Source organism: Elephas maximus, chromosome 19, assembly GCF_024166365.1.
Source record: "Elephas maximus indicus isolate mEleMax1 chromosome 19, mEleMax1 primary haplotype, whole genome shotgun sequence".
In the NCBI taxonomy this organism is placed as follows: Eukaryota; Metazoa; Chordata; class Mammalia; order Proboscidea; family Elephantidae; genus Elephas; species Elephas maximus.
The window spans coordinates 45,005,453-45,582,168 of record NC_064837.1 but is presented as its reverse complement, the minus strand read 5'-3'; the positions used below and the strand labels follow the sequence as shown (position 1 = coordinate 45,582,168).

The window sequence follows — 576,716 nt, the reverse complement described above, 5'->3', positions numbered from 1 at the left end:
CTAGAAAGTTTAGCGTGTTGGCCAGCTTAAAAGCTGAGAGACACTGTGAAGGCAATGATGGTAGGTAGAGTCCAGACCATAGGAGTTAATTTTGATTAGTAATACAAAGAAACCCATTGACTGCAATAATACATATAACAGAAGTATCTTGTTTTGTTTTAAATTCTTGTGTGTGATAAAGGGGGTGAATTTGTCAGGCAGCCTATCAATTGGGCTGATGATGTCAGATGTTCCAGTGGCTTCTAACAGGCATTAAGACCTGTTGGAAATGGATTCTTATTGGCTGGGGCAATTGGTAAGTTTTCCAATTCTAGTTCCTCCACTTGGTTTTGCAGAGGCTTATCCTCTTTGTTTAAAAGCAACAAGAAATAAAAAGTAAAAAGGTCTGACATAGTTATCAGCCCCCCGAGCTAGGCTGCCAAAGACACAGACTCTGCCTAGAGGAACCAAATAGTGCTAGTTCATTAGTGTATCTAACCTGACTGCCTGAAGAGATTGGAATCACTGTTGGCAGCACATAGACTGGCCACCTTTCTCCTCTCAGATGCTACTACAGTTCGGGCCTCTTGAGGCCTGTCGGAGGAGAGAAGAAGCATAGGAAGGTCTTGGCAAATGTCTGGGTATAGAATATAGAAGACTCATGGCATTCTAGCAGGTGGGGTGGTTCATTTTGATATCTTAACCTTGAACTTCTTAGTTCTGGTGATTAATAGCAGCCGCTATGAGTCGGAATCGACTCAACGGCATTTTTTTTTTTTTTCTTGGAGAAGTTGCAGAGTCCCTTGTAGCATGAACAGCGCCTTGCCATAAGTATGTGACAGTTTCTCCGCTTGACTTAGGGAAGTATTTACTACCCAACCAGGGCTCTTATGAAGACATTCGAAGCTTGTTGCAGCCAAACAGTAGGCCCTAGTTTTGGTTAGAACTCAGCAGTCTTTCCAACTTGCCCACCCCCATTTCTGTCATAGAAATATGGCATGTTCTTTTTCTAAGATTTATCTTTGCCTCATCTGTTCTCTGTATGCACACAAATTGGAAGCTCCACACTATATATATCTTGAAAAATTTAGGAATTATTTTGGAAGGGGTGAGCAATGGCCACAGAACGAAAGACAGAGAAACACTGCCTTAAAGCAGGGCTTTGAATCAGTATATCTGGGGTAGAAGTGCAAATTCTCAGCAGGGAACTTGTTAGCAATGCAGATTCTCAGCAGGGGTTTGAACCAGAAGGAACCTGTTCAAAGCCCTTTTAAAAACTGTAATATAGAATATTAGAAAGTTTAGGGACATGGTGGTGTGAATATGTCTGAATTTCCATGGTACACTGTTAAACCTTGTGAGTTGCAGACTTGGAATAAAGTCTTTTTGGAGAAGCTCAGATACTTTTTTATGAGTTTATTGGATGGTATGTCTGGGGTGTCCCTTTGGGCAGCTTAACTGGATTTGTGAGATTCTTCCCAGCAAGTTCTGAACCATGAACACTTGGCTTACAGACTGGACCAAAGCAGCGTAGGCTGGGCTGACAAATGGACATCATTATGAAATTCATTTGTTGATATTTTTGCTTGTTTGTTTTTGCTTCGATTTTGTTTTGAATGTGCTTGTAAAACCCCAAGTGAGACTTCTAGACCTCTTGTAGGAGGGAAAAAAGCTCTTTTTCTTTATTTCTTCCCTCATAGAGCCAGCACTTAGATCTATAAAATGTAATTGGAAGTCTTTCTCTCTTTCTCTTAAGGTACTCTTCCTCTACGATTTCTGGCTAGCAGCATTCTCTTAGAAGACCTCAAGTGGGGGAGGTCAGTCACTTTGCTATCAGGGATCTAGTGGAGCAGGTGGAAGGATGAGTGCCCAGTGTAAAGACCTGGGACATTTCCAACTCAAGGGCATTGCCAGCCTAAGTAGGAAAGGGACTGGAGATTGTCCTTGAGGAGATGCTCCTGGGTGGTACTGGTGGATTTGTTCCGGTTGACAGGATTCTGGAATGGAAAAGTGATCTTTCCACTTGCCTCATGGGATCCTGAAAAAAAGAACCCCCGAGCCAGCTCAGCGTCAGCACTAGCGGCTCAGGGGAAGCCACAGCTTCCACTGTGTGTCTAGAAGTATTCTTTCAGGATGCTTGGAGGCTGCCACTAACACAGGGGGTTACTGTGCTGCTCCTCAGGGTGGACTTTAGGCTGGCATGATCTTGGGAGATGAGTTCTGCTCTGGAGCAAAGAGTATGAGCAGGCTAAGTGTCCGGTTTAGATAATTCTCAGTTTACTCCCAGTGAGCAGTGTTGAGATGTCAGGACTGTTTGTGACGCTGGAAAAACATGCTTGTCGACACAACGGTTTGAATCCTTCCATTGGGCATCTCAGTCCCGTAGTCGCAGTTTGTTCCAGCCCTGGAATTGCTTGCTATACCTCGCCAGAAGCACCACCACCTTGCAATGCAGAGGGTTAGCATGGGTGACTGTTGTTGCTTTTGATGCTGAGGGCTCTGAGGTGTCAGCCCTTCTTCCCTATGTAGCAACTTAGACTGTTAGGTGGCCTCTCATCTCAGACACAGGGTGAAAGTGGCTCAGGATATAAGAAGCACAGACCTGCATGTTTCCAAATATCCTCTTTCTTTCTAAGCCCCCTCTTTAGGGTTATTTGTCACTTCTGTGGGGTTTGGTGGAATCACAGAGTGGCGTCCAAAAGAGTGTGAATAGGAAATAAGAGCTGGCAGGCAGGGCTGTGTGACTGAAAGTGGAATATTCTGCCCCCGGTCAATGTCTAATTGGAAATCTTCTCAGACCAGCCTTGAAAAAATAGACCAAGATGTTCCCCAGACTTCTGAAACATAAATGGTAAGGCAGCCCTGGCCTAGCAGAGGAAATGAAGTCACAACTCATATTGCAGAAGCCAATCCCGAACCTCAGTGAATGTGGGGAGTGACTCATAAATAAATGTGCTGAAGCAGAGAAAGCAGTGTGTTCACTATACATAATGATATTTATTCATTAGGGGGAAAAACCTGTGTCTCGATTTCTTTTTCTCCTACTCTTTAAGACAGAATTCTGAGGCCTAGTATTCTCTGACAAGAATCCTTTGCACCGTTTCCTGGGACTGCTTCTGTCAGAGTGAAGAGTTCTAACCAACCCCTGCTCCCTCTCTCCAGAATCCTTCCAGTACAGTGGGGTGTGACTCAGGCAGGATTCAAACTAGCAAATGACACAGTCACATTTTGGGTAGAGGAATTCAGGGTGGAGGCTTACAAGAGGTATTCATATGGCAGCTACTGTCATTACCTTAACTCAGAAAAGAACTTTTCCTCAATTTATGTTACTTCAAAGAAACTTTGAAATGTTGTGCCGTGCCTGGTATGTGGTGGTGAGGTGTCTGCTTTGGAGGTATGTGAGAGGTGGGCGTTACATAGGGTGGTCAGGAAGGGTCTCACTAAGAAGGTGACCTTTGAGTAAAACCCTGAAGGAAGTGAAGGATTGAGCCATGCAGCCATCTAGCGGTGGGGGTGGGAAGAGGGTGAGAACTCAAGCAGAAGGAACCCCAAGTGCAAAGGCCCTGACATGGGGTCTTGCCTGGCATGTTCAGAAACAGCAGGGTAGCAGTGTGGCTGAAGCAGAGCGAGTGAGGGAGTGGCAGGAGGGGAGGTAGGAGAGGTCACAGGAGTCAGGTCACATAGGGCCTTATGTGTCACGGTGGGAACTTTGGTTCTTTGGGAGATGGGAAGTTATTGGGGCTCTGAGCTAAGAAGTAACATGACTTAAGGTCAGTGGGTCTCACTCTGGATGCGGTTGGGAACAGACCAATGGGGGACAAGGTCAGAGCCCAGCTAGGAGGATTTTGCAGTCATCCAGGTGGCAGGTGCCGTTGCCTAGACCTGGGTCATAACAGAGGAACTGGTGAAAAGTGGTCAGATTTTGAATACATTGTGAAAGTAGAGTCAGAAGTTTTTGATGTCTTTGTGGGTGTAGAAGAAAGAGGCATCAAGAATGACTCCCAGGGTTTTAGGACTGAGCAGCTGGAAGGATGGAGCTGCCATTCACTGCAGTGGGGAACATTGAAGGAGGTGCAGAATTCAGGAGCTATCCATCAGGAGCCCTGTTTGGGGCTAGTTAGATGTGAGATGCCAATTAATACATCCAAGTGGAGATATCAGTAGCCAGTTGGGTATACAAGTCTGGAGATATAAATTTGGGGTTGTTATACAAATCTATATATTAGTGGTTTTTAAAGCCCTGAGAATGGATGAAATCACCCAGCATGTAGGTGTACACAGTAGGCCCAGACTGAGCTCTAGGGCAGCCCAACAGTTGAGAATTTGAGGAGGGGAGGAACCAACAAAGGAGACATAGAACTAGCCAGAGAAGTAGGAGGCCAAGCTGGCAAAGGTGTCCTGGAAAACAAGTGAAGAAACTGATCAACGAGGAAGAGGGTTCAAATGTCAGATCAACACAGACGTCTAAGAATTAACTATTAGATTTAGCAACATGGAGGTTGCTGGTGGCCTGAGTAGTTTTGGTGACATGTAGGGCATGTACAGCCTGGTTGGAGCAGGTTCAGGAGAGACTGGGAGGAGAGAAATTAGGGACAGCAAGCGTCGGCAACTCTTGCAAGGAGTTTTGCTTGAAGGAAATGAGAGAAATGATCTTAGCTGGTGGAGGAATTTTAAATTCTTGATGAAATTGTGGACACACATAAGGGTCATGGGCTGGAGCTAGGGAAGAAGACAGGCTAGTTCAGCTAGGTGTCTGGGTAGAGACGAGATCTTTCCTTATTGACCTTTCTCTTTTGGCCTGTGGCAATAGCGATCTACTGCCCAGAGTTGTTTGTGTTTAATGAAAGTTAGTGAAACTCATTTTACTGTTGTTGAGCTCTTTTATGTGGTTATTGTGATTGCTGGAGTTTTGCTTCTCAAAGGAATGTTCTAGCTATTTCAGGAGTCTTTTACCAGCAGTGTGGCTGCTCCCCCCAGCCAAAGCGGATTCGGTTGGGCTGTTTGTCAGCTCCCTTTGAGGTCCGACTTTGTTCTCTAAAGCCAGCCTTGGCTTGGTTTTCCCTCACCAGCTAGTTCTGACTTCTTCCAGGCCAGGCAACTGGGAAAGACTGGGCTTAGTAACTGCTTTGTTGGCTTCAGGCCCAGCTGAGCTGACCAAAATAGCCAGCAGAACTGTTTGAGCTGAGTAAAATTCCTCCAGGGGAAATACCATAGCAGATGCTGGGTAATGCTATAGCCAGGAGAGTAGGAACCCTTTTGAGGCAAGAGCCACTAGTACCCTAAGGCCTGATTTTGGAGTTTGACCCAGGTTCTCTGCCAGAGGGAACAAAAGCCTCCTAAAGTCTACTGTTGTGGTATTTCTTTGGGCTCCTTCTCTCTCACATTTGTGTCTCAAGAATAGTGCTCTAAAATAAAAGACCAGTAGACCCACCCTTAGCCTGATGTCCAAAGCTTAGGGTTTCTCTCTGAGGTCTCTTCCTGTTACAGATGCTCCCAATCAGCCTTTGAAAGGACCCCTAGGATGTGCACTTTCAGTTAATTTATGGAGGGACTGGGGATACGCTTCCCTGCAAAAAAAAAAAAAAAAAACCCACTGCCATCAAGTCGATTCCAACTCACAGGGTCTCCAACTCACAGGGTCGCTGTGAGTAGGAATAGACTCAACAGCAGTCTGTTTTTTTTTGGGGGGGGGGGTGGATACCGCAGCATATAGTAGAGACACAACCCTGCCCCAGACATTTTGGGAGAGGGTCAGGAAAGACTTTCCTGGAGTAAGCGGATTATAAATGAGTTCTGAGGAACAGGAGTTGGCTAGACAAAAAAGAGCTCGCTTCAGGCTTCAAATCAGACAGCGTGGCACGTTTTAACTCCAGAAATGAAAAACTCAAGTGCAGTGCAGTGCGAGGAGTGTTATAAGGGCAAGAGAGAAAGTTGACGAGGCAGATGGGGGAGGGGCAGGAAAGGAGCTGATCTGGCCTCTATAAATTTATAAGATCATCTGGAAGCTATTGAGAGGTTTAATCAGGGGTGTGGTTGGATGGAATTTGCATTTAAAAAAGATTCTTCTGACTGGATTACAGAGGCAGAATTAGAGGGGCAAAGACTGGGCGGCCATTTTGGAGGCTATGGGCAGTATTTCATGTGGAGCTGACCCTGGTTTGTGCTGGGAAAATGGTGATGGGGTGGAGAGGAATGGGTAGATATGGAGAGAGTTTACATTTAGGGGGTAGAATCACCAGGACTTGTTGACTGATTGTCGATAAGGATGATGCTCAAGTTTCTAATTTAGGTTGGAAGATGGTGCCATTCACTGTAATTGGAAATACAAGAAGAAACGATTAGTTAGCCAGTAGGTGCTTAAGTGTTACCAAGGAGGTGACTGGGTGTTGAAGGGAGTCTGGGAAGGCTTTTCTGAGGAATTACATGCCAGCCACACAGTGGGCTCTCAATAAATTTAGCTGGAATAAAACGGACCGAGACCTGAAGAGTTACTAGGTGTTAGTTAGGTGAAGAGAGGAGAAGGAGCTCCAACAAGGATAGCGCAGCGGCAGACATGAGGGCATTTCGAGGAACTGGAAGAAGGCCTGTGGTGTCTGAGGATGGGAAAGCTGGGGAGAGAATGGGCAGATGTATAGCTCAGAGTCTGAAGTGTCTGTGGCCAGCCCAGGTGGAGGCCCACAGAGGGCTGGATGTACTGGTGACTTACAGAGGAGAGACCTGAGCCAGACAGTGACTTGGGAGTCGACAGCCTGTGGAAGGTTCCTAAAGCCATGTGAGTGGGTACGGTCACCCACGGAATGGACAGGTGGCAAGGATCATCGATATTTAAGGGTGGCAAAGGAAGAGGAGCCCACAAGGGGAGGAGGTGGCCAGAGAAGTGGGAGAAAAAAATCATGGGAATTTTGAGGAGGAGGGAATGATCAAAGGGTCAAGAATTGCTGAAGAGGGACTCTGGATTTAGGAGGTCATTCGTGACTTTGGCAAGAGCAGTTTCAGCAGAGTGCCAGGGTTGAAGTCCTGATGCAGCTGCCTGGGAAATGACCAAGTGGGGAAGGAGGGAGAAGGGAAGGCTGGAGCTGGAGGGGGCGGGAGGTAGAGGGATGGATAATCAGGACATCAAGCGCTGGAGACTCCATACTTTTCTGCTGCTTTTAGAATTAAACTGGCTTCCAGTGTGCGGGATCGGGTGTGGTCCCATTGGGCAGGCGCTTGTACCCAGCCACCCGCACCCCCAGCCTTCAGTGCTGCCTTGAAGCCTCATGTGATGCCTTTGGAAGTTTTTCCTTGGAGCCTAAGAGGGACTAGTGCTTGTTGAGTAAATTGCTGTAAAACTTTGCCAGTTTAGGGACTGCTGGAAAAGTTTTAGGCAACCTGAATTAATGACAACTCTGATAGAACTTTGAAAGAAACGTGGCTTTTTCTTTCAAGCACATGCAGTAATCCCACTTACCAATATTGCTAAATGTAGGTTTCGGTGACTGGATGTAAACTGCTGTTAAAAGCAAATTATACTATGAAAATGGCGGAAGTGGTCTGAAATAGTTACATAACTATGCCTAAGAGTCCCTTTGCAATCTCCATACACTATTTAACCTCTCTTTGAATAGTATAAGGAAAAGTTAAGCACAATTTATGTCCCAGTTGTACATTTTAAATATAAGGTTACAAATTAATGAGGTTCTAAAGTACCTTTGATCATAGTCTTGCAGTTCCCTACCTAAGCTATCTCTCCATAACCACTTTAGGCTTAGAAACACCGACTGCAGATACTTCTCTTTTCCCTTTCATGGTTAATTGCAGGATATAATTCTGCAGTGGCAGGGAGAGCTTACTCTGTTTTGGTTGCCCAGGTCTGCAGCCTAGGGCCTGAAAAGCCCTGAGGGACACTAGGAGAAATAGTTAACAAACATGGTTTGAGATCTGGGTGAGTGTTTCAAAAGCTAGCTGGGGAGGAAAATGAAACCAAATTGAACCGGTACAACGTCAGGCGCCAGCAGTCTGCGTCTTGCTCCATTAGATTCCTCTTTAACACCCTAACTCTGAAGAATCGCTCAGAGCCTGGCCGGGTCTCCATACAGTTTGAGTCCAGGATGATAATGACTGCAGAGGGAGCAAGGGAGATGTGAAAGAGATGATAAAGGATGTGCTGGGCCTGTTTTCGTTTCATTTCGTCCACACTCTATCCCTTTCCACTGTTTTTCTTTTTCATAATAGGATGTCCGGGGGAGAGTCATTCACTGATTTTAGCTAAGAGAGCCTGAGCCCAGGGGAGCTCTGAAAAGACCCCCCCCCGACCCCCGCCTTCCCTTCCCTGCCCTGCCAGAAACTAATCCTGTGTTTTTATCAGCAACATGGTCTGAGAATTATAAAAACCTTAAAAAGATGATTTAGTCCAACTTCCCACCCCATACAGACATCTTGTTTCCAGCTGAGAGGTTCCAGGGAAGGGAGACCATGACCACAAAAGGCAACAGATTCTATCTTTTGAAAGTTCTCCCTCACATTAAACTGAAATCTGCCTCTTGAAATTTCTATCCAGAAGTCTTGGTCCTACCCTTTGGGCCCACATGTGGACTAAATATCCTGGTGTATACCCTCACTCGGGCATCCTGGTCACAGCCATCGTCACTCTTCTCTGAACAAGCGTCTGTGGAAAGTCTACCCTCTCATAGTGATCCTCAGGACAGAATCTGACACTCCAAAGGTAGTCCAAGCATGCTGAATACACTCGGACTATTATTTTTCTTGTTCTATGATTGAACTTTTAGGAACGCAGCCCAAGATTGCAATAGCTTTTTTGGCAACCACGTGTAGACTCTATTGGCTCCCGTTTAGCTGAGTCAGAAAACCACTGGGGCTTTTTCACATGAGAACCAATATTAGGCCCTGTCTTCCTATATCATGCGCATGTGTTTTCCTTTTTTTCTTTTAAACGTAAGTGCGGGATTTCCTAAACCTTAAACTTTAAAACCACCATTTATTGGTTACCTGCTATATGCCAGGTCTTGTGCTTGATGCTTTTCATATACATTATTGAAGTCTCACAGAAATGCTATGAGGACAGGACTCTTTCCAGATGGTGTGATGAGGCTGAGAGAAGGATGCCCCAGCCACCCAGCGGATGACCGCCACAGTCAGGAGCCTCAGGACTGTAGCCTCCTGCTCTTAAACACTGCACCTACCAGTTTTAGAAGATCTCTTTGAACTCTAATAGCTACACTCATTGTATTTGTGACACCTGCAAGTTTCACATGCCCTCTGGGTCTTTGAACTGTTTCCTAAACGTGGGTAGTGGATCTACCACTACTAGATTGTTGTTGTTAGGTACCATCGAGTCGGTTCCGACTCACGGCCATCCTACGCACAACAGAACGAAACACTGTCTGGTCCTGCGCCATCCTCACAATCGTTGTTATGCTTGAGCTCATTGTTGCAGCCACTGTGTCAGTCCACCTCGTTGAGGGTCTTCCTCTTTTCTGCTGACCCTGTACTCTGCCAAGCATGATGTCCTTCTCCAGGGACTGATCCCTCCTGACAACATGTCCAGAGTATGTAAGACGCAGTCTTGCCATCCTTGCCTCTAAGGAGCATTCTGCCTGCACTTCTTCCAAGACAGATTTGTTCTTTTGGCAGTCCATGGTATATTCAATATTCTTTGCCAACACCACAATTCAAAGGCTTCAACTCTTCTTCTGTCTTCCTTATTCAATGTCCAGCTTTCACATGCATATGATTTGATTGAAAATACCATGGCTTGGGTCAGGCGTACCTTAGTCTTCAGAGTGACATCTTTGCTCTTCAACACTTTGAAGAGGTCCTTTGCAGCAGAGTTGCCCAATGCAATGCGTCTTTTGATTTCTTGACTGCTGTTTCCATGGCTGTTGATTGTGGATCCAAGTAAAATGAAATCCTTGACAACTTCAATCTTTTCTCCGTTTATCATGATGTTGCTCACTGGTCCAGTTGACTAGTGTAAAGGCACATTTTCCAGGCTGTAGGTCATAAAATCAATGTAGTGGGTCACAAAATTTAAGAAAGTGAAGTAGAATAAAAAAGTAGCAAAGTATATCACAGAGTAGAACTGCCCCATAGAGTTTCCAGGGAGCGCCTTGGTGGATTCGAACTGCCCACCTTTTGGTTAGCACTAGCATTTAACCACTACACCACCAGGGTTTCCATATATTACACACACACAAAAAAAAAAACCAAACCCAGTGCCGTCGAGTTGATTCCGATTCATAGCGACCCTATAGGATAGAGTAGAACTGCCCCATAGAGCTTCCAAGGAGCACCTGGCGGATTCGAACTGCTGACCCTTTGGTTAGCAGCCGTAGCACTTAACCACTACGCCACCAGGGTTTCCATATATCACACACAGTAAGGGTAACTTCTGTTCCAAGAAACTTATTGCTTAAGCACAGGACAAGGAAGTTCGTAGTGTGTGTATGTGGGGGAGGGTCTTAATGTAATGTTTTTTATAACTGGTTCATGTTCAAAATAGTTTGAACACCACTGCTGTAAAAGACAAATGTTTTGGGGTTGACTTGGATTGTTTTCGTTATAATGCTACAATGTTAGTTATGTGTAAACATAAATCTGTGTATCAGTTCATAGATGTAGTTCCTATGGAATTAACAAATAATGACCAAAAGCCAGTACAATTCAAACCACCATCATCACTGTAGGGAGGATGATGCTTTACTGAGCCTGAATCACTGCTTTCAGCGTAAGCATGACACAGACTTGACACTCCGGGGTCTCCTGCATTTCACAAGCCCACCCCACAGGGTGTGCTAGTACCCTACACTGCAGTCCTCACAGGACTTCTGACTCTGCACAGATATGCCGTGGGTCAGAATTAACTTGGCTGAATTAGCGCATGTAGTAAACAGAAACACAGGCCTGAGATGCAGTAGGACTTCGTTTAGCAGCAGTCACCCAGTGACCTGTAGTGTAATGTTCATTTTTAAAAAGCTGATCATCAAAATGAAAAATAAGGCCTGGTAGAGAAAGCACAAGCCTTTGAGGAGAAGCCTGTGGACCCTGGTCCGGGGGCCCGCTGGTCCGGGGACCCACCTGTTGGGTGACACACAGTGGTTGACACTGCAGCAGCAGACTCCTGGACAGCTGACCTCACCACTTAGCAAAGGTATGCTCAGCTTAGCCCCCCAGTGGGACTGTCATCCTGTCCATATTTTGTTACCTTCTTGTTGACAAGAATATTAGGAAAAGTTCAGTCAGATGCCTTGTGGAATAAAATGCATGGTGTGTACAAACTGAGGTTTGTTGAATATGACTTGTTTTTCGCGAACCCTGTACTTAATCCTTGTGATTACTTCTTCCTTTCCGAAGTAATTGCGGTGCTGTTCGGTCATTTGTTCTTCAATTTTGCCAGGGATCTGCATATTTCAGAATCTACACAGAAGATTTGGCCCAGAGCTGCCCTCTGGCTCCTCACATAGTTGCAAGCGCGTCTGTGAAGTCTCTCTTACTCTGGAGCACAGTGTGTTGGGGCTCAGAGCCTGGAGATCCTTTAAGGCATTGGCGTGTCCTTGTACCAGCCCATCACCTGTCCTGACTTCAGTTCCCCCTAAACCATCTTTTCTTTCCCTTCTACCATTCAAGAAATCACTCTCCCGGAGAAGCCAGAGGCCAGCCAAAATGTGAATGGTTCCGCTTTCTCTTCTCACCAAATGTCCAGCAGGGGCTCACCCCTTCCTGGTTCTTCCTGAGTCAAGTGTAGTTTTTTAGTTAAAGGTTCCTTCGGTGATCTTTAGTATTTGTCAAAGTCCTTTTCTAGGTGTCAGTTCTCCTGGCCTGGGCCACCTTGGTTCTTTTACACATGACCTAATAAAATCAAGTCTGTAGTCCCAATTGGGCCTCCTGCTCATTTCCTCTGCAGCCTGATGCCACACAAAATGGGGGCAGAGAAGCATCACATTAAAAGTGATTGAAATCAGAGCCCATTTGTTTATGTAGCTGCTGCTTCCTCATATTGAATGTAGGGATGATTTGTGATTTTTATTTAAGAAGTTCTTTTTCTTGAGCTGTTTTGTCTCTGAGTGCCTGAGGTCCCACTGCTCTTGTTTCTGTACTTCCCAAAGTCTACTTCCCAAAGGCCTAGCATACAGGTGCCCAGCATCCTTTTCCTTGGGGATTGGTGTACTGTCAGATGGTGAAGATGCTTCCTCCCCAAATTCTCATGACTCCCATTTTACTCACCTCATCTTTCTTTTCGATCAGACTTAAGTACAGAGATTTCTTTCATTATTTCCTCGTCTTTGTTTTCCTTTATTGAAAAATAAAAGTACACTAGAGTATGTTCATTGTGGGAAAATGAGAAAATACAGAAAAACAAGGAGAAAAACGTTTAAGTCAAGCAAAATTCTTCCACCCAGAGGTAATGGTTTTTTAACATTTTAGCATTCTTTTTTAGACTTTTTAATCCTATTCAGCTATATTCTTGTATAGAAATATATACATTAAAGCAAAAGATTGAATTTACTATATTTTCATCCTTCTAGTTATATTTGGTCACTGACCTTACCTAGTCTTGATGCTACCTATGAGGCCATGTACCTTTTGTCCTATGTAAAAGTTTAAATTCATTTAAAGAAATTACCCATGTGCTATATAGTGATACTTGGGGCCACTGTGCCTTTGTGGTGAAGGTTGAGCACAAAACACCCAGGACATCCGAATGGAGCATTTGGTCCGCTTAGGAATCCTGGCCGAGCAGTGCTTCTCTCCCAGGCTGGCTTGGCAGCTGGCCTATAGCAGGAGTGGGCAGGAAGCTTGAGGTGGGGCTAGAGGATGAGCTGGGGGCTCCCCCTGCCCACTATAAAGGCGTTTTGATCTAGCTAGGGAGAGTCGGCAGTGCCTTGCAGAGAGAGGGCTCTGTTAGGTGGCATAGCTTAGTTACTGAAGACAGTCTTGGTATCTTCATGTTATCCTAGAATTTATGATGGCTGGAGGGGACAGTCCGGTGGAGGCAGGACCACCTGTCCTCATGACCGCAGATGGCTGAGTCTGAAGAGAAGAGACGGTCACCTCCTGGGATAGACATAGGTCTGGGGATATATGGGGAAAGGGTCATTAACCTCTCCTGGAGAAAAGGAGAAGAAGCAGGAAATAGTGCCCAAAAGAAAATCTGAGGCAAGGGGGCTCGAGTCTTTGAGCATCTTGTGCATTACTCTGTCTCTTCCAACAGATCCACAGACCAGCATGGCTGCCACTGCTGCTGTCAGCCCCAGTGACTACCTGCAGCCCGCTGCCTCCACCACCCAGGTGAGTGGGCAGGGGCTCTAAGAGCTGGGGGCTGCATCCACCTGGAAGGACTCAACTGGGGCTCAGGTTAAACCACAACTGAAAACGCTTTCTCTGCACTGTCTGTCCCCTGCACAGTCTCACTATAGATACCCTAGGACATGAGCCCAGGGAAGCTTCAGCTATCTACATTTTCCGAACTAAGAAACCATGGCCATTTAGCTAAGATGCCACAGCTGAGTCAGGGGATAAACCAGGATGAAACCCAAGGTTCCTTCCACCAGACCCCACTGCCCATAAAAGGAAAATAGAGGCTCTATGCCCTAACACCAGAGGTCCTTTCATTGGGGCCTGGAAAGAGCACCCCTCCCCAGTCTCTAAACTCTCACAGACCAAGCAGTAGAAAACACTTTACTGAAGTGTTTATCCCTCCTGTTGCTTCTCCCTTTCTCCTTTCTTCCCCAATCCCTGTGGTAGCCTGATGGAGGTCCATCTAAGAAAGCTCCAGACCTGAGGAGGATTCCATGCTCCTGTTAGGAACCAGGCCCATGGGGAGTAAGTGGTCATTTCAGGCTGTTCAGAAGCACCCTGCCCACGGGGTGCTGCTGGGGAGTTCCTTCCTGAGAAAGACATTCCCTACCCTTTCTCCCTCACTTAATGGAGAAGCCAGCAGGGAAGGGGAGACAGGAGCCAGCACAGGGAGGATACCAGCAACGTGCCTACCACAGAGGCAGGAAAGAGCCACATGGGGAGCGGCCAAGAGGAGAGGGTCAAAGGGAAGAAGCATGGCTGGAGCAATAGGCCCTCGTGTTTCACTCCTTTTCCCTGCTCGGTTTTTTGCAGGACTCCCAACCGTCTCCCTTAGCTCTGCTTGCTGCGACATGTAGCAAAATTGGCCCCCCAGCTGTGGAAGCTGCTGTGACACCTCCTGCTCCCCCCCAGCCCACACCACGGAAACTCGTCCCTATCAAACCTGCCCCTCTCCCTCTTAGTCCTGGCAAAAATAGCTTTGGAATCTTGTCCTCCAAAGGAAACATACTTCAGATTCAGGGGTCACAACTGAGCACGTCCTATCCTGGAGGGCAGCTGGTGTTCGCTATCCAGAATCCCACCGTGATCAACAAAGGGAGCCGATCAAATGCCAATATCCAGTACCAGGCCGTCCCGCAGATTCAGGCGAGCAGTTCGCAGACCATCCAAGTGCAGCCCGGTCTCACCAACCAGATCCAGATCATTCCTGGCACCAACCAAGCCATCATCACCCCCTCACCATCCAGCCATAAGCCTGTCCCCATCAAGCCTGCCCCTGTCCAGAAATCAAGTATGACCACCACCCCCGTGCAGAGCGGGGCCAATGTGGTAAAGCTGACGGGTGGGGGTGGCAACGTGACACTCACTCTGCCTGTCAACAACCTCGTGAACACCAGCGACACCGGAGCCACGGCGCAGCTCCTCACTGAAAGCCCCCCAACCCCACTGTCCAAGACTAACAAAAAAGCGAGGAAGAAAAGCCTTTCTGCCTCCCAGCCCCCCATGGCCATGGCGGAGCAGGTGGAGACGGTGCTGATCGAGACCACCGCAGACAACATCATCCAGGCGGGAAACAACCTGCTCATTGTTCAGAGCCCCGGTGGGGGCCAGCCGGCTGTGGTCCAGCAGGTCCAGGTGGTGCCCCCCAAGGCTGAGCAGCAGCAGGTGGTGCAGATCCCCCAGCAGGCCCTGCGGGTGGTGCAGGCGGCGTCTGCCACCCTCCCCACCGTCCCCCAGAAGCCCTCCCAGAACTTTCAGATCCAGGCGGCTGAGCAGACGCCTACTCAGGTACCACGCACACACTCAGCACCTGCCTCCTCTCCTCCTCAGCATTAAATGGCTTATGCCTGGTTAGCCCTCGACTTGCTTTTTAAGACGATGCTGATACATCCCTTGATTTGATCTGTGATTACCGTCAGTATTGTTTGGGGTGGGCAGTAAGTGGACATTTCTGCCTGACAGATGGGCTCTCTTCAGTTCAGAGGGCCAAGTACAGCTTATCTTTAGAAATCAGATGAAACACAGGTATATTTTGGTTGGCTTTTTCTTTATGGGAGTCTTTTTTGAGGGGTGGGTAGGGGCAGATACATATATTTTTAAAAATAGAGTTTATTTTACATACTCCAAAACAGTAGCAAAAATGAAAAAATCCAAGTCAGAACCACGGAATTCGGTATAAAGTAAGAAAATGAATGAAGAATAAGCTGAGCCTTGGCAATGATGAGAAGAAATAGAGGCAGCCCAGCTTTGCAGCAGGAATGTTTAGGTTGGATCCATCTGATATGCTAGATCCAACAAGGATGTTCTTATTTTTGGCATTTACGAAGGTACTGTAATGCTCCGGAATCACTTTGGCTCTGTGAGGCAGGTTTAGTCTTTGTGCATGCCTGCTGGAGCCCAGGGACTGTGCCCATGTGACAGATGGAGACACCGGAGTCTTCATTATCTCATAGGGTATAAATGACAAACACCAGGATTGAACTCACATTTCTGACTTCAAACCCTGCACTTTTTTCATTTTTCTACCTTGACTCTATGTCCTATGTGTGGCAGGTACTGCAGGGGAAATGGCACAGAGATTACGTATATATGCACACCATTGAGGAATTTATCATCCAGCTGTCTATAGAGAGCCTAGTTGTCTAGACAGAGAAGCGTCACGAGTAAGGGCGGGACGTTGTGCATCTCCTGGGTGGAGAAGACGTGCCTTTGAATTTGGGCCATAGGAGCAGAAATCGAGCAGGAGGAAGTCTGAAGCCTGTCCTAGGATAACTGCTCCTTCCTTGTGGCACTTTACATATTACGAAGTGATTTTCTACATATTACTTAATTTCTCTGTCACAGTATCTGTGAGGTTCCATTATCAGGCCTACCTTAAAGGTGAAGAGCTAAGGTGATAAGTGCATAGGTGCGCACATCTCCGGCAAACGCCTCCCCTTCCCTGAGATCCCACGTCTTGAGATTGATGGAGGCAGGACTGAGCCCAGGTCTTCCTAAGGAAATAAGCATATATGTGCAGAAACACTTACTTACACATTATTTTTTAATGACTACATAGTTTTCCTGAGGTACATTATCCTTAAAAAAAATTGCTGTTGAGTCAATTCTGACTCATAGCAATCCTAAAGGACAGAGTAGAACTGTCCCATAGGGCTTCCATGGCTGTAAATCTTCATGGAAGCAGATTGCCACATCTTTCTCCTTTGGAGTGGCTGGTGGGTTGAAACTGCTGACCTTTCTGTTAGCAGCTGAGCACTTAACCACTGCGCTACCAGGGTTCCTGCATTCTTAGGTATTATTATTTATACAACTAGTACCCTATTAACTGTACATTTAGGCTATTTCCAGTCTTCTAGCTAAATAAATTCCTAAAAGTGGGTCAAAGGATATGCATAGTTTAAAAAATGTACTCTACATCAGAGGTTGGTAAACTATAGCCCACAGGTCAAATCTGGCCCACAGCCCATTTTTGTAAATAAAGTTTTATTGGAACACAGCCATGCCATATTTGTTTATATATTGTCTGTGGATGCTTTTGCATTGCAGTGGCAGAATTGAGTTGTTATAACAGAGACCATACAGTCTGCAAAGCCTAAAATATTTACTATATGGCCCTTTACCCAAGTTTGTCAACCCCTGCTCTATATTATGAACAAAAAATGTTCTCATAACAGAAACTTCAGATACACAGAAAATAGCAACAATTTGCAGAAGGGGCACATACTAGAAAACTGAGAATGAGATTTGTCCATTTACTAAGAGGTGACATGAGGTTTTGTTGTTTCTAACTGAGAAATGCAGTCAGTCCTAAATAATCCAAGACTTGAAAATAACCCCAATCAAAATCACAGCAGTATTTTTTGTTGTTGTTTACAAAGAACTTTTCCCCCTGAATCATTTGAGCACTTGCAAATGCTTTATAGAATGTGTGTAATTCCTACACGCAAGGACATTCTACATAAGCACAACACAACCATCACCACCAGCAAATCAGCAATGAAACAGAAGACCCTTTTTCAGGTTTCTTCACCTGCCCCGACACGCCTTTATAGCCCAAGTCTCTGATCCAGGATCACACATCGCATTTAGTTGTCCTGTTTCCTTTGATCTGGAACAGTTTCTCAGTCTTTATTTGACTTTCGTGACTTGTTACTTTTGAAGATTAAAGGCCAGTTATTTTGTAGAATGTTCCACAACGTAGGTTTGTCTCGTACCTCGTGCTTAACGTAGGTTATGCATTTTTTGCAGAGACGACACAAAGTGATGCTGTTCTCACTGCACCCTAAAGAATGGTGCATGATTTCAGTTTGTCCCATTACTGGTGATGATTAAGGTGCTGTCTGGCAAGTTTCTGTACTATAAGGTTACTTTATTTCTCTTTGTAATAAGTATTTTCTGCAGAGATACTTTGAGACTCTGTAAATACCCCATTCCTAGCAGGCTTTCACCTACTTGTTTTAGTATCTAACTTTTACTATGATTAAAAGAAAAAAAAAACTGTTGGCCATCAGTTCTATTCTGACTCATAGCAACCTTTATAGTACACAGTAGAACTGCCCCATAGGGTTTCCAAGGAGCGGCTGGTGGATTCAAACTGCTGACCTTTTGGTTAGCAGCCAAGGTCTTAACCACTGTGCAGCCAGGGCTCCTTTATTATGATAGCGCTTAGCTATTAACTGAAAGATTGGTGGTTCAGAGCCACCCAGAGGTGCCTTGGAAGAAAAGCCTGGCAGTCTGCTTCCGAAAGATCACAGCCGTTGAAAACCCTGTGGAGTGCAGCTCTACCCTGAAACACCTGGGGCCGCAGTGAGTTCAGAATTGACTCAACAGCAACTGGTTTTTTACTATGGTAGAAACTTTGTCAATTAACTTCTTGTTTTAGGATAATTTTAGATTTCCAGAAAAGTTGCAAAGGTAGTATAGTTTCCCTGTACCTCTCACCTTGTTTCCCCGTTAGCAGACATCTTACATTGCCATGGTGAGTGTGTCAAAACTAAGAGACTAACATTGATGCACGATCATTAACCCAACCCCAGGCGTTATTTGGATTTCATCAGCTTGTGTCAGGGTCCGATCCAGTGTACCGCATTTAGTTGTCATGTCTCCCCAGTTTCCTCTGGTCTGTGATAGTTTCTTTTTTTTTTCATTGTATTTTCATGATCCTGACATTCTTGAGGTGTACTGACCAGGTACCCCGTAGAATGTTCTTCAATCTGGATTTTTCTGATGTTTTCCTTGGGATTAGACTGGTGGTATAGGTTTTTGGAAAGAATACCACAGAGGTGAAGTGGCCTTCTCATCACTTTTTTTATTGGGGTACATGATATCCCTTGTGAAGTTAACCTTTATCACTTGGCTAAGGTAGTATTTTGCCAGGTTTCTCCACTGTAAAGTTACTATTTTTCCCTTTTCCCTACTCTGTTCTTTGGAAGCAAGTCATCAAGCCTGGCCCACTTTCAGGGGTTGGGGTGGGGGTGGGAATTAAGCCCAAGTCCTGGTGGCACAGTGGTTAAGAGCTCGGCTGCTAACCAGAAGATCAGTAGTTCAAATTCACTGGCCACTCTTTGGAAACTCTAAGGGGCAGTTCTCCTCTCTCTTACAGGGACGCTGTGAGTTAGAATCAACTTGACAGCAAAAGGTTTTTGGTCCTGGAAGGGGGAGTAGCTATATATATTATTTGGAATTCTTCTATAAGGAAGATTTGTCTCTTTTCCCTTCATCTGTATATTTAGTCAATCATTTATTTATATCTGTATGGACTCGTGTATTTATTTTATATTTTGGGTTATTAATCTAAAGCTACATTATTTATTTTATTGCTTAAATTATTCCACCTTTGACCATTGGGAACTTTCAGGTTGGCTCTTCTGTCTCTTTAACACATTCCCATCCTTTTTTGGTTGTTGTTTTGTTTTATGTTTATAGTAATGGTTTTTGATTTTAGCCATCCTGGTGGATATGAAGCAGTATCTCACTGTAATTTTTATTTGCATTTTCTTAATGACTAATGCTGTTGAGCATCTTCTTATGTACTTATTGGCCATTTGTGTATCTTTTTTGGAGAAATTTCTACTCAGATCCATTGTCCATTTTTTAGTTTGGTTATTTGTCTTTTTATTGCTGAGTTACAAGCATTCTTTGTATATTCTGGATACAAGTCCCTTGTCAGATATATGATTTGCAAGTATTCTGTGGGCTGTTTTCTTACTTTTTTGATGGTGTCCTTTGAAGCACAAAAGTTTTAAATTTTGATTAAGTCTAATTTATCTCTTTTTTTTGTTGTTGCTTGTGTTTTTCGTGTCATAGCTAAGAATCCTTTGCCAAATCCAAAGTTATGAAGATTTGTATGTATGTCTTCTTCTAAGAGTTTCATAGTTCCTACACTGAGGTGTTTGCCAGCATGAATTGGGGAAGGTTGTTTCTCATTGATTTGTAGCTCTTTAAGGATGAATACAACTGAGTCTGTGTTCATTGTTTGATGGTCATTCACGCTGCATCTTCTGTGAGGGTAATCGTTAAGTTGCATTCTAATTCTCTACTTCTGAGATTTGGCGATTTTAATTTTTCCATACCAAGTAAATGAAACGTTTGGTTAAAAATCTACAGTCAGTATTTACCATCTTAGTACCGGTACACCATCAGCCCTGTGTTGAACATCCACAGTGAATAAATACAGGTTTAAGCTAGTTGAAGAAGAGATGTGGGCTGACAAACAGGCACCCCAGTTCTCAGGTGGGCAGGGAAGGACTCCCTGACTGGTGCAGGGACCCAGGCTCTGTCAGCACTGACTGTTCTCTCTGGCTTCTCCCAGGTCTACATCCGCACGCCTTCTGGTGAGGTGCAGACGGTCCTTGTCCAGGACAGCCCCCCAGCAACAGCTGTGACCGCCTCTACCACCACCTGTAGCAGTCCTGCGACCCGGGCTTCCCATGTCAGCGGGACCAGCAAAAAGCATTCAGCCGCAATCCTCCGAAAAGAGCGTCCCCTGCCAAAGATTGCCCCCGCCGGGAGCATCATCAGCCTGAATGCAGCCCAGCTGGCGGCAGCTGCCCAGGCCATGCAGACCATCAACATCAACGGTGTCCAGGTCCAGGGCGTGCCCGTCACCATCACCAACACTGGCGGTGAGGGGGAGCCCCGGCTACCAAGTGTTGATGGTGGTGCCTGCACATGGGACTATGGCTTCCCAGTAACAATAGCGATGATACCTCCCATCATTTGCTTAGTCACTTCCAGCTTAAAAGCACATCTGTGTGTCTTTTCTCATTTGGTCCTTACAGGAGCCCTGTGAGATAGTTTAAGACACATAGTTCCCATCTTACAGCTGAAGGCCTTGAGTGTGACGGAGAAAATAAGATGTACCCAGGAAAACCTTCCACCTAACACAGAAATGCTGAAATTAGTTTGGTACAGACCAAGGACACATGTTTAGGGGATACGGTCTCCAAGAGCTTCGAGAAAGGCTTCTTGGAGGAAGAAGCTTTGAGTTAAGGTTGGAAGACGAGGAGGGAGCCTTTCACAATGGGGATGGCTTGTGCTGCACTTCAGTTCAGTGGAGAGACTGACACTGTCAAAGCAGCCTTGCAAATAATCAAAGGCAGAGTTACAACCACCTAGCAAAAATGGTTCCTTGCATCCGTCACCTGAGTGAGAGGCAGTGGTCAAAGTAGTGGTTCCGAGCCTCCTCTCTTCACCCTTAATGCGTTTACTGCACTTCATCCATTAGGTCTTCCCACTTGAGGCGACCCCAAGGCAGGGGAGGACAAGGCTCCTCTTCTTTTGTAGGGAACTCAAGGAACTCAGTTGCATGAAGGGACCCTCTCAGAGGGACACAGCATCAGGTCAGGGATGCATCCTTGCTTTGAATGATGGCCTTACACACAGGTGTCACCCTAAAGAACGCAGGTTTTTTCCAAAGTCCGTAGAACTGTTTTCTCTTTTTAATCAACAAAAATCCCTGGAGACTTTCCAGAAAGCAGAGTTGGCATCTCCCAAGGACCTGAGTTTGGAAGAGATTCTGGAAGAAACACTCTAAGACAACCCAATACAACACCCTTCCCAACTGAAATTGTGTGGGCAACATCTTAAAATGAATTCTGCCTGTGTAGTATAGAGGTTCTGGGCATTGATGCTGAAGTCGACTGCCTGGATTTAGGTCCCAGTTCTACCACTTACTAGCTGTGTGACTGATACGTTACTGAGCCTCCATTTCTCCGTCTGTAAAATGAAGACAATAGCACCTATCTCCCAGGGCTGTTACGAAGATTAAATGAGTTAATACATACGAAGTCCCTAGGATGGTGTCTGGCACGTAACAGGCTCTCGAAAATATCAACTGCTACTATCATCATACGTTATCATGTGCAGAAGGGTCCGTCCGAGGTGTCAGGCTCTCTCCTCTGCCCCGTTAGGCTTTCTTACCCTGACTGTGCCTTCCCCATCCCCACAGGGCAGCAGCAGCTGACAGTGCAGAATGTTTCTGGGAACAACCTGACCATCAGTGGGCTGAGCCCCACCCAGATCCAGCTGCAGATGGAGCAGGCCCTGGCCGGAGAGACCCCTCCCGGGGAGAAGCGTCGTCGCATGGCCTGCACGTGCCCCAACTGCAAAGACGGGGAGAAGAGGTGACTGGAGGAGGGGGGCCAAACCACCAGCCTGTACATGCTGGGCACCCTGACCCCCTCCCTGGGACAGTTGCCAGGGCTGAGAGCCAGCACAGACCAGAGGGGAGGTGGCCACTTGGGCCCAGGCGGGCCTCATGCCACCATGCCTTTTCACCTTACTGTGTTTTCTGACCTAACCTCATGTCCTCTCTCCATCCTGGTCCTGTCCCCAACTTCTACCTCTTCCCTCTTCCATCCCCTCCACCCCATTCTCAACCTGATTCCCAGGTCTGGAGAGCAGGGCAAGAAGAAGCACGTGTGCCATATCCCTGACTGTGGCAAGACTTTCCGGAAGACGTCCTTGCTGCGGGCCCATGTGCGTCTGCACACCGGCGAGCGGCCCTTTGTCTGCAACTGGTTCTTCTGTGGAAAAAGGTTCACACGGAGTGACGAGCTCCAGAGGCATGCTCGCACCCACACAGGTCTGTCCACACACGCCCTTCCTCGTCCCCACACAGGCCTGCTCCTCACCTCACCGCCCCATGACACGGAGGACTCCTACAGCTGGGTGGTTCCTACCCTGCCAAGGAACTGCCACACTAAGCAAGAGCCACACACTGCCTTCTCAGGGGTCCAGGGACGACACAGGAAATTCCTTCAAGTCATTCTCTTATCACAGCGTTTCCCAAAGTAATGTCATTGCATTACATAACCCTGAAGACTTCTGCCATATCTGCATAGTTATTTATTTAATAAGCACTGACCTAGTGTGCTGGCCATTGTTCTATGTATGCACTTTGCAAAGTAACTAATCTTTATAACCACTCTATGGAGAGGGTTCCTGGATTAGCCCCATTAGGCTGAGGCATGGAGAGGTAAAGTCACGTGCACAAGGTCACACAGCTAGTGACGGTGAAGCTGGACCACCATCCACTCCCACTGCCTCTCCTACTATGATTTACCTTAAATTGTCTCACTGTTTTTACTCATTTATGTCCTGGTGACACAGTGGTTAAAGCAATCAACTGCTAACCGAAAGGTCGGTGGTTCAAAACCACCAGTGGCTCTGCAGGAGAAAGATGTGGCAGGCAGTCTGCTTCCATGGAGATTTACCGCCTTGGAAACCCTATGAGTCAGGATGGACTTGATGGCAGTGGGGTTGGTTGGTACGTCCTGTGTGATACTACCTTTGACATCACAGGTGCAATATCGTGGTTATACTTTTTAACACACTGGCAAATAAATACAAAACTATTAAAATGAAAAAAAATGTTCATCTACCACCTAAACTTGTCTCGGGTATCCCCATTGGTCCCCAGCACCTACTTTGAGAAACGCTGCTGTAGTGAAGCCCCCTGGGAAGCAGACCCCTGTCCTGGGATTGGGGGGGGGGGGCAGATGCCAGAGCTCTGGCTCCTGGCCAGTGTGGTGAGATGGGTCACACCACCCCTCAAAGGCCGAAAAGTAAACACTGCACAGAACAGCAGCTGACCCAGGCCAGGCCAGTATGTTCAGACAACCAAGTGCTCGGGTTGGTGAGGGCAGAGTGGCCTGGAGTTTTCCTGTGAGGAGGAAGATGTTGAGCCAGGTTCAGAAGACAGAGGGACAAAGATCAGAAGAAAGCAAGAGGACATCCCTATGTGGGAAGGGTTCCATAGGGCAGAGGCAAAAGTGTAAGTGTCTTGGGCAAGGGACAGGGAATGGGACAAAATGAAACAGAGAGGTTAAATGGAGAGAGAGCAGTGAGGACTGGTAAGAGGGTTTCACTCAGTAGAGGACAGGGAGCAAACGGGATGCAGGCAGGAAGTGGGCAGAACACGAAGGGTGGTGTCAGCTCTGCCCGGTGCCCCTTGCACGTGCCCCTCCCTTTCGGGGCCTAGGACAGTGCTGTACATGAACTCTGAGTGACGGGCATCTCCTCTTCCAGGGGACAAACGCTTTGAGTGTGCCCAGTGTCAGAAGCGCTTCATGAGGAGTGACCACCTCACCAAGCATTATAAGACCCACCTGGTCACGAAGAACTTGTAAGGCCAGCTGAGGTGGCAGACCCCGAAGATGCAGTCCCCCGTCCGTGTCCTTCCTGGGACCCTGGGGAAGGAGGCCCATGGCCGCCCTGGACCCGCCTTCAGCCCTCTCTCCTCTTCTGCGACTGTGTCCCCACAGGAAGGGGCCCTGCTGCCCCCTACTCCTCCTCCTCAAGCCCCATGGCTCTGCCCCAGCCCCTTCCCTCTCACCAGGAGCTCCCGGCCTGCCCAGACCGTGGACACTGGCCGTGCCCAATGAGACGTTCTAAACCAGGACGAGTGGGAACCCTTATTTCCAAAGGAAAAACGTGAATTTCACTCCATCGAGGAGCAAAGTGAGCCCTGCCCCGCCCACTCCCCTCCCCCAACACTGTAGCAACCTAGAGCCTGACCAGTCCGAGTGGCATAGTGCCATGCCCCCACCCCTCTCCTGCTCCTCCCTGGCCCCACCAGACACAGCGGTCACCCAGGGGCCCTGCACCCTGGGCTTCCCCTCTGGGGAGGCTCAGGAGGCTGCCTCCACTCCACAGGCCCCCAGCTCCTGCCAGGACTCTCCAGCACATTCCAACTTTCTATTTAAAAAAGTAAAGAGACCCACGGACTCCTCCCGATCCCCCGGTTTTTCTATGGAGAACGTTGCCTTATACTCTACTTCAGATGATGAACACTGTGTACTGTGCGTGCTTTAAAGAAGTTTTATTTAATTGCTCCTGTCTTCTTTTCCTTGTCACTCACCTCCCCCATATGCCTGCTTTCGGTTGAGGGTTTTGGGGGCAATGATGAGCATACGAATTTTTTTCTCACTAGCAATTCTCATTTCTAAATGACACAGCATTTCAATTCATATCTGGATTCAGATAAAAACGCCTTCATGTCCTGAACCCCTTCCCTTTTCCCCTCATCTCCCCTGGCCCGGCCCAAGCTCTGCCCATGTACAGTGTATATTGTATAATAGACAACTGTGTCTACTACATGTTTAAAAACATATTGCTTGTTATTTTTGAGGCTTTTAAATTAAACAAAAATCCAACTTTATTTTTAGTTGTAACTGCTTGAGGTATGTTTTATGAATTAAGTGACAGATTTGTTATCCTTTATTAACGATGTACTTTGTTGGTCAGCGCTGAGCTGACAAAAAATTTTTTCTTGCTAATAAATTTAGTTGCCTGAGGCAAAATCTGCAACTTGGCAATGCGGCCTCCTTTGTCTTTTACCTTGGAGAGCTCGGAGAGGGGACTTCAGAGGAGGCAGCCGTGGTTTCTCAGAGTGATCCACGTGGAAGAAGGTAGGACCGTGCCCTCCTGACCCTCAGCAAATCCTGCCACCAGTGGCCAGGCCACAGCCCGAGAGGAGCCACAGCTACATGGACCTTATGGCATTGGCACAAGCCCCCAGAGTGCCTGTTTGGGACCTTCAGAGGCAGGGCCTAGCACAGGGTTCCTGGCTTTTTCTCCTCGAAGCCAGTTTGGCCTGGAGCAGAGTGGATACCACAGAGGCAAGGAGAGCAATGACTTCCTCTGCCAGCAAGCTAATTCCTTCACTCATCGCCCCAACCTCTCTGCCCTTTAGGAAGAAGTCTGGGACAGAAAAGCCAAAGGAGTCTTGGCTCAGTTACTTCTGGAAGGCTACAGAGTCTGGAGAAAAGGCAGTGCCCCAGAAATGTGGAGGTCCAGGCAGGTTCCTGGGAGGGCCTGGCAGCTAGAGGCCTGGGAGCCCAGCTCTACCCAGGAGAGGGCCCTGGCCACAGAATCTGTTTTTCTTCTACCCCCCGCCACCCCAGCACCCCAGGGAGGAGGGCAGTGGGTCAGCTGGAGCCTGATGGTTTTAGTACGTGCTGCAGATCTCAAATTTTGGTGGGGATTTTTTCTTTTTCTCTTTGGCAGATCTATTAGGAAGTCAGGAGTCCCTGGGTGGCACAAATGTCTACGCGCTCGACTATGAAACAAAAGGTTGGCAGTTCAAACCTACCACCAGGAGGTGGCTTGGAAGAAAGACCTGGCAAACTGCTTCTGAAAGATCACAGCCTTGAAAACCCTATAGAGCAGTTCTACCCTGCACACGTGGGGGTACCATGAATGGACTCCACAGCAGCTGGTTTGATTTCGGATTAGGAAGTCAGGGTTGTGCTGTTACGCAGCGGGGACTGGCACTAGCTCGCTGCCCGTATTTAAGCCCTGCAGGGCCTGAAAGCATCAGGGCTGAAGGGAGAAGCGAGTCAGTCTCAAGCATATAGAGACCCATATATGCTTCCCTTATAATGACCCTCAAAGACACAGCCAGGTCACTTCTGTGAAGTGGCTGTCCTTTCCCTTAATCTGTCTCCTTTGTCACCAGCAGCCTGTATTTGCAAGGAAACAGCTTTTCCATAGAGCCAGTCAGCCCTCAAGTAGACTGAAGGCAGAAAAAGGAGAGGCTGTGTTGCCCTCGTCTCAGATGGATCCCAGGATCTCTGCCCTTGATCACTGCTTGGTTACGAGGCGGGGAGACCCGTCCTCCTGGTACCTGATCTCTTCGGACTGTACTAGACCAACGGCTGCCTTCTCATCAGCCCCTGGGCCCCTCATCTCATTGCTCCACTGGTAGGAAGACAGGAGGTATATTGATCTATTTCTCATGCACAGATTGGATGACTGGAAAACGGCCCTGCTGTGCAGTTGTTTTTAATAATTGATATCTGTTGTTGTTGACAATATACACAGCAAAAACATACAGCAATTCAAGTTTCTACATGTACATTTTAGTGACACTGATTACATTCTCCCAGTCGTGCAACTATTCTCACCCTCCTTTTCTGAGTTGTGCCTCTCCCATTAACATACATTCACTTCCCCCTAAGGTTCCTATCTAATCTTACGAGTTGTTGTTGTCAGTTTGATCCCATATAGATAGGTCTTTTTTTTCCCCCTGGTCTTTTTTTTGTTTGTTTGTTTGTTTTTATTGTACTTTAGATGATGGTTTACAGAGCAAACTAGTTTCTCATTAAACAGTTAGTACACATACTGTTTTATGACATTGGTAAACAACCCCACGACATGTCAACACCCTCCCTTCTTGACCCTGGGTTCCCTATTACCAGCTTTCCTGTCCCCTCCTGCCTTCTAGTCCTGGCCCCTGGGCTGTTGTGCCCCTTTAGTCTCATTTTGCTTTATGGACCTGTCTAATCTTTGGCTGAAGGGTGAACCTCTGGAGTGACTTCATTACTGAGCTAAAAGGGTGTCTGGTCTCTGTCAGGCCAGTAAGTCTGATATTTTTTTGTGTGTTAGAATTTTGTTCTACATTTTTCTCCAGCTCTGTCCAGGACCCTCTATTGTAATCCCTGTCAGAGCAATCAGAGGTGGTAGCCGAGCATCATCTAGTTGTACTGGTAGAGGCCGTGGTAGATGTGGTCCATTAGTCCTAGATAGATCTTAAAAGAGCACACTGCTCAAGGTAGGCATTCTTTATTAGTTAAGCTAAATTATTGCTTGGTTTTAAGAGACTTAGTTAAAAGGGGTATTTTTGGTTTAAGGTTTAAAGATTATCTTAGGGCAATAGTTTTGGGGGTTTATCCAGCTCCATGGCTCCAGAAAGTCTGGTGTCCATGAGAATTTGAAATTCTGTTCTCCATTTTCCCCCTTTTGATCAGGATTCTTCTATAGACTCTTTGATTAAAATGTTCAGTAATGGTTGGCCTTGATGTGTTCTGAGTAAGGAGATTGGCAGAGAGAAGGGAAATATTAACAAGCTGACCTGTTTCTGCCACATGTTCCCCTTGGCTTTGCTCTCAGGCTTCAAGAATCTTCCTTTCCTGGGAGCTGATTCCAACTATTGCGCTTCATGTTGCAAGTGTGGAAACTGACCTCAGCATGGTCTGGACGTGAAGGGCCAGCTGCAAGCTGTCAAACTGGGCAAGCTGGCATACCAGGATCCCCCTTCTCCAGTGGGACACACGGGCTCAAAAGGGACTGCCTGACCATCTCTGTGTCGGAGGAGCCTGAGATAGAAAGGGGATGAGAGAATGTATTCTACCTAGCACAGTGAAGGCACCAGGAAGGAATGGGAAGACCTTGTAGCAAGTTAGCCCTCATCCAGCTTTAATCTACCTTTTATGTGAGAATTGCAGGGGGCTCCAAACCAGACTTTGGGGGAGCAGGGGAGGCAGTGGGGAGACTGTCGAGGGTGGGATGCAGCCCAAGCTTGCCCTAGGCACCTGGCCGGACCCTTGGTCCTCCTAGCTCCTGGCTTTTAAAGGACACACGGATGAAAATCTGGGGCAGGCCACATGCAGCAGCTCAGGGGTGGGGCCACACAGCCTGTGTTTCCCCCTCTGCTCCGCCTTCCTGCTCAGGGTCACCAGCACCAAAGGCTATCCCTCCCCACCCCTCCTCTCTGCCCAGCTGATGCTAAACACTGAGCTCTCCTCATTAATCCTAGATGCTGAGATTATAGGCCTGAAAAAAAGAGGGCTAGGGAAGGATTACCTCTCCTGAAGTCAAATCCAGGCAAAGTACTTTTTTTTTTTTTTCAAACCAAACCAGTAAATAGGGCTCAGCCTTTCTTCAAGCCACTTGGTCCATCTTTACAATCATCTTTTGACTGCCCTTGCAAGGCTCTACACCTGAGGTCAATGACAGTGCTGACAGTACAGCCAGCCACATACATTCTGGCATATTTTAAGGAAGGCAGAATGGGTCCAGAGAACAGTTCAGACCCAGCCCCAAGCTCAGGGTGGGTGGGTTGGGTCCCTGAGCAGTTGCAGCCCTGATCTGAATGGCAGAGAATGGGGCCTTTTTGAACCCCATTATTTCCATTTCCCAAACAAACGTGAATCCCCTTTGAAGCCACCTCTGCCACACCCAGAACTCAGGCTGAAAAAGTTAAGCTGTGGATTATTTAGATTCTGAATAATAATGAAGCCATCTTTCCTCTGTCTCCTAAACCCCATCTCTAAACCCTGGTCTGTTCTCAGTACTTCACAATAGAACCCTCCTTAGCAATGGTCTGGGGCCGTTCCCCCTCCTGTGACCCCGTTCGGGACATCAGGAGTCCCTTCTTCCTTCCCTTCTTTGAGGGCTGACCCCTCCTTCCCTCTGCATTTCAGAGCCCTCCTAGTCAGCCCTTCTTCCTGGGGCTCGCCTCGGTGCCCCACTGCCACCAGGGGCCACCAGCGCCCCTTCTTCCTCTCTGGCTCTCACCCATGTTGATTAAACACTAGCCCAGTTCAAACTCAGATGCCTCAGGGGCTGGGAGGGAAACGGTTCTCAACTATAAAGGAAAGAGCTAGCCTTAGGGCTGAAAATATGGGGGTAGCGGGGAGTGTGGGACTGCCAAACTAGGGTGCACAGCTCCCATCAAACGAGTGCCCCCACTCAGCTTTGGCCAGTTGGTGCTATGCAAGAATGCCAGATCTGACTTTTGTGAGAGAAGCCAAAAATGTGGAGTTTTATGTGAAATCTCTCAGTCTTTAAATGCTGACTCAAAATTGTATAAAAACATACAGGACCGTTTTCACCCCTCAGACCAGCAGTTTATGACTTCTGCATTAACCATCCCCTTCCCTGACCAGTGAAGTCTCTGAGTGGTGCAAACAGTTAAGCACTTGCCTACTAACCAAAAGGCTGGAGGTTCAAGTCCATCCAGAGACACCTTGGAAGAAGCCTGAAGACCTACTTCTGAAAAATCAGCCACTGAAAACCCTACGGAGCACAGTTCTACTCTGACACACACTGGCGTTGCCACTGACTTGATGGCAACTGGTACTGGCATTTCACCAGTGTCATTGCCACTTTCCTGGACCTCTCCCTTCCCCACTATCATCCTTAACTCCCCCAGGCTCTCTTCCCTTCTCAGACATTCATTCTCACCCTCCCTCATTGGAGGCTCATGATACCTAAATCAGTATCACCAGCAGGAACCCCGCCCCTAACCTCCAGACTTCATTATCCATCCTGACCAAGTGTGGATGTCCCATAAACCCTCACAATCAAGAGGTCCGATAATGACTTCAGCTTTTTTCTCCAAACCCCCTCCTCCAGCATGCCCCACTTCAATGAACAGCATCATCCATGACACCTAAAGCCAACCCTGGGTGAGCCAATTCCCTCCTCTCCATACCTCCTCCTCATCCCCATGCCCATACACCAGCCCCCCGCCCCTGCCCAGCTTCCACATAAATAAACACTGCAGTGTCTCCCAACACCCCCAGCACGAACCTTGCCTTTTTCCTTTAGCCCATCATCCACTTGGTCACCAGTGCCAGGTCCCAAAACACAAGTCTAATTACTAAAATATATGACTGAAATATTTAATTAGATAAAAGCTGGTTTAAGACCATAAATGCAAATGCATTAGAAGAAAACAGGCAAGGTTTAATCCCCAAACCCACAGGCAGTCTTTCTGTTTCATATTGACAAACCATCTGTGTACAATATAATATAGCAATGTAGTTTCTATTCATTCAAGATGCCTTCTCAAGAAAATGTCAATAATTTCGTAAAGTTGATGGGAAGCTGGCAAAGCGTTGAAGGAAAAGCAGAAGCAGGGAAAAATTCATTTCTTCCACTCAGATAAAGCCCTCGGTGAGGCTACATCAGGGGCAACAGCAGCCATTGGCCTGTTCCCCCTCTGGTTATACACTGTGGGGTCGCTCTGTGATCCAGACACCAAATCTGACTAGGCAGAAAAGCACAACATATGCCTACTTCATAGCTTCAAGACAGATGTCCTCACTAATCATCAAGGAAGGGAGAGGCTGTCAGAATCTAGTATTTTTCCCCTCCATCTGAGTCTTTAAAAAACAAGACACTCTGTTCAACACTCTGGTTCAACAATTAAAAAACAAAACAAACCCATTGCCATGAAGTCAGTTCCAACTCATGGCAACTCCGTGTGGTACAGAGTAGAACTGCTCCACAGGGTTTTCTGGGCTGTAATCTTTATGAAAGCAGATCGCTAGGCCTTTCTTCCATGGCCCCACTGGGTGAGTTTGAACCACCAACCTTTAGGTTAGCAGCTGATCACAAACCAGGGACTCTATGGTTCAATAATATCATGGGATAAAAAAATTTTAGGATCTTTGTGCCTAAAAGTCTGGTCTTGGCTACCTGCGTGATAACTCTTCAGCAAGGCACACCAGGCCCCTGCCTACTTGTCCAGCCCATTTACTCACCACTTCGCACCAGTCGTATCACAACACTCAAAGTTTCCCAAATGCACTCAGCCTTTCCTCATGTTCTTCCCACCTCCTGGAATGCCTATTCTATTGTCCATCTAGCAAACACTTACTCAAGACAAGTCAAATGTCCACTCCTTTTACAAAGCCTTTTCTGCTTGACCCCAGAGACCACTTCCCTCCTTTTGCTCCCCTCTACCCTATAGAAACCCTGGTGTCATAGTGGTTAAGAGCTTTGGCTGCTAACCAAAAGGTTGACAGTTTGAATTCACCAGACGCTCCTTGGAAACCCTATGGGGCACTTCTGCTCTGTCCTGTAGGGTGACTGTGAGTTGGAATTCACTCAACAGCAAGGGGTTTTTACTCTATAAAAAAAATTTTCTACTAAAGTACCTGCAACTCTTTAGCTTACAGATAGGCCTCCCCTTATAGACTGCAATCCTCTTGTGGGCAGAAACTGCCATCTTCATCTGGTATTCTCAGACCTACCTCAGTGCCTGGTCCGTAAGAAGTCTTTAACAAATGTCTACCAAGTGAATAACTATCTACGCCATCATATGGAGCTCTTGCCTTTTCAGCAAACTTAGGCTCCTATTCAGATGACCGTAGTCTTGGTTCCCTAGAATCCAGGGTCCAGGGTAGCAGTAGTCCAGGAATGCTAAAAGAAGCTGCCCTATGGACAAAATAGTCTGAGTTGAAGAGTACTGATTCCTGCTTAAATGGGTGCAAGTGCAGAAATGAAGGTTGGGGGGACAGCAATGTTTGTATGTGGAAAAACACCCTCAACAAGAAAGTAAGTCCAATCAACTCTCTCTCATTCATGCAGATGGAGGCAAATGATGGCAGCACAAAAAGTTCCAACCAGTCGATAATCCATAGATCAATATCATTAAGCTTTGAAACCTATATAATTTCTTTGCAGCAAATTTGTCTTCCAGGTTCCATTTGGCTCAATCTTTGACCACATAACAGAGGATGATATGTATCTAATGTGGGGCTTTAAGAAGGTTAGCTACAATGCAGACACCTGGGCAGGGCAGGGCAGAAAGTTCCCCTTACCTGGCACAGTCCTGGGGTGCCTGCCTAGATGGCTCTTGCAGCTCCCCTTCCTGATGTTGGTGGAAACTGAGGCTATAGAGAAGGCCAAAACCCAAGGTCCAGCCAAGTCAAAGATGGAATGTTCACTGTCAGGTTTCCCATCTCTCAGCCCTGCGTTCACAGCCTGGAAGTGGCTTTGTGCAGGCACCTGCTACCCTGTGCCCTCAGCTATTGCTGGCATTGATGGACTTTCCTAGACAGCTAGGAAAAGGGGGCAACTCAGCAAAGTCAAGGGAGACCTGCAGGAGGTGGGGCAGTGGCAACTTTTCCAGAACACTGGCTAGTGTCAGCTCCATGGCACTGTGAAAGGGGAAACAGGGAGCAAAGCATGCCCTGACCCCAGCTAGAAGGTGAGCCTGGAGAGAGGGCTCAGGGCTGGAGGAGGAAGATGGCTCCGGTCTGGGATGTCTAGACCTCAAATTTCCCTCTTCCCCCTTCCCACTCAGCTGTCTTCCTTCTCACCCGGGTCTTCCCAGATCCCAGAGTACCCATACCTGCCACCAACTAAACAGTACTCATTTAGTGTGCTCCACAAGTCTCTCCCACTTTCAAGCCCCAATTTCTTCTCCCAACCTTTCTCTGTGTCTCCCCATCGCCTTGCTTGGAGGATTGCCCCCTACTATATCCATTTCCTGGATTTCCTCTGCCAGCCCACCAGTCTCCTCTCCCAGGGAGTACTTCCAGCAGTAAATTAGCCTTCAGGCACTTACTATATGTCAGCCACTTAATACTGACCATTCGCCTCAAGCCTTCAGTGGCTCAGCCCCCGCGCCTGGCCTAGCCTTCTGCAGTCCCTATACCTTTAACAAACCTCCACGTGCGTGTTAACGGCGGCGACCGCATTTCCTTGTCTCTCTGCTCCCGCCCCCAGAGGCGCTGCCCATTGGCCGCTGGTTTCCTCTCTTCTCGCTCTAATTGGCCTTGCTCCCCAAAACTCCAACCAATGACCCCTCCGCGCCTGTCTCTCTCCTCTGATCCTGGCCTCTCATTGGCTCGAGGACTTAGGACCTGTTGTCTGGGTTTGGCAACTGGCAAATTCTTCCTTCCCTGATAGACGCTGGAGCTGAGACATTGGTTCCCAACCTAACCGAACCTGGCGCGGAGCGACGCTGGGTCACGTGGCTGGCGGCCCTCATGACGTGTGGGTTACCGGGCGTCGCCGTGACGTTCGGCCGTCGCCGTGACGTTCGGGCGACGGGGCCGAGTGGCTGGGCTACCTCCGTCGCCTGTGCAGTTGTGGTGCTGTCATGGACCTGGGACCGATGCGCAAGAATTACCGCGGGGACCGAGAGGTGCGGTCATCGGGGCGGGGGCCTTAGAGGAGGTCCCAGAGTCATCTACCGGGATACGCGCAGTTTTGGAGGAACCTCACGGGGTTTCTGGGATCACCCCGTCGGGGCAAAGAGATTTGGGGGTCGCCCCGGTGGATCATGAGGGTTTAAAAAGCAGTGGTGAGGAGGTTCTGGGGAAACGTGGATGCAGGTGGGCTCAAGAGGCAGCATGACATAGTGGATAAGGGCACGAACTCTGGAGCCTGTCTGGGTTTGAACCTTGGTGTCACCTTGAACAATTTATTTAACTTCTCTGAGCCTCAGTTTCGTTATCTGTAAAATGGTACGTACCTCATAGGGTTGTTATGTACTTAGATATGTGTAAAGTGCTTTGAGCCGTGTTAAGCACTTTATAAATATTTGATAAATAAAATAAGTAGAATATGGGGGAGGGGGAATAACTTCATTAGGAGGAGAGGAGAAAGCTCTTAGCTGTTACTGCCTTCAGGTCCTTCTGCATACCACTTGGAGAAGTTCTTTTACACTTCCCTCCTCAAGACAGGAACCAAGAGAACTGTTTTGGGCTTAGAGCCCAGAACCAGGGTGACTAAATCTGACTAGGTTGTTAGTACCTCCTGAAATCCTTCTTAAAAATGCGGTTTTTCAATAAACCTCAAGCCTGCTGAATGAGAGTCTATGGGGGTGGAGCCCAGGAATCTCTTTTATTTTTTGAGGCTCCCCAGGTGATTCTGATAGACAGATAACCATGAGATGAAACCCTGATTCATCTCTCACTAGCTGTATGACCAGACATGTTATTGGATCTCTCTCTGCCTCAGTTACCTCACCTGTAAAATGGGGCTGTTTTTTTGTTATGAGGACTAAGTAAGTTAATATTTGAAAAGTGCTTACAACAGTGCCAGGAACTCAGCAAGTGCTATAAGTGTTTGTTAAATGAAATAAGAATAAAAATCTCCACCTCAGGCATTTGAGGAGGTTCACCTGACCTCCCTGGACCCCATGAAGCAGTTTGCTGCCTGGTTCCAGGAGGCCGTTCAGTGCCCTGACATAGGAGAAGCCAATGCCATGTGTCTGGCCACCTGCACCAGGTAGGTGTGCCCCAGGTCCTTCTGTGGGTGAGTGTAGATGAAGTAGGGAATTTATGAAGCTCTCAAGTTGATGAATGCCAACTTCATGGTGCCAGCTCAGTTGCTCACATGCTGTGTGACCTCAGACAAGCCACTTGTCCTCTCTGGGCCTCAGTGTTCTTACCTCTAAACTGAAGACGGTTGTTTTTAGGTTGTGGTTTTAGGTGTTTCAACTCAGCAACCCATGTGACAGAATAGAACTGCCCCATAAGGTTTTCTAGGCTGTAATCTTTATGGGAACAGATCGCCAGATCTTTTCTCTCACGGAGACACTGGGTGGGTTCAAACCGCCAACCTTTTGGTTAGTAGCCAAACATAACCGTTATGCACCCAGGGCACTAAATTCCATTTCAGTGCTTTGCTCATTTCTGCCCTTGATACTCCCCACCCCCCAAACACCCCTGCCTCCGTCATCTACCCACCTACTCAATTCCCATCTGTCCTTCAAGATCTACTCCTGAGTCCTCTCCATGAAGCTCTCTCCCTCCCTTGAAACTTGACAGAGTGCCGCAGTGCATGCCATGTAATTAATTCGTCAACCCCTTGAGACATCTCAGGCATTAGCCTCTTTTGTGCCTGCCTCACGAAAGGGTAAGGCCTTTGCAGACAAGGAACTTATACTATATCCCTGGGTGATCCCAGAGGTTTGCATAGAGGACCTGATGTGACTACACCTTCCCTGATCAAAAACTGTGAGCTGATTGCATTATTGTTGCTCCCTGCCCTTAGGGACCCAGGAAGTAGTGGCATACTTGTACCTTTAGGACAATTTCCCAGGGACAAGTGGGGTGGGTAGAGCTGACTGAAAGCCTGAGTGCCCAGACAGTGCAAAATAAGCAGGATATAGCTGTAGGGGATGCTCAGACATCCTGTCCAGGGTGAAAGCAGTAGTGAGAGCATTGAAATAGTGCTTTGCTCTGTACCTCTAGGGATGGAAAGCCCTCTGCCCGCATGCTGCTGCTGAAGGGTTTTGGCAAGGATGGCTTCCACTTCTTCACCAACTATGAGAGTCGAAAAGGAAAAGAGCTGGTAAATCCTTGCCAAGGTCTGCATGGTCCGGTCCTTGCCTCCTCAACAGCCACCCATCCTCTCGACCCCCATTTGCTTCCAGTGCTTCAGACTCCTTCCTTCCCGCCTCAGGGCCTTTGCACTTGCTGTTCTCTTTGCCATAAATGAATTCTCTTTCTAATCATTCCTACCCTCCTCCTCTTTTATCTGTTTACCTTATTAACTCCTTGATTCCTACACTGAATCAGTCCCTCATGCTGTTTGCTGTCCATTGTAACTTGTAACTTTCTGTTTTCATGGTTTGTAACTGTACATTTATTTACGTGATTATGGTTCATGTTTGTCCCCCCTGGTAAAAAGTAAGCCCTGTAGGTGCAGAGGCTGCACGGGTCTTATCTCTGCTGTATCCTTAACATGTATCCTGATATCGGGCACAGAGTTGGCCCTTAGTATGCATTCAGTGACTGAATCCAAAATTAGAAGTCCTCCCAGAGGCCATGCCAGCCAAACAGGTGTTCCTCAGGACTCATATACCCAAGGGTGAGAGAAATGGCAAAGCCTCACTTTGGAGCCAGGCTGGCTTGAGTTTTAAACCCAGCTCTACCACTTGCTCTGTGAACTTGGGCACGTTATATACTCTCTCTGAGCCTGTCTCCACATCTGTAAAAGTAGGCCTGCTCTGAGGGTTTAAATGAGATGCTACAGTAAATGAACCTGCTGTGGGCCTGCACCCTGCAGATTCCTACCTTCTGCCCTGCATGCCAGAGTTGTCTTCCTCCTGTCCTGATAACTGTCTATGGCTTCTCTTCCATTTCCAGGACTCTAATCCCTTTGCTTCCCTTGTCTTCTACTGGGAGCCTCTTAACCGTCAGGTGAGTGAGTGCTTTCCTGGACAGCCTGGGGTGGGCTGGGTAAGGAGGGGCCTGAGTTTATGGATGAGCCCAGTGAGGGGTCCCAGGATGGGCAAGCATCTTGCCTAGGCCTGGGGCACTCGGCCTGTCAGAACACCAGTTAAGCATTTGCAGTTGATGCCGACTCCTGCGGCCCCATGTGTGTCAGGGTAGAACTGTGCTCGGTAGGGTTTTCGATGGCTGATTTTTTGGAAGTAGGTTGCCAGGCCTTTTTTCCAAGGCATCTCTAGATAAACTCAAACCTCCAAACTTTGTGTTAGCAGCTGAGCACATTAACTGTTTGCATCACCCAGGGACTCCCTGCCTCCCAGAAGCAGCTCTCAGTCACTGGTCTGGGTGGAGCCAGGAGGAGAAGGGCAGTTGATAAGAAGAACAGAGAGGCATGGGGCATGTGTTGGCAGGGAGGGCAGGCGACACTGAACCCCATCTAGCTAGGATCATCCCTGAGCAGGTGCGAGTGGAGGGACCTGTGAAAAAGCTGCCCGAGGAGGAGGCCGAGCGCTACTTCCACTCCCGCCCCAAGAGCAGCCAGATTGGGGCTGTGGTCAGCCACCAGAGCTCTGTGATCCCCGATAGGGAGGTAAGTGGGGCTCATCCACAGTCCTCCAGGGGCGGGGGGCTAGGGCCTTGGCTCCTCCCCCAGTGACTGCTGGAGGCCTGTCTCTCCAGCAAAGAGAAAAGGATGATCTCCCTGGGGGAGGTGGGGTAGAGAAATAAGCTTCCATTACTGTCTGACCTCCCGTTGGACTGTGTGCTCCGGGAGGCCAGTCGGTCTTGCTCACCTATGTCCCCAGCTCCTGGTCAACACCTGGCCCAGGGCACATGCTCAGTAAGTGGTCATTCAATGGCTCATTGACTGGAGCTGGCCCTTCCCCCATCTCCTCCTCCTGGTTAGTATCTGAGAAAGAAGAATGAGGAACTAGAGCGGCTCTACCAGGAACAAGAGGTGCCTAAGCCAAAGTACTGGTGAGTGATGCCTTGGGATCATCTGGAAAGGACCACCAGGACCGCCCCCCACCCCCCACACCCACCCAATTTGCTTGAAGCTGCCCTGTCCAAGGAATTACAAATCAGTCCCCCACTGCAACCCTGGTCAAAGGCATTCCAGCAACTTCCCTCAAGGGGCCCTGGGGTGGAAGGGGGAGAGTGACCTGACTAGAAAAATCCTCAGAGACTGAAACCTCTATTCTTCCTTATAGGGGTGGCTACGTCCTGTGCCCGCAGGTGATGGAGTTCTGGCAAGGCCAAACCAACCGCCTGCACGACAGGATTGTCTTCCGGCGACTACCGGCAGGAGATTGCCCTTTGGGATCCATGACCCACCGTGGGGAGGAGGATTGGCTGTATGAGAGACTTGCACCTTGACTCCGGAGTCTGCCTGCACGGCTGGAACTGGGGCAAGGTGCTACAAGACAGTGTGGGATAGGGAGCCAGCCACCTCTAAAGTCAACCCATTTCCCTCCCCACCTTTGTATTAGGGCTCTCCAGAGTTTGTCCTCCCAGTTCTCTCAATTACCTGGCCAGTAGAGTGTAACAGTGGCATAGAAAATCACAAATGGGAAATAATCCCATAATTACTTTTCTTCACCTTGATGAGGATTTATTCTAATAGCTCCCTCTTGGGGTAACAGGTGGTATGATTCGCTTCTCTGGTGACACCTGGTGGGCCCCCAGCAGCCCTGCCTGTTACCATGTGATGGGTCATACTAGCCAGAGCTGATTGGTTCCAGTGTAGGCACCTGAGCCAATCTCACCAGTCAGATTTTCTTGTCAACAATTTGAAATTTGGAATGGAGAGGCCCAGAGGACAGGAGTCTTCATAGTCAATCCATTGACGGCAGCCAAGAAGCAACAGGTCTCTGGTTGTAGCTGTTGGGATTCCCCCAAGATGCCCTAGCCCCCTGCTTCCCAGGTCTGGGCTGTACAGTTTCTCCTTCTGCCTCACAGCGCCACACTATCCCTCATATTCGGTTTTTGGCTTAAGAAAGCTGGAATTGATTTCTGTTGCTTGCAGCTAAAAGCCTTAACTAATACATTGACTGATAGGATATTTTAGTGGCATGTGCCCTATGATTACTGCCTTCCATTATTTGAAGCACAGATTAATTTTTTAATCCAGAGGCTCCATGAATGGAAGTTGCAGGGAAGCTGGTTTCATCTCAATATGGGGGCAGATTTTAAACAATCAGAGTGCCCAAGAGGGAGTGAGCTGCTTGTTAGGTGATAAGTTTCTTGTAACTAGGAGTATGCAATCCCAGTTAGCAATTGGTAGCAGGGATTCATGTGCTGGGTGCTCTGCAGGCTGAGAAGATTTTAATCAATCTTCATTTTTCCTGTTTGTTTATAAAATCTGTATATATGTGGGTTTGTTTTTTTTTTTTTGACACATACATACATCATTTTCCTGTTGTTAGATGCTGTCGAGTCAATTCCGACTTGCAGTGACCCCATGTGGCAGAGTAGAACTGCCTCATAGGGTCTTCTAGGCTGTAATCTTTATGGAAGCAGATTGCCAGGTCTTTCTCCTGTGGAGCAGCTGGTGGGCTCAAACCCCTGACTTTTCGGTTAGCAGCTGAGTGCTTAACCGTTGCGCCACCAGGGCTCCTTTTCCTAGCATAAAATTAAATTATTGTAGAAATTATGCCTTTCAGACTACTCACAACCCCCCTTCCCCCACTCCCCACTTCTACCCATGCTGACCACCTAGACCTGTGGTTTTCAACCACAATGGACTCACCTGGGGAGCCTTAAAAGTCCTGCTGCCTGGTTCCCCCCTTCAGAAATGTTTTAACTAGCCTGGTCTACCGCATGGGTGCATTCCAGACTAGAATCCCCAAGGAGTTCTTGTGGAGCCAAGATTGAGACCCGTGGTCTAGATCCTTGCTAGTCACAGTGTGGGCCACGGGCCAACAGCACCAGCATTCCCCAGAACCAGTTAGAGGTGTAGACCCTCGGGCTCACCCCAGACTCCCTGAACTCTGTTCTCCATTTCCACAAGGCCCCCAGGTGACCGTCTGCACTGGCCTCAGCCTCTAGACAACAACCTCCCCCATCACAGCCTGTGAGTCTTTAATAACCTGGGCTGAGGCCTCTGCTGAAATGTATTTGCTTTCCTTGAGCACACACCTGGTGACCAGGGACAGCCTGGAGGAGAGGTGTGCTGCTGTGGAGAGGAGCCAGGCTGGCAAATGTTTGCTGTGACTAAGCCGGGATCAGAGAACTGACTAGTATTTGCACTTTTTGGCAGTGAACTTGCTACTCTGTCAACTGTACTTCATTTGACTGTAATGGGCGTGGGGTTTAGCATCTCTTACTGACTGGGTTCCTCCAAGGGCAGCCTCTCCTGTGTTGATCCCCCCTAAACCTGAGTGCAGGGAGGCACAACATTAACCTCGTGGCCACCTTCAGGAGAGGGTGCCAGGATGCCCTTCACTGCCTTGTCCTTTGTGTCCTTGTGCCATAAGTTTTAGGAGTCCATGTATGCGTGTGTGTGCGGCGCGCACACGCTTGGAGAAGTTCAGCACCCTACCTGTGTTCTTGGGGGCTGTGTATCCCCCCCAGCTTTGATCCTGGTCTCAGCTGCACCTTTCAGATTTTCCAGCAAATAGTCAATCCCGAATATGTAATAAAAGCCTGTCAACTGTGCGTGATTTTAACACTGAGCCTGTCCTGGTCTTGCCGGAAGGAGGGGAATTGGGGAATGTGAGTCTCCTCCCACTTCCCCTTTCCTCCCGGGGAAGGTTGGGCCTCCAGCAGGGGGAGCTAGCCGCCCAGGGTTTGTCCCTTCTGGGCCACAAAGGCCAGTTCTGGCGGCAGCCTGCTCCCCCTTCCCCCCACCTTGGGCCGCGTCCCAGTGAAACTGTGGTCGATAACCTGTAGCCTCTCCCAGCTCCTGCACATATTTGCACTCTCAGTTCCTCCTCCTCCTGAAATCCTGCAGCTGCCTCACTCTGACTCCTCAGGCAGCCAGACCTCCTTTGGCTTTTAGTAGCCTCCCCACTCCGCTGCCCTCAGCTTAGGGATTTAAGTGGAGTTTCCCTTGGAGATTTCTGTGGAGATCACTTTGGGGCTGTTGAGGGGCCATGGACCCTGTCACCTAAGAGGAGCAATGGTGTCCGTGATATCACAGGGACAGGTGGCAATGCTGGTGGCCCCGGGCCTATCCTCTTTCCCCACCTCCCAGTGCCAGAGAACCACAAGGTGGGTTGAAGTTGGAGGTTCCCACAGGCTGGAGTCTCAGGACACCCAGCCCTGAAGCTGGTTGGCTTTTCCCATTGGTTCCAGAATCTACACAGCGCCCTCCAGTGGCCCAGACATTGCCCTCATTCCCACCTCCCCTTCTGCAAGAGACCACTGTGTTCCTTTGTTCTGAGCTTCAGTTTCCCTTCCCCTGAGCAGACAAAAATCAAGAGTGAGAAGGGACTGTGTGGTATAGTGGTTACCTGTGCAGATCAGCTCTGGCTTCAGTCACAGCTGTCACTGTGAGCACCTGACCTGGGGCAAGTGACTTAACCTTCCTGAGCCTCAGCTAACTTTTCTGGGAAATAGGGATAATGGTAACACCTGTCTCAGGGGTGGTGCAGGGATTAAAAGAGGAACCTTATGAACTGCTTGCCACAGGGCTTGGCCCATCGTAAGTGCTCTCTAGATGTTAACTGTTAACGTAGGCCAGGGCTGTGGGGAAAGCCTGAGCTCCAAGGATTGGTAATGTAGGTCCCTAGGAAGTTCCAGGTGGTGGGGAAGGATGAGGGAAGAGGCCTTGGGGAAGGCAGCAGACCTAATCCTGCCTTCCCTCCCTTCCCCTCCTGGACTCCCTAACTCATCCTCAGAGTTCCCCTTGGCCTGGGTGACACTACCTAACAAAGACCCCTTGTATAGTTCTGTTTGTTTTGGTAATTTCTGAGCAACAGCTCTCTGGGGTGGGGTGGGGTGGCCCAGCAGCATGCAAAGAGCTGACCTGGAAGCTACAGGACCACATTGCTTAGCTGGCCACCTTGGTCTCTCCCTGTTCCTGTCACAAACTCCTGAGATTTGGACAATTTTTTTCCAATTGCAGCTGCTGTGGATTAAGAAAAAACTGGACCTTGGAAGAAAGGCCTGGCAATTTACTTCTGAAAACCAGCCAATGAAAAGTCCTGTGGATCACAACTGTCTGATCTGCAGCCGATCATGGGAATAATGCAGAAATGGGCAGCATTTGGTTCCGTAGTGCATGGGGTCGCCCTGAGTCAGGGGCTGACTTGACAGCAGCTGATGACATCGTAGAGAAAGCTCTCTTCTTAAACTGAAGCTATGGGGTATGCTGGAGTGTCTTAATAAAGGAAGGAGAAAGGAAATCTATATTTAACTGAGCACTTATGTTTGGGCCAGTGGCTTATTACTGACGCCTCCTTGTGAAGTAGGTATTATTGCAGCCCCCTTTTAAGGGAGACCTGGTGGCACAGTGGTTAAAGTGTTTGGCTGCTAACGAAAAGGTCGGCGGTTCAAACCTAAAAGTCACTCTGTGGGAAAAAGATGTGGCAGCCTCTTCTGTAAATATTTATAGCCATGGAAACTCTAGGGGCAGTGCCACTCCGTCCTTTAGGGTTCCTATGAGTCGGAATCGACTCAAGGTAGGAGAGGGTTTAAGGAAGAATCCAAGACTCAGAGGAAATTTTTAAAAAATATTCTCAAGATTGCTCAGGTACTAAGGAGTGGAATGAGAACATGAATCCTAATCCCAAGCCAAACTTTGAGGTCAGTCACCAAAGGCCTGCCCCACTCTTTTGGGCCCCCTGCTCGCCTCTCTGTGGCAAGAAGGAAGTGACCACTGAAGTGTGACTAGCTCTTTCCTCTGCTCTCCCTCAGCTCAGCCCCGGGATGCTAAGGCTGGCTTGAGGGGGAACCAGGGACTCAGTTCCTACATTCTCACACCCTTCCTGGTGCCTGCAAGGAAGAGCTTCAGCACAAAGTTCCACGTTTACATGAAGGGAGATAAAGACATGAAAACCAGTCACCTCGGTAAATGCAGGACAAGAGCACACACGTTCCCTGCTTTTGTAGCATTGTTTATTACAAAGACCTATGATGAATTTTTTAAACAAAATTCACAGCTCCAGGACTCGTCTCTGGTGCTGATCTGTCTTAAATACTAGTAGGGGTCCAAGAGGCGAAAATGGGCAGCTTTTAGCTCTCCTGCTGCCTCCCCCATTAGGACCCTTGGTCCAGTGGGACCTCCCTTTGAGGGCAGGTAGCTTGGCACCTGCATAAGTGGTGGCCAAAGCAGGAATTCATAGAGTCAACTAATCTGGCCTTCTGTGGCCCCATAGAGTGCCAGGGTCATCTTCCCCCTCCACACCTGGCAGCAAAGTTCCAGGAAGTTTACCACTTGTGTTGGGAGGTGAGCTCAAGTTCAGTATCTCAGTCTCCGCCTCTGGTTCCAAGGAAACCAACTCCCCATCACGTGGCTTCTGGAAAATGTGCTCTCCTCAGAGTCGTTCCAAGGTGGAGAAAGAAACTCACATTTGACCCTGGGCCTGGGGGGTGGGTGTAGGGGTCGGGGGTCTGTCTGGCCTTCTCTCTCAGTTCTTTGACATGCCACCTGCCCGCTGGCACCACCGGGGCTTTGTGGCAGACTGTCTTTCCAGGGTGGAAGTTTCTATCCTTGAACCGGAGTGCCTTCTGTATGTGACTGGAGGAGAATGGGAGGACTTTGAGGTCCCCAGGGCCTTAAATAAAGCTGGATACATAAATATAAACCTAAAGCCAGACATTTTCTCACCAGTGGCCATCATTTGGAAACCCTGGTGGTGTAGTGGTTAAGTGCTACGGCTGCTAACCAAAGGGTCAGCAGTTCGAATCCACCAGGCGCTCCTTGGAAACTCTATGGGGCAGTTCCACTCTGTCCTGTAGGGTCGCTATGAGTCGGAATCGACTCGACAGCACTGGGTTTGGTTTTGGGTTGGCCATCAATTACATTACCCCACGGTGTCCGCTGTGGCCAAAGAGACCAGCGTGGCCTGCTCTGGTCCCTGACCCTGCTGATGTCAGGGAGCGAGGGCACTAGCATCCTCCGCGGTCCCCTTCACTGTCCTTCGTCCTCCCTGTCATCAAAGAGGTCGGGGTTCTCTGCCAGGGTGGCGCGAACTTTTTTCTTCTCCTTGAACCGGCCTGAGTTGGAGACTTTGACATGCTTGCCTTTTGTGCTCTTGTCCACAATCTTCTCAAGGCGGGTGTTAAAGTCGCTGGTGGGGCTGCCGCCCTCGGGCCTTGGGGGCTCCGTGCCCCCGTCCGTTTGGGCATAGGTGTCTGGGATCGCATACAGCACCTTGGGAGTGGATTTCTTTTTTCGGAGGAAGGTCAGCTTCCACCAACCAACTTCAGTCATGGCGATCCCCGATCCGAAGATAGGGCTTTCTGCTGGAGCAGGGTGGGGGAGAGATGGAGGTCAGTGAGGAGAAGGGGGTGGGTGCCCAGGGCCCAACACTCTCTGGACTCCTAATCATGGGTGATTTTAATAGCTTGGACCTGAAAGACTTGAAGATAGGGCCAAATGAACCAAGGATTCAGGTAGGTGGTGTGATGTGATGCTTTTGGAGAGTATAAGAGAGAAGAGCCTGGTGAGGGGTCAGCCAAAACCAACATAGGCAAGGAAGTCAGTGGAGCCAGACAGAGGGGACAGGGTGACAATCACACAGCGCTGCCAGGCAGGCTTGAAGGAAGCTTTAAGATCATTGATTCCAGGCCCCTCAGAGTAGTGCAAATAGTTTACGCTCAACTACTAACCTAAAGGCTAATGGTTTGAACCCTCCCCAGCAGTGCCTTGGAAGAAAGGCCTGGTGATCTGCTCCAAGAAAACTCTATGGAGCACAGTTCTACTGTGTAATACACAGGACATCATGGGTCAACTGACTTGACTGCCATGGGTTTGGTTTGGTTTTCAGGGTCACAGGAAAGGGAAGAGCTTGCTTGAGTCACTCAGTATCCAGACATTTAACACCTTCCCATGCTTTTCCCACTCCATGCCAGGCCCTGCTGCCAGGAGATGGGCAGATGGACAACTGGTATCAGATGGACTGAAATGCTCTGCACATTTTGCTTGGAATTCATTACAAAATCAAACAGAATTTGTAATAATCTGAGTAATTCAGGCTTCCCACTGGTGACCAACAGGCTAAAGAAGCTGCTGACCTTTGTCCAAGGGGGAAGAACCTTGGGGTGGCAGTGAGCAAGAAGTCTTGGGACTGTTCTAGCCTCCTGACCTCTGGCCGGTTACTTCTCTGGGCCTCAGTTTCATCATCTGTCCCTTCCAGCCCTTACCTTTGGCTCTGACGTTAATCCCTGCCACAGAGGTAGACATGCTTTGCAAAGTAAAACTTATGCTAATATTAATAATTACTAAAGGATGGCTCTCTTTCCCCACCCAGCTTCCATGAGAACAGAAACTTGAAAGAGTTTGGAAGGAGATTTGGTGTCAAGAGGTACATGTGAGATATGGCCATCACAGGTTGTACCTGTACACAGGCTCCTCATAGACATGGGATGTGGGGGCTGAGATCCAGGCTTCTCCACTCACAAGCTGTGTGCCCTTCCACAGAGAAGCCTTCCCCAGGGACCTCACCTTTTGCTAATTTGCACAAAGGAACTGTATGAGTTAGTGGGGTTCTAGGTTATGAAGATGCCTGGACATCATTAGTACCTGAGGCATGTAGGATGGGAGAAGGGGATAATAGACTACAGGAATTCAGATCAGTGAAAGAACAGGCAGAGTGATGAGAAATATAGTCATCGCTGGGCCTGGAGAGGCTGGTGGTCTGGCTCTTAGGACTCCTGAATGTGGGCTGAGAAACCTCCTGAAGATACAGTAGTCCTCATTGTTAACTGCTATGGAGTCAGCCCCCACTCATGGTGACCCATGCACAACAGGCTAAGACCACTGTGATCCACTGGGTCTGCACTGGCTGATTTTTGGAAGTAGATCCACAGGACTTTCTTCCTACTCTTAGCTTGGACACTCCATTAAAACCTGTTCAGCATCATAGCAACATGCAAGCCTCTACTGACAAATGAGTGGTGGCTGTGCTTGAGGTGCATTGGCTGGAAATCAAACTGAGGTCTCCTGCATAGGAGGCAAGAACTCTACCACTGAACCACCACTGCCCCCACAGTAGCCATAGAATAGACCAGAAAGCTAGCTGATCAGCTGACTTCATTTTAAAAACTGATTGCCTTATCTAAAATACAGCTATTGGTCTCTACTTGTCTGTAGCTAAAGAGAAAGAAGGAAACCAAAGACTCAGAGAAGAAACTAGTCTGCAGAACCAATAGTCTACATGAACAGTGACATCACCTACCTTGAGACCTGAAGAACTAGATGGTGCCCAGCTACCACTACTGATGGTTCCAACCAGGTTCTCAATAGATGGTGCTGGATAGAATGGAAGAAATATGTAGAACAAAACTCAAAATCCTAAAAAAAGGCTTACTGGATCGGTAGAGACTAGATGAACACCTGAGACTATTGCCCTGAGATACTCTTTAAACTTAGAACTCAAACCACTCCCAGAGGTCATCTTTCAGCCAAGTGACAGATTGGCCCATAAAATAAATCCTGTCACCTATGAGTACTGTGCTCCTCAAAATAATCATCTAGATAAAACCAAATGGTTAACATTTACCCTAGGCCAAAAGTGAGAAGGCAAGAGGGGACAGAGAAGCTAGATTAATGGGAACAGAACAACCAAAATGGAAATAATGAGAATGCTGATATATTGTGAAGAATGTAACCAATGTCACTGAACAATATGTATAGAAATTGTTAAATGAGAACCTAATTTTTTGTGTAAGCTTTCACCAAAAACACAATAAAATATTTAAAAACAACAACAAAAAACTGATGGCCTTAACTATATTTTCTAAAAAGATCAGGAAAAAAATATGCCAAACTATTAATAGTGTGGTTTTTTATATAGAAGAAATAGGAGATACTTTCTCCCTCTACTTTTCTGATTTCCAGATTTTCCATAATGAGTATGGATTATGTTATAAAGGGAGGAACCTATCGAATTAGGGAAAATAGAAAACAGAATGCTGGCTTAGGCTTGGAATGAGTTGTGTGCCTGCAGCCATTGCTCCTTGCTGCTGCTATTTTCCACCCCTCCACATACCCACCCCTTTGCCCAGAGCACATACTCAGTGGATTCCTTCCCACCTCATTGTCCAGGAAGCAAACCCCACAGTGCTAGCTCTGGCTCTGTCGCTGAGCTCAAGTAGCCAGAGAAGCCAAGGGGAGATCTTACACAGCTCCTACTTGGAATATGAAGGAGCGGGTAAGAGTGGCAGACACATGCTTTCAGGGCACCCTGGAGAGGTGAGCGCACAAAGGGGACAGCCCGAGAGGTTTATTTTGGCAGCCTGCCCCCCCCCCCGCCACCTTTCCCTACCTGGGCTTAGCACAGCCTTGCACAGAACTTGGTGTTCCAGAATGGGCTTCTAGAAGGAGTTGGGGGCAAGGCAAGGAAGGAGAGACAGGGCACTTGCTTGCACTGTGCTTGCCCCAGTCACTGACTTGTCTGGGACAAGGCCCACAGCCCTACCATTGACCATCAGGCCTGTCAAAGAATTTGGGGAGTAGAGGAACAGAAGATCCAGCTCCTGGACTCACTTTAACCACCAGACCACCTAGGTCCATGAGAGGAAGTGCCCGCTAAAATATATCCACTTTAATGGGTTTTATGAGTTGCCATTCGTGGGCTTTACTCTCAGAGTAAAAGGAGCCACAGATTACCAGGAACTTCTTATCAGAAAGCCATAAAAAAACCAAAACCAAACTCCTTGCTGTCTAGTTGATCCCAACTCCTAGTGACTCTATAGAACAGAGTAGAACTGCCTTAAGGGGTTTCCAAGAAGTTGATGGTGGATCTGAACTCCCGACATTTTGGTTAGCAGCTCTTAACCACTGCACCACCAGGGCTCCAGAAAGCCATAAGAAACAAGAATAGCCCACGGACCTGCCCTAGGGCCTCATATCCTGGTGGTGTATCCTGGTCTCTCTGGGAGGTCCTTTGCTAGGCCTCCAGTCCCTTCTGTCCAGGAAGGAGATGTGAGCACCAGTGAGCAGGTGTTTACCACTTTAGGCAAGCCTGACATACGGAAATCTGAATTTGCAAAACATAAATTAAGGCGCTTCTTTGCTTTACAAAATAACCCAGCTACAAGATTCTTTTAGTGTGAGCTACCCCAAGATAGTGTTAAATCTGATTTGAGACATGATATTGAAACTTCCCAGATATCCAAACTGGGAAGATACCTACCAAAGATACCTACAGCTAAATGCCCAGCCTAATCACAGAAGGTCTGGGACGGGGGTGTCTTTTGGGATTTCAAATGGGTCCAGCATTTGGTGGAAGTTGGTGACCCTGCAGTTGGCCTTGTGCAGGGCCCTGAACTGGCCGAGACAGGGCTGGGCCCTTGCCCTGGGGCCTTACAATCTATAGGGAGTTGGAATCAGCCCCTGAGGATGCCGGCTCCACCTCCGCTGTCTGCACAGCTTTGGAGCCCACAAAGGGTCTGGACGGATGCCTGCTACCTCTGCCTTTGGTGGCCAGCACCATAGCATGCATGTGTGTGCCCCAGGACAACCCCACCACCCCAGCTGGGTTCGTGAGCTTCTCTGAGGGCTTTGCCCAGATTGGGCCTGGCCTTTTCCTAAACTGGGGTGGGTTAACAATTGACTAAGGGAGAGGCAGAGCAAGGCAGCTTCTAGGTTGTTTGAGAAGACTCAGAACCCTCTCCCCCAGGGTCCCTAATGGCACTTCTGACTCTGGATGAGGTTAAGGTGCCCTGGACAGAACAGGGAGGTACTCCTGCTTGACAGCAAGAAATATCTTCCACGCTGAGTTTGGGGTTGGGGGGGGCAGGGTAAGGTGGATAAAGGGAGCTCTAGTTCAGCAAGGGTTAATAGAGAACCGCTCTGGAGTGAAACTTTCCCAGAAGGAGCTCTGCTGGAGGCCTGGATTAACTCCAAGATGCCAGTGGGATGAGTCCAGAGTCCTGCCTGCCCACCTACAGAGAGGTGGGAGATGGCATGCCTGGGTTCTTTTCCCAGTAGGCTTTGTCAGCTATGGAGGCAGAACAGGGTGCCCTGACTGGGGACTGTGCCTCAGACTCCCTACCCACCTGCCCTCTGCCTGTACCTGTAATCCTGCCTTCTCCGGGCTGGAGGCGAGACCTTCCCCAGAGAAGGAACGAGTGTAGGAGCTGCCCAGGAGGGTGAGACTGGAGAAGGTAGGGGTGTCTCCAGGGTGCCACTCCAGGCAGGAGGGGTGGGTAGGAGCAGCTGTAGGTCAGGTGCAAGAGAAACAGGTGTAGGAGCAGGTAACTGCTCCCGCTGTGGCTCCTGGAGTCAAGGTGAACCTGAAACCCAGCCCCTCCCAGCTAAGTAAACAGAAGCAAAGGCCGGCTCAGGCTGATGAATATTCATCACCCCAGAAACCCAATCCCAGTGCCCCTGCACCCACCCGGAAGCCAGGGTTCTCCAGGGACCACCAAGCCAGACGAGGGAATTCCACAGGGTGTCTGGGGTGGGGGTGGGGGCATGGAAGTCTCTCTCCTCAGTTTCCCCACCCTTGGGCTGCCCGGTGGTGCACCCCAGCTATAGTCAAGGTCACCCCCTCCCATTCTATCCCTGGAAGAGGCTCAGATCCTTCTCCAACGTGAACTATCACTTGGACATTGCCTCAGGTACAACCGGGAAAGGGTTAAGGGCCGCTGTTCCGTTGGTGCACAGCGGCAGGACCGCACAGCGGCAGGACGGGGTGCACCCCAGCTGCCTTTGAACTCCTTGAGTCGAAACTAGTCCCTGGTTAAACTGGTTGGCAGACCGGTTCCCAGACTGTCTGCTCCCCTGCAAAAGCCTCAGTGCTCCTCAGGTGGGGTGGGGGAGCAGTGGAGGAGTGCTATGGGTCCCTCCTGACCTGAAGGCCCCTCCTCAGGATCTTCCTGAGGTGGAAGAGAAGGTGGCACTGGCCCTTCCATGGGCCAGGCTCTCCAGATCTGCCACAATCTCAAACATTCTCATTCCCTGGCCCCCAGCTTAGAGGAGGGCTTCAGGGGTCTTGAATCCCACGCGAAACTCCACGCGTGAGGAAAGAGGGGCATTGCTTTTTCTATTACAGGATCCAAAGCTTTCACAGACTCTCAAAGAGAACTGTGACTGCCTCCCCACACCCAAGTGCCACTTCCTTCAACTTCCCACAAACTCCCAGCAGTCATTTGGAAGGCTCTACTGAGATTCTGAAGGTGGCAAAACCCCAAGCAAGCTTACAGGGAAAGAGGGGGAGATGAGAGAAACCCATAAGGTGGGGGGACTGGGAGCAGAGTGTGCACGAAGGGGGTGTCTCCTCGCCAAGCCGCAGCTGCACTTCCTCCTGGAAACCTCCCCATGTTACCCCTCCCACCACAGCCCAGCCAAGCCCTGCTGCTCCTGGAGCTGGCTCCGGGCTTTGGAGAACGTTGTTTTGCAGTCCCCCTGAGGTGGTGGATTGCATTTGTATTTGTTTCTCCCCTCTGATGGGCATCACTGAGTGGGCAACATCTGCTGCACGTTCAGTTCCTGGCGCCCTGTGCTGCCCAGCTTAGATGCTCAATCCATCAGCCCACCTACCTTCCCGCATGTACTGAGTATTCCTTATGAGCCAGGCACTGAGCTAGGCGCTAGGTAGGGAAAAAGCATGAAGTTCCCCCTTTCCCCTGTCTCCCCCCATCTAAGTTACATTTTAAATCCTAACATACCAACTCTCAAGCCTGTCCCATCCTGTCACAAGCCTTACTTCCACGCGGTTCAGCTTCTCATGGCCTCTTCATTTGGTATTCCCCTCCATTCTCCATAGTTCCCCTGGCCCTGGTCTCTCGAGTCGACAGTTCTTCAAAAGGTCCCCATGGCCCATGGTGGAACCCACGTGGCTTGGCCCTTCTAAGACGGAGCCTCTGCAGACTTCTATCCCTGCCCACCACTCCCAACTCTCTCTGAATACACACACAAGGTCCTTTCTCTGCCTACCTTCCTGGGCACAGAGGCTACCTAAGAGGGTAAGATTAGGCATGCATGCTGTGTCCTTGGCCAGGAATGGCCCCCCACCCCCTTTGCAACCCAAGACAAACTCCTATTCATCCCTCGAGACCTGGATAAATTATTATGCTTCCCCTCCCCACCAGGAAGTTTCTTGTCCCTCCTTCTGCATTCCCACAGAGCTGGCTCATTTATTTCAATTTCACATGAATGTATACCATGATTGATTATATGTATATATGCTATATATATAATTATATATATTCTATCTATTGTATAAGGGAGGCAGGCACAAGAATAGGTAATTGCAGTACTATATACGTATATAGCATAGCAACAATTGTGAGGATGGCACAGGACCACAGCACCGGGCAATGTTTTGTTCTGTTATACGTAAGGTTGCTATGAGTTGGAACTGACTTGGCACTTAACAACAACATACGTGTGTGTGTGTTTGTGTGTTTTCAAGCCTTGAGTTGCAATACTGAAGGATTCTACGGGCAAAATATTGAATAATACAGGAAGCATCAAAAGAAGATGGTAGGAATACACAGAGTCACTATATCAAAAAGAATTGGTTGACGTTCATCCATTTCAGGATGTAACATATGATCAAGAAGTGATGGTGTTGAAAGAAGAAGTCCCAATTGCACTGAAGGCACTGGCAAAAAAACAAGCCTCCAGGAACTGATGGTATAACAGTAGAGGTGTTTCAACAAACAGAAGCATCACTGGAGGTGCTCACTCATCTATGCCAAGAAATTTGGAAGACAGCTTCCTGGCCAACCAACCGGGAGAGATCCATATTTGTGCCTATTCCAAAGAAAGATGATCCAACAGAACGTGGAAATTATCGAAAAATACTCATTCACACTGAAGTAAAATTTTGTTGAAGATCATTCAGAAGCGGTTGCAACAGTACAGTCACAGGGAACTGCCAGAAATTCAAGCTGGATTCCGAATAAGATGTGGAATGAGGGATATCACTGCTGACGTCAGAGGGATCTTGGCTGAAAGCAGAGAATACCAGAAAGATGTTTACCTGTGTTTCATTGACTATGCAAAGGCATTTGACAGTGTGGATCATAACAAATTATGGATAATATTTCCTAGAATGGGAATTCCAGAACACTTAATTGTGCTCATGAGGAAGCTGTACACAGACCAAGAGGCAGTCGTTCAAACAGAACGAGGGAATACGAAGTATGGAGAAGAATGGGGCATCAGGACTGGAGAAAGACTTATTAACAACCTAGGACATGCTCAACAACCTGGGATATGCTTGCTGAAAGTGAAGAGGATTTGAGGCACTTACTGACGAAGGTCAAAGGCCATAGCCTTCAGTATGGATTACACCTCAACATAAAGAAAACAAAAATCCTCACAACTGGACCAATAAGCAATATCATGATAAACAGAAAAGATTGAAGTTATCAAGGATTTCATTTTACCTGGGTCCACAATCAATGCCCCTGGGAGCAGCAGTCAAGAAATCAAACGACATATTGCATTGGGCAAATTTGCTGCAAAAGACCTCTTTATGATGTTAAAAAGCAAAGATGTCACTTTGAGGACTAAGGTACCCTTCCATGGTATTTTTTGATCGCCTCATATGAATGTGAAAGCTAGAGGATGAATAAGAAAGACTGAAGAAGAATCTATGCCTTTGAATTTTGATGTTGGTGAAGAATATTGAATTTACTATGGACTGACAGAAGAATGAACAAATCTGTCTTGGAAGAAATGCAGCCAGAATGCTCCTTACAAGTTAGGATGGTGAGACTTCATCTAATGTACCTAGGATATGTTATTAGGAGGGACCAGTGTCCGGAGAAGGACATCATGCTTGGTAAAGCAGAGGATCAGTGAAAGAGAGAAAGACCCTCAACGAGATGGATTGACACTGTGACTGCAATAACGGGCTTAAGCATAGCAACAATTGTGAGGATGGTACAGGACTGGGCGGTGTTTCTTCTGTTGTACACACGGTTGCTATGAGTTGGAACCAATTCCATGGTACCTAACAACAACAACAAATATATATATGTATATATACGTTGTTGTGTGGTTGTGTGAATTGATTCCAACTCATAGTGAACCTATAGGACAGAGTAGAACTGCCCTGTAGGGTTTCCTAGGCTGTAATCTTTAGGGGAGAGATAGCCAGGTCTTTTCTCCTGCTTCTGGGTTTAAACTATTGACCTATTGCTTACCAGCCAACTGCTTAACATTTGTGCCACCATGGCACCATATATGTAATTATCTATTCATGTGTTTTCTTCCTTTAGAGGATTTCAGCTCTTTGAGCCCAGAATTATCTATCACTGATACAGGCCTGACATGTCATAGGTACTTAATACCAGCTTATAAATGTGAATGAGAAGTGGAAGCATTGTCTTTGCCCTCAAGAAGCAATGTAGCCAATTGCCTTTGTCCCACTTTCCCTGGTGTGGGCGAAGGTGAGAGAAAACCCATTTATTTGACCTCCTGTGGTTCCAGCTACAGCAGGCTTGCTGTTACATCATCAGCTCCAAGTGGTTTACGTGAATCGGAGGATATTATTTTGCACGATTTCCCCCTGCCTCTAGTGTGAAATGTCCCGGGAAGCTGCTCACAGTTTTCTACATCTGCTGCTTTCTCTGAAAGTCTAGTCCGCTCAGAGAGTGGAGGTCAGGGCCAGAAGGCACCAGAGTAGGCTAAAAGCTCATCCCAGCTCAGGTACTGGGAAAAGACAGGAAGGATGGTGCAAGGAGCCTGGGGCCTGGGAGACACGGCCTTGTTTCCCATCTGAACAGGAAGGGGCTGGTAGTGGGACACACTCGTTTCATCCACCTCAGAAATCCAGGCTGCCCTGAGGTCTGAGACGCAGCGCTTCTTCTTCTCTCAGGAGAAAGAGCCCCAGTGAGCCCCAAGGAGCTCACCTGTGCCTGCCCTTCCAAGGGCACCACCGGGACCAGATGCGGGATATGGAGGCCCTAGCCCACACCCCTAACTCCATCCCCGACCTCCTTGGGAGGGATCCACTTGGGAGGCCAGGCCCAACCCTTGGCCTTCAGGGGATTTATTTCTGGAAGGAGCAGGGTGGGGAGGGGAGTTTGAGATAAGGCGAACTTAGCTCCCATAAACAGATAACACACACAGGCTGCTTCATTGCTTTATAAAATTTTTGTCACCTTTAAGTGCACCTTCCTGAAAGCAGGTTAAGTGTGATATTCTGTATACGAACATGCGATTTGCGTGTTTTCAGAAACTTGTCCTTGTTGGGTAAAGCAAGTTAAATACATCTGAGGGAGCCCCGAGGACCTTGGTGCCCTGATTGAGGCGCACAGCCATAGGACCAGAGAGGGTGTTGGGGGCGGTTACTGGGTTACAAATTTAATCTGGCCTGACATATCATTTCCATTTCCTGATCCCTGCCCAGGGAGTAAAATGTCCCTGGGTGGCATAAATGCTGTGCGCTCAATTACTAACATAAAGGTTACTGGTTTTAACTCACCCAGTAACCCACGGAAGACAGGACTGGGGATGTGCTTCCATAAAGATTGTTGTTGTTGTTGGGTGCCATCCGGTCGGTTCTGACTCACAGTGACCCTATGGTACAATAGAACAAAACACTGCCTGGTCCTGTACCATTCTCACAATTGTTGCTATGCTTGAGCCCATCATTGTGGCTTAACCACTGTACCACCAGGGCTCTGCCTAGAATATAGTAAACAAACAAACAAACAAAAAAATCAGTTGCCATTGAGTCGATTCTGAATCATGGAGACCTCTTGTGTTTCAGAGCAGAACTGTACTCTACAGGGTTTTCAATGGTTGTCACCTTTTGGAAGTGGATTGCCAGGCCTTTCTTTAGAGATGCTTCTGGGTGGATGCCAGCCACCAACCTTTTAGTTAGTATCCAAGTACTTAACTGTTTGCATCACCCAGGGCCTCTCTCCTTCTGCCTGTCTACTCTCCTTCTGCCTGTCTACTCAACTTCTGCCTGTCTACTCTCCTTCTGCCTGTCTACTCTCTTTCTGCCTTTCTTCTTTTTTTCCATTAGATAAACAGCTTTATTTGAGAGATGAGAAGAGCTGGCCCTTCCTCCCCACCACAGTCCTAGCGGTGTTGCCTACAGGCTCAGGGCATGAGGGCATCCTGACAGCATGGACGGGTGCCACGCCGGCCGCTGCCACCACAGAGCACAGGCCTGAGGGGCTCTACCTTTCTTTCATAAGGATATTTGCAGTAGCATTTAGGGTCTACCTGGATTCTCCAGGATTAAACCATCTCAAGGTTCTTAAATTAATCACATCCACAAAGACCCTTTTTCCAAATGAGGTAACATTCACAGGTTTCAGGGATTTTACATGGATATCTTTTCGAGGGCTATTTTTCGGTCTACCACACTGCTCATTCTTACTAACTCTGATGGTCAGACTGTGGTAGACAACAAGATGTGCTGCCCAGATTCCCTTTCAGGAAGGACCTTCTGCCCAGTTGTGGGAGTGTCAGCACTTGGCCTCCAACTGTCAGCTCCTTCAGGGTCTGCCTCAGTGGCAGAAACTCACCTCACAAGAAGGTGCACTCTTCTTGGGGCAGCCTACATCTGGGGACATAATAGTCCAGCCATTTAAGGCCTCCGAAAGACACTCCGAGGGACACTATTCACTCCAGAGAACCCCACCAAGTTGACCGAGGCAGTTGGACTTCTCCCTCTCCCCAATCTTACTTCCTACTGGTTCCTCTCACAGGTATTAATCCTTCATAAACATCTTGCCCCCCACACTCCACCTGCTTCTAGAGAACGCAACTCGTGACACAGACATTTTAATTTGTTGCCAGTAGGATGGAAGTGGTAGATCATTGTGTCTCTTATGTTTGCACCTCCCTCATTTATGGTGAGCTGGAGCATCTTTTCATATGTTTATTTGTCATTTGTATTTCATGTTCTCTGAAAAGGGTTTCAAGTTTTCAAAGCAGAAAATCTTGCCCACCTCCCCATATGATAGTTGTCCTTCTAGTATCTGCTGACTAAAAAAATACAAGTGCCTTTATGGATTCCTGCATCCTTTCATAATTCCACAGTCTTACAGGGGTCTGCTACCCACTGCCTGGGAACCCTGGTCTATAGGACTAAATTTAAACCCTTTATCATGAACTAGAGGGCTCTTCATGGTCTCCCCTTGCAACCTCTCTGGGATGGTGAGTTTTATGTGTCAGCCTGGCTAAGGTAATAGGACCCAGTTATCTAATCCAACACTAATCTAGGTATTGCTGTAAATGTGTTGTGTAGATACGTTTAACATCTACAATCAGTTGAATTTAAGTGAAGTAGGTTACTCTCTATTATACGGATGGGCCTCATCCAATCAGTTGGAAGTCCCTAAGAGCAAAACAACTGAGGTTTCTGGGAGACGTCCTGCCTCAAACTGTATCGTCAACGCCTGATTGAGTTTCCAGCCTGCTGGCCTGCCCTACAAATTTTGAACTTGCCAGCCACCACAATTGCATAAGCCAATTCCTTAAAATGAATCTCCAGATAGATAGATGGATATAAAGGTATATAAATATGCATGTATCTATCTATCTATCTGTCTGTCTGTCTATCTAAGGAGCCCTGGTGGTGCAATGGTTAAGTGCTCAGCTGCTAACCAAAAGGTTGGCAGTTTGAACCCATCCAGCTGCTCCACAGGAGAAAGACCTGGCAATCTGCCCCTGTAAAGTTTTCAGCCTAGGAAACCCTACGAGGCAGTTTTACTCCATCACATTGGGTTGCTAACAACAACGGCAACATCTACCTATTTATCTATCAAAATATCTATCTATTTATCTGTCTACCTATATACAATACAGCTAAATCTAGATGGATAGATAGACAGACAGGTAGATACAGGGGGAGTCCCTGAATGGTATAAACAGTTAACATGCTCAGCTGCTAACCAAAAGGTTGGATGTTCAAGTCCACCTAGAGGAGCCTTGGAAGAAAGGCCTGATGATCTACTTCCTAAAAAATCAGCCATTGAAAACCCTGTGGAGCACAGGTCTACTCTGACACACATGGGATCACCATGGGTTGGAATCAGCTCCATGGTAACGGTTTTATAGATACGAAAAACCAAACCAAACCCAGTCCTGTCGAGTCAATTCCGACTCATAGTGACCCTATAGGACAGAGTAGAACTGTCCCACAGAGTTTCTAAGGAGCACCTGGTGGATTTGAACTGCCGACATTTTGGTTAGCAGCCATAGCACTTAACCGCTACGCCACTAGTGTTTCCTTTATACGTATAGATATCCTATTTAGAACCCTGATAGACACACTCTTCACAATAAATTCTCTCCAATCTCCCCTTAAGCATCCTGTGTTCCCAGAATAAACTTCTTCAGGAATAGCCATGCTCTCACTTATCTCTATGCTTTATACATTTTATTCCCTCTTCTCAGAATGATGACCATTATTCATCCCCTGCACCCCCCCCCCCTTGCTCCTCTCCCTTCTACCACAATTCATACCATTCCTGCAAGATGCAATCCAAGTGCTACTTCTCCCAGGAGGTAGCTCTGATGTTTTTCCACCCCCATCCCATGCCTTTACCTCCAGTTTGAGTCAGAAACTCCTCCTTTCAGCTCCCTGAGCATCTGAGTATATCACTTTTTTGGTTTGTATGGAATTTTTTTTAAATCACCTACCATGTATGAACATAGTGCTGGGCTCTGGGGCTGCTGTCATGGTGGTATCTTCACACATCATACTTCCCTTAATGACAGGGACTATGTCTTCTTGTTAAGGTCTCCAGCACCCTGGAAGACAGTGCTTGGCAAATAGAGGGTACACAACATTGAACTGCATAGAAAGAAGGCAGATAGATGGGTCATTTGGCCACGGACTTGGTTTTCCTTCTCCTGGAAGAGCAGATCCCCTCACCCACTGTGACAAGGATGATGAGAGAATGAAATGCAGTGTCTCCTTCGAAGATGGCACATCTGATCCATTTCATGAGGCCACCCAGTGAGCTGTTACTCCCCAGAAGACTAACAATGCTGAAAGGACCTGGAAGGCATGGCTGGCCAGGGAGAAGGGAGCATTCAGTGGCCCTGGAGCACAACCCAGCTGACTGGCCTCAAATAGGCCTTCACTGGTGTGTGCTTAACTCAAGCCAGCCAGGTCTGATTTCTTCCCTTTGGTCCCAAGAGGCTCAGGGAGGAAAGGGGCTGGGGAACTTCCCCCCGACCCCCAGCCCATGCCCAGACCTTCCAGTCCAAATCATCATGGTCCCCATTCATCATGACCACGACCATCATTAAATGCCTCCCTGCTCACGGCTGCACCTTTTCCTGCTCCTTTCTTTAAAAGCATCCACTAAGCATCACTCAACTTCAGGTATCACGCAGGGGCTGGGGTTACAGAGATGAGCAAAACCGAACGCCCTGCCACAAGTGGTTCACAGACTAGGTGGGAAGATAGAATGAGGGAAAAAAAAAAAAAAAAAAAAACCCACACACAGAGAGATTACACTTCAAACAACAAGAAATCCAGACTAGGCTGTTGTGTTTCCGGGGCTTCTAGCCCATCAGGCAGATAAATACACACACACACATACATACAGCCCATGTGGCCACAAGCAGACACGCAGGAGACATACAGACCATAAAATACTATATATATCACGGACAAAAGAAGTGGCTTATTTGTATGTCAAAGGTAAGCCCTCTCTTTATGGATCTTGCATGAGGATAAGTAATGATCGCCCAGGATCAGGTGTGGTAAGAAAGGACTTTGGAAAAAGGGGCAGAGACTGTTGGGTAGGGGGACGGTTTCCAAGTGTCTGGTACAACTGGGGAGAAAGTGGGACTCAGGGCAAAGGCCAAGAGGGGAGAACTGGGACTGTTGTGGCTAACAGAGTGAATGGGGCAGGATAAACAAAGGCTCATTTCAGGGAGCAAGAATGCAGGCTGGGAAGACAGACAGGCCTGAGTCTGAATCCCAGCCCCACCAATTACCAGCGATATGACCTTGGACAAATTACTTAACTAGCCAAGCTTTGGCTTTCTTGCCTTTAAAATCTGGCTAATAACAGTATCCACATTACAAGTGTGTTGGAAGGATCAAATTAGATAAGGCTTGTAAAAGTAGTTAGCTCTACACCAGTACGTGGTTATCACTTAATAAGGAAGCTTCCTGGGGCTCTGTGCTTCCCATCCAAAGCTGGCACAGCCCTGGTTATGTCCTTCCCCACCTCCCTACAGGGCTGCCCCTCCCCAGACAGCAGCCCTGGGCCTTCTCCGCCCACAAGCTCCTGGAATTCCCTGTGGCCTTGGAAAAAGAAAGCCCAAAGCCCATGCTCCTGTGCTCTCTGGGGCTGCCTCCCTGAGGCTGACAGCTGAGAACTGCTCTGGAACATCATTCTGCCCCATGTGAGTCACCTGGGGAGACTGTGGGTTGGGGTGAAGTGCCAACAGTCTCTGCCTCCACCGCCTCACCAGGGTGGGTCTAGAAGACCCACCCTGCCCGGCTCTGCCCAGTCTGTTGGTTCAAGGAGGAAAGACGCGCTTTGAGGGTGGGGCGGTGTCATGCTCCTTGGGTTGTCCCAGAGAGCCCAGAACACACAGCTGGAGCCAAGTGTTTGTTGAATCATGCGGGAGCCCAAGCAATTCCTATAGCCTGAGTCAGGACTCTGAGAACGGAGCTAAAGTCCATGAGAGAACCCTGAAGAGGCCTTCCTTCTGCCCTGTGAGCCTTCTTCAGGGAAGCTGGGGATAGGGAATCACTGTCTGTCAGCCCATTCTACAATAATAATTATATGTATAATGTTTTTTATATATGTACACACACATATACATATAGTTTACAAAGCATGAGAAACTCTGTCTAAAGTATATTGTGAACTGCAAAGAATTATGTACATCTAATGTATTTCTTTCTTTAAGCCAATAAAGAGAAATACCCTGAGATAGTCAGGATAGGTGCTATTGCCAAGCTGCAGTTGAGGAGATGGTGGTTATCTGAGAGGTTTTGGAAGTGGTCCAGGATCTCACTGGGCAGGAACCCATCAAGGACATGGTGAAACCCATGTGAAATTGTTCACCACAGGTTAGTAAGTAAACACAATTAAGTTTGTGTGTACCTTGCTTACTGTGGCCAGTGTGTATCTTGCTTACTGGTTAATTTGCCCCTGCGAGCATCAGTGACTCCAGACCTGTAAACCCAACTGCCTTCTGCACACTTTCCACTTGGTGGTCTCCCAACACCACCAACCCTGCAAGTTCAAAGCTGAGATTCCCTCCTCTCCAACACCTGCTCTGCATCCTGCATCCCTATCACAAGAGGTGGCACTCCCGCTCCACCCAAAGTGTCATCTTTGGTGTCTCTCTCTCCCACTCTACCCCTAGCCTATCAATTGCCAAGCTGGTGTCCGTTTTCCTCCTAAACATCTCTCACATCCAGCACTTCTCCTCCTCCCCATGGCTCTGGCCGAGTTTGGGCCCTAACCTCTAGATAACCTCCTGACAGTCTCCCTGTCTCCAGACATGTCTCCCAGGAATTACTCCTCCTTGCCGCCATTAGAGAGATCTATCAAGAATGCCAATCTGTGTAGGTCCCTCTGCCTGGAACCCTTAAAGCCCTTCCGTGTTTCCTCTCTGACTGCAGGGGGTGAAGTCCAAGTTCCTTAACAAGGTTTCTCTATGATTTGACCCTTCCACCTTTACAGTCTTATCTCAGGCCTCGCCCTACCTCTAACTTTTTTACTGCAGGGAGGCTGGCTTCACCGGAAGGGCACTCATGTAGTCACACAGAGTCCTGCACTCAGTTTAATGCTCTGCTTGGTTCTTAATAATTGTTGAACAAGGGGCTTTGCACTGGGCCCCCCAAATTATGTTGCAGATCATGCCATGTGTTGTTCCTTGCACCCCTCTTGCAGTCTCTGGCTCCAAAGCTTTGTCTGTGCAGTCTCCTCACCCTAGACAACCCTTCCTATGAACCGCCTATTCTGCAGCTCTTCCTTTAAGACTCAGTTTAGTTGTTATCTTTGAGATGCTCCCCCTAACCCTCCTCTCTCCCTCTTCTCAGCCTTCATCGCCCAACACACATAGCCAGAGTTAAACATCTCTATTAGATAAACTGAATGGAAAGACAAATGTGACAAGTGCCACAGGAGATGTTCATACTACTATAGACAGTAAAGCAAGGCAAGGTGGGGGGAAGAGAATTAGTGGGACCGGTCGGTCGGCGCTAGGACCTCGAGTACCGACTTATTAATTCCTGCGAAAACATCTCAGCGCCCTCCTCAGGTGGAAGCGGCCGGGGTCGGCTCTCGGACGCCGCCTGTCGCAATCGTGCAGCCGCTGCAGCCCTTTTCAGGCTCCCCGCCCCGCCCCGGTCCTGAGCCCGCCTCGCGTCTCCCATTGGCTGCTTCCCGTTCTCCCGCCCCTCTCGGGCTCAGCCATTTGGAGTCTGCCGGGGGGTGGGGCTTGGGGCCAGGGGTGGAGCATGCGCCCCGATTGGTTCTGCGGAAGGCGGTGACGTGGCCGAAGGAGGCCTGTTTGTGCCAACACCGAGGATCAGGCACACCGCCACAGGATTGGTGGTGGGGCGTGGCTGGCTTGGGTCTCCTGGCCGGAAGCGGAAGTGGCGGAGAGATGCAGGTGGCGGTACGGTTGATGGGGGAGTGAGGGTCTGGCCTGGGACCCCTCGACGGTGTCCGTCCCCGACCCGCTCCCCCGGCCTCGTCCCCGGGCGCGACCCTCCCTGGCCCATTGTTCCAGTCCTGCAGGGTCCTGCAGGGTGGCGGTTGGAACCGTGAAATGAGCGCGCGAGTGGCGTGTCCCCTCTCGGCACTTACGCCCCCCTCCCCGCTGTGTTTCCCGTTAGGAACATCAGCACGTGCCCATCGACATCCAGACCAGCAAGCTGCTCGGTAGGAGGGAGTGCTTCCGCGCAGCCGGCTGTCGGGGGCGGGGAGGCCCGGTTCTTTGCCCCCAGTCGCCGCCAACAGCCAGGAGTCCTGACTCCTGATGGTTGAGGCACTGACCACTAGCCAAGCCAGCTTCTGTGCGTCACCTATGATCATACCTGCCTCGCTAAGAGGAATGGGAAGGAACCAAACGTAGAGTCCAGCACTTGACTTGCGTTTTCTGTTTTAACATATGTCATCAAAACGTATCATTTCGGTACAGAGAGGGTAAACGTCTTGCCTTAAAGACATCCGTCTACTAAGTGGCAGACCCGAAGTTGGCACTTCAATCTGTCTGGCCCTGATGACCATGCATTGTTATATTATGCCAGAAGAAAGCTTTCCCTCCTTTCTTCTTACAAGCTTCCATCTCCCCTTGATTTTATGCATCGAGGGGCGTAAGACCCAGTTGGAAATAAGACCTTGTAGTGGCTAGGCCATCTCTCCGCTGTCTGTATGTGGTCCACATGCCTCCTCCCAGTTCAGAGCAGGGGAAGGACCTCTTCCTTCTGTTCCAAGCCTTTGCTCAGCTGTTGCCATTTTTAAATGTTTATTGGATTGATAGATTTGATGCCAGTCTTGTCCTTAAGAGGGTGTCTGACTATCTCAACCATTTGATTCTAGTCCTGTGACATCTGTAGAATTATTCTTTCTGGAAACTTGAGAAATACAGGAGAGGAAATATAACTCATACTAGAATGGGACTCCAGTGTTTGACCAGTGGCTGATTTAGTTAACAGTTCCGGGCCAGCATCTGGGATTCAACACTATACGTGCCCTTTAGTTTGTCCTGTGCAGTGGTCTTTAGCTTCGTTTCACATTTGTCGCAGCTCTTCAGCACGTGTGTACCTTGGTGTATGAGCTTACTGTTGGTTATGAAATGGACCAATAAAACAGCCGCCATTCATTGAGGTTTTGTTCTATGCCAGGCACTGTTTTAGGTACTTGACATTATAAAAATGAGGATCACTAAGATTTCTTGAGTCCTTGCCGTGTGCTAGGCATAAGGGTGAGTGTTTTACCTACATGACTCCTTGTATTCAGTATCTCATTATCCCCATTTTCCATGTGGGGAAACTGAGGCACAGAGAGGTTTGAGAGGCTTGCCCAAGAAATTAGAGAATTAGAGTCTAGGACCATCTCACCACAATAGCTGTCTCCTATTTAGGAAACGTGTACATGACTCTCGGTCCACCCATATTCTTGTTAGGTACCCTTGAGTTGGTTCCAACTCATAGTAGTCCCATGTGACAGAGTAGAACTGCCCCATAGGGTTTTCTTGGCTGTAATCTTTATGGAAGCAGATTACCGGGTCTTTCCCACATAGCCACTAGGTGGGTTCGAACCACCAAGCTTTTGGTTAGTAGCCAAGTGCTTAGCAGTTGTGCCACCAGGACTCCTTGATCCACCCGTACCTTCCACTAAAAATACAAATCTGGGCTCAAACTCCGGGAGGCCAGTCACGTTGGTATTCTCATGTGCAGGGTGGCACTTCACTGTTAAGCATAGATGAGTGTTACCTAGTCCTTGGGGCGCTAGAGGTATTAGGGGCTTTACAGTTGTTCATTCATCCGGTAGTTAGCATAACCGTCTTGTATTTTCCATTGTCATGGTTAATCCCAGCCCTGAGGAAGTGGAAGTTGAACAGCATCCTCTTTTAGCAAGAAAGATATAATTACCCATAGAAGCAAAAATATTATGAAGACTTTAGAGTGTCAGAAATGGCACTTTCATGTCAGGATCAATTTAAAGTTTTGGTTTTTATTTTTTAATCCCTGTGTCAAGGCAGTTCCTCTATAAAAATCACCCTGAGGATGAAGTCAGGTTGCTGGAGTCTATTCAGCCCCAAGCATCCCTTTGGGTTTGTCTTGACTCTCATTCTCCCATGACCCCTATAGCTTAACCAGTATGAAGAAAACCCGCACCCAGTGCCTCAGCCTGTTCCACTTGGATTAGTGATGGGTTTTGGTGGTGGGAGTGGGAATGCTGTGATTTGGGTGTTTTTCGTATAGACTGGCTGGTGGACAGAAGGCACTGCAACCTGAAATGGCAAGGTCTGGTGCTGACAATCCGAGAGAAGATCAATGCTGCCATCCAGGACATGCCAGAGAACGAAGAGATCGCCCAGCTACTCTCAGGATCCTGTGAGTGCTTTGGGGCTACATTGCTGGAGTCCCTGCTTCCCAGAACAGTATGTGTCAGCTGAGCTGCTCCCCTGTTCTTAAGCACTGGGCTGACCCCCAGAAAGATTTTTGTTTGGGGTATAAATGATGGTTTCTTCCAACACAAAATAGTAAAAAGGGAGAGCTGTGCATGTTCATCATTAACTGGCAGTTCACATGAATCAGCCACACGCCATGTTGTTGTCAGAGCAGGTGGGAAGTTCTTAAATTGGAATTCTCAAAGTTGTCACTCTTCTTTGCTTCCCAGACATTCACTACTTCCACTGCCTGAGAATTGTGGACCTTCTTAAGGGCACTGAGGCTTCCACGAAAAATATTTTTGGCCGGTATTCTTCACAACGAATGAAGGCGAGTGTGGGCTGAGGGCTGGGAACGGGCAGCTAGTGACCTCCAGCCTATGGATTTAGAGCCTCTCTAGTTTTTCTGAGGATCTGGTGGGAGACTCTGATTTAGAATATTTCCTCAACTATCCCTGTGTCCCCATAGCTCATGCCAAAAGTAGATCCTACCCCCTGGGTTGACATTTTCAGACCTGCCACTTTGGGGATCACTTGTTGGCACCATGCTCTTAAAGTGGGTGGTCCAGCCAGCGTTTTAGGAGTTGAAGGAGGACAAGGAGTTTATGTTTGATGTGAAGACTGGGAGGGCTTCCCCTGCTGAGGGATTGAGCTGGGATATGACTGCAGAGTGCTTTTCTGGCTCACTTCCTGTTTCTCTTCCTACTCAGGATTGGCAGGAGATTGTAGCCCTGTATGAGAAGGACAACACTTACTTAGGTAAAGTGGCCCAGTCCTGGTGACTGGGGGGAAACCCACCCACTCCAAGGGTTCTGGGACACCAGGTTTATAGAAGGCACAGCTGGTGTCTGGGAAGAGGCAGGGGTGTAGATGTTGCCTCTTGGGGGCAGGGGAGGAAAAGGAAGCAGAGTAGGTAGGCCTGAGTAGGGGTGTGAGATAGAGTGGAGTGCCCCCATCCCTGTCCTGTGGGAAGAAGAGTCATGCGCCATCTTGGGGACCACCATCTCGCACCTGACAGGGAGCAATAAAGGGCTGATTGTGGTTCGGCTTATGTTTTGTAATAGTATAAGTAATAACAATAATAGCAGCCAATATTTTACTGAGCACCCATTATATGTAAGGAGTTGTGCTTGGTATTTTGCATGGATTTCCTTTTTTACTCCTCACGATAGGTATTATGGGTCTTGTAATATTAATGTCCCTGTTTTACAGATGAGGAATGGACCAGAGAGGTTAAATGACTGGTTTTAGGTTCCACAGCTAGGAAGGCAGCAGCTGGGAAGGCAGCCCCATGCCCTTCACCACCACGAGGGCATTTGTGTGTCCTGGGGCATGCTGGCCTTTTGGTGTGGTTGGCCTGAGGTGTATTTCCTGGGCCCTTCTTAGTGGAACTCTCTAGCCTCCTGGTTCGGAATGTCAACTATGAGATCCCCTCACTGAAGAAGCAGATTGCCAAGTGCCAGCAGCTACAGCAGGAGTACAACCGCAAGGAGGAGGAGGGCCAGGCGGGGGCCGCCGAGATGCGGGAGCAGTTCTACCACTCCTGTAAGCAGTACGGCATCACGGTGAGCAAGCCAGAGGGTCTCGTTGGGGTATGGAGCACCCGGGCTGTCTGCCTTCCTGGGACCAGTCTAGTCTAAGAGGCCCCAGCTCCTTAACTGCTGGGAAGAACTCCCTTCTCAGCTCAAGTTGTGCTCTTCTTGGGCTACTATCTGGCCTGTTGCTGTCTTTTGATGTTTCCTTTGATCTCTTGGACTCTACCTTCTACCACTCTGCCACGGCCCGACTCTTCTGCCCCCTTTAGGGAGACAATGTCCGAAGAGAACTGCTGGCCCTGGTGAAGGACCTGCCGAGTCAGCTGGCTGACATTGGAGCAGCGGCTCAGTCTCTGGGGGAAGCCATCGACTTGTACCAGGCCTGCGTGGGCTTTGTGTGTGAATGGTAATGAGGGCCTCAATTTCCCTCTAGCAGGAGGGGCAGTTTACCTGTTTTCCCGGCCATTCTCTCTTCCCCACTTGTATTTTTCCCAGGTGACATTTGAGCTTTATTTTACACACTTAAATTCAGTGAGAGTCTTGCCCATTTGACCACATAGCCCAGGTCAAAGCCCAGTGTTGGCTTCATGCATGGTCAGCAGGAGGGTCTGTTATGTGATCTCTTGAAGCCCCACAGAGCAGGTATTGCCAATGCTGAGATACGTGCAGAAGCGAGGAAACTCAACAGTGTATGAATGGAGAACGGGGACAGAGCCCTCTGTGGTGGAGCGGCCACACCTTGAGGCACCTCCTGAGCAGGTGGAAGAAGACGCGGTAAGACAAGCCTTGTTAGGAGGCACCTGCCTTATAGATGTGAGTGCAAGTATGGCTGCCTCCTCCCCACACATTCAGCCCAAATCCCTATGACCTGAATCCAGACTCCCAGAAGGAAGAAAGGGGGATTTGTGTGAGAGAGGCTATAGGTGGAAGGGCCCAGAGAGCCTACTCCTTTTTTTTTCTGACCTTCTTGAGACCTGAGTATGGACGTGGCTCAGCAAGCTGGAACCAGGAGCTCTTCGGTCACACAAGCTCTCTGAAGACAGGCTTTCTCTTGGGGAGCTTGGGGGCCATTGGATTTCAACATAGTCCCAGCAATCCTAACAAGCAGCCGAGGGCTGTGGGAAGACAGGCCCCTTTTTTCCCACCCACCTTCCAGGAACTTATATTTCTTCTCCCCCTTCTAGATTGACTGGGGCAACTTTGGGGCAGAGGCGACTTCTGAAGGGATTGACTATGGCATCTCTGCCGAGGCTGCAGGAATTGACTGGGGCATCTCACTGGACTCGGACTCAAAGGTTAGGATGCACAGAAAGTCTCTGAGGACTTTCTGCGGTCACTGCTTCAGTAATAAGAGAAGTATCGTCTGTGTCTGTAAAGGTATCACTGAGGTTCGTAGCTCTAAGACCAAGTGCAGTCAGAATTTCAAAAGGGACATATCCAAATTTTGACTTCTTTTTTCCTGTGTTTGGGGCAAGGCGTGGGAGTGTAGGAAGGTGATAACTCTACAAAGCATAGCCGAGGGTAGCAACATGTAAGTGGACCCACACCTCGATCTTGGCCACCTACATCAGGGCTGCAAGTCTTTATGACGCTTGGAATGTGCAGCCGTTGAACTTATCAGGGGCTCTGGCCTGTCCCAGCTCTCTGCTGGGGAAAATTCTCTGATACCTTAGGCACTGTTTGCTCTCCATCCAGGAAGCTGGGAGTGACGAGCTAGACTGGGGAGATGATGCTGCTGTTTCGCAGATCACAGTGCTGGAAGCCGGAACCGAGGGTGAGTGCACAGCCCCGCAGCCCTGGCAGAAGTGGCCTGCTCAAGGCCCTGCGTCTTGAGAAGCAAACAAAAATGCACTACCAAGATTAGGCTTCTTGTACATTTAGTTGTTTTCTCAAAATTTTGACGATAATGTGAGTAGAGGGATCCAGGTTGAGGTTCTTCAGATTAAGTCTAGAAACTCTCAATTTTTTGGAGAATGAATATGGGCCATCCATCCCGGTAGGGTTCCAGGAGTGTCTGTGGGCTCCAAAGTCTGACCTGACCCTCTCCTCCACCAACACAGGCTGTGGCAATGATCTGAGCCACTAGAGGGCAGTGCAGGATGAAACTTGACCTCCCACCACCAAGCAGAATGGAAAGACGGCCTTTCTACTCTGAACCCAGCTCTGTGGTCCTCCTTGCACACCAAGGGCTGGCAGGAGCGCCTGATTAGGGCTGAGAGTTGTGGGAAAGGGTAATAACCCTTCCCCCTTTGTTTTGGACAAGAAGTGGCTTTAGTGCGATGAATCTGTGCCCATATTAACCCCCTAGGGCTTCTCAAACTTGGGGTCTGTTCCTTCTCCAGTCCTGAGATCCTATCCTTTACCACCGCTCTGTCTCTCTTCCTGGCAGCTCCAGAAGGTGTGGCTAGGGGCCCGGACGCTCTGACTCTCCTTGAGTACCCTGAGACCCGGAATCAGTTCATCGATGAGCTCATGGAGGTACTGCTGTCCCCTGGGAGGTGCGGGTGGGGCCTGGTCCAGCACAGGTGGCATCCCTCGCCAACACCTGGCCCGACCCTCCCTGTGTACATGTGAAGGGCGCCGAGAGCTTACTGTGTTCTGGAGCAGAGGGCTCATGTATTAGGATGCCCCCTCATTCACTCAGCAAGTGTTTATCACCCACCTCCAGCGCGCCTGGCTGTCTTAGGCACCAGCGATCAGCAGTGAATGAGACAAAGTCCTTGGCTCCATGGAGCTTATAGTCTAGTGGCGAAGGCAAACAAGAAGCAAGATAAGTGAATACACAGGATGTGCCATGGAGAAAATAAAGCAGGGGAGGGAGATGGAGATTGTTGGAAAGGGTAGTGAGTGGTCAGGGAAGACATCGTGAGCAGGTGACCTCTAAGCCGAGACCTGTAGGAGGTGTGGAAAGAGCCATGCAGCTACCCGGAAGAAGAGCTTTCCAGGCTGAGAAGCTACCTCTGCGAAAGCCTCAAGGTTGGGGGGGATGCCCTGCAGCTTGAGGAACGAGGAGGCCAGTGTGGCTGAGCAGAGGGAGCTGGGGCTAAGGAGAAAAGAAGCTCAGGGGGCGAAGAGAGTCAGAACTTTGACTTTGACTGAGGGATGCCAGAAGCCGGTAGAGGTTACTGAGCAGAAAAGCAATGTGATCTCCCTAGTGTTTAAATACTACCCCTGTGGCTGTGATGCTCAGCAGCCTGGTAAGGAGCCAGTGTTCTAGGACCTGTGTTGTGGGATTGGGAAGATGGGGGCCCCTCTTCCTTAATCTCTGGCCCTGTTCCTTACCAGTCTCCTGGTGATTGGGAGGGCCTCACGAAAGCTCGCAGGTACTTTTTCAGCTGAGAGAGGCCCCTCCTAGCCTAAGGGGAGAGGAAGAGGACAAAAGTCATCAAGTTTTTGTGGTAGAATAAGATTGACAAGATACGCAGCTGCTTGTCCAACTCTTTGCAGCCTTAATCTAGGACGTCTCAAACATGGATCCCTAGTCCCTGAATCTCCTTCCTCCCGAGGAGAGAAACTATCTTCCCTGGGGCAAGAGAACCCTTTGAATCTCTGCATTCTTAGTTATCTGATCCGCAGGCCTGGGAGGAAGCCCAGAGTGGCAACACCCTACGTCAGCCTGAGGCAGGGCATGGGGGCGCAAGAGTGACAGCAGAGGCTGCCCCAAGCTCTCACCTGGTATTTGGTGAGTTTCTGGCAATAAAATCGGTCAAGAGGAAATACCACCTCCTCAGCCAGGATCTAACCCACCCATCTCATTCCTCCATTTTGAGCAGTTGGAGAAAATGGCTTCTGAGTTCTTTTCTCAGTTTGAACCAAATCCCCTTCTGTCCTCAGCTTGAGATCTTCTTGTCCCAGAGAGCAGTGGAGATGAGTGAGGAGGCAGACATCCTGTCAGTGAGCCAGTTCCAACTGGCTCCAGCCACCCTGCAGGGCCAGACCAAGGGGAAGATGGTCACCATGGTGTCCGTGTTGCAGGATCTGATTGGCCGGCTCACCAATCTTCGAATGCAGCACCTGTTTATGATACTAGCCTCACCAAGGTCTGCTTTCCCCTGGACATTGGGCTGGTTGGGAGCATCCACCGTCTGTAGCAGCTCTGACCTCTGTGTATTCCTCTTCCTCTTTCATGGCCCCTTGTACCTCTCTCCTGCCTCACGTAACGTCACTTTCTGTACTGAGGGCTAGGGGTCCTCTTTTGGGCAGTATAGGGTGTTTTGATGTACGTAATCAGAATCTTACTTCTCAAGCAGGACTGGGGAACCGCGAGTGAATATTCCTTAAACAAAAAAGGATTTAGGGATGTGGAGGCTGAGAACCAATGAGGGGTTCAGTTTCCTGAGCCTCACCTTTGCCAGCAGCTGTATGGGAATGCGTAGGGTGCACAGCTACACCATATGCTCATCTGAGTGCTCTGCACAGGTATGTGGACCGGGTGACTGAATTCCTCCAGCAGAAGCTGAAGCAATCCCAGCTGCTGGCCTTGAAGAAAGAGCTGATGGTACAGAAGCAGCAGGAAGCGCTTCAGGAGCAGGCAGCCCTGGAGCCCAAGCTGGACCTGCTGCTGGAGAAGACCAGGGAGCTGCAGAAGCTGGTGAGCCAGAGATGGGGAGCCCGTCAAACTGGAGGACCCCAGTTTCTGCCAAATGAGGCCCCCTCCCCTCTCTGCTCCCTGCCCACTTGATATTGCTGACTTTCAGATCGAAGCTGACATCTCCAAGAGGTACAACGGGCGTCCCGTGAACCTGATGGGAACCTCTCTGTGACACCCCTCCACGGTCTTGCCCACCCATCTTTTCAGCCTTCAGGATGGAGGGACCCTCCACCAAAAGCTGATGTTACAGGCCCCTTCCCAGCAAGAGACCAGGCAGACTGGAAGGCAGAAAGCCATGTGAGAGAACTGTCACCCAGGTGGAAGAAGTAGAGGCTGTCACCTCGGCACTCACTATAGGAAGCTGTCTTGATTGGCCCTGTGGCCCAGTCAGTCTGAAACCACAGCTTCTGCTCGGTGTGGTTAGTCTAGTTGGGTTTAATAAAAGAGAAAAGACTCTACTGGTCATTGTTTATTCTGCTTCTCTAAGTCTGGGGTTGAGGCTGTGATTTTGTGGGGTTCTTGATCCAGATGGGCTCCCTGGGCTGTTGGAGCCCCAGGTTAAGGACTTTTCCAATTGGCCTCTGGCCCTAGATACCCAGCTTACCAGCTACAAATGGTCAGCAAGGGGTTGTGGGATAGCTGAGTTGGCTGGGCTCCTTTCTTTCCACAACCAGGCCCAGACTGACCCATTCTGGCCAGCAGCCCAGGAGGGGCAGTTGAGCGGCAGCCTTGTTGGAGCCAGCAAAGCTGTATTTTCCTTTTAATCACAGCTTACCTCCAGGCAGAGGGAAACTGCAGTTTGGAGAGGAAGGGTCTGATAAACAAGGTGGAGACAAGAGTTGTCACCTTCACTAGCTGCCTGTCCACTTCCTACCCATAACTGCCTGCTCTGTCATTGGTAGAGCCCACCCCAGGATAGCACCCCTCTCCCAAGCCACCTACCCATCCCCATTTCCCAGGAAGGGTAGGGGCTGGGGGTGGCCGGCAATTCGATTTTAATTTCATAGCAGAGCAGTTGATTCATGGCTCTTTGTCGCTGGCGTTGACTCCCGTAATGACTTTCCATCAAAATGAAAAGTGGAGTGACACCACTCATTATTCCTGCTGCTTGTTATCTCAGTTCTGGGGAGGGCCACCCCCTCCCTGCTGCCTTTCAGCCGTCCTGGACAGTGAGTGATGGCCCCTATTAATCACCGACCCCGCGGACTCTGGCGGACACGCGCTATCCAGAGGAGAGGCAGATAAGGCAGCATGAACTGCTCGAAGCCGCTCCTATCAATTAATGTCAGCCCATCGCTGCCCCCCAATCCTTGCCTGGTCACCTCCTTTTAGGGGAATTGGGGGCTGAAATACAAAGTCTAGGTGTTGAAAAAGGAAAGATAGTGGTGTTGAATGTTGAGGTAAAACTGTCCTCAGAATGGAAGGGTGGAAAGGGCCCGGAAGGGCTACATTCTGCCCTCAGCTGCTGTGTGGACTCTCTTGGCCGAGGAAGCTATCTGTTTCTCTTGGTCTCTTTCCCTTTGAGAGAATGTCTGCTCCCTCATGCCCCACCTGTTCAGCTGCTGGCTCCATTGGCCTGGCCAGCGCACTGAGGCATGCCACCCATGCCCTCACTCTGTCCCCCGTCCAATAGCCAGCTATTAATACAGACTCTGTTGCCTTGAGGAGCAGAGCTTCCAGGAGAAGCCCTGTGGGCTGTGTGACCATGGCAGGCGGGGTTCAGGCCCTGGAAGCTTGTGCTCCTGCTCTTCTGCGGGAGCTCCTGGCCTACCCTCCCTGCCCTGCACCTCCTTCCCTCCCATGCCCGGGCAGTGGGGAAAGTAGTACTTGCTGAGGTTTAGCCATTTTCAAAGTTTCCAGCAAGAAGAGAAGTGAGCTTAGAGGGAGAGGGTTTGCTCAGAATTTGGAGCAGCTTGGTGCAGTGTGGTCAGGGGACTATTCTCTCTCTGCCCACTCTCCTGCTTAGCTGGTAAAGACCCACCCTGACCCCTAGGCTGATGTAAACATTTCTTAAAAGCATTTAATCCCGTAATAGTTGTGTGTGTTCTTCAGAACCTTTTGCCTCATTTGCTTTGGGCCAGTGCTGCCTGGGTCTTTTCCTGACCACTCTTTTTTTAAAATAATTTTTATTGTGCTTTAAGTGAAAGTTTACAAATCAAGTCAGTCTGTCACACAAAACCCATATACACCTTGCTACACACTCCCATTTACTCTCCCCCTAATGAGACAGGCTGCTCTCACCCTCCACTCTCTCTTTTCATGTCCTTTTCGCCAGCTTCTAACCCCCTCCATCCTCTCATCTCCCTCCAGGCAGGAGATGCCAACATAGTCTCAAGTGTCCACCTGATCCAAGAAGCTCACTCTTCACCAGCATCCCTCTCTAACCCATTGTCCAGTCCAATCCATGTCTGAAGAGTTGGCTTCGGGAATGGTTCCTGTCCTGGGGCAACAGAAGGTCTGGGGGCCATGACCACTGGGGTCCTTCCAGTCTCAGTCAGACCATTAAGTCTGGTCTTATGAGAATTTGGGGTCCGCATCCCACTGCTCTCCTGTTCCCTCAGGGGTTCTCTGTTTTGTTCCCTGTCAGGGCAGTCATCGGTTGTAGCCGGGCACCGTCTAGTTCTTCTGGTCTCAGGATGATGTAGTCGCTGGTTTCTGACCACTCTTAAGACACTGAAGATGCCTGCTGGGCTGTTTCACCTCACGAAAGGGACCGTTCTGTGCCTTTCAGATCTGCATCCAGATTTCCTTCTGCTTTTGATTACATTTAGCTTCCTGCTTGTAAATTTTTTTTTTTTTTTCAGAAGTGCCTCAGAAGTTGTCGTGAGGACTAAAATTTTTTTTTTTTTTTCAGAAGTGCCTCAGAAGTTGTTGTGAGGACTAAATGAGCTCTTAGAACACCACCTGGCAGAGTAAGCCCTTGCTGGTGAAATATGGGAGGAAGCCTGCTGGCGCAGTGGTTAAGCGCTCAGAGGCTAACCCAAGGGTCCGTGGTTCAAACACACAAGCTGCTCCACTGAAGAAAGTTGTGGCAGTCTGCTCCATAAAGATTTACAGCCTTGGAAACTTTATGAGGCAGTTTTATTTTGTCCTATAGGGTCACTTTGAGTCAGAATTGACTCGACAGCAATGGGTTTGGTTTGTTTTTGGGTGAAATACAAGCTCTTATTTTTTTATTGTGCTTTGAGTGAAACTTTACAGTTCAAGTCACGTTCTCATACAAAAATTGGTACACATATTGTTATGTGATCCTAATTGCTCTCCCTGTAATGCGACAGCACGCTTCTCTCTTCCACCGTATATTTCCTGTATCCATTCATCCAGCTCCTGTCCCTGTCTGCCTTCTCATCTCACACAAGCTCTTATTTTTAACTTTCATATTTAACTTATTTTTTAAACTATCAAGAAGTTTGGGAAACAATGGTAAGCACTCTCCATCCTGGCTTAACTTGAGTTCTTGGAAGGGAGAGGTGAGGGGTTCTTTGAAGACCAAGTTCTGAGGAGTCAGGTTTCCAGGGATGGAAAAAAAAAATGGTGAGGAGAGATGGGCCAAGATTACACCCCTGGCATCTTTAGTTTGGTCTGAACTGTATTGCCAAAATGCACTATATTTTCATGTTCACTTTTACCCCACCCCTTTCTAAAAAGGATTTAAGGCAACAACTCTACTTCCTAAGACTAGTCTCCCTGCTTCAGCCTATCCAAAACCTCATCACCCTGCTAAATCCACCACTGCTGCAACACCACTCCGGGTCTTTGGAGGAAGCCTGGCTTTCTGCATCAACCACTGCGTCCATTCAAAGCATGGTTCTCTTTACAGTCACCAAAAGTAGAATCCCTTTCCACTGCAGCCTGTGGTGGCTGACTACATTCAGCTGAGAAGAGGTTGACCATGACCGTGGGCTACACAGAAGCTGATGATGGAAGGCCAGGTAGTCCTCCACCCATGCCCCATTCAGGACTAGCCAGAAAGCTGTGGAGTCCTACACAGTTGGGACCAGGGCCCATTGCCAGTGTGGGGGCAGTGTGCATCACTCAGACCAAAAACTCACCCAACTAAAGAAGGACCTGCTCCAGAGAAGAACCAGCCTAGAGCTGAGGACCAAAGAAAAGCGCTTCACCTGCTGTCAGGAGCTAATTGTGGCTAAGGCTGTAGACCCCCCCACTTGTCCTCTCCTTAATCCCCCTGAGGTTGAACACACAGTTTCTCCCATAGAAACACAGGGCCCAGGGGAGAGTGTTGACGCCTCAAGGGGTTGGCAACCAATGTCACAAAACATTTTGTGTATTAATTATTTAATGAGAAACTAATTTGCTCCGTAAACTTTCACCTAAAGCACAATTAAGAAAAAAAAAAAAAACAGGGCCTGTGGCTCCTCTTTGCCTTTTCACACCCACCTACCTGTCTGGTGCCTAGTTTTTATTCTTCTTTTAATTGCCACTTGTATATTCTCCTCCTCTCCTCCTACTCCCATATATGCACATGTTGTTGTTAGCTGTCTTTGAGTTGGTCCTGGACTCATTGGTGACCCCATGCACATCGGGCAAAATGCTGCCTGGTCCTGCACCATCCCTGTGACCCGCTGCAAATCAGACCAGTGTGATCCACAGGGTTTTCACTGGCTGATTTTCAGAAGTAGATTGCAGGCCTTTCTTCCTAGTCTGTCTTAATCTTGAAACCACTGAAACCTGTTCAGCATCATAGCAACATGCAAGCCACCACAGACTAGTGGTGACTGCACAGGAGGCACATGGCTGGGAATTGGCTGGGTCTCCTGAATGGAAGGTGAGAATTCTCCCATTGACCCACCAGTGACCTGTTATATGCACATACAAAGTCCAGCAAAATAGGAAGTCGAACAGGCAATGCAATGTGGTGGCAATCAGCACGTGCTCTCCACCTGGACTGCCTGGGTCCAATCCTGGCTCTGTTCATACAACCTGTATGACCTTGGGCAAGTCCCTGGGCCTCTCTCAGCCTCATTTCCCTCACCTATAAAATGAGGACACAGGACACAGGGTATTACCTACATCAGGGTAGGTAGCTGTGAGGAGCGTGTAAAACACTTTGAACAGAGAGGTACAGCAAATACAGTAGACAGACATTAGCTGTCATGAGAGAGTAGTGGCGTGGAAATAGCTTTAGACTGAAGTTAGAAGCTTGAGTTCTGTCCTGGCTCCATAGTCTCAGATATCCCAATGTTCCATACTAAGTCCATTATCATCCCCGCTCCACACTTGGTCTCTTTCTGATATTTCCTGTCTTCCTTTTTGCCATCGATGGTCTCCCAGTCTCTGCTGGCTCTCCTCTCTAGTCCATCTTTTCCATGTTGCTACAGTCATTTTTGCCCTAAACATTCCCCTGCTTAGAAATACCGATGCCCTCAGATCTCCCAAATTCCTGGTGTAGCAGGCCAGCCCCCACCTACCTTTCCAGCCTGGGGTCCCCACCTAAGACACCAAACGCACATGTGTCTTCAAACTCCTGACTCCTTTCTTGGCTCCTTCCTGACCTTCATGATGCAGTTTCTCAGAAGAGGCCCAAAGGTCATCTCAGTGGACCTTTCTGCCCACCTCCACCCTCAAAGAATTCACTCCTCCTGCGCGGCATCCCCAAACATCTAGTGTAAATGCCCTTAGAAGAGGGCTCATCTATTGCATTGTAAGGCCTTCTCAAGGTGCCTGTCATCCCCAACTGAGCTTCTGGAGGACAGAGACTGTGCCTTGCTCACTTGTGTGTCTCCCTTGCAGTCTCAACTTCTCTGAACTTCAAAAAGAAAGAAAAAAACAAACCCATTGCCCTTGAGTCTAATCTGACTCATGGCTATCCCATGTGTTACAGAGTAGAACTGCTCCATAATGTTTTCCTGACTGTAGTCTTTACAGAAGCAGATTGCCAGGTCACCAGGCCTTTCTTCCACAGCAATGCTGGGTGGGTTTGAACCACCAGCCTATAAGTTACTACCCATAAAACCTGATCACAAATCCCTGTGCCACCCAGGGTCCCCTGAACTTCAGTGATCTCTAAAGTGACTTTGACTTCTAAGCTACTATGACCATATGGGAAACCCTGGTGGCATAGTGGTTAAGTGCTATGGCTGCTAACCAAGGGGTCAGCAGTTTGAATTGGCCAGGTGCTCCTTGAAAACTCTATGGGGCAGTTCTACTCTGTCCTATAGGGTCACTATGAGTTGGCATCGATTCGACCGCACTGGGTTTGGTTTTTTGGATGAGCGTATGACTCCCAAATTTGCAAGAAGTTAGAGTCCCACAAAGCGCTAGAAGTTTGGAAAGAAAACTGGATTTAGGTAGGCTTTTAAGATAAACCGACAAAACCCAAAAAACAAACCCGTTGCTGTCGAGTCAATTCCAGCTCAGTGATCCTGTAAATCTTTTTTCTTCTGCAGAGCAGCTGGTGGGCTCAAACCAGTGATCTTTCGGTTAGCAGCCAAGCTCTTAACTGCTGCGCCACCAGGGTTCTGATAGACTGATGGTTAGGCCAAAATACCTCCCACAGACCACCCAGGGAGAGCACCCACTCTGAAGCTCTTCTCTTCCCTTTCCCGTCCGGTCAAGGGTTCTTCTGGGTGAAATTGGAGAGCACGGGGCTGTCATCCCGCCCTCTTGGGCATGTCATTGCTTCATAGACCCAGGTTTGCTACCAAATTGGGACCTCAGCCCCATTTATTGTGTGCCGCCCACATATTGGACTTCACATAAGCTGTTCTGCACCCCTATATTCAGACCCCAGGAGGGGCCTCCGGGCTGGCTGTCCTGCCTGGCAGACCAAGGGCCCAGCAGGAAGGTACCAGGCCTGTTCCAGAAGCCAGAAGCGTGGAGCCTGAACCCCCCGGGAGAACCACCTGACCGCTGAGCTGCCTGTGCCCTCCAGATGCCCTTCCTCTCAGCTGACGGGCAGGGCCTCCGCAAGTCATTGGCCCTGAGTAAACTCTCACTTAGCCAGCCTGCCAGCCTCCTCTTACTCCCCAGGCTTCAAAGAAAACCAGTTTGAATATTTAAACTTCTCTTGTGTGTCTAATAAAAAGTTCTGCACTATTTTAACGCCCCAGCTATCCATTACTGTCGGGAGCTGCCCCCTCCCTCCCAGTACCCCCTCCCTCCCTCTCGCCCAAACCACGCGCGCGCGGCAAAGCCATTTGTCAAAGTGCTCCCGCCGCCGGCTGCGCTTGGCTGTGTCTGAAAGGACAAGCCGCCCCAGAGGGAAAGGTGGGAATGAATAAAGGGGCTATGCAAATTGCTGCTTAATCTGCAGAGAAACACCCAGGCTTTGGGGAGACGCTCATTACTTCTTTTAACTGTGATTAACGGGCAAATTAAACCCAAGCCCTTAACTCTCTCCTGGCAGGGGACTTGAACGCAGAACTCTGGGCTGGTGAGGGTGGAGGGAAGCTTCACTCCTGTGGATGTGTCCACAGGCCCCGGGGGCAAAGAGCATCAGTTTCCCCTTAACCCTCCTTATAGACAGGGTAGGAGGGAGGAGAGCCCCGAATCAAGGCCGGCAGACCCAGCACAACTAAACTTAACACGCCGGGAAGGAAGAACGAGCTCTCTCTTCTGGGTTTCTTTCAGCTACTCGGGAACAAAGTCCATGGTTATTGGGTTGGCTTCCCCCACGGAAAAAGCAGGAGAATCCCTTAGGCCTCACCCACCCCATACCCCCCAACATGCTGAGGGTGTGAAAAGTGGCTTTACCCACAAACTGAATTCCTGGTGGAATCAGCCTCAAATATGGGGCTTGAAAAGTAAGTATGAGGAGCCTTCAGATGGCCACCCCCAAAAAACAACCTTAAGGCCTGTAAGCTAAGGAGGTGAGGAAGGGGCAAAGAAGCAGGCGGGAGGGGTTGAGTATAAAGGCACTGGAGGAACCCTGGTGGTACAGAGGTTAAAACACTTGGATGCGAACCGAAAGGTCGGTGGTTTGAACACACTAGCCGCTCAAGGGGAAAGATGGGCAGGAGAAAGACATGTCAGTCTGCTTCTGTAAAGATTACACCCTTGGAAACCTTGTGGGGCAGTTCTACTCTGTCCCACAGGGCCGCTATGAGGTGGAATCAACTCGACGGCAGTGGTTTGGTTTTGGTTGGTTATAGACACTGGAGTCCCTGGGTGGTGCAAGCTTGGCAGCTAACCAAAAGTTTGGAGGTTCAAGTCCACCCAGAGGCACCTCAGAAGAATGGCCTGGTGATCTACTTCCAAAACATCAGCAGCTGAAAACCATACAGAGCACAGTTCTACTCTGACACACGTGGGGTCGCCATGAGTTAGAACCGACTCCCCGGCAACTGGTTCTGGTTCAAGACACTGGGAATACACTGTCGAACATACAAATTTGGAGGGATCAGAGATCCAAAATACTGTCTCTCTCTCCGTTCCTTACTCCATCTGTTTTTACAGAATATCGAATGGCCCTGTATAACCTACAATCACCTCTAACAAACGGCAGCAACTGAAGTGGGCTCTGTAGGTAGAAGAGCTCTGTTTGAAATCCAGAAAACCAGAGAACTCCAGCTGGAGCACTGGGGGGGGGGGGGTTGACATGGTGGCCTGACGTTCTGGAGGCGGGTTTGCGTAGAAATCCTGTAGGGACTCCCTGTTAAACACCGATTTCCCCTAAGCCTGAGTGATTAGGAGGTGAAAGATGACATACAATGGTGACAGACTGTCTGTCAACCTGATGGGGCCGAGGAGAGACACGGCCCTGTATTTTATTTTGTCATGGAGTCGATCAGAAGGTCTGTCATAGAAACCAGGCCTGACAGCTCGCTCAGCGACTCAGCTCTCTTTTCTTAACTCCCACAGCCCAGCTCCACCATCTATTAAAACATTCTGGGCTGTCAGGGATATTAAAAGGCTCTGTCACTCCTTCTTAAAACAGTCATAAATACAATCTGGACGCAGCATTTGGGCAGGAGCCCGGTATTGAATGGAAAGAGACGACAGCAGGTATGCCTGCCTTTCTGGACGCCTGGGCTTTGGCACTGTTCAGAGAGGGAGTGTGAACTTCTCTCTCCTTTTTCTCTCTAGATACAAGAATTGAGTGTGAGCTGTCCCTGTCGGCTCCCAACTTCTGCTGGATTCCTGGCATTTTGAAACAACTGTTTTGGGCATAGGATATAGCCTTCATTAGTGCAACCACACAATTCAGCTTATATCTGGCACCTGGCACACATAAGCCACACCTGTTCCAAATGTCTTACCTATGGAGTCTGGTCCTTAGGCCACTCCGGGGCATGGGAGTGAGGGGAGGTACATACAAAAAGGTAACAGGAGCTCTCATTTTTTCCTCCACCATAAAATTTGCCTCCTCTCCCTCTTCTGCCCTTCCTGCTCCATGCAACCTGGTAACTGACCACCATGGTAAGAACAGCCTTCTAAGGGGCCAGAAACTGACCAGAAGCTTCCCAGGTGGGCTCCCCAGAGCTCAGGCTAGAGCTTGTAATCTTGTCAATGGGAGGACCTGGTCAACTCTGAATCTTTGGATCTCCCCAAAGGACGAAATCACAAATCTTCCAGCCCCCAAAGAGGGGGACCCCTTCCTTTTCACGACTTGGATAAGAACACATGGCCTCTTGCTCCTTCCAGGAGCTGGCCCCTCTTTTCTTAAATTTTTTAATTTTTTTTTTTTGGCCCCTCTTTTTAAGAGCCTCCCATTTGGGATGAAGTACATTTCACCAGCTTGCAGCAGGGATCCCAAGGCGTAGAGCCAGCCACAATCCCCTACAAACTGTAACTCTGGGTTTCCTCTCTGTCCTTTGGGGTGGGTATTCACCAAATGCCCCGTTTGCTGAAACACAAACACAACAAAGGCCCCAAGCTTGACCTTCTGTATTAACATCAGGGCAATACTCAGGACTCTGGCATCTTGGGATATCCTGTTTTCTGCACACCCCGTGTTCAGTAGCTAGAATACTTCCCATCCTAGTACTTTCACTTAACTTTGGGTATTTTTTAACAGATTTAAAAAAAAAATTTTTTTTTAAATAACAAAATTACCTTATTAGTAACTTTCTTCAGATAGTTCACATCAAAAATTTTATTCTTTCTCAAGTATTTATTAAATACCTACTGTATTCCACTATGGAGCCCTGGTGGCGCAGTGGTTAAAGCGATCAACTACTAACCAGAAGGTTGGTGGTTCAAAACCACCAGAGGTTCCACTGGAGAAAGATGGGGCGGTCTGCTTCCATAGAGATTTACAAACTTGGAAACCCCATGGGGTCACTATGAGTGGGAATCGACTTGATGGCAGTGGGTTTGGTTGGTGGGTGGGTGTTCCACTATGCAGCCCCCGAGGGAGACAGATTTCAACCTAAGAGTAGGGAGCCCCTTCTGACAACCAAAGGTGCCCCACAAGGACACAGGTGGGAAAGTCACCATCTCTGAAGATCTTAGGCTGACATTGGATGGATGTCTGGTGGTGACGCTGCAGAGGATGGAAGGGTGGGTCAGATGAATCTGAGAGTCAATGATTTGGGGCACTTGGTATACCCAGAAGCTGGACAAGGCCCAGCAGCTGTTCACCAGCTGCCTTCCATGTGGCCATCTTGCAATTTAATCCCAGATGGTGGGACCCGTCACCCTCAAAGGTCAAGGGGCCAGCTGCAGGGTAGTGGGTAAGCCCTTCTTTGCCTGGGCAGCCCCCAGGCAGTGTCTGTGACCAGAGGCAGGGTGTGGAGAGAGGACACTGAGAGGTCTTACCAGCCACTCTGGTAGAGAAAGGTAGGCTCAGAGCCCCTCTCCTCTGTTCATCTTGCTGGCTTCCACTCTCCCTCCCTCCATCTCCTCTCCTGTTTCACCTGCTTTGCATTCTTTCTCTCTTTTGCTCTCTTCATTCCCCTCCCTCTCCCCCCAGCCTCCCTCATCTCCATGGCAATAAAAGGGGGGTTGGGGTGGGCCATGCCCTGTATTTTTAGTCGCTCCATAATAGCCCCTTTCTCTGGAGACACAGGGGCTGCCTGTGGAACTAATCTCCCCCTGCCTGTCAGCTCACAAAGGGCCGGGGAAGCCCCTCCCTCCGCCTGGGCCGCCCTCGGTGACCCCGGCCTGTTTCCGGGTGCGCTTCCAGCCCTCCAGGGCCTGCAGCTGGGCCTCTCTCACGGGATCCTGCACACAGGCAGGGTCACCCCAGTTGACCTCCCCCGAGGACAGAGGTCAAGCCCCCTCTGGGGTCTCTGATGTGATTGGAAGGGAGTTGAGGCGGGAGAGGAGGCTGGGGGGCATGGGGGAGGGGAGCTTCTCTTTTAATGTAGAATTAAAAGACTCCCTGTACCTCCCTGTCTGTGCCTGTCTCAGGCTGGGTTGCCCTGCCTAGGATCTCATCCTTGGGAATCCAGGCATCTTAGAAAAGGGGTAAGAGCCCTGCAATGGGGCTTCGTCAAACCTGAGCCTGGGGTAGTAGAATCATAACATCTGGCACAAGAAATGGGAGAAGCTAAAGAGGGCAGCAGAGCCTATGGAGCCAGCCCTGGCTTTGAATCTGGTATTTTATACGGTGTGTGCTCTTACACATCTCTGGGCCTCAGTATGCTCATCTGCAAAGTGGGGATGATCATAGTACCAACCTCATACGGTTATTGTAAGAACTAGTGAGATCGTGCACATAACAGGTTTCTTAGCACAGTGCCTCATGTATAGGTATGCATGATATGACAACTTCTGCTAGGTAGGAAGGGGTTGTCAGACTTCAGGAATCATCTACTTAGCTCAGGCCTAGCACCCCCATCTCAGACAGTTAAAGATGGCTGGAGAAAGCACTATATTCAGAGAATATCTGAGGCAGAGCAGTGCAGAGGACAGGAAAGCAGGCTGCCTGGGATGGAATCCCTCTTCCACTCATTGCAAGACCCCAGTTCCCTCATGCACGGGATAGGAACCATAATGGAACCTGCTGCAGAGGATTTTATGAAGATGAAATGTGTTAACACATGTAGAATGTTCAGAAGAGAACCTGGCCCTCATCCACACTATAAAAATGTTAGTTAATATTGTTGATATTACTATCATTGGGTCTCTATGGACCTGCTTTTCCAGAACAGTGCTTATTTCAAATATTCAAAGCATTTTTCATGACAAGCCTCCTCTTTTCCATGTCACACTCCATGTTTCCGACTTTGTGGCGAGGAATGATATGTGACCACTCCTGCTTGCTTGGCTGATGAAAAAACACACATTTTGCCCATGTAGATAGCAGCTCTAAGCAAGGGGCGCAGCTAACCCAGAAGGGAGTAGTTGGCCCCACATAAAACAAGCCCATGTGGAAGACAGGAGTTAGGAAAGGCCACGGGAGGTTGGGCGGGAGCTGCTGACAGCTCTTCTAACCTGTCCTACTCATGACGGGAATCATTTTAAGAGATGGTTTAATGTTCTCCCTCTGTGACCCTGTTTGCTCCTGAAGGGGAAAAAAATAAATAAACAAGCCTAACCAACACATGCTTTATGAGAACATCACTTGCTTGTTTTTAACGGCGCAGTTATTAATACAGCTGTCCTGGCACCTCCCTTACATCTGATCACTGGTGAGTTATGGGCCTTGAATTTCGATTGCTGTTCCCATTATCACAAACACTTCCACACAGTCCTGACAGAGTGAGAAGCAAGCAGCCTTTCAAATGCAAGAGGACTCAGAGGTTGGAGGACTCAGAGGCCTGCCCTCCCCAGCCCCCACCCCCACACCCCAAATCTGGGAGTAAGCAGAATTAGGGGGGCGAGGCTAAGGGTTGGAGCAGAAGGATGAGAAGGAAGTAACTGGGGTGGGAACGGTGCTTGTAAGCTGTGGCGGTGGAGAGAGCTTTGGACTTAGAGTTCAGATACCTCACCTCAGCAGTCTCTCACACTGGCTAGTTCTATGGTCCAGCCCAAACCTCTTTTCTTATGTATAAAGTAGGAATTCATAATTTTTTTTTCCCTTTGCCATTTTTAAGTACTTATAATGTGCTAGGCACTGCCCTAAATGCTTTACAGTAGCATTGTTGTTGTTGTTAGTTGCCATCGAGTCAATTCCAATTCATAGCTACCCCATGTGTGCAGAGGAGAACTGCTCCATGGGGTTCTTGAGGTTATGTGTGACCTCTCAGAAGCTGATGGCCAGGCCTGTCCTCTGAGGAGCCTCTGGGAGGGTTCGAGCTGGCAATCTCTCAGCTAGTAGTCGAGCGCTTAACCGTCTGCACCACCCAGGGACTCCTATAGTAGTGTTATCTCATTTAATTCTCATAACCACTGTATACGCTGGTACCTTCATCCCCATTTAGTAGCTAAGGAAACTTGAGATCTGAGAAATAAAGAAATTTGTCCAGGGTCACACATCTGGTAAGCAGGGGAGCTGGTGTACAATCTCAATTTCTCTGAGGACAGGGCCCAAGCCCCTAACTACTAGCCAACACTGCCTTCTGGAGACGGTGACTCCTGTGCCACATACCGGCAGGATGAGGTGCTGCAGGTGAGCCCACTGAAGTGAAAAAGGGCCCTGCCAACTGCAATGCAGGATAACAGAGAAGGCAGTATTAACAGCTCACCCAGCAGAAGACAAACGAGGAGGCTGGAGTCTGATGAACTGAGAGGGAGGGATGAAGGACCAGAACTAGCAGGGGAAAGGCAGCAACATCCCGAACCAAAACCAAACTGGTTACTTCATGTTGTCTTTGACTCGTGGCTACCCCATGTGTGTCAGAGCAGAACTGTGCTCCGTAGGGTTTTCAATGGCTGATTTTTCGGAAGTAGATCGCCAGGCCTTTCTTCTGAGGCACCTCTGGGTAGACTCGAATCGCCAACCTTTTGTTAGTAGCTGAGTGCTTAATTATTTGGACTCCAGAAACATACCAAAGGAGATGAAATCTAGCAATGAGCAGGCCCTGTCATAGCAAACTCACTTTAGAAGAACACTTTATAGTTTAGTTCATTTGACAAATGTGGATAGACAGTGAAAGGGAAGAACATTGTGGTGTTGAGTCTTCCCACCCCCATCAGGGGTGTTTTCATTCTGACCTTGCGGGATCATCCTCAGAAGCTCTGTCGGAGCAGGGCTCTGGTCCAGCCAAGTGGGGAGAATGGTGCTATTTCACAAGCCCCAGGACCCTGGCACCGCAGAGCTGGCAGCAGTGGAAGGGTGAGACCCCAGACAGAAGCCCCCCTGAGGCCCTGGGAGTTTGACGACAGTAGGAGCTGGTGGAGCTGGCAAGAGGGCATGGAGGTGGCTGGGGCTGTGGAGGGCAGGGACAGGCCCCTTAGCTTTCCCAGGCCCCTGTTTGCTGGCAGTGAGGGGCAGCCTCAAGCCTGCGGTGTCCCAGCAGGCTGCTTGGTATTCCACTCAGGCGCCACTGCGTCCTGCCTCTGGCTCCCCTGCCGACGGGGCCGCCTCCCCCAGCCCGGCCTGGCCATGCATTATCCTCGCAAGATTGAGGAGCTAATGGAGGTGATCAGCACCCCTGGGAAGAGCCGCTCCACTCCCTAGACCCCTGGGCTTGGGAAGGAGGCAGAGCAGTGCTAGTTGGCTCCTCTGCCCACCCTGAGATGGGGTGTGCTTGAGGGGTCCCCGGAACTGAAGAGGGGCTCCTGGGGTCCCCTTTGGAAGGGCTCTGGACCACCTCAGTCCAGGAAGCGACATTGCAACAATCCCCCTCCTTCTCCCCATGGGATCCCCCACCCCCCGCCCCCGACACCCAGGGTCCTGTGGGGAGACCTCAGCCACTCCCAGTTCTCTTGAAGAAGCCTCTGCTTGCTTTGGGGAGAGGGCCGCTCCCACCTCTATCCCCCTCCTCGCCTGACTGCCAGCTGGCCAGCGCTGGAGCCCGCCCTCCACTGCCCATTGTTTCTCAGCTCTCCTCCCACGGTGGGGGCCTGAGACTCGCCCCCCCCAGGTCAGGAGCTCAGGGCAGCCCCTCCTTTCCCTGGGCCTCAAAGGGCGACAAACCCTTGCCACAGTGGGGCCTCCCTTCTGGGGGCGGCGAGGGCGGCAGCTGCCCCTGAAGCGGCATTCAGCACCTCCCTGGGAATGAGTAGAGCAGGCCAGGAGGTGATTCTGGGCATATAAGAGGTCAGATGGGAGGTTCAGAAGCAGGAGGCCTGGGAAAAGCCTGGCCACAGGCGAGACACAGCCAAGGTGGTAGTAATAATGACAACCCCCACACCACTACCAATACCAGCTACCAGTTGCCGTGAAGTTGCTTCTGACTCATGGCGACCCCATGTGTGCTCCATAGGGTTTCCAGTGGCTGATTTTTCGTAAGTAGATCGCCAGGCCTCTCCTCTGGGTGGACTAGAACTTCCAACCTTTTGGTTAGCAGCCAAGTGCATTAGCCATTTGAACACCCAGGTACCCCTACTACTACCAAATTGGCTAATATTTAGTGAGCACTCACTATGTACCAGGTGCTGTGCTTCAAATACATTGTCACTTCATCCTCACAGGAGCTGGGTACATTGCACAGATGGAGAAAATAAGGCTCAGAGAGGTGAAGTCACTTACTCAGGGTCACACAGAGATGTCTGAACAGGATTTGGACCCACATGATTTGACTCTGGAGCCTTGCTTCTAACCTCAGTCCCAGGCCTGGCCACTCCCCTTATGGGCACGGATCTCCAAAACTCTCATCCAACTCCATACACATCTACAAAAGATGTGTTTATCGCCAAAGAGCCTCAGGGATCCAAGAGGCAATTTTTTACCTGAGCCTACAAATAGAGGGATGTTTTTTCTCTGTCTTTTCAGTCCTTCTCACCCTTTCAAGCTTCTTGATTCCTCCTCTTTCCAGGCTCACATTCTTGCCTCCTCCCACCATCTGCTCCCAAGATGGCCGATACAGCCCACCTTGCTTCCCTGGGGTTGCATGGGCCCAGGACTCATCCCTTCCCCAGGTGCTGTAATTTGAGGGGCTGCCCAACTGGAATGGACCAGAGCCTTCCCAGGCTGCCCTCCCACCACTGTGAGTTGGCTGGCCTCTGGCCTCTGCCCTCTTCTGCCATTAACCCTGTCACCTGCCGGACATCAGCCCTCGGGCCCAGTCTGTCATCCGTGGCCAAAGATGGATGGGGGGCGGCTGGGAAGCATAAGCAGCGACCCCTTAATGAGATCTGGTGGGGGAGGGCTGGGCTCTATCAGGCAGTAGCAGGGCCAGGTTGGCGATAACGGGCCCTTGTTGAGTGTGACCCGGTTTCCTTCTGTGGAGGCTAGACAGAGGAGAGTGAGAAGCTGCAGGACAGGCTTGGGGGTCACAGGATTCTTGCCAATCATCCTTACCCTCCCTACCCTCCCTTCCCTGCATGGGCAAACCAATTGGGGGGGATAGGCAGAGGCTGCCCCATCTTTCATTCCTTTTCCTTGGCACTGTGACCCCAGATGGCAGGAAGAAACACAGACACAAAGAATCACTAGGGAACAGGAGACAAGCTGCCTGGCTGAGGCAGTCCCAAGTCAGGCCAGGGAGTCTTCATGTCTCCGACTCAAGACAGACGTTCTGAGAAAGTGGGGGGAGAGAGCCTTTGCAGGGTGTTGTCTATAGAGTGGGTAGCACCTTCAGAGGTGCAAGGAAAGGGTGCTTACTGAAGCAGGCAAGAGTCGGCTGCTGGAGAGGGCGTAAAGAAACATAATTGGGTCATATCACTACCCTCTTCCCCCATGGTGATTCTCCACTACGGAATTTTAAAAGGATGAGATGCTAGGAAGCACCAATTTGAAACTTTCATTGTACAGATGGGGAAACCGAAGCCTTAAGAGGGGAAGAGATTCAGCCAAATCAGTAGCAGCCCAGAACTAGAAGCCAGAGGTCTAGAAGATCAAGGCCCTGTACTTAGCATTGCACTACACTGTCTCCTTGCTCCTTACCCAGAAAGAAAACATAACAGCTGCTAAAATTATTATTCCTAGGCTTGTCTGAAAAGGCCAGTTCATCCTCTCCCCGCCAGTCCCCCAACACACTTATACTGCCTTGCCCAGGGACTTTTAGCAGGTTTGGGAGGTAGGCTAGGGAGAGGAGGGGTGAAGGTGCTTCCTGTTTCAGTCTAGCTGGGAGTAAGGAAGAATTCACTTCTCAAGGACATGAATGAGGCTGGTTGAAAATGGGGCTCTTTTAAGTTTGGAGCTTTTTTGCCCCCATGAAGAGTAAGGAGAAGAACCAAGTAGGTCCCCAGCAAAGGTTGACTGCAAGATTCATGGGCTACTTATTTTTACACTGTCCACTGCCAGTCCATCCCCAGAGCACCTGTCTTGGTGCTGCCTGCAATGATTTGTGTTTTCCCTCCCAGCTGCATCTTAGAGCTAAGCAGGATCATATAGTATGGCACTGGGGGTTTGGGGGTAGGAGGTTTGGAGTCTGGTCCCACTTCTACCTCCAGTTAGCTCCAGTGGCCCTCAGCAACACTTTTCATCTCTCTGGGCCTCAGTTGCCTCATCTCTAAAAGGTTGTACTAGACTATGGTCTTCACACTTCTTTTAAAAGGAAGGATCAGAACCAGCGTTGTGCTATAGCGATTTGTGCTGGCTCCCAAGAGCTCCCCAAAGCTGGCTGTGAGCATTTCTTCTCAACTTTGGGTTTGTAACTTCTGGTTGGTAATTTGATTACTTGTTGACCTTTTGGTCTCATAGTGATGGTTTTTAAGTAGGGGACTGATCTTACAGGTAATACCCTTTATTTTATGTGCCACTCAAAAGCAAAGACGATAAGGGGACAGGGAAACTAGAGTACTTGAAATGAAAAAACCAGAACACAATTAAAGAGAATGTCGACACATGGTAATAAAGGTATCTAATGTCACTGAACAATTTGTGTGGAAATTGTCAAATGGAAACCTAACTTGCTGTGTAAACTTTCACCAAAAACTCAATAAAACATTGTTTTAAAAATTTATTATATGGTGGGGACAATCACAACCAGAAAACATAGAGACCAGGACTAAAATGCAAGACTCAGTTCTTAGCTTCAGCAAATTCTTGACAGTTTGTTATTTCAGTACCATTTTGTGGGATTAAAACAAAACAAAACAAAACCAATTCCCATTGAATTGATTCCAACTCATGGCAACCCCATGTGTGTCAGAGTAGAACTGTGTTCTATAGGGTTTCAGTGGCTTTTTTTTTTTCTTCAGACATAGATTGCCAGGCCTTTCTTCTGAGGTGCTTCTGGGTGGACTCAAACCTTCAAGTTAGCAGCCAAGCATGTTAACCGTTTGCACTACCCAAGGACTTCGTTTTGTGGATGGGGTTGCTAAAACAAACAAACAAACAAACAAACCAGGGTTAAAATCATATTCATTTTAAATTCAATCTTTTCAAAGGGGAAGGGAGGTGAGCACAGATAAAGGGGTCACCAGAGACGATAACCTCACTCAGCATGTAGTGAAAGGGCTCACTTAACAGGCATCTTTCATGCCAACATTTGCCTAGGTTCTGTGGCGGATACAGAATTCAATATTCCCAAAGCTTGCTTTCTTCCGGGCCTATTAGAACCAGCCCGACTGATTTGTCCTTGCTGGGAGGAAAAAAAGGGAGTAAGAAAAAAGCAAAGCAAAGCAAATGTTTGTAGCTGAAAGAGCTGTTGTTAAGTGCCATTGAGTCAATTTTGACTCATAGTTTTCCCATGCGACAGAGTAGAACTGCCTTACAGGATTTTTTTGGCTATAATCTTTACAGAAGCAGATCGCCAGGTCTTTCTCCCGCAGAGCTGCTGGGTGGGTTCAAAGCAGAGCTTCCAACCATTGGAAGCGATTCAGTCATGGCAGTGGGAAAACAAGGGCCCTGTACTGCACTGCACAGCAACCAAATATCTCGCTGCCTAGGCTTTTGATCCAAGTAGGAAACAGGAAGCGGTGCCCCGCTCAAAGATGGCAGCGGACTTCGCCTCTTCATGTGTTGCTCTCCATAGCCCTGCCAGTAATCAAATCTCCCGCATCCGGAAGTTTTCAGGAGCCTGACGCAGGAGATTGGATTACTGGCCGGGCTTGTGGCGAGGGACACACATTTAGAACGGTGCGGTCGGCCGCCATCTTTGAGCAGGGCACTGATGCCTGTTTCCTATTTGGCTCGAAAGCCTAGGCACAAGAGATTTGATTGCTATGCAATGCAGTTCACTGTCCTTGTTTCCATCAGCCTGACTGAACCGTTTAGAACCTGGTTGGGAGACCAGCCTTGTTGCCGTCATCCATGACTGAATTGTTTAGAACCGGTTTTGAAGCTCTGGTTGAAAAGGCCAACTTTTTGGTTAGCAGTCTAGCACTTAATCATTGCACCACCACCTGGGCTCCTAGCTGAAAGAGATCCAACGTTTGATAAAGTGGTTTCTAAATCTGTCAGTCATCAGAGTCACAAGAGGAAGATTTTTTAAAATACAGATTCTTGCCCCTGCCCCCAGATTTACTGATTAAAAATCCCCAGTAGTAATGGTTGCACAGCATGGTGAATGTAATTAATGCTACTGAGTGGTGCGTGTAGAAATGGTTGAAACGGCAAATATTTTACTACAATTAAAAAAATTTCTTTTTCTTTTAATCCCTAGTTGGGAGGGGGCGTCTGCTGTTTAAGAACCATTAAATTCACTCTCTTTGCTGCCTGTAGTGAAGGCTGCAGGCTACAGTCAGTGCGGACCATAATCAAGACTTTAGCCTCTTTCTGTTTTTAAAATTGACTTCCTCCTTAAACATGCAAACAAAAAAAACATTACTGTTGAGTCTATTCCGACTCTTGGTGACCCCGCGTGTTACAGAGTAGAACTGCTACATAGGGTTTTCTTGGTTGTAATCTTTATGGAAGCAGATTGCCTGGCCTTTCTTCTGTGGTGCAGCTGGGTGGGTTCAAACCACCAACCTAACCTTTAGGTTAGTAGTCAACATAAACCATTTGCCCCACACAGGGACCTGATGTCCCCATTATCCCTTAGCAAATATAGAAAGAATTAAAAAAAAAATTCTTCCCCACAGCTAACCTAAATCTCTGCTGCATGTCTGGCTCCCCTCATCTGTATAATAACTTCACTGATGACTTCTGGAGTTTCCTCTTCTTCAGCCTGAATCATCTGGGCTTATTTCTTCATTCAGCAGAAATTAATTCAGCACCTACTGTTTGCCTGGTCCTGTGTTAGGTGTTGAGGAGATGAGGGTGAACAGATAAACGTGGTCCTTGCCCATGGGAGCTTATAGCCTTGTTAGGGGTGGGACAATTAAACTAGCAAGTAGGACAAAGCACTAAGACAGGTGAAGCGCAGGCTGCTGGGATGCAGGCGGTTGGGGAAGGGATAGTGTCCTGAAGAAATGAGGCCTAGGTGGCATTGGTTAGTCCAAGAAAGGGGCATGGGGGAAGCACAGTTCCTGGCAGAGAAAGCAGCATGTGTGGGGCTGAAAGTAAGGCAGCAGAGAGGCCCAACACACTGATCCAAATCCCATATAGCTGGGCATTGTACCCCATGAGACTTTCTGTCATTTCTCTGGCCCTTCCAGAAATCTCTCAGCTCCCCATAACTCTCTGGGCTCCATGGAGCCCCAAGCACGACAAAGAGCTTCTGTCTGATCAGCTGAGATCTAATGAGAGAGTGATCCCAGCTTCCTTACTTAGGCGTCCAACGTGGCGCTTGTTTTAGCAAGGACAGCACTGTGTTGCTGACTCATATGTAGCTGTGCATTTGACCACAATTCCAATGTCTGTCCTGGACTTTATTTCTGCCTAACTTCCCTTTCACCTTTCTTTTTAAAAGCTCTGCCTCTTTGCTCTCTTTTTACTTATCTCTTTCTTTGAAGTGGAACATGTCAAGAATTTGTGGGTTTCGGGGAAATCTGCACCACCCCCCGCAGCTCCTACCCAGGGCCCTTCACCACTGAAATGCAGGTCAGATGAGATGTGGAGTTGAAAGCTGATTATTCTAGTCTAAATGCCCACATCTTAGAGAGTCGAACCAACCTGCGCATCAAGGCTACTGATCCCATCCCTGCCTTATTTGGGGCTGCGGGGTGGGGAGCAGGGGGAAGGAGAGGAGGATGGAAGCCGAGTCAGCCCTAGAGAGTGATGTGCCAGGCAGAATAGACTCTCCCCACCATGTCTCTTGGAAGGGAGAGCAGCCAGGAGGGGGCAGATGCTGATGGGAGCCATGCCAACAGATGAGTCGACTTGCATTCTGGACCAAACCAAATAATGCTTCCCAAGCTGATCTGCCAGGCTGGAGCCCATTATTCTACACTGGGAGTCCAAGGGAAGCAACAGGGGCCACGTAGGAGTTCATTGGTCAATTTGGTGGGTGGGAGTTGGGGGGTCAGGGAGGAGGAAGCATAGAGTAGGTTTGCTTGGAACCGCCCATGGGAGCTGAGCCAGCCCTGGTAGGGTCGGAGGGTTCTTTGGCATTTGCCTGCGGTTACCAGGCCTCCCCGCTTGCCAGGCGGCTGGTGTGCAGAGCCCAGCCCCCTCCCCAAAGAGCCCCTCAGAGAGGCCGGGTGTGGGGGGAAGGCCACCCGTGGCCTGGTGAGGCTGAAGCACAAGCTCCTTCCTCAGCTGCCAGGGAAGAATTTAATTACCAATTAAAGCCCCCTCCATCTGTTTCGGGCCTGCCAGAGAGCTCTCTCTACCCTTTAATTACATCTCTGACAACAATTTAACTCAATTAGCTGGTAAACACAGCAGAATGCAGGCAACCCAGGGCACCCTCTTGTCCCCGCCATCTGTCTGTCTGTCTTCTGCTTTCCTCACTCACTCTCAGTATGTCTGTCCTGCCCCTGCTCCCCCATCTCATTTTGACTTCCCCCTCAGCTTCTCCTTTCTGTCTTCTGCAGCACTCTTGTCTGTCTCACCCCAGCTGGATTTCTTCCCTGATCTTTGTTATTCTGTCTTCCCTTCCCATCTGCTGTTTGTCCGGCTGCTCATCCTTTCCCCTGCTCTGTCTCATTCTGTCCATTCCAACTTTCTCTTCTCCTGCAGGGCAGTCTTTAATGAGCCCTCCTTTTCTTTTCCATTTCTAGTCTTTCTCCGTTTTATCATCCCTCCTGCATTTAACCAAATCCATCCCTTTCAGCAACTCTTCTTTGAGTCTCCTTGTGGCTTTGTTTGCCTAACCTTTACTATCTCCTTCTGCTTTGTCCACTTAGCAGTGACAAACATGAGCCCTCTGAGTAAAATGTGCAGTATTTTAAGCACTTATTTTGCCACTCATGGGGCTAAGAACTTTATCTACATTATTTCATTGAATCTTTCCAAAAAGTAACTATAAGTATTCCCATTTTACAAGTGGAATAATTGACATTCTGAGAATTTTGCAGCTTGCCCAAGGGCACAGAGCTTGTAACTGATAGAGCTGGGATTCAGACCCAGGTCTGTTGACTCCAAGGCTGAATAATCAAGACAGCCCTGGTGAAGGAGGCAGCTTCACGGATGCCAGAGAGGGCCTGAATACTTGAGAAAAGGCTGTGTGCTGCTGAAACGAAGGGCCAAGAAATTGGGTTCCCAGTTAACATTGGGAGGGGGGAGAGAATGATCAAAATTAGGGATGATTTCTGAGAATCTACCTCACTCTCTCTGCTGAAGGGAACCTTCCATATCCTAGTTTACCAGTGTTGAAGAAGTTTCTCAGTCCCCTGAGGAAGTAAAAAAATTTCTAGGACCTGAAAGAGTGGGGGAGAGAGAGAGAGAGAGAAACAAGTAGACTGTAATTATCCTAGCAACCCTCTCCTGGAATGAGGTGGGGGGCTCCATGGAAGAGCCGCCTGATCTGTCTTGTGGACAGGCAGGGACATGATGGAGACCCTAGGTCAGCCAGGTAGTCACATGGCTGTGGCTCAGGCAGACCCTAGCTAGATAAATCTCATCTGCTTTCTTCCCCCATTCTTTCTCGGTTGACTAATCATTCTTTCTGTGATTAAAACAGGAAAGAATTGGGGAAACAGTACAGGAAAGAAAGGGAGCCTGTTTCTTATCTCTGTTTTCTGCCTTCCTTTGGTCTTGAGAGCTGCAGTCCATCCCAAGGGGTTAGTTTCCTTTGGGGCTTATAACCCACGCTGCCCCCTCACACATATCACTGTCGCACATTCTACTTGGCTTTCTGTGCCTTAAGCAAGAGGACCAGGATCCCAGCTGAATTCCTGAAATGCAACAACTGTGCTCTGAAAGCAGATGCCAAATATAGGTTAGAGTCGGCTTCGGGAGGAAGACTGGTACAACACCTAGAATTTTCAATATTACACCTCTCTCAAGGGAGCTCTCATCTGCATGCAGACACAGAAATGTCCTGGGTAGAGGGAACCAAGGGGCAGTTGGGAGACTGGAAAAGAGACAGGGGGTGGGAAGCAGAGAGAAGTCAAAATGAAGAGGCTCTCCTTCTGGCTTCCCCAGTCTTACATAAGCAGTGGTTTTGTGGGCGGTTTCTGTAAACAGCATAATAAAGACCACAGAATAATGAGACTGGTGGGTTGTTTCTTTCTAAACAGACACATGATTACTTAGAATTTCAGAGTTCAAGGGACCAGAGAGATCCATCTAACCCAGGGTCTATCCTGTTATGAAAATTCTTATAATACCCCTGATAATATTCTTTGAATACTTCCAGTGACAGGGAACTCACTACCTCACTGGGTAACATTTTTCCTTTTTTGGATTTTTTTAAAAATAATTTTTATTGTGCTTTAAGTGAAAGTTTACAAATCAAGTCAGTCTCTCACACAAAAACCCATATACACCTTGCTACACACTCCCGATTACTCTCCCCCTAATGAGACTTTTTTTTTTTTTAATGAGACAGCCTGCTCTCTCCCTCCACTCTCTCTTTTCATGTCCTTTTTGCCAGCTTCTAACCCCCTCCACCCTCTCATCTCCCCTCCAGGCAGGAGATGTTTGGATTTTTTTTTTTTCCAGAATGCTTCTTTATTAGACTTTTTAACACTGAAAGCAGTCAGAGAAGCTTCAGAAGTTAGTCAAGTACAACTTAGGAGACTCTTTGGAAGCCTGCTACTTCAGCAAGTACGTTAAGGCCCTCGGGCCTCTGCCCTAACATTAAATCCTAGATATTGTACATAACACAGGCACCAAGTGCACTGGCATTTAGTGGAGACTCTAGATTAAAGCCAGTCAAGGTCTGAATTCTTCTATTGTGTTTCTCCTGCTCTGCTCGAGAACCTTTGTTCTTTCCTACTATCCCAACCAACCCTTAGATTTTGTCCCTCCTTTCCAGGACCCTGAAGGCCATTTAAGGAACTTGAAGCGGTTCAGCAGTGACCAGTGAGTCTTGCATGTCTTGGCATTTTGTAAAGTGAATCAATTTCTATTCCAAGCTATTAACTTTGTTAGTTTCTCAAAATACACATTTGAATTCTTCTTTTATCTCATTGGTGCAGCTGAGAACTTAACTGAATCTTCCCCACTGCTTCAATATTGCTGTGAAAACCGAGCATTTGCTGAGGGACAGTACATACTCACTAGGTATGAATTAAACCCTACAGATGCAGCAGCCACCAATCTGCCACAGAGGGTCGGCAGTCTACAGATCCTTCCTCCCCCCAGCCCTGTCCTTAATGCTGTAACTTGAGGTGATGGTGTTAAGATCTCCCACATGGGGGTGGGGGCAGGGAAAAAAAACAGCTACTATGTCATGGTAAAAGAGGCAAGACAATCTTTGCAGGCCACATTACCAAACAGTGGAAAGATCAACAGCAGCAAAGAATTTAGGTTTTTATTGAACACATTACAAAGGGGTTTAGTCAAAAAGACCAAAGCCCATGTCATCATCAGACTCTTCAGATTCCTCTTTGTTTGCTTCTACTTTCTTCTCCTCAGCTGGGGCAGCAGCTGTGGAGGGGGCAGGTCCTCCAGCTGGTGCAGGGCCAGCTGCTCTGGCAGGTCCACCAGCCCCTACGTTGCAGATCAGGCTCCCAACGTTGACATTAGCCAGGGCCTTTGCAAGCAAGCCAGGCCAGAAAGATTCCACGTTTACACCGGCTGCTTTAATGAGGGTATTGATCTTAACCTCCGTCAGGGTCACCTCGTCGTCCTACAGAATGAGGGCGGAGCAGAGGCAGGCGAGCTCGTAGACGTAGGCCATGGCGCCACAGTGCTGGGCTGGCGGGTGCCCGGCGCAGTGCTAGTCGCCGGATGAAGTGAGGGCTTCACCCCAATGTGGCCTTAGCTTCCTTGGAAGAACCAAGCACCTTAGCGGCAGCTGAGGAAAAGCGGATTGTTTTAATGTTTAGAAAATTCTTCCTCATATTAAGCTAAACACTGCCTTCCTGTAATTTCAACCCTTCTGTCCTATTCTGATCTTGTGAAGCTATGGCAAATGTCATTCGTTCAGGTCCAGCTGTCAATCAAACGTCTAAAAGACAGCCGATGAGACCCCCTGAGACTTTTCTCCTTCAGCTTAATCAACCCTAGTTGCTTCAGCTATTCCTCAAATGTTCTCACTTCAGATTCTCACTATTCTTTCTCTCTATATCAGTTTTCATTAGCAGTCCCTTTATTTATAAATGGTACCCCAGACCTACATGAAATGCTCTAGATTAAGTTCTCTTCGACACAGGATAGAGAAAGACTATCACCTCCCTTGTTCTGGAGACAGTATTTCTTTTAATGCAGCTCAGAATCTATTAATTTCTATGGCAGCCACAGATCATAGTAGCTCCTTTATCATATCAGCATTTTGAGGTTACAGTTAACCGAACTTATTGTTGTTTTTGGTATATGCCACCCTTAAGCCGTATCTTCCCTCATTCTCCTGGAGTTAACTCTTTGGGTGATGAGTATAAATCTTAGCACTTAACTCTTAAATTCGTTTCGTTCAATTCAACTAACACTGATGGAGCACCTGCCATGTTTAACTGTGGTCAATTTGATCCAATGTCCTCATCCCACTAAGATCTTCTGAAATTACCAGACTGTCACCCAAAATATTAATTCTCTCCTCCAGCTCTGTGTCATCCACAAATCTGATGGGTTTGTCTTCCATGTTTTCATCCGATCCCAGATAAAACTGTTAAAGAGTATTGTGCCTCCCAAGAGAACTATTTTGAAAGAAGGAATATCTAAATGATGTCTCTCTTCAAATGGAGGTTATAACTGGGTTTTTGTTTTACTTTGTTTTTGGTAACTTTTTATTTTGATACAATTTCAAACTTACCAAAGAATATTAATAATAGTGCCAAGTACCCCTGTATGCTCTTTACCCATTTGATGAAACACATTTTCATCAAATGTTTACCTTTAGCCCTACTTGCTTTATTCTATCTGTACACTTATATACATGCATATTTTTTCCTGAACTCTTCAAGAGTGAGTTGAAGACACCAGGTCCCTGTTCCCCCAATAAATAGACACTTTAGTGTGTATTTCCTAAGGACGAGGGCATTCCCTTACACAACCACAGTACAGTTGTAAAATCAAGACATATAACATTGGTACTATGATTATATTATATTAATATTATTATTATAATGTCCCTTATAGCTATCCTCATCCCTGTACCCCCTCCCCTTCAGTCCAAGATCCAATCAGGATCATACATGGCATTCAGTTGTCATGATACTTTAGCAGGAGGCTATGGTTTTAATACTTTTGCCTTTGCTAAAAACAGTTTGGAACCTATTGAAAAATGCCAACCTAAGAAAAACGGTTTAACGTCCTACCTTCAAAGGATGAAGATTTGGAACCTCTGAGGATAGCAAAACAGATGTGCCATGGACTCTGAAAGTAATTCCTATGAAGCTTTCCCAAATATTTTAAGCAATGGAAGCCCTTGGGACAAGTGCCGCCTTCTGGTGAGATTACTTTGAAGGGAATATCCTCAAAGACAGAATGACTCCTAGGGCATTTGCTTATAAATTTGCCTCATTACTTCATAGTCAAGCTACACACCATCTTAGAGTTTCTGCTCCCAGAGAACAGGGCCTATGTGACAGACATGTTCTTCCTGGCTCGTTGGTTAAAGTCTTGGGCTAATGGAGCTGAACCTCAGGTTTAGCCCGCCAAAAAGGGTATTTATACTTGCCATAGGCTGAACCCTTAACTCATTGGTCATGAGGGAGGCAAGAAGACAAATGAAGGTGTACAGGGTCATCAATTACCAACAACTCAAATACATGATGGAGTGATGGAAGGGGGATAATGTGGACTTCCCACCATACCCATACCATAATGGAAACCTAATAAACAGGAAACTACATCAACAAGTACCTGGCAGCAGGCTGTATGGTGTTCTGCCAAACTAAAGCAACCTGGACTCCAATCAGAACTCAAGTTCATGTTGACCAAATTACGTTTCTGTAGATTTCTTCCCCATCATTCAGGTTCAAAGCCTTAGAGCTTAGTGCTTAATCCCTCTCCTTCTCCCTCTCTTCCTAACAATCAGTCAGTTACCAAACTTTTTCGTTTCATCACATGTATTCTTTCCTCTCCGTTCTGAGCCAGGTCCTCCTCATCCAGTCTCCTTACTGGTTTCCTGGTCTCCAGTTTCTCTCCTAACCAATTCATTCTATATACTACCACTAGGTAAATCTTCCCTTAAAAAAAAAAATATATATATATATTACACTCTTATATATATATATATATATATATATATATATATATATATATATATATATATAATTTTACACTCTCATTCTCATACTTTCAATAGCTCCCTAAAAGACACAAGATAAAATCCAAATGCCTGGGACCTGTGTTTAAGTCTCTCCTTGTGTTTCCATTTCAGATCCAGCCAAACTCACTCATGCATGAGCAAGCCATCTTCTTGGGCTTTGCTGATGCCATTCCCCGCCCTGTTCCACTCAACTCCACCCTCACTTCCTTAAATACCTGGGCTCCATGGCTGCTTTTGGGAGGACCCCTTCCTCCAAGTCCTGCAACCCTTCCCTGGGACCTGAGTGTTGAAAGCATTTGGCATCTGTATCATGTATTTGATGCTTGGTGCATGGCTCCTGTGTGATTGGTAATTTGAAATGCATCTACTCTTCCTCATCAGAAAGACTGCCAGCCCTTCAAGACCAGGGCCATGTTTTATCTCTCTTCCCATCTTATGTTTAATGTAATGCCATTTATATAAAAAAAATAGCTGGAACATAATGTATGTTCAGTGCTGTTGATCATAGAATTTATTTGAAAAGGGTCTATAATATTAACAGCCAAAGTATATTGAGCACATAATAACCATCACAGTTCCAAATACTTTATATGGATTATCTCATTTACTCCTTCCACAACCTGGTGATCTTGGTACAATTAAAATCCCCATTTTACTGATGAGAAAAGCTGAGGCTTAGAGAGGTTAGGTAATTGCCACATGGTCACCCAGCTAGTGAGTGGAAAAACCAGTGTTCGACCCAGATAGTTCCATTCCAGAGCTCACACTCTTCCTAACCACTGTGTTATGCTACATTTGAAGAGGACAGCTCTCCCTCTCCCCCACTTAAAAGATGTTAAATAATAATAGTTGTGATGTTGATGATAATAGATGAAAATCAACCAGGGAAAGTAGGGCTCTGATCTGCCCAAGCCATCTTCTTTAGAGTCTAATAACTTTACTGTCGCAAAGCTCTTCTCATGTATAGATTCTGTCCCTTCTTGTAAGAGAAGGTAAAATCAGCTTCAAAGTCATGTTAAGAATTTGGCCTGGCCTGAGGGTTTTTTTTTTTTAAGGGTTACTTTCTTCTTATTTCATTTTTTGGTAAACAATAGCACAGAGGAAGCCTCTAATCTCAGGGGAATCTAAGTTTTACAGACCCTTGCCTTTGTTTCTGAATCCCAGGCCAAGCCAGAAATTTGTAAATTTTTCAGTTTCCACCCCACATTTCTGGGGGCCTGGGACTGAGAAGGATTTTCTGGGAGGGCAAAAGAGGAGTGAGGCTGTGTTTTCTCACCATTTGGGTCAAGTTAGGGGTTCCACTGGGGCTCTCCATTTCCCTATTACTCCAGAAAAGAAAAGACAGAAAATAAGAAACATTATGTGTGTTCAGACTGTGTTCACAGAAGACATCTCAGCAAGGCAGTCCCTTTTGAAGCCAGCTGATGTCACCAAGACAGGGCGGGAAGATGGAAGAAAGAAACAATAGAAGAAGAGACAAAGAGGAGTAAAGATGGAGCAAAAAATGAAAATGGAAAACATTGCAGATGGGTGAGAGGAAAGAAAAGAGAACAATGGAGGAAAGAGGAAGGAGAATTCTAAGCCGTAGTCTTCTGTGCATCTGCCTTCTCTCACCCCTAACCCTGGGGTGAAAGTTTCAGGCCCCTCCTTGTAATGCTAGAGGCTACAAATACCCTTACCCTCCAACCCCCGTGCTGGCTCCGGGCGCCCAGAGGTTGCAAACACGGTAGGAGGGGCGGCTTGTAAACAGTTTGTGCAATTTTCCTCAGGCGGTGCCCGTTTTCTGGTGCCATTTCTTTCCTTTCAGCCCTCCGGGAGTTCCCCCTCCACAGACCCCAGCCAGGCTCCAGTGGCCCCCCTCTCCCTCCATTCCCCCATCTCTCCGAAGGGGCTCGCATCTCCCTGATGCGCTCCGGTCTCTGTCTGAGCCATCAATCAAGGGTGGCAGGCTGGGGGAAACATGAAAAAGAGCCTATTTGGCTATTAACATCCCCTCCCGCTTTGTTGTCTCTCTCCTCCCCACTCCCCGACCAGCCCCCCAAGCAGCCCCTCCCTTTCCCCCTTTTGCAGGAGACAAAACCAGACTGACAAGCTGAAGACTCAAACATTAATCAAACTGCGCTCCGGAACAACCTTTCCCTCGCATTAATAAATACATTTGCGGCCCCTCATTGGACAGTTGGCCTAATTTGTTTCTGTTTTGCGGGGTGGGGGGAACGGCCGCGCCCGCGCCCCCCGGCTCCCAGCAGCCCGGTGCAAAGCAGATGTTCCGCCGCGGACGCGGAGCTGCGCCGAGCCGCGCGCCCCGGAGGCCGCGGTTGCCATGGCGACGGCCGGGCCGCCTGCTGTCGCCGAGCCCGCTGTCTCGCCCGCTCAGTGATTACCTCCATCTCCGCCGCGTTCGCCATACGGCCCGGATTTTAATCAGTTCCCCTCCCCCTTCTCTCTCCCCTTGGCCTGGCCGAGCCCACCCTCCTCTGCCCAGCCCACAACCTCTCCAGCGCCCACATCTCTGGGACTCGTTAAGAACGACTCGCACATCCGTGATGGTGCTGAGGAAGGCAGAGTGCAAGCGAGGCTCTGCACACCCGCCCAGGGTTTGGGAATGACTGGCCCAAGTTCCGAAAAGGTTCTGTGCACCCGAGGCCATCCTTGATGGCACTGGACCTCTGAGGTCCGGCTCCCAGCACAGTCTCTAGAAGAGTACTATCCTCCCCTCCCCTTTTTGATTATGTTGAGGCAGGTCACCTGCGGTCCCCAAGAGAGGTGAGGCAGGCAACCATAGTTCCCTTTCCCTTCCTCTGTACCGGACTCTTGGATTCCGAAAGTGCTAGAAATGATTTATTCTGCACTGACTGGAGGTGGGGAGGGTTTCTGGGGGGTCAACTCCCAAGCTATGTGTGGGAGCTAAAGCCCGTGGTTTCTCATACTGAGGGGGGGAGTGGTGAGGCACAGGCCTGGTACTCAAATGTTGGAGGCCTGGCCTGAGTTAGGCCAATGGTTACTTTAGCCCCTTTCCCAGCACACATAGACACACAGACACACACAGACACACTGCTTCCCATGATGCTCCCAGGTTCAGTGTGGCTTGTTTATAGGTGGTCTCAGATGCCTTCCCAATAAGCAGCCTTGCCAGTGATACTCTGTGTCCCTTCTCCAGGCTTGGTAGTGGGGAGGGTGTGGTTCTTCAGTGAGGCATGCAGGGCCCTGGGGAACCTACTAGGCTTTCTGTTGGGGAGCAGCGTCCCGTCTCTGAGACTCTGAGGCTTCATTACAAGATTCTAACCAAAGGCACCCTTTCCCAACATCCCTGACATCAGGGCGGGGTAATAACAGAGGCCTATGTGTCAGAATCAACTCCACAGCAGTGGGTTTTATTTTTATTTTTTATCATAGGCAAGGAAGGAGCCCTGGTGGTGCAGTGGTTAAAGTGCTAGGTGGCTAACCAAAAGGTCTGTGGTTCCAATCCATCAGCTGCTCCACTCATGGGGAGAATGATTTAGCAGTCTGCTCCCATAAAGATTACAGCCTTGGAAACCCTATGGGAGAGTTCTACTCTGTCCTATAGTGTTGCTATGAGTCAGAATCGACTTGACAGCTCACAACAGCAACAACAACAATGTAGTCAAGGGACGCTTAGGAGGACAGAGGGGCTGGGAGTGAGGGCAGCATGGAAGCAGGACAAAACATTCAGGAGAGGAGGATTAGATTCTGGGTACAGATCCCACATTCCAAACTAAATCACAAGCAAGGAAGCCCAAGGTGGATGGAGTAAAAAATAATTTCACTTATGGGGAGCGACCCCCTTGGAGTGGTGAGAAATGGAACCACACTTGTTCCAGAAGAGCTATCAGTGCCAGGGAAAGCTTGCTTAAACACTCCCACGACATTCCATATGCCAGCCTTGGGCCCAGTGTTTGCTGCAAAGTCCTGAGCAGTAGCAGCGAATGAGAAGAAATGCTACTCTGGGCTCCTGTTCCTCTGAGTTGACTAAGTATCCTCATACTAGAGCTAGAAGGGCCTTTAGAGATCTAGAATAATCCTTCATTTCACAGACGAGAAAACTGAGACCCAGAGAGGGACTATAATTTGTCCAAAGATCCCAAAGCTAGCGAACGGTGGAATCACGTTGCATTTTCTGTTATGGAGGCTGCTGACCCCCCTCCCTCTTCTCTCTCAGAGGCAACCGGCTGGGAACCCCTGGTTTCCAAGAGGCACAAGCAGAATCCCAAATATCTCAAGTCTTTCCAAGCCCCTAGTCACCCTGTCTCCTAAAGGCCTTTCACCTGAAGACAGCTCCACTGGGATGACAGCTCCCATTGGACCTGGCTGGCCCAGGGCCTCTCTCAGGGGGTAGTGGGTGGGGAGGGAGCTTTTGTGGGGCCTCCCTCAGTGGATTGTCTGCAGCTCTGTCTTTGTCTGTCTGTCACTCAGAAGTGAACCATGGGGGAGAGGTCAGGCTGGCTGGTGGAAAGGGAGAAAGAGGCTTGTCCCTGTCAGAGAGGGGTAGAGAAGAAGGCAGGCGGGGGCCACAGCTCCTTCAGCCTCCTCATCCCCCTCTCCTCTCCCACCTCCTCAGCTTCCTTAGGGAATTCCAGACTTAGGCTCAGGAAGGAGCAGACCTAGGTAATGGACACCTACTTGTCTTAGGACCAGGGCAGCAACTGCCCACAAAGACCTTTCTTCTTGTCTTGCCCTGTGAAATCATGGGTCTGCTTTGGAGATCTGTTCCCTTGCCCTGCCTGTCTGGATGAAGAGGCTGCACAGGGGTGTAACTCAAGCCTGCTGGGAAGGGGTTCCATTGGGCTCCCCATTCCATATAACCACCACTCTGGCTTCATGCCTGTGCTTGCCTGTCTCCCCTGCATCCCACCTGCCTCATCCGATTCCCCAGGCTCCCCTTCTTCCCACCGCAATCCCAAACAGGCCCATCCCCTGAGAGACCCTGTTTTCAGGCTGCCCAGCTTCCTCTGTACTCTGATGCATTTCCCCAGATTGTGTAGTTTCCAATCTCTCCTTGTTTCCCCTGCACACGAATCTACCTCCCCAGATTCAACTGTTTTCAGGCTTCTCTATCTCTCTCTCTGCCTCCTGTACACAAGCTGTCTCCCTAGATCCTGCTGTTTCCAGGTTCCCCCTTGTTTCTCCGGTACACAAATTGGCCTCTCTGGGTTCGGCAGTTTCCAGGACCCCTTTGCTCTCTCACTAGGCTGTTCCATCTCCCCAGATTCAGCTGTTTCCAGGCTCCCCTCATTTGCCCTGTACACGGATACCTCTCCCAGGCTCTGCTGTTTCTAGGCTCCCGTTTCCCTTGTACACGGATCAGTCTCTAGCTTATGTTGATCCCAGCTGCCTAAGGGATTCAGCAGGTTTAAGGAAAGTGGAAGAAAAAAAAAGATAGAAAGAGGAGGAGAAAGATTGTCACCAAAGAAGCTTCTTATTTCTCTTGTGACCCAGAGCCCTACTAAGCAGCTTGCATACAGCAGCCTCAGGGCCTTTGACACTACAAATAGGTCCCTTAAGTCGATCTGCCCTGGGGACACCCCAGGATCTGAGCTTTAAGCTGAACATCCTTTGGAGCGGCCCAGGCTTGGAGTGGGGTGTGTGTGTGTGTGCTTTCGTGCACATGCACTCCCAGTGGGACAGGCAAGAAAGAGACTTATCAAGCCCTGAGCCATCTCTCAGACCCCAGCCTTACTTGCCTCTCTTCTGCTATTTCCTCCTTGCCTTCCCACCCCTATTTGCCTCTTTCCTACCTGGTGCTGCACCCTAGTTTCTCTTCATTTATTCAGATAGAACCTAAAAAAAAAAGGATACCCCAAATGCACCCCCAGAACAAAATGGATACAGAGCTAGAGGCCCACACATTTGTTCTTCAGGTTTTCAGGATGTCATAGTATGCATCTCAGTCCCTGGAAACTCTACACCTGGCCTAGCATCCTGGCCTGTTCTCCAGCCTTCAGAATGCATTGTTTCGTCTTTGATGCATAAAAGCAGACTTCCTGCATCCTGATTCTTGGATCCAGGTGTATTCTGTCAAATTTTCCAGGATTCTTACCTTCTCTGATTCTTTCACTACTGCCCTCAAAGTTTCTGCTGGAATCTGAGGAAGTGCATCTGATTTCCCATCTCCTTCCTCTCCTCACACCACTACCCACCCAGTAGTCCAATCTCAGCCATTTTGTCAGCCAAGATGGGGCAGCGCATAGCAGGGGCAGGCCCTCGGGGCCCAGGGCAGTGCCCGAACAGAAGAGAAGCCTTTCTTCAAAGGCAAGCCCACACTCGGACTCAGACCTCACTGCTCCTGGGACCAGAGAGCAGCCTCCTGCTCAGCTGAGCCTCAGTTTCCCCACCTGTCGAGTAGCGATGACAATACCTGCCAACCTCATAGAGGCAGGCAGTGCAAATCAAATTATGTATGTGGAGGAAACATTTCTTTTAAAGCGCACTTGACAAATGTGAACTTTTTACATGAATCATATTAAAAGAAACCTGTGTGTGAAGCTATTTGGTACATAAATTCTTTCTTTGTCTGAAAATAAATGCAGTGGATGGTAGGCATTTATTAATTATCGAAAACATACTATTGGAGTTGGTTTTCCTAGAAACTGTACACAATATCTGTATACGGTTGTCAATATTCATTGAACTGTAGACTTAAAATGGATGCATTTTAATGTATGTAAATTATACTCAATAAAGCTGATTAAAAACATGCAAAGAAAATTGTGAATTGGGGTTTTGAGTCAAAAGCTCTGCTATTTTTCTTTCATTGCCCAGGAAGGCACTCTTTGTCAAGGAAATTATATTTCTGAATGTTAGATTCTGATGCTGTGTAGAAAGCATGCAGTGGGGCAGAGAGGATGAGCAGGGTTTCAGGAAACGTTCATTCCTGCCCTGGCTCTGCCACTTGTTAGTTGTGTGACATTGAGCAAGTCATCCACTGAGCTTTAATTTCCTCATCTGAGGGTCTACTCCAGCTTGCTTTCCCAGAACCAACAAACTTCTTCTTTCTCCCTCAGAGTATAAGATTTATTTAATGCCCAAGCCCCTCAACATCCTTCCTCAACCTCCCAGCTACCCTGGGGTCATTCAGAAGAGTTGGAGGGGGTCTGGTTTTCTTGACAGCTTATTCCTTGGAGGCCCTGTTTCCTCAGTGCAATTGCTGTGGGGGGCTCCCAGAGTCTCTTGCCCTCACCGTTACGATTCTCCTCTGTGGTCTAGGGGATCGAGCTCTAGGAATAGACTCCGATGCTCAGGGCTCTGTAGGATAACTGCCACCAGGTAGGAAGCAGATGCCCTCTAGATACAGTTCTTCCAGATCTTTCCACTGTCCAATCTTTGATCCCAGTCCCTCTAAGAAGGATGGAAGTGGGTCTTGCCTTATAGCGCCATCTTCTGGGCAGAGCTGTGAGAGCAGCTTCTTCTTGAGGCCATCCACAGAGCCTGTGAGATATTTTTTGGTCTGTTTTTATCTCCTATCTTCCCCCGTACCAAGTTCTGAATTCTGTACTTTTTCCAGCCCCCCCCCCCCGGAAGGAATGTTCCAGGAACTCTCCAACTTCTGAACACAGGGCCGTCACTCTGGAGTGGTAGGAGGGTCCCCAACCCAATGAGACCCAGAAGCAGTTGAAGCCAGCTTCTACCAATCATTCCACTACTGAAGCCAAATCTCCACAGTTCCCAACATACCCATCCCAGGAACCCTATCAGTCACAAAGAAGTTGCCTGGAGGCAGGAGTATAGACGTCATGACTTCCAGGATCTTCTTCTATCCTTAAGTTCTTCTAGATAAGACTTCATTGGCAGCCATGAGAATAAGATACATATTTTCAATGCCTTAAAAATCACGTATCTAGATAAAGAGAAATTGTGGATCTATTCAAATGGAATCAGATCTCTCCTGCCACTTTTTCTGTCATTTGGTCTGGGGTGTGTGTGGGGGTGGGTGGGTGTGTATCTATTTTCAGAGTAGGAGTTGGTAGGGATGATAAGAGAGCACCAAATACATCAGTTACAAAGTGGATTTATTATTATTTAACATATTTTTCAGAATCTAAATGTCCAAATGAAGACATTTAGAAGACTTCTTTCAGCATGATTGCCTGAAATTAGCTGAGCCAATTCAAAAGCTCTGAGAATGGACTTGATTTTTTTCAAACTGCTTGGTGAAAAGGATCAATGATCAAGCTGGGTGGCACTGTTTTAGATAAAGAATGAGAAGTGACTAATGAAAATAATTTCCTTCTGTGGGTCATAAAATGACCCTATTCCCTTCTTCAATTCATATCTCATGTTGCTGGCAGAATTTTGCTCTCAAAGCACAGACCTGATACCATTTAACCACTTGAAAATCTTCAATGGCTCCCTATTAACTTCAGAATACAAGCCAAGCTCTTTAGCTCTGCGTTTGGCAAGAAGAGCACTGGATAATGGAGTAAGTCGGGAATGGGTTTAAATCTCACCTCTGTGTCCTAGACAAATTATTTAAGCTCTTAGGCCTTCAGTTTCTTCATTTGTAAAATAGGACTCACAACAACTACTTCCTTAGGTTGTTTTGAGGATAATAGTATTTTTTTACAGAGTAGGAAACTCAGTAAATGGTAGTTATTTTTTAGCATGGCATTTCTTGCCCTCTGTGATCCAGTTGTGACCTGTCTAGGGAGAAGCTTCATGTCTCAATACATCCCAGTTATCCAGCCATGCCCCCTTCATCCTCCATTTGGGTGACATTTGCCTACTTGTTTAATCCCTTAAACAAGATAGGGCTTCTACACATCTTAGCTTTGCTTATATTATTGCTCCCTTTTAGTGTCTCTTTTCCCATCTTCTTTCTGTCAAATACTGTGTAATACACCATCTCCTCTGTGAACCTAGTCTATGAATGTTTATAATTTCATTATCTGCATACACAAGTTTGTTCCCAGACAAGCTGTAATCTCCTTGAATCAGGAACTGTCTTCCAATTCATTTTAGAAGCTCCCACCAACTCCCAGCAAGGTGCCTGCCTCAGAAAAGCCACTGAGGAAATGTCTGTTGAAAGAATTCATTCCAAAAAAGAATTTAATTTTACTACTTTTTTTTTTTGTAACACTGCTTTTCTTTCCAAAGAGACCATTTTAAGGGATGGCACTCATCTACATGTACAGTATAAATTCCACATTTGTTTCACAACCACTGCCATTTCATTGAGATTATTTTCCATTTTTTGTTGGCAGAGATGAATAGGGAACAGTTTAGGACCATACAAATGGTGATAGAATGATAGTTTGGTAGCCATTTGATTAATTTTTTTTCCTTATTTAAGTATGACTCACCTAGAGCAAAGAGCACAAATCTTAAACATAGTGCTGCGAATTTTTACCACTACTCAGATCAAGCTATAGAACATCATTTGAGTTTTAAAGGTATTTCTACCTTGAAATCTCTCTCAAATCCCTTCCCTCTTTTCAATCCCCCACCTTCACCCCATTGTCCTGTTGGCCCCAATCGCTTCCCAATCAGTCTCCCTCCCTTTCTTCTTCCCTTTCTCTGGTTCGTGATAAACACTCAAATATTGAAATGAATGGATGCATACTGTTGAAAGGATGAGACACAGGTTTGGGGGGGGGAAAGGTGGCCTCGTAGGGTTGTACCCAATCTGCTTTGGGTAAATTATTTGCCTACCTCGGGTTCCGGAGTTAATGGGTAGCTATTGGGACTTCTGAGGTAAGATTTTTTTCCTCCTAAAAATATAGTAGAGTTTCAAAAGGAGCTTGAGGGAGCAGAAAGTTTGAGCCTCAGGCAGGTCCCCAGTCACCGCCCCCCCCCTCCACCCGGAGTCCCACCCCTACTCCCTTGGCCTGGCTGCCCCCGCCTCCGCCAATCCGCGCCCACAGGCAGTGACACCCGCCAGGCCGCAGTCCAATCAGCGGGGAGCCATCCATCACTGTCTGAATACAGGCCAATCCGACAAGCCCTACCTTCCTGCCAATGACAGGAAAGCAGGGAGCGCGCGGAGCCCGAGAGGGGGCGACTGGTTCTTGGCAATATAAAGGGGGCCCGAGCGCCGGGCGGCGTATCCTCTGTGCCCCTAACTGGATGTGGGTATGGCTAACGTCCCCTCCCGCACCAGAGCCCCTGGGTCAGTGTTTCTGTGCCCGCCCTGAGGCTCGGCCCACACTCCTGGGATCTGGGTTTCAGACGTACCCCGATGCCAATTCAACGAGAGGAAAGGGGGCGCCCTGAGCCTCCTTCCTCACACACACTCGGGACCCTCTGCGTCGCCCACAAGCGGGAGGCGGGAGGATACAGAATGACGGGGAGGGACCGTGGGGATGCGAGGAGACGGGAAGGCAGACCCAGGCAGCTCCCGCCCGGAACCGCAGACCGCCCTTCCCGAAACCCGCAGATGGCGCCTTGCCCGCCCAGTCCTCCCCCCCCGCCGGCTTGGGCCCGAGATAGCCGCTAATGAGCCGTCTGGGGAGAGCCAGTGTCAGCCGGGAGAGCTCTGGGCCGACGGCCAGGCCCGCCGTCCTGGCGGCTTTGCCGGGCTGCGGGCGCCGAGAGCCGGCCGGAGGGCAGCAGCCGGCCGTCCCTCCTGCCCTAGCGAGGTCTCGCATCGGCCCCCAGAAGACCGGCCTGCAAACTCGGGCGCCTCGGGGAGGAGCAGAGCCCCCTCCCTACAGGCCTTCCCCGGGTCCTCCTGTCACACTGCGCTACCCTCCAGGCTCGCCGTCTCCCCTCCCATAGTCCTTTAGCCACAGCGAGCGAGGAAACTTTGGTCGCCTCTCTGCCATTACCGTGCCTCCTCGGCTCTCTCCTCTTAACCCAGTACAGACCCTGTGTGGGCGAGGGGGTCTGACGTCCCTGGGGCAGGGGGGCGCTCTGGGAAGCCACCTCTCCCCCAGCAGCTCCCTCTCGGAAGCCGGGCTCTGCGAAAATTGCTGCAAACATTTAACCTTTCAGAGCCTCAGTGTTCCCTTCAGTACAATGGGGATAGCATCGCGTAGCTCACAGGATTCAGTGAGCCCCAGTACGTGTGATGCACCAGGCTCCTGCCTGTCTGCCCTCATTCCGGTCCCAGCACAATTGGAATTGGTGGGCCAAGGCGTGAGTGACTGGGTTGCTAGGAAGCGATTTCGCCCCTCCCGGCCTTGCGGTTGCTTAGGGGCGGTGGCCGGAGCCGGGCACCGGGTGTGGTCGCATATTTGCCAAAGTATTTCTGGAGAATTTCTCATTTCCCGTCTCCACGCTGGTCCCTGAACTCTATGGTATTTAATTGCATACTCTTTTCCCTCCTTCAGAGATGCTTTTTGAACTGTTTACTGGAATGAGTGGTACACATAATGTTTACAGTGTGTATGTTTACATAATTATACTTCTATCATTTTTCTCTAATTACTAAAGTAGTCATGCCCTATGAAAGTATTTAATTCTTGCAGGGTTTTATAATGTAGGTCGCGATAACCCGCAGGGACAGGCCCTATTAACACCCCAGGCTTGCCGCTTTCTTATTTATAGTGGCTAGTGGAAATTGGTGTGCCCACGCTGGCGAGGGACTCGCAGGGAGGGCACACAGGCTGGTTGCTAAGCAACGCGCGGGCGCCAGCGTTGGAGACCAGCCAGGAGCTCAGAAGAGCAGTGATTGGTCCCGCCCTGGGGGCGGAGTTAATCAGGGGCGCGCGACCCGGAGGGAGAGAGTTTCCCGCAGTTCCCTCCAAGTGGCGCTGCAGGATCGCGGATGCTGTCCAGGGGCGGGGTTTCCTGTCGCGCTCGGTGCCCTCGAGGGGCGGGGCGGGGCGGGGCGGGACTTGAACTGACAGCTGCAGTCTGCAAGGGATTAGAGGGAAGCGAGCTGCGCCGGAACGGAACGTTAGACACGCTAGGAGACAAACGTACAGAGAAGCAGAAAGTGTATACGTCAGGGAAAGCGAGAAACAGGAGGTTCTGGGGCAGAGGGAGAAAAGGACTCGCGTTCCACAGAAATGCATCTCCATCCTTCGCGTCTTGTCCCTGGGATGCTCTTCCGCCCTTCTTTCCCTCCGGACCTGCAATCCTTCACACCCAATGGAGCGCAGCGGGTACACTGGACACATGCGTAGTGGGGGCTGACCGATGCTTCCCCGCCCGCAGCACCCAGTCGGAGCCAGGGCAAGCTTGTAGGGCTCGAGTGCCCAGGGTATGTGCCAGTATAGGAATTCTGCGGTCCCAGGCATGCCAAGAAAAATAGTCACGCTGTTCCTCAGTTTGTCCGGAAGAAGCCGTACTCCCTTCCCTTCCAGAGGCTGGGAATGGAAAAAGTGACTCAAAGAGTCCCCAGCAGGGCCACCAAGTGTGTACTGCACACACAAAATCCGGTGTCATCTATTACTCTCCCTTTCCAGGAAGTACGCACTGTTCTTCCCATTGTTACTCTTTTACTATGTCTCACAATCCTACACAGCCCATCCCACGACACATGGGGCCACGTGGTATCAGTGTTACACTCTTCATTACCTTGAACAGTTCCCTTCCCCTTGACTAACCCCCCTCCACAACCACAAGGATAACACCTTGGTACTGGGACTCCCTGAAGACGAGCCACAGAAGTAAATGAGTCTTGGATCTGGGACACACACACACTCACACTCTCCAGGCCAGCAAACAAAAGCAGGTTTATTAGGGCTCTGGGGCCAGGAATGCCTAAGGTCTGAGTTAAAGCAGCTCAACTGGTTCTCATGCCCTAGTGGGCAGGCCAGGGCATGGGAAGGGATGACTCAGTGCTGGGGCCAAACCTTTGCATTTCAGAGTCCCTGGCAGGGACCTCAGAAGTCAATTCCAGGAGGAGTCTGGGGACGCAGAGGAGTTTCTCCTGTCCTCTGGGGTCTTTGGACTTTTTCCAGGATTGGGGAAATTTTCCAGGGGTAGGGAGGCTTACATCCACAGCCTTCATTTCAGTAATGACCATCTAATTTGTTCCTTGGCAGACTGAAGAACCTGAGGGTTGGCCGAAAAGTTGAGAGAAAGAATTGGTGGGAATGTCAAGGACCTTTTTACCTAAACACTGCACAGAGGGGAAAGTCTACGACCCATCTTCCCTAAGCATCCCTGCAACTCCTGCTCACTAGGTGGCAGCAGCCCATCTCTGCCTGGCTTAGGTGGTGATGGCAGCCTAAACTGGCTTCAGCCAGCTCCCACTCCAGGCCAGAGCCTGCCCAGCCACCCAGTTCCTGCACCTGCACCCTGTAGGTGTGGTAGTGGCTCCCATCTCCCCTATGCCATTCCAGCCCCCACCCACAGTGTCACGTCCAGGCGGAGACTGGGCCCACGCTGGGTACTTCCTGTGCTCAGAAGCCTCAGCAAACGCCTAGCTCTGGCCTTGGTTGGCACCCCATGTCCACTTGCTGCTGATGTGGCATAGCTGGCAAAGAGTGGCTGGTCAGTCCCTGCCCTGGGACACCTGCGCCCACATGTGTGCACTCTCACCCTGCTGAGGTGTCTCAGCCCAGTGTCTGCGCAAATCCATACCCCGTGCACATACAATGCCAACACAGCTGGGGCCCCAGCTATGTGTATACCAGTCCTAAAGCCATGCCTTTGACCATTGAGCCTCATTCCTTCCCAAAAAGGTTCTATCCCACCCTGTGTATGTCCCCCTCTTCTACACAACCTCCCTCTGTTCCTGGGGACAGCCTGGCCCTGAGGTCTTCCCAGAACCTAGCTGCAATCTAACTTTCTCCTCTTTTATCTTTCATTCGTTTTCTGCAGCTTCTTGCCTTTTATCCAAGATTCTACCCACTAAGTGTGCTATGTCTTTATTCTTTTCTTCTCTGGAAAAATAGTAACGGTTACACACTTACTGAACATGTCTAACTTGCTGTGCTAAGTGCTCTCATGCATTAGCTCATCTAATCTTCATAACAACTCTATGAGGAGGGTCCTATTCATCTGTAAAGCCCAGAGAGATTGAATAACTTGCCCTAGGTCACACGGCTCATAGATGGTAAGGTGGAATATAGATCCTAGAGTGCCTTACAATAGAACCTGTGTTCTTATTTGCTCTACACATCGCCTCCTTAACTTCTTTCCGCCCTGAAAATCCCCATGTGGCTGCTTTCATTCCAGCAGGGTCTAAGGAAGCACGGAGAATCAGGAGAAGGGAGAGTCAGGATGAGTGCCAAGGGCAGTGACAGGAAAGTAGGCACCACACCTGGGACTCCACACGAAATGGCACAGACCCATCTTGGCCCGGGGCCACATAGTGGAGGTAGTTAGTGCCAGGGCAGGAAGATCCATAAAAGCAGGATTAGTCTGGGCAGAAAGACCTGCAGACAGATAGAATGGAGGTCAAGACAACCTGACAAGCAGGGCATTTGCACAGGTGGGAGACCAGTAAGTCCATGGACACAGGCAACCCCCACCCCAACCATACACTGCCAGATAGGCCCATGCAGAGGGTGTGGCAGAGTGCACATTTCCATGTCCAGCTCACTCAGGGGCAAGGTGGTAAGTGGGGAGTGGGGATAGTTAGATCTGTCATGGGTTTAAGAGTTCTTTAACAATCCTAGGGTGCACCCTAAGTGCCTAGGGGTGAGGGTTTGGAAGCAAACTCATATTTTGGTATCATTTCCAAGTTGCAGGGGAGCATCACGGGCCTGTCTCCAGATTGACTTTGGGGACAAGTGACCCAGCCAACTCCAGGGTGCAGATTATCCTGTGTTTCAACCCAACTAAATCAAGCAAGGAGATGAGGTTGGCTGCTGGTGACACATCCATCCACATGTGAATACCCAACTCCCCGCCACCTTAGAGACCCTGGAAACCTCCATCAACTCTCTCCAAGAGATGGCCTATCACTGCCTCTGCCCCTTTCTCCTGCACCCTGATTTCTCAGCCTTTATCACCTCCCTGGGCCCCCCTGGGGTGCTCTGCTCTCCTTGGCCTCTAGCCCATTTCTGGCCAGGGCCTACCTGGGCCACGCTCTGTTCAGTCAAGCCGCCATCATCTGCCTGCAGAGAAACAGTCAGAGGGTGGTGTCAGGTCAGGGTGAGGGTATCAGGTCAGAGGGGTGAAGGAGAGGGCCTTGGGAGTGGGGTGGTGCAGTGGTTGGGGGTAATCTAGTTGAAGTCCTGCATCTTTCATTTGGAAGCCAGGACACCTGGGGCCCTTCTATAGTGCATAGGGGTTAAGGTGTGAGGGGAAACAAAGAAGAGAGGAAAGGTCTCATCTAGGCCTGAGAAAGCCAAACTAGGCAGGGTGATTCCTATCCATATCTCCCACCGCATAACCTCAAGGCCAAGAAAACCACCTGGTGTCTCTTTGAGGATTTATGTCCCAGTGTCTGTACTTCCCACTGGAGTCCCTGGGTGGTGCAAATGGTTAACGCGCTCACTGTTAACCGAAAGGCTGGAGGTTCGAGTCTACTCAGAGGCACCTTGGAAGAAAGGTCTAAGGAACCACTATCAAAAAATCAGCCACTCAAAAGTTGTGTGACAGACATACTTACAACAATGACAACAACGAAAAGAGTAGCTGCTGAGGCCGCTTATGTACAGTCAAAAACCTCATGGGATTTGGTTTGTTGGTTCGGAGGTTTAGGATCATGGTTTCATGGGACATCTCAGTTAATTGGCCTAATAATGTCTTTAGTGCTTCTGTTCTGCCTCCTAGTTTGTTGTGTAGTGCCTGGGGTCCTGGGGTCTTAAAAGCTTGCAAGCTGCCATCCAAGGCACAACAATTGGTCCCAATTTGCCTGGAGTAATAGAGGAAGAAGGAGAGACAGGAATAGGACGAGGAAATGGAATGTGTGGCTAATTGCCTCCATGAACAACTGCTTCCTTTGCCATGAGACCAGAAGAAATGGATGGTGCCCAGCTACTGTTACTGAACATTTTTATCAAAGATTCTATAGAAGAATCTTTGATCAAAAGGAGGAAAATGGAGAACAGAATTTCAAATTCTCATCGACTCCAGGCTTTCTGGAGCCATGGAAGCTAGATGAACCCCTGAAACTATTGCCCTGAGATAACCTTTAAACTGAAACCAAAAACATCCTCTGAAGTCTTCTTAAAAGTCTTCTTAAACAACAACAAAAAAATAGTTTAGCTTAACTAGCAAAAAAAGGCCTGCCTTGAGCATTATGCTCTTTTAAGAACTATTTATATGAGATCAAATTAACAACCACAACTTGAAAGATTAGATAGGAACCTTAGAGGACAGTGAATTTATGTTCATGGGGGAGGAACAACTCAGAAGAGGATGAGAATGGTTGCACAACTCGAAGAACGTAATCGATGTCACTGAATTGTACATGTAGAAACTGTTGAACTAGTGTATGTTTTGCTGTGTGTATTCTCAACAACAATCAGCCACTGAAAACCATACAGAGCCCATTTCTCCTCTGACATACATGTGCACACGGGGTTACCACGTGTCAGACTCCCACTAGGGAGATAGGGGCCTGGTGATCCCAGAGGGGGAGGGGAGGGGACAGGACTACGTCTTTTTTTTTAACTGGCTCCCTCAACTGCCGCCCCCAGCAAATGTTATCATTCATTGCAGTGGTTGGTTCTGCAGAGGAGCTTGGGTACCCACCATCCTGGCCCTGACAGCGCCCCACACAGGGAAGACAGAAGGGGTGGATTGCCCAGCCTGGAGGAGATGGGAGTGATGGGGGTATGCAGGAAGACTCTTACCCGAAAATTCACTTTCTGGATCACTTGCTGGGGGTCACTCTCTAGAATCACGCTACAAGATGAGAGAAAAACCAGGAAGAAAATTGGTGCCATGATTCTCCCCTCTGCCTCCTCTCCCTGCCAAGCCTCTTCCCTCTCAAGGCATACTGCAACCAACTTCGCCCACCCCCCTCCCCCCAGGTCTCTTCTCACTGATATGCTCAAAGCAAAACTCCCTCAGCTGTGATTCTTCTACATTTCAAACCCATTTGGTCATCACTGAGCAAAAACATTGAAATCAGGCGAGAGGCAGTCCAGTCTAGAGTGACCAGGTTATCAGAAGCAGGGGCTCGCAAAACTCTGAGCTCTTCAAAGTTCACTTCACCTTCTGGGTCCAGGGATGGATTACTCTCTATAATAAGACTCAGAGTGGTGAGGGAAGGGAAGCCTCCTAGGGTTCTTATCTTGTTTCACTATTGTTTTACGCCTTAGGGCCATGCGGTACAGAAAAAAAAAAAAAAGAGGCACTCCAAAAGTCAAAATTTATCTTCCCCTCTTTTTTCTTTTTAAATTGTGGTAAAATATACATAATGTGAAGTTTGCCATTTTAACCATTTTTAAGTGTACAATTCAATAGCATTAATTATATTCGCAAGGTTGTACAACCATCACCGCTATTTATCTCTAAAACTTTTACATCACCCCAAACAGAAGCTCTACCCATTAAATAATAATTCCCCATTTCCCACTCCCTCCAGCCCCTGGTAACCTCTAAACTACTTTCTGCCTCTATGAATTTGCCTCTTCCAGATTATTTCATATTAGTGAAATCATATAATATTTGTCCTTTTATGTCTGGCTTCTTTCACACTTAGCATGCTTTCAAGGTTCACCTATATATTGTAGCATGTACCAGAACTTCATTCCTTTTTAAAACTGAGCAATATTCCATTGTATGTTTATATTACACTTTATGCATTCAACCCAAGTAATGGATCCTTGGGTTATTTTCACCTTTTGGCTATTGTGAATAATACTGCAATGAACACTGATATACAAAGTATCTGTTTGAGTCCCTGCTTTCAAGTCTTTTGGGTATATACAGGTAGCAGTGGAATTGCTGGGTTATATGCTAATTCCATATTTAACTTTTTGAGGAGCCATCTAACTATCTTCCCTTTTGATAGACCCAAATGTATCGAGGCTTTTCTCAGGTAATGGGCACTCTTACGATGCACTGGGGGCACTATGGAGCCTTTTGTGGGTGTGTGCAGATATCACTGTGGGAGGGTGGGGTGGTACCACCTCCGTCAGAGATGACAGAAACTGGGTTTTCCTTCTCATCCTGTGAGGATCCCTGAGGGTAGAAGCTTAGTTTTCTTCTTCTTTTGTACCAGTCAAAGAGAAGTGAGCATACATTTGAGAGCCTTTTCCAGTTCCCCACCTGGGCTGTGCATCCCAGCCCCAGGCTCCCTAACCAGAGGCTGTTTGATTCATAAAGACAGAGGCATACTAGGCCAAAGCTCCAGTTTGCATGTTGCCTCCCTACTGGCACTTCCCATCGTGGGAAACTGGGCTTTCAAAAGAAGCAGAGGCCCAGAAGCTTATAAAACTTATACTTCAGGTGTCCTCCCTTATATAGTCACTTCTAAGGCCCCACATTTCATTTTGTATTTGTAATGTTGTAGGGTTTTTTTTTCTTAAAGGTTCCCCTAAATTATATACATTTCCAGCTCTGCAAAACTTAATCTTACTCCACTCACTGGATCCCAGTAACTAACACAGGCTTAGCAGTAGGAGACAGTCAATAATTATAGAGGGAGGAGGGAAAGAATTCTGCAGGACCTATTTCCCAGAGCCCTCCTCCCCCACTCTGTGCAGTGGTATACCATGTAATGGAAAGAACACAACCTCTGGAACCATGCACGTGGTTTTAGACCTTGGTCTTGCACTCTTAAGCTGTGTGACCTTGGGCAAGTCACTTCAATCTTTGAGCCTCTGTTTTATCTATAAAATGGATGTAATTATAGAGGCATGTAGATGTTTTTAAAGTGCTGAAGAAGTTTCTCTTATCCTTTTGCCCCAAAGCTGGAACTTCTTTTTCTCCCTGAATATTGCCCCACGAGGAAATTCACCAGCCAAATCCTTTTCATAAGGACTCCTCGCTTCTTAAGACTATAATAGCATGTGAAGAGGAGACAACCTTTATTAAACAAGTACTATGAGTTTCAAATGCATCACCTCATTTAATTCCCACCATCCCTATTTTAAAGACGGAGAACCTAAGGCTTAGGGAGAACAGGTAACCGACCCCAGGTATAGGAGTTGAGCTCTAAGAGTAGAAGGTGTGAAGCTAGTAGGACTTTCCCTGATGAAGTCCTTCCAGGGAGGGGCAAATTGTCTATGCTGCCTGCTTCTCCTGGGCACTGGAGATCAAATTAGAATTCCCCTGAATCCTGCCTATTCAACGTTCTACCATTTTTTGACATCAGGTACTTTTGTTTGGGTTTGGATTTGGCTAATACTGAAATCCATTTCCAACCCCATGGTCAGGATCGGGGTAGGGATAAAAGGTAGAATGGAATAACTGGGAATATGCGGTGGAAGAGAGGGAGAAGTTGGCCAGAGAGCCAACAATGTGCATGATGTAATCTAGAGCTGATGATCCTTCAAAGAACCCTCTTGCTTTGAGTGTCCCTGACCATTCCCTCTTCTCTCCATCCCTTCCTCACCCGCCATCCACAATTTCATCCAGCACCAGGAAGGCTCCGTCCATGTTCTCCAGCAGCCAGCGCTTCTCCACATTCTTCCTGAAGGCAGACATAAGCTCTTGAGCCTCCCAGTGGCCAGGGGGAACAGGGACCCTGCCTAGGTGAGGCAGATACTCCCTCTCCAAAGACTGCCTCATTCTCCATCCACCTCCAACAATGGACTGGGAGGGAGCATGTAAAAAGCAATGAGGGCAGGGGTTGGGCAAGGGGTTCCTGAGCACAGGGCAGGTCTGCTTTCTTGAGCCCCACCTTGCCCAACTTCCCACACTTTGGGCACTGACACTACATCATCCATGGACCCAGAGTCCACCTGGCTGTATCGTCCTGCCTGGCTCTGCTTGGATGACCCCAAGGAAGTCAGGTAAAGGGCAGGAGGGGTCTTGGGGGAGGTTGCTCAGGTTCCAGTCTCAGTCTTGCAGGGACTTCAGGAGAAAAACAGGGAGGAAGGGCCCTGGATCTGTGATGCATCGAGGTCTGGGGGCCTGGGGGTCTTGGAGGGCAGAAAGTCTTACCTTAACATGTGGTTCAGAGACTCAAACAGGCAAGTGAGAACAGCCATGAGCATCAGCTGGGGATGGGAGGTAAGGGGAAGAAAACAAGAGCTTGAGGTTGAGACGACCTCAGCACCTGCCTGGGCAGTTCTCCCTCTTCCAAAAGGTCTGGGCTGGAGCTGTAGCAGCAGACTGACTGCGATGTGACCTTAGAGGGGACTTCCTGTGTCTGGGTTGGGAAACACAGGAGTGTTCCACTAAAGGACACTGAATGTATCCTTATGTTTAAGAAAGAAACAAAGGCTCCCTGCACAGAGAGTGCTGACCTCATTTCTGGTTCTCAGGGAATCTAAACGGCATCATGGATATATATTGTCCCAAACAGAACCATTCTGGGTGTCCCCCATCCAGGAGCCTGGAAGAAGAGGTACCAATGGTGACCTCTCCAGAATTCAGTCTCTATCCCATATTCTGAGGCATTTCCCGCTGACAGACCCTCTCTGCCACCCTGGCCTCCTGAATTTACCTCATTCTCATGGGATGAGCCCACCACATACAAGAAGAGGTCGATGCTGCTCTTGTAGACAATGGTCATGCCCCCAAAAAATGCAATCTCGCCTAGAAGTAGAAAGGGCTTTCAGTCCTGGCCACCTCTGCCTGGCCCCAGCCTGGCCTCTCTTCCCCATCTCCAGCTTTGTGCGTCTCCCTGTATTTCCTTCTTCCTTTTCCAAGGAACCCTTGGAAAGACCAGTAATAGGGATATAATCATAAGACTCATTATGACCTTCCCCTGCCCTCTACTCCATTTCTAGGGACTGCCTCATTTTGAGGAGCCAACAAACCAAGTTCAGGATCAAACTCGTGCCCAAACCCCACATGCATAGTTCTCTTTGGTGAAATTCAGGCAGAGTGTGTGTCGGGGGGGACCCACAACACAGTTGGCCTCTTTGGCTGAGAGAGAGGTCTAGTAGTGGTGGTGGGGAGGAGTCCGAAGAGGGGCGGAATGCAAAGCAATACGGAATGAAGGTCCCTGGAGGAAGACAGTGGAGAACAGCTGGGAAGGAGAGGAGAGCCTCTGAAGAAAAGGGAATGGCCCGTGGGTATATAAAGGCCGGCAGGGACAGATGTGTCCAGATGGAGAAGATCACGGTGTGCAACTGAGAGTTCTGGTGGAGGAAAAGGCAGACACTTACTGTCGGTCCGGCTGGTCTTGTTGAAGACATTTTTCTCAAAGACCATCTGCTCCTTCGTGGAGGGGAATGTGTCGTCATAATACTATGAGAAGGGGAAGGAGAAGGGGTGATACCTGTCCCACAGAGCCTGGCTCCTCCCAGGCTGTGTGGCAGGAGATGGTGGGTGCTGGCCAAGGGAGACCCCGCCATGATGGCCTGCCTCCCCTTTATTGCCCTCCAGGCCTGCCTGCTCACTAAACCAAACCCATTGCCATCCAGTCAATTCCGACTTACAGAGACACTATATGACAGGGTAGAACTGCCCCATAGGGTTTCCGAGACTGTTATCTTTATGGAAGCAGACTGTCACATCTTTTCCTCGTGAAGCAGCTGGTGAGTTATTTCCCCATAAACACAAATTCTAAGCAAAGAATGTCATAAAATGTAGAGGAGATTTGAGGTCTGATTTTGGAGTTCCCTCTTGGTTTCCTAGAGGTTCTCGTACCCTCGGTGGATGCACCGTGTGTTCAGGATCAGGGTCGTCACCAGCCACTCTATTTCTACACTGACCTGAGCTTACGGGAAAGATGGCAGTGCCAGGAGTCCTTACAGCAGTAACCATAACAACGGCTACCAATTACAGAAAACTTACCACCCCATTAAATAGCTGAGGTAAAGTAGGGTATGAAGAAGCCAGGTAGCTTCCTTAACATCTCACAGCCTGAACGGGGCAGAGCTGGGATTCAACACCAAGGAGAGTCTGACTCCAGACAGGATTATGGTGAGTATCAAATAGCTAGAGACAAGTTCCCAGCACATATTGCAGAATTTAAGTCATTCTTTTTTCTCTTGAGTTTAGTGAGCCTCTCTCTGACTCAGTTTCTCAAGTTGTAAAATGGATGAGCCCTGCGAGGAGAGGCTTTGCCCCTGATCCACCTCAGACCATCTGCTGGGGTGAGGTGTGATCACCTCTCAATTTTGTGAGTGTGGATGTTACCTTTTAGTACCTGATCTGTTGGCAAATTAGCGATCTCCCTGGTGGCCCCTGCTGTGGGGGAACAAGCTCTTTAGGATGTTGTGAGAACAAAAAAAAAGAATTTGGAAGACATCTTCAGCCCCAAACAAAAAAAAGGACAAAAATCTATACTTCATTTCATAGCTAGTTTAGATGCTATAGCCCTGCTGATACAGCTCATTTTGTCAACTATGGAAATTTATTTTTGGATTTTCCTAGTTTGGTTAACTCAGGCCATGTTCACTATGATGGATATTAGATCATTGAATGGCGGTGTAGTGAAAACCACCCTGAGCTACAAGTTAAAAAACTTGAGTTCATGTCTCCTGATATTTACAGCTTGTGACCTCAGGCAACTCATTCAGCTTCCCTAGGCCTTATTTTTTTCACCTGTGAAATTAGAGCGTTGGATTATAAGGTCTCTAAAATCTAGTTCTAAATTCTTAGGCTCCTGCAACTGTGTTTATGAAGCTGTAGGAGAAAAGTAGAAGTGGCTTCTTCAGAATTTGGGGACCAGGACTTCTGGGTCCCAGGCTCTACTCCATTGACCCCTTAGGGGGTCCCTTCCCACACCCAGGGTCCAGCTGGCCAGTGAGAGGGATAACAAAAAGACATTTCAAGGAACAAGAGTAGAAAAAGAGGAGACCCTCTGTCCTGCTTCAGGGCCAACAGCCTGACAGGCAGAGGGATGGCCAGGATGACCTCTGGAGAGATCTAAGCTGAGTTGTTCCACATTACAGACCACAGTGAGTCTCTTCTGAGAGGGGAGAGTCAGCTGGGTGGGGACCTCTGCTCCTGGGGCTGCACCATTGTGTGGCTTCAGGCCCCTCTAGTGTCCACTATGTGGATTAGGGTGGGGGGTTACCTTGGCCAGCAGCCGGCGCCCATCATTATCCAGGATGAAAACAGCCTTGATGGTGTAGAGGGAAGGTTCCTGCAACTGACACAGGGGAGGAGAGCTCCTTTGGCCCTTGAAGCAACAGCTCTCAAGGTGGACGCCCTGCCATTGCCTCTCTGGGATCTGTTAGCTCCAGGGGTAAGCCTTCAGGCTTCAGCGACCCCTGCTCCAAAAGTCCACAGTGGGTCAGGCCCAGCCCCACTGCCACCCGGGCCAACTCCGTTGCCTTCTCTACTTCCAGGCAGATGTTCCGCTGCAGGCCCTGGGTGGGCACTGTCGAGTGCAGAAGGTCCCTCGGGCCCAAGTTCTGTCATGCACTGACTGCTCCAGAGCCCGAGTCAGAGTGTATCACAGAACCTGGGCCGGGGGGACAGCGGCGTGAGCCTCCTCCTTCCAGCTGACCCCCGGCCGAGGCTGGACCCATGCTCTCAGCGCGCCCCCAGCACCCTGGCCGGGGTGGGCCCCAGAAGCACGCACGGCAGCCTACGAACACACCACCCTTACCCCTCCGAGCGGAATCTCAATCCACCCCGCGTCTACCCTCCCTATCACTGTCCCAAATTGATCCAGAACTTCAGCCGACTCAGGAGTCTGCACCCGGAGGAACTTTTTGTCCCCTGCTCTGAGCCCGGGCCCTCTCCCTGGGGCTGGTCAGGGGTGGCACAAAGTTCCCAGCCGCCGCCGCGCGAGTTGTGGGTTGGCTATCCCTCACCCCCCGCACCCCTCTCCACCGCCAGGGGACCCCGGGCCCCCGGGCCCCCGCCCGTCCTCCCGCTCCGTACCCGAGGCCCCGCGGGCTCCCCGGCTCGAGTGGGCGTTGCCGGGACCCCTGCCTGGGCCGCCGCGGCCCCCTCCCCCGGGTGCGGACGTGGCCAGGCCTCGGGCCGCTGCATTCCGCTCGCCGCCTCGCGCTGACAGCGCCGCCCGCCCTGCGCCGCCCCCGGAGGCCACCGCCCACTTCCAGCCGGCAGCGCAGGCCTCGCGGCCCCCGTCTTCCCATCTCCAGTTCTTGTCTTTTCTTTCCCCCACGGCCCTTGCCCTCTTCTAGTCTTCCTACCGCCCCCGCCAGCCCTCTCCGCCACGCGCCCCACACCCCCAGCTCCTTCCTTCACTTCTCATTCCCCTCTCCCCTCCTCGCCTCCTTTCCAGTCCTTAAAGCCCAGAGCTCTCATATCCTCTTTGCCCCAGGACCGGCCCTTCTTCCCGTCTCCTGCCTCCTCTCCGCCGCCTGTGGGTGTGGTGTACGCGGGCGTCCGCAGGCTGTCCTGGGGTCAGCAGAAGACACAGGCAATCCCCAGTTTTGTCTCTTGACTCCTCTTAGGGTACCATCGGACAAATCTGTCAGGGCATTCTTTGGATATTAGGGGCAGGTACTTCAGTGAGAGCAGACAAGGACACCTCTGAGCAGTCCTCTGTGCAGAAGAGGCTTTCACAGCACTTGGGGAAGGGAGCCATGGCCCCTGGGACACTTCCTGAGACGCCTCCCAAGACATGGCCCAAAGTGAACCAAGACAGATGCCTAGTAGCATAAATACTCCACTAATGACATCAGGCTTTGCCACCGGTTTTGGTTTCTTTGGTGGACGAGATTCCACCCCAGGATACCCCAGCCAGTGGGAAATTCACACTTCCTCATGCATTTACCCTTAACATCAGGTGAGTATTTTACATTTAAACCAGGGCTACAAACTGGTTCCATTGGTTTGAACCCCTGCTGAGAATTTGCATTTCTAAGAATTTCCCTGGTGAGAATTTGCATTACCGCCCCAGATATACTGAATCAGAACCTAAAGTTTAACAAGATCTACAGGTGATTCTTACGTATAACATCCTGGGAAATTGTTAGAAATGCAAATTCTCAGCAAGGGTTTGAACTAGAGTACAGGTTAGAAGCCCTATTTAAACATTTTCACATACATTATCTAACATCACTTACACCTGTGAGATATTAACCCATCCCATTGCTGTCGAGTTGATTTTGACTCACAGCCCCCCCATAGGACAGAGTAGGACAGCCCCATAGTATTTCCAAGGAGCAGCTGGTGTTTTGGAACTACCCACCTTTGGGTTTAGCAGCCGTAGTTCTTACCCACTGTGCCACCAGAGCTCCTGTGAGGTATTAGGTAGGTATTGCTCCCACTTTAGAGATAAGGAAGGGGACATTTTCAAGATGTTTGGGTGCCCTCGAGTTGATTCCTACTCATAGTGACCCATGTGACAAACTGGAACTGCCCCATAGGGTTTTCTTGTCTGTAATCCTTACGGAAGCAGATCACCAGGTCTTTCTCCCCCAGAGCATCTGGGTAGGCTCCAACCATCAACCTTTTGGTTAGCAGCTGAGCCCTTACCCGTTTGTGCCACCAGGGCTCCTTTTCAAGATGGTATAACTAATAGTTGAGTGGGGATGGAACCCAGGCTTTGGACTCAGTTTCTTCTCTGTTCTTCTCTTCAGGGCCTCTTATGTTGTGTACCACACTCACTCATCAAAGATGACTGGGTAACAGGATTTTCCTCTTCTGAGTAGCAACAAGCCTTATTAATCTTCAAGTCTCTTAAATGTCATCACTCAAAGGTCCTCTCTGACCATATCTAACATGATAGGATAATAGGTCTCTCCTGTCACATTCTCCATCTCAGTATTCTACTTCTTTCATCATACTTTTCTCAATCTCTAAATGTCATTTTTACTAATTTGCTTATACAAATGTGTATAGTCCTTCTCCCCATTGGGCTTTGAGCCCCACAAGAATGGGGGACAATGCGTCTGTCTTGTTCCCTATCAGATCCCTGGTGCCTTGCACAGGGCCTGGCACATGACAAGGACTAAACTGGTATTTGCTGAGTAAATGATTAAATAAGTGACTTCACAACGAAGAAGATAATGTATAAATATTTTAAACAAACAATAAAAATGTACTTACTTTGGAAATAGTGGTAATGGCTGTACAACATTGTGAATGCAATTAATGGCATTGAATTGCATACTTAACGTTAAAAGGGAAAATTTTATGTTATATATATTTTACTACAATAAAAAAATTTAAACGTACTTGTCAATGAAACCATACTTCATATGTTGAACAAATATCTATTGAGTGCTTATCCTGTACCAGGTACTTTTCTAGTCACTGGGATACAACAGTAAACAAAATAAGCATCTTTGCTTATGTTGAAGTGTTTATTCAAGTGTGTGTGTGTGTGTCTGAACAAAGATCTGAAGGTAGAGTGGGAGAGAGCCATGTGGACATCTGAGAAAACATCCACTGAACCTCTTTCTATGATGATTTACAAGGCACATTCCAGTCCTCCTTACAGGCTATCCAAGTTATAACAGTGAACATTAATCAACACTATTTGTTACAATAAGGGAAAAAAAGTCCCAATATTTGGGCTTTTTATTTGTTTGGATTCTAGATCATCAGAAGTTACTGTCAATGGTCCTGTCAACTGGGTAAGTTATAAAAAAAATACTGCCTTGATTATTTTGACACCTTAATATTTCTGTGAGCTAGTCAGTTTTTAGTTTGTATTTACAAGGACAGCACCAGAAAGCCTCCAGGGGCATTTCCCAACCTCTGTTTGGCATCTGGTATCCACTACAGAAGAGGGTCAGCCTGCAGAAGAGGGGAAGGAGAAGCGGGAAGGTAGGGGAACTTAGGGAGCTGGTGTGGCTCCATGGGGAGAGGTGGGTGAGTCACAGAGTGGATGAGAGGAGGCCCAAGAAAGAAGCTTATGAACGACAACATCCTCCTCACCACTCCCTCCACGACTGTTGCTGCTGGTGTTATCATCACCAGAACTCTTCACATCCTAAGTGCCCTCAGCTTCAGCTTTGCAAAGAAGAGATTTTCCCAATGATGGCCCTTCCCCAGACTCTCCCCAAAGAAACCTCAGGGCCCCACTCTTTCCTCTTTCCTCGCACCCACCCCCCCGCCCCGCCGCCACCAGCGTGAGGTGCACCTTGAATGGTGTTCTATGTAGACACTAAGTGTGCACTGGGTCAGGACAGTATTTTCCACACAGTATGGCCCCAGAGGACTTGAGAAGTGTACAGCACAGCAGAAGAGAATCCACTGGACAGCCTAACGGGAATGAGGATGAGGTGGGTCCGAAAGGAATGCAGCCTTGTTTCCCTGCTCTCTGTGCTCCCTTCAGGGTGCGGTGGGGTGGGGAAGGGAGCTTGTGGAATAGCTGGACTCCCTTTTGGTCCTAAAAATACACACATCCCTGCCCTTTGGAGTCTCCAGGAAGTGAGCGATTTGAATGGGGTTCGGCTTCAGGCCTTGGTAGATCTTAGAGGTGAGACCAGCTGTTGCCTCTGACTCACCCTCCTGCAGCCGCATTTCTGTGCTGTCTGTCCTAGGATTTCAGCATCTGCTCTTGTGTGACAAGAAGAAACAGCTCCCTTGGGTAACAGCCTCTCTCCATCCTTCCTGCTATAATGTCAAGAGGGGGAGGTGTATATGTGGAATATGAGGCAGAAATGTGTGTGCTTATGGCGTCCTTCAGGGAGAGAATGAAAGCTCCCATGCCTGTCTGCAGCATGGGCTTCCAGCAGAACATCCTAAGGACGGCTCTTATTTCTTCAACACATTTGGCTTTCTCTGGGACGAGGTGGTGGGGTAGGTGAACAGAGAGTTGGGAGAGAAAGGGGCCTGACACAGCCCTACCCAAGTGCAAGTGGCTTTATACATATGATCTGATTTTAAACCTTTGTGAATACGTGTATTATTCACTCTCCTGAGCCCAGAATAGCCCAACTAGAAAGTGGCAGGGCCAGGTGTTTGAACCCAGCTCTGAGTTGATAGCCCCCACTCTTTTTACCTCACAATAGCACCTCCCTGAGTGTGACATGCCACACTGAGAAGTATACGAAGAAAATCACCCAACGTTGTTTGGGACACAGGCCACTAATGTGGTGAGACACACAGGAGAGCTGAACTCAGCTTCATGAACTGTTAAACCAAGACATGAGTCAACAATGGGGTGTTTTCATTGTATAAGTCAAGGAAGAGAGCATCTTCGGCCTGAGAAAGATGAGGTGATGATTCTCCTCTGCATTGCCACTGCGGCTCTTTTTTACCCAACTGGATTCTTGCTCTAAATTAGTGATTCTCTACTCTGGCTGCACCTAAGAATCACCTGAGGAATTTTACAGTATATTGTTGCCCAGCCCAGCTCTTGAAGCCTCAGATTTAATTGGTCCAGGGTAGGACCTGGACCTGGGTTTTTTTTTTTTTTAGGCTGACACATTTACCAATGTTTTTAATGAACTAAAAATCTCAAAACCAAACTCATCGTCGTTGAGTCAAATTTCTGACTCGTAGTGATCCTATAGGACAGAGTAGAACTGCCCCATATGGTTTTCAAGATTGTAATTTTTTTTTTAATTGTGCTTAAGTGAAACTTTACAAATTAAGTCAGTCTCTCATACAAAAACTAATACGCACCTTGCTATGTACTCCTAGCTGCTCATTCCCTAAGGAGAGAGCACACTCCTCCTCTTCAACCTGTATTCCCCGTGTCCATTCAGCCAGCTTCTGTCCCCCTCTGCTTTCTCATCTCACCTCCAGACAGGAGCTGCCCACATAGTCTCATGTGTCTACTTGAGCCAAGAAGCTCACTCCTCACCAGTATCATTTTCTGTTTTATAGTCCAGTTCAATCCCTATCTGAAGAGCTGGCTTTGGGAATGGTCCCAGTCTTGGGCTAACACAGGGTCCGGAGAGCATGACCTCCAGGGTCCCTCCAATCTCAGTCAGACCATTAGGGGCCTGGGTATGTTCTACAAGCTCTCCAGGTGATTCTAATGTAAAGCCAGGGTTGAGGAAGCAATCTTGTCAGATAGCTGTGGTGGTGGTGCACAGGGAAGAGGCTGGTTTGTAGAAGAGCTTTTCCTTTTTTGATGATTTAATGCTAACAAGCTTGCTAACGATGTTTACCATGTAAGAAAGGGGGCCAGATGTCAGGATTAGCAGGAAAACTAATTGATTTCCTTGCAAGACATGCTAACGTTTAGTATTGACAGGATGTAATCCTAGACTCTCTCAGAAAGGCTGTAAGGAAATCTCAGGCAGTTGGATTAGGTGGGGGTGGAGAGTGAGAAATACTTCTATAGATTAGCAACATTGAAAAAGGTTTTAAAAGAAGGAAAAGTAATGGGCAGCCAGAATGGCAGAAAGGCTGGGTTTTCCCTTAGGGAAAAAGGCAGTTCCTGCCTTCCAGAAGAAATCCAAGCTCCAGCCAATGTGCCCTTCCACAGCCCCTTCTCGGAGGGCTTCCTGGCAGATGTCATCCTCCAGGGATGATTGCAGGACGGATGTGACTGCCGGTGGTAGCAACGGCTTTTCCAACAAGGGAAGCTAGGTCAACACATACTCCCGGGACGAGTGGGGATTTCGGGGTATGTTTTATAGTTAGCTGGCTCTTTTTATGAGGCCAAATCCCTGTGCATTAGAACTAACTCTCTTCCTGACTACCGCTGTGCTGCCGTCTATGCTGAGCAGCCTGGAGTCCCCAGCCAAGTCCTGGTCTTACTGAGCCTCTCGCCCTTAGGGAGCACGCGCCTGCGCTCACTTTTTCCGTGGTCTTCTTGGTCTGATTGAATGGATATACTGAGACTGATGACACATCAGCACGGGATTTTTCTTTTGCTTCTTGGGCAATTGTCCTATTAACAGCTGTCCCAGGCAAGGGGGTGGGGTGGGGGAAGGGAGGAGGGTGGCTTTTTGGGTGAAGGACACACCCTGGATTTTACAAAGTTAGCCAGCGGGTTGTGTGATGGAGGTTTGCACCTGCTCAGACTTGATCTGGAGCTCCAGACAGAATGGAAGACTGTCTTTAGGTCTCCACCTCCACCAAGCGGTATTAAATATCTTAGGCGCCCACGTCCTGCCAGGCCTAACCACCTGCTGTTATGATTGAGATGGTCTCTATAGCTGTAGTTTCCTTAGCCCTTCCAACAGGCCAGCAATTCTGTCTTTCCCTTTTACTGTCCGCCTTTGTGAGATCACTCCCTGTTATTCTTTAACCCCCAAATACAGTTTCTGACGTATTTCTCCCCAATTTTACACGCAGATAATTAATCACTATGCACATTTATACACAGTATTTGAAGATGGGAGGCAAAAGAAAATGGGATAGTTTGGGCACAAATGAAAGATCTCCCACCTGTTCTCCAAGGATTAACTGGGATCCCCCTCCCATTCTCAGTGCGTGGCACTCCCTCCACACCCAGGATCTCAGAGAGGAGAGAAGAGAAAGGAGAGGATGGGTAAAAATACAATCCAAGATATTGGCATCATTACAAAGTGATCAAATAAATTTAGGCTCTCAGAGTGACATGACAATATCATCCCTTATCTCCCCAGTGTGGCCTCCCCACATCCAGCTGCCACGTTTCATTTCAGGGAACATTTATCTCATTTGATTCATGTTAATCAGTCTTACATCCACTACATGACTTTCTTATCCTAGGCACCTGGTGGAACCCTGGTGGTGCAGTAGTTAAGGCACCTGGTAGGAGTCCGTGAGTGGCACAAATGGTTAAGTGCTCGACTACTAGCCGAAAGGTTGGCAATTTGAACTCCTCCAGATGCACCTTGGAAGATAGGCCTGGTGATCTGCTTCCAAAAGACCACAGCCTTGAAAACCCTGTGGAGCACAGTTCTGCTCTACTCACCAAGAGTTGGAATCGACAGCAACTAACAACAAAAACAGCAGGCATCTGGTACCCTGCTATGCTCCTTACAAATCTACTTGTCCAAAACACTGTTTTGTTGACTCTAAGGTTTCCTGATTCCCCATAAATAAAGGATTACCCAGTATTCTGTTTTGTTTTTAACTGCGTCAGGGCTTAAAATTGTTCTTTTTGCTATGTCAAACAAACGACCACTTGTGGTATGCAATATTTCTTTCCGCCTTCCCAAAACAAAACCAAAAATCAAACCCGTTGTCGAGTCAATTCCCATTCATAGCGACCATACAGGACTGAGTAGAACTGTCTTATAGGGTTTCCGAGGAGCTGCTGGTGGATTCAAACTGCCGACCTTTTGGTTAGCAGCTGAGTTCTTAACCACTGCGCCACCAGGGCTCCCTTCTCAAAATAGTCCTGTATTTAAACCCCTGTAAAACCCTGGTGGCGCAGTGGTTAAGAGCTACAGTTGCTAATCAAAGTTCAGCAGTTAGAATCCACCAGGCACTCCTTGGGAACCCTATGGGGCAGTTCTACTCTATCTTATAGAGTCGCCATGAGTCGGAATTGACTCAATGGCAGTGAGTTTGTTTTTTTTTAATACTAGTCTGTTGCCTTAAGAGCTATGGCTGCTAACCGAAAGGTCTGCAGTTCAAATCTCCCAGGTGTTCCTTGGAAACCCTATGGGACAGTTCTACTCTGTCTTATCAGGTTGCTATGAGTTGGAATCGACTCGACGGCATTGGGTTTGGTTTATTTTTTTTAGTCTGTTACCATCATGTTGATTCTGAATCATAGTGACCCTACGAGTGCAAAAGACCCTTTTATACCCTGGTGGTGCAGTGGTTAAGAGTTCGGGGCTGCTAACCAAAAGGTCAACAGTTTGAATCCACCAGCTCCTCCTTGGAAACTCTATGGGGCAGTTCCCTGTCCTACAGGGTTGCTATTAGTTGGAATTGACTTGACAGCAATGGGTTAATGGTAATACTAGTTTAACGAGGCCTGGTGGTAGAGTGGTTAAGCACTTGGCTGCTAACCAAAAGGGTTGGCAGTTTGAACCCACCAGCAGCTCTGCAGGAGAAAGATGTGGCAGTCTGCTCCCGTAAAGATTACAGCCTTGGAAAAAACCTTGTGGGGCAGTTTTATTCTGTGCTACAGAGTTGCTATGAGTAGGAATTGACTCGACGGCGACGGGTTTGGTTTTGATTAATACTAGTCTGGAGCCCTGGTTGCGCAGTGGTTAAGTGCTCAGCTGCTAACCAAAAAGGTTGTAGGTTCAAACGCACTAGCCACTTGGGAGAAAGATGTGGCAGGAAGGAGTGGATTATCCAATAAACAAGGTAAGCACAGGCTTACCTGTGCTTACTTACTAATCTGCAGTGAACAATTTCACATGGGTTTCACTGTATCATATCAAAGTTTGAACCCACCAGCCACTCTGGAGAAAAGATCAGGTGATCTGCTTCCATAAAGATTACAGCCTAGAAAAACCCCATGGGGCAGTTCTACTCTGTTCTATTGGGTTACTATAAGTCAGAATTGACTTGACAGCACACAATACTAGTCTAGGCTTAGCATCTTTCAGTTTTATGGTTTTTGGATGCTTCCTCTCAACCCCCTTGATTTATTTTTGTAGTTAATGGTCACATCTCAAATTCTCCTCCCTTCTTATCCAATAGCAGTGTTTACATTCATGGCCTTGCTAATTCAGGGGTTGAACACTCTCCCATTGCCTTGGTAACCTGCTATACCCTTCAAAACTATACCTTCTCCAAATATTAATTCTTAATTTTAATAGTAACTTCTAATCATAGGCCTGCTTGCTTGAGTTCCTTTTCAATTATTCAATAAGTATCATACTGAGTGTCTACTAAGTTCCAGGCACTGTTCTAGGTTTTGTAGACACAGTGATTAAAGCACAAAATCCTAGTCCTTGTGGAGTTTATATTCTAGTATTTATTGCGAGATAGTAAATGAGTAAGTAAAACATGTTCTCTGAATCCATCTTTGAAAAGGGTAACCAGCTCAGTGATTTTGTAAGGATTCAAGGAGCGGACGCTGGTGTGTATTTATTTAGAGTGAGTGCTTTGTAAGCTGTGAAGCACCTACATTAAGCCTCCTAACTCTGGAAACACGTGATATACTTTATGTTCTTATCTAGAGAGTTATCAGTTGGCCTTGCCCTTAGTTGTACAAGGACCAACGACTGGTCCACTAGATTATGGGCTCTTGGAGGGAGTCAGGAACCTCTTTGACACATAACTGGGAGCACTACAAACTCCGATTGAGTGATCCCCTAAATGTGGTCCTTGGACCAGCTGCATTAAAATTATCAGGATCATTTAACATGCAGGCAGGTTATTGGGCCGCCATAATTTGCAAATTTAACAAACTCCCCAGGTGATGTTGGGGTAGATTAAAGCTCCAGTCAAAAAGAGATGTTTCAGAAAGCATGGCTAGATGGGAATGCAGAACTCCTGTCAACTGAGTAAAGTTCCTAAAGAGAAAGACCAAGCTCCGTGGGCGGCTGGGCTGGGGGAGTACCAGCGGGCTCTAGAAGGTGTTTCTGTCATGAAAAATATCGCTATACCACATCTCTCACACCCCAACGTTCCACCAGCGCCGTAGGAACCCACCCGTAGGGCTGTTTCCGAGGTGAGACTCTTGCTTGGGACATTAGCCACAACCGTCACAGACTGGGGAAACCCTGGTGGCATAGTGGTTAAGAGCTCGGCTGCTAACCAAAAGGTCATCAGTTCGAATCCACCAGGCGCTCCTTGGAAACCCTATGGAGCAGTTCTACTCTGCCCTATAGGGTCGCTATGAGTTGGAATCGACTCCACGGCAACGGGTTTTTGGTCACAGACTGGAGGGGTTGAAGGGCGCCAGGCCAGCACGGTTAGGAAGCTGGGATACAAGCTTCCGCTGCCAGCATCCAAGATGGTGGCACGAGAGTCGCCGCCGGGAGGACCACATGTTCCGTGCCCCGCCCCGGCCCTTTCGGTTATCACTGGACTTTTGCAAGTCACCGTGGGAACCCTCAAGAGGAGAGTTCCGCGCTCCGGCGGCAATTCCACCTCCCACTACCTGTCCTAGGCCCTCGTTTCTCAGCCCGATGCACTGGAAGCGCCTACTCTGTAGACTTAGCTCAGCGCCCAGTCTATAACACCTCCCGCAGTCGCGCTCGGCGGAAGGGTCCAGAAGGCCAGGCACTAGAGTCTTCGTGCCAGTCATTGGTGGGACCACGCTGCGGGGCGGGCCTAGACACTCATTGGGCCGTGGATCATGTCAGTCTTGGGAGATTGGCAGGCAGAGGAGGAGACTCATTCAGCCATTGGGCTCTCTCTTCTGTCAATCAACGCTACATCCGGCGACCGCCACGCTCTCGGCTTGTTGATTGGAGAAACCTGTTACTGGGTAGCCGCGGCGGGCGGGCTTCCGAGCGAGGTGGAAGGAGGGGGCGGGGAGGGACGCGGAGGCAGGGGAGCTCTAGGCCGGCCGGCGGTGGCGGCGGCGAGGCCGGGACTCAGGCTGCAGGCCTGCTGTGGCGGCAGCGGCGGACGCCGAGCGCAGGCAAGGGTATCGGGCACATTTCTTCCACCCCTTGACGGGAGGGGCGCAGCGCCGCGGGGCCGAGACCTATGGCGTGAGGGGCGGCGGGGTGGAGCTGAGGCTCAGGTGTGGGAGCGGGCGGCCAAGCAGGGTTTTCATCGGGGCCGGGGTCTGGCAGCGAGGGGCCGCAGGGCCGGGAAGAGGCCGACTCCGGCGTAGGTCGGCCTGGGGAGGTTTGAGGGCACTGGAAGGCGTGGTGTTAGGCCCGGGTTGGGAGCGGGGTGGGGCTATATGGCCGGAGGGCGGGGTGGGGTTTGGCTTTAAGGGTGGGTCAAGGCCGGGAAAATAACACTTGTTCGCTGCTGCCCCGGAAGGCTAGAGGCCGAGACGCTGAGAGTGGGCATGGCGACTTGGTCCCAACCGGACTCGGGTATCCGGGGTAGGGTGGGACTGGCCCGGACTCAGACCAGGGTCCTGTGGCCCTACCCGATCTTTAAGGGAATTTGGCCGGTTTCTCAAACTTAATTGGCTCTTGGGAGGTTTTAATACTAAATTGCGTGAGAACGAGAGAGTAGGAATCCTGGGTCGCAATTGTGTTTACTCTGACCAGATTGTGTTTGTGTGTGTGTAGATCGCTTTTCCGTTTAGACTGAAGGTGGTAGATGGGTTACAACAGTAAGAGGAGAGGGGGATGTCTTGGTTTATGAAATTAATGGCAGCTCAGACATAGACTAGAAACTGAAAGGCAGATTTACCCCCTCCCCACCTGGCAGTCTGGCTTGAGAATTTGGCCATAACCTAGTGGTTTGGCTCAGAAGGTGAATAAAAATAAAACCTGTCTATGCAAATTCTGGACGGAATAATCCGACCTCAGGCCCCCACCATCTCTCTTCTTTTTAATGTGAGAGAGTGATAGCAAAGGGAAAATCAGATTTCAAAGTTGAAAAAAACAAGAGGTATTATTCTCTTGTGTAAAGTGGTGGCCTGACCGTTGTCCCCATGTCCTCTGACCCCCTTACACATTAATAATCTTTCCACTTTAGAGTTGGAAAGGGCAAGGATTGTAGGCAGTTTTCTTCGGAGAGATGGGAAACCAACTTAACGTTAAGATGGGAAATTGACTTCTCACACTAAAAATAGAAGCTGGGTAGAGTGTTGGGGCGGGGAGGGGTGGTAAGTCGGGCAACATGTAAAATATTTTGGATGCCCTGGGCATTGTTTGCTTATTCAAAGTAGACTGCCTTTTAGGGTATGGCAAATGTAATATTCAGTAGCAGGGATCCTTTATGAGTGATATTTTGCTGTTACAGTTATCGGGTTTGTAACAGGATTTGTTTGCTTGCTTGTTTGTTTTTGAGAGTATAATAAGTGACTCATTTTCGTTCTGTAAAAGTGGCCTTTTCTTAGAATGTGTTTCCTGCCTTCTACCATGAAGGTTTTCCTACCCCGGTCATGGTGTGCAGAGCATGGAATCTTACCCTGTTGCTCTTGTGATTCCCATTACAGGTTTCTCTGGAAACCCCCCTGGTAAGTGTGGAGGAGGCGGGACACTCTGACCCAAGACAAAAGGCCTGTAGCTCCAGCCAAAGAAAATAAACCTTAGGAGGGAAAAGGAAAAAAAAAAATCCATCAGCTGTTTCTGAGAACAGCCTGCAGTGGAATCTACAGAGAGGACAGCTAATGTGAGTGAGGAAGTGACTGTATGTGGACTGTGGAGACAGTAAGTCTCGTGGGCCCTGAGGGCCTGGACTGGGTTAGGAACAGTTGCGCTTTCAGAGGTGAGGTGTCAAGAAGGGAAAAGTGAATGTGGTCTGGAGTGTGGCCTTGGCTCCACGGGGTGTGCTTTCCTCTGGGGCTGTCAGGGAGCTCAGCCCCTGTGTTCTGCCAGGGGGAGGTGCAGGGTTTGGCACTGAGGAGGGTAATTTGCTGGCTGAAGCAGCAGAGCAGTGGCCTTGATTTGTATTTTGGAAGATTTAAAAACCAAAAAGCATAAACATTCTGGTCCTTCAGCAATGCTTTCTCTGAAGAAATACTTAACGGAAGGACTCCTTCAGTTCACCATTCTGCTGAGTTTGATTGGGGTGCGGGTGGACGTGGATACTTACCTGACCTCACAGCTCCCCCCGCTCCGGGAGATCATCCTGGGGCCCAGTTCTGCCTATACTCAGACCCAGTTCCACAACCTGAGGAATACTTTGGATGGCTATGGTATCCACCCCAAGAGCATAGACCTGGACAATTACTTCACTGCCCGGCGGCTCCTCAGTCAGGTGAGGGCCCTGGACAGGTTTCAGGTGCCGACCACTGAGGTAAACGCCTGGCTGGTCCACCGGGACCCGGAGGGGTCTGTTTCTGGCAGCCAGCCCAGTTCAGGCCTCGCCCTCGAGAGTTCCAGTGGCCTCCAGGATGTGACAGGCCCAGACAACGGGGTGCGAGAAAGCGAAACGGAGCAGGGATTCAGTGAAGATTTGGAGGATTTGGGGGCTGTAGCCCCTCCAGTCAGTGGAGACTTAACCAAAGAGGTTAGTGGCCCTGTGGTGAGTGGGTGGGGCCTGGGGGTAGGGGGGTGGGCTGGTCCTGAAAGACTGTGGTCACAGCACTAATCCCTTTAAAGAACCAGGTAGGTTCCAGGGGGAGCCTCAGGCATTGTTCGTGGATGGGAATAGGCTGACTTTGAGGTCAGGTTTGGGGGCTGGGAGCATTTCACTGTGTTGAACCATTGACCTACCTCTTAACATACCGTCAGGACAGTGGGAGGTTCCTAGAACATGCCAGCATGTTTACTGCTTGGATTTCAACATGACTTCTGGAGGCTCAGGGCTGGGGAGGGATCATGTTGTGATGGGCTTTGATGCAGTGTGTATCTGTTGCTAAGACACAAATACTTTGTGGACTTTTGCCCAGTACCCCCCCCTGCCCCGCTCCCCAATCAAAACACATCCATACCCTGAAGTTCTCTTCCTTTGTGGTCAGGCCTGTTGTTGTTGTGAGGTCCTGATAAGTCAGCTCTCCGGGGGCCTGAGCCAAGGGCTAGATTTGGAGAGTTATTCCTGGCCTGGAGAGGTTCAAGGCTCCTGTTCTTTGCTGAAAGCTTACTGCAGGGATTAGGGAGGAGAGGGCTGGGAGCTTGAAGAGAAGCTGCATTCCGCTTGCCTTGAGCTACCAGAGGAGATCTTTCGCTCCTGTCATGTGGCTTACTGACTGTTCTGGGCAGAGTGATGCAGTTGCCTTTAGCCCTGTGAATGGCTACTGCTCCTCCCCTCACCAGCACAATGCTAAGATCACATCTGGCTGTGGCTCTGGCTTGCCGCCCAACCTTAAGGAGAGACCCTCTGCACTCTCCTGGCCACTAGGGAAGATGGCTGTATTGGGCTGGGTTTTCCAGAGCTTAGTCTTGGGTGAGGGTGTGGGATGTCCAAGGAGGGGATGTGGAGTGTAGAAAAAGCTCCACAGAGCTGGAGAACTTGGCTCCCCTGCCTACTAGGTCACACAAAGTTTTGCCTGCCTTCCTGCGTCTGAGCCTGTGCCTGACCTTAGTTCTCTGAATGTTAGTGATTGTCGAAGAATGTGGGTTTCTCCAGGCCAGCGAGCCTAAACTGGGGGCAGTTTGGTCCCCCAGGGGACATTTGGCATTGTCTGGAGACATTTTTGGTTGTCACAACAGGCATGTAGTGGGGAGAGACCATGGATGCTGCTAAACATCTGAAAACGCACAGGACAGCCTCCACAACAGATTTATCCAGCCCCAGATATCAGTTGTGCCAAGGTTGAGAAACCTTGCTGGATGCTCAGCTGGCTCAAGTGGGATCGACTTTGAGAGAGACTGGGGTTATCTGAGGAGCCTTGGTGGTGGAGTGGTTAAGCGCTCAGCTGCTAACCAAAAGGTCGGCAGTCCGACTCAGTGGGAGAAAGATGTGGCAGTCTGCTTCCATAAAGATTTACAGCCTTGGAAACCCTGTGGGGCAGTTGTACTCTGCCCTGAAGGGTTGCTATGTGTTGGAATTGACTCGACAGCAACGGGTTTGGTTGGTTTAGGGTTATCTGAGCATGGGCAGCTTGAGCATGTCTTACCTCTCCGTGCCTCTTAAATTCTTATAATGCCACTTGGTTTTCAGTCTTGGCACAGTGGTCAGAAGAAGGGTGCCTCCTATGCAGCTCTCCAAGGGGTGGGTGTAACTGGGCCTGCTCCCTGGAACCTGGGCAGGGGCCCTGCAGGGGGAGCTCTGCGCCTGTCCTGCGGTCATGCTCTAGGGGTGGAATGGGATGAGATATTTTGACTATAGTTGGATGGGTTGGGGCAAACCTGCTTTCTGAGCAGGTTTCTGTTTTCCCTTTGTTTCTGGGCCCTCATAAAGGTTGTGCTTTCCCTGACCCCAGACTATCACTGCGCTCTTTGGGGGTTGGTGAGGGACCGGTATTAGGGGCCTAGGCTAGGTATGGGGGAAGGGAGGATTATAATGTGTCTAGAACATTTCCTCAGCAACTCAGGGATAAAAATACCCAGGTCCAGAGCATGTGACAGGCACTGCTGGAGCTAGTATTATCCCTGGAGTGGCAGTGCTCCCCTGCTGCCAGGCCTGTTCGATGGACAGCCATAGCCTGGGCCCTCATCAGGGATAGGATTCCCCTCAAGGTTGGCACTCTGCCCAGAGCAGGGGGGTGGCCTGTTTACAGCTCTTTCCAGGCTAAGAGCAGTTTGTGACCAAGGAGAACATACTGTCTCTCCGCCCTGACCTTAGGCTTGAGTGAAGCAGCAGTGGAGAGGGGGCAGCTGCATCTCCCCCTCAGAAGCCAATCCAGAGTCTGACTGCCATACTGATGACAAGGGCCTTTTTCCTGCTTTGAAAGGGTGCGCAGAGAACACTCTTGAACAAAATGGGGGAGTGGGGGACATACCGGCGGCCAGGGTCCTGCTGAGCACCTGTCTTCCTAAGTGCAGGGTCTCAGGCTGTGCCTCCTCTCATGCTTGGGGCTGGGCCTGGCCAGGATGTGCCATTCTGCACGTGTGCACATGGCTTTCATCTTTCCTCTAGTCTGACCTATTTTAGGGTGACAGAGCCCCTAGTTCACAGTGGGCCTGTGTGTACTGGGTTCCTGCCCAGCTTGGCTTGTGATCCTTGGGCTAGAGGAGGGCCAGGCACAGCCCTCTGGAGGAACTGGAAAACTGCTTCCACTCCCGGGAAGAACTTAGCTTCCAGAGAAGCTGTGGGAGGGGCAAGCTGCGACAGGAGGGAGCAGCGTGGCACCCCTTCCCCCAGGGCACTTACTGCACCACCCCAGCTGACTGGCTGGGCTGGGTGGGGCTGCCCGCCCCTGGGTGCATCTCCTCAAGGAGACGGAGGCGGCCCTGGGATGGGCTGCTTCCTGCGGCAGCTTCCCCAGCTGCCCTGGTGCAGAGATTGGCTGCCGGCTGCAGCTAGGTAACAGGCGGTGGGAGGGGATTGGCTCCCTCGCATCTCCAGCGGAGGCTTGGGGGAGGAGATTGGCTCTCCGCGCAGCCTAGGTAACGACAGTGGGAGGGGATTGGCTCTTTCCGCAGCCCAGCTGCTGACCTGGGGGAGGGGATTGGCTCTCTGCAGCCTCAGCAGTGACCTGCGGAGGGGGGGAAGGGGGAGGGGATTGGCTCCTTGCTGCAGCCTAGGTAACAAGTTTGGGGGGCGTGGGGAGGGGGAGCGAGGGAGGAGCGGGAGGATAGGCCCAGGAGGGCGCTTGCTTTCCTCTGCAGCTTGAGCCCGGAGCATGGGGTGGGAGTCCCATCTCACTGCAGCCTCTGCGGTGAGCTCAGGGTGGGGGCTGCCGGGTGCCTGAGTGGAACTGGGGTTGTGAGGTGGGAGGGGGCTGCTCAAGGATGGAGGAAGGGGGCTGGGCTGGGCCGCCCAGGCAGCAGCACGGGCGGGGCACCCTCCTCGGGCCCCTTGGAGCTAGCAAGGGGCCACCCTTCCAGCCTGGTGTGTTCCCCGCAAGCCAAGAGCTCCTTGCAGCCCCCTGCCCGGCTTCCCGGCACCGGCTGCCTTGGGGCTCATCTCGCAGACCATGACCCGCCTGGACCGAAGCTCTCACAGTGGTGGGGGCCATGCCAAAGAGAGCCAGCCCCTTAACTCTTTGCTGGCTGGTCACCGGGTGGCCCAGCCCCCCTCTGCTCCTGGGTCCAGGGCTTCTGTTCAGGTTGGTGTATGTGGGGAGACTGTAGGGAGAGGTACAACTGGGAGGTCTTAGGGTCGGGAGGATTATGGTGGGAAAGGGATCTCTGGTTAAGGCTAGGGAGGTGGGGCTAAGATACTGCTTTCTGGAAAGTATCTGCTTTTTAACTGCTGAATGGAGGGCAACAGTTTAGTTTCCTCAGGCCGGTGGGGAGGATTCAGCCACAGGGGGTGGCACGTACGTGAACCCCAAATGGCTCTTATTTATTGGAGGTTCTGTGCTGGTGGCAGTGTGGGTGGTGGTTGGTGCAGGAACTGGTCAGGAGCCACTAGAGTAGATCTGGAGGGAGGCATTTTGGTGCCCAAGGCAGCATTCATAGTTGAGGAGTGATGCGGGTTATGTCCTTGAATGAATTGACTGGCTGGGGAGGCGGGAAGTCGGAAAGTCGTGGGGTGTGGTAAGGAAGGAGTGAGAGCACTGGATGAGGGGACACAGTGGGGCTGCCTGGCTGGGTGGGGCGACCAGTGGGATCATCTGACTCTGCCTGAGGCTCTCCTGGGACCAAGGCAGCTGGCTGGGATCAGCTGAGAATGGGAATTCTGGCAGGGATGGTTCTGGAGGTGAGCCTGGTCTTTAAGAGTTGTGGGTGTTCAGTCTCATTCCTCTGTCAGCCAGGGAAGGGGAATGGCTGGAGGGAGGCCTGGAGATAGCCCAGCGTTGTCATTGGTTGCATCAGGTGGTTGGAAATGCAGGGATTTTCCTTTCCAGCCCACCCCACCCCTTTATGCAAATGAAATGGCACCATAGGCTGATGCAAGCCTGGCCACTAGGAAGCAATTCTGCATGACAGTTTGCCCCTGCTTGCCATGGCCAGCTCCCTATAGACCAAGTTTTAGGGGGTTCTCTTCCTAAAATGAAAAGTGCCTCCTGCTGCCCTCTTCCTCCTTATGTAGGGAGGAGGTGGCCTTGACTAGCCTGGGTGTGCCTCTGGTCCAGATCTTAAACCCACAGGTTTATATGGTGATGGTCACGCTAGTGGTTCTTGATAGTGGCTCTTTTTTGGGGGTGGGTGTGGGGGTGGTGTTTGGAAATAGATGAGTGAAGCCTTGCTGGTGCAGAGGGGCAGGTGTAGGACTGGGAGAGGCTCCATCCAGGACTAATTGGAGTGACAGGAGAAGGGACCTCTGAGGAGCAGGACAGGGAGGGGCCCTTGGGACCTGAGAGTAAAGTCATGGTGGTCTGTCTTTCAGGACATAGATCTGATTGACATCCTTTGGCGACAGGATATTGATCTGGGGGCTGGGCGCGAGATTTTTGACTATAGTCATCGCCAGAAGGAGCAGGATGTGGACAAAGAGCTGCGAGATGGAGGAGAGCAGGGGGACACCTGGCCCGGTGAGGATGCAGAGGCTCTGGCGCGGAACCTGCTAGTGGATGGAGAAACTGGGGAGAGCTTCCCTGCACAGGTAACAACGCCTCCACCCACCGGGTTCTCTTTTTTCCCTACCCCCCAAAACACACAGACTTCGGGTAGAGGTCTTCCAGGAATGTCCCCTTCAAGAGAACAGGTTGTGACTGGGGGATGGACCAGAACGTGTATTTTGTGTTGTGGTCCGTAAGCCCTGGCTAGGCCAGGGAGGGGGCGTGGTGAGCAGTAGTCGCAGAGGGGCCAGGCCCTGGCAACAGCACAGAGGAGGCAAAGCCTCGGACATCCTCCTGCCTGCTTTAGGACTCTTCCGTCTCCGTTCTCCTCTGGAGTTTGGGATTCAGGGCCAGCCATTGTCCCAGGAATGGGAGGGAGCTTGCAGGCCTGCAGTCAGCCAGCTCCCCATGCAGTTTCCCCTTGGACAGGCTGGGAGGAGGCCTCAGCCTGCAGGCAGCCAAGGCCCAGGTCAGTCAGACTTACAGTTGCTGTTGCCACAGGTGCCTGGTGGGGAGGACCAGACGGCCCTGTCCCTGGAAGAGTGCCTTAGGCTGCTGGAGGCCACCTGCCCCTTTGGGGAGAATGCTGAGGTGAGCAGGGCTCAGGGAGAGCCCACTGAGCAGGGCTGCCTGCACCTGGCATGTTCCTCCATGGCTGGCTAAGGTGCCAACTCTTGGTTCTGGCCTTGTCCTGGCTTCTGGGGGTGAATCAGAGGAAGGAAGACACAGAAAGCAGGTGGTAGCCTCTGGGAGGAAAGCAGAAGGTAGTTTTTTTTCCTCCCCTGTTAAAGCCTCTGTTTTGACCCCAGTTTCCAGCAGATATTTCCAGCATAACAGAAGCAGTGCCTAGTGAGAGTGAGCCTCCACCTCTTCAGAACAACCTCCTGTCTCCTCTCCTGACGGGGACAGAGTCGCCATTTGACTTGGAACAGCAGTGGCAGGATCTCATGTCCATCATGGAGATGCAGGTAGGGTTATCAGAACAGGGGACAAACCCCTCGGATTTGTTTTTTCACCTCTGGGGAAAGAAGTAGTAACACCTCTCTTTCTCTGAACTGTACGCCCCAGGTGTCTCCTTGGGGCGGCAGGGAGTGGAGTGAGGGGTAGACTAGCTTTCCAAAGCAGGGCCTGCCGCCTGGGTGTGCCTTCTTCCGTTCCCTCAGGCAGAGTCACTTGGCAGGGTGTTTCCAAGGTTTGGTGTTAATTCTAGCATTGATTCATGTGGTGCTTGACAGCCATCATCGTCTCACTTGGCCCTCACAGTACTCTAATCAGCCAGTATTTTTTTTTTTTAATTGTGCTTTAAGTGAAAGTTTACAAATCAAGTCAGTCTCTCACACAAAAACTTACGTACACCTTGCTACATACTTCCAATTGCTTTCCCCCTAATGAGACAGCCTGCTCCCTCCTTCCATTCTCTTCGTGTCCATTTCACCAGCTTCTAACCCCCTCGACCCCCTCATCTCCCCTCCAGGCAGGAGATGCCAACATAGTCTCACATGTCCACCTGATCCAAGAAGCTCACTCCTCACCAGCATCCCTCTCCAACCCATTGTCCAGTCCAATCCCTGTCTGAAGAGTTGGCTTTGGGAATGGTTCCTGTCTTGGGCTAACAGAAGGTCTAGGGGCCATGACCACCGGGGTCCGTCTAGTCTCAGTCAGACCGTTAAGTCTGGTCTTATGAGAATTTGGAGTGTGCATCCCACTGCTCTCCTGCTCCCTCAGGGGTTCTCTGTTGTGTTCCCTGTCAGGGCAGTCATTGATTGTAGCCAGGCACCAGCTAGCTCTTCTGGTCTTCTGCCAGTATTATTTTAAAGGTGTTCTAATTGGGGCTTTGAACTGATTCTTCCCGCTTCAGTTATGGCCAAGAAAGTGAAACTGGAACAGACTGGAATTTTTAAATTTTGGGTGAACTGGTAGAACAAGAAAAATTATGGATCGAAGCCTTGCTAGAAGCTTCATTTCCCTTTTAGAAAACAAGGATAGCGTACATATAACATAGCAACAAAATTTCTCGCCCATGGGCACAGAGTCAGAAACGGCACTGGCACACTCAAAGATGGCGGCCGACCTTGCGGCTTTGAATGTGTGTCACTCTCCACAGTCCTGCCAGTAATCTAGTCTCACGCATTAGCCTCTGGAAAGAGCTCGCTATGCCTTTTCCGAGTCTCCCATTCCAGGGCTTTGACCCGTAATTTTTCGCATTCCGAATTACCCAAATTGTAAAAATTTGGGTCTGTTCTGATTTCATTTCGTCAGCCATGACTGAACCAATTCAAACCGGTTTGAAGCCCTGGTTCTAATTCCCAAGTCTGGGTGTTCTTTTCACGGTGCTGATCTTGCAGTGGTGAGGAGGTAGTTAGGGTTATGGGTTTCCTTAGTCTCCCTTTAAGATGGGGGGAGTCTGGCCAAATGTGACCAGGACCCGGTCATGTCCTGCATTTGGGGTGGAGTCCACAGGAAGGAGCCCATCTCTCTCAGGTCTGGTGGACCAAGCTGGCCAAGAGCTGACCCTGTGAGCTTTGGTTTCCAACCTTTTATTTTATACCAGTGCAGCTGGGGCTCTGTTGGGAGCCTACAGTGTGTGCACCCTCCTCCCTCTCCACACCTGGAGAGGGAGTTTGCTCCTCAGACTCCGGAACAATGATGCGTTTCTCCCCTCCCAGGCCATGGAAGTAAACACGTCGACCAGTGAAATCCTGTACAACACCCCTCCTGGAGACCCACTGAGCACCAACTACAGCCTTGCCCCCAACACTCCCATCAATCAGAATGTCAGCCTGCATCAGGCGTCTCTGGGGAGCTGCAGCCAGGACTTCTCCCTCTTCAGCCCTGAGGTGGAGAGCCTGCCTGTGGCTGGCAGCTCCACACTGCTCCCCCTGGTCCCCAGCAATTCCACCAGCCTCAACTCCACCTTTGGCTCCACCAACCTGGCGGGGCTCTTCTTTCCACCCCAGCTCAATGGCACCACCAATGACACAGCAGGCCCAGAGCTGCCTGACCCCTTGGGGGGCCTTCTGGATGAAGCCATGCTGGATGAGATTAGCCTCATGGACCTGGCCATTGAAGAAGGCTTTAACCCTGTGCAGGCCTCCCAGCTGGAAGAGGAGTTTGACTCTGACTCAGGCCTCTCCTTGGACTCGAGCCATAGCCCTTCCTCCCTGAGCAGCTCTGAAGGCAGTTCTTCCTCCTCTTCCTCTTCCTCTTCTTCCTCCTCTTCCTCGGCTTCTTCCTCAGCCTCTTCCTCCTTTTCTGAGGAAGGTGCTGTTGGCTACAGTTCTGATTCTGAGGCCCTGGATCTAGAAGAGGCAGAGGGTGCTGTGGGCTACCAGCCCGAGTATTCCAAGTTCTGCCGCATGAGCTATCAAGATCCGTCTCAGCTCTCCTGCCTGCCCTATTTGGAGCATGTGGGCCACAACCACACATACAACATGGCGCCCAGTGCCCTCGACTCTGCTAACCTGCCGCCTCCCAGCACCCTCAAGAAAGGCAGCAAGGAGAAGCAGGCAGACTTCTTAGACAAGCAGATGAGCCGGGATGAGCATCGAGCCCGAGCTATGAAGATCCCCTTCACCAATGACAAGATCATCAATCTGCCTGTGGAGGAGTTCAACGAGCTGCTGTCCAAATACCAGCTGAGTGAGGCCCAGCTGAGCCTCATCCGTGACATCCGGCGCCGGGGCAAGAACAAGATGGCGGCGCAGAACTGCCGCAAGCGGAAGCTGGACACTATCCTGAACTTGGAACGAGACGTGGAGGACCTGCAGCAGGATAAAGCCCGGCTGCTGCGGGAGAAAGTGGAGTTCCTGCGGTCACTGCGGCAGATGAAGCAGAAGGTCCAGAGTCTGTACCAGGAGGTGTTTGGGCGGCTGCGTGATGAGAACGGGCGGCCCTATTCCCCCAGCCAGTACGCGCTCCAGTATGCTGGGGATGGCAGTGTCCTTCTCATTCCCCGCACGCTGGCTGACCAGCAGGCTCGGCGGCAAGAGAGGAAGCCAAAGGACCGGAGGAAGTGAGCCTGGGGAGGAAGGGGTTGACGCTCACCAAGACCGAAACTGAAGGGCTGGGCCTGGACTTGGACCTGGACCTACAGCGGGGACTTTAATGCCTTCTTACCCAATATATCTTCTCAGATGGGATGACTGCGGGTCAGTGTACAGGAGAGGCGGGCGCAGGCGCTGTCTGGCTCAGCTTCCCCCCACGGGGGTGGGGTGAAAGTGGCCAGACCGTTTGGGTGGACAGGGTCCTCGCCCCTACCCCTTACCTTCAGGGGAAGGGGTGGTGCTGCCATTGCTGGAGGCAGGGGAGCTATATGGAGCAGAGGCCAACAGGGAAAGGAAGGGACTTGGGAGAGGAGGGGAAAGTAGTAGAAAGTCTTGTTCCTGGAAGGGAGGAAGAATAACCCCAAGAAATCAAAGCGGGAAGAAAACCAAGGGAAGGTCAAGTTTGGCTTTGGCCAGGATTCCAGGCAGCAGGTGTAGTGACTTGGGTGGGACTAGGTTATTGGTGTGAGTGAACCCCATTTCACTCTGGGGAGGGGTGATATGCAGACACAGGGCAGGCTGGGCTGGGGGCCTTGTTAACTTTCTGCTCCCTGTACCTTTGGCATCCCTGAAGGGGCTCTTGGATATCTCCCAGTATTTTTCAGTGGGGTGGGAGCCATAGGGACCCAACACTGGCGTTGAGGTTTAGGGTCAAAGGGCAGAGTGAAGAAGGAAGGGTCATGAGGCCCCATGTTGCAGCAGCCCCAACACCAAGCATGTCACTCACTGCCCTGCCACTCCCATTTCCCTTTGTGCTCCAGCCACCTCTGAGGGAGGCACCCACTGTCCCCATCAGAGCCCGCATGTGAATGCTGTACTCTTCCACCCCCCTCCCCCCACCAGCTGCCTGTAGCTGTTAGGTAGCTGGATCACCAGTGCTCCCGGTACTGGGCCTGCGCCCTCCTCCTCTGGGGGCTGCCTCTGAGGCAGGGGGTGGTGGTGGGGCAGGGGGGGATGATGTGGAGGGAGAAGCCAGCGCTACAGCCTCCAGGCAGTATTCAGCACAACACTGGGGAGTGACCCTTCCTTCAGACCTCCCCCTACCAACTGGGCTTGTCACTGAAAAAAAAAAAAAAGTCTACACAACTCAGCAACAACAAAACTAGTCCTTAGAATTTCTTGCGCTTTGATTTTTTTAGGGCTTGAAACTGTTTCACTTATAGGGTTTAGAATGCTTGTGATGAGTAAAAAGGAGATGCCCCAATATTCAAAGCTGCTAAATGTTCTCTTTGCCATAAAGACTCCGTGTAACTGTGTGAACACTTGGGATTTTTCTCCTCTGTCCCGAGGTCTCTGTCTGGTTTCTTTTTTTTTGGTTTCTTTGTAGAATGAGAAGTGCATGAAGTGGGGGCTGAGAGCACCCTTCCCCCAGGCTCTCAGCCATAGGCAGCTTCTGCACAGCCCTGCCTTACCAGGGCTCCTGGAGACTGCCTGGAGGAGCAGAGAAGGGAGCTCTGAGGTGGCCAGATGGCTCCAGGACCACAGTGTCTTTAACTGTCACTGCTGCCATCCCTGCCTGACTCTGGAATACCCTGTTCCAGACTAATAGGAGCGGGTTGAGGGGGGGAAGCACTGATTTCCCTCCCCATGGGGGGGGTGTTCTACCTGAGCAGTGGGGATAGAAGGCGTGAGCCTGGGAAGTGCTTTTATAAATTATTTTCCTTGTAGATTTTATTTTTAATTTATCTCTGTGACCTGCCAGGGAGAGGAGAGAGATGCTGTGAGCACATGACAAAATAAAATAAAACGATGATTCATTCTCAAGTGCAGTTTTTCCCTACTTTGAGTTTAAATTGATGGTAAGCAAACAGGCCCCATGGAGGACTGGCCATTGTGTGGCTGAGGCAGAGCTCACATGGGAAGGTGGGTGGAGAGCAGGGGAGGCTGACGGTGGGGACTCTTAAATGTTGTATAGATCCTTCCAAGCAGGTGTTCTGTACCTCTTCATAGCATGTGCCAGCTAGTGCTGCCTCAGAGAAGGGTTCAGAATTCTTCCAGCCTCCCCTCATACAACTAAGTAAGCTAGGTGGAGGTGTTTCATCACCTGGCCCAGCTCCTTACCTGCCCACCTGCTACAAACTGCATTTTTAAGCTGGATGGTGCTGTTACTTCTGTGGTGGCCCCACCGGCCAAAGGCAAGCGGAGTATTGGAGTGCAGTCACGGCCAGTGGGGATGATGAAAAGTGAGAAGTAGGCAGCTGGGCCCCAGAGTTTTAAGGCATCATTGAAAAAACCTCCCCAGCTGAGTAGGTATCGTTCTCCCTCACACTGCTTTTGACAGCAAGCCTATGAAGAGTTGTGATGCTTTAAGGTGTCTCTAGGTGGCTGTGGAACTGCCACATGCCCACCCTCTCCAGGGTGGGTGCTTAGTAAGTGCCTGAGGCCTCCCTGAGCTGTGGCCCCTCATAATGGAACCAGTGATCTTGAACTCCTGAGCACCACTGTGCAGCCTGGCTCAGCCCAGTCCTTTAATGCTACTGGAGTTGTCCTGAGGGGTGGAATAGAATTCTAAGAACAACATTTCTAACGATTTGTTTGAATTTACAAGTACCCCCTACCCCCCTATCTCTAGTTGGAAAGAATTGGTTATAGTAAATAAGAGCTGTTTCCTGATTAGGAATTGATGATGTCTGTAAGCCAGATAAAACCAAGATTCTTAAAAAAACCTAGAAAGCAAGACAAAAACTTTAATCCATGCTGGTGATTAAAAAAAAAAAAATTGTAATAGAGAAAGGTAAACTGACTATATTTTTGTATCCCAGAAGTGTGTGTGTGTATATGTATTTTTTGTTTTAGTACACAATTAGGCTATACCTTTTATACCTTGTTTTGCAACTTTTTTTTTTAACTTCACAGATTTAAAGACTTTTCAACAGAAAAACTCTTTACCCCTTTGCTAGTGTTGCCTCTGGACTTGGAAAGTGTATTTTTGCTGCCCATCACGTCCCCTTACAGGGATGTATAGTTGTGTCTAGGATCATGCTGATTAGCTGGGGCTCAGGGCCAAGTTGGTCAGCACTGTGTGGGGCTGACCTCTTTTTGCTGCTGGCAGGTGGAGTGGGTGTTCCAACCTCAAGGCACTTTCTGGCAGGAAATGAGAACTCAAGTAAGGCCTGTGAAAGGGCTTCTACCACTAACCCATCACCTAAGACAAGGAAATAAAATCAAGTTCACTGGAGTGAGGGGGGCAGAAGGGTGTGTGGGAGCGGGCCTGAAGCCTATCTAAGGACCAGACTTCAGGGTGAGCTGTGCGGGTGGGGCTTTGTCTTGACTTTAGCAGTCCTAGGCTTCATTCAAAGGAGCCCTACTGGTGTAACAGTTACAGCACTTGGCTGCTAACCAAAAAGGTTGACAATTTGAACCCACCAGCCACTCTGGAGATAAAGATGTGATAGTCTGCTACCGTAAAGATTTACAGCCTGGGAAACCGTATGGGGCGATTCTATGGTCACAGGGTTGCTATGAGTCGGAATCGACTTGACAGCAGTGGGTTTGGTTTTTCTTTTGGTTAGGCATCATTCAAACTAATTTCCACACATTTTATTCACGTCAGGAGATGGAACTAGACCCATAGTTTCAGCCTCAGCCCTGCACAGGATCTCACCATGAAGCTGGGGATATAGTGATTTAGACATGTGCCTCAGTGTCATCAAGAGCTGGCCTCCGTGACTGACCTTGCCCCCTTTACTGGGAAAAGCTGAGCAGTAACTCGTCAGCTAGAGCTTGGTGAGTGGGGAAGCACTTTCCATATAGCTCTGCCTTCCTCAGGCTGGCTTCATCTCTGCTTTCACAACCCCCAGCTAAACCAGACCTTGCTGCTGTCCAGGTTTGTCTGGCAACTACCTGGAACATAGGCACTGACCAAGAGCAGTAACTTTAAAGCCTCAGAGTAAATACGTAGTTTTAGGGCACTACCTGGTGAACAGGTGTGCAGCAAGAATGTTTCCACATTGATGCAGACACAGATACTAGATTGGTATCTGGCTCTCCGGGTAGTCATTTTCCCAACCAAGTGTAGACATTCTCTAGCAAAACCCATGTGTTTATCACGAGCAGTTAAGCCTTGTTTTCGTATCACAAACCTTCAACCTGTCATTTTTTCACTGTGTCAAGGACAATGTTTCTCCCACCTTTACTTTTTTCTCACAGAGGCCATTCATGCTCCTTGCCTCTGGTTTTGAACTCGATAGTGGAGAATGAGCATACAGGATTGCTGGGATACACGTGAAACTGAACACCTGATTTGAGTTTGTCCTTGTTCTCTCCGGGACTTCTTTGAAAGTCCGTGTCTGCCTGAATTAGATGAGAAACAGAATCTAGTGCACATGTCCCTGGAGGGGTGAGAGCGTGGGACCTTGCTAAAGACATGTTTTCGAAATCAGCTGGAAAGAAGCCCTCGTCCTCATTTTTACGTATACAAAGATACCAATGAGGGTGCTTGTTCTTTCTATCCTAACTTCAACTTCAGAATGGTGGTAGGCTGCACAGCACAGTATTTAACTTGAATCCAGATGCTATTATCAACCAAGGAAACAAAATCTAGTTCACTTGGGGAGAGAGAAAGGCCAAGGAATTGGAGCTCTGCCTTTTGTTTTAAATACAAGTTTAATTAGACTAATTCAGTTGACTTATACCTTCTAGTTCTCAAGCTAAAGGCTGAAGCCGCAACTGAAACAACAGTCTAGTGTCCCAGAGCCAGGCCCCAAACTTGCCCAGCCTGACCCTAGGCCATGCAAACAGTAAACAGGGCAGGCTCGGGCAAAGTCAACAGATTCAAAAATCCATTCTGGGTAAACAGTGCCTTGGTACTATCACAAACCACCATAGAAACCAATGAGGTCACAATGCAGACCCAGTCTTCCCATAGAATATGTTAACACAAGCTACATAATCTAAACAAAAAAACATAGAAGCTGAATTGTCAGCACATAGTCTAAACTCAAGTGTTTCTCTCTGCCACCTACTGGCCTAAGCAAAAAAAAAAAAAAAAAAAAGCCTTAGAAACAGACCACTCTGTGCTTACCACTCCCCCACCCAGCCCCCAAAGCAAAGCCAACTATGCTTTTCATCCCAGCAGGATAGTTTTATTTCAGATTTTATTTGTTTCAACACATCCACAATCTGTTGAGGAGGAAGCTCACAAAGCCAAGGTTGATTAAAAGGCATCCACATAAGAGAGCTGAATGTTACACTTAGCACATTGGTAGAAAAGCAGTAGCCTTTGAAGAAAACCTCGCTGGTGGACACAGTCAAACCTAAGTTATGTGCAGAACCAGAGAGATTATAATAAAGTTGTCTTGGGATCTTACGCTTCTATCAAACTCCATTCATCACATACCAAAACACCAGGACGCCTCTACATGATTGCCTCCTACTGCTAAAAGGCAAGGTGAAGCAAGGACTTAACTGAATACTGGCCTAGTTGTCATGTTTTTATTTCCATCCATTTCTGGAGGGGAGACAACACAGAGCCTGGACTTGGTTCAGTCCCATCAGCTCTCAGTTTTAAATGACAACATCCTCATGAGAAGGCCAACTCACACATCAGATAACCTGGTCAGATTAATACGATTTCACACAGAACTCAGCTCCATAGTTGAGGATCTAGAGCTACTGCAGAAAAAAACCAGTTTTAGATTTTAGAGTTCTGGTTCCACCAAATTATTTTGGAATAGCAATTTCCTTTATTATTTTCCCTTTACTATGAGATATTTAACTGTAATGCAGATTCCCACTGCTATGGGCCACAGACTGCAAAGGTGTACTGAACACACATGGCCAAATACCAAATGGCCAAGAGTTAAAATCATATTGAACCAAGCCTGAATATGACCATCACAGAATGAGTTCTGGAATACAAGATTACACCTGACAGTAAGTGTTACACTCTATGTTTCTGATGCTAAACAGAAGCGCCCTTAACTGAAGACAGTGGAGAAGCAAGGCACTGGATGGGCTTTGCCTGCAGAGGGGAGCCCTGGTGGTGCGGTGGTTAAGATCTACGGCTGTTAATTAAAAGGCTGGCAGTTCAAATCCACCAGGTGCTCCTTGGAAACCCTACTGGGCAGTTCTACTCCGTCCCATAGGGTCACTGTGAGTTGGAACTGACTCGACGGCAACAGGTTTGGTTTTTGGTTTGGCCAGCATTAAAAAAAAAAACTGTAGCCATCGAGTTGATTTCCACTCATAGTGACTCTTTAGCATAGAAGAGTGCAAATAACGATGCTGTCCTCTTGTTAGTACACTTTCCTTTTTTAATAGTACCGAAAAACCTCTCTCTGCTTCAACGCCTGGGCTAGTCTATGATGATGATGCAATTTCACAGAAGCCATCCAACAAGTTTTTGCACTGCATTAAGAAACGCTCTCTGAATACTTTCTGAAGCAGACTTAAGATTGGTGTGCCTATTGATGTTTTTTATTTCTAGTGTTTTTGCATGTATCTGTGGCTTCAACAATCACTTGAGAAAAACTTATCTTTAAACCTTGGATCTAGAACTGTGACAACTGGCTTCTAAAGATCACAAAATCCTCTCTGAATGTCTACCTTCCCCTTAACTTTCAGTGTGTGCACAATCAATTTCAGTATCTTCCCTGGGGGAGATTTATATGGTTTTTGTAACAGTACAAGAATGCCAGAAATGACAATGAAGTAGGTTAAGGCTAAAGCTGAACAGCAGCCCATTGTGGACAAATGCTAAGGCTGAAATCCAATTTCAGTTAGACCCATCTTGCCCAACCCTTTAGCTTAGTAGCGACTGACTGCTGTTCTGTTCCTCTGCACAAAAAGGCCTCTCCATGACCCAGACCTTCAGTAACCTCCCTGGCTCCACTCTACTCTCCGCAACACCTTCCCTTGGAGGCTTTTTGAAAAAAGTATCTGCGCATCAGTTTAGCTGAAACAAATGCTTTGTATTCGTGAGTACAGTTCAACTATATTGATCTCAGTGGAAATACCACTTTCCCTTTTTTATGAATGGCTGTAGAATAACAGGCAGAAAATGAAGTTAAGAAAATGGAAGACATTTTAATTCAGTGCTCAAACATGAGGCCAATTCTGGAAATTTCTGGAGGGGCTGATTACTTTATTTCCTGAATTCCTCCCAAAGATAGGCCATCTCCTTAAAGATATCCAGACTAGAATATTCTTAATAATAGCCTACTCTATGCTGGGCTTATGCTAGGCACTCACACACTTGTCTCATGTAATTCTCAACTCTGTATTTTTAGATACGGAACACATAGCTCAGAAGCTGATTTTAGCCAAGGTTAAATCTATGAAATACCAGAGCTAGGATCTAAATCCTACTCAAACACCCATTTTCCCAAGCATTGCCTTTAATATGGCAAGATCACTAAAGATTGAAGCCAGCAACCAGATTTTCAATCCTATAAACCCATTGCTGTATAGTTGATTCCGACTCCCCATAGCGACACTTATAAGACAGGGTAGAACTGCCCCATAGGGTTTTAAGGGGCTGCTGGTGGATTTGAACCGCCGACCTTTTGGTCAGCAGCTGAGCTCTTAACCACTGTGCCACCTACAGTGTCCAAGAAATAAAACCATCCAAGTGTGGAAGCCATTTCCAATAGAGGCTGAACCTATAAGGCAATAGCAGGCAAGAAAGACTTCTGGCAAGACTTAATCAAGACAGAAATCAGGGATTATAAATCTATAATTTTATTAAGACAAAAACTGACAGGGCAGTATGAAGTTTACATTTAAACCAAGTTTTCACAGAGACCTAATACATGCCTAAAAAGATTTTACAATACAGCTCTCATTGCAGGTTTAGATGATGTCAAGAATGGATGGATCTCATGACTCAAGACAAAGCATACTGGGTATAAGTTAATTTTTAGGATTTAAAAAAAAAAAAAAAAAATTTTTTTTTTTTAAAGTGAACCACGGCCTCAGTGTCGAAGTTTAATCTTCTCCTGACACTTGCTTGGGCTTTTGAAATCTTTCAACCCTTGAACTGATTCAATGAAACTTGTGCTGTTAGTGACTGAACCCTGCCACCAAGGGCTTCAGAGTTCAAAGTTAAAAAAACACAGTGGCTCCACCCTAAGAGCCCAGGCCCTTATCTTTCCTACTCTCTCGGCTTCTGTACCACCCTCTTTACCTCCCCCAAATAGCTCAGCCAGTGGCTTGGATAGACAAGCTGGTATTTATGACTTCTTATTGGAAAAGAAAGGGTCTTCTTGTCAATTTCAAGAATTAGCACCTCTAAGACAGAATAATCTGCCTGTGTATACTTTCCAATAAAAAACATTTCCTCCTCAGTCAGTTTCCAACTCCAGAATGGCAGCTTTGGAAACTTACTGGCTTAGTCCTTTGTAGGGGACCCCAGTTAAGCTCAGGCAGGGAATACCTTGGCTTATGGGTTCCAGGCATTCAGAGCTTTTAAAACAGTCTCTCACAGTCCTCATTTATGTTGCCAATGACTTTTTTTTTTTTTTAAAAGGCTAGAATGTTCTGGACATAGAACGAAATCAATAGTTGTTTGTTCTATCGTTTCACCATTTCCCCAATCAGGCCCCAAATTTTAACAAAAATGATTCTACCCATCTCCCTTCTTCCCTACCCATCCCTCCCACCCCCAAATAATACACCAGTAATAGCCAAAAACTACACACATGCTACGTTGTAAAAATGCAGAGTTAACATTATGGGGAAGAAGGCTATGGGTTGTGGAGATGCTCTTTGAAGATCTACAGTATCTCTTTGCTCTCCCACACACCCACTCTGTAAGTTTTGTCCTTCATAGAAGGCCCTTTGCTTTTCTCAGCAAAGTGCAGAATGGGTTGCCTTGAAACACTTACCCCTTCCCCTCCACTGGGATGGGTGTGCGATCTATACAACATGGAACGGCTTTAAAGCACTTGGGCTGCTGCAGGGCACAGAAACTATACCGGCTCTTCAAAGGACATCTTCTCAAGCCACTTCTATGGTGTCAAGACAAGTAGAACTCCTTCCCTCCCCACTTTAAACCCACGGTCATGTGACAGGGGCTGGTACTCAGTAGAGTTAATTCTTGTCATCTTTTTTGTCATCATCCTCCGAGGGGTAGGAATGCCACGTCAGCCTTTCCTCATAGAAGGATATGACAACCTGTGGGCACTTGACATTGGCTTCCTTGGCAGGGACCAGGTCAGCCTCATCAGAGTTTTTCCTACAGAACAAAGCAGACAGAGACTTTTGAGATCCGTGGCTGGTAGCCTAACTTGGGTCATCCAAGGGATAGGGCTTTAAAAATACTATTTTCAGAAGAGAGAGGCTAGAGAAGGGTGCTAACATGGCTCTAGTAGCATTTACTGGCAGTTTTTAGTCAAAGGACATTTGAGGGATCCTCTCATGCTCAAAATTCCCTTTGGGTATCTTTGCCAAAAGTTGGGTCACCTGGCTCAAACTTTCACATCTGAACCTCTGGGAAAGCTCCCCTCCCCCAGCCCACCTCCCCAAATCATGATTCTCTCAATTCTTTCAGGGAAGAGGAGAGGCTGCCACACCATTCCAAATATCATATCCCAGTGATAAAAGCCCGTGGAAAGATCTTGGCTTTGTAATAGGATTTAATTTCTTACTGTATATAACCAGAGCCAATGCAGGTGGACATTTTCTTGCTTACTCACATTACACTATGGAATACTAACAAATGCCATGCTCACACAAATGTGGCACAACCCCCAGGTGCTCTGACATGGTGCTTCAATGCTAGGAGGTGGGAAATGAGGAGTTTGTTACTACTAATTCTGTATATTTTTTCTGAATTTTAAAATGTCCTCAAAATTTGGAAATTACACATTGAAGGGGATTAGGAGAGTAACTGTATCTTCAGGTCATGGGAGTGTCCTAGCTGGAAGCAGTAGCACAGGGAGGGCAGGAGGTATATGATGGGATCTCTGACAAGGCACCACCCAAAACTTCCAGCAACAGGTAAACCAAAGCGACACAGCCCCAGTGAACCAGAAAAAAGTAAGCCTATACGATATGTTTTTGAGCAATGGACCCAAGAGAATGGTAAGGAAAAAGATGTTTAACAGTATGGGGAACCTGAAGCAGGCTTTCCTTTGTTGACAGTTCAACAGCGCCCTCTGAAGTAAGTCTAATCATTTCACTGCACAGAAATATCTGCTATATTTGGGAATGGACAACTTATCTCCACTCTCCAGGAAAATTACTTTATAACAAGCCTAGTTTTGTAATCAATGTCCAATCTTATACTCTAGAGTTATATTCAGCTGTAATCTTTGTACACAGTAGTGAGTCACCAGAAAAGTAAAATTTTAAGTAACATGAAGGTATTCCTGTAACTCGAACTGATCACATGCAGACAGAGAAAGCACATTTCAGCTAGGTTGAATAATTTCTGGTACCAATTCTTTTCCCCTATATGCAGCACCTTAAAAATGAACTTTTCTCCTACAGGGTATTAGTAAATCAAGTCAAAGAGGGTCATATTCAGTAAACACCTAGGGAATTCACAGGAAGACAAAAGAGGGCTAGCTAGTTGTGAGATAGGCTTCTAGTGGTGCTAAAGTTAGGCCTCTCAGGTCATTTACTAAAGGAGAGGAATTAATATAAATACAAGTTTCACAGAAGGTTCTAGATTTACAAAAGACAACTAGAGCTCCTGGAATGCAGTCTTCATCGGCAAAAGCTTATTCACTCCTAACTTTATATTGTAAGGACTGAGATCCACTTTGAAAAAAAAGGGGGGGTGGTGGCACAAACATCTTTTAATGAGCAAGGGAAGAAAAGCTTCTCTTTGAACAGAAAGTAATGAAATTATACAGAATTTTGGGTTAATTACAGTTCTCAAGATAACTGCCTTCATTAAGCTGTTTCATGGGGTATTACTGTCTCTGGTATTTATACTCCTAACGGAAAAAAGTAGGCTAGCTCTGTATTCCTTAAAAGTAAAAGGGCCCTGCTGACCCCTACTGGCTGATTCTGGAATAGAATCTGCACAAATCAGAAGAGATATGATAATCCAAGACAAAGGAAAAGCTACTGAATGAAATTTATTCCTAGCCCTGAGAAGTTAACGCCATCTCCTTGGGCCAGCCCGATCTTTATTAAGGAGGTGGTAGACGGGGAGGGTGATCCAATCACATTTCACATTTTCTCCTTCATTTACAGAAACGAAATGTGACTCTTCCCCATACCCTCTCCAGTCTAGATTTTCTCCCACCTCCTAAAAAAACGGGCAAAGATCTGAAAGTCCTAAGGGCCCCTACCTGTAACTCATGAGTCCAAGTTGGCAGTCAGGCCGAGGGTCACTATCGAAGGACTATGTCATCTTAAAGATTTCACACCTGGGCGACTGGAATTTCCAAGGTCCAGCTCTTTTCCTCTGGCATGGAACAGATGGGGAGAAGAAAAAAAACAACTCCACAGAGCCGCTGGCAGACTCACCATTTCATCAGGAACATGAGCTCGCCACTGGAGTCTGTAGCTCCAATAATCCGCTCCGGCTCCAAACCCCGGGCAAAGCCTCGTGGCTTTTCTGACTGTAAAAACCAGATGAGTAGAACAATTTTATCTATATAGGACACTTGTCAAGACGGGTTATTCCTGTTTCCCTGGTTAATGTAATCACAAACTCTGGCCAATATCTCATTAATACCTTGGTTCCAAGTACTAGGCTTTTTTAAGGCTCCTTCTGAATGATTACTCCATCAACGTCTGAAGTGCTTGAGGTTTTCCCATATGTAAAAAGGGACATACATCTCAAGCAAAATAAAACACTCACAACCGTCTCTTCACCCTCAAAAGATAATTTAACATGTTGAACAAGTCAAAATATGTACCTCAAACCTTTAACGACTAAAAAACATTCAAAGTTATTTACAGGAATAAACTTATTTGAGCTTGTCTGTCCCTGGTGGCGTAGTGGTTAACTATGGCTGCTAATCAAAAGGTAGGCAGTTCTAATCCACCAGGTGCTCCTTGGAAACTCTATGGGGCAGTTCTCCTCTGTCCTATAGGGTTGCTGAGTCAGAACAGACTTAATGGCAATGCATTTTTTTGGGTCCCCAATAAGTGTTACACTCATTGCTTCTGTGCCACGGATAAAGAGTAAAAGTAGATCATGTGGCTTCTCTCGACTATGCCCCCAAACACTTTGTAAGCATTAGCCTATCTAAGGCTCCAGAAGGACTGGGAGGAGATGGCCGCTGAGATCCAAGAAGCAGCACAACATAATTACTCAAATTCTCTGGCCTTCAAGCTCTTTGACAGCAGTGTTAATTCTGGGCTAGTAAAAACTCCTACTTCTAGTCTTACCTCTTCCTTCTTCTTCTTTGGTTTACTTTCCTCTCCCTTATCTTCAGAGTCAGAGTCAGCTTTGCGCTTGCCTCCCTCAGATTTATCTGTCTCATGAGCTGTTTTCTGTGACTGGAGAAACTCAGCAATGAGGTCGGGGCAATCCAGGTTCTCTTCTGGCTCCCATGTGTTGTCCTCACTGAAACCGGAGGGCACAGGGAGTCACACTTTCTACTCAAAGTTAGCATACTAATACTAGGAATAAGCACAGAACAAAAGCTGGTCTTCTTAGAAAAGAGAAATTAATAATAATGAGTAGTTAGATTTCACTTAAGACCAAGAATCTGGGAAAGCTGAAACTTCTTGGGGACTTTTTAGTACAAACTGAAAGGTCAGAAAAAACATGCCTCCCTCAGAGGAAAATTACTCTCTTGGCAAACTTGGACATCTCTGAAGCCACACACAAAAATGCTCTTCAGAAATCCTATTATGTCTTGTATTATAGTTTGCGCACGTAGATCACTTTCCTAGTAACACTATAAACCGTGAAGGTGTGAACCAAGTCATACTGTATCTATCCACCAGAGCATCCTAAGCCTTGCATATTACTAGACTGCTGATAAGTATCTGGAGACTAAACAGATGGGTCTACCTGTGTCAAGCACACTTACTCTGAGAAACCCTTCCACTTTAGGAGGTACTCTACTTTGCCCTTTACCACTCGACGGTCGAGAACTTTTTCCACCACATATTCTTCTTCCTCCTCTTCTAGCACCTCCTCCACTTTCTTCTTGTTTTGTTTTTTCCCCATAGTGCCCGCCAGCTTTCTGGTGTAAAAGGTGACGCTGCTAAAATGATAAGGGAAATAAAAAGGGCATTAGGGCACATTCTTCTTGGCTAGGTAAATATTTGGATGGTGAGAAAACCAGGGACATCATAGATGACTTTAATATTGTATGCTGCCTGTATTAAACGTATGCCCATTCACCTTCACATACAACCAATAAAGTTTTCTCCGTTAGGAAAGTGAGTTCCTAAAACAGTCCCAGCTAATCTCATAGCAAAACTTCTTTACTCTTGCATATCCATTTAAAACTTTCATATTCATTCTAATTAAAGAAATCTTCTAATACTCCTGTCACCATAAAACATGGTACCTAAAATACTACATTAAATTTGCCTTAAACATAATGTACATACGTACATACAGTCCTCTGACCCATATTTTCTTATTCTCTGTGTGTTTTCCAATTTATCACTAGACTTGAATGTTTAGTGTGGGAAATAGCTTGTCCTATTTATTAAACATTTAGTTTAACTTTCCTTTTTGTAAATACATATATAAGCCATTCCTCTGCACTGTTCAAACATCCTGTTTTGAGCCTCTGTAAAGTTCTTTATGCAGTCTTTTCTGAATGCCACCATGTGTTTACAAGTCACAAGTTTCTTAACTTCCTATTCTACTTAGATTATTCATAATTTATTTCTAAGACTGAAGAAACCTCATAAAAATGCCAGAATGACCACAATATTCTCTAAACTGGAGCATTGCAATAATTTTGGAAAATTAGTGGGAAAACATGGTAATAATCACAGATAACAGAAATTGAGTTTATTCATTTGTAAAATACACCATTGGACTGGAGGACTTCTAACAGTGTTTCAAGTGCTAAAAATTCTAGTTCTCTGTAGTCTTTCATCCAACTCTTTGACTTTGATTACCGGTTTGTGTCAGTAGATGGCGCCATATCAATAAAACAAAATTGGCCGACAAAACTGGCTGAAATCTACAAATTGATGGTTAACAGTTGCCCAGAAGGAGATATAAAGACTGGAGGATGGCAGATGATCCAAGACAAGAGTATTACCCTGTTGAAGACAATGGCTATTTGGGGTTAAACTGGTTATTCCCAGCATCACTGGGAAGAGCAGTCTTATTTAGCATAAGCAGAAACTCTTCTAAAACCTTTAAAACTGGCATGTACAGACAGAATACGTTTTAGAAAGAGTCCATCTACAGACTATATGAAAATCAATGTATACTTTTAAAAAACGTCAGGGTAATCATTATCAATCAGTTATATTATTTATAGGTATTTAAGCTTACAACTCTCAGATATTCCCATGTCTGCATATATGAGCAGTGGGTGACTTGACTAAAACAAACATTTGCCTGGCTACTAGAAAATTCTAGGCATTGTGCTGAATATTGGAGATTTAAGAGCATAAGAAATGGTCCCTGCCTACCTGAAGCTTAATGTCTCCTAGGTACAAATTCAGACACTTCTTCCACTAAAGGTATTCTCAAGTCTTGCAGAGTGGCATAACAGAATGTTTCCTGAGGTGTTTTCAGTGTAGCCCAAGGCTCCTGCCCACAGTTTAGAGCTATCTGCCTGAACACAGAGCTGTGCTAAGATCAGAGCAGTTATCTCTTCAACACTCTTCCTCATTACATTCCCCAGTATACTCATATACTGAAGACTCAGCTTTTCTTCCCTCCCCTTGTCTCCTCTTTCAGAGACTGGATTTTTCCTTCTGTTACTGCACAGACTAATCAGTGGACTGAATGTAATCTTTGGCTAATTCTTGGCTAGCTTCCTTATGCCTGTGATTTTGGGACTGTACCTTCTTCCTAGTGGCAGATGCCTTCAGGTTTCAGGAATTCTGGTAGCCATATGACAAGTGTTAATTTTATGACCAAAGAAAAACCTAATTATCCCTTTGCATAAATGCAGTAGTGTTTCTTGCAAAAACAAGCCTTACTCCTTGCCTGCTTTCTCTATCTGTTGAAAAGGCGGCAAGATTCACTGTCGGTCTTTGGCTATAGCACAGAGAAAAAATAAATTATATCGACAATCACTTTTTGGTTACAAGGGCTACCACCATTCCCTACATTAATTTGGACTTGGAACTTGGAAGATACTCCCTTTCTCAATAGATAGAAAGGAAACAATGGGTTATGGACCATCCAAAACAGTAACAGTACCATCAAAAACAGTAACTATCACCTGTTAACCCTGCATCCAAGTAATTAAAGTTAAGGAAGTAAAGAAAAGGCATTCTATCACTATAGCTTCAGAATTCAGAGCTACTTATTAAAGGCTCTGTGTTACCTACATTAGTAACTATTTGTCTTACTTCTAAACCCCCCCCCCCCCCATTGAATATAGCCTATCTTATCCTGCTACTATGAACCAAAAGGGTCAGATTAGTTTCTGGCTTATCTCTAGCTACTGCAGGCCTCTCCTCCCTTTATCATTAGCATAGACCCAAGGAGGAAGAGTCAGGCTAGGATAAGTCTATAATCCTTTAGGTTAAGTAAAGAAAGCCCGCCAAATGGGAAGTCTGAAGTAAGGCCTTCCCCAAATTTTCATCTTTACTTTTCATCTTTACTCACTTAACTCATTGTCCTATAAGTAACTCAAATTTAAGAAGTAAACAATGTAGAAAACAGAATCCCTGCCTCTGAGTTTTAACTGTTTCATCCCAGTATCAGCCCAAAGAGATTCTTTATACTTGAGAATCTCAGCCAGGTCTCCCAATGAGAGCTTTTTCTTTGTTTACAGCTGGCTCTATCTGGTCCCAAGTGGGCTACATTTCAAGATCAGTAGAGGACTGGGTTACATATGCAATTTGTTCTTCCTTTAGAATCTAGTACCTTCAGAGGAGCCATGGGCCCTCTTTAAACATTATGAAGGGCCAATTAGTCTTGTTTCTAACTGGATTATTTAAAAAGAAATCCCATCTTCCTGAATATGGCAGTCTCCACACACCAGTAGGGACATATGGAGGGACAACTCTACTGGAATTGCTAGGCAAGGAAGCTTCAAGGTAACTCAGGTCAGTGTAGTGGCACAATGGTAAAAATACCTGTAGCCAACACTATTTGCCACTCTCCCTAGCATCCTGGCAACCAAATCATTTATGGCATCAAAAGTGTCGTAATTGTTGAAAAAGCATCGAAATGTATGATAGAACATCACAAGAGGTGTACATGAGGGCCAACAGTTCTAGAGTAAGTCAGAAATCTTAAACCTTGATGATCCTTAATTTTGACAAAATACTCCCAAGCCTTTTTACTAACTACCACCTTTGGTACTAGGCAATTTAACTACGTGTTTTTCTTTCTGAAAAATATTTATCAATTAAGTATCTTTTTAATGTTGTGAGGAAGTTTTGTGCTGTTAGGTAACTATTTATCACTACAGGATAATTGGTCAGGGATTTAATCATTTTGTTGGGGATTCCCAAAATGTCAGACATTCATAGCTCCCTTCTCTTAGGCCACCTTCTCCAGAGAGGAATCCACCGATTTCCTGCCTGGGGGAGGGGCTGAGCCAGAGGGGTTTAAACCTAGCTACCAATGTTCTTGAGGTCAAATTCAGTAGGGCCCCCTGCCCTTAGCTCTGCATGATGTCCCCATGTCCAGAGTCCCTCTGGCTCAACCTTCAACTCAGAGCACACCTCTAGTATTCTACTAGAGTTAGGAAAGAGGTAGTTTCTCTCCTGTGTGGTACAGAGAAAGGGACCTGTGGTTCTAACTCCCTTTCCGACACTTTTAACCATTTCTTTTTAAGCCTCACCTGCACCCCCACTGTCAGAAATACCTAGTGTGGATCCAATTCCTGAGTCTTCCTGAAATCCTGCGGTACAATATGGCTCATACCTTCTTGGCTTCTAACTCCAACCTTGCTTAGTTTTCAGCTTTTTCTGATCAGTTACTACTCCCTGACCTGTTTTCCTGGTATCTCTTCTCTGCTTGTCTCCTCTCCTATTTTTCTTGTCCTTTAAAATATCTCTTTCATTATTTTACGGGTTTTTGGGAGTGAAATTCATGTGTTCAACCAGGGGTGTTTAAGTATCTAATAATAGTCATAGTGAGTGCTAGTTACTATGTGCCAGAATTATTCCAAGCATTCTGTTGTTGAGTGCCATCAAGTTGATTCTGACTCATAACGACCCTGCTAGACAGAGTAAAACTGCCCCATAGGGTTTTCTAGGCTGAAATCTTTATAGGAGCAGATTGCCAGGGCTTTTCTCCCACAGAGCAGCTGGTGGGTTCAAACTGTAGACCTTCTGGTTAGCGGCCAAGCACTTAACCATTGTGCCACCAGGGATACAAGCATTTTACTCAGTTATTATTTACAATAACCCTAGAGTTATTTGTCAGAGCTAGTAACTAAGAAGGCCGAACACAAACCTAGGAGCCTAGCTCTACAGCATACACTCTTAACCACCATGGGATCCTCAATGGTCTTACTTGGGTCCTAAGGCTTATTACAATGTTGCAGACAAAAATCCTAGAGTTAATTAAGTTGCTATACTTTTTAACTAACTATTTACTGAGTCTGCCATGAACCTTCTCTGAAACCAAAATGAAATGTAAAATTATGTCAGGTTTTTTTTAAAAAACAAAATTTAGAATACTGGGGCAATAAAAGAAAAGTAACAGTTGATGTGCTTGAAAGCAAAAACTCTCAAAAAAAAATTCAACATCATTCAACCTGGACCTTCTTTGCATTAGCAACGAAACTGGGAGCACTGCTTCAAGGATCCTTAGCTTAGCGTTCCTTTCACCAGAAGCTAGTACGGGCACCAGAAGCATGATTATGGTTCCTTGGCCTGCTTAACCAAACACCAAGATAATCAGTAAAGCAAAACTGGCGTGACTCCAAGCCCTAACGCACAGCTGTCTTTACCTTCTCTTGTGCTCTTTTCTCTGACCCAGGCAGGAAAACAAAGTAACAGGCTCTTATAATAAATAGAAAAAATAAATTATCTTCCAGTATAAGACAGCTGCGAAAAAAGAAGTAAATTCTGGATAAAAAACAATAGAAAGTTGAAAACAATAAATTTATCTGTGAAAAGAATTATAAGATTTCTGAAGATACACTTAAACACCAAAAACCACTGTGACGATTTCTGTAAGTAGTGCACACATTTTGTGCTCCACTGCTAACCTAAAGGTTGGCAGTTTGGACCAGTCAAGCAGTACTATGGAAGAAAGATCTGGCAATTTTTGTCCATTAAGATTACAGCCAAGAAAACTCTATGGAGCAGTTCTACTCTGTAATGCGTGGGGTCACCGTGAGTCGGAATCGACTACATGGCTACAGGTTTTATTTATAGTAAGGTTCTAGGACAAACTTCAGAGATTGTAATTTCAGGCTTAGTTATTATAAGTGCACTTTTTTTTTCCCCCAGCCAATCACCCATTTAAGTGAACAACGGTCTTTCTACGAACTCAATCCTTCTACTGAGTTGAGTCAAAATATGGGAGTCATCCTTCAGTCTTTCCCCTTCAGCCTCTGTATTTCAATCTCTCACTAAATCCCGCTGATTTTCTTCAAGTATCTTTCAAGTCATGCTTTTTTCTAATCCGACTGCTACTACCCAATTCTATGCCACCATCTTTTGCCTGTATCACTCCTAGCCCAATTCATTCTCAAACGTAACCACAGATTTCAAAATACACATCTCTTCCTATCATTATCTGTGGGTATTTGAGCTAGAGACCCGTGATTTAAGCTATTAACCACAATTACCTTGGCCTTTGCCCCAGTCTTCACTTAACCAATTCCCTTAACTTGAATATCACTTCCTTGTAATGCCTTCCCTGAAGCTGCAGACTAGATTAACTCTTCCTTTGAACATGCTCCTACAGTAGTCACTCATTTAACATTTACTGGGTGCCTATTGTGTGGCAAGTCCTGGTGGCTCAGTGCTTAAGAGCTTGACTGCCAACCAAAAGGTCAGCAGTTTCAATCTACCAGCCGGTTCTTAGAAACCCTACGGGGCAGTTCAACTCTGTCCTGTAGGGTTGCTATGAGTCTGAACTGACTCGATGGCAATGGGTTTGGTTTTTGGTTTTATTATGTGTGGGGTACTGGAGAACTGGGGTGAACAAGCCAGACAAAATCCCCTGATCTCTTAAGAGTTTATACTCTAGTGTGTGGACATGAGTGGGGATGCATGCATGCTGTACAGAGAAAGACACTGACAATAAACAAGAAGATATCAGTGACAAATGCACGAAGAAAATACCTTTAAAGTAAGTAACATCTAAACAGAGATCCAAATGACAAGAAGACAACTCAGTAAAGATTGGAAAAGCATTGCAAGCGTAAGAACAGCTGGCTAAAAAGTCCTAAGATAACAAGCTTGCTTTATCTGAAGAACAGAAATGTGGCCAGGTGAAAAGCGCTAGACTGCAGGAGTGGCAAGTTGTGGTTCAGAAGACAAGGACCAGATAATAATTATTGAGCGTATCACTTCCCACTTCATTTCTTTTTCCATTTTCTGTTTTCCTTTCCCCCTCTTTTGCCCCTAGCTTAGGTCTAAGACCTAGCCAATTAATGGCTATAAAAATGTATAAATGAAGTCCTACTAGCTTTAAATACTATTAAAAAAATTCACCCCTTGTTTGTCAGTTGTCATACTGTGGTGGCTTGCACGTTGCTATGATGCTGGAAGCTATGCGCTACTGTTACTTCAAATACCAGTAGTCACCCATGGTGGACAGGTTTCAGTGGAGCTTCCAGACAGAGATTAGGATGTAAGTCCTGGGAATCTACTTCTGAAAATTAGCCAGGGAAAACCCTATGGATCAAAATGAATATTGTCCAATATAGTGCTGGAAGATGAGCACCCTAGGTTGGAAGGCATCTGAAATAGAGAGGACGCAAAAATGGACTTGAGCTTCCAGTGACCGTAAAGATGGTGCACGACCAGGCAATGCTTTTGTTCTGTGTTGTACATGAGGTCATCATGAATCAGAACAAATCTGACAGCAACAATTAAAAAAAAAAAATCAAGAAGCATTTACAGAGAACTTAGGTGGAATACCAACTCATTCTGGATTAGCACTGAGAAGTCCCACATCCTGGGAACCCCCTCACACCCAGCAAATGGGGGATCTTGGTCACCGTAGTGGATATGTAGACACAGAAGTAGTCTCTGAGAAGCCCTTGAGGGTAACGAGCAAGAAACATTTTAAATCTAACCAGAGGTGCTTGCTTGGCATGACCAAAATCGTCAATGGCTAGTTCAATTTCAGAACCATTCTGTTGTTTTTCTTCTCCTATACGTAACTCCTGTTTAGGTATTTTGTTTTTACATACACTATGAGGAGGAAGTTCACCTCTTTGTTATAGTTAGCAGAATGTGTCCAAGGAAATCTGTGATAAACAGATAAGAAACTCTTGTAACTAACATCTTGTGACTTACATATATGATTAATAAGAAAAATGAATATCCTGTGAACTGTAACTAACCTTTAGAAGTAGTTTGTCTAGTTTCACATACTTGTATTTAGGTGATCAGGCTCACTGAAACCCTTGAAACTAATTCTTTCAGAAAACAATCGAAGATTAATGAACATGTCCTGTTTCTGACTCCAGAGGTCTTACATGTAGTGTGGGTGGGTATCCTGGTTACAGGGTCATGTCTCACTTACCCTATGATTATCTCAGCAAAGTTTCTATTTTTCTACTCTTTATAATGTTTGAGCACATACCGTTTGCTTTTAAGAATTGTGTATTCTGACATAAATGTCAACCAATCAGAAAAACCCACCGTAAGTTCCTGATATTATAAAAACTTCCCCAAAATCTTTATCATACTGCTTCTGCAACCCTGCAGTCGCACTGCCCCAGCTTGAACTGCATCTATTCCTTTAATAAAACTCTTTACGTTTACAGAGTAGCCTGTTTCACTCTGACAATTTTTGATGTCAGAATTGTGCAATTTGAAGGTGCATTATCTTCTGGGAGCCCTGGTGGCATAGCGGTTAAGAGCTCGGCTGATAAACAAAAAAGGCTGGCAGTTTGAATCCACCAGCTACTCCCTGGAAACCCCATGGGGCAGTTCTACTCTGTCTTACAAGGTCGCTATGATTCGGAATTGACTTGACAGCAACAGGTATTATCTGAGAAACTGAGGACCCGGGCTTCGGTGGACCAGCACGTTGACTTGGATTCAACACCTCTACAGAATCTCGGAAGCTGTCTTAAGATAAATAACCTCTCGAATTTGAGCTCCGTTCCTTTTGTAGTGTAAACCCTTTGAGTCTTATTGAGGGATCTGTTTTATCTTCACGAAGGTGAGTGAAATTAGTTTCACTTTGTACTTGCAAGTCTGTTTTGTGGTTTCTGTAGAATCTATTTCCTTCACCAGTGGCAATGGGAAGGATCTGTTTTCCGCAAATATTGTCTGGTCCTTGCAAAGTTAACTGTCTTACAGGGATTCAAGTTTGTTCTCTGGGGAGTCTCAGGCTCCACAAGAAACAAACTGTGGACATAGGATGTCATGGTGGTCACCACCAGCTTCAGCTGAATAAAGACTCCCATGATAGCATAAAGTGGGGCATGGGATGGGCCAGACACTAGGCTGCCTGCCAGCTGCAAACAAAATTGCATGCAATAAAAGCACAGAGTAAAAACAAAACACTGCCCAAAGCCCCACAGTGAACCCCATCAGGAATTGTTGAGTCTGAGAATCCAAGGTTTAAAGAACAAACTCAAATGTTCCTGGGAAAATGGGGAATGCCAATTCTATGAGCAATTTGGGTCCCCTCTCCAGGATACCCACCCACTACATGAACAAATACTTTGGTTCCTCAAGGTGTATGTTTTTTGTCTGTTCGGCATGATCATTACTAAAGACAGTCAGGAAAACTAGAGTCATTTGAGGATTCTTTTGATTTATCTAAACCTATTTTTCTACACAGTAAATTAGAACACGGGGGCTCCCAAAGTGAACAACAGTAGGATGCCTATTTTGATTGGTATTTAGAGGCCTCCAAAAGACACCAAGATAGCAAAATTGCTTCCCTGCAGGATACTAAGTTAACTAAACAAAATAATGAGCTGCAAAGTCAGGTTTCTATCCACTTACTCCTGCTGCTTTGGTGCCATTTACCCCTTTGCCAGCTGTCTTCCTTATACCCACCTTTACCTTGTCTGAACTCCTTTCTTCCCTGAAAAACCTACTGAAACCTCTCTACCTAAAGTTAACAAGCTTCCACAAGTTACTTTCTCTCCTTGGCCTCCAGCTAAGCTCCACGCAATCATAAAGGAATTTCTTAACTCTCGTGATGATTCTCAGGTATGCTTAAGAGACTAGGTCTCTAGCGGCAGAACAAACTGTGTTCAAAAAAAGAATGAAACCAGTTTTGTATAGTTATTATGAAGGAATCCCAGTCTTTTAAGATTTGACTGGGAAACCAAGTTTCAACCTAATTCTTAACATCCTTAATAAATGAGCCCAATTTTCCCCCACCAGGGCACTGGTTTGGGGTTCATGTTTAAAAACACTATGAGCTAAACATATTTGAAATAAATTAAAATTTCAGTGATCACTTTAGGAAGAGGAATTTCCCTTTGTGTTGTCTTTTCTTTCCTCTGGGCAACCTGTTTAATGTTCAGGTTTTGCCAAAGAGTTTGATGTTCCTCTATCTGAGACTTTGGCAAGTTAATGAGTTTATCTAGGACCTGTTTTTCTGTTGAATTGGGTCCATTTCATCTGAAAATTGGATACATTTTAAAAAACTAAGTTCTCCATACATTTGTCTTACATAATGTTGCAAACAAGCCTGAGTTTTCAACTGGCCTCACAGATCGGTGAATGCATGCAGTTTTCATGTCTTGTTTTGTGTTTGAGTTTCTATCTTGTCTCAAGAAGTCATGCTATTTAGAAAATACATAGAAAAAGGATAAATTGTTCTACATTACTTCTTTAAAGGATTTTATAAAGCGTGCAAAAGATGGGATTATGAAAATATAATTTACTACCCCTAGATAGTATTATTAAATTAGATCTCTTCAAAGAACACACTGTAATTAGTTTAATGATAAATGAGCACTTATATAAATTAAGAAGTCCTAATATTCCCAAGAATTAATGAAAACAGTCATTGTGAAAAAAGGTTTTAGGTTTATCTCAGCCTTGAAAGCAGAATCTTAAAAGCAAAACCTTTTTAAGTAACTTAAACTAGATATGTGTTTTATTTTTTAAAAAGTGGCAATTTTTATTAATTCCAGAATAAGAAAGAAGACTAAATTGCTTACCAAGAGAATAATAAAAAGGAAAATTTAAGACAAAAGAAAAATGCTAACTTACATTTTTCAGAAATTAAGTAGATTCCCATCATTAAGAGAACTATAAACAAGTTCTCTCTATTGCAGAGGAACTCTAAGAAGCCAAAACACAGAAATCATGAGACACACCTATATAAAATGGCAAACATTTAAATGAAAATATAGACTATCCAAACAAGCTTTATTTCTTAAACAGTAACTGTACTTTGTGGTGTACAGGCTTAAAACAATTTCCAAGATCTTTAGGTAACTTACCAACATTAAATTAATAGATATTTGTTATAATTTAAGTTTACATATTTTTGCTTTTTATGCCACAAATGTATATATATACACACACGTCTGCTACTGAGTGTGTTCATTTTTGCCACTTTAAGGGTTGTATTATAGGAAATGTACAACAAAGACAATGTTTAAAAGTTTATTAAAAGAATTTATTTGATATTTTCAAAGTTTTTATCTGCTATGGTTAATTTATGAGATTTTTAAGAACTTTAATGTCAAACAGCATATAAACAAAGAATTAGGTTTCCTGCTGTTAAAATAAAAAAATTTTCTTTAATTACTAGGTTAAAGCATTAATTTTATTCTTTGTGCAACTGAAGCCAAGCGTTCAGTGTCTCATTAGAATAAGTTCCTGAGTCAAAAAACCAAACTGCATTTATCTTTAAGATCTTTGGTTAAATAACTTAAGTATTGTTTTTCAGTGACCTATAATAAGCTCTGACAACTCTGAAACTTCATGTTAAGTCACAAAAGATTTGTTCTGTTTTATAAAGGAAAAAGTGCTAAAAGAAAAAAGGTTTACTTAATGTTATGAGTTACATGAAACATCAAGAGAAGTTTCAAATTTGCTTTGAGTTAAAATTTATGTGTCAGTAATGTTTGCCTGATATTAGACCAGAAGTGTATAATATTATGTCATAATTTTATTATTTCAATTGCCAACTTAGTTTCCTTTGACTCCAGAATCATCAAAGCCATTAGTTTTAACTAGGGTATTCACATCATTTATCCACGGAGTTTTTATCATTATTTAGATGTCTAAAGACTTGATAATCTTGATATAGTTTTAGTATATCCTATTTATACCTCAAAATTATTATGCTATATCTGAAACTCTTTGAAAATAAGGTTAAGCATTATGTTTACGGATATTTTTGTCTGAAGTTTCTTCAGCTTTGCCTTACTTTTGCAATTAATTCCCATCAGGTCTTTCCTTTTTAAGAATTATTATTGCTATAAGTTAACCATAGACATTTTAAGTTGTCATCTTCAGATATATCTTACTTTGCTAATTCACTGAAAATGTTTGACTAAAATATTTAAGCAAAAATGGACTAAATCAAGATTTCTAGAACTCATGTAAAAGCAGATAAGGTTTTCAGACTGCTGTTTATCTAGAATTACATGGAATCAAAATTAACTAGCAAAATAAAAGAATTACTATAAGGTTTATATGAGAATATTGCTGATGTTTAATATTATATTTTGTAATTACTAGAAAGCCCATGGTCTTCCCTTATGTCACTTATGTTGATTCTAACATTATTTAACCCGAATTGTTAAAATATCATCAATCTTTAATCTAATACTCTAAAGAATATTTTTCACAGATCAAAGAAGTCTTTAATGACAGAAGGTTAGAATCCCAAAATCTACCTAACATTGTCTCAGAAGACTTTGCATACTACAAAAGACATTAACTAAAAGACTCCTTATAACCTCAGTGGAAGGGACCCTATTTAGTCCTTCTCAAAAACCCCTGCACAGCAGAAATGGAGGGAGTCAACCTGTGGATTCATCTACCACAGCTGAAGAAAGCTAAAACCCCTGCTTAGATTGCCCAACCCACTGGACACCTGAAACTCAAATTTAAACATTTACCAGGACAGAAGTAAATGACTTCAGAAATAGAAAGCTGACCCCAAGACCATGGAACAAGATCTTGCAAGTCATTAAAATTTTAGTATAACTAACTGACATAATTACTATTAACTAAATTTGTCTTTTCTGCAAGTAACCAAAGGGACATTCTTTATCATAACTGTTATTTTTGTTATTTGGTTTATTGTACCATTTTTAGATAGTTTCTCTCCATTATGAAGCTTTTCTCTAATCTCTCCTAGCACTTGAAAAGAAAATGCCCTTATCAAACTAACACAGTCAATGGCAAGTGTGAGTAACCTAATTGTTGGATATGACATTTTGCCCCCCAATCCATCCCAGATCATTCTGACCCTCTCATAGCTCCGGTGAGAAACTACAGAAATACACCTAACCACACTATAGATTTTAAGAAACCATTTAAGAGGGCCATTCGTGTCAAGCTACAGGACCCTCCTGAATTGACAACTCACCCCTTAGTTCCTTGTGTCTGGGTAGACCCCACCAGGTGCTCTCACCCAGAACAATGTACTGCATGTTAACAATGCTCAGTATGATGCCTCACTAATAAGTAATTGTTTTGCAAATGGTCAAAACTTACCCATTTGTACCCAACTCCAGGATCATTTAGAGTTTAGATTATCTATTTGTAACAATTCAATCACTAACAACCAGCTTGAAGCGGCCAATCAGATTATTCCCTTTCCTAATAAACAAACTGGAACTGGCATGAAGTGTGCCCCTCTACAGGTATGTTTTTCTATGTAGGGGATCCACTTATTTAAGAGGAAGGTCCAATGTTGAACCTTATGCTTGAGCTCTGCCATGTCTAAACAGATGGAATATGTGGGATATATGCACCCTAAGAACTCTTAGCATTCCATTTAATATCCACTAGTATGATTTTTTTTTTTTTTAGTATGATAGTTTATGCTAGCCCAGTCATTTAAAATTAATATCTGTCCAAAACAGAGAATTCACTCTCCCTGGGAACTCCATCACAGACAGGCCTGGATGGGGCTAGTCATTTCTGTTAGCATTTGTTCCCAATTATGGTATTTTACAGTTAGAAAAATCTAAATCTGTCCATAACTTATCTACCACTATGGCCCACCTTACTGATAATACTGCCAGCAGAATGGCTACCCAATAGAAATCTTTAAAATCTCTTGCTAAGGTTGTTCTTGACAATCCAACAGCCTTAAATTTCTTACTAACACAGCAAAGTAGAGTCTGTGCAGCTGCCAACACCTCATGTTGCTCTTAGATCAACACCACAGGGGAAGTAGAACAAGATGTTACTAAGATTCCCTACAAAGCTGATTAATTACACACAATACCACCCATGACTGCTCCATCCTTTTTTGACCTCTTTAGCTGACTACCCCCATGGAATCAGTTCTTGGCTATACTCCACATCTTACAAATAGTTTTACTCCTTTTAATCTTTGTGACTTATCATTATAGGAGTCGTTAAAGGTATAATTTACTGTATCACTAACCTTTGCAACCTCATAACCTTAGCTTTTCAAAGAGTTGTGTATCTTCAAGAGACCGACATTTCCAGAATCTCTGAATATGTGCCCTAGTGCTGGCCACTTTGTGTAATATCAAGTTATTCCTCAAGGTTTGGCCTTTAGCTCTAAACACCCCTCACGAGACTATCACAAGAAGCAGAGTGCTTAGCTATACCATAGTGAAGAAAAGGATTAAAATGACATGTAGTGCCTGGCTACTATAAATTGCAGTGACTGGGGTCTTAAAAACTCAATAAGCAGCCACCCTAAACCTCCAACTAAGGCCATGCAGAGCACAGCACTCTTATAACAATCGAGATTGTAATCAAGGAATTTCTATGAACATTCTTATCAAGAGGAGGGAATGAACAAGAGCATTTTAAATCTAAGCAGAACTGCTTGGCATAACCAAAACGGTGGACAGCTAGTTCAATTTGTGAACCATTTTGTTGTTTTTCTTCTCCTCTAGCTACATAACTCCTGCTTAGGGATTTTGAGGATGAAGTTCATCTCTTTGTTACACTTAGCAGAATGTGTCCAAGGAAAGCTGTGATAAACACAGATAAAAAACTTTGGTAACTAACATAACTACCTTGTGACTTGTGTATATGACTAATAAGAAAAATTAATATCCTATAAACTGTAACTAACCTTTAGAAGCAGCTTGTCTAGTTTCACATAATTGTATTGAGGTTATGAGGCTCACTGAAACCCTTGAAACTATTTCAGAAAATAACTGAAGATTAATGAACATATCCAATTTCTAAGACTACAGAGGTCTTACAATCATGTCTCACTGACCTTGTGACTGTCTTAGGTTTCTACTTTTTATGTTTGAGCACATACTGTTCATTTATAAGAATTATGTATTCTGATGTAAATGTCAACCAATCAGAAAAACCCACTATAAGTTCCTGATATTTTATTATAAAACCTTTTCCAAAATTTTCACCAAATTGGGAATGCTTCTGCAACCTTGCAGTCACACTAGCCCAGTTCCAACTGTATCTAGTCCCTCAAAATCCTACTTTTAGAAAGTAGCCTGTTCTACTCTTTGAAAGTAATAGCATAATAACTTGCATTTATTGAGACATAAATAATGCATATAAAGGCATTTAACTCAATTATCACAACAACCCTATCATTAAAAGCCATTTCATAGATGAGGAAATAAAGGCTTAAAGCAAAGAAAATTTCCCAAGGTCCTCCAACGGTAAGGCACAGAGCCAGGACTGAAAGGCAAAAGCAAATAAAAAGGTAAACAACGGAAGTTCAGGTCAATAACAGGAGAAATGACAAGAGAATGTAATAATTAGCGAAGTATAAGAAGTAGCCACAAAGCACTACAGGGCAAGGAAGAACTGGCTAGGGTGATTAGGGAAGGTTTTGAAAAACTGGGATTGAAGCCAGGCTCCACTCTTATTTGAAAGGTGGATAGGAAGAGGGCAATTTGGCCTGAGGAGCTATTGTGAACAAAAGCTTTGAGGTGTAAACCAGTTTGGGCTGAAGTAGGCTGAATACAAAAGTGGTGGGTAACCCCTAAAATTTCTACAAGGCCCCATCCCCCTGAAAAAAGAAAAAAAGGCCAAACTCTTCAAGGTAACAAATAATGCCCTTGGGTTCCAAATTATCATTCCGGATAAATACAGTCCTACTTCCATCACAGTAACTTACACTCCAGTCAAAAGAGAAAATGTAACTACTGGTGATAACCTGAACACACCCTGAATGTTTCCTCCATGCACAACTTTGTTCATCTACTAAGAAGTGTGCTCTTGTACAGAAGCAGCAGTCAAAATCCTACTCATCTTTGGACAGCTGGCTTAAATACTATTTCCTCCTTGAAACACACTCAAATCTGGCTAAATATTATCTGTTTTCCTTGGGGTTTCCAAAGTACTTTGTTTCTCTTTTCACTTGGTCACGCAACTAAAAGTAGGTTTGGGTGCTATGAGTTGGAATTGACTCGATGCCAACGGGTTTGTTTTTTGGGCCCCTAGACAAGTTGCTGAGTCTTATCTGGGTAATAAGGATAGATGTCTCAGACTCAAATAATCAGGGAATAGAGGTCCAAAGCTGTTAGCTTTTTAGAGAATGATCAACAAGATCAATCTGGTAGATAAGCCCTAAACAGAAAAGAAGGATGAAATATCTTTGCTGAAAGCATACCAGTCATCAAAAGGCGGGTGAAGGCATGTGTAGTATATTCAGTTCGGAGTTCCCCTGACTCATGTTTCTAAACTGCCTTTATAGTCTGTTTGTTAGCTGTGGCTGTTTGTGAAGCAAATGCTTTCCAGATGGAAAACTTGACTGAGCAGAAAACAAGAACTTGTGCCACATACACAGTGAAAGGGAGTTTCATTCTTAAAGGCACCCCTGCCCTTGAATTCTACAGGTATGTAAACAGAATTTGAATTTCTAAGATGTGTCCAGAAACTTAGCTAATTCCCCCCCTTTGAGTATGCTTAAGTGGCTGAAACTACAGATACTGCTTTGGGTTGAGAGGCCACAGGAACCAGGCAAATGTTAGGACATAGTGACAACTGAAGAAAACCTTTCAAGGGTTTTGATTAGGATAAAATAAAAATGACTAGAAAGCTAGACCAGAATTATGACTAAAGTGGGATTTAAGATAGAGACCAAAGGATTCACAGATAACAAAACAAAATCAGGTTACTAACACACCAACCTCCCAAATAACATAGTTCTGTCAGGCTGTCAATTCGTTAGCTATTATTAAAGAAAAAAAGGCACAATTTCACAGACAAATTAAGTTGCCCAGTACTGGTCAGAAAGTCATAAAAGCTAAAGGCATAAAAGATTTAACACAAATTAATCGATTAAAAAACTGACAAGACCTAAATTTTGTCTATATTTGAATAAATTTTCCAATTAACCCTGGGAAAGCTATTCCATTTTTCAGTAGATGTCACTACTGGGAAGTTCTTATTATTATTTAACTCTATTCAAAGGACACCACAAATTTTCAAGATGCTTTTAAAACAAAATATTCAAGCTATACAGCTTGTTGTTGAAACCCAGAACCTGGGGTCTTTCATAGTCCTTCTCTTGTTAGTTGCCTTTGAGTTGATTCTGACTCATGGTGACCATGTGTATGTAGAGTAGAACTGTGCTCCATAGACCTTTTGGAAACAGATTGCTAGGCCTTTCATCTGAGGTGCTTCTGGGTGGGTTCAAATAGCCAGCCTTTCAGCTAGTAGTTGAGCGCTTAACCATCTGCACCACCCAGGGACTCTAGTCTTTGCACAAGGTATTTTAAACGGCCAATTACACAGTATGTATACTGTCATGGATTGAATTGTGTCCTCCAAAAATATGTGTCAACTTGGCTAGTCCATTTTTGTAATCTGATGTAACTGTCCCCCATTTTGTAGTATTGTATAATTATCCTCCACTTTATGTGTTGTAAATCCTGAACAGGATTAGTATGGAGTGTATCTTTTGAGTAACACCCTTACTAAAGGGTGTGACTCAAGTCACCACCTTACTCAAGATACACCCTTACTTGAGTCACATCTTTTATCATACAAGAGAGAGAAGAGAGCAGATAAGGGAGGGACCTGACTACCACCAAGAAAGAAGAGCCGGGAGTGGAGCACAACCTTTGGACCTAGGGTCCCTGCACTGAGAACCCCCTAGACTCAGGGGAAGATTGAAGCCAAGACACATGGAAATCTCCAAGGACCACCAGACCCACAGGTGTTGAGAGGAAACAAGAACCTTCCCCTAGAGCTGACAGAGAGAAGGCCTGCCGCTGGAGCTGGTGCCCTGAATTCAGACTTCTGGCCTCCTAAACTGTGAAAGAATAAATCTATCTGTTAAAGCCATCCACTTGTGGTATTTTTGTTATAGCAGTGCTAGATAACTAAGACACATACGTTTTCTGTATTTAAAAACAGTGCATGTACATTAAAAAATGAGGCTAATGCAAGTTTGCCAACAACAATAGTTCTACTCTGCCAAATGTCATAAATCTAGAACAGGCAAAAGGACTACATAAATGCACATTAATTAATTATATTAAGTAACATCTGCACTTCTCAGAAAGGATCTCAAATCCCTATTCATTCATTCATCAACAATCTGAATGGTCTAATAAATATGTACCAGACACTGGATGAACAAGAGGCCTAACACCATTTTATGGGAACCTATAAACTACAGGGTCGCTATGAGTCGGAACTGACTCGACGGCAATGAGTTTGGGCTTTTTTTGGTATAAACTAGCCATTAGCACTTCACTCCAAAATTCTTCAGAGATAACCTATGAAGTGAAAATATATCAAATACAATGCAAAATCTCCTATACCACCACAGAGAGTATATGAAAAAGGGAAATTCTGCTGGATAAACCACTGTAAAATGATAAAAATTCATTGTGTCTTTTTTTAAAAAACACTTCCCTGGTCCCTAAGATGGGCATAAGAAGATACGACTGCTTCTTTTCTTTAGTTGTATGGTTGGAAAATTGTAGGTATCCTGTATTAAAAAAAAAAAAAAAAAAAACCAGTAGAAGGCTAGAGTACTCTTACTTGTTCTCTTTAATTAAGAAGCTAGAAGCACCAAGCTTCATGCTGCTTATATTTTTAATGAAAAACAATTTAGATTACAGCAGCCAATGCAAAAAAAAAATCACCACAGAGAAAAATGGAAATGACTGAGGATCCTCCACTGCCCTGAAGCTTCATTAAGGTGTGACCAGTTCCAATTCAGGTGCCTTTCAATCATACTACTTTCCATATAAATGTCTGTAAGGGAGGAACAAAGGCACTAATTTCCTGATTTTTTTTTAATTTATGTATCTATTCCAAAACCTTGGACCTTTCAGAACTATCCCAAACTGCTGACAGGATTTTTCATACAATTAAGAAAGCGATCTTATCCCTAGATGGCAGTTCTGGAATAAACGATTATTTTTGTAAACTCCACCTCAATTTAATTAAACCAATACAGTCTGACCATAACACAAACACACAAAACCCCCTCAGCTAAAGCTTAGTACTTAACTTTTTTTCCAGTGCTTTTGAAAAAGGGTAAAGTATTGCCCACTTTGTATTCACATTTTGTTCTAACAAGGCTGGCTAGAAAAACATTTGGGGCCCCCTCCCCCCCCAAAAATAGCATCTCATATACTTTTCTCCTTTGTCTCCAGATTTCCCACACCACCTCACCGTCTCATTATCTGACTCCATTCCTTAACTATGAACCCACCGACAAATTTCTACAATTTTACCACCTCCTGTGAGACCAGCAACAATCCCAGATCAAAATTTATGGAACTGTGAATCAAAGCAAGAGTTGCACTTAGGCTGTTTTGTTTTGAATTTCCTAAAGGAATCATGAAGACAGTAAAAAACCTGGAAAAGTGACGAAAGCGAGTTTTATTCATTCTTCACACATTATTCTTACAGTCTCCCCACTGTAAGGACCCATGAGCAAGAGCGGCCAGCTTTCCCCTTCCACCCCTCACAGAAGCACCCTCGCGGCCTCGGCTCCACTTATCCTAACAGCTCCTCCCCTTCTAGAGCCAGGACAGGCAGAGAAATATTTCCTCCTAGATCCACCCCCATTTATTCAAGTTACTTCCCACCCCCTGCTTACACCTAGGCCAGCATATCTCCTCCTCCAACAGCACCCCCTGGGCCGCCCAGCGCCCCCTTCAAAGCAACTCAAAGTTACTTCTCCGTAGCCCGCAAGCGAAAACGCCTCTGGTAGCTCCCGCGGACCCAATTTCCTCAGGTTACAGCTCTAAATCTAGGTCTCGCAGTCGTCAGCCTCTCCCCACGCGTACCCAAGCAGCAAAGGTGCCCCATCTGTCCCTTTCCCAATTTACTAAAATGTTTTCTCTCCAGCCCAATCCACAGCCGCCCACCCCAACCCAAGCAGCATTGTCTCATCTACTTGGCCCTCGAAGAGCGACCCCCGAGTACTCGGCCCACCCCGAACTGCTTCAATCTCTTCCTCAGGATTCGCCGCCCCGCCCTCCCCATCCTTCAAGCGGCCGGCGCTCAACCCTCCGAGCCAGCCGGAGAGCTCTGCGCGGGAAGTGGAGGGGAAGGGCGCGGGAACCTGAGAGGGGGCCCGAGGCGCTCCCCGCCCCCAACTGCGGTCGCGAGCGCGCAGCCCCTCACCCCGGGTTCCCGCCGTCGCGCGCGCGCTTCCCACCCCCCTCCCCCGTTCCCCGCCTCTAGCGGGCTCTTCACCTCAGAGCAGCGCCCAAAAGCCCGAGGGGAATCGGTGCCGCGCTACAGGCGCGTCGCGTCGGGCCGGTCGGGGGAGTGACGCCCACAAAAGCAACAAGGCGAGGAGCCGCAGTCGAGACCCTCACTGAAGCGACGTACCGAAGGCCCGGACCAACGGCCTTCCCCCTCTGCCGAACAAAAGAGCCTCGCACTCTGCGCTGCCCGCCCCCCTCACTGCGCAGGCGTGACGACCCGTCGCACAGCATCATGGGGCTCAGAGTCGGCCCAAGACTACAAGTTCCGAAGTGCTCCGGCATCATACGCCGCCACGCACAGCATGCGAAGGCTTTAGGGAGGTCTTCGGTAGCTTGGAGGGTCTTTGATGGTGCAGTGGTTAAGTGTTTGGCTGCTAACCTAAGGGTTGCCGGTTCCAATCCACCAGCCGCTTGGCGGGTAGAACAGGGAAAGATGTAATAGTCGTTTCCATAAAGATTACAGCCTTGGAAACTCTAAGGCAGTTCTACCCTGTCCTGTAGGGTAACTCCGAGTCAGGATTGATTAATGGCAGTGGGTTTCAGTTGGGTCAATAGTTTGGAACGTTGCAAATTAGAAATTTTGAACGTGTAATTCATATCCTTGACTCATTTGACTCTTACTAGGTTCTTCACCAGAATTTTATCAGCTCTCCAGCGCTCTCCTTACTGTTGAGATTACTTCCTCTTGGAGGCCTTCTTTGATCCTCCAGACTAGGTAAGGTCCCCTGGGTAGGTGTCATCAAGGCATCCTGGACTTACCCTTTTCATTGGCTATGCCAGTGAGCACCCCTCACCCAGCCACACCGAAGAAACATAGAATCAAGCAAACCACGCTTGTTGCGTTTTGAGATGTATTCTGGTTCTCCTGATTTAAACTAGATTGCTGTCCCCAAACCCGTTCAAATAAAAATTCCATCTCCCATTGTAACATTCACCCCCCACTTTATGTCACACCCTTCTTTATGTCATTAGTTAATATCTGTCTTCCCTTCTGGAAGCCAAGCTTCGGTGAGGACGGAAACCCTGCCTTGTGTTGTTCACTGCTGTATCCCCAGTGCCTAGTGCAGTCCCTGGCATTTAAATGATTAAATGAATGAATGACATCTCTGCCTCCTACCTAACAGAAAACAGAGGTGATCAAGCTTTTCTTCATCTCTTCACTCCAGATTTTTGGCTTTTTTTTTTTCTCTCCCTTACTTTCCTTTTCCCTGTCCAGTTAGGAACTATACAGACGGAACTTCTAAAGGTGACATTCTTTTTTCTTACTTTAAATAGTAAACTATTTCCCTAACCGGGGGGAAAGGGGAAATTAAAAGTCTAGTGCATTTTACCCCAGAATGCAGAGGTCTGCATTTATATAAGTTTTGCTGAGCTAGGCACTGTGCAGGTCTCTGGAGAGTTGCCATGTAAGAAATCCAGCCCAGAAATATCATAATAGAGTTTTGCTGAGAGGCTGTTGGGGATGCAGAGACAAGGGCAGTTCTTCCTGAAACATTTGGGTTGGATGTGCAGTGCCGGGTCCCTAAACACTAAAGCAGAAACTTTAGGCTTGAAAGTTTGACATCCATCCCTGGCAGAATTCTACAACAGATTATTAACGAGAGCTTTTAGCTGATTGCAGATTAGCATAAACCAGTTGTGCCTTCCCACCAAAAAATGAGAAAGTAATATTTGGCAGCCTTAATTCAAGAAGGGCATAGAGCCGTGATGGCTCCTTACTTAGAAACATGCACGTAAGAGCCTAAAGTTTGCATTAACAATATCCATTTTGAAAGTCCGTTGGTATTAAATAGGTTTAGCTCTTTTCCGATAAGAATGGTGACATTTTAAGTTATTCAGACCCTCAGAGTTCTACTTCTAAAAGGAACAACAACTCAGTCATAGTAATACCGCTCAAGACATCTGAAGTGGCATTGCTAATGTCCACAGGAAATGCTTCTGTCAAATCAAGTTTCTCAAATCACAAGGAATGTGAGGAAGGGAAGAAGTATAATGTTCCAAAAAGAACAAGGGCTTGGGATGCAGGCCAAACTGGATTGGATTCTGTTTCTACTATTTGTGTGCTGTATGACCAAAACCAAAAATCAAACTATATTCTGTTGAGTAGAACTGCTCCCTAGGGTTTCCAAGGAGCAGTTGGTGAACTTATACTGCTGACTTTTTGGTTAGCAGCCGAGCTCTTAACCAATGTGCCACCAGGGCCCCTGTATAACCTTGGACAAACTGCATTACTTCTCTGAATCTCAGCCTTCATGAAAATCTATAACACAAAAATAACATCTACGACCTCTCTTGCACCACTGTTGTGGGATTAACAGTAATGTTGTATAAAGAGAATGACATATAGCTAACATTCAGTAAACGGGAGGTATTTTAGGTACAGTAGATAGCAGCTTATGAGATGTGATTTAGAGTGGGGGAAGTATAAAAACCAAAAACCAAACTCTTTGCCATCGATTCTGACTTATAGTGACCCTATAGGTCAGAATAGAACTGCCCATAGGGTTTCCAAGGCTGTAATCTACAGGAGCAGATCGCCATCTCTTTATCCCAAGGAGTCCTTGGTGGGTTTGAACTGTCAGCCTTTAGGTTAGCAGCCCAATGCTTAAACACTGTACCACCAGGGATCCTCCAGGGGAAGTGTAGAAATCAGAAAGTATTTTCCTCCGTACTGTCTGAAATTCTTTGTTTTCATTTTGACCTGCTACTTGAAATTCTATTGTTAAAGATTTATTCATTGGGGTTAACAATCACCCTCTTTTAAAAGGCAAAAATACCTTGGAGCTATCAGTCTGTCTTACTGCCCCAGGTCAGTCTGATTCTCAGGTTACTTCCTTGTAGTAATTGGACTCTAATTAAAATGTAAGAAGTCTTTGGGTTTAAGTGCTTGACTGCTAGTCGGAAGGTTGGAGGTTCCAATCCATCCAGAGGTGCCTTGGTAGAAAGGTCTAATGATTTGCTTCTGGAAGGTCACAGCCTTGAAAATCCTATGGAATGCAGTTGTAATCTGCACATGTGAGACTGCCCTGAGTCTGAATCCACTGGATGGCAATGGGAAAGAAATAATTAAAATGAACACTTCTTGAATCAAACACCACAGCCTCTAATATTGATTGGTTTCGTCCTGAGAAGGGATCATTACTGGACAGGTACTTATTGTCAAATGTTAGAAATCACTGTTGTGAAAATAAACTAGAGATAGGGCACCACCTGTTTGTGAAACCTACACTGCAAATTATTTAATGAGTTTATTTCAAAACGTTTATTGAGTAATGTGCAGGGAGATGGTGCTAAGTTCTTATATCTTTAAAAATATAAGCTCTAGAAGGTCAGAATATTTTTGTGTGGTTTACTGCTTTATCCTTAGTGCTCCAAATAGTGCCTAGGCCATAGGAGCCCAAGCCAAAGCAATGGAATTTGTTGTGACTAGGGTCTCTAAGGCTGTAAATATAGAAGCAGACTGCCACATCTTTCTCCAGAGGAGCGGCTGGTGGTTTTGAACTGCCGACCTTTCGGTTAGCAGTGGATAGCTTTAACCACTGTGCCACCAGGGCTCCTTACTCCATCAAAAAAAAAAAAAAAAACCCAGTGCTGTCGAGTCGATTTCGACTCATAGCAACCCTATAGGACAGAGTATAACTGCCCCATAGAGTTTCCAAGGAGCACCTGGCGGATTCAAACTGCCGACCCTTTGGTTAGCAGCCATAGCACTTAACCACTACGCCACCTTAGCCCATATAAGAAAATATATATATATATTTTTTATATATAGGAAGAGCGTAATAAATATTCGTTGAATATAGATACATTCTCCTGAGGTAGTTCTCCAAATATGGTCCACAGGTTCCTTTGAGTTCCTGAGACAGTTTCAAGGAGTCTACCAGACCAAAACTATTTTCATAACAATTCCGACATTATCTATCTCTTTCTCTATGTTGACATTTTCAGTGATGGTGCAAAAGCAATGGTGGGTGAAACTGCTGTTATCTTAGCGTGAATCACAGCAGTAGCACCAATGTGTACTAGAGTCATTGTATTCTTTGTTGCCACACACATGCAATAAAAGAATTTAAAAAGTCACTTTCACTTAAGAATGCCCTTGATGAAGCAGTAAGAATTATTAATCTTATTCATCTCCATCCTAGAGTCATTTAGTGTTCTGTGTGGTGAAATGGAAGTATCCATAAAGCACTTCTGCTGCATAACAAAAGTATGATGGTTGTAGGATTGTTGGAGATGTGCGAGCTAACTAGCTACTTTTTTCATGGAACACCATTTTTTACTTGAAAGAATGACTGGCAGAAAAACTGTAATTATTCAGACTTGTGTATTTGAATGAAATGAACTTGAAATGACTGAAAGTAAGGAAAATGACTGGAAGTGTTTATTGCCAATGATAAAATCTGAGCACTCAAGCAAAAATGATAATTTTGGAAAATGTGGTATCTGCATCAGTGACCTTGACAGCTTCCCAAGGCCTTCCTGATGAGATCAATAATGATTTTTTAAAATGTGATTTCTTATATGAAAGAGTGAAATGCAAGAAGTTTTTGAAATAAACTTTGTTATGCCAGTTAACCTTGATGTCCCCTGAAACCATGGTCCCCAGACCCCAGCCCCAGCTACTCTGTCCCTCAAAGCATTCCGCTGTGTTCAGGAAATTTCTTAGCTTTTGCTTTAGTCCAGCTGCACTGAATTCTCCTGTATTGTGTGTTGTCCTTCCCTTCACCTGTCTACTATCTAGTTCTACTCTGTCCTATAGGGTTGCTATGAATCGAAAGGAACTCCACCATTATGGGTTTGGCTTGGGTTTTATCTAGTTAGTGAATTCCCCTTTCTCTGCCTCCCCACCCTAGTAACCACCAAAGAATGTTTTCTTCTGTGTTTAAACCTCTTCTTGAGTTCTTTTTTTTTCTTTCCTTTTTTTTTTTTTATTGTGCTTTAGGTGAAAGTTTATAGCCCAAGTTAATTTCTCATACAAAAATTTATACACATATTGTTATGTGACACTAGTTGCAATCCCTGTAATATGATAGCACTTTCCACCCCAGGTTTCCTGTGTCCATTCAACCAGCTCCTGTCCTTTTCTGCCTTCTCCTCCTGCCTCCGGACAGGAGCCACTCATTTAGTCTCCTTTATCTGCTTGAACTAAGAAGCACACTCTTCGCGAGTATTATTTTATGTCTTATAGTCCAGTCTAATTTTTGTCTTAAAGAGTTGGTTTTGGGAATAGTTGTAGTTCTGGGTTAACAGAACGTCTGGGGTCTATGTCTTCGAGGGTTCATCTAGTCTCAGTCAGGCCATTAAGTCTGCACCCCACTTTTCTCCAGCTCCGTCAGGGACTCTATTGTGTTCCCTGTCAGGGCAATCATTGGTGGTAGCTAGGCACCATCTAGTTCTTCTAGTCTCAGGCTGATTGGGTCTCTCGTTTATGTGGTGCTTTTGGAAACCTTGGTGGTGTAGTGGTTAAGAGCTATGGCTGCTAACCAAAAGCCTGGCATTTCGAACCTACCAGGTGCTCCATGGAAACCCCGTGGGACAGTTCTACTCCGTCGTACAGTGTTGCTATGAGTTGGAATTGACTCAATGGCAATGGGTTTTTGTGTTTGTTTTTTGTCTCTTGGGCTAATATTTTCCTTGTGTCTTTGGTGTTCTTCATTCTCCTTTGCTCTAGGTAGGTTGGGACCAATTGATGCATCTTAGATGGCCACTCACAAGCTTTTAAGACCTCAAATGCCAATCACCAAATTGGGATGCAGAATGTTTTAATAAACTTTGTTTTATGCCAGTTGTCCTAGATGTCCCCCAAAACTGTAGTCCTCTGACCCCAGCCTCTGCTACTCTGTTCCTCAAAGTGTTTGGTTGTGTTCAGGAAACTTCTTAGCTTTTGATTTAGTCCATTTGAGCTGACTTTCCCTGTATTGTGTGTTGTCTTTTCCTTCACCTAAGATAATTCTCATCTACTGTCTAGTTAGTGAATTACCCTTTGCCTCCCTCCCCACCCTCAGAACTGTCAAAGAATATTTTCTTCTGTGTTTAAACCTTTTCTTGAGTTCTTATTGTATTCTGTTTATGCCATGTGTTAGGGCTCCTATCATTGTCCCTATTTTTTTCTTCCATAATCTTTATTTTGATTTTATATTTAGATCTTTGATGCATTTTGAGTTAGCCTTTGTACATGGTGTGAGGCATAGGTCTTGTTTCCTTTTTTTTTTTTTTGCAGATGGATATCCAGTTATGCCAGCACCATTTTTTAAAGAAACTGTCTTTTCCCCATTTAATGGACTTTGGGCCTTTGTCAAATATCAGCTGCTCATAGGTGGATGAATTTTCATCTGGGTTCTCAATTCTGTTCCCTTGGTCTATGTATCTGTTATTGTACCGATACCAGGCTGCTTTGACGACCATGTCAGTATAATAGGTTCTAAAATCAGGTAGTATGAGGCTTCTCACTTTGTTCTTCAGTAATGCTTTACTTATCCAGGACCTTTTCTCTTTCTATAGAGAGATGGTGATTTGTTTCTCCATCTTGTTAAAAAAAGTCATTGGAATTTGGATCGAGATTGCATTGTATCTGTAGATTGCTTTGGGTAGAACTGACATTTTTACAATGTTGAGTCTTCCTATCCATAAGCATAGTATGTTTTTTTTTCACTTATGTAGGTCTCTTTTGGGTTCTTACAGTAGTGTCTTGTAGTTTTCTTTGTATAGGCCTTTTACATCTCCAGTTAGGTTTATTCCTATTTTATCTTCTTGGGGGGTTTTGTAAATGGTATTGATTTGGTGATTTCCTTTTCAAAGTTCTCTTTGTTGGTGTAGAGGAATACGATTGATTCTTGTATGTTTATCTTGTATCCTGATACTTTGCTGAAATTTTCTATTAGTTCCAGTAGTTTTCTTTGGGGTTTTCTGTGTATAAAATCATATTGTCTGTGAATAGGAATAGTTTTACTTCTTCCCTACCGATTTGGATGCCCTTTTTTTCTTTTTCTAGCCTAATTGCTCTGGCTAGGAGCTCCATCACAATATTGAATAAGAGTGGTGATAAAGGGCATCCTTGTCTGGTTCCCCTTCTCAAGGGAAATGCTCTCAGACTCTCTCCATTTAGGATGATGTTGGCTGTTGGCTTTGTGTAAGTGCCCTTTATTATATCGAGGAATTTCTCTTCTATTCCTATTTTGCTGAGAGTTTTTATCATGAATGGATGTCGGACTTTGTCAAACGCCTTTTCTGCATCGATTGTTATGATTGTGTGGTTCTTATCTTTTGTTTGAAATGCAACAGTTTTTTTAGGATCTGCATAATTCAGTAAACCAATATTTTCCAAATGATTTCAGATTCCCTATTGCAACTAACGTTTAAGAAACAACCATTTGTTCAGTTTTGGTACAGTATCAAAGAGGAATAGCTACAATTACCTGAGAAGCCTAAAAATTCTCCTCCCTTTTCCATTTATATATCTATGTAAGGTGGGATTTTCTTCATATACTTTAAAACAACATAGCACAACAGAGTAAATGAGGAAGCAATTGAGAATCCAGCTGTTTTCTATTAAGTCAGACATTAAATAGATTTGCAAAATTGTAATACAATGCCAGCCTACTCACAATTTTTTTTGTGAAATAGTTATATTTTATAAAATATGTTAACATGTAATGCCTTATTATTATTGTTTTAAATGAATTAATGTTTTTTAATTTCTTAATTTTAATTTCTAATTGTTGTATCCCACATAAACAAAAGCTTTTTGGGGTCCTTAATAATTTTTTAAGAGTGTAAAGAGATCCTGGGACCAAAAAGTTTGAGAAACCCTGCTTTGAGGTATGTACAATTATCTCCACTTTACAGATAAGGAAACTGAAACAAAGATTTAGGACCAGTCTAATGTCACACGGTCAGTGTAGCGCTGGGTACTGTACCCAGGTAGTCTAACTCCAGTGCTTCTATTTATGACCGTGATTTTTCCCTTGAAACTATCTTTGCTAAAATTATCTTCAAATAGGTTGTTAAACGGCATTTTAACATCAAAAATTTTTCATCATATCTAACGGATTTTTCTTTCTTAGCATCTGCATGACCCTTCCTTGGGCTTGTTTCCACTGGTGAAATGTGTGAACCGCTGGTCCCTCTCAAATCCTGTTTTCGATCTGACAATCTGTGGTTTTACGAATCTGAGTTGGGAGTCCCCCTTGACACCTCCGGTAGGGAACTGCAACCTACGGTTTTCAAACAGGGACTCTCTCGAGGCTCAGTGAAGCTCCAGGAATGTGGGCGTTTTCTCCCTCGAACGTCTCACGCTCCAAATTTGCCATCAGCAGAATGAAAACGACAGGCACAACATCTTCACACCTCTCCCGGGACCCACTTTCAGACCTGGCCACTGATTGGCTGGACCTGAGAACGATGGGCGGGATGCGGCCCTGGATTGGACGCGGAGCCCATTCCCCTGCCTCTCATCGGGCACCGCGCCTACCCGCGGCGCTGGAAGAGAGACACTGGCGATCCCGACACCGGCTGCGGTCCTGGGCGGGGCGGCGCCGCAAAGCCGGGTGCTGGAATCGCCACTGAGAGCCCGGGCCTGTAGGGGCGGGGCGTCCCGAGCCTCCAGGATTGGCGGGTCGGGAGCCGTCTCCCGTCGTGCACCGGGACACCGGTAACTCACCCGGAAGGAGAAAGCGGGACCCTGGCTGTGAAGTAAGGTGTTGGCGGTGTTGCTGTGGAGAGTAGGTACTACTGTCAGGTAAGTGGGCGCGGGCGAGTGAGTGTTTCTCTCAGGCGAGGGGGCGCGGGCCGTGTCGTTTTGTGGAGCTGGTGCTGCTCTTGGGTGAGGGGGCGTGGGCAGGGCCGCCGGGAGTCGGAGCTGCTCCCAAGTGAGGGGGCGCGGGCATGAACGTCAGTTGTGGCGCTTGGGGTGAGGGCCTTGCCTTGACATCCTGGGGTAGGGGCTGTCTCCCTTCCGAGGTGACAGCGGGGGCTTGCTCGGAATCCAAGGAATGAAACCTGGGTTTTCAGTTTGTTTTTAAATTATAAGGTCTCTTTCTTTCCCTCTCTACAAGCTTAATAGGAAGAGAAGGGACGTGTGGCCTTTTTGCTCCTTGTTCGAGAAGAATGGAGAGGAAGTTGTCGGAGTAAAAGAGCTTGGGAACATTTACCCCAACGGCTAGGTCCAGGGGGTAATGGCAAGTATTTTATGGGACACAGGAGACTCCTGCGCTAGTTTGTGGCAACCTTTGTGACTTACTTTTGAGGAGGAGGAGCAGCAGGTATCGGTTCCATCCCTGTCTGTTTACTGTTTACCGACAGTCAAAGGGAGCTGCTTGGCCAGACAAGGGAGCGCCCTCTAGTACCTGTGGATATTTAGAGAAGGAGAGCGTTTTGAGTTGCCACTTGCTATCTGCCACTAAAGGCTCAAGAATGAGTAAGAAGGGATGGGAGGCCCGGAGGCTCAATCTGCTTTAACAGCTTGATTTGTTTTTAACCGGTATCTTGAAGTAGTTTAAATGGGAGAGAAAATAATGGGGCTTAAAGCCTTGAATTGCTCCCGTGAATTGTTACAACGTTGGAAGGCTTTCCAGTGGCTAATCTACTTTGTAAACAGTAAACGACTCTGTTCTCCCCAGCTGGAAATATTGGTGCTGGTACAGGGGGAGAAAGTACGGGAAACTTCAGCTGTGATTAAAAGGGCCCAGGAAATGTAGTTAGCACTGAGTGAGGTGGTAAGTAGCTGAAAGGGCCACTGACCCTGTCCTTATTTGGATGACACACAGATCCATCTCCCAGAAAACAGAGCTAAAATTAAGAACTTCCTCATTCCCCTCCAAGGGTAGAACTGAGCTTCATTTTCTCCTGAGAAGTGGTATCTATGGGGAGGAAGCTGATAGAGAAGAGAGGCTGCTGGAAATAATTAGATTATTAGAAATTATTGGACCAGGTTTTTGTTTTGCTCCACTGTTTTTAAGGAAAGTTACAACCACAACTTTCTTATTGCCCTCTAAACCTGGATTTAAGTATATAGCATCTTGGGGGCCCTAGGACTTTTAAAAGCCAATTTATAGCTATTTGTTTCTAAGTGGTAAAATAGCCCCCGAGGAAAAGGAGGAATTTCAGCATGGAGGTGCCCATGGTTCAGGGCCCTAGGCAAACCCTTATAGAGCCCAAGAGAATGAGGTGACATGACCAGTTAGTTACTGAGTATTGATCCTGAATTTGGGAAACCTTTCAGTGCACAAGATATCTGTGAACTCTCCCGAGTGTGTGGATGACTGTGATTTGCTTGTCATCATCTTTCTTATGGTTACTTCTGAGAAAAGACAATTTAGAATATTTAACTCTCAGCTCCTGATTTTACCAAATGGCTGAAAAGAGAAGTGTGGGGGGAAAAACTCCAAGGAGGTCAATTGTTCACAGCAGGTCTGCCTGCTTGACTGTGTACATCTTGGATGTTATACATCGGTTGTTACGGAATTAAGATTTTCTTACTTTTTCATTTGGGACCACTTTGAGTTGGTGGCTGCATCAGGTGAAAAATCAGATTGTAAGTAGAATGCTCTTTGAGATGGTATTGAAATCACAACACCTTGAGTTTGAACTATGGCGTAGTCTGATTTTGTCATATAGCATGCAGCTACGTCTCTGTGTGCAATGTCTGTCTGTGCAGAGACCTTCTGGTATATTGGAAAAGCCATTTGTTCTGCTAATTTTGTGGTGTAAACGAGTTCCCCGTCTCTTGAAACGTTAGCCTTGTGTTAGCAAAACATAAAGGAGGGAAACTCATTACAGACTCCTGTAATGGTAAGGCAGAACTAATAAGAGAATGTGTTTAAAATTAATTGTGGGACTGTAAAAATGAGTGGGTGTGAGAATGGGATTGGGGGAGGAGAGGGAGAGCTTAGAGATAGTCTTGTTTTCCCAGGAGCCAGCCCGGATCATTTGTTGGCAGTACATATTGGCTGAAGTCAGTTTTCATTTCAAGGTAAATTGGAAAGGGAAATTAAACCTTATTGTTCCGCTCTTAAGAGAGAAGGGGGTGGAGGCAGCAGCCTGGATATATGCTGTTGGAGTGGTTCTAGGAGTAACAAGATTAGTGCTGTATTTTAACAGAAGGTGACATCATGGGCCCCCTTGGACTGGAGTAACCCTGTGCTGCAGCCTTCATGGTCCCGTTGTTGGAGTGGGCGATGTCACTGCACATGTAAACTGCCACATTGGGGGAAATCAGGGGCTTAGGCTTTAATGAATCTTTACAAAGGAGCGGAAAGTGTCCTGAGTCGACCCTGCAGCTGTGGGGCACTTGAACAGAGGTGCAAACCAGATGGCATGTTGAGAGAGGAAATGATTAGAACTATTGGCTCAGGTTCCAGAGAGTGGATTAGATAACGGAAGGTCGAAACTGAGTGACCCACTCGGGTGCTCCCTGGAGTGCCCAGCACTATGATTCACCTGTGGGGAGGTGATTGTGGTTAGCAAGACAGACTCAGGCACAGTAGTGTTTGTGGGGGCTTAGCTGTTTCTAAACAGCCGGGAGGGGGCGATGTTAGGCTCGATTTCAAAGCTCAGCTCCAAGTGCCTACCAGGCACTACTGTGCCTGCAGTCCGCAAGGCTGAAAGGTTTTACAAATGAACCTGCCTGTTCTGGCTGCTGGGACAAATACTCTGTGCAGACCCCAACATGCTTTGGGTAGAGGTGGCCTAGGTGAGAGTCTTGGATCTGAGGAAGGAGGCAAATCCCCCAGGGCTTTTCGTTTAGCACTGAGCTGAAGTGGGGAATTTTTTTTTGCTTCCTCTTAAGTTTTACAAAAAAGCGGCCTGGGTTTCCCCAGGGGTCTATTAAAAACTTTCAGGGTTTTGCCCTGGTAAAGAGTGATCAGAATAGAGGCACACTAACCATGATTGTTCTGCATGTCTCCTTTGTCCCTATGCAGATGTTTTCTTCCAATGGGCGTTTGGTGTAGGATGTTGGAGAACCAAGAGCAGGAGGTAAGAGTATAGTCTCCAGAGAACAGGTAGGTAAAAGTTGGAGAGGGGATTTGGGAAAAGGGAGGGCACAGGACTATAAGTCATTGTTCAGTAGTGCTCTTGCCACGTTAATACCTTGGTGGTTCTAATAAGTTCAGACTAAAACTGGTAGGAGGAAATCAGTAGCAGAGGCGTTGCTGGTAAATGAGGTTCCATTTTGACTAGTTTTTCCATTGGGTAGAATATTCTAGAATGTAAGCTTCATCAGGAGAGAGACTTTTGTCTCTTGTTCATGCTTTGTCCCCAGTGCCTGAAACAGTGCCTAGCACATAGAGTGGGTACTTAATAAATATTTATTGACTTGAATGAGCGAATAATTGAAAGTCAGTTGGTACTGTCTGAATGGAAAAATCTGGTAACCTGTATTGTCAAAGTTACCTTACTATGTTGAGCCGAAGCTGAGGTAGCATTTCTTAACTACAGGAGGTGATCACTGTGCGTGTTCAGGACCCCCGCGTGCAGAATGAGGGCTCTTGGAATTCTTATGTGGATTATAAGATATTCCTCCATGTAAGTCATCAAGTTTCTGTAATGGGGTCAACACTCTCCAGGGCTGAGGACTAGAACCAAGGCAAAATGTGTTTGTGCATGTGTCTGGCGGGCTAGAGATGGAAGAAAAGAAGGGAAGAGAGGAAAGAAGGCTTGGGGTATGTTTGAGAGTTGCTTTTAGGGCTACATGGTAGGATCTGCTCTAGTTTGAGCCCCTGATCAGGGAGGTACAGGACTGTGGCCTGGCAGCTTGGACCCTCAGTGAGAACAATAATGGGGAGCTCATGTAAAGTTGGTCCTTACCTATTGAAGCCTTTTTTTATACTTCCTCCTAAAGACCAACAGCAAGGCCTTTACTGCCAAGACGTCCTGTGTGCGGCGCCGCTACCGAGAGTTTGTGTGGTTGAGAAAGCAGCTACAGAGAAACGCTGGCTTGGTGTGAGTTTGCCTCTTGCTTCCTTCTTCGATCTGAGGCTGGCGTTTACATGCTGTGGAAGTGGAGTTGACAATGAAGAAAGTTTGCAGCATATCTCAGGCACAAAGGAAATTGGAAAGTGTGTTCTTAAATTATGTTTCCAAGTCAGTGGAAGAAGTAAAGATAAGAGTTCTCATCTCTAGTATTTTGACCTGCTAAAGCCATAGAAACATCAAAAATATTTTTTTTATATGCATATTATTCTAGAGCTAAACAAATGCACTGCTAGCATTTTTAATGTGGTTATTACTGTTTATTGGAAACATTTAAGCACCTGGACTTCATTTGACAGGTGGTGTTCTTGTCCATTTGAAATGTAGAAATTGTGATTTTTCTTTTTTTTTTTTGGCGTAGTGCCCTTTCTCCAGATATATACCAGACTGAGAACCTTAAGAAAGGCAGTATTGCTCATTCTTCATCCACACCCCCCAAATAAATCCGAAAAGTGGAATTAGAACAATGACTCCACCTCAGGATGGTTACTGAATATGCAGTGCTGACAGATGGCCTGCCGAGTGACCTAGCCAGTTAGTTAACATGGGACTGGTGAGGCCACTGTCATGAGTCAGGCCCTCATAAGCCAGCTGGAACTCTCTCAGTTCCTTCGATCGATCCTGCATCCTCTAGCCTGGCCTGTTGTTTTGTAAAAAAATATGTGCTGTGCTTCATAAGGGAAATCCTGGTGGTATAGCGGTTAAGTGCTATGGCTGCTAACCAAGAGGTTGGCAGTTCGAATCCGCTAGGCGCTCCTTGGAAGCCCTATGGGGCAGTTCTCCTCTGTCCTACAGGGTCACTATGAGTCGGAATCGACTTGACTGCAGTGGGTTGGGTTTGGTTTGGTTTGGTTTGGGTGCTTCCTAAGAGGGGTGAGGGACAGTTAAAGAGTATATGGATGACTTGCTGTAACTCAACTATTTTTAGAAAATTCCAAGCGTGTGGCCTTCTGGGACTAGAGTAGGTAGTGTTAATTTACATGGAAGGACCTAGCCTTCTCCGTGTACAGGTTTCTTTTTAAAATGATGGTTAATAGTGAGAGTGGGTTTTGTAAACAATGCAGTATAGTAGCATGGGCTTTGGAATCAGAGACTTGGCTCAGATACCAGTCTATGCTTACTAGCTCTGTGACACTGGTAAATTTTCTTAACCTCTCTGATCTTATTTTTTTACTACTAATGTCTTTCTCACAGGGCTGATGGGAGGATTAAATGAAATAACGTTTATAAAACATTTAGCACACTGCCTAATGTATGGCAGGCAGTCCCTAAATGTTACCATTCCCACCTTATTAAAAGCTAATTGCATTGATTTGGGCCTCTTTTCAGGGAATTTCCTTGATCGTCCTGGAATGACTGTCTTGGATGTTATACTTACCTTGGTGTTCCCACAGGCCTGTACCTGAACTGCCTGGGAAGTCAGCATTCTTTGGCAGCTCAGATGAGTTCATTGAGAAGCGACGACAAGGTCTGCAGCACTTCCTTGAAAAGTGAGTGGACATGATGGGCCAGCATTGGCCGCCTGGGCTGGGGGTGTGGGAGCTTGCCAGGCAGGATGGGGTCCTTCACACATGTAGGCATGTTTGTGGTAGACACCTTTCTTGTACCCTCACACCTTCAGCACTTGCTCAAACCAGAAGCCTCACAGAGGATGGGGGTGGAGAGCAACTCCTCAGGGTGATAACTGTGTTGTGTAACCTGTGTTCGGCCCAGGGTCCTGCAGAGTGTGGTTCTCCTGTCAGACAGCCAGTTGCACCTCTTCCTGCAAAGCCAGCTCTCAGTGCCTGAGATAGAAGCTTGTGTGCAGGGCCGAAGCCCCATGACTGTTTCTGATGCCATTCTTCACTATGCTATGTCAAACTGTGGCTGGGTCCAGGAAGAGAGGCAGGGCTCTTCTCACTTGGCTAAAGGAGACCAGCCTAAGAGGTAACTGAAGCTTTCTTTTTGAGACACCAGGGGCTAGAATTACTGTAACCTGGGTGAGTGAGGCATCCATTTGATAGGGAAAGTGATGTCCCAGAGTTGGTAGCCTTTCAGAAGAGGTCTCATTCCCCATGTGCATGGTTCTCTTATCCTAAATGGGTCTATGGTAACCCACCACTGTAGGAGGAATTTCTGTTGAAACCTGGGGAGAAGAAAGGGGAAGGCTTGCTTTATTCCTTTTCCCCCTCCCCCCCTTTTTTTTAAAGCCATATTACAATGTAATTGACATATATAAAATTCACCCTTTTAAAATGTACAACTCATTTGTTTTTAGTATATTCGGAGTTGTACAACCATCACTCAACAATTTTAGAACATTTTTATCACCCCCAAAAGAAACCTATACCCATTAGCAGTGACTCCCTATTTCCCTCGATTCCCTGGCCACCACTAATCTACTTTCTGTCTCTGGATTTGCGTATTCTGGACATTTCATAGAAATGAAATCATATAATATGTGGTCTTTTGTGACTGGTTTCTTTCACTTAGCATAATGTTTTCAAGATTCATCCATGTTGTAGCAGGTATCTATACTTCATTCCTTTTTATGACCTAATACGTAATATTCCATTGTGTTTATTCATTTTTGCTTATCTATTCATGCCCTTCCTTTTTCCTCTCCCACTCTTTTCCAGTTGCTGCTTTCTTCCAAGATCTGGTAGGAAGAACTCTCCCTCACCACCTCCCAGTGAAGAAAAGGACCATTTAGAGGTGTGGGCTCCCGTTGTTGACTCTGAGGTCCCTTCCTTGGAGAGTCCCACTCTCCCAGCCTTCTCCTCACCATCACACTGTGATTTTGCAAGACCGGATGAGGGAATCTCTGCTGCTCAACCTGCAAGGAGGGTTGTGGGAGGGGACCAGTCAGTCTCCTCATCTCATGCTGTGCCTTTGGACCCTGGTCAGTTAGAAACAGTCTTAGAAAAGTGAGCTCTGGTCCAAGCTCTGAGTTCTGCTTTGAGGAGGATGGAGAAGATGCAGGCAAAGAGACTTGCACAGTGGGGTTGGGCACAGGCTTGTTTGGGGAAGGTTGGGCTGCTTAGTCCCTTATAGTCACCTCTGCTCGGGTTGGTTGCACAGAAGTCTGTCCTGACAATTTCTTGTGATTCCGCCAGAGGAATAAACACTGTGCAGCAGATGTTTGTAGGTTAAGCATAAGGCCCAGGGACTGTTGATTTTAAACAGAACCCCATATTTACTTTCCTGGGAATTGAGTTTTTTCAGGTGTGTGTTTGTTCTTCAGGAGCACTGCCTCAGGTGACTGGATTTGGGGACCTGTAAGTGGCAGAGCTGCCACACTGAGTATCGTTTCAACAGGAATCCATGTGTAGTTGTATTCCCATCTTAGCTGGGTTCTGTTCTTGCTGCAGCCCCTAGAGCACTTTGTTCCTGGGAGGCTGACCAGTTGCCTACCTCCTTGCACAGACAGGATGGTGAATAGTTACTCTTCCCACCTCCTTGCTTCCCTCCACTAATACCGCTGAATGGAACTGGTGCTGTGACTCCTGTAGCTGGCGTTTCTAGCCTGTCCCAAGACCTCAGCCTGACTTGAGCCTGGGGCCCACTTAACAGCTCATGGCCATCCATGGAGGAAAAATGGTTGGTCATAGCCAGAGGGGAAAGACAACTGCTCCACTGGGCCCAGAAGGCTTTGTTTTGGAAAAAGCTGTCCTGGGCCATCACTGTCACTCCTGATTATAAAGCAGAGACGTGGCTATCTTAACTGCAGGGTTAGAGTGGGCTCCTTTCTTTCTGGAATCCTTTCTTCTCTCTTAGTAACAGCTCCCTGCCCCCGGGGTTTCAGCCGCCACAGTGTCCCTCTGCTGTGTTGCAGAGAGGCTGTGTGTTCAGTCCAGTGGAGGTGCAAGGGCTTTGTTTTCTGCCTATACAAGTGGGCTCTGGGGATGGAGATGAGAAACAACATGCCTTCCTTCAGACAATGAGGCATTCTGCCCTCCTGCTGCCATAATTCCTCTCCGATGAGAGGCAGAGCTGGTAGAGCAGTGTCCCTGGCATTCCACACAGAGGTTCCTGCCTGTGTGGTTCTTCCCCCTCTTGCCTGCTTCATCCCACCCTGTCTGTGGGCCCTTTGACCAGCTATGCTGCAGATCTGTCATGGCGTTTAGTTCAGAGTTGAGGGGCTTTGGCCTGAAATAAAATTCAAGTATTTAAGACTGTTGTTGCAATTTGTGTCTAACAAGCTGTAGCAGAGAAGGAGGGAGTGAGGTCTGGCAGTCGTTACTTTCATAAATCATGAATTTATCAGCACGGAAATAATGGTTGGGAGCTGCGCACTGCAGCGCCCCTGCATTGGGTGTGCATCTCAAGTTCACCACGAGGAAAAAAGGATTGGTTTCCAAAGAGCCGGCATCCAGCTCTTCTCACAGTTTGGCCGTGAACCTTGTTAGGTATAATTTACCTGATGCTGCTTCCATGCTCACAGCCTGTCTAAGGTGCCAGGTGCTGAAAGAGAAATAAAGTTTGTCAACAGGCAGATGCAAAGCCCTGGCTGGCATTCATTCCTCTTCTCTACCTGCCTCCCCTGTGCCTCTCCTTTATATGATGCAGCAGAGCAAGGCGAGGATTGAAAACCTACAGAGGCAAATCCAAAATGTCAAAAGAAGTTCATTTAAAAGGGGGAAAAAACTACATACACAACCCTCACAAAAACTCGACAGATGCTAAGCTAATGGCATCCGCTCTGCCGATTGGTGGGGATGGTTCATGAATATTAATGAGTCCAGTGCTCCAAATGGTGCAGCTGTGAACCCAGCTGTGCCTGAAGCTCTCTGATCTCGAAACTTCCAGACAGGAGCCGGAGGTGGTCTGTGTCAATTCCCTACTCAGCCAAAAAACAGCAAGCTGGGTTGGCCTTCTTCTGTTCTCTTCTTTTCTTCCCGGAGTTGGTGCTCAGCAGCTTGTTCTGCCAGCAGGGTAGGCTGCTGGGAGAGCAGGAGCCATTCAGAGACATGGATGTGATTTTTCCGACCAGCTTTGTTAATGATCCATTAGCAGCAATGCATACAACACCACCTCGGTTAATCTAAGGCCAGGCACCATCCCCTTGTGGTCTTGAGCTGAGTTGCATGTCGGCCATGGAAGGGGACGAGTTTCTAATACAGGCCTGGGGCTATCAGAAAAACAGCAAAGATGTGCCTTCTGTGTAGGCAGTACCGTTAGCCCTCTCATGGTGTGCCCTGTCCCTGTACACTCGGGCCAGCCACCGTGGCTGATGACCTGCACATGGAGAATGGGGAGCTGCGGGGAACGACCTGCTGAGGTATTTCTTAGAAGGAAAATATTGTTTTGTTCTGAATTTTGGTTTCAGGCAGGTTCTGTGCCTGATTTAGTCACCTTTCTTCTGATAACTACTTCCATGGCCCAAGTCTAGCTACCTAGGATAGGCGGGTTTGGTTTGGTGGAAGGAGGTATGTGTGTGGGAGATGGCTGGGGGTTGAGTTTTCTTATGTGAAAGTAATGTTTCATATCATACTTGAATTTGATCTTTATAGCCCCCAGCGAGGAAGGGATTATGCTCATTTTCTAGCTGAGGAAACTGAGCTGAGTTTGGTTTTTAAGAAGCATGTTTTTAAATGGTTCTTGAGTATATTCATGTGAGAGACATTTTCCAAGCTCTATAAGACAAGTTTCTTATGTATATTAAAAAAAACAAACAGAAACATGAAGCTTACCACTACTCAAGAAAAAACAAATCCCTGCAGAGCTTTTTAGAGTTGTTCTCTAGTTTTCTGACTGCTAAGGACTTCAATCTGCAAATCCCAGACATCCCCTACCCTCTCTGGTAGCTTTGCTTGGGGTGATCATGACTTTTTTTTTTTATTGGGTATTAAGGTAGTTCCATGTTTGAAAGTGAACTTGTGTATATGCCTCAGCTCTTGCTGAATCTTTTTACCATTCTAGGGGTGGGGAGGGCAGTGGGCCCTGAAGATGCAAGGTGGGGTTGGTGGTAGACATGGAAACAGACCAGCTCCCAGCCTGCCTCACAGAGGCTGCAGGAGCATTAAATCAGGCTGGAATGGCATCTTCGGATTTATGTGTGAGCAGCCAGCTGAGACGCAGCTAAAGCCAAGCAGATAACCACTGCAGCACAGGATAGCTACTTTCTCAGTCAAGCACTGGGCTCTGATCCTAAGCCGCCCCCTCCCTGGTAGCCCTCTGCCAGCATGGGGTCAGAGCTGTAGAAGGCACATAGCCCGGTTCAAGGTAACCTTTCTTTTACCATGGATGAGCGTCTCGCTTCCTACTCTTACCACTACAGTCTCTTTCCTGATGGTTTCCTCAACGCATCTTGGAAGCCCCCTGCCCACTTTCTATCATTTACTACTTGCCCCATCTCTTCTCTGTCTCAAGAACTGATAGACTAAGTGTGTGTTTGGACAGGGCAGTAGGAGCCTGTCTTTCGTATCTCATTAGAGAAATAACTTCCAGGGGCAAGACAGTGCCACCTTAGCCATGATTGGATTTGGAGCTGGAAAGCTGGAGACCTCAAATCTCAAGATTATAATAAACATTAATAATTCATGCTCAAAAGGATACCAGGAGCCACACTCTTTAGAAGACAGAGTGCTCCTGACTCAATGAACAGAGTGAATGAATAGTTTTATTCCCTTCTGTTCAGAGGAGATCTGTTTGGCTTCCACAAGCGAAGGAGGAAAAACAAGGGGGTACTTAACAGTGAAAAGGGGCATGACAAATAAATAGGGATGGTAATGCTGGAGCGGGAGAATTAAGAGACTACCCAGAAGTCCTTAAGGTTTTAAGATTTTTTTTTTCCCTAGGAGGGGAGGAACACAGAGACGCTTCTGTAATCTTTGGATTATGGGAAGCCACCAGTCAAAATCTCTTATGCGTGGCTGTAAAGCCCCTTCTTCCCATTCTTCAGCACTTGTTCATACCATCGGTTTTGAAGGGGACATCTTGTTTAGATTCTACATGAAGAGCTGGACCCTGGTGTGTGTCCCTTACCCTGGTGGCCGTGTTGGTGTGGGAAGCCAGGCCCACCAGTATCCTGACCTGAATCCCTCCGGAAGAAGGCCCAGAATGGTGAGAGCCTGAGGCAGTTTGTTGGAGGCAATGCAACCTGCCTGCTATAAGCTACTAGACTTAGATATATTCTACCAATTAGGGCACATCTGTTCAAACTGCTGAAAGGCGGGCGCTGTCTCTTTAAGAGCCATCCCACTCCTCTCCTTGAGTGATGAGGGCTGGGAGCACAAGGGAGTCAGATGCTGATTAAACAGTCCTACTGCCGAGCTCTGTTAGAAAATTACTGTAATTATGATCTAGTCCCAGCAGAGGGATGAGTTCCAATCCTGCTAATAACCCTTGCAGGTGCCTCAGATTCTGGGCCCACGGGAGGCAGCATCGGCAGGGCTCTGGCTGGCACCAGGGCCCCGATGGCTCTCCTGTCTGGCCTGTGCAGGGAAGGACGACAAAGGCACTGGACCCCGCATCCTTTCCTGGCCTCCTGAGAAGATTGTGGGTTTTTTGTTTTGGTTCTTGACAGAGCTCCTGGGAGTCATTCTGAATGAGAAAACGTCCCCTGTACTACCATAAAGGGCCAGGAACATCACAGCAATGAGATGGCAAGTCTGTCCTGAATCTCCCCACTCCTGCCTGGGCAATGCCGTCAACACACTAATGTGAGAGGGCTGCGCAGTCCCACCCAGTGCAAAGCGAGGGAGCCGGTCCAGTCTCCTCTCTGCTGCAGCCATCTCCTGCTGTTTTTGTGACCCTGTGTTTCTTGCTCTGAAGCAGTACGCAGCATTTCACTTGGTCCTGATCAAGAGTTTTACCATTCGCCTTTTAGGTTTCTGCCATAGGAAAGGGAAACAAGGGATAGAAACCACATACTGTACTTCTAGACTCGAAAGCCTCACTGTAATGCAGCCTTGGTATAAATTAGCAAGTATGGTCTTATTTACTCAAACACCATTTTTGTAGTCCATAGCTAAAATCTGTAGCAGCGCAGGCGAACAAATAGAGATGTTGGTGGGGCGCAGGCTGGCTTGCTGGCTCTTAAACCCTGAGGGAGTCATGGCCTTCTATATCTTCCCAGCCCAGCCTTAAGCTACTCCCTACCACTGTAATCCTGAGATTGAAGCACACACTTCTAGAAGGCCCTAACCTGTTGCTGTCGAGTCTATTCTGACTCATAGCAACCCTATATAGGACACGATAGAACTGCCCCACAGGGTTTCTAAGGAGCAGCTGGTGGATTTGAACTGCCGACCTGGTTAGCAGCTGAGTTCTTAACCATTGTGCAACTGTGCTCCAGAAGGCCCTAAGCACACCCCAAATGCCCTAAGACAATGGTTCTCAACCAGGGGCAATTTCACCCCCTAGAGGACATTTGGCATGTCCAGAGACATATTTGGTTGTCACAGCTGGGGGAGGGATTGCTACTGGCATCTTGTGAGTAGAGACCAAGGATGCTGCTAAACATCCAACAATGTCCCCTACAACCAAGACCAATGTGGCCCAAAATGTCACTAGTGCAGAAGTTGAAAATCCCTGCATTAACATATTGAAGTGTTAATCTCAAAGTTTTGCTCACTACACTTCCAATGCACTTCCTTGGAGATGCTGAAGAAATGATCTAAAAGCTCCAGGTACCAGATGCTTTCCCAGAGGTGGGATCTGTTAGTGAGAGGCCTGGCATGGGGCCCTTCCCATGGGAAGCATTCAATATAGGTGGTGTGAGGGTGCCACCTTGGTGATTCAAAGCAAAGCAGTGCCAGCGTGAGTAAAAGGGAAATGTCCGCAGCCTGTTTTCTGTTCCATGGTTGGATGTAAGGGGATAAAAGGTGGGCAGCTGTTCATCATCAGGTCGAGAGTGTCTACAGTGGGACCAGATGCCTTCTTGGAGGACCTGCACTAGAAATCTCTTGGAACCCACTCCCATCACAGGAGGCAAGGAAGTAGCATACTCTTGCCCAGTGTCACAAAATTGCTTCCTTCAGTGGCACTCTGCCAGATGGAGGGGTGGTGGCTGCGATGGAGCCCCATGAGGGAACTGAACACACACAGCTGCTGACAGGGGGCCAGCGCCGTGAGCAGCCTGACGCCAGGGGCACCAGGCCTTTCAGTACTGTCTGGGCATCAGTAGATGAAAGCCCCGTTGGCAGGGTTTGCCCACGGAACCAGGCCTGCAGGGGAGAGGACTTCATTAAAAAGAACAGGGCTAAGCCTCCCAACAGGAGAGCCAGGTAGCCTCTATATCTACCGCCCACAGGCAACCTTATTTTTAGGGTGACCACATCTGGTCTGACATTATTTATAGCTCTCCCTTTCACTCTCAAAAGTGTCTCCACTTGGAAAATAAAAATTATATTTATTTGTGCCTACTAACTATGCATCAGTTTCCTCTAATATAGTTTTTTTTTTTTTTTAACAAAATGAGCTACATCTTAAAATGTCTCATTAATTGAATCCCAAAGAGTTGCAAGAGAAAGATCATCAATTCACTCAAAGGAAAAAAACAGCATGTTTTCTGAACAGTTAAGTTTTTGATAGGGAAATAGGGAGAATAACTGAAATCCCTTGAAAAAGAAAAAGTCTCTTTTTAGTTGTAAGTTTCAGACTCCCTACCCAATCTCTAAGTTCTAATGGGAAACGAAATAGCTAGGTAGGAGGGAAGGAGGAGGAGCAAGGGACTATGAGAATCCACAAACTAGAAAATTAGTTTGAGTCACTGGGCTATGTAACAGGAATAATCCCCTGTACTGAGGGCTGCTTTTTCTGAAGTCAGTGCCACAGATCTTGCTGGTGCACTGGGAATCAACAAATCAGCACCACTCTGGGCTTTTCCTTCCAGAGCCTCTCCTGGTGGGGCGGGATCCGGGAGGGCTGCTTTTTGGCCAAGGATTAAAGCACCTCTGTCCCTGGCATTTGAGAGTTTTCTTTTTAAGATGCAAACCACCCCCCCATAGTTTTTTTTCTTTTTGTCCTTGCTTCTCTTCAACTCCATCTTTCTCAGACTGGCGTTTAACGGCAGGAGCCTTTTCCCCTGCACACGGCGGTTATCTAGCTCCTTGCATTATTGCCACCACTGCTTTATTGCGGTGCCAGAGACTGGCATGAAATCCAGATTCTGAAAATGTCTCACTGGAGGTGTCTAACCGCACAGAGCGATTCAATAGGCAAAACAGCTGACTGAAAATCACAAAGGTCTTTCATTTCCCCTTCCACAGTAGATTTTGCGTGACTTTGGCCAAGTCATAGCCTTTCAGATGGTGAGTTCTGCCCCTTGCAAAGACTAACTGGTTCTAAACAAGATGGTGCAACTGAGCAAGCTACAGTGCTAAAAACTCAAAGTTAATAAGAAAGTGAAATCTAGGCTATTCCTTACACACTATATTTAGATTAAGTATCTGTCTCATACAAACAGGAGGGAGGGCATCTAGTCGGCCCCATTTGTTGCTACTGCTCTCATTTTAGATAGAATCAAACTGTCTGGATTTAGGGAATGAGACTTAATAGGAATTCTCTTTCTGATTTTTATCTACCAGAGGGAAAGGTATAGTCGGGTTTGAATGATAGATTTCTAAGAGGTAAAACTGGCCATCGTATGGGAAAATTTAATATTGAGGTAATTGCAAAATGTCTGTTGTTTTGCTACATGGGTAAAAGAGAAAACACACTAGAAAAACAGTATTTTAAAATAAAATGTAGCTGAAACACTGAAAGGTTTTAGTATGCTCAGGTATCAGAGCTTGGACAATGCAGACCAAACTGTACCAGCACCAGGGCAGATTATCTAGTATGTGTAAATTCTTATGTAAAAGGCAGATACATATTTTCCTGTTAAATTTAGGGTCTTATTTTTCTTAAAATTATGAAAGGAAAAAAGTCTCCCACCTCTACCCCTTCTATTTCACATATCAGAGCAATTAATAGTGATTAAAAAGCCATCCTGTGTAAAGCATGGTTAGTTAAGTGGTCTAATGCTGCAGTTATCCAGTTACTCACAGTCAGTGAGGTAGAGATTTGGTTAGTGGAGTCAAAAAGAGGAGTGATAATCTGATTAGCAGTTGCTGTCTGGGGCTGTTGGCAAAAATGGTGGCCATGACATTGAGTAGGGGGCATTTTTGCTGGGTGATGTTTAGCTTTGGAAAGACTGAAGGAATCTGTTGCTTCCGAACAGTCTCCATGACCCCTAACAGAGAAGGCCATTCTGCCTGTAGAGTCTCATCAACCCGTCAAGCTTGCCTTATCTTTTCTTGCACGTAAGTAACAATGTTAGAGATGGCTAGAATGGTTGCAGACCAGATTCCCAGTCAGTCCATTTGTTTTTATCTTCTAGGGCCACTTTAATTTTTTAGGTTGTTTCACAGCTAGAAGGGTCCAAGGTCTGAGTGTGGTGCCTACCTTGAGGTGGACAGAAGTGCTGAAAGACTTTTGCAGTTTGGCAAATGGTTGTTTTCTCTGGGCTATAGGTATAAAAAAACAAACCAAATCCATTGCCACTGAGTGGATTCCAGCTCACAGCGATCTTAAAGTACAGAGTAGAACTGCCCCAAAGGGTTTCCAAGGAGTAACTGGTGGATTCGAACTGCTGACCTTTGGTTAGCAGCCAAGCTCTTAACCACTGCACCACCAGGGCTCCAGTCTATAAGGTACTGCACTCATAGGGTCACTACGAGTTGGAATCGAGTTAATGGCACACAACAACAACTGCATTAAGAGGATTTTGTTTTGAATGCAGGAAGCCAGTGACCATGGTATTTAGAGAGTGTTGAGCTGTGTAGGGAGTAAGCTCTAACACCTTCTGATCCTCTCCCTAGAAAACTGTTCTTCCTCTCCTGGTGTCCCCTTATCCTGGTGAGTTTCTTGGTCACAGAGCAGTGGTACAATGGTATTCTGCCCTCTTAGCCACCCACCCTTCCAGACTTAGGTCCTTGTAGGTTCCTTTGGGAGGGATGCGGGGCATGGAGAGGCTTCCGCTTGTTCTCTGTGTTAAGCACTTTAGAACAAGGCTCATTTTCTGGGATTGGTTCAAAGGTTCCTAGAACTGTAGGCAATTGGTTCTCTTTAGTTCATCTGCTCATATGCTGCCACCTAGTGGTTCCTTCTTCTTTAGCACCCTGTGTAAAGCAGAGGGGACACTATGGACAGTTCTGTATTGCCTTTTATCTTTTTTTTTCTCCCAGATGTAAGCTGTCCTCTCCCCTTTTTATAAAACCCTTTTCTCCACTACATACACAAAAAGGCTTCATTTTTTTACTCCTGAGGCAGAAAGTCTGGAAATGAATGGCTGGGACGGAGGATCTTTTGAGAAACTTAGAATCCACTGACAACATCCCTGTTGGCTGCCTGGCTTCTCTTGGTGATCTGAGATGGGTGTCTTACTCCAGGGCTATACTGTGGTCATTATACTGGTGAGAAAGGCTACTGACAATCCCGGGCTACTCTGAATAGGCAATTTCAGAGATAAAATGTCTATAGCTACTCATTCACCCATCTTTTAAAATGTCTTGTGTAGAGAGTTGGTAATAATAGCTAATCCTTACTGAGAAGTTACTAGGGCCAGTAACTTTTAATCTTCATAATGACCCAGTGAGGCAGAGTATACCCCTTCTAAACTGAGGAAATTGAGGCAAGAAAGCAAGTAACTTGCTCCAGGGAACACAGCTAGTAACAGGCCATTGGGATTTATCCCCAGGTTGTCTGATTCCATAGTTTATGCTCTTACCTGATGTGTAATACTGCCTTTTCAACACGGAGATAATTTAAGTGTTAGGTACAAGCAATGGGAAAGAGAAGCAACGGCTGTGTAGACAGGAGCCCTCTTCAAGCATTTCCTCAGTCTCCTCCTGGGATGAAGTTGTGGTACAGGACTTACTGTTGGTAGGTCCTGTAGAGTCTATTTCAACTCATAGCGTGACCCCGTATGACACAGTACAACCGCCCATAGAATTTTCTATGCTGTAATCTTTAGAGGAGCAGATTGTGAGGACTTAAAACAAAAAAAACCAATCCCAGTGCCATCAAGTCAATTCTGACTCATAGCGACCCTACAGGACAGAGTAGAACTGCCCCATAGAGTTTCCAAGGAGCGCCTGGTGAGGACTTAGCTGGGTTAAAAATGGAGGCCTGAAAAGGAACTCTCCAATGTGCTGACCCCAAGGATTTGCTTCTGGCCCTGTCTTGTTTCAGAGAGACTCAGCTCATAAGAAGAAGAAGAAGAAGAAGAAATTAGTCAACCAAAGGAAGTCTCAGAAACTGACCAGAACCAGACAGGTCTGGGATCCAGAGACAATTCTACCCCTGAAAGAGAATTGCAAATCCCCTTCTCTGCTAGGGCTTTTGTTTTCTCTCTGGTCAACCTTTCCCACTTTGGAGATGGCAAGAATGCCCAGAGCTGGCATTTTTGATACCATTACAAAAAGAAACTCAATACCACCAGACATGGCAATGAACCAAATCTGAAGTTTATTTCTGCTTTTCAAACCAGTTAAAATAACCAGCAGCTTCCTTCTCCAAAGGTTTCTCTCCCTTTCTCACCTTCTCTGTGACAACCCCATCGGTAAGGCAGAAGCGGATGTGTGGGCATGCTCAGGATGAGCTACGACAAGGCTGATTTCGCAGCAGGTTTGATGAATGTTCCTCTTCCTACTTGTCTTATTGGTGGTTTACAGTCACTTCTAGTGTCAGAGACTTGGGTCTCTTTGGTATAGAAGAGTCCATGGCATTGGTGGGGGCAGCAAGGGTGGGGCATAAGGCTTCTGGATGATCAGCTTCTTTATTAAGGCAGAATGGAGAGAAGAATATGTGTCCTAAAGGAGAAAAATAAATAAATGTTTTTATGGCTCAAAATATAGAAGGTATAAAAGGGCACAGAGTGAGAGTCTCCCTCCTACCCTGTCTCAGAGTCATGTCATTTTTCTGTCCTTAGCTGCTAGCTGTTGCTGTCGAGTCGATTCTGACTTGTAGAGATCCTATAGGACAGAGTAGAACTGCCTTATAGGGTTTCCGACAAGCAGCTGGTGGATTCAAACTGCAGACTTTTTGGTTAGCAGCCCAGCTCTTAACCGCTCTGCCACCAGGGTTCCTTTCTGTCCTTAGAGGCAACCAATGTTACCATTTTCTTCTCTCTCCTCCCACAGACATCTCATACATATAAAATAAAATATGCATATATAGTTCTCCATCCCATTTTTACACAAATGGAACAAATTAGCATCCTTTGCTTTTTTTTTTTAAATTTACCAGCATATCTCAGAACATGGTCCCTCTCAGTGCAGAGAGCTCCCTTCCTTTTTTACTGCTGCATAGTAGTCAAGTCTCTGAATGTGCTATAGCCATCTGACTAGGTCTCTATTGAACATTCAGGTCATCCCCAAGCATTTGCTATTACAAATCACCCTGTGTGTATATCCTTTTGCATGTGTACAGGTGTAGCTGTAGGATAAATTCTTAAAGATGGAATTGGTGAGTCAAAGAGAATAAGGAGATAAACAACAAAGTGAAGTAGATTGGATTTGTTTAGATTTGACAGAAAAATTCCAACCCTTCTGCATTCATGGTGAAGAAACAGTCCTCATTGGGAAAAGGCACATAAAGTCAAACCTTGAGTGACAGGCCTGAGCTGGTGCCTTATGGTTGGACAAAGGCATTGGAGAATAAGATCTATCCTTATGTATTTTCCTAAATGAATTCACTCAGCTGCCACTGCACACTAGAGTGGGCCCTGGTATGGAAGGACAGTTTGTGTCATTGTCACACTGATGTCATCCTTCACCCCAGCAATAAAGGCTGCTCCCATTTCAGGCTAGAAGATGGAGCTAGTGACATCAAACTAGCCTTGGGTACCCTTCATCACCATTCTAATCCTGAACAAAACCCACTCTGCACAAAAGTGACTCCCATTGTTACCCCACCCAAACCAAGCACTCCCACACTGTTTATGGCACATAAAGCTTGAGTCATATTCTTTATTGCTTAAAAGTTAATTTGGTATGTTCCATGGCCTCATACTAGATTCCTATCTTGGCCAGTCATATTGAAATACATGGGGAAATGGTGCCCTGGGTTTGAGAGCTGGGATACGGAAACTCAGATCCATCCTGTGACAAAGATTCCTAGTTATCCCCCAATATCCATTTCCCCCTTTTATATAATAATGACCCCCTACTCCTACTTTTAAGCTAGACTCATGGCTACCTTGAATAAAGTTTTCTTTGCAGCTTGGTGTATCTGTGTGTGTGATTTCTGGCCAGTGGGTTATAAGTGAAACTGGTATGTGCATTTGTGAAGTGCCCTTAAAGGAAGGGGAAGGTGTGCCCATCTTCTTTCAGTTTATTTTTCCTGCTGGGTAGGATACAGACATAATAGCTGGAGCTGAACCATCTATCTTGGGCTATGTGGTGACCTTGGGAATGCTGGCCACACACAGTGGAACAACAAGAGAGAAGGTACCTAGATGTCTTGGGCTACTCACCTCCAGACTTTTACAGAAGAGAAAAATAAATTTCTATGTTAATTTAGTCACTTACTTTGAGTTTTCTGTCACTTGTGGTTGAACCTAATCCTAACCAACACAGTCTCCCAATTTAGGAAAAACAGTCCCAGACTCATTTTCTTTCAATGGTGAATCATCAGCATTACTTTTGGAAGTGAAAAAAAGCTACTTCACTGGTAATTCTCATCTTCCATAGAGAAACAAAGGCATGGCCAACAAATTCCACTTAACTAGCAGCATTCCATTGACAATGGTTGTGATACCTGGGCTTCATCTTTCTTCCAATTCAAAGGCAGTGGTGAGATACTCCTTTGGAACAATCCCAACGAGGCTGTTCAGTTCTCCTACCCACCAGCCATACATGTTATATTCCTGCAAAATTAAAGAGGATGGGTTCAGTTGGGATTTGGTCATGCTTCTGTTAATCTTTTATAGTGGTCACATGGCAGATTCAGGTGGGTGGTTTCTTTGTTTGGCACTAAGGGTATGAATTGTTAACACCTCTGATGCAATTATTAAATAAAAAAAATCATCTAGAGGAGGAAAGCAAACTCTGCTTTCATTTTGTCATCTTCCTGTCTGTACTGTAAACTTAACACATGCAGAGTAAACATTTGATGTCATTGCTGAACCTAAGGAGGATTTCTTTTACCAAGCAGAGTCTCATGGCCACTTCAAAGAAAGTTGGGTGCACCCTAAAATGCCAGAACACTAAAGATATCTGGGGAGAGGAGGTGGTTGGGTCATAGTTCAAATCAATAATATTTACCAGGCATCTTTTTGCAAAGTGCTGTTTGAGTTTCCCATGAGATACGTAATGATGAACACTGCTTACTTCCAGGGAACTTAAAGCATAGAGTAATGAGCTCTGCAGTCAGACAGACTGGGATCTAATCCCTGCTCGGTCATTTAGTAGCTGTGTGACCTTAAGTTCTCCTAGCTTTAACTTCCTTATCTGTAAGAGCAGGGATAATATCATCCCTTCCCTACGTTATGGGGAGATAAGTGATACCAGTGAAAGGTGCCTGATACATAGTAGGTGCTCTAAACATTGGATTCCTCCTTTGGAAGAGATGGGAGATTGAGAGGTATGTCAATAATGAAAATAAAAGGCAGAATGTAAGTGATATAAGGGAGGAGCAAACAAGAAAGGGGTGGAGAGGGTTTAAAAGAAGAGGTGATACTACAAGGTTGAAGATGGTGCTCCCTGGAATCAGAAGAGCTTCTCAAAAGTACAGCAGTTACTGAATATTGTAGGACTATTCCTGAAAGGACCAGGAAATGTTTTCTTTTGAAGGATGTAAAATTTAGGATGAAACTTTAAGAACAGGAAATATCTCATATTCCAATTCAACTGGATTTGGGGTCCCCTGGAGCTGACTCTGCTTTCTGCCCATCTGGCTGCTGAGTTGTACAGCGCATAAAACTGGTAATGCCTAAAATTCAGTGTCTCTAGCATTAGGTGATGTATTGTGATCTCCCCTCCTTCTACTCTGCCTCTGTCCTTCCTCTCAGCAGGTGACCTCTTCTCTAACTTCAAAGAGAAAAGAGAAGCCATCAAATCTGACAACATCCAGTCACCAAAGCAGGAAACGTCTTTCCTTTTAATGGGGGGGGGGGATGATTTAAGACTGTCGCTCACAACATGTACTTGTAACCCTCCCCGTTTCTTAGAGAGGAGGTTCTGTGGAATCTACCCTCTGCCTCCAGTGTAAATGCTCCTCGTGTGACTACTGAAATGCGTTCAAGTTCCTTTCATCTTTGAAAACAACAGTTAAATAATCTCTACTTCAAAATGGAACAACCAGAACGGAAGTAATGAGAATGTTCATGCATTTTGAAGAATGTCACCAATGTCACTGAATAATTTGTGTAGAAATTGTTGAGTGGGAACCTAAATTGTTATGTAAACCTTCACTGAAAACACAATAAAACGTTATTTAAAAAGAAAAAAAGATAAATTTCTAAAACCTAAAAAAAAAAAAAAAAAAAACCATTGCATGTCTGCTTCCCATTTCTACTAGTTCATGCCGATTTCTAACATTGCAGTCAAACTTACTACACTTATTGCTCCAATGTCTTTCTTTCACTCTTCCAGACGCTCTGCTGGGGCTTCTGCTTCCATCACTCTGCCGAAGCTCTCTCTCCACGGTCTCCTTATTGCTCAAATTCAACTTCTCAGACCTTAACTTACTTGATCTCCCAGCAGTACTGGCACCATTGACTGTTCTTAAGATATTTTCTTAGTTTCTACGATAATTTACTTTGGTTTGCCTCCTACCTCTCTGGTTGCTTCTCCTCATTCTCCTTTGCAGGCTCCTCTTCTGCTATTCCTCCTTCCAATGTGGTTGTTTTCTAGGGTTCTGTCCTGACCCACTTCTCTCCTGGTTTGGTGTACTTTTCCTTGAGCAACCTTATGCGCCTCTGTGGCTCACCCACCATCTCTGTTAATAACTCACAATCATAGCTCCAGCCCAGATCTCTCATCTAAGTGTTGGACCCTATCCAAGTACATGTGGGGAATTTCTGATGGTACCACCAATTAGCTGTGTGACACAGTATGTCCTAAATTTAACCCATTATCCTGCAACCACCCCGACTCTGACTCCCAAGTAATCTTCATCTCCTGTGTTTACTACCTCAGTGACTGGTACCGCTATGTATTCAGTTACCCAAGCCAGAAACCCAGGAGTTATTCCTGATTTCACCTCCCTCTTCCAGTCGATTCCTGAGTCTTACTATTCTTTCTCCAAAATATTACTGGAATCTACCTACCATTCCCATTGCTAATGCCTTAGGGTTATGTCATCGTCATCTCCATGAGGACTACAGAAACAACCTCCTAATTGGTCTCTATGTCTCTATTTTTTGTTCCCCTCCAATCTATTCTCCATTCTGCAGCCAGAATCTTTCTACAATGCACATCGATAATGTTTCTCTGCTTGAAACTGGTGTACACAGCCATGTGTGACCTGGCCCCAGCCATAGCCCCGCATTGTCACTCACCCCCTAACCTCAGCGCTACCTTCAGTAAAACAGAACTTCTCCCAGCTACTCCCATGGCCCACAGGTTCTCTCACCTTGGAACTTTTCCGTCGCCTGTTTAGCCTTTTCTTCCCCCCTCCCCTTTGTGGGACTCGCTCCTAAGCAGCCTTCAGATCTCAATTTCTGAGTCCCTTGCTCTTTGGAACCTCTCCTTTACACTCTCTACCCGGGGGGGGGGAGCCCCGGCTATGTGGTCCACAACAACCTATGCTTCCTGGAAACATGCTCGTCCTGCTGCCTTGTATCTGTGTGCCTTCATCTCAGAGTCAATCACTAGACGGAAAGTTCTGTGAGGGCTGAGACCTGGCTGGTTTTGTTTGGTGTTGTATTCACAGCACTGAGCAAGGTACTCAGCAAAGAGTGGGGCCAAATACATACTTTAAATGCGTTTATGAAGAAATGAAGGGAGCAGTGGGGATTAGTACTCTCAGTTGAGCAGATTTAGTTACAAGATATCCCCTTGGTGACTGAACTGGTTGTGGCAGGAAGAGAGCAACCGCCTTTGGAGACAGTCTTCTCAAATGGCTCCCTAAATACCATGAAGTGAGTCTCAAATGCCATAAGAAGTGAGACTACTGAGTTGATCCTTAAAGAACCTGGGAACTGTCTTTTTAAAATCAATCTTACACAAACGTATGTGTTCACTACCTCTCCCCTTCTCTCTCCTACACTTACCTTCTCACTTTCTCCCTTTCCAGGCCAGCTTTCTCTGCCACTCTGCACTGCATTATAGAAGTTACCAGAGTTCATTAGCCGAAGCTTGTCAGGATGTTTTTAAGCTCCCCTTGGTACAAGTTATGTTGTCTGTTTTCTAATACTGAAGTTAAGAAGTTAAGGTAGTTTCTGCCTTAAGTTTTCTTACAGTGTTGTCTTCCGCTTACCACCTAGCTGGAATGTCTACAGGGCCTTGCTGTGAAGGGGAAATGCACACTCTACCTTCCTTTTCCACTGTTACTCATAAAACTAGCTTCAGCTTTTCTGCTATTTTCACAGGCAGAGGGTGGGTACAATGTTGTCTGACAGTTTTTGATCAAAGTCAACCTGCTTAAACATGTGTGAAGTGAGGTCTTCTGCCTGCCAGATGCTGTCATCTTTACTACCTGCAGGGGCCCGGATAGGGCATTTTTTCCCTGGGGACTGTTTAAGGTCATGACTTTGACTTACTCTTCACAGCACCTCCCTTGAGCCTTAATGCCAAGAGTAGGGGCAAAGCCTTGGGAAGTGCTTTCTGCCAACTTGAAGAGGGTGCAAACAGGAAGCAGATGAAGCTCAGCAGGACACCTGCAAAGGCCGGGCTCCCAGTCAGTTTGCTCTTGCTTGAGGGGAGCATTGACCCTGCCGATTGCAGATGTAGTAGCCTCGCCACGGTGGTAAGAACTGATATTAGTGGAATCAACTCTCTGCCCTTCAAAACAAAAGAGCAGGCAGAAGTGTGAGGAGGATGGCACAGTCTCAGAGACCATATGCATCCTGCTGTGGGAGCCTGGGAGCTTAATCAAAGCACCTACGAGTCCTATGATCAGACTATCTTTTCCAGACTTTATTCCTTGGCTGGATACCCAAAAAGGGCTGCAGGGCTGAGATGTTTAAAGCCTGAATGGAAAATTTCTAGCCTTCTTTCCCACTACCACCCCCGCCATGCATTGCTCCAGCCCAGTCTGAACACCACTAGGTATTTTAAAATAATTTCTACTTTGATGAATTGCTGGGGAGTCCACAATTGCTCATAATCAAAGGGAGAAAAATGCAAATGAGATCCGGCCGAGAACTATCACCACCAAACGTTTATTTCACTGCACAGTGCCAAAAAGAATTAAAACAACATTAAACTCACAGCAATCATGTTTAAGCCCTCGTTTCCAAGTGCCAAATTGCACCACTCTGGATCATACAGATGTTCGTTAATTATGCTAATTTTTATTAAACTATTAAAATGGAGAGAGTACTGGCTCAGCCAGGCAGACCCCAGCTCTGAATGAACTCTGCTCTTGTCTAGAGGTGCTAATTTACTGCATTTTTATTAAGTTGCTGATTCTTGGATTTTAGTTTTAGGATGGCAGACAGAACCAAATTCCTGAGATCAATGTTTTCAACGAAGTCTGACTTCTTTGTGCCCAGATGTTTGGAAAGACTGGGAATATGCTGAGAGGCTCCAAAGAGACTTGAAGTCCTCAGTGTGGAAGGGGATCTACCATCAAGGTTGGTATATACACCTACAAGTGACAACGTTAGGGCAACAGACTTATAACACGCACTCCACTTGGTAATTCTATGTACTCTGTGTATGGACAGGTAAAGCTAAGATGTTATACAAAACTGTTGATTACAGATGCTCTAGATAAGAATATAAAGATCTATTAAACAATGACAACAAAAAAACTGAATCCTTTCACATCAGTGCTTGCTTCTTGCCGCAAGGCCTTTCTAAAAGCTTCTCACTTGAAGGTAGTACAACATGTGGCTTGTTCTCATCATGGATGTTTCTAGGCTTGAATAAATATCTGTTTCTCTCAACACCAACCTTGCCCACCTCCTTGAACCCCCAAAATGACAGAGTTTTAAAGTGAAGACTGGTTATTTGGCCTCCATTTTCTAGTTGAAGCTATTGGTCTGGAGGAACAGAGCCTCCAGTGAACCTGAAATAGATGCAGCTCTCACCATCAGCAACAATCAAAAGTGTTTATGGGGGATTGCACACTGCCATAAAAGGATTTATGCCTCTAATCTCCATCAACAAGAAAAAAAAAAAAAGAAAAACCAAACAAACCCTACCAAACCTGCCATAAAAAGAACAGCAAATTCTATAAACAAAAAGCAGTATGGCCACCAACCACGGGCATGTCGCACAGCTTGACTCTGCCTCAAGTGGTCTCCCTATTGCTGTTTATGCTTTCAAGACTATCATGGACCTCCTCAGTGCTCCTCCTGTCACAAGGCTCTGAGTCCCTGTGTGGTGCTGCAAATACCCTGTCAGTAGGTGTCAGGGGATATTGGGGTGGGGGGGGACCAGCAGGCGCCTATGATAAGCCTTAAAAGAGATTAAATACCCCTACTCCATGATTGCTACATTTTAATTTCTCTCTTCCCTGCTGGTTCCTATTTGTCTAGGCTCTTCCATGGCTCCCCTGGAGTAGCACAGACATGACCTGGAATGACCATCCTGTCTTGGGATGAAAATCCAATTTCTAGGCTCAGTGAATCCTAGGCTGTTCCAACAAAAGGAACTCATCACCCTCTAGGGCACAGATTCTTAAGCTGGAGTCTGTGAACCCTGGCCTCTCTATGGGTGGACTTTAAGGGATCTTTGAATTCCTTGGACTTGGTGTAAAATTTGTGTGCACATGTGCATGTGTCTGTCCCCGGGGTGAGGTGAGGTCAAGGCTGTTCATCAGATTCTTGAAGGGTTCTGTGACTCCCTGCCATTTACAAACTAGTGCTCTAGAGTGAAAATACAGAGGTTTTTTCCACCTGGATCGGCTCTTGGGCCCAGTGTCTCTGTGCCCTTTTTTCCCCTTAAATACAGTAAAAGAAAATTTAAGAATCCTCCATCCTTCCACACTGATTTTCCTAGGCTTCAACACTCCAGCTGCAGAGTATGTTCCTTTCTTGATAGGCTGACTGAGCTTGCTTATCTCTTCCAAAACACCACCTCTTTAACTGTGCCTTAAAAGTTTGGTATCTTCTTATAACTTCTGTTCAAATCCATATGACAGTTTTTGGAGCAAGCTGCTTGACACTGTTGGTTCCTGAGAATGTTCCTAATGGAAACGTTCTCTTTTCATACTGAATTGGGCTTTTATAAGCCTCCATGGAGCAAGATGCTCAGAAAACATCTCATACTTTTGTTCTTTTAACCATCAAAGTTCACTACATCAATGCTTGTAAACAAGAGGATTTCTCTTCAAGAGAACAATCAATCAGCTCCTAACACAGAAGATCAATAAATGCTTGATATATGTATGGGAAACGCTAATCAATCACAGAATTATTGGTTTTAAGATTGCTTATTTCTTTTATTAGTGTTTGTGCATCATACATTATTATTAGTAATTTGAATTCCTGAGCAGAGTAGACTGTACTAGTCCATGGTCAGCCAAAAACATTCTATTTTTTATTCTGGATTGGCCCACAAATTCTCTACCCCTAAAATCCAGCTTTGGAAATGTAATGCTTTCTTAGGATATCATAAGTTATTAAGTAAATTGAGAGCTCCAACTCAGCACCCCTCCAATTGCTGAGAAAAACAAGGCTGGGAACAGGAATTGCTCACCAAACAGGTACCAGTTGTTTTTAGCACAAATGATTTTATGCAGAGGTTCTCCAAAGGGAGAGAGGAAATGGTCAATTGGGTGAGTGGTGGATTGGTGATGTTAGAACCTGTTAAAGGATTGGAGCTCAGTGCTTGGCTGAAAACTTGGATAGCTTGGCAGCCTCTCCAGGTTGTTTTACACCTTGTCCTAAGTTCTTGGCAATCATTTTTCTCTTTTCCCATAAATTCAGAGTTTTGGTCTATAAACCACAATAAAATGAATTGTGAAATTTGCATCAATTAAATCATTTTTATTTATTGTTGCATTTCAGGGAAACTGCTAACCTGGAGTTTGATGGGCTTGGATTCAGGGAAGGATGTGAGTCTAAGAAAGGGGTCAGGAAAAGGCTGGGTGGTCAGCGAAAGCAGTTGTGGGTGTCTGACGACAACTGTACAAAGCACACCCCCAGGTAAGTGGTGAATGTTATGAGGATAAGAGGAATATGTCAGCTAAACAAGGGCCTGAAAGCATTTGAGTGTGAGGGCCGCAAACGTTCGCTCTTAAGTCTGAGGCTTACGTCCTGAATAGGGTGTGCATGGATGAAGTCAAGGCCAGGGAGTGTGCAGGGCCCTTGCACAAACTGGCTGCTGCTGGTGACTGAAATGCGTGCAAAACACAGAGCAGATGTGCAAGTATACGAGACAGAAAAATCATAAGGTGTGAAAGTAAGAGGGAAGGCGAAACAGGGCTGTAAGGAAAGAAAGGAGAAAGAAATACGCAACTTAAACTTTACCTAAAGAGGAGAGAAAGGCTAATAGGGAAGATAAACACTCTGCAAATGGGAGAAAACAAGGTGCCAAGTGCAGAATTCAGGAACAATAGAGACAGCACCATTTCGGAGTTGATAGGATTGTGATACCATGTGAGACCGACGTATTAATATGTATTCCATAAACTGCGCAGCTCGCAGCTCTGCACAGCTCTGTTTTGCTCTGACCGCAGTACCAGCCTCAGGCACCACAACACAATTTGGAAACAATGTGACGGAAATGTTTAATCTGCTCAGCCCATCTGTGCTGCGTATTTCTCCAGATCTCCCTGAGAGAGGCGCCTTGAATCTCCACATTGCCTTTAATATTCTCCTAAATCACCTCCCCACTGCACTTCAAGGGCCATTGCTACAATATCACAGGTTCATCTAAAGTGCAACGGGGAGGGGGTGGGGGAGGCGCAGGCCGGGATATTTTTTATTTTAAAATAATTTCCAGAGATCGTCTTTTCTGCTTCCTTTTAAAAAAGAAGAAAAGTTATTCTACTGTTGCCGTAAGGTTATTGAGGTTGTCTCGTGCAAAACAGGGTAGGATAGAGTGGAATCATTCTCCAAAGAATTATTTTTATTAATCTCGATTCTCTCAACTGGACATGGGAGGGGGTGAGCAGATGCTTGTTTTCTCTTATCTCTTTTTTCCTGCACCTTGCTGGGGTGATGTGTTCATTCGGGGCTGATGCCTGTCTGTCTCATGCTCTCTGCATCGGGTGTCGGCTTGGTAGTTCCCAGGCTGAGCCCTGACCCTGTCCTGCTCTAAACAAAGCCATTTTACTCAGAACAGGTATACCATTTAGTCCCTAGGCTACATGTCCTTTTCAGAAAGGGACACTGTTTATTATTAATTTTAACTTAGAACCTTGTATTTTCTCTCTTTAAGTACGAATGTTGGGTGTCAGATTTCCATGGCCTTTTCCCAGTTGATTTGGCCAGATTCAGCGGTTTGTGGCTGGACTGTGGGAAGCTGGGGTAGGTTTCAGAAAAAGAGGGGATGACAAGTCACCACGTTCCAGACCCTAGACAAATTGAAGAGAGTTGCACATCACCAAGAAAATTAGGATTCCTTTTGCTTTGTGAATTAAAGAAATGAATAATTTAATCCTCAGGATTGTTCCAGCGAGGGAAAGGCAACGTCCCAGTCGCGGAGCCCTACAGCCTGTCAGTGTGTTACATCATCTGCACACATAGGCGTTTCCATGACAACCGCTTATAGCTTCATTTCCTGGATCCCTCTAGGGGGTGTCACAGCCAGATCCACCTGCTTTTCACCCTACCCTCGGTGGGGTCATGGTAAGGTCACCAGAATAAATGAACGCGGGTACTAATGATCTGTTTACCGCTGTTTATGCTCTGTGTGTGTCAGGGGCACGCACATTTAGAGAGCTCATTATGCTTGCAATTAGAATGCACCATCGCTAGATATTTAACTCCTTTTTCTTTTAAATTAGCATTTTAATAACATTCTTTGAGCAGAGAAACAAAATGACCATTTTTCACGGACAAACTTCTAGCTGTAGGTGCAACTTTAATGGCAAAGTTGTGAAGGGGAAAGAAAGAATAAGAAAAAAAAAAAGGCCATTTTTACTACTTTCACCCTCCTCCTCACCAAAAGGATATTTTTATTTGCTTTCTAACACACTCAATTTCCTAAATTTGTTTTGAATCCAATTATTTTGGGTGGTTTAAAGTACTGCACTCTTGTTGGACGGAAATTAGCAGCGATTGAAATTAACTTTTTACGTGACCTGTGAAAGGGGCTGAAATAATTACAAGTGTGTATAAGAAACCCTCTCTCCAAAAGACCCTTGCTGCTGGATCGGGCTGTGTTCCAGTGATCACCATTCTCAGAATATCTTTATACAGTAACTGCAAGGGCTGTTTCCTTTAAAAAGGTGATTGCAATTATGGTTTCTGTTTTATGATTCTCAGGATTATTTAATAAAGGTAAATGATGACAAAAATTTGTAATTATAGACAGGATAAAAAAGAAGCAGAACAAATTAAAATAATAACACGACATCATTTGCCATTTAAAGATGGCGAGATCTTGGAGCATCAAAAAGCAGGGAACAAGGAACAGGAAAGACACAACGCAGAGACCTGCTCTGTCCGAGTGTTCTAGGAGGCATTGCTTTTTAGGAATCAGTCAACACCTTTTCTAGGTGTTTATAGATGCTCTGTTTGTGGAGAGTAGAGTGAAAAATAACAATTTGAATGTTTCGATTATCTTTCCTAGTCCGTTCCATTTTCATTATTTATTTCCTATAAATCGGGACCTTTCTGAACATAATTCTGCAGACAAGGAGGTGGATGGGACAGCCGATGTGAACGAGGAGATAGATGGTGGGTGCGTGCAAGATAGATGCTATGCGTTTATGAGAAGGAGCAGTAGGTCTGCCTGTGAACAGCCACAAAGTAGAGCAAGCAAGCGTGTAAACTATAACGGGTATTTATAGGTGGGAAAAAAGGTGCCAGGGAAGACTGTGTGGGAACAGGCACAGAGCCTCAAAAGGTTTGCTTTTTTCTACCCTCCTGGAATCCACGTCCAAGTTCTGCCTGAGACGGGACTCCTGTTTGCTGGGGCTCCTGTGAAACCTCACGAGCCTTTCCATGACAACAGACTGGGGATTTCACAGCCAGAGACTTAGGAGGTCAACAGTTAGGAAAGAGAGATCTTTGTCAATATCAAAACAGTCCCACCAAAACCCCTCCTGCAGAACAGGAACAATTTAAAGACGTGCGGCTGGGGGGTGGGGGGGGGGAGAGTAGCATTTATAAAAATGCAGGTCTAAAATGCTTATGCTTTTGTATCAGCTTAGCTGCACCTTAGAATCTACCATTTCATAAATAAAATACAGATGGCATAGACTGTGATTTGGTATAGCTATCCCAGGACATATCTAGATGCACTTCTGTTATTTTAATTAAATACTGCATTATGGTTTGTGACAACTACATAGCTACAGCGTAAATGAATTCAGAATTAAAGTGTTACTTAGGCATCCAGTAATTTTTGTTTCATTCCTCAGTTTTACAAAGCAAATCACTATAAAATCAAGACGTTTGTTCATTTACAGATGGAGCAGGGTGGTTGCCGCTGTTTTTTTTCTTCTTAATCCTTATGCACAAAAGGAAGACAGAGCTCAGAGTCTGGCTCCCAACACTCTTAGCTTATGAGCCACATCACAAAGAAAAACACATCCTCTTGACTATAATGTGAAATGCTGAATATTAATTGCTGGTATTATGCTTATCTTTCTAGCCGGGTTCTGTCTTTTAACTATTATTCTGATGGGCTGCAGTCTTGCACTGCCAGGAGATTTTTCTCCTTTGTTTAACAGTTAGAAACCTATTTAATTTAATTAAAAAAAAACAAAAACAAAAAACAACTTCAAGTTCATGATGCTCACTGGAAGTTTTCAGCATTTGGAACTCTTTCCAAATACAGAATATTGCGGGGAACAGAGAAACTGCCGAGTCTCTTTGCTAAAAACATGACGTGCATTTCTGCATCTCAAAGAAAAAATAATTTTTTTTCATTCCAGCAACATTAATGTTTCCTTAATGAAACTGGAGAGAGCATTATAATTTGATATAACCAATTGGTTAGTTTAAATGTCACTTCACCAGCGAATCACGAGAAAGGTTCAGAATGTTCACATCTATCAGGCACAGATTTTCACTCAAAATTTGTATGGTAGAGTAAAAGGATTTTTGGTCAAATCTAGGGTTTAATTGTATCTTGAATGTGTCCTAGGTCAAAATAAAAGTTTTTAAATAGCAAGTCTGTCTAGTATTTCTAGTTTGAGAATCAATACAATCTTTCTGTTAGCTTTAAGCACCATACATCTGGCAATATCTGCTAATTCTAGTGTTTCTGTGTTCTAAACAATTACCGCACACATCCCTTAACTAGTCCTATAAGCGGCACAGAAGTTACTGTCCCGGAGGTCTGCACTGAGGTTATAATTTGCTTCAGTATTTTGCTAGTTGGGTCATACAGCTGAATCCATACACCACCAAGAAACGCTGCAGACAAAGGTTGAGAAGGCTAGATTCCTTTTGAGAAAATAATTACACGGAAACAAAGCTTCTGTGACTCCTCTTAAATAGGGCACCTCACCAAAATGTCATCGGGCCTCTTTGGCAGATTAGTGAGGAGTTTATTACTAAATCTGTCTAATAAATGTGCAGTTGACTCTGGAGGAGCTGCTGGTTAAAATACTGGCAGTGGGAAATGGAGGGAGCGTCACAGTTAAAGACACAAATTTTCCCCATAATATATTCGAATGGAAACCTCTGAATCCAATGCTACATGGGCATATCTAATAAATTCACAATATTTCCGTCTCAACAGCCTTCACCGGTTAGTTTTAAAGATTTATGTGGTAAAAAATTACTCAGTGATGAATATGGTTTATTCTGGGCAGTATTGGAGGTATAAGGAATTAAACTACCATCTTTAACAGTGAATTTATTATTACCTCTGTCAAAAGACGAAGGCTTTAACAGCATTTGTTATAAATTCACTGCAAAATAAATGGCTGGAATTTTTTATACTGGAGTTTATAAAGCATTGGGTGATTCTGAACATTGCTTTTGTGGTTCTAGGTAAATACTTCTGTCTGGGTGTCGTAGTTAATTCTCTGGCCTGGGACTTTCCATCCGGAGTGGTGTGTGTGTGTGTGTAAAGCCAAAGGTCCTGTCCAGGACAACAGTTTAGGAGTAAGAAAATTAAAGAGAAAATGCCAGTTTTGTTCTCTGTTTTGAAAGTGAGTTTTATAATAAATGACTAAGGCTTGGAGGGTAAGGCTGATGTGCAACTGGGCCTCTTGTCAGCAGGTTTACATGCATGCATATGCACACACATATACACACAGCATACACACTCTCCCTTTTGTCCTCTCTTGGAATGGGTGTCCCCTCATTTATAAAAATTACCTGGAAGGAATGAGGCTGCCAGGGTTTGTTCTAGACGATTGGTTCCTGTCTGGGGGAAAGGAATGGCCACTACTGAATTTGACCGGTGTATGACCGTTGCCTTCCAGCTGACCCCAAATCCCATTCCCATCCTCCTAACTCTATAGCCTCCCATAGGGGTTTTTAATGAGAAAACACCATCATCATCATCATCTTCGTCATCACAGCACAGTGCTGACCTGCTTGTTAACATGAAATGGGGTAGTGGGGACAGCTTCTGCTTCTCTTTCGTACATCATAAATAAGGAAAGATATTTTCCAGTGGTATCCCCTTCACCCTCCTTTGACTGGGTCAGAGGTGAATAATAGCTTTTTGACAGGCATTGATCAGTTTCATCACACTGTTCAGGCAGCCTGTGCCCCAGGTCTATATTCTCCCCACTTACTACCCCAAATTATCTCTGATACATCCTCTCGCCCATCCCCCACTCAGCCAAGCAGAGGGCATGGTGCCTGAGGAAGTCCTAAATGGACACTAGATGTCACCAAACACCTCCTTTCCCTCAGAGCCCTGAAATTAAAAAAAAAAAAAAAATCCTTCGTTTAAAGCAATTGAAGGAATTATCTGTTTTTATGAGGGTTGTTGTCACATTCAACTGAGCACACTTAAAAGAGGAAGTATTGCTGCATTCAGATAATTTTTATAACATACAAATCTTTTTTGGACAGGTTGGGGTCAAGGGAGGGGAAAGGTCTACATTCTTTAAGCAGCCCTTTGAGGGAGCAGGTGGAGAATACTGGGTTTTTAAAATCCCATTATAACAGCCACTGTGTTATGTTAGCACAGTTCAGGTGTGTGGGGAACAGGCCTGTTGTATTCAGATAACCAGAAGCTGGGTTTGGAGCTGGGCTTTGAACTGGTTAGTTCTGGTTGGAACCCCTGCTGGGAATAAGCATTTCCACCCCAGATATACTGAATCAGAATCTACATTTTAACAAGATCCCCAGGTGATTCTTATGTGTAATAAATTTTGAGAACCACTGCTTTACTAGTGGTTCTCTGAATTGGGCCCTAACCAGCAGCATTAGCATCCTCACCTGGGAACTTTTTGGAAATGCAAATCCTCAGCAGAGGTTCAAACTGAAATAAACCTGTTCAAAGCCCTGGTTTGGAGCCAGCATCCAGTCTGGATTTAAGTAGCTCCAACTCAGTGCTGGAAGCTAAAGGTCACCTTTCATGACAAAGTTGGCCCATCCTTGTCCATAGAAGGCCACGGGCATCTGACAGCATCATATGTTCAACTTGACCTCGGCTATAAAGCTCCCTGTTTTACATGTCTAGTGCACCAGCAGCGAAGGCAACTCAAAGCCTGGCATGTTTGGGCCATGCTCTCCCAACTCCAGCTAAGCCACCACGTAAGTATAAACTTTATGGGGGTACTCATTCTGGAAACTGGGGCTGCCCAACTTGTTGCTCCAGGGCTGATTTCCATGGAAATAAGTAGCTGGATCTGGCCTTAGAGGTGTCTAAGGGTAACTCATGAGGCACACAACACAAGCCCAAGAGATGTATCCTACTGCCTCAGTTTACTTTAAGTAGAAGACCTCATTCAGGGACCTTGTCTCCATTCTAGCCAATTGAGAAAGAGTTTCTCTTTCTTTCTCTGTAATTCACTCTTACCTGCTGGACAGCTCATGTTACCACCATAAATTACTTCGGGAACTGGAGGCTTATTTTTTTAATGGGCGTTTATTTAAGAGTTATCTTGCATAGTAGAACAAGCGCCTTTATTATTTAGAAAGAATGTAGGCAATGTTCCCTAGTGAGAGACCTTGCAGCCAGGAAGACAGGGTCATGACTCTAAAAGCTGGGACTTAGTGACTTGTTTTACCCAAATAGAGGTTCCTCATCTCCCTTTCTGCCATTACAACAAATGCCTATAGAAATGTTGGTCCACAAAGGGGCTTGGAGATCCTCAGAGAAAAGGAACTAAGCCAGGGTACAATGCTATCACATGGAGGGTGATTCAGCATCTGCCCTGCCATGCCTGGTGGCCAGGGTGAATGGATTTTTGGAGTATACCTGTTGTTGGATCCCTGCCAAGTACTGATGGCCACTAACCCCCAAATCACTTTCCCTCGCTGTTGATATTTGGAATGTCAGACAGGACTGAGCAGCAGCCGGCGTGTATTTCAAACACAGCAGATGGATTTTTATATTAGCTCCTATTTCATGTTCAGGCAGAGCGACCGCCACACTAAAACCACAGCCTCGATGCTGCCGAGTTTGCTTCTGTGAGATTAATTCTGTGAAATTAATTGGGACAAGATTGAAAAGGAAATTAAAATGCAGCTGAGTGAACAGGCCTTTTCAAACACCTTTTTCCTGTTCTATTCAAACTTGAATTCTGCGGTGGTCGCAGGCATCATGTGAAGTAATTTATGAGAGGCAGGCTCTCAGGAGCCATTGGTTACGTATGAGGAGACCTGCACAAGCGCCACAATCTGGAGCCACTGAAGAGCGCTAAACACCCCGCCGTGGCCTGAGCTGCATCCATGCACCAAGGAGGAAGGGAAGCTTAGTCCCTGTACCAGAAAAAGCTGTTCAGAAATATTTGGGCCCAAAAGGAACATCCGCTGAATGCACAGATCTGCTTTGTTATTAAAATTTCCCTTTAATATATATTAAGACCCAAATTGAAACTCAGTGAATTAAGTGGGCATGAAGCTGCATGGGGCCTGGGATGTAGGGATGTGCTGGGGACGTCGGTGGGAGTTCTTCTGCTGACTGCCATTGGTTACTGTCTCAGAGCTTGAGTACATGACTTTGGTCTTTCTCTGTACAAGAAGGAAACCCTGGTGGCCTAGTGGTTAAGTGCTACAGCTGCTAACCAAAGGGTCGGCAGTTTGAATCCACCAGGTGCTCCTTGGAAACTCTATGGGGCAGTTCTACTCTGTCCTATAGGGTCGCTATGAGTCAGAATTGACTCGACAGCACTGGGTTTGGTTTTTTTCTGTATAAGAAGTTTGAATAATGTATTGGGTATCAGTGATGAAATCTCACAGGCCCGAGAAGGCATGGTGGATTTCTAGCGGGCCTCTCTACTTCCATATCCAAGTGAGAACCTTTTGTGCTTTCGAGCAATTCTATGAAGAGCCCTTGGCAATATAAACCATCTTTTTTCTCTCTCAATTCGCCAATAATTTATTGAACTAATATGTGTCAACACTGTTCCAAAAGGTTTACTTTATTGTTAGTGGGAGGGAGGGGAATATCATCATAGTTAACATTTCTTAGATGCCCAAATTCTCTAACACAAGCATCACAACAACCTATGAATAGAAATTATCCCGGTTTGTACAGACGAGGAAATTGAGAGTTAGCAAGATTAAGCAGCTTTGCTCAGGGCCACATAAATAACCATCTGTTAACGGCACCTATTTGCTTCCCTAAGAGCAGGTGAGGAGCCTTTTGTTATCTATGGGGAGCGTCTTTCCTGTCCAGCCAGTCACTCTCTGAAGAATTTTTTGAAAAAAGATCAACAGTTCTCTTTCTGGGATCATTCTTGCCCAAAGACAACAAGACTAAAAGACTCCTGAGTTGGGCCCTAGGATTCAATCTTGGGTTATACTTGCGGAACTATGAAGAAACAGCAGGATGCAGCGGGAGCCCAAGAATAAAGCTGTTATCCCTTCCCCTCCTCTGCTTCTCTCACCCCACCTCCCCATCCAGGGGGTGCTTCCTTTCCTCCAGCCCTCCCTCTTCAGAATATTTCTTTTATCAGACAAAGAGATAGGGGAAAGCCAGATGCATTTATGAGGATGAAAAACAAAAAAGTTGGTGGCTGGATTTTTTTTTTTTTAATCTGAATAAGTAATTGAGCTGAACTCTGCGTGTGGAATTTCCTTGGCAGTGTTGCAGGATCAGGCTCACCATGGTTAGAACTGGAATATGTGAGGCAGGATGAACCTTAGAGGCCACCTAATATAACCCCCTCATTTTATAGGTGAGGCAACAGGTCCAGGTAAGCTGAGCTGCACACAGTTACATTTTGTCTTCTGTTTCTCAGGAAAATGGACTTTCCCAGGTTCCTAAACAGCAGGCCTTTCTTGCCTGACCAAGGTTCTACTGGACAGAGAAAAAAGTAAAATGCAGTTTTCTAGGACTAAACTCAACTTGGTTCAGGTCTGTTCCGGGCATGAAAGGCAGGCTGCAGAGGCTGTGTATAACTGACTCCAACAAAAAAAGAAAGGGCTAAAATGGAAAGAATTTAGGAAGTGGTTAAGAGCTATGGCTGCTAACCAAAAGGTCAGCGTTTTGAATCCACCAGATGCTCCTTGGAAACTCTATGATGGCAGTTCTACTCTGCCCTATAAGGGTCGCTATGAGTCAGAACCAACTCGATGGCAAGGGCAATGAGTGAGTGTTTTGGTTTTGTTGAGGAAAAATTCCAGAGAGTAGGAGTGACTTTATTTCTGAATAGAGGGAAGGCTGGGAATGATAGTGGAAGCTCCTTTACTATCTGTCTGAAATGGTTCATTTGTGCTTCTTAGAGGCAAGGGAATGGATTGGGTGGCCTTTTAAGGTTCGTTCCTGCCCAAGGACTCTTACTGAGTTAGGTAATATAACAAAGGTAAAACCAATCTCAAATGCTCCCCAAGCCAACGTTAACTGGAATGAAACTTTATGAGGGAAACTTCAGTTGAGCTGCAGGGATTAGTAACCTGGAGAAGGGCGGCAGCAGGCATAGCTTTTGGGAGAAGACACGTGCTTAGACAATACAGGAGATGAAAACGGACTAAGGACCGTCCAGAAGAATGAAGAAGCCAGTGGAGCCAGGGCAGCAAGGTATTCTCACTGAGTTAAACTCTGAATCATGAGCTTTTGGCAGTGGAGGAGGGAAAGAGGGGCTGATTTAAAAGAAACAGGTGAGGGAGGTTCCCCATTTTTTTTGAGGGGGATCTCTTAAAAATACAGTGGCAGTAGTAACTGCAGACAGCTCTGTACTACAAGGCAGGTCACAGCACAGCCTCTTCTAACTGGAGGAGAGGGAACCCCAGTGAGAAGCCATTTACAAAGGCAAAAGACATGCAAAACAAACAAAATAATCATGACAGAGAGAGAAGGCCAGCAGACAGTCTGGCTCTGTTCTGGCCCCCCTCCTGCTGCAGGCACCTCCAGATAATGTAAACAGTTAATTTGTTCACCTGCAGGCTCTGGGCAAACAGAGGCCTGGTCACACCTGAGTGGATAACTCGATTACCCCTGTAATGCCAGCGTGGTAATGTACACAAATTCTATTACACAGCAAACCTTGCTTTCGGGCATTTGAAATACCAATCAGGCCAATGTCCACTCCCTTCTTTGCTTCCAATTTTTTTTTGGTGGATTGGAACTGCTCTGAAATGGTACTAGGGTGGCGTTGAGTTAGGAATCTGGAAGAAATCACTAGAAGGTTGTGATTTCACTCAGCAGGACCTGCAGGGTTCCTGCTTACTTTCTAAGGGCTGGGTCTGAATTCAGACCTTGTTTAAAAGGGACTCCTTGGAACCACTGAAAGGCACCTTGGATGAGCCGTGGCCTATTTCCCTAGGGAGCTTAAGGGTGTATTTCAAACCAAGACAAACACTTGGTCAAGGCACTAACATTCACAGAATAAAGATGAATGGTAAACAGTGGGTTAATAGCAAGTGGGTTTTCAGTTTTGCTTTACGGAACTCTTTTCCACCAATCCACATAGTAATTAAAGCACAAATCGTGCCTATTCCAAAACCATGTTTGTAGGTATTGATTGGTCACATAAAGAGAATTTTTTAATAGCTTCTTTCAGGGCTAGAACCTATTACCTTTGCTCGCTTACACAGACTTGTGCGGGGTTTCTTTACGAAGATGATGCCACTGATCTATCAAACAGTAGCCCATGGTTCCTGAATCTTCTTTACATCAGTGACATATGCAATGATGCATTCTTTTTTTTTTTTTTTGTTTTTTGTTGTTAACCCAGTTCTTTATGATCAGCAATAGTACTTGCGAAATGATTAGCTGAGGTTAGGGGTTAACTGTGACTGAGGAACAGAATAAAGTTAGCTGGCCCATGTGGGACTGGACTCACTAAATTGGCCTTATCAGCGGCTGCTCAAACCCATTGCGATAACTAGCCCTGACCCCTCCCCTCATACATAATTACATTAAAACCCACTGCCCTCAAGTCAGTTCCTCATACTGACCCTACAGGACAGAGTAGAACTGCCTCATTGAGTTTCCAAGGCTGTATTCTTTACTGAAGCAGACTGCGACATCTTTCTCCCGCAGAGCGGCTGGTGGGTTCAAACTGCTGACCTTTTTGGTTAACAGCTGACCATTTAACCACTGTGCCACTAGGGCTCCTTCCTAATTACATTACGAGCTTGTTTATCTATAAATGAAATATGAAGGTGGCTCATCTAGCCAGAATTTTCTTCAATAGTATCGTACGGTAATAAATTATGAGTATAGTGATGATCTTTAAGCACCAAAAGACTCTGAAAAAAGATCAAATTTTTTATTTGCATAGTTTTAGTATTTTGTCTAAGAAGGCCTGGTGGCGCAGTGGTTAAGTACTCAGCTGCTAACTGGAAGGTTGGCAGTTTGAACCCACCAGCCACGCTGTGGGAGAAAGATTACAGCCTTGGAAACCTTATGGGACAGTTCTACTCTGTCCTACAGGGTTGCTATGAGTTGGAACTGACTCAATGGCAATTAATTTGGTTTTTTTGGTTTATTATTATGTCTATTGCATTTTTAAATTTGAAAATTGATTCCTGAATCTGAATTTTCAATCAAATTTTCCACTAACAATTATAAATAAACAGGAATTTATGTTTGAGGGACCATGTAATACATACAAGAGAAATATATGAGTTGGAATAGGCTTGATTATGGTGACTATATCATCAAGAGTGAAAAAATCAACTTTTGATCCAAGCCCCACACTCTACGTCCTTACCTTGCTCAGAATTCGGATGAGGTCACCTCGCTGGAAGGACAGTTCATCTGGTTGGTCACCACGGCAATCCCATAGGCCCTGGTAGTAATTGGCATAGTCCACTGATCAAAGAGAGGAGAAATCAAAATTAAAAGGACTCTGTGTTCCCCAAGGAGCCCACATGTTTACTGCAAAGGGAAACCAGGGTTCTGATATTGCCTCTAGGAAGCCTGAGGTTCACGGGGGTTGGGGTGAGATACAGTCAAACGTTGAGCTTGAGCAAAGGACTGTGGGAGAAGATCATTAACTCCCATCAAATATTTACAGATCGCCCTTAGTAGAATACTCTTCAATAATATATTTATTTATTTATTAATAAAAGAAAATCAGGCACGGAATTTTTCACTTGGTTTGTAAATAAGCAGCTCAGAGAGGTTTCCTGCCAGGCTTTCTTGATCCATAGCATCTGAGCTACCCGGTGTTTCTCGTCATTATGCATTTGAAGGAACAGAATAAGTCTCAGACTTCTGCTTATTTACAAAAGAGGCTGAGTCAGCCAGCATGCTGCTGCATTGCAGCCTGACAGTTTGGCCTCCTCTGTTACATAGGAACTTCATCCTGGGTACTTCCCACCCAGGTACTATATGATCTAATCACCAATAAATACTGAGACGAATGGTCCAGTCTTTAAGTGGAACCAAGGGGGTGTCTCATCCATTACAACTAAATTCTGGGTGGGCTGGCCCTTTTCCAGCATCTCATTTGTAGACCCTGAACATGTCTGCCAAGATTTATCTGCAAGCCCCCAGGGGAACAGAAACCAAAGTGATCTGCATTAAAAATGAAAGCTACTGAAGACGACAAACCAAGCTTTAGAAGCAGCTGGAGAGATTTACTGGACTTCTCAGCAAGACTAGATGGCAATGATGCCACAGGACAGCCATTGATTCTTAACAATGAAGAATTTGTATTGATCTTCTTCTACCGGGAAAGGTTAAACACTAGAGTACAAAGTGGGCGAGGATCTGGGGATTTGAATGGCAGGAGAGCTAAGGCCCACTAGACCAGTGTTCTCTGTTCCTCTGGATGCTAGGTATGAGAGCTGTAAACAAAGATCCCACCAAAGATAAAATTCCTATTGACAGGAGTCATGGGTCCTGTATTCTAATTAAAATTCAAGTGATTTGAGGGGACCTATTTTTTGTTGTTGTTAGGTGCTATCCAGTCATTTTTGTTTTTTTTACTTTTTTTTATTGAACTTTAGATGAAGGTTTACAGAACAAACTACTTTCTCATCGAACAGTCAATACACACATTGTTGTATGACATTGGTTAACAACACCATGACATGTCAACACTCTCCCCTCTCAACTCTGGGTTCTCTATTACCAGCTGTCCTGTTCCCTCCTGCCTTCCAGTCCCTACCCCTGGGCTGGCGTGCCCCTTTAGTTTTGTTTTGTTCCATGGGCCTGTTCAATCTTTGGCTGAGGGGTGAACCTCAGGAACGACCTCATTACTGAGCTGAAAGGGTGTCGAGGGGCCATGCTCTCAGGGTTTCTCCAGTCTGTCAGGCCAGCAAGTCTGGTCTTTCTTTTTGAGTTAGAATTTTGTTCTATATTTTTCTCCAGCTCTGTCTGGGACCCTCTATTGTGATCCCTGTCAGAGCAGTTAGTGGTGGTAGCCAGGCACCATCTATTTGTACTGGACTCAGTCTGGTGGAGGCTGTGGTGGATGCGGTCCATTAGTCCTTTGGACTAATCTTCCCCTTGTGTCTTTAGTTTTCTTCATTCTTCCTTGCTCCTCAAGGGGTGAGACCTGTGGAGTACCCTAGATGGTTGCTCACAGGCTTTTAAGACCCCAGATGCTGCTCACCAAAGTAGAATGTAGAACATTTTCTTTTTGAACTATGTTATACCAGTTGAGCTAGATGTTCCCTGAGACCGTGATCCTCACAGCCCTCAGTCCAGCAATTTGATGCCTCAGGGAGTTTGGATGTGTCTTCGGAGCTACCATGACCTTGCTTTGTACAAGTTGAGGGGACCTATTTTATGAGTTTCTACCTTTGCCTTCATTTGTCTTGACCCTCCCATTAGCAGTGATGGTACTAGTCTCTGAGAATGGGAACAGATGGCAGGCAAGTGGGCAGTTAGCCACCAGAGGCCTTGGGTACATTCGCCTTTTTTCTGCTTGTTTCTATTCCTAACTTATAAGCAATTCAAACAATAAAGGCACAAGGGAACAAAATGCCTGTGCGTCTCTAGAAACTTGAAGAACTTTAACAGGGAATCTTAAAGTACATGAAAACAGAGGACAGTTATTTAGTTAAGACTTGGAGATTGCAAATAGAAGTAAAAATGCCCACCACACAGAAACTCGGGCATGTTTTTTTACACAGAAAATTGTTTGTATATGCAGTAGACAACAGAGGGCAGCAAATAAGACAACTACAGTGAAAACATTCTGCCAGAGTAAGAATATGTTTGGAAGAAAAATACACTGGGAGAAATATGTTAAATATTGTAAAGACAAAGCATAAATTTTTGGAATATCAGTGCATGAAATTGTAGAGAAATATTAATTCCTGAAAAGTGAAAGAAGTTTTCCCAGAGGATATATCGATGTGTTTTCAGTTATAATGGAGTTGATTAATCCTCTAAAGATTTTGACTAAATTAAGGAATAAAAAATATGCTGACATCAATATTCTTCAGGGATTTACGGATTCTGCATGGATTTCTATGGCATAGAATATCAGTTTATATTTATAAAAAAAACAGATTTTTTTAAACATAACTTGATATTTCTGAATGGTAAGAAGACTGACAAAGTTATCTGGGCTATCAGACAGTCACTGTGGAGTACTGCACCCCATAATGTGCCTGGATGTGGGACAGCTTCTATGATTACTGATACCTTCTGGGTGTACATGTAAAAAGTGATGTGATATTGGGTAGATAAGGAAACTGGAGAGAACAGCTGGAAAACAGCTTATTTTGAAAACATGAAGATGACAGCGAAGGCAAGAAGCTAGGAAGAAACTAGAAGACTTCCAGGAAAAAATAAAGACAGAAAAGGCCTCCAGTCGTTCAGACGCTACAGGCCAAAAGCTCATGAATCCAGGATAGAGTTTAGCCTAGCCTTAGAATAGGGGTAGTCAGAACTAGAATGATAAAAAGACAGCTCTAAAAATAAGCAGAATGAATGACTAAGAACTGAGAAAAGGCTAGACTTGGTTGTCTAGATGGAGGTATTCAGGTATTAAGGAAATCAGAAGTAATTCCTTGGCTGGACATGACTGGACTTCATATTGCAGACTCCCTAACACATGTGTGATTTGCATTTATGTCTGGGTATACATACATCTTCACTACATTCATTCCTCAGTAGTCAGCAAATATGTACACAGTTTTTTACCTCCTAAGTAAGAGTGAGGGGCTGTGTTAGACACTGGGAATGACAGAGTGAGCCAGGCAAGGTCCCTGCTTGCCGTGACTACCATACAGTGGGGAAGGCAGACGTGGAACAAATAGTTACAAAAACATTATTTATGATTGCGAGATGTCTGTGAAGCAGGTAAGGATGCTGTGTATAACAGGGAGTCTAACCTGGTCTGAGGGGTCAGGGAAGGCTTCCCCGAAGCTTTAGCTGTGTAACAAAAACTTGGTTGAGAGGGTGTTATTTAAAGGCCTGGAAGTGGGGGAAAGGTGAGGCTGAGGGGCGCTTCATTCCTGAAGCTTGGCCCTGAGAGAGACAGCTTGAAGGCCCCAAGAGAAGTTCCAAGGCCCAGAAGTCTGCAAAGCCAGTCCAGCTACTCCTTAAGCTTTCCTAGCTCATCCTATAAACATGCTAATACATGAGGAGACTCTTAACTAATTTCTTTAGAGGAGTGAGAGGAATTAAGAGTCTGAGAGAGGCTTGCATCTATGGGCTAGGTTTAGGTTCTTTAGGTTTACGCTTCCCTGGCAGCAGTCTGAGATCAGAAATGGTGCAGCATTCTGACCATTTAATTAATTCAAAAACATCCTCATTCTCATTTTGAGGACATTATTCCATCTAATTATTTTTTTTTCCAGGCTGTCCATTTGGAATGAAAAACAAAAGAATAAAGCTTAATGCCAGCATTTCTCAATGTCTTTCCAAAAAACGTACTCTGCACTAAATAAAGCCTGGTAATTCAAAAGCAAAGTACTAATATATTCAGCATAAAACAGACAGAGGACCTAGAGCAATAATGACACCACTAATAACTAAAAGAGTTATAACAATTAACAACAATTACAATGATAGAGAAGCTAATGGGTATGATCACTGCATTTAAATTGCTAGCAGAGCTGAGGACTTTTTTTCTAGAGAAAAAAAAAAGGGCAGCATCTTATTCTCTTTCTTTATCCCATATAAGAGGAGCTAAGCTCCAAGCAAACAAAATGTTGCAGGAAGAAGAGCAACAGACCAAGTTAAAAAATAGTAATGTTTTCTCTCTTTTCTAGGTATTTATTGCAAAGCATTTGTCATTCCATGCCAAGTTCTATATAAACAGTGATAGTCATTTCTTCTGTAACTGAGGCCAGGCTGGTGCTACTGTTGTCAGAGTCAATATGTGAAAATTAGCCTCCATGATGTGGAGAGCTCCAAAGTAAAAGGCCAGGAGACCTTTCTGCCTCTCCCCTTCCTTAGGGACACCAGAACCTGACTGTGTTCCTTTCAATGGTCATATGTCACCTTGGACTTTTGTTTAGGGGAGGTTGAGTAGCTCCAGAACTCAAGCTGTGACCAGAGTAAAGAGGCAAAAGGCAGGCCAGCAGGTTGTTTACCTTTTCTTGATGAGTAAAAGGGCTGTGCCAATGAGGCCTGGCACTGGGTACAATCACTTAACAAATTATGGAAGAGACAAAATGAGAAATAGATAAAGCCAGTCCTACCAGAGCGTGGTATGGTGAGAGTTGGACAAGGATGGCCAAAGCAGTGGCCCCACTGGAAGGGACGAATGAATGTTCAGCCCATTAAAGCTGACTCTGTCTGATACCTCATTAACTCTTTCAGAAGGAAAGGTATAAAAAAAAGTCACCAAGCTCCATTTACTAGGGAGGGACACCAGAGCAGGAAAAGCAATTCAGCAATACTATTTGCTTATTTTCATGGTTCTTTAATATTGGATTTTGAAATTACCATGGTCCTTAATGTTATGATTCTGAAGTGAGGAACACTCACAGATACTGGTTTTCATCTCATTTGCTCCTTTTATTGGGCCAAAATTTCAGCTGGCTGAGGATCAACTGATGTTTGGCCTTGGGAGATAGGTTTCAAAAGGCAAAAGCTATAAATACCTTCTATAGCTTCCCTCTGCTTCTTTAGTGTAATAATTCACTACATTGGCAGGCACTAAAGTGGAAAGGAGTCCCTGGGTGGTGCAAACATTTAACATGCCTTGCTGCTAACTGAAAGCTTGGAGGTTTAAGTCCACCCAGATGCACCTCAGAAGAAAAGTGTGGCAACTTACGTCCAAAAAATCAGCAATGGAAAATCCTATGGAGGACAGTTCTATTCTGACACACATGGGGTTGTCGTGAGTCGAAACTGACTTGATGACAACTGGCTTAAGGTAGAGAGTGTCTCAGAGATGTAACGCTCATAAGCAACCATCTTTCTGCCCTCCACAAAAACTCGGACTCCTCTTTGGCTGAGTATGTCAACAATTTCAGAGCAAAAGTAACCTGTTTCAAGCTCTTCCTTAGTCAGGGATTTGACATATCTAAGGATGCCTCCAGACTGGTTTTTATTTGGACGTGACATACCCAAGCAAATAATTTAATGTAAACAGCACAGAGTGAGTTTTATTCTTGGTTACCTGGACGTTACCTTTTCATGATAAGGAAGGAAGAAGCAGCTCTCATCACCGAAGACCCTCAGTAGTATTAGAGTATTAAACTAATGGGTTGGAATTTAGTGAAAATCTGAGGTGTTGAAGAGTCACTCATTAAAATAACCCTGTTACTAACAGTCATGCTGTAAACTGAGCTCTTTATAGATTGAACAATCAATACTACAAGGCTGTGATAGATTTTCTAGGTAACAGAAAAAAATAAAAGAAATTACATCTTACAGGGTCATTAACACCCAATAAGGATAAACTGAATTCCTTTCTCTCCCCCCCACGCCCTCCCCCCCCCCGCTCCTGATAAGATCTAGTTGGACCTTAAAAATGTTAGCAATTCCATTAAGGACAAGCACAGCATTCAGAAAATAGGATCCATGGAATGGTGGAGCCATAATGGAATGGCTAGCCGTAGTACCTTCCAGAAGAAAAGAAGACAGGGAAAAGGACAACTTGCTTATAAAAATTTTCCCCCCAAATCATGTAATACCTGAGAACAAACAAGTGAAGCAAAGTTGCCTATTACATAAGAATTCACCATAGTCCTAGAGCCCCTGCCTTTCATATGCTTTCATGGGGCTGCCTGCCCTTCTTCCGGACCTCTGTATTTTATTGTTATAAAGCTAAGTGTTGACATTTGGATGTTACTTATTTGTCGTCGTTTCTATAGCTCCATTGGAGAAAAGGCACTACATAAATTCAATAAATAAATAAGTAAACACAAATAATAAAAATTCCTGCCTCAGATTCTGTGGAGAGAATGAAAAGCCCTCTCTATTGTTTAATTACTGAGTCACCAATCATTATAACTGGTGGGAGATATAAAACATAGAAACATATTTAGAGCTTGCTACACTTAACAACACCTATTTTGGAGGCAGGAAACATGAGGAACAAAAGGTTTTTTTTCTTAAACCTACTTGAATTATAGCTGTTGAAACAGTTCAGAAATAAATCTCCCCTCACCCCCCAGACAGAGCCTTGGAGAGAGAGGCAGAAGGAGGAAATGAGATGAGGAAGGAGTCTGAAACTGAATTTTAAGACTTTTGCCAGAAGTCTGCTGCTTCCTGAAAGGAGTTTATATATAAAACTAGCCATAGGAATTTTACAGTTATTCCACTCAAGCTGTCCACATGAAGTGTTTCTTTCCTGCTCCAGCGATGCAAGTTGGTTGAGAAAAGACTCAAGTGGGAGAAAGGCTGGTCAGGAAACAGATTTTCTGCTGGCATTCTATACAGCAAGTAGAAGACAGTGTTCTAAAAGGTTCCGGATTCCCTGGAGCAGGTTTCAAAATGAACTTAATTATATGTGTTAATTATGATAAAGTATTTGAAGCTATGCTAACATTTCTGCATCATACTCGCCTCAGTTGCTGTCTTTCCCTCCTCCTGCTTTGACACATGTTTTCTGATGCTGCCTCTCCCTTGTCTGTTCTCTCTCCTGGGAGAAGTAGAGGAGCCCTCGTGGTGTAGTGGCTCAGCTACTAACCGATAGGTTGGCGGTTCAAATCCACCAGCCGCTCTGTGGGAGAAGGATGCAACGGTCTGCTTCCATAAAGATTTACAGCCTTGGGAACCTTATGGGGCAATTTTACCCTGTCCTATAGGGTTGTTAGGAGTCAGAATCGACTCGATGTCAATGGGTGGGAGAAGTTGGGCCCTTCGCTAAGCCTTTTAAGTATTCACTTCCTATAGAGGACAACCAAGGTGAAAGGGTGGCAGTGGGGAGCTTTGCTGAATGGACAAAGAAGAGAAAAAAAGGCACAAGGAAAGGGGGAGAGAGGAGAAGGGGCAAAGATAGGGCAAAAGAAAGGAGAGGGAGTGGGGAGGGAAAGAACTCCTAGGCTTAAGATTTTACAGAATCTCTAGGAAAAAAATCCACTAGTATCTAAGTCAGCCATGATACGATTCAGGCTCTGCTGATGGAATGAATGTCCTTGAGATGACCCCTGCAATGCACTACATTCCTCCACTGTCAACGATGGAATAGGTCCTTGGTGGGTTTCCTACTACTTAAGGACTTTAGAGGGGCATCTGACCTTAGAAATGATGGGCTCACTAACAGCCTGAAGCATGGTTAACAGTCTGGGATGAGTAAGATGTAATTTTGTATTCAACAAACCTGTTACATATTTATTTCCAAATGTGCCTGGAATCAAACCAGGCCATCAGAAGTCAGCATCACCAAGCCACTCTATCGTTCACCCCATGTTCACTTTTCAGATCTGACACATTTCCATTCCCCTCTCAACCTGCAATCTCCGGGTCTCTCAGAGAGGAGACATTTCCATTCTTTGCATTCTCAATCCTCTGATCTCTTAGAGATGAGGCAATTCTATTTTCACTGAACTGATTTAAGAAATACTGATAGGAAAAAATAAATATCTGGTTTGGTTGCTCCCTCTCTAGGATAAATCTTAGCTGTTCTGGGAACATTAATTAACATGAATGGGTAGCTGCTGTCAAAAGTAAGATATTTCCCTATCCAGGCATCTTACTTGGGGCTTTTGGGGTCGATACATCAGTACCCTCTTTATTAGCATGTCTGGCGATGCCTTAGCCTTGGGGACAAGGGCTCTCTCCAGTTGGAAGTCTGAATGTCTTAGCCAGTTCCTGTCGTTTTTAAAGCTCTCATACCTCCTTTTTGTCGAGTGCCACTCCCATCGTCGCCCAGATCATGGTCTTCATCTGAGGGAATAAAATGATCACCATTAGCAGTTAGTTGTGGAAATCTCATGTTCTTTACACTGATGGGTCTCCCTTCCCTAACAGAGCTAGTCACAATCTCTTCTTCAAGGAAAGTGTAATTACCATGTTCTTTTTTTTTTTTTCATGATCTTTCACCTTCATACTGCCCCTCTTCTCCTGTTCCCGTTCATTCATTCACAAACATTTTTAAGTGGTTACGATATGCAAGGCACTGACTGCACCAAGATGGGGATGCAGAGACTGGCAGTCTCTGCCCTTGTGGAACTTCTAATCGATTGGATTATTTAGGTGCCTATCACTAGACAGCTCTCTTAATCCTTTTCCTCAAAACCCTATTTCTCTTCCCCTTCTGGATTCTCTTCAAAATTCATTATTTCCATGAAAGCATCCTTTCTGGTTTCAGGCACTCCAGAGTTAGCGTGTATATGTGTGTTTTATGTGAAATGCATATTTAAACCTCTGTGATTAATTAGCCCTTAATGTATCAATCTTTGTTCAGCTGTAGCTGAGGGTAGTCATGTACATAATTTTATGTTCCCAGTACTTGGGGGCTTGAGCTATCTTTTTACTATTGTTATTCAGCCTGCCTGCTTCATTAGAGTGTAAGCTCCTGAGGGCAGTTGGAATGGTCTCTTAATTAATTGCTATAAGTACACTATGGGTTCTAAGTCAAGGCTATTGTCTAACCCCTAACAGTTTAGGGGTTATATGGAAAAGTCACAACATGATTGGCCTAAGTTTCTTACCCTCACTAACCTGTTTTATCTCAGACTTCATGTTACCTGATAAAATGGAAATTGGGCCTTTATAAAGAAAGCATGAGTACCAGAATATCTGGCTATCTCATATGTAGAAAAAATGAACAAAAATACGCTCACCATTCTCCTTTTCACCACCATCACCCACCACACACACACACGCGCACACACACACACACACACTTATACAGTGGATGGGGCATAATAAGCACATCTTGAGGGCTGAATACTCAGTTTCTTCTGCCTATATATATATATTTTATATATATGTATATATTTTTTTCTTTCTGGGTCTTAGGGCACATGCCTGTCTTGCTTCCCCATAGCTATGGCACTAAACTGAACTTCTGAGGAGATGGCCTGGGCTCATTCCCTTTTTTTTTAAATGTAAGGTTCATAGGGCAGTATGAGGTCTGGTGTGTGAGACTGGGGCAAATAAATTCCAAGCTCACAGGTAAGAAGAAACAGCATGGAAATATGTCAGAACACTAAATTCCAAGCTCATAGGTAAGAAGAAACAGCATGGAAATATGTTAGAACATTAAAGAAGTAAATGATTTCATATAAAAAAATGACACAGTTCCCTGCAAAAATAAAAATTAAGGGATTCATACTTGGGAAATAAGTTGCCTGTTAACAAGATAAAAGAAAATATACTTGCCCTGTAAGACGCTTTGGGAAATGGAGTACTTTGACTCATCTCTTATATCTATGGATGACCTAGCAGCAGAGAACTTCCCACTTACTACCTGTGGTGTGTCCTCCCCGCTCCCCACCATCAAGAATAAAGCTGTGAGATAATGGAGGAGTGAAATCAAATCTAGGAAATAGATCACATTGAAATAAATCACATTAAACATTATTCTTTGCACATTCTCTTCTCATTACTTGTCCACTTCCTTCCTTCCTCTGCTGTGATGCCTTTCCTTTTTGACGTGGGACTAATCTCACAGGGTTGAAAACACTAAAATAAGAGTTGGTACAGCCTCAGTTTTAGAGAGACCCAATTTGAAGAGAGAACAGCTCTTTTGCTGATATCAAACAACTCAGTCACGAGAACCAATAATTTGCTGGGCTTAGGCACTTTTGCAGAGAGAGTTTATTCTACCTCTGCTCTCTGTGCGCAGCTGTCTCTTCCTCCCAATTCTAATCAATGTAAATTGGGTCAGATCTCCACTGTGAATTACAAATTGGATCCGAAGTTGGAGGGTCACTGTGCCTGCTACTCCACCTCCTTCCCACTACCATTAGCTGGGAAGCTACACCAAAGATCTTTTCTAAATAAATCAGACTTTATTGTAAAACTCAGCCACTGACAAGACATAACCTCATTAGCATTGATTTTAAAATAAATTATTGAAAGTGGCTTGCCTGCTCTTTGCATTTGTAAAATAGGAGAATGTAAATGTATTTGCAATGATAAAAAGGAAAACCCAAACTTGATTCCTTTATCCATTCGGGCAACAGCACTTAATCTGGTCATGATACAAAAATGGAAAGGAAAAAAAAATCTATTTTATGCAGTTTAATTCCAGACCAGATACTCTGATTTCCATTGTGCCTTTGGAGTCATCTAAAGAGAAAGCAGAACACTGGCCACAGATCTTATAGATCATTCGCCACCATTACTAAGCTCTGTTGTGATGGATGTGAACTGGGGAGCGCCGGTCCCCACATCTAACTTTGTCCTTCCTGGGTGGCTGAAGGTGTGCGCGAGGCAAGAAGCCTTGCTACTGACATGAGAGGCTGGGTGCTGTGTCTCTAGGACCCTTGAAAAACTGAGTATGGGGCACCATCACCTAGGAAAGGGTATACAAGCCGGCTTCCATAGCCAGCTATGAAAGGCACACCCTCCAGCACCTTCTAAGCTTCAAAGGGCACAGTACAAATAGAAAAGCATACAATTTACCTCAGATCCTTCAATGAAACCACATTCGTATCTTCCAAATTCCACAAAGGCAAGACAACTGATGATATGGCGATAGAAAAAAATCTTTTTGTTCACAAAAGGGAGCGGGTAAAACAATTAAATGCCCTGTTCCTATTAATCTGTGAGGTTTTTAATTTTAAAGAGATTATTCTGAAAAATATTTATTTTAGGCAAAAGAGCTTGTTGGTTTTCTTTATAAGAACATTATTAGGCATTTTTAGCATTACATCTACTGAAATACATCTTCATTTAAGACAGAATGACAATTTATGTGCTAGCTCAACTTTAAACAGTAATAGATTATAATGGTCCTTGCTTCTAACAGGGCATATGGGACCCCAACCTTACATAGGTTTTAAACAAATTAATCTCTAAAGATTACTGTCCACTTATTACATTAAATGCTCTACTTGATTCCCAAATATCTCATCTCAATTGGGAAAACAGTTGAGGAAGATTCTGTTAATTGTGCGAACACGGAAGAGAACCACGGGGCATCACAAATGAGAATCAGTATCCAGAGAGTCGGTTTCAATCAACACTCTTGGCACGATGTCAGGGACACTAATGAGAGGCTGAGAGGAACAGGACATTGAATCTACCTCTGAGGGACAGAGAGGAGCCAGCTTCCCATGACACCTGGCTCCTTTCTGAAGTGCTGCTCTGACATCCCTCTGACACCAGCTAAACCTATGCACAGACTCATATTCTACTGTGATTAGATCAGAAAGAGGGCAAAATCATTCCCTCAAACAACGCAAAGTCACAAAACCTTAAAAAACACTAAATATATCAAAGTGCAACCAGATGTCACGGTACTCTGGTGACAGATGCAACAGAATTAAAGTGCAAAGTGAAGATGCAGAAACTGGCTAGGAAACCATTCCGTGGCACGGCACAGCGACGTTATAAATCTCACGGATGCCATGGCACCTCTTCAGGCAACATGGAAAACAACGAGCAAGGTGCTAATAACACCCTTCGTTCTCTGTTGTGTACTTGCTAATCTCATCTGTACTTCAAAATATTTGTATCCTATCTCCATGGTATGGTTGTGATGTGTATTAAACTTCATTTGTGCTAACTGCAACACTTGAAACATGCCACTTTAATTCCACAAACAATAATTAAACCAGTAATCAGGCGCCAGTTCCTGGTGGGGACCCCATGCGTATCAGAGTAGAACTGTGCTCCACAGGGTTTTCAATGGTTGATTTTTCAAAAGCAGATCACCAGGCCTTTCTTCCAAGGTGCTTCTGGGTAGACTTGAACGTCCAACCTTTCGGGTAGCAGCAGAGCACGTTAACTGTTTGTACCACTCCAAATAATAATTAGGTACCTACTGACTGAAGGGGACAGACCTGAACACAAATAACCTTGGTAAGCGTTAATACAAAGCTTAGTTCCAGTGAAGTATCTAGGAGGGTATCACAGAAGAGACACGTTCAAGCAGAACGTGTGGGATTTCGTGGGCTGAGATTAGGGGAACAGTATTCCCGGTGGAGCCCTGGTGGTACAGTGGTTAAGACCTTGGCTGCTAGCCAAAAGGTCAGCAGTTCAAATTCATCAGGTGCTCCTTGGAAACCCTATGGGGCAGTTCTACTCTGTCCTATAGGGTCCGTATGAGTCAGAACTGGCTTGATGGCAATGGGATAGGGTTTTTTTTTTTTTAAATCCTAGGTAGGAGACACAGCATGAATCCACTTTAGAGGTTGGCCAAGCAGCAGTACCATGTGGCTGGGGTCCAGTGTGCATGGAAGTGAGAGGGAGCAAAGGTCAGAAAGCTCCCATTGGAGTGTTACTTTTCTATGAAACTGGAAACTGCTTTCTTCATAAGCTTTGCATTTTTGTTGTCTGCTCCTTTTTTTTTTTTTTCTGTAGACCACGTCAGCTGTACAGTGGGAAAAATAATTCCACAGCATGTTTATTTCCATTTGACTCAAATTAAACCAAACCAAACCATAGTTATATACTTTATTATAAGGCAGTCTGGTTTCAAGGTCTGTAATAACGCTGTTGGGCATGTGGGCAGCACTGGAATGTGCACAGAAATTCCTAGGGAGGGACCTTCATCCCTTTTTCTTTTTGCTCTCCTGTAATCTCCACAGAACGCAGCTGGATTCTGCTGCCATTGCAGCTGCTGCAAGGCCCAAGTTAGAGCTCTTCAACGGTCTCAGGCGCCTTGCTAGATTCCAGTCTTGAGGTCCCAGACAGGGAAAAACCTGATAAAAGCTGGCCTTTTATGGAATTCTGAATCATGAAATGACTTGTGCTGGCCTGTAAAATAACTTCAAGGGGGTGAGGAAGGGCTCAGAAAAGCCTCCAATTTTCTCCGTATTGCTTTAGCATTTCTTTGTGGTAGTTCTCCGTAGTTTAATCTACCGCAAATGAGATCTTAAAAATCAAGGGCCCCCATATGCTCAGCACGGATGTTCAAATATCCTACCAGATGCCAACCTTGAAACCATTTTGTCCAGGACTAACATTTCTGTGGACTAGCTACAAGCCAAAAGAGCTCTGGTTTTTCCTCATGGGCAGGAGAAGGCTAGCCCCGTAGCAAATGCTAATTACTCCATGATTAATGTGACACAGTATGTTTAATTTGATGACCCACACATTATCTTGATTAGGAAAAAAAATTTTTTTATTGATTTGATATGTGTTACAGGCACTTTTCCCTCTACTAGGAAGCCCTACTAAATTATACGCAGGAATAGACCTCACTTAGGTGGCCCTCCTCATAGAGATAGCCAGGGCTTGTGTAGGCCCTGTCCCAAGGAAGAAGGATTAGCAGGACCATCAATGTTAAATAGTCTCCGCAAAGCACATTTACCTGTTATAATGAAACAAACGTTAGAGGCCCAAGTCATTTGACTGTTGATGGGTATGCAATGTTAGCACAATCCAACAGTACCATCGGCTGTCCCTCCACCCAGCACCTGGACTCGCAGTAAAAATGGGCCTGAGCAGAAGGTGCGCCCCACATTCCATCTGCTCAGGATTTTCAATTTCACCTGCTTCATATACGTAAAAAAAAAAAAAAATTTTTTTTTTTTTTTTTTCATATACGTAGCTGAAAATGTTCAACTGGACTGTCTCAGGTCTGGTCGGGAGGGCCGGGGTTCTGGCCATCCCCTAACTCTTTCAGGAGGTAACATTTCCTGTTCAACCACTACCAAATTAACAATGGAGCCCTGGTGGCGCAGTGGTTAAGAGCTCAGCTGCTAACCAAAAGGTCGGCAGTTCGAATCCATGAGCCACTCCTTGGAAACCTTATGGGGCAGTACTCTGTCCAACAGGGTCACCAGCATTTACTGAGTACTCACTGTATGCCAGAGCATTATTCTAAGTGCTTTTCACGCTTCAGTTCTAGGCTCCTCACAGCATCCCTCTAAGGTAGCTATTATTATTACTCCCACTTTACAGGTGGGAAAATCAGACAAAGAGAGAGCAAATAACTTGCTCAGTCTCAAGAGTAGTGCATGACAGAGCAGATTCATTCTGCCTTAGACCCAGCACTTTTACCTGTGATCCATGCTCTCACCTGTTGCTACTCGGTAAGGGGTCCTGTGAGTTGGGGGCAAAGGGAGAGATGTTAGGTCCCTTTATATTCTCTCTCAGTTCCTCTAAGACCTGTGGTGGGCACATGTAAAACTCGAAAAGCAATTTCAGAAGAAACAAGCTGAGTGGAGTAGATGGAGATGAGTGATAAAGACTTGTGGCTGAAATATTCATATCATAATTAAATGCCAATATCTCCCAGCTCTGACGCTCACTCTAAAAGCTGTGATGGATAGAGGCTTTTAGGGAAGAACCTGTGGGCTGGGTACAGCATTGTCCTTTGGAAACTTAGAGGCAGGGTAGCCACAGTTTCGTTAACTTGCAGAAAGAGGCCCTGGTTTTCTTACTGTGTGACCTTCCTTACTGCCAATGGACAGCTGTTGTGGACACAGGGTAAGTGGCTTTCCTCAAGAAAGCCTTTGGGTCCACTCCAACATCCAAACTGGTGTGAATTTCTGAGGAACACTCTGATGCCCTCCTTCAGTGCTGCACTGGCTAAGGGTAGTTTAGGAGATGGGAGGAGGATGGTTGTTAAGCCAATCATACATACACTGTTCCCACCTGGGATAAGGTGATGGTTCCCAAACTCTTCCTTTCTGAGGTCTCTTTCCCTTTACCCTCCTTTTGCTCTGCGTCTCTGAGGATCAGCACCCCTTTGAGAACTAAACATGGTGAATGAAAAGGCCTTTCAGGTTCAGTGAGGTTTCCCCAGAGCACTCTTCCACAGCTGTAACCCAAAGTGGATTGTCACCTGAATACTTCCCCAAGCCTGGGCAGGAGAGAGCGGAATGAGAGCTTACTAGGAAGATGCTGGCCAAGCGGGGGAGTGCATCCCCTTTTAGAGAGTGTTGTGAATTTGATCCATTTCTGCACCCTGCTGTTGCAATGGAGCAGACTGTGAAAGGGAAGATTCTCAGAGGAGCTGTGTTTTAATGTAGCAATTTGATTCAATTTTCCACTCTATAAAATTACCCATCACTGCTCGTTGCTTTCTAACAGACACCTTCACTCTTAATTTAACAATCCTATCGAATTCTGCCAGGGAAATTGGAAAAATTTATCACCTGTGAAATTTTATTTTCCTTTGGTTGTATCTGTTTTTGTAAAACTTCATTAACGACGATGACTTGCTGAGGAAATTATCATTTTTTTTTTAACTTCAGACACAAGAAATGGCTCGACCTCAACCAAGATATCATTTGCATAATAAAACACAACAAAAAAGGCTGGGCAAGTCGGAACTGGAAGAGGCTGGAAGTGCTAGGAGAAGAAGCAGGCTCTCCTTGGTTGTTGGGTGGGTGGTGGCTGGAGGCTCCGGCAGGGAGGACATGTGTGGCCATAGGAAGGTACTCTGCTTCTTGACTCAGGAAGCAATCACATGGCTTCTCCCCTAGGGAAGAGACTAAGTGCACCTCTGAGAGGGTTGGAGACTCTCCTTAGGAAGGCTTGAAATGACAGTTACTTACTGATGATGCTTTTTAGCAAACAGCCCTCTCTTCAGGGGCTTCAGTGTTGGATTCACCTTAGTTCCTAAGTTCACCTGGGATTGAGGTTTTTTAAATTGCTATAAATTTCGGCTTAACTTGAATTTCTCAGCAGAGCATTGAACTCCTGGCAAATTTCCACAGGAATGATCTTTCCGAATGGACTTGAGGATTCAGTTTTCCTGAGGTTTAACTACCTCACAGTTAAAAGGCTCAGGCTTTGCTTTTCCACAGTTTGACCCCCACTGTTCACCAGCTGCTGTTATCCCCACAAGGAGTGGCTACGCAGAAGCAGTGGTGACTATACATTTTTTGAGATACCAGTTATTCCGTCTCTGGAAAAAAGAAATATATTCAGTAGACCTGCTGTTGTGGTGGGCAGAGAGAACATGTTCGGCTCATTTTTAAGAGAGATGATTTGATTCGTGGTATATCTGAACAACGTTGTGCTCTACCAGGGTTTTATTGTATTACTAAAAAGGCTTGTCAGCATTTATGTATATTCCTATGGACTTCTGATATCCTTCATAGTTTTGAGGCAACTTTCCATTATTCTCACAATTGCACAGACAAGATGTTGAAACTAGAGAGTTTGGATGACTCAGCCCAAACTCACCGTAAACCTATGAAATCCAACATGATTCCTTAACCTTGTCCACATATGTAAGAACTTACTCTGCATGGCACAGATGAGACACCCATTGCTCAAATTCTTCCTGCTCCCAGAGCAAGGGAGACCTTCTACACTAGGAATCCTGGAAGTTCCCCTGAAGCTCCCTACATTATCTTCCTCAGAAGGCGAAGCTTAGATTTGGCTTCCTCTGGAGTTTTCAAAGTTATATTCTTCTACCAGGTCAAGAGTTTCTGAAACTAGCAGAAGACAATTAGAAGATAAAATTTCTCACCTGGTAAGACTTCATAAATATCTTCTTCCTCTTCCTCCTCTGCAGACTCTTTTAACCCCACACTCCCAGGCAAGATCATGGGTCTGCATTGGGAACCAGAATTTGGGGCGTCAAAACCATCGATATCGTCATACATCTCTTCTTCCTCCTCCTCCTCCTCTTCTTCACATGGAATGGTTAAGGAGCTCAGATCTGCCAGGGCAAAGATAAGAATGAATCAAGATAGAGAGAAAGAAAAGAAGAAGGCAGGGAAGAGAAGAGGGAGAAGGAGGAGGAGGGACGAGAATAAAACACATCAAAAGAAAATGAAACACTAGGTTAAGTGCTGTTATTTCTAATGCGGGCCTTCGTGGCAGGAAATCTACAGAAAAGGCCAGACTAGCACTGCATCAGGTTTAAGCCATCAACATAAATCCTTTCTTGCAATAAAACTTGATCAAGACGAAGGAGCCCTGAAAAGTATGGGTATGTGAATGAGAACATGAGGTGCAAGGGAGAAAATAGGCCAGAAAAGGAAATGCCAATGTGCCATGCACTGCTTGTCAAGTAGAAAACTGGAACAGTGAGTGATGGCCTGTGGGTCTCCAGGGCGCAGAGCTGTGGGAAGCATGGTGGCTGTCAGAAGCCCATCTCCTCAACGATCTCACTGCAGAGTTTCATACAAGTTTGTTTGTGAAGAGAAAAATGGGCAAAAGTAGAAGGAGAAAAGGAAGCTGGGTATGGAAAAACAGAACAGTAATACAAGACCAAATGGAATAGCTGAACGAGGTAGTTACAATGTCCTTTTGCAACTGTACAGTCTGGCTGACCTTAAAGTGGGTCACTGCTTAGAGGATGCTGAGCCATTACAGCACTGGGGAGCACCAGGGAAGGGGAGGGAGATTGGTTTTTGATTTTAATGGGGAACTGGGAAGGTTCATTCTCTGACATGCAGTACAGAGTACTCTCTGAAACTCTGCTGAGGGGCCCCCACAGGATGGGCAAGTGCAGTCAGCATACTCTGGGGAAGGAAAGGATGTAGAGCCAGCCAACACTCATTTCAAAATACAATAAAACTGTTTGGCTTGATTAGGCTTTTAATAAAGATTCTGCAACATTTTCATCTGAATTCTGATGCCATTTCATATGAGGAAAGGACCAAAGATACATCTGTGGCTTAAACTATATCTTATTATTTTGTTTGTTTAAAAATAAAATGGGATGAATAATTTCTTCAATGTGGGATTCTGAAAGTACCACAGGGTACAGCTCAATAAAGCTGCTTTGAGTTTTATTGAGGTTTACACACTTAGGGGTATATTACACGCATAAATCCAAGGCACCTAGATGAGAGTGTACCCTGTAGTCTTGCCATCAATGTTCATGTTTGCCTAGTTCCAGTCCATTATACGTGACGCTCTTGGTAGATGCAATAGTTTGTTTTTGTGATAGCAAAAACATAACTGAGTAAAATAGGCAATTCTTGTAATTAAAGCTCTGATGTTTCCTTTTTAATCCACTGTCATTGCTATACCTGCAGACTGGCCAGCAGAGGGTACTCTAAGAGCAGTCATTTAAAATTGTCAGGCAGGACTCTTCCCACCTCAAAGCAAGGAACATTTTCTTATAGGTTGGGAACAACAATTCGTTTTTTATATCCACTGTCTCTGAAGACCATTGAAATTAACTTATATTTTTCCTTCCCACCAAGACTAAAACAAGATGATTTTGGACCTAAATTGCAACTAGATGGCTTTAAGTTTGATATCATGAATTTGCTTTCCAGGATATAAGGGGTTGGGAGACAATGAATTAGGCTGAAGTGGTTTTCAGAATCTTTTAGCGATTACAAATATTATAGTCTTGCCTGTAGGTAGGTGGATGAGCTAGAATGATATCAGAGGTCATCTGCAAGTTGATGATTCAGACATGATACTATTCATTGTTATAATACAGGAAATATGGTAGGGAATGCGGAAGGGAGAGAGGGCAGAAAAATATGTACTAAAGCCTGTAAAGCATATTTATGCAATATAACTTCAACTGCAAATCCACTCAAGAATTATTCTTATAATAATGACACTTACCCTTTAGCAAGAAGCTTATTTGATCCACCCAGTCTCTGGCTTCAGCTGGATTAGAAGCTGTAAACTAGAAAAAATTAGCAAGTTAATTTATTATCATCACTAAAATTTCCATGAATCCTGATAAGGAGGCTTAAGGGAAGGAAGATGAGAGTTGAGTTTCAGAATCAAATTTAAAGCTTAAGGTTCTCTACCTGCTTAATATTTAGAAAAAAAGACCAAATACCTCCCTTGAAAATGATTTTTTTCCTTCAGCAATTTTGTACACCCAGAGATGACAACTATTTAAGTTACACGATATCCAGACATTCATGTCTGTGTGCATTAATTTATTTGATCATCCATTCATTCATCAGGCATTTATCTGAGAAAGTTTTACAGAAACAACAACAACAAAAAAACCAAACCAAAGTTCCTGACTTCAAAGAAAAACACATCAGTTATAGAGACAACACACATACATGAAATGGGAACACTACAAAGTAGGTGCATTTGATAATAACTGGATGTTGAAAGGAGACAGGAAACACTTAAACTGTAGCCTAGAGTAAGTCAGGGAGGCTGTTGAAGTAATATCGTTTTGGTTAGATTTTAAAAGAACTGGTGGAAACTGACTGGTGAAAAGAATTGGATATTTCAGGTAGGGAGAACCATGTGCAAAGGAATAAGAATGAGAACATCATGTATGGGGCAGGTAGGCAGATCTGCTTGACTAGAGAATAATAACAGAAGAAGCTGGAGAGTTGAGGGTCACAGAATAGTTGACAGAAGGGCTCTGAATACTAGGACTTCAGACTTAAAATGTAGTCAACAGGAAGCCACTGTAAATTCCAGTGCAAGGAGTGGGGGATTATTCCAGCATTCATGGGTGGAAGAGATTGGAACAGGAAGAAATTGGAGACAGAAGACTGACTAGAAGGCTGTTTAACTAGTCCTCTGGGTGAAGGGATAGGGACTTAACTACTGTGATGGCTGTGGGAATAAATAAGATGAGAAAGATCCAAAGGCTATTGCAGAGGAAGAATCTACAGACCATGGTAATGATTTGGATTCAATGGGCCAAAGAAAAGAAGAAGTAAACAAACTCTACATTTTGATTCACAAAACAGGCCAGTCAAGCATCAACCCTTAGTTATGCTTTTACTTTAAATGAATCAACTTGAAACGACTGTTACTAAAAAACATCTTTATCATCTGGCCATCAGGGTAAGATAAAGATACACGCTGTATATGAAACCTAGCTTCCTGCTTAATACTTATTAATACACACTGTCATTCTTCATTTTTTACAAACACATTTCTATAAAAAATTCCTTGAAAATTAGCTTATGCTTGTCATATAAACTTTTATCTGGATGAGGCACCACCGGAATTTAATAATAAAAATAAGTTAGCAACATGCCCAGCGTATACACCTATATTACAAAAACCAAACCAAACCAAACCCAGTGCTGTCAAGTCGATTCCGACTCATAGCGACCCTACAGGACAGAGTAGAACTGCCCCACAGAGTTTCCAAGGAGTGCCTGGTGTATTCGAACAGCCGATCTTTGGTTAGCAGCTGTAGCACTTAACCACTACGCCACCAGGGCTTCTGACCTATATTATAGACATCTATTTTTTATAAAGGACTCTAGAAAAGTTAAAAAAAATTTATAATTGCTTAACGAAGACCCAGGTCATTTTATTAGAATAAGGGCTAAAATACTGTAGAAACATAAAAGGATGCATGCTGAGAAAAATCTGAAGCATACAAAGGGGTACTTGAGTGGTTAATGTTAATTAATCTTACCATGGTTTTCATAGTTAGCTAAACATTTTCTAAACTGCTTTCATAAAATTGTGCTAAGCCAAAAATTACCACCAGGCAGAAAAGAACATGTACACACACATATATATGTAAAATATATTTTTGGTGAAAATCATTATATTCATACAGTCAGAAATTTTTATTATTTTAATTAATTTAAAAATAGGTAATAAATATATGAGGTAAAGATTCAAAATAGATAAAACTGAATACAGTGAGGAACAAGACTTCCCTTCCTCATCTCCCCCCTTCTAGGTCCTCAGTTACCACTGTTACTACTCAGTAACCATCGTCATCAATATCTTAGAAATCCTTCCAGAGAAATACAACGCATCTACACATAAATAGATACAGGAAGGTTATTTTGGATGACAAGATGAATAAAAAGCCAAACCAAACTCATTGCCGTGGAGCCAAATTCTGACTCATAGCAACCCTATAAGACAGAGAACTACCCCATAGGGCTTCCAAGGCTGTAAATCTTTACAGAAGCAGACTGCTACATCTTTCTCTCATGGAGCTGCTGGTGGGTTCGAACTGCTGACCTTTTGGTTAGCAGGTGAGCACTTAACCACTGTGCCACCAGGGCTCCTTAACAAGATGAAGATGGGAAAATGAATTATTTTGTACTCTACAGTTAGATTTTTCTTTTTCTGGGTTTCATGGAAGGAAGTGCAGATGATTAGTTGAAAAATAAAGAGAATGGGAATTAAAGCCATGAAATTAGAGATGCTGAATAAAAATAAAGAATTGGATCCTGTGTTGTAACAGACAAGAATCTCACCTATGGGGTGAGAATGAGAAGGGGAGGGAGGATGGGACGGAAGCCAAGCAAAGTCAGTATCTAGGATGAGAGTAGCAACAGGGAGGAGAAGAAGGGCATGTCATAGCAAAGGTGAGGGCATGTCAAGCAAGAGGGTCTTCACTGGTAAGAAATGAGCAGGTAAGAAAGAAAGAATGGAACTCAGCATAGCAGCCACGGCTCACACGCAACATTAATGAAGATCACCATCTCCTCACTTCATCCTACCTCATAGCTGCGCCTATCCTGTGAGGTCAGTTCAAAGCAGGATTCTTTCTTGGAATCTCTTCGAACGTGGGGGGCCATCCGTACACTGTAGCCCTTAATGAGAAAGGTCCCTTTGGGCTGCTTGCCTGCAAAACAGGAAATCGCCCTGTATCCCTAGAGAGATGCAACTGCCAAGGGAAGGCATCTTCTCTGGTATGTAAAATACAAGCACAGAAACAGCTGTCACAACCCTCAGGAACCACAACCGTCAAGGAAAGGTTATTAGGGAAGCTTAGAAGAGGCTACTGTGACAGCAAGGCAGATATCACTGCCAAGCTAGGGAAATGTAACATGAAAGGTTATTTTGCCAAAAGAGTACAACAGAGACAGAGAATTTATTAGAATGTTAAGAGATCTATAATAACAAAGGAAGAAATTATTACAGCCAGGAGAGTGTGGCTGTTAACGTGAGGCTCTTGAAAGCTATTACGGAGCTGAAGTGTTATTATCAGGGCCAGCAGAGCTCCCATTCAAGGGGAGGGACAGGAGCATTGGAAGTTCCCGGGATCCCCCTATTCCCTATGTGGCATTTGGGCTATACTGCTCCCCCTTCCCCTGCCAGTCAGGTGGGAATTTACACTAGAAGGAGTATAGTTAAAAATTCCGTATTTTATCCTCCTTTCAAGAGGTCAAGTTGGGAAGTACCAGAGTTCTGTTGAGTATCATTAGATGATGAGGAAGGAGATAAAATGAAAAAGACTCTAAGTGAAGGAAAGGAGAGAGTTCTCTGCTGTCACCCCTTAAAAAATAAGAAACAGGAAAAGAGGAGGTAGTTCTCAAGGATTTGGGGTCCTCATTGTGTGATTTAGGCAGCAGAACGAATAAAGGATAGGAATCACAATGTCGGGGTGATACTCTGTGCCCTATCATGAGGAATGGATTGTTTAATAAATGCTTTTTGAGAACGATGATAAGGATGGCAGTGGAATTACAATATTTAAAAAAAAAAGAAGAAAGAAAAAGGCTCTGTCTTCACCTGGTTGAGCTGAAAGAAATACACAAATGCTCTATACCTAGTAAGAAAATGTCCTGGGCACAATAAGAAGTAACTGGCGAGAAGGGAGCCATGCAACAGTGCTTTCTGACACCAGAATCTTTTTTGTTAAAGTATCTCTCCTTGTTCTAACTGGCCACTAAAGTGTTTTGTTGTTTCTTTGGTCACCAGATTTTATTTTACCCTGACGGAAAAACGGTCAATAAAAGTCTCCAAATCTCTCACTCTTGCTCTCTCTCTCACCGTGAGTAAAAGAATCCTGAATGAAAGGATGTGATATCTGGTTTTACATCCAGACATGCCAAACACTTACTGAAGTGTAAGGAAAATGATGAGTATTTTTACAATGATGCAAATGTCCAATTAGTTTAAAGATTTAAAAAATAATAATAATAGTAACACCTGGCTTGCTCGTATGCCTAGAATTCAGAGGAAAACTTGTGGTTGGTGGATTTGCGAGTAGGCTAGGGGTTAGAAGAACAAAGGGGACTTGTTACTCAGTTTTCAAACTATGCTGCTATCATTTCCAAGTAGGACTTCTCCCTTTACCCCAGGTGGGAAAGGCTCTGAGGAATCTAAGATGGTAAACCCTGATGAAGGTCAGCGATACCTGTTGTAGGCAGAGATAGGGTGAGGCAATTGCCACAAAACCAGAGGGCAATCTTAAGGATTATAAATCACTCAGCAAAGCTGCAGTTCTTTCTTTTGCCTTGGTGCCAAAGGTACAGGAAGTCTAAAGGCAACTGGGCAGATATCTGATTAAGTCCAGTTCCTAGACTGGATATGTGGAGCCCTGGTGGTGCAGTGGTTAAGAGGTCGACTGCTAACCAAAAGGTCAGCAGTTTGAATCCACCGGCCGTTCCTTGGAAACCCTTTGGGGCATTTCCATTCTGTCCTATAGGGTCACTATGAGTCGATGGCAATGGGATTAGACTAAATAGGCAGGCACTGGGAGAGGAATAAGTTTGGGAAGGGAGGAGCATGGGACGGGAGAAACAAAACGATTAGAAGAAAAAGGATCTATTCTGGACCACTGGCCTCAGGAAAGCCCCACAAGAACTGATGCTCTAACTTGTCTTTCTTCTTGGAATTACTCATGGGGCAGTCCAGCTCTGCAGAAGGGTATCCCGTATTTGAAGCTTTGCATTCATGTACAAGGAAAATTTCTAGCTTGTATTTATTGGTAGATGCCTCCAATTTGTACTTACATCCTCTAGTTTCACAAACTAAGCAACTGTGTTAAACACGGACGTGAGGTCTTCTAGGGATAGCTCATGAGTGCTGTGCTTGATTGAGTCGGTGGTAACTCATTAAGAAGCTGCCTCTGGCCTGAGTCAACACTTCAATGCTGCTGCCATCTGGCTGAAGGGTGTCTCCTGGGCACAGCAACCATTTAAGTCTTAACATTCCATAGCTCTAGGGACGTCCACTGGCTTACTTCCCAGTAGTTAGTAGGGTAACATTCAGAGCATGCTCTTAGAGACTTTGGACTGTAGGGGTCTATTTCTGGACCACTGGTAAGCTGTTTAAATCTTTCTCAGAGTTATTTTTTTCTCAATATTTTAACCATGTTATTAATAACTATAAAGAGTTTTGAGGTTCTTTTCTTTAAAAAAGAAACCAAAATGTTCAACTTTGATAATGTTATTAGCCATAAAAGATAACCCTTTTGATATGCTGATCACACTATGATAGTTTTTAATGGTTAATGCTTTCTAAATTGAGCTCTGAGTTTTCAGTGATGGGGAAGTATTATTTACCCATTTCTATTTCTTTCCCAAGCATGTCCCTTTATGGGTGTTAGTTAAGGACTGCTACCTTGAGATCTAAGTGCTTGAGAATTTACGAAGTGTTTGCATCCAGGAGTGAGATGCTGCTGTGCAAATGAAGAACACTTACTTTTCTCATTAGCGTAGTAGTAGAAGAGGCCTCTGCTGACAACACACCATCGCTTCTGCCACTCTGATCCAAAGAAACTAGGATCTAAACGGAACAGCAGTCGGGGACATAAATTCAGGTAACTACAATCACTGAAGAGTCCGTAAAATCCAACAACACACAGTCCAGAGTGTTATTGTTTTATTTCTCAGGTTAATGGACTGTAAAACCCTCCCTTTCACTCCCACAGGTTATCCCATATTGACTCAGCGTCCAGAGGACTAGCTCAGTTAAAGGTCCAAGTTCTAAACAGGGTTCCCTGCTCTGCCCCCTCACAGCTGTCTCTCTAGCTAGCTTCTTTTATATCTTTCAGATTCTAATCTCACCCTGCATTTTTCAAATTCTTCATGACATCTTTATGTGCTGCCTTTTGGTAAACAAACATGATGCTCTAGGCCATGGCCATGAGAAAGGCTTTCTTTATGCCAAGCCTGTCAGTGTCAAATCTGGGACTCCAACCCTAGCAGTACCATATTCTAATCAAATGAGTTAAGGGTCCACATCTGGGTTTGTCTGAAATTTGTAAATGGGTTGCTTCACATATGATATAAAAATTACACTCTTGGTAGAAAAGTTTCGCCCCTCATGGGAACACACTGAGCGAAGAGGACAAGAATATCATCATTCATTCATTCAGCAATTATTTATTAAATACCTATTGTGTGCAAGGCACTGGGGTTACAGTGGTGAGCAAGGCAGAGTCAGTCTGTCCTGACGAAGCTAACAATCTGGTTGTATTCCGAAGATTTTGGGCCATCTCTCTTTAGCCTCTGCACAAATACCACACTTCTTTTCTTTCCTTGGCTTTTGCCTTACGCCTGCTTACCACAGTGTTGGGCACAGAGAAAGCACCCAATATGCTAGTCCTCTTTCTCCTTATCTCCCTTCCCTTCCTGGAATGTTCTAAGATCTGTGGGTCTGATCAGTACCTTTGCTTTTCTTCTCCAAGTATCCTTGCTTGATGATGTTATCAAGTTCTTGAGCTCCTCTTATGATGTCTTCCATTCCTAAAAGAAACAACAGCAAACGCTTTGTTGAAATCTGACAAAATTTTCATCCATTTAGGCTACTTGAACTAAGGTACATTAATGAAGGGGTGCAAAAATGCAATTGCTTAAATACAATATAACACAAAACAATTTCTATATGATTGGAAAAACTTAATTTTCTTTCTTTCTAATTATATCTAATGCTAAAATCACTTAAAATTATCTAAATATACATTAGTTTGTGGTGTGGGGAGGTAGCCTAAATATGTACTGATTGGCAAGAAAAGGACTCTGGGGAATTAAGAATTTGCTGTGGATATAAACTCCAAATTGGATAATTCACATTCAGATAATCAAAAGTCAAATAGCTACCAGGATAGACAAGCTTTAATGAGTGACAGACTTCACCATAAACACATTCACCTCAGAGGGAGCTATAAACACATTTTTTTTTTTTTTTAAACAAACTGAAAGAAAGTCACCTTCATGGAATAAATTTATTAAGTTCACACGAAGCTGAACTTGGCAATAACTGCCAAATCCTGGTTTCTTCAAAGTGTGGGAAAGAGTTTAAGAATGGTACAAGCATTTACAAAGAGAAGACCCTGGAAGTGACATTGGCCTTTAACTGTATGCTGTTAACATTCCTGGCTTTCAGTTAGCCTCGTTAGGTACACATTTATTGAGAAGTCAAGATCCTAATCCATTTGCCTCCACTGGGGTTTATATTCACTTTACAGAAGGGAGGCGCAATGGACAAAGACAAAGAAGAAGGACTTTACTCTTCAAAAAATAAAATGTAACAAGAACAAAAACAAAACAAAAACTCTTTTAAAGGCACAAATCTGTATTTCTTAATTAGGAAAAATGAAGGTAGTAAGCTAGCAGAATCTTAATATTTATTCTTTTAGTGCTCAAACTCAATGTCTTTTGATTTGCCTTAAGAATTTTAAGAAAACAAAGCAAATACAAAACAAATTAAGGCACAGTCATATATGAATCAACTGGGTCGCTTATGCAATATTGTGAGAATATGGAGTGAAAATAATGTTTCAACTGTTCATTGAACACCTCCTAAAATAACTAAGATCAATAATTTACTCAGTGGTGGCTATGAGCCGGCACTTTGTTCAGTGCTTTACATGCTTTTTTTTGTTTGTTTGTTTAAAAATAACATTTTAAGACAACTTAAAAGGCAACTAAAGCTAACTTTTGCTTCTAAGCTGTTTCAATTTAATTTTTAAAATGAACATCAGAAGGGCTTCTCTTTTTTAACACATCTATGTACCTGATTCTTTATCCAATTTCTCCTTATTGACAACTTCCTTGCCATGCACTATTTCCATTTGTGTGTTTTACAGTTAGCAAACTCTGTGGCTGCCATAAATCCTCCCAGATGGGTCTCAGGGTGCACACACAAGATGAACAGCAGCAAAGGCAAGTTCATTTTTCTAGGATTCTTTCATTTCTTCCACCATTTCTAATGTCTGTCTGAAAATTCTAATATTCCTCTGAAAATGTCCTCCAAGAAAACAAGAACAGATTCTGCTGAAGGGGGATGGAGGATGGGGTGAGGACCTGGTATGGTCAGAAGGCCCTCTCAAAGAGAACTCAGACTCTTGGAAGCTCTGACTGTCAAAAGCTTACTCCTAGTAAAAAAAAAAATTTTTTTTTTGCAACCTAGAGGACTAAAAATTAAAGTCACAGAGGATAAGAAAGAGAAAACAGAATGCTCCAAGCTTGGGGTTTCCACCTCCTCTTTCCCACATTTTTTTGTTTTGTTTTGTTTAAGGTCTTGTTAAACTTAGAGACATGGCTTCTTGTTAAAGATGCCAAGAGCCTGAATCATAAAAGACATGTTAAACGTTTTATTAGAATTCAAACCTCCTTTTTTTAATGCAAATCTAAATGCCATTTTATGGAACATCTATAATTATGAAAATGGGAAGACACTGCCTTGTGTGTGGGGAGAGTCTGTGAGTATGAATATTACATTAATGTGCCCACACCAGCTCACTGATCCTGCTGGCAGGAGCATAAAAAATGCTTGAGTGAAACTTTTATTTAGATGTTAAGACTCCAGGCCCCAGCGGGGTGACAGAGACGGCCCCTGTGAGTTGCCATCAGAGAGAGAGCTTGAATTGAATTACCCAGGGGGGAAGGAAGTAGTGATGAGCACTGCTTCGCTTATTTAATTTCATTTACTTTCAGTACATTATCAGCATGAGGCTTTTTCTCCCCACCAACTGAAACCCAAGAATGCCACCACCAAGAAAACAAAGACATAATGCAGCAGAGATATCTGAACTCCAAGTTGCTAATTCCAGGAGACTGGGGACAGCACCATCACTACCTTCTCGCCCCAAGAGCCAAATCTGTTTTTTTTTTTTTAATGCTGTATGTTTGTATGTAGTCGGTAAGGTGTTATTTTACTTTTTTGCTCATTAGCCGGAGTCTGTACCCTGGTGGTGTAGTGGTTAAGAGCTATGGCTCCTAACCAAAAGGTTAACAGTTTGAGTCCCCTGGCATTCCTTGGAAACCCTATGGGGCAGTTCTGCTCTGTCCTTTAGGGTTGCTATGAGTCAGCATCGACTCAATTGCAGTGGGTTTGTTTTTTTTGGTTTGTGCTGATGTACTGAACTCTCTTGCCTGGTTTCCTTTATACAAGTGGGAAAATGGAATTATAGATAGTTTGCGGCTATGGAAAAAAACCAGGAAATCAAATCAATATTCTATTGATTGTCTACTATGGAGAAGGCACTGTTTGATGATTACAGTAACAGAATTGCTGCCAATGTACAGTTGACTCTGAGCTCAATCTCATTATCTCTATAATCCTTCAAATAAATTCAGACAACCAAGATGGGATGCCATTGTGACAATCAAACTGTTTCCTCTTTCAGTGTCAGCTCACGGTCCTAATGATCGAAAACTGGTGAGCCTGAGAATACACAACACAAGCCACACTGTAGGGTGAGGAAGCAGGAGGAGTCTGTATGCCTGAATCCACACCTACTGGCAAATGAACAGATCTGCAGAGAGCTACTTAACCACTAATAGAAAGTATGTAAATGCTTTGCAGGATGATAATAAAAATAGGAAGAAGCTACAGACTGTTGTATAAGTTGCTATTTTAAGTCAAAAGCATTTATATTTAAGTATACAATTAAAAAAAAGATACAGGCTTTTTCTCCATTTCCTGAAAAAAGATATCACCACCATAATGACAAAATAGGAATGATTTAGATTTATTAGGAATAAATGACCCTCTTGGATAAACCTAAGGGTATATCACATTATATCTGCACAAAACAGAATTACATTAGTGTCATAATCTCTCTACCACTAAAAAAAAAAAAAAAAAATTTACCACTACACCTAACTAAATCTCCCAGAATAACCCATATAAAGAAAAGATTCCCTTAGCTGAAGGATGTGGGGCAATAAAGATAAGATTAACAGAGAAGTATGTTACCCAGAAGTGATGGCCACCCAACTTCTATGGCAGATGAAGATAAAAGAAATTCTCAGACATCCTCTCCTCATCCAGATTCCTTTTAGCTCTTGTATCCCACCCATAGCCCACTCTGCAATAAAAACCGACAGGGTAGGATTCCATCTCTCAGTGCTAAACATGACTCCCCAGTCAGCTACGCACAGCAACAACAATGGGGACCCTTTGGAGTGTGATACATTTCCATAAAGCAGTCAATAAAAAAGACACAGGAGCTTATGTGAGTCACGGCCTATTTAACCAGCTGTGTTCTAGCCCACTGAGAAAAGAGAATTGGAAAAATCAGTTGGCAACACCACAGCACAAGGCTAATAACACAGAAGGTCACATGATTTCCACTACAAAAAGGCCATCACTAGCTGAAGCCACTTCAGAACAAACCAGGTGTCCACTAACTTTCATTAAAGGCAGCTGGCTAAGTCTCTTGCTAAACCAACCTGAAAAGAAAATCAATGATTTTTTAAAAACACCTTTTGTTCAACTTCCCCCCTTGAATTGTAGACTTTGTCCATTCTCCCCCTTCCTTTTAATTCAAGTTTTTAAAAAATATGTTTGAAAAGGGATCAAACCAACTCTCGCGTAGAGACTGATAGCTATCAGGGTAAATTCCAGGCAGGGTAAAGTTTTCTAGGCTCCTTTATTAAAGTACCCATGATAAAGAACCTGGGGTTTGGGTGCATGATGTTGGAAAAGACATAATATTTGAAGGCTGAGTATGGTCAGGTTCCATCTGTAATTCCAAGTCACTCACAGATTGCTGCTGCGTGCATCTGTAGACATGTGCAGAAATACACACTACAGCTCAAATGTACAAAGGGGGCAGAGGCCATTGTGGGTGAGTGGGTGGATTAGTGTTCTCCTGGTTGGTAGTTGTTGATCCCAAATCAGTTAATTAATTTTTCTCCTTGGCATTTGGTTTCTGTGGCCTTTAATAACTTTATTACTGCTTTGCTTTTTGCATTTTTGTGTTATTCTTAAGACTTTTTCACAATTTTGAGGAACCAGTCAACAAATGATAGTTTGAGGCATCTGGCAAAGAGTGTTCTGACCATAATGCTAACAGGAAAGTTGGTTTCAATGTCTCTTCCTCTATTTGTCCCTTGGTACAGCTTATATAATTCCTTAACTTCTATGGTTCCATTTGATATCCATCTGTGTTTACATTTAATCCTCATACCTTTCTGTCATTGTGCTTCACATATTAAGGGATTTAGACCAAAGCAATGTAAAGTGGAAAATTCTAAATCATTAATAATAGACTTAGGATCTGAAAGTTCCGAAAATATGGTAACTACTTGAGCAGATGGCTTTAAACTAACTGAATGGAACTGTTCATGAAGAAATAAACTTAACAGGAGATGAAAAGAAGAGAATCAATACAACATACTTAATCAAGCTCTTCAACCAGCTGTGACATAAGAAATTGGGAAACAAAGTAAGTACAATTGGAGCCAGGCTGAAGGAGGCCATAAAACAGGGTATTATACATTTGTGGTTAGCAAAATCAATAGAAGATAACATTCAGGAGACTCTGATGGACTCATGTAGCCCCACCAATTTTTTAAGGGCTTTAAAAAGTTCTGTTAACCCAGGTAACAGAGCAAACAGAGTAAAAATCTGTGAAAGAAATCTTGTTTTACCGAGGATACAGAAAATTCAATGATAGGTCAAGTAGTACCAAGAAAGAGAGCAGATAATTGGTGAACAAAATATAAAAAACATAGTTAAAAAAAAAAAAACCAACAAATTTTTAATCTTCATTTATCAAACATTTTTACATCTCATTTGAGCCCCACAATAAGCATATGTGGTATGTATTATCATCATTTCCACTTTACAGACTAGGGAACTGAGGTTTAGTGAAATAATATGGCTTGATGAAGGTTGCTCTGCTGGAAAAGCCCACATTCTTTCCACCACCCCAACATTCAGATGAGAAGACACAACCAGAAGTGGCTGAAAAAAGATAGGGTCTTTCCACCTTACTCCCCCTAAAAGAGAGTCCATTTAAATATAGAAGAAGAAACAGACACAAATGTGTAGTTATTTTTAATTCTTGATGTCCTGGCTGATTAATCTATGGAATTGCTTCCTAGTGCAGGTCTGTGTGAAACCCAAAAGGTAAACAGATATATAGAGTAAAATAAAAGAAAGTCTGAAAATGCAATAAAGGTATACACAGTGTAAAGAAAATATAAGCGGAAGCAACCTGGAGCTCTTAAAAAATGCTACCTGGTCACCAAGCAGATAAGGTCACCAAGACCTCATCTGACACAAGGGTGAGATCTAAAAAAATGAAACCCTGTTCCAGCATAGGGCTCATGCACTAATCTTGGATATGATTTGTTTACTCTTTAAGGAAGAGGTCTTGGTTAAAAATAGAGAAGGATTTTTAAGCCAAATTGGTTTATTTTCATAAAATCTCTCATTAATAACACCAAGTCACAAAGTAACATACAGAAACCGTGAATATTCATGGAGGATGAAGAACCTTCTCGTTCCTACATAGAGGCAGTACACACCAATTGACCAGGAAGCCTGTGGTCTTTGGGAGTGCTCCTTTCCCACACCATCACTTACAATGGGGTTTTACTTATGTGAAGTGAAAATATTAGGAGAAAACCTTCCAATTCCAGGTAAAATAATTTCATCACACTAGCTCTAGCATCTAAATAAATGGCAATCATCAACAACATTTGGTAGATGTAAATAGCTCAGCTTAAAGAATTACTAACTTAATATAATAATACATTGATTCTCAATCATGGTGTTATGACAGTGGTGTGTGTATATATATATATATATATATATATATATATATAGTGCTTTAGATGAAGGTTTACAAAGCAAATTAGTTTCTTATTAAACAATTGATACACACATTGTTTTGTGACATTGGTTGCCAACCCCACGACAGTCAACACTCTCCCCTTCTCAACCTTGGGTTCCCCATTACCAGCTTTCCTGTCCCCTCCTGCCTTCTAGTCCTTGGCCCTGGGCTGGTGTGCCCATTTAGTTTCGTTTTGTTTCATGGGTCTATCTAATCTTTGGCTGAAGGGTGAACCTCAGGAGTGACTTCAGCACTGAGTTAAAAGAGTGTCTGGGAGCAATATTCTTGGGGTTTCTACAGTCTTTGTTAGACCAGTAAGTCTGGTCTTTCTTGTGAGTTAGAATTTGGCTCTACATTTTTCTCCAGTTCTTTTGTGATCCCCGTCAGAGCAGTTGGTGGTGGTAGCCAGGAACAATCTAGTTGAGCTGAACTCAGCTTGGTGGAGGCTGTGGTAGTTGTGGTCCATTAGTCCTCTGGGCTAATCTTTCCCTTGTGTCTTTGTTTTTTTTCATTCTCCCTGCTTCAGATGGGGTGGGACCAGTGGAGTATCTTAGATGGCCACTCACAAGCTTTTAAGACCCCAGATGTTACTTACCAAAGCAGGATGTAGAACATTTTCTTTATAAATTATGTTATGCCAACTGAGCTAGATGTCCCCTGAGACCATGGTCCCCAGCGCTCAGCCCAGTAATTTGGCCCCTCAGGGAGTCTGGATGTGTCGATGAAGCTTCCATGACTTTGCTTTGGTTAAGAAGTTGTGCTGACTTCACCAGTATTGTGTACTGTCTTACCCATCACCAAAGTTACCACTTATCTATTGTCTAATTAGTGTTTTTCTCTCCCCACTGCTCCCCTCCCTCGTAACCATCAAAGATTGTTTCTGTTTATATACCTTTTCATGTTTTTAAATAGTGGTGTCATACAGTATTCGTCCTTCTGTGATTGACTTATTTCATTCAGCATAATGCCCTTCAGATACATCCATACTGTGAGATGTTTCACAGATTTACCATTATTCTTTATCGTTGCGTAGTATTTCATTGTGTGTCTGTACCTTAGTTTGTTTATCCACTCAAACACTTAGGTTGTTTCCATCTTTTTGCTATTGTGACATGGGTGTGCATATGTCTATTTGTGTGACGGCTTTTATTTCTCTAGGATATATTCCTAGGAGTGGGACAGCTGGATGATATGGTGTTTCTATTTCAAGCTTTTTAAGGAAGTGCCAAATGGTTGTACCATTTTGCATTCCCATCAGCGCTGCATAAGAGTTCCAACCTCCCTACAGCCTCTCGCACATTTGTTATTTTCTGTTTTTTTTTGCTTTGTGCCAGTAACATATTGGTGTATTTTGATCAGTTGAAGGGGTTGAGCTAATGAGCAGAGATTTTGAATAATTTACTTTTAAAATAAGAATAGATTAAAAGTTTTCCCATAATAATAGCACTCTCTTGCATTCTGATATGTTTTCTTAAGGGGAAAAATCTATTAAAAATAACTTATAGTTTATCTTATTTACACATCTGATATACTATTAGAATCACGGCAATCACGAATTCCCACAATGCTTTGTTTCCTTGAAAAAACTGTGCTTATTCAAAATTGTGGGTATTCCTTAAAAGTGTGTTGAGCACATGAACGTTGGTGGACAGGTGTTATAGTGGAAAAAAGATTGAGAATCCTTGAGATCTCAACACAAATAGTTTAAAACCAGGAATCCTCTTGTGTCTTCTGACTTCATTAATTACACATATCTGTAATCCAGCATTCTCAGTTTTATTCTTATCCTAGAAATCTATCCTTAATTTAGAACCACACAGATACAAACCGTGTGAAGTCTCTCTAGCAGCTAAACCACAGTAAGTGTTAACAGTGCAAAGTGAGAATCCTGATACAAATCCGGGCAGCAATGCTTCAAATGGCCTCGTGATTCTAGAAAGAAGATTTAAAAATCCCAATTTGTCTTTTTACAAATCTTGGAGGATCGACATATTTCCCCCTCATTGTGAGACAGATCACCATTACCATGTGTGATTTCATTATCATGAGAACATATCTTTAAAAATGAATTTAAAAATAGCATTGTCAAATATATTTATTTAGTAGTTCAATGGACTGTAATAACAACATGGAGAAAAGGAAAGAAAAAGAAAACAGTTATGCTTGGGTTTGGAATTTATTTTTAACTGGTTCACTTTCTACCTGGCTGACATATTGCAGCCAACAGTCATTTTTCTAAAACACAAATCTGGTCATGTCACATTCCTGCTTAAAACCTTTAGCAGTTCTCTACTACCTACAGGACGAAACTCAAACTCTTGAACATACAAAACTTTAAAATAGCTGTCTTCACCCTACCTTCCAATTTAATTTTCTTCCAACCCCACACCTCCCATTTAACCAATATTCCAGACTTTGCCTTCTGGAACATGCCACATACCTTACACTGTCAGGCCTTTGTATGTACTGTTTTTCCTGTTTGAAATTTCCTTTTTCTCGACTCCCATTTTCCAGTAGGGAGTGCTCCTTTAAGACTCAGTTCAAAGGTGATATTCTCAATTGTTATCTGATTTCTTCAGGTAGAACTATTACTCTCTATACAGCATTTATGGAAACCCTAGTGGTGTAGTAGTTAAGTGCTATGGCTAGTAACCAAGAGGTCGGCAGTTTGAATCCGCCAGGCGCTCCTTGGAAACTCTATAGTGCAGTTCTACTCTGTCCTGTAGGTCGCTATGAGTCGGAATCGACTCGATGGCAGTGGGCTTTTGGGTTTATACAGCATTTATAGCACAGTCTGGCTCCCAGGGACCCTAAACTTTTTCTCCAATACTTTCCATTCTTGGCTCTTTGCTTAGGTTTACGTAAGACCTTCAGTTACTGTGTAAAGCTGCTAGAAGCCTTGAAGAGGGAAATAGAAAAAGGGCTATTCCTAGGGAAAGGAATGTAGCAGGCCTGGGTAGAAGGCAGTAGGGGTCCTAGAAGGGATAAAAACAGATCTTCCATCCACAGGAAAAGAGATGACACTATGGAAGAAATGACGTGAGCAAAATATTGTAGTGTTTGGATTGAAATGGAGGAAGGAAGAAGAATCCAATACAGCTGAGCACCTGAGGGGATGGGCCAGAGTTTGCAGGCAACTGTCTAGATAAGGAGAGCCAGAATTAGATGGAGAAGGAACTGGAACATGTAAAAAAGCTGTGATCCTCATGATTGCTGAATTTATGAGGGATTAAGAAGGATCTTTCCCTAAAATACAGAGAGTAAACTCTAAGGATTTTGGTTCTAATTGTTTAATTTCCTGATGCCCAGGGAAAAGGTGCCAGTGGGAAATCTGGTCCCTTTCATACAGGGCAGTGCAAGTCATTATTCGTATAGCTGTTTCTCTCCATATTCCCAGGCCTAGCACACACAGTAGGTGCCTGATAAATGTTTGCTAAGCTGAACTGAAACCACTTCTAGCCTAATGGGACTTGTGACCTAAGAAGGCAATATGGGAATGACTATTTGTTAGATAAATCATTTTTGTCTGAGCTACAAAGAGTAATTTTTGTTCCGTTATGCATTTACTATTTTAATCTAAGGCTGGTAATGTGAAATAATGTAAAAAGAGGAAAGAGGAGTGGTTTGAGAAAGGAAGAAGTGAGGAGTGCAGAAGTGAGGATGAATAACGGTATTAGAATGACAGAAAGATTTTGGGAAAAGAATGAGGGGAAAAAATGCCATAAAGCTCAACTAGAGAGAACTGAACATCTAAGTCCTATTTTGTAGCCTCATTGGGACACCAGTTCTCTTTACCACAGACCTTATCTATCCTCAGGAAAGCATCAAAGGATGAGGTTCAGAGGAAGCCAGAAACGGGCAAAGGACTGAGCCAAATTTGAACAACTTAATGACTGGATAACCAATTACTTTTCAGAAAATAGCTGTTGATAGTTTCTGAGCTACAGACCTTGGGCAGTTGAGAACTTGGCCTCTTCTTATAATGTTTCCCCAGTCTCGTTTTCTCTCCCTGAGAAATGACATTTTTCTGTTTGAACTTCCACAGGTACATTAGTTTGCTACCTTTATGCAAATATTCTATGTGTGTCTGAGCACTTAATATTGCTGATAGTGGAGGATACATGGAGATTAGCATAATAGAATCTGGAGTCTCTATTTTAGTTACTTTCCAAACCAAAAGATTTCAAGGAAGAATCAAACAACAATAATTTTGCCTTCTCCATGTCTTTCCAGCAAAAGACATTCAGATATCATCAGAGCACTGCATCAAGAAAACTTTAAAGCAAACAAAGCAGAAAATAAAACAAAGACTCAGGAACTAATTATTGTGATTCTCTGAGGGCATTTCGGGGTGGGTGATCTAATGAGAACTCTCACACCCCATCAGGAAGAACATGATGGGAACGCAGTGATCTTAGCAATGTGGGTTTGACCTGGTATGTATCATCCATTGGACAGAGGGCCACTCCTAAACCAGACCTCACTCCCTGACAGCTCCCTGGGTGTTTCTGTGCAGCAGTGTAAACTCAGAGGCAGAAAAAAAGACGTCATCTATGATAAGGTACCTTCAGGGCAAAAACTGCCCCTTTTTCTTTTTAGTTGCACATTCGATATTTAAAAATCTTTCTTGATTGTTTTATTTCATCTGAGAAAACTCAAGCAAGTTTGAAGTAAGTCTAACTTTACAAGGAAAAAGAATTAGGAGGGGAAAATGAGGGTGATGTTTCTAGATCCAACCAAGTCACCAAGTCTGTAATTGCAAAATAAAAACACTAAATCTCAATGTCTATTTGCACAGCTCATTAACTAATGGCTCACACTCAGCAAACGTTAAAAAAAAAAATCTTTAGCAACAAATACATTTGGGAAGTTTCTATGGAGACCCATTCTTCCTTATGATCTGAACTAGGCCCTGCTACATTATGCTGTGCTACTGTTGGATGCATCTATCTGTCTGTCTGTCAGTCCTTATTGCTCATTTAGAAAGTAGCAGATCAGGAGGAGGCAAAGCTGCTTCTGTCAAACTGTGCTGGAGAGAGAAAGTGAGCACACCTTTCTCCACTGAACATTATGAACATTATGGCAGGCACTCGACCTGCTCCGTTACTGGGACGACATGATTTACAACGTCAAAAGGGAAAACCTAAATCACCAAGTAATGAAAACATTAAAGTTAATGCATCACAAGTGAGGAATTTATTACCATTAACTCCAATAAACAGTTATAAAACACTCGTCCTTTCCTGTCTACACACAGGGACACAGATCCCCGACTTCATTAAGCTCAACTTTCTTTTCTTCTTCACTAGACCAGTCATGTGTGTTTGAATCAACCACCATTTATTGTTAAGTGGACTGGTTCATTTTCCAGGACTGTAGAAAACTGAAGGCACATCCATTTTGCTTCACGGCACTTGGTGTAGACGAATGAAATAGCAAAGTTTAGAAGACATGCAGCTTGGTATTGCTATATAAGTTTATTTAAAAGTCCCTAAAATGTATGTCTGACAAAAGCAGAGTAGCTCTTCCGAGCAGCCCTTCTCAGAGGCAAGTATATAAGTAATAACGCATAGCGAGGAGGGTGGCATATTGGATGCCAATGCATGTCAGGTGCATTTAACCAAATAATTTTTCCCTTGTTATTGTTTGGTATAGCACCTTGGAAGCCTGAGATGGAATCCCATTTCCTTCCAATATTTTTCTCTGCCACAGGGCCATACCAGTTTATTACCTTAAGGTTTTTCCATGAACCAAAGAGGCTGCACATATTGGATGGTTAAGGTAGATTGGCTCTGGATTCATTTGTTTTACAGGAAAAAAAGAACTAAAGAATCATTTTGGAAAGCCAACTCTAATTGTGGAGTTGCCTGGGTGTTAAAAGCAGACAGGAGAGGCAGCATGAAATTCCTGGCTTCCTTGGCCAGATAGTTATAATAGTAAAAATTATAATAAACATTTGTATAGCACCTTATTTAGAGCTGGTCAAATGCTTTCACACATGCTACCTCCTTAGTTCTCATACAGACAGAAAGACCTCAACTTTCGGAAGTTGAAACTGAGGCTCAGAGAGGGTATGTGACGTTCTAACACAGTTGGAAAGAGGAAGAACCAAGACATAAACTCAAGTTCTTTAAAGCTCCAACTCCAGTGCTTTTTTTTTTTTGCTACACCACACTACTTTAACATTTCACTTAATATATAATGTAGTCATAACTGTAGAAGTCTAAGTTAAGATGAAGGATGCCTTAATTCTAGATATCTCAGCAAAATTTCATGGTTTTTAGGAACCCCACTCTGCTAAGAATGGCTATAGTACTGTTAAAGGAGTCACCAAGCCCGGAAGTTGTCCAGGACGTTCAGTCCTGAAAAGGGGTCTGATTTTCGGCATTACCAGAGAAGAGGTAGGCACTTAGGTGATCCACCCATATGTAGTTCACAGGGATGCTTAGTTTTACCCAGTGTGTGGAACTGCTGGGCTTCTCATTGGCCAAGCCATTGCAGAGCATAGGAAAGGAGGGACTAGAGAGGTTCTGATTAATACTTTCTCAGACGCAGAGTATGAGCAGCATACCCCACGTTACCAAAGGTGAGAGTAAAACCAACTGCTAACAAGTAGCATAATTTCAGAAGGTAGTCATACTCGTCAAGGAGTCCTTGAGTGCAGCAGTTAACCATTTGACTACTAGCTGAAAAGATGGTGGTTTGAATCCATCCAGAGGCTCCTTGGACTACAGGCCTGATGGTCTGTGTCTGAAAGGTCACAGTATTAAAAACCCTATGGAGCAGTTCTACTCTGCACATATGGGGTAGCTATGAGTCAGAATCAACTTGACGGCACCTTACAACAATAAACAAGGTACCCTAAGGAACAACTCTTAGATGGAGAGGTTCTAGGGCTCTTCAGCGGTGACAGAGTAAATGATCCAGCCACTCATTTTGCAGATGGGGAAACTAAAGCCCAGCCAGCCTGATTATATGACACCCCCCAAGGTAATACGACTAGTTTGTGGTAGAGTTGAGAAGTGAAATCAAGTTTTCCAACTCTAGTTCAACATAATGTCAGTCTTTTACTCCCATAGCCAGGTAAAATGATCTGCCAGAGGGTTATTTTTGTGGGTAAATTAAACCAGGGAAGCCCCAAATCTTGGGACACACAGTCCAGTGGAGAGTGAGAAGCCATCCTGAAAATGAGTGGATTAAGTAATAGTCCATGTAGTGGACATTAAAGCCCCCCAGCCTCCTTTTGCTCCTCTGCTTCAAGAACCCTGGTAGTCAAGTATAATGGCACCACTAGGAGATTCATGGATCCTCATTCAGTTAAAAAGAAAAAAAAAAAAAAAAAGGTCTCAGAGGAAAAAAACCTACTGATATCGACATTTGGGAAGCCCTAAGCAGAATAATTGGCTGCCTGTATCACTCTAAACTTAAGAGTCTAATGTGAAGCCCATCAGTTGTTAAGCTCTGCCCCTTCACCCAGAAGTTTCAATCTGCTTTTTAGTGCCTCACTTTTAAATATAAGCAGGCATCTGAGGACAACCAGACATTTGCAGAAAAGCTTCCAACATGAAAGACAAAGACCAAAACATACAACAGATAAAAGGAACTTGGAGGAAACAGAGTAAATCTAGGGAGGAGAAAAGAAACTTAAAAAAAATCATTAATATTCCCAAATGGATGAAAAGACATTGCATCCATGAAATAGAATACTTAAAAAAGAACAATCAGAGAACAGGAAAGGACATTTGGAAATTAAATGTATGATGGGAAAAATTAACAAAATCAATAGATAATTTGGAAGATAAAATTGAGGAAACCCGATAGAAAAGAGTGCAAAAAGATATGTGCAGTTCCTCTCCAAAAGCAGGATGAGAAGACAGGAACTGGTCAAATGGACCCAGGGATCCAGGGGTGGAAAGCGGGAGTGTACTGTTACATTGTGGGGATTGCAGCCATTGTCACAAAGTAATGTATGCGTAAATTTTTGAATGAGAAGTTAACTTGAGCTGTAAACCTTCAACTATAGCACAGTAAAAAAAAAAAAAAAAAGAAAGAAAATAGGGCAAAAAGACCAAGGAAAGGAAAAGGGAATACATAAAAATATTAGAACATTGAAAACAGACAGGAGGAATTGATCAAAGGAATGAAATTTCTCAAAATGAAGAGTATGAGTTTTCAGATTGAAAGGGTGCTCCCAGCACGTGAATTAAGAGACACTCACACCTTGGTTATCACTGAAATTTCAGAACCCAAAGAAGAGCAAAGTCCTAAAGGCTTCTGAATTGGGGTAAAAATAGGTCACATGCAAAGGATCAAGAAATAGAATGGCACTGTACTTCTTCACAGCAACACTAGAAGCCGAGGAAGCAAAATGTTCCAAATTTTGAAGAAAAATTATTTCTATCAGCATTCTTACACCCGAACTACCAATCAAGTATAAAGGCAGAATAAAGAGGTTTTCAGACACGTAAAGTCTCAAGAAATTTACCTCCCAGGTAGCCATTCTCAGGATGCCACCAGAGGATGTGCTCCATCACCAAAATGAGGGAGTCCATCAAGAAAGTACGTAGGTGGCTTTGGATCCAAAATACGGGGCTCTGATAAAGGAAAAAGACAAAGGGAAGTCCCAGAGTAACAGCTGTCCACTGGGCCTCAGGAACAGCTGTCCAGAGTGGGGAGGAGGTTGAAGGTCTCCAGGAGAGATGCTCCAAGAATGACATGGAACGGAGAGGTTGTCTGATGTGTTGGACCACAAAGAAAATGGTATTCGGAGAAATGTTACGATTCTGTTTGAAAGTCTGGGAAGAACTAGGGATGGTGAGTTAGAAAACTAATCAAATGAAAAAAAATCAAGGCATTTACCAACTCTTGGAAAAACAAGAAATAGAATTCAATCATAGAACTTGACTAGAGATTGGCAGTAAATAATATTTATACAGTTAAAACAACGTAAACACTGAACATTGATTTCATTAAAAAATTATGAAATAACCATGTTGGGAAGATGAGGGGTGGGGAAGTGGGGGTTGGAATGGGGTAACAGTACAGAATCCTCATTTGCCAGATTATGAAATCAATAAGTAATGTCTAAAATGGATAAATTAAAAAATAAACCAATAAACCAACCCGCTGCTGTAGAGTCAATTCTGACGCATAGCGACCCTATAGAACAGAGTAGAACTGCCCCACAGAGTTTCCAAGGAGCACCTGGTGGATTTGAACTGCTGACCTCTTGGTAAAAAATAGCCATATAAAAATATTCTTTAAAAATCTGAGTACATATCAGAAAAAATAGATGAAAGAATTGAAAGGGGTTACCTTGGGCGAGCAGTATTTTGCTGTTGGGCAGGGATGACTGCTTGTAATACTATTTTATTTTTTAAAAAAACTATGTACCTATAGAAACAAAGTAGAAAATGGAAAAATTATTTTACAACTATTTTATGACAAAGTCACATATCTCTATATTTACATAGTGATGTCAATTCTAGTGGCTGAATATACAAAATTCCTAAGCTTGACATGGCAAAGGAAGCCAGAAAATAAAGAAGAAATCATTGTGGAATAAAGAGAAACAATTTTGTTAAAAATACTTACACAAAGCCATCTTTAATCAGGTATCATTTTAAGGTTATTTTAATAATCTGTAGTCTTTTTGGAGCCCTGGTGGCATAGTGCTTAAGACCTTTTGGCTGCTAACCAAAAGGTCGGCAGTTTGAATCTACTAGCCACTCCTTGGAAACTCGATGGGGCAGTTCTACTCTGTCTTATAGGGTCGCTATGAATCAGAATCAACTTGATGACAATGGCTTTGGTTTTTGGTAGTCTTTTTGCAATTTTAGGACTCACCTGCAATTCTAATATTGTACTTTGTATCTTAGGTCTAATTCTGCTTAAGTTCTTCCTACATTGCAGGGGATCTACAAAAACAGGAGGCCTCTTTCCACTGGAGATCTTTATTTCACAAGTAATAAAGGAATCCCATTATGAAATCTGGGGTCAGAAGCCCAGGGTATAAAATTGGGCTGTAATTTACGGAATGTTATTGCATCATTAGGCATGACCAGAATTGGATAAAGTACCTGTAGATCAAATTAAAAAAAAAAAAATTTGTTTTGGAACCCACCATGTGGGAGGTGCTGTACCAGAGAGCATAAAACTCCTAGGATGTCCTAGAAAGACAACTTCAGATCAGTGCGAAGATATAGGAAGCAAAGACATGATTTTAATTTATAGGGCTGGAAAGGTACAAGGCCATAAAACAAGACACCTGTTGTTCTGCATTTATGTTAAAGGTTTTGCCTTTTAAAAAAATAATCAGAAACACATAATCATTATTCCTGACATAAATTACACTTTAGATTAAGGGTGGAAATCGTATTTTAAGAATAGGAATGGAAGGAAAAGTAAAACCAACTGCATGTAATTTTTCAAGTGGAAACAACGGCAATATGAAGATATATGGGCGTCAGACCCACTGGTAGAGGAAGGAGGCTGTGCTCTCTTACCTCTTATGGTGTCACTCCTGTGACCTCTACCATTTGAAATGCTTTGATTCCACCTTGCCCAAGGGACCTGTGAGGACTGAGGAAAGGGATGAAGGATGCCTGTGTCTGACCTCACCTTTACATTGTCTAATGACTGAAGGTATAAATCAGCTTTCCCCTTGAAGACTCAAGTGTCAGAAGCTCATGTGAAATGCTGGAAATATTAAATGATGTCCCTGAGGGTTTTATTGTTACTCAGTTTTCTCCTGTAACTGGGAGAGCTGTTCACATGAAGGATTCTCTCCCCCAGGACCTCAATTTGTATATAAAATGAAGTATGAAACTCCAACTTTTTGCCACTTTGGAAAGAAAATAAACAATTAATGGAGGCCACACTTAGCCCAGTGTATCTGTTTATATTTCAATTATGTCTCCACTTGTTCCCAGAGAATAGTTCACACCAACAAAGGTATGAGTGCACTCTTACTACAAATTCTTATTTCCAGGGCAATAAATCTACTATTGCTCAAAAAATCTCCAAAGACAATTCAATGTGTTTTTGTAAAGGATAAGAGCAAAAGGTCTTCCTTTTATCTATTCAGCAGAGGAAGTGTGCTGATTAGAACAGAGGGGCAGAGTGCCCGCCGCCTGGGTTCTATTTTCTAGTGCCTCATTGCGGTGTTGGGCGTGCATCTGAACCTCCCTTCCAGATTCTTTCTGTAGTTATTTTTTATCTGCGGACTTTTAAATCTTCTAATAGATCTTGATTCATTAATTCTCACACTACCGTTATAACATAAATAAATTATCACCATTTTTCTCGTGATAGAGAAATTAAAGCGACTTGCTCAAGTCTCCCCATTTGTAAATGGACAGGTAAGGAATCCCTATGCCAATCCTCAGCTTTACAAATCTCTTAAGTCTTTTTTCCTCTTCTCTCCATCAAAGTCTGAAGTACTGCTACACCAAGGATATATTCCCTACTGTAAAAACATTACATTTATATTGAGCTTAAAAAATTTTAAAGCAATTTCAAACCTCTTATTTGATTTGACTTCTATAATAGCTCTATGAGGTAGGTATTTATAGACTCTGAAAGGAGGATAACAGCTTAAACAGTTGAGAAGAAGAGCCAATGAAATACTAAGGGTTACCTAAGACATTGTAGAATCTTAATTATGCCAGGTTTGTAAACATAAGTTGGCCAGACATATGAAAATATTGACTAGCCTGGCTGTGCCTGTGCTATGATAGTGGATTGATCTCTACAGGACCCTTTGCTCTGTGTTCTAGCATCATATTCTAGGTATGAAAGGATGTTCAGAATAGTGTAATGAACTCTTTTAACACGAGTTCTCTAGCCATTGAACTATGGTGGAATTAGGGATGATGACACTGCTTCTCTAGAGGGCAAGGGAAAGTATGAGGGCTGAAGGGCATTCCAAATAGCAGACAAAGAAAAACGAAGAAATAAGGTTCTTCTCCCACCTCCTCCCCCAGAAGCCTAATCTTCTGAAATAGGCCCAGTGTTCGTTTGTAAGTAGAAATGGTGCTGTTTAAAATAGTGTGCATTTAAGAGAACTAGAAAACCATCCCTCTTCCAAAATATCTTCTCAACTGACTTCCTTAATTCCTGAAATTCCACCATTAGGAGCTCATTCCCTTAGATTAAAGCATTATTCCATGTTGAAATACAAATGCCTCTGGAGAGGTAGTACCTTAAGTGAGGCACTCTTAACCACAGTGTGGTAACAAACTGGTACATCACAGATCATTGGGAGAGGGGGGCATGGAGTTCCAGCTCTTCCAAGGACAAGGTGCAGGCATTTGTAATCATGTAATAGACTAGTGGGCAGATAGCTGATACAAGTATGACTGATGCAAGCAGCGACTCTTATCCATGAAGTGCGTGTGGTTGACAAGACTACACTGAGCTATTATCCATCATTAATACCTTAGAGCAGTGGTTCATAACTGTTGTTCTACATCAGAATCACCTGATAACCTTTTAAAAATGCAGATATCTTGACTGAACCCTAGATATGCTGATTCAGAATCATCTGGGAGTGGGGCTAAGGCATGTTTATTTTTACCAAAGTTCTATAGATGGTTCTGATGCTCAGCCTGGACGGAAAACCACAGCCTCAGACAGAATTTGTATATGAGATCCATGTCAACTGGATGGTTTGCTAGCAGAAATGTTGATAGTTGGGGGAGGGCAGATGGGGGGCCTGGGCACTGAGTACCAGAACAGGTGGTAAGGGGAAAGAGAGGTGCCAGAAAAAACAAAGTAACCAAAGGAAAGCCAGGAAAGACCCAACACACAGTGTCTACACTGCAATTTTGACAAACTATCCAGGAATATTATTACCAAGACTTGAAGGAACAACATTAATCTATGAAAGTCAGGACTTCTGCATAATGCTATTTAAGAAATGCTAAAGAAATTATTATTTATGCTTATATAATTCTGGTTTATTTCATTCTTTTAAATGGTTGAAGAAGCTACTAATAATCATTTCAGTACTACAGTATCTTTTTCCATCCCATTCTTTATAGTCTCACCCCTAAATCTAATGCTACTCAGCTTGTTCTTGGTTATAACCCAAGGGGAGACCTTGCCAGGTGTTATCAGTTAGAATTAGTTCTGCCAGTGTAAAACAGAAAACCCCAAATCATACAGGCTTTAACAAGACAGAAGATAATTTCTCTCATGGAAAAAAAGACTAGAGAGAAGCAGCTTCGTGTGCATTCCATGTCATCGGGGCCCGGCCTCGTTCTGTCTTGTCTCCACCATCTTTAGCATGTGATTTCTTCTCATGGTTCAAGCTTGATCCAGCTCCAGCCAGCAGGCAGGAGAAAGCGGGGCAAGGAAGACAGCATTGTCCTCTCCTATCTGCTTCAGGACGCTTGTGTGTAGGACCCTAAAAGTTGTCTACATCCCTTCTCCTATATTCCACTGGTCAGAACTCAAGTCACATGGTCAGACCTCAAGTCACATGGTCAGACCTAGTTGTCAGGAAGCAAGGAGGCAAGGAGTTGTTTTGGGTGAGCTCATCGAAAAATGCAGAAGGAGAAGAGAATGGATGGATATTGGGGGCTAGCTAGCAGTCTCAGCCATACCAGGAATTGTGCACCCAGCTAAACCACTATTGGCAGTCACCTTATGAACCTAGAATATCCCACCGGAAAGGAAGCAAATGAGTGCAGTAAGAGAAGACTACTTAATTCCAGGTGTTGGGTGATTCGTGGTGATTAGGGAAAAGTGTTTTCCACTAATGAAGAGTGAGAATTTGTTGAAGGTCGTTATCTGTGGCCCAAGAGTCATAACAGAGGCCTCAAATAAATGAAGTGCTTGGTTTGTCTCTTGAAAACTTACGTTTCCTCTTGGAATTACGTGATTCAAAAACCCACCTCTTGCCTAATTAAAGGCCAGAACATGGACCTTCTTGCCCAAGTCCTGGGAGTCAACTTCTGTAATACTGTCAGAAGCAGAACAACTCACTAGGCCATGGACTTGTGTGCTAGCTGCTAGCGCTAACAACGCAAACTATGAGAAATGTTAATACTAATTTCACTTACAAATGCTGCCTATAAATGCTTAAAAAAAGATTCAGATCAATGAAAAGGTATACTTCCCCCTCATTCTAGGGCTCCAAGAGCATGAAGATTACAGATAATGTCAGTACCTTCCAACTGGTGACAGATACATCTTAGAGTACAACCAGAACAATGCTGTTCTAGAAGCACATGACCTAACACACAACAAATCTCTTTAACTCTATGGCTATGTTTGGATTGCTTCATTGACTAGAATAGTTTTAAAGGTAAAGCACTGCTTCGTTTCACTTTCAATCTCTCAAAATCATCCAATAGACTTGTTTCCCTTCTTTGTGTTTCTCATTTGTCCAGCTGACTGAATTGTATGGTCAGTTAGCTCAGTTAGTTAGGGCATTGTGCTAATGAGGTCGAGGTCACAGGTTTTATCCCTGTGGCCGACTGGTTTGCAGAGGAAAATTCTGTTCCATATCTAGTTGATTGTTCCTCTACCCCTGGCTAGCTATTCTGAAAGAAAGCTTCTCACAAAGGCGACTGAGCAGGAAAGAGTTGGGATAACACTGCAAAGATCTTTAGACAGAGTTGATAGGTCAGAAGTTGCTCTACACAAAGAGGAGCACAAAGCAATTCTGATCTAAAAGGACCTCTCTGACAGATAAGCCATTCTACTTTCAGTAGACTATGATTAGAAGCTGGAGACAGAACTGTAACATCGGGAATGGAGAAGAAAGCTTGAGTTGCAAGAGTAATTGTCATATTCCTAGTATAGAGTTCAAGGTTCTTCATTCTCTGCTCATGCTTGATCCAGGACAACACATTATGTCTATTTCCAACCCCACCTCAGTGTTTCCCACTCCGAGGTGAGTTGCCGTTACATTGCTGGAAAAAATAATCTCAGAAACAGGAATACAATTTGCCACCACTTTTACTTGTTCTAAGGAGTCCTGGTGTTTTCAATCACCATGTATGTGAAAGCTGGACAATGAATAAAGAAGACTAGGAAGAATCGATGCTTTTGAATTACAGTGTTGGTGAAGAATATTGAATATAGCATGGACTGCCAGAAGAACGAACGAATCTGTCTTGGAACAAGTACAGCCAGAATGCTCATCAGACATGAGGATGGTGAGACTTCATCTCAAATACTTGGACATGTTATCAGGAGGGACCAGTCCCTGGAGAAGGACATCATGCTTTGTAGAGTAAAGGGTCAGCAAAAAAGAGGAAGACCCTCAATGAGATGGACTGACACAGTGGCTGCAACAATGGGCTTAAGCACAACAACAATTGTGAGGATGGCACAGGACTGGGCAGTGTTTCATTCTGTTGTACATACAGTTGCTCTGAGTTGGAACCCACTCAGTGCACCTAACAACAAGGAATCCTGGTGGCACAGTGGTTAAGCGCTTGGCTGCGAAGCACAGGTTGGTGGTCCGAACCCACCAGTGGCTCTGTGGGAGAAAGATGTGACGGTCTGCTTCCGTAAAGATTACAGCCATGGAAACTCTATGGAGCAGTTCTACTCTGTCCTACAGGGTCGCTAAAAGTTGGAATTGACTCGACAGTAGTGGGTTTGGTATTTCACTTGCTCTAGATAAAAATGTCATTTCTCGCTACCGGATGGCTTTTTTTCCCCCTTATCAAAAATCTGTCAGTATGTCCACATGACCTGGAGAACAAATGTGTTTTTTATTCCTTTCCAAACAAATGCGGCTCAGCACCTGCATGGCACTCAAGGGTGGCCAGCCCTCATCCCAGCGCTGAGCACCTGCTGCCCTTGGCCAGAGAAAGTAAAAATGATTGATTCAACATCTTAATTAAGATAAACAAACAAAGAAGAACATCAAATAGCGGCCCTGACAGTTTGAAACAAACTCAAAGTACAGCTTAGCATTTCATAAAAGAAAAAGTGTTTGATGTGAGGATGGCAGCTTAATAATTTGTAAATATCACTGGCTTGGTATTATAGCTAATCCAAATATTTTCATTTCTCATCATAAGTTACCCTCTGCTGATGGCTTGTCCTCGTCAACTTACAGCTTTTACCCTGGAGCCTTCAACAGAGGTAGAGAGGAGAGGAAGAGAAGGGGTCACAGGTTCTCTGTGGAATGTGAATTACATCGTCAACTTTCTTTATACTTTCTGATTCCAAATATTCCCAGGAAAATATCACTGACCAGCCCAAAGAATTTATTGCCCTTTTTCTCATCTCCCCTAAAAAGTATCAAACTTTAAACATTATTGCTTTCCATTAGCTTCTGGTTGGTTTCTTAATTAGGAGAGCTTGAGCTCCGCCCCCGCCGTTCCTAAATTATAAAGAAATGGGGGGGGGGGGAATGGAACAACCATACTATTATGTCCCTATAATGCTGTTTTTATATCCTAATGAAATAGGCAGCTACAGATCTATACGAAAAAGTGTTTTATTGCCCCAATGCCTTACTAAAAGGGGTGGCTAGGGGGTAGGAGTGTCCTTGCTAATGCCTCTGTCTAAAATACCCTTGGGTGGGTATGAGGGATGAGCAGGAAGTTGTTGTGGCAATTATAAAAAGAAGAATGCAGGAAACTTCATGTTGGCCAGAGCATTGTGATTATGCTCTTGTGAAAAAATCAGAGAAATAGTAAGGAATTTTACCAATTTACTGGGAATTTCTAAGGGTGCATGCCAGAACTGGGTGAAAGCAGAGACAAAGGGATACCACTGGGCAGACAGAGGCTTTTGTGAGGATCCAGGCCTGTTAGATCAGCCTGTAGTCAGATATGCCTCTGGATTCAGGACACACCATTATCTCTTGTGGCTTTTCTACTCTGTTTGCTGAGGCTCTTAACAGCAGAAAATTTTCTACTACTCTCCTATGATCCAAGCCCAGGTTGGAGACCACCCCAGACAGGCATGATAGGCAGGTGCCCACAGAAGGAAGCTGCAGTTCTGAGAATTCTCCACAGGGAAGCAGTATGAGATCAGAGTTTAGATAGAGGCAGCCCCAGCCCACCAGCTTTCCCTAGTTCTGATTTGAGATTGTCCTCCTTTCCTTCCACTGTGGACCGTAAGTATCAGCAGAGCAAGCTCACCTCTCTGAGCACAACTATAGCCCTCCATGTAGCCCTTCTCTGCCAGGTCTGAAACAATCCCATCTCTGGCCATAAGGACTCAGGATGCCTTCCTTTTAGAAATGGCCTCATTTTGAGCTGCTGGGTTCACACCAGAGAGAGGAAACCTGTAGAAGGGAAGCTTAGCAACATGTCAGGCATGAGTTTCTCTTGGCAGTATGAATTCTGGCAACCTCTCAATGGTTGGCTAACTCTTGACATTTCTCAAAAAGGAATCGGTTCTGTCTTTGGTGCTCTGAAGAAAAGAGTACCAGCAACGACTTGATTTCATTTTAGTTGTAGGAAGCAATACAGTGTTATGGATACAATGCCAAACAGAGAACTTACAACTTAGGTCCTAGCTTGACAATATTCCATTGATACATTGCGTGATAACAGTGAAGTCACTGCTTCTCTTTCTTGCATATAAAATAGAAGTAACATCTGACCCATTTCTTTTTTTTTTTTTGCCATTTCAACATATTTTACATGTATAATTCAGTGACATTAATTTTGTTCATCATGTTGGCAACCATCACCACTATCTGTTTCCAAATATTTCTACCACCCTTAAGACACTCAGTGACCCCTAAGCAATGATTTCACCTTTCCCCCTCCCTCCTGTCCCTGGTAACCACTAATAAACTTTATCTCCATACATCTGCCAAATTCTAGATATTTCATGTAAGTGAGACCATACAGCATTTATCCTTTTGTGACTGACTTATTTCACTTAGAATAATGTTTTCAATGTTCAGCTATATTGTAGCATGCATCAGGACTTTATTTTTCTTGGTTGTTGTTAGTCGCTGTTGAGTCAGTTCTGACTCATGGTGACCGCATGTGTGCAGGGTAGAACTCCTTCACAGGGTTTTCAGCAAAGATGTCACCTTGAAGACTAAGGTGTGCCTGAGCCAAGCCATGGTATTTTTAATCACCTCATATGCATTCAAAAGCTGTACAATGAATAAGGCAGACCGAAGAGGAATTGATGCTTTTGAATTATGGTGTTGGTAAAGAATATTGAATATATCATGGACTGCCAAAGGAATGAACAAATCTGTCTTGGAAGAAGTACAACCGGTATGCTCCTTAGAAGCAAGGATGGTGAGATTATGTCTCACATACTCTGTATGTGTTACCAGGAGGGATCAGTTCCTGGGGAGGGACATCATGCTTGGTAAAGCAGAGGGCCAGCAAAAAAGAGGAAGACGCTCAACGAGATGGACTGACACAGTGGCTGCAACAATCCCCGGGCAGTGTTTCGTTCTGTTGTACACAAGGTGGCTATGAGTCGGGACCAACTTGATGGCACCTGACAACAACAACATAGGGTTTTCAAGGCAGCGACCTTTCAAAAGCAGATCGCCAGGCCTGTCTTCTGAGGCACTTCTAGGTGGCTTCAAACTGCCAACTTTTTGGTTAGTAGTTGAGTGCTTAACTGTTTGCACCACCCAGGGACTCCATTTTTCTTTATGACTAATATACCATTAGATATATATACCACATTTTGTTTATCCATTCATCTGTTGATGGACATTTAGGTTCTGATTAAGTTTTAAGAATTGTGCATCCTATGTAGACTTTCCACGGTACCCAATACTACTCATATTCTTAAGATAAGAGAACTTGGGCCTTCTGTCAGACATTCTCTAAAACATATTTACTTTAATTGACAAATATTGCATGTATTACATGAAAAATTTTCTAAGAAATTTAAATCTTGAAAATTCTCCTAACACAGTAAGCAGAATTCCATTTTCAACTTCACATAGTTAGAGTGGAGAGAGGGAATAAAAAAAAAAAAAAAAACCCTGAGGTCTGGGTTCCCTAAAATACATTTCAGGTAGCCTATCTCTAGTCACATCTTTTATGTCTTTATCTGAAATATTTCGGAACTCAAATGTTTTCGCCAAGTTTGAGAAGGGTGTGTGGTAGGTATTGACTTCTTCACATATATTTCATTTTTTTTCTTTATAGCCTATCCAAAGTATTTTCAGACCTCCTAAATCAGTAACCTTTCTTCCAGGTACAATCAATAAAAAGCAAGTAAGGAGCAAAAGGAAAGGAGAGAGTAAGATGTGTCCTCTCAGATGACTCTGCCTCCCAGTTAGGATGACTCAAAAACAAATAGAGTTTCTAAGCAGATCTCTAGTCGTACTGTTCTCAAGATGGGATCAGCTGCAGTAGTGTTAGACAAAAGGTGCAACTGGCCAGCTTCATCCCTCTGGGATATAAATTGGGTCAGAGAGGTAGAGACTGAAACACATAAGCAAAATGGACAACACAAATAAAATATTGATCCTCTTTCTTGTATTCCATCTCCAAAAGATAATTAAACCAACTAGCAGTGGGAAGAATGCTATTTTATAATACTGGGCCATTTTAATCTTTCATAAAATGCAACAGAGTGCAATTATCGGTATAGACTCCATGCTCACTCTTCTCACCCAATAGGACTCAGGGTTTTCAGAAATTTCAGGTGATGCTATATCCAAATGAGTTTTATTGCCAAGTTAGAAGATGTTTCTAGGGTCTGTCTCATCCATGATTTTGTGTCTGTCTAGAAAAGGTTAGGCAAAGGTAAGAGAGATATGGAGCCCATTAAAACATCTCTTATCAAAGGGAAACTTGTTAAAGAAAGATTTTAACAGCTTGAACTACCTTCGAGGCCAATAAAAGCACCAAAACTGATTATTAGACCATGAGCGGAGGTTAGAAAAAGGACGCCAGTGCTGACCGATTGGAAAGCTATTGGAAATAAATAAAATGGCTACATTCTGTGAAACAGAGGGTCACAGCACAGGAGCATCTTGAAAAGCCATAGGTGCGCTGATTACATTTATCAAGGCATTAGTGAATGTTTTGTGTATGGCTTGTTTTTGCAGGTCTTTTGTATGAGGTATTTTTAGATAAACTGATTTCACAGAGGAGGAGGGAGGTAGTAAGTGTCACATTGTGTTAATACACCAGCTTGCCACCTCTGGGATCAAATCTGGCGCAGGGCACAAGTGAAATGAGTTTGGTGGCCTCAAGCTAGGCTACTACCAATATTTATCCTTAAACAAAATCACAAATCATTTGCTGGCAGTCTGAATCTGACACCTCGAGCTGAGACGACAAGAGTGTTATAGGTCAGAGGAAGACTCAGTGGCAGAGCCGGGTCAGGGAACCGGCCATTACCTCCAAGTCTCCAGCCTGCCTTCATTCAGCTCATGCCACCAACAATCTTTCTCATCCATAAACACTAACATTCACACTGTTTTTACAACCCCTCTTTGCCTGCCAAGCCGAACGTTAATATTCCAAATAACATTTCATGAAACCTCCAGTTAGAATCTAAGTCCCCATTATTTAGTCAATTCTAATAATAGTAATTTCATAGTGTCTATGAAGAGGCTTCCTATTTTTAGCAAGTCGTTTATTCCAGTGAATTCTAAATCTAAATATTGCTTGCAATGAAGGGCTACTGTGCTACTCTGATGAAAACACGGAGAATTAGAAAACGACGACTGTGTGAATGACATTTACAGAGATCTCATACTGGAAAGGGCACATTTTATTGTGACTCTGTGTCAAAAGCACAGTTTCATCAGAGGACAGGAGGCAAAAGGAACAGGCAATCAATACTTGGGCCTCTGATATCTGAACTGAGAAAGAAAATCATTATCCTGTTACTTTTATTGTGGCATGAGGCTTGAAATACTGTGCCTTGTTTCCATAATAATCCAATATTTTGGGGGTTACAGATTAAAAAACACCTCATAGCGATGGTCACGTGAAACCAGAGCACAAAGTACAAAGGAACGTGTACACACACACATTTTACAGTAGGAAGTGAGAGAAATGCTGACTGAAAAAGAAAAAAGTTAATCTTTTGGGGGGAAAAATTGTCCAACTTCCTATCAGTATTTATCTAATAGCATATGTTTAATAGTTCCTCATTTTCATTTTTTTGTGTGTGCAAAACACAGGGATTTTCAACAGAGAAGAGTCCCCTCACTTTGTACCTCTGTATTTATTGCAAATCTTGTTCCACTGTTACAAAACTAAAGCAAACCAATGTGGGACGTATCTGGAATTGGACATTTCATTTTGAAGCCAGCTATATTATTCACTTCACACTGGCAAAGACCTGGTCCTTGAATTTCTTGCTGACAAAAGAGGAGGAGTTATCTATCACAAACCTTTTTGAAACTCTATGTGTCCAGCCTTAAGTACAATACCAATTCTTCCTAACTGCTTCTAATATGACCCTTTATTTGTTAGTATTTTCAAAATACTTCAAGACAATTACCCTTCCCTCTCTAGATTTCAGCATCCAATTTAAAACTCTATTTGAATATATATTATGGATAATGGAGTTATGTCAGTCATATTTATGTTGCAAAAACAACTATAGCAGTCCTCATCCTAACTTTCTGTACTTTTCTGAGTTGGTGTCATAATACAGTTATTTAAATTACTCTGTTTTTTCTATTTGAATTATTATTGATGAGATTAGCATTATACAGTCAGAAAGTCATGACCTGCTTTTCTAGGCTGTCTGCTGCAGCCCCACAGAGAGCTAAGTGGGTCCTTAATGAACAAGGAAAGGTTATCTGGACGCACGGGTATCTCCCACTCTGCTCTGGCTAGAATCTCCAGAAGCCACAGATAACAGTTCAAAGTCATGCAAATGTGGGTTATGGCTACCACTTTGTTCCTCACAGTGAGGCTGTTCCTGTGATCCCTTGGCGAACGCACAACAGCAGTAGAAAAAAAGATGCTCTCAGAGACCTAATCCATCCTGGCAGCTGATGGACTTCACTTGAAGAAAATACTACAGTCACCCACCAGTCTTGCTAAAATTAGGAAACACTGACAAAACCAGGTATCGATGAGGATGTGGAGCAAATGGAATTTTCACACCCACTATTGGTGGGAAGGTAAATTGGTACAACTGTTTGGCAAACTCTACTAAAGCCGCAAGTGCACATACCGTCTTTCCCGGCAATTCCTCTTGTAGTTATATACCCAGCAGAAATGCCAACATAATGTACACCAATAGACAAGCACAAGGACGTTCACAGCAGCATTATTCGTAACAGCCCCCAAGGTAGAAACAACCCAACATGTCTACCTACAATAAAATGGATAAATAAATTATGGTATATTTATACAATGAAATACTGTACAGTCATGAGAACAAAGGAACTACTGCTACATGCAAAAACATGGATGATTCTCCCAAATATAATGCTGAATGAAAGAATACAGACACAGAAAAATAAACATTGTATGATTCTGTTCATAGAAGTACAAATACAGAGGAAATTAATCTATTGTTCTAGAAGTCAGAACAGGGGTTACTTTTGGAGCAATAATTGGGAGGTGCTGTGCAGAGAAGCTTCTGGGTGGTGGTAGTGGTAATGTTTTGTATTTTGATCTGGGCGGTGGTTACATGAGTATGTCCACTTTTTAAAAAAAAATCATTAACCTCTATACGGCAATAAAATAGTAATAAATAAAAAGAAATTGGTTTAAATTAAAACAGGAACCATTTCAACTGGACATTAGGAGGAATTTCTGGACCGCCAGGTAAAAGAATACCTAGAAGTTAAGTAACTGGAATCAGAATTGCTGGCTATCTTTAAGAAGAGAAAGAAAACCATCTGACAGGTGGACAGATCCACAGATCCCTTGAGGTCTCTTTCAGCTCTGTTCTTCAGTTAAATAGCAGAATGGTGGGTTGGGGTGGGGGGATCTACCTCTCATAGAACTTTGCACAATGTCTGGCAGGAGTAAATGTTCAAAAATACTAGCCCCACCATATTATTGTTAATATTACTTACAGAGATCATTGCAAAATTTAGGGCTCTTGTCCTAAACTCACTATCAACAGAGGAACATCCCTAATTCAGTTTCTCTCTAAGTCTCTGTCACCTGTTCCCCCGGTGATAAAGGAGGAAGGAAACCCAGTTGATTAACATAAACTGTAGTGATTCTATGATGAAACATGGTATGTAAATATAAAGTATTATTATTATTATAAACTCAGCTAACTATAACATTGATGTTGTCAGAAACATCCATTTAAATGGTAACTTGAAACTGTCAACGCTGGCACAAGAATTAAGTTACTACAGTCACCCATGGGCTTTGAGAAGTAAAGGGAATCACCAAAGGGCTCTTAGGGAGCTAAAATGAGGTAAAAGCTGGGTCCTTAGAAAACATGTAAAAATGGTTTCTCAAGCTTATGCAAATCCATACTATTTTAGCTATCATTTAGAATTTTCCAGAAGTTTTCTTCCCATTGATCATGCTTTTTCCAGACTACACTCTTTCTGCCTCTAAGAAAAATCATACTCAAGAGATGCAACTGAAATGCTTTTTTTTTGGCAAATGAAAAATATCCTTAGCTACCACGGCCTCATCTACCTTGAGACCAAAAGTAGATGGTGCCCTCTAGTTCTACTACTACAGACCATTCTGATCAGGGCCACAATACATGGATCCTGATAGAATGAGTGAAAATGTGAGACAGAACTCAAATTCTCAGAAAGTCCAGACTTACTGGACTGATTGAGATGAGAGGAATTCCCTGAGAGTACCACCCCAAGATACTCTTTAAACATTAAACCGAAATTATCACTTGGGGTCATCTTTTCGCTAGTAACAGACTGGGTCATAAAATAAAGAATATCACCTGTGAATACTGCACTCCTTTGAAAAATAATCTGTATGAGACCAAACAGTCAACAATTACCCTAAAGCAAAGATGAGAAGGCAAGGGGACAGAGAAACTAGAGTTCTGGAAATGGTACAACCAGAAGGGAATGAATATGAACAATGACGCACTGTGAAAAATGCAACCAATATTACTGAATAATTTGTGTGGAAATTGTTAAATGGGAACCTAATTTGCTGTGTAAACTTTCACCTTAAACACAATAAAATATTATTAAAAATATAAACTTAGCTAAAATAGGAGATACATGCAGAATACTTTCAATGCTTCATAAAATGTTCTTTTGAAAGGTGTAAGGTTTGAAGTCAAGTTCTTTAGAATGCTATCAGATTTTTAGCTTAATTCCTGTGTACTGGCTTTCTGAAAATTACTGATTCTTGCTTGGAAAATGGAAATGCGTTAGAGCAACGAAGGTCTGAAAAACCGGAAATATATTTATGCTTCATAAAAAGACCTATGTAAGACAAAAAAAAGTTATGTGGATATTTAAGGTCCTTTCAGTTTCAGGTTTTAAACTTCTCTGGAGTAGCTTTCCGGCATAAACTGAGGCACTAAAGTTCAGTTACAAGCAACACAGCAGTTCTCTGAATTATGACCAATCCCTTATATTCTGGAAACTTTCTCAGTTGTTACTAAATTTCTACATTATATGCTGCCATTACATACTGCAGGAAACTAAATCATGGGGCAAATGTCCTGTGTGAGTATATATCTATACAAACTAGGCCACAGAACTAGCAAATCAGTCTAAGAGCAGACACTCCTCAGATTTCTACAAAGCATGCCTAGGAGAACTATCACACATATTTGCAAATAATATTGAAAAGCCAATTTAACAAGTTTTATGAGCTCATAATGACCAATGGTTAACAGTTTGTTTAGTGTTATTCTCTTCACTCAAAACTTTATAGACATGCTCTATGAGTACAAGCCCTGGGCCAGGTACTGAAAGGAAGACCTGGTTCTCTACGAGCTTACTGTAACATGGAAAGCTGAATGCCGGAAATGGTTCATTGACAAGGTAAGAAAGTATGATTAAGTGCCAAAATAAATGTCTAGAATTCAGAGAAGGCAACGCTTACAGGCTGTGGAAAAAGGTGTCTTGAGCTGGACTCTGAAAGATGGTAGAGGGAGAGAAGGAGGTTAAGCTTTATAGAAAGGGGAAACAGCACACATGACAGCCTGAAGCCTATGCTGAGTATGGCATGTTCTTGGCCAACAGAGAGAAAACGTATTTGATTGAGACTAAAGCTTTGGTTTGGAAACCCTGGCGGTGCAGTGGTTAAGAGCTACGGCTGCTAACCAAAAGGTCAGCAGTTCGAATCCACCAGGCGCTCCTTGGAAATCCTATGGGGCAGTTCTACTCCGTCCCATAGGGTCACTGTGAGTGGGAATTGACTCGACAGTAGTGGGTTTGGTTTTTTTTTTTTTTTTTGGTAGAGCTTTTGTTGAATGCATGACTATGGGTGTGCTTTAGGAAATAAGCTTGACATTTTTATTCTATGAGCTTAGGAAGGACGATGGAATACTTCAAAGGTCAAGCTAAGAGGGTTCTAATTTCTTTCAGTTACGTGGAGTCATCGGATGTTTTCAGTCAGGAAACAACAAGATAAAACCAGTGTTTTTCTAGCAATGGGATGATTTAAATATAGTTGTTCTACAACTGTTCTCTTATTTACCAAGTTGTTACATTTTTCAGACAGAATAATAATTTTTAATAAATAAATTAGTAGTTGTTTTAGGTTCTTTCTGGAACAATGCGGCATATCTGTACCTAGTTAATGGAAAGGAAATGTCAAATTTAAATGTTCTCCCATAAATTTTTCTTAAATCTTGTTTTTTTTTTTTTTTTTTTTACCACTTTTCTACAGGTGGCCAAAAAAGAACAAGTAGTAAACAAATGTAATAACGGGAAATTCTGGAAACCACTGATTATGCTCATTAATTAGTTCAGTGGCTTTTTTTTTGAGGGGATGATGAATGTACTTTCAGTTGAAAGTTTATATTGCACACATATAATATATCCATATTTTATGTTAGTAGTATCACTTATATAAAGGAATTACACATATATTTACATTTTATATTTAATGCGGCAAAAGTCAAGTATACTTGAACACATTTGAAAACTACTGATTTTATATAGCCATATTTGAATCTATTCAATTCCAACAAATTTGGACGGAACTATAGGGAACTTCATTTTTATCACACAGGTGATTTAATAGGGAAGGACTGCTATGGCTTTTGGTTACTTCACAGTACAATGAAATAGTACTTCTATCCGTAATGAAGGCAAATTGTCTAAAGTAAAATAGTATTTTTCAATATACTTTGCCTCCACTAGTACTAACTTAGAGTTAAATGAGATTGAATGAGTTCATGGATACCCCACTGAGGCTCTGTGTATTTCCCAACTCTTGGTACACATAGTAGGTGCTTAATAAACATTTTATAGGCCAATCAATTAAAGGACTGACTATAGCAGGGAGTCTAGACTTTAGGTCCTGTTATTGATTTTGCTGCACATTAATTACCAAGCAGATTTGGGTATATAGCTCCTTGGTGCTATTTTTTTCTTTTCTTTTCTGAAATCCAGATGATAAAACTTCCTTTACAGAAATATGGCAATGCTTGCGATACTGTGCGTGAAATGATTTGTACTCCTTGGGAGAACGGGATCTCATAAATAGAAGGCATTGTTCAGGTTACCCATAGCATTCAAATTTAATTTGTACCACATGGAATATGTGGAAGGTCCATGACCTCAGTAATGAAAGCTGCTGCGCCCTTGATGCCCATGGAAAAAAGCTTTTCTCCTTGTTTTTCTGGCTGCAAGAGAGTGACTGCTGTTTCCCTTTCCTGTCTGTTCTAACTACAATACACTATTTTCTTCAGCCTCATCCCAATATCTCATTACGGACACTGAACAAACAGGTCCTTTAAATTGGAGAGGGTAGAAGGTGCATACATCTGAAAGAGCAGTAATAAGGACCATAAACTTAAGAATGAAGAGTTGAGAGAGATGGGTAAAGAACACTGACTAGGACGTTGGAGAAGAGACAGATCAATCCTAACGATTCATCATGCCAGGAGCTGTCCAAATAATCAAAGGTATCAGCCAGGGTGATGTATAGCTGATGTCACTTGGCGAGACCCTTAACAAGGCAGCTAGTACAACAGCTGCTGCTGGTCAGTGAGTATCACAGAACATGCCAGGCCAGGCCAGGGGAACATGGACCATCCATCACTGACCCAGCTTAATGGCTACGTGTATTAGTAAACATTCTCTGTGGCTGACAGCCTGTAATGGTACAGGATGTCCCTCTACTGTCCCCCAAGTAAACCGACCCACCTGACAGATGTGTGAAACCTGTGGTCTTAGATTCTTTGGATAACCCTAATCTATTCTATTCTGCTGATAGAAGCAAGGGTGGGTCTTTAGGAAGAGTAAGAGAAAGGGGTTATTTGAAGCCCCCATTTAGCAAATGCATTCATAATCTATTCTTCCCCAAGATTTTTTCCCTTAACCATAAATCAGACAAGTGACAGTGTATGCTGACACACATGCATTATTCTATAAGCACTACTGTAGGTGAGTTTTATCTATCTCTCTCCCCACTATGGATCAGAAATTCCCAAAGTAGAAATAAAATCCACTCTCTGTACTAAAGATATCTAAGTCTACTTTAACTACATTATGTTCTTGGAGGGGATATCTTAATGGACTAAGTATGAGGTTTGAAATATCTAGACTTCCTGGAACCACAGGTTAAATTCCCAGCTGAATCGGCTCAGTCCTCCAGTCTTCACTGGCAGATAAATTAAGGCCCTAAGAAGCTACTGTGCACAGATCTCAGGTCTCCCCCTCCTCCCCCTATCTTGCCCATAATCTCATCTATTTTTTTTAAAGTGGACATTAAACTTGGTTCTGGTGTCTTTTACCTCTTTGCAAAATTCTGTACGTTCTGTATTAAGTCTGATGTTTATCACTCAAAAGGGAAGCATCATTTGAGGTGACAGTGAACACGCTACCATGTCTGAGACAGTCTTAAGCTTCCGAGGTTTGAAGTGGGCAGGTAGGCCATTGCAATTTCAATGACTCCTTCCTAACTTTTTACCTTTTGTTTGCCTGGACTTGAGCTACCTGTCTTGCCTCACCCTCAATGTATCCTCCTCTTGGCCTGACCCTGGCTTATCTCTCTAGTTTGGCTATTGACTTTGCTTTGAATTCTGTCACACCGCACAACTTGGATTCTGGACTTTCCCCTACTCTTACCTCCAAGATTTGCATGATCCCTCAAGCCTTCCTGCATTTTTTTGTGGATGAAGAAGGGACACAGTATAATGGAAAGAGCCCTGGCCTGGGAAAAGTTAAGACAGTTTCCATTTGAACTATTTCCTTGACTGTCCCTATTCAGTCTTGTCCTGTATTCAAGTCCCAGGACTGCCAAAAGTGGTTCTGTAATCATGGGCGAGTCATTTGATTTATCTGCATTCTGGTCTGTAGAACAGGTGTGCTGGACTATGAGTGCATGGCCCCTTCCCAGTTCTAATATTCTTGGATCCTCCTTAGTTTATAACCAGGACCCCTGTCACCCAGGCTTCATCTCAATAGAGAAAGGGACTGCAAACCAAAATTTTATGCATTATTATACCACAAATTACTGCCAATTGAACATTCATTCTGTGATAAAAATTTCAGAATTGTATATTGTGCAGAGAGTACTGGTACTTTGGAAATTTACATCAAGTGAGAGGAGACTCCATAGCATAGTCTCAAAGAGAGACTTACTTTTATTTATTTATTTATTTTGTGGAAGTTGGAAGCAGTGAGGATTATTGCTCACTAGAGAGTGGTGGTGAAGAGGATGGACTTTGGACCTGGACCGCTTGGTCTGAATCCAGTTTCCACCACTTACTCGACCCCTCTGTGCCTCAGTTATCTCATCTGCAAGAAGGAGACAATAACATCTACCTTATAAAGGTTGCTGGGAGGATAAAACGAGTTACTGTTGGCAAAGTGCTTAAAATTGTGCCTGGCATACAGTAGGCACTACATAAATGCTTGTTAAATAAAAGAAAAATACTGGAGCTATAAATTCCCTGTGTATCTCAAAGCACGTTTCTGTGTATATCCTGAGCATTGATAGGTACAATAGATATTATGATCCATACTAAATATCTAGAATTAAGTTGTATGCTAGCTTGTAGAGAAACTTTGATGCTACTGATCATTGTCAAGATTTCTGGAACCATCATCAGATAAGCTGGGTGTGTGTGTGAGTAAGAGAGAGGAGAGAGAGAGAGAGGCCTTTAAGACTCACCAAAAAAAGTCTGTCTCTAAAACACTTCAATTTTTCACTGGTGTATCGTGCCTAGCTCAAGAATAGGATATAGTACATATGCGTTGTTAATAAACCTCGTATAGAGAGTACTGACACTTGAATAGCCTTTAATGTTTTCTGACATCTGGCCAGGGCTAATTGTAGATGTTTCTATAGGTTGGTTTCTGCTTATCAGTATTCAGCATCATTCAGATACTGGGGCAGTTCTGTGATAGATTCTCGTCTCATACCCAGTAGACAAAGGTAGGCGTAACTTAAGCCTTCAACTAGGTACTGTGTTAGATCTGGGGGAATAGCTTGGCTAACACTTACTAGACTCCACTTACATGCCAGTCACTGCTCTAAGTGCTTTATGTGTATCAACTCACTGAGTTCTCAGAACAACTGTATGAGTTAGGCACTCTCCTGTTTCACAGATGCAGAAACAGGCACAGAGAGAATAAACAATTTCCCCAGATTACATACTGCTAATGTGTATCAGAGTTCATCATCAGCAAGCCTTTTAGCTTACTGGTTGGGGTTTAAGGCCAAGTTCCAGGAATTTTGGGAAACTGGAGGAAGAATTAGGCACCACAGATCTGGGATAAAGAAGCTACTAGTGTGGTGGGATTCTTAACAGAACCCTGCAGTTCCCTGGCCCAGGGCACCCTGTACAGGCAGGTAGTGTAAGGGCTGAGGCAGGTAAGGAAAGACACCATGGTTTAACATCTGACACTCAGCCCCCAAAAGAGACTGACACGCTTCTCATCACTCCTTTTACACTTGGTACACATCTCTACACTCCCAAGCTCTGCTCTTGTCCATGTGTCCCTGAGCGTGAGGTCTGTATCTTATTCTCTTTATGCATTTTGTCCAATCTGAGTACCAACGTTACCCTCTGCAATTAAAACACCAGGAAGATGTTTTAACCTAACACTATTATTCAGATTAATGAAATCTAATAGCAACTCTTTCACCTCTGGGTTATTCCAAATCAAGTGCTAATGACCAAAGACCATTCCTCATCTTGTGCTTGGGTAGGGAGCTCTGAGAAATGAGTCTTGGGCTCCATCCAGTTTTTAGTGGAAAGTGCACACATCACAAAACTTACTTTCAAAATTTGCCTCCTTTCTGACAGTCTCTCTGGGAAGGATAGGAAATCCAAGCTCAGCCCTTGAACTGAAAAACCCTCACTTCCAACAATGCCCCTTTGGGTCAGAAAGCAGGTCAGGAAACTTGTCCAGCCATGGCCACTACTGGGCTGTCTGCTCTAGGGCTAAAAAAAGATGCATATTTCCTGGAATATCTGCCCTGCAACTTTTACAGGAACAAGATTCATTAAATTAAAAATAATAAACCAGACAATTTTCTTGCTGCAACCTGTTTCTTAGAACTTCCTGCCCATATGGGAGCCTCCTCATGTCCATCCCAGGTTAGGGCATCAAAAAGGCTTTGTTTTAAGTTTATTAGGAAAATGTTTTGCATCCCACTTTGGTGAGTAGCATCTGGGGTATTAAGAGCTTCCAAGTGCCCATCTATGATGAATCAATTGGTCCCAACCCACCTGGTGCAAAGGAGAACGAAGAACACCAAAGACACAAGGAAAATATTAGCCCAAGAGACAAAGGGGCCACATAAACCAGAGACTCCATCAGCCTGAGACCAGAAGAACTAGATGGTGCCCGGCTACCATCAATGACTGCCCTGACACCCGGCTACTATCATTGACTGCCCTAACGGAACACAACAGAGTCCCTGACAGAATGGGAGAAAGCATGGAGCAGAACTCAAATTCACGTAAAAAGACCAGACTTAATGGTCTGACTGAGACTGGAGGAACCTCCGAAGCCATAGTTCCCAGATGCTCTGTAAACCCAGAACTAAAACCATTCCCAAAGCCCACTCTTCAGACAAAGATTAGACGGGACTATAAAACATAAAATAATACTCGTGAAGAGTGTGCTTCTTAGTTCAAGCAGATACATGAGACCAAAAGGCAGCTCCTGTCTGGAGGCAGGATGAGAAGGCAGGAAGGGACAGGAACTGGATAAATGGACACAAGAAACCCCGGGTGGAAAGTGTGAGTAAGGTGTCACATTACAGGGATTGCAACAAACGTCACATAGAAATATGTGTATAAATTTTTGTATGAGAAATTAACTTGAGCTATAAACTTTCACCTAAAGTGCGCACGCACACACACACACACACACACACACACACACACACACGAGCTTTGTTTTATGTTAAACTCAAAGGTCTCTTTCTGCAGATTCTTCCAGAATTGCTGCATGGGGAGAGGAAGGGTTATTTCCAGCAAAAAACTGATTTGCTAATTGACTACTTAAAACAAAAAACAAAACAACATATATAAAAACAAGAAAAATAATACCTTAAATTTGTTTCTACGAATGAATAAGCATATACAACTATAAGTAAGATCTTAAATTTTACTAGACAAACGTATCAAAATAGAATAGAAGCATAATAAAATGTTAACCTGACTCGTCCTTGCATAAAAATACCAGACATTGTATGGTCCTTTATGATAACAAACTGTCTCATATATCTCATATAATCCTCACAACAACTCTGTGAAGTATATCATGAGGAAAGAGGGTCCCGGAAATTTAAGTAACTTGCACAGGCCTCATGCCAGTTAAGGGGTAGATACAGGCAGGGTTTAGGTCTCTCTGTCCCAGCCTCTTTAAACCATCTAGTGTTCCCAAGTTAGCACGCACAGTGGATTTCAACTGGTCCTTAGATCAGCTGCATTTGCTTCACCTGGGGAACTTTAAAAATATAGTTCCCAGGGTCTTTAGCCAGTTCTACTGGGTCCTAGAATGAAATTCTGGTCAAGAAATTGCAAATTTACATTTTTACAAACTCCCCTAAGTGATTCTATTGTGCAGCCATATTTGAGAGGCAGCTTGCACACTAAGCATTCTTAGAAACAACTAATAATGCAGTGTTATTTCAGAAACAACTAGTAATGGAACGGTGCTTACTGCAATGGTTGCGGTAGTTGCACACACTGCAAAAAACCATACTAAGGAAAGGGGGCTGAGTGAAAAGAGGAAAACTAAGGTGCAGAAAGTAAACGCGAATTAACAGCTGGCATAATTTGAGGAAGGGTACTACACAATACTTTACACAAATACTTTACCTAGATGAGAGGATTTCGGAAAATGAGTTAATCAAGGAATAGTTTAAGAAAGCAAGGGTTTTTACCCTGAGATATAATAACTGTCTCCAAATATTTGAAGGGGTGTCCCGAACAATCGGGGAGTAATGGGAAGATAGAACTAGTAAGCAGCAGCTGTGGAAAGGCAGGGTTAGACTCAGCAGCATAAAGATCCTTCAGACCCTGGAGAGCTCCCCCACCTCCCTCAGCACAGCGGAGCAATAGCAGCAGTGATGAAGTAGGAAGCCCCACCTTCTACTGCAGGATTAAGTACGCAGTGGTAGTTCAGTGGTAGAATTCTCACTTTCTGTGCAGGAGACCTGGGTTCAATTCCTGGCCAATGCAACCATCTGTTAGTGGAGGCTTGCATGTTGCTGTGATGCTGTTGGGCGTGGGGTCACCACGAGTTAGGGGCTGACAGATTCCTACACTGACTAGGAAGCTGGCTTTACTGTCTGTAATTCTTTATTCTCTCTATACTATCTTATTCATTCTTCTCAAAATATCCATGTAAGAGGAATAATGGTACACATTACTGATAAAAATTTTACAGTCAAGAAACGAAATTCAGTCAAGATGCTAAGAGAGATGAACTGAGTTACCAAAGGTGATGTGTTCTGTTAGTAAATCTAAGAAAGATCTCTTCTTCCTGGCCTTCCCCATTTCTGCCCCTTACCTCCACCCTATATCCACTTGGTTGTCTCTTATGAAGCCCTAAAGCACCTTGAAATATAGCCTGAAAACTGATGCCCTAGGCCAGTTACCTTGAAACTTAAAAATGCAGATGCCTGGATATGACTCTCAGTTAACTAAATCAGGATCTGTGGGGATGGAGCCCAGAATCTGTATGCACAACCAGGTTGGGGCACTACTGCCTTACACTTTCTTCCATCTGAAACGGGGACCAGAAATTTGATATTCTTGTATTCTATTTTTTTTTATATACTATTCTTTGTAATTGCTGATTGATTTCTATGAGTCCATCCAAAAACATCACCAGGTGGGTACCTTTCCATATAAACATCTCAATGTCCACACTTTATATTTACATAGGCACAAATATTTATATAATGATTACAAGTTTACAGAGGTAGCAGATGGCTGCAAAGGTGATATGAATGTATTCAAGTAATCAGAATGGGTTTCACTGTGTATTTTACAGCTTTCCTACACAGGAAATTTTCTCGGTAAATGTCAACCTTTACCCAAATTATAGCAATATAAAGTATATGGATATGGGAAGAGTACAGAGTTAGAAAAAATTCTCTGCCCTTCCCATAGGCTCTGAGTAAATATCCCATTGGATTAACTGGAGTCCACTTGATTGCTACAGTTTCAATAGCTTGTTCAGACATCGATTGCCGTCATGTCACTAGGAGAAAAGGATTAATAATAGGGTGCTCAGGTTGGCTCAATACTGCTGATAGTGCCTGACAAAAGACCGTTAGTAGGACTCCCATGGGGATGCTGCCTGTGTAGAAAAGCTACAAGCAACATCATTCAGGATTCTGCAGAATAATGATTAACTCTAGAACTTCATCCTACAAAACCCAACCAACAGTTTTTATTGTTTCCAAATAAATTCACTCTCTGACCTTCCTTCTCTGCTTAGGTTCACAAATGCTCCAGAGTTAAAATCCCAAGTGGATACCCACAACCGTGGTTGTGTCCTTGTGTAAGTCACTGTGCCCTGATTATTTGCAAGAGATAGATTTTTGCCAATCCTGGTCATGGGAAACAGTAAGGGAGTAGAAAAGGTTGGTTTTGGTGAAGGTTTCCTGATTAAATTTTATGAAAGAAAATGTTTCACCTTCCCTGGGAACTCTGTAAAAGTTGTGTCTAATGGGTACCAAATCTGAGCGGGTCACCAGTTCTGGGAGTCCATTTAAAAGAGACCCCATTCAATGTTCAGCTGGGATTAAGATGAAGGAGGACATTAAGGAGAAACAGTGACAACTCCTCATATTAAAAGTGACAGAACTGTAGTGTTAGAATGTGTCATCTTCCTGGGCTGTGTCTTTCCTGTTTGGCCAAGATTTGGAGAAAGGGACTAGAAAGAAGGGGACAAATTCTGACTTCTACTAAAAATAAGAATGGCTTATAATTTGAACAGATCAAATATATTACAAAATTCATTGGACTTATTGTATAAAATATAGGCAAAATATAATTACCTATAAGAGTGGCAAAAATGAAATTCCAACATCTTTTTTTCTCGGGCTCCCCCCTCCTTACATGACAATAATTCCAACCTGTTTGTTTTTGGCAGTAAAAGGTGTTAAGGGCATTTATCTCCACAGCTATATGACTTAATAACTACATGACTTCTTATTCAACTGCATTTAGATGATTTTCTGAGTTTTCATAACAGCTTTATTTATTTATGCTTTAATGCCTTTCCTCTTAAGAGCTCAAGATGCTGGTTATTTAACATTTTACATCCAGAGATGAGGATTAAAAAAGGCACTGGATGCCATGCTGCTGTCTCCAGTGATAGCTCCACTAAAAATAACACAATTAACTTGATGTCAGCACTCAGCTTGTTCTTATATATAGGTTTCTTAAAAAACACCCAGACTACTTTAATGAGAGCCACAGAATATTTTAATTATTCCTAAAAGACTGAGTATATTTCACCGATTACAGTAAATATATGAGACAGAAGACAGTTCTCTAGGAACTTACATACGCTAATGACTATGTTCCTAAGTCACATTCATGGAAAGACAGACAATTGTTTAGGATGAAGCTGGTACGAGGCTAGACAGATAACTCTGAAGACAACTGAGGCCACATGTCACCTAGCATGAGGGAAACGACATCCAGAGCCTAAGAGATCATGAGAAATGCAAACTTCTGAGATTTGATGTAATACACCATTCAGTTCAACTCAATCTCAGTTGGCTCCAATCCAATTCTGTAAACCTTTATTAAGTATCTGTTATGTGTTAGGTAATAATCTAAGAGTCTTGGCAGTACCATGATAAATAAGAATAAATTCTATTTTCAAGGAGCTATTTTTATGGTAGGAAAAATACTATTTCCAAATAAATGAATGGATAATACAATAGAAGGTGATGAGTGAAAAGCAAAATTACAGACATATACATCGATACAAAACACAGAGAAAAGGTGAACAGTGACATGTTATGGTAGAATAAATATCAATTTTGAAACCATGAAGATCTTGGTTTAAATCATGGATTTTTCAATTGCTTGCCATAAAACTTTGGGGATAATATTTGGGTTTATGTTGTGAAAATGAGGATAACATCTACTTCAAAATATTTTATGAGGATTAAGGAAGGTAAGATTTGTAAAAGCATCAAACATAGTTCCTGGTATGAGTGTCTAGCAGGAGCTCAAGAAGTGTGTGAAGGCTTCAGAGAGGAGACAAAGACTGATCTGGGTTTTTATGGATGAATAGGAGTTCCCTAAGAATAAAGGAACGATATATGGAAAAAAAGAGATGTGAAACAGTGGGGCGTGTCTGTTAATGTTCACATATAAAAGTGCAATGGGCTGCAAAAGGAGATGAAGCTAGGGAGGTGCACTAATCTACAAATGTATGAGAAATGAACAAAAATGTATCTTCTTAAGGGGCATCACAGAATGTGTGACCATGGAACATTAAGTATCATGACAGTTGAAAGTCTATAAAGCAGTGGACTGTCCTAACTTACCATGTAACTATAGAGTTTGAGAAGAGTCTCAAAAGTTACCTTTCATTTGTTCCTCATGGACTCTATTCAGTAGCTTGTAAACTGCAGAACAAGACCAACTACAACAAAACACTGGAATGCAGTCATTTCATCCTGTGCTAAAGTAACTGTGATAAATGGACATCAGAAGAATACCCAAGGAGCTGCTGCACAATGTGTTAAAGTAGGGGTGAGCATGATCAGATTGGTGTTTAACTCCTTGTGGAGAAGCACAGCTTTCAACAGTGCAGCACAAAACTGAGGATGGCTGGAATGCTGGTGTTCACCTCCAGATCATGGCAGTGAGAACACACTCATTGGGTGCGTAAGACACTGTTCTTCTCTCAGAGTAACGTTTCCCAGAGGCAAGTCTTGCATGTGCTTGGATCAGCCCCTACTTTACTCACGATGTACTTACAGTCAAACACACCAGAACGTACTAGAATATTTGTCCTTATTACCAGCCTGGTATGCAGCTCAGGGGACCACGCTTACTTTTTTTTGAGAAATGGCTTAGAATGATCCATTGATTTAAGAGTGAAGGGCTTTTGGAAGGAGCTGCAGACACAATTTGAAGGATAAAATTCATGTGTACTCACCAGAGAAAAGATGTCGGACCCTTTTTTATAGTTACACCTGCCTGGGAAAATGGTGTCATTTCAAAATCAAGGGACCATACACTGACACACAACGTTAACACAACGTTAAGTTGTTGTTGTTAGGTACTTTCAAGTTGACTTCGACTCATAGCAACAACATGTGACAGAGTAGAACTGTCCCACAGAGTCTTCTAGGCTGTAATCTTTATTGGAGCAGATTTCCAGGTCTTTCTCCCGTGGAGCCACTGCGTGAGTTCGAAGTGCCAACCTTCTGGTTAGCAGCCAAGCACTTAAATTGTTGAGCCACCAGGGCTCCTTAACAAAGTTAGTAAAGCTCTTTAAAGTTCAGAATGTTTTCTGGTATTCCTTCATTTATTCAATACACATACCCTGAGCATCTTAAAAGTGTTAGGTACTGGAGAGACAAAGATGAATAAGATAATTGCCCTCAAGAAATTCAGTCAAGGGGAGAAGGGGACAGAATGCAAACAGATAATTACAAAACAGATTGTCATTTGTATTAGGGCTTCTGCCAGATTATCTGGGAGCACAAAGGAGGATAATTAACTCTTTCCAAATCTTAATACTATTATTGGAATACATACTATGCAGAATTTTATGCACCATAGCATGTTCTAAATAAATAAATGAACAAACATGATCAACCCCCAATATAAAATTCTCTCTGTAATATTAAGCAAATAAGTTATTTAATCATATAATGAAATTAAATTCTCTCTGTAATATTAAGCAAATAAGTTATTTAATCATATAATGAAACTAAATTAAAAAACTTAATAAGCATCTGGTGTGAGTTTGGCAATCTACAAAGTGCTATGGGATCATGGAAAATTGTTTGCCAACAGAGGAGGATAGATGAATAAAGGCATTATCTGAGACAATGAAGTTGGAGCTGAATCTTGAAGAAAGAGTAGGAATTCACTAGACATACAAGTGGATGGAACTGGATTCTAGGCAAAGAGAAAAGCATGTGCTAAAGTGTGCAGGAGTGTGTCTGGTCCAGGAGAGCACCAAGTCATTTAGTGTATCAGTAGACACAGGGTGTTTGCAGAGGAGTGAGAGGAAATGAGGTCGGGGGTAATAATAGTAACACCTAACGTTGTCCCACTTGCTTACTTGGCCAGGCACTGGGCCAAGAACTTTACACGCAGTATATCATTTGAAACAACACTAAGAGATAGGCACTATTATTACCTCTGTTTTACAAATAAAGGAACTTGAATTCAGTAAGGATAAGCAACTTGCCCATGAGCATACAATTATCAAGTAGTGAAGCTGGATCTGAAATCCAGCTCCTTTTGACTTCAGAGACCATCTACTTAACCAGTGATTCCCAAATATAGTAAGAGAACATCAGAGAGCTTTCAGGTCTACAATAAAATGAGAGTAAACAGAAAAACAAGGATAATATAGTACTTTTAAGAATAATGCTTTATGTTGTTGCTGTTGGGTGCCATAAAGTCAATTATTGACTCATAGTGACCCCATGTGACAGAGCAGGATTGCCCATTAGGGTTTTCTAGGCTGTAATCTTTATGGGAGCAGATCACCAGGTTTTTCTCCTGTGGAACCACTGGGTGGGTTCAAACTATCAATCTTTTGTTAGCAGCCAAGTGCTTAACCATTGCACCACCAGGGCTCCTTACAACACTATATAGCTATTCAGTAAAAAGGCTATCCTTTATTTTGAACTTATGTTCTTCTTATTTTATGACATTAAAATATCCATTTTTATAAAACTGTTGATAGAAGATGGTAGTTATTTTAAAAATGTTCGCATTAAAACTAAAAATTGGCAACCCCATGACACTTTCCCAAATCTAGGAATCCCTGTTCTAAGCTATGAAGTGTGCTGCCTTAGTAAGGGCTGTGAAAGCCACGCTACAAGGTTTACATTTATTCTGTAGGCAATGGGAAGTCAGTTAAGTATCTTTAGCAGTAAAATTATAAAATTCACATTTTATAGGGATTATCCTTTTAGTAAGGAGCCCTGGAGGCACAGTGGCTAAGCTCTTGGCTGCTAACCAAAAGGTTGACAGTTCAAACCCACTAGCCGCTCTGTGGAAGAAAGATGAAGCAATCTACTTCCATAAAGATTACAGCCTTGGAAACCTATACAGTAGTTCCACTTGGTCCTGTAAGGTTACTGTGACTCAGAGTTGAGTCGATGGTGCACAAACCACAACCGCAGCAACGTCCTTTCAGTAGCATTAAGGACGGATTAGAGGGGTATGAGAGCGAAGACAGGGAGACCAGACGGAAGATGATCACAACAGACTGAAAAGGAGATGATGAGAACCTTGAAGAAGGCAAGAGAATGGATTAAAGGGGATGGTTACAAGAGTCACTGAAGAGGTAGACTCAGTGGGCCTTTGTGACCAAGGAGATGTTGGGTGTGAGGGAGAGACATATCATAATTCAAGTCAGATATGTTTGATTTTAAGGACAATCAGATGAACGTGTTTTTTCATACTGACTCCATCTTACCAAGCTTCTGAGAAGAAAAAAGGTTATCTAATGCAGTCATGAAACTCGACATAAGTTTAAATGCTCAAGGCCTAAAACAATAAATGTTTTGTTATGTGAAATAAAAAGTTTAATAAACGTACAAAATTAATCTTAGGCATGGGTATGGAGCTTCATCACATGGCTTCCACTATATTATGTTCACCGGCACACTTGATTGTTAAGATGAATCGGAGAAACATGAATGAACTGGAAAAATGTCTGGAAGGCTAGTTTGTTATTTTGGCCTTAACAGAAAGGCTAAAATAATGGCTACAAAATGCTCTGAGATCCTCAAATGACAGATGCCCAGGCGGAGACACTATGGAGATGCAGAGAAGTATTTTTAGTTACCCAGAAAAGATAAAAGGCAATGACTTAGTGACTCAGGAACAGACACACCTGGCATTATGTCTGAATTTCTTTGCTAGTGAATAGTAACAAATCAAATGCACCCTTTAAAAATATGAACATTTGGGGTGACAGCAGCTTCCTGAAGACAGAAATGAATTTAACACAATATCCATCTCTGGGCAATGAAATCCTCATTCTCTCCCCCCCAACCCCCGCCACCCCAATTAAAGGGAAAGAATCTCGACCTGACAATCTGCCCTTCAGTATCTCAGACCCAGGCCGAGGGCAGATCTAGTGACCTCCTCCTGAATAAAAAGGGGAAGGGGATTGGGCAGTAAATTCTGTCCTGGCGAACATCAGCCCGGCAGTAAATCGGAATCCTCTCCGTGCCCTCTTTATTATCACATTCACAGCATGAAGTTATGAGCTTCCTCACAGCTCCCGCTATAAAAATGTGATGGATGGTAGGGAAACCTCAGGGAGTTAATCTATTCTTCCATTAAATTTTACTTTAATTGGTCTGTGAGTCAATCAGAAACTCACTAGACAGTGAATTAAGAAAGAAAAGAATGAAATAGAAAAAGAGCTTTCTTTTGCAGTTACTATATTATAATGCAGGATTATTCTTCCATTGAAAGAAAACTGAGACCATTGGTCCATACAAATAATTCCTGGCTCTGTAAAGAAAAGGAGAGAAAAACAGGCAACCATGAATCCTACTCGCTGGTGACATTAATACATATGACATTTACACACACTCACACATACCCCGCCAAGGAAAAGCAGGCTTTTCAGATACCCTCACCCCCATCACTGGAGACATTAGTAATTAGAATGAAAGAGAAAGAAAGGACTGAATTACTGCATCTAAGAAAATTAATACAAAGAAAAATAAGCTGCTAAGAACCTCTGTTATCAGAAACATAACGCTGTAGGTACAAAAGAAGGTAGATGCTAAAGACCGAGGATAGATCGGCTGAGATTTTCATGGGTTCAGTTAGTAAAATGTTTGTGCAGTATTTAACACCATAATGGGCTCTGATAAAGATTCTCAGAATCTAATAATGGCCTCTCTGGACTTCTTGTCTAATTAGTGGAATAAGGAGCGAGCCAGCTTGGAACTGAACATTACTTGAGATGAGGGAGAGGGGAGAAAAAGCCAAAGCTGAAAGAAAAATAAACCAGAATGAGGCACAAGAAAAAAACAAGGGCAGCCAGGGCTTTAAAAACTGTGCTCCTGAGCTGACAACTGAAGTTTATGCCTTGAAATATATGATAATAAGGTTTTATAGGAGTGAGCCCCAGGGACCCAAATGTTTCTCTGTAAACAACGGACTTCAGGGAAAAGCCAAGCTTTGAGTAATGTACTCAGTCTTCATTTAGGATAAAAAAAAAAGGAGTAGGGGCAAAAAAGCAGTGAAAACAAGAAATAACTCCCCTTATTGCAACTGTAGAACCGTGAGTTGCAGCAAATGCCCTCTAAGGGCAAAGACAATTGACAACTAGTGTAGAGATACAGTTGTCCCATATTAAGACAAGGAATTTAAGTCTCTGCAGTCTCAAAAACTTGAAGTTATATGAGAAGAACCTAGTAAAGTGCTGCCTCTTCACCCTTAGTACATGAGCAATATATGTCTGGAAACCAAATGGTTTTTTTGTGCAGTGTAGTTACAGTAGAATTACTGGTGGGACATCAAAATGAACTAAATCCTTGAAGTGTATACTATTTATCCCAGATGCTGCAAAGGGTTAAACCTGAAAGTGCTGTCTGTTCCCACAGGTCCACATTTCAGGCCAGGTTACCTAAGAGGGATATGACCAGCTGAACTCCAACCACAGTGTGATGATTTCCCTTGGAGAGTAGGGTCAGGTAAAGCTCAAAGGTAGCCTTAAGCAACTGCTAAATGATCAAAGTCCCTAGTGTACTCTGAGACTAAATCAGGTTGCCTTTAAAATTCTTTAGCCTCAAAGACAACAGTTCTGTCCTCTTTGTATAAATGTAAGGCTATGAGACAGTAAAGGGCTATTTCTATTGGCATTAGTTCCACCTTATATATTAAAAAGGTATTTGTTGTACCCAAATCACTCCAGGTCCAGGATGATAAGGGACCTTGTTTCTTGGTGGGAGGCTTTAGTGTGAAAAGGTTACTTAGTCATCACTAGCCTCTAGCGATGCTGGAACACCACACATGGGGCTCCTCAAACAGGAAGTCAAAGCCAGGCCTGACCCCTGGATGAACTCGGTGCATTTTCGGGCAAGGGGCCTGATGAATCTCCAGGGACAGTGCTGCTCTGTGCCTCTGTGTCCGTACGTCTGTGTTTACTCCTCTCTGTGCATGTGTGGAGGTGGGTGGCACTGAAGGGAAGGAGGGTGTGAAGGTTCTGGATAATTATGAAAATTAGATCTTTTACAGCAGGCTTCAAGCTCAATTTGGGCTGACAGCTCATGAACAGATCATCTGAAGTCTTAATAGGCCAATGCTGGTTCAATAGTTGTAGGGTCAAATCACGCACATTTGTGCCACAGCTGACACAGAAAGCAGACCCAGATGCCCCGGATCATGCGGATAAGTCTACATTTAACATTCTTCCTCTCTGGGGAAGGCCAAACAAAACAAACCAAAACAAATCTAAAACCGTGCTTTAACTTTTGCCAGCCAAAGAAACAGTGCGGCATTTTTTCCCAAAGTAAATCATCTAGTAGTAGAAATGATACATGATTAATAAAGTAATTCAAATGTATTTAATATTTATGTCTTTCCAAAATTATTTCTGAATCCAGCAGTAACAGATACTATATCCAATTTTTTTATGTTCAAACCAACTGGCCTGGTCAGAGTGGGAGATTTTTTCCTCCATTTTAGTTACCTGTCCCCAAAGCACTGACTATCCTGCCTCCCATACTCTGGAGGTTGTTTTGTAAAATGATGTAAAGACATCAAGGCCCCTGGCACATCCTGAGCTCTGAAAGAATGTGTTTCCTGAATATTCCTGATAATGGGCTTAGTACCAAAGGGGTTAATGAGGTTGGGTAAGGCGGCATTTCCTGCTTGAAGGAGAACAGAGTCCAACAGCATTAGAAGCATTTTCTTATTATTTTTCTCTGTTTTTGCAGTAACTGCTTCTCCTCGAAGCTTCACATGGGGGAAGGGATAACGCAGTATTGCTAACCTGCCTGGCATCTGGCTTCCAGCAGGGAGAAAGGCTCATCTACCTCACCCCTCAGGCTTCTTTAACTGAATTAGCCGTATTAAGTGCCTTGGTAGCCCAGGGAATGAACGTCGTCGATCAGTGCCTGGGAAGGCAGGTTTGGAGGGTATAATTCTGCCGGAGGAGAATGGACTCCCCACACATGGACCTAAACTGCAGAGTAACACAGCCCTAAATCTCCAGTCGCAGATTTACAGCCTCCATTCTCCTTCTTTACTGCAAATACAATCCGGCAGTAATGGTCTAACACAGCAACACCATCACCAACTGGCTGATGGCTCGCATAAAAGCAATGTCAACCAAAAACTATGAGTTTATAAAAGGGAACAAACCCTCAACAGTGACAAGAACATGAAACCCATTAACAATTTAAACACTCTCCATTTTTTATTTCCCACCTTGAAGCTATTATTGCTGATAGAAGGCTTCTCAGTGGAGTTAACCACTGCAAGTGAGGTTAGGAAGCTAGCTTAACTCCTAAGACAGGAGGTTATGTGGTTTGAACCATTTGATGGTGTGGCCTGAACCTTTGTTAATAGGACTGCACCTGGTAACCCGTAACTCAAAAGAAGGTCTCAGAAAATTGCCGGTGTGATAGGATCTCCCCTAGTAGGCCTATCATATTATTCTCAGGGAGCCCTCTGAATAAATATAGCTGGAATTGGACTTACTGGTCTATTGAACATGCCAAGACTTGGGTCTGTATTGTAAAAAGATAGGCAGGATATTTTTTGGAGGAACTAAAATCAAGGGTCAAGTCTCCGCATTCTGACATTCAGTGTTTATGTTTAAAGTTTTATTCAAATGATAGCTCTAACCCCTTGAAGGGACATTACCACCAGGATGCTTCTTTGTGGATGAACCTAGGCTGTGATACAAAATATAACTTGTCACACAGTTTTGCCTTCCAGTCTTTAAGTAATCAGATATAAAAATTATAACTAATTTGCTCAATTTAACTCTAGGACTTTCCCATTAAAAAAAAAAAAATTACTGTGGAATTCTCTAGGGAAAAATGCTTGAGCAAGCCATCTTCACCCTTGCCCGCTCCCAGAGTAAAAATTAAGATAGGACCTTAAAGAGGTCCTATCATTGGGTGATTTACCCCAAAACAAAATTCTCCCCTCTGTTCTTTAAATCAAGCAAACCCAATGGTAATTTTGTGATTTTGAGTTTTCGTGCACGTAATTTGGTAAATAATTCATCTTTTGGAAATAGAATTCATCATCTCTTCTTAGCACTAAAAGGGAAAATACTTTGTTTTTGCAAAGTAAAAAAAAAAAAAAAAAGAGGCCATGCTGAACATGGTCATATATATCTGTGCAGACAGTGCCAATAAAGTTCAGGTACCTGATTTACATAGATTGTACTGATTATTTGGGCAATTTCATATGAAATTTAATCTGTACTAAAGGGCCTGAGGGAAGCACAAATAAAATTGAGGGATAAATACCTATTTTGCAGCAAAATGAATACCATCAATACATATAAAATACAGGTTTCAGTGACGCACAAGATATTGCATTGTAAGAACATTCCTGTATTTTTGGCACTTTAAAAATGCATGACCTCACAAAGGAATATCAACCTATCTGCAGACTTTCTTAACCTGGGCTAGTTTAAAGAAAAGGGTTATTTAATTCTGCTTTGGTTACATGTACATAGATTTCTGAGCGGAATAAACATTGCACCTGTTGGTTTTAGGAGTATCTTCTTTTCTAAAAAAGAGAAAGAAAAAAGTTGAGAAGGAACGTAAGTGAAGAAGTTAAACCGAGGACAAGAAAACAAGGAACTAGCAAAATAAAAGTCTTTATCCAGTGAGCAAGGAAATCAAGCTACAATATTTCTGGTTATGACAGTGTTAGAAAATGGTTAGCCTTAACGCCTGTTAATGGCCAGGGCTAACATGGTCCTGCTTTCAGTGTGGATAACGTTTAAGGAAGTAGCAGAACGCATGACAGCTCTTCTGGACCTATACAATCAACTCCAATCAAGCCTTTTCTCCAGCTTGAGTCATAACCATAAATACTGCCCCATCCCCACATTCCAGAAACAAAGTCCTTCCTTCCTCCCTCGCCCCTAAACAAAGGGGACAACAGTGTGTTCGGTGGGAACATCTTGAAATAAGATATCACTCCCCAAATGGAAGGAAGTCACAGGGGAGATTGACGCCATAAAGGCAGTTCTATCCTATTGAAACGCCAGCAGATGGGGTCATAAACATTTCCTTCTCCCCTTGCTAACAGCCAGCGAGTCAGCTTCATCTTTATCTTTATCTTCCTGTCAGGTCATAAATACCTCTCACTCAAGCCTCACTCACAGCTGGGCTGTGCCAGGCAAGTTTACTTCCTGTTAAGGGTTCATTTCAGTAAACATTTAGAAGTGGGTGGGGGAAGAAAGCTGAAAACCCTCCTGATGAAACACAGTTATAGCACAGTAAAGGAAGCTTGGGGGCCTCAAAGAAAAGATCTGGTCAGACTGAGAAATGACCAAAGTGCCTAGCAAAAAGCATGAAGATCCCCTTAGAAGAAGATGCTTTCCCTGGAAAAATGGTTCAAGTACTTAGTTAAAAATTATACTTGTCACTAACAAATAAACAAAATAAAAGAGCTAAATTGTATCATGGGCTTTTGTTCTTTCTTCTAGAAACTCCAAAAAAGCTTCATGGGGGTCTTTCCATTTGCTCCTGGGTCTGGAGCCTGTACCATAATAATATATGATGGAAACAAGATTTCTGGGGGTAACTCTATGCAAAGTCCTTACTTAGGCCATGGGTCAAAGAAAGAATGATTCCTTTAGTTAAAGAGTTTGGACACATGAGGAAGGAGTGACCTTCTGACTCTCCTCCCTTCCTGGTAAGCAGTTTTGTGCTTGGGGAGGCATCTGCCTGAGGGACTCTTGGCAGCTCCAAAATTGCGGAATTTAAAATAGCAGGAACCTGGAAGACAGTGGCATCTTCGTCCTAGATGTGGTTGGAGCAATTGTCCCTCTGGAATTTCTGGGATATTTCTGTTTTTCAAAAACGGCTGTAGTCTTTATAAAGCATAAATCACAATCTGTTTTTAAAAGCAGCATTTCAATAAACACATCCTGATAAAACAGTTCAAGTATCTTAAATAACAATGATAGGGACAGGCTACTGTTGATTACAAGAAGTTGACTCTTGCTCAGAGAGAGGTTGGGTAAGAGTGTCTTCATTCTATTTGGAAAATGGCTGCTCTGTACTTGTTTATCTTTTGATTTTTACATGTGCTTTTATTTTTGGTGAGAATATACACAACAAAACATATACCTGTTTAACAGTTTTTACATGTGCAGTTCAATGACAAAATTACATACTTCACATTGTCACCATTCTCACTATCTCTAATCATATTGTTTTACCACTGTTAACTCAGACTCTCTGCCCCTTAAAGTTAGCACCTGTACTTTAGGGTTACTGTTGTCCATTTGATCTCGTATAGGGAATTCTTTATAAGAGCATGGCGCTCAAGGCAAACATTCTTTATTAATTGAGCTAAACTGTTTAGTTTAAAAATGACTTCATGAGATAGTTTGGGTTCAAAGTGTAAAAACTGCTTCCAGAAAACAGATTTGGGAGTTCACCTGGTCTCAGTGGATCTAGTAGGTCCGGTTTCCATGAGAATTTGAAATTCTGTTCCACATTTTTTCCTCCTTTTGATTAGGATCCATCTATTGGGTCCTTGATCAAAATGTTCAGTAAGGGTAGCCAGGGACCATCCATTTCTTCTGGTCTCATGGCAAAGGAGACAGTAGTTCATGGATGCAACTAGACGCACAGTCCATTTCCTTCTCAGATTGCTGGGTCCCTTCTTCCTCTGTTATGTCTTGGGTGGCCACTGGCAAGCTTTAAGACCCCAGGCACTACTCACTGAACTAGGAGGTAGAACAGAGACTCTAAAGATAACATTAGGCCAACTGACTGGATAGACCCACGAAACCATGACTCTAAACCTTTGAACCTACATGTGCTTTTAGATATTGCATGATTTAGAGAGAGAAAGATGAAGATGACACTAATAAGTTTTCTACAGTGGCTATAACAAATGGGATTGAATCTCAGTCCGGGCGCTTAACGAGCTGTGTGACCTTGGAGTTACTTAAGCTCTCTGTACCTCAGTTTCCTCATCTGTAAAATGGGTACAATAATAGTTCCTTCCTCATATGGTTGTCACAAGGATTAACATATGTAAATCACTTAGAATGAAGCCTGGGACACTGTAGGGACTATGTGTTAGCTTACATATAAAATGGAAGGCATAAGTAATTAAGTCATCTGGATGGCATCTGAAGTAAAGGGTCTTGGTTACAGTCTTAACGAGGTTCAAGTAAGCTAAATATTAGTCCTCAGACTCTCATTCAAAGATGTCAAGAAACTGGGTTGATTTACCTCTCTCTTATTATCCTCCTATAGTTAAGTAGCCTCTATCCAACTGGACTACTTAGTGTTTCCTGAATATACTCTGCATTTTTGCCACACTTACACATCTTTGTAGAGGGGCATTGGTGATGCAGTGGTAGAATTTTTGCCTTCCATGTGGGAGATGCAGATTTGTCAGTGGTGGCTTTCAAACTGCTATGACGCTGAACAGGTTTCAGCAGAGCTTCCAGACTAAGGTGGACTAGAAGAAAGGCCTTGCAATCTACTTCTCAAAATTGGCCAATAAAAACCCTATGGATCACAATGGTCAGATATGCAACGAAACATGGGAATGGCACAGGACCAGGTAGTGTTTCATTCTGTCCTGCTGACTTGACAACACATACCCTTACGGGTGTAGCCCCTTCACTATGGAGTTCTCCATCATACTTCTACCTTCCTCTACCTCTACCTGTTAAACTCATAGCATCTCAGAGGTTCTCTTATTCAAACAATAAGCTTTTATTTTTCTAACCATCCTTCGAGGCCTGATTCAAATGCAGCTAATTCATGAATCGTGGAATTTTGGAGCTGGAAGAACTTTTAGAGACCAAATGATCTAATTTCTCCTTTTACTAAGGCCCAGAGAGGTTATACAGACACAATGCTGAAGTTTGGACTACAACCTGAGTCTCCTAACAGTCAGTGTAGAGATCTCTGAAAGCAGATTGTCTGAGCCTCCTGGTCCTCCTCATCACTCTAACCTGAACTGACTAGTCTCCGGAGCTGCTATAGTATCTGCAGCACTTGTCACATAGTCTCTTGAATTATAATTATTTGGGTACGTGTCTTATTTCCCCTGCCACATCTTATTTATCTTTCTTACCTTCATCTCTTATCTCCAGAGTACTTATAACAGACAGAGTCTGTACTCAGGAGTCACTTAGTAAATACTCGCTGAATTAACGTATGAATGAATGTGAACGAGGAAGGTATTAAACGGCCTTGTCAGTTCCATTGACTTATACCCCTCATAGTCTCAGTTTCTTCTTTTGTTTAACCCAACTATCTGAATTGAACTGTCAATTCAGTGCACAATAAATACCTCCATGTTTGTAGAAAAGGTAATGAATTTTTTTTTAACATTTTATTATAGTTTAGGTGAAGTTTACAGAGAAATTAGTTTCTCAATCAACAATATATACACAACCTGTTTCATGACACTGGTTGCAAACTCCAGAAAGTGTCAGCACTCTCCTCCTTCCTCCCTGGGTTCCAAACATCCATTCGTCCAGCTTTCCTGTGCCTACCGTCCTTCTGAACTTGGTTTTTGAGCAAATGCTGCCCTTTAGGTCTCATATAGTTGATTGTTCTGAGGTATACACTCCTCACTGGTGTTATTTTCTATTTTATAGGCCTACCTATTGTACGGATGTACTGTGATCTCCGGGAGTGATTTTAGTTCCGATTTTGAAGGGTGTCTAAGGGCCATAGTCTCAGGAGTCCCACCAGTCTCTATCAGATCAGTAAGTCTGGTCTTATTTATGAGTCTGAATTTTGTTCTACATTTCTCTCCCACTCTCTCCACGACCTACTATTGTGGTCCCGGCCAGAGCAGTTCGTAGTGGTAGGATACCACCTAGTTCTTCTGGTCTTGGGCTAGTGGAGGCTGTGGTTCATGTGGTCCATTAGTCCTTTGGACTAATTGTTTCTTTGAGTCTTTGGTTTTCTTCACTCTTCTTTGCTCCAGATGGGAAGAGACCAATTGTTGCATCTTAGATGGCTGTTCGCAAGCTTCTAAGACCCCAGTTGCTACTTACCATGGTAGGATGTAGAACATTGTCTATATGGATTATGATATGCCAATTGACCTGCATATCTCCTGAGACTATGGTCCCTAGTCCTCAAATCCAGTATCTCAGTCCCAGGAGGTGTATGTTATGGCCAAAAAGTTTCATGACTGTGTCCCCTGTGCGCATTCTTGCATACATGGGTATATTTGCAGCATGTACACCTATATGTACATAGATGTACTTCCATATGCCCTTCTACCCCATTCATCTTACCTATCTACCTATGTATCCACTTGAACATTACTGTTTATTACTGTTGTTGCAGAATTGTATATGTATTAGTATTTACTGTTGTTGCCTTTTACTACTGCATACTTTTTATACCTTTCAGTGTCTTCCTTTACCTTAATTATGTTGTGCTGACTTACCCCATATTGTATATTATCGCTCCCTTCACCAAAGTTAGTACATGTCTACTATCTAGTTAGTGGTTTTCCCTCCCCCTTCCCATCCCTGGTAACCAAAGAATGTTTCTGTCTGTGTGAATACCTTTTCTTGACTTTTTATAATAGTGGTCTCATTTAATATTTGTCCTTTTGTAATTGACTTATTTCACTCAGTGTAAGGCAGTGGATTTTATGTGTCATTACACATACATATGCATTAATTCAGTTACTTAACAAAGGTTTCTGAGCACTCACTGTGTATTTTTCACTATGAAATATTCACAGGAGATCTTGGACAAAGAAGTAGGAGACCAAACCTTGCCTTGTGATTGGTCACAATCTATTGGAGAGAAGTACATACAACACAACTAGAGAGCTATTAAAGAAGCGCCACGAAAGCACATACATGATCATGAAGGCAAGTGGCATGAAAAAGAGTTACCGGTAGTCTAAGGGAGTAGTAGTTACCAGAAGGAAGATGCCAATATCCTGTAGCATGTCCTGTATTGTCTCTTTTATGGGCTTCTAATTTGCAAACTAAGCCCAGTACTTATTTGTTTCCCTTTATCACTGGTTTCCTTTGCTTAATGATTTAAGGGTAACCCTTTTTTCCTCCACCATGACAGTTTTAGTTGCTGACCAAAGGCTGACTAACTACCGTTACATGCGTACTTTTCCAGCTGGGGCAGTAATAGTAACAATATATGAACCGTTTTTAACTTTTAAAGCACTGTTATATATCTCTTTTCAGTCTTTCTTTTCCACAAACCTAGGAAGGAAGTGTCAAATGCAGAGCATATAACAGCTGTATATGGGATATGTAATGGCTGCACTTCAATTTTACAACACTGTTTTATTTAATTCCCAGAATCTCTCTTCATGAATTTCCCCAAAGGAGGAAATCAGAGGAAGAACAAATTTCTATTATAATACCCTGCTTATTTTCTTTAATACTAATCACAACTTATAATCATTTTATTTATTGTTTTACTTTTGTTCAAAAGGATTTTCAACAAATCATTAATTTTCGTTTGAACTCATTGGTTTTATTTAGCAATTCATGAGTTAGAAGTGTCTCGTCTGGAAGTAAAACAAGAGCTCCAAGAGTGGTACAAAGTGGATTTTATAGGCAACAGACACACAGGAGCAAGGAAGCTATACTGGACAAAACGTGACTGGTGAGTTCTAAGTTCCTTTCCTTATGTGGAACTTTTGTAGCTAGGCCATATACTATAGCTGAGATGGCAAGAGTGGATTGGTTGGCTTAAGTTTTGGCTTCTGGGAAGGTGAGGCATTTACAGGAAGTAGAAAATTTGTTAGGTTTCAGTTTGCTGGCATAGGGCTTAGCAAAAGTGACTCCATCTTGGGCCTAGTATAGACAAGTTAAAAGTTCTTTACTGTAGGTCTCCCCAATAGAACATAAAACCCCACGAGAGCGGAAACTTTGTACATCTTGTTCATTAATTACAATAAGAAATTGCTGAATAAATGAATGAATGATGAACAACACTATTTCTATTAAGGCAAATAGGTCATAATGCTAAGAGACCAATGAAGTAGCCTCATAGTGCAGAACTAATTAGCTGTATTTTACCCATTTACTCTTCCAGGAAGGATGGCCTACATAAGAACAAGGAGTCTTCTTAGTTTTTAGTTTTGTTAACCCTTTAACAAATTATTGTTTTCTTTGTATAAAAACCAAACCCAGTGCGTCAAGTCGATTCCGACTCATAGCGACCCTACAGGGCAGAGTAGAACTGCCCCATAGAGTTTCCAAGGAGCGCCTGGCGGATTTGAACTGCCGACCCTTTGGTTAGCAGCCGTAGCACTTAACCATTATGCCACCAGGGTTTCCTTTCTTTGTATAGGATACCGAATTAAGAACTGCAAGGGATAAGAAGTTTAAGCCATAATCCTTGCCCCTAATGAGCCCACATGATTAAAGAAATACAATAGTAATATGAGACAATAAATGATAAATTTGAAATAAATGGTGCAGTCAATATGCGATCTCAGTCTTAGATGGGTGTCATCAGAGAGGGCTGTCTGGGGGTGGTAGGGTTTTGAGTTTAAGATATGTTAATTTCTACCAATGAAAAGGGCTCATTAGAGGGCCTTTAAAAAAAATTGATTAACTGCAATGTACCTCAACATACCCCAACTTTAGGTAAGAAAATTTAATTAAAGAATATAAATGCTTCAAAATCCTCCAACAGACAGTAGGTTCTCAATGCAAAATAGTTCTATTAGACTATTGGGCAGGCCCCACAGCAGGTTTTTAATGGTTTTATGTATGTTTAATCACACTCCCTTGGCCTAGCTCTCTGGGCTTCAGTCCCATTAGAATTTAAAAGGTCAAGTTTCAAAAGCCTAAAAAGTGATTTAGAATAGAAATGCCAACTTAACCTTAACCACAGTTAAACTGATGCTATAATAGTACTGAAGGGTATGAATGAAACAAGACCACTAAAACTGGTAATTCCTAGGTTATACTAAAAAACAGAATTTCAGAATAATTTAAAACCACAATTTAAATTTTACAAAAAATTATGGTTCATTGATAGCTGTTGACACATATTGCTTATCTGGGAGAACACAGAGGCCTCATAAGTGAGCTGTAAAGGACTAGGTAGGCCTAACCACATGGAAAGGGAACAATCTTTTGAACATGACATAGATTTGTTATAGCTCTGAAAGGTAAAGAGAGGACCATAGAAACCTTTTCTAAACCTTGCTGGTAGGAGCTGTTGCTTTTTACCTGAAGGATCCTAGCCAGAGTCACTTCCTCTCACTCATGCTGCCATTTAAGTATTCCTGCCTTTTCTCACATATGCATTCCTTGATTTCTTTCCCTAATATTTAAATCTGGCTTCATTTATATTTCTATAATTTTTATACGTTTTATATGTTTATATTAAAGTAATTACAAACTGTTATCGTCTACTCTGTCTTGAGGGATCTTCTTCTCACATACACACACACATATATATTTGCCGCCTTAGAAAGAGAGGTAGTTTTTTAAACTGCCCCTGTTTAGTAACCGAAAAATCGGAAATTAGCCTAAATGCGCATTTAAAAAATTAAAAAAAAAAAAAAACTTTTTTGGCACTATTGTTTAAAACAATTATTTTTTATTTTTATGATAATCTCTGCTATATAATTTCAACTATAAGGAATTACAGCTGAATTTCTGGTTATTTCCACACCTGCAGAGTTATAGAGGATTAAAAAGTGGGATAAGAAATGTCACCATAAAGCAAGCAAGGTCCTGAGGGAGACAGCCTGCAAGACAAGCAACTTAGTATAAACGGAAGGTGCCAAATGGTAATAAAAAGCAAAATGGGAAATCATGAAAATAAAAGAACTGTGCATTTAAAATATATTTGGGTTAGCTTTTCTGTCCTTGTGTTTTGTAATATTAACTGTTTAAACCTGCTTAAAACGAGAGCTTTGAGTTTTGAAAATCCTTTAATTTGGTTAAACATCCGCTACTCTGAAAGGACTCCACAGAATCCCATAAAACATTATTTATCTGTGTGCGTTAACTGCACGATACTGTAATTTCCAGAATAAATGCTGGGTGTAAATTGTTGTTTATGTTGGATCCTGACTGTCTTTATGAGAAACAAAGTGAAAACGGAATCTTCACAGCTTTATTTCTTCCGTTAAAGTCTATTCTGCAGCAGGAAACATGCCTGGTGGAGTTTCTTAATGAACACTTATAATGCCTGTTGGTTAAAACCAAGTACACAGAATCACCTCCAAATGTATACCCTCTTTGATTCCACATTCTTTTCATTTAAATCAAGTTAAATTAAAGTGAAAGTAGCACCATTCACGTGGTTATAGTTAAGGGTCTGTCAGCATTTGTATGCAAAGCCTTGTTGTCAGAAGTTTATAACCTGGAAGGGACAGCAAGAAAATTAAAAAACAAAAAAACTTTAATACAGAGGTGCTTGGCCTCAAAAGGAATTTTATCTTTAGTAACTTAAAAAGGAAAGCCTGGTGGCGTAGTGGTTAAGTGCTACGGCTGCTAACCAGTCAGCAGTTTGAATCCGCCAGGCGCTCCTTGGAAACTCTATGGGGCCGTTCTATTCTATAGGGTCGCTATGGGCCGTAATGGACTCGACGGCACTGGGTTTGGTTTTGGTTTGGTTTAACTTTAAAAAGTCCATCTTGGGGCAAAAGATATAGACATTCTAGTGATTTAAGACATTTAGTTGGGATTTTCTTGGTTTTCCTAAATGACAGTCTTTAAGGTATTTCGCTTATAAAATTGATTAAAACATGAAATCTTCTATGTGCCTGGATTTCCCTAATTCCCTAAGGACATTAAATATTATTCATTGTACCACCCCCCAGCTACCTCCTGCCATACACAGAAAAGAGACAATAAGTAATTCCATTTTTGCAAATCGAAACTCAGGCATGGAGAAGTTAAGAGGGTTTCAAAGTCAAATATGAATTTATATAAAAAATTTTAATTCTCTTTTTGATTCTTTCTCTGAACACTTGACAATTTTTTTTCCCCCCAAGACATCATTGTTAAATTCTAAATAAGGGCAAACTATCTTTCACTGCATGCATAAAACATGCATTTAACCTTTCTTCTGGAAAAAAAGAACTACACAGATTTTAAGCACAAGAATTTCCCGTGGCTGTGCAGCTGCTGCACTTACCTGATAAAACTGAGATGATTCTTTCTGAGCGATTATGACTTATCAGGTCAGTGACCAACAAACTATAAAATAGATTCTAACAGCCCCCAAAGGGTTGCTATAGACTCTTGAGTAAATAATCTATGTAATAGAGAATGGGAGAGAGAAACAGAGAGAGAGGAAAAATAAATAAATAAATAAATAAAGAGCACATGCTTGAGTAAACTAGTTAGTTTAGCTGCTACAGGACAGAAAGACAGGGTCCTTGATTTTAATCCCAGTTTCTCACTCAGAGGCATTTCTTGAGACCAAATGTCAGATAAGAAGGCAATACTGGTTTTGTTTTTTTGTTTTTTTTTTTTTAAGCAAAAACAGAGGACCCATAGCAGACCTATAGGATTTTCTGGCATATGCTGTTTGGCCCTGGATTTGATAAGCTATGAACCGTATTTATATGTGCATCTGAGAAGACAGCCATTGATTCCTGGAAAAATCTACCAATTCTTATAACAAACTCGAAGAGAAGGAATACAAGGACAGAGCATTACCGCTTTAGTGTCTTGCTCTACTCAAATGCATAATAAGTAACACTACAATTTAAATACGTTTACACTGGATTTAAGAGAACTCAAGAAAATCTTAAAGGGATTAAGATATCATGATAAAAATGGCCAAAGCTCGGAGACTTGTGTGTTTGTGTGTGTGTGTGTGTGTGTGTGTGTGTGTACAGATCTACTTACAGCCACAGCCAATATGAGGGAGGAACTCTGATCTATCTACTGTACTTAAGTCAAGTTTTCTAATTGCATCAGCTTCCCTGGAGGACTCTGTTGCTTTATTGCTGGAGTAGAAGCTATAGAACTTCTCTCAGGTTTAATGGCATAGTAAGAGTTGTATTTGCTTTCCAGGTCTTGAAAACTAGATAGAAATTGTTGCTTAGGTTTTAAAGCCACACACTGAGCGGCATCATTCTAGTCCCAGTGGGGACATATCGCTGTGGTCTGCTGGTCACTCCTCACTTAAAGAACTGCAACTCAAAGTAAGCATGGTAGGATTAAGGTTACGAGCCATCAGAACTACTACTAAAGGGGAAGCTTTGAATCTTTATCTCTCTGGAGATTTGGAACGTCCGAGAAGAAAGAGGCCTGGGGCTGAGTCATGGAAAAAATGGTTCCAGCAAGTCACCTTGAGCCCCTGAGTCTTATGAGAGTCTTATGAGTCTAACTTTCAAAACTTTTTAAGAACTGGACAATTTTTTCTATGTCAGAACTTGGGTCTTCAAGCTGTTGAAAGACCAACAATGAAGCAGCAAGGGGAAGGGGGAGGGAGGAAGCAATGATAAATATAAGAACTAAGATGGTTTACCAGAGATGGGTGTGGGATGCTTGCCAAACAACCAACACTATTCTTGACTCAAGACAGCGCTAGCAGTTTTATGAGCAATGGCTTCATTTCCCTCTAAAATTACACAAGTGGCATTTCTTGGTGCGATTTTATAGAGATCACATTATGGTGGTTGTTTTCTCCGAGAGGAGCCAAATTAGGGCTGGGTTAGAATGGCTACACGGGACTTCTCTTAGGCATAGGTGCAGAACTCCTCTCCCCACCCAACCTGGACCCTGCTGTCTGCTATAATGAGTCCTCTTCTTCTAAATGACTGAGGAAGGGACCAGGGCCAATGCCAACATCACACCTTCCCTCTCTCCCTCTGAGAGATCAAGAGATGGTTTGGCTGCCACCAAAGGGAGGCAAAGGAGCAGAGTTCAGATAAACTTTTGATAAAGTGCCATAGCAAACCCCTCATCAGAAGGTAGGAAAGGTCACACAGCAAAAAAAATAATAAGAAGAAAATATAACTGCTTTCTTATGAGGGAAATATTATGAGTTCTTCCCCTTTTTCAGCTTTTATGGAAGGAGATTCTGCCAGTTCCTTCAGAAAAAAATAAGAAAAAGTAGTTTTAAAATGAGATTATGCACCTTCAGGGTGCCATTAGGAAGTTTTACTGTACTGAGATGACATGAAAGCTCTGGAATTAATATCCCTGAGATGCTTCAAACCTGCAATAGCAATTATTGTACTACGTGTCCCTGGATAAATAATAGGGCCATTCAACTAATTAGCTTCAATGATTTCAGCTCCCTGTAAATTCTCTCTCACTCGGCTATAAAAATAACACTAGGAAAACTTTTGGTAAGAGAAACTTCTTTCAGGAAATGTTTTCTTTTCTTTTTTTCCCCCTTCAGTTCATAATGCACAGTGTGTAAAGTCACTTTTATTTCTAAGACACAAAGCTAGAATGGAATCCACAAAATTTGCACCATTATTCACTGCCATTTACTGCTACCAAACATATTGATTTTAATCTCCAATTCATGCCTTTCATATAAGATATAAACATTTTGTGAAATTTAAACTGGTTTCTTGATACAGTATAAACAATCATGTGTGCATGGGTAATAAAGTATAAACTCCAAGTGTACACATGTATGATTAAAGATAAAAGCAAGAATTAACTTATACCCACACTTCAGTACATTATCATCTTGTTATTTTAAAGGGTTTTAACAAGACACTAGATTTCTGATAGTGCTCACAGAACATTAATTCATTCTTTCATATTTACTGAGTGCCTACTAGATTTTTTTTTTTACTAGATACAAGACATGGAATTTCTTCTGTATATTTTCTTGGGAGAAAAGTAGATACTTAAACATGGTATTATACTTCCTTAAAGTGACAAGGATTCCTTTATACTTCTATTACCTAGAAATACCATTAAACAAATTATATAAATTCAAAGTGATAAGAATGTGAACCTCAACAATGCAAGCAAATACAATTCTAACAACATCAGTATGGTCTGAAAACCTAGATGTGACCCCAACAGACCTGAATTAAAGCCTGGAGTTGTATTTTGTTTTTGTTTTTCCTTTGAGTAAGTTCTTGAGATTTCTTCTGTTCCTTTCAGGGAAATTTCTCTACACACTGAAATGAAACAGAAGCTCCTCCCATGGATGGGCTAGTCCTCCCCCTTCAAATGCTGACCGTCATCACAGGAGAGACAGAAAGATCCAGTGAAAGGGAGATGGTGATGAGCTTCATCCTTGATGAAGAAATGAAGGGAAAGAGTTTGAAACCTCTTCCTGGGTTTATCTTGTTTGTAATTAACAGAATATAATTAAAATTAAAGCCAGACAAAATGACTGGAGCTTAAATCAGAATTATGTCTAACAGTGGAGACTGTAGTCATCTGTTCACACTCATTAGAGGTGACCTGCACTACTTTCTGGGTCTCCCACTTTGCTCTGCTACTTATAGTCAAGTCCATTGTTTTTTTTTTTCCCTACCCACAAAAAAAGGATTTTTCTCTTTTCTGTACCAACACTTATTAAATATATGTATGTATATATATATATATATATATATATATATATACACACACACACAGAGATGTATCACACATTAGGATGAATAAAAAAAAAGAATAATAATAGATAAATCATGGCATTTCCTCTGAAGCATTATGTAATTATTAAATTCAAAACTATTCCCCTGAAATTGGTAATCATGTAATCAACCTAAGAGGCTAACTTTGCAGTCAAAAAGTTGAATGTTAAAATTTTCCTAACTTAAACGAAATGTGGTCAGGGATGATAGCTTTTATGAAGCAACTGTTCCATGTTATTCAAACATTCTGGTCTCCCCATCTCAAAATCTACATCCTAGGAGCTATCTAGGAGGTTTGTAATATCAATCACCATAATTTTTCCTTCGAAGAGATCCGCAGCCTCGGCTTATGAGAAATGCAGTCTGTTCACCCTAGGAGAATATAAGTCATAATGTTTGCTTTGGAAATCTATTTTACCCAATATTTCTCAATGATATAAATTGTATAAATGAAATAAAACTGACATTGCAATATTTACTAAATCACTACTGTCTGCTCTCTGCTTAACACTCTATCGCTGGCTTCTCTTTCTTGTTCAGTTTAGCAGGAAAAAGAGGAAAGGAGAAGGGCCTCTGCAAAGATGCATTTTTAAATCAATATAAATAAGCTTATAAAACAGCCAGACTTAGCATGGCTTCCTCCTTACTTGTTATCCCTCTGTATTCGTCATTTGCTCACTGGTCTTCCCTTCTTATCCATGCATATTCTTTAGTTTACCAAAATTTGTGTGTGTGTGTGTGTGTGTGTGTGTGTTAGCAGTTCACACATGAAACTGGGGCAAGAAGGTACGAGAGTAGAGGAAGGGAGAAAAATTCAAGTAAAGCAATCCCGTACAAACTATATTAATGGTCTGATATTATATGCATACTGAATGATGCAAAAAACTGTTGAAAATGTCATTAATTTAGAAAATTGATATTTAAAGATAAAAACAGTTAGCAAAAACACCCCAAATATTTTAGTATCAATGTATATATAAAAGGGAAGAAAAACATTTTCAAGGTTCCATAACAGAGTACGTTTTTTTCAGTCTGTGGTATTAACAGTCACACTTTTTGCAAAGAGAATTAAAGAAACTAGACTTTCACCAGCATCCCAGCTCTCCTACTCTTCAAGACAGCTGTGAGGCAGTGTACTTAAAAGCTCGTGAGGAGAAATTTCCTTGTACTCTGTAGCAATGCTTTGATTTGTGGAAGAGCAGGACTGATCTGTTCATCAGTGCTCAGAAAGTTTTCTAAAGGACAATGCCTGTGATATGAGGGAAGGAGGGTGAAAATGGGACAGGAGGCTCTGGAGGGCTCCTTTGGCAATTGGAGGTGGGGAAGGAAGGAGCCAAGCAATAAATTAAAAATATTTCTAGAAACAGTATGTGGATGATGCATTATTAATGATTGTGAAATATATCTCAATATGGAGGGGAGAGTGCCCACATCTCAAGATGGAATAAAGCCAATATCACAAGACACTTGGTCCAAGTACTGCTGGCACTCCGGTGACTTTTAGAAGGATGCAAAAAAGCCCCTAAAGTCAAAGAGGGTTTTATAAAGTGCTTATAAGTCTACCTGATTAAGCACAGAGATGATACTAAAGAATTGATATGCAATAAAGGGATGAGAAACCCGAATATTACTTTGACAGTCTCAATTTTTAACATCACCAACAACAACTGTATGGGAACCTGACATGTTGTTGTTTTTAGAAATCTTTTATTATATTTTCAATCTCTATCTGAAAACATTTTAAAACAAGTCTCATTAGCCACTGAGTCTGGAAAGTACCGTGGCTTGCTTCAGGTCATGAAAATCAAGGATTCCTAACTTACTGTTTCCTGTTGTAACCATCCTCTGTTAAAACATTCTGGGGCTCAAAAATATCTGCCTCTTCATTTTTACCTGTTCCCACAAATATAGAAACATACATTATTTAGCCACTTTATCACATATGTTACATGTGGCACTGTATGTAAAGTTACTATACAGCAGTAATGCAGACATGAGTAAAGGTGACCAAAACAGGTGACAGATGCTCACAGACTTAAGATTTATAACTTCAAAATCTAGTTTAGCCTAGAAGGGTGTACTTGTGGTATATTCATGGACATTTAGAAAATTTGCTGGGAAGTCATAAGGGAAAGAGAAGAGTACTACGTTAATATACTCTTTGCTTTGCTTTTTCATTTTTTGCTATCTTAGATGGTAGGTTTAATCCTGCTTCCTGAATTTGAGGGTCTCTCACACTGCTCATCTCAACAATCAATTTTTACTGCTGTGGAAGATGATAATGGTAATAACACTACAGAAAAAAACTACCATGACCCATAACTATAACTTATTACAGTCTTTTTAAAAATAACTGTAGTATATGGAGCTTCTTCATTTCTTGAAGCAGAAAAGAAGCTGACAGTTGGAGCCTCTGAGGCTGTCCATACATCTCCTGAGTGCATGCAAGAAGCTGAACTGCTCAGACAGGGATAGTTACTTGGATATAGGCCACGTGGAAGAAAAAAGTGACCCAACATGAGGAATCTGCTGAGGACAGTCACCAGCTGGCCCTCCTGTCTTCTTGCTGTCGATGTAACACGTAGTGCTTTATCATCCCACACCAGGAAAGTCAGGATTCCTGGCCAGTTAAAGTGATGCTCCTATGCAGTAAATCGTCAGTATTTCTAACAGAACAGTCTTCTGATGGTGCTTTTGATGTTGACATTTTGAAGAGCTCTGTTCATCTGAATACAACCATAAACTAAGTCTCCCACAAAGCCCAGTAGGTTTTTCTATGTTATCAGAGAGGATGTAAAATATACAGCTTTATTGTATCCTTATTTTTTTTTATACATAGATTTCCACGTGCTTAACAAAAACTCGCCTGGTTTCTACATTAAGTGAAAGGGTTGCCTTTACAAGACAAATTATATTCCAGACACTTTTAAATGAAGTGGATTCACCAAGCACACAGTTTATCTCTGGATCTGGGAGCTTTCCTTAAAGCATGACTTTGCAACAAAGGAGTTTTAATGCCACTCCACTCTGTAACGCAATGCATACAAACGAGATTTATATACATCAGCGGAGCCATTAAGGAAACTTGAATGACTTGCAGTTTCTTGAGATGGGATTTTAAAAAAATCTTAAAAAGGGTGTGCCGCATACAAATGGAATCGGATTACATTAGAAGTTGTTTAAAAGGACAAACATAATACTGCTTGCGTACCAGCCACGAAACACACAGCAAAGATTTGTTTTACTTCTCTTAGACAACCATTCTACAGTCACCGAACATAAACAACCATAAAGTTACAGCTGCTTTTAAAATGTCACTTAGGGACAAACTGCATAGATGGGAAATTAGATAGTACTGAATGGCTTCGGAAAAGGACTGGACCTGTACTTTGAACTCCCAGCTCTGCATTCATGAGAAAGAATAAAATATTTCTCATCAGTAACTATATATGTCTTCATACATAGATACATACACCTACAATGTGGTCCAAATGATTAGCAGATCTAAAAAAAATGATTAACACTTTCCAAAATGTTCTCAAAAACTGAGCCTAGTTATACCCAAAACCCAGAAACCCAGCGCCATCGAGTCGATTCCGACCCATAGCGACCCTATATGACAGAGTAGAACTGCCCCGTATAGTTTCCAAGGAAGTTATATTGTATGGAAATTTAGGAACATGAGATTCAAGGAACAATTAAAATTTTAGGCAAATATTATGAATGCTTGTGTGTCCATAATTTTTTTTAAAATAGGAGACTCTACAGAGCACACTGCAAAATGGCTCAAGCTAGGATTTCCAGTTAAATAAGCTAAGACAGGGCAATATACTTTAGTAGGTAGAATAAAATGTAGAATTGCCTATATTAAAAAAGCGCAAAATGATGTCAAATCTTTAAGCTTACAGCCAGAGAATTTGCAATAAAATGAAATCATTAGGCAAAGAATGGTCACCGCTATGATGAGAAGAAAAAATAACTCAGAACTCTCACATCTATTATTATATTAGAAGAGTTCACTTTCTTCTCTACATAATAACATTGGGCATTAAAGAACCATTTATGCATACCTTATTATTATTTATGAAATTACAAGAGCACACAGTAACTGATAAGTCATCTCCCTGTATTAGCTAGGAACATACATTGTGTTTTAAGATGTCTGTCTTTTAGAATGTGCCAGGTAACAGCTTTCCATGGTATAATCATGAGTGCATTACATAACATGTTTTATAAGAAGTTATTAAGGATTATGACTATAGCAATGTAATCTTAATATAAATACAAATAAAGCATTTAGGAATGGTATTTGCACACAGACTGTTCCCTCCATAATTTGCAGCAATACAATTATCATAGGAGAAGACATACCACATTTAAAGAAAATGCCATTTCTAGGAATGTTAGTAAAAATCCTGTAACGTAGGTGTTTTTCCAGCAATTTCACAAAACCCATGCTTTAAAAACAGGCTAAGAATCCACAATGCCACCTACAGTATTCTTGACAGTAATCTTGCCTTGGCAGGGGAAAAAAAAACCCAGTTTTATTTGAAAAGCCAGGTGCATGTAAATTTCTAAACCGCAAGTAGGTGGCAGTGGAGACATTTCTGGATGATTTTTCTCAGCTGGAAATGTAAAAGGAGGAAAAAACCTCCTTAAAAACAAGTTACAAACATCCTGAAATAAATAATGTCCTGAAATGTAGCCTTCCATAGCAGATCACCATTAAAAGCTAATAAAATATTTGTCTTTAGGGACCCAAATCCTACCAATCCTTTAATGAAGACATCCGTAGCATGGTGAGTGAGCTGCATGGATGACAAAATTAGAAAAAAACAGAAAGGTTGGATAATTATGTCCCACAAAGCTAAAAGTAAGAATTAGGAATTTGATGTGGACAAGAAAATCTGAGGCAGTATGAAACACATAAATTTAAAACTAGTAAGTTAGCATTTTAAGAAGCCGTTAAGAAATTTTCTGTCTGAATGCAAATTCAAGAGGAGGGCGAATGAGTTCATTAGGATCTGGTCTCTAATGAAGAATATCAATTGAGTCCATCAAAAACCTGTGTACCAGAGGCTATTAAACAATGTAGACATATTTAAAGTGTGCTTAACTCTAAATAAACACTAGAAACATTAGAATAAAACCACCTGCATTGTCTTTCAAGGTTAATGAGTTGGCAGTTACATTCATTCTGTTCTCAAGTTTACCTGCAAAGACGAGCAGGGTCATTAAGTTGTATTATCAATTCAATCCAATTGATTTGACTTCTGGACATCATCTGCGAAACTGGAAAGTGCCCAAGAATAAACTCTAGAGATGCGTGTGTGTCAATATAGATGGAAAGAAACAGGTAAAAGGAAAACAAGAAAGTTAATGGTATTATTCATATCAGAATGACCATGTGAAAATAAATGAGGTAAAGGTCCATATCAAAGCTTTTCACACCACGGTTATCTCAGATCAGCTTTTTTCCTTGCCTTAATTGGCTGACCATGCAGCTAACAAAGACAACCAAGTTGTCAAGAAACAACTGAAAAACACTCTTCTATTTATCTTTCAAGATTCAGTTCAAAATCTACCTACTCAAAATGCTTTTCAGAATCCCCCATGTGGAATTAATCTCTCCTTTTTTTTTTTTTTATCCTACAGTCTTTTTTTTTATTATTATTATGGTAATTGGAGCCCTGCTGGTGGAGTAGTTAAGAGCTCAGCCAGCTAACCAAAAGGTTGGCAGTTCGAATCCACCAGCTGCTCCTTGGAAACCCTATGGGGTAGTTCTACTCTATCCTGTACAGTTGCTATGAGTTTGAATCGGCCTGATGGCAATGGGTTTTTGGTTTTTATTAGGGTAATTATCACATTCTAGTACTTGTGTTTGGGTCTGGGGGACCCCAGGTTTGCAAATGTCAGGAAGGCAGATATCATTCCTTGACAATTTTTGAAAAAATTTTGATGTTTTCTGAGAAAATGCTCCATGTGTATTTATCTGATTTAAAGGGATTATGTAAAACCATCTCTCAAAATATAATGTTTCGATGCTGCTGATAGTGATAATTCTGTGTTCTGCTGACCAAGAGAAAGCTGGCAGGCCTGTGGCTCACTCTGAATAGAGTCTTATAAAGTCTTCAGAAGAAACATGGCACCTAGCTTTACCCTCTCCCTATATACTCAGAGGCATACTCAGGAGCAACAGGGTCTGGTAGCTAGGAATGCAAGCCTGGGAATCATGAGTGAACTGGCCTCATAGAAACAGTAGGGGGCCTGTCACAGCTGAAGAGCCTAGCAGAGAAGCCTGCAAATGGACTTGTGATGGGCAGAGCCTGCAGAAAACCTAGTCATTGTATTGGTGACCTTTTAAATGTAAGCAGCAGGGGACATAAGTCAGGCCCAGTAGCAGTAATCAGAGGGGGAAAAAACCCAAAACTCCAAAAGCAAGGGTCATCCTGAACCCAGAATTCTGAGATTAAGTGAGAAATTTCTAAAAATTGAATTAATACAGTTTGTTGCTTAGATTTCCATCTTCAAAAGAGATTTGTCGTGGACACCTACCCCTTCTATTCTTCCCTCCTTTATAACACTAGAAGTTACTTTTGTTTTATGGTGGGGAAAAAAACCACATACACGATGAAAGGATATTGAGAAAAGTTCTGTAAAAGCTCTCCTGAGACGGGGAAGCTCTGGAAGTCATTCTTCCTGTTAGGGAGGTGTGGGATCAATTTCACTCTTCTCCAGATCGCATATAAAACTCGGCACCAGGCTATGTAAGTGCACTCAAGATTTCAGTGAGGTCTCATTTCTTGACTACCAAAGACATGCAACCTCTAATTGCCTGAAATACTGAACGTATCAAGACATTAATGCTGAGAACATCTAAAAATATCTGGAATGTGGCTGCCTACGTGGAAGACAGGCGGGCTTAGTTGAGGGGTCAGAGCCTCTCACACTGGATGGTTGGAGAGAACCCTCCACCTGCAGGGCAGCCCTCAATCAAGAAGCTAGAAAAGCATATTCAAGAAGGAATCACTGTCCGAGTCTGGCCCCAAATCACTATACTGCAAGAAGTCTTACTAGGTAGAAAGAGATAAGTGACCCCGCTAAGGTTATATATTAAAATTGGACACGGATACATTTTTAGGAATGACAGAAAATTCTAGGGGCGCCACTTTAGAATAAAAACAACACATACTTTTTGGTTAAAAACGGCAGCTTTTCAACTACTTTGGATTACCTTAATCCACAAAATTTTGTCATTCATGGTACTGGGCAATAGTGACATTCTATTTTAGTGTGTTTTATTATAAAGTATTATAGGATATTTCTGTTTTATGAGCAAAGACTTGAACAATTAAAAGAAACAATGCGTGTTGTAATTTCATTGCATGAAGATTTGATTTCCCTATTCTATTGTACATCTCAAATCTCCTACCCTGTTACAAAACCCATAAAACAGATTTTGCGAACATATGTTTTATGAGTCAGTGCCAGAATAAGAGTGGTAAATCCCTCAATCACCAACATAATCTTTAGAAATCAACACTTAATTATTCAGCCTGTGAATCACCCATGCTTTTCTGCCCCTCCTCCTTTTCCATATTTATATACTTCACAGCACACACACTTCTTTTAGAAAATGGGCAGAAAGAGTGGTAGAAGAAATGGAAGTCAAACTTGATGATTTTGATCACTTTGAAATGTATTGTGCAAGGAAAAGAAATCAAAGCTAGAAGGTAATTAAGAATTAGTATTAAGTAAAAATAGTTTACAAACAGCTTTTATTACAAATCAACATAACATATGCAATTATTTTTCTAACACCTTCCAAAAGTTTTGGTAAATTAATTGTGGCTAGGATGTTTCAAACTAATGCGGTACATAGATTTTCATTTAAAAAAATTTACCTACTTAAAAACATTTAAACTTTATTTAATGTTGGCTTTTAGATCGATTCTTCAGCAAAGCAAGGTGAGATGTTGTCATTAACTACCAGCAGGTGGTGATGCTCACAAACGGGGTACAAGAAATACTGAAAGGGCTGTGAATATGACCAATATGTGGTTCAGATTTATGGATTATGGATTTGGAAACATTTTTAATGGAGTTGTCAGCACTCTGAAACCACTTCCATTCCCATCTGTTCCATATGAATGTGGAAACTTGGAAGTCACCTTAAAATACGTGCCTGTAGAAAGTTCCACATTAAGAACATCAGGTTTCTTTACAAAAGTAAAGAAAATATTTTCTATCTTTAAATATTTTAAATTTCCTGTATAACACAGAGTTCCAAATAAGCGCAAATATTCAGACTAGCCCAATATTTCTGGAGTGTCTAGGTTTCGAATCTGGCCTATTGTCTATTCAGGGAAGACATGGATCAAGAGGGGGCACTGACTGTACACTTCGGCCGAGCTAACCTGAGCGAATGCTGAATGGTAGGCACTGTGCACACACAGTTGCTAGGGAGAAAATATGTCCGTTCTTGTCTCTAAAAATAAAACTCCCAGGTTTCAGAGGATACAGATGCAACAAGAGGCGGTGAACTCCAGTCGTCGAGTCGACAGCTTCAGGGGCTTTAGGAACAGGCTGAAATTATTTGGTTTTGACCGCCAGATGACCTCCATTGCTGCCCAGTCTGATGGACAGTCAGACCATTAGTTCTTTTAACACACATTCTTTTCCTGAAACACAGACACCGCTCTGCGTTCGCACAGAGCAAGAGAGGGGAGCAAATGAGAGCGAGCATCTGAAAGGGAGAGACAGAGACGTACATCCACAGAGAGCCTTCCAACCAACTGCGACCCTTCTACTGGTCTAGGGCCTGGGGCTAGAGGAATTCATTCCAAGCAAAGAGGCATCAGATCGTTTTTCAAAAAAATCCAACTTGAAAACCTGACTCCAGACTACAATTAGGCAAGATTACTTCTAATACACGTCCAAAACAAGATGGGAAGGCTTAAAATTGAATTTTTGTATTTCCTAAAGCAATGTGATTTCTAGCTTCAAAATCAGCTATACTATCATTATTGTTCTTGTTTTTAAATATTCAGATCAGAAATTGAACAGTCTTACTATGTCCCACCTAATGTTAGTTCAGGCTTAATGTAAAATTGTTTCCCACTATATGCTACCCAGTTGTTTGTAATCCATTTAATGAGTATGACTCTCAGGTTACATATGACCTTTCCAATAAATTTTATTTGCTTTTTGTGAATGTATGTGTTTTGATGCATGTGAATAAGAAATAACTTTTGGTCTTATTATTCTTGCAAAACAAATGAGGAGCTAAGCTTTGCTCTCAACCAACCTATGAATCCTATGCTGAAAAGCACAAAGACTGTATTCCAAAGAGACTCATCAAAGACCTTGAACTTAGCCAGCAAGGGGGGAGCAGGTGGGAGGTAAAAAGGAAATTTAGGTGGAAGGTAAACTTTTCTATTGGTAAATCATTCTATCTTTAAATAAAAGGAAACTCAAACTTGCACTTAATCAAATCTACAACATACACACACACAAATAAGCCCTCTATCTCCATTTTCTTGTGGCTGTGGCTGACAGAATTGCGTTTGTCCCCAGCCTCTTCTGATTTTCCTCCCGGGATAAGTGATGAGCTATGCTGCAGTAAATGAGGAAACATCTGTTTGACTTTCCGAAGCTGGCATGGGGAGCTGAAGTCTGAATCACAAATGCCACTTTCACAAACAGGTCTCCCATAGGAACCTTACTAAAAACATAACTCTACTGGGGTGACCCACGGCTTCAGTGAGTGATGGGTAGAGCTGCTCTCCTCTCCAGCTATTTGAAACAATACACACACTTGATAGGATTTGTCTGTGGTGAGATTTAACGGATCCCAATCTGTTAAAGAGAAAACGTGCCTGGATCCAGTTTTAATACAGAAATGTAATTTGGAAAGTTCATTCATACTGAAGCAAAAAGGCTCTAAAATGAAGTTTACTTCTAACAAATTAAGAGACCTTTATTAGTAAGTAAGAAAGCTATGATACTGTCATGTGATTTCTATGTATTTGGAAAAGGCACACAAAGCCTCACGTTGTTTTTTTTAAGCATACTGACGTGGTAGTTAAAAGCAGGCACATCGCTTTCACATTTTATTTTATTCTAAATTTTTTTTAATGCTGCTGCCGTCAGCAGTGTGTGTAACTCAGGAACACTACGCTGGCTAGAGGTGTGTCTAACGTACCCAGACAGCAACCTTTTCCTTTTTTTCTCTCAAACAGCTAGGGAGTTCCATCTGTCCAAAGGCAAACTCCTGTGGCAGGTGCAACACAGAGCTGGCCATGCTCCTAAATGCCTCTTCCATTACAATCTTCCCATCTGCATATCTTTTTAGATAGTCCAAGTTTTCAGTTAAACTTTTTTTTTTTTCCAAAAAACTCTGTTTCTTTAGTGATTTTTCTCTTTATGAAAAATGACTGCTTGCTGTTTGATTCCTCTCTTGGGATATTTACTCATCTCTCTCCTGAACAGGGCTCCCATTTCCTTGTCAGCACTTGGTTATGCTGACATCACTGTATGATTATTAACCTGTGAGTTAGCTGGAAATATTCCAGGGAAAATCTAAAAAAACAAAAACCCCATCTATTCTACTGAATTATTTAAACAAAAGTAATAGATTCTATAAGCTATAATCAGAGGTGTTCATGTAAATGCTAGGCTGATGCGGACATCATGTTGCACATTTCTGTTTAGCTTTCAAAGGCAGAGAGCGTCTGTGTCAGAAAGAAGCTCCTTCGTTATTTAAAGTCAGTTTCCACCTATCAGAACTGATGAATGGTGCTGCCTGTAAGATACTAATTATACTGTGTACATCAATAAATACAATATTAAAACTGCTAGTGCAAGAAATCAGATCTGTAGCTGAAAATCAACTTAGTTTTTAAAAATTCTTGTTTCCTCTTCTTTTTCTCTCTTTGTTAAATTAAAAAAATGATATTTCTACCTTAAAATCACTAGAGAGAATTCTTAGGTGAATAAACAGAAAATGCTCAAATCTACATGAAACTGTCTTTCCCTCCATGAGTATGACTGATACTAAACACAGAGTGCTGTACCTCGCTCTAGGGAAGGCCCTCAGAGAAATGAGCAGATGACAGAGTTAGCACATAGAGTATTATTTTGCCACGAAAAAATGTGATGAAGAGCCATCAAGGAATTATTTTTCTCAAATTTGATTTTCACATCCTTCCCCATAATCAGGGTTCTGAACGTTCCAAAAACATTTAGGATCTTCTTTAGATAAATTTTCAACTTCTGAATCATGAGCACTAGTAAGCTTTTCCGAGGATTAAATAAAATTAAGACATGAAGTAGATGTATATTAGGCCTGAGAGAGAAAGAGGAGAGAGAGAGAAAGATGCTTCTCAACATCCTCTGATTTAGCCTAAAACAATACCTCAATCTTACTTCATTTTCACAATCAGAAAATAACGTTCAGCGTAAGGAACAGCGCTTGGAGAATTCTTCCAAAATCAATTTTAATTAAGCACACACATTTTAATGTTGAACATGCCCATTTATGATTTTGGCTCAAAGGTGACATAGCAGCATTTACACTTAGAATTACCAGTTGGTATGAAAAGACCGTCTGTACATAAGTTCTTAGGTTCTTAAGGTTGACACCCAAATTATTGCCTTATATTAATCATTAATAACTTAGAAGATAATGATTTCCTAAACGCCACTTATTTTTCTAAAGGAAGAGTATGAATACTGGCTTAGTTTCACTTGCTACTATTAAAATGACTTGTGATGAATTTCATATCAGTTAATTTAATACTAAATGCATACAAAATTATTTGCTATATTTCCATGCTTTCATCATTTGGTTTTAAGTACTGAGTTATGGGAAAATTTAGGAACTCCCTTAGGAAGGGTAATTACGGAACTAGAGGCTGGGGAGGACTGAAAAAATAGACGTCGACAGATAAGTGAGGAGAAGGGAGACATAGAAAGGCACAGTCATTTACTGAGTGATTACAAACACACAGGCTGTTTCGAGGTGCCTTTACTTTATTATCTCATGTACGTATTATGATGCCCATTTTACAGATAAGGAAACTTAACATCAGAGAATTTAAATGGCTTTCCTGAGATCATACAGGTAGTTAATGTAATAATCTTCATGCCAGGGTTTGGAATGCTTTATGAAATGATTCTGATAAAATCCTTGAAAGACAGACATTACTGTCTGAAGTTTCAAAAAAGAAAAATCGAAGAGGTCTCCAACCCAATATAAGGAGTCAATTATAAAAACAGTGAGAGGCTGCAAAGTATATCAGTCAAGGACAACCTAACAATTAGCAGCTAACGCTCAAAACAGCAGGTTATAACAGACGACAAAGGATTACTTAAAAAAAAACAAAAAAACCCTGAATTACATAATGTGCCATAACATCTGAAGGCCCTAAATGGTACAGTTTCTACTACACGAACTTCACTTCGATAAAGGCAATCTCTAATTTACAAATCCCTGAATTGCCCACATGTAATATCCATTTGCTGCCACTGCTAACAGGCAGCCTCTGTGAAAATACTCAGAAAAAATAATTTGTTAGTCCATCGCTGAAGAGATTCAAGTTAATTTTTAAGTTTAACGCTATACTGACATAAGTTTAATGCTATAACCATATTTTTAAGGCATTTGATAAAATAATTAAAAATTGATAGGAAAAGTAAAAAGGGAGGAAAAAAAAGCAAGTTTGAAATTAAAAAAAAGTATTAGTACTGTGCAAAAAATGCTCAGATCAAGGTAACAGAATAAAATGATCCTTTTAGATGTAATAAATTAATATGCTAAATAAGGCACCACAGGGAAATAAAGACGATTCAGTATGTATTTTGGGGAAAGTAGTAATTTGGAATGAAATCAATTTAGATCTTCATCTCCTACTAGGTATCAAAATAAATTCCACCTGAATTAAAGATAAATATATGGAAGTCAAACTTTGGTTTTATATAGAAGTCAAATTATAGAAAAACTAGAAGAGAACTGAATGGAGGGGAAAAAAAGGACATTCTAAGTTAGAAGTAACAGAATAAATAAATATGACCACATTAAAACAACCACCACCTCTGTGTGTAACTAGTATTAAGCTATAACCAGGACTAAAGAATGTTGCCTAAGCGGAAACAGCTTCAGGAAGCTGACCCTGGGGGATATTTATTCACAGGCAGAGTTAACCGGCTATGGTGGTCATAATCTTGGTCCAAAATGACCTTAACCCACATTATCCAAATTATTCTTCTTGCACCTTCGATATCACCATTTAGAGATTCACTTCTGTTTTGAGAACACAAATATGGTTTGAAGCATAATGGAGGTACCAATCATTCACAAATTGGCAAAAATTAATCAGTTTAGCATTGCTAGACAGTTCCAACCGTTGGGGAGGGATGGTAAGTGATTCGGCAGTTTGGGGGCACTTTTTTGTTACTAAAAAAAAGTGAAAACAACTTTATTGTCTTCTGAGTCTGAAAATAATATAAACACATAGTAAACATTCAAACAATACAGAAAATAAATAAAAATCATCAAAACTCACATGTGTGGCTTTTCTTTCAGATAGCTCCTTTGTACCCATGCATGTGCTCCCACATATATACATAATTTTAGCAAAACTGGACCATTCTTTACATGCTATTTTATAACATGCTTTTTGTACCTTCTAAAGCATTGTGAATATTTTCCCATAAAAAGCAGGTTTTCATTGTTTTTAATGATTATATGCTATCCTTGATTTGGATACATCATAATTTATTTAATAAATCTCCTATTGATGGGCATATTTTTTTCCAAATTTTTAGTCATAATGATCAATGCTGCAACTTAATTTGTTTTCACTTTTTTTGTTGTTAACAGGTGTTTCAATTACGTCAAAAATATTCCAAGTTTTTAAAATACTTTAGAGAGTTCACAATGTGCTGGTGCTAAAAAACTAATTCTGACTCCAAAGCGGCTGCTCTGGGATGAGTCTGTGTACTTCCTACAGAAGATGCCTTTTCTCCATCAGATTCTCTTCGGAGTTTTCGTTTTCTCTGTTCTAGTTCAGTATTTTTCTGGGCTATCACTTGGCATTCAAAACCTGTAACTGATGGTGATCTTTCCAACCTCTATACTGTGTATTATTAACCTAACATTCAAAAATATAACTGCCATATTTAAAAACTCATAACCATGTATTTATTGTATACAATGAATGCTGTTATTAATAATCATGTTAAAAAGTATTCACTACTTTTTATGATCACACTGGAGCCCTGGTCACACAGTGGTTAAGAGCTCTGCTGCTAGCCAAAAGGTTGGCAGTTCAAACCCACCAACTGCTCCTTGGAAACTATATGGGGCACTTCAGCTCTGTCATAGGGTTGCTATTTTTTTTTTTTTTTGATGATCACATCAAGGAGCCCTGGTGGCACAGTGGTTAACTACTTAGCTGCTAAATGAAAGGTCAGCCGTTCAAATCCACCAGCTGCTCCACAGAAGATGTAGCAGTCTGCTTTCTTAAAGGTTACAGCCTTGGAAACCCCATGGGGCAGTTGCACTCCGTCCTACAGGGTCGCTATGACTCAGAAACGACTTGACAGCAACAGGTTTGGTTTTACGAAAACATCATATCACTACGTATAGCAGACCAGGCTTATTTTAAATTGTGACTTCTGAAAGTAATAAAAAATTGGTTTGTTAGTCTCTTCTAACAGAAGCCCTGGCACAGTGGTCAAAGTGCTTAGATGCTAACTGAAAGGTCAGTGGTTTGAACCCACCAGCCGTTCCTACAGAGAAAGACGTGGCAGTCTGCTTCCTTAAAGATTTACAGCCTTGGAAACCCTACGGGGCAGTTCTACTCTGTCCTACAGGGGCTCTATGAACAGAAATCAACTCAATGGCAACGGGTTTTTTTATATGCAGTTGTTTTTATTTTTATTGTGTCTCCCTTTTACTATCTGTAGTAGTTTAAAGTGCATTTTTACAGGTCCCATGTCTCTGGAGAATGGTTGTCATTTGGCAGAAGAGCAGGGAACTGTGATCTGTTAAAAGCCAAGAGCTCGGCTGCCAGCCAAAAGGTCAGAATTTGAATCCACCAGCCACTCTCTGGAAACTCTATGGGGCAGTTCTACTCTGTCCTATAGGGTCGCTATGAGTGGGAACTGACTCAATGGCAATGGGTTTTTTTTCTTTTTTAATGTGCTACGCATTTTGGTGTACCACTTTATCATTAAGGTAGCTTTTAAAGACAAATATTCCTATTATTCTTTAAAGATGAAGAAACAGAAGCTCAAGAATATTGAGTAACTTAATCTGTGTCATTGTCCCTGGATGGTGCAAATGGTAATGTGCTTGGCTGCTAACCAAAAGCTTGGAGGTTCGATTCTGCCCTGAGGCTCTTCAGGAAAAGGGCCTGGCGATGTACTACTGAAAAATCAGCCATTGAAAACCCCATGGAGCACACAGAGTTCTACTCTGATAAACATGGGGTTGTCTTAAGTTGGAATTGCCTTGATGGCAATTTTTTTTTTTTTTTTTAGCTTGTGCCATTACAATTCAGATTTTTATACTAATGAATTTGGAAATGCCCTTAGAGGTAATGCAAGTTTAAGGAGAGTGCCTGAGCTTGTGGTGGACTCGAGCAGGAGAAGAGCTCGGAAAAAGAGAGAGGTACCAAAATGGAGATGGTTGAGTATCAAAGGAAAATTTTGTTTTTATCTTTGTAAAAAAATTTCCTAGAGCTGGCCCTGTCCCAATGAGAACTTCTATCACACTGTTGCCATTCCCAGTCTCTTGGATCAATGTGAACATTTCCTTTTCTGCTGCTTCTCCTGGGCCACCAAGCACATCAGAAAGAAGCAGAATACTTAGGTGATTGACATCTTTAAATTTCCTTATGATTTTCAATTTCATGCGTTCTTAGTGTTCTTCAGGAATGTTTTAATTTATTTTTACTAGGTCCCATTTCTTGTTTCCTACAGGGGCTGCACCAAACTTTTATAATTTTTTAGCCCCAATTCCATCTCTACTTTTGTACTATCTCTATTAGTGATTCTTAAATTTTAGCAAGCATAATTGCCACCTGTGGCTTGTTAATAATTCACCTTCAGGGGCTCTTTCAACTGATATTCTGATTTAGCAAGTCTAGGGTAGGCCTGAGGAATCTCTAGGTTTAGTAAGAATTCTGGTGATTTTAATCTTCCTCTTTTCTTACCTCTTCCAGTCCTATCGCCAAAGAGAAAGAGGCTTTACTCCCTTCTAAGGCCAATCATTCCACCTTGCTACAATTTTCACCACCTATTTCCTTCTCTTAGATAATGATCCATCATCTATCCCTTCACTGTCTTGTATTTTCAATCTCTCCCCCTCCAACAACTCTTCTGCTAGAAAAGGTTCAGTTCTCCTTTAGTGAAAAAGGCCTTCTTTCACTTCTTTCAGAGTAGAGGGTCAGCAAAAACTAGGGAATCTTTCAATAAGACCAACTGACATAACTGCCAAAGCAATGGACCCAAACACACCAATGATCATGAAGATGGTCGGCAGGACTGGGCAATGTTTTGTTTGGTTATACATAAGGTCACCATGAGTTGGAGCCAACTCAATGACAACTAACAACAATAATACACTGCTTCTTCTACTTGCTATCTCCCTTTATCTCCTCAACCACAGGATTTTGGCTACTATCTATAAAACTTACCCGAATCTGTGCTTTCAAGTGTACACAATGACCTACTGATTGCCAATCCCAGTGACCTATTCTCAGTCCTTATCCTCTCTGATCTCTCTGCAGTGCTTGATATTGCTGACCCCTCCTTAAAATTATTTATTTTCTGGGTTCTCCTTCTACCTCTCTGATGTCCTCCTAGCACATCAGCTCCTCTGTCTGCCTCTTTATATGTTGGCATCTTCCACGGTATGATCTCTGGTTCTCTTGTTTTCTTCCTCTATAGTCCCTCCCTGAGTGACCTAATGGGTAACTTCACTTGAACGTGAATGAAGAGTTTGGTTTTGAACATTAGTCAGGGTTCTTAGCTGCAAGGCAAAAACCAACTCAAAGTCAGAATTAAGGGAGAAAAAAAAATTTTTTTTTTTCCCCAAGGGCTAGGTGACAGAAACCACAATAAAGATCATGCCCAATGGGCCAATTATAATTGCTGCTGCACCAGGTGTTCTCACCTCTTTGGATCACTTGATCAAGATTTAAAATCTTCAAAGATAGAGAGTACATTTGGCCAATCCAAGCCATATGGTTGGACCCCGGCTACACCAGAGTTGTTTGAAGAAAGATTTGGTAGTGGAAGGGGACTACTCTCTCTTATCAATACCACACACAATAGGATAGAACACAAAAAGGGATCAGATAATTTATAGGAAGAGGGAGGGGTTGCCCGGACATGGCAAAATAATGGAACATGCTCACCATAAACAAAGGCAGATTGGTCCCCAATGCTGTACAAAATAAAGTGTGAACTATCAACAAGAGGTTGTGGGAATGGATCAAGAGCAGAGGAATATCCATATTCTTCACAACTAACTCCAGCTTACCTCCCCAGCCACTCTCCCTGTACATTCGCCAACATTCCAAGTATTTTCACACAAGTTGTCTTTGTTTCTGTTAGTCCTTCTTTCCAGAGCATCCCTATTTTCCTTCTTTATTTGGTTAAATCTTACTGATCCTTTAAGATCTAGCTAAAAACCACCTCCTTTGTGAAGTCTTCCATGATTCTCCTGGGCAGAATAATCATTTATTTTGTTCTCTCTCCACTTAGCACTTTGCTGAAAACACTAATGTATCTCAATGATTATGGTTAGCTGTACACATCTGTTTTCCATTGGATTATTAGTTCCTTGAAGGCAGGGCCTGGTTTTATTCATCTTTATATCTCCAGAGTCTACATCAGTAAGCACATTTTAAGGAAGAATTAGGACGCAGAAGAGGTGATGTTGCTATAATGATGAGGTCTCTTAACTTATGGTTTACATTTTTCAGCTTAATTTCTTTTGTTCCATACACTGTACTTCCTAAATCATTTCAAATGAAACAGTTGACAGAGTTGTAGGTCAACTTCACCCTGGGTCAAGCAAGTTTCTTATTTTTTATTCTTTAGCTGAAGGAAGGGGAGAGTGATGCTCCCATTGCTCTTCAAAACTGAGGTGTCATCAGTACTTTCAGAGGTCTTACAAGCAATTCACTATTGCTTAATTGATAAATGTTTCTTTCAGAAGCACAGATGGAGGTAGTTGCATGCATTTCTCTGTATCTTAGAAACTGGGCTTAAAACTAAGCATACTAAAATATCTTATGCAATAAATGCACTGAGATCTTTATGTGACAGACTTTAGACAGGGGATATTATCTCTAACAATGGAAATAGTGTCTGTGGTTATGAATCAGCTTCCTTATGGTAAAAATGCTTATATGAAATGCCTGCAACATAATCAATAAGCATTATAGACATAAAAGGAAATGTAGACTTCTCTTTTAAGACTACGTTTTTATTATAGAAATTATCACAGCTGCATAATACATTTTCTAAAAATTAATTAAGAGAATGCTTTCTTTTCCATCTAAAAGCTTAAGAAAATGAAGCCCAATCAGAAGACTAGATTTTAAAGGAGACCATTATTTAGTTAACTTTATCAAACGGATCTTCAGTAGAAGATGAGTGTTAAAAGTTGCATTTCTAGAAAACTAAATATTTCATACCTAATTTGTGCTTTAGGCAGGCCATGAGATTGCCAAATGACAAACCTTAAAAAGACTCAAATTCTGAAGATGCTGAATGTATTCTTTTTTATTAATTTTGGCCATATTCTACAATTGCCTTTTCAATTTTCAGTTGATAAGATATGTTGCAAGAAAATAGAAATCTTGGCACATTGAATTGTCCACTCAAAACATGTGGAAAGACTTTAACAAAGGTGATAGAAAAGCACTCTTACTAAAAAAACAGAAAGGGGGGGGCTTAATCAGCTTTATTTGTTCTAAGAGAAATTACCAGTATAATAGAAATTACCAGTAGCTAACGTTTATTACATAAATAACCTCACTAATTTGGAAAACCCTTTATATTCTCTAAAGGAGAATTACGCTTTGGGTATTTATTACATTCCTAACATATTTCCTAGCACGAAGAATCTAACAAAAAATCACTCTCTCTCTCTCACACACACACATACTGTCTCCTATTTATCATTCCAGATGCAATGGTTACTGCAAAGCCTTCTCTGATGTGCCAAACACAGTGCCAATCATTCTGCCCTGCTCCCGTGTTACATTTCACCAGTCATTTACTCGTAGCTGTATCCCCTACCAGGCATTGAGCTCATCCTGGACAGAGACCAGACAGTCTTCACTTTGGTATTCTTAGCACTTGTACTATGTCTGACACACAGTAGATGCTCAATAAATGTTACTTGAATGAGTGAATAAAAAAATAATAAATTACACACACATATAATAGTACAAATTCCTAGTATAACAGTTCAAGAGGAGTGACATGAGGGTGGAGAAGAAACAGGGATGACATCATGCAAAGTCTTTTGGAAGTTTAATGACGCTAAACCTAGATAACAGAAGTCTTTGAAGAATGGCAGCATTGTGACTGTATTAAAAGAGGCCAAGAGTGAATCTGGGGAGTCTAGTTGGATGATTAGTAGTCCAGATGAGAAATAGCCGTAGCTTGGACTTGGGTAGAGATGGTGGGGATGGAGAGCAATGGATGTATGAGAGAAACATTTAGGAGGCAGAATTGATAGGATTTGGTGAGTGGCTGGATGTTGGGGTAGGATGAGGGAGAAAGGGGATCAAATACAATAGCGCCATTTACCAAGAGAAAGTAGAAGACGTACATGTTTTAAGCAGGGAGAAAACAAACTCTTAGGTATGTTCTGTCTGGGGTGCTGGTCATTACTACAAGGGAGAAGCTATTTCTATTCTCCCCTCTTAGACACAAGGGAACCAAGGCTGAGAGACTTTACCTAACTTGCCAGTTGCACTGCCAGGACTCAGACCCAGACTTGCCTCTGAAGTCCATGCTGTCAATTCCCATGACATACAGCATTACGAGCCTTTGTTTAAAGAAAGCATCATTACATGAAAGCAGAGGCGCACTCCTGACTTTGTTCCTTTGAGGACTAAGTTTGTTTCAATCGAGGCAACTATCCTGGAGCGCAAGGCCGTTTAACAGCTTCCAAAGCAATGCATCGGTATTCTTAAAGCTCTACTTCCCGCACGTCTCTGCCTAAACAGATAGCAGCTAAGCCATAGGGCACTAGAGAAAGACATGGAGCAGAAAAGAAAAATGGAGATCCGCAGGGCGCTGGTAGAAGTGCAAAGGTCTTGTTCAGGTGAAAGAAAATGTGTAATAAAATTCACCAGTTCAGCTGAACAGGTAATTACAGAGTTAATAAAACAAGGATTCCTGACACAATAGATTCTAACACTGCCAAGGGTGTCATAGTCGCTAAGTGACTTTTTAGTTTGCTGATCATTGATCCACTAGACACTAACAGCTCCAATTGGATCAATGCAGGATAACATATGAGGAGAACTTTTATATGTTAAAAATATACTGGAAATTTTACATGAAAGAGCTCACTATCTGTGTAATGTGACCTGTGTCCGAATGATACATGTGGGCCATCTGTCAGGTTTTTTTTAATGGCAAAAAATTTTTTTTTCTAAAAGCTTAATTATGTGAGAAATTCCACTGCCGAGAAATTGAAGCCACTTGAGTGTCATGAATGTATAAACATGGCAATTTGAGGGTGATGATACCTAAAGAGCTGTATTTCATCTCACTCTTTGCTTTCCTTTCCCCAGCAGGGTCACAACATCCCTCCCCTTCCCTAGGACCAGCCAACACTCTGTTCCTAGGTCTTCCTCTCTTCATAGTCTGGGCCAGTTTACTTTCCCCTGAATCCTTCTCTCCTATGCTCACAGTTCCTTCTAGGACCTTGCCTCCTAAGGCCAATATTTAACCCATTACTTCATCCAAGAAGGCAGTGGTGGTTCAGTAGTAGAATTCTCATCCCCCTATGCAGGAAACCCGGTTTGATTCTTGGCTAATACGCCTCAAGCACAGCCACGCTTGGACGTTGCTATGACACTGAACGAGTTTGAGCAGAGCTTCCGAAGACAGACTAGCATGTACTGGTGATCTACTTCCAAAAAAATCAGCCACTGAAAACCCTATGGATCACGATGACCTGATGCCATTATGCGTGGGGTTAACATGAGTCAGAGACCGACTCTACAGCAGCTAACAACCACCTCATCCAAGGTCCCTTTTGCTATTTTTACCCCTCTGGGGATAAAATCCTGGTGGCATAGTGGTTAAGTGCTACAGCTGCTAACCAAGAGGTTGGCAGTTCAAATCCACCAGGTGCTCCTTGGGAACTCTATGATGCAGCTCTACTCTGTCCTATAGGGTTACTATGAGTCGGAATTGACTCGACGGCAGTGGGCTTGGTTTTTGTTTTTTGGGGGGGGCTCTGTCACTCTACAGTTTTGTCAGAAGAGAATAAATAGGCAAGGGAAGATACATGTGCTTTAAAGAACTCATGCGTCCTTTGGTTCTAGAAAGACATATGACCTAGAGCAATAACAATAGGCTTGTTCATGGAAGCCAGACAAATCTAAAATGGGTTCTAGAAAAATGTTTTTTATATATTTGGTTTTGAATACTTTATTAAGATATAAAACTTACATAAAATCCACCCTTTTTAAGTATACAGTTTGATGAATATTGACAAATATATAGTTGTATAAAAATTACTAAATCAAGATATAGAATATTTTTATCACCCCCAAAATTTCTCTCCTGCCCCTTTGCAATCGATGCCTTCCCTTCAACCCTGGCCCCTGGTAACAACTGATCTATTTTCTGTTTATAATTTTGCCTTTTCTAGGATGTTATGTAAATGAAATCATATGATGGCTAATCTTTTGAGTCTGATTTCCCTCAATTAGCATAAAACTTTTGAGAGTCATCCATGCTATTGTGTGTATCAGTAGTTCATTCCTTTTTATTCATGGCTATTTACTTTATTATGAATAAAGCTGCTATAAACATTCAAGGCAGAACCTATGTTCAGATCTGGGCAGTCTAAATCCAGACCCCAAGCTTTTAACCGCTCTACTCCACTGGTGTCCATACAGCAACTATGGAGATCTTTGTCATCATCATGGCATGCCTATCCTGTGTTTTTTCCTAACTGCTCCCCTCACCTGCTGCGCTTTCCCCTCACCTGTGGTGCTCTCCAAGAAGAGACTGCCTGGTTGCACATCGATCACCACGCATTTAGGTTGATGGGCAGAGGCAGCATGCCTTAAATTGATCTCCAAACAAACAGCTTTGTATCTCCAAACTAACGAAGGAACTTTATAAGGAAATCCTCTAATTTAGATTTATTTAAAGACAGGGCTTAGAAATAAGAAATTAATATTGTGGCCACCAACTAACTAACATGACACCTAAAACTTCTCTTATCCATTAAGTGTTGATCTAGTTATTTATCATCTTTGGGATTGTGTAAGTTTTTTATAAAAACAATGGAAAAATATCTGCCAATGGGTGTGACTTTATACTTACACTGTTTAGAAAAACAAACAAAAAGACTTATAAAATAAATATTTTTAATATCTACTAGTCAATGGACACCTGAAACAAGTTTAAAAAAATTTCTAGTTTATCTTAAGCATATATTTTCAGCACTGTAGTAATAAAGAAAACCTGATTTAAATTAAGAAAATATATTCTAGAATTTAAAAAAATTACAGAAACATACACTTGCTTCTTCATGCACCAAAGGATAAGAATGACAAAGAAAATAAAAATCCAAAAATATTATAATCTTGTCTCAGCTAATAATGTCATTTGGAAAATTCTTATGTTTGCCTGAAGTTGAAGTGAGTAAAATTCTTCCTCAGAAGTCTTTTTTTTTTTTAATTAGATTTAAAAAATTATTATGGAAAATTTCAAACATACAACAAATGCAGAGAGAATATAATGGATCTCCTGTGCATATCACCTTACTTCCTGTTCCCTCTACTGCCCCATTCATCATCTTCACCCTAATTAATGCTTCCCTTTAAAAGAAATTATTTTGCAATAATTTTAGATTTCAGAAAAGTTGGAAATATAGTACAGCTTCCTTTAATGTGAACATATTACAGAGCCATAGTATAATTTCAAAATTAAGAAACTGCCTTTTTTAGTAAGTAAAACTACACAATTTTTGCATTCCTCTGCTGAACGCAAATCCATTGATTTAAGGAAACAATAACTATAAATCACCACCCACTCTTAGTAATTCTGTAAATCCATGTAATTATTATTTTCTTGATTTGACAAAAAAAAAAAAAGCTCTTTAAAAATCTCTGAAATGGCCATCAACTATTGAAATTTCTAGTTAACAAGATGGGTTCAATCACGTTTCAGCCCTAAAACATTGGCTATTTCTAAATATAGATAATGTCAAGAAACTCCTGCTCTGAATTACCTGTAGGATGCTCATAAGCAAATGTGCTTTCCCCTGTCATTCAGAATTCTATTATTAATTATGAAATATAATCTATTATCCAAGCCATCACATATGTGGGATTCTCTGTCTGAGGACCCTGCATGGGCTCTGTATGCCTCTGTATGCCTTTCCTGACTCCCCTCGTTGGGGTGACTCCTGTGTTTCTCAAACTTCTAAAACAGCACTTAATAGCCCCTTAAGAACAGACAGGGTTGGTATCCTATTCCTATTTGTATCCTCAGTAACTAAATGAACTATGGCACAAAACAGAAGTCATCGAGTAGACCATTCTGGAGTTCACAATTTTGTCAAGGAAATTAAAGCATATCTTAAGCACCTTGAGAAGAATTCCAAAGCAATACTGCCAAGAGTGAAAAAAAAGTTTATAGTCTTTAGACAAAATATGTAACTGATATAACTGCTGAGAGAATACAGAGAAAAGCTGTTATTATTAGGATGGACTATTACAGAGAACTGGAGAAAGTTTCCTAAAGGAAGCTAAATTCCTAAGGAATTTAAGATAAATTGTATGTTAAATTTAAACGCATAGGATTAAGGCATCATAGCATAGTGGCTACAGCCAGGGTAAGCTCTAGAGCCAGACTGCTTGGATTCAAATTCTGGTTTAACTCCCTTGCTCTGTGACCTAGGGAAAGTTGATTAACCCTTTCAAGACTCAGCCTGAATAACCTCTGCCACCTGCAGATTCGGCAAGTGTGGACCAATGAGAACCCACATGGGAGATCAAATGTTTGATGACCTGGCTGACTGGTTATATTTCACCCTAAACTGTACAGGTAGTCCCTGACTTACAATGGGGTTCACATTCCAACAACTCTGTCGTAAGTCAGTTCTGACATAAATGGAATTTTTTTAGTTTTCATTATTATTGCCTTTTATTATCAATATCTTTATAAGTCCAATCTTTGAACATCTGCAACTGAACATCAAAGAATGATAACCTCAGCAAATTAAGTGCTGAAACACTGTATGTAGTATATTACTAACAATACTATGTAAAAAAAAAAAAACAGATGGTGTAAACGCAGATCATTGTAACTCCAATACATGGTAAATCGGGACTACCTGTAATCTTGGGGCAGGGAGGGGTGGGGAACCCATTAGTTCGTGAACATTCTAGTGGTGGTGCACGGATCCCTTCACAGGAGCAAATGAGGGCTGGGTACAGGCTGCTGCTCCCCTTCCTTTTCCTCAAGATGAAGAAATAACTTGGGTGTAAGAACTGCCCCTTCTATCCGGGCTTCTTGTACCCAGCTAGTTCCCCTGTGGGTTTGACTCCTGCCAGGGGACTAGTCTCTTTCTTTGAAACTAGACTCTGCTTCCCTACTGTCTCACGTGGACCTCCCTGATAAATGTCCCAGATTCTCACTTGTCATTCTTTGGACACCATAATTATAAGGTTTGTTTGGATGCCATTCCCTGCCTGGTCTTCTTGGATTGAAAGCCTTGGGTGTAACTTTGAAATTGTTTACCCTGCCTAAACTCAGTTCATTCCTCCCTCCCTTGCGTATCCTAAGCCTTTACCTCTCTCCTGCTTCCTGCTTCTCCTTAGCTAAATCTCACACAGTCCCTTCTCCTAGTGGGTACTACCAACCTGTTGATGGACCAACTCAACATCATTTATGGCAAACACTTGTAGTTGTCCTGATTTTAACAAAGGGACCCTTTATAACAATGTTTTAAAAAAGTAGGTAATGAATACAACTCTAGTAAAGATAAGGAATAATTCATGAAGGCCAGTTCTTCCCAAACACACCATATCAAATAGAAACTTTATGGTGAGTTTGAAACATTGGACCACTCATGGGTTTATCAGAACATGGAGGAAAAATTGTTTGCCATATTAGCACAGATTACTTACATAATGGCATTCATTTTTGTATACTCAGAGACACATGGGTCTACAGTGTGTTCTGCCAACTCCAATGGTGGTGATCTGTGAAGGCGGCTTGGCTATGAGTATATAAGTGACTTCTAGGTTTAGATGTACTCTATCGCCATGTGCAGAAATATCTTCTGAAAAGCACAACTGGCACATTGTGAGGAAAAATACACCTAGACTCAATATGTCTTTTTAAGTAACTCAAGGATCCAGATATTCTGTGACAATTTCTTTCTCACCTTATACTAGAGAACACGATACCTATGTCAACTAGTACATATTTTTAGCAGTCTTAGACACTTGAAAATCTTAAAGAAAACTGAACTTTAGCCAAGTCTGGAAGGACCTGGCATTCATGGGCTGCCAAAGAATTTGGTGCAGACGTACATCATGGACTCTGAAAGCATTTGGGGTTTGTTCACAATTCAACAAAATTCTTCCGCAGCAGTTGTTAAACTCTGATCAGGTTACCAGACTGGTAGTTTTCAGCATCAGATCCCAAGCACTGCACACTGAAATTCTTAGGTGCTTTAGATTTATGGAAGTCATATGGAAAGACATCAAGGTGTGGATTAGCCTATAAAGCAATTTTATGGAGAGTTCTCTCATGGCAAACCTGAGGCCTCTTCTGACGCACAGAGAGGGTCATTTTTCCTGCTTTTGGTATAGTCAATCTCTAAGCTCCCCAAATCTTCACAGCCATCTCTATTCTTCTGGCATATGTGCTCCATGGTCAGGGTGTTATTAGAGATGGGGAAGGAAGCACTTAGCAAAATATCTGAGCCATTTCTGAGAGAACAGCGAATAAGAAGGGAGACGTGATTCTGTAAGAGAAGTAGGAAGCTTACTTCCTCCTTTATACAATGCCAACTCCTTTTGCTGATCATACTGGGTATAGAGAGAAAAAGGGTGCCCGTATTTCAGTACTTGCCATGAGCCTCTTTGATTCTCTGACCCTAAACAAATGCTACATTTTTGTCATTCATTTTCTTCTCTACCAGGAATAATAAAAGCCATTAAGTAAAATTTTGCAGTGGATTAGGAGGCAGGATTTCTGAGTATTGCTCCTTACTCTGTTCCTCATTTTCTCAAGGCCATCTACTTTTAGAGTCGGATGTAAATTTACATTCTCGCTTTGCCACAGCTGAAAGATATAGTCTTGGGAAAGTTATTTGGCCTCATCTGTGAAATGGGGATGCTAATACCCAGTTTCCAGAATTACTATGAGGGTTAAAACAAGATATTGTGTGGAAAGCACACAAAGAGCTCTCAATAAATGGTTGCAATTTTTATTTTTGATGGTTAGTATTTACCTAGCTTGGGTAAAAATCTCTTTAACAAGTGGCGAAGGGGCTTTCCATCTCAAATGCTTGGTGAAAGGAGTAAATATATAAACAAACAATTAAGAAGAAAGACACACTAGGCATCACTCACATAATAGAGAGGATTTGCACACAACTGAATTTTAGGTGTTTCTGAGTGGGATTGTTGTTAGACCATACTAGGGAAGTTGTTTTAAATATATAGGGAGGCACATAAGAAGTCTGGAGTATATCATAAGACTTATTTTCATAACCTTCAATGAAAGGCATTATGTAAGTGTAAATTATACATTTTCACTTTTGTAATTATACCTAAACCACATGCTCCCAGAAGATTTCATTATGTAATTCCTCAGACTTAACTTTGAATTTCCTTTATAAAGCAACGTGCCATAAAAAACCTTCTGTAAAGGAAATCATTACTAATCACATATTTATTATATAAATGAAAGAAAAAATGCCCCTTAACTATTCATATTGCTACATTGTTGTTGTTGTTAGGCGCCATCGAGTTGGTTCTGACTCATAGTGACCCTATGTACAACAGAATGAAACAATAACCATGAAATTGTTATTGGACAAAACCATTCATCTATTAAAGGCAGGTAAATATTTATAAACATGTTTCAAATCACCTATATTCAGAGCTCCGTAAAATTTTTTCAAACAAATTTTCCTCTAAAAATTCAGAAATACTGCATTCCACTTTGAAGAGTGGCATCTGGGGTCTTAAACGTTAGCAAGCAGCCATCTAAGATGCATCAATGAGTCTCAACACACCTGGATCAAAGGAGAATGAAGAACACCAAGCACACAAGGTAATAAAGAGCCCAAGAGACAGAAAGGGCTACATGAACCAGAGACTACATTATCCTGAGAACAGAAGATCTAGATGGTGCCCGGCCACAACCAATGACTGCCTGGACAGGGAACACAGCAGAGAACCCCTGAGGGAGCAGAAGAGCAGTGGGATGCACACCCCAAATTCTCATAAAAAGACCAGACTTAATGGTCTGACTGAGACTAGAAGGACCCCAGTGGTCATGGCCCCCAGACCTTCTGTTGGACCAGGACAGGAACCATTCCAGAAGCCAAATCGTTGGACAAGGATTGGACTGGACAATGGGTAGCAGAGGGATGCTGGTGAGGTGTGAGCTACCTGGATCAGGCGGACACTTGAGACTGTGTTGGCACCTCCTGCCTGGAGGGGAGATGGGAGGGTAGAGGGGCTTAGAAGCTGGCAAAATGGACACGAAAAGAGAGAGTGGAAGGAAGGAGTGGGCTGTCTCATTGGGGGGAGAGTAAATGGGAGTATGTAGCAAGGTAGATATAAGTTTTTATGTGAGAGACTGACTTGATTTGTAAACTTTCACTTAAAGCACAATAAAAATTATTTAAAAAAATTCAGAAATACATTAATAGCCATTAAATTGTTGAGTATATTGTGGATCATTTGCCTACAATTCTGGGTCAGAACGGAGATTACTCAAACTATTTTTATCCCCAAATTCTCTCCATGTTCTGCTAAATTTTTCCAAGAAAGTTCTCTGTGATATTGTCATTGTGATAGCATAAATGTGACTTTTCAAATGGTACATTCAGGATCTCTAAGTACTTGAATAGAAAAGCAGAAAGACAAAGTCTATGAACTCAGCCCAGAGGCAAAGAGCCAACTAGGAATTACTGAGCAGATCTAATCTATGTAAGCATTCCACAGGCACACTGCATCTACAACATCCCCGTAATAAACACACGCACTTGACTTCTTCAAGAGCAAGAGGTCTTTGGGTTTGAAATCTGCTTAATAATTGACCCTGCTTTCTAATAATTCTTCATATTCCTCTTTTTAATCAACTGGATACTTTTAATTACGTCATCAAAGTCACTTAGCAAGATGTACCAGTGCCAGAACTAGAGTGCAGGAGGGGCTCTTTTTACCAGGTTCCATATTTCCACTACCTGTAGTCACCAACATCCTCCAAACCTACAAAATTCACAATAATAATAGGAAATAAAAATATGTCTAATAAGCAACTTATACTTTTAATACACTTATTGAATAGAACCAAAGGTTAGATTATTACATAATATATCATCCCAAGATTCTAACTAAAAAATGTACACAAGTATTAAACTTGAAGGTGTGAAAGGAGGTGATATATGATTCCTAATAACATGAAATAATGGTATCATTCAAAGCACAGACAGTTCCTCCTAGCCACAAAATTTTTGGTAAGAGAGAGAGAAATAAGGAAGCAGTTTGTGCAAAACAAAAATACTAATATAAAGCATATTTTTACAGGAACTTCTGAGTACTCATTTTTATGTAATTTCTGACTATGGGCTACTAAAGTAGGATTAAATTGAGGAATCTATTATCAGTTACCGATTAGTGAAATGCACCTCAGATTATGGAAATCATTAGCTTATCAATCAAATACAAGCCAGCTGCACATAAGATCCCACACAGAAGACCAGCTTGGGTATCGATATACATAGACAAATTCAAGTTGAAAATAAAGTCTATTTTAAAATGTATATTCTGAATTGTCCATAGTAAATATTCAACATAGCTAACTAAAATATGCACATTTTTACACCTTATAGAAGCATGATGAAAGAATATAATAGAACAATCCAAGGTAGACAAAATCCAAACTTAAAGTCAAGCCACAGACTTATTTTACAAAAAGAAAAAAGTAAGAACATGGGCTGGCTCAGGAGAAACTTGGTACATCTTTAATTACTGTGTATTTAGTATCTGATTTGACAAATACTCGAATCCCTAGCAGATTATTTGCTAGTCTATCTGATTTCTATAAATTCCTGGGAGAGTTTAAGCTAAGTGGTATCACCTATTGGAGACTTGTTCTGATTAATTAATTCTGAGTCATCTGTCCGACATACAGTGAGTTATGAAAGTTGTCAATAATTTTCCCTTGTTTTTAAACAGCAATAACGCTGTCTCTATAAAAAGCTCTGTTTTAATGGGTTTATAGCTGTAACTCTTATCAAAAACAATGAAACATTGGCTAAGACTGTATCAAAATAGTAGCTGACTACTAGGTCAAAAATAAATTTAAACATGTTAGTACTTAAGGCAGATTGCTAAGGTGTCTAGCCAACTTGTTATCATAACTGTGTCTACCTAAAGGCAAGCAACAGGAATGCTGGGAAATAGGATAAAACAATGATTTTAAGAAAATACGAAAATGACATGTACTTATAAAATAAAAGTATATAAACTTGTGCAGCGTATAGCAATATAACTACTTGTAATATAACGTGGATAGTGTGGCTTCAGGCAATTGAATAGAGAAGTGAAGCTGAACGCTGCTGTACCAACCAAATGGCAAATGTGACACCTGATAATGTAAAACAGAGGCATCCCTAGGGTGCCATGTAAAATTATTATAAAGCGGTGAAATAACAATATAAAGTTAATTTTATTAAAATTAACAATACTTCCCATCAGCACAAGACAATCTATATTCAAAATTAAAACAGTAGGAATGTTTATCCATTCAAGCATTCTGATTGGCTAAATATTGTCGACTGCTAAAAGAAAGTTTCCAAACATTTTTTTCTGCACATTGATAAATACTCATCCTATGAGTAACACCACACTCAAAAGCCTGAAATTAAAAACATATGTCCTGATCAAATTTGGTGCATCTGGCATTTTGCTACAGAAATACCCCAGCCTATCATATTTTTAAAAGGAGCTTATTGTCTTAGAAATAAAAGAAGGGATAGATTGGTCATATTTTGCACTTCTCCAGTACAATGCCTAGATATAGGTAAAATTAGTAATTTCATGACATTATCTAAATTTCGGTGCTTGCTCATCTCTATTACTTTCTATTATTTGCAGAACTGATCAGCATCTACTTGTCAGCTGTGAGGTTTCACACAATTTAAGTGAAAACATCAATTTTTAGGCTTCTTTAGCTTTCAAAAAAAAACTGAGGGTTTTTTTCTGGTTACAAAAAGAATACAAACTTATTGTAGAAAAAACTTGAAATACAGACAGCTACAAAAAAAATCTTGCCTCTAATGTTATAACCTATAAACCAGAATCAAACCGGCTGCCATCGAGGTAATTCTGACTCACAGCAACCCTGTAGGACAGAGTAGAATTGCTCCTAGGGTTTCCGAGGAGCGGCTGGTGGATTTGAACCACCAATCTTTTGGTTAGCAGCCAAGCTCTTAACCATTGTGCCACTAGGGCTCCGTGACAACCTATAGCCATTATTAAACTTTGAAACACATTCTTTCAGTATTTCTTCTGTGCAGGGATAAACATACATACATATATAAACATATTTTATTGTGGTAAGCATTTTTTTTTTACCATTAATATTTAATAAAAAACCTGAATAATGACTATTCTACATTACAAACTGAATTTACTTTTTCATCTAACCAGAAAAGTATTTCACAGCGGGTATTATGTTTCACCTAAAGAGCAGCTGCAGTTATGTGATAAGGTATTTCTGGGGAAGCATTCAAAGTTAGGTTTCAATCCAGGAATTACTCAATAGTACCACAGAGTGGGCTGGGGGATATATTCTCAGGATTAGGATGAAAATTGTCAGTAGGGGACAAAAGGGCTTAATTCACGAGATCCCAAAATTCTGAGGCGCTTCCTGTATTTCAGACTCTTGGAAAATCTGTTTTATATGTTTGATAGTCTAAACCCACTCTACTATGATAAAGAAATCTATGCAAGGCCAGTTTTATGGCCTTGATATTTAGAAACTAGAAAACATGGATTATAAGGTAGAATGAAGGGCATCTGTAAGATGTCCTGGTGGCGCAGAGGTTAAGCACTCAGTTGCTAACTGAAGGGTCAGCAGTTAGAACACATCAGCCGCTCTGTGGGAGAAAGATGTGGCAGTCAGCTTCCGTAAAGATTACAGCCTTGGAAACCCTACGGGGCAGTTCTACTCTGTCCTATTGGGTCACTATGAGTCAGATTGACTCGATGGCAATGGTTTTTTTTTTTTTTTTAATAACTAAGGATGTTATGCTTTTAAATGCTACTATCAAAGGAAGCAAACTAAACCATAAAAAATTGTATGTAATATTATTAAATTAAATCTAAGACAAGAAAATCTAAGTTTACTTTGAACATTCATTCCAACTGTTCAACCCTGGCCACTGAGCTGAGGATATAATAGCAGGTATGTTATCAGATAACTCACTAGAAATTCACAAGAGCAATGAAGCTGGAAAATAAACAGGAACTTGGCCAGCCTCTTTTATTCTCCCTAAACAATCTCTCGTGTTTTCAAAAGGAAGGAGAAAAGTTGTACACTCTGACACCCTACCTTACCACACTCTGTTTCATTTCTCCTATAGCACTTATTGTTTTCTAATATCTTATATTACATTGTATCATTTTGTCAGGTCATATCATTTATTGCCCCCCTCTGGGATGTAAACTCCATGACGGCAGGGTTTTTTCACTTTTTTTTGTATTCCCAGTGCCTAGAACACTGCCTGGGACATAACCAGTGCCAAATAAGCATCTGTTAAAGAAATGAATTTTTTAAATTGGGTAGAGTTAGCAGAAGTCAATTTTAAATTTGAAAACAAAGACATTTTACAAGAAATTAAAGGTACTTCTGTTCAGAACTTGGATTTCTTTAACTTCGAAAAAGACAAATTTTTATACCTGTTGGTTTTTTCCACAGGGTTATTTTGATAATAGTAATTACTAGAGCCTATTTCACTAAACATTTGTGAATTCATTTCATTTTTTAATATCTGAAAAAAGTATTTTTTGTCACTGGTGCTGGAAGAAAAGTTGCTTTGTTTTCTTTCTCATAAAAAATACAGTACCGATCACACACACCCAGGTAGCTGCCTCATGTATTCTTCTGTTAAGGGCATTTTATATTCTTTATTCTTATTGAACAATAGGCCCATTCTGAAAAATTTGCAAACTGGCAATCAAACCATTTTGAAAGCGTAATGCAGATTCCAGTGATAAGATGAGTGAGCAGGAGGCGAGAACACCTTAAAGATCACCTGCCGCACTTGTGTTTGAGGTGCTCAATGGCTGTTTACACCAAATGCCATCTGGCTCTATAGATATAATAACAATTATTCCATCGAGGTGTGTAGCTCCTTAAATCATATTAATATACAATGATTCCACTAGTCTTATAGGAGTTGATGTCTTTGTGTGCTCCCATTTAACCTGGGTAATGTGCTAAAACAAGTCTGCCTCATCATTAAGAATTGATTTTTTATTTATGTGAATGTCACTGGCAATCCCATGATATCCCTTTGTAATTCAGTTGAACAGGACTGCACACTAGCGTTAATCTATTTTTATGGCATATCTTTAAAAATTTGCAACATCTTGCTACATTTAGATATTTATATAGAGATTTGTGTTCCCGCAGAAAGCTGTTGTTACCTTTGGAGATCCATTTCACACAGCAATAGGGCAAGTGTCTAATATACTTCATTAGCTACCTTATATCAGATAAGGGTTTATTTCTCTAAATTATTTAACCTTGGTAGAACCTACTAAAATTACATAAATTACAAATACACTAATGAAAATCATTAGTTAGCCTATTCAAAAGAGAGAAAAAAAAAAAACCCAACAGGAATAAAATTAAAACATTTTAAAATCAGTTCTTTGGAGACATTTTAGGCATACAACTTGGTGAATTTACCCTGATGACTCATTTCTTAATGCTGTCATTGGTCAATTATTTAGTCATTCATATTGAGAACTATTTGTAAAAAAAAAAAAGTCACATTGTTTTTTTTCCTGGTTAATTCAAAATTTGATGTTAAAAGTCACAGCGATAATTTATCATTTATAAATGTGCCTTTTGCTAATTTAGAGAAAATAGTGAGATAAAAACAGTAAGTAGCAATAAAGAGGAAAAATTAAATATTGTAAAATACTGGGAATAAGCACTATACTGCAAAAATTGCACTCCTTTTAAATCTAGTTTTCCTGAGAGTGCTTAAAGGATCATTAAATAATTATAGGGAAATTCTGTCAGGACACCTTTCGTATTGAGATGAATATTAAATGGAATGAGGTCCTTGCCCATTTTATGCTGCTGTTTTAAATGCAGAATTGCTCTCAGGCTGTTGAGAGTTTATCATACACAATTAGTGATACAGCAACTCATAAGGAAGTTGAACAAGTTTCAGGACATTCAAAGAAACGAGACAACACTTCTTCAAACCTAAAGGATCCGGCAGAAGAATGCTGCGGCAAATTATAAACTACTTGAAAAGTCTTGGCCTAGAAAAGTCTCCTGGGCATTGCATGGATTATTTGGGGGGCGGGGGGGCGGGGAGAATGAATGAACGAACACTGAGGTAAGTTCGTTACTCTAACGTGAAGAGGTATGTCCTAAAACTTAATTAAGGCCTCTCAAACTTAAAAAAGAATCTATTCATAAAAATCTACATTTGAGTTAGAAGTGTGAGATCAAATATAGTTTTTAATGCAATACACTAATACTTGTACTTTGTAAACTGTAATTTTTACAAGTATGTTTCCTAAGAGCTGCGTAAATTAACTTCTTTATGTATTGTACATGTTATAAATAACCGAGATGGAACTGTATATGTTTATATTCAATAAATAAATAATTTACTGTTTGAATTTTTTCACTAAAGATAGGTCCATAAAGAAGCTAAGGACATTTTTCTGTGATCTTCAGAACTATGTGTGGCCATCAAATTATCAGGAATAATACACGTGTCAGTTTCTTGAGTATAGTATTGCTTCTAAACATTATTAAAAAATATTCCATAAAGATGATAAAAGGTGGATTAATCACATAAATGCCTATAAATTGAGATTTAAGGTCAGGGATAGCCTCTTCACTCACCCTGCTGTCTCACACAAGGTAGGTGGGTCACACATCATATCCTGGTGTGTATAAAGTATGCACTTTGGTACAGAGCTAATATCAGGGGTTTGGTTTACAGAACTTGCAAGTCAGATTTTAAAACATAATAATGGTTTCTAAGAAACTTGTTCTAATGATTCTAATGTTTTATTTTCTTTAAAATAATCATTTATTTTAGGAACAAGCCAAGTAAAGAGGGAACATGGAGTCGGTCTGAAACCTACTTCAAGGCTCACCTCAACTGAGTGAACAGTGAACGCCCTGACAGTGACATTCACAATAGCGTCGCTGCTGGGTATTGCTATAATTTGCTCTCTATGATCGTCCCTTTAAACAAAAAGCTCTGCACTCAGCATGCAAAGAAGTTAGAAGTGGGGGAAGGAGGAGGGAACCACACGTATAAGAGGAGAGAGAGGGAAAAGCTGCAAATCAATCATTTATAATTAACAAAAATCCGATTGCTGCTTTAAATAGAGATCAATGTGTTCCAGGCTGCCTGGATTGTGGGGATGTATTCACCTTCTCGTAACTCTCCAAGCAAGCTGTCACACCTACAGAATCACCATTTGTTTTCTTAACAAAGCTTCAGGGGGCGCCAGGCTCTCATTGAAATTTCATTAATCTAATGGAGTAAAGTCCTATAGAAAAAAATCAAATTCTCGTTGGACGAGATGCTACCTGGGTAAGATAACCTCTGTTTGAACTCTCAGACTCCGATCGCACTGCTATTAGTCTGAGGAAACAGACAGCAACAACGCTGATTACAGCCACCGGCCTCAACAATTTTTTTTTCTAACTAGCAATTTCGAGTGCAAGTGCCACAGTGTCAGCTAAAGAAACACAACTGCGGGTTTTCTGCAGAGCGAAATGGTTCTGAAATGTCACTGAATAGCTCACAAAGGACGCCAGTCTACGACAACAGAGACATAAGCATATAGGAGAAAGGGCCCACACATCCTCCTTTCAAAGGTATGTTGTTTACATGCATGTAATTTGTGAAGCCCACAGCTATTCAACATAGGGTTTTCACAGAAGTCTAAACCAAAATCTGTTCGGAAAGCAATAGTGAGGTTCTTCCAAAAGTCACAGAATTTTGGGTGTGGGGAGATGATGATATAGTACACACATAAACAGATCGTCTACGTAGCAGATGACGGTCTTCAGGTTTACACAACATCAATTATAACTGTTAATTGCTGATCATATTTCACCATCACTTCCATGTAATTTGATTCACAAGTTTTCAAAAGTGGCCCAAATGTGTACCTGTTGATATGCAGTAGCAACAGAGCCTCTGAGAGGAAAATATGGAATGCTAATTCCTCAAAATTTTTTGCAGAAACTTCCCCATGGCTCATCTGATACTACTCACATGGCAAGCATATATGACGGCAGGAGTGTGCATGGTAAAACGGCCAATATGACTAAGGTTGCATCCATACCAAACTAAAATAGCTCTCTGCATTGTTTATTCTTTCCCTACTTAATGTCTATATAAAAAAATTAAAATGACTACAGGATCAGTGGTTGCAGGCACCCTGTACAAGAGTCCAAAGAGAGAATGAAACAACCTGTAGACGGCCCTCCACTAGGCTCCCAGGTGATCACTGTGCTTCACAAGAAACGACTGGGCAAAAGGAAGCTGACTTTGGGCAAGATCACAGTCAAGTTGAGCACTACCTTCTGATTCCACAGACTCCTAAATCTTGAAGTGTATGTGTAAACCTTACTCACATTAAAGAAGAAAACTAATCTTACCTTAAATGAAGAAACTAGTAATTTGGATCTAAAAATGATAGCATATAAGGAGAAAACAAGCACTACTTCGAAAAAAGGAAAAAGAAGATCATGACATCCTAGGTAAGGGATTAAAATAATAGAAAAAAATTCTGAGTCCATCTTTAAGATAATATTTTTCTTTTAAAGTAAGCTTGCTGTTTTGCATCTAGGTCACATAAAGCTTGCGGCAGGTCAGGAAATAGCTTTTGTTTCCAAAGCGTCTCCCAGGAGTGAGTCTCTTCCTATTATATATATTTTTTTTTCCATTTCTCTGTTTATAGAAAAATATTTTTCTACCTGGGATAGATTTAATAGTTTTTTCTAGTCTAAATGAATTTATAAGACCCTAGCTTATTTTTATATGTAATTCCTTTAAGTTCCTGTCTGAGATCCACCTGTAGAATTATACTTCCTGTTCTACATTTATATCCTGTTTAAAGATGCCACCAAAAGCATGTCAATTTTTTATTCTAAACAACAGGAAATGTGTAAATAACATATTTATGTGTCTGACTGTGTACTGTTTATGTAAAAATATATAACATATGTAAATCTATACACACAAAAAAGTTAGTTTACTCAAATTAAGATTATTAAAATTGATCCTGGGAACAAAAATAATACACCTTTTTTTAGGCATTCATTCCTACTATAGAAACAGAGGAAGAAAGATTGTGAGAGGGAGACACACACATTCAGATGAGCCTTCAGGGAATTGTCTGAACTTTTGAACCAGAGGCGGAGAGCCAGAGCCCAGCCTGTTCCCACTTTAATAAACATTTTTTTTCTTCAATTAATTAAGGTTTGGAGAGAAAGAAAAAAACCACAGAAGAGAAGTAATTTAGCATGCAACGCATACTTTACAGATGGATCCTACCTTCGGATGCTTATTAAATCTATGCATGATTGCGCTGGAGAAAATTAATTGCATTGTTTCCCACTATTCAAAAGGGGGTTGCAAACAGCTCAAAAATAAAAAGGAAAATGAAGCAGGGTTGTTGTTGTTGTTGTTTAAAAAACAGCTACAGTACAGAAGGAATACTTTCAAAGTCCTAAAAATAAGTAATACCAACAACTAGCATAAAAGCACCAAATGGTTCCTCTTCAAAAATACGGTATTTCAAAATACCCTATATGCTGCCAGAATGCATGTATTGAACTTTAACTTTTCAAGTATTCTGGTCTAACTAAGATTTCCTACTCAGTGGCATTTGACCTATTCAATTAAGTGGTGAGTTTTTGTTAAAATCCTGCTGGGAGGGAAGATTTACAGGAGCAGCTGCGAGTACACACTGGCACACACTGTAGCTGGTACAGTGTGTAGTTGGTGTTCTCTCCATTCCAGTCTTTGAAAAAAGTTATATAACTTTTTTTTTTTTTTTAGGAAAATCTAAACTATTAGGAAAATAAGTAACTCTTTTCATTTTGTGAGCTTTAATTTTTAAAAATACATAAAGCAAGTAGCTTCACAAACTCAAACCATTTGTGCTTTTTCTGAAGGCCTGCTAGTGGAATTGAACTATAACCTCTCTTAGGCTGTCCTGAACATGACCTTCATCAAACTTGAAAGGACCACTCTCTTTCTAAGGAGCTAGAATAGTTACTAGTTTTCCAAACTCACTCACGTCCAGATTTAAAAAAAAAAAAAAAAAAAATCCTTCATTATAGATGTTCTTTACCCACCCTATTGTTGACTGGCTAAAAATATTTCACTCAAGAACTTCTAATCTTATTTGATTCCATGACCCAAAAAGATGGTTTTATTTTATTCTCCCCTCCACCCCATGTCTCTAAATTAATCTCTATAATCTCTGTTTAATGTGTATAATTATTTCAAAGTATTTATCATACTTAATGAAATTTTGCTAAGAGTAACAAATGAAGTACATCTAATAAACAAACGACTCTGTCCTGTGTACAACAGATTTCATAAGATATGAGTAAAGATATGGATATATTCACATTGGGATTTATTTCCATAGTGCCTTTCACCTGCAGATCTCACAGAACACTATAAATAATCTCATAAGTAGTTACGGATATCATCATTCTTATTTAGAAATGGGGTAAAGCAAGAGCGTATGGTGAGACAGGTAAAGTAAAACTTCTAAAACAAGCATTTGACTTTCATTCCCTTGTTTTACCATTTAAAATCAGACCCATCATCCTATTAGAACATCAATCAACTACAAGTAGGGTCTCACCAATGATCGAAAACATATTTCATTCAGTTCAGGTATTACTCAAAAGAGAAAAATTCATGCTGCCATAGGAAACTCAAATAGTCAAAAGCAAGCTAATACCTTATGCTGCTGGAGTTCTAAATACGACATAAAGATATGTAGTCCCTATTCTATTGGCTACTAAAGAGAACAAACAGGAATACACAGATTAGGTCTATAATAATTTACCATTACAAACGACAGCTTAACTGACATATTAAGACAGAGCCAGCTTCAGAAAGCTTGACAGTTTTTTTACTTAAGCCAAACTACACAGATAGGGATGAGATACCTGAATGATACAAGTGAGAAAAGATCCAAGAAGGGAGATTTCTTAGTTCAAGGTACCTGAACCTATCTCCCTGCCCTAGAAAGATCCCTCTGTTCACTGCACTTCAACCTTGGGCAGCCACCCAGGAAGGGCTGACTGCAGCCTATATCGGTCCAGATTCTCTCAGATGTTCCAACATTTATCTTTTTAAGTTCCATCTGCAGTTGATACAATCCTCCCCATCCTCAATGTAGACTACTGCAAACGAAATTCTTTCTTTTTTGTTTTTACAAATGAAACTCTTGTATGCCACTCCTAGCAACTGGCCATCTAAAGTCCTAGGATTTCCTCCATAAAGGACTTGTTATATTGGGGTACTTGATCATCTTTCTGCATAAGTTCCAGAATGAGCACTCACAAGCAACTAGGCAGAAGCTGCTGGCAAAGCAGTTTTGTTAACATGGATGACTCAGGCTCTGCTTATACTAATTCTGATTGAACATATGGAAGGGGTTACTTAAAATCAAGATATCAAAAGCACAAAATCTAGGAAAGTAGATGGTTAAATTCACTTTCAGGAATCCAAAAGTTTAGAATATGTTTCAGATTTTGTACACTTGCTGCAAAAATAAGAATAGTTAAAAGATCAAATTTTAAAGCTCTTATTTTATTTAGTCTTTATATTTCTTACACATCCTACACCCTTCTCTTGAGCAAAGAGCTCACTTGTGACTGGGGAGTTAACTTCAAGGCACTAAACTTTCATATAGCAAATTCCTGTATTCATTTATTACATGGGATCCTGTTTTCCCGAAAGAGTTAAACTCCCTCTATAAGGTAAAGAGCTTAATCACTCTGAGATGAGATATTTTTTTTCTATTTTACAATGCAATTACTCTTTGTCTTAAATCTAATTGAATTCACTTTCCATGTTAGTGGGGGAGTGGAAAGAGGGTAGGAGGGATGCAGCATATGTCAGAAGACAAATAGTGTAAATTATAGACCTTTCAACATAGTGGTTTTTTTAAAGACAAAAAAACTGATTTGATAAAAATGTTTAAATATTCAGTGATATGGAGGGGGGTATTTTGACCATTAGGAATTGGATTTCGTGTACGGAGAACATCAGGACATTGCATAAGGAACATTCCAATTTATAATTTATAAAGCACCTTGGGATTCTTTGGATGGAAAGCAGCATATAAATATAAGCATTTTCATTTCATGTGGGCGATCACAGATTGTTGGCAAATCAGCATAAACCATATTTCAGTAGTCAAGGGCACATCAATTCTTACGTGGATTTGGTTTTTCGGCCATTTCTTCTTCCCTGGGTTGTAGCATACACAATGCAGCACGCTGTTGCTGTCTGTCTCCTTTCCCTTTTCTAAAGTTCCTGTATCTTTCATTTGTCTTTGTGGTGTCCATGAACTGTCCAGGGTTTGCCTTTTTACTCATAAACTATATATTGAAGGAAGTAAACATTTATCTTAGATATATCTGGTATAGTGTTTTCCACCCTCAGTATTTCTGGTTTCTAAGGGAGGAAAGCCTCCAGGTATCTTGGAAGAAGGGTGGCTGGGAGAGGGAGGCTGTCACTCTGTGGCACATTAAGAAACACTGTAAAACAAGAGGCTGCTATTATCTCGAGGTTCTTTGAAGGTTCTCCAGGATATGACAAATACATATGTATAATCTGAAAGTCTGGACCACATAATAACATTTTTTGGGGGGAGGTTCACTTTGACAAGCACTAGCTGAGTATCTAGTATGGACTAGAACCTTTGAGGGATATAAAAATAATTAAGACACAAGCCCTGCCCTGTGGGAGCTCACAATGCATTATTGTAGGAGTAACCACAGATAAGTAATACAATGCAAGGTAAATGGTGGTAACCATTATATAAGAGGTATCCGTCAAGTATAAAGGAAGACTGAAGCAGGGTAAGGTGGAATCGAACCTGGGGCATCTAGGAAGCCAAGTTAGAGGAGACAAGAGTATGAGCATGGTCTTGAAGGATGAGTGGTATGTGGGGAGGTGGAGAGAATGGAAAAGGCATTTCAGGTGAAAGGCACAACAGGGCTAGGTTTGGGAATAATGAAGAGTCCCATACAGCTAGTGTTTTTTAGGGCAGGAGTTTCAAATGTAGGCGCTAAGACAAAAGATAGGTTCAGAAAAATAACTTGTATTTCAGATCATGGTTTCTAATCCTCTTCTACAGTAAGCTGAGATCATGAAGCTGAAGTATAAGGAGATGACAGCTCTTAACTATGAGTGTTCCTAACCTGTTGTCTCCCCTTGTGTGTAAGACGTTTTGGATTCACCAGTTTGGTTCCTTCCCAGCCCTACCCTTATCCAAGGAGGGCTCCGCCATGATCAGTGTCTTAGCCTTTTGCGATGCAATACAAGCAGAATGAGGAGAGCAAGATAGGAATTTCAAAGGACAAAAGGCACTCAGATGCACAGTGCAAAAAGGTACTCTCCATCTCATACTGTAGAAGATTAAGGGCAGAATGGTGTGAGTGGAAGAGAGAGTTCTGGCGTAGGAGAATGAGAGCCTCCTGGGAGTTACAGCGATTTTGAGAACAGGAGGAAAAAGTTGCCTTATAAAATGTACTTAGACCTCCTTCAAGCATTTTTGAGGACTGAAACCTCTACTCGTATTTTTCTGCTGTGAATGTGACCCCTTTCGGGACTGAGCTCGGGTGTCAATAAGGATAGGTAAGAAAGATTCAGGATGGCCCAGTGCAAAATCTTATGTGATTTTCCATGGACTGGAGGTTATATGTCACATTATACCAAGAAAGGGAGATGAGGGTTGAGCCTAAAAAATGAAATGGATCAAAACCTTCCTTTACCATTTTATTTCTCCACTAATTCTCCATTTAATGTTTAATGTTTGTTGAATAGACTAAAATGGTTCTGCACATTAATTATTACTTAGCGGTTAATTCTTCTTTTCTCGACTCTTTATTTTATTTCTATAGCGGCTGCCCTGAATTTTCATTCCCAAGTCTCCCTAAGTCCTGGGCCAGTCCCTTCTCTATTCTCTTTACTCTCAGCAAATGGCTTTCCCCTTCTCTCCCTTCAAGTAAAAACTTCTCTTCATTTTTACCCTCTTCTATCCTTTTACTCCTTTCTCTAAGGAATAAGCGCTTTGCCTTTTAGCTAAGACTGATCATACTTGAGTAATATTATCTGATCTGCTTCTACCTTTTTCAGGACCGGATTTTATCAATTCTCTTCTTAGACTGGTTCTTTCTAGCTGGAAAACAGCTCAGATCTACCCTCTCCAAAATAAAAACAACAACAACCAAAAAACATTCTTCTTCCCTACTACCCTTACTCCCTCCCCTTCTTTTCACTGACAAAATCTTTGTAAATAGCATACACCCAGTCTCTATTTTCTCACTTCTGAATCCCTAAAATCAGGCTTCTGCTTTTACTAGTCTACTGAAACTGTTTCCCAAAAGATTAGCAAAGTCCTTCTTGTTGTGTTTCTTCTCTCTTCCCACCTCTCCCCATAGCTAGTAACTTATAAATATGAAGGGAGGATTGTCGCTTACTCATCTTCACATTCTCTCAATACCCAGCATTATGCTTTGCACATGGTATAGACTACATGAAGATTAAAACTGAATCTGAATTTCTTCAACCTTCCTCATCGTCCCATGGCTCCTGATGTTCCTCCACCATCTTACCAAAAAAAAAAAAAAACCCAGTGCTGTTGAGTTTATTCCGACTCATAGCGACCCTATAGGACAGAGTAGAACTGCCCCACAGAGTTTCTGAGGAGGCCTGGCGGATTCAAACTGCCAACCCTTTGGTTACCAGCCGTAGCACCTAACCACTATGCCACCAGGATTTCCTCCACCATCTTAGGAGCCTAGAAATGGTGCCAGATGCTACAACTGGTGTCAGAGCATGTAGTTTTTTCTTTAATGAGCCAGTATACTAACTAGGCTTAACACTTCTTAATGATTTAGGGAGTGGGGAAACATCTTGCCCTGAAATAATTTAAAAATTCTCGTTTATCAGAAAGCACGGTAAGGATTATTTCAATTTTGTGCTAAAATTATAGAAAACCAACAGTAAATACCCAACATGAAACTTACATGATGATTATAGTGATCAACAATTAGAAAATGAAGACTCTGAGACACATTGATCTTCCAAACTTATCAAGTAAGCCTCCAGTTGACCCAAACATTAAACCATGTTGTAATATCTTATATTTTGCAACAAACTATAATTGAGTATTTTCTCCAAAATTCCTACAGTGGCAGAGACACAATATATATTAAACTATATCCAGGAATTGAGCCCGTCGCTACTTACATATTGACATGCTATCTTTAATAAATAGGCTTCTTTTCTGCAGAGAGTAGAAGAACACATATTCTTAACTGAAATGTCCTCACTCAACCAAACACTTAAGAATAATCAGTGGGATGTAGGGCACTTTTTTACTACTATGCTGCTGTTGGGTGTCTTATATATTGTTATGGAATTTCACTAGCAGGATGTGGAGGTCCCTTCTTTCATTTCTCATCTACACCTCTGTTTCACCAAGAACCTTTAGGAGTGCTGAAAAGCAGCTTGAATGCCATACAACGTCTTTCGTACGTGTGTACACTGAATTACCCTCTACGCTCCCACTTTGGTGCGGTAAGAGCTCCGGCTGCTAATCAAAAGGTCGGCAGTTCGAATCTACCAGGCGCTCCTTGGAAACCTTATGGAGCAGTTCTACTCTGTCTTATAGGGTCACTACGAGTCAGAATCGACTTGATGGCAGTAGGTTTGGTTTCTCCTACCTTACATTACCACTCACCTTATTGCAAGCAACATAAAATACCCAAGGAAGCCAGAAATATTGGTTTGCTGGTATTGTTTACTTGCAGCATTCCTTTACAATGAGTCTACCCAGTAAAAATGTAAAGAATCCATGAGCTTCTGTGAGGCATTCTACTGTTAAGCTAAAATCCATCCTTTTTGCCACTATTTGGTGCAAGAGTTCAGGTCAACCAAACACTCTGGGAGCACTTACTCTGTGACAGGTATTGTGTTAGGCCGTCAAGGAGCCAGGGTCCAGTGGGGGATAGAGATTTGTAAATGCAGAATTTTAATATGATGTGGGAAATTATTTGAAGAAGTCAAATCACAGGGATAAAAAAGGGGGAAGGGAGCTGTATTTTGGGCAACTCAATATTTTAATATAAAATTTATCTGAAGTTTTTAAAGATCACTTAAATTCTTTAAAAAAGTAAATATAAACTAAAACAAAAACATATTGAATAACATAGTTATTGAACAGATTCTTCTTAAAAGAATCTTCAGAGGCAGTAAGTTTTTTTATACAACAGCAGTACGGGCAGAGAAATAGTAGTCTCACTTCACTAGTAGCTTTAAATTTGTCTGTTGGTTATATTAAAAAGTTGCCTGGTGATAGGTGGTTCAGTGCCACTGTGTCCTGTGATAGTGTTGTAGGGAAAAGGGTATCGTATTGTGTTCCCTTCTTAAGGCTCTCTTTTCCTAGATATTCTTGCTCAAATCATATCTTATCTCAACCCCTCCAAATAACATGTAAGTAGACTTTATATTAATGCCTAAGCCATTTGTCACATAATACTCTGGAGTATCAGAAATATAAATAGATGGGCATTTTTACTCTCAAAGAGCACTTTATTCATCTGGTCTTATTACAGCTTTATGAGCAAAGCTGTTGAGTGAATACTCAAAGACCACACTGAACACACATAAAGGAGGCAGACTTTTTAAGCAACTACTTTCCTCCACATACCTCCAATTTTGTGGCTGTAGAACCATCTTATGCCAAAAAAGTCTCTATGTACTAACATTAGTTTTCTGACTAAATGTCTCTAAAAGGGGGCAGGCTTGGGACAGGGCAAAAAAAAAACCCTAGAAAATTTTGCTCCAATTGTCATTTCAGAGACTGAAATACAGTCCTCTGAATTTATCATACCAGGGCATGTAGAGGGTTATTAGATAATAAGAGGATATTTTCTTGATATCTATGAAATAGACTGTCAGAGTTTGGGGAACCATAGGCAAACAGCTCGGTAGATATTTAAGAGTTTGAATTTTAAGATTATAACTGGGGATAATATCTAGAAACATTATGATGTGTGAGAGATTTTATTTTTTGTTTTTATCACATCACCTCAATAGACACTAAGGAAACAGAAACAAACTTTGGAATGGCTGTGAGCTTTAAAACTAAAGACAAAAATTAAAGGAGTTTTGCCAAAGACACAAGGGAAAGATTAATCCAAAGGACTAACAGACCACAACTACCACAGCCTCCACCATACTGAGTTCAGCACAACTAGATGGTGCCCAGCTACCACCACCAACTTCTCTGACAAGCATCACAGTAGAGGGTCCTGGACAGAGCTGGAGAAAAATGTAGAATAAAATTTTAACTCAGACAAAAAAATAAAAGAGAGAGACCAGACTTACTGGTCTGACAGAGATTGGAGATTGGGCCCCCAGACACCCTTATAGCTCAGTAATGAAGTCACTCCTGAGGTTCACCCTTCAGCCAAAGATTAGACAGACCCATAAAACAAAACGAGGCTAAATGGGCACGCCAGCCCAGGGGCAAGGATGAGAAGGCAGTAGGGGACAGGAAAGCTGGTAATGGGGAACCCAAGGTCGAGAAGGGAAGAGTGTTGACATGTTGTGAGGTTGGCAACCAAAGTCACAAAATAATATATGTATTAACTGTTTGGTGAGAAACTCGTTTACTCTGTAAACTTTCATCTAAAGTACAATTCTAAAAATTAAAAAAAAAATTGTTTTTAATTCACAATCAACTACATTACTTGATTATAAAGGAAGGAATGATCTGCTGTATCTGGTATACTACCAAAGTATCACTGCAACTAAAGTAGTTGTGGTTAAGCATATGAACCCTGGGAAAACAGTTTATTTAGGTCATAATGACATTTATGAAAATTTTCATATCTGCATCTTTTGGAAAACCAAACTTTCAAATGTAGACAAGGAAAAGAAAAGTTCCTAACATGTCCTGTTTCTGGTTCTATAATATAAGAGGGATGAAGACACTGTGGGAAGACTCCTGTGAAAGTTACAATAATGGCTAGAAGAATAGGAAACAAAACAGATGAGTAAAGAGCAAAGGCCTAGGAGAAGGACGGCAGGTTCTTACCTTCAGCTGCAGAAGGTGATGTAGAAGTTGCAGAGGGTAGTGTAGAACTGTGTAGAAGACAAAGACTGGCTCAACTCTATTTCTGAAAAGTGGAACAAATGAGCTTTCACTGCATCACTAGGGACTCAGGCTAGATACTAGGTCTAACATCCTGAGAGTAACAGCCATTACACACAAAATGGCTTGTTCAAGGATATAATGAAATCTCTACCAAAATATCAATTAAACCGATAATTCTTCATCCTTTAGAGATAGTTTAGATATAAGCAAAAAACCTAGTGCGATATAGTCCTTTTCAAAGACAAGGGATGGGTAGGTTTGTTTTCAATTCTTTAATTACATGGCATTTAATTCAAAATGGTTACTCTACCTTTGGGAACTAGAAAATGATTGAATTAAAAATTTTAATAGTAATTTTAGAAACCATCCCGTTTAACTCCTTCTGGATGTCAAGAAGCAGTATAGGATAGTGCAAGGTTCAGTAAACTACTACTCATGGGCCAAATCCAACCCACTCGCTGTTTTTGTATGGCTCACAAGCTTATGATCCTTTTTACTTTTTTAATTGACTGGGGAGGGGATAAAAAAGATAATAATATTTCACAACACATGAAAAGTATATGAAATTCAAATTTTAGTGTCTATAAAAAAATTTCATTGAAACATGGCCTCACTCATTCACCTAGGTATAGTCTATGAACGCTTTTGGATTCTAAGGGCAGAGTGGAATAGCTGCGATGGTATGGCCCACAAAGACTAAAATATTTACTCTCTGGACCTTCCCATAAAAGTGCAGACCTTTACATCTGGTGCAGTAGATGAAGCACATAAGGTGTAAACCTAGACTACCAGGACATGATCCTGGCTATGCGACCCTGGAAAAAGTAGTGTTCTTTAGTTTCCTGACCTGTAAACCAGGGAAAATAATGGTATTTACCTAGAAGGGTTCTTGTGAGAATTAAATGAAAGTGCTTAGAACACCAGTGTCTGGTATAAAGTAAGAATTCAGTAAATTCTAGATATTTTTATATTACACATGAAGAAGCTCTGGTCCAGAGAGAAAAAGTGACTTCGGAAGGTCCTACAGTCGGCTAGAGGCAGACAGGAAGAATTTCCTGATTATCTGTACCACACTGTATTGCCTTTTTTATTTTCAGTATCATCTGACAAAGGAAAACATTCTTGTGATGTTTCTGTTGCTGTTTTAAACTACCCCAAGGCCACCCTAAATGAGAACTTCATTGTCATCAGACCGGTCTCCTATCAATCCTGTTACCCATAGTTGTCCAAAGGCAACTTGTGGAACATTTGAAATTTTCAGGTTTCTACCCAAACTTCTAGAAATTAAAATTTTCTTTATGGTTTCTAAAAAAGACAATAGAAGTTCCTACCACTCAAATCTGACATGTGTGTATATGTGTGTGTGTGTGTTTTAGCAGCAAAAATTTTAGAAAAAAATAACAGAAACATGTACATAGAACCCAGGATCTGAAAAAATAACAGATTAGTCCATAAGAATTCAAAGATATTTGTTATTCCTGGTATAATATAGCCCTCTGATCACCTTTCTTCCTTATCAAACTTTGCACATTACCAACACTATCCCTGGTTTTGCCTATTCTATGAGACTTCTTAAATTTAGCACATCTGCTTACTGGCTTTGGACAACAACTTTTTTTCAAGGTTTTGTTCACAGAAGGTTTTTCTTCATTAAATCTACTCCCAAATGGTCACTCCATTATGCCATGTTTCCTTGTCAATTGGTATACAATTTTAAACAATTATACAGTTGTCACTGCTGTCTAATTGTTCTCTAGGGTTTTTTTTCCCCATGTAATACATCCTATCTTGCACAAAACTGTAATTCCTCAAGACGAGACACACATCATTTCATTATTATTATTTGTATTACCCTCACAGTACTTAGTTGAAGTTATTTACAAAGTAAGCATTCAACAAATGCTTCTTGTATTAATAAATGAGTAGCTACAGATACATGCTGTGAACAGAATTTTAACTTCAGACACAAATAAGTAACACCTCTGAAATACAAGCAAAATTGTTAAAGTGATAATTTGTTAGTATATGGATGTAAAAATCAATCATCCAAACTAAAACAAATCAAAAGTAAAATTTCAATTAAAATGGAGAATACAACTCACAATATAGAGATTAACCCTAGACCCCCTAACATTTACTCTTTTCAGGGGTATCATCTCTATGACACTGGAAATGTCAGATCTGATGTGGATACTATGGGCATTGCTAAAACCTTATCTAAGTATTTTTTAAAACCTACCTATAAAGTATTATGTTGAAATCCCATACCAGTATAATTTCTATCTGCATGTATAACATAACTATAGCAACATTACTTAATATATGTGTATGGTTAATGTCAACTTGGCTGGGCCATAGTTCTCAGTATTAGGTAATTACTCTCCATTTTGTGATCTGAATGTAAGGGAAGTTTCTTGGGTGTTGGCCTACATCCACTATATAGGGATGTTCTGGAAAAACTCTTTCTTTCCCTTGATCCTGCATTCAACTTGTCATCATCTGACTGGTTCTTGGGACATGAGCCAGCAGTGTATGGGGGTCAGATTATTAATGGGGTCTTAGCTCAGGTCTGTCTCAGTGGGCTGCCGAACCCATCCTGTAGTGATCTCCCCTGTTCTGGTGTCTTAGTTATCTAGTGCTGCTATAACAGAAATATAAGTGTGTGGTTTTAACAAGCCGACATTTATTCTTATGGCCTAGGAGGCTAGAAGTTCGAATTCAGGGCGTCAGCTCCAGGGGAAGGCTTCCTCTCTCTGTCAGCCCTGGGGGAAGGTCCTTGTCATCACAATCTTCCCTTGCGTCTAAAAGTTTCTCAGCGCAGGGACCCGGGGCACAAAGGATGCACTCCACTCCTGGCTCTTCTTGCTTGGTGGTAATAAGGTCTCCCTCATCTCTGCTTGATTCCCTCTTTTATATCTCAAAAGAGATCTACTCAAGATACAACCTAATCTTGTAGACTGAGTCCTCCCTCAGTAACATAACTGCCTCTAATCCTGCCTCATTAACACCATAAAGGCTAGGATTTACAATACATAGCATTCTTGCATTAGATCACAAAACGGTGGACAATCACACAATACTGGGAATCATGGCCTAGCCAAGTTGACACACATTTTTGGGGGACACAATTCAATCCATAACAACCAGAATGCATAACTGAAATAGATATACTTAGCAACTAGCAGAATCTGTACACTGGATTCCTGACATGTGGAGTAAGGGCTATTATGGTAGGAAAAGCCAAGTGGAAGCCATTAGAACTGCCCTTACCTAGAAAAGTAGTAAACCAAAAGCAATACTGCATTCCTGGAGGGATTACAGAGATTACTGCCACCATCAAGGACTTGAAGGATGCAGGGGTGGTGATTCGTACCACATCTCTATTCAACTCACCTATTTGGCCTGTGCAAAAAATAGACGGATCTTGTAGAATGATAGAGGACTACTGAAAACTTAACCAGGTGGTGACTCTGACTGCAGCTGCTGTTCCAGGTGTGGTCTCACTGCTTGAGCAAAAAAAAGTACATCTCCTGGTAGCTGGCATGCAGCTATTGATCTGGCTAATACCTTTTTCTCCATACCTGTTTTGAAAGACCACCAGAAGCAGTTTGCCTTCAGCTGGCAAGGCCAGCAATACACCTTTATTGTCCTGCCTCAGCAGTATATCAGCTCTCCAGCACTATGTCATAATTTTGTCTGCAAGGGCCTTGATCGCCTTTCCTTTCCACAGAATGTCACAGTGGCCCATTACACTGATGGCATTATGCTGACTGGACTTAGTAAGGAAGAAGTATCAATGACTGTAGACTTATTGGTAAGATATATCCATGCTAAGGGTTGGAAATTAACCTGACAAAAGTCTAGGCATCTTCAAACTCAGTGAAATTTCTAGAGGTTCAGTGGTGTGGGACATAGTAAGACATTCCTTCTAAAGTGAAGAGTAACTTTGGTGAGTAGTCTCTGGGGTCTTAAAAGCTTCCAAGTGATGATCTGAGATACATCTGTTGGTCCCATCCCACTTGGAGCAAAGGAGAATGAAGAAAACCAAAGACACAAGGAAAACACCAGCCCAGAGCACTAAAGGACCACATGAACCAGAGAATTCACCAGCCTGAGACCTGAAGAACTAGATGGTGCCTGGCTACCACCAATCACCACCCTGACAGGGAACACAACACAGAGTCCTAGAAAGAGCAGAAGAAAAATGTAAAACAGAATTCAAATTCATGTAAAAAGACCAGACTTAATGGTCTGACAGAGACTGGAGGAATCCCCAAAGCTATGGTCCTAGGTTGCTCTGTTAACCCAGAACTGAAACCATTCCTGATGTCCATGTTCAGATAAAGATTAGACAGGACTATAAAACAAAAAATAATACAGGTGAGGAATGTTCTTCTTAGTTCAGTCAGATATACAAGACCAAATATGCAGCTCCTGTCCAAAAGTAGGATGAGAAGGCAGGAAGGGACAAGAACGAGAGGAATGGACACAGGGAACCCGAGGTGGAAAGGTGGAGGGAGCTGTCATATTCTGGGGATTGCAACCAATGTCACAAACAATATGCGTATAAATTTTTCAATGAGAAATTAACTTGAGCTGTAAACTTTCACCTAAAGCATAAAAATAAATAAATAAATCAAGTCAAGGATAAGGTGTTGCATTTGGCCCCTCTTACAACTAAAAAGGAGGCATAATGCCTGATGAGCTTCTTTGGATTTTAGAGGAAACATATCTCTCATTTGGGTGTGCTAATCTAGCCTATTTATCAAGTGATTCAAAAAGCTGCTAGTTTTGACTGGGGTCCAGAACAAGGCCCTGCAACAGGTTCGGGCTGCCATGCAAGCTGCTCTGCCACTTAGGCCATATGATCCAGCTGATCCAATGGTGCTTGAAGTGTCAGTGGCAGGTAGAGATGCTCTTTGGAGTCTTTGGCAGGCCCCTATTGCTGAATCACAATGCAGACCCTTAGAATTTTGGAGCAAAGGCCTGTCATCCTCTGCAGGTAACTACTCTCCTTTTGAGAAACAGCTTATTGTTACTAGACCTTAGCAGAGACCGAACACTGAACCATGAGCCACCAAGTCGCCATGTGGCCTCAGCTGCCCATCATGAACTGGGTGTTGTCTGACCTAGAGAGTCATAAAGTCAGGAGTGCACAGCAGCATGCCATCATTAAATGGAAGTGGTATATACAAGATCAGGCTCAACCACGACTTGAAGGCACAAGTGAGTTACATGAGGAAGTGGCTCAAATGCCCATGGTCTCTACTCCTGTCACATTACCTCCCCTCTCCCAGACTGCACCTGTGGCCTCATGGGGAGTTCCTTATGATCAGTTGACTGAGAAAGAGAAAACTAGTGTCTGGTTTACAGATGGTTCTCAGTGATATGCAGGCACCACTCGAAAGTGGACAGTGGCAGCACTGCAGCCCCTTTCTGGGACCTCCTTGAAGGACAATGTAAAGGGAAATCCTCCCAACGGGCAGAACTTTGAGCAGTGCACCTGGTTGTTCACTTTCTTGGAAGGAGAAATGGACAGATGTGCATTTGTATACTGATTCACAGGCTGTGGCTACTAGTTTCACTGGATGGTCAGGGACTTGGAAGGAACATGATTGCAAAATTGGTGACAAGGAATATGGGGAAGAGGTATGTGGATAGACCTCCTCTGAATGGGCCAGAAAAATGAAGATATTTGTGTCTCATGTGAATGCTCACCAAAGGGTGACCTCAGCAGAAGATTTTAACAACCAAGTGGATAAAACGATGCGTTCTGTGGAAGTCAGTCATCCTCTTTCCCCAGCCACTCCTGTCATTGCCCAGTGGACTCATGAACAAAGCGGTTGCACTGGCAGGGATGGAGGCTAAGCATGGGCTCAGCAACATGGACTTCCACTCACCAAGGCTGACCTGGCTACAGCCACTGCTGAGTACCCAATCTGCCAGCAGCAGGGACCAACACTGTGTCCCCAGTATGGCACCATTCCTTCAGGTGATCAGCCAGAAACCTGGAATGCTTCCATCATGGAAAGGGCATTTTGTTTCTACTGGGATAGACACTTACTCTGGATACAGATTTGCCTTCCCTTCATACAATGCTTCTGCCAAAACTACCATCCATGTATTCAGGATGCCTTATCCACCATCATGGTATTCCACACAGCATTGCCTTGGATGAAGGTACTCACTTCACAGCAAATGAAGTGTGGCAATGGGCCCATGCTCATGGGATTCACTTGTCTTACCATGTTTCCCATCATCCTGAAGCAGCTGGTTCAACGGAATGATGGAATGGCCTTCTAAAGACAATCACAGCACCAGCTGGGGACAATATTTTGCAGGATTGGGGCAATCTTCTCCAGGAGGCTGTAATATGCTCTAAACCAGCATCAAATATATGGTGCTGTTTCTCCCACAGCCAGGATACATGGGTCCAGGAATTAAGGCATGGAAATGGGAGTGGCACCACTCACTATTCCCCCTAGTAACCCACTTGCAAATTTTTTTCTTCCTGTCCCCACAACCTTATGCTCTGTGGGTCTGGAGGTTTTAGTTCCAAAGGGAGGAATCCTCCCACCTGGAGACACATCATTGATTCCATTAAACCCAAAGCTGAGAATGTCATCTGGCCACTTTGGGCTCCCCATGCCTCTGGATCAGAAAAGAAGGGAAAGAAGGGAGTCACCATATTGGCTGATATGATTGATCCTGACAACCAACGGGAAATCCGACTGATATTACATAATGGAGGTAAAGAAGAGTATGTCTGGAATACAGGAGATCCTTTAGGGCATCTCTTAGTACTACCATGCCCTGTGATTAAAGTCAACAGAAAACTACAGCAACCCAATTCTGAAATAACTACTAATGGCCCAGAACCTTCAGGAATGAAGGTTTAGATTACCCCACCAAGGAAAGAATCATGGCCAGCTGAGGTTCTTGTTGAGGGCAAAGGGAATACGGAATGGGTGGCGGAAGGAGGCAGTTCTAAATGCCAGTTACAACCAGTTGCAGAAATGAGGACTATAATTGTTATGAGTATTTTTCCTTGTTTTATTATACTATTTTATATGGAGCCCTGGTGGTGCAGCAGTTAAGTGATACAGTTGTTAACCAAAAGGTTGGCAGTTCGAATCCATCAGCGGCTCCCTGGAAACCCTATGGGGCAGTTCTACTCTGTCCATAGGGTTGCCATGGGTTGGCATCTAGTCGACGGCAATAGGTTTGGATTTGGTTTGATATATATATATATATATATATATATATATATATATATATATATATATATATATATATATATATTATACACACACATACACACATTATGTATATATGTGAGTATATATATACACATACACATATACATACACATAGCACGTTTTTGTTTTCTTCTCTCCCTCATCCCGTTAGTTATAAAATATAAGATGTAAATAAGATGTAAACGGGGCTAGTGCATTTTCAGTTGTATAATTATTAGTTGTATCATGTTAAGCACAAGTGTGACTTTTTATTCAGAGATTATGTATGATTTAAAGAGATGTGTACAGGTGACAAGTTGACAAAGGGTAGACTGTGATTGTTAATGCCACGTGCCAACTTCACTAGGCCATGATTCTCAGTATTATATAATCATCCTCCATTTTGTTATCTGATGTAAGAGGAGTTTCCTTAGGGATGTGACCTACATCTAATATATATGGATGTTCTGGCAAAGCTCTCTCTCTCTCAATCCTACATCCAACTCATCATCCTCTGACTTCCAGTTCTTGGGATGTGAGTCAGCAGCCTGCTGCCTGACCTGCAGATTTGGGATCTGCCAGCTCCCGCAGCCCCATGAGCCAGCAGCCTGGCATGCAACGTGCCCATTTTGAGTTCGACAGCCCCTACAACCACTGAGTCAGAAGAAGCCTCCAGCCTGACGCCTGACCCATGGATTTGGGACTTGCCAGCCCCCAAAACTGCATGAGCCATTTCTTTGAAATAAATCTATTTATATACAGTCATGTGCTGCATAACATCCATTCGGACAATGTCCGACCACACATACGGCTGTGGTCCTGTAAGGTTATAGCAGAGTTCAGAGAACAGGGCATAGGAGGCATAACTGGATATAATGAACACAACAGCTTCCTGCACACAAAACGTGTATCTCATGCCTCTTGTATACAAAGCAATAGCACTGCCAGGTGTATTTAACTCAATTTTTTATTATCATACACTTTATGGCAGTCCGTTCTTAAGTATAAATTGTCTGTAAGTTGGATGTTCGTAAACTGGGCTGCCTGTAGTATGGTGTTCACGCAGTGTTCTATTTCACAGAACGTGTCCTGGACGTTAAACAACACGTGACTGCATATACACTTCACTGGTTTTGCTCCTCTGGAGAACCCAGCTTAAGACAGTATGTGAAATATGTTTTATTATAATAGTAGACAGGCAAACTGAATGTGTCCCAGTAAGGGGTCTTTTCCATTAACTTTTATAAAGACTTTCATTTCAAACTTTCATTAACATCTGACAAGAAAGCTGGGTTAGGGGCAAAATGCATTTTGGCAAAACTATTCCAAGATTACACTGACTAGCTGTACGAGAATATACTAATTTGTTTTGTTTTGTTTTGTTTGGAGTGCGGAGAAAAGAGAGAGAAAGGGAGAGAAGAGTCATGGACCCTACTTTATGGTTGCCATGGATGCAAGGTCAGCCTTCCTCACTTAGATCTACCAGCAGAGTTCAGACAGGTCAACGTGTGACCGGCTCAGGCCCTGGGGTTAAAAGTTCAAGCAGCGATGGAAAAACCAATATGTCCACGCAGAGTATGCTGTACAATTTATTTCAATTTACATCAAGCCATGCATATAAAATTTAGATAAATTCCATTCAAATCTGATGTTGCCTGACACACAATGTATGCAAACAGATGTCTGTGGGGCTTTTTCTGTGCTTTAGAAAACAACATTAAATTTAAAAATATGTCTCTGGGATTTCTTTATTGAATTACAAAATGAACATAATTTTAACTTAAATGTTTTCATTCTTTCCTCCAATTTTTTTTTTGTGGGGGCCTTAATAATTTCTCAGTTCTCAATCTACTCTGTGTCATATTAAAGAGGATAATGTATATTTACAACTACAGCTTCAGTGTTATTGTAGTTATAGATTCTATTTATATCCCTTACCACTTTCCACAAATATTTAGTGGTTGATATTTCTGATTTATCTCTGGGTTCTACCCTCATCTCCTTTCCTTCCTACTCAGAACGGAGCAAGGGTCCTAGAGGCTGCTGGGTTGTCTTCCAGCCACAAGGTGGCTCCCCCGACCCCTTCTCTAGAATGAACAGAGTGTACACCTTTTCTTAGTGCTCCAGGCCGACTAGGATTCAAAGGCTAATTATGATCTAAAAATAGCATTATTTTAATTGCGAATGGAATGGATCACAACCCAGACCTTAGTACACTAAGATTCAACGCAAAATTGGTCTTTAAAAGGAGAGAAAGAAAAAAACCTTCCTATCCTGCCCAATTTCACTTTACCTACCCTTCAGTGGTACAACTGAGCGTAATTAAACACTCTTGAGAAACCTAATTTTCTTGCCCAAGAAGAGAGACACAGGCTAGACAAGGTCAAATTTTAGGAAAAGTGTACAACTTACTCTCAAACTAGAGCTAGTATTTGGAACTGGAAAAGAATTCAGATTTTCTGGTTCTGAGACTTTCCCCACGAGTGAGTTTACATTGAGAACTTTGTAGCACTTTTTTAGAAGTCTTCCACCATGTGACTGATAAAGAACAGTTATCTCTTATATGGCAAAGCTTGGAAAGAATCAGAAATATTCCGTATTTCCTTCTCAGTACTTAGGAAACAGGGTATATATTTCGTAAATGTAAGTTTTACAAAACACATTATAATTTTTTACAGATGAAATAGGTATGTGTCCAAAAGTCTGAGGCCTGTTTTCTCGCATTTCTCATTTTCCGTTCTGGACAGAACCTATTCCGGCAAGTTTCATTTTTCTTATCTGTAAAGTGGAGATAATAATAGGACCCGTTCTACTCTGTCCTATAGGGCTGCTATGAGTTGGACTCTTTTCGATGGCAATGGGTTTGGTTTTTGGTTTTTTTATTCCTCATGGAATTTTTGGAGGATTAAATGAGTTTAGATAGAGAGAGAGAGCGCGCAGTTACAAGAGTCCTTGATACCTAATAAGAACCACATCAATGTTTGCTATTATTATTATTTACATACATGAGCTCAGGTCAGTACCTCATTTTAAAGTACTTTGTGAGGCAGTCATTTGAGAAAAATGAACTACATACTTTTTCTTTCTCAGATTTTGTAAAGACACAGAGAGTATAATTTTCTTGGTATCTGAGAACTCTGATCTGGGTAACTGATGGCGCCCAAGTGTTTTCCTCAAGAACTTAAAAGACATAAACATTTTCTTCCCAATTCATGGTGTTATTTCCAATGTGACATTAAAAAAAGAAAGTGTTGATTTCCAAATCTCAAGCTTGTTTTAGATAACACTTCAGCAAATGTATCATTTTACTAAAGCCAACAACCAATGCCTTGGTTATAATATTCATATTGTAAATATTTTAATTTTAATTTTTCATAACAAGAAAAAGCTTTCAGAATCTTACTCATGCTGGAATATAACTTTGTTAAGCCTCTTGTTAAACTTAGAATATATGAGTCCCCTGCTTCTAAAGTCAATAAACATTTTAAATTCCCTGGTAAGCACTGCTTTGACAATTTTCAAACAAATTTTCTAAGAGTATAAATGATATCCTTAAGGTGGCCTCCAATAATTCACCCATGAGCAAAACTTTATGTGGACACAAAATCCTGCATTCACATAAATCCTTGTTTGTATAAGAAAGGATCTGTGTATATAAATACATATGTACGTGTCGGTATATATATATACATATACGTCCACATATCTACCCTCTAAAGACCTCCCATCTATTTATAAATACATATTCAGAGACCAGGCAAGATCATCAAATCAATTTTCAATAGCCAAGGAAAGGAGTATGACATTTTTTAATACCTGCTGTACTGTCATGCAACTCTTTATTCTTTATTATCTCTGTCAGCTACTACTAGGTGCCTAGTAGACAAATGCTTGTCCCAGTCCTGACCATTTATTTCTATTTGAAATTATTTCAAGCCTAACTCTCCAGAACTGCTGGAAAATGCCATCCTGACATGCTGGCCTTGCATCTTGGAGTGAGGGCTGGAATATGGGAAGGTGGAGGGGAATCCTTATGTAGAGACGATTTGGCACCTTTTTCCAAGAGAAGTCTGTCCTCATTCTTTGTCCACACTTTCACAAATATAACTCTGAAAAGCTCCCCCTTCCCATTTTGAGCAATATGCATGTGTAACCAGAAGTGATATCTTTTGTTCCCAGAAGCTAAATTCAGCAAGCAGTTTTTGCGGCACGCATCAACTTTCACTACATTCTTAGTGACTCTTTTATGCTAGTTCCAGACATCAGTTAACAAAACCCCTTAAAGAACAGATGTACTGAAGAAATGCATCAATTAGTTATTTGTTACAGTTTGGGGGTGTCTGTCCTGTGGGTTTTCTAGCCAAAGGCTTATGTTTCCCAAGAGAAATTTACTTTCATGAGAGAAGAAAATTGAAGCAAATCACTGCTGTTAGGCCCTGAAGTTAGACACACACTGGTTTGCTGTCCTTCTGTATGTGTAAAGAAAAAGCCCACAGTTACAGAGACAGTCACGTTTCCAATCTCTCTCTCATTCTTTCTCAGTGTGAAAAATTACAAATGAAACCAAATTTTTCTCTGCCAATAGGATGTGTATGATTACAGCTGTTCACATTTCCACTCTAATGAAGAGCTGCACATTTAATTGTAAGATTTATTAGATAGTATACATTGCTATGTACATGCAAAACAGCTGACATCTAAAATGCTGGTTGTTTATTCTGACATCAATGATCATATTTCTTAATTTGAAACAAAAAGCATTTGGGGAAAATGTATTTTGTTTCCCCCAAATAAGAAATTAATAAATTCAATACAAGAAATAAAAAGGACTAGAGAAAAAAATATTGATTTATATATGTGAGGCAGGGGAAAAAACAAAGGTGCTTTTTTTTTTTTTTAAAGTCCATAATCCCCCATTCTGCTGGAAACAAGAGAGTTGATTGCCAGCTTTGTTTGATTTCACAGAGATCTCATACGAGGCTGGGTTCATAAACAGGTGAAATGATGGAGTTTATTGCAACGCACATCAACACTGAAACTAAATAACTGTGTTGCCATCTCAGTCCCGCTGAAAGACGGATGGTAAACTTGACCTGCCGCTGGTACTATCCGATTGCCATTTTTTATTCCCCCTTCGCCGCCCCCCCAGGCTGAACCACGTTGAGTAAATGCATGTGCACGGTCAGGTCAGGCCCCGGGATCGGGTGAAACTCGGTTCACATTTGCATACAGGCGGAGTCTCACAATGAAAGCCCATCTGTTCCCGTCTCGGAGTACAAATCGAGTGTCACCCAACTCACTGCAAACGACAGCAGCATGGCCATTAGATGGAGGAACACTCAGCTCAGGTTACGGATATGGAACTGCTGATTTGGGTTTAAATACCTGATAACTGAAGACTTTTCATTATATGTGAACAAAGAATGAACTCTGAACTGCTCAGGAGATACCCCCTCCCCTCATTGGGCACCCCTAGTTCTATCCATTACTAATACTTAACTGCAATATTTTCCACTGTCTCTATTTTTGTATAAAAATTAGCCAGGCTGAATGTCACAATGTCCTAAATGATTGCGAGGGGGAAGGGTAAGAGGTGGAGCAGCAAGAGATGTTGTAAATAGAAAATGAACTCTGAACTCTATATGCCCTCAAAGGTCATTAATATCATGGCAATGTTACTCCTTAAACTTCTAAATTTTACCAGGGTGGAAATTTTAGTTGCCAGAGTTTAACCAAAGTGTGAACTGTCCCAGCCCTTTATCCCTCCCTGCCAACCCCATTCAGTCAAGTGAGACACCTGTCTCGTAGAATCTTCTCCACTCACAGGCCTGTTTATTCCAAAATAGTTTATCAATCATGAACTGTGTCAGAGATTATTTTTCTGTTAAAATTTGGCAAATACTTTAGAGTTTGCAGACAGAAATCACATACATTCTGATACAAAGAGATGGAGTTGTTCAAGAAAAAACCCTACAATGATAAGCCAATCCAAGCACTGGACATGAAGAATACAAGGAAATTCACGAGCAAAAAAAATGTGCAGCCTTTTATCACATGTCTTCTTTTCCTATTTTATAGCAAGTATCTATTTCTGTGAAAATCTTTCTAAGGAAGACATAAGCATCTGGGGTTTGGTTACTTACACTGTGCTTATCTTTAAAATGTTTCTGCATTCTGTTACATGAATCACATTTAACATTAAAATATTTTTCAGCCATTAGCCCAGTTTGGTTGGGCTCCAAAATACATGTGGCTGCCTGTCCACACACACAAGTTCCACAAAAGAATGGAGAAAACAGCCTAGCCGGTTATCCTTTTACTAGTTATGCTTCTTGGTTTTCAACCAGTAACACTGTCACTACGTGAATTGCAAATTCTATAACAAATTGAGTGAAAAGGACATTTTTTAAATAGATCCAAAAACTTTCTTAATTTTCCTTAGGCAATTATATAAATAAAATTTCCTTGCATGTTTCGCTTTCTTCAAACATGAAAACAATCTTATGGAATATAATGTATTGGGATTACACATGGTATCTGGAACGTTTAAAGGCCATTGGCCTCTAAAGGCTGTCTCTCTCCAGCCAGAGTTTCTTTACCACTATGTGAACTGTGTTCTTACTGTTTGTTCTTTAAAAATAATACAAGGATAAAGAAAAGATTTGAGCCCTTTTTCTTTTTTCATCCCATGCAAGAGCTTACGGTCAACCTTAATGGAAGTTCTACATGCATTAAAAGGGAGAATAGGCCCTTTGTTTCAGAAGAATGACCAAGACAAGGGTGAATTTTGGTTCCACTTTGTCAAGTTTAAGGGGAAACTGAATTGAGGAAAGAAAGAGAGAGATTGAGAGACCCCCAAACAGCTTTCTTAGTTGTCTCCGCATTGCCTCCCATCTTAAACTTATAATATTTTATTGCCATCCTATAAACAAGTGAGAAATTTGCATTAGGGGACATGTAGCCATGTGATCTTCTGGAGATGGCTGTTTGCTTTCCAGGCAGCTAGATGTCTTGTGTGTGATCAACAACAAAGCAGAAGAAACCAAACAAGCAGGAAATATAATGCCAGAGGTTTTCTTTCTGTCCACATCAGGAGAAAATGCCCTATTAAGGAGGTGTAACTATATTCTTAAAGGTATATGAATGAGAAAGATTCTGCTTATTTTAAAACGATACAAGAAAAAAAATTGTTTTATAGAAATATTGGTTGTTTGGTTTCTCGCTGTACACTACTGGGAGGGCGCGTGTGAACAGGAACCGAACCTTGAACTTAATTTCCCCTTTGAACTCATGACCTTTGACAAGATTCCCCATGCGTTCCCCTTCAGACAAATTTCATCACAATTACAGTCCCTTCCACTTGAGTTAAAGATATATAATCATTGATTTGACCTAATTACCTGATACATCCCTTTCTTTGCAAGGTGAAAGCTAAATGTGTGAACAGAGGTTGACCCGTGAAGTTCTGATATCCAATTTTTATTCTAATTATCATAAAACACTTTCAGTCTTACTCTATTTTTCTCAAGTTTTCTTTTGGCCCCTTCCCTGAACCCAATTCCTTCAAATTCAACAATGCCCCCTAGGTTTCAAGCTGCTTGGCAACAGACCTTCAAACGCATTATGCACTACATGTTCAAAGTGTCATTTTTAAACAAAAAACTAAAGACCAACTCTGCATTAGAAAGTCGTCACTAATCCCTGTCTTTCATGATAAAAGAGTGGAAACTGGAAAGTTCCCACAAGGTTCTGAAATCATCTGACTCTTTAGCATCAATCTATTGTGATTCAGACTCTCTCCATAATTCACAAACTTCAGATTATAAAGCTGACACAGGCGGTATCAATAGAGTTAGTACAACCAGTTTAAATTACGGAGTATTGTCTTTGTTACAGGGAGTGTGCATGTGTACGTGTGTGTGCGGCAGTGTCTGTTAAGTTTTGTACAACAAATCTCAAACAAAAGCTTTAATTAAGAAAGTTTAAGTCATAGAATACATTTGAAAAAATCAAGTATGTGATTTAAAAGCAAAACTAGGGTTGATAGAAACGGTACCAACTAGCTTTAAAAATGAATTCGTGAGTATTTCTATCTCACACAGTATTTTTAAAATGACTACACTGAAATCACAGAAGGTTTTCATTCTCTTGTCTTAGACAATTGAAAAATAAAGATCAATTGTGAAAAGTTCAACAAAAAAGAGTAAACAAAGAAGAGATTGTCTGCACTTCTTTATGCCATCATTTATATACAGAGGCATCATGTTCTCTCATAAATGAAATGAAATGATAGTCAAGTTTCCTTTATGTCATTTTTGTATCGTATCACTACTGCCTCCAAATGCAACAGGTATTACAGCTGGGAAGGGACAAAAGGCCTGGAAGGAGCACACCTATGAAGTCTAGTCACCTGTTCTTTTTGCTGAAGCTGCTTTTGTCCTCTCTTATAAAAATTAAACAACACTGAAAGAAAAAGTAATACCTCATCTGACCACCACAGCAGACCAGCATCCTGAGTTTTATCCTCAGCGACTAGTTTTAATTACACTTTGAAACCAAAGGCCTAAGCAAACAGGAAAAGGGGTGGGGGTGTGTGTGGGGCGGGGAACAGTATGCAGGCAAACCATGTAGGAAATTATCACAGTGTGCACTGAGGCAAATCTTTAAAAGATTAACATTTTAGGATCTGAAGTGTAACTTGGGTTGGACATCATGAAGTAGCCTGGAAGGTTCCCACAATGCCGGGCCATCAGTAGAGATCCTAAAGGAGGCAAGTTAAGCTTGCTATCTTCCTTCACCTATAACAGTACAAAAATTATAGAGAATTCTGCAGAATACATAAAAAATATTTGATTTCCACTTCTTCTTCTGCTCAAGGGCCTGAAGTGTAATGCAGGTAGTGAAAAGGTACATCACAAAACTTTCTTGATGAAGGTAACACACTGCTAGATGGCTGGGATCCATGTTAAAATCATTTCACTTATTTATAAAAACGTTGCTTCTAATTTTTGTTTGGCTATCACCAGGACTTTTATCAATATATATTAATATTGGCATACCAGACAACACTCTGGAGAGAGAGAAATACTGAATTTGGCATTATTTGTTCTGAGCCTCAAGATAGTTCAGGGGCACAAAATGGAGAGAGAGCAAAATATAATTAAAAGAAACTGCTATCACCTGCAGGTCAGAATTCTAGGCTTGAGGAGTAAATTTAAAAAATGCACTTTCATAATAATTTTAAGATTCACACAAACAGGGTTAGAAATGCTGGAATAGAATATTTAGGAAAAAGGACAAATGTTATGTCCTTGGGTAGAAAGGGGGGTTGTGTGTGAAATGATCCTCCTCAGTTCAGAGTCTAATGTGGTATCTGTGAACACCCTGAAATTGTATGCAAATGTGTATGTGTGCTTGCCTGTGCAAGCTCATTTTTATGGAGAGAAGAACCACTGCTACATAGTGATAAGGAAAGGAATAAAAGCACAAAAATTTATTATAATTTCCAAAGAAAAGATATTGGAAGCCAACTAACAGCCACTATCATCTCTCACCGAGAATAGCGGTTTTCAAACTTTTTAAAATTGGTTGGCCCAGTTGCAAATTTTTTTTATCAGACACCACAATACATGTTAATTTATGCTATATACATATAACACCATTAGTTCATTAATATTAGTAAAGCTTACTTTCTCATATGTACATATAAATATATATGTGTTTACACATACTATATATATACACACACATATAGTCTAATGTTTTCTTCCCAGATCCCTACAGATTATCTAATACACCTCATTCTGGTCTCTCCCCCGCCACCCTTCTACTCTTATCCTCCTTATAATTTATTCTACAAACAGCAATTGGAGCAATCTTTTAGAAATGCAAATTTATACCATCTCAATCTCTTGCTTAAAACTCACTAGTTGCTTTCCATGATTAAAAAAAAAAAAATTTTTTTTTTTTTTTGAAAATTGAAATGCTCACTATCGCTTAAAAGTCCCTCCATGATTTATTCCTTTCTGTCTCTTCAATCTCATTTTCTAACACTCTATTTTACTCACTCAGTTACACAGGTTTCTTGTTTATTCCCTGGACTCTCCAAGAGTCTCCTCAGAGTCTTTCTATTTGCTGTTCCCTCTGCCTGGGAGGCTCCTTCCTCAGGTCTGAGCATGGCTTGATCCCTCACTTCATTCAGATTTCTGCTCTGAGAACTTATCTGAGTACCCTGTCTCAAAGAGTCTCACTGCAACACTTTTTAGTCAGTCTCTATCCCTGTGCCCTCTTGTCTTTTTCTTGTTTCAGTTCATCTGTAACAGCCTGACATATCTCCCCCATGTAGCTGGGGGTTTTGTCAATTTTCATCTTTGTCCTCAGCACCTAGAATAAGGCCTAGAACACAGTAGGTCCTCAATGATAAATGACTGAACGAATAACAGCCAAAACAACTGAATGACACTCCAGTGGCTGTTGATTTGAAAATGAGCCTCAAAAGAATGTTCACATAACAGAGGTCACCACAGTAAGAATGAACTCTCAATCAAAAAAATATTTATTTATTTATTTATTTTTTCAATCAATCAGCTCTCTCTTCTCTCAACTCACCCAACACTGAAATCATATCTTCCTTATTATGGTTCCCATCACTGTTTATTTTATACTGTGCCTATTAGCCTTTATGGGAAATATTCATATCTGGTCCTTTCTCGGATCCTCTATCACATTCAATGCGTAGCAGGTACCCACCTGTATGTGGGTGAGACTGACGGTCACATTCTGGCCATAATGTGCTGAAGCCCAGTTGCCTGTGCAAGAACAAGGGATGCCGGGCCCATGAAGCCACACTGAATACTGATCCTTGACCCTGCACTCAGGTGGATGTTCACAGGCATTCATCTGTTGACAAGGATTCATACTGAAAATGAGTCTATGAAAAATCACCAATTCTTACATGATAATGGGAGAAAAAAAGATCTCAATGTTGATAAAATAAAAGAGTGATGAACACAAATAAAGACTAATCTTAATTTATAAGGTGACCTTAATTTCTTTTTTCAGAGGTCAATTCATAAAAACAGAAATAGGAAAATCACAAACGGCACTTAAATAATGTTTAGTACATATGCTGTATTGAATAAAATAAAGAAATCAAGTTATGCAAAGGGAACAAATTCAAGAATGAGAGGAAGAATGTGGACAAAGGTTCAGAGCAAGCAAAGCATAATTCTATATTTAGATCAGTAGGCTGGTCAAAGAAAATGTTCATAAGAGTTTCCTTTTGAAAGGAACTCAGATCTACTTGAACATGAATAATCTTTACATACCAAAAATTAGATTAAACCTGAAAACAACTGATAATAGGCAAGTCACTTAACATCTCTATATCTTAGTATCCTTATTTGTAAACTTGAAGAGCTGAACGAAATAAGTCTCCTCAAGGTCTGAAATACTATAATTCTACAAGGTAAATAAGGATCCAATTGAGTATTTCAGGGTGCTTATATGTTTTATACTAATTAATGACAAGAACAGAACAAATATTAAACTCTCACGAGACTCTCATGAATGTAATAACTTAGACGTTATTATAGAAGTTGGCAAAAAACAAAGACAATCAAACTGAAGTACTTCAAGAATAAAATAAAATAGAATTCAATCGAGAAAAAAATACAATCAACAGGTCTGGGAAAAAATATAAACTACAAATATCAATAAAAAAAGAAAGGTTTAGAAAGCATAATACTGTAAAAGATCTCATGGAAACAGAGAAAGGCAAATGAGCTTGCAATATGACACACCATCAAAACAATAATTTTTAGATTTCATATACAGTACCCTAATTCATAATGCCTAGGAAAGAGTCTGTGTTTCCATATTCTTTATGTAGGAATTGCCATATTGAAACAGACCACTGGTCCACCCCTTTTGCCATGCTGCCCTGACAGTGAACAGATGTTTCAGGGGAAAGCTCTAGTCTCACCAACCCAAATCCAATAATACACCTAATGGTGCAATACTATATCAAGAACATCATTTCTTTTTGACCTCAGATGGCAACCAAAGCAGGAGGCTGACTCACTTTGATTTCATGCTGGGTGGTCCACTTAAAAGGTCTCATTTAAAATTACATCAAGGCTGCTATCTTCATTCCCTTGGTTTTTCTGACACACTAAACTACTTACACAATTTGCTGTCACCACTATCACTACTAGAAGTTGGGCAATAGGCTCTCTTGGCCTTGGAATCATGGAGGTATAATATAAATGGCTGTATTTATACTAGTGACTATTCTTTCAAAAGTCTTTGCTATCTTGAAAATTAAGGTTTTCTATTATTAGCTTCAGTGCATTCAAAGACCAAAGGCTTGAGTATCCCCAATTTAATATAAATTATCATCTTGACGTGGAAACAAACAAAAAAAAAAGAGAGCGAGCCAGAGAGAAAAATAAACCTTTAAAGTTTGAATGAGATCATAAATACACATGGGGTGAGAATAACCTTTGGAAAGAAATATTCTAGAACAAATGAGATCTTGAGCTTTGTTGTGGATGGCTCTTTGACAGAGTGAAAAAACAAATGAAATAGACAGGAATGGCAAAAGACAGGCCCTCAGGAGTGTGGAATTACAGCTGTGCCTCAGTAGTTTCTACCTATGTCCCTGCAGGTTCAAATGTCACTTACAGAAGCCTTTGGGTATAAAGACCAAGGTCTTTTCATTAACAGATGACTTTCCTTTGGAAAATTCTTCACTTGCCACACCCTTTCAATGGCCCTAAACAGATAATTTAAAGGTATAGAAGAGTATGGCAGACACAACTGGTTGTCCCCCAGATTCTTTCTCCCTTTCATCCTGGGCACCCAGCTAGCCACTTAGAGGTGTGTTTCCCAGCCTCCATTGTGGCTGAGATTTTAGTTCTCACATGAAAAATTATTTGGCCATGATGAGATATCACATAAAAGCTGAAAGTGTATTACTGCACAGGATCAAAAAAAGTGAGAGTCATATAAATGCCCGAGGGCTCCAGGCCGATCTATCATCTTCAGAGAGTCCAAATATAACTATCCTTGGGCAATTTTCCCAGGAGGCAAGTAACCAAGATACCAAGTGGAAGGATCTACAGTGGCTGATATTTCCCAGTTGTTCCTGCTGGACAACAGCATATGCCACCAGCAACAGTCAGTGACAAGGTTAGGGGGGCCCAGTCTGCAGCCAGCAAACATAAGGTATCACCTCTGCCCTCACTAAGAGTTCGAAGACCTTGAGAAAAGGCAAGACACTAAGTGGGTTATGTCTAATGGGGCATGAGTATTGATTATTATATACTCAGTAAAACCAGGTGTTATAAATGGGGTGGAGGTTAAAATACGCTCTGTCCTCTAACATTCCTGAGAGCCCACCAATTTCGCTATTCTTGGGATAGTACAGTGTTGATCAAAAAGTAGTCTAAAAAGTTAGTCAACATATTTTATCAACGATAAATGGTTTATAACTGGGAAAGTGGGAGTATGGACAAATGGAATGAAAAAACATTTTAAAAAATCCAAGAACAGACCTTTCTTAATTTTCATGTAAGTAAACTATCAGTTGGAAATGTGTTTGAATGCAAGAATCAGAAAACCTGACTTACAGTGGCTTAAACTAATAACAGGGGATTACTTTTCTCACAAGTCAGGAAGTCTTGTACTGTCAGGAGGTAGTATAGGTCTGGTGAAGCTGCTCAAGGATGCTCTCGGAGACCCAGACTCCTCTTTCTATTTCCACTCACCCTCATGCTCATTGGCTCGTGTTACATATGGCTGCTGTATCTCTAGGCAGCATGACAAAATTCCAGCCAGAAAGAACGTAAACGGACAAATGGGAAAGATAAGGCAAGCAGGACAAAGAACTTTCTGAGCTTTTTTATTTTGGAGGGGGCACCTTCTCTGGCGACTTTACATCTCAATGGCCAGAACTGCCTCTTGAAGCCACCTTAGTGCAGGTGTGTCTAAGAAGGCAAGTGTTTTCAGCCCCTCTGAACAAAATCAGGGTTCTGTAAGTAAAAAATAAGGGGGCATGGGTGCTGGTAGACAATTAGCAGAGCCTGTTGCAACTTGGAAGAGGGAAGATGGTGAAATCACTAAGGTTACAGACGACAGTAAAACAAAGCTAGAGAAAAACAAGACAAGTTAATGTGGACAAATTGCAGAAATGCCTCACAAGACTGGTAGATGAGCTTCAGTGTAGTTAAATGTTAGCTAATGTACTAAAAAAACGGGAAAATATACAAGAAATTTTACTCACAGAATCTAAACTATAATTAATGGACTATGGATACACAACAATTAAAACCAAAGAAGTTTCTTACTTAGAGGGTTAGAAAGCGCTCCTTGAGGACATTAGTCTAATGAGCTTCTTTGGGCAAACAGGGCACAAAATTGGAGGCATTACGATAGAAAGCACTGTGACCTTTACTTTTAGATTTATTTATTTTTAAATTGATTTAGCAAGCATTTATTGAGTATTTCTATGTGAAAAACACCATGGCAGATGCTAGAGGCTGGAGGAGGATGAAGAATACAAAGTTAAATTAGACATTATCACTAACTACCTTCAAAAGAAATCATAATGAAGAGGGAGATACACATGAAGACCTGCATGAGGGAGAAGCATGAGAGGGACAAGGTGGAGCAAGGGCAGATTCCAAATGAGACCATGGGTGTTGGGGTGTCTGCTGCTCTAATGTCATCCCAGGGACAGGATGGGGGAGTCTTCCCAGGTCTGGCTGGCATATTTTACAGGACATCCAGCCCTTTACAAACACATACAATGCTTGCTGTTTGTTCCTTTTATGTACTTATGTCATGGTAGAGTCTCATGTGTCCTCACTCAGCTGTTAGTTAACACCTATTTAATGTCACAACTTCTAGCACACCGTGAAAAAAAATGGCTTTTCATATTAAAAAGCAGCATGCTCAAAATGGTAAACTTAGAAAATGTAAAAGAGCAGAAAGGAAAAAAAAATTATTAATTTCATAACCCAGAGAAACCCACTCTTAGTATTTTGGTAAATGCCCTTTCCATATTGTTTCGTCTCCTGAGTTTTCCCTTACATACATCATGAACATTTTCTCATGACAATAATGACTCCTTTACTGACAACATGATTTTTAATGACTGTACCGCATTTCATCACATGGATGTACCATAATTTATTAAACTGATTCCACGTAATTAGACATTTAGGTTGTATCCAATTACCTGATGATCTAGGTGTTATATCAGTTTATTTCCTTAGAATAAATCCTGAGAAGTGAAACTTTTGGGTCTAAGGCTGTGCACATTTTCAATGTTTTTGAAAAATAACTTTTATTATTTAAGTATAAAAATAATAATGTCCACTATATAAAATTCAGAAATACAAGCATGTCAAAAATATTTTGGTGAAGAACATTATAGTCTTGTTTTCTATGCACACATATACATACATTTTTAGAAATGAGAACTGACTGTAGTACCATCTTATAACCTTATATTTTTACTTAATAAATTATGAAACATTAATAACCTCATATGTTAATATATTAATAAATTAAATACAAAACACCTTTGCATAATCATTGTTCTTCTACAAGCATATTTCTAATGGTTATATATATTCCATTGTACGATAGTAGCTTAATAAATCTCTTAGATATTAAGCCTGTTTCCTATTTTGTGCTTTTATAAACAAATCTGTAATGAACACATTTATACATCTTTACACACATTTATTTTCTTAAAGCACATTCCTAAAAGCTGAATTGCTAAGTCAAAATACACATACATTTAAGGTTTTTGTCTCTTTTTTCCCAATTTCCCTCTGGAAAGACAGTACCAAGATATATACCCACTGTAGTGTGTGGCCATTTTCTACACTTTCCTATACTTTTCCCCAACACGGAGCAGGTACGTTTGCTTACTGCTGCCCAACCCTTGCTGGTCTGATAAATTTCTATTGATCTCTGAAGATGTAATTCAAATAGAGGCCTTCACTGATCTCCAGGTGCCTTTCGAGGTGTAGCTATTTCTCCTTCCACTGTGCTTCCATATGCCATGTATAAAATAGTCTTTATGTTTAGTGCATACTACCCAGTATTCAAACTATTTATTCACATATTGTCTTTCCAACTAGACTGGGTGCTTCTGGGAGACAAGAGTCATGTTTTATTCACTGCTGTAGTCACAGTGCCTGGGTGGGTCTGACACACACTAGAAAAAAAAAATTTTTTTTTTTTGGTACCAATAAATGTTTGCTGGATGAATATACAGATTAGTGTCAGAATTGCCACATTTTCCTATAGAAAATGCTGCAAGCCTGTTTTCAGATTTCAACTCTTGATATACCATGTTGTACAAGAACAGATATAAGAAACAAAAATAAGAAGCAGTTAAGACTTTTAAAGTATAATCTAGGAAGAATTAATTAGTAGAATATTCTTTATGGAAGAGAAAACAAAGCATATCTTTCCAAACTTTGACATAGTTCTATTTAAGAACACTTGGCAAAAAGTTCTAGCAGATATTAACAAGCAAAAAAAGTCTTAATACTGCAAATAACTTTCATTTAAACAAACACATTTTGCATTGTCAAAAAAGCATACACACACAGATAGATATACCATCTTTGAGGGCAAACAACCTACATCTCCAAGTTCCAACCAAGCAGAATACGGAGAAACTTAAAAATAATTATAGTTATACTAATGTTATAACAGAGCCCTGCCGGCATAGTGGTTAAGTGCTCGGCTGCTAATCGAAAGGTCGGCAGTTCGAATCCACCAGACACTCCTTGGAAACCCCAGGAGTCAGTTCTACTCTGTCCTATAGGGTCACTGTGAGTCGGAATTGACTCGACGGCAATGGTTATAACACTTTGTGATCCTTCCAAGAATGTAAAGCATAAATAACTCGACCTTTCAGTTGCTTTTAATTTTTTTTGGCTATTAAAAACAACCCTGTGATAAACATCGTTGTAGGTACATCCTGCTTTCTTTGCTGGTGGTGGTGGTGTTGTTGTTGGGTACCATTGAGTCGGTTTAAACTCATAGCGACCCTACATACAACAAAATGAAACACTGCCTAGTCTGGCAGCATCCTCACAATCATTGCCGTGTTTGAGCCCATTTTTGCAGCCACTGTGTCAGTCCATTTCATTGAAGGTCTTCCTCTTTTTTGCTGACCCTCTACTTTACCAAACATGATGTCCTTCTCCAGGGATTGGTCCCTCCTGATAACACGTCCAAAGTATGCGAGACGAAGTCTCGCCATCCTTGCTTCTAAGGAGCATTCTGGTTGTACTTCTTCCAAGGCAGATTTGTTTGTCCTTTTGGCAGTCCATGGTATATTCAATATTCTTCACGAACACCATAATTTAAAGGCATCAATTCTTCTTTGGTCTTCCTTATTCATTGTCCAGCTTTCGTATGCATACGTGGTGACTGAAAATACCATGGGTTGGGTCAGGTCTACCTTAGTCCTCAAAGTGACATCTTTGCCTTTTAACACTTAAAAAAGGTCTTTCGTAGCAGATTTACCCAATGTCATTTGCCCAAAGATGTCATTCGATTTCTTGACTGTTGCTTCCATGAGTGTTGATTATGGATCCAAGTAAAATGAAATCCTTGACAACTTCAATATTTTCTCCGTTTACCATGATGTTGCTTATTGGTTCAGTTGTGAGGATTTTTGTTTTCTTTATGTTGAGATATAATCCATACTGAAGGCTGTAGTCTTTGATCTTCATCAGTAAGTGCTCCAAGTGCTCTTCACTTTCATCAAGTAAGGTTGTGTCATCTGCATATCTCAGGTTGTTAATGAGCTTCCTCTGGTCCTGATGCCACGATCTTCTTCATATAGTCCAGCTTCTCGGATTATTTGCTCAGCATATAGACTGAATAAGTATGGTAAAAGGATACAACCTTGACACACATCTTTCCTGATTTTAAACCACGATGTATCCCCTTGTTCTGTTTGAACGACTGCCTCTTGGTCTATGTACAGGTTCCTTATGAGCACAATTAAGTGTTCTGGGATTCCCATTCTCCACAATATTATCCATAGTTTGTTACGAGCCACAGAGTCAAATACCTTTGTGTAGTCAATAAAACACAGGTAAACATCTTTCTGGTATTCTCTGCTTTCAGCCAAGATCCATCTGACATCAGCAATGATATCCCTCATTCCACATCTTCTTCTGAATCCAGCTTGAATTTCTGGCAGTTCCCTGTAGATGTACTGCTGCAACCATTTTTGAATTATCTTCAGCAAAATTTTACTCGCGTGTGATATTAATGATGCTGTTCGATAATTTCCACGTTCTGTTAGATCACCTTTCTTTGGAATGGGCACGTATATGGATCTCTTCCAGGTAGCTGTCTTCCAAATTTCTTGGCATAGATGAGTGAGCACTTCCAGTGTTATATCCGATTGTTGAAACTCTCAACTGATATTCTGTTAATTCCTGGAGGCTTGTTTTTCATCAATGTCTTCCTTCGGTATCATTGGCTCTTGATCATGTGCTACCACCTGAAATGGTTGAATGTCACCCAATTCTTTTTAGTACAGGGACTTGGGTGCTTTGCTAGTACCATCCCAAAATGGAGGGAAATGAATCTCTTTTAGTACAGGCCAGATGGATTAGGATACCTGTCAAAATCTTCCTGTCCCATATTATTCCTGAAACCTCAATGAATTCATTTGTTTCAAAGCTAGGGAAGTAGAAATGGTAAAAACAAAAGGAACTATGACAGCACGTGGGAAACTTTACAGGTTAAATGGCTCAGGCTCTTCAATCTTCTGGATATTCTGAACTGATTGGAAAAGGCATCTGCAAGTCTCTCTCTCATTGAAATGTTTTTTCTGCTAACTCAACACCCTCATAAAAGAGCTGCTTTTGTTTTAAGTGGTTTATCTAAACCAAATTCAAACACTCGGACATTACAGCTCACACTATAAGTTCATTCTTTTTATGTTTGAAATATATATTTTTTTAATGTTCATTGTCATTCTTACATTGATTATAGGTCAAAATTCAGGGCAGGACATTAACAACATATTTAATAATTTCTCCCCACCAATTTTTTTCTAGATCGGTCTGTTCTATAATCAAAGAGCTTTAAACTTGTGTTATCAAGATTTACAGAACAGTAGGAACTTATTATAGAGCTCTCCAATCTAAAATGCTTTCTTTCCAAAGAATCATTTCAAGTGATGACCACAAGGTGTATGATAAGAAAACTGCATGAGCAAACTGTTCATGACCACTCAAAATGGGCCATTAGGGTCAACACACTAAAGAGCGACTACTGTTTATTTCTTTTTAAAAAATGTTTAAATATGTATTTTTCCTAACTGATGGCTAAAATATTAACCTGATTGGAAGCTCGCCTTTCAATTTAAGCATAGAGAGGCATATAGCTCAAGAGACTAAGTCAAGACCAGAAAATAAATCATAGTTTTCAGATTGGGGTTCCAGCATACCTATACGTTAATTTCTCTTTTCTCTTTAAAATCTTGCCCATTTAAAAAAATCATTGTCTTTTGAATCTCAATCTACATATTGCCCCTTACCTCTCTCTTTTCCTTACAATTTATACATCAAAGAACCTGGACTGTTTGATTGGTAGTTTCCCACCATTTTCATTTTGTTAATCATACATTCACAGGGCAGTTCAACATATTCTTCTGTCCTGTTTTTCCTACAAATTGGAAGTTGAACCCAGAGGCTTGATGACTCATGTTTGATTCTTTTTGTGCCTCCATTTCTTAATTTGAAAATTGGAAACCACATATGAAAGTATTACATTTCATTGTGGTATCTGTACTTATCATTGCAGAGCAAGCTGAAGGTTGAGCAACAACCGTGACGAGAGTGTGGGCAGAGAACTCATACCCTGCAACTGTCTGGCTTCCATCTGGGTTCTAGCTCTGCTGTGTGTAGGATGCATGATCCCAGGCAAATCTCAAGCTCAGTTCCCTTACCTATTAAACAAGGATACTGCTCACCCCTTGAGATTTCTGTGAGGATTAAGTGGGGTGATGAATGCAAACACATTTTTTAAATGATAAAGAGGTATATAAGTGCGTATGTTACTGACAGCACTACTCATTAAAAAAAAAAAAAAAAACAAACTGCTGTTGAGTTGATTCCAACTCACAGTGACCCTACAGCACAGAGCAGAACTGCCCCAAAGAGTTTTCAAGAAGTACCTGATGGATTCGAACTGCCGACCTCTTGGTTAGCAGCTGTAGCTCTTAACCACTACACCACCAGGGTTTCCGTGTTACTCTTATGATAAAAAAAAAAAAAAATTTTAATGTGTTTGAGAACCTATTTCTTGAGAAAGGTTAGATATGGCACTGATGTGAAAGGAGGAGATGGTCTATATTACTCAATGAGTGCTTGTGCAGGAATAAATGATACCTTCCCTGAAACTTACCACCCTATGACTCAGGAGCTCCAGGAGTACTGTAGGATGACAGTCTTGTAAGCTTCTACCCTACACCAGCATCACAGTACCACTTAAACAACCTACCCCCAAAGCCACTCATAAAAATGTCAAATAATGATTTATAGTGGGTGAATACTGAAAAGAAATGCTGATTTTTATTTACCTTTCAATCTGTGCAAATCCATTAACTATGGACTCTAATGCCCATCCTCAAAGCACTTCACCAGATCACTTCCTCCCTCCCCCCACCCCTCCACATCCTGTTTTCCCTGGGCTTCTCACATCCATTTATTTGAGGGCCCTTCTGCCCATTCACCTGCCTCGCACCTCTGACCTTCTCCTTAGCCACAGCCTATGCCTGGGCCTTCCTTACTTCTCTCCCTTACCCACCCAACTTCCACCCTATCTATCATTCAAGCAGTTTCTGAAATACTATTCCCAGATAATCTTGACTAACTAGTTAAGAAGTAGCTATTTTTCTTGAGTTGCACCCTTTAATATGGTAGCTACTAACTACCTATGACTATTTAAACGTATACAGTTTAAAATTAATCTGAATACTGAACTTAAAAGGTGACAATAAGAAACTGTGTAAGTCATTTATACAAAAAGACAAGAAAAGGTGAATGTATAAAGATTATTAGTGGTTACCAGGGGCATGAGGGAAGGGGAAAAGTGGGCTAATGGCGATGGAAAAATCCCACTGATTAAGGATAGGGTTACACAACCGATTACTGTAATTGATGTCAAAAAGTTGTAGACCTGTAAAAAGTTAAACTGGCAAAAAAAAAAAAAAATTAAGTTGGAGACAACAACGAAATCACCTATACAAAACCAAACAGTTAACAATTACTTTAAAACAAAGATGAGAATGTAAGGGGGCAGGGAAACTAGATTAATGGAAAGGGAACAACCAAAACAGAAATGACAATGCTAACGCATTGTGAAGAATGTAACCAGTGTAGAAATTGTTGAATGGGAAATCAAACTGCTGTGTAAACCTTTACTGAAAACACAATAAAATATTATTAAAAATAATAATAATTTATTACTTAAGTGCCTAGCACAATGTCTGGCAGAGAGTATGTGCTCAATTAACGGCAGCCATTATTAATGAACTATTGCTTTCCCAAGTACACAAGATACTTGTGTACACAAACGAGTACAAAAGGCTCTAGAAGAATAACAACAAATGTTGCTGCTTTTTCTGTGAGACAGTGTGGGTGGTGTATTGGAAAGATTATGAACTTTGGAATTACAGATTTATTCAAATTGTGGCTTTGCAACTTTATTAGCTGAGGACCTTGGGCAAATCATTTAATCTCTCTGATGCTCGGTTTCTTCATCTGTAATATGGGAATAATTATACGTACACTGCAGAGTAGTAATGATGATTAGAGATAATCATGTCTGGCACATGCTAGTCATTCAATAAATTTATTACAGAAAGCAGGTACTATTAATTCACCTTATAGAGTGCTATGTATTGACGAAGTTAGGTGCTAAGTGATTGTCACTGTCGGTAATGAAAGTCAAGCTAGTAAATCTTTTGTAGGATGGTGTTATGTGTTTGTTCAAATACTTCTGCCTAAATAGGGCTTTCCCTGGTATTTCTAGGACACAGCCTAACTAAAGTTTTTCTCTGGGGTATTATCAAGTCCACTTATAACAGTTCTCTTAAATTCATATGATATAGAGAAAGAATCGAGTATTCACAATTCATTAGACAGGCTTTAATTTACCATTACTCAGTAGTTTTGTACAAAGCATTTTATGGAGCAACGTGCTGAATAGGAACTGCAAAGGTTAGCATAGAGAACTGTCACCATCACTGCCACCAACAAAAGCTGCAGCTTAAAATTTTGCCTGAATAGCCAAGTCCAAAATTTCTGCTTTCAGAGCATAATCCAAAAATAACTTGGGGGAAAAAAAAAAACAGATTAAACAATATGAACAAGACACTGGAGGGCTGGGGGAAAGAGAAAGGAAGCATTTTGTATCCTCAGACCCTCTTACCCATTCATGCTGCCAGGAGAAGGGCAAACATGAACAGAGCCCATCTTGCTTTTAGTAGTTGGCATACCCTAAGTGACAGCACATTTCAAGTAGCTATTCTATTTGTTTGAGTTGTTTTGCTCCTTCATCCGCTAGAATGTTTGTAAGGTCTTTCTAAAATATTTTTGGAGAAGGAGGGTGAAGAGTGGTGAATCACCAATTGAGTAGCCAGTCATTCCCTGGGGGGGGGGGGGGGCGGGGGAAAAAGAGTAACCAAGTAACCAAATAAAGAGAGCTCTGAGTTTAATAACCGGGGTTATACCGTGGCAAGGATCTTGTTATTGTTGGGCACGATTCCTTTATCTCTCACAATCAACCTTCAGCCAGAGGAGTGTAACCCTAAAACCCCATAACTCAATTTAACATAGTGTTAAAGTTTGGGGGGATATTTGTCAATGCTGAGGCTGATAAAATCAGTCTGAGGGACTCTAGAACAAAGAGCAGTAGGTGAAGAGCATGTCACCTCCTTGTACATTTGTTTCCTTGATGAACAAGGAGCTATTAGCTGCAGAGAAAGCATTATCTAGGTGAAGAATGATGCCAATTGTTTCAGCTGCTTCTCCTCAAACTGTGGAGTAGAACACAGGGTCCCAGTGAATTAAGGAGTAGGTTTTGTTACTGGGGTGTTGTGGATTTTTTCTAAATTAAATTTAATTTGGGAAGGTACACAGCCAAGTCGCTATTCTTTAATACCAACTAGAAATCAGTTTGAGACACAGGGCTCTTTTAATCTCTGCTCTTACCTCTTTAAATCAAAAAGTTCTAAAATACTCAATTATATAGGACAAAAATTAGTTGGGGTAAACACTACCTTTTAAGCAAAATTCAAAAAGGATGGTGATATATGGACTTTTTGCAAGTAAGTAGTTAATAAAACATCCAAAGAAAGAGGTAATATATTCATTGAGTACGTAGCTTTTTGAGGGGGTGAGAACCATCTCTGAAGTTTCCTTCCCAATAAATTATAACATTTACTCTAATTGTAAACTTGCATATAAAATATTATTTCTAAATTCATTTCCTCAATAAAACTGCTGACTAATTAACAGTCTCTTCACGTTGTTCTAAATTAATCCTTGCTCTTACTAAGTAGAAATGTTTACCTAGGATGCACTTTTAAAAACCACCTTATAATTTTAGTTTGTCTTTTAAAATATATATATCTATTTATTTTTAATTCTATTTGTTATTTGAAATGATATTTTCCTTAGTTTTACCACTGAGTAGAGTTTATTATTACAGCTTTAAATCACTGATAACATTTATTAAAAGTAATAGTATTAACTTTTTTTCAATGCAAGTTTTCTAGTTTGAGACGCAACATTTTATTCTTATGTTTGCTGAATAGGCTTATTTTTTATCATTTCTTTTTACATCTTCTCTGGACATGGTGGACTATGAACTGATAATTTAGGTGAGTATCTTAGAAATCCAGGAACTTTCATATAATGCACTCATTAAAATATATCTCAGAAGCTGAGATTCAGATAACAACATATCTGCTTTTTATCATTAAAAAAATGACCAATATATTTCATTTTAAAAGGATAGTAAAAGTTTCTTAATCAAAAACTTCTCAGGGATTTTTACCACATGGATTTACTGTACGCCTGCTGCATCTACCAGGCCAGTAAACCTGCCGGCCCACCTCAGTCAATATCTCACATCAAGATGCCACATTTTAAAAAGCTTCCTGATCAGGTAAATGTTATAGGATATATTCTTTTCTAATTCTGCAGATATATCTCTCATTGAGACATTTATGAGAGCTGAAAAGATTGAGGAAAAAATAAAACCCATACTGCTTTTTAGGTTTTTTTCTTTAAATTCTTTATTGGAATTTCAATAATTCACTTAGCAGAGTGTGCAAAAATTTCATAGGAATCTTTTCTTAATTTTACACTTTTGCAATATATTGAAAATCATACCCAGCATGCTCTTATATCACTTGGACTGAAGAACAGAATATGTCAGAATTATTGTGAGTGATAACTTGGGTTAAAAGTTTAAAGAACATTATTATAACTAAATCAGACAGAACTCAATTTTTGCCTCTTCTATGTAAGAAAAGCAAACTTAAAGTTGTGAAACTTTATTAAAGGCTGTGGCTCCTGTAGCTTTAGGCTGTGATCTTTGCAACGTTCTGGTCAGTTATTCATACTGTAACAGTCATAACTATAGAGTGATACATAGAGTGTATCACACTGTAACAACCATAAGAGAACTATATAATGTGCCACCATTACTCAGTTATCACCACTTGTGCAATTCCAAGTATTTCCTCTTAACTAACTTCTTAAAAACAAAGAATGTAAGAAACAATAATTCTGGTTGAAGGAAGGCTATCATTAGATACAAAATGTAAGTGCCCTAAAAGTTTATAATTAATACGCCTTCACGAGCCAGTTTCTACGTATTTTTACTAGATGTATTTAGTGAAGTCGCCTAGCCTTCCTAATTGAACTGGAATTAATGTCAACTCTTCCAACATTTGTTCTAAATTTCTTTGCACCTGATATTTAAAGTAATTATTCTTGCAAGTACCATTTTCTCTCAGACAAAGCTGAGACTTCCTATGTAGCTGGAAAAAAAAATTTTTTTCCCTCCAGGTAAGACAAGCTATGTGTTTTCTCTCTTAACACTGAATGAAACATATCCAAAAAAGTTAGTGTATATATATAGTTAAGAAATATTACAACTTGAAAATTTATTCGTGGAACAAATACAAAGTGGTAAAAAGTTTCCCCCGTTTGGTTCCTTTTTGATGTATTTACTGAAAAGGGAATTTTAATGAATTCCATATTAGGGAGAAAACATTTAAAACACTAACAATATCAAATGTAAACAAATGTATTGTTTTGGAGGATTCAAACACGCAAAAATCCCACATGAAGAGCTCCTTGAATTGTCCTGGTATTCTTCAGGAAAATTCAGAAAGATGCTTGTGCTACATATGAAGGAATCTGCAAACACTGAGCGAGAAAGTAGAGCAGAGAGAAGGAATCTGCCTTACTTTCAGCCTCAAATTATGGAAGAGAAAATAATAATAATTTCAATAAGATACTTAACCAGAACTCAAGGGTAGTTTCCTGGGAAAAAAACTCTTCTATACTTTGACAACTATCATGACACTGCAACAAACCATCAACACCTTCTTATAGCTACCAAAGTCAAACGTGAGCAAGCAATTTCTATATTATGCTGTAACTAATTACTCAAGAAATTGGTAATTATAATTTCCCGAATTTTAATGGTAAGAAACTAGAAAACCTGATGATATTTGGGTTAATAAGCAAGTATTCTAGAATGAGTCTTTTTCCAATAGCCAAGTAAAGACAGATCTCTAACAAGGAAAGCTGCAGTTCACAGAGCTCTGTGAAAATATGAATAAGTAATTAAAAATCAGTAGTCAAAGAACGTATATCAAAAAGCAATTGCAGTTTATTAGCGACCAAACCAATTGAAATATACATGGCAGTAAACAGCACAGGTAGAGCTAAAGAACATTTTCTATCTCTCTACTCAGATAAGAGTGCTCTAGGATTTTTATGAAAATCCACGATTCAGTCTGGTTGACGAAAAGCTCAGCCTCGACATGAAAAAAATCAGCCCCATCAGGTGTCTGGAAGCCTGGCACATACCAACAAATCAGGATTAATAAGATTGCCTAGCCTAATTACAGAGAAATCTGAAAAATTTTATGTCGAATTATTTTTTAAAGTTAAAAATTAAACTATTCCTAAGAATACCCATAAATACTTTGTTATTTAGAGGTTTATCTGCATATTTGTTAAATTTTCTCTTCAGATGCTCACAGAAATGTCAATACTAAAAATTAAAAGTATCTAAGATTAAAATTTTATTCACATCTTAAGGGAGAAGCACATAACTTAGCAAATGTGAATTGACTTCCCTATTAAAAAAAAATAACAACTACCATCACTTCAAGTATGAGGAAAAGAGGAAATCATCAAAACTACCGGTTTCCTACTTAGTATTTAAATTATTGTAATATCAGCCTCACTCATTTCACCTGTAACGGACTCCTTTTCACCGTGGGTCTGCTATGTCTATACCATTCTTCTCTTGCAAGTCTTCAATTAGTGTCATATTCAAAATTCCCTTATGGGGAAAAAAGACAATATTTAATATGAAAAAGCATGGTCTCATTCAAGTTATTTCTAGAGTTCTCAGAATCACTAAACGGGACCCCACATTTTCATCAGAATGTGACTTGAGCATAAAAGTAATCTACCTTAACCGTCACTCAAGTTTTCAAAGCACTTTTTCTTTTTTTTTAATTTAGGAAAAGTGCCTAATTTTAATCTCTTCACTTCCTGGATTGCCATGTAAGGCAATATTAATAGCAGCTTTTCATTAGTTCTTGTTTAAAGACTAACTATTCCAAGACAAAAGGGTTACTTCTAGTGGTCTCCTAGAAAAACAAACATAATTCTGTACTACTTGTGGAAACTTATTCTACAGGCAATACACAGTAACTCATTTGCACAACAGTGCTGTCTTCTCTTCAGCTATTTGCTACTTACTAGAACTTTATTACTGTATCAAAAATGCCTACCATAGAAGAAACACTACAATAATAAACTGCAAAACTAGTGAAATTAATGTTATAGGAGATATAGGAGATCTGTTTAAATCTGTTAGGAATGCTAACCATAACCATTTGTAATCAGCAAAGACAAAGTATGTGTAAATTTGGTTTAAATTTAGATCTAGTCCCTCTTTATTTATCTATTTAGGAACATAAATCCCTCCAGATCATGATTTTATTTTACTTGTCCTCCCCAGCTTGCACAATAATATATCAAAATGATGACTGTAACAAAGTAATCTTTTAGTCTTTAGGGTATTAATAAAATAAAAGAACAGGAATTTCTCATTCTGTGCCTCTATGTGTGTGTGCATATATATTAAAACTTTTTTAATTCTTGAGGTTACTCCCTATGCTTTCTTGTGGAGAACTTACATATCCTTGCCTTCCTCTTCACTAAAAAAAAAAAAATCCAACAACGCTCAAAGGTAGTATTTTCTTTTACCACAAGAGGGGGCTAGAGAATTCTGATCTCTTCCAAGGTCTATAAAACCCTCCAACTGCTACTTCATAGACATTCAATTACAACAGGCCATAATACATTAAGGCATTAAAATACACATATATCCCAACATATGCCAAGGCAAGCACTACACTGGCATGCCCACCAGATGATCACCAACACCAACATCAAATAAACACTTAGGCATCTTCTAGTGGCTTATGTGAGGTTTTATGCATTAGCACCTCCCTCCTCAAAAGGCCGCTCTCTTGGTTAGGTGATCCCTTTGGAATGGAAAATATCAAGGAGTGTGATAAAATACCCAGGGAATTGGACAGTATGACAGGGGCAGAGTGATGTAGGGATTAAGAGAACTGAAATTTATGTAGTTTGGAAAAGTGAAGACTCTGGGGATAAATGTTCACAGTCCTTAAATACCTTCTAAAAGTAACAATATAAATGAATTAGGGGAATTACTCAGTCTCAGAAGATGGTATAGGAGAGAGCAATGGTCTGAAACTAAGGAGGGAAAAGTTTAGGTTAGACACGAAGAATAAATTAGTAATAACAGTTGGGCGGGAAAGATGTCCTGCAAAGGAAGGGTCCAAAGCATAATCGCTGTATTTGATAATTAATTAAATGAGATATTAGTAAGAATGATGTGAATTCATTAGAAGGGCTAGATTAGATAACTCAAGTGATTTTTTTTCCTAAGCTCTGACAATCTCTAGGCCCAACTACGTTCTTGGGCGTTCATAAATGTCTTGCAATGAGGATAATGATCATTTGTAGAGAGGAGAGCTCATGATCCCAGTTAACCCTATGTTTTGTTGAATAAAACAAAACCTGGGGTATTATTACGAAATAACGTAATTATAAAATTAACCATGACAACAATGATTTCTACCTTTCAGGGCACTCCATGAAAATATACCCCTCTATATAAGCTATCTTCTAACAGTTTATAGAAATAAAAAAATAGGTCTCCCAAAATTAGATAAAGTCTCCTATAAATGAAAACTTCCATGAAGGAACAACTCCCCTATGAATTCTGATCCCTTGCAAGCCGGAAGAACCACTGTTTAGCCTTTCTTCCCCACTAGACTGTGCATAGCTTGTGAATTCAATAGTCTTTCCCTAGCAGACCATAATATTCTATACTAACTGGTATTATTTTAAACAGCATTATTAATATTTCCTTTTTTACCTGAAAAGTTCTATATTAAGCCAAAAGAATTTATGGCTAGAAACAAAGACCACCAAAGCATGAAGAGTTGAATATATACATATATATACATATGCATATATTTGGCCTGAAATAGTGGTTGTACGCTTAAACAAAAGCCTTTCACGTTTAAGTGAACCTTAGACTTTGAGGTAAAACCAGTCCATGACTTTGGAGCTTGAGAAAGGATAGTCTGGTGGTTAAAATTGTCCCTGAGAATCCAGAACTTTGGAAGAAACTCTGGACGTGGTTGCCTTAGGTAAGCCAGCTAACTCTGCGGTGCTTCAGTGTTCACATATAAAACCATGTTTAATTACAGTGCATTTATGGATTTTTTTTAAGAACAAGGTAATTAAGCATGGTATATAAGATTTTCTAACCAACAACATGCACCTCTGATTTTTATATCAATCAGATACATAAGTGATACATTTACACTAGCAACCAAAACATTGCTTATTTCACTACCCTGAAACAACACTAACACCTTCAATAACCATACACTAGAACTTTCATGTTGCTATTAAACTTGTTGACAAGTTTAGAATTTAGAGAGAAACAAAGAATACTTGAGGCATTATCAAAGCGCCTTATCATTTTGCCAAGTCACGCATTTAAAAATCAACTATTTGTACTCAAAAACGACCACTGTTACTTCACCACTAATTATAATGGAAGCTCAACAAATATTTGACCTTACTAATAATGGACTTTTCCTCATATTCCCAGTCTGGAAAAGACTTCTACAACACTTTGGCCACAGCCCAGGTCAAAAATGATCTTGACTTTCTTCCAAATTACTGCAAACGCAGCCAACTGGTCTTTTTTTGCAAACTCTCACCCCAGTTATCATACTGGATGTCTAAATCTTCTTTCTGTAACTTGGTGATCTGCACCCTAATGAAAGGGATCACATCTTGTCCTTTTTTTGTGTCCTCCACGCAGCCTCTAAACTCATGAATGAATAAGGGCATTCGATATAGGTATTCAATAACTACTCTTCATTGGCAGTATATTAAAATCTATAATATGGACAAATGAGCCAAAAAAGATAAGTAATTAGTTCTATGTCAAATCAATTCAGGGACTTGTTATTCATAATCGTAATTTTTAGCGTTTATGGACCCCTTTATAAAATGTACTGCTCCAAAATCTTCCTGGGAAGAGGCTATGAACGTATACAATCAAGAGAGACACAAGTGTCTGAAGAACTTGACTGGGACTTTCGACAAACAGCTTGAGATCAGCTCTCCTGTAAAGCTGTTTGGGTGATGCGCTGAAAAGCATGATTAGATCACGCAGGTGAGGGAAGCCCCACAATCCCACGAGAGGAACAGTGTGGGCCAGGGAAAGGCCACTTCGAGGGAGGTGGTCTCTATTTAGGTACTGGCTCTGCCACCTGCTAGCCCTAACTGTAGGACCAAGATACTTAGCCTCTTTAGAATTTAGTCTCCTTGTCTGTAAAACAGAGACTACATTAGGTGATCACTAAACCTCTTCCAGCTCTAAAATTCCATGCTTTTATGTAGAAACTTGGGTCAAATTTGCAAGGAGTTTGTTTAAGCGAAAGAAGCATTATGGAAAATATCCAGCCAACAACATACGTGAAAGTGCTTTACTGGACACTGGACGGAAGGTTAGAGTTTAAACATGCACCAACAGCCCAACCATGCTAGGCTAAAGAATGAAAAATGGGCAGTTCATAGACAGATAATTGTTATTGTTTTTTTATTCTTCACAAAACATGCATAATCCTTGGTAATCATTTGTTTAAGTTATATAAATTACTGTCAACTTTTAAATCCAGTTTGTCATCTTCATCTGTGATTTATACCAGACTATATAAACGACATGATGTCTTAGATCTAATAAGACATTTATCTTCATGGAGGAGGCCACTGCAATCGTGAGTGACAGTTTACTTACCCTTATCACAGTTAACTCAACACCGTGTCCTTAATTCCTCCCAACGATCTGAAATCTGTTGGACTCACCTGAGGCCAATAAAAACTTGTTCCGAAATCCACTATACTTACGAAAGTATGTGCTTTACCGCAGAACTCAACTCTGTGGTCTCAAAACACAGACATGGGAAACAAGTTTTGTGTTCATCCATAGTACGTGCCTCTAAACACACATACATTAACTTCTATTCGTGTTGACAGGAGTCATGTGTGTTTATTAAAGAAAAATATACCTGCTAGCAACAAAGATGAAAGTAGCTGTCTGAAGAATAAAAAGAAAATAAGATAAATGTTTGCTTAAGTGTACATATGCATTATGTATGCATCTTTACTTACATGTTTACATATGGAGGGAGACACTATCTCGAGTCACTTTCATTATCTTCCTATCATAAAATAAAAAGGTGCTAAAAACTCCAAATACGTTCACATAGGTTATGTAATTAAAAAAAAGAAATAACACATGAAAAAAAGCAATGGGCCTGACCCCATTAGTGAGAAGGAAGCAAATGACTCACAGTTTTTAGGCCATTAACTCTTTCAGGCCACTAGGGTACCAATGACTGAATCTTCAATAGGTTTCTGACACTCCAAGGAAAACCAGAAAAGCACGACTACTGCCGTCAAGCTGATTTGACTAATGGCGACCCCAAGTGTTTCAGAGTAGAACTGGGCTCCATATGGTTTTCCGTGGCTATAACCTTATGGAAGTAGATTGCCAGGCCTTTCTTCTGAGAAGCCTCTGGGTGGATTTGAAACACCAACCTTTTGGTTAGTAGACGAGAGCAAACTGTTCATCCCATATTTTCCTTCAAAGTTGTCAGTAGGATTCAGCCTAGGATTTCCCTTGATTGGTAAGGCCACTTATCTCTAATCCCTGCACCATTAATTCACGTATCTCAGTAAACACTCTATGGAGTGCACTTTACTCCACGAGACAGTATAACATATACACTAAAATAAGTCCTTATGCATGACTTACAACTATGAGCTCTTGAACTGGTTTTTGAACAAATATTTTTTATACTCACTTGAAGTCTATCAGGGGTGCTCTGAGTAGGTCTAAATGACAAAACTAGCTTAATAAGTAGAAATTCTAGGGACAGTACTTCAGTTCAATAAGAGGAAAACTTTTTAAACAATTAGACCTGATATAAAAACCAAAAACCCATTGCCGTTGAGTCGGTTTCGACTCATAGCGACTCTACAGAAGAGAGTAAAATTGCCTCATCGGGTTTCAGGGGCTATAATCTTTACAGAAGCAGACTGCCACATCTTTCTCCCAAGGAGCAGCTGCTGGGTTCAAACCATTGACCTTTTGGTTAGCAGCCAAGTACTTTAACCACTGTACTCGGCTGCTCCTTAAAAAAAAAAAAAATTTTTTTTTTTTTTTTAGAGCTCATAAAAGTAACTAATAATATGACCTTGAAAATGTAAAACAAAATATGGAAAAATGGGTAAACCTACACATCTATTATTGGAGATTTTAACACAGTTTTTGCAACAGATACAAAATAAAAAAAATACCAAAACCATCTCTATGGAGTTGATTCCAACTCATAGTGACCCTACAGGACAGAGTAGAACAGCTCCGTAGGGTTTCCAAGGGGTCTCTGGTGGATTCGAACTGATGACCTCTTCATTAGCACACAAGCACTACACTACCAGGGCTCCGGGATATAACAGGCTTGAATAATACTGTTTACAAATACTAAAATAGTAAGAGTTTATTCAATAAATACTTCCGGATTACACATAACCCATAAGCATAAACTGATCATGTATTATGCCACAAAAGAAGTCTGAATAGAGTCCAAAGAATCATAATAACACAGACCATGTTCTTAGATTATACTGTAATAAAATTAGAAGTCAATAATAAAAAAAGGCTTAAAAAATCCTTAGAAACTAAAACGGAACAAATCAGAATAAAAACATCAAAGTCACTCCTAAATAACACAGGTTAAAGAAGATAATCATAAAGGAAATTACAAAACAGAATTCTCAATTATAATGAAAGCAGTACATATAAAATTTTGTAAGATACAGTAGTAGTATTTAGAGGATAAATTTTAGCTTTGAATACATTTACTTTAAAAATCAATATTGTATTCAGTGGAAAAGCAATAGGAGAATGAGATGCAAAGCCTACAGGTGTCAGTGTCTACAGGGGACAAACACTGGGCTAATCAGAGCTCTTCAAAAAGCAGCAGCTTTGGAATCTATTTGAATCCCAGTCCCCCCATGGATTAGGTATGTCATCGTTGGCCAAGTCACTTACTTTCCCTAATCCTCAAATTCCTTATCTATAAAATGAGGATAACTGTACCTTCCACACAGAGCTGGCATGAGAATTAAATGGATAACCCACAAAAACCACTTAGCACAGCACAGTGAGAACACAACAAATGGTTCCTGTTACTGGATGACTTTATCGGTCCCTCCAGCCCCCGAGTTCCATGATTCTGACTCTGGTACAATGGCATTTAAGACAAACTGGAATTCCAGCCAAAAAATCTAATTGATAAATTACTTTCAATTTTATTTGATAATACTAAAATAAGATTTAATATCTTCTTTCCATTAGTACTACAAAAGTCTGAAACGATCAACAAAAAGTCGATTATTATTCATGTTCTTAAATCTAAAATTGACTTGTATTTCAAAATGAAAATGAAGGCACAGAAATTTTTTTAAGCGCTAAAAATAAAGCTGTAAAAAACGAATTCTGTATTTTCAAAATCTTCTTTATATTTTTTAATGTATCTTTCAGAAGTGGCAAGGAATTGAAATAGACACTATTGGTACTTTTCTTTAATGGGCCTGCAATTTCTTTTAAACCAAGTAGCATATAATAAATTTATCAACAATAGGCTCTTCTTTTATTCATTATTTCTCTTCCCTAAAGATGGCTACACGTCTTCACTTTTCGAATTCTCTTCTGTTTCCCCTCTTTCTGAAGAATCAAAACCTTCTCTAACCTTCAACATTCTGATATAAACATAAGCTCTCAAAACATTCTTTCTCCTTTCTTTTCAGGTATATTTGTCCAATATCCATTCACTCGCCCTTTTTCTTTAATTAGAATGTAATAATACATATTACAGATTTTAGGTTTCTTCTAATTTTATTTTTTCTCCTTCCAGAAGGAGTCACTATGCCCTGTTTGTAGAACAATCACTTTCCCAATCCACCTTTAAAAAATTTTTTTGTACATAGGGGTTCTTCATTATGCTAATAAGTGTATATACAGTTTAAAATCTTTTATATATGTTAGACACGGAAAGCAAAGAGGTCTTGGGCTTTGTAGCTGGGTGGCTTTTGTAAAGTTATTGTACTCGGTGTTTCTGACTAAATTTTTCTCCAATATAGTAGAAATTATGACTCTCTAGGTTTAAATATTTAAATGTTAGGAGGTTTTCATTCTCTATGGTGGGGCTATGCTCTTGTGTACTTCAAAGGGTATAGCCTGTCACCCTCAAATTGTAGGCATTTTCAAAGTTAAAGGGGAAGAAATTATGATCAGGCAGCAACATGTTCTTGTTTTTATGCATGGTTTAGCCTGTAACCATGGTTTTCTTTTTTTGCTGTACACCTGGCCAGGTTTCTATATTCTTCTAGATCTCTTTGTAGTTTTCACAAAGGCACGACCCAAACACGACACGCACCATGGTTATTGCTTCTCATTGCTAAAGTTATTGGGCGGATGGGTCAGACCATGTGTCCTAATATAAGTTTAAGACACTGCTCTGGCTGCGGGGGAGGGGGAAGCAACAAAGCCAAAATATTGCCTGAAATATTTTTACATTTTAACGATGACCATTCATTTTCTAATAAAGATAAAATTTCAAATGTCTAAGACAATTATCACTACAAAGAAGGGTAAAGAAGAGTATCTTTTCTTCCTAAGGCATCACCTTAGCTATTTCACCAGCAAATGAACACGCTGACTTTATATTTGTTCACTTTTCTACTTATTAATAGTGTGTCTCCTCAACGAGGCAGTAAGCTCCATGAGGGAAGGGACTGCATCTACTTCTTCACCGCATATCTCACTTACAGCACAGCACAGTACCTTGCTATTACCTTGTACTTTCTGAATAAGTTTTTGTTAAAATAATGAATAAGAAGCAAATCAAGTGTTACTATTACCTACAGTGGTAAAATCTAATTAAACAGGATCTAAAATTTACTTAAAATTTTAACATCTTTATCACCCCTCTTTAATTTCATAGGAAATGTATGTACCTTCATTTCTCAGGGAGAGGGAACAAACATTTATTGTGCCTATTATGCACTAGTCAATGCTTTGCAGAAACTCATATTTAAGCATTATCTATCTTACAATCAAGTTTTTAAAACTAACAGATCTATTTCTACCTCTACCATTGGCTGTATTACTTTTTAATTTTATGTACAGAACTAAAAACAAACATCTATTAAGGAAGAATCTAATATTACAAATATAATTAATACTTCACTTATGGGGAACTACTACAAAACTAAGTTTTTCACTTTGAAATTTTCCAAAGAATAGGGCTACCTCTTTCAACACTAATTTTTTTTTTAATTTCAACTATTTTTAATGACAATACCTCTAAACATACTCTGTGTACCTGAATAGTCTTAATCAAAATGTCTGCAACATGAATTCACCTTTTTGGATAACTCAGATAAGGATAGTGGAATGCCTAAGAGCACAGGCTCTAGAACTTAGGTGTAAATTCTGGCACTACTTTTTACTAGCTGTGTGAACTTAGGTAAGTTAACTTCTCTGGGTCTTAGTTTCCTGATCCACAAAATAAATCCTAGTACCTACCTCTTACCTACTGAGGATTAAATAATAATATATGCAAAGTGCTTAGAACACAAAAGCAAGGCACTAGTAAGTATTCAATAAATGTTAGCTAAAAAAGTTTTGATTTATTAAGGCACTGAGCTCTTAGGGGCAGAATTTGGGCCATTTCGCTCTACAATACAAAATGGCCTCAGACTGTTCTATCTGAGTTCCTATATACATTTTGCTTTCTCTCTGGAGTTTGTTTTCTACATAAATTTTAAATTGTTTTTCTGTTCCTTACTCCAATATTATCTGTTAATTGAGCCTTCACAGTGCCCCTTCTTCTCATTTTATGCTTTATTCTACTGTAGGCTGAGAAACTTAAACACTCTACTGGTTAGAAATTTTTAAGAGGAAGAGTCCCCAGTGAGCACCTCAAAGGTTTTCCCAAGAATGAGGTACAGAAGTGATGATTTGGAACTCGGTAACATCTGCTTCAACTTAGAAGTCTTTCTGGCTTACTTACTGTGTTCTCAACTGGGGTTGGGAAAGCTGGAAACACCACATAAGTGACCTATGGATTAATGAGGCACTATTGTTTTTTTTTATTGTTAAAATCTGTCAAGCATTAGATTAATCAAAAACAAATGAAAGGCTGGTTTCTTCATGTTTTGCACTGTTAATCTTCTACAATTACTAATCAGCTGCTAATGTAATTATTAAGCTTTCAATCCATACAATGTCTTTAGTGCAATGCCTGAACCAATGTAATGCAGTAGTTACAGATCCCAAGACCCAGTTTTAAAAACCTGGATATTACTAACTATGTTAGTATACAAATATCAAGCAAAATATAATGTGTCCGTGTGATTAAATCTGTAGTTCTAAGGAGTTTAGAGCTTGATGAAAGGAGAAAACGTGTAAATCATTTAAAAGGTTAAATGAAATAACAATTAAAATAAAGTAACTAATCAAAATGAAAAGGGAAAACAGGGACTATGAATTCTCACAAAATAGCAAAATTATAGGGAAAAATGGAAAATTTGGAGATGAATAACGAGAATAAAGAATAATTTACCAATTTTAATCCCATTCCTAAGTGAATAATATGCTTCCAATTTAATATTCAATTTAATAGTATCTATAGCTTTTTTCATCCCCTGAGAAAGGCACGACAGAGCCTTTGATAAGATAATCACGTGCATCAGTGAGGATCAAACCTTCTACTCAAGCGGCCAGACACCAAAAGAGACATAACACAGGAGCCCTCCCCTTGGGAGATGAAGACATGAGCCAGAAACTGGCAGCCACCAGGCCAAAATCCTTACACTCGGCTATCTTATATTAAAGATTCATATATTTTTTGTTGTTGTTCCACTCTATTACATACCAATGTATATTTTAACATTAAAAAAAATTTAAAACAGTTGAATTATTTAACTCCTCCCATTCCCAAATCTCCAAGTAAAATTGATGCCCCAGAAAGATTTGCCTTGTGGTTCTTGTGGCTTCCGCTTCTCCTGGAACAATACCAATACCACTGGGGGTATGTGAGTAGCGTGAGTGAAAACAATATCTTATTACAGTATGATGAGCTCAGGGATCTCAAATGATCCACAATAAATTTAATAATCATTAAATGGAAGCTTCCAATTCTTATGCAACTCAGTGAAGCTAAGAGATCTGAAGGAATAGTACACAGCAATTTTAAATTCCTTCTTAGCTTCTGAGCTACAGTTCTTAGAAAAAGGTCAATAATGATGTCTTCCTACTCCAATGTGAAATTACTGTTTCCCTAAATACATTAACTTCAGAAGCACTGAACTACCCAGGAGGATCAGCACCACAAAGAAACAAATAGTTGTTCTTTATGAACTAGTTACTATCAATGCTGAGGGCCCACCTACAGCTGCTTGATCCCAAATGACAAAAGATGACACTCACCCTCATCCTGATAATCTGACAAAAAAGGTGCCTCTGACAAGAGGGAAGGGCCATGAGTTCCACTGTGATTATCATCAGAGCTGTCCTGTCCAATGTAACTTTCAGCTTGGTCTCCCCCTGAGGGACAAAAAAGAAAGCAAGGTCATTCTTTGGATATCTTTATAAAGGTATTTGTAGATCTCTTCTGCTATTCACACACACACACACGCACACACGCACACACACACAATGTATCTTACTTGATGGGCACAGCCACCACCATTAACATATAAGAAACAGATAAATAAGCTCACAAACTAACTTACCTGGACAGGAAATTTTCTACTCAAGTAACTATCTAACTAGAATTTAAGAACTACTAGCTTAGAGTAGGGAGACCTCCTGCCACTAAACAGAAACGTTTCCATTGTATCACACTTGAAACAGAAACACAGCTATGTAAGTATGTATCCAATTATAGGGCATCTCCACTAATTACAATCTTTATCCTGAATGCCTCTTTCTCTTTATATTCCAAATGAAATAGAAGGAATTACACAAAGGGTTAACTTTTTTTTTTTTTTTTTTTTTTTTTTTTATCTTTTGCCCATTTATTTTTTTTTTTTATAATAACTTTTATTAAGCTTCAAGTGAACGTTTACAAATCCAATCAGTCTGTCACATATAAGTTTACATACATCTCACTCCCTACTCCCACTTACTCTCCCCGTCTTGAGTCAGCCCTTTCAGTCTCTCCTTTCTTGACAATTTTGCCGGCTTCCCTCTCTCTCTATCCTCCCATCCCCCCTCCAGACAAGAGTTGCCAACACAATCTCAAGTGTCCACCTGATATAATTAGCTCACTCTTCATCAGCATCTCTCTCCCACCCGCTGACCAGTCCCTTTCATTTCTGATGAGTTGTCTTCGGGGATGGTTCCTGTCCTGTGTCAGCTGAAGGTCTGGGGAGCATGGCCGCCGGGATTCCTCCAGTCTCAGTCAGACCATTAAGTTAGGTCTTGTTATGAGAATTTGGGGTCTGCATCCCACTGATCTCCTGCTCCCTCAGGGGTCCTCTGCTGAGCTCCCTGTCAGGGCAGTCATCGATTGTGGCCGGGCACCAACTAGTTCTTCTGGTCTCAGGATGATGTAGGTCTCTGGTTCATGTGGCCCTTTCTGTCTCTTGGGCTCTTAGTTGTCATGTGGGCTTGGTGTTCTTCATTTTCCTTTGCTCCAGGTGGGTTGAGACCAATTGCTGCATCTTAGATGGCTGCTTGTTAGCATTTAAGACCCCAGACGCCACATTTCGAAGTGGGATGCAGAATGATTTCATAATAGAATTATTTTGCCAATTGACTTAGAAGTCCCCGCAAACCATGTTCCCCAGACCCCCGCGCTTGCTCCGCTGACCTTTGAAGCATTCATTTTATCCCGGAAACTTCTTTGCTTTTGGTCCAGTCCAATTGAGCTGACCTTCCATGTATTGAGTGTTGTCTTTCCCTTCACCTAAAGCAGTTCTTATCTACTGATTAATCAATAAAAAACCCTCTCCCACCCTCCCTCCCTCCCCCCCTCGTAACCACAAAAGTATGTGTTCTTCTCAGGTTTACTATTTCTCAAGATCTTATAATAGTGGTCTTATACAATATTTGTCCTTTTGCGTCTGACTAATTTCGCTCAGCATAATGCCTTCCAGGTTCCTCCATGTTATGAAATGTTTCAGAGATTCGTCACTGTTCTTTATCGATGCGTAGTATACAAAATATAATGTAGCAAGGTCAATATTCTTTCCTTCTCTGAAAAATGAGAAAAGTAAAAATAGAGAGAACCTAAGACTTCACTGGATTTCATTCCTATTTAAATCACTACTTGTTTTCCAACCTTAAGAAAGTTATCTCTTCGTAATTCTAGTTTACAGCCTATACAACTGACCTCTTAGGAATTCTAAAAGCCCTAAGAAAGTAATATTTGTTCTGTAAAATGGCTTTGATACAAGTTAATGTATATGCAATACTGAAATATGCAATTAAAGTACTGCTAATCCCTTTTGGGTGTTTTCAACATACATTGGATTATATTTTGTAGAAGTGGCCAGTGCTATTACGATACTTTAAAAGGTTCAGATGGAAGATGTGTGCTCACTCAGAAACCGGAAGAAAAGGCTCTGCATTGCAAATGGCTCTCCTTAAAATCCCCCAAACAGAGGCACAGTCTGTTGATAAAAGGACCTCGACAGCTGCTCAGTTCATTTCACAAACATGAAAAGGGGATTTTCAACTGAATTTAATATTATCTCAAATACTAATTTCCAAAGGAAATCACCAATGCTAATCTCAGTAAACATTGTAGAGTTTTGGCCCTGGATTTCAACTAGGGAGCAGTGAAACCAAACAACCTACATAGAATCTGTATTGCCTCACTTTAAAGGTTTATTTCCTACAATTAAACTAGAAGGATAGGGAGGGTATAAAATGATTAAAAAAAAAAAAAGAATGGCTATTGCCTTCTCTTTCTATAAATCAGATGATCATACCTAGAGTCTCTTCTACAAATGCTCAATGTAAGTACATGTCCACAGCTGAGTTGAGCACCTGGAGATACAGGACTTTAGAAATAAACGGTAGCATTTATTGTGGGGAAGAAAAGTAAAATTTAAAAAATCCCACAGAACAGTAGCTGGCTGAAGTCAGAAGAAATGCTCTCCTTTATTAGTTTACCCCTGATCAGTACACAACAGCTTATGGCAATGCTTAAAGCATGACTGTGCAATTTCCATTATAGTCAGAGAAATTCTCAAATACTGAACTGAGGGTTAAAATGCTGAAGTTTTACATCACTGCAGACCACTGAAATCATATTATCAAGACGCTCTAAATGGACTGCCTGGCAGGTAAAGTGAAAGTGAGCTGCTAGGTTAAAAGGAATTTTTTATTTTGAGCCAAATCAAAATCCATTAAAAAGAAGCAGTAGTAGTAGTTTGGGTTGCCAAGCAAAACTTAACATTTATAAGATAAACTGAACATTCTAGGCTCAAAGTTTCTGCTTGCTTTAGAAATCCGGCAAATCTACCGCTAAAGAAAAAGAAGGCCTACTCTTACACTAAATTAGGAAAACTATGGGGCAGTTCTACTCTGTCTGATAGAGTCCCTATAAGCTGGAATCAACTTGACAGCAATGGTTGTTGTTGTTTTTTTTTTTAACTTATACACATTACAGCATTCTGGGCTTTTTAAAAATAAGTAGATCAGAGGGGGTTATGTTTTGTTTTGTTATCTTTTTTTTCTAATTAACTTTTAATTTTGGAAGAATTTTAAATCTATGAAAATATGGCAAAGAGAGTGCAGAGTTCCTTCACCAAGCATCCCCCAATGTCAACTTCGAATGTGACTAAAGTATATGTATCAAAGCCAAGACATTAACATCGGTCCATCGCTATTAACTGAACTACAGACTTTCTTTGGATTTCATCAGTTTTTCCACTAATGTCCTTTTTCTATTCCAAGATCCAATCCAGAATATCATATTGCATTTAGGGCTTCTGTTTTTAAACTCTCATCCGAAATAACTGCCTGCTTTTGGCACCTGATTTACTAACCTCAGATGGAAAAGTCAACTTCATATGATTCCTACGGTTTCTACGTATAGTTACCTGAGATGGGCTTTTAATAGCCACCCCTGTGCCAAACGTAAGACTATGCCTCCATAAAGTGTACAGCAACAGATTTATACAGCTGAATGCAGCAAAACGAGCCTGGGCCAGTACTAAAAATGACTGCGGTGAAAGAAAACATTTAAAAATATGTTTTACATCCAACCATAATTAGTTCCTGATGATAGAGGTGTTGTTATAAGTGTTTTTAATGTCATATAAAGTGGCCCAACTCCCTTGGGCACATAAAAACAAGTCTCTAACACTATATAAATAGACACTGCCATGTAATTAAAATGATTACAACTACTAAAGATGCGTGGGTGAAAGTTTTATAGGAGAACCAGCGATTACTGCGGTCATTTTGGATTTAAGTTTAGAACATCATTTTTCCTTAAAACATAACCAAAAGTGTTCTCTGGATTTTTCTACAGCTCTGACAATCACAGTTGCAAGAGGCCACTACCATAGTCCAGTGGGATCAGACATAAACGATCACAAACTGAAGTGACAGACATTTCTACTCAGCAGCTCTACAATTAGACTTAGGGGCTCCATCTGCTTAGAGTGGCTTTCTCACAAGCAAGACCCCTTGCCACTAGAGACATACTTTCCCACTGCAGCTCACTCGGAATCAATATATTTCTATACAGATATATATTCTAACACACCATATCTCCATTAATCACATCCACTACCATCAGTCCTTTCTCTTTGTATTTCTACCATTATCTGGGGGAATAATATCAAGGGTTCGACTGCTATTAGCTGGTAATTTGCTCCTCCATCCTAAGTGTCATAAGAATTGGGCACAAGATACACTCCTTAGTATATTCAATGGCAGGTTCTCCACCGAGTATCATGCTGAGGGGCCTATAAGAGGGATGATTTCTCTATTCTTTCCTGAAAGTCAAACTCAATTTCTTCATGCTCCATAGAGTGATAAGTTGGGAATTTCTGAGGGTTGGAGCTGAAAGATAAAGCAGCTTTGTGTCAGGTGTAAGGTAATTATTTGCTAGGGTTTCTGTGCTATTTGTTTTTATTCCCTGTGTTTTCATTAACAGTTAATGAGTTTTCCCCCTTAATTCTGAAACAATAGCTTGGCCACTAGAACTTGGCTTTTTCTGCCACAGATTCAACCAGCTGTTGCTGCCCCATAAACTTTATGGAGAAGTGAATTAAACTGCTAAAAACTTTCATTTCCTAATTCAATTCCAAATAAAACAGGGGGAGGGGGAATGAACCATGATGACATTCCCCTTGTAGCTATTTTGACTCACAGCAAACCTTCCGGTCCTGAACTTGCAGGTACTATTTAGGGACAAAAACAGGCCATTTTACCAATGAAGCGAGAAAGAAAGGAAACAAGAAAGCAGGTTAAGCACCACAAAATATGAAAATAACAAATAACAGATAAAACATATAAATATGTTTGCTTATTCAATATATAAAGGCTCAATTTTTTTTGCATGTTAGTCAATTCATCGTTTTATTTCTCTTCTAATTGTGAGCTTTACTCACATATCAAGGCTTTGTTCACATCTGCAACCAGCAGTTTACGTGGCTGTGGTTCAAAACTTCCTAGGGTTTGCTATTACTTCCCCAAGTATCTTTTGATAAAATAAGAAAACTGAAATGGATACACACTGTTTGCAATTTGTTTTTTTTGTTGTTGTTGTTTTGTTTTTATTGTCGCTGCTGGAAGCGAACAGAAGACGTCTGACTACTTAATACAGAAGCAACACATGAGCAACACAGCTCTCTTTAAACTAATAAATCCTCACTAAAAATAAAGGTCCCTGATCCAGATCCAGTTAGTTTTCAGGCTTGGTAGCATTAATATTGCCATATTTCATGGACCAATTTAATAGTAATGCAGTTCCCAAAGCTGAACTGTGTGGTAAGATTAGCAAAACTGAAGCTTATTATTCCTTATTATAACCATTCACCTAAGTTATCGAATATAACATCCAACTAAAAAAATATCTTGGGTACAGATGTGCCCATATGTGTGAAATGTTAAAAAATACTACAAAGCACATTTGTAACACCCAAGTTAAAGTTCTGTCAACACTCGCATTTTAAATGACATACCTTTTCACTCACACTCATGCATTAGAAAATGTATGGTGTTTCCTACAGACCATCTTAGAGGCTTCGCCATTTTCTAAATATCCATTTGGATTTGCGTGGTTAGTTCTTGTGATTAATTCACACGTAGTGAAGGTCTCAAATTCTTCTTTGTCCTATACAGTCTGACTTCCTGCCCATCTCTTTTTTTTCTCCTACGTTTATCCATAACTCAATGTATAAATATTCTTTTTCTCCCAAGGCCCTGGCAGTGAGTGTAATAGTACTGAATGTCATTAGGTCTACAGGATAAATGACAGGCCAGGTAAAAGGAGTTTCCATTTATCATTCTTTTAAAAAGTTGCTCCAATTAGATTTTGACTGTACACAAAGTAAAAGCAGCCTAAGTTTTTTAACTAAGGATACTGTCTACTAATTACACAATTATGCTAAGAATAACAGACTTCTTAAGAACCTTCAGGGACACCATTTTCTGAGAGTAGGACAGCCTAAATTATCAGAAATGAAAACAAATTAATTAGATGCTCTTAGAACATTCATTGCAACACCAACTGTGAATCCAACAACCAAAAGGGCAGCACAGCTTAATAATACTCCCCAAATGAACTGTACCTCTCAGTGGTGGATGGAGTGGGAAAATGCTAGCTGAGTCAACAGAAAAGTTCTCTGCCCCACCCCCCCTTCCAGGAAATGGTCCTTTGCGATGCAGTTTTTCATTTTGACCAGTAGGGTGAGCTGCAGTGTACAGCATCATCCTAATTCTTAAAAAAAAATATATATATATATATATATATATAGCAACTAGCGAACCCTTCTGCTCTTTCCCCTCCCCCCAGAAAATGCTGTGATTTTTTTTTAACCCTTCTTAGGTTTCACATAAACACATAACTCCTGGACGTTAACAAACTGGAGGGCTGGCAGCAACAAAATCCAAACCAGATAATTGTCTATGTGACAAAGCACACTTCATAAAGCCAATTACAGCCTGTCAGCAATCATTCTGGCTTTACACTAACACATTCCTTCTACAACTGTTATTGGTCAGCTGGTACTAAAATGGAACCTGCTGAGTTAGAGTATTTTCAATAGCAATGAGATTTTGACAGAATTAAAAACTTGTAAAGCTAGATATTTGATAGTATGTGAATAAATATATTGTAAAGTGAATCATATCCATATAGCATCATAGGACAACCAGGCACTCCTAACTTGGAATTATGAGTTCATAGCTCTGTCTTCCTTGGACCACTGCATTCCCAGTCTTTAATTCTTTTTATGAAGCTATGCAACTGAATTTTTATTGACATATAGGAGAAAGTCACCTATGATAATAATAAAAATATAATAGCTTACTGAGCTCTTACTGGGTATAGGCTCTGGGTCAAGGCTCTTCCTGTACTATCTCATTTAATCCTCCAAATAATCCTGTGATATATTATTATTCTAAAGCTGCGGATGAAGAAATTTAGACACAGAGGTTAAATAACTTAACCAAAGTCACTTAAGTGACTCATGAGTGTCAAAGCCAGGCTTTGAACCCACCCTGTCTGATTATTAAGCCCTTGTTCTAATCCATTGAGCTGTACAGGCTCCAAGTCTGCACGCTTTATAAATGACAATCACTACTCAAAGGTAAAACATAACTGAGTGACGGCAATGACTTGAATTTACGGCATGATCTTACAAATTAGTATTTTTTTATTTAAACAAAAAAATTTATAATCAAAACATAAATTATTAGTAGTAGTAGTAATAGTAGGTACAGGGGCTGTAACTGACAGATAAACCCCAATGTGGCCAATGATTTGGTCAAGAAGGAGCTGGTCCAATTCAGCATTTCCTTTTAAAAATATTTTAATTTTATTCATCAGAACAATAAGTCCTTAAAGAAAAGCAATCAAATGTTAGACATTTGAGATGTGGCTTCCTGAGGCTCACGGATCCAAAGCTCATTCAATATAAAAGTCCCCAGAGAAATCCCTAATTTTACCCTGTGACTTTTAGGAATTCAGATAACATAAATCCAAATATTTTACAGTGATATTGTTGTAGTGATTTCTTTAATACCACTTTTTTGGTAGGAATTTTTTGTTTACAAAATTTAATACAACTATTTTGGGCTCAGTCAGATCAATATATTAAAAAAAAAAAAAAAAAGAATTTCCCAGCACCTTCTGTTTGAATCCATTGGATCCTGGGTATTTTGACCCTACTTCATATAAAATGAATCAAGCTGTTCCATACCCAAATATGGCTTTGACTTGGCTTGGTTCAAGAATTTATTTTTTCCCCCTGATACCAACATGTTTTAAGTCTTATAACAGAAAAATGCTTTGAAAAATATATAATGCCACATCAAAGTGGCTATTTTATTCCTATTGGCTCATCTTGGTCTCTCCTCTCAGCTTTTGCTTTCCTTTTCCCCAACAAACTGTAGATGACTCTAGCACCTACTTCTAATCTCAGGGCATTTAGGATTAGTGGCCCGACATAACCATCAAGAAACTTCTAAGAGAAACTATAAGGCAAGCTGGATTCCAATATTCTGCTAAAAAAGAATGGGACTGAGTAAAGAGAGTCCTGCTCTTCTACACAATCTACAGGCTACAGGAACGATATAAGAAATGTTCTACAAATGTCCAAGTAGTAAAAATAAAACAGTGCATATACGACAGAGAGCACAACAGAGAACCCCTGAGGGAGCAGGAGAACAGTGGGATGCAGACCCCAAATTCTCATAAAAAGACCACACTTAATGGTCTGACTGAGACTAGGAGAATCCCAGCAGTCATGGTCCCCAAACCTTCTGTTGGCCCAGGACAGGAACCATTCCTGAAGACAACTCATCAGACATGGAAGGGACTGGACAGTGGGTTGGAGAGAGATGCTGATGAGGAGTGAGCTACTTGTATCAGGTGGACACTTGAGATTGTGTTGGCATCTCCTGTCTGGAGGGGAGATGGGAGGGCAGAGGGGGTTAGAAACTGGCAAAATTGTTTCAAAAGGAGAGACTGGAAGGGCTGACTCATTAAAAAATTAGGGGGAGATTAATTGGGAGTATGGAGTAAGGTGTATATAAGCTTATATGTGACAGACTGACTTGATTTGTAAACTTTCACTTAAAGCACAATAAAAATTATTTAAAAAAAATTCTGATGACAAGAAGGGTAGGAATTCTGAGTAATTACATATGGAAGACAGAACACCGTCTAAATACCAGGAACAGGCTCTGCTCCTGGTAAACACTACAAGCAGAAAGACTGCATATCTCCCTTTGGAAGGATGGTCAAAATTTTGGTGGGTGATGAACAGACTCCATTTGTGTAACACATTTACTTCTGGATGATTCGTGGATGATAAATATTTATAGCTCCATATGGATACTCAAATGCTATCAATTAAACTTTAAAAAAATGTTTTTTTCTTTTTAGAGAAAAAAAAAAAAAAAACAGTGCATCTATAATAAAGAATGGATTGTGGATTAGATTAGCAGGCCTGAAAATGTGAACCAGCTTTTAATTATCATGTTCAAGAAAGGATGAGTTTTCACTGTAAGGACAATACGCCTTCAATGCTACTAATGCTCTGGGTTTTCCCATGTCCCACTCAACTGCAAACAAGGACTCCTGTTAATGCATGCAGTGGTAACAACCCCCACCAAACCTCTCACTATCACACAAATCTTAAAGAGTTAAGGAGAATCACTTTTAAGTTTAGGTAAATACCTTTTAGAGATGAATGGTGTTCAAGAACTTTTTCTGGCTGGCTTGTGTGTGTTAAATACATGTCAAACTGACAAGGAGGACAGACAGGTTTATATGATTGGTTCTTTCACTATTTGCCTTAAAGGAGTCAGCAGTAACTGGAAGCTTCATTTTACTTCTTATATAAATTCCTTTACCTATAAATAAGCAGAAACCCTGGTGGCATAGTAGTTAAGTGCTATGGCTGCTAACCAAAAGGTTGGCAGCTCGAATCCACCAGGCACTTCTTGGAAACTCTACGGGACAGTTCTACTCTGTCCTCTAGGGTCCAGGGTCACTATGAGTCGGAATCAGCTCAACGGCAATGGGTTTGGTTTTTTTGGTTTTATAACTAAGCCGTCCATTTCCTGTATTAGTAATACTTCAGCCATTCTGGTGAACAGTAACTATTAAACAAGTTTCTGGGAGAAGTATGTGTTGAGGGGAAGCATAATGAAAAAAACTAATGCTTTTTCATGGAGTTGGACCCATCCGTCACATTACTTAGCCTTCAAATATCAAGCAAATTCAATGGGTTTCAAGTTCAAGGGCTTAATCTACTTTAAAAAAATAGTTTAATAAGAAGAACCAAAAAAGTTTGTACTCAAATTAACCACACATTTCAATATTTTGGATCCAGAACATGAAAAATCATTAGAAGCTGAATTCCTGAGGTAGATTAATTTTTACGCCAAAATTCTGTGTTCAGAAAATGTACTCCTTGCCTGATCTAAGGAAAATAGTTTATAAATTATCTAAGAAAAAGTTTATGAATTTTTTTCTCAACAAAAGTCCCCAACTAATCAGATAAACATAAGCAGTTACACACTTATCGATCACTTGATATTCCTTGCCATTTAGATAAGGAAAAGAATCTGAAGTTCTATGAACTTTATTTTACCGCACTCTGATTTTTTGTGTGTGGTAAAATACACATAGCATAACATCTACCATTATAAATCATTTTAAAGTGTATAATTCAGTGGCATTAAGTACATTCACAATGTTGTGTAGCCATCACCATTATGGAGTTCCAGGACTTTCATCTCCTACCTATTTAGCAGTCACTCCCCATTTTCCCCTCCCGCCAGCCCCTGGCAACCACTAATCTGCTTTCTGTCTCTATGGATTTGCCTATTCCAGATATACTTCATATAAATGGAATCATACAATATACAATATATGGCCTTTTATGTTGGCTTCCTTCAGTTATCCTGTTTCAAGGTTCATCCATATTGTAGTATGTGTCAGTACTTCATTCCTTCTTATAGCTGAATAATATTCTATTGGATGGCTATACCACATTGTGCTTATCCATTCATCTGCTGATGGACATTTGTGCTGTTTCCATTTTTTTGGCTATTGTGAAAAAAAAGCTGCTATAAAAAGTTGGTATACAAGTATCTGTTCAAGTCCCTGCTTTCAATTCTTTTGCGTATGTAACTAGGAGTAGAATTATTAGTCATATGGTAATTTTATGTTTAGCATACTGAGAAACTGCCCAACTACAGTGGCTGCATCATTTTACATTCCTACCAGCAATGTATAAAGGTTTCATTTCTTCACATACTTGCCAACACTTGTTATTTTCCGTTTTTTTTTTTTTTTTTTAATGGACATGCTAGTGGGTGCGAAGTGACATCTCAATGTGGTTTTCATAATGGAAACCCTGGTGGTGTAGTGTTTAAGTGCTACAGCTGCTAACCAAAAGTTAAAATCCACCAGGTGCTCCTTTGAAACTCTCTGGGGCAGTTCTACTCTGTCCTACAGGGTCACTGTGAGTTGGAATTGACTTGATGGCAATGGGTTTAGTTTCTTTTTGGAATGGCTAATGGCACTGAGCATCTTTTCATGTGCTGCTGGCCATCTGTATTTCTTCTTTTGAGAAATATATGTTCAAGTCCTTAGCTCATTTTTAAATTGGTTGCTTGTCTTTTTGTTTCTATGAACTTTTAATTATCACATATAAAAAGACTGAGATAGGGTTAAAAAAAAGTACTCATTATCAGTGACCATTTCAGAATTCACTTTTAAGAGATAAGTCAACACACCTATATATTGCTAATTCTCAAACACTAAAAAAAGAGAGTGCTGCTATTTTATACTATCATCAGGGCCTCACCCAAAAATTCATATGTAAAAATAAATAAATATAAGTGGATAAATAAGTAAATAAAACAATTAATGAGATGGGGTGGAAAACTTGAATAGATACTACCGAATCATGATTCTACTGAAAAAGAGTGTGCCACCATGTTAAATCAAGTGTTTGGTAAGCTTCTTTATTAAATTTAAAAAGTTAAGCATGCTCAGAATAAAAACCTCAAGTCTTACAAGGCGGCACATAATGAAAAGCACATCTCCTTCCTCCCTACACACAGATGGTCCTTCGCACCATAGACGACCACTGTGAAATTTCTTGGATATTCTATGAATTTTCTATCTAAAGTGTCTCTCTGTACAGGGTGTATGTTTTTGCTTTTTATTTTTTTAATTGGTAGCATTTTCTTGTATCCATATTTTTCTCATAACCATTTATCTTAGAAATAAGTAACCTCGCTTTTTATTAATAACTTTTTAAAATGAAAAAATAATATATGCACATGGTGAAAATTTAAATGGTACCAAAGGATATATATAACAAAATTCTCTCTTCCACTCATACATATATCCCCCTCCCCAGAGGCTACCACTGTTAACAGATTCTTGTATTCTTGCAAAAGCATTCTATAAACAAATAAAATATGCACACGTACACATACACACACAGAGACAAACTGTACACTGTTTGCCCAAACTGCTTTTTTAACATAACGATATGCCTTGGAGATCATTCTGTGTTACACATATATAAAAAAACCAAAACCCGTTGCCACTGAGTCAATTCCAACTCATAGCGACCCTCTAGGACAGAGTAGAACTGCCCCATAGAGTTTCCAAGGAACGCCTGGTATATGCGAACTGCTGACATTTTGGTTAGCAGATGCAGCACTTAACCACTACACCACCAGGGTTTCTTATACATATATATGTACTATTTTCTTTTACACCACTATACAGCATTCTATTACATTAAAAAAAAAAAAAAAAAAAAAAACACAGATTGCCATTAAGTCCATTCTGACTCATAGCAACCCTATAGGACAGGGTAGAACTGCCCCACAGGGTTTCCTAGGAGTGGCTATGGTTGGCAGCCAGGCTCTTAACCACTGTGTCAACCAGGGGTAGCATAATTGAGTCCTTATTGCTGGAGATTTAGGCTGTTTGGTGTTTTTCCTATTTTAAACAATGCTATAATGAACATGTTTGTACATAATATGTGCAAGGAATAAAGAAGGCAGCGCCGCCTGATTCTAATGATTACTTCTTTCACTTGCATGAGTCAATTTTTTTTTTTCTTATGTCTCAATATTATCTACTCTACAACAGGAAATTTAGAAAGGACACAAAAATCTTAGCAAATTTTAACTTTAAAAGGGAAAATGTGAGTCTTTTTACTGAAGAAACAGTAGTTGCAAAAAATTAGTGTATTAATTTAAAAATACATTGTCACTCTAAGAAATTAAAACACATACACAACAGGACATGTATAGGATGTACAATATTTGAAAAGGTATCAAAGTCAGTAATTAACTTCAAAAAACAATGTATATGTTTATCCCCTTTCCACAGATTAATTTGTATAAAATATATAGCACATAAAAAGGAAAGAGGGAACATGACTAAAGGAAGCCAAGCCACAAAAGCAACTGTCAAGATTGTTGATGCTAAAAGGTTGGGTCAAAGCCAAAGGCAGGAGTATTCATCCTGTGTATATTTCCCTCCTATTAAATCCCCAGAAGACATGTAGAACATTCTAGAAGACTTCTTTTTAAAAAGTAGTATAGGTTAGGATATTCCAGGTTCATAGCTAACACTTATGTTTATAAAATATTAGCATTCCAAGAATAGTGATAGAAAGATACTTAACAATAAATTACAAATATTGTAAATTCAGACTTTTTCTTACATTTGCAAACACATCATAAATTTAGGCTGTGTTTCTTTGTATAAATCCTACTTACAACTGTGCTAAAACCTTTTGGCATGAATGCAAAGGGAATTTTCATAAATAAAACTTAGTAAAATCACTGTACACTCCATTAATTCAAAAACACTTCTCTTCAACTTCAAAGGAAAATCCCTCTCTCTCTCTCTCTTTTTAAGTGAAAAGATGGTGTTTCTTTGCTGCTTTAATGGTTTGCTTCTTGTAGTTGTCATAACTACATGCTCCAAGTATGTGATAGTAAGGGACGAGAAGTTAAGTGACATCCGTGCTTCGATTCAACATATCCCAGACATTATAGAGCAACAAGCTCATAAATCTAACCTCTAAAGTGCCTACCAATAAAAATTCTGCACATACACCCCATAAAGGCAAAGCTTCCAAACACACACATGGCAGGTTGCATGGCCTATACCAGGGTTCAGCAGGAACAGATGAATTTTATGGAAAGATACGTGTAATATATATTGTCAGAGTTCCATACATGCATTTACTTGACTAGACCTACTCTGAAACATAAAAATAATACTTGTTACCACTTAGTAACTACCTTCCATGTGGCAAGCACCCTTCATGCATTCATCATCTCATTATAACTCATTACAAGTCATAATAACTATGAAGTACATGTTATTAGTGGAAGTTTTACAGAGGAAGAAACTGAAGCTCTAGAAGGTTATGTCATTTGCCCTAGCTCCCAAAGCTTGTGAGTAGAGGAGCTGGTATTCAAATTCAGGTGTGATTTAAAAGCTCATGCTCTTTCCATCACAAAACACTAACTTTCTAACATAGAGATGGAAATTAAAAAAAAAAACCAGCACACTATTCTAGGTATATTGTGACCAAAATACTTAAAGTATCTTATGCATTTAATATACTAGGTGCCATGATAGAATAAGAAAATAATGCCATGTTTTTCTTACTAATCCCAACCTGGATTTCTTTTGCCTTTAACTTTGTATCATGAAAAATTTTAAACATACACAAAAGTAGGCAAAATAGTGTAATGAACCCCTATGTACAACACCATCCAGCTTAAACAATTGTCAATTTATGGTTCATCTTTTTTCATCTGCACCCTACCTCTTCTCCCCCTGCCATATTGTTTTGAATAATATGTCAGACATCATATCACTTCATCTGTAAATACCACAGCACGTTTCTCTTTAAAATAAGGACTATTTAAAAAACCAAAAGACGTAACATTATCATTATCACACCTGAAAAATTAACAGTGGTTTCTTAATAACATAAAATAACCAATCAGTTCAAATTTCTAATTCTCTCATACATGTCATTTTTATAGTTTGTTTGACTTAGGATGCAAAGAAGGTCCACAAATTAGTTGATATTCGTCTTAAATTGCTTTTAATCTATAGTCAACCTGATTTTATAATAACATTTTCTTTATTCACTTTGACTACTGATTTTGCCAAGCTATATTTTTAGGGATCAATTTGCTTTGACAAGAAATATAGGCTTGCCATTTCAAAATTAAAATTTTAAGACTCATACAGTAGGAAATTTTCATGTTGAAATGTTGGATATTTTTCTCAGAAACCCTCTATATCACCCATGCAGATATTCAAAGTTGGCATTAATATTACTAGCCTACATATACCATTACCACAAATGTGAGTGACCACTGAACAAAAAATCTGATTTTATATACATATATACACACATATACACATGTATATGCGTGCATATATACATAAACATACATACACACACATATAGTATTCCAATGGTCTTCCTTAAATTTTTGCTTCACTATTGTGCCATTTGTTTTAACTCTGGGCCCACAGCAGACAAGTCTAACATTCATGAGGATGTTTTTATAGCAATAAATTTGAATTATAAATATTATACATTAAAATCAAAATTTTGATTGATTAAACTATAACTGACAAACTCATTTTATAAAGGGGAAACTAAAACAAAATGAAGGAAATCAGTGATATTGTAATCAGATTCAAAATGCAAAATTGATATTGTTTAGACAGCTGATCAATATCATCTTCTAGATATCTGAAGAATCACCAAAATGGTAAAAATTCTATAGCAAAGATTCCAGTGACTTATCTTTGTAATTTTAAGTAAAACAATTAAGTAGGAAAAAAAATTTTTTAAGTAAGCAGGACTTGAATTGTCAAAGGAATCTTAAGTGTTATTGTAAAATAAAACTAAAAATAGAAAGGCTTCCCCATGTTCTCCAATCATATTTGAAGTAACTAAAAGAGCTCTTTCATTTATGCCCTCTCTACACTAAAGTAATAAAATCTTTGGATCACGTTTTCTTTTCCCTATGTTTAATTATTTTTTTTTAATGGACCTCATTCAGGAAGTAGGCAACAGACCAATAAGAAAACTTGCGTGGAAATATGAGGGAAAGACTTACCATTAACACTATCATAAATATAAACTATATTTCCTTATTGTTTACTACGCCGAGGCACTGTGCTGGGCACTTATACAAATTAATACTAACCTTCATAACAACTCTGAGACAGTCACCATGATGAAGTTTTGTGGCCTCTGGAACTGCTAATAGGTACAGGATCTCTTTTTGGGGTGATGAAAGCGTACTGAAATTAGATCGTGGTAATGGTTGTACAACTCTGTGGGTATATTTAAAACCACTGACTTGTACACTTTAAAAGAGTGATTTTTATGGTATGTGAATCATATCTCAATACAACTTTTTTTTTTTAAGGGAGATGGTAGACTCTGAAGTCAGACTGACCAAGTTAGAATCCTTAAGTTGCATGACCCTGACCAAGTGTAACTTCTTTATGCCTCAGTACCTGCATCTGTCAAATGGATATATTAACAGTACCTATTTTTATCTTATAGGGTTGTTTGGTTTTTTTTTTTATCTTATAGGGTTATTCTGAGGGTTAAGTAAGATAACGTATGTAAAGTACTTGGCACAGTATCTGGCACATTTGAGGTTCAGAGACGTCAATTAACTTGCGAAAGTCACAGAGCCATTAAATGGTAAAGATGGGATTTGAACCCAGGTCTGTCAGACATCAAAGTCCACAATCTCTTTACCATGCATATTTCTTTTCCAGAACAGGGATGAGACTCTCCCTAATACTATCTCATGGTCCGTCCTCCATCACATTAAACCTGGGATTAGATGGAACGATAGATGAGAAAACCTTTGCTTGATATTCCTTCTCTAAGCCTGGGTGGTTCATCTCTCAAATGTCTTTCTTTAAGTGTTTCTCCTTCAGAGAGCACTGTACCAACTCATCACAGACTTTACCATAACCAGATGTTTAAATATGTGCTCTTAAAGGAGTTTTAAAAGCAATGCATCTTTTATAATTAAGGATTATTTTCCTTCCAGTCCCCAGACTCTGGTTAAGTTCAAATATCCTGAAGAAACCAAGCGTCTAATTAGGCAAGAACAAAGAGTTAATAAAATCCACACTATCATCTTCCTGCACAGAGGCTCCTGCCATGTATAAAAATGCTAAGAAAGCTCAGACCCATCATTTCTGTCTTCTCTCACTTCCACCCCATACTACCTAGTCTTTCAGTGTTTTTAAAATTCTTCTGCCAGCTGTTCTTTCTTACATATTCCTATTCTTTTCAGTTCTAAATTGTCCTGCAGATCCTTATATAGACCTATCACTGCTCCCACCCACCACCCCACCAATTTTTGAAGCACACAATCCACTAAGATCTGATCAAAAGGGCAAGGTAAAAGATACTCCCTTTGCCCAAAAAGAAAAGAAAAAAAAAACAGGAGGAGCAAGGCTGGGGGCAAGATGCAATGAATATAGATTTTTCTATTTGATCTTTCTTTGCATTTACTTCCAAATGAGCAAAGATTTTGCTAAATATATTCAATCATTGTTGAGAAGCAAATACCGCTTTCTGTTCTAAATAAACTATTCTCAGCTGTGCCCTTGGCAGCTCTACCTCCACCCTCACTCTAAGAGAGAAAGTATGTGTAGAAGTTTCCCTGTGTTGGAAAATGACTGCAATGCCATTATTACAAAGATCTGGTAAGACGCACCCTTTGTCTTTTTTAGCCCTATAGAGACTCTTGTGTTAAATTCCAAAATTATTTTCTCTTCTCAACACATTACTATACCACATCTCTGACACTAATTCTTTATTTCTCCTTTAGGTAATTAATTCTACCCTCACAGTTCCATTCATTTCTGCCAGTTCACATTCATGTTCTGCCCCTTGTGGATTTTGGTTAACATCTGTTAAACCCTGAACTATAGGGCCATTCCCTGAATAGCATATCTCACATTTGCAAAGCAAACTGTTACATATACTTCTCTACCAGTCAATCTATGTTTTCAGCTATACATGCTTTAGAATAGTGAGATATACAATAACACCACATTACATTATTACAGGTATTATAAACACCCTGACTTTAGCTTACAAGAGTCAAAAAGCTTTAAAATTATAAGATTTTCCTTTCTTAAGGTTGGCTTTTAAAGAAAGTCTTATATAGATCTGAAATATATAAAACAAAGTATGAGCTAGGAAAACAACAATTTTAATAAAATTAGTATCATCACTCACAGTTTGAATTTTCCCCCACCAGCCACTCCACAGGAGAAAAGACCTGGTGATCTGCTTCTATAAAGATTTCAGGCAGGAAACTCTATGGGGCAGTTTTACTCTGTCACATAGGGTCAACTATGAGTCGGAATCGACTCAAAGGCACCCAACAACAAAAACTGGACACTTGACACTGGATACATTAACAGCAATAAGAGAAAGAAAAGTCACAGAGCAAAATAATTCATAAGTTGTTTGCTAGTTTGATATAAAAATCCTCCATTTATAATAAAGACAATTAATATTCAGGTAGATGTTTCTATCATTCTCAACCAGAGTGCTAAAAAGAAGGAACAGATATAATTTAAACATACTCCTCCAAATGGTTTGAATTCAGAAAAAACATTCCAATTTTGAACCTTTTAAAAATGTATTTTAATCTGCCCCCCCCTTTTTTTTTTAATTTTGCACACAGCTGTCTGTTGTACTCTTTAGAATCATGCCAGATGCTGGGTTCATCAAGCAAAAGCAGGAAAACAATGGTTTGAAAGCAATTAGAAGCACCGAGGCAGCAGTGAGGCTCATATTAAAATGTGATAACACTGTTCTAGTGGGAATTTCAACGCTGCTCCATTTCTGACATTTCTCTACTGCCAGACAGGCAGGCTGTGTGGAAGAGCACTGTGATCGAGGAGGTAACATACTGGAATTTATTTCTGGAGCAAATGAAGGATTAGCTGAGTTGGAACCCTCCCAAGGTTTTTGTTATGGACTCAGCCACCATTTTATTTAAATGCTGGTGGATCCTGTTTGCATCTAACAAAGCTCAAGGAATAAAAGTATATTATAGTTTTGGTTCAATAAAATAATCTAGCAGCAATCCACTCAGAAGGCAGAAGAATCGGAGCCTCTTGTTACTAAAAAGCAGGGCAGGGGGCCCAGCAGGGTGAAGGTTAATCAAACACTCCACTAACTCTCCTCAGAACTGCTAATAACACTCTGCAGACAAGCTTATTTAGAAAAGACAGAAGTAAACAACTTTTTTTTTTTTTTAGTGTAAAACTATAAATGATCCAAGAGAACTCACCTTGGGGCTGAAATTCCCAGTGGTACCTGGAATACGAGAGAAAAAGGGAGATAAGTCAAACTTGTACTTAATTATTTCTCAATCTTGGACGGCATAAAGTAGCTTCTAGCATCCAGTCCAGAAGGCTTGCTAAATCGTCATCAACTAGCCAACATGGCTAGTCACTGAGAAAAATTAAAGGGTTATACCTGAGATTTGAAAGATTCTCGAAGGCTCTAAGCTGCATTTAACTCACTGTAACGCCTTAGATTTTTTTTTTTCTTTAACGCCTTAGGTAATTTTATCTTTAGAGCTGGAAAGGCCCTCAGAAGTCACTGAGGGCCTCAGAACCCGGTCGCTCAGGTTTTCTCATCAGGAACTCTATGGGCTTTGGGAAGGACAATTTGCTGTGACAAACTGTCCTGTGAATTATAGGACAGCTAGCATCGCTGGGGAAACCCTGGTAGCACAGTGGTTAAGAGCTATGGCTGCTAAGCAGTAATGTCGGCAATTTGAATCCACCAGGCTGTCCTTGGAAACCCTATGGGGCAGTTCTACTCTGTCCTATAGGGTCGCTGTGAGTCGGAATCGACTCGATGACGGCAGTGGGTTTGGGTTTTTTTGGTGAGCATTGCTGATCCTGGGCATCAAATACCAGTGCCACCCCTGTTGTTGTGACAACCAAAACACCCACAACACATTCCCAAATGCCTCCTAAGCCCAAATTCTTAATTTTAAAGGTGAAGCATGAACAATTTACTCAAAGTCATCTAACATTTTAGTGCCTGAGCCAAGACTGGAGCTCTTGAAGTCTGCTGTGCTATTCTAGCTCCTCTTTTATTTTGGGAAATGATTGGCAAAACCAGCAGCCCCTGAAGTTTTAAACTAACGAAATGGCGGTGGGAGAAAGGATCATTTGTAAGTCATTTATTTGGAAACCAAATTGCATTTTTTCCCACAGAAACAATGTCCTATATAATGGTTACCCACGAAAGTCTATTGTACTTTGGATCCCATTTCTTCCTGCCTTTTCAGGAACCTTGCATTATTCTATATTGATTTTATCTCTTGTATATTCAACCTCTTCCTCTCAACTGGACCCATTCCAACAGCATTTATGCTCATATAAAAATAAAGCAAGCCTCTCCCTTACCCCCCTCGCATCTCTCCATCTGCTATCTTCTTTCCCTTCCTTCACAGTGAAATTTTCAAAAGTTGTTTATACTTGCTCTCTTTATTTCCTTACCTCCTCCTCATTCCTAACATACTTCAAATCTGGTTCACAGTCACTGCACCTTAAGTCTTGCTATTGACACAGTGACTTGACTTCTAGGCCACTGAATAGAATGGATATTGTTCCATCCTCATCTTGACTGCTCAGCAGTATAAATGTACATAAGAGTACTTTTTCCTGAGGAGAGAGTCCACAGTTTTTATAAAATTCTTAAAACTGTTTATAGCCTAAAAAAGATTATGCAGAACAATACACAGGTGATAATGATATGTCTTCCCGTATATAACTGAAATACGGTTTGGCTACTTTGAGGAAGAACATCACCTCAGTGGAGATCTTGGTTATTTCTTTACTCTGTAAGATAATACTTGAGAAAAGAGAGAGGAAGGATGCCAATGGGAAGTACGTTGCCATAATCCAGGGCTAAATTTGGGGAGAATATTAGAATGAGGGAAACCCTGGTGATATAGTGGTTAAGTGCTACAGCTGCTAACCAAAAAATCAACAGTTTGAATCCACCAGGTGCTCCTTGGAAACTCTATAGAGCAGTTCTACTCTGTTCTATAGGATTGCTATGAGTCAGAATTGACTCGATGGCAAGGGGTCATGGGTATCAGAATGAGGAATAAAGATGGAAAAAAAACCTCACGATTGACTATTCCTGTTCCTTTCCTTTCTCAGAACAGTTCTAGGTCAGAAATCAAAGGAAAATGTGTGATGCCTGGGTTAGGGGACAGGGAAAGCCCAAGACAGCAGTGATACCAGCAGTGGAAAAGAGGGGTGGGGGAGAGAAAAGTAGTGGGGGATCCAAAGCTGCAACAGCTGAGGAGGTGTCCACGTCAATGTAAATTGGGACTGGCATGTTGTAACTTAACTAAGTTCTTTATGTAAGTATGATGAGTCAATCTCCACCCAGGAGACAGTGCAGCCTCCCACGGTACCTGGTCACTGTGAAGAGTTTTCTGCAAAAACCCTTTCTCCTAAACCACATAGCAAATTATCAAAGAGCAGGCAATTACAAACCTAAATGCTGTTTTCCATCTTTTCTTGAGGCACTGTCCCAGACCCCAATTCCAATTATTACTCAACCTCTAGTTCAATATAAATAAAAATTAGGGCATGAGAGTGCACACACACACACACACACATACTCCTTTTTCCAAAATGTTAATAATGGCAACAGCAGGAACTTTGTTGTTGTTCTCATTTATCGGCCCGGAAAAAATCTAAACAAGTAGCAGTTAAAAGGCCAAACCTAGGCAAATTGGTACAGCGGTAAAATGTGTCACTGAAGATTTCAGCCTCCTCTTTTGTGCCTCCGTCTCCCACAACCCCCACTTCAATTCATGCGTATTTTCAGTTCCCTTCTCTACCTACTATAAAGTGACCCTGGTTTCCTAATTTCTCTTTTTAGTTAAGAAGAAAGATGATCTTAATTGAGTTCATATATATTAAGAACATTGTTTCTCTCGAAAGTACATATATATTAAGAAGACTGATTATAGAGAAGGAACAGTATCAAGTAAACAGGTCTATCTAGTTAATGTTAAATAGTGGAATCTGCTTTGTTCTTGATAATACTGTAATTAAATATCTGTCAATAAAAATCAGATGTGGAACTGACATGGAGTGACAAAGTAGACTGTTAGTCTCCTTCTTTTTCAGAAGGTATAAATCTATCCTGCTACCCTACCTACCCTGCCTGTCTTCTTACTCTAAGTATTAATTATATAATAATCCCAAAGAAAATCTATTTAAAACAAACAAAAAACCAAACGCCTCTATCCTACAGCTCAAGAAGACACTTGAGAGGCCAAAAGGTGAGCAATCCCATCCCTCAGTGGAGGACACATGGATTATTCTTCACTGGATACATTTAAGGTCTTCATCTTCTCTTATTAAACATATCCCCATGGAGGGCCGTCATCATGTCCTCTGGGAAGACGATTCCTCACTAGAGAATTCTACACTTCACGGAAGGCATTTAGTCAAATCCTGCCAACATCTTCCAATTTTTGCTCTTCACTCTGAAAACAATTCTGCCTTAGCCAGAGAGTCCAACAAAGTTTGAAACTAGACATTTTAAATCAAAATACAGAGACCACAATAGAAGTGTATCAAAGCAAAAACACACACACACACTCACACAGAATTGTGTTTACCCTAAAAGCCTCTGAGAATTTTATATCAGGCCTGTGCAGATAGATAACAAACACTTCCTTAATCTTCTCTTTGAAGCTATGGCTTCAATATGAAAGTGAAGTTATCGCTCCTCTGCAATATCCATATTCGACATCATCAGGTCCATGCAAATGATATTTGTAACTGAAAAAAGATGAATACAGAATGAGCACGGAGAAAATGCTGCAGCCATATTGATGATTATTGTTTTCACATTCTGTCAAAATAAACCCATCTTCACTTGTTCCTCCAAAAATGAAAATGGAACAATAAAATTTCACAGCATTTGGCTATATGCAGTGTTCACGTTTTTAAATTAAAGGAGTTTTAATTGAATTTTAACTTAGGAAAATGCATAACAAATAAATTGCATTAAGGGAATCTTGATAGGCAGCTGTAGTAGTAGTAAAAATAATAACAATGTTAAAATGTATTGAACATATCGTCAGGCACTGTTCTAAGCAGTTCACTTATATTAACCCACTTACTCCACATTCCAACCCTATTATTATGCCCATTTTGAAAATGAAGAAACTGAGGCATCAAGAGATGACATGGTTACACAGATAAATTTCCAACCGTAGTAACTAATTGAAGAATGAGCCCTATAAAAAAAAATTAAGGAGCAAAGCCTTGAAAATATAATCTAACTTTAAGACACTCAGCAAAATTGATCATCTTTCCCTACAGATATTTTACTCTTCTAAAAGAATTCAGTCATTCGGTCAACAAATGTTTATTGAATACCTTCTATGTGACAAGTTCTTTGCTCAGGTGAGTGGATGAAATGGTGACTAAAATAGACTGGCCCATCTACAGATATATTTCAGTAACTTTCAAGGTCCAAACACACTATCTTACCCTTGCCACCCAAGATTCACAGAAACACTTTACTAGATTTCTGCCGAAAATGAGGCTACTGACTCTAAATCATTATATTTGGGGGATTAAATTCTTGACCATGGAGTAAATCAATGAACATGGTTATTGAGATTATAGTACTCAGAGCTTTACCCCCTCAGCCAGCTAATTCGATACCTAGGAAGGAAAAAAAATTCCATTTCCTAATTATAATAAAACAATAAACACATATTCAGCACTTAATAAATGCTAGGCATATGCTGGAGTCCCTGGGTGGTGCAAATGGTTAAGTGCTCCACTACTAACTGAAAGGTTGGCAGTTCAAACCCACCCAGAGACAACTGGGAAGTAAGTCCTAGTGATCTGCTTCTGAAAGGTCACAGCTTTGAAAACCCTATGGAACGTAGTTCTATTATGCATACATGGGGTCACCATAAGTTGGAATCAACTTAATAGCAACTAACAACAAGAATATATGTATATACATTTTAAAAGTATTATTTAATTTACTCTTCATAATAACTATTATTATCCCCATTTTACAGAGGAGGAAACAGATTCAGGAAGGTCAAACAACTTGGACAAGATCACATACCTATTAAGTAACAGAACCAAGATTTGTATCCGGGTCTTCTTGGTTCCAGAGCGAGCTTTTAACTTCCATATTAACTGCTTTCTTATTGGCTGAAATTTAGAAAACAAATCTAGTACTTAAGAGAAGACATAACTGTTTTGTTAGACAGCTTGTCTGGGAAGTAGTTAGATCAGAGGTCTTTAATGTGGAGTTCACAGTTTTACTTTACGGGATTCATGAACTCCCTAAAATCGTGGGTAAAAAGTAATGCATGTTTTGTTTTTATTGGAGAAGAGGTTATAGACTTCATTAGACTTCCAAAAGTATCAATAACTCCTCCTCTGCCCCAAAAAATGATAAGACTTACTGTGTTAGATGAATAAAGTTATAATGGCATAATATTTTTTTATCCAGAAAGGTCAACATATGTGATGCGATAGAGTCCAGGACACATGATGAATTTTTTTTTTTTTTTTGCAAGGCAACTTAAATATTAAAAGTGTTATTTTACCTCCTGTGACTTACAGAAATTTAAACACAGCATAAATCCCTTGCCTTGGTATACCTACTGAACAAAATCAAATCTCTTCTTGATGACTTAAAAAAAACCACATTGCTGTCATGTTGATTCCGATTCATAGTGACCCTACAGGACAGAGTAGAACTGCCCCACAGGGTTTCCAAGGAGCAGCTGGTGGATTTGCACTGACAATATTTTGGTTAGCAGCCAAGCTTTTAACCACTGCACCTTCAGGATGCAGAGGCTGTGTGCAACAACACTCAATTTCCAGACTCTTCAATCTCCCTCCTGACCATCTCTGTTCTCTGGTAACGACTGTCTCCAAACAGACTACAAACACTAACATCTAAGCGTTATTCTGGCATTCGAAATGAAATCTTAGGTTGAGCAGGGCTTCAATAGCAAGTTGATAAGACTAGGAAAACCCCCTTGCGATTGGCCTTGAGTAATGAGTTACATGGTAGAGGCTGATTTATGCTCAAGGAAATGGCTTTGCTGAGCAATGTTAATAGTCTATACACTGTATATATCTCTTATAACCTCTTTTCTCAGTTGTGAAGATTCACAATGATTTCGAATTCTGGCTCTTTCTACCACCAATGCTCTCCCTACGACCTTGCAGAAAGAACGGGTAAGTGGCAAAGGATAATGTGGTCTGTGACACCCAAGAACAGAAATGGGAAAAGAGCACCATCTGGTGGAAGAACCAGAGGCCTGGGACCCAGGGGTCCAGGTACCACCAGCCTTAGAAGGAGTCAGGGAGGGATGGGAAGGTACCACAAACGAGAAGGTCCCAGTTCCTTTGATCCCATCAAAAGTATAAGACTTACTACCTGCTTATAAGAAGCTTACAATCTAGTCTAAAATATCAGATCTATGTATATGAAGAGATGACAATCTAAGATAGTAAATAAATATTATGGTAACTACAGACAACAAGCATATAACTCAAGTAAAAAAGGACCTTGGTTCCTTTTTGGGATGTAATATTTCTGTGGTCTTCTATTTATATTTATAAATTTTAGAAACTGCCCCAGAAGAAAATCCATTACCCTCCTACTTACAAAATATAATGGTCACAATTAAGCTTTTATTAAATAACAAACAACATTATCTGATGTTGATGGTATAACCCATGATAAAAAAAAAATTTGTTTTAAGTCTATTCTCAGACAATAAAAAATAAAATAAAACCCTATTTACACTAACATCTTCTATTATACTTTCACTACATAGAATTGCTGCTACAATCTATCCAACATCCACTCAGGGTACTAACAGCAAGAAACCTAGGAGGACTGGTCTCATCCCTTCGGGAGCAAAGAAGAATGAAGAAAACTAAAGATACAAGGGAAAGATTAGTCCAAAGGACTAAGAGACCACATCTACCATGGCCTCCACCAGGCTGAGTCCAGAACAATGAGATGGTGCCCGGCTACCACCACTGACTGCTCTGACACGGATCACAATAGAGGGTCCTGGACAGAGCTGGAGAAAAATGTAGAACAAAATTCTAACTCAAAAACAAAGACCAGACTTGCTGGCCTGACACACACTGGAGAAACACTGAGAGTATGGCCCCCGGACACCTTTTCAGCTCAGTAATGAGGTCACTCCTGAGGTTCACCTTTCAGCCAAAGATTAAACAGGCCCACGGAACAAAATAAGACTAAAGGGGCGTACCAGCCCTGGGGCAGGGACTGGAAGGCAGGAAGAAAGAGGAAAGCTGGTAATAGGGAACCCAGGGTTGAGAAGGGAGAGTGTTGACATGCTGTGGGGTTGTTAACCAATGTCATAAAACAATGTGTGTACTGTTTGATGAGAAACTAGTTTGTTCTGTAAACCTTCATCTAAAGTACAATTTAAAAAAAAAGAAAGAAAGAAACCTGGGAGGCTGTTCTTGATTAGTCAGTGATTATGCTCCATATGCTCTCTCATTGAAACAGTGTCTCTGGAAACCTACATTCTAATATTTTCTCCCTTACTTTCTAGCATTAGGACTGTTTCCTCTCCCGCAAAGGTAAACACCTGACTACAGTGCTTGCAATTAAAACATTCTAAAGCAGGATATATTATTATTCTATTCTTCTCTCTCAGGTGTAGGACTTTCCTCTGTCCCACAAGTCCCAACCTCTCCTACTCCCGTGTTCCCTGTTTCAATGGATGACATCACCATCCACCCAAGTGAAACTTGGGAATCATCCCTTTACCTCTTTCATTATTATTAAGTATATCCCACCAGTCATCAAGATCTGTAGATTCTACTACCTAAAATCTTTTTAATCCATCTCCTCTCCATCTCTACAGGCACTGGATTCATTCAAACCCTCAAATGCCTCACCCAGGTCAATGTAACCACATCTGTGATGGTCTTCTTGCCATCATCCTGCTGCTCTCCGCTCTCTGCAATGATGATGGAGAAGGCAGTTCGGTGACAGTGAAGAGCAAAGGGTTTGCAGACAGGCCTGGATTGGAGAACTAGCCCCTCCATGTTCCAGTTGTGAGACTTTAAACAAGTTATTTAACTGAAGCTTCAGTTTCCTCATTTTTATAATAGAAATAATAACCGTATCCGCCTAGTATGGTTCTTGGGAGGATTAGGTAAGAAAATGCACATAAAGAATTAAGCACTAGGCCTGGCACCTGGTAAGCATCCACTAAGTGTCAGTTGTTTGTCATTATCATCATTACTTTAATAACCTAAAATGCAAACCCAGCCTTACCATTCCCCTGCTTAAAATTCTCCAGTGGCTCACCCCAGTTCTCAGGTCCTCCCCAGTATATTACTCAGCTCCTGCTCACACTCCTGTTCTCACATACTGCTCTCCTTCCTGACAGCACACCTTCCTTTTGTGCCCTCTTCTTCTCCTAGCAAACCCTTCATTGGTTCTTCGAGGTTCAGCTAAGTCTCTTGTGTTAAGTGCCCCCACAATACCTGTGTACACCTCTCAGGGGTGCCTACAATACTACATGATAATCTTCTTGTCTAAGTCACTAAACCTCAAGGGGCCGTAACACATAGCCTGTGGTCAATAAAGGCTCGCTTAATAAGTGAATGAAGGTGAGAAACAGCAAGGTCTATCTTAGTATGAGAAGAGTATGAAGGGCATTTCAGGGAGGCGTAGGAGACAAGGCTGGAAAGGCAGGGAGAGGATAAGGCACACAAGGCCTTGACTGCAGTACTAAGGAGTGTGGGTTTTATTCCAAATAAGGTAGGGATGCCTTCATTTTCCTCTAAATTATCTGCATAAAGGCAAGAGCAGGCAAAAAAATCAAAGGAAGAGAAGAAAAGGACAAAGAGAAAGATAAAAATAAGAAAGCTCTGTCAAATTAAAACCTTCATCCAAATGAATTTTTTCCCCAAGCATGGCTTCAAAGACTAACCACAAGATGACTGGAAAAAATATACTTCAAAAGACACGACCGAATACACATCGCAGTGGCAAGAATCCAATATATAAATACAATCAATTTGTTTCCTCATTAAAAGCTTTCATGAAGAAAATGATTTAATACAAATGCTAACGCTACTGACACAGATTAATTGAAAAATAACAACAGAATCCTAATTAAAGACATAATAATATTTCACTCATTCACACTGTACCAAAATAATCTAGAAAACAGGCTTCTTCTGGTAACCTCTCCAAGAGTGACAAGGAATTACTGAAATTTTCATAAGGCTCTTGTCATCATGTGTACACTTTCTTCTGGTTAACAACTGAGATGTACACAGAAACTTAGAAATCATTTCTAAATTATTTCATATAGTTTTCCCAAATTCCTATCAACCTCCTTGTTCCAGAATATTGCTTTTGCCCCCAACTTGAATTTTCCCTAATTGTACAAGATTCTATACTGATCAGTCTTGCCCATTTATTTCTTTGTACAGTGCCTACAGCACTCACAGCTAAGCATAAAGTACCCAATTATCCAAATCATAAAGAATGAAACTGACTTTGATCTAAAGGCTAATGGCCATAAGACCTGTTCTATGCCTTATCAATACAGGTCAGGGATTTCTAGCAGTTCGGCCACAAACAGTCAATCCCAGGTCTTTCCTGGCTGTCGTGGGACCAGAACTTCCAGTTCATACCACTGCTAGGGATTCTCCAGCATTAGACCACAGGGAAGGACATAAGACAGCAAGTAAACATCAGGCCAAGGGAAGGACCAAGATTATTTGCTATTGACCATATCTCCATCTCCTAACTCCAGAAGCTAATTACGTTGAAATGTTGTCAGCTACTGGCAAGTCCTAAGCCCTAATGGTAAGGCTTTCCTGTCAATTATCTCCAACCATATAAAGGGACCCTCCCTCAAGCGTTAAAAAGCAAAGATGTCACTTTGAGGACTAAAGTGCACCTAACCCAAGCCATGGTATTTTCAATCGCGTCATATGCATGTGAAAGCCAGACGATGAATAAGGAAGGCCAAAGAAGAATTGACACCTTTGAATTATGGTGCTGGCAAAGAATATTGAATACACCACGGACTGCCAGAAGAACAAATCTGTCTTGAAAGAAGTACAGCCAGAATGCTCCTTAGAACCAAGGATGGTGAGACTTCATCTCATGTACTTTGGACACGTTATCAGAAGGGACCAGGCCCTGGAGAAGGACATCATGCTTGGTAAAGTACAGGATCAGCACAAAAGCTAAAGACCCTCAATGAGATGGACTGACACAGTGGCTGCAACAATGGGCTCAAGCATAACAATGATTGTGAGGATGCCACAGGACTGGGCAGTGTTGCACGTAGGATTGTTATGAGTTCGAACTGACTCAACAGCATCTAACAACCACCTCACCACCCAATCACCAGTCTCTACCCACACCTCCTCCATTAAATCCTTCTTCCCTTCTTCCCCTTCACTGTTAAAATTCAGTTGAAAACCAAAGTAGACTTTTACCTCAAACAAGCAAACAAAAAAAAAACAACTAAGGTCTACACCAATGTTCACTGCAGCACTATTCACAATAGCCAAAAAGTGGAAACAACCCAAATGTCCATCAACAGATGAATGGATAAACAAAATGCGGTAAATACATAGAATGGAATATTATTCAGTGATAAAAAGAAATGAAGTTCTGATACATGCTACAACACTGATGAATCATGAAAACATTATGCTAAGTGAAATAAACCAGATACAAAAGGAAAAATACTGTAGGATCCCACTTATATCAAGTACCTAGAAAAAGCAAATGATCACTGGTTACCATGAGCTGAGGGTAGGGAGTACGGGGAGTTAAAGCTTGATGGCTACAGAGTTTCTGTTTGGGGTGATGAAAAATTTGGACATGAGCAGTGGTGATGGCTGCAAAATGTTGTAAATATAATTAATGTCACTGGACTGTACACTTAAAAATGGTTAGAACGCCAACTTTATGTTACAGATATTTTAATATACACACACAGCTGAGGTTTTCTCATAAAGATTTTTACATACTTGACTGAGATTAAGAATCCCTTGGAGCTCTCACTGAAACACAGATGCCCATGTTCCACCCCGGATCTAGTGAGTTAGCATCTCCAGGGTAGTGACCTAGGAATCTTTTTAGCAAAATAGCCAGATGATTCACATGATGGAGCAAGTTTCAAAAAACAAACATATTTTACCAATTTACTTAATGCCTATTAAGGGAGTTCTAGATAGGCAGCCCCCAGTCTAAGTATACATAGACTGTGTTCCAAAAGCTCATTTCTAAACTAGCTGTTAAGACGTGGGAATACATTTTCCTAATGAAACAAAGTAATGGATAGTGGTAAGTTTTCTAGACCAGCTTTAAAAACCTATTAAATATTGTTAACAGATCTGAGTAAAAACAGAATTTAATTTAGAAACCAATCATATTTCAAAAGTTGAAGCATAAAGTTGGCCATTAAGAATGTATTTTTCCATAGACACAATGTTCTGAAAAGTGGTTAGGTTACCTAGTGCATTAGTTTCCTAAGGCTGCTGTAACAAAGTTCCACGAACTGGGTGGCTTAAAACAACAGAAATTTGTTCTTTCACAGTCCTGGAGGCTACAAATCCAAGATCAGGCATCAGCAGTGCTGATTTCTGATGAGGGGCTCTGAGCAAGAATCTGCTCCATACCTGTCTCCTAGCTTCTGGTGGTGGCACGCCTTCGTGGAGATGCATCACTCTGATATCTGCCTCCATCATCACATGGCTCTCCCCTGTGTGTCTGTGTGTCTCTATCTCTTCTTGGGACACCAATCATATTGGATTGGGGCCCACTCTACTCCAGTGTGACCTCATATGAATTTAACTAATTACCTCTGCAAAGATGTAATTTTCGAATAAAGTCACATTCACAGGTATCCGGAGTTCAGACTTCGGCATATCTTGAGCAAGTTGATTACCTCTCTGAACCTCAACTTTCTAATCCGCTAAATAGGGACTATAACAGTATCCACCTCACACACCTATTTGGAGGATTAAATGAGATAATGCATGTAAATCCCTTGACACAGGTCCTGCCTGGACCATGACAGATCAATCTATGAAGAATGTTAGCTGTGACTGTTATTCTTAAGTTGCAGAGGTAAGAATCTCTAAAGCCCACATTCCTTCTGAGGAAAAGGATCTTCTGTTACTTTTATAACCCTCAGTGCATCTAGCACTGTGCATTGCATATTACAGGGGTTCAACAAACTTGCTGGCCATTGAATTTCCTCAGTGTACCCACCTTAAATTAACCAAGGGTTAGAAGAAAACCACTGAACAGGGCTAATGCACACCACTATACAAGCAAAAGTCTCTTAACCCTCCAAGTGAATTTGTATTTTCATAGAGGATGATGAGCCTACATGAATCTTTAAACAGTGAAATTCCAGGCATGTACAAATTGAAACCAAGTATTTCAGACTTTCTGGGGAAGATATCTGTGAACAGTGGGCTTCATACTGGCTCTGTTCATTCACTGGCCCAAGAACGCCTCAAAAAACAGGAATTATGTCTTATCTGACAACGTCTTTATCACCTGGCATCATGCCTGACACAGAGTAAACGAATAGCTAATGCATATCTGTTAAGTAAATTAACTGCTTCCTGTCTGTAATCCTCACACTTACAGCCTGCTTTTAGTTGATTCAATTTCTCTTTATGACAAACATAAAAATTAATCATGGTGCCTGATGCTTTGAAGAGGAGGAAGTGAATGGTTTACTCAAGCACCACCACTTTGGAAAACCGGTCTCACAAATACACATATTTTACTAAATAGTCACACAGTCGTGTAGATAATCCTTTTATAATGAAGAACTCATCCTGTGTCAGTCCAGTGCAGCTCACGGGAATAATATGTAAGAAATGGAAGTTGTTCCCAGTTAGTGACACCTAATCTAATGAAGACCTTTAGAATGAACTTCCTTTATTTAAAAAGCAAAACAAAACATATTTTAGAAAAGTCATCTAAATTACTCCAAGGTCTGCTGTGTTTCATATGGCTCAAAAATAATTCCACTTTCTTATGTGTGTATGATTCTAGGAACAGAGTAGAACACCTCCAAACACAGCTATTTATTGGCACAGAAGTGACTCAAGGCTAAGCTGCACAATTCCCTCTTTCCACATTTCTTTTCCTCTCAGTGCTAACTCCTTTCCCTTCTGAAAATCAAATACTCTTCCTTCTTAAATTCCTCCCCCTTTTTAAAATAGGAAAGACTCTGATATTAATGACATGTGATTAAATACATGTTCACTGAAGAAAGTTGAAAAATACAAATAAATAAAAAGGAGAAATGAAAAATCACTCAAGCTCCACTTGCCAGAGATCATTACCATTAACATTTTGGTGTTTTTCTTTTTCAGGCATTTTTCGCTGTAAGATTTTGTATGTTTTTAACCTACTTTTTCAGTTATAGTATATATCTTATCATTCCACATTAATAAATTTTCTCCTATAGCATAAATAATTAAATTACCACTTTTAAAAGTTTGCCCTTTCAAAACATCTACCTCAACTGACATAACATAGTTTATAAAGAAAATATTCTACATTCTACTTTGGTAAGAGGCATCCAGGGTCTTAAAAGCCTGTGAGAAGCCACCTAAGATACTCCACTGGTCTCACCCTTCGGGAGCAAAGAAGAATGAAGAAAACTAAACATAACACAAGGGAAAGATTAGTCCAAAGGACTAATGGCCCACATCTACCACAGCCTCCACCAGACTGGGTCCAGTACAGTTAGATGGTGTCCTGCTACCACCACCGACTGCTCTGACAGAGATCACAATAAGTGGGTCCCGGATAGAGCTGGAGAAAAATGTAGACCAGACTTACTGACCTTACAGAGACTGGAGAAACCCCAAGAGTTTGGTCCCTGGACACCCTTTTAGCTCAGTAATGAAGTCACTCCTGAGGTTCACCCTTCAGCCAAAAATTAGACAGGCCCATAAAATAAAACAGGACTGAAGGGGCACAACAACCCACTGGCAAGGACAAGAAGGCAGGAGGGGACAGGAAAGCTGGTAACAGGGAACCCAACGTCGAGAAGAGAGAGCATTGACATGTCATGGGGTTGTTAACCAATGTCATAAAACAATATGTGTACTGTTTGATGAGAAACTAGTTTGTTTTATAAACCTTCATCTAAAGTACAATTAAAAAAAAAAAAAGTTTGCCCTTTCAGCAGAATGGAGGAGCAAAATAAACTAGAAAAGTGAGGGACTTGAGGCAGAGAGCCAGAAAGGAGAATTTTACAATGCTCTGAGTATGGCTACAGTTTAAGCAGTGACAAAGAGAATAAAAAGGAGAAGACAGATTTAGGATGACAAAACAATAGGCCTCATTGATATTTTGAAGAGTGAAGACAGAGGAGTCAGGAATGTCTCCCAGGATTCTGCCTTGGCAGCCTGGATCTAGAAAAAAGAGAAGTAGAATATAAGACAATGAGTTCAGTTCTGGACACTCAATCAGTTAGGACTATTTTAGCTACAAATAACAGAAAATCTGACTGACAGTAGCTTAAACAAGTAGAAGTTTATTTTTCCTCCATAACAAAAAGCCTGGAGACAGCTGATTCCAGGCTTTGGGGAAGGAGCCCAACATGGTTATGAAGGACCCAGGTTCTTCCCATATTTCTGTTCTAACATCTTAGGGAGTCCACTCTTAAGTCTTAAGGTGGTTACTGCATTTCAACATATTTCTGTCTCCCAAGCTTAAGACTTTCCTGTGAGAGGCCATCAGAAGCCTTCTTAACATTTCTTTGGCCAAACTATACCCTATGTCTATATTAGAACAGGGAGCCCTGGTAGTGCAGTGGTTAAGCTGCTAACCAGAAGGTCAGTGGTTTGAATCCACCAGCAGCTCTGTGAGAGAAAAGACCTAATGATCTGCTCCCATAAAGACTACAGCCTAGAAACCCTATGAGGCAGTTCCACTCTGTCCTATAAGGTCACTATGAGTCAGAATCAACTCAATAGCACACAACAACATCATCCTAGATCAAACATTGGCAAAGCAAATGGCTTTGCAACCATGATTCATCCCTGGGCTGGTGGGGTTTTGTTGGCAAAGAAGAACAGAGGGTGGCTGTCAAGTAGGCCTCTAGTGAGGTCTGCCTAAGCTTTGTGAAGTTTGAGGTATCTATGAACTACTCAGAAGGAGCTTTCCAAGATGCTGTCTGGTGCTTTGAGAGAGAACTGCTACTGAGTTGTATATAGAATTGGAAGTCATCTATGCACAGGGGAGGTTGTGGAACTACAGACATATATGCAAATCTATGAAGAATGTGGTGCAGAAAGAGACAAGCCTAAGGACAATACTGAAGAGGACAGGACAGAAGCAGTAGTCTAAAAAAGAACATAAATGCAAGGAAGAAAGAAAACCAAGAGAGACCATTATCATAGGAAATAAGGGAGGGAGAGTTTTTTTAATTTTTGAGAAAAAGTGATCAACAGTGTCACATGCTGCAGAAAGATCAAATAAGACAAGGACTAGACAGTGTCACCTGGATATAGCAATTAGAGAGTCACTGGTACTTAAACAAGAATCACTTGATAGGAGCAGACTCTAGATTATAGGGGACTAAAGAGTGACTAGGGAGTGACCAGGCAATGGGAAACCAGAAATAGTTAGACTAGGCTTCTATTTCAAGAAGCTTGTCTATAGAAGAAGAGATACAAGACAGTAGCTAGAGAGGAAACCATTGCGTAGGGCATAGTGGTTTTCTTTATATTAGGAGAGACTTGAGTATATTTATATGATAAATGAAGAGATGTAATTGAGAGAGAATAGCTGAAATTTAAGAAAAGGGATCTCTGAGGGGCAGTTGCAAGTGTGGAGTGAAGAGGACAACTGTGAGTCAATGCTGCAATCCTCAAATAGTGTGAACAGGGAGTCTGAGCTCAAAACACAACTGAGAAACAGAATTGTAAAGCCATGTAAAGAAGTTTTGAACAAGATGGAATTATAAGGGCCTAGTAGTGACACCAAGGAACTTGAAGAATGCCAACAGCACTTCTGGATAATAAGCAAATTCTATTTAAGATGACTGGAAGCAAAACAATGACCTGCTAGACAGCCCGGTTTGAGTTAGACAACAGATGGAGAAAAAAGGTTGAGAATACAGTGGAGTTTGATCATAACAGGAAATGGGTTATAGGGAACACTGGTGGAAATGTTAGAAGAAAAGTGATCGGGAAAGTGAGAGATGGTAAAGACAAGGAAGTACAGAACTGAGTGGGGATGAATGGATGACCAAGGACTGGTGACGGGTAACAAGGATGGCTGGAATGACTGACATCCATGCTCCAACAACTCCAATACATGGTCAGCAGTATTGTAATCTTTTATCAGCGCTCCAATTAGAATGTTAAAGAAATGTTATTATAGAAGACATTTGAAGAGATCTTTACAAATGGCTCTGTATCCCCCAACACTCAGGAAGAAGAAATCATCCTTATCTCTGGGGAAAAAATAAAGACAGCCTCCTGCTGTAAGGTTTAGCCTGGGACCTAGAACACAACTATAACATTTTCCCCCACTTGACTCACATTATTGAGCTCATAGCACATGGCTGCATCATGCTAAACCATTTAAAAAAAAAAAAAAAAGTAACACCATCCGTGCCTTTAGGGAATTTATAATATCTAGAAATATGTACTCTAAGTTCTGGGAAACTGAATTTAAAGTGAACTTAAAACTATTTGGTGCGTTAGAGCAGTGCTTCTGAAACGTTAATGTATAAATAACTTCGGGATCTTATTAAAATGCAGATTCTAATTGCTGTTGTTGACTCTGACCCCTGGCGACTCTATGTGTGCACAGTAGAGCTGCTCCATAGGGTTTTCAAGGCTGTGACCTTTTGGAAGCAAATTTCTAGCTCAGTCCACCTCTCGGTAGATTCGAACTACCAACCTTTCGGCTAGTAGTCAAGCACTTAACCATTTGTGCCACCCAGGGGTTCCAGTTCTGACTCAGTGGATCTCATTCAATACAGCCTGACATTCTGCATTTCTAAAAAGTTTCCAGGTGATGCTGATATCGTTGGTCCATGGACATACTTTCAGTATCAAGGAGCTTAAAACTCTAGCAAAAAAAGATTCCTTGCTTTACCTTTTCTCTTTACACTGATATACAGAAGTCCTGAGAATCTTCTTTCCTTGCTGATCCTCTCATTCACTTTAAAAAAAAAATTTATCGTACTTTAAGTGAAAGTTTACCAGTTAAGTCAGTCTCTCATTAAAAAATTTATATACACCTTGCTATGTACTCCTAGTTGCTCTCCCCCTAATGAGACAGCACACTCCTTCTCTTCACCCTGTATTTCCGTGTCCATTCAGCCAGCTTCTGTCCCCCTCTGCCCTCTCCTCTCCCCTCCAGACAGGAGCTGCCCACACAGTCTCATGTGTGTACTTGATCCAAGAAGCCCACTCCTCACCGGCACCATTTTCTATCTTAATAGTCTGGTCCAATCCCTGTCTAATAAAAAAAAGGAGGGGGGCTAGAAATCATCACCAGGAGTTTTTCCTCTGAGCTACTACTAGCTACACACACTGCTTTCATGAATATGTCAAACATTTATCTCATGTGATTAAATACTTCTGTGGAACCTCTAATATTTCAAACAAAGCACCTAAATATTCAGTAAAAGAATAAGAGACTAGGAACAGCAATTAATTCTAGTTATGCCATATGGCAGTATAGAACACTGGCTGGAACCTGAAAACCCAATTTCACAAGAGTCTTACTTATTCTGAATTTTAATCATTTTAGGATCAGCAAACATATGCCTACCAACCTGCCCCATTTACACAAAATTCTGAAGAATAATCACAATGCACACTCAAAAAATGATTGGTTTTTCCCAAATGGACTTACAATTTCCCTCCTAGCAGATTCTCAAAATAAAGTAGCTGCTGACAGCTCCAGTTCAAACTCTCTATTAAATAAAATCTCCAAGAAGGTCTTCTTTTAGTACATAGTATCACTTGCTTTCTTACCATTTTCATCATCAGTTCACAAAATTACACAACTATAATTTTCTCTGATCCTGGATCTCGCAGTCCTGGGACTGCTTCAGGTGCTTACTCTCCTGTCCCTCTGAACTCCCTCCACCATGGCTGTCACTGCTGAGATACCCATTCCACCACAGTCTCTCTCTATTTTTCCTCTCTCCAGAATGGAGACATTACCATTTTCAGTATATACTCCATCCCCTGTCCTCTTAGAGCTAAGATACTTTCATCTCCTGTACATCTAATAACTTCAAGATAAGGACAGAGAAATCAGTTCTTGTTTTGTGAACTTTTGTCTCTGGTGCTTGAGAGACTGTCCTAATATTCCCTGAACATGTTTTAGTGATAACATTTACTGCACTAGGGCCAAAATGATTTTCTGCCACTTTCAATTCTAGTTCAATAAAAGAATAAGAGCTTTGTTTCTAACCCCTGTCATTTTTAATACCATAAAATGATTTAAAAAATGTAAAATTGAGTTCCATTTCCTACCGGACTACCAATCTCATATTAGCTTTCCTTTTATCAAATTTATGAGAAAAGTCAGAAATTGCCTTTCCTTAAAAAAAAAAAAAAATCAAAAATTTCAGGATCCCCTGGGCAGAATGTTTGAATTGAATTTCAGCTTTCAATAATTGCTGGCCTAGAAGTTTTAAAGAAGTATAAAAGTTGCATATTTCCTCTTAGTTATGTCAGAAACAACAAACTGAAGGATTATCCCCTAGTTTACCGTCATACAAAATAGCAAGGTTACTCCTCGAAGATTCCCATCCTAAAAAATTACAAATATGTATTATTATGTTCCCAAATCGAGGTAGTCTATGGTTTTCTGAAACCAGGGTGAAGTCTACATTTTCTAAAATATAAAGTCAAACCAGTGATCTTGATTTTTGTAACATGAAATTACGAAAAATTTCAAACATGCAGAAAAGTTAAAAGAACAGCCATATAAATCCACCTCCTACAGTTTGATTTTTTGAGTCATTTTTCTATATATCAGTTCTCTCATCAATGAAGAAACAAAGGTAACTTTCAGACACGGTAAAAACCAAACCAAACCAAACCCACTGCTTTCTAGTCGATTCTGACTCATAGCGACCTTATAGGACAAAGTAAAACTGCCTCACAGAGTTTCCAAGGAGCGGCTGGTAGATTTGAACTGTGACCTTTTGTGATTAGCAGCTGAGCTCTGAACCACTGTGCCACCAGGGCTCCTTAGACATGGTAGACAGTTTCAACTGCCAAACTGTAAAATGGGCCTTGTGGTTATGACAGAATTTACAAATGAGATTCACTCACTGATATAACTTAGAGAAATAGCTAATTAGAGATTATGTGGGCATAAAGTTTCTGTAAATTATAATGAGAACCTTAACAAGGCTCACAAACTCAGGAGGGAGCCTGAATCTGAGCATTTAATTATTATGCATTTTATATAAACCATGCTTTATCTATGACAAAAACAATTACGAGGCTGCAGTATTTAAGACCAGGTCACTCCAAGTGGGGATTTTGTAACAACAAAGCACTAGCACCAAATTGGGATTTTCCTGGCTTTGCAAAACGTTGGTAGTGCTGGTTTGTAAATTCCCTCTTAATTGTCTGACTACAGTAAGAGTTGCCACTGGGATGGCTGTTCCTTTTCTTATGAGCTGTTGGTTCCCCTATGCTGATTTTTTTTTTTTTTTTTTTCCTTTCAGAAGATTGGCCCTGAAAGGGGCACCCTTTGAAGCCTGAAGAATCAAAGCTACTGCAAAGCACTGCTGAGAGATCTGAAAGAAATATGAAGAAACTACATCAGACCTGAGGCAATAGGCTGAGATTTTCCCAAACAGGTCAGCAGTTGGTCTGTAAAATATTCCCGTTGCAAAGGAGGTGATGACATCTTGTATAAATCAAAAGCCAAAACCCTGAGATATCTCATTTCCATTTTAAATACACGGGGTTAAATACGGATATCTTGCACTCAGAAAGTTCCTGTGGGATTGATTTTTTTTTTTTCTTTTCCTATCTTCTCTGAACCTTTTGCTGAGAGTAATAAGCAGGCTCACATTTCATTATCAACCCTGCTAGCACTGCACTTCGGGGAGACTAGATGAGGCTACACAGTAGGAGAGAAGATTCAGCTTCTAAAGAAGAAATGATTCACACGGAGTGATTATAAAAGCCCACTTTAGGCCCAACTCATTTTCGACAAAATCATGAGATAAAATAAAATCCCAAGGAAATGAAATTTCCTGAATCATTTTCCAAATTAAAAAGAAAATTTCATAGTGACATCATGAAAGAAATCAAATAGAGATTTTAAGGTTTAGTAGGCATTGTTTGCATTTTTGCAACATTTGTAAAAAATTTAATTCCAAACAAGATTTTGGGGAGGTGACCTAGAAAGAAAACATAAGATCACCAATAGAAGAATCTTCAATTGTTGTGGAAATTATATACAAAGAGCAATACATATAGAAAGTGTTAGGGAAACAGCATCAGAACAAAGAGTATAGTTCCTGACAGCTGATCCAGCCCATTTCCTTCCCATTTGCTCCAGTTTCACTTCATCACAGAAAGTGGATACAGAATGGGACTGTATTAGAAGCAAGAGAAAACATGTAAATCAGAGAAAACCACAATCAGGAAGGCCCCAAGCCACAAAGTTCCTGGAAATCCACAAATAGATGAATGCAGAGAGGCATTTTTTCTTTGGCTTCCTACAAGCAGAGAAAATAATATAGCAGAGACAAAAGACTAGCTCCATATCAAATGAGACTAAAATCAAGGCCAGTGCAAACGGTGGTAAAAGGAAGACAGTAATTTCATATGAATGATCCTTTTTACACAATGCATGAATTAAAAGCCTCCATTTACAGACAAAAAGAAAAGCTTCATATAGTAAAAAATGGACACCAACGGTTTTCTGAGACTTTCTAAGAAGAATCCATATTGAGCAGATAACAGGAATGTGCCCAAGTGCTAATGCTGGGTTAAATTCCATTAGAAATAAAGCAAATTTCAGCAACCTAACTAAACGGTTGGAGAACAGTGCTCAGCTTATTAAAGACAACCCAATGGGGGAGTCCAACCAGCAGGGCGCGGGTTCGGCTACCTGCCTAACTACTGGTCACATGTCAAAATTCCTTTTTACTCTTGACAGAACATACAGTTCTGTTTAAGGAGCTCAGTCCTAGAAAGAATTACATATGGCCTCGTTGTGCTAGTGATCCAAAAACTCTCTTAAAATTGCACTTTCCTGAGCTTTAATCTAAAATTTTAAAGACTTAAAATTAAAATATCATAAACGCACTTTTATTATTAGCCATTTATTCTGAATCACCAAGGACTATACTGGTTATTACATTAAAAATTATTGAGAAGCTTTTCTATGTTTTTAATAAAAAGTTTTGAAAGGAGCAAATGTATTCATCCAAGATTAAAAAAAAAAACTATACTCATTGCTTAGCATGAGAAATACGAAAATATTGCTGCGTTTCAGAGTTACTGATATATAATGTTCATTTTATGAGACACTCAGCAGGAGAAACTTCTGTCCACTAATACTACCACAATGCCCCAGTGCAAAAGGGAAAAAAGGGTCTGTTTAATCTTGGAGTTGCTACCAAATCCAAGATACTCTCACAAGTGAAAGAAGAAGGAAAATAATCACCATCATAAAATCAAAAGGTGAGTTATACATTTAAAGTCTGCTTAGAACAGAGAACTTGCCATGAAGGAACACATAAGAAGATCACCTTCCTTTCCAGGTCTTAAAAGTTAAGTCAAGAGACCAACAGCGGTTAATATTTTATCAATCTCACCTATAGAACATTTTAGACTAAAGGAGCAATAACACCTAATGACCAGCTAAGTAGATTTCAAAAATCTTTAACACAATTGTGCAATCTCAATATATATTAACTGAATAAAAGAAAACCCATATAGGTATCTGGCATATAACTGATCAGTTGAGAGATAACACTGAAGTTGTAGGTTTTTGTTTTCTTCCTTCCTTTTAAGGATGGGAGGGAGAGATAGGACTGAGAATCAAGAAATGAAGTATTAATCTTCAAGATGTGGTCCAACCGTTGCTGTCTTTTCAGAGTCTTTAAGCTTAGATGGACTGTACAAGTACCTCCTATTCTTTCTTCTGAGTTGACAATAAAGCTCCAGTATAAGTAGCAAAATTAAACCACAGAAAAAGGTATCAAGAGCAAATCTCAAAACTTGTAACACAAATGTACTAAAAGCACATTATACATTTAAAAAAAACAACAAAAAACAAACTCCTTGCCACTGAGTTAATTTCAACTCATGGCAATCCCACGGGTTACAGAGCAGAAGTGCTCCATACAGTTTTCTCAGCTGTGTTCTTTACGGAAGCAAATCTCTTCTGAAGCGTCTCCGGGTGGCTTTGAACTGCCAAACTTTAGGTTAGCATCCAAGCACAATTACACTTTAGTTCACTTAATAAGCCTACTTCATCTGAATATGTTTTGTTTTGGGGGTTTTAAGCTCAATAACCAACACTTAAGGGAAAAAAACTCTTTATGTAATTAATGGTAGTGATATTTATAGTACACTACTTTAAACTTTTTCTCTGAAGAGTTTTATTAAACTAACTTGTCTTTCTGCCTATAATACAAAGACTTCGGAATTATCTAGTCTTCAGCTAAATCCTGTTTTAAAACTGAAAAAAAGCAATGTTAAACTGAAGAGAAAAACGTGAAGTTCCCAAAGAAAGCCTGAATTATTTTTAAGAGGTTTGTACTAGCGTATCATGTTTCACACAGGGCCATACACTAGCCACCCACAATGAGACATGTTCAAGATACTATTTCACCTGTACTTTAAATGTCCTGGGTTTTGTGGGTTTTATGCCATAACCCTTTGCATAAAGTTATTTCTTTATTTCTTTCTATTTCAGTATGCTATAAATCTACCTGTCTCTTCTTGGAACTCCTTTAGCATTATTAAGTTTCAAAGAAGGAAACAATACTCCAAGTTTGTTTCCATTGGCTCTGGCCTTCACTTCCAACAGTGAGAATAAATGACTAGTTGTCCCAAAAAGGGCCATCAAGAGAGAATTTATCCCTACCACAAAAATAAAAATATTCTATTTTCTTCATCCCTTCCCCCACTCTCAAAGTATTCTTGCTGTCAGATGGCCTCCACTGAATCAAACATTTAAGAAATGCTCTACCGTCTCTCCAAATGCATAAGAATGACATCAAGCTTCTGAGTGTAGATCATGTCTGCCTCATTCCAGGTGTCTAACATCTGATGCTAATCCTGCAGTGACCACCGTAATAAAGCAGGAGGAGCCTTTGCCTGGCTTTCATCCTAACCATTCTCTAAGGAGATGAATGAAAACTTGGACTTGGAATGTGAAAGACTTTAGTTCTTAGGTTTAAATGAGAAGGCAGTTTGAAGAACAGCAATGAAAATCACAGCTCAGAACATCAAAATACTCGCAACAGGGCTTCGTTTCCTTGGAATCACAGAAATTGCCATCAGTTTTGTCTTACATGGAAAGCATTACCCTTCACTGATAACATTTTCAAGGCAAAAAATTACATGCAAATACAGGTAAGACTTTAGTTTTTGTTCTGACGTCTAGGAAGAGAGAGAATACCTAAGCTACTTGGACTGAAAAACAGATGAGCACTTGGAGGACACCTATGACTCGACACAACGATCATCTCCTGTGGTCAGTCACTCTACACAACAGAAAGGTGGCAAATAGCGCACTGTAACCACTATGATGGAGTCAGATGCTTTAACTTACAGCAAGTTCACAACTGTGGCGAATACTACTCAATTCTGAGCCAGCCATAAATATTAGGGCCAAGCTCCTATAGCTTACCAAGAATCAGAGACAGTGCTATTTTTACTTCTCTCCACCCTTTTCACTCTCGAGCAGCTCAACATTATGGAAGAATGAAAGCAGGAAAACAGTAAAGATAGAAGTGGGAAATAATACCCCCCCACCAAAAAATAGTATTTTTATTTATCTAGTGGCTTTCCCAGATCATCCCGCTAAAGGTTTCTTACTAACCTTCCAAATAAGCACTGAAGAGTGAAATTAAAGTTTTAGATAGGTTCCTATCCAAAAAAATCTACCAAAAACCTAAAATACTATTGCTTTAATATGACTAAAGATAAAAAATTTTAATCACTTTCAATAATTTTTTTCATGTTACTTGGCAGTTTGCTATATACTCTCAGATTTGATGCCTACCGAGTTTGTTTTCATCTCCAGCTTTTTAGGGGAGATACAACTGCCACGTAACAAAAGTAAATGTGGCTGGCATTTTGCAAGCTTTCAGTACTTTCAAACCAATCAGTACCAATACATATAAACCCAAGTGCATAATGCTGACCAGCCATAAACGGGGCTATGGAGGTAATATGGCTAAAGACGGGGGTTCTGTAAAAGAAAGTTTACATTAGTGGCATGATGATTGAATGGGGGATATAAGGCAATTTCAAACAGTTTGCCAAAGGAAAGTCTCATTTTTCCATTTTCTTGTATAGTATCTAATTTCTGGCTGCTCATTTCCTCAGTGATCTGATAATTATGAAATTCTAAATAAAGTGTCATCTTTCTTGCAACAAATCAATGAACAGAAAACTCCCATCAACAAGGCAGATGTTTCCTAAACCTCTTGCTGATGATTTCCTGAATGTCTACCTCACAAACCACACAGCAAGTTCTTTGAGAATGAGGAACCCTCTGTACCATAAAAAAATACAGCTTCAAAGTATTCGTGTGTGTCTATGTGTGCATTCAAAGAGAGGACTAAGAAGGATATGAAACTGACGGTAAAGAGTTACCATAAATTCTCCTTTTATTACCAGTTTAAGATTAAAATTTAGCCCTTTCCTACTGCTGTGGTACAAATATGGGAACTGTTTATTTGTCCCTACAAATGCAGTACAAGTTTTTTGCATTCCTTATCCCAGAAACAATTATACCAAATAACACCACCATATACACAATTATATTTAGGGTAGCCTCTCCCTATAACACAATCTAAAATAGATTCCACCTTGATTCCTCATGCCATCCTTATAATAATCCTGTCATGCAAAGACAAAACTTGTGAAAATAAAAAATTCTGTAAGTTAATAACTAAGCCTTTAGGTACACAGTAAGCCTAAACTTACCTACTAACAAAGTAACATATTATGGAGAAATGTGTTTTAAACACTCTTCCAGCCTACCAAAAATTAAAGATACTCCCATTTTTGCTGAAAGTCCCTATATTCTGCATTCTGTTGGTTTCAATTATTCAGGGCAACCCAGGCTGATAATTACACAGTCCCCAGTTGCTGACTAAAAGTGATGCTTAATTAGCGAGCAGGAAAGATCGATTAAGATCCAGCAGGGCATCTTGCGAGGGTCTCTGACATTCCTGGAGGGAATAAATTCTGGCTGTGCCCTTCCAAAGGATAAAATCCCAAGCTTCTAAGGTGCTTCAATGATGTTTTTAAAGTAGATGCTAAGAACAGTCAGCCACGCAAATTAAATCCCAGTCATAACCCTGCAGGTGCTCTTCCTTTTCTAAAAGCGCTCAGTTCAAACACTCTGAACCACATGGCTGCCAGGTGAGAAAAGGTTAAAGTAACACTCACTTATCCCTGAATCTCATTCAGCTACCACATTTCAAGCAAGAAGTAATCGGGAAATTTGTTGTGAAGTAAGATTTTTATTTCTTTCTCCCCCAAGCAAGTGTACGCACCTATCAGATGCTTACATTCTAAAATGTACAAACTAGGTCAGGGCTTCTTATTAAAAAAAAAAACAACTTAATGCACATGATACTCCCCCCTAGTCTAAAAATAAAACATTCCAATATGGTCAAAGACTCAACTGGATGAGTTTGGTTTAAGTTTTCTATTAGGGAAGGAGATGTAGAAATAAAATCAGGACCAAAAATCCTAACAAAAAATGATTATCTCATACTACTAACACCTTCTCTTTAGTAATTTGAACAAATGTAAATGTTTAGCTTTCACCATTTTTTAGTACAATACAAAGGTATTCAGTTAATGCCAACATAAAAATCCAAGGCTAAAAACAAATTATCTTAAGATACATACTTATCAAAATATCTTTATTTTTTTTTATTAACTTTTATTGAGCTTCAAGTGAACATTTACAAATCAAGTCAAACTGTCACATATAAGTTTATATACACCTTACTCCGTACTCCCACTTGCTCTCCCCCTTCCAGTCTCTCCTTTCGTGACCTTTTTGCCAGCTTGCAACTCTCTCTATCCTCCCATCCCCCCTCCAGACAGGAGATGCCAACACAGTCTCAAGTGTCCACCTGATACAAGTAGCTCACTCTTCATCAGCATCTCTCTCCTACTCACTGTCCAGTCCCTTTCATGTCTGATGAGTTGTCTTCGGGAATGGTTCCTGTCCTGGGCCAACAAAAGGTGTGGGGACCATGACCGCCGGCATTCCTCTAGTCTCAGTCAGACCATTAAGTCTGGTCTTTTTATGAGAATTTGGGGTCTGCAGCCCATTGATCTCCTGCTCCCTCAGGGGTTCTCTGTTGTGCTCCCTGTCAGGGCAGTCATTGGTTGTGGCCAGGCACCAACTAGTTCTTCTAGTCTCAGGATGATGTAGGTCTCTGGATCCTGTGGCCCTTTCTGTCTCTTGGGCTCATAGTTATCGTGTGACCTTGGTGTTCTTCATTCTCCTTTGATTCAGGTGGGTTGAGACCAATTGATGCATCTCAGATGGCCGCTTGTTAGCATTTAAGACCCCAGACGCCACATTTCAAAGCGGGATGCAGAATGTTTTCATAATAGAATTATTTTGCCCATTGACTTAGAAGTCCCCTTAAACCATGGTCCCCAAACCCCCTCCCTTGCTCCGCTGACCTTTGAAGCATTCAGTTTATCCCGGAAACTTAAAATATCTTTATTTTGATAAACTAACTACACTATGCTTGCCTCCAATTAATTCAGTAAACCTAAGCTTCTACCAAATATAAAGAACTATGACATGTGTGTCTTAGTTGGTTAATTTATACAATATTAAAATAGGTTTCACTGATTATAAGTTGTTTTAAAGCATATGAAGAAGAATAATGGAACCAGTTTATACAAACCTGGCTTTGATTTGCTGAAAGCCCCGCAGAATATGTTCTCTGTGATCTCTTGCACTAGCACTGAGGTTCTCATTCCGCAAACCTTCCAACAGGAACTCTTCAGCATCTAAAATAAAAGGAAAGTTGGTCAACATAAAAGAAGCTAAGGGAAAAAGAAAAAAATCTGAAGGATTAATAGGTATTTTTTCTCTTTTAAAAACCTGATACATACCTATAAGTGACACACTCTGATAATCCAAGACCTTGCTATGGGTTTAGAAAGCTAGAGCATATATTAACCACAAGAAATAACTGTTTTCTAAGCAATTTTAAAGAAACATTTAAATGTGAGTTACTACTGATGGCAGAGGATGGGCTATCAATTTTATAAACATGTAAATATTACAAACCAGTCACAGAAGGTCACAGGCCAATAAAAGCTAGAAAGAAATACCAATAAATAGAGCTGAAATAAAAAATAGGGTTGAACTACAGAATCAAGAACAAAAAGGGCAGGCATTCAAACAAGAGAAATTAATTAGCAGATACATCATCAATGAAAATGACAATGCAACCAAGTGAAGGAACCCACATGGAAAAGAAAAATGTATCCAAGAGAAGGAAACTGCAATTAATATGAGCATACATTATAAAATAGGGACATGCTTAAAATATATAATATGAAACAAATCAATGTTATGCTGAAGAAAAATTGGACATCTACAAATTTTCAAAAACAAAATACACTTGTAATTATTATAACTGCCAGAAATACTAGCTACGTACTTTAGTCTGCATAAAAAGGATTATCGTCTCTAAAAAGCATATAAATAAGAGTTTAAATTTTTCACTTCCAAACACTGTGCCAGTAATATAGAACTGTATCATATATACCATCAAAATAATGTTATGAATTTGTACGGTTGGGTTACAGAAGCAGACCTAAAAATTTGTTTTATGTTCACATCATTCAACACCAAACAAAAATTCTAGAGAGCCATCACCAGGAATTTTGATGAGGTAGAAAGTTCTAGAAATTGAGAATTTCACAGAGGACTACTGTCAGCTTCAAAGCCCTGCATCACATCTATTCCATACATCATTTAATAGGTTTCTCTAGGGTCCTCTGAGTACTAAAGAATGGGGAAATGGGAAGCTGAATTAAAAGGCAAAAATAACATGCCATATTAGCAGAATAAAGGACAAAAACTACAGGATCATCTCAATAGACTTAGAAAAATGCTTTTGACAAAGTTCAACACCCCTTCATGATAAAAACACTCTATAAACTAGGAATACAAGGGAACTTCCTCAACCTGATAAAGGACATTTATAAAAAACCAACAGCTAACATCATACTTAACAGTGAAAGACTGAATGTTTTCCTGCTAAGATCAAGAACAAGACAAAGATGTCTACTTGCCACTTATACTGAACAATGTACTGGTGGTGATAGCCAGGGAAATTAGACAAGAAAATGAAATAAAAGGCATTCATGTTGGAAAAGAAGAAGTAAAATTATCTCTATTTGCAGGTGGCATAATCTTACACATAAAACCCACCCAAACTTGCTGATGTCAAGTCGACTCCGACTCACAGCGACCCTATCAGACAAAGCAGAACTGTTCCGTAGGGTTTCCAAGGCTGCAATCTTCACAGAAGCAGACTGCCACATCTTTCTCCCACGGAGCAGCTGGTGGGTTCAAACCCCTGACCTTTTGGTTAGCAGCCGAGTGCTTAACCATTGCTCCTTAAACTTTCATATAGAGAACTCTAAAGAATTCACTCAAAAAAAAAAAAAAAAACTATCAGAACTAATAAACAAGCTCAGTAAGTTTGCAGGTACAAGATCAATACACAAAAATCAATTGTATTTCTATTCAGCAGCAACAAACAAACCAAAAATGAAATTAAGAAAACAATTTCATTTAAAAGAGCATAAAAATAATTAAGTATTTAGGAACAAGGATAAATGTAAAATTTATATTCTGAAAACTATAAACCATTGCTGAGAGAAATTAAAAAATATCTAAATAAATGGAAAGACATCCCATGTTCATGGTTCAAAATGCTTAATATTATTAAGATGGCAATACTCCCCAAACTGATCTACACATTCAGTGTAATCCTTATAAAAATCCCAGTTAACTTTTCTGCAGAAATTGGTAAGCTGATTCCAAATTTCATCTGGAAATTGAAGCAACCTAGGATATCTAAAACAAACTTAGAAAAAAGGATAAAGTTGGAAGACTTAGCACTTCCTAATTTCAAAACTTACTACACCAATAAAGACACTGTGATACTGGCATAAGTATAGATGTATAGATCAAAGGAATAAAACGGAGAATCTAAAAATAAACCTTCATATTTATGGTGAATTAATTTTTGACAAGGGTACTGAGACAATTCAATGGGGAAAGAGTAGTCTTTTCAACAAAGGCGCTGGGACAACTGGATATCTGCATGAAAAGAATGAAACTGGACTCCCATCTCATACTATATATAAGAATTAACAAAAAAATGGATCAGACCAATGGAAGAGAATTGAGAATCCAGACATAAATCCATCCACATATCAGCAGCTGATATTTGACGAAGGCCCAAAGTCAGTTAAATGGGGACCAGACAGTCTTTTTAACAAATGGTGCTGGCATAACTGGATATCCATCTGCAAAAAAATGAAACAAGACCCATACCTCACATCAAGCACAAAAACTAACTCAAAATTCATCAAAAACCAAAATATAAAATCTAAAACAAAAAAGATCATGGAAGAAAAAATAGGGACAATGTTAGGAGCCCTAATACACGGCATAAACAGTATACAAAACATTACTAACAATGCAGAAGAGAAACTAGATAACCGGGAGCTCCTAAAAATCAAACACCTATGCTCATCCAAAGACTTCACCAAAAGAGTAAAAAGAAAAGATTACCTACAGACTGGGAAAAAGTTTTTAGCTATGACATTTCCGATCAGCACCTGAGCTCTAAAATCTACATGATACTGCAAAAACTCAACTACAAAAAGACAAATAGCCCAATTAAAAAATGGACAAAAGATATAAACAGGCACTTCACTAAAGAAGACATTCAGGTAGCTAACAGATACATGAGGAAATGCTCACGATCATTAGCCTTTAGAGAAATGCAAATCAAAACTACAATGAGAGGACTAAACCAAAAGCAAAGAAGCTTCCTGAATAAACTGAATGCTTCAAAGGCCAGCGTAGCAGGGGCAGGGGTCTGGGGACCATGGTTTCAGAGGACATCTAAGTCAATTGGCATAATAAAATCTATTAAGAAAACATTCTGCATCCCACTTTGGAGAGGGGCGTCTGGGGTCTTAAACGCTAGCAAGCGGCCATCTAAGATGCATCAATCGGTCTCAACCCACCTGGATCAAGGGAGAATGAACAACACCAAGGACACAAGGCGATTACGAGCCCAAGAGACAGAGAGGGCCACATGAACCAGAAACTACATCATCCTGAGACCAGAAGAACTAGATGGTGCCCGGCTACAACCGATGACTGCCCTGACAGGGAACACAACAGAGAACCCCTGTGGGAGCAGGAGAGCAGTGGGATGCAGACCCCAAATTCTCATAAAAAGACCAGACTTAATGGTCTGACTGAGACTAGAAGGACCCCGGTGGTCATGGCCCCCAGACCTTCTGTTGGCCCAGGACAGGAACCATTCCTGAAGCCAACTCTTCAGATATGGATTAGACTGGACAATGGGTTGGAGAGGGATGCTGGTGAAGAGTGAGCTTCTTGGATCAGGTGGACACTTGAGACTATGTTGGCATCTCCTGCCTGGAGGGGAGATGAGAGGGTGGAGGGGGCTAGAAGCTGGAGGAATGGACACGAAAAGAGAGAGTGGAGGGAGAGAGCGGGCTGTCTCAGTAGGGGGAGAGTAACTGGGAGTGTGTAGCAAGGTATACATGGGGTTTTGTGTGAGAGACTGACTTGATTTGTAAACTTTCACTTAAAGCACAATAAAAATTAAAAAACAAAAAAACTACAATGAGATTCCATCTCACTCCAACAAGGCTAGCATTAATCCAAAAAAACACAAAATAATAAATCTTGGAGAGGTTGTGGAGAGACTGGAACACTTATACACTGCTGGTAGGAATGTAAAATGGTACAACCACTTTGGAAATTGATTTGGCGCTTCCTTAAAAAGCTAGAAATAGAACTACCATACAATCCAGCAGTCCCACGCCTTGGTATATATCCTAGAGAAATAAGAGCCTTTACATGAACAGATATACGCACACCCATGTTCATTGTAGCACCATTTAAAATAACAAAAAATGGAAGCAACCAAGGTGCCCATCAACAGATCAATGAATAAATAATGGTATATTCACACAATGGAATGCCACTCATCGATAAAGAGCAGTGATGAATCTGTGAAACATTTCATCACATGGAGGAATCTGGAAGGCATAATGCTGAGTGAAATTAGTCAGTTGCACAAGGACAAATATTGTATAAGACCACTATTAGAAGAACTCGAGAAATAGTTCAAACAGAGAAGAAAATATTCTTTGAGTGTTACGAGATGGGGGAGGGAGGGGGGAGGAAGAGGGGTTTACACTAATTAGGTAACAGATAAGAACTATTTTAGGTGAAGGGAAAGACAACACACAGTACAGGAGAGGTCAGCACAACTGGACCAAACGAGAAGCAAAGAAGTTTCCTGAATAAACTGAACGCTTCAAAGGCCAGCGTAGCAGGGGCAGGGCTTTGGGGACCATGGTTTCTCTATTAAGAAAACATTCTGCATCCCACTTTGGAGAGTGGCTTCTAGGGTCTTAAATGCTAGCAAGCGGTCATCTAAGATGCATCAATTGCTCTCAACCCACCTGGACCAAAGGAGAATGAAGAACACCAAAGACACAAGGTAATTATGAGCCCAAGAGACAGAAAGGGCCACATAAACCAGAGGCTACATCTGCCTGAGACCAGAAGAACTAGATGGTGCCTGGCTACAACCGATGACTTTCCTGACAGGGAACACAACAGAGAACCCCTGAGGAAGCAGGAGAGCAGTGGGATGCAGACCCTAAATTCTCATAAAAAGACTAGACTTAAAGGTCTGACTGAGACTAAAAGCACCCCAGTGGTCATGGTCCCCAGACTTTCTGTTAGCCCAAGACAGGAATCATTCCCAAAGCCAACTCTTCAGACAGGGATTGGACTGGACAATGGGATAGAAAATGATACTGGTGAAGAATGAGCTTCTTGGATCAAGTAGACACTTGAGACTATGTTGGCACCTCCTGACTGGAGGGGAGATGAGAGGGCAGAGGGGGTCAGAAGCTGGCCAAATGGATACGAAAAGAGAGTGGTGGGAAGGAGTGTGCTGTCTCATTAGGGGGAGAGCAATTAGGATTATAAAGCAAGGTGCATATAAATTTTTGTATGAGAGACTGACTTATTTGTAAACTTTCGCTTAAAGCATAGTAAAAAAAAAATGGATCAAAGATCTAAATGTAAGAGTTTAAACTATAAAACTCTTAGCAGAAAACATATGCATGTATCCTTGTGATCCTCAATTAGACAAATGGTTTTTCAGATATAACACTAAAAGCACAAGCAACAAAAGAACAAATAGATGAGTTGGACATCATCAATATTAAAATCTCTTTGTGCTTCAAAGGATACCATAAATAAAGTGAAGAGACAACCCACAGAATGGAAAAAATTTTTTGGAAATCACATGGCTGATAAGAGGCTTGTATATAGAATATGTAAAAAACTCAACTCAATAATAAAAAGGGCAAATAACTCAAGTATAAGAATGGGCAAAGGACTTGAATAGACATTTCTCCAAAGAAGATATGCAAATAGCCAATAAGCACATGAAAAGATGTTCAACATCACTAACCCTCAGGGAAATATAAATCAAAACCACAAGGAGATACCACTTCATACCCACTAGAATGGCTACAATCAAACAGACAACAATGAGTGCTCCGAGGATGTGGAGTAATTGGATCCCTCATACATTCATTGCTGGTGGGAATGTAAAATGGTGCAGCTGCCTTGAAAAACCATCTGGCAGTCGAAAGGCTAAACAGAAAAGTTACCATATGGCAGATATTCCACTACGAGAGATATACCCAAGAGAAATGAAAACAGGCATTCAAACAAAAACCTGTATACCAATATTCATAGCAGCATTATTCTTAATAGCCAAAAAAATAAACAACCCAAATATCTATCAACTGATAAATGGATAAACTGTGGTATATCCATACAATGGAATATTATTCAGCAATAAAAAGAAATTAAATACTGAGATTTGCTACAACATGGATGAACCTTGAAATCATTATGCTAAGTAAAAAGAAGACAGATACCAAAGACTACATACTGTATGGTTCCATTTACATGATCCAGAACAGGCAAAGTTACAGAGACAGATAGGAGATTAGTGGTTGCAGAGGGAAGGCTAAGGAATTCGCATTTTCTTTTACATAATAAAATGTTCTAAAACTGACTCTGGTGATAGTTACATTAACTCTGTGAAGATACTAAAATCTATTGAATTGTACACTTTAAAAGGGTGAATTACATGGTATGCGAATTATATCAATGAAACTGTTCAGCCGAAACTGTTCAGGTTCAGATAGTTTTATGCATGAAATCGTTCAAATTTTTAAGTAATAATTCTCATTCTATATAAACTATCCGAGAGCATAGAAAAAGAGGCAAGTTTCTCAAATCATTTATTAAAAGCTAGAATAGCCCTAATTCAAAAAGAGAGCACGTAAAGAAACCACAGTTTAAAGTTATTATAGATACAAAAATTTTAAATAAAATACGAGCAAAACAAACCTAGAAATATATTAAAAGAATAATATAAAGTTTATCCTGGGAATATAAAAATGTTTCAATATTATATGATGTATTATATATTTATTTAATAGGTTAAGGGAGAAAATCCATACAAGCTTCTCGGTAAGGGGCAAAAAAAAAAAAACTTCTCTGATTATCTGTTTGTGACAAAACTAGTAAAATATAAACAAAAAAAAATCTTCTTAAGTATATATGTCTGTGTATGTACATATATGTATGTATATATACATACCACGTTGTTGTTGTTGTTGTTGTTAGGTGCCGTTGAGTCGGTTCCGACTCATAGTGACCCTATGCACAACAGAACGAAACACTGCCCGGTCCTGTGCCATCCTTATAATCGTTACGCTTGAGCTCATTGTTGCAGCCACTGTGTCAGTTCACCTCATTGAGGGTCTTCCTCTTTTCCACGGACCCTCTACTCTGCCAAGCATGATGTCCTTCTCCAGGGACTCATCCCTCCTGACAACATGTCCAAAGTATGTAAGACACAGTATCGTCATCCTTTGCTTCTAAGGAGCATTCTGGTTGTACTTCTTCCAAGACAGATTTGTTCGTTCTTTTGGCAGTCCATGGTATATTCAATATTCTTTGCCAACACCACAATTCAAAGGCGTCAACTCTCCTCTGGTCTTCCTTATTCACTGTCCAGCTTTCACATGCATATAACGTGATTGAAAGTACCATGGCTTGGGTCAGGCACACCTTAGTCTTCAGGGTGACATCTTTGTTCTTCAACACTTTGAAGAGGTCCTTTGCAGCAGATTTACCCAATGCAATGCGTCTTTTGGTTTCTTGACTGCTGCTTCCATGGTGGAAACCCTGGTGCCGTAGTAGTTAAGAGCTACGGCTGCTACCCAAGAGGTCAGCAGTTCGAATCCACCAGGCGCTCCTTGTAAACTCTATGGGGCAGTTCTACTCTGTCCTGTAGGGTCACTACGAGTCGGAATCGACTCGACAGCTGTGGGTTTGGTTTTTTTTTTGGTTTGCGTCCATGGTTGTTGATTGTGGATCCAAGTAAAATGAAATCCTTGACAACTTCAGTCTTTTCTCCGTTTATCATGATGTAGCTCATTGGTCCAGTTGTGAAGATTTTTGCTTTCTTTATGTTGAGGTGTAAGCCATACTGAAGGCTCTGGTCTTTGAGTAAGCGCTTCAAGTCCTCTTCACTTTCAGCAAGCAAGGTTGTGTTATCTGCATAACGCAGGTTTTTAATGAGTCTTCCTCCAATCCTGATGCCCTGTTCTTCTTCATATAGTCCAGCTTCTTGTGTATCTGCTCAGCATACAGATTAAATAGGTATGGTGAAAGAATACAACAACCCTGACGCACACCTTTCCTGACTTTAAACCAATCAGTATCCCCTTGTTCTGTCCGAACAACTGCCTCTTGATCTATGTATAGGTTCCTCATGAGCACAATCAAGTGTTCTGGAATTCTCATTCTTCGCAATGTTATCCATAGTTTGTTATGATCCACACAGTCGAATGCCTTTGCATACTCAATAAAACACAGGTAAGCATCCTTCTGGTATTCTCTGCTTTCAGCCAGGATCCATCTGACATCAGCAATGATATCCCTGGTTCCATGTACTAGCATCATATTTATTGCTGAAAAACTGTCATTTGATCATTAAAATAAAAAACAAGACTGGTTTGCCAGTTACTCCTGCTATTGATTAGTCATGTTCTAGAAGCTACAGACAAAACGATGTTTAAGGGGAAAATTTTTCTTCAGCTTTTCTAATTTTCTTCAGCTTCAACCTCAACTTGCAATATGAGCAATTGACGGTCTGTCTGCAATTGGCCCCTGGTCTTGTTTTAACTGATGATATTGAACTTCTCCATGATCTCTTTCCACAGATGTAGTCTATTTGACTCCAGTATATTCCATCTGGTGAAGCCCATGTGTATAGTTGCCGTTTATGTTGCTGAAAAAGGGTATTTGCAATAAAGAAATCATTGGTCTTGAAAAATTCTATCATTCCATTTCTGGCATTCTTTTTATCACCACAGCCACGTTTTCCAACTACTGATGCTTCTTTTTTTGTTTCTAGCTTTTGCATTCCAAATCACCAGTAATTATCAATGCATCTTGATTGTATGTTTGATCAATTTCAGACTGCAGAAACTGGTAAAAATCTTCAGTTTCTTCATCTTTGGGCTTAGTGGTTGGTGTATAAATTTAGATAATAGTCGTATTAACTGGTCTCCCTTGTAGACATATGAATATTACACTATCACTGACAGCGATGTACTTCAGAATACATCTTAAAATATTCTTTTTGACCATGAATGTGACATCATTCTTCCTCAATTTATCATTCCCAGAATAGTAGATCTTATGATTGTCTGATGCAAAGCAGCCAATACCAGTCCATTTCAGCTCATTAATGCCTAGGATATCAATCTTTATGTGTTCCATTTCATTTTTGATGACTTTCAATTTTCCTAGATTTGTACTTCGTACACTCCATGTTCTGACTATTAATGGATGTTTCAGCTGTTTCTTCTCATTTTGAGTCATGCCACATCTGCAAATAAAGGTCCCAAAAGTTTAACTCCAGCCACGTCATTAAAGCTGACTCTATGAGGAGGCAGCTCCTTCACAGTTGTATTTTGAGTGCCTTCCAAGTCCATAAGAGTCAAAATATGGCCTTGAGTATATCCCATCTGAATTTAGAGACCATTTCAAGAATAGATTTGACACACTGGACACTGATGACCGAAGATCGGACGAGTTGTGGAATGACATCAAGGATATCAGACATGAAGAAAGCAAAAGGCCATTAAAAAGCCGGGAAAGAAACAAAAGAGCAAAATGAATGTCAGAGGAGACTCTGAACCTTACTCTTGAACGCAGAATAGCTAAAGGGAAAGGAAGAAATGATGAAGTAAAAGAGGTGAACAGAAGATTTCAAAGGATGGCTTGAGAAGACAAAGTAAAATGTTATAATGAAATTTTAAGACCTGGAGTTAGAAAACCATAAGAAAGAACACACCCAGCATTTCCCAAGCTGAAAGAACTTAAGAAAAAATTCAAGCCTCAAGTTGCAGTATTGAAGGATCCTACTAGGAAAATATTGAACAATGCAGGAAGCATCAAAAGAAGATGGAAGGAATACAGAGTCAGTGTACCAAAAATGATCAACATTCAACCATTTCAGGAGGTAGCATGTGATCAAGAACCGATGGTACTGAAGGAAGAAGTCCAAGCTGCACTGAAAGCACTGGCAAAAAACAAGGCTGCAGAAATTGATGGAATACCAATTAAGATGTTTCAATAAATGGATGTGGCACTGAAGGTGCTCATTTGTCTATGCCAAGAAATTTGCAAGACAGCTACCTTGCTACCCAACTGGAAGAGAACCATATTTGTGCCCATTCCAAAGAAAGGTGATCCAAAATAATTATCAAACAATATCACTGACATCACACATACTAAAGATAATTCACAAACATTTGCAGCAATATATCAATAGGGAACGGCCAGAAATTCAAGCCGAATTCAGAAGAGGACATGGAACAAGGAACATCATTGCTGATGTCACATGGATCTTATCTAAAAGTAGAAAATATCAGAAAGACATTTACCTGTGTTTTATTAACTATGCAAAGGCATTCGACTGTATGGATCATAACAAATTATGGATGATACTGTGAAGAATGGGAATTCCAGAACACTTAATTATGCTCATGAGGAACCTGTACATAGACCAAGAGGCAGCCGTATAAAGAGAACAAAGGGACACTGCATGTTTTAAAATTAGCAAAAATGTCTGTCAGTATTGTATTCTTTCACCATACTTATTTAATCTGTATGCTGACCAAATAATCCTGGAAGCTGTACTGTATGAACAGGGACATGTCATCAGGATTGTAGACAGACTCATTAACAACCTATGATATACAGATGACACAACCTTGCTTGATGAAAGCGAAGAGGACTTGAAGCATTTGCTGACGAAGATCAAAGGCTACAGCCTTCAGTATGGATTACACCTCAACGTAAAGAAAACAAAAATCTTCAAAACTGGACCAATAAGCAATATCATGATAAATGAACAAAGATCGAAGTTGTCAAGGATTTCATTTTATTTGGATCCATAATCAATGCCCATGGAAGCAGCAGTCAAGAAATCAAACAATGTACTGCACTGAGTGAATCTTCTGCAAAAGACCTCTTTAAAGTGTTAAAAAGCAAAGATGTCACTTTTAGGATTAAGGTGCGCCTGACCCAAGCCATGGTATTTTCAATTGTCTCATATGCTTGCAAAAGCTGGACAATGAATAAGGAAGACCAAAGAAGGATTGATGTCTTTGAATTATAGTGTTGGTGAAGAATATTGAATATACCACGGACTGCCAGAAGAATAAACAAATCTGTCTTGGAAGAAGTACTGCCACAATGCTCCTTAATAGGGAGGATGGCAAGACTTTGTTCGTCTCACATACTTTGGACATGTTATCAGGAGGGACCAGTCCCTGAAGAAGGGTATCATGTTTGGTAAAGTAGAGGGTCGGCAAAAAAGAGGAAGACCCTCAATGAGAAGGACTGACCCAGTGGCTGCAACAACGGGCTCAAACACAGCAATGATTGTGAGGATGGTACAGGACAGGGCACTGTTTCATTGTTGTACACAGGGTCACTGTGAGTCTGAACCAACTCGGTGGCACCTAACAACCACCACCACCACATGGAGAGTAGTTAAAAATAATTTATATTTTAATCATCAATAGGAATAAAATACACACTTTAATACTTCACCCTCCATAAGGATACTCTTTCTGATTCACTCTAATCATCTTTCCTTGTTCACAGCTACCTGAAAACCAGCTCAGCCCACTACCACTGAGTGAGATGAAGATGGGGAACAAAACTAAAGTCTATTTATCTGAATTATGAGCTGTTGGGTGTCATCAGGTCGATTTGATTACATAGTAGAACTCTGCAGTTGAGTGGATTACAGAGTAGAACTGCCCCACAGGGTTTCCTAGGCTATAATCTTTAGGGATAGAAGCTGTGGTGGTCCAACGGTTAAGCACTTGGCTGCTAACCCAAAGGTCAGCAGTTAGTGCCCCTGCTGCAGAAAAGACCGAGCAATCTGCTCCCAGAATGATTACAGCCTAGGAAGCCCTATCGGGTAGCTCAGCTCTGTCCTATAGGGTTGCCGTCAGTTGGAATTGACTCAACAGCATACAACAAAGTTTACAAGCGCAAATTGACAGGTCTTTTCTCCCTTGGAGCTGCTGGTGTGTTCAGGCCTTTTGGTTAGCAGTTGAGCACTCAACCACTGCCTCACCAGGGCTCCTAAATTCTGAGTAATACTACCTTAAGCTTGGACAGTGATTTTTATTTTACTTATTTTTTCGCATTCTAAAAGGAACCCACACATATTCTAAAACATTTATAGAACTGGAAAAGTACAAAGAAGATAATAAAAATAGCTTTAATTTCACTACCCAGAGATCACCACTGTTAATATATTGATGTTTATCATGGTACCTGCCTGACATGTAGGAAGGACTCAATAATAGATTAGTGAATGAATTTAACCTAGCTTTCTCTCCCTGCAACTTTTTTGCAAAGTGTTAAAATTATACCCTATGCCACTTCTGTTTAATTAATAGACCTTGTTTTTCAAAACATTTTAGATTTTACAAAAAAATCGAGCAGATAGTACAGTTATTTTCCACTAAAAAATGTTTTATTATTATTATTATAGCCATCCTAGTGGGAATAAAGTGGTATCTCATTGTGGTTTTGATTTGATTTCCCAAATGACTGATGGCACCCTTTGACAGCTCAGCTGTTAAGTGTGCAGGACTAGGTAGGACACATGTGCAGATACTTAGTTCGCTGGTTTGATTCCAGCTCAAAGGAGGTGCCTGACGCTTTAAGGATCTCTGGTTGCACAGTGGTTAAGTACTAAACTACTAACTGAAAGGTTGGTGGTTAAATCCACCAGCCACTCCGTGGGACAAAGATGTGACAGTCTGCTTAAAGATTACTGACTTGGGAAACCCAATGGGGCAATTTTACTCTGTCATATAGGGTTGTTATGAGTTGGAATCAACTGGACAGCAATAGGTTTGGTTTACGGATTTCAACACTGATGGGACCCCCGGAGGCACAACGATTAAGTGCTCGGCTGTTAACAGAAAGGTCCCTGGAGTTTCCGCCAGCCCTCCAGAGGAGAAAGATGCTGCAGTCTGCTTCTGTAAAGATTAGAGCCTTAGGAACCCTATGGGGCAGTTCTACTCTGGGGTTGCTGTGAATTGGAATCAGTTTGCTGATGGCTATGGGTTATGAGTAATGACTGACCATGTTGAGCATCTTTCCATGTATTTGTTGGCAATTTGTATACCTTTTTTTTTTATTAACTTTTATTAAGCTTCAAGTGAACGTTTACAAATCCAATCAGTCTGTCACATATAAGTTTACATACATCTTACTCCGTACTCCCACTTGCTCTCCCCCTGTTGAGTCAGCCCTTTCAGTCTCTCCTTTCGTGACAATTTTGCCAGCTTCCCTCTCTCTCTATCCTCCCATCCCCCCTCCAGACAAGAGTTGCCAACACAATCTCAAGTGTCCACCTGATATAATTAGCTCACTCTTCATCAGCATCTCTCTCCCACTCGCTGACCAGTCCCTTTCATGTCTGATGAGCTGTCTTCGGGGATGGTTCCTGTCCTGGGACAACAGAAGGTCTGGGGACCATGGCCGCCGGGATTCCTCTAGTCTCAGTCAGACCATTAAGTATGGTCTTTTTATGAGAATTTGGGGTCTGCATCCCACTGATCTCCTGTTCCCTCAGGAGTTCTCCGTTGTGCTCCCTGTCAGGGCAGTCATCGATTGTGGCCGGGCACCAACTAGTTCTTCTGGTCTCAGGATGATGTAGGTCTCTGGTTCATGTGGCCCTTTCTGTCTCTTGGGCTCTTAGTAGTCGTGTGACCTTGGTGTTCTTCATTCTCCTTTGCTCCAGGTGGGTTGAGACCAATTGATGCATCTTAGTTGGCCGCTTGTTAGCATTTAAGACCCCAGACGCCACATTTCAAAGTCGGATGCAGAATGTTTTCATAATAGAATTATTTTGCCAATTGACTTAGAAGTCCCCTCAAACCATGTTCCCCAGACCCCCGCCCTTGCTCTGCTGACCTTTGAAGCATTCATTTTATCCCGGAAACTTCTTTGCTTTTGATCCAGTCCAATTGAGCTGGCCTTCCATGTATTGAGTGTTGTCTTTCCCTTCACCTAACTAGTTCTTATCTACTGATTAATCAATAAAAAACTCTCTCCCTCCCTCCCCGCTTCGTAACCACAAAAGTATGTGTTCTTCTCAGTTTTAATATTTCTCAAGCTCTTATAATAGTGGTCTTATACAATATTTGTCCTTTTGCCTCTGACTCATTTCGCTCAGCATAATGCCTTCCAGGTTCCTCCATGTTATGAAATGTTTCACAGATTCGTCACTGTTCTTTATCGATGTGTAGTATTCCATTGTGTGAATATACCACAATTTATTTACCCATTCATCCGTTGATGGACACCTTGGTTGCTTCCAGCTTTTTGCTATTGTAAACAGAGCTGCAATAAACATGGGTGTGCATATATCTGTTTGTGTGAAGGCTCTTGTATCTCTAGGGTATATTCCAAGGAGTGGGATTTCTGGGTTGTATGGTAGTTCTATTTCTAACTGTTTAAGATAACGCCAGATAGATTTCCAAAGTGGTTGTACCATTTTACATTCCCACCAGCAGTGTATAAGAGTTCCAATCTCTCCGCAGCCTCTCCAACATTTATTATTTTGTGTTTTTTGGATTAATGCCAGCCTTGTTGGTGTGAAATGGAATCTCCTCGTAGTTTTAATTTGCATTTCTCTAATGGCTAATGATCGAGAGCATTTTCTCATGTATCTCTTGGCTGCCTGAATATCTTCTTTAGTGAAATGTGTGTTCATATCCTTTGCCCACTTCTTGATTGGGTTGTTTGTCTTTTTGTGGTTGAGTTTTGACAGAATCATGTAATTTTAGAGATCAGGTGCTGGTCTGAGATGTCATAGCTGAAAATTCTTTCCCAGTCTGTAGGTGGTCTTTTCACTCTTTTGGTGAAGTCTTTAGATGAGCATAGGTGTTTGATTTTTAGGAGCTCCCAGTTATCGGGTTTCTCTTCATCATTTTTGGTAATGTTTTGTATTCTGTTTATGCCTTGTATTAGGGCTCCTAGGGTTGTCCCTATTTTTTCTTCCATGATCTTTATCGTTTTAGTCTTTATGTTTAGGTCTTTGATCCACTTGGAGTTAGTTTTTGTGCATGGTGTGAGGTCCTGTTTCATTTTTTTGCAAATGGATATCCAGTTATGCCAGCACCATTTGTTAAAAAGCCTATCCTTTCCCCAATTAACTGACACTGGTCCTTTGTCAAATATCAGCTGCTCATACGTGGATGGATTTATATCTGGGTTCTCAATTCTGTTCCATTGGTCTATGTGCCTGTTGTTGTACCAGTACCAGGCTGTTTTGACTACTGTAGCTGTATAATAGGTTCTGAAATCAGGTAAGGTGAGGCCTCCCACTTTCTTCTTCTTTTTCAGTAATGCTTTGCTTATCCGAGGCTTCTTTCCCTTCCATATGAAATTGGTGATTTGTTTCTCTATCCCCTTAAAATATGACATTGGAATTTGGATCGGAAGTGCGTTATATGTATAGATGGCTTTTGGTAGAATAGACATTTTTACTATGTTAAGTCTTCCTATCCATGAGCAAGGTATGTTTTTCCACTTAAGTGTGTCCTTTTTAATTTCTTGTAGTAGAGCTTTGTAGTTTTTTCTTTGTATAGGTCTTTTACATCCTTGGTAAGATTTATTCCTAAGTATTTTATCTTTTTGGGGGCTACTGTGAATGGTATTGATTTGGTTATTTCCTCTTCAGTGTTCTTTTTGTTGATGTAGAGGAATCCAAGTGATTTTTGTATGTTTATTTTATAACCTGAGACTCTGCCAAACTCTTCTATTAGTTTCAGTAGTTTTCTGTAGGATTCCTTAGGGTTTTCTGTGTATAAGATCATGTCATCTGCAAATAGTGATAACTTTACTTCCTCCTTGCCAATCCGGATACCTTTTATTTCTTTGTCTAGCCTAATTGCCCTGGCTAGGACTTCAAGCACGATGTTGAATAAGAGCGGTGATAAAGGGCATTCTTGTCTGGTTCCTGTTCTCAAGGGAAATGCTTTCAGGTTCTCTCCATTTAGAGTGATATTGGCTGTTGGCTTTGCATAGATGCCCTTTATTATGTTGAGGAATTTTCCTTCAAATCCTATTTTGGTAAGAGTTTTTATCATAAATGGGTGTTGGACTTTGTCAAATGCCTTTTCTGCATCAGTTGATAAGATCATGTGGTTTTTGTCTTTTGTTTTATTTATGTGATGGATTACATTAATGGTTTTTCTGATATTAAACCAGCCTTGCATACCTGGTATAAATCCCACTTGATCAGGGTGAATTATTTTTTTGATGTGTTGTTGGATTCTATTGGCTAGAATTTTGTTGAGGATTTTTGCATCTATGTTCATGAGGCATATAGGTCTGTAATTTTCTTTTTTTGTAATGTCTTTACCTGGTTTTGGTATCAGGGAGACGGTGGCTTCATAGAATGAGTTGGGTAGTATTCCGTCATTTTCTATGCTTTGAAATACCTTTAGTAGTAGTGGTGTTAACTCTTCTCTGAAAGTTTGGTAGAACTCTGCAGTGAAGCCGTCCGGGCGAGGGCTTTTTTTTGTTGGAAGTTTTTTGATTACCGTTTCAATCTCTTTTTTTGTTATGGGTCTATTTAGTTGTTCTACTTCTGAATGTGTTAGTTTAGGTAGGTAGTGTTTTTCCAGGAATTCATCCATTTCTTCTAGGTTTTCAAATTTGTTAGAGCACAATTTTTCATAGTAATCTGAAATGATTCTTTTAATTTCATTTGGTTCTGTTGTGATGTGGTCCTTCTCGTTTCTTATTTGGGTTATTTGTTTCCTTTCCTGTATTTCTTTAGTCAGTCTAGCCAATGGTTTATCAATTTTGTTAATTTTTTCAAAGAACCAGCTTTTGGCTTTGTTTATTCTTTCAATTGTTTTTCTGTTCTCTAATTCATTTAGTTCAGCTCTAATTTTTATTATTTGTTTTCTTCTGGTGCCTGATGGATTCTTTTGTTGCTCACTTTCTATTTGTTCAAGTTGTAGGGACAGTTCTCTGATTTTGGCTCTTTCTTCTTTTTGTATGTGTGCATTTATTGATATAAATTGGCCTCTGAGCACTGCTTTTGCTGTGTCCCAGAGGTTTTGATTGGAAGTATTTTCATTCTCGTTGCATTCTATGAATTTCCTTATTCCCTCCTTGATGTCTTCTATAACCCAGTCTTTTTTCAGGAGGGTACTGTTCATTTTCCAAGTATTTGATTTCTTTTCCCTAGTTTTTCTGTTACTGATTTCTAGTTTTATTGCCTTGTGGTCTGAGAAGATGCTTTGTAATATTTCGATGTTTTGGATTCTGCAAAGGTTTGTTTTATGACCTAATATGTGGTCTATTCTAGAGAATGTTCCATGTGCGCTAGAAAAAAAAGTATACTTTGCAGCAGTTGGGTGGAGAGTTCTGTATAAGTCAATGAGGTCAAGTTGGTTGATTGTTGTTGTAAGTAGGTCTTCCGTGTCTCTATTGAGCTTCTTACTGGATGTTCTGTCCTTTTCCGAAAGTGGTGTGTTGAAGTCTCCTACTATAATTGTGGAGGTGTCTATCTCACTTTTCAATTCTGTTAAAATTTGATTTATGTATCTTGCAGCCCTGTCATTGGGTGCATAAATATTTAATATGGTTATGTCTTCTTGATCAATTGTCCCTTTTATCATTATATAGTGTCCTTCTTTATCCTTTGTGGTGGATTTAAGTCTAAAGTCTATTTTGTCAGAAATTAATATTGCTACTCCTCTTCTTTTTGCTTATTGTTTGCTGGATATATTTTTTTCCATCCTTTGAGTTTTAGTTTGTTTGTGTCTCTAAGTCTAAGGTGTGTCTCTTGTGGGCAGCATATAGATGGATCGTGTTTCTTTATCCAGTCCGTGGCTCTCTGTCTCTTTATTGGTGCATTTAGTCCATTTACATTCAGCGTAATTATAGATAAGTTTTTAGTGCTGTCATTTTGATGCCTTTTCATGTGTGTTGTTGGCAATTTCATTTTTCCACATACTTTTTTGTGCTGAGGCTTTTTCTTAGTAAATTGTGAGATCCTCATTTTCATAGTGTTTGACTTTGTTAGTTGAGTCGTTACGTTTTTCTTGGCTTTTATCTTGAGTTATGGAGTTGTTATACCTTTTTGTGGTTACCTTATTATTTACCCCTATTTTTCTAAGTAAAAACCTAACTTGTATCGTTCTATATCGCCTTGTATCACTCTCCATATGGCAGTTCAATGCCTCCTGTATTTAGTCCCTCTTTTTGATTATTGTGATCTTTTACCTATTGACTTCCATGATTCCCTGTTATGTGTATTTTTTTTTAATTAATCTTAATTTGTTTGTTTTTGTGATTTCCCTATTTGAGTTGATATCAGGACGTTCTGTTTTGTGACCTTGTGTTGTGCTGCTATCTGATATTATTGGTTTTCTGACCAAACAATACCCTTTAGCATTTCTTGTAGCTTTGGTTTGGTTTTTGCAAATTCTCTAAACTTGTGTTTATCTGTAAATATCTTAATTTCGCCTTCATATTTCAGAGAGAGTTTTGCTGGATATATGATCCTTGGTTGGCAGTTTTTCTCCTTCAGTGTTCTGTATATGTCGTCCCATTCCCTTCTTGCCTGCATGGTTTCTGCTGAGTAGTCTGAACTTATTCTTATTGATTCTCCCTTGAAGGAAACCTTTCTTTTATCCCTGGCTGCTTTTAAAATTTTCTGTTTATCTTTGGTTTTGGCGAGTTTGATGATAATATGTTTCGGTGTTTTTCTTTTTGTATCAATCTTAAATGGGGTTCGATGAGCATCTTGGATAGATATCCTTTCGTCTTTCATGATGTCAGGGAAGTTTTGTGTCAGGAGTTCTTCAACTATTTTCTCTCTGTTTTCTGTCCCCCCTCCCTGATCTGGGACTCCAATCACCCGCAAGTTATCCTTCTTGATAGAGTCCCACATGATTCTTAGGGTTTCTTCATTTTTTTTAATTCTTTTATCTGATTTTTTTTCAGCTATGTTGGTGTTGATTCCCTGGTCCTCCAGATGTCCCAGTCTGCATTCTAATTGCTCGAGTCTGCTCCTCTGACTTCCTATTGCATTGTCTAATTCTGTAATTTTATTGTTAATCTTTTGGATTTCTACATGCTGTCTCTCCATGGATTCTTGCAAATTATTAATTTTTCCACTATGTTCTTGAATAATCTTTTTGAGTTCTTCAACAGTTTTATCAGTGTTCCTTGGCTTTTTCTGCAGTTTGCCTTATTTTGTTTGTGATGTCTTTAAGCATTCTGTAAATTAGTTTTTTATATTCTGTATCTGATAATTCCAGGATTGTATCTTCATTTGGGAAAGATTTTGATTCTTTTGTTTGGGGGGTTGGAGAAGCTGTCATGGTCTGTTTCTTTATGTGGTTTGATATGGACTGCTGTCTCCGAGCCATCACTGGGAAACTAGTTTTTCCAGAAAATCTGCTAAAAAAAAATGCAGTCAGATCCCTATCAGAGTTCTCCCTCCGGCTCAGGCTATTCGGATATTAATGAAGCTGCCTGGGGAGGGTGGGGGAGGGATCAGAGAGATATGAGAGTAGCACCTTAGAATATAGCCAGAGTTGCTTGTCTTGCTTGGAATGACTATTATATCTGAGATTCCCACAGGGCACGTCGCCTATGTGCGCTGGCTGTGTGGAGATTGCCCCCGGGGGGTCTGGCCCGCTGGAGTCACGGTCAGATCCTCCGCTGCCAGCCCCATGCCCAACGTTAAGGTTCCCCTGCTGGGACGGTGCACTCTCGACTCCAAAATCAGTCGCTGCCTCCCGGGGACTTCTCGTCCTGCCAGCCGCGTCGCCGTGCCGCCCCCGAGAACCGGCTGGGCCCCCTCCCGGGGTTAGTTCAGGTGAGTGGAGCAGCTCCCCGTGCTTGTGCCGTGACTGCGTGTCCCGGCTGGGACGCTGCTCTCCCCGCTCCAAGACCAGTCGCTGCCTCCCAGGGACTTCTCCCACTGGCTGCGTCGCCACGCCGCCCACGCGAACTGGCTGGGCCCCCTCCCGGGGTTAGTTCAGGGGTGTGGAGCAGCTCTCCGTGCTTATGCCGTGCCTGTACCCAGCCAAAATCCCGGCGGGACGGTTCCCCAGCTGGGACACTGCTCTCCCTGCTCCAAGATCAGTCACTGCCTCCTGGGGACTTCTCCCACCGGCTGCGTTGCCAGGCCGCCTGCGCGAACCGGCTGGGCTCCCTCCCGAAGTGAGTTCGGGGGCTAGGGCCGGGCCCCTTGTTTGTGCCATCTGCTCCCCTGGGCTCTGCCCCAAATCGGGCGCCGAAGGTTACCTGACTGGTACGCTGGCTCCAGGCTCTGAAAACAATCGCTGCTTCCCCATATTTGTTCATTCTCCGTCTCTAAATCTGTGTTTGTTGTTCAGGGTTCATAGATTGTTATGTATGTGATCGATTCACTTGTTTTTCGGAGTCTTTGTTGCAAGAGGGATCCGAGGTAGCGTCTACCTAGTCCGCCATCTTGGCCCCGCCTCCTTGTATACCTTTTTTAGAGAAATGTCTATTCTCCAATTCTTCCTCATGAGCACAATTAAGTGTTCTAGAATTCTCATTCTTCACAATGTTATCCATAATTTTTTATGACCTGCAGAGTTGAATGCCTGTGCATAGTCAATAAAACAGGTAAACACCTGTCCGATATTCTCTTTCAGCCAAGATACATCTGACATTAGCAATGATACCCCTCATCCATGCCCTCTTCTGAATTCATCTTGAATTTCTGACAGTTCCCTGTCGATATACTGTCACAACCGTTTTTTGAATTATCTCCAGCAAAATTTTACTTACCTGTGATACTGATATTGTCCAATGATTTCCACATTCTGTCTGATCACCCTTCTTTGGAATGGGTACAAATTTGGATCTTTTCCAGTTTGGTTGGCCAGGTAGCCGTCTTCCAAATTTCTTGGCATAGACAAGTGAGTACTTCCAGTGTTGCGCCCATTTGTTGAAACATCTCAATAGATATTCTGTCAAATCCTGGAGCCTTGTTTTCCATCAATGCCTTCAGTTCGGCTTGGACTTTTTCCTTTAACACCATCTGTTCTTGATCATATGCTACCTCCTGAAATGGATGAACGTCGACCAATCCTTTTTGGTACAGTGACTGTGTATTCCTTCCATCTTCTTTTGATGCTTCCCACGTCATTCAAAATTTTGCCCACAGAATTCTGCAATGTTTCAACTTAAGGCTTGAATTTTTTCTTAAGTTCTTTCAGCTTGAGAAATGCCCAGCATGTTCTTTTTTTGGTTTTCTAACTCCAGATCTTTGCACATTTCCTTATAATACTTTAGTTTGTCTTCTTGGGCTGCCCTTTGAAATATTCTGGTCAGTTCTTTTACTTCATTGTTTCTTCCATTCACTTTAGCTGCTCTACATTCAAAAGCAAGTTTCAGAGTCTCTTCTGACATCTCTTTTGGTCTTTCCTTTCTTTACTGTCTTTTTAATGACCTTTTGCTTTCTTCAGGTATGATGTCCTTGATGTCATCCCGCAACTCATCCGGCCTTGGGTTATTAGTGTTCAATGTGTCAAATCTATTCTTGAGGTAGCCTCTAAATTCAGGTGGAATATACTCAAGGTCATACTTTGGCTCTTGTGGATTTGTTTTAATTTTCTTTAGCTTCAACCTGAACTTGCATATAAGCAACTGATGGTCTGTTCTCCAGTCAGCCCCTGGCCTTATTCTGACTGATATCAAGCTTCTCCATCACCTCTTTCCACAGATGTAGTCAGTATGATTCTTGTGTATTCCATCTGGTGAGGTCTCTGTGTACAGTCTCCATTTATACTGCTGAAAAAAGGTATTTCCAGGGAATAGGTTGTTAATCTTGCAAAATTCTATCATGAGATCTCCTGCATCATTTCTGTCACCAAGGCCTCATTTTCCCACTACTGTTCCTTCTTGTGGCACAGTGGTTAAGAGCTACAGCTGCTAACCAAAAGGTCAGCAGTTCGAATCCACCAGCTGCTCCTCGGAAACCCTTTGGGGCAGTTCTACTCTGTCCTATAAGATTGCTATGAGTTAGAATTGACACCACAGCAACAGGTTTGGTTTTTTTGGTTCCTTGTTTCCAACTTTTGCATTCCAATCACCAGTTAATTATCAACGCATCTTGATTGCATGTTTGACCAACTTCAGACTGCAGAAGTTGGTAAAAATCCTCAGTTTCTTCATCTTTGGCATTAGTGGTTGGTGCATAAATTTGTCTTCCTTATAGGTGTAGGAAACCCTGGTGGTGTGGTTAAGAGCTTATATCTGCTAGTCAAAAGGTCGGTAGTTCAAATCTACCAGGCGCCCCTCAGAAAGTCTATGGGGCAGTCACTATGAGTCAGAATTGACTCGACAGCAGTGGTTTTAATTTTTTTCTTGTAGGCATATGGATATTATCCTATCACTGACATTGTCGTATTTCAGGATAGATCTTGAAATGTTCTTTTTGACGATGAATGTGATTCCTCTTCTCTTCAATTTGTCATTCCCAGCATAGTACACAATATGTTTGTGTGATTCAAAATGGCCAATACCAGTCCATTTCAGTTCACTAATGCCTAGGATATCAATCTTTAAGCGTTCCATTTCACTTTTGACAACTTCCAATTTTCCTAGATTCATATTTTGTACATTCCATGTTCCAATTACTAATGGATGTTTGTACCTGCTTCTTCTCGTTTTGAGTCATGCCACATCTGTAAATAAGGATCCTGAAAGCTTTACACCATCCATATCATTAACGTCGGCTCTATTTTGAGAGGACAGCTCTTCCCTAGTCATATTTTGAGTGCCTTCCAACCTGAGGGGCTCATCTTCCAGCACTATATCAGACAGTGTTCTGCTGCTATTCACAAGGTTTTCACTGGCCAGTTTTTTCAGAAGTAGATCACCAGGGCCTTCTTAATACTCTCCTTACTAAATTCTAATAAGTGAAATAGTCTATGCGACTACATATGTGTATATTAAAATTACTTAAAGGGTCTTAACAGCATATAATCATCCCCCAATGATGTCACTAAAGAAAATTTGACATTTTTGTTTTGACTTTACTTTTTGAGTTTCACTTCAAATTAATCTTTTCAAACGCTTTCTCCCAAAACACTTTAGCAGTTCACATGTTAATTTAAGTACTTGTTCCTTCACCTCTAAGTGTCATCTACTCAGGGAAATAAAACGACACAAAGATAACCTCCTCCATCTGGCTCATCAGATTTTTTAAAAATCGTGCTCTAAAAATATACCCAGGAACTTACCAGATGAATGAGATTACAACCAAAAAAAAAAAAAAGTAAAAAGAAGGGCTATATGAGGGGTTATATATTTTGTACTATATACATACATGTTACTGTTGTTCTTGTTAATTGCTGTGACGTCAATTCTGGCTTGTGGTATCCACATGTGTGCAGAGTAGAATTGCTCCATAGGGTTTTCAAGACAGACCTTCTGGAAGCAGACTGTTAGGCCTGTTTTCTGAAGCACCTCTGGGTGGGTTCGAACCACCAACCTTTCAGCCAGTAGTCGAGAGCTTAACCCTTTGCACCACCCACAGACCCCATATACATACATACAGATCAAAACATTATAATAACATGTAATTTAGAAGATGATGTCACTCACAGTGATTATGATCTGAGGGTGCCTGAGCAACCCTGCTTGGGAACACACCACTTACCACTAAACAAGGAAGAGGCTTTAAACGGCTGCAAAATATCTCACCTTCCTGATTTAACAAAGCTCACCCACTCTACCTGTTGGGTTTTCTATTAAGTGATTATTTTCAAACAAGAACTCTTCTAATATAAATATTATGTCACACAATATCAGGTTGCCTTGGGGTTCCGGCGACAGCAATACCCCGTATGAAAAGCATCGCTAACTGGGTAAGAATGTCCCTGACGCACCTCTGACAGCACAGCACTTAGGAAACGTAATACCTAATGCTACAGTGCTGCATACAATTACCTTCCACTGCTGAGTAAGCACTACCATGTGGTGTGAATGTACTCATACCAAGGAGATAAAGACAAAATTGGAAATATTTAACAATGTCACTTTTTTCTAAACGCATTCATTCTTCAACAATTATTTATAGAGTACTTATCACATGCCAAGCACTGAAAATTGAACAAGATAGACCTAATTCACAGTTCAGTTTATCAAAGAATACAAATATTTACAAACAATTAGAGTAAGTCATAGGAGTCCCTGGATGGTACAACTGGTTAAGTATTCACTACTAGCCTAAAGTTTGGTGGTTCAAACCCACCCAGAGGTGCCTTGGAAAACAGGCTTACAAAAGGTCTCAGCCTTGAAAGCCCTATGGAGCAGTTCTACTCTGCCCATATGGGATCACCATAAGCCAGAACCGGCTTGAAGGTAACTAACAACAACAGAGTAAATCACAGTACAAGCTATAATAAGGGAAGGGGGAGTGTACAGGCCCCTGGTACAGGCACCTAACTTAGATGGGAAGGTAGGTCTCCCAGAGAACTGATGGTTCATCTGAAACCCTCAAATTAGTAGGCCAAGTGTGTGAGTTGGAGGAGGAAGAAGGAGGAGTTGGTAGGATGAGGTAAAGAATAGCCCAGGCATAGAGAACACCAAAGGTCCTGAGGTGAGAGATTGCATTTCAGCTGGAGAGAACATAAGGTTAAGGGGTAAGGGGAAGGTTTATGAAAGAATAAGCTGGATGCCAGGCTTGTAGGTATATACAGTATTTTGTACTAAAAGTAATATTCCATTATTTCAAATCCCGTATTTAAAACATAAACACAGCTCTGGCAAAGATTCATCTTCCTATTGTAATTCACAGCAACCCTAAAGCAAAAACTCCCTCACCTTCTAGGCTGCTAATATTCTAGAAAGCCAATGTAGAAAAAGAAAATCAAAAAGAAGACAGAAAGACAAGGGAACAGAGAATATGTAGAACACTGAAGACGTGATATGGTCATCACACTCCTGGGACAAAGTAATGCAGGATATAAAGCCAGCTGAGAAGACTCTAACTTAGGAAGATGTACCCAAGACTACTAGGTTTCATAGACTGGTGAGAGTTTCTGGCATTTCCTCCAAATTCTCTGTCTATTTACAAGGCTACTCTTGTTTATTTGGAGGAAAATGACATATTATGGGTCATGTTTTTCAAACTACTAAAAGATAAAGTACTGTCTTACTGTTTTCTAAGTAATACTCCTAATACGTTGAATGAAAAAATATTTATGTTGGTGTTACTTAACAGTTGCAAAGGTTTTCGTTGATATTTATTAGAGCACTTCCAAGCCTGTTGACAGCTACACTCTCAGCAGAAAGATGGAGTTGAAGATGAGGGGGATGGAGATGAGGAACGGCAATTCTGTTCTTCCTCCCCTCTATGTCCCTCCACTAGTTTTTATACCCTCCCCCAAGCAGGACCCCATTTCTGCTCTAATTCTGGGTAGTTAAATCACCTCTTCCCTAATCTTCAGAACCCCCAATCTGGCTCCTACCCAGCTCCCCACCCCCACCCATCAGAGTCATTCCCCACTGTCAAGTACCACCATCTGAGCTTGGAGTTAGGGAACAGGGGATAATAAGTGGGCTCCCACTGACTAACAGGGAAGAAGAAAACAGAATGGGAAGATGCGCAGGCTTCAGCAGGGAAAGGGTTACTGGAGTCCCAAGTTGTGACGTGTTCCCCACTAAAACATTATGTCTATAGTCTCTCTTCCAGGTAATTATACTCAGCTTTTTGATGGGATGGCCTGGAAGCCACCCTAATAAAAACATGTTTCTTTTTTTCCATAAAACATTGTTTCTATGAGAAAATGCCTATGTGTACTTTGGAAAACAACCTATTCATTGATGAAAAAAAATTCTAGAAGCAGGATGCAATTTCAGCCTCATCTTCTCTTTAACGATCAATGATACTTATCATCTTTTTTTTTTTAATTAAGAAGAAAATGTTTTATTTATCTTGTAAATGCTTCACTCCGAACACTTCGAAGGAGGTAAAAGATCAGCCATTGCCCCTCAAGGATGAAGAATCAGCCCTATGTGGGGAAGGGTGGAAGGGTAGAAAAAGGTCATTGGGATTGTGACGGAGAAGAGAAGTAGAAAGGAGACTCCCGGGGCCCTATGTTTGGATTAACGGGGGCGGGCAGAGAGGAGGGAGAATAAAAGTTTGTTTGAATCATCCCACGACTTCCATGAGTGAACTAACAGTGGGATGTTCCTTTCTGGTAAGGGACTGTATCCACCACTTTGCCATGCCTAATATTTTTGAAACCAAAACAAGCTCTACCTTGGAAATAGCAGAAAACCACATTTCATTCTAGGGTATCTGGTTATGCTATATATCAAATGTCACAAGTGTCCCTTTAAGTTATATATATTTTATAGAAGAAGCACTGTCTGCTTGGTTATCCACCTTATATAAAATCTCATGGACATCTCATGGTAGAGATAAAAATAATAATTCCTGATTCCTTGTCATAGTTGGAGCCCTGATGACATAGTGGTTAAGAGCTATGGCTGCTATCCAAAAGGCTGGCAGTTGGAGTCCACGAGCTACTCCTTGGAAACCCTGTGGGGTGGTTCTACCCTGTTCTATAGGTCACTATGAGTTGGAATCAACTCTAAGGCAACAGGTTTGGGGTTTTTTTGGTTATCACAGTTACACTAAAAAAAATCAGACCATTAGGATTTCTGTTGTTGTTGTTGATGTTAGGTGCCGTTGAGTTGGTTCTCACTTGTAGCAACCTCATGTACCACAGAACAAAACACTGCCCAGTCCTGCGCCATCCTTACAATCGTTGTTATGCTTGAGCCCATTGTTGTAGCCACTGTGTCAAACCATCTCATTGAGGGTCTTCCTCTTTTCCGCTGACCCTCTACTCTGCCAAGCATGATGTCCTTCTCCAGGGACTCATCCCTCCTGACAACATGTCCAAAGTATGTGACACACAGTATCGTCATCCTTTGCTTCTAAGGAGCATTCTGGTTGTACTTCTTTCAAGATAGATTTGTTCATTCTTTTGGCAGTCCATGTTATATTCAATATTCTTCCCCAACACCACAATTCAAAGGTGTCAATTCTTCTTCGGTCTTCCTTATTCACTGTCCAGGTTTCACATACATATGATGCCACTGAAAATACCACGGCTTGGGTCAGGCATACCTTAGTCCTCAAGGTGACATCTCTGCCTTTCAATACTTTAAAGAGGTCCTTTGCGGCAGATTCGCCCAATGGAATGCCTCTTTTGAGTTCTTGACTGCTACTTCATGGGTGTTGATTATGGATCCAAGTAAAATGAAATCCTTGACAACTTCAGTCTTGTCTCCATTTATCATGAAGTGGGTTATTGGTCCAGTTGTGAGGACTTTTGTTTTCTTTATGTTGACATGTAATCCATACTGAAGGCTGTGGTCTTTGACCTTCATCAGTAAGTGCTTCAAGTCCTCTCCACTTTCAGCAAGCAAGGTTGTGTCATCTGCATAACGCAGGTTGTTAACGAGTCTTCCTCCAACCCTGATACCCATTCTTCTTCATACAGTCCAGCTTTCTGGATTATCTGCTCAGCATATAATAGATATGGTGAAAGGATACAACCCTGACGCATATCTTTCCTGACTTTAAACCACTCAGTATCCCTTAGTTCTATCCAAACAACTGCCTCTTGATCTATGTACAGGTTCCTCATGAGCACAATTAAGTGTTCTGGAATTCCCATTCTTCACAATGTTATCCATAATTTGTTATGATCCACACTGTCGAATGCCTTTGCATAGTCAATAAAACACAGGTAAACATGCTTCTGGTATTCTCTGCTTTCTGCCAGGATCCATTGGACATCAGCAATGATATCCCTGGTTCCACATTCTCTTCTGAACCCTGCCTGAATTTCTGGCAGCTCCCTGTTGATATACTGATCTTCAGCAAAATTTTGCTTGGGTGTGATATTAATGATACTGTTTTTTTTTCAATAATTTCCACTCAGTTGGATCAATTTTCTTGGGAATACGGATCTCTTCCAGTTGGTTGGCCAGGTAGCTGTCTTCCACATTTCTTCGCATAGACAAGTGGGCACCTCCAGCGCTGCAACCATTTGTTGAAATATCTGAATTGGTATTACGTCAACTCCTGGGGCCTTGTTTTTCACCAGTGCCTTCAGTGCAGCTTGGACTTCTTCCTTCGGTTCCTGATCATACGCTACCTCCTGAAATGGTTGGACGTCAACTAATTCTTTTCAGGATAATGATTCTGTGTATTCCTTCTGTCTTATTTTAATGCTTCCTGCATCATTTAATATCTTCCCCATAGAATCCTTCACTATTGCAACTCAAGGCTTGAATTTTTTCTTCAGTTCTTTCAGCTTGTGCAACAACACCAAGCATGTTCTTCCCTTTTGGTTTTCTATCTCTAACTCTTTGCACATGTCATTACAATACTTTAGGATTTCTGTAGTCACTCTTAAATATTTCACTAAAATCGAACCGCTAAAGAAAAGTACCATAGTGGGATAAAATGAATTTCAGATTGTTTAGAACTTGTTTTAAACCTTACATTAAATTTTTATCTGGCAATTAATTGTAATCCATGAAGCATATATTTATTTGCCTTTTGTTAAGAGGTAAAACTTGCTGGCAAGGGTAAAATTATACCCACCAGCTTTGTTTTGGCTTTCAGGAAGTTGTCTGCATACAATAGAGAAATTGTCAGCATGTTCTAGTTACGGTTTGCTTCAACCTGCTGATTGTTTCTGCCCCATGACCCAAGAAATATGTGATGTTTATATTTTTAATTCTCCTTCTGCCTCCTGTAGGGTAAAAAAAAAAAAAAATACTTGTATGCTCACAACACAGAGAAAACAGAAACCAGAAACTAAAACACAGAGAGTGCTTTATGCTGTTTTAACTGGAGGCCAGACTAGAAATCCAGAATTAATACTTTTGCAATATTCTTTTGAGAGCCTAAGAATCTACTCTACAGGTATATTTGCATATGTACACAAAGATTCACCTACAGAGATGTTCACTACAGTATTGTAGAGTGTCAAAAATTTGGAAACAACCTAAACATCATAGGTAGGAGAATGGCTAAATAATTGTGAAATACTATGCAGCAGTTCATGTATATATATATATATATATACACACACACACACACACGCATACACGGACATATATACATATAAAAAAACATATATACATACATAAACTGCTGCATAGTATTTCACAATGTATTTAACCATTCTTCATTTCCTATATATATTCATATGTACTCACTTGGAAAAATCTCCAATACTGGTAAGTTTAAAAAATAAGTACTCTATATACTTTTTTGCTGTGTAAATTCAACAATGAAAATATATCTGAGTTATTTTTGCATTAAAAAAAAAATCCACGGACCATGACATTCACCAGAATATCTAAAAACATAAAGATTGAAATATATGAAGTGTTGGTGAGGATATAGAGCAACTGGAACTCTCATACACTGTTGACGGGAGATTAAAATGAGTACAATCACTTTGAAAAACTGTCCGTGGAGTTTCTAATGAAGTTAAACATACACTTACCCTTTGACCCAGTAATTCTACTCCTAGATATTTAAGAGAAATGACTGCTTATGTTCATAAAACAAGTTAGACAAGAATTCTCAGAGCAACTGTATTCATAATACCCAAAAACTAAGAACAAGCCAACGCCCATCAGGAGATGGGATGAACAAACTGTGGAACAATCACACAAGGGAACACAACTTAGCAAAAAGGAACAAACTACTGATACACATAAAACATGGATGAATGTCAAAAAACATTATGTTCAGGACAGACACCAAAGAGTATACATATCACTTATATGAAGTTTCAAAACAGCAAGACTAATCCATGTTAATAAAAGTCAGAATAGTTATTACCTGAGGAGGGAACTGACTGGAAAGGAAACTTTCTGGAGTGATGGGAATGTTTATGTCTTGATTTGGATAGTGGTCACACAGGTGTACACATATGTTAAAGTCACACAGCTGTTCAACACTTCAGATTAGCACATTTTACATACGTAAATGATACCTCAATAAAGTACTGGGGGAAAGATGGATGGGATAGGAGGGAGGCAGGGGAAGAGTAAGGGAGGCAGGAAGAAGAGAACGAATGGATGGACAAGGCTCACAGAAAAAGTTATCAGAATGAATGGATAAAAAAATGTGGCATATACATAGTATGGAATACTACTCAGCCTTAAAGAAAAATAAGGTGCTGATACATGATGCAACATGGGTGAACCTGGAAAACATGCTGAGTGAAGTCATGCACAAAAGCACAAATATTGTACAGTCTCATTTATAAGAAATAAAATAATAATATACAAAACCCAATGGTTACCACAGTTATGGGGGGAGGTGACAGCGGGCAGAGGAAGATGGAGAATCATTCTTTGGAAAGTACTGAATTTCTGTCTATGGTGGTGGGAAAACTGGCATCGACTAAGGGTAATGGATACACAACTTGACTTTTATAATCGATATCACTAAATTGTACACCAGGAAAAAAGGGAGGGGTCAGGGGAAACAGCAAATAGAATGTTACATATAATTTCACAACAAAAACAGCAGCCAAAAAAAAAGGCTACAGCTGTTGATACTGCTGTTGTTAACTGCCATTGAGTCAGTTCAGACTCACAGCTGTTGATACTGCTGTTGTTAACTGCCATTGAGTCAGTTCAGACTCATGGCGACCCTATGTACAATGGAAGGAAGCACTGACCTGTCCTGCACCATTCTCATAATCATTGCAATTTTTGAGCCCACTGTTGCAGCCACTGTGTTTATCCATCTCATTGAGGGTCTTCCGCTTTTTCGCCAGCCCTCTACTTTATCAAGCATGATGTCCTTCTTCAGGGACTGGTCCCTCCTGATATCATGCCCAAAGTACATAAGAGGAAGTCTCTCCATCTTCCCTTCTAAGGAGCATTCTGGCAGTACTTCTTCCAAAACAAGTTTGTTCGTTCTCCTGGCAGTCCATGGTATATTCAATATTCTTCACCAACACCATAATTCAAAGGCATCAGCTTTCCTTATCCATTGGACAACATTCGAAAGTATATGAGGCGATTGAGAATACCATGGCTTGGTTCAGGTGCACTTTAGTCCTCAAGGTGACATCTTCGCTTTTTAACACTTTAAAGATGTCTTTTGCAACAGATTTGCCCAACGCAATATGTCATTTGATTTCTTGACTGCCCCTTCCATGGGCATTGACTGTGGATCCAAATAAAACGAAATCCTTGACAACTTTAATCTTTTCTCCATTTATCATGATGTTGCTTATTGGTCCAGTTGTGAGAATTTTTGTTTTCTTTATGTTGAAGTGTAATCCCTACTGAAGGCTATTGTCTTGATCTTCGTCAGTAGGTACTTCCAGTCCTCTTGGCTTTCAGCAAGCAAGGTTGTGTCATCTGCATATCATAGGTTGTTAATGAGTCTTCTTCCAATCCTGATGCTGCATTCTTCTTCACATAGTCCAGCTGCTCAAATTATTACTCAGATCAAATAAGTATGCTGAAAGAATACAACCCTGACGCACACCTTTCCTGATTTCAAACCATGCGGTATCCCTTTGTTCTGTCTGAACAACTGCCTCTTGGTCTACTATGTACAGGTTCCTCATGAGCACAATTAAGTTCTCTGGAATTCCCATTCTTTGCTATGTTATCCATAATTTGTTATCCATGGAGCTGAAATGCCTTTGCATAGTCAATAAAACACAGATAAACATCTTTCTGATATTCTCTGCTTTCATTCAGCCAAGATCCATCTGACATCAGCAACGATATCCCTCATTCCACATCCTCTTCTGAATCTGGCTTGGACTTCTGACAGTTCCCTGTCGGTATACTGCTGAAACCACTATTGAATGCTCTTCAGCAAAATTTTACTTGCATGTGATATTAATGGTATTGTTCAATAATTTCCCCATTCTGTTGGATCACCTTTCTTTGGAATGGGCACAAATGTGGATGTCTTCCAGTCCATTGGCCAGGTAGCTGTCTTCCAAATTTATTGGCATAGACAAGTGAGCACTTCCAGTGCTGCATCGGTTTGTTGAAACACCTCAACTCCGTCAGTTCCTGGAGCCTTGTTTTTCGCCAGTACCTTCAGTGAAGCTTGGAACTCTTCCTTCGGTACCATCTGTTCTCTATCATATGCTACCTTCTGAAATGGCTGAACATCGACCAATCCTTTTTGGTACGGTGACGCTGTATTCCTTCCATCTTCTTTCCTGCATCGTTCAATATTTTCTCTGTAGAATTTTTCAGTATTGCTACTTGAGGCTTGATTATTTTCTTAAGCTTTTTCAGCTTGAGAAATCCCAAGCATGTTCTTCCCTTTTGGTTTTCTACCTCCAGGTCTTTGCACATTTCATTACAATACTTTACTTCATCTTCTTGAGCCGCCCTTTGAAATCTTCTGTTGAGCTCTTTTAATTCATCAGTTCTTTCATTCACTTTAGCTGCTTGCCATGGATTGAACTGTGTCCCCCAAAAATATCTGTCAACTTGGCTAGGTCATGATTCCTTTATATGATTGTCTACCATTTTATCATCTGACGTGATTTCCCTATGTGTTGTAAATCCCATCACTATGAGGTAATAAGATGGATTAAAAGATGGATTAGCGGCAGTTATATTGATGAGATCTACAAAATTACATAGTGTCTTAAGCCATCTCTTGAGATATAAAAGACAGAAGTGAGCAGAGAGACTTGGGGACCTCAAACCACCAAGAAAGCAGTGCCGGGAGCAAGGCACATCCTTTGGACCTGAGATTCCTGAGCTGAGATGCTCCCAGACCAAGGGAAAACTGATGCATCACAAGAACCTTCCTCCAGAGCCGACAAAGTCTTCCCCTGGAGCCAGTGCCCTGAATTCAGACTTCGAGCCTACTAGACTATGAGAGAATAAACTTCTCTTGATTAAAGCCATCCACTTGTGGTATTTCTGTTATAGCAGCACCAGATGACTAAGACACTGCTCTATGTTCAAGAGCATGTTTCAAAGTCTCTTCTGACATCTATTTTGGTCTTTTTTCTTTCTTGTCTTTTTAATGACCGTTTGCTTTCTCCATGTATGATGTCCTTGACGTCATCTGGAATAACATCTGTTGATCCTATATAGGTACAAATAAACACTTCATGGGAATAGTTTTCTTAGTTCAGAGGTTTAGGGGCATGGTTTTGTAGGCCTCTCCCATCAATTGGCCTAATACTGTTTTTAGAGTTTCTGCTCTACCTCTTAGTACAGTGAGTAGTGCATGGGGTCTTACAAACTTGTATGCAGCCACCCATGATACAACAATTGGTCTCTATTTTCCTGGAGCAACAGAGAAAGGAGACCCAGCAATCAGTGAAGGAAGTGCACTGCAAATCTAATTGCCTCCGTGAACTACTACTTCCCATTCCATAAGATCAGAAAAAATGGATGGTGCCCAGCTACCATTACTGAATGTTTTGATCAAGTACCCAGTAGTTGGATCCTGATCAAAAGAAGAGAAAAATCATGGAACAGAACTTTAAAAGTCTTACTGGAAACCAGACTTACTGGATACGTTGAGACTGGAGGAACCCCTGAATCTAGTGCCTGGAAACATCTTTTAAGCCTTGAACCAAAACTATCCCACAAAGTCATCTTTAAACTAAACAGCTTAAGCTTATTTAATAAAGAATGCTCACCTTCAGCATTATACTCTTTTAAGGAATTATCTGTATGAAGAAGGCAGAGCTGACACGGCTTATAGACAGAAGCACTATGCCATCCCTCTGCAGCAAAATCTCAAAAAAATGAAGTAAAACAGCTACAAATGTCAATCCTGGAAACCTAAGAATCAAACGAAGGGAGAAAGAACTCAATCAAGCACCGAGTGGAATAAGAAACTGACAGTGAACAGAGAACTAGGAGAGCTATGGAGTGGAGGTCTCCTACCAGCTAACGCAGCACAGATTCACCATCTTGGACTACAGCCACCAAGGACAGGGAGTATAGAAATGCAACTTCATGGAGCTCCCAACAGGAGATGGAGTACCCCGTAACCAAGTATACATGCTTTCCCACCCCCTACCCTTTTTCTCTCTTTTCAGCCTCTGCCGCTTTCCGACGGGCCACAGTCACCCGGCTGGAAAGAAACCATCTCACTGCCACCTGAGTCTGCCCCACCCCCAGTGGCTAGTTACCCCAGGTCCATATTTTTTATTTTTTGTGTTTTTTTGTTTTGCTTTGTTTCTTGTCTCTCTCCCCCTTCCTTCCTTTCCTTTCTCCCACCCAGCTAGTCCCATGTGCCATCCCCACCCCTTCTCAACAGACGTGTGCTGTACTGCTCGGCTAGAGAGCCACTGGCACAGCCTCCCCAGTTCCATGTCACCCCCACCGACTGGCTCCCTCAGAATTTTTTTTGTTTGTTTCTTCTCTCTCTCCCTTCCTTTCCTTTCTCCTACCCACCTAGCCCCCTGTATGCCATCCTTGCCCCTTCTTGATGGGCTGTGCCACACTGCTTGGCTAGAGAGCCACTGGCCCATGGCCTCCCCAGGTCCATGCCACCCCCACCAGCCAGCTCCTTCAATGCCATATTTTTTGTTTGGTTTTGGTTTTTTGTTTCTTCTCTGTCCCTTCCTTCCTTTCATTTCTCCCATCCGCCTAGCTCCATGTGCTGTCTCTGACCATTCTCAAAGGGCCCTGCCGCACTGCTCAGCTAGACAACCACTGGCACACGGCCTCCCCAGGTCCACACTGCCCTCACCAGCTGACTCCCTCAGTGCCATATTTTTGTTTGGTTTGGTTTCGTTTGGTTGTTTCTTCTCTATCCCTTCCTTCCTTTCCTTCCTCCCACCCACCTAGCCTCATATGCCGAACCCAACCCTTCTCGATAGGCCATGCTGCACTGCCTGGCTAGACAGCCACTGGCACATGGCCTCCCTGGGTCCATGCCGTCCCCACTGGCTGGCTCCATGCCGTCCCCACTGGCTGGCTCCCTCAGTGCCACATTTTGTTGTTGTTTTGGGTTTTTTTTGTTGTTTGTTTGTTTGTTTTTTCTCTCTCTCTCCCTTCCTTCCTTTTTTGTCCCCTGCCCACCTACACCATGTGCCATCCCTGCACCTTCTCAAAGGGCTGTGCTTCACCACTCAGCTAGAGAGCCACTGGCACACAGCCTCCTCAGGTCTGTGCTGCACCCCTCCCCCGACCTGCTCCCTCAGCATCATATTTTTTCAGTTTTTTTGCTTTGTTCTTTTTTTTCCATTTCTTCTCTCTCTTCCTTCCTTTTCTTTCTTCCGCCCACCAAGCTCTGTGCGCCACTCCCACCCCTTCTGAAACGGCTGTGCTTCACTGCTCAGCTAGAGAGCCACTGGCACACTGCTTTCCTAAGTCTGTGCCACCATCACCAGCCACCTCCCTCAGTGCAATTTTCTGTTTATTTGTGTTTTTACTTTGTTTGTTTGTCTTTTCTCTCTCTTCCTTTCTTCCTTTCCATTCTCCTACCTACCTAGCCCCGTGTACTGCCACCCCCCATCTCGATTGGCCATGCTGCACCACTCTGCTAGGGAGCCACAGGCACATGGCCTCCCCGAGTCTGTGCTGTCTCCACAGGTCGGCTTCCTCAGCACATGTTTTATTTTTCTTTATCTTTCCCCTCTTCTCTTTTCCTTCTCCCTCCCAGCTAGGCCCTGTGCTGCCTCCTCCCCTTCCTGAAGGGCTGTGCTGCACCACCTAGCAAGAGACACCGGCTCGCCACCACCCCGATTCTGCCTCGCCCCTGATGGTCAGCTCCCTCAGCACCATATTTATTTATTTCGTTGTTGTTATTGGTTCTGGTTTTTTGGTGTTGTTTCTTCTTTCTCTTTCCCTTCTTTCCTTTCCTTTCTCTGGACCACCTAGCCCCATGCACCACCCATGCCCCATCTTGATAGGCCAAGCCAAACTGCTCAGCTAGAAAGCCACTGGCACATGGCCTCCCCAGGTCTGCCCCACCACCACCCACCAAATCCCACTGTGCTGCCATTTTATTTACTTTTTTCCTTCTATTTATTTATTTATTGCTTCTGTTTCTCTCTCTTCTTTCTCTCAGCCACTTAGCTGTGCACATTACATTCTCTCCCTTCCCTCCTGCCTATCTGCACTGCACACTGAGCACCATGCCCCTGGGTAGCACCAGCACAAAACCTCAGATCCCCAGACATTGCCCCACACCGCTCCCAGCCCTGCCCCACCAGCTTCAGTTTGTGCTGTAAATAACTAATCCTCCCCCCATTGGACCTATCCTGCTGCACCATAGCTGAGCAACCAGCCCTGCCCACCTGGACAAGGTGGTGAGACAGATGTATCACACCCACAGATGAGCAAGTAACAAAACACCGCCAGCCCACCTACTCAGACATAACCAAATAAAACAAAAAAGCGGGACAAAAAAAAATTTACAATCAATAGACAAAAAATAATAATTCCTGAATGTCCCAGAGGCAGCAGACAGTATCAAAACATATATTTAAAAAGGACAGGATGGCTCCAGTAAGCAACCAAAATAAAACACCAGATGAAGTTTTATTTTATTAGAAGTAAAGGCACTAGAACTACCTGATAGGGGATTTAAAAGTCTGATACTCAGGGATCTCTGAGAGATTAGGAAAGAGATGAAGGAAAACACAGACAAAAACAAGGAAAAAATACACAAAATCTTAGAAAATACAGACAAAGCAATGGAAGAATTCAGGAAAATAATACAGGAACAAAATGTCAAAAAAAAAACCAAAAACTAGAAACCATACAAAAACAGCAATTAGAAATCCAAAAAAAAAAAAACAAGATTTCAGAAACGAACAGTGCAAGAGAAGGTTTTAGGAACAAATCTGAAACAATGTAAGACAGGATCAGCAAAATTTAAGACAAATCACTTTGTATGAGGAAAACTCTGAGAAAAGAATGAAGAAAACCTGAGAACAATGTTGGATACAATCAACAGCAAAAATTTGCACGATTGGAATTCCAGACCAGGGGGAGAAAACAGAAAACAAAGAGAGGATCACTGAAGAATTGCTTACAGAAAATTTACCTAATATCATAAAAGATGAAAAGGTGATCCTCCAAGAAGCTCAATGAACCCCATATAGGACAGGCCCCAAAAGAAAGTCACCAAGACATATAATCACACTCGACAAAACCAAAGACAAAGAATACTGAGAGCAGCTTTAGAAAAATGAAAAGCCACATACAAAGAGGAAATAAGACTAAGCTCTGACTACTCAGCAGAAACCACGCAGGCAAGAAGGCAATGGGATGACATATATAAAGTCTTGAAAGAAAAAAACTGCGGACCAAGAATAATATATCCTCCAAAGCTCTCACTCAAATATGGTGGCAAAATTTGGACATTTCCAGATCAACAGAAATTAAGTGAATACATAAAACCAAGCCAAACTTAAACAAGAATTATTAAAGGGAGTCCTTCAGTTAGAGGACAAACATCAGACAACAACCTGAATTTAGGATACAGGACAGCATCAGCCAGATACTAACCTAGGTAAATGAACTCTCAAGGATAAAACAAAACTAAAAGATATACAACAGGAAACCAGAAACATCAGTCTGTAAATGACAACAACATCAAGACAATAAAAGTGGGAATAAACAGTATAGTTATAGAATTTTTCAACTGAGAGGAAATCAAGGCAACATCAAATAATAAGACTGGTTTAAGATCAGAAAGATAGGGGTAAATTTCAAGGTAACCACAAAGAAAGTTAACACACCTACTTATCAAACTAAAGAAGAAAATCATAAAGTCTCAGTAAACACAATGTCATGGATTGAATTGTGTCTCCCAAAAAATATGTGTCAACTTGGTTAGGCCAGGATTCCCAGTATTCTGTGGTTGTCCTCCATTTTGTGATTGTAATTTTATGTTAAAGAGGATTAGGGTGGGATTGATCACATAAAGGGACCAACATAAAGGGAGTTTCCCTGGAGTGTGGCCTGTACCACTTTTCTCTCTCAAGAGATTAAAGGAAAGGGAAGCAAGTAGAGAATGAGGACCTCATACCACCAAGAAAGCAGCACTGGGAGCAGAGTGTATCCTTTGAACCCGGGGTCCCTGCACCTCAGAAGCTCCTCGGCCAGGGGAAGATTGAGGACAAGGACCTTCCTCCAGAGCCGGCAGAGAGAAAAAGCTGACAGAGAGCTGATGCCCTGAATTTGGGCTTTTAGAATACTGTACTGTGAGAAAATTAATTTCTTTCTTAAAGCCATCCACTTGTAGTATTTTTGTTAGAGCAGCACTAGATAACTAAGACACATAAAATCTACAAAAATGAGAGAAATGAAAAAAAATCCACAAACAAAAGCAATTCAGCACAAGAGAGTAAGAGGAACAAAGAAAACATCAGCACCACAAAAAAGGCACTACAAAATGACAGCAATAAACGCACACCTATCAATAATCACATCGAAGGTAAATGGCTTAAATGCACTCATAAAGAGACAGAGATTGATGGAACGGATTAAAAAAAATAGGACTCATCAATATGCTGCCTATAAGAGGCACACCTTAGAAACAACAACATAAAAATATTAAAATCAAAGGATGGAAAAATATATGAAGCAAACAGAAAAGACCAGGAGTGGCAATACTAATCTCAGATAAAATAGACTTTAAAACAAAATCCACCATAAAAGACAAGAAAGGACATATATATTGATTAAAAAGGGGCAATCCACTATGAGGACATAACCATAATAAATATCCATGCACCCAATGACAGGGCTTCAAAATACATAAAACAAACTCTAACCACACTGAAAAGAGAAACTGACAGTTCCACAATAATAGAAAGAGACTTGAACACACCACTCTAGGTAAAGGACAGAATATATAGAAAGAAAGTCAAAAAAGATACAGACGGTTTAAAGGCCACAATCAATCAACTTCACCCCTGTAAAAACAGCATGTGGGCAGTATCTGACCTCCTCTAACTTCACAAGGCAAAAGGAGAATCAAGATCAACAGCCCAAGGCTGATTCCTATGAAGCTGGGGTCAAACAGGCCTCCTCTCTCCACCATTTTACCAGTTCTGACACCAACCATTCCTCTCACAACAATCTCTACTTCTCTGCTGGGTTTGATGATTCATTGCAATGGTCACACAGAATTCACAAATCATACTCAGGATTATGGGGTTTATTAGGTTACAATTCAGGCTCAGGAACCTCAAGGATACAGTTCTTCTATCAGGACAACCTCTTCCCAGTCATGCTCGCAGGCACGCCTCTCCCTGGCCCTAGGTCTCTGCCCAAAGGCACTCAGCTTTCTCTCTCCATGGGCCAGGGAGCCCACTATGTCATCTCTTGCTGCTGGGTGTCTCCTGCCAAGTCTCTCTTGCCACCGCTTCTCACCATCTTCAGGGTTACAGTTCACTCTCTTCCCATCTCTGCTTCCAGGAACTTCTCAGCACAGAGATCCCAGATCCAAAGGCTCCTGGCCATTCTCTTTTGGTGGTGGTGGCATCTTCTCTTCTCCACTTCTGGGGTAGCTCATTTCAAAGCCAATGGGGTAGTAAAGCTAACCAATCCACTTGGTCAGCCACAATTACCCTATCACACAGTCCTGCCCAATCACTTGGGTGGGAGTTACAAGATCATGGCTAAAAAGGCAACAGAAAAGTAATCAATTGCACCACAACCTCACAGACATATATAAAATACTCTGACAAGCAGCAACAAAGTATACATTCTCTTCCAACGCACCTGGAACATTCTCCAGAAGAGACCGCATCTTAGGCGACAAAGAAACCCTCAACAAAATCCAAAACACTGAGATAATATAAAGCATCTTTTCTGATCACAAGGCCATAAAAGTAGAAATTAATAACAGGAAAGGCAAGGAAAAAAACCAAATACATGGAAACTGAGTAACACATTGCTTAAAAACCACTGAATAATAGAAGAAATCAAAGATGGAATCAAAAAATTTCTAGAATCAAACAAGAATGAAAACACGTCATACCAAAACCTTTGGAAAATAGCAAAGGCAGTGCTCAGAGGTCAATTTATAGCAACAGATGCACACATCAAAAAAGAAAAAAAGGACAAAATCAAAATGTTAGCTATACAACTTGAACAAATAGAAAGAGAACAGCAAAAAAAGCCCACAGCCATTAGAAGAAAGGAAATAATAAAGATCACAGCAGAAATAAATGAAATAGAGAATAGAAAAACAATAGAAAGAATCAACAAAACCAAAAGTTGGTTCTTTGAAAGGATCAACAAAATTGACAAACCACTGGCCAAACTGACAAAAGAAAAAAAAAAAAAAAAAAAACAGGAGAGGATGCCAATAACCCAAATAAGAAATGAAATGGGGGACATTAAACAGATCAAACTGAAATAAAAAGGATCATAACAGAGTACTACGAAAAACTATACTCCAACAAATTTGAAAACCTAGAGGAAATGGACAAATTAGTGTACCTAAACTAATACAAATCTGAACAGATCCATAATAAGAGAAGAGATTGAAAAGGTAATAAACTCCCAACCAAAAAAAAAGGTCAAAACAGCCTGGTACTAGTACGACAACAGACACATTGACCAATGGAACAGAATTGAGAACCCAGATGTAAACCTGTCCACCAACAGTCACCTGATCTTCAACAAAGGCCCGAAGTCCATTAAACAGGAAAAGACAGTCTTTTTAGCAAACGGTTCTTGCAAAACTGGATGTCCATCTGTAAAAAAATGAAACAGGACCCATACCTCACACAATATACAAAAACTAATTCAAAATGGATCAAAGATCTAGATATAAAACCAAAAACTATAAAGATCACAGAAGAAAAGAAGGGTCAACGCTAGATGCCCTAATACATGGCATAAATAGGATACAAACCATAACTAACAATATACTAACACCAGAAGATAGGCTAGATAAGTGGGATCTTCTAAAAATTAAACATTTATGCTCATCAAAATATTTTACTCAAAAGAGTAAAACAAGAACCTAGAGACTGGGAAAAAAAATTTGGCTATGACATATCAGACAAAGGTCTGATCTCTAAAATCTATAGGAAAATCCAACACCTGTACAACAAACAGACAAATAATCCAATTAAAAAATGAGCAAAGGAAATGAACAGACATCTCACCAAAGAAGACATTTAGGCAGCTAACAGACACGAGGAAATGTTTGCCATCACTAACCACTGTTGTCGTTTGTTGTTAGGTGCAGTTGAGTCAGTTCCGACTCATAGCGAGCCCATGCACAGCAGAACGAAACACTGCCCAGTCCTGCGCCATCTTTACAATCATTGTTATGCTTGAGCTCATTGTTGTAGCCACTGTGTCAACCGACCCCGATTTAGAGAAAGGCAAATCAAAACTACAATGAGATACCATCTCACCCCAACATTACTGGCACGAATCAAAAAAACAGAAAATAGCAAATGTTGGAGAGGCTGCAGGGAGACTGGAACTCTTTTGCACTGCTGGTGGGAATGCAAAATGCTGTGACCATTCTGGAAAATGATATGACACACCTGGAAACCCTTTTAACTCAGTACTGAAGTCACTCCTGTGGTTCACCCTTCAGCCAAAGATTAGACAGCCCATAAAACAAACAATAATACACGTAGCTCAACCATGTAGACAAGACTAAATTGGCACACCAGCCTAGAGGCAAGGACAAGAAGGCAGGAGGGGACAGGAAAGCTGGGTAAGGCTGAGAAAGGGAGAGTGTTGACACGGTGTGGGGTTGACAATCAATGTCACAAAACAATATGTGTATTAATTGTTTAATGAGAAATGAATTTGATCTGTAAACCTTCATCCAAAGCACAATAAAAAAAAATTGACAACCGCAACTCAAAAGATTAGATAGGAACCTTAGAGGTCTGGGGAGTCCACCTGACATCTAGGTTACACCCACAATAAAGCTCTAATGTTTCTACTTTGTTTTCTTTTTTTTAGCAAACAAGGGGAAAATGTAAATCTTTAACTTCAACTGAGAATTAAGGCAAAAATATAGTTTTTCACACACACACACACACACACACACACATACATTCCACAGCAAGAGAAGGAACATGTACCTTTCCTGATAATGTCCTCATTTAAAGCAGTCTCCTCAGAGAATCTCTTTGTTACAAAACAAAATTTTAATTAAAATATTAAAATAGAAAAATTATATGTTTTGGGAATCTAGAAGTATATAGAAAATTCCTTAAACTGCAGACTAGGTGATGACAGAAGCAGCAAAGCTAACTTCTTCCCTTCCTCCATAAAGTTTCACGGAAACGATCATCGGGCTCTGATCTGAGGAAGAAGGGAAATGGAGAACCTGGAGAGACAAGGAGAGACCACTGACATAAGCTAAAGGCCAAGTTCGTGAGTTCTCACGTGGAGAGGCAGTTGTAAAAACAGAGGTCAACAGAGTTTCCTCTAATAAAAAATTTTTAATTTGATTTCATACATACTTAAAACATATGGTACTTAATATATACCACATGCTATTCTGAGTTCTTTCCAAATATTCATTCTTTTATTCTTCATATAAACTCTATGAGGTAACTACTATTATTATCCCCAGTTTACACATGAGGAAACTGAGGCCCAAGGTCAAGCAGGTACTAAGTGGCAGAGTCGGAATTTGAATCAAGGCAAATTGCACACAGAAAACACACTAAAGTTCAAAAAGAAGAGGCTATCCTGAAGAACTAGAGAAAACGCCTCCTCTTGAAGCAGATTTATTAAAGAACAGAAATGCTTAGAAAATATCTAAAATAAAATTTTATTTTATTTCTAAAATTTCTCAACCACATCCAAAAAAGCATTACATCTATAAGCCAGAGCTTTAGAAAAGGAAACAATCAGTAGTGAGGAAAGAACACAGGAAAACATTAAAGAATAAATAAATGCTGAATTTAAAACCATAAGGAAGGCAGTGACAGATAAGATAATGAGAGATTAAACAGAGAGAGCAAATCCAGGATCCAGTAAATATATGATATAAACCCCAGTATAAGAGACTAAAACAGATGGAGCAGAAGCAATGATAACGGAAGAAAACTTTCCCAAGTCAAAAAAGACCTGAGTTCATAGGTCAAAGGGGTGCACTACACACTAGGCAAAATTATTAAAAAGTCTAAGACCTTGTCACAATCTAGTGATAGTTTTGAGAACAAAGAAAAACATCCTATAAGCATCTAGGCAGGGGGTGGGAGGAATGAGTTACAAAAGAAATGTATCAGACTGACATTAGACTTCTTCACAAAACTGAAGACCAGAAGACAAAGGAGCAACTTCTAGAGGTTGAGTCTGGGGAGAGGGAAGGAAGTGGAAGATGGGACCCTAGAACTTCATGCCCACAAGCTAAGTTAATATGAAAGCATTTTCAGACATGCAGGATACAGGGGCTCGTGAAGTGTATTATCAAAGTACCCTTCCTGAGAAATTCTCATCATTATATTCTACATGATCATTCCTTAGAATTTTATGAGCCATCCAATACAGTAGCCACTAGCCATATGTAGACATGAAGCAGCTAAAGTGTAGCTGGTACAGGAATCAATTTTTTTTATTTTATGTAATATAAACAGTCACATGTGGATACCCATTGCTGTTGAGTCAATTCCAACTCATAGTGACCCTATCGGACAGGGTAGAACTGCCTCACAGGGTTTCCAAGGAGCACCTGGTAGATTCGAACTGCCAACCTCTTGATTAGCAGCCATAGCTTTTAACCACTACGCCACCAGGATAGTGGCTATTATATTGGATACCACAATCTACATATCTAAAAGGTAAATCAAAATTTAAAAAGCTAGGAGACAAAAAGCAAGCAATGAACAAGTTAAACCGAAAAAATATAACTGTTTCTATGGTTAAAAATATCATGCAAATGTCAAAAAGCAATTCTTTAAATATAATAAAAATATTAGAAATTCTGTGTCTAACATATTACAATTTCACATTTTACATTGGAAGAAAGAGCCAAACAATATTGTTTCATTCTTAATGTCATTAATCAGAAGAACACGGGTCTTTTTTTTTTTTTAACTATAAGGGTAAAACTGAAGCCGCCACCAAGGTCTCCCCCAGTCTGCCGCAGTTCTCCTCCTCCCTTTCAGCTCGCCAAGCTGACTTTCTAACTGTGGTTTGATACCATCTCACTGTGGCCCTAACCGCGATTTGGATTTAGCACCAGAATTCCGCGCATGCAAGAACCAGGATCTTGGCACATGCGCAGGACCTAAGGAGCTGTAGCCCTGAACTTGACCCCAGACTTGAACATTGCCAGAGAAGAAGATATTTTCCAGCACACCAGGTGCCCAAGCCCATTTGAAAAGCGAGAGGTAACCTTTGCAAAATGACTCAGCACCTGGATCTCCAAATATGGGCATAGGAGGGATCAAGGTTTCAGATTTCAGGCGCCAATCTCTGTCCCCTGGGGACTCAAGGACTTAAAAGCTCCCAGATCCCTTGGGGCAGGAAGCCGTGCTCTTTCAGCTGCTAGGCCCCGTGTTGCTCCTTGTTTGCACAAACGATAAATATCCACTTTGTTTCCCTTGCAACTGGTGGTGTGGTGTCCGTCTTATTTCGATCACCTAATAGGACAGGACAAGAACCCGAGTTCGGTTACAAAACCACCAGCGGAATAAATACAGGATGTATAACTTCTAAATAATTTGAATAAAATAAAAATAATATAATGGTGTAAGAAAATGCTCAAGAGACAATAGCAAATGGAAAATAGTAAGTGGAAGAATCAGTATACAAAACTGTATACACAATGTGCCAACTTTCAAAGTATGAAATTATAATAAAAACTGAAAAAAATACTCGGAAAGTTAACAGTAGTTGACTATGTGATTGTCTATTATTGTGTTTTTTAATTTTCTTCAATGAACATTATTACTTTTATAATCAGAAAAAATTAACATAAAAATAGAAACAAAAGCATAATCATATTTCACCTTTCAGAACTAAATTGACTAGTAACCTCACCTATCTAGAAGATGCCTCACTATAAAAATTTAACCAAAATAGACCCTGAGCTGCCAAAATACACATCACAAAGTCCATGCGTAAGGGCTTGGGTACTTTGTCTATCAAGAGAGCCCCTCATACCTTCCTTTACACATATCTTAATTCCAACAAACTTGGTTATCTAGTGTTCCTGTAGTATTAGGGACACAGGCTCACTGACAACAGTGCAAACTGAGAGCCCTCGGCCTAACAGCAGGAAATATGACAAAAATAAAAAATAGACATAGACACTTCAAAAGCAATCCAGGGGTAATACGACAGAAACATCTCAGTATTATCTCTGTAAAGCACAGTAGCAGATATTCACTATAACAGCTCTGAATTAAAACATGTTCAAAGGAGGTCCATTTGAATACAGGCTGATGGGCTGAAGAAGTTAGGAAAGTTCCTAATGCCTTTTAGAGGAAAAAAATTTGATCACAAATGTATAAAATAAAGAGAGTGCTTAAGGAGAATATCCTCAGCTATCCAGAGCAACTCACTCTAGTGAGTTCCACATAGTTGAAGTTTTACTATATTGAAAGGACTCTACGGTCGGCTGAGACAACCAATACAAATCTGGAGAACGATCTGGAAGGAAATGATTAATGACTATTTCTTTCCAAGGAAGTTTAAATAGTAAGTAAACAGAGGCATATCTGAATCAGTGTTAACACAGCTACTGGGTTGTGGATATTTTTTGGCTTAAATCCATATTCTAAGCAGGATTTAGGTATCGTGCAGGTAGTTTGGACCTATCAGCTATCAGGGTAAAGTCAGCAGGCCCCACTTCATCATAATCAACAAACTGTGAACCAAAAAAAAAAAAAAATTATTCCACCTCCTTTGTACTTGCCTCTTTTGCTTCTGCCTTCAAAAAGGGGGCTAGAAAGACAAGGAAGAAACTGATTACGTTTATATCTGTGGAACAAAGATTATGCAAACTGCCAGCGCTCCGCGCTCCTGTTGTTTTTCAGTGTTATCACAAAACAAAACAAAAAGATAACTATTGCATCTGCAGCCCAATGATTTGACAACAGACCTGAATATTTCCTCCTCTTTCAATAAGGCAGAAGACGCCTTTCATTTTATTTATCTATAAGGTACTTATTTGCTGATATGGGACTAATTACTATTTCTGTGAGAGCCTGACAAAGTCTATCTGAGGAACCTGTTTCCTGAGTTACTCTAGAAGCCTCTCATTGCTTTGACATTTGCCAAAATTCCAAGGAACAATTTCTTTATTTTAATTCCCCACCCTCCATACTCCTAGGGCTAATAAGAGAAAAACATAATCACAACCATGGTTAGCAGCTCTTCAGCACCCTTGCCTCTCTGACCTTCTATTTGTCTTTCCTTCTTTTTCTTTTAAATAACCTTACAGGGTTTTTTTTTCCACGATTACAAAAGTAATGTATACTCACTGTCACAGTTCAAGCAACACAAAGATACATAAAATAAAAATTAATAATCTCCTCTTTAACACTTTCTCACTCCCCTCCCAAGGAAACCAATGTTAACAGCTTGGTGTATAATTTTCCTACTTCTTCCTCCACTTACACAAACATATATACTTGGTGATTTTTTGGTTTTGTTTGTTTTCAAACAAAAATAGGGTATTATATATACTAATATGCATCTTGCTTTTTTCAGTCTTAAAAACATGCCATGGACATTTTCGGAGTTCATATATACAGATGTATCATATCCTTTTTAATGGCTGCAAAGTATTCTGTAATATGGATGTCCCTTAATTCATTCAACTATCCCCTCATTCTTTCCCAACTCAAGGACATTTAAGATGGATCTTTGTGCACGTACCTTATGCACTTTAATTTCAGTGACATGGATTCCTAGAGATGGGGTTTCTCAAATTAAACATTTTCCAATGTTTAAAATTTTATCGCTACAAAAAATTAATTTTAAACCTTCAGAATTTCTGTTCCCTTCTTCACTATGCAAAAGTGTGGTATAAACCTTTCACAATGCTTTGCATATTTTATTTTTAAAAGCAGACATTATGTCAAAAAACACCCCTGTCATTTATGCCCATGTGGTTATAAATAAATAAATGCTTAAGTTATGGCTGTGATGGCCAGCATTAAATCACTGTGCAAAGGCTTATGCCCTGGTTTATGAAAGTAGTAATTCATCGTGGAAACTCCACCCCACGGCCACGTGGCAGCAGTAAAGCTGCTCTTACATCCTGTGACTCCCTTCCATTGTGTGACTGTAGAGAGATCGGGACCTACATATTTTCTAATTGTCAAGGGTTAACCTTAAATAGAAGGGGAGATGAGTAAACAGCAATAGATATAAATTGATGGCCATTTTGGGTTTCTAATATCCACAAATTATTTGTAACACAATGAGTAATTCTGCTGGTCTACACTAGAGACTGTTTTCCATACAAAATTAAACCTACAGCCAATAAGTTGGTATTACTAAATGAATCTTGAAAACCGTCTTCAAATATTTTCCAGAGGATCACTGGCTGGATCCTACTTTACATTTTTTTCCCTCTACCTGAGATTCAGACTCTAATTGCAAAGTTAAAAAAAAAAAAAAAAACCTTAAAGAAATACAATGCTCTTTAAAATTTAACCTCAGACTCCTCCTTGTATCCTAAAGACCTGAATACCAACAGAGATTGTTAAGACACAGCAAGTTTGATACAGAAGTATGTGACATGCAATTAATCTCCATTCATCGCCTGCTCTGCTTGTCAGCAAACAAAGGTTCTACTTTAGAAGGAGATCTGAAGACTTCAATTAAAAACAGTCAGCTAACAAGAATATAATCTAAGTTAAAGGAAGGTGGCAGGTGCAGAAATGAGTTGTTTACCAAAGTGTCAGTTTTGAACAATACAGGACTGCGTATCAAAAATGCTGAAGGAGTTTCACCGCAAGCTTCTGAAAATAAAAAGGAATTTTCTACCAAGGCTACACACAAAACTGAAGTATAGTTTAACAAGCTTGTAAGATAGGTTTCATCAAATGACAGACACCAAAAAAGGGATCACTTTATATCTTTAAATGCAAGAGCAGAATTAAACTTCTCGCCACAGTTTCTTCTACCCTGGAAACCAAAGACACTTACAGCCTCTTGTCACAAGCCTAGTATTGAACCAAGAGCCAACTCAACACTAGAGGAAAAGGCTGGATTGCTTCTTCTTAGAAACCCAGATAACTCTCTTTTACCTTGCAAATAGTTTTCTATTCCTAAACTTTAGCCTCACTCAGGTCATAATTAAAATGGATTCTGGAAACCTCACCTCAGAAGAAATATCTAGTTGACGGTTTTCACATAGACGAAATCCAGAGCGGAAACGGCGCTACAAGCAGAGACCAAAAGAACTTGCCAAATATTTGATTAGGAGGCATTTATATCAAAATAACAAAGTAATGGAGAGGTAAAACCAATTAAATTGAGAGAAACCGAAAAACTACTGCTTGCCAAGAGCATGACCTGCCCAAAGAAGGCCATCTGTTACGTATGTGCCAAAATGTCACTTAGATGCCAAAAAGCTTAATTCTAAGTGGTTTCCTCCTGAGACCCTATTTAACTGCAGACTCCAAATCTCTGTCTTTCCTAGAAGGTCAGCTACAGGAAAACAAGTAAAACTTCCTTTCACCAGGAAAAGTGTGACCTGAGCAGATGATACTGCCCATTAAGGAAAAGTCTCTTTAGAGCGTTAGAAGTACGTGTTGAGTGTTAGTATGGCCTCAACCTTCTAAAAAGACTGCTTAGACACTATAGTTTCAAAGTAAACATAGCACAATGGGACAACTCTAGCTAGACTTGGGTTCAGCATTGAGACCCCCTAGAAATCTGCAGGCTGATAAAGTGAGGCCTGGCGTTTCAGCACTGACAAAAAAACTAAGATGAACCACCAGGCCTCGACCAACAAAGGCTCACCCTGGGAGTCCTTCACAGAACCTCAGGGGCCTCTAAGCAGGAAGGTGAGGATCTTCTGTGAAAGGTGATGGAAGTGGGCAGGCGGGGGGTGGTGATGAAAAGGGAGAAAGCCTGCGGATGTAGGGCGTGGTCCTAAGGGGGAAATGACAGGTAAGGGGCCAACAACCTGGCCTGGAGGAGTTTAGAAGTTGGGGAGGTTATGTGTAGTAAAGACGCCTTGAGGAAAAAGAAAATGTGGAATTGGAGAGAGAGAAAGGGACCCTGAAGTGAGTGGATGAAAACCTAGTTTTGAAGATTCTAGAAGCCTTGAGTGAAGGAGCTAAAGAGAAAGCCTGGCCTTGGGAGCCCCTGGTGTCTCCTTTCCTCCCTTCAGCTCAGCACTTGAGGGACTTCCCGGGGGGTGGAGGGAGGGAGCTGGGGGCTGGGCCAGGGCGTTACCTTCCAGGAGCCAAAAGACCTCCTCAGGGAGAGTGACGGTGGCCTGCATTTGGCGGGGACGGTAGGAAGGCCGGCGTGTGAGACAGGACAGGGGCGTGAAGGCCTGTTCCAAAGACCGGCGGGCTGGAAGGTGAGGGGAGACCGCCGCGGAGGCACCTGTACCTCTGCCGTCGTCGCCCGCCGCAGCAGCCGGGCCGAGCCGCAGGGCGGGGCCGTGATCCCGGGGCGCGCTCAGGAAGTGGCGCGCGCGGCGGGCCGGGGGGCGCCCCCCGTGGAGCTCGCGGCCGGGGGCGCAGCCCGGAGGTGGGGGCGTGGCGTGCCCGCGCGGGGGGCGCGCGGCACCGTCACCGGGGCTCTGAGGTCCGCTGGTGGCGAGGATGGACGGGCGGGAGGGCCGCACCGTGGAGGCCGACAGGTTTCCCCACAGGCCGGTTGCCAAAACGAGGGACTTCACAAGACTCAAAGGAACCAAGTCTCTTTGAGACTTTCCGACCTAAGCACTGAACAGTTGGCCTAAAGGCTTGGACGCCACAGAGATGCCTGAAAGAGGGTGTGAACAGGCGGAACCCGAGAAAGAGGTTAGTCCAAGCCAAGAAGCGCCACTCAATTCCTGATCCCGTCCACACCGTCGTTGCTCAGAAAACTAAGGCAGAACGTTCTCTATCTCAGGTAAACCTGGATGTTTAAAGGGAATGATTTTAAGTCCCGGTAAATTATATGAAGCCACCAACATTTGGGAGAGTTGGAGCGGAAGCAGCAGCAATGGACTCAGGAAGACAAAGCGTCCCCCTCTAAGGTTGAAAGGATATGGAGAAAGGAAGGGGTATTGACTTAGTTATCTAGTGCTGCTGTAACAGAAATACCACAAGTGGATGGCTTTAACAAAGAGAAGTTTACTCTCTCAGAGCCCAGTAGGCTAGAAGTCTGAATTCAGGGCTCTGGCTCTAGGGAAAGGTTTTCTGTCTCTGTCAGCTGTGGAGGAAGGTCCTTGTGATACATCAGTCTTCCCTTGGTCTGGGAGCGTCTTAGCACAGGAACTTCAGGTCCAAAGGACAGGCTCTGCTCCCAGCACTGCTTTCTTGGTGGTATGAGGTCCCCATGTCTCTACTGGATAATCTCTTTTATATTGCAAAAGACATTGGCTTAAGACCCTATCTAGTCTTGTAGATCTCATCAATATAACTGACACTAATAATCCATCTTATTAACATCATATTGATAGGGTTTACAGCACATAGGAAAATCTCATCAAATGACAAAATGGACAATCAGACAATACTGAAAATCATGGCCTAACCAAGTTGACACATACTTTGGGGGGACACAATTCAATCCACAACAGGTATCTGGGTAGGGAAGCTGACAGAGAGGCGTACAGAGCCCTTTCCCTCTAAGAGCTGACAAACAGGAGAATGAACAGAGGCTAGGCCAAGATCATAGGGGAGAGTTTCTCTCCCCCTTACTCGAAGTACATAGGCATCAGTATCCTGGTTGTGATACCATGCTGTATTACAAGATGTTACCATTGGGGGGCTCTGGGTAAAGGGTGAACAGGATCTCTGTATTATTTCTTACAAATGCGTGTGAATCTACAGTTACCTCACAATAAAGAGTTTACTTTTAAAAAAACTACAGTAGGCCAAGTGCTGTGAGAAAGGTTTAAAATGCTGTGGGAGGGAGATGGGTATAAGAAAAGGAGGGAAGTGTCTGTGTGTTTAGTGGTGCATGTAGCATTTGAAATAGGCTCTGAAAAACACGCCAGACGTTGAAGGGTCAGAAGCGCTTTCCAAGTGGAAGGACCAGAATAAACAGATGGAAAAGCCCTCTACTACTTAAGGAACAACTACCAAAAACCCAATGCCGTGGAGTCGCTTACTAGTAGCCCTCTTTTACTGGATGGCGTAGGGATACTATGGTGTCAAAATAAATTGAATCTATTGTGAAAGGCCTTGAATGATTTTTAATTCAATCAAATGGGCATTGGGGAGCCATTGACAATTTTTGAGGTAGAAGGTGACCTAATCAGAGTTCTGTGGTAGCATATGACCTCACATATCTCACTTCACCTCTACCGTTTTCCTTCTTTGTAAGATGGAGTTTTCTATTCTCAGACTCAACCCACAGACTATGTGGGAAGGATTGGAAGTGGTAAGAGAGAGGACATCGGGAAGATGAGTGAAGTGGTTTTTACGGTGGCATCAGAGGGAAATAATGGTGAACTAAAGCAAGAAGGGGAAGAACCCTGGTGGTGCAGTGGTTAAGGTGTTCAGCTGCTTATTGAAAGCTTGGTGGTTTGAGCCCACCAGCCGCTCCATAGAAGAAAGCTTCCATAAAGATTACAGCCTTAGAAAACCTATGGAGCAGTTCTACTCTGTCCGATAGGGTCACGATGGTAATGTGTTCTTTTTAAAGCAGGGAGGTGGTGACAGAAACAGCCAGAAGAAACGGTGGTAGCAGTGCCTACTTTTCTGGCCTAGTTTCCCCTCTAGAGATACAGCCTCAAGGTTGGAGGCCTGATCCTTGAGGGGGTGCAGTGACTTTGAGCCATCTTTACACTTTCGCTTCCTGTGATTTGAAGAGGAATGGTGCCTTGGTTTCAGAGTCACATGACCCACCCACAACAAGTTGTCGGGTGGGGATAGAAGGCTGGCTGGAGTCTCTAGGGAATCTGGCTCCTGCTGGTCCTCCTTCGTGCCCTGGGAAGGTGTAGTAATGGGCAAGCTGCCCCCTCTAGGCCCCTGAGAAACTACCAGGTAGCCCCCAGGCAGTTTCGCCAACCTCATTGCCTATCCTTCTATAAAATTGTAGCTGTTCTTGAATCATTTTTTCGTACTTTTACCATGTGTTAAAAAGCAAAGGAGGATATATGGGATCTCTCTGTACTATCATCACAATTTTTTTGTAAATCTAAAACTGTGTTAAAAAATAATTTATTAAAAAAAAAAAAACAGCAAAAGAAACAAAAACCAAACCGACTGCTGTTGAGTCAATTCTGACTCATAGTGACCCTACACCAAAAAAAACCCGTTGCTGTCAAGTGAGTTCCTTTCATAACAGCCCTATATGGACCCTACAGGACAGAGTAGAACTAACTGCCCCATAGAGTTCCCAAGGAGCACCTGCTAGATTCAAACTGCCAACCTTTTTTTTTAGCAGCTGTAGCACTTAACCACTACGCCACCAGGGTTTCCAGTGACCCTGTAGGACAGAGTAAAACTGCTCCATAGTGTTTCCAAGGCTATAATCTTTACAGGGAAACCCTGGTAGCATAATGGTTAAGTGCTATGGCTGCTTACCAGAGAGGTCAGCAGTTCGAATCCACCCAGCGCTCCTTGGAAACTCTATGGGGCAGGTCTACTCTGTCCTGTAGGGTTGCCATGAGTCAGAGTTGACTTGATGGCAACGGGTTTGGCTTTTTTGGTTTTAATCTCTACAGAAGCACACTGCCACATCTTTCTCTCTCAGAGCAGCTGGTCGTTTCAAATCACTGGCCTTTCTGGTCAGCCACCAAGTGCTTTAACCACTGTGCCACCATGGTATGGTTCCTTTAAGGAAACAAAACCCCTCCTATATGGCACCTCAGCACTTTGCCTTGCCTCCCCTCTCAGGAGTGAAAGAAAAATTCAACAACCCCCCTTCTTCAAAGATATTGTGTCACCTGCTAATATAGGCTACAAGCTAATGAGTTTTTTGATAAGGAGCAATAAACCCAGGTAATTGCACATCCTCAAAGGCCTCACTGCCTGTCAGAGCTTACTTATACCAAGGGAAAGAGCAGAAACTCACTGCATAGGTATTCTACATCCATTCCTCCCCACAGGAATCTCTGGGTTTTAGAGAGGTAGGGGTAGAGAGAGGCACAGGGTTGGATAGCATGTGGTGGCTGACTGGCAGATTCCAGTACGGTATTGTCATGTTGCATCAAGGTTCCTCATTGCAGACAGAAACCTGCCTCCACACATGAGCACAGCCCCTTCTTAATCATCTGAGGACCCTAGTTCAGCAGTCAGCCTCACTCCTAATGACATTCTGTTAAATGGACAAATTCCTTTGAAACCTTGTCCTTCTTTGAAATCCAATTTCGAAGGAAGCCAAATCTGATTGGGGGTAGCCATGGAAACCACATCAAGGAGTCTTAGAGGAGGTGGAGAGAGGCAAGGCAAACCATCATAGTCAAGAGTCCTTTACTGCTCTGTCAGAAATATCAAAGGGATCCGAAGAGGTTGGCAGCAGATGAGTCCCTGCCCAGGTCCTGTTCTGTGTGGCTGGGTACCACGTGGCTGTCATGGAAGTAAGCAGCCAGCTGTCTCTGCACACAGGCGGGGGGAATGGAGCAGAATACACAAATCCCAGGTCTGTCTCCTCCCTCTTTCTCCCCTCCCCCCCAACCCCAATTCCAGCAAGATCTTAGGTGCCCCCCCCTTAAAGGCAAACAACAAAAGAATGACAAGGTTAAAGTGCAAGGCCCTCACTGATAAGAGGTCCTTTGGAGCAGAGGCTAAGAAATTAATCTGAAATTCCTTGTAATTAGATAAGATAAGGGTATCTAAAGAGATGCAGAGCAGCCAAGAATGGAGTCCAGCAGCACAACATGCAGAAAATATACCCTCTTGTCACTGGAGCCCCTCACACACTGTCAGCAGACAGAAAATAGGGCCCCTGCTGGCCTCTGGGCTGCTGGGGGAGGCTGTCTATATGTCCTCATGCCAGGTGGAAATTCACTAAATATGCATCCATGGGGTGTCCAGAGGGCTCAATCAGGAAGAAACAAAAGCATCTGGCACCCAGAATGGCATGGAGTGGGAACAAATGCAAGCAAAGCAGGTGCCGGCTGGCACTGTTCCACCCTGGGTAGAATGGGTCTGGAGAGGAGACTTCAGAGGGCAGGCTCTTGGGCTTTGTTCCGAGTTGGTTATTGCTCCCGGGACACCGGGTCATGACACGCGGCGGAGCTGATGTCTGCCCTGTGGATGTGTGGCCGCTGCATCTCAGCCTCTCGGTCCCAACCCCATCAGCCGGGTTTATTGACTCTTTTATTGACAATGCTGGGGCCTAATGAGGATAAGAGCTGCACACTTCATTAAGGGCTGTGGAAGAAGAGATGATTCGTCCTGTCGATGCCAAGAGCCAGGCTCACTGTGTGCTTTGCAGGGCCCCAGAAACCAAACCCCATGCCACCACTAAGGCATGAAATGCTAACTTGGGCCCATCACTTTGGTGGTTTTAAAATGCAGGGTTTTCACAGCTTGCCAGAGCCTCCTCTTACTAATTAGCTAATCTTTCAACTTAGGAGAGTTAGCTAATTAACACAACACACACACACAAATGCACTTCTGATGGTGTCCGCTTCTAGCTCACACTCCTAGATTCTCTGCACTAATACGTACAACAAAATAAGCAGGTTCTTTTTTTTTTCCTATCATATCAGGGACCTTTCCCATAAACAGGTTCTCAATGACACAGAGCCTTGGAACAGAACAAGGAATGATTAAAACTCAAAAAAATCTTCCAGGTGATCAAATTCAAGATAACAAACAGACCTACCCAGCACTCTGCCCAGGGCCTCCCAGCTCACCAGGGAACTGTGCCGGCATTGGAATCCAGGTCTCCAGTGCTGGCCCAAAGCTCCTGTAGAACTCAGTAGCTGAGATGGATAATGACAGCCTAGGGATCCTGAGTGGATCTGTGAAGGAATCATTGTTAGTCCTCCCCCATGTAACATTTCTTTCTTTGTTTTTTATCTTTCTTTCACATTATTTCCCCTATATTCCCTGATTGCCCCCACCCTCTTTTTTTGTATCTCCTTTGCCCTTCTCTTAGACCACATTACGTATCCCCTATGGACACTGCTGAGCCTTTTGGAGGCCCTAAGGACCAAGAGGTTGCTGACTCTGACATTCTCTGTCTTTGATTGGTTCTCACGGGAATTTGAGTTGAGGGGTGGGGGCAGGGACTCAGAGTATGTTAGCTGCAGCCAGGTGATGCCTTTGCCTCCTGCTCTCTGAGACGTGGAGGCAGTTTACCTGTTTAATCTGCCTGGGGAGGCAAGAAGGGCTTAGGCCAATTTTGTAGGCTAGATATTTGCAGACATGATCAGTTTTGAAAGCTGTATAAAAGGGGCAACCATTTCTTTGCGGGGGGGGGGATGTTGTTGAGTGTCCTGGAGCTGATTCCAACTCTTAGTGACACCATGTGACTGCAGAACTGCCCCTACAGGGTTTTCTTGGCTGTACTCATTTAGAAAGCAGATTGCCAGATCTTTCTCCCACAGAGGCAGACCTGCAAGGTGGGTTCGAACTGCCAACCTTTTCGGAGCACTTAACCTTTGCACCGTGGTGAGGGGGGGAGATAAGGGGATTAAAAGGAAAAAATAGAGGGATAGGACAGAGTAGAACTGTCCCATAGAGTTTCCAAGGAGTGCCTGGTAGATTCAAATTGCTGACCCTTTGGTTAGCAACTATAGCACTTAACCACTATACCACGAGGGTTTCCGAAAGACAGCAAGTTTTAAAACTATTTTTCTTAGGTAGAATTATACTTCTTTGGTTTCATTTTATCTGTTATTTCAAAAGATAAATATTTAAGTGGCCTCAGCCCTTCTTTTTTGCTACCCTTTCTTCTCCTTTGTTTTACTAAAGGCCTTAGAATTCCGGATGGGGGAATTCGAGGTAAGAGGGGCACTTGTTTAGAATCTGGTAGAAAACCCTGCCTGCACTGCACACGTGCTCTGGAGGAATGCCACCACTAAGAGGAACTGAGATGTAATCTGACCAGATCAACCAATACTCACAAATCCAAAAGGAAACCCTACCTAGAGTCATAGATAAAACCTGCAAGGGTTAATTACTTCAATTCAAGAAAGTGGGTAAAAATACCTTTCCCCTAGTGGACATCCAAGGAGCCCTGGTGACACAGCGGTTAAAGCATTTGGCTGCTAACCAAAAGGTCAGCAGTTCGAGCCCACCAGGGGAAAGATGTGGCAGTCTGCTTCCATAAAGATTTACAGCTTTGGGAACCCTATGGAGCAGTTCTACTCTTGTCCTATAGGGTTGCTATGACTTGTAATGGACTTGACAGCAATGGGTTTGGTTTTAGAATGAACGTTATTTCTGTAATGACCTTTTAATGTTGTGTGCTGTTAAGTCCATTCCACACATAGCAACCCTATAACACAAAGTAGAACTGCCCCACAGGGTTTCCTAGGCTGAAATCTTTACAGGAGCAGATGACCAGGTCTTTTGTGCCACAGAGCGGCTGGTCGGTTCTGACTGCCAACCTTTTAGTTAGCAGCGGAACACTTAGCCATTGTGCCACCAGGGATCCTTGTAATGACCTTTAGGTCTCCAAAATACTTTATTTCCCTGCCTTCAGAATTGTGTCAGTGTCCGTTTTGGTTTTTGTCTTTCTAAATACCTATTTTTAAATACCCTTGGGCTCCCCTTCCAGCTGCATTTTCTACCAGTGTAAACCTTGCTTTCTTTCATACACAAAACAGCACTCTTAGTCCACATGTGTTGCTTTTCAAGCTTCACCTTTCCTCCTATTCTAAGGGAGAATCATCTCTCCTCCTCCACAGGGCTCATCCCGCCACTAGAATTTATGATTCTACCTCTCCCATGTTGTTCTTCATCTTCAGTCTTTCCCTCTGCTAACGTTTTTAGTCTCCCTACTACCCTCTCCAATGCTCAGCTTTTCTTCTTCCTTCCCTCAACAACTTTCCCCATCAATTTTTGTCGGTTCTCGTCTGTCCTTTAGCCTTGCTTGCTCATCTTCATACACTGAAGTGACTCTCTCCCAAGGGCATCAATGGCTCAACTCTTCTCAGGGCCCTCTCCCCCCACTCCACAGCATTGAATGGCTTGCTCATCTGCTTATTCTTTAAGAACCCAGTCTTCTCCCTACCCTTCTCTGCCTCCTTCTTTGGCTTTCTTCATTTTGCTTCCTAGTCTTGGTTATTCATCGGGGTTTTATACTTGCTTTTGTTCTTTTTTCTCTCCTGCTTTCTGAGACTCAGTGGTTTCAGCCTTCTACCACTCCAATTTCCCGTTTATATAAATTACTTTCCTAATTTATGTCACAGGGCTATTCTGAGGGTTAAACAAAATGATGTATGTAAAGTTTCTGGTATATGGTGTATGCTTAATAAATTACAAGTTATAAAGGAACTGCTGTTCTCCCAGGAATCCAAGCTCAAAATGTAGGACTCACCTTGGACCTTTCCTCATCTTCATTCTAAACATCCAAGCCTCTCAGATTTACATCCTCACAATAGCTTTTGAATCCTTACCCTCCCTTGCATCCTAAGTATCACCTCTCTGAGTCAAGCTCCCATTCTATCTTTATTGAGAAGTGATGTTGAAATGGCTTCCTACCTACCCTCCTGCATCCAATCTCCCCCCATCCCATGCCACCCTCACAAAAGCACATCCCATGCCATCTTTACACATCACAAAGCACAGTTCTGACCCCATCAAAGAAGTGATACAATATAATGGTCCTAAAGTCAGACAATCCTGTGTTCAAATCTGCCACTTACCGGCTGTGACCTTGGGCAAGTTACTCATCTTTCTGTGCCTCAATTTCCTCATCTGTAAAATGGCAATAGTATCTGCTTCTCAAGGTTGTGAGGATTCCAAGAGTTGATGTTAGTGTTTATAACTGCCTAGAACATAATTGCGTACATCATAAATGTTTGATATTATTATTACCTGCATTCCTACAGAAATTAGAACCTGTTAGGTGCTCAAAAATACATAAATTGAATCATCCATAATCTCTCACTTGATTCACCTTGCACGCTAAGGATATATTTGAGAAGTGATTGACCAAGATAATGGTTGTTTTTGGCCTCGAAGGAAGAGACTTTTTTCCTCTTTATAAAGCTAACTTGTCTTTAAAGAGATGAAAAGAGTGGACTTGATTTCCTTGCCACTAGACTCTAACAAATGAAGGAGAATCAGCCTGCAGATTCTCCCTGCCCACCTCCAAAGATTTCCCCCCTCCCTATCTATTCTGGAATACTTGTAGTGTCCTCTGAACCACCTGGGGAAAACACTGATCTGGAAGGCATGAGATATTAACTTCTCTTTTCACTTACTGTGGCAGAAACCAAGTTTTCACTATAAATTCAGACTCTGGAAAGAACCAATCAGAAGACAGATTGTATCCCAAGAGTCCGCAGCCCCTTTAGTCTAGAGACCTGCCAAATGGGCTGAACTCTACAGAAAGGAAAGGGGAGAGGTTGTGAAGGGATGGATAATGGCCTAGGGATAAGGCAAGCAAAAAATAAAAAGAAGAGAGTTAATGAGAAACTGGATGAAGAAAGAGAATGAGAATAAAAACATAGGGAGAAAATAAAGAGGTTCCTATAGTTTGGAGGATTAGAAACTAAGTTAAACAGGATCCACTCCATTTCCCGTGTTGTAATTTTAGGTTTAGGAGCCCTGGTGGCAGAATGATTAAATCGTTCGGCTGCTAACGGAAGGGTTGGCAGTTCGAACCCACCAGCCACTCGGCGGGATAAGGATGTGGCAATCTGCATCTGCAAAGATTTACAGCCTTGGAAACCCTGTGGAGCTGTTCTACTCTGTCCTATAGGGTTGCTATGAGTAGGAATTGGCTCGATGGCAATGGGTTAATTTTGGGTTATACCACATTTCACCTTCCAAGGGCATTGAGAAGCTTCAGGGAATGGCTGTAAATTCCTTACAGAAAAGAACCTTGTAGAGATTTAAGCCATTATTATCTGCTGCTGTACTTTTTAGCATATGCACGATCAACACAATGACATGTCTTATTGAGTAATATGTGATATTCCACATCATGAGACTATTGATGCAGACTTTCCTTTTTTCAGGGCTCAATATTCCGATCAAAGCCTGTTGCATCACATCATTGAGGCCATTCACTTAATGACAAGTTGTAAGATGCATATTGCAGAATATTCGTGTTCATTTTATGCTCACAATGCTTAAAATCTCCTCTAAACAGCCTCTGCTCCCAGCCTATTAAGGTGCATGTGTTATCTACGCTCCATTCAATGGTGTGGAAATAATTGTCTTGAGACTAAAAAAAAAATTGATGGTCACAAGCCGAGTCAGCACTTGTGTTCTTTTCTTACTCTGTTGAATCAGGTGTTATTTACCCCTTCCAACACCTGGGACTCCTGATAAGTCAGTCCCCTGGTAGCTTTTTCCAGGACAGTGCTGTAGGGCCTTTGGAAGAAGTAGGGACCCTTCATAAACCATACTGTTATCAGCACAATTCACACAGCTACCAGATGTGCAAAATCAAAACCACTGAGAGCACACAGGTAGAGGGGGCTTCCCCAGCTCTATCTGGCTGCTCTGAGATGTGCTCACTAGTAGAAAGTAGGTGTCAGAGAAAGAAGGGCTCCACTCAAAAACTGAGCCCGTGTGCCTGTGAGAAGATGCTTGTATTCTGACAACAACGTTGGGCTTCTTTTCAGTTGCTCCCCATCTGCTATCCTAGCACCTCCATTCCCTAACCCTCCACCCTGCAAACCTGGCTCTACTAAAAAGACCTGCTTATTAGAGAGAGTGGGCCCTTTTCTTGAGCCCTTCCCTTTCCTCTTATCTCTGGGATGAAGTACCAGGACGCAGGCTGGTGGAGGCGAGTGATTGCCCCTGGCAGCTGATGGTTCTGCAACGGGCAGGGCCTGTAGCTTTGCCTTTAAATATCAACCACACACAGACAACACCCTGGCAGCATGAGAGGTTTCCATGGTGACAGAATGCAGGCCATGACCTCTGTAAATGTAATCAGAGCACTGGGATTGGTGTGTGAGACAGGTTTAATTTCTCCTCCAGTGGAAGCTCTGTGGTCTGGGCCATACGTAGCCTTCTTACATTGACAGACAACCTGTTATCTTCACCAGGGCAGCTCTGCATATGGCAGTCTGCTCTGCCCCAGAGCTGCTCCCCCCACCACCTGAGCAGGCTGCAGGAAGTAAAAAGGTCACTGGGGACCAGTACAGCAGTCATATCAATACCTGGCCTCCCTATCCAGCCTCCTCTGAAGATGTGACTGTCCCTTATATGAGGAGCAGCTGTGGCATGGTACAGCGGGAGCCAGAATAAAGGCTCAGAAGATTGGCTAAAGTTTTAATCTTCTCTCTGTCACCAACAGTGTGACCTTGAACAAGTCATTTAGCCTCCAACTTTCAACGTCTTCCCACACAGGGAGAAAAAGTATGAGGAAGGGAAGCCTGAGAGCTTCCAAAGTAACCGTAAGAATATGGCACCCAGTTATGCTTAATGGGGGGATTCTGCCACCCCCAATAGAGTGCTGACCCAGGAAGTGAGTTTTTTATGTCACCAGCGCTACTCACGAGTGCTTCTAACCCTAATTCCCTGACTGTAAAAGGGGAAGGTAAGACTTGCAGCAGGACTCCCTCACCTGTATCCTGACTTGGAAATGGAACCAGGATGCAATTTCTTCTAAGCTGGCCCAGAATAGGAGACTAGAGCTTTGCACTTAAATGACAGGAAACAGGCTGAGAGAGAAACTGAGCAATGTTAAAGAAGGAGCCTCTTTCCTTGAACTGCGCTCAGCCTCAGCAAAGAGCTGCTCTGGCCACTTAAGTTCTTCCATCTTCTGATTCAGTTTACCAATGCACATGGTACCTGGCAGACTTCAGTTACAGTCACCCTGCTTTGGTTTTTTTCACGGTTCTAGTATAACACTCTGGAAAAAAACAGAAAAACAGCAAGATTTGGGCTTGGTTTTATTTATTAAAAAGAGATTCATAAGGCTGGATGACACATTTTTCTTCAACATAGAATCTCAGGATTTCAGAGCTGGAAATGGCTTTAGAAACCTCATGACTTAAAGTAAAAAACACAGACCCAGACTGGAGAAGTGATGTGCCCAAGTTATGGCAAGTTAACGGCGGAACCACAAGGGCATCGGGGCCCCAATCTACTAGGCTGAGTACTAATTTACCTCCTGAGTACTTTGAGCTTCAGACTGAAGCAGAAGGGAAGTGGGAAGAAGCATTGAAAAGTGGTTGTTGAACATTAGAATCCGGAAATGGTGATTTGGCTGAGACTATAGATAAAAGCTTTACCACTTCCTGTGTCAGCTGATGTGAAAAGAAGGAAGATGGAGGAAGATTCTGGAGAAGAAAATAGTTGAGAGACAGCACTGTGGGCTTCCACACAATTGTCCCAACATAATCCACATACTGTTTCTCTCAGGCATTTAAGGGGAGCATGAACTTGATTATTCAGGGGTTTTATTGGTTGTTGTCCAACACAGAATCATGAAATCAAAGAGCAATGAAGTTTACAGGAGCCTCAAGAGAACATCTGGTCTGGCATCATGTCTTCCGACTGCTGAGTAACTAAACCATCTAGAACAGACAATTTGATTGTCTCTCCTTTTCATTAAAGGACCCCAGTTCTTCAACTGTAAATGAGGAAATAAGGTTCCTTCCAGCTCTAACATGCCAGACGTCCATGATCTCCAAAAGTGGAGACTTTCCAGCCTTTTCCAATATTCCTTTGCAGTGTTTAATTACACAAGTGGTAATGCACATCTTGTAAGTAGCTCATTTCCCTTGCTCCAAGCTTAGCATCATTAGTGTGACAAAAACCAAGGGTATGTTCAACTCCAGGGGTTACCATGGACTCCAGGCCAGCACAGGCACACGCAGCAAAGGAGCCTGAAGCTCCTTCTGGTGTTTTAAGGAGGACAAGGAAGCAACCTGTTATGTTTTATTCATGTCAATTCAAGTTGTTAATACTCTAGCTAATAGGATAGTTCGAGTCAGGGCGGCATGTTTGGAGTCAAGATTACAGGCTTAGCTCAGTGGATCCATCAGTTTTACACAGAAAAGGAAAAAGGAAACAAAACCATTTCTGTTCTCTGGCCACACACTATAACCTTAACTCCAAAGAGGCTTTGGGTATTCATTTAGTCCCAAAGAAAAGCAGGAATACCAGTGTGGACTGCTTCGTTCATTCATTCATTCAGCATTTAGTAAGCTCCTTATGTTCAAAACCACCACCCATCTCTCAGTCTGTCATACTGTGGCGGCTTACGTGTCGCTATGATGCAGAAAGCTATGCCACCACTATTTCAAATACAACCAGGGTTACCCATGATAGACAGGTTTCAGTGGAGCTTCCAGACTAAGACAGACGAGGAAGAAAGATCTATTTCTGAAAATTAACTAATGAAAACCCTATGGACCACAGCAGAATACTGTCCGATATAGTGCTGGAAGATGAGCCCGCTAGGTGAGAAGGCATTCAAAATATCCAATGGCTACAACAAAGGACTTGAGTATATCAATGATCATGAAGATGGCACAGGACTGGGTAACATTTTGTTCTGATGTTCATAGGGTCGCCATGAGTCAGAGCCAACTGAATAGAAACTAACAACATGTTCAAAGCACTAGGACACAAACCCAAGAGAAAATATCACTGCCCTAAAGAAACATATGACCTAATAGTTGCCTTATGTTTCCATTTTCATTACTGAACCCAAATACTTGACCTATAAGTGCTATGTTAAAAATACCGTTTTCACATGAAATGACAACACAGTGTTCTCTAGAGACTAAAATGCTTGTTCGTTTAATGCCAGTGTTAGCTGAGTTCCCAAAGATGCTTGGTGCCAAAACAGAGGCTCACAACTTAGGCACTCAATTAATGTTTCATGTGGACCATGAGGTGTAGACTAAGACCCATCCTATACACAGCTAGGATGGGCAATCGCCTTTACGGTATGGTTTGAGGAATGCCGAAAGGCCTTCTGCCCTACTCTGGTGTACTCACATGCCTGAAATTCTTACCATGATGGCCTTAACTTTGAGTAAGTTATTATTTTCAGAAAGTCTGAGAGATAAGGCACATACTCCATCAATTTCATTTCAGCCAGCATTAACTGAATAGCTAGTATGTGCCAGGAAGTGTGTCAGGTACTAAGGATTCAGAAATGAATAAGACATGAATCACCTGGCAAGGCTAAAGTGTTGCCACATTAACACTCTTTATCCCATTAGTACACATCAGTTTCTCAGATAGTAACTGCCCAGAGGGACTGATATAGGACACAGGCAGGCAAATTTTGATAGGACCTGAAAGCAGGAAGTGTATGAGACATTTCACGTTATCTAGGAGAATTCAGGCCTGGGTGAATTTCAAATCAACTTGAGGGATTGGGTACCAAGGAAGAATGGAGAAAAAAAGGGATTCTGAAGGCAAGCCATATATATTTCATAATTTTTTATCTAGGAGCTCTGATCATTGCCCTCTGGAATCATCCTATCTTTGGTCAACTTTACTGAAAAATTTCAGGCTCAGATCTGGGCTTCCTCAGTGATTTAGCCTGTGCTAAGAAAAGTAATAGACTAGTAATGGTCCAGATTATCTCCCAGGTGCTACCAGGTTGTGGGTCCTAGGTTAGATCACTTTAACAATTTGTTCCCAAGTACTCTGAATCGAAAGCCTCCATCTGTCAAATGGAATGAGCTCAGCCCTTCTCCTTTCTTGTTTCCAGGATTTTCATAGATCTGGATCACTTCCTCTGCCAACCCATTTGGCTCTTGTATAGTCTCTCAGCTCCTTTTGAAAGCACCTACCCTTTGCTAAGGAGCTCATGAGGTGTGGCATCACCTACCATTTCCCTGACAAAGAGATTCCACAGCAGAGGTGCTGGGATCCTTAGTCACATAGTTTTATGTAACCACAGAGCCCTTTCCTTCCAAATGTGCTTTAGTACACCCAGGGGTTAGCTGAGGAAGGCTTAAGAACAACTACATGCTGCCTTCCACTCAAACTTTGTCACTGAATTGGCCCATCTGCCTTTATTTATACAATTTTATCTCAACTGTCTCATTATCTTTTCTAACAACCTGGCTTCTATAAGTGTCCTTTGTGTTAATCAGGAGTCTTGATTGTAAGAGACTTTCCCAATCTGAAATCTGGGGGTCAAACTTCATTCCTCTTTCTCCCTCTGACAATTCTACCTCTTAAATATTGTTCAAGCTATGATTCTTTCCAGACCCATTACCACCGTCCTGATCCAAGGCACCATTCTCATCTTGCTGCCCTTTAGCCTTGTGACCTCTCAATCCATTTTCTACCCTACAGCCAGTGATCTCTTAAAAAAAAAAAAAAAAACTGCTCATGTTCCTCTCCTACTTAAAACTCCAGTAGCTTTTCCATTGTAGTTCCTAACTTCTCAATATGACTCATAAGACCCCCCCACCACCACTATACATTCCTGTAGCATTTAGTACCATTCTTGACCTCCTTCTTATCTCTTCTGCCCTACCTCCTGCCATGATCTCCCTTACTCTCTGTCATTCCAGAAACAGACTTCAGTTTCTCAAATGAGCCACGCCCTCTCCCACTTTCATTTTTTCACATGTGCTGTTCCCTTCATCTAGGATACTCTTTCCCATACCCTTCATTCAGCTAACCCCTACTCATGCTTCAAGTCTCAATTTAAGCATTACTTCCTCGGGCAATCATCCTTGTCTCCCCAGGCTGGGTTATGTTTCCCTTTCATGCATTCCTGTAGCATATAGTACCTGTTATTTAAAACACACACATCCAATCTGTAATTACTTGTCTACCACCTATCTTCCCTTTGGACTATAAGCTCCTGAGGGTCAGGACTTTTCCTCTCTTGTTCACCACTGTAACCCCAGCACCTACTATGCCTGATGTATATTAGGTTTGTTGGGGGAACAGTCTGCCTCTATGCCTCCCATCCAGGCTGCCTAAGTAAAGGCCTTGGGCCCAGAACATTCTTTAATAAGAAGGCTGGGAATTAGGTTGCTCTCTCTCTCCCAGTTCCTCCTATTCTGGGCACATAGTAACTTTCTCTGTCTCTTGTACAGGCACCACATGGCAGCTGGTCAACCCCACTTCTATTCTGTTCCCAGCAGGGAGGGAACAAGGTCTGTCGACTACCGCACAAGAGGGGTGAATGTAGAACATCTGCTTTGCACTGACCATATGTAGTGATGATCCTGCTGGCCATGGGAGAGCTGTGCCCACAGTAAAGCAGATCTAGCTCTGTCTCTTCTCTATGTGAGTAAAGCATTTACCCACGCACTAATAGAGTGTGTGTGTGGTATGTGTCTTTTTTTGGTGACCTTGAACCCTAGTATGACAAGGTTCTCAATAAATGTTTATTGAGTAAGTGCTGCAAGGTAAGTCTTTCATTTGTTTTTCCTTTTTATTTTGAAATAATTTCAAAGTTACAGAAAGTTTACAATAGTACATATTCTTTACTAGGTTCATCAGTTGTTAACTATTGCCACATTTATTTTATTATTTTCTCTTTATATAAATTTACATATTTCTTCTAACCCATTTGAGAGTAAACTGCAGATATCATATTCCTCTCTCCATACTACTTCAGTAGCATTTCCTAAGAACAAGGACATTCACTTAACTAACACCTAGTACAATTATCAAAATGAGGAAAGTTAACAAAGATACAAAAACTCTAACTCAAATGTATGTTGTTATTTTTTAGAGAAGTAGAGTACTGAGGAAAGATGGGGGTCCAGGATTAAGTGCAGGCAGCCACAGGGTCACCTTCCTTGCGCCCTCCTCCCTCTCTGCCCTTGTTCAGGGGTCTCCTCAAAAACTGAAGCTGTGGCCTTGCTGGTTTGCCTAGTGTTCCCTCTGTGTCCCTCACTTGCACCATTAACGTCTCTGCGTCCATGTCCATTTCTTGCCTCAGCCGCAGTCCTCTGCTGGGAGGCTGAAGCTCTCCCGAACAGCATGGCTTTGTTTCACGAGATCCCAGCGAGAGGAAGAAGCCGGAACTGAAAGTTGGAGGAAAAAGGAAGAGACCGGAAGTGGGAAAATGGCTCCTGGGACCTGTAATCCTGCACGGACGTCTCAGAGCAACAGAAGACAGAAGAGCACAAGCTGTGGGGTAGAGCAAGATTTGCACACCTTGGGTCCTGGGACCATCCTGCTCAGCTGAGCAGAATACCAAACGAGGGTGTCTCGGAGCTGCACTTCACCTCGGCCAGGCAATCGACAGGAAAAGCAGCGAGCGAGACCGACAGACTGTCACTGGCAAAATGAACTGTCACCTCCCATTTTTCAGAGGCACAGCGGGATGAATTGCAGCCTTGAACCGTGCGGCCCGCTGCTGATTGAGTTCCGCTGTCTTAGAACCCCTTCGAACAAGGCGAGTTCATTTCAGACTGACGTCCCCGCGCTTATCAATTTAGGAGCCAGTAAAATTAACCGCTTCAGAGCTGATTTTCTCCCTCTCCGTGCTTGGATTCCACATCCGGAAAGGTCACCAAATAAATCTCTCCGGGTCTGGGCTAGCACAATATGCAGCTTGGAGATGGGGTTTCAGAAAGAGAAAGCTGAGCCAAACAAGAGTCCAGACCTGAAAAGTTACCAAAGGCACCTTGGCAGCCACTGGCCCATGCAGTGGTATGACAAGACAGGACTTTGGTAGCTCTACTCCTGCCCACATCAGTGGCTTCTGCTCCAAGACATGATATGGTTGGGTAGGGTTGGGTGGATGAGAATGGAGGTGCTACAGAACTCAGTCTTACAGCAGAGAGCTCTGTGCACAGTTTGGCTTCCCATCCCCAGGACCTTATACCTGGTAGACACCTGATAAATGTCAGTTGCATCAAGCTAGACTTGATATTTGCTTTAGCTCAATGATTCATTTGGAAAGTTGAGGTAAGTTAGCAGAGACAGGGCCTTGATTAGAGGAAGGGGAAAAGGAATATGTATACAGGGATAGCTTCACTGCCACAAGCCATTCATTGGACCCCAGTCCATGCTAGATGCCCCCTAACATGTCAAAATGCAGCTCTTTGGAGCAGAGCAGAAAGCTCCCCAGAGCAGAGTCCTCTGTCCTGAGAGGCAAGTGGCCCATGCTTCTCCCTCACCACACTCCATTTCTGCTCATAAAGCCCTGTCTAATGGGTCCAGTTTTTTTTTTTTCCAGTTAGCAAACCTTAGGGCTTCTTGTCTCCTCTGGACACAAATGGTTTTCTCAACACCCTTCTGAATGTCTTCCTACCAAGGGAGACTGTGGCAGTGTTTGCCTCTGGAGACACATCTGAACTGTTCTAGGATGATTTGGGGCTCCCAGATACACTCTACTTCTACCTAGAAGCATCCACTTCTCACCAAAGGGTTTTCTCTTAGAGGGACAGGAGACAGCTGCTTGCTTTGGAAGATTGTGCAAGAAAGAAAGACTTGTGAAGATAGCTTCAGCCAGGAAAGCTGGTGCTCTCTCCAATAAGGCATCAGGGTGAAGGCCACATAACGTTTATGCGCCTGCTAACATCCACCAACAGGTCAAAATCATGGACTTTGCTGCCCAGAGAGTATGTGTTCACATTTCTATTCTCATCCTAATAGTTTATTCCTGTGTTTTCATTGGGAGTATTTAGCCCTACACCTGGAGTGAGAAAATCTAGTTTTCAAATCCAGCTCTACCCTCCCTTGCTATAGGGTTTGAACAAATTACTTATCTGAGTCTCACTTTCCTCATCTATAAACCCACACAGTTGTTAAAAAGTTCAAATGGCTTCATGTAAATGTGAAGCCTTAAACTACAAAGCTATGTACAAATGTTGGGGTTTATTCATTTTAGTCTCAGCAACAAGGGAAAAATATGAGAATAAATGGCATATAGTAGCTTAAAACTTGAACCAGCAATCCTACTTTTAGGAATCTATTCCACAAAAATGCTCACATATGTGTGAAAGGATGTACATGTAAGGAATTTCACTGCAGCATTTTGAAAAATAGGAGACACCCTAAATGTCATCAATAGGGGATTGGATAAATAAATAAATGGTGCATATATGCTATGCAACACTGTGCAGTAGTTAAAAAGAATAAGATAAAGTCAATAAAAAACTCTTGTGGTGGTTATAGTCATGCATCAATGTCAACTTGTATAAATTAACACTTGTGGTTATCACATTGTTAGATACTTCAGTGTTCATTGTCAGGAATGATCGTATAAAAATACATCCAGCTAAACCTTAGGGAAATAACCTAGGCTTTAGACAAAATGGATCATCCTACACATATAGTTGCATTTTCATTTACTATACCATGGACATTCCTTCGTGTCAGTACTTTCACTTTTATAATTTTAAAAACTTTACACAGGAAAAAGAACATAGGCCCTGGATTATAAAGATAGTTCTCTAAGCTAACTATTGAGAAAAGAAAGGAGATTTGTAGATAGCTTAAGCGTGTTCTCAGGAACACAAATCTATAATATTCTAGCAACTGCTAGAATATTCTGGCAGCCTTCTGTTATAGGTTGAAAAAGACCTAAACCGGGAATCAGGTGTCTAGCACTATCGTCCCAGCCCTACCATTAACTCACTGTATGACATCAACCAAATCACTTATCTGGGCCCCAGTTTCCACATCCAGAAAATGAGAGTGTTACACTACATGTTCTCTAAGGTACCTTCAAGCTAAAAATTCTATGGTTCTATGAAATCACTTCTCAAAGATTCAATAAAGGATGTTTATATATAATAATAGTCTCTGGTCATTTCTGCCACCAACAGGAAGATTTTAACAAGGGCTTAAAAACTCACTTACATGCAGGGCAGTATACTAAGAATTTTTTATTTAAACCAGAAGATACAGTCCCTATCCTAAAGGAACTTATAAATTAGAAAAGAAAATAAGACTAGTTGAATCAATAGAAATATAGAAGAAACAAATTTTACAAAAGGAATATGCAAAATGAGACTGTTAGATAAGTGGATTAGATAAGTGGAACTCAAATTTGCATTCCTGGAAGCCCTAGGCTTGCTCAGAGGGGTTTGGAAGCAGCTTTAGGATTGAGGCAGAAGGATAAAGGAGTGAGTGCTGCCGCCCTCCCCCATCCCTAGTTTAATTGGAATATCATTTGTATCACATCTCTAAGAAATCTAAGAAAATTTTCTAAAGAAATAGGGCTACTACAATAATAATTTGAAAACCTCTGGCTTAAATGATTTCTAAGGTGAGTTCCATGTTTAAGGTTTCATGATTCTAACTTGTATGTAAAATAAGGTTTTTTATATTCTGCATTCAGTTTTGCATGTATATAGGAAATTAACTTTGTAAAAGTTAATTCTTCTGTAAAGCCTATAATTATTTTGTAATATATATAACCAACCCTAGATGTGCCTAATATAGTCAGATTTTTTCTAATCTGAATTTTCTGAAAATGAGACACAGTCGTAATAACAAAAGAATTGGATGAGAGCACAAGGCAGGCAAAGGGGTTATAAGAAAGATTTGCAAGGTCCCTGGAACACTATGGAGAAGCTGTTGATTTTATCAGTAAGGCAAAAGACACAAAATTGGAGGAAGAATTCCTGGGCTCTACCATTGATTTGGAAACGCTGGTAGCATAGTGGTTAAGAGCTACAGCTGCTAACCAAAAGGTCAGCAGTTTGAATCCACCAGGTGCTCCTTGGAAACTGTACAGGGCAGTTCTACTCTGTCCTATGGGGTCACTATGTGTTGGAATGGACTTAACGGCAATGGGTTTGGTTTTTTTTTTTTTTTTGGTTTTACCATTGATTTAGGTAATTTCTGTTGCATGAAACACATCTCAGAAAATTAAGAACAGCAATATATGGTAATGGCCACAATTGCTAAGGACTTCCCATGCGTTATTTAATCTTCCCAACTCCACGAGACAGTCTTTTCTCCCCATTTTCCAAATGAGAAAACTGGAACCAGGAATGATGAGAACTTTGCTCAAGGGCACAAAGCCAGGGTTCAAACCCAGGGAGTCTGACAGCAAAGCCCCTGCTCTCAGCCACCACAAGCTATACTCCATGTTGCTAATGGTGTCCTTCAGATGCTGGGTAGACAATTTGCCCTCCAACAGCCAAAGTGTTCAAATGGGACTCTGCCTCCAATTCCTCTATACATTTATTTTGCCTCATTATCCAAATGCAAAGAAGATTTTTCTTATTTCCCTTATCAAAGCTGGCCCTAGATAAAAAAAAATTATAAGGTGGTCACGGTTTGTTCATCCTCCCCTGTCTTCTATTATCAGCTCCTTCTTTACATCAGGAAGGAAAGCAATGCTGCTTCCATGAAATTTGTCCTAATGCCTCCAGGATAAATTGACTGCTTCTTCTTTTACGTATGCACTGAAGATGTGTGTATATAATACTTTATTGCCTGTTTTCCATTTGGTCCTCTCCCTGTCCAAGTAAGTCGTACCTGCCTTATATTTAATTCATCTCTGTATCCTCAATACCTAACATAGTGCCCAACATATAACAGAGGCTTAATGTTTATTTGTTTGAATGAATGAATGAAGTACACTCATGCTGCCCTATGCTTCTCAGAGTGTCCCACTGTAGCACCTCATCTAGTTTTGCCCTCCTTGGGAATCCCTTATTCCAACGAAACTTTGTTAGTTCTGGGCCCCCATTTCCCTGCAAGATCTGCTGTCTGTCCTGAAGAGTGATAACCAGCTAGCTAACTTCATGTGAAATCAGCGCTAATGAGGTTAAATTTAGCTGGGGTTAATATATCAATGTATTACTTCTTTTGGTAGCTTATTTTCATTTTAACTGGAAATAATTCCTTGACCTAACAAAACTATTTCTAATGGTGAATGCAATATGCCAGCATTCAGGGTGGATAGGGTTGGGAAATAGCTGGCAGGATGGTTTGAAGGACCCCTATTTAAGAACTCCTTAAAACTATGTCACCTACCTGCTTGGGTAGAAGAGTCACAGAGAATCAAAATGGCAAAGCACATAGACCCTAGCCCTGAAGGTATGTGTGGTCTCTATCTTGGCCAGATGAGTTGACCAAAGAGAAGAACCTTGATCTGTCACAGGAGTCTGGGGTTCTCCACTGGCCCTCAAGCCAGGTTAGAGTCATTTGCATGGCAGACTCTCTCGAGGAGAAAGGAGCCAGTGATGTGTTTGACTGGCATGGGGCTAGACTGCCGAAGGTGGCAGGAATCATCTAATAAACCCCTTCACTGTAGAGATAAAGAAACTGAGACCCAAAGAGGTGGGTGACCTATTTAAGGTCACAAAGTCAGAGCCAGGATTGTAACTAAGTTCTTTGTCTTCTTGAGCTAATAGATAGGAAATGTGTAAAACACCATATACATGTAAGTTATTAAGACCATTATTGGGGACAGGGCTCAGCAATCTAAATTATCTAATCCGAAAGGGCAGTGATTAAGGCTTCTGGACAGCAGCAGGCAGTATCATCTTGATCTCAGGAAAGTGCATTTAATCGTTGGAGCCAAATTCAGAGCCAGAACCCTAGCTACTAGAGAGTATGGAAAATACAGCATTTAGCTTTCCAGCCTCTCTAGTTCAAAAAGCACACCAAAACAAGTGAGAATGGATACTAAGTGTTAATTGACCTTATCCAACATGTTAACTATTATTAAAACCCTAGTCAAAATTGAGAGAATTGGTATCTTGTTTTAATTGACATTTATTTGACTAATGGTAACGGTAAACTTTTAAAAATGCATCTATTAATAGAACTACCATACAACCGAGAAATCCCACTCCTCGGAATATACCCTAGAGATATAAGAGCCTTCACACAAACAGATATATGCACACCCATGTTCATTGCAGCACTGTTTACGATAGCAAAAAGCTGGAAGCAACCAAGATGTCCGTCAACGGATGAATGGTTAAATAAATTGTGGTATAGTCACACAATGGAATACTATGCATCGATAAAGAACAGTGACGAATCTGTGAAACATTTCATAACATGGAGGAACCTGGAAGGCATTATGCTGAGCGAAATTAGTCAGAGGCAAAAGGACAAATATTGTTTAAGACCACTGTTATAAGATCTTGAGAAATAGTATAAGCTGAGAAGAACACATACTTTTGTGGTTACGAGGCGGGGGGAGGGAAGGAGGGTGGGAGAGGGTTTTTTGCTGATTAGTTAGTAGATAAGAACTACTTTAGGTGAAGGGAAGGACAATACTCAATACACAGAAGGTCAGCTCAAATGGACTGGACCAAAAGCAAAGAAGTTTCCAGGATAAACTGAATGCTTCAAAGGTCAGCGAAGCAAGGGCGGGGGTTTGGGGACTATGGCTTAAGGGGACTTCTAAGTCAATTCGCAAAATAATACTATTATGAAAACATTCTGCATCCTACTTTGAAATGTGGCGTCTGGGGTCTTAAATGCTAACAAGCGGCCATCTAAGATGCATCAATTGGTCTCAACCCACCTGGATCAAAGGAGAATGAAGAACACCAAGGTCACACGACAACTAAGAGCCCAAGAGACAGAAAGGGCCACATGAACCAGAGACTTACATCATCCTGAGACCGGAAGAACTAGATGGTGTCCGGCCACAACCGATGACTGCCCTGACAGGGAGCACAACAGAGAACCCCTGAGGGAGCAGGAGATCAGTGGGATGCAGACCCCAAATTCTCATAAAAAGACCACACTTAATGGTCTGACTGAGACTAGAGGAATCCCGGCAGTCATGGTCCCCAAACCTTCTGTTGGCCCAGGACAGGAACCATTCCCGAAGACAACTCATCAGACATGGAAGGGACTGGACAATGGTTTGGAGAGAGATGCTGATGAAGAGTGAGCTACTTGTATCAGGTGGACACTTGAGACTGTGTTGGCATCTCCTGTCTGGAGGGGAGATGGGAGGGTAGAGAGGGTTAGAAACTGGCAAAATTGTTACGAAAGGAGAGACCGGCAGAGCTGACTCATTAGGGGGAGAGTAAGTGGGAGTATGGAGTAAGGTGTATATAAGCTTATACGTGACAGACTGACTTGATTTGTAAACGTTCACTTAAAGATCAATAAAAATTATTTAAAAAAAATGCATCTATTAGCTTTTCATATTACTTCATTTGTAAATTACCAGTTCTGCTCCTTACCCATTTTTCTTTGGGGTTATTTATCCTTTTTTTCTTACAGATTGGTGAGAACTCTTTACATATTAAGGATATTAACTCATTGACCAAGGACAATTTTCAGAATGTCAGGTTTTACTTGCAGCCAGCCCTGATTTGATTAACCCAGTTCCTTTGTTTGGTATCCCCTCAGTACTTACACATTTGGTTGTTCCATAGATATTCAGCTTTATAACTGTACTCATGCTTTTTTCACTATTCAATAGCAGAACCAGGTTTTTCTATCAGAAAGCTAGGATGACTAGAGAGCTCTGTAGGTACCAAGGACAGACAAACACCAGTGGTCTGGAAAACTGAAGATCAAGGCAGACACCAGAAAGTGGGTGGTCTCCCTTGATCAAAAGTATGATGAAGGTCTAAACACCATGAGGTTAGTTGGCAAGATAGAGTAATCAGATCCCAGATGACAGGAGTCTTCTGTTCAGAAAGGCATTTACAGTTACAGCACAAGGTAACAAAACACATCTAAATGATCTTGATTTTTTTTTTTTAATACTTCCTGCCTAGGTAGGAGGATGTGGTTTCAGGAGCTAGAACTTCAGATCTGAAAAAAATGGCTTTAGCTGGTTAAGGAAGTCATATATAAAGTAGCAGCTGCTTGTAAGTCCTTAACTGTTGTTATAAATATATTTAATTGTGTCCTATGACTTATCAAATATACTTAATATATTTGGCAGTTTCTGTTAATAGCTTACCCAACACTCACCCTTCTTTCTTGCCTGCAGAGCTGCCTCCTATGATTAAAAAAAAAGTTACCATCAAGTCTATTCTGACGCATGGCGACCTCATGTATGTCAGAGTGGAACTGTGTGCCGCAGGGTTTTCAATGGCTGATTTTTCAGAAGTAGGTCACCAGGCCTTTCTTCCAAGGCACCTCTGAGTGAACACGAACTGCCAACTTTTCAGTTAGTAGATGAGCTGCTTATACTACCTAGACCCAGAAAACGCCAAATTTTTGCTTTCCCAGGTTCCCTTGCAACTAAGGTTGGTAACATGACTCAGATGGTCACATGAGATGTAAGAAGAAGACAACTAGGAAATGTCTGGGAACATTTCCTTCTAGTTAAAAGAATGAGAATGCATGAGGCTCTTGACCTTTCCTTCATGTCCATGGACATAGTTGTGTGAAGCCATTTCTTCAGCTATGATAACTATGAAGCAACCAGATCAAAGACCAAGAGCCAATACTGAGAATAAAGAAGCCATAAGGTAAAAAGAGCCTGGTCACTTGTGGTGTTATTCAGCCAATGAGCCAAAATAGGATCTCCACTTCCTGTTTTGTGAGACGGTAGAGAATTCTATTGAGGCTATTAGTTAACTATTCTGTTACCTGCATCTGAAAGCATCTTGATACATCCAAAAACAAAATGACAAAGAAACTGGGACTGTAAGTATATAAAACATGTTAGTATGTAAATAAGGGCGGAATGGTATAATGGCTGACACTGGAGTGCTCTATAGGGAAGTGTTGGGGGGAAAAAGGAGCAGGATCCCGTTCCTGGAGATTCTGACTTGATTGGCCTGGGGTAGGACATAAAGGTTGGTGTCTGCAGCTCCCCAGGTGATTTTAATGTGTAGATAGCATTGAGAACCTCTGATCTCATTGAACTCTTTATTTTATGGATAGGGAAACTGAAGATCAAGCAGTGCGACTGTTAGAAACCATGTTTTGCAAAATCAAGCCAAGAGAGAATTGTGTCAAACTGTCTATAGAGTCGCTTCTCCTCCTTAACTGGGTCCATCAGAGTTCCTTCCACTAGATATTGAGTGTCTTCATGCTAAACCCTACCTGCACTGAGTCCCCAAATATTGCACTCCTTCAGGGCAAGGGCAGGTGTCCTTTCCTAGACCCTTATCCTAGTATAAACTCATTCCCTTAGGGACTTACTGGGCAACTAGGAAACTAATCTTAAATGAATTCTAGCCAAGGTGTTAATGACAGATAATGGCTTAATGCATTACTCCTCCTAGATAACATTTCCATTTTAATAGAAGTCTTTAACTGCTTAACCTAAAGGAAACAGCCTAAGAACTGCAGGGAGGGCAAACACCTGTCACCTCTGCCCCTTCCCTGTCCTTGGAAGACATTTTCCAAATGGTCACTGAGGTCTTCCCTGCTAGGCGTGAACAAAGCCTGAGAACAAACCCCTTAGGGCAGTCCCTACCAATGAGTGATGGAAGCTAACATGTAAGATGAAACCTATTTGTCAACCCTATCATCAAACAAATATTGCCAGAGAACCTGAATCCTACCTTGGGGCTTGGTATTAGCTGTATGTGCGGCCTTAAGCAAGCTATTGAACATTTCCTGGACTCAGTTGCCTCATCTATGGCATCAGAATCATGCATCTGTAATGAATAGTTCATGATCTGCCAAAAAGAAAAAATTGCTGTGGAGTGAATTCCCCGCGTGTTATAGAGTAGAACTGCTCCATAAGGTTTTCTTGGCTTTAATCTTTATGGAAGGAAATTGCCAGGCCTTATTATTATTATTTTTATTGTGCTTTAGGTGAAAGTTTACAAATCAAGTCAGTCTCTCATACAAAAATTTACATACACTTTGCTATATACTCCTAAGTGCTCTCCCCCTAATGAGACTCCTTCCTTCCACTCTCTCTTTTCATGTCCATTCCGCCAGCTTCTGACCCCCTCTGCCCTCTCATCTCCCCTCCAGACAGGAGGTGCCAACATAGTCTCATGTGTCTACTTGATCCAAGAAGCTCATCCTTCACCAGTATCATTTTCTATCCGATTGTCCAGTCCAATCCCTGTCTGAAGAGTTGGCTTTGGAAATGTTTCCTGTCTTGGGCTAACAGAAGGTCTGGGGAACGTGACCACTGGGGTGCTTCTAGTCTCAGTCAGACTATTAAGTTTGGTCTTTTTACGAGAATTTGGGGTCTGCATCCCACTGCACTCCTGCTTCCTCAGGGGTTCTCTGTTGTGTTCCCTGTCAGGGCAGTCATTGGTTGTAGCCGGGCACCATCTAGTTCTTCTGGTCTCAGGCTGATGTAGTCTCTGATTTATGGGCAGGCCTTACTTTTGTGGTGCCACTGGGTAAATCTGAACCTTTGACCTTTAGGTTGCACCACCCAGGGACTCTCAAATCCTGACTTGGTAGCTCTTCAAACCAGTTGCTGCTACCGCATACCTCTTCCCATCGTTTGCCTTGCTTCCAAGTAGGGAAGGAAATTCACTCACAGCATGGGAACCACCGTTCTTTTCTTTCACCACTATTCGGAAACTTTGCTGTTCCTGAAAGGCTCTGGGGAAATAATGTAAACCAGCATTTGGGGCAGCTGGAAACCCTGGTGGAGTAGTGGTTAAGTGCTACGGCTGCTAACCAAAGAGGTCCGCAGTTCAAATCCGCCAGGCACTCCTTGGAAACTCTATGGGGCAGTTCTGCTCTGTTCTATAGGATCACTATGAGTCAGAATCAACTTGACCACACTGGGTGGGTCTAAGAAGCCAAATCACGTGACCCTTGGGGCCTAGTCATGTGGTTCAAGGAGCCCAAGGGGTGCCTTGTGGCAAATACTCCATCTTCCACCTTAGGGACCCTGTGAGTCAGCCATAGTGGGTGGTATTCCATCCCTAGGACAAGGAGTGGGTGTGATTGGTTCAGAAAACACATCAAGTGGGGAAAAATCAGGTGTGCCTATAAGGTTTTGTAAATTCCTTTCTAATTCTCAATGCTCCAGGAAATGCCTTTCTAATTCTCAATGCTCCAGGAAGGAATCTCAGAGATTAAATTAAGCTGTTAACCCTCTAGGCGCTCCTGTCGTTTATTGTTAAGGAATTAATAGGAATGCGGGAATGCAGATGGCCTGGCTGTCAACTCCGAGAGGCGATTTTTCTGATCTCCACGGACGTTTCCAGCATCTTTCATTAAGCGCTCATGTACCAATTTGTCATTTTAACCGAGCAAGAAAGAAACTCCTACTGAACTCCCTGCCTCAGGTGCTGAGAGTCAAACCCTCCCACCTCGAGGCCTACTGGGTTGCATCTACCCGGGAAGCTCCCAGCTGATGGATGAGTGGCCTCTGATGCGGACGGGGTTGAGGCGGGGATGGATTCAACGTCACTCCAGGAAAGAAGTCAGGATCCGAAAACCTTGCTGCCCTGGGCACAGGCCTCAGGAGACTACAGGAGATCCTGCTTGAGCAATTCTGAGCAGAACTGACATGTAAAAGGAAACAGTTCAACTTGCTCAAAGCGCTCCAGGACCCAGGTAACATGCTCAACGAGGAGAGGTGCCACCTACAGGAGAGAGGAAGATCTGCAACCTGGTCCCAAGAATTCAATCACTTTGCAGCAGGGATTGACCAGGACAACCCCTCCTCTTCCTTGTAATAACCCCTGACATTTATCGAATGCTTTTCTAGTGCTAGACACTGTCCTAAGCGCTTTACATGTATTAACTCTTACACCTCACAATAACCCTATGAGGTAGATGTTATTGGCATCCCCATTTTATAGACTAGGAAACAACAGCTCCAAGTTACTTGACCAAAGTCACACAGTTAGGAAGTGGGGAGGCAGGGCTCTCAACCCAGACAGTCTGGTTCAGGGCCTGTGCTCAAGCATTACACTTAGGAGAGCTTGGTGGAATAGTTCGTCAGGCCTAACTACTCCTGAATGTAACTTAAGGCCAGGTATGCAACTCTCTGGGCCCTCAGTTCTCCATTTTGGGCTCCCAATTTTTTGAGACTCCCTTACTCATGTAGAGAGAACACTTTTGCTAGACATAATCGTAGTTTTGTGTAATAATAAGTGGTAAAGATGCCAGAGACTGTATAGTCTCATCATCTTCCGTTTATAAATGAGAATCAGGGTGATAAGGGGCCCAACGACCATAGTCACTCTCTTAAAGGCAGGGAAGAACTAGAAGTCAGGTCTCCTGACTCCCAGCCCAGTGGTTCCCCTACATACAACGCTGCCTCTTTAATCAACCATAGCCAAGATGGGCTCTACACGTGGAAAGAAAGTTAATCATTCACAGTGTGTTTTCAGAGGCTCCTGGTCCAGCCTCTGATCAAAACATGCTTTAAAAAAAAAAACCTGGCAGCTATTGCCTGAAATTCCACCATTAGTGACTCATTCCTTTCACTAAAACTTTGATCCTATCCACTCAGGATGGTAATGCATTTAACTGTTGGCAGTCATTTCATGTGTCTGTGACTGAGTTCTAAAGCAGTGCCACTCAAAGTGTGGTCTGCAGACTGCACCATCAGAATCATCTAGAAGCTTGTTAGAAAAGCATGGATATCCTTCCCCTTCCCCCTCCCCCCACTGTATCAGAACCACCTTGGTTCTCAAACCTCAGTGTGTATGCTTAAGTTACCACCTGGAGAGCTTATTAAAAGACAAATTCCTGGTGTTCCCCACCATCACCATCACCAGAGATTGATTCAGCAAGTCTAGGACAGGATCTAATAAATTTGCATTTCTCACAAGCTCTCAGGCAATGCACCTGCTGCTGGTCTGAGGCCCACACTCTGAGTAGCACCTGAAGAATTCCTAATAGTAGATATTGGGAGGGGAGAAGAGGGAAAACAAGCAGTCTAGGGTAAAATAAGAGGGACAGGTTATCATCAAGGGTGAAAAGAGCACCACGTAAGGAGGCTTGGAATCAGAAACCACGCTGAGGATGGGAGTTCACAGTTGTGCCTGTGTCTTTCCATTTGAATGAGCCCAAATATTAAGACCATTAAGTAATTCAATGCAATGTACAAGTATTTGTAAATTGGGTTTATCTAGCTTATGGTAAAATCTGTTCTTGCCTCACTTTCTGCTGAATCCTGCCTGTCTCAGTTACAAATGGATATCTTCCCAATCCCCTCTGACCATCAGTTAGCTCTCCAATTTCATTCCAGAATTAACTGCACTGCAGTGGCAGACAAAGCTGGCCCAGTGGCAGGAATACTGTTCCCTGATGGTATCAGAGCCTCTTCTGTATTTATGTTTGCTGTGTGACTGTCACTTGTATACAATCACACAGAGACTCTGATATTAAGACTCGGGCTGGTAATCACCCCCATGACACAGCTCTAGTGCAAAAGGAAAAGGAGTTTCAGTGGCAACGAGATATCAAACACGAATTACATTGCCCTTGTACCAAAATAGGCATTTTTAGGAAATCATGTCTTCTGGTCCACCTTTGCTATACTTCAGGTTACTATGGTACCCAGAGGAACCCAGAGAGATAACAATCTCTTCTGTTTGTAAAGACCACTTGTGGAGGCAACTCCATGCCCTTGTACCAAAATAGGCATTTTTAGGAAATCATGTCTTCTGGTCCTCCTTTGCTATACTTCAGGTTACTATGGTACCCAGAGGAACCCAGAGAGATAACAATCTCTTCTGTTTGTAAAGACCACTTGTGGAGGCAACTCCATAACCTCCCTGTGGTAGAGTACATTATTGTTCAGCAAATATTCACTCTCCTCTATGCCCCTCCATAAAATGGGAGGAGCAAAATTCTCTACTCCACTGATGATGAGTTTAACCATGTGACTGAGTATAGCCATGTGACTTGCTTTGACCAATGGAATATAAGCAGAGGCTTTTAACTCTACTTTGCTTGGCTTGGCTGTTCATGTTCTGCCCTTTGCCATGAGAAGAGCATACTCCAGGTTGCTTCAGCCTGGTGCCAGAATGAAGCAGACCTGAACACAGCCCAGAACAGAGTCACCGCAGTCAACTTGCAAACCTGTGAGCAAGGAATAAGAGTTGTAAACCTCTGAGATTTTATATTATTTGTTATGTAGCACTATTCTAGTAAAAGCTGACTGATGTACTCCCTCATGTACATAGATATGCCAGTGAATTTTTTGCCAGGAAGTTCTTCGCTGTATCTAACCTAAATCCTTCATACCTTAAAAAAAAAAAAAAAAAAATCCACTGCCGTCGAGTCGGTACCAACTCATAGCGACCCTATAGGACAGAGTAGAACCGCCCCATAGAGTTTCCAAGGAGCGCCTGGTGGACTTGAACTGCCGACCTTTTGGTTAGCAGCCGTAGCACTTAAACCACTATGCCACCAGGGTTTCCTCATACATTAAGGTAAAGATCTATTCCATCTGTAGTTCAAACAAGAGGTCACTAGATTACTACTACACGACCACGAAATGTGGCTTGATTTGTTGAATGTCTATTTAGGCTAACAGAATTATTATTTGTATTTAAAAAGTATATTGCATGCTTATCCCTGCTGGAGCTATTAGATGGTGGGTCCCCAAGAAGTGTAGCCTCCTTTAGGAACCAGAGGGGTTACAATGAGAGAGATGAGAGTTTGGAGACTTGATTAAAAGATTGAAGAACTCCCTTATTCTCTGTCAGCCTTCTTTCCTAGCACTTATCATAGTTTGCTTTTTTTTTTTCTTTTTTGCCTGTTTTCTTTTTTTATTGCTCTGTCTCCCCAAATTAAAAAAAAAGTGTTTACATAGGGCAGGGGACATGTTTGTCATGTTCAGTACTTAGTCCTCCAGTACCCAGCACAGACTCTGGCACATAGCAGTAGTTCAAAAATTATTTGTTGAATCAATGAATGAATTCTTATAAAGCTTGTCTTTAGGGAAAATAATGAAAAAAGCATGGGTTTTACAATCTAAAGATCTGGCTCCAACACTACATGATCTTAGACAGTTCAAGGGGCACATGATTATGAAAGGCCTTGGCTAATAGGTCAATGGGGAGCCACATGATCAAGACAGCATCTTGGGGTGATGTATCTGATTGCCATGCCCAGAAGTGGTTTAGAAGAGAGATACTAGTTAGAAGCAAATTTCAAAGTGAGGTGATAAGGGAATAAAATGTGAGAGTGGCCATGAAAGTTAAAAGGAGTGAGAATGGGATGGAAGATTCAATAATCCTATTACTTTATAGGATAAAGGGGAAGGAGAGAAGGTGTGTCTAAGGTATATCTCCCTGATATTATACCTGTATAGCTGAAAAAATAGTACTGCCCTTAATATAGAAATATAGAAGTTTGGAGAAAAGGCCAACTATGTTTGGGAGAGATAAGAAGTTAATTTAGACAAAAAGAATTTTAGATAACGGGAGTTATCGAGTGAAAACATCCAGCCCATAATTAGAATTTTCAGGACAGCATCTTGAGAAGGAAGTCAGCTGGAAGTGTGGACATTAGATTCATGAAGGTGGCAGGTATAGGAAGAAGAAAGCCAAAGACAAGACCCATCTTGATGGGCACCATGGTAATGGGGGCCATCTAGGTGAATTAGCGTAACAAAATTCATAAAGAAAATGTTCTACATCCAACTTTGGAAAGTAGCAGGTGGGGTCTTAAAAGCTTGCAAGAGGCCATCTAAGATACATCTACTGGTCCCATCCTGTCCAGAAGAAAGGAGAATGAAGAAAACCAAAGACACAGGGGAAATGTTAGCCCAAAGGACTAATGAACCACAGCCTCCACCAGCCTGAGCTCAGAAGAACTAGGTGGTACGCGGCTACCACCACTAACCACGCTGACAGAGATTACAATAGAGGGTCTCCAATAGATTGGGAGAAAAAATACAGAACAAAATTCAAATTCACAGACACAAAAAGAAAAGGGAGAAAAAAAAAAGACTAGATTTACTGTTCTGACAGAGACTGGAAGAATCCCGAAGACTATGGACACCCTTTTAACTCAGAACTGAAACCACTCCCAAAGTTCACCCTTCAGCCAAAGATTAGCACTGGGTTTATAATATAAATAATAACACACATGAAAAATGTGCTTCTTAGTTCAGTCATGTATACAAGACCGAGACCAAAAGGGCAACACCTGCCCGAAAGCAATGAGGAGAAGGCAGGAAGGGAAGGAGAAATGGATGGATAGAAACAGTGAATTGGGGTGTAGAAGGAGAGAGTGTTGACATATTGCGGGGATTGCAACCAATGTCACAAAACAATTTGTGTATAAATTGTTGAATGAGAAACTAACTTGCTCTGTAAACTTTCACCGAAAGCATAAAAAACCAAAAAGACCAGCCTTGAGGACTGCCTAAATAGAGAGGGCAGGAGGGGGAAGAGTGGCTGGCAAAAGGGATAGGGCAAGCAGGACCAGCAAAGTGTCTCAGAAGACAAGAAAAGGGAGAGTTTTGATGTCCAGCCTTGTCTCTGGTGGGAACAGCATTGGTGGTCAGGTCTCTTGGGGAGGCCTTCTGTAGGAGTAGAGAGTAACACCCTGTAACCAGACTCTCCCCTCTAACCACCTGGGTGGCAGGAAGGCCCCCAGGCTTTGTGAGCCTTTGAAGAAAAATCCAAGGAAGGGAAAAGGGAGAAATGTAATCAATAAAAATGAGCCTTGTTTTTTTCTACTTCGTATTCAGGAAGCAATCCAGGGCTGTAGCTGGTACTCTGATGGGTGTGTTCTGGATGTTCAGAAGGTCATCTGGCATGGAGACAGGCTAAATTATGGCCAGAGTGGATGAATCTGAGGAGGTTCCCCATTAACATTTATTAGGAATTGTCATCGCTTCCACCGGAATGGGCCCCAGATGTGGAAACCCTGGCTGCCCCAGACTTCTCTTCCGGACTGCAATCTCTCCTCTGATTTATTGTTATTAAACATGACCAGATTTTGTAGAGGGGAAAATTGAAGAAAGCAACACACACATGGGGAACTGTTGGGTGAGGCTGCCAAGAGAAACAAACCATTTTATTATTTCTGGTGGTAGTAGGAATTCATGGAGATGCAAAACATTGTTAACAAGATTCAATGGTGCCTAACTATTTTCTAAATAAAAAGGACACAGGCTTGAACTTCTGAGCAGTCTGTTCAAAGGGCAAATGTCTTATCCTGAAAGTGGGAAATACCAGGAATGGAGAATCAATGCTTGGAATTCTAGAATCCATGGCAGTAACCTTCTTCAAAATATATTACTTTACAGGGCTCGATGACTTTCTGGGAGTCGGTTACACCCACTGGATACTAGGTCGTTTTTTTAATCAGTAATATTTACCCTCTCATTGTGTAACTATTTTGAGAGATACCAAGAAGTCAAAGTCATAATCCTGCCTTTTGATAGCTTGTAATTTCTCTCTTTCCTTCCTTCCTTCGTTCATTCATTCATCCAACAAAATTAAGCATTATTCTAGGCCATCAATGAAGTATTAGGAAACAAGACAGAAAACATTCATGCTCTTAAAAACCAAAAAAAAAAAAAAAAAATCCATTGCCGTGAAGTGGGTTCTGACTCATAGCTACCCTACAGGACAGAGTAGAACTGCTCCATAGAGTTTCCAAGTGGTGGCTGGTAGATTTGAACTGGTGACTTTTGGTTAACAGCCGATCTCTTAAACGCTGAGGCCTTAGGACACTTATATGTCTGTAAAGAGACTCAAAGTCAGAAAATCATGAAAAACTAGCTACTAGAAAAAGAAGTGTGTTGAAAGGAAGGCAGCATAAGGAAAGGACACTGTATTAGCAGTCAGGAAACCTGAATTCCAGTCCTGGCTCCATTACCTAAGAGCCTTGTGAGCTTAGGTGAGTTATTATCTTCTCTGAACCTCAGGTTCTTGTTTGTTAAATGGTGATGAACCTACCTTGCCTTATCTCATAAGTTTGTTGTAAAAATTAAATGAGGTAATGTATTTGAAGAGTTTCTTGTAAACTGTACATTGCTCTGCGGTATCAGGTGTTTTTATGATGAAGTGCCAAGTAAAAGGTTCAGTGAATGTAATGGGACAGTACATCCACTAGCCAAGAATCTGCGGGCTCACCCTCTTCTGCTTTCCTTTGAGGGAAAGGTGCAAGGAGTATCATTTCTAGGCCACCGGACATATGTCCCTTGGGAAGGCTTTTTCTAGTGGGGTCTGGATATCTGTTGCTGACCTTGCTAGCAAGCCATCCCTGGGAGATCCTGATTTCACTGTGGCTCTTTTTCCTTTTATCCCATGTGGGAAGTATTTGTTGTTGTTGTTGTTGTTAGGTGCCGTGGAGTCGGTTCCGGCTCATAGCGACCCTATGCACAACAGAACGAAACACTGCCCAGTCCTGCGCCATCCTTACAATCATTGTTGTGCTTGAGCCCATTGTTGCAACCACTGTGTCAATCCACCTCATTGAGGGTCTTCCTCTTTTCCTCTGACCCTGTACTTTGCCAAGCATGATGTCCTTCTCCAGAGACTGATGCCTCCTGACAACATGTCCAAAGTATGTAAGACGCAGTCTCACCATCCTTGCTTCTAAGGAGCATTCTGGTTGTACTTCTTCCAAGACAGATTGGTTTGTTCTTTTGGCAGTCCGTGGTATATTCAATATTCTTCGCCAATACCACAATTCAAAGGCATCAGTTCTTCTTCGATTTTCTTTATTCATTGTCCAGCTTTCACATGCATATGATGCGATTGAAAATACCATGGCTTGGGTCAGGCACACCTTAGTCTTCAAGGTGACATCTTTGCTCTTAACACTTTAAAGAGGTCCTTTGCAGCAGATTTACCCAATGCAATGTGTCTTTTGATTTCTTGACTGCTGCTTGCATGAGTGTTGATTGTGGATCCAAGTAAAATGAAATCCTTGACAACTTCAATCTTTTCCCCATTTATCATGATGTTGCTTATTGGTCCAATTGAGAGGATTTTTGTTTTCTTTATGTTGAGGTGCAATCCATACTGAAGGCTGTGGTCTTTGATCTTCATTAGTAAATGCTTCAAGTCCTTTTCACTTTCAGCAAGCAAAGTTGTGTCATCTGCATAACGCAGGTTGTTAATGAGTCTTCCTCTAATCCTGATGCCCCATTCTTCTTCATATAGTCCAGCTTCTTGTATTATTTGCTCAGAATACAGATTGAATAGCTATGGTGAAAGAATACAACCCTGGCACACACCTTCCCTGACTTTAAACCAATCAGTAGCCCCTTGTTCTATCCGAACAACTGCGTCTTGATCTATGTAAAGGTTCTTTATGAGCACAATTAAGTGTTCTGGCATTCTCATTCTTCACAATATTATCCATAGTTTGTTATGATCCACACAGTCGAAGGCCTTTGCATAGTCAATAAAACACAGGTAAACATCCTTCTAGTATTCTCTGCTTTCAGCCAGGATACGTCTGACATCAGCAATGATATCCCTGGTTCCATGTCCTCTTCTGGTGGGAAATATAGTGAGTTAATATAGGACACGAGGAAAGTCTCCAAAGATGCTATGTCTAATTACCATTGCTGTTGCATTGTCCCTCTTTCAGAAGATCATCTAAGTTCCTGAGGAGAAGGAATTGTATTTAAGACATTTTAATCCATTTTCCAGCTTTACATTCCTTGCCTACCACAATGCACATATATTGTACATATATACACACTAGTGGACACATATGCATACACCTGCATCATGTCTGAGATTAATGGGGTTATCCCTAGAGCCAACCTTCTTCATACCAGGCAACTGGACCAAGTGTCCAGGGGCTAAGGCCACAGCCACTCCCTTCTGCTTTGGAACAGAGATTCCATGTGGTCTCCTTCCTAAGCCTCATGAGCCCATGCTTCTTTAATCTATAAAGAAGAAATATTTAACCTGCTTTCTGGTACTCATCATTACCCGAGTGAGAGGGCTCATCAATCCATAGACGGGAACATCTCTGTCTTCTCCATGTCCAGCAGTGGGAATACTGTCCAAGATTTTTCTCCTGGTAGCCATCCTCCCTGCATACAAACAAGCACACCTTTTATTTAATATTCAGGGTTTGTGAGCTGTGCTTTCAAAAGAGTTTACATTAGGTGCTGGGGGTAAAGCAGAGGCCTCAGTTATAGCCAAAGCCCATCGATAACAACATCCTGGCAACGTTAAAAGGTATACAAGTAAGATGGCCATTTGGCTGTGATCCTAACCAGGGGGAAATTCTAATGGAGAGGCTTCACCCTTGCATCCCAGGACTTGGCTTAAAACTTTCGTCTTTTGTGGAATCATTAGCTTTTTCCAGCAGTCTCGATGGTAGGGGTGGGGGATAATGAAAGAAAGAAAGAGAGGGGGGAGATTTGGAGAATTAGCTCTATTCCCTAAGGGTTTCCTCCATTGGAAGGGTCTGCCTGAAAGTTCTGGGGTCTGCAAACTCTCACCTTTTCAGCTTGGCCTAGGTAGATTCTGAGGAGAGGGAAATAGATTTCTTGGTTGTTGCTAGATGGTTTGTTTTCTCCAGAAGAATATTTTGGTAGAAGGAAGAGAGGGGAAGGAGTAAGAGGATTTTTACAGCCTTGATTCTCTGAGTTAGATAAGCCCGTCTGGGGCTTTCAGGAGGGGTAGATAGTGGCCCAAGACTCTGTTACTCAAAGTATAGTCCACAGAGCAGCAGCATCACTTGGGATCTTAGGCCTCACCCTAAACCTACTCAGTCAGATGCGTTTTAACCCCTAGATGATGAGTATGCCCACTGAAATTTGAGACGCACTACCTTAGGATGCTAGCATGGGAGGAACTTCTTGTTATGAGCCATGCAGAAACTGTGCTAGATAATCTCTCTGCCCTTCCAAATCCACTCTCCACCCTTCTCTCTGTTCTTGGAGCTGAGGGGTGACCTTTATGAACTGCTTTAACAAACCCCCTTCTCCTCTGGCTTCTAGCTGGGTTGAACAATGGTCAGTGTTCAAGAAATGGTAGCTTTCTATTTTTGAGACAAAGATTAGACAGGCCTATAAAACAAAAAATAATACACGTGAGGAACGTGCTTCTTAGTTCAATCAAATATTCAAGACCAAATGGGCAGCTCCTGTCCAAAAGCAGGACAAAAAGGCAGGAAGGGACAGGAACTGGATAAATGAACACAAAGAACCTTGGGGTGGAAAGGGGGAACATGCTGTCACATAGGGGGTTTTGCAACAATTGTCACAAAACAATACGTGTATAAAATTTTGAATGGGAAATTAACTTGAGCTGTAAACTTTCACCTAAAGTACAATTTAAAAAAATCATCTGTATGAGACCAAATGGTCAACAATTACTTTAAAACAAAGACAAGAAGGTAAGGGGACAGGGAAAGTAGATTAATGGAAACAGTACAACCAGAACGGAAATGATAAGAATATTCATGCATTGTGAGGAAAGTAACCAACATCACTGAACGATTTGTGTAAAAATTGTTGAATGGGAACCTAAGCTACTGTGTGAATCTTCACTAAAGATGCAATAAAATATTATTTAAAAAAAAAGAAATGGTAGCTTTAATAGATTTGCCTGAAGATTTTATAGCAGAAGAGGAAGACAAGCTTTTATCATACAGTATAAACCCCTGGACGAGACTGAGAGTAAGGACAGCGTGAGATCTGGATATTTATACCCCTAGCTCCCTGCCTGCTGGGCCTCAGATTGACAGAGGCTATGTTCCTCAACTAAAAGCCACAGCTCCTATAGGTCAACCCTCTCCTAACGCACTCTTCAAACTCTAGAGGCTGCTCCCTCCCCTGATCCTTCAGGCCTAGAAGTAGTCATGGTTCCCCATTCTGGCTAATTTCACCATCCCTTGTGGGTTTTCCTTAACCCTGCCTATATCTTTATAAACACTCAAGATTGTTCAAGTGTGCTATGTGTTTCCCACCAGGACCCTGATCGATACAGGAGCCTGGAGAACAGGCTCATCACAGAACTCGCAGAAGCTCTTGCTTAAGGTTAGAGGATTGGACTACATGAACACTTTGGATTTAAGGGTCTTTAAGACCAAAATAAGAGCCTTGGTAGGGCAGTGGTTAAAAAAAAGTGGTTAAAAAGCAGTTTGCTGCTAACCAAAAGATCTGTGGTTTGAACCCACCAGCCACTCGGTGGGGGAAAGATGTAGCAGCCTGCTTCCGTAAAGATTTACAGCCTTGTAAACCCTATGGGGCAGTTCTACTTTGTCATATAGAGTTGCTATGAGTTCGAATCTACCCAAGGGCAGAGGATTTGGGTTTTTTGGTGGTTAAAACCAAAATAGCCATATTGAATCAGCGTACTAGTTCTTGTGCAAATCATTGTTTCCAGAGTAGAAAATATTTCACAGGAGCATTCGTCACCTTCTCCAACATGCCTTGACTTCTATGATACAGCCTGTCTGCCTTGGTGGACAAGTGAGGGTTACATGGGGGTGGACTGGAGCTACCTCAGACAGGCTTGTGCGTGCTGATTGTTAAAATTTCAAGAATTTTGCTAAACAGTTATTTTAAACAATTTAAATTTATAAAAAATACACATAATTAAACTATATTTAAAGACAAAATAATTTCATGTGCCATCTGGTCGGCTCCAAGTCATAGCAACCCTGTATGACAGAGTTGAACTGTCCCACAGAGTTTCTTAGGCTGTAATCTTTACAGGAGCAGGTTGCCAGTCTTTTCTCCCACGGAGCTGCTAGTAGGTTCAAACCTTTCATTTAACAGCCAAGCGCTTGTTATCTAAGCTCTTGAGGTTATTTATGTCCATTGATCTTTGTAATGAAAATACTATATAATGGCATACTGCTGTGCCTATCTTCACAATTCTGCATTCAGGGATGTCATATTGATAGCTTCAAATCAGCCATGACAGGAGTATTCATACCAAAGAAATGGGCAAACATTACAAATCAGGACTTTTTTTTTAGAGAGCAATTTGCTAAACACTTTCCAGCACACCACTGAGGTCAGTCCCTATCTTTGGAGAGATGGATGGCAGGAAAGGAATCCTTTTGAGATGGTCCGTGGTGTTCTGACTTCGATAGTTTTAGGAGAGATCCATATGCTTGGTTTCTGTTGAGAGAAAGCAAAGTGGAATGGACTTGGCACTTAACCAAAAGGATAAACTAAACAGAGTGGGAAAAGTCCTCTTTGGCTTCTTAGGACAGGGTGGATTAAGCAGACTTTTTAGCATGTGAGATGTGGTATTCATAATAACGTACTCTCAAAATGGGGTTGTTTGTTTAAAAGCTCTCAGAGTACTTTACATCTATTACCTCCTTCATCTATTAAGTATCTGAGTGACCGAGGAGAGAAGCAACAGAGATGCTTCTCCTTACGGATGGAAAAACTGGGGCCCAGGGAGGTTAAGTGACCTTTTCAATCTTACAAAACTGAGGCCCTGAAAGGCTACCTAGTATAGTATTCAGATCTAGACCCCAGCTGAAATCCCTCCTCCACCAGCTACCACTTCTGCGACCTTGAGCAAGTTGTCCAAATGTTCTGAGCCTCAGTTTTTCATCTGTGGAAAGCTGTGGGAGGAGGAAATGGAAGAATGTGCATAAAGCCCTAGCACAATGATGTATTTGTGGTCAGTGCTCCAAAAACGATGAGTTTCATAGATACACCCAAAGATTTTGTAGGGGAACAGGAGAAAGAGATTATATTACAAAGCACAAACAACTTTAATGGACACAATGAACATCATTTTTCTTAACACATCCACTGGTCAACCCAATTAGTATGATATTTCACTGGCTTCACCACCGCTCCTGTCCTCTCTCCATCCTGTTGGCATCTCGCTCTCCCTCCTCTTTTCTCTCTTGTTTCTCTCCTCTCTCCTCCTCTTCTCTGCCTTATGCAGAGCAATATTCTCCCTTCTCTAAAGTTTTGGCAACATCTGCCGCCTAAGGACACAGATGAGCACGTATCAAGGCACTCTTCTAAGCAGAGAGTTCCCTTCCTAAGAGAAATTCTGCTGAATAGAATTTTTACCACTTCATTATACCTAGAGAACTGTTTGCGAAGTGTTTTTCCATCCAACATTTTCTTTGAACCTCAGAGCCACCCTGTGATGTAGATAAGGCAAGAATTATAATCACTTTACAGTGGAGGAAACTGAGGCCCAGGGGCACAACTTTAAATGGCTGAGTCAGAACTTGAACCTGGCAATGTACATTGGGCAACACCATGCTGGTAGTGATTCTTCTTTCTGCAGATTGGGCATTTACTAGTCTGCCTCCTAGAGGAATCTGCTAATTCTGCTCTCTCTGTCATTCAGTTATTGATCTAAACTGAGAGTCCCTAAGAGTGGATTCCTGAGGACTGGGTACTAGGCACTGGGTGAGGAGCGGAGAGACCTCGGTTGAAGCTTAGATTCCTTTCCCAGTTTGCTCTACAGCCTTGAGCAAGGAGAATAGTCAAGAGGTGGGAAAGTATTGAACAAATGCTATGTTCTTGGCACTATGTGCTAGGAACTTTACACTGATTACTTCATTTAATCTTTACTACAACTTTGTGAAATAGTATCATGATTCTAATTTTAAAGATGAGGAAACTAAGGCTCAAAGAGCTTATGAAACTTGCTCATGGTCATATAGGCAGTAAGTGATGGAGAAAGATTTTAAACCTGCCTCTCTCTGAACCTAAATTCCACCTTCACTTCCCCATACCACATTGTCCGCCAGTTTTCTGAGGTAAATCAAGGCATCTAACCTCGCTAGATCCCACTTACACTTCCATCAACTGATGGATTTGTTCTTAATCTGGTAGGGGGCACTAGGCTTGGATGCTTTCATTCCCTTATGTTTCTTCTCCCCAGTTCAGAGGTTACAGGTTTGATTACTCCAGCCCTCTCCCCCAGCTACTTACCCTGTACCCCCCACCCCCCACCCCCTACCCCCATGACGGCCACATTTCGCTTAAGGTTAGCAGCCACGCCTCTCTACTTCTTCAAGGAAGTGAGAGAGCAAGTACAACGGGTGTTGGCTCCACACCCACAACTCATTCCTAGCCTGGGGCAGACTGTTCATTAGAGGGCAGGCAGGGAGGAGGGCAACAGAGATCCATCCAGGTGTAAGTCGACAGGTACATACACCTGCTTCTAGCCAGAGGAGCTAGCTGCCAGGGGAGACCTGCCTCATAGGAGAGGACTTCTGTCTAGAAAGGGGAAGGGGAGGGAGGAGGGAAAAAAATACAACCGAGATTGGATCACCCTAATTATACAGCTCTAAATCACTGAGAACGTTGGCTCAAACATCCAAGTGGTGGAGGATGGATTTTTACTTTGACTCCTGCTAATTTTCGTTGATTTATGTGGTTTGAAAGCATTTATTTTCTGCTCAGAGGTTGCCCAGCTCCTGCTAAGGAGGTGCAAGGCTCCCCTAAATGCTCTCACCGTGGAGAGGCAGGAGGCAGGGGTGGGTTTTAGGGCAAGGGCTAAGTTTACTGCTTGGTTTCAGCTACAGCCTGAGAGAAAAGGGGGCCTAATGGGAGCTGTTGGCCTGCCAGAGCAGGCTCCCTGCTCCTGTCTCCAGAGACCGCCTGCTTCTGGTCACAGCTCCTTGAGTTTAACAGTCCCGGCAGCTTAGTGCTCTGGTTTTTATGTGCTAGGCTGTAATATTTGGTGAGCTGTGAGATGAGGTGGGAGCATTTGCAACTGGCATTTCCCTTCCAGCCCTGCCCTGTGATACGGGCCAGTGGTGTGACAAAATGAGTCTGCTCCTCCTCTCTACTCTGGCTCCCCACCTGTGGCTATTTGGTGCCATGCCCTTTTCTCCTCTTGCCCATGATCCCATATCTGCTAGACTCCCATAGCTCTTGGCTTTTGAAAGGTGGTATTCAGTCTTCACATTCCAACCCATCTGCTCAGTTAAACATTTTAAAGAGCAATCCTGAGTCTGCCCAGGACCACATTCCAAAAAGGAAGGGGTTGTGTGTCAGGAGGGAGGCTTTCTAAATGTCATAGGCTCTGTTAAAATCTTGACTGATGATGACAAACTAAAGAGGGAGCCACTGGGTCAGCCAGTGAAGGTCAAGTTTTCTTGGGGATTAGAAGCATGAAAAAGCAATGTCCAGACTTTGAAAACTCCACTTCCTCTACCAGAGACTTATGACAAGCCATTTGGACACCTCTGTTCCATTTCTCCAGGTCTGTGGTCTCTAAGCCCTCTCTGCCCCTCCCCCTGGCCCAGGGTCAGAGTTCAGATTCCTGTGGGTCCCTCCAGGCATCCTCCATCTACAGTTGTCTTATTTTCTGCTCCATCTTCCCTCTCCTGACCTTTCAGTTGCAGCTGCCTCCCAGGAATGGGGTAAAGTTTGCTATGGCAGGGTAGCGCAAGGGGGCAGAACAGGAAAGTCTGATGATTTTTAAGCAGGTAGTTTTTTTTTTTTTTTTAATATACATTTTCTTACTATTTATTCTATAAACCACAGAGAGAGGAGTGTTGGAGTATCCAAATACAACAAAACTTTTTCTTTTATTTTTTAGTTCCTTTAGTTAGGACTGTTACACCTTTGAGAGCTGACAACTTTTGTTTCTGTAATGCACTTCTTATCCCAAATAATTATCCTTTATGTAAAAGTCTACTCTGTCTGAAAATAATATTGCTACTCAAGGTTATTTATTTATTTTTGGTCCGTGTTTTCGTAGTATACACTTCTCTATATTTTACTTTTTTTTTTTAATTAAGTTTTATTGAGCTTCAAGTGAACGTTTACAAATCAAGTAAAACTGTCACATATAAGTTTATATACACCTTACTCCGTACTCCCACTTGTTCTCCCCCTAATGAGTCAGCCCTTCCAGTGTCTCGTGACATTTTTGCCAGCTTCCAACTCTCTCTATCTTCCCATCCCCCCTCCAGACAGGAGATGACAACACAGTCTCAAGTGTCCACCTGATACAAGTAGCTCACTCTTCATCAGCATCTCTCTCCTACCCACTGTCCAGTCCCTTTCATGTCTGCTGAGTTGTCTTCGGGAATGGTTCCTGTCCTGGGCCAACAGAAGGTTTGGGGACCATGACCGCCGGGATTCCTCTAGTCTCAGTCAGACCATTAAGTATGGTCTTTTTGTGAGAATTTGGGGTCTGCATCCCACTGATCTCCTGCTCCCTCGGGGGTTCTCTGTTGAAGCAGGTAGTTTTGAGTCTATATAGATGAAGAGCTTCTTAATAAAATTATTACCAGAAAATGATTCTGAGCTAGATGCAAGCCCAGCCTTCAAAAGGAGCAGTGGAATCTGCTTAACACATCTTTAAAAATAGAGAGTGTCTTACATACTTGGTATGGATTTCTGTGGCCTAGAAATAGTAGGATGGGTAAGATAACTTCTAGGCTTCTGAGGGACATTCAATGCAAATTAAATAATTAGTTAGGCTGTGTTATAGATTGAATTGTATTCTCCAAAAAGTTATGTCGAAGCCCTAACATCCGTACCTATAAATATGACCCTGTTTGGAAATAGGGTGTTCTTTTGTTATGTTAATAAGGTCATACCATAGCGAGGTGGGTCCTAAGCCTAACTTCTCCTGAGCTGAGTCTTATAAAAAGAGCAAAAGACACACAGACACACAAGGGAAGATGCCATGTGACGATAGAGGCAGATATATCTATAAGCAGTAAAGGAACACCCAGGATTGTTGGCAGTCACCAGAAACTAGGAGAGATGCCAACAGAAAGAATCAACATGGCTGAGATCCCAGTTTGGACTTTCAGCCTCCAGAACTGTTGGACAATAATTTTTTGTTCTTTAAAGCCTCACATTTATGGTATTTTTGTGACACCAGCACTAGAGAACCAAGACAGGATAAAAGACTAAACTCTTGTATTAATAACCAAAAAACAAATCTGTTACTTCTGAGTCGATTCCAGCTCATAGCAAACCTACAGGATGGAATAGAACTGCCCCATAGGGTATCCAAGGCTGTAAATCTTTAAGGAAGCAGACTGTCACTTCTTTCTCCCGCAGAGCAGCTGCTCGGCTCAAATCACTGAACTTTTGGTTCACAGCTGAGGGCTTAACTGCTGCACCACCAGGACTCCTTCTGTAGTTATAAAGACATCTCAAAATGTAATGGCTCAACAAGACAGATGTTCATTTTTCTCTTATATAACAGTCTGTGAGTTCCAGGTTGGCAAGGGGCTCTCCTCCATGCCATCACTCGGAGCCCAAGTTCCTTCTGTCTTGCTTTTCCACCATCCCCTACATTATGTCCCCTAGAGTGGGCCAAGCTAAGTTGTGGATATACCTGTGTTCTGGCTCTCAGATAGGATAAAGAATGTGGAGGAGACACACCCATCACTTCTGCTTACATTCCATCAGCAAGAACTTAGACATATGGCCCTCCCTAACTGCAAGGGAAGCTGGGACATAAATGAGCCATATGCCTAGCAAGTCTATTATTATGGAAGAACAAAGGAATGGACTTTGGATTGTGTCACATCAACCTACATGTGACCCAAACACCACCCGCAAAAGGGTCTTCATTTATTACAAGCAGTTAGGTCAAAGTTTTTGTTAAAGCGGGAAACAGAAAAAGTGTGATTCATAGGACACAGGATTCCTTAGAGTAATGGAGCATGTCTCAGGGGCTTGAAAAGAACCTATCTGGTTTGTTCTTCCAGACAGGAAACTTCAGGGGCAGTCAGCATCCTGCAAGAGTTACTGATACCCAGTATGCTGCTTATAGAAATGCTTTGTATATGAACAAGGTGTTATATTTTGCAAGAATCGTTTATACACATTTGATACCAAAAGCATTCTTGGTTACGGAAACCAAGTCTCAGAGAGTTGAAAGGTCTTGCACCAAATCACACAACTAGTAAGCTGCAAATGTGGGACCTAAACCCAAGCCTTCCAAGTTCAAGTCCAGTGCTTTTTACAGAACAAAATGCTGCCTATTCATTTTACATGCTGGGAAGGTGACTGTTTGGTCATCTTGTAGGGAATCAGGACAATTATTTTTTTACAAGACTTTACTTTTTCAGCCTCCAGGTGACTTAGATGCTATTATTAAGGCATCAAGAATAATTTGCACAATAATTACAGTAGTTATTGTTGACCACCTACTGTGCACCAGGTACTGAGCTGAGTATTTATTACCTTATCTATTCCTGATAAGGATCCAGCAAGATTGGCATTATTACCCCTACCTAGCAGAGGAGGAAGCTGAAGAGGTTAGGTAACTTTTCCCAAATACACAGCTAGTAAGTGGTTGAGCGATTGAAAATACCATGGCTTGGGTCAGGCACACCTTAGTCTTCAAGGTGACATCTTTGCTTTTCAACACTTTAAAGAGGTCCTTTGCAGCAGATTTGCTGCAATGAGTAAGGAAGACCAAAGACAAATTGACAGCTTTGAGTTGTGGTGTTGGTGAAGAATATTGAACATACCATGGACTGTCAAAAGAACAAACAAATCTGTCTTGGAAGAAGTACAACCAGAATTCTCCTTAGAAGCAAGGATGGCAAGACTGTGTCTTACATACTTTGGACATGTTGTCAGGAGGGATCAGTCCCTGGAGAAGGACATCATGCTTGGTAAAGTATACAGGGTGAGCAGAAAACAGGAAGACCCTCAACAAGGTGGATTGTCACAGTGGCTACAACAATGAGCTCAAGCTTAACAACGATTGTTAAGGATGGGATAGGACCGTACAGCGTTTCGTTCTGTGGTACACAGGGTTGCTATGAGTCGAAACCGACTCAATGGCACCTAACAACAACAAAAACAAGTGGTTGAGCCAGGATGTGAACTCAAGTTGATCTGATGTCTTTTCTCTTTGTGCTGCCTTGAAAGGGTATCTGCTGCTTAGGCCTCAGGAAAGGGACATATAGGCAATTCTTAATAATTTCAAATATGAGGCAGGACCAAGTTCCTTAACCTTATCCTAAACTCCTGGCCTCCCACTGGATGTTCCAGAAATTGAGCCTACAGCCAGATCTTCGCTGACCATGACCCTCCAAAGTCCTTGTCCACTGGGCACAAACGTATATATAGTATCAGAATTGGAAAGAAACTTAAAGTTCCTCTGGCTCAACATGTCCGTTTTACAGATGGTGAAACTGAGACCCGAGGGAGAAAATAACTTGCCAGTGATGTCAGGGCTAAATCCGGGCAAAACTAGCACATTCATTTGATTCTCCAGGCTCCAAGCCCATGATGACCTTCCAGGTTAGAACTGGCCTCACCTGTCACCAGCCAGGGCCCTCTTCTACTGAGTAAACAGAAAGGCAGGACTCATTTGCTCAGTGCTACCATGGCTAGTGCTGTCCCTTCTCCCTACTCCATTCCCACCTAGCTGGGCGAGCTTGCAGTTTTTCCAAGGCAGGGCCAGCCTGTCCTGAGCTGAAAGATGTATTAATCAATTTGATGAGGATGTTAAAGCTTTCTCTTTGCAACTAATTATGGCCTGATTTATAGGCCTGGCCTTGGTTTGATAGAGCTCTCCTCATGACAGGGATGAATGCAGTACTGGCATGGACCCCTTCATCTCTTCCATTTTTCTCTTTTCCTCCCTCCTCCTCCCTCCCTCCCACATCTCCTGCCTCCTGACTCTGCTCTTGGTTCCCACAGGAACACCCTAATGATATGTTGACAAGCTGGTGAAGCATAACTCCCTCTCTGTTGTGTCTGTCTCTGGCACTACCATTCCTCTTGTATTCTCTGACATGGGCAGATGGAGACCCTGGCAGGCTGTAGCTACCACTCAGGTGCTGGGCTAGAAGAAGCTCTATATACCACTTCCTTCAGGAAACAAATAATAATAAAAATATTTGGAATCAACATAGCATCCTTCTTCCCAAACACTTCAAGAGTTTATTGAATTAAACTTTATCCCCAGTTGAACTGGGCATAGATGAAGGGTTTCAGGTAAATTTTATTCTGGTTATTTTACAGATGGAAAAACCAAGGCAGGAAGGTAAACTGGCCTGCAATTCTATGCACAGTAGGACCATAAAGGAGAGGGTAGATTGGTTTCCTGAATCCCAGTCCCAAGATCTTCCCATTGCTGTGGTCCTTGGGCCATCTTGCTGTGCTGTTACTAGGAACCCCTTCCTCCAGGTTTGCTTCCTTGTATCTGCATCAACTTGACAGAAGGGGACCCATTAAAATATCCATTGCTGTAGAGTCTATTTTTACTCATAGCGACCGTACAGAACAGAGTAGAACTGCCACATAGGGTTTCCAAGAGCGGCTGGTGGATTCAAACTGCCAACCTTAATGACTGAGCTTTTAACGACTACACCACCCACCCTCACATATTCGTTGGTTTCTTAACCTTAGGAATGAGGGCCTTTGTGAAGGTAGTATGCAAATAAGGATGTGAAATAAGATGTAAATCAGCACTGGGCACAAAGAGTATATATGAGCATGTACGTGCATGTGTACATACACACCAGTTTCCAGCAGCCTTTATGTCATACAGAGAGTGGAGAAAAGATACAACCCCACAAAACCACCTTCCTTAGACACAAAGGCCAATGTGAAGTCACTCCCCAGAGATTCAGCAGAGTTTTATGAGAAACTCCACATTATGGGGGTAGGTCCTTGTATTCTGTTCCCTAAGTACTACAGCCACTCCCCAATAGTACTAACAAAGAGGATCAGTATCGTGGTATCCCAAAATAGTCCCTATTTGGGCCTGAAATTCATTATATAATATCTCTGCAATACATTTTTCTCTGGTATGTGCTAACTCAAACCTAACCAAAGCACAAACTTTAAACCTAACCCGAACCTTAACCTTGCTCCTAACCGTAAATCTAATTTTAAGCCTAACTCTAAAATTGAGCCCAATACAAAATCTAAACCTAATGTGATCCTGAACCCTAATTTAACTCTAACGTAATCCTAACACTAACCCTAATCTTTATCTTAACCCAGTAGTTCTCAACTAGGAGTGATTTTGCCTCCCAGGAGACAGCTGGCAATATCTGGAGACATATTTGGCCACCACAATAGAGTGGGGGTGAAGATGCTATTGGAATTTAATGGGTAAAAGCCAGTGATGCTACCAAGCATCCTATAATATACTGGACCCGAGATATAAATAGTGCCAAGATTGAGAAACACTGCTAGAATCTTAACCTAACTCTGATTCTAAAATAAACTAATCCTAGCCATAATCCTAAATATTAATGTAAAACTAATTTCCTAATCCTAACTCTAAACAAATCCTGACTTAAACCTGAATCCAAATTCAAAATCTAAACCTGACTGGTACCTCAACCCTAAACCTAATCCTAACTCTAACCCTTATCCTAGCCCTAACCTAGAACCTAGTTACAAATTAAACCTAATCTGAACCCAACCCCAGCAATGTGTGGATGGGTAAGAGTTGTTAAGATGAGAAGAATGAACCCAGAATCTTGGCCTACTTCTATTTCCCTTGTCTTTTCTGCATAATCAACACAAGATTGTTCAGACCCTTCTGGGTTATCTAGGTCCTTTGTTTTTCCTTACCTCTGTCATGGCACTGCTAAGCAGCCCGTTTCCTCCCTACCCTCTGAGAAAGAGCAGAAGATATTAGAGGAGATAAAATTCAGACTTCGTTTAGCAGTTAGCCCTTACTAATACATATCAGAGGGTGCTAGTGAAGGAGGGTAACTTTATGTATATATATATATAATGAGATTTGGGGAATAATCCTAATGTTGTTATTGTCGTTGTTGTTGTTAGGTGCCATCAAGTTTGTTCCAACTCATAGCAATTCAGTGTTTCGTACAACAGAATGAAACACCGCCCAGTCCTGCACCATCCTCACAATTGTTGCTCTGTTTGAGCCCATTGTGGCAGCCACTGTGTCAGTCCATCTCATTGAGTGTCTTCCTCCTTTTTGCTGACCCTCTACTTTACCAAGGATAACGTCCTTCTCCAGGACTGAGTCCCTCCTGAGAACATGTCCAAAGTATATAAGACAAAGCCTTACCATTCTCCCTTCTAAAGAGCATTCTGGCAGTACTTCTTCCAAGACAGATTTGTTCATTCTTCTGGCAGTCCATGGTATATTCAATATTCTTCACCAACACCATAATTCAAAGGCTAATTAGCATTACTATTAGGATTATCCTAGAAAGGAGGATAATCCTAATAGTGGTACTAATTAGTTACAATGTTCTTTTGAATTAAGAAAAAATTTAAATCCCCTTTCCCACTTGACCTTTAACATTCCTTAAAGGTCCATGAGTCAGGTAGTATTATCCTCATCTAATAAATAAATACATTAAAGCACAATTATGTTAAAGGATTTGCCCAAGACCACACAACAGGGTAGCAGGAGAGCGTAGCCAGATGATCTGATTCATAGCCTATTTTCTACTCTGTCACCCTGCCTGTGATCTCAATTACTATTATCTCTCACCTCCCCCATTTGGTGGTACAGGTAACCAAGAATCTTCAACATTTTTTTAGAATTTGTTGTGACATCAGGAGTGTGTTCAGAGTTTGAGAAAGGAAACCAGAGCCGGTAACCAAATATGGAATGGGGAAGATTAATCCAAATGCCCAAGTGCTCAATGACAAACACTTAAAAATTTCAGTCTTTGAGTGGGGGTGGGTGGTGAAGAGAAGGTAACCAGGTAGCCATGACCAGCTAAAAGCCCTGGAGAATGGTGCTTGGTGTCAGGTTCAAGAGCGGATAGTAGACAATGAGAGAAATTGGCCTGGAGCCTCAGGAAAAGCTGAGTACAGTCGTGATTTCCTCACATCTTTCCTCATAGCAAGCTGATGCCCCCTTTTTGGGCAAAAATATTCCCAGAAGTCTCCTTATTCTTGGTACCTGGAGTCTTATAATCACAACCCCATACACTTTACAGAGGCCTGTGATAATTGGCTAAGATGGGCATAAAAAAAAAAAAAAAAAGACGTAATTGAGACTGAACCCAGTACAAGAAGAATATACATGAGGAGGGACTGATTAGGGAAGTCAGATAATCAGTGAAGCATACAGTCCTAGAATGTTGGGCAAACCAGACATTTACAGATCAAATGTGGAGGAAAAGATTCCGACTAGGGTCAGACGACCTATATTTGAATCTCATCTTTGCCAAAGACTTTAGATAACTCACTTCTCTCAATTTCTCCATCTGAGAAATAAGAGGGTTGGATCAGAACTCAAAGTCACTCCCAACTTTGACATTCTAGAATTTTTAACTTCACCAATCAAAACTACCCAATACATTTTTTTTTTTTTTTAGTTCTATGTGTGCAATTCTGAAGCAGCATGACTCTCCCCACTGGGCATTTAGTTGTACATTACATTGACTTGGTTTCTGGTGGGTAGAGTCCCTAGTTTCTCCCACTAGCCACAAACCTCTGAAAGATGAGGACTGTCCAGAGCTCCCAACTCTTGGAGCCTCCAGTACAGTGCTTTGCTGGCCAAAGAGACTCCACGAAGTTCTCAGGGCAGGAATGCCTGTCCTGTCATGTGCACTCCTTCCCTGTATCCCCAAAGCTTCCCCTGCCCTGCCTCGGCCCTGGCCTCTAGACCCCAGGGCTGCCTGGCCAGGAGTAGAGGATGTCTGAAGCCCTCCACAGCTGCACATCAATCCTACTGGGGCTGGAGTTCCCTCCACCCAGAAGAGGTGATGTTTCTTGATGAGGAGCCTGGCTGCACTGAGTAGATGAAAAGCTGACTTTGCAGTGGTGCAAATTCCCTCAGACCCAAAGTGGCTACTCCTCAAAGTCTCCAAAGACAAAAATCCTTGCGAATAAATATTAGGGGAGAAATGAGGTTTATCAAGAACAAAAGTAGAATCAAGGAACTTATTTTAGAGAGGTTGGGATCTTTCATCTCACAAAAGATGTCATTTACCCATTGCCTCAGACTTCCCTTGCTAACCTCGCTCCCTTCCCACTGATCCAGAGCCATATCCTGCTTCTCCCTCACGTAGAAACTGCCAGCACCTAGGGGATCAGCTGCTCATACTTTCCTTCAGAGGAAAAGAGAAACCACAAACAGCTGCCTTATGAAGCCTCCTGCCAGATTCCAGCTCAGACAGGGGATCTGAATGATCTCATCAGTATCTGAGCTGAAACTCTTTTCTCTAGAGGTGCAGTGGCTGCCAGGACCCCTGCAGAGTCCCTGGAAAAAGAGGAGGCTGCACTGTGGGTTCACACTCTTACCTCACATGGAGTGGTGTACCAAGGTTCCCACCCAAGTGTCGAGCCCTGAGCCTTGCCCGTTGGCAGCCTGGGGTGAGTCTCTCCCCCACCTTCAAAAGGTCCCTTATTCATGAAATCAAAAGAACTTTCCACATTCTAAATATTCACTTTTGTCTTGAAAAAAAAAAAAAAGAACTTTCCAAGTTAGAGCTTCGTTCCCTTTAGCCTGGAGCCCAGTGAAAATGCACATACAAGTGGGAGAAAATGCACCTCCGTGCGAATGAATTTATCAGAACCTGTCCAGAGCAGTTTTGCAGGAAGCGGTGTGAGGAGAGCAGGGGAACCCTGGTGAGACGCTGAAGTAAGGGAATGGAAAAGTTCCAAACTCCCACAGAGTCAGCACTGGAGAGGGAGATCCTATAGGACAATTCCCTCCTTGTGCTGACGAGGCAACCAAGACCAGAGAAAGAGAACATCTTTCCAGTGTCACGCAGCAAGTTAGTAGCAAGATTGAAACCAGAACTCAAGTCTCCAAAAGCCTAGTGCCAGCTGCAGAAAAGGAAAGCCCACAGCTGAAAGATAAACCTCACCTGCTTCACAAGTTTGCCCGGGGCTGGCCCTTTCTACATCTCTGCCTTTAGAATGCTTAGCTCCACTCAGAATGGTCTCCCTTCTTGCCAGCAGCAAAGCAGCAGGAGCGGGCATAAAAGGGGGTAGTTAAGTGGGAGGAATGAGATGAAGATCTTCCTGAATAAAAACTTAGAGGGGAGAAGAAGTCTGAATCTTCAACTGCCTCAGACTCTGTAAACTATGTTAAATCTTGACTTGGAGTAGGGGTTGTTGGCTATCATTTCTGTTTTTAGCCACTTTGCCCAAAGGATGCGAAGGATGACAAGCTAGTAAATTATTCTTTATCTGTACCTCACTTATGACAATTCCTTTCCGCCATTGTCTTATAGTTGTTTTTGTAGTAGAAATAAATGGACTCTTGGAATCAGACGTGGGCTACATGGTTTAAGCTTTTTGGGCCTTTAGTTTCCTAACTTATAAAATAGGCTTGGGGTTGTATTGAAGAGATCTATAAACAGCTCTTGGCGCATCTCCGGTACATGGAAGGAATTTGAGAAATGGTTGTTACTTATGGACTTTTGAAGAGAAGAACTGTATTTTATTCCAAGTATTTAGCACATTGCCAGACACATAGTAGGTATTCAATAGAAGACTTCTAGTGAATGAATAAATGCATATGTGTAACTGTTGGAACACCTAGAATAATTCCTGCATATTGTAGGTGCTCAATAAATGTTTGTTGAAAGAATGCATGTACTGTTTCCTTTATAAGGCCTATTTCTTCCGAACTTCATTTCATGAGAAAAGGAATTTGCTTGTGTCTCTAAAGTGTCCTGGCAGAAAGACAATCCAGGACCAAGGTTTGTCCCATCGCCATTCATGCCAACACTGACGAGAGCTCCCACTTTCTGGGGTCCCTCTTTTTCCTTCACCCATCTTTACCCATGGCAAGTGAATTTCACTAATTTTATTTAGCGAAGGGTATAAAGCAGGAAGATCTGTCCATGTGAGATCAATTAGAGCTTTTGCAGGTTGCACTGGGCTAGCTAGGCTTTCTCTCTTTCTGCTGTGTTCACAGAACACTTACTGTGAGTTCCAAGGCATACTGCAAAGCAGGACTGTCGTGCTAAATCCGGTTAGCCCTTGCAACTCAGAGAATTTAAATCATTTGGTCCAAAGCCGAAGCAGGGTTAGCCGGGTCCCCACTCTGTGGCTGCCTTCTTCACTCCAGGTGGCTTACCTGCTCTTACAATAGAACTCAAATCTTTTTTCTTTCCACAGGTTTGGCTTCTACTTTTCTAAGCACTGCCTGCAATACACCCAATACCATAACTATCTAGGACACTTTATAATACCTTTTCTTTTTCTGGAATGTCCTTCCAGCTCACAAGTATGGTGGCCAAAACTTGCCCACAGTTGTGGCTAAAAACAGAACTGACGGGAAGGGAAATTTTCTCCCAGATACGTGGATTGGGAACTCATTTAGGGCATGCTTAACACCTTACGTAGGACCTGGCATATAGTAGGAGGCCAGTAAATACATGTCAAATGGATAAATATTGGATTAATATATCATACTTCCATGTGATTCTCTTTAGACTATAAACTCTGAAAGCATGGGGTTAAGTACTATATCTCTCCTGTCAGACAGGAAGCCTCCTAAACCAAAGAGTATATTCCCTTATTACATGGGATCCTTCTGAGGTCAGGTCCATGCCACCTCCATGTTCTGTGAGCCACAAAACTTTATTGAGGACCCAGCTTAATGCTGACATTGACCAGTGTTTCTCAACCTCAGCATTATTAGCATTCTGACCCTGATTCTTTGGTGTGCAGAGGGTATCTATCCTGTGCATTGTAGAATGTTTATACCAGCATCCCTGGCCTCTATCCACAAAATGCCAGTAGCGCCCTCCCCAGTTGTGACAACCAAAAATGTCTCTAAACATTGCCAAATGTCCTGTGTGGAGCAAAATTGCCCTGGCTGAGAACCACTGATATAGATTCAGTCTTGGCCTACCAAAGGCAATGGATTTAACCATATGGTTCCATTCTTCTTCGTAGATACCAGAGAGGTAGGAGTCTTAATAAGAACTTGAGAGACAAGAAAAAGAATATAAACTTTAAAAACAACAACCACCACCAAAAATGCCTCCAGATATTACCAAATTTCCTGGGGCAGGGGTAGGGGGGCTGGCAAAATCACTTCTGAATGAGAACAAGTGATTCAGGCTGAAGGAGAAGCAGAAGCAATTTCCCTACTTTTTATTACCATGTGAGAAGGGAAAATATTTCCTAGTAGAGGCCCCCATTGCAGAGGAAAAGCTGAATATTTATTAGATTAAGAATTGATGAGTAATGTACTTCCAACCCCCAGGGCTTCCCAGAATTGAAACTGGGAGCTTTCCAGGTGAGATAATCCCTGCCTGGGACAAAATTTCCATATCAGGTCATTGGGGTGCAGAGGCAGTAAGGGAAGAAGGAAAAGGTGGAGTGTGAGGGCATGCCCCTTCAGAAGTTACTAGGAACAGCAATTCCTTTCCACTCCTCAAGTAGGAACTGCCAGTATGCTAAATTAAACCTGGGTCAAACATACAAAGGCCTACTCTGGTTTGAGCCTACATGCCTGGGAAAACCGAAGCCCAGGGAAACCTATGAGTGACTTTTACAATGTTGTACAACCCATCAGAGACAAAACCAGGACTTGAACTCTGTTTGAAGTTGAACACTGAAAGGTAAGGTAAAATGGTACACCCTCCACTGTCCAGGGAAGAATTCTAGGGCCTTTTTCTTTGTCTTCCTATCCAGAGACCACTCTGACTGTAGGATCACAGACTAGGCCAGAGAGAGAAGAGAGGTGTATCTATGGGTGATCTTTGCTTTGGGGGGTGAGAGGACAGGACTGTTCCACAACGGCAGGCCGTTTCCCAAGATTCTCTGGGGCTGCTGGCTTCCGAGCCTACTATCTCACTTTCTTGTTGCTTTGTAGAGATAAGCTATCGACTTCTGCACAGGATCAACTGAGGAAGTTAGGCGGGAGGAGGAGACCCTGGTGGCTGGCAGGAAAGCGTTGGCAGTAAAAAAAAAAAAAAAAGCAAAGTATCCTGGAAACAAAATTGCTGACTGGACTGTGAAGAAGGAAGAGGGAAGAAAAGGGGGAATTAAGGCAAAGGGAGAAAACGAGAGGGAAAAGCAAAGAAAAACAGACAGACCTATAAAACCTAAAGAGACTCAGCAAAACAGAAAACTAGGAGAGGGGTTTTTCTCTCCTTTCTATTAAAAACCTAATTTCTAATCAGTCTGTATGTAGGTAAGCCATTTTGAAATGTGTCTTAGTTGGTACAGGGTTTCCATGTGGAGTGATGAAAGGGTTTTAGAAGTAGATAGAAGGGTGGTTGCACAACATTGTGGATGTACTACATATCATTGAATTGCTTGCTTTAAAATGGTTAATTTTATGTTATGTGAATTTCACCTCAGCAAAATAAAAAATGAATTTTGATGTGCTTTCCTTCTTCTTGGCCTTCAAAGAGTTAATGCAAACCAAATAGTCTTAAAAACTTATCAGCGATCAGGTAAACACAAAATCAAGCCTTCCAGAGTGATTTACTGTGTGGCTTCAGGAAAGTCACTCAACTGTTCTGAGGCCTCATACTCCCTCTTATTAAATATATATATACAGAAATTACTCCAGCCGGCTTTAAGGAGAGGCCTCGTTGTCTAACACTAGAAGTGCTAAAGAGCTATTCTTTCATCTGGAACTATCTAGGGAGAGATTTTCTTACCATGAGCTTTTACATCCTCATTCATTTGAATTGGCGCTCTGGGAGCCAGGCAGGGAACAGGTATTTTTATCTTACTTTAATGGATAAGCAGTGGTGTAACTAGTAAAAAATGGATCTCTCCTTTGTTACACTCCTCTGTGTACCATGGAAAGAGCCCTTCCCTTCTCTTTTGAGCAGGATTCAGAGACTTGACCGAACAGACTAGATTCTGAACAATTTTGGGGAGTGGGGAATCTTGTTGTTTGGAAAGGGGAAGGACCACAGACTGGCAGGGAGGCTGCTAGTGTCATCAGAAAGCTCAACCCAGCAGTTCCACTCCTAGGTATATATGCCAAAGACTTGAAAGCAGAGACTCAAGCAGATACTTACTTGTATGTCAGTGTTCATTGCAGCATTATTCACAAAAGCCAAAAGATGGAAACAACTCAAGTGTCCATCAACAGATGAATGGATAAACACAATGTGGTATATACAAACCCCCTCCAAAAGAAAAAAAAAAAAAAAAAACATTGCAGTCAAGTCAATTCTAACTCATAGTGACCCCAAAGGACAGAGAGGAACTGCCGCATAGGGTTTTCAAGGAATGGCTGGTGCATCTGAACTGCCGACCTTTTGGTTAGCAGCCAAGCTCTTAACCACTGCACCTCCAGGGCTCCAGGTATATATGTACATTATTCATACATACATTCATACATTATTCAACCATAAGGAGAAATTAAGTTCTGATGACATGCTACAACATGGATGAACCTTGAAAACATTACGCTAAGTGAAGTAAGCTGGACACAAAAGGACAAACATTGTATGATCCCACTGATATGAAATATCTAGAATAGGCAAATGCATAGAGACAAGTTTATTAGTTGTTCCCAGGGGGCAAGTGGAGGGAAGAATGGGGAATTATTGCTTAAAGGATACTGAGTTTCTGTTTGGGATGATGAAGAAGTTTTGAGATAGATAATGGTAATGGTTGCACAACATAGTGAATATAACTAAATGTAATTAATGTTACTGAATTATACACTTAAATATGGTTAAAATAGAATTTTTTGTTATGTACATTTTACGACAATAAAAAAGAAAGATTTACGCAAGAACCTTCCCAAGAAAACAGTCCATCAGAAGGAATAAAAATGATCAGAATTGGGCACCAAATTACTGAATTTAAGGAAGCTATCATCACAGCAAACATGAGACAAATACAGAAATCCTTGGGCTCAGGCAAATGAGGGCAAGACTACAGAAGGTGCTCGAATAAAGGTAGCAGCCCTCAGGGAAAACAAAATAAAATAAAAAAGCAGCAGCCAACGATGAAAAAAGTATTCTGGGGTGGGGAGAGGGGAGGAATGAAGGGCATCAGGGTGCTGTCTTTTAAATAAAAATTCTAGAATGATTCAGTGTTTCAAACTATGCAAATGTATAATTGGATTTAAAAATAAACATCCAACAATTCAACAACTTAAAAAAAAAAGATCTAACCAAGAGCCTCTCTCACCTGAGCCCAGCTACCCAAGCCTCTGGCAGTTATGTGGCTTGATTTCACCACTGGAAATAAAGTAGGAGGGACTGTCTTCCATAACCCTATAATAGAACAAGTCGGGGTTGAGTCGGGAAGCAAAATCAGGATTAAGAATTCCCAGGTCTGTGTTCTTAATGAGCAAGAAGTGTTACTTCCTCTTCTTGTTCTGTTTTATGTGCTCACTCCCAGTTCCTCTTTCCATTATGCCTCCTCTTGCTTCCATTCAACTTGTAGGTGGCAGCCCTTTATTTATACCCTTTTCCAAAGCCTCCATCCTCCAGGGGGCCTACTCAGATTACACCTGCCCTTGAGGAATCCTTCCTTTACTTTGTTATTAGATACCCAAATTTGTCTACAAGAACAAGATCCTGCACACACAGAAAGACAGCAATAAATTAAGGGTGAGTTATGTGTCTGGTGGAAAGAAGCCCTGGTGATGCTGTAGTTAAGCACCTGGCTGCTAACTGAAAGGTCGGTGGTTCGAACTCCCCAGCTGCTCTGCAGGAGAAAGATGTGACAGCCTGCGTCCATAAAGATTTACAGCCTTGGAAACGCTATGAGGCAGTTCTACTCTGTCCTATAGGGTTGCTAAGAGTCCGAATCGACTCAAGGGTTTTGGTTTTATATGTCTAAACCAAAAAAACCAAACCCATTGCCATCAAGTCGATTTCCAACTAACAGTGACTTTATGTGTCTAGTGTAACATATACTCTAACTTGTAACTTAACACCATGCAGATGAAATCAAGAACTACCCCTGTTGATGCACTGGTTCTGAAATTTCCATTTTTAAGGAACTGGCTTCTGCAAAGTGATGGGGTTAGTTCCATCAGCCATGGGGTTGATCCTTTCAGTTATTAGAAAAGCTGGATTATTTTGCTGTATCAAATACAGCCCTGGCTCTAAGCCCCAACACCTCAAGACAAAAACCAAGTTGAAGAGGGTGCCCCAATGGATGAAGGCTTCATCCAGAACCACCCTGTGGCATCACTGTCCTGGTAGTTTTCGAAGCATCTGCCCCTCTTCTTTGAAGTCCAAGACAGAAGAGTTTCCAAAGGCAGGAGGCCCCCCACATGCCAAAGAGGAACAAAGATTCCAAGTTCAAGCTCAGGAAGGATTATCAAGTAAAAGGAGCCTTTCTCTCCTCTTTAGGAGGATACATACCCACCAAGAAACAAAAAGAATTTCCTTCTTTCACTACCCTATATGATACCCAAGCCTTTCCTTGATCTGGTCAATCAGAGAGAGAAAAGTTTCCTTGCCCTAGCAGAGTTCCCTGGGCAGGCTGGGCCAGGTTGATCACAACCAGAGGAAGCTCCCAGGACAGGAAAGTGTGCAGCTTCCAGGCCAAGGGTCCTCTCCAGCACCTGCTGCAGCCAGACAGGTACAGCAGGTGCAATCTCCCAGGAGGAGGGAGATGGCGCCTCTGCTCTTTACTGATATTATTTTCAGGGATGTGCATGGATGCATAAAGGAATATGAGAGAAAGACGGAAAGGGAAGAAGAGGAAGGAAAGGAAAGGGAAGAGGAGGGAAGGAAAGGGAGAAGGGGGTGGGGAGGGGAAGAACGAAGAGGAGGCGGAGACAGAAGCAGGGCAAGGCCAGCCACGCTGGAAACAAGGAGCCCTTGGTGAGAGCTAGGTAGCCGCTAGGGTGCAGCTGTGGGTTGATGCGGGAGCCGGGATTCATGCCCCAAGCTGGGCAGGAGATGGGCTGGCAGCGATGGCGATGAGGTTTGGGTGTTGTATTTCCACTGTAACTATAATTAGGCGGATTCTGTGTTTATTTAGGCTGAGAGCTGTAAGATAAATGACAGCTTCGAAGATGCTTTTCAGCACTTCATAAATCACCCACCAGCCCAGGCAGTTTGCTTCTGCCACATCTTACGTTCTTCTTCTGCATCCTCCCCCTAATTCCTGCCCCCCTCACTTAGGAAGAGGGCTCACCCAGGGACGACCCAGGGCTCCCACCAAAAGGGGCTGAAGAGTAGAGGGCAAATAGTGTCTGTCCTACCCACAGCTCACAGCGCCCCAGAATGGGGTACGGGAAGACCTTGTCCCAGTAGCCGCCTGGAGAGCTGTCAGAAGAGACTTTCCCTCCTGAAGTGGTCTCATGGCCATGTGGGGCTCAGTTGATGGGCAGGCTTGCCCTCCTCTGGGAGAATATGGTCTCTAATCGGCTCTAATTCATGCTCTCTCTCTTCTGCCTTGCCGGACACATCTGGAGATTTACAGGAGATATTTGAGAAGTATTTATAGTACAGGGGACTTTTCTTTCCCCTTGTATGACTGTCTGAGCCTCCCAGAGGCTCAGGGCAGGAGGTTCCATGTCCCTTCCCTTGAAAGAGCACGTTTTTAGGGAGGGGTTGTGGAAAGCATGACGGTGTCCCAAGGGGCATTTGGACCTGCCCGGCCATTAGGAAGGGCCAAGACCTGGATGGTGACCCACCCTTCCTAGCAGGCCCAGCCCAGGTCAATTCCCTTAGCAGGATGAAGGGAGTCAAGCATTGGGCCTATAAGGCTTTGGCTAACCAGTGGCCATTGAGTCAATTCCTACTAATGGTGACCGCATGTGAGTCAGAGTAGAACCATGCCCCACAGGGTTTTCAAAGGCTGATTTTTTGGAAGTAGATCATCAGGCCTCTCTTCTGAGGAACCTCTGGGTGGACTTGAACCTCCAACTTTTTGGTTAGCAGTTGAGCGCATTAACTGTTTGAGCCATCCAGGAACTCCATCAGGCTTTGACTAGAAGCATGCAAACTAGACACAATGCAGAAGTGATAAACCCAACAGGGAATCAAACATAGTTCTGGACCAGGGATATTCCTTGCACAGGTTTTGAGGTAGAGCAGGCATTGCAGGGTCTCAGGTCAGACATCTGCGCCAGTGGCATTGACCCTTCTCCCAGTTTAAGGTCACAGATATGGGGAAATTGGCCTTGAGTAAAAATAGCAAGTTAATCTTCAGCTGACAATAAGCCTCAGTAATCCTTTGATGAGGCTCATGCTGCCAAGCCCAGGTCATTCATGATTTGGGGAGGTCCAGCTGAGCCATCAAGGAGAGGAATGGATTCCTGGCTCCAGACATCAAAGTACTGCTGGAGTGGGGAGGGGTGTGACACCACCAGTGCCCTGTTCCCCCTGCAGAGCCCTCTCCATGGGGCCTGTATTATACCAGAGAACAAAGCCATCCTCTCACATGGAATGGTGCATGTACTGAGACATCAGGCACTCTGACTCCTGGGTTCTGCGGACACCATCCTCACTGCTAATGCCTGACCTGGAAAGCCAGCATGCACCCAGCAAAGGAGTGAATGGGCCAGGTGCTAGGCTTTGGAGATTATGAGGTTACCTATCATCATTTCCATTTTGTAGGGCGTGAAAGAGGCTGTTCTTTTCCCCACAAGGAAACCAAGCAAACAGAACAGATGTAGTGGGTCAGGTCCCCAATTCAGGGGCTCTGAGTAGTTATACCAGTGTTGCATAACCTTGTGAGCTGTATCAGAGTTTCATTCATCTATTCATTTATTTGGCATCTATTAAGCCCCTTCTCTGTGCCAGGCACTGTGCTATGTGTTAGAAATGACAAGATAAGATGAAAAAGCTGTAACTTCTTCACTCGTAATTACAAACAGCTATAGTGGAGATGTGTACAAAGTAAGGTGAGCCCAATACCTACTTGGCAAGGGTGATTCATTTATCAGTAAGGGTGCTCAGCTGTCCAATAGTGGAGCATTGCTTAGATTTGAACAGAGCTATTAAAAAAAAAAACTACTATAGAGCAGTGGTTAAGAACATGGACTCTGGAGTGAGATATTTGGATTTGAATTCTAACTCTGCCACTTACTATGTGATCATGCACAGGTTGCTTAACCTCCCTGTGCCTCTTCTGTAAAAAGGGAATTATTATTAGGCTTACCTTGCAGGGTTGTAGTGAAGATTAAATGAAAGAATGCATATAAATCTCAAACCGAAGTGCCTGAACAGAGTTACGTGCTCAATAAACATTAACAATAGGAAGAAAAGAAGGAAGAGAGGGAGGGAGGGAGGGAGAGAGGAAGAAAAATAAAAGAAAGCCTCTATGTATGTTTCAGCAGGAAGAGAATAAGAGAAAATGCTTAGGTCCCCTGAATAAAAGACAAGTAATTTTTTACATGGCTGCTGCCATTTTCTCCATGGTTTCTAAGCATTTTGTTATGAATCAGGAGACGTTGTTTCTAATCCCAGCTCTTCATTAACTGGTAATATGCCCTTGCTCATTCTCCGGGCTTTAATTCCTCATCTGTAAAAAGAAGGAGGTGAATGTCCTTCTAGAATTTTTTCACCTTTGACATATTCGGATTCTGCTAAAAAATACACACAAAAATATGAACACACACACGTATGTCGATAATTATACAAATTGATTAACAAAATTCTGTATTGTTGCAACAGCTTTTAAGCAATCTTCTACCAGTGATAAATATCCTTGAGGTGTTTAGAATGAGGACACATTATCAGCTCCCCTCAGTCCTGATAAATGTCTTTGTGACACTATCAACAACATAACAACCACACTTCGTCTGAAGCAATGTCAAGGTTAAAGAGGTCAGTCAAATCTCTAAACCGAGGATACTTTTCAAAGTTTACCCCAGGTCCAGGCTACTCAGAACTTAAATCTGCTGTTTTCAGTTCTGAGACTTGGATTTCTCTGATTCGTCTTGGTCATCTCCAACCCTCCTTGTTCATTCAATTTAGTCAATAGATACTGAATATTTCCCATGTGCCAGACACTCTGGCTAGATGGTTATGATAAAAACAAATACTTGTATGATTCTTTCCCTCAAGATGCTTGTCTTTTAAAAGGAGATATATGAAAACATACCAAAGTAAGTACAACAAAACATTGTGAGTATTGTGACAGAAGTCTGCACAGGAGGGTGCCAAGGAACAAGTAGCTGTCCTCTCCCATGCTTGCACAGTGCTCTACACACTGTTGGTGTTCCATACGTATCGAAAGAATGGATTAACCAGCAAATACCCTGGAGTAAAGAATTTGGGTAGAAGGAGTGGCAGGAAGGGAATGAAACCTACCCTGCCCCCCAACAATGTTATGAGACAAACCAACTAAATTAAAGGAAGTAGGAAAGGGGGTTACGCATCTCTGGGAACAACCCCTTGAAGTTGACAATAGGCATACCCTGAAACTGGTACTTAAATGTCTTTCTGATCTAGCTTTTAGAAAAAGTTAAGTCTGCAGGTTTTCTGGCCAAAACAAGTTGAACAGGGTAGGGGCAAAGGGAGGCTTTCTTCTATCCACCCCAGAAGAGCTGAATCCCTACCTCCAAGGATTGTTGTATGAAAACAAAATATTCATTGTACTGGTGGCTAAAGAAATTGGACAAGGATGAACCAAACCTCTCCAATCTTCAAATGATCAAAGGTCAAATTGTGTTGCATCTGTGGCTCATTCATTCTGAAGCTTAGAATCTGACACACGCAAAGACTAAGTTATAGGTTTATCTGTCTTGTGGCTCACCGATTTCACCACACACAAAAAGACTGGATGAGAATGTGTGAGTGACACAGCCCAACTAGCCCTACCCAGGTAGAAGAGCCCCAAATATGAGGGCTCTGACAGATCCCTTATACAAGACAGTGTACTCCTTTCCTTTATATTTTGGTGTAAGATGCTAAAATGCAAGGAGGAATGGAAAATCTGTCAAGTTTACTAATAGGATTCATCTTCACAGCCCAAATCTGCAGAAGACTTCTTGCAGCATAAAAATTCAACCCTACTCAGAGCTTTGCTTCCTTTCTGCTCCCTTGAGAAAGCGAGCAAAGCCATTCCCTATTCAACCCTATGTCAGTTTAGATGCACTGAAACCCCCTGCCTGGTTAACTTCACATTTTTCCCATCATCGACAATCTCAGAAAGCCCCAAATTTTAGTCATTTACAGGCAGACTCCAGTTACTGTCATCCTGTAATCTCCTTCTGCCGACCACTAGCTTCAAACTTGGCTCAGTCAACACTCTTAACTTTTCCCACACTCCATATATTTAGCCAAAGAAAATGCAGCAGAGCCTGTTTTCCAGTGTAAGCATGTAAATCCTCCACTCATCAACCCCAGGCTTTTGTAGCTCCTGGCTTGGGTCTTAACGAGGAGACAGATAGACCCAGACTATGGGATTTGTTTTTAAAATCTGTCCTTTAGGTTAAAAGGATGATATCCCTAATTCTTGTCAGGAAGATCTGTAATTTGGATGTTTCTCTAGAACTAGAGAGAAGGATCACAAAGACCCAGCACACTCCTGCACCAGAGCTCTTTGATAATCAACAGCTGAGGGCTTGTGCTAATTCTATTTGGCTCAACAAACAGTTGTTGAGCGCCTACTAAATGCCAGGCACTGTGACAGGTGCTGGCAATTATTGCTAACAGCCTGCACTTGTGAAGTAGTTGGCCGGGGTTAGAGATGCCATTGGGTGGCTGGAGAAAAGGACTGGGGAGAGAGCTGAGGAAGGCACCTAACATGGTCTCCAATAAAAGACAGAAGCACGAAGAAATCAAGACTCAGGATGACTCATTCGCATTTCTTCTAAATCATGACATAGTAGACAGAGCATGGCATTTGGAGTCAAAAGGCTGGGTTCAAGTTCTGACTCCTCCACTTAGCTGTTCACATAGCAAGACACTTGATCTCTGAGTCTGTTTCCATTGATATGAAATGGAAATAACAATACAGATAGAAGAGAAAAAGAGATGAGATAATGTATTATGAACCAGTGCTTTTCAAATTTCAATGTGTATATGAGTCACCTGGGAATCTTGTTAAATTACAGATTCCGAGTCAGTAGGTTTGGATGGGCCTGAGGTTCTGCCATCTAACAAGCTCCTAGGTGATGCTGCTGAGGTTGGCCCATGGATCACACTTTGAGTAGGAGTCTGTGGACCATTTATTAGTCAAGTGGAAGGGATGATGATGTTGACGAGCATCACTAGCTAAGTAAACAGCCACAACTCATTCAGAATTGAACAAAGCCCTCTACGTGATTAGATCTGTTAGGCAGGCACTATGTGAGCAGCAAAGCTTCTAAACCCTAGTGGGCAGTAGAAGAACTGTATGGCATGGTCCGTGCTTGCTTAGGTGAAACCATTAAAGAATAATATCAATACACCCAAACCCAGCACTTCAGAAAAAAATGAAAATTTAGAATTCACCTCTCCTTCAGTTAAAAAATTTACCCAGGATATAAAACATTAAGATAAAAATCTGATCCTGCTAGATCATATCCAGCACATTGTAACTGTCTCCCGCCGAATTCCCATGGACTGAAAATTGTTGTAACAGATATGCTTGAGGGTGGGGACCTCATATCTTCCCCAGTCCTGGGCCTGGGTTTTATCCTAGTGCTAGAAGACCTTTTTGAGTCATCTCAACCTGCTTCTGGGCACTGATATTGCCCCAATGAGAAACAACTATTTCTCAAATCCCTTCAGAAAAGACAGTTTCTTCACTTCCCTAATAGAAATGACCACTTGCTCACACCCTCAGGGATAGTAGTATTTCATTAGCATTTGTATAACTATGCGCTCATGAGATTATCCTAACAGCATGCAACCTGCAAGACGAGCTTGAATCTGCTTGTCCCAGTTACCTACAAAGAGATAATCCATTAGAATCTACATGGCCCAGGTCTCCAGAGGTGAAATCAAAGCGTAAAATTGAGACAATTATCCAGATAAATGGGAGAGGCAATATTATAATGAAAACTCTGAGGTGGGAGGCAAGAATCTCAGATTTTAGCCTGTGTTTGCCATTGCCCTGCTGTTCTGGGATGGGATCCTCAACAACTTTGAGCAGAATCTACCTGCTAGTAATGTACATACTTCTCCTATGGATAGCAAGAATCTATGATGGAGAGGAGATAAAAGAGGAAGAAGAATACTAAAAAAGCAAAACAGTGAAACACATTATTTTTTAAGTTAACATCCCCCAAGTGGTTTTTACCTGTAGTTTTCAGACACTTTCTAGTTTTCTGCTTCTCTCTGGACTTGGAGAATTGGGTTCAGCTGAAATCAAGGAGAATCAAACAAGGTTCTATTCAGAGGTCCCGAGAGTCTCCACTCCCTCCGTAACTTCCCTGGAGAGCAGCAGGCTCTGGGCCCCAGTGACTGCTCCAAGTCTGTGGATGGTGCAAGTCTTTCCTGGAGAAGGGAGGCCAGAGAGGAATAAGTGGCGACAGTTTATCTGTAGCTGACGCTGGGTTCATTAAAAGGCCTGGTGCAGTTTATCTGCTTCTTGTCCACAGAGTCAGCTGCTCCAAACGCCGAGTCCAGGGCCTGTCACCATCCCAGTCCTGGCGGAGTCAGGTTGGAAGGGTGTGAAAAAGAGTGTCCCCTCCCTTCTCCCACCTTAATCTCCCCTTGTCTCCAACTATCTGTCCTCAAGGGGTCAGATAGGAGCTGCAATTGTAGGAAAGAAGCTTGAAGTCCTTCTGTCAATGCTTTCTACCCCCCAGTCAGTGAGGTCCTCTAAGTTGATTTGACTGCTCCAATAAAGGAGAAGCCCAGAGCTCGTTGGTCGTTGGAGGGAAAACGGAGACACGGGCTTACCTTTATCAAAAGCCACCTTGCCTTGAATGTAGGTGACACTTATTTTAAGTGGTCCCATTTGTCCTTGTCCTTGTCACATTCTCATGATGGAGGAATGGGATAAGCTTTCTTAATTCAGAGGGGAGGCTTAGGGGTATTAAACTTCTTCCCTGGCGTCTTAATGTCACTGCAACTCAGTGGTAAAATCAAGAATGGAATCCAGACCTCCAGAGTCCTGCACCAGCCCTTCCTGGACCCTGATTAAGGGCCTCTGTTATGGGTTGGATTGTGTCCCCCCAAAAGATATGTTAAAGTCCTAACCCCTGGTACCTGTGAATGTGATCCGTTTGGAAATACGGTCTTTGAAGATGTTACCAGATGACACGAGGTCATACTAGAGTACGGTGGGTCCTAATCCAATATAAGCAGTATCCTTATGAAAGAAGAGAATACACACACACACACACACACACACACAGAGGGAAGACAGCCATGTGAAGATGGAGGCAGAGACTGGAGTGATCTACAAGCCAAGGAATGCCAACCATTACCAGGAGCTAGGAGACAGCATGGAACAGATTCACTCTCAGGGCCCTCAGAAGGAATCAACACAGCAGATACCCTGATTTCAGAATCCTAGCCTCCAGAACTGTGAGACAATGTGTTTGTTCTTATAAGCCACTCAATTGTATTAGGAAATTAATATAGCCTTGTTCCTTCTTCTCCACTGAGCTGCCTATAACAATGGGGAAAGATGTACTAGAAGAAGGACTACCAATTTGGCCAGAAAGTAGCTGGCTTCAGAGACTGCAGGGCAAAGACTGAGTAGAGTGAAACAGTGAAGGAGGTCACTATGTCATTTTTGAGTTTCTCAGCTGGACATGCAAAAAGCGCTTATTGTTCAGGAACTCAAACAGGTATTTCTATGTGCATGTTCATTGCAACACTAGTCACAATAGCCAAAAGGTGGAAACAACTCAAATGTTCATCAACAGATGAATGGAAGAACCAACTATGGTATATACATACAATCGGATTTTATTCAGCCATGAAAAGGAAGGGAGTCCTAACACATGCTGCGACATGGATGAACCTTGAAAACATTATGCTAGATGAGGTATAACCAGACATAAAAGGATAAACATTGTATGATCCCACTTATATGAAATATCTAGAGCAAATGCATATAGACAGAAAGTAGATCAGTGGTTACCATGGGATATGGATAGGGAGTATGAGGAGTTAATGCTTAATGGGTACAGAGTTTCTGTTCGGGATGATGAAGAGGTTTGAAAACATATAGTGGTGATGGTGCCACAACGTTGTAAATACACTTAATGCTGCTGAACTATACACATAAAAATGGTTAAAATTTTGTTTGAAGACTAAGGTACGCCTGACCCGAGCCATGGTGTTTTCAAACACCTCATATGCATGCGAAAGCTGGGCAATGAATAAGTAAGGCCAAAGAAGAATCAATGCCTTTGAATTTTGGTGTTGGTAAAGAATATTGAATATACTATGGGCTGCCAAAACAAGGAACAAATCTGTCTTGGAAGAAGTACAGCCAGAATGCTGTAACAAGGATAGCAAGACTTCTCACATACTTTGGCCATGATGTCAGGAGGAATCAGTCCCTGGAGAAGGACATCATGCTTGGTAAAGTAGAGGGTCAGCAAAAAAGAGGAAGACCCTCAACGAGATGGATTGACATAGTGGCTGCAACAATGGGCTCAAGCATAATGGTTGTGAGAAAGGCGCAGGAGAGGGAGTGTTTTGTTCTGTTGTACATAGGGTTGCTATGAGTTGGAACAGATTAGACGGCACCTAACAACATCTTCTACCACAATTTTTTTTTAAATGCTTATTGTTGCTAACTCAACAATAAGGAAATGTTAGAAGCTGAGGAAGCCTCCCCCAAACGGTAAAGATCCCTTGCCTCAGGTAAATCACAGTTATTTGCCCCATGAGGAGGAGAAAGTAGACACAGCAGGATCCTGAGCCTCTGCAAGCTACGTCTGATGTGAGGCTGCACAAAGGAAGACTAGAGACGTTTAGACACTCAGTCCACCAAGTAGCTCTAAACACCCAACAGTGTCTGCATAACTTCATACCTTCAGACGCAGCTGCCCATGGTGTGTTTCTTTACTATATAGCATATGTTGTTGTTAAGGGCTTAGGTCCCTGGACTCAAACTACCGTATGTTTAAATCTCAGCTCTTCTCCTTACTAGCTGTATCACTTAACCTCTTTAAGCCTCCATTTCCTCATAGGTTAAACCAAAAAAACCAAACCAACTGCTGTCAAGTCAATTCTAACTCATAGTGACCCTATAGGACAGAGTAGAACTGTTAAATGGATGTAGTAAGAGTATTTACCTCTTGGGATTAAATGAGATCAAGTGATTAGCACAGGGCTGGAGTTCATGATAAGCACCCCATAAATGTTAGTTATTATTACGAACTTCTCTTTTGAGAGGCTTTTAGGGAGGGAGCTTCCTTACTCTAGACCCCCAGCTCCATCCTTCCACAATGTTAAGTCTGCCCCAGTGGCTTTCTCTTCTTGGTCTGTGTGTACCCTCCTTCATAAAACAAGGTGTGTCTCTGATGTCCTTGGCCCAGCAGATGCTGTTCCTCTCTTACTCCCCTGGAGGCAAAGAGGGAAGATTTGTTATTTGGCTACCTGGCTCCAACATCTGTAAATTGAGAAGGGGCAGAATGCCCTGCCTACCAGATAGCTGGAATGCAAGGGCCACTTGACCCCTCTATATAAGCCCTCAACAGTCCATACCCCATCCAGCCCTACTGCCTCCTGGCAACTAGAATGGAAGGCTTGAGAGAGGTAGGTAAGGCCTGTAAGTGGCTCTCCCCAGCTCCTCAGAAAGCTGCTTATCAGGGAATGAAACACCAGCCCAAGCTTGCATGACAGTAGGAGCTGCCTGAGAAGAGAGGCTGAGATAAATGAAGTATCCTTCATCCCCGTCAATGTGGGCCAGACAGAAACCAGGTGCAAAGCAGTGAGCCTTCATCTTCTGTAAACAATCTTCCATCGCCCACTGCAGCAGCTTGAGTCTGAAATGGGGATTAGAAGAACAGCTTCTGCAGGCCTGGGGCCTCTCAGCTGGACAGCGAGTTAAAGGGCACACAAGATAACTGGCTGCTGGGAAAGATGCTTGAGGAAATGCAGCCATTCGTCAACAGGGGGTTCGCCTGACCTGGCAGCAGAGAATCTGATATCTAAACAGTTCCCTGGGTCCCTGAAGCACTCTGAAAGTTCTCCAGCTAAATATTTGATACTACATCAGATAACAGCCCAAGGCTTCACACCAAAGTCTGCCGTTAGAGAGGAGAGAGTCCTAATTAGCGCTGGACTTGGCTAAAATCAAGCAGGACCTGAGGTGGGGGCATGCCAGCTATGCTGGTTTTGGTGTCCTTTAACTTAGCCAGGGGTTCCCAGGTGGTGCAAACAGTTAAGCACTCACCTGCTAACTGAACGTTTGATGGTTAGAGTCCATCCGGAGGTGCCTTGGAAGAAAGGCCTGGTGACCTCCTTCCAAAAAATCAGCCATTGAAAATCCTACGGAGCACAGTTCTACTCTGACACACATGGGGTCACCATGAGTCGGAGTTGACTCAATGCCAACTGGTAACCTTGGCCAGCCCAATTAGAGGCACAGATCTCATCTGTCAAAGGTTGGTCTTCTGTTAATCCATGAAGGCAAATGGAATTTAAATCCTCTTCAAAGGTAATTCTCCTCCTGTCCCAACTCACCCCACCTGCCTCCCCACTTCTTTGATAGAAGTTCCACTCGCAGGAATTGGAAAAATAACCATGACTCCTGTGCTCAGATGGTAGATGGATGCCAGCTTCATCAACCGGAGATTACAAAGCAAAGTTAAGTGCTTGAATCCCCTCAGGGAAGTGGGGACAGACAGGTCTGGCTGAATGAAAGAGCTTTTCTGTTTACAAGTCCTATTTTCCAACAGTGGGATAAAATGGCTCCAATTCCATGCTCAGAGTTTCTTGTAAAATGGGAGAATGAAAGCACATTTCAAATAGTATGGCCTCCAAGAGAAGGATTTTCCATTCTTGCTGTAAAATAGGAAGGCTGTGGAAATAAGGCTAAAGAAGACCTGAGTTCAGGTCTCGGCTCTGATATTTACTAATGATGTGATCTTGGGCAAGTTAAGTGATCTCTCTCTAAGCTTCAGTTTCCTCGTCTATTAAAACAGGGGTAGTAGTACCTAGTCATATGGTGGTTGTGAGGTTTAAATGGTAAGACATGTAAAGAAAGCACTTACCAGAGTGTCTAATACAGTTAACATTCATTATTTGCAGCTATGGAAACCCTGGTAGCAAAGTGGTTAAGAGCTAGAGCTGCTAACCAAAAGGTCGGCAGTTCAAATCCACCAGGTGCTCCTCGGAAATCCTATGGGGGAGTTCTGTTATGAGTTGGAACTGACTCGGTGGCAATGGGTTTAGTTTGGTTTGGTTTAATGGCAGCTGTCGTCAGTAATGAGGTCTCAGCCATGAAAAGAAAACACTCAGACAGAAAAATGTGAGTTATCTAAAAAAGAGTTCCAAAGGGACAGGATTTGGGCACAGAACACAGAAATATATGTATTTTTTTTAACTTTTTATTATAAAAAATTTTCAAACATATGCATAAATAAGAGAGTGTAATGAGCTCCAGTACACGTAATAACACTCAGCTTCAACAATTATCAACAAGGCCAATATTATATCACCTATAGCCCCCTACGCAGTTGTGTGTATTCTATTTTAGACTAGTTATTTTGGTCATTATTGTACATTATTTTCTTACAGGGACCGTGAGATTTAGAATCTGGAAACATGCTCCTTTCTCTGATTAGCCATATGACCTTGAGGAGATGACTTAATTCTTTTGACTCTCGGTTTCTTCACCTGTAAACTAAAGTTGATGACAATAATACTTGTCCTACATACCTCTTAGGGCTCTTGTGCGGAGGAAATAAGACAATGTCTAGGAAAAAAAAAAAAAAGACCCTGGTAAATGGAAGTGCTTAGCAGACATCAGTCGTTAGTGTTCCACCTCCCATTGTGTGGCACCAAGTATGCCCTCAACAAATATTTATTGTTGCTTTTGTTGTTAAGTGCTAGGCCATGCCAAGGAAAAACCTGCTTTTCAATCTTAGATTGTACCCCTGAGCCCAAAAGGTTGTATTGCAAATGCTCTTGATTACTAAGGCAACTGGGCCAATGCACCCCAGCCCTACCCACAAAGTCACTCAGCATCTGTTAGGCTTGTTGGACCAAGAGATTCACTTCTCATACCATGTGTCCTTGTTCAATACCAAGGCCTGGAAAACATCAAATCATGTCTTAAGTCTCCAATCTTGTATCTTGGTTAAGGTTCAGATTGAGAATTACAGAGACAGTGGGCAAGATCTCAAAATTCCATTTTGAAAAAGAAGCTGTTATGAACAGAACCCAAATCACCCTTTCCAAAATTATTTGGGTATGGGCCTTAATATCCAGAATTTAAAGCTGCAAGAGGCAACTGGAAAGGGATGTCTGACCCAAAGGTTGGCCTTGAAGCTGTTTTGGCTACAACATGAGAGATGTTATTTCTTTCTCTTGTTTTTCTTCCTTAGGAAGCAGAGAATTTCAGAATTTCATCCTTGCCCCAACCTCTGCCTCCTGGTGCCCATGAAAACAATATTTTCCTGCTCAGCAGGGCAAAACCTCTTATTTCTAGCTGTCCTTTTCCCATTTCCCAGCTCCACACTGAGGTCCCTGCTATGGACAGATTTCTCTAGCAAATTATTTTCTCATCACTGAGCCTTGGCTGTTTTGCATCCCTGGAGCATGACAGGGCCAGACCAAAAATGAAAGGACTGAGACAGTGTCAGCTGCACTAGGGCCCAGGTCACTGGTGGTCAGATTTTTTAATGAACATGGAGGCCAGGGACTTGAAAGGAAGGTCGGAGTTCACAGAAGGGCAAGTACAATATGTGTTTGAATTATTAAATCCTGAACATGCAGACATCAATGTTCCTCCAAGACCCATTCCTCTCAGGATCTCAGTGCTGCACTGAGCAGCCAGGGCCCCAGATCTTCTGGAAGGCTTTGACTTTATGCTGTCAGAGGAGTATGAAGGATGCTTGACAATTGGGTTATGGTCCAAGAACTGGGTTCCCACTCTGACCCTCCAGGTTCCTGACTCCTCTCTTCCTCCAAAAGAATCCAGGGCCAAGTTTTCAAAGTGGATCCAGGAGGATGTGGCCTGCAGATGGGAAGTGTTGTTCATTAGTCCTCTCTGGTCTGTGCCTGGTGCAACTTCTTCCCTTATCCCCATTTGGTTACACCTTGGAATTTTTGAGATCTTGACTTCCTGGTTCCAATTGGAATGAGGGCTTTCTTGGCATTGTAATCCAAAGCATCATTGAAAGGAAAATGTCTCCTGGTGGGAACCAGTCTTTATTTCTTCCACTTAAGAGTTGTTTCCTTTATTTGCTTCTAGGGACAAGATCCTCAGAAGTAAGGGCCTGGTAATCTGCTTCTGAAAGATCACAGCCTTGAAGACCATATGGGGTACAGTTCTACTGTGCACATGACTCAGAATCGATTTGATAGCAACTAACAACAGCAACGGGGAGCAAGATACTATCCACTCCTCTGCAAAGATGGTGATGCCCATCTTTGGTAGTGATGGTGGTTAAGCCAACCATACACATGACAACGTATGGGGAAGATCCAAAAGGAATCTTAGAATCATTGAGAAATCTCAGATCATCTAGTCTAAGCTCCCACCCAAGAATCGCCCCTCCAATATCCCTGGCAGATGGTTATATATTGATGCTTTAATACATATGGTGATAGAGAGCTCATTGGAAACCCAGCTCAATTTTGGACAGCTTTTATTGTTAAAAGTTCTTACTGTAAGTTTCATTCATAGGTATAAGTAAAACAGGATGAATGAAAGCCCTTTCAAGAATTCCATGTGACCTCCCTTCAAATCTTTGCCAAAGTCTTTTCTTATCCAAACTAATAGTGCTCTCACTATTTGTCCCTTTCTTCTCTTCTCACTTTTAGAGTCCTCTCCTAAAACCCCATCTCTTGTGATTCTTTAAGCTGATGACCTCATTCACGCTACAAGTTTTTAGGGTTTTTCTCCTCCAGGTACCCGTGCATTTTAAGAGGATTCGCAGATATAGCAGCCTGGAATTGTTCTCTTCTCATTTGTAGATTTCAGACTTTTGACTGCCCAGGATACACCCCACATGCCCACTCTACCCTTTAGCGGGCTTGTCTTGGATCTCACACCATGACCCTTCCTGCAAGCATGTCCCCCATGGAGAGCTCTTGGGTTCCTCCAATATCACCTCCAATTAATTGAAATTTCTTTGGCCTCCATTTCTTTAGCTGACAAATAGGGCTAATAATGGGAAGAATGAAAGTGAGGGTGGGGAAAGAAACTTGTGAAGCCTTAACTTGGCCTTGTAAAAAGGAACTCTAAATTTATTCCCCCCACTGCATATTCTCACTGCTGCATAATGATTTTTACCGATTCTCTGGCAAAAATTGATATTCCCTTTGGTCAGGGAGGTGAGTGACTATCTGCAAAGTAAGTAAAATATGGTGTGCTTAAAGTCCCTTAGCTTGTGAAAATTACCAAGACCCATTATTTCAGCATGGTTGTCTCCACGCCGGCTCCAACACATGAAAAAACGGACTGGTTAAATGTCCGGCTCTTGCCTTCCCTTAAACTATTTAATTTGTTTGACGCCCTTACTGGTATAAACTCAGGTGAAAGTATACTGAAGCCGGATGAGGGCTGGGATCTCTAAATATGTTGAAAATGTTATCTGTTCTTTCTCAAATATGTCTGTCTCATTCAGGTATTTGCTCTGTGATAGCCTTTTACTTCGGCAGCAGCTGAGTTTCTGTGCCTTGTATTTCAAAACTGATAAGGAAAGGAAGGCCTCTCCCCCCTCTTCCCCCTGGCCCTTACTTACGTGGAGCATTTGGTGAGGAGAGGCCATCTGTGACTTGGACTGCAAGGCCTCACAACCAGTGGCTCACCTACCTCCCCCTTGTTGTACACACCTTGCTCATCTAGAGAGCAGAAGGTAAAGGAAAAGAGAAAATAAATGGGCTTCCTCTGAGGGACTCACACAGGCACTCTCTCTAGTGATCTCCTTATCTGCAGACTTGGCAAATTCTTTACAACATCTGATCAAGGAAGGGCTTTTTTGATGTTTCTGCATGTTCTCGATTTACTGCCCTGCTGCTGGGATGTGATGAGATGCCCTTATCAGGAGCCCCATCAGAGCTTTCCAGAAGGGTTGCAAAGTCTGCATATTTTTAAATAAACAAATGTTGTGTTTTTTTTTTTCAGTCCCAGAATGTGGCTTCTTTGGGGCTAAAGCAACATTTGCATAAGTCAGGAGAGCGGATGCCAGACCCAAGTGATCTACCGCTCATAATCTAGCTTTGTATATTTCCCCCTCCTCTTCCTGTCTCCCCCTAGACATCCCATCATGTTAATTCTGCTGTCAGAACCATTCTACATGTCCCCAGGACCTGGGCTGAGTTATGGGGTGGGAAGCTGTTCCTGGCCTCTAGGTTTCTGCCTTCTATCTGCCTTGCTCCTTGCTGTACACCAGGCCTGGGATGCTTGCAGGTAGAGGAGCCTGGAGATTCAGACTTTTGATCTATTCTTCAAAGTCTTCAAAGCTGTGACCTATATGTCTTCCACGGGTGGGGGTTTTCACCAAGGGGGACAGAAGGAATGTGGAGGGAGGCTGATGCGTGTGAAAGCAGACTACTGAGTAGTGCTATGATCTCTAAACCCAGGGTTAAAAGCCCCCACTTCTTATATAGCCCTGTATTATGACTCCTACTACCTGGGAAGTCAAGGCATCTCCACATCCATAGAAAGAATTTGGGAAGAGATGTCCTTAAAGAGACACTTCTTCCCAAATTCACTTAAATGGCCTCCTTCCCATTCTCCCAGGCTTACTGTAATATGCCAAACCTGAGCCCTTCAAGTTCAACAATACATACAGTGCATACATCCTTCCAACCTTGAAGACCACTCAGTTGGAGGATTCCAAAAGCAAAACTTCCATCATGACCACATATATAAAATACACAATTCATTTAGATCTGAGTCAACCAATATCTAACTTGGATTCTATTCGCAGGAATGCTCAATCTTTAAAGGGGTTACATAGACAGGGATATTCCCTAGTTAAACCTGATGATCTTGGATATTTGGAGAGTCTGCTTTATTTCTCTTTTCCAAAAAAAAAAAAAAAAAGAGGCAGTGACCCGAGACCCTGAACAATTCTTGATAGCTAAAAAAAAAAAAAAAAAAAATTTTTTTTTTTTAGAGGTGGCGATGGAGTGGGATAAAAGGGAAGAAAACTCATCATCTTAAATGAATTGCATATCCCATATTTGTGAACTTATATAAATTCTTGAGGACCAGGCAGAAAAGGGAAATGATATGTTGCTTTGCATATATATGATTTTGGATACATTACTTATTTTCTCTGAGCCTCAGTTTCCTCATATGTAAAGTGAGAATAATGATCACACCA

The 576,716-nt window shown here is 42.4% G+C and overlaps 9 protein-coding genes and 1 pseudogene across 25 annotated transcripts; 5 read left to right on the top strand and 5 right to left on the bottom strand.

The window, feature by feature from the left end:
• Positions 1 to 13,041: 13,041 nt before the first annotated feature.
• On the top strand, positions 13,042 to 25,941 carry SP2 (Sp2 transcription factor). 3 transcript variants are annotated; one of them, XR_007514064.1, is made up of 7 exons: positions 13,042 to 13,266; positions 14,089 to 15,063; positions 20,087 to 20,399; positions 21,725 to 21,899; positions 22,167 to 22,360; positions 23,806 to 24,237; positions 25,065 to 25,941. XR_007514064.1 is itself a non-coding variant. In XM_049860044.1 (6 exons), the coding sequence occupies exons 1-6, from the start codon at positions 13,060 to 13,062 to the stop codon at positions 23,904 to 23,906; spliced, it is 1,965 nt and encodes a 654-aa protein (XP_049716001.1). In that variant the 5' UTR covers positions 13,042 to 13,059; the 3' UTR covers positions 23,907 to 25,017. The 3 variants fall into 3 exon arrangements, 2 of the variants coding, with proteins under 2 accessions (XP_049716001.1, XP_049716000.1); XM_049860044.1 differs by lacking the exon at positions 25,065 to 25,941 and having other exon boundaries at positions 23,806 to 25,017; XM_049860043.1 differs by lacking the exon at positions 25,065 to 25,941 and having other exon boundaries at positions 22,167 to 23,898.
• Positions 25,942 to 33,212: 7,271 nt separating this feature from the next.
• PNPO (pyridoxamine 5'-phosphate oxidase) lies at positions 33,213 to 42,558 on the top strand. Of its 2 annotated transcripts, XM_049860620.1 has the most exons (7): positions 33,219 to 33,442; positions 34,406 to 34,530; positions 35,499 to 35,598; positions 36,396 to 36,449; positions 36,940 to 37,068; positions 37,384 to 37,454; positions 37,688 to 42,558. In XM_049860620.1, exons 1-7 carry the CDS (start codon positions 33,398 to 33,400, stop codon positions 37,851 to 37,853), a joined length of 690 nt encoding a protein of 229 aa, XP_049716577.1. In that variant the 5' UTR covers positions 33,219 to 33,397; the 3' UTR covers positions 37,854 to 42,558. The 2 variants fall into 2 exon arrangements, with proteins under 2 accessions (XP_049716578.1, XP_049716577.1); XM_049860621.1 differs by lacking the exons at positions 37,384 to 37,454; positions 37,688 to 42,558 and adding an exon at positions 37,283 to 37,377 and having other exon boundaries at positions 33,213 to 33,442.
• PRR15L (proline rich 15 like) lies at positions 42,513 to 48,862 on the bottom strand. Of its 4 annotated transcripts, none has more exons than XM_049860625.1 (3): positions 48,662 to 48,862; positions 45,821 to 45,894; positions 42,513 to 43,886 (listed from the first exon to the last, which is right to left on the bottom strand). In XM_049860625.1, exon 3 carries the CDS (start codon positions 43,852 to 43,854, stop codon positions 43,552 to 43,554), a length of 303 nt encoding a protein of 100 aa, XP_049716582.1. In that variant the 5' UTR covers positions 43,855 to 43,886; positions 45,821 to 45,894; positions 48,662 to 48,862; the 3' UTR covers positions 42,513 to 43,551. The 4 variants fall into 4 exon arrangements, with proteins under 4 accessions (XP_049716582.1, XP_049716581.1, XP_049716580.1 ...); XM_049860624.1 differs by having other exon boundaries at positions 42,513 to 43,883; XM_049860623.1 differs by lacking the exon at positions 45,821 to 45,894.
• Positions 48,863 to 61,066: 12,204 nt separating this feature from the next.
• CDK5RAP3 (CDK5 regulatory subunit associated protein 3) lies at positions 61,067 to 70,256 on the top strand. 2 transcript variants are annotated; one of them, XM_049860757.1, is made up of 14 exons: positions 61,067 to 61,170; positions 61,391 to 61,436; positions 63,485 to 63,616; positions 63,903 to 64,003; positions 64,383 to 64,431; positions 65,059 to 65,237; positions 65,477 to 65,613; positions 65,837 to 65,981; positions 66,392 to 66,502; positions 66,903 to 66,981; positions 67,597 to 67,685; positions 69,042 to 69,247; positions 69,627 to 69,798; positions 69,905 to 70,256. In XM_049860757.1, the coding sequence occupies exons 1-14, from the start codon at positions 61,159 to 61,161 to the stop codon at positions 69,968 to 69,970; spliced, it is 1,524 nt and encodes a 507-aa protein (XP_049716714.1). In that variant the 5' UTR covers positions 61,067 to 61,158; the 3' UTR covers positions 69,971 to 70,256. The 2 variants fall into 2 exon arrangements, with proteins under 2 accessions (XP_049716714.1, XP_049716715.1); XM_049860758.1 differs by having other exon boundaries at positions 61,113 to 61,164.
• A 24,186-nt stretch (positions 70,257 to 94,442) lies between these two features.
• Positions 94,443 to 94,811, bottom strand: LOC126062697 (60S acidic ribosomal protein P1-like; annotated as a pseudogene).
• A 15,130-nt stretch (positions 94,812 to 109,941) lies between these two features.
• On the bottom strand, positions 109,942 to 121,240 carry COPZ2 (COPI coat complex subunit zeta 2). 2 transcript variants are annotated; one of them, XR_007514177.1, is made up of 10 exons: positions 121,107 to 121,240; positions 120,292 to 120,366; positions 118,433 to 118,514; positions 117,766 to 117,857; positions 117,261 to 117,316; positions 116,710 to 116,787; positions 113,999 to 114,050; positions 112,274 to 112,312; positions 111,514 to 111,628; positions 109,942 to 110,300 (listed from the first exon to the last, which is right to left on the bottom strand). XR_007514177.1 is itself a non-coding variant. In XM_049861001.1 (9 exons), the coding sequence occupies exons 1-9, from the start codon at positions 121,215 to 121,217 to the stop codon at positions 110,253 to 110,255; spliced, it is 633 nt and encodes a 210-aa protein (XP_049716958.1). In that variant the 5' UTR covers positions 121,218 to 121,240; the 3' UTR covers positions 109,942 to 110,252. The 2 variants fall into 2 exon arrangements, 1 of the variants encoding a protein (XP_049716958.1); XM_049861001.1 differs by lacking the exon at positions 111,514 to 111,628.
• A 10,268-nt stretch (positions 121,241 to 131,508) lies between these two features.
• Positions 131,509 to 144,938, top strand: NFE2L1 (NFE2 like bZIP transcription factor 1). 5 transcript variants are annotated; one of them, XM_049861480.1, is made up of 6 exons: positions 131,509 to 131,595; positions 133,075 to 134,090; positions 138,993 to 139,175; positions 139,633 to 139,722; positions 139,941 to 140,099; positions 141,798 to 144,938. In XM_049861480.1, exons 2-6 carry the CDS (start codon positions 133,581 to 133,583, stop codon positions 143,145 to 143,147), a joined length of 2,292 nt encoding a protein of 763 aa, XP_049717437.1. In that variant the 5' UTR covers positions 131,509 to 131,595; positions 133,075 to 133,580; the 3' UTR covers positions 143,148 to 144,938. The 5 variants fall into 5 exon arrangements, with proteins under 5 accessions (XP_049717437.1, XP_049717433.1, XP_049717438.1 ...); XM_049861476.1 differs by having other exon boundaries at positions 138,960 to 139,175; XM_049861477.1 differs by lacking the exon at positions 131,509 to 131,595 and adding an exon at positions 131,908 to 131,998 and having other exon boundaries at positions 138,960 to 139,175.
• Positions 144,939 to 151,768: 6,830 nt separating this feature from the next.
• CBX1 (chromobox 1) lies at positions 151,769 to 176,378 on the bottom strand. Of its 2 annotated transcripts, none has more exons than XM_049861487.1 (5): positions 176,169 to 176,378; positions 156,116 to 156,292; positions 155,466 to 155,643; positions 154,596 to 154,690; positions 151,769 to 152,349 (listed from the first exon to the last, which is right to left on the bottom strand). In XM_049861487.1, exons 2-5 carry the CDS (start codon positions 156,253 to 156,255, stop codon positions 152,205 to 152,207), a joined length of 558 nt encoding a protein of 185 aa, XP_049717444.1. In that variant the 5' UTR covers positions 156,256 to 156,292; positions 176,169 to 176,378; the 3' UTR covers positions 151,769 to 152,204. The 2 variants fall into 2 exon arrangements, with proteins under 2 accessions (XP_049717444.1, XP_049717445.1); XM_049861488.1 differs by having other exon boundaries at positions 176,307 to 176,372.
• Positions 176,379 to 184,618: 8,240 nt separating this feature from the next.
• On the top strand, positions 184,619 to 193,306 carry SNX11 (sorting nexin 11). Of its 4 annotated transcripts, none has more exons than XM_049861485.1 (9): positions 184,619 to 184,922; positions 185,239 to 185,361; positions 187,095 to 187,154; positions 188,104 to 188,158; positions 188,621 to 188,707; positions 189,024 to 189,124; positions 190,549 to 190,644; positions 190,868 to 191,080; positions 191,773 to 193,306. In XM_049861485.1, the coding sequence occupies exons 4-9, from the start codon at positions 188,117 to 188,119 to the stop codon at positions 192,062 to 192,064; spliced, it is 831 nt and encodes a 276-aa protein (XP_049717442.1). In that variant the 5' UTR covers positions 184,619 to 184,922; positions 185,239 to 185,361; positions 187,095 to 187,154; positions 188,104 to 188,116; the 3' UTR covers positions 192,065 to 193,306. The 4 variants fall into 4 exon arrangements, with proteins under 4 accessions (XP_049717442.1, XP_049717441.1, XP_049717440.1 ...); XM_049861484.1 differs by having other exon boundaries at positions 185,239 to 185,445; XM_049861483.1 differs by lacking the exon at positions 185,239 to 185,361.
• Positions 193,307 to 202,571: 9,265 nt separating this feature from the next.
• On the bottom strand, positions 202,572 to 501,220 carry SKAP1 (src kinase associated phosphoprotein 1). The gene is made up of 13 exons (XM_049861482.1): positions 501,005 to 501,220; positions 451,518 to 451,623; positions 424,581 to 424,606; positions 405,450 to 405,566; positions 250,644 to 250,721; positions 249,676 to 249,759; positions 246,744 to 246,868; positions 243,907 to 243,970; positions 241,841 to 242,032; positions 233,131 to 233,181; positions 224,645 to 224,745; positions 204,881 to 204,989; positions 202,572 to 202,932 (listed from the first exon to the last, which is right to left on the bottom strand). The coding sequence occupies exons 1-12, from the start codon at positions 501,051 to 501,053 to the stop codon at positions 204,888 to 204,890; spliced, it is 1,095 nt and encodes a 364-aa protein (XP_049717439.1). The 5' UTR covers positions 501,054 to 501,220; the 3' UTR covers positions 202,572 to 202,932; positions 204,881 to 204,887.
• Positions 501,221 to 576,716: the final 75,496 nt, after the last annotated feature.

Coding starts and splice junctions, on each gene's coding strand:
- SP2 (XM_049860043.1), top strand. CDS start 13,060: ATGGGGAAAGGGTCATTAACCTCTCCTGGAGAAAAGGAGAAGAAGCAG. Junction 15,064..20,086: donor CTGAGCAGACGCCTACTCAG/GTACCACGCACA, acceptor GGCTTCTCCCAG/GTCTACATCCGCACGCCTTC. Junction 20,400..21,724: donor CACCATCACCAACACTGGCG/GTGAGGGGGAGC, acceptor CCATCCCCACAG/GGCAGCAGCAGCTGACAGTG.
- PNPO (XM_049860620.1), top strand. CDS start 33,398: ATGGACCTGGGACCGATGCGCAAGAATTACCGCGGGGACCGAGAG. Junction 35,599..36,395: donor GTCGAAAAGGAAAAGAGCTG/GTAAATCCTTGC, acceptor TTCCATTTCCAG/GACTCTAATCCCTTTGCTTC. Junction 37,455..37,687: donor GTGCCTAAGCCAAAGTACTG/GTGAGTGATGCC, acceptor TCTTCCTTATAG/GGGTGGCTACGTCCTGTGCC.
- PRR15L (XM_049860625.1), bottom strand. CDS start 43,854: ATGACTGAAGTTGGTTGGTGGAAGCTGACCTTCCTCCGAAAAAAGAAA.
- CDK5RAP3 (XM_049860757.1), top strand. Junction 66,503..66,902: donor CACTGGACTCGGACTCAAAG/GTTAGGATGCAC, acceptor CTCTCCATCCAG/GAAGCTGGGAGTGACGAGCT. Junction 69,248..69,626: donor ATGATACTAGCCTCACCAAG/GTCTGCTTTCCC, acceptor TGCTCTGCACAG/GTATGTGGACCGGGTGACTG.
- COPZ2 (XM_049861001.1), bottom strand. CDS start 121,217: ATGCAGCGGCCCGAGGCCTGGCCACGTCCGCACCCGGGGGAGGGGGCC. Junction 118,515..120,291: donor GGCGCCGGCTGCTGGCCAAG/GTAACCCCCCAC, acceptor CCCTTCTCATAG/TATTATGACGACACATTCCC. Junction 117,858..118,432: donor CAAGACCAGCCGGACCGACA/GTAAGTGTCTGC, acceptor TTCTACTTCTAG/GCGAGATTGCATTTTTTGGG.
- NFE2L1 (XM_049861476.1), top strand. CDS start 133,581: ATGCTTTCTCTGAAGAAATACTTAACGGAAGGACTCCTTCAGTTCACC. Junction 134,091..138,959: donor GTGGAGACTTAACCAAAGAG/GTTAGTGGCCCT, acceptor TCTGTCTTTCAG/GACATAGATCTGATTGACAT. Junction 139,723..139,940: donor CCTTTGGGGAGAATGCTGAG/GTGAGCAGGGCT, acceptor TTTTGACCCCAG/TTTCCAGCAGATATTTCCAG.
- CBX1 (XM_049861487.1), bottom strand. CDS start 156,255: ATGGGGAAAAAACAAAACAAGAAGAAAGTGGAGGAGGTGCTAGAAGAG. Junction 155,644..156,115: donor AAGTGGAAGGGTTTCTCAGA/GTAAGTGTGCTT, acceptor CTCCGGTTTCAG/TGAGGACAACACATGGGAGC. Junction 154,691..155,465: donor CAAAGAAGAAGAAGGAAGAG/GTAAGACTAGAA, acceptor TGGTTTTTACAG/TCAGAAAAGCCACGAGGCTT.
- SNX11 (XM_049861486.1), top strand. CDS start 188,117: ATGGGCGTTTGGTGTAGGATGTTGGAGAACCAAGAGCAGGAG. Junction 188,159..188,620: donor TGGAGAACCAAGAGCAGGAG/GTAAGAGTATAG, acceptor TCTTAACTACAG/GAGGTGATCACTGTGCGTGT. Junction 188,708..189,023: donor ATTATAAGATATTCCTCCAT/GTAAGTCATCAA, acceptor TTCCTCCTAAAG/ACCAACAGCAAGGCCTTTAC.
- SKAP1 (XM_049861482.1), bottom strand. CDS start 501,053: ATGCAGGCCACCGTCACTCTCCCTGAGGAGGTCTTTTGGCTCCTGGAA. Junction 405,567..424,580: donor CTGGGAATTTCAGCCCCAAG/GTGAGTTCTCTT, acceptor TTTGTCCCTCAG/GGGGAGACCAAGCTGAAAGT. Junction 250,722..405,449: donor GTCAGATTATCAGGATGAGG/GTGAGTGTCATC, acceptor TGTTTCTTTTAG/GAATGGAAGACATCATAAGA.